The following is a 566,525-nucleotide window of genomic DNA, read 5'->3' as shown; positions in this document are numbered from 1 at the left end:
CAAGCAGCCCTTTAGAAAGGCCCAAGTAGAGAGGAACTGAAGCCTCCCACCCGCAATCAGCACCACCAGCCAGTTACGTGAGAAAACCACCTTGCAAGTAGATCTCCCAGTCCCAGTCAATGCTTCAAATGACTCACCCCAGTCAACATCTGACAGCAATCTCATGAGGGACCCTAAGCCAGAATAGCTTAGCCAAGCCGCAACCAAATTCTTGAACCACAGAAACCAGGAAAGACAGTAAATAAATATTGTTGTTATAAGCCACTAAGTTGGGGTAATTTGTTACACAGCCATAGTAACTAATACAAGGAACCTGGACATCACATAAACAAGTCCTGAGAAAAGAGGGTATCTGTATATATAGCAATTATTCTCTTGTTCAGCATTATACCACTTCAATTCTCAAGAAAATATGATCACGAATCATTCTCTGGAAATTCTCCAGGAGAGCTGGTATTTCTGTTAATTCAACAGATAGAAACTGGTTAAATAAATTATTTCTAATGTGATGTTAATAACCAAGCCTAAAACACAGTGTATTTTTTCAGTTATGAGTAATTCAGAAAGTGTCAAGTAAGTAGCTAGGGGAGACAGCATGAAGTTAGAGAAGTTCTGGGACTTATATCTTCAGCAATGTTGTCATGTCATTAAAAGTCATTTCTGTTCTTTCCTATTGCTTAAAAGCTCTGCATCTTAGCAGGAGGGTATATTGGTAGAGTCTCTAAGGAAAATAAAATTCTTATAACAATGATAATCATAATGTGATGTGATGAAATATCTTTCCCTAGAGTTTTTGAAAATCAAATAGGTTAATCCCTGACTGAGAAAGAGGAAGGTTTTTCTCAGGGCGGGAATGGAGTAGGGGGAATTTTGAAGTCCATGTGGACACAACAATTTTCCATGGGGTTTCCTGGCATATGATTCCTAACCCTCAAATTTATGACATTGGTGAGGCAGTAAAAGACAAAGCATAAACTGTGGAGAACTATAGAGTTAAACAGAGCCATGGAGTTAAATCCTGTTTCTTGCTCTGCCACTTTGTCTTAGCTCTGCCACTGTACTAGATGGCAGGATCTAAGTTACTGAGTTAATCAGCCTGCACCTCTGTTTTGCCACCTTAAACAGACAAGAAACCCCCTTATCAGGAATCATCAGGCAATCAGAAAATTATAAGTATATAACTTAAATATTTTATTTTAAGCTAACATGTATATCCATTCATTGGCCAATAGTTTGATTTAGAACCAAGGTCTTTTATTCAAGAACTTGGGATTCTTTTAAGTGGAATCAAAATTTAAATAAAATTGGGAAGCCGTTGTGAATGAAGAATTTGTCTCAGATTTTATTATTTTCTCTCAATCTTTTACAATTGCATCACTCATACTTAATTTGGCTGAATATCTTTGTACCTTCCCTTTATTGTCTTTTCATCCAGTTTAGGTTTCATGGAAATAACAGTTCTATTTCCACATTTATATTTACCATTGGCTTATGTGACAATTAACATAATTATATAACTACAGTAACATGTTCAATTGGTATAAAGAGGTTTGGAAACTACACATCTCTAAACACAAAACTCAGTGATTAGGAGCAGAAGTGTGCAAGCATAACAGAAAGTAGCCCACTAGCCATGAATACTGATGATGCAGTGAGTAACAATTTGTACCTTTTACAGAAACAATGGAGAACATCAGTTACTTTTCTAGGGTGTTTGAATGTAGCTCTATTGAGAGAGCAACTGCCATATCTAGTGTGGGCTTTAAAGTCAGAAAAAAAAACCTGAGTTTGGATGTGCCCTCTGCCTCCTGCTAGTAGTGTGACTTTGGGCAGACGCAACATCTCTGAATTTCTGTTTATTACTAATATAGTAGAGATAATAATACATAGAATAGTGTAAGAACTTGTGCCTGGGTTTCAATCTATGTCTGCCATTTATCAAGTGTATGATCTTGAAGTAAATAACTTGTTCAATCTCGCTAAACCTCAGTTTTCTCACATATGAAAGGACACTAATGATTGTACCTACTTTCCAGGGTTGTTTTGAGGACTTAATGAGATAACATATATAAACCGATAAACCCAGCAATTGGTAATTTGTAAACTCTCTTGCTGTCGTTTTGGCTAAAGTTGGAAAAATTAAATTAGGCATGGATATAAAGTATCTCATAAAGTAGCTCATAAAGTTTCTCGTGCATAGTTGACATCCAATAACTGGAGGTTATTATTAATATTATTAAATGTTAATTTGGTAATTCTTGAAAAGTAACTATTACTGCCAATCTCTTCACAGGTGATCTATCACAGAATCTTGGTAACTTATTAAGGACACACATTCAGCCCTATAAATAACCTCTCCATTAGGAATTCCAATTTAACTCTATTTTATACCATATCCCAGCTAGAGAATTCACTTTACCACACACAAAAAATAAGTTCTTACGCTTGGCAATTAGGAGAGACACTTTATCTTGAAAGTCAAATATGATAGTACTTAACCCAGAAAGAGTTTTAGGAACATGGATATGTTTCAATGCACTGAACAGGAAAAATTCAAAAATTTTTCCCTCTTTAAATTATTTTAAAAATATATTAGGATACTGTGTATAAATCCAGTGCATTTTACAGACATGTTATGCCATCATCATCTGAAAAAGAGAGGTAATAGTGCCTACCTATGCCAGATTATCTGTAAGGAGTAACTACTATTTCTAATGTTCTTTCTAAAATACACAGCCTGTAAAATGGCTAATGAACATTTTCTTAAATTACTTTTGAAAACAGCAACATTAAAAAGACACATCCTCGTGCTTAAGATATTTACAGTAACTCCTCAAATGCTCATATATCTGGATTTACGCAGCACCATACTAGACAAGGAAAAAAATGGAAGATCTCATCTAAAAGCTTCCTTGGAGGTTACTAGAGCCTTGTTAGGGTTCTAGTGTATTTTAGACAATGGCATCCTTTAGGCCTCAACTTTCAACAATAGCCCCTAGAAAAGATAAGGAATCTAAATTACCTGTGTAATTTTTGGGCCAGAGCTTAGAATACTCATTCACACACAAACTATTCACCTTGCTGCTCTTTGCTGAGTACAAGAGTGATCCATCTGTCCTCTTTGTTTTCTTATCGTTTCTCATAAATTGCTTACGTTCAAATTAGCCAATAGACACTGTACCTAAAACCATTAGGCCCTGAAAGCAAAATATGTAATTAAGGTCTACCTTTCCCACCTCCATTTCCACTGTGAAAGCACTCCAGAGCATTTGGTGAAATTGTTGCTTTTAAGTTTGCTTTGTGAAGAAGGATTTGGTGACTCCTGACCCTCGAGCATTGTTCTTTGACCCATCACTTTTCTCCACCATCTGGCATGTTTACTTGAAGTAAACGCCTTGGGTCAGAGGGCACAGCAGACATGTGGAGGGACAGCTTTGTCATAAAAGCAATAAAGAATGAGTGGGCGCCTCAGAATATAGCACTGTGCATTTTGTTCAGCTGCTGAGCACAATGAGGTAGAGTTAGTCATATGGCTAAAAACAAAATAAATAAAAAGTGAGTTACCGCACAGCCCAGCAGATGGGTAAAATGCAAGATACTCAAGTTCAAAATCTGAGTGCCGTTTCCTTTTCTATTCCTGGGAGTTACTTTTTCTGCTTTACTGGGCACATTACTAAACAATATGTTACACCAGACACAAGGGGAAAAGTGGTTTATAGGCTAAATTAACCAGATTGATTATTCAGGAAGAGTGTTGATAGACCAATAATCCCCAAGCAACAAAATTAGAGATAGAATGGAGTTGGGAACTAAAGATCAGGTAATCAATTTTTTTTCATATCCAGGGCCTATATTGTAATGAGATAATAATGATGATTTTATTTTTTAATAAATGAAGCTTTTTTGAAAGTAACAACTCAAAAGCGAACCTTGGCATCAATGTGTGCACCCATATTAGACTCCCAGACAGGAAGCTATGTGCAATAATCCTCCGCCCCTTATTTTGGCTTTTGTCCTAAAAACTAGGACACATTGAATGAAGCTGTGCAATCTCTAGCACATAAGCCCCTTACCAAAAACCTCGAGTTTCATTTATAAATAACTACTTCTGGTTCCCTTTATAGAACTTCCCTGGAATCTAAAGATCGTTCAAGCCTATTTCTTCTCTCCAGTTTATAAAAACTATAAATGATCTTTGATTGATTCAAACTGCTTTCCTGTTGCCACAAGAAACATTTTTCTCCATAACTCTGGCATGCACAGAGCAAAGAGGGAAGATGGAAACTTCTGATCCTGCTGAAGTCTTAGTGCTATGCTCACTCCAACTTTCTGTTGCTTACCTCTGAACATTTGAGGAGAGAAACAAGGCCCTGAAATAGAAACTCAAACGTGATTTGTGTTTATATTCATTCTTAATGTAAAGAGGGAAAATTGCCATGAGTCGTGAGATGAAAATGACTAAAGGGAAGAGTTAGTCAGCAAGAGAAAATAAAAAAGAGAATTTTTCCCCTCAGAAAAAAAAAGTAATAAAACAAAGGGAAAAGATTAAAGGATACCTCCTTCTTCCAGCCTGATTGTCAGGGGATAGTTCTTCGCATCACGAATACGCTTTGATCCTGGATGCTCTGTATTTTTAGTCTTTGCCAAGTTGGTAAAAGGGATGTCCCTCGTGGAAGATTTTCTCATACGGAGCTTTTCAAAACAAAATTCATATCTATCAAGATTTCTATTCCTTGCAACATTTCTCTTGAAAACTTCATGGCACAGAGCATAGTCATTCTCTTTCCAATTAGACTTTCTGTAAAGAGCAGCTATTTGCCCAAGTTTGTCCTTCCCAATTTCAGAATTGATCATACTATAGATAATTTATAGATGGACATGGAGATCATACTAATGTGTCCACTTACAAGCAGAGAAGGGATTCCTAGGCTTCTTTTGAGGAAAAAGCCTTCTAGTGAACTTCCCCCATTCATATTTAATAAACCAATTCATGCAAGAAAGAGCAAAAAGAGCAGAGGCTTTGGAAAGAGACAAACTAGAGCATGAGCCTTACCAGTGCCTGCACTTACTAGTACCTGACCCTGGGCGAAGTATTCAACCACTTTGAGCCCCAGTTCTCTTTTTGTAAAAGCAAGGATAATAATATTCATCTTTTAGTATTATTGTGAAGATGAATTGAGGTAATGTGGGTCAAAACATCAAGTACAGTGCACTCAACAAATGTTGCTTTCATGTATATTAGTTTTATGTAAGAATCTGTACCTGTTCCAAATGATGACTAAACTCAAGTTGTCCCTTGAGAAAATGGCCTTTTCCACAAGAAAGACAATCACAAGCACAAGACAATTCATTCTGCAAACTGGTCTTTTACTCTGATGCCCTTTTAAGCCAATTCTCTGTACTCTCAGAGCAGATGCATCACCAAACTTTCCCCTAAACCGTGTCTAATCCTTTCTACATATTATGCTTCCTTAGACAATACTGCACTGCTTTCGAGTTCGAGGGTGAAAAAAAAGGACAGGGATACACTGCTTTCAAAGTTGAGGGTGACAGGAGGACAGGGATAGAAGAGACTAATGGGGTCTGAGAATGGTGATAGTGGTGCAGGGAGACATGACCTCAAACATCTAATTAGAGGAAGTGGAAAAATAAAACACAGCCATAGCATTCTGAAGCATGAGAACCTGATCACAAGCTATGTGATTCTATCTTAAAAAACAAAAAAAGTACTTTAAAAATCTCAACCTTAGTTCAAAAAGAAAAAGTGATAGAAAAACACTCTTCTTAAATAAACAAACAAACAAAAAAATCAACAACAACAAAAAGAAAATAGCACCCTCATGTCAGCTTCCAAGACATTATTTCTACAACCTGTGTAAGATTCTGTACTGCTCGGTTCAAGGCATCATTCTGCTGTCCTTTAGTGACCTCCTTGACACTGGCCCACTCTTACAGAAGGATCTGAGTCCATGCTCTCTACCCCAGGTCCTGTCATAATTATCAGAGTCATGTCTTGAGAGAGTATGAACTTCAGATGTGGTTTGAAATGCGGTGCCTGCCTTTCTTCTTGCTAGCTGTGTGATCCTGTGCAAGTTGCTGAAACTCTCTAAGCCTCAGTGTTCACATCACAAAATGGGGAAAATATCTCAGTATTTTTTGTACATATGAACCCACTTAAACCTAACAAAAACCCATGAGGAAGGAAAAAGTATGTCCTGTGTTATAACTGAAGGTACTGAGACATGGATTAGTGAAGTCACTTGCCCAAGGTTTCACACAAAGACAGTGAAGGTTAGAAAAGTATCTGGGACTATCTGCTAAGAGTCATAGAAAATCAATTTAAAAACACTTCTGTCTATGCCCAAGTATGTAACAAACTGAGAAATATATATCAGAGTTAAACATATGATTATTGGTAAAGGGCTAAACAGAAAGAGATAACTTAAGTACAAAGAAATAGGGTGACATGCCTCCCTGAATTGAATTTACCCTCCTCTCCAAAACACTATTGGTCAGACCCACACAGCCCGCACTGCCAAGGAGCAGCTGAGAATGCACCTTCTCTTCACACAGGCAGACCTCAAATAAAGAGAAGAGCAGAAAGGGCTAAGGCAATGGCACCCAGTTTAAACCTCCTTACTCACAAATGGGATGTCAGTCTTCTTGACATGAAGAGAAGAGAATGAAGGCACAGGAAGTGACTGGATAGGAAAGTCCCTCCACATGAAAAGACACATGAAGAGTGGAGAATCAACAACACCCACAACATATCTCATTCCAAAATCTGGGCTGCTGCCACCATACTAAAGAGAAGCAGAATATCCCAGTGTACATTACGGAATCAAATACCCCTAATTTTTAATTTAATCACAGCTGTACCATGTATTAACCATGGGCCCTCGGGCATATTCCTTAATATCAAATGTTCTCATTTTCACGTTTGTAGATAATGGTGCCAAATACATGAAGCTGTTGTGCGTTTCATATTGATTAATATATATGAAGCCTTAATATAGCAACTGGTACATAGTAATTACTCAGAAAAGGTTAGTGATTATTAATAATAATATTGAAGAAGAATATTCAGAGTGATTGTGAGGTCAGAAACTGTGATTACAAACCATGCTTTGGATAAATCTATTACTCAATTTAACTTTTATGAGAGCAGAAAAGCTTTTAATAAATTAATCTTATTACTGGTGCTTTCTCAGTGTGGTGACATAAGATCTATACTGGTCTTATGTCTCTGGGTTTTAAATTATAAATTATTTTTCTATTCTTCCTTATGTTTTATGTATTTCCAAATTTCCTACAATGAATGAATACTATTTTTAAATCAAAAAAGGGAAGAAAACAAAATATGAGATGGCCAGCAGTCAATAAATATCTACATTAGGCAATGGGTTGAATGATATTCAATTCAGTAAGACTCTCTTCCTGGTACCTGTTATAAATGGTTCTGGGAAAGGCATCTTTACAATAACATAAAGAGGCTATAGACATTTTATTCATAATTATGTTAACTGCCCCTTTTATTTTTGAGGCTTTCTTACTCATGAACACAGGCACACTCTCCATTTTTAATTTTTTATGAATGGATGTTTATTTCAAAATGAGAATTTTTATAAATAATAAAATGCATTAACATTGACTAAGCATTACAGTATTTGAGGGGCTTATAATATCTTCAACTGATACTATCCCTAATTTTCACAAGAGACCTGAACAGTAGATTAATAATGTAGGCATTACTATTCCCATTTCAGAGAGGAGGAAACTAAGGCCCAGAGAGGTTATGACTCTCTCAAGATTTTTGTAATGTCAAGCACCCAAGGTGCATTTTAAAGTATATTTCAACTTACACAAACGTTAAGGTACCCATTGATTTCTTAAAGCAAGGTACACCTATAAAACCATACATGCTGTTTTGTAGACCACAAGGTTTTTTAACAGCATCCCATATTTCTGTTTTGAGTCTCTTGCCGCTTGGGTAAACATTGTACTTTTCATCGGATATACTGTAAGTCATTAAAGTCAGTAAATAGCAGAAATGAATAAAACAGCAACTTAGATATTTTTAACACCTCTGAGTTAAAACCACTTTGCAGTGGGGAAGAAGAACAGATGCCCGCTTCTAAATGTGAGAGCCACCAACTGGGAATTTGCTAGTTGTAACTGCTGCCATCTGTTTTCCACTGTTCTTTTTACCTGCCTCTCTTAGATTTAGTATTTGAATTCTGGGCCATGGATTCTTAGTATAGGCAGGGGAAGTGTGGGAGGGACTCCAATTTGAAATTTTCCCAGGTGCTCTCTCCTGCATTAAATCAAAGGTAACTTCTCGGGGGGAAGAAATATTATCAGGGTGATTATTTAACAACTGCATTTTATTCTTCTATGCATTCTTTGTACTCCTATTTTCATGTGCATTTTTTTCCTATTTAATCAACTTCCTGCTTTTCCTAAGGGCTTTACGGAAACACCTCTCTGATGCCAATTAGGGCACTGCTGTGTGAATTAGTTTCTTCCCCGACTGCATAAATAATTTTAGTCAAGCCATATATCCCTTCAGAACTCACTAAATCAGCACTTAACTAGTTTTGGGCACTAGCTGAGTGGCTTTTTCTCCTAGAATAATCATGTTGGGTGAGATACTATTTGTGCCAAAAAGAAGCAGATAAAATAGACAGGTTAGTAGGACAATAAAGGATAATTAGAGATTGTTCCAGTTCATCCTTCTGCCTTCCAGTAGAACTGCTTTTAAACCACACTAGAAAGAGAAAATCTGCCCTTTTCTTTTAGGAACATCTGTAGTGGAGGCTTCTCAACATTTGATTATAATTCTGAGTGACATATGTGCATGTGCAAATAACTTCTGGCTAAAGGCCAACAAAGAACAAGAATAATCACCCAACCTGTAAATGAGCTTTCTCTTTAAATCTACATGTGAAAGGTGGACTTCTCCTTTTTACAGAAGAAAAACAAGTTCAGAGAAGTTACATATTTTGGTCAGAATAACACAGCTAGTTTGTAACATAACAAGATTTAGTGCCAAATCTGCCTAATTATGTCTTTTGTCCAAATTAAGAGAGGAGTGCTTCAGAAGACAGGGCCCTGTCTTCTATTAGTAATTTCTTCTGCTGCTTTCTTTTCAGATTCTGAGTCATTCGGAATGGTATAAGAAATACAAAAGGTTATAGCCAACTGCTCAAAGAGCATGATCAAATGAGACAAACACCAGGCTATGTCTAATCCAGCTGCTTCCGTACCTCACTTCGATTTTCTGTACATCAATTTCCTCTTTTCTGTCCATAAATCTTCCACTAAGAAAAGGAAGAAGAAACAAATAGAGAAGTGGCCAAGCACGGTGGCTTGTTCCTGTAATCCTGGCTACTTGGGAGGCTGAGGCGGGAACACTGTCCTGTCACCCAGGCTGCAGTGCAGCGGTGCAATCATAACTCACTATAGTCTTAAACTCCTGGACTTAAGTTTAAGACTATAGCTAGCTATGATTGCACTACTGTACTGCAGTCTGGGTAACAGGACAAGATCCCATCTCTCAAGAAAAAGAAAGAAGGTGGAAAGATCTCTCAAATTGTATACTCAACTGAAATGCCAAGTCAAAAGTCAAACCTAACCAGGTCTCTCCAAACGAAACCAGGACACTAATCCCTATAGTGTTGTTATATTGCAGACAGAGAAACCTTCTGAGGAAAAGTGACTCTTTTTAAAGAGCAAAATACAATCAGTAACATGACCTTGATGTATTTGAAAGTCATCTTCAAAACGCCTGTAGAAAAATGAGGGATTTCAACAATGATACAAGTTAGAGAAGACCATGACCACCTTGAGATAGTTTGATGGGCCACCTGATTCCCAACCAGGGCAGCAGTATATGTCTGCATTTAGAAGCTCTTCGTTTAAGGTACAAATATCACTAGGAGACTTAGGTGAGTGTTCCAGCGTAATTCTTTTCACCAAATATGCATTGTTCAACATTGGTGCTAATGTGTTGAGCCAATCTCCAGGACTGAATTGTCAAATCAGGTCTACACAAATCAGAGATCCCCTTTGGAATTAAGCTTTATTAATGATTGTGAGGATGCAGGCAATCAAGGAGAGACAGAATAGTGAGAGATGCAGGCCCTCCAGTGTGGTTCCTCCAACCCTTCCTCCCTCCCTGGACATAGGTTTCTGCCCAGAACAATAGTTGAGTTCTCCAAGTGAAGCTTTACAATTATGATTACCCCACACAGCAGGTGGATTTAAGTTCTGAAGCATCTCTATTTTATACCTTAGATCAGGGGTTGGTAAACTATGACCCACAAGCCAACCACCATTTTTATTTCACTGGAACACTGACAGGTTTACTTGTTATGTTTTGTCTATGTCTGTTTTTTCACTCCAATCCGAGTTGAGTAGTTGCAATCGAGGCCATGTGGCTCACATGCCTAAAATTTTTATTCTCCGACATTTTAAGAAAAAAAATTAATCAATCCCTGCCCTTGAATGTTATATAGCCCAGATGACATTCTCCAGGGAGCTAAGTTTCATTTTGCGGGTCCTATTTACTATAGGTCTTTTCCAGGGACATCCTACTAAGGACTATGTGCAAATAAGTTCTCTTTCTCCCCAAAAATATCATCATCCTGGAAATGAGACCAGGTTACCTGCCTCGTCTTTTTTCCAGGGGAATCTCTTACCCCTGCCCTCAGTAAAGGGAGTAAGAAATTGGATCTCAGGTCAGATGCTGTAATTCCTTCCTCCCCAGTGCTGAAATGCCAGTAAAACCCAGTTACTCTCAAGGAAGGGAGGCAGATTATACATGATGATATCATAGAGTAAATGTTGTATCACAGACAGGTACTGAATGCTTCAGAATAAAGAAGGAATCAATAATCCAAAACTGGGAGAGGGAAGATAATAGAGAAGAGAAAGTAGGGGTTAGGAAATTAAAAGTGAGCTTAAAGAATAAGTAGGATTTGACAGCAGGAACTAAGAAAGGAACAGCGAAGGGAAAAGCAAATTGAAAAAATATATACGCATTTAATGGGTAGGGAAGATTGAGCCTGAAAAGCCATTTGCAGAACACAGGGTTCCTCAGCTCTGAAGGATGGGAAGCAGGACCAAGAAGGCAAAAACAAAAAGCACCTCAGGTAGTGAGTTCTGAGTTCAAGTTGAGAAGAAAATTTCTGGTGGCAAATTTAGTTTGAGAAGTTTTTGCCTTCTTAAAAAACTTTTCATGTCTTACATTCGCTTACTCTTGGTCACTGCATGACTCCAGTGAAAAGTGACATAATACTTAAAGGTTAAGTGCCACAAACAAATTTGCCTCATGATGAGAGAAATGTCAGGAAAAGAAATTAATTAAAAGAGAAAACGACGTCCCTCAGTAACCGAAGTCTTCACCTGCAGTTAAAACAAGATCGTACCATTCTAAAATGTCAAATTTATCTCTTTTGACTCACTACATTTTTTAGGCATTATAATCTTGATATAAATTAATAACAAATTTTCTATAACAAGTGATCTTTACCTTTTTAAGTCAAAAAAGGAGTTTCTACCACAAGCTGAATATCACATGGGATAGTTGGATTCATTTATTTGTACATATATAAAGCAAAAACTTAACTCCCAAAGCTTACGTCTATGAACAGAAACCAAACAATATCACTTTTTTTTTTTCTTTTTAGCTCTATAGCATCTTTGAAGAAGAAAAGTTCTGTTTTGTTTTGTTTTTAAGTCCAAATTCAGTTAGTGTTTTTGGCTTAAAAATGACCAGCTTTATGTCACTGAGTTCAAATCGAATTTTTTTATCCAAACTAATTTGACTCTAAAGCAGCAAAAAGTAAAATATTTAAATCAACAAAGAAAATGTATTCCAAGGACACCGATTCTATTGTCAGAAATAACTGTTAAGGAATTTCCTTTCTAACAAACAGTGTCTTTCTCTAACCAAGGCTCTACCGACTCCAGGTCTCTAGTCCCTTCTCTCTCCACGGTGACCGCTCAGGTGCCTCAGGGGTGGAGAACACATCAGGGCATCCCTCCTTATTCTGTTTCCAAGACAACTTCTGTTAAGACAAAGTTTTAATCCCACAGTTTATTAATCAAGTCTCCCCTTGATCCTTATTTCAATGAGAAAAAGTTATGTCAAAGGCCAAAGGCAAACCAGAATTCCCCATTAAGATTCTTCAACAATCATTTCAATGCACGTCAGACAAATACCACATTTAGAGGGAAAATCACTTAGTTGATAAAAGCAAATTATAGGATGTGTTATTGCCATAATAGTGCATGTCGTTTGAAGCTTAGGGAGCTAAATCAAAAATTTTCTGCCCCATCCACTAAAATTCCAGCTGGGATGCAAAGGCACAAGATGACAACATCAGAAGCAGTTGAATTTCTATGACCTTTTATATGGTGGCCAGAAAACCACAGAGAGACTCTTGACAAATTCCTTCTCAACTTAGAGAAAAAACAGATTTCCAAACTCTTCCCCCTGGAAGAACTTTAGGGCAAGAGATAGCATAAAGTTTTTGCTAATGGTTTTTCTTTATTCCAAGGTGAGCCAAAGCAAACTTTTATTTGTAATAGAAGACAGTTTAGCAATAGGAACAAAGCCAGTAAATACAGGGACTCCAGCTATATCATTTGGGACCCAAGAAATGCTATCTTTGGCATAAATATTACAGGTCTGTCATTTCTTACGATGGCAGCAAGATTTTCTGTAGGTGGCAGAAAGTTGTTCTTGTTCACTGATTTGGAAGGTCCCTGTTTTAATCTTCAAGGTAGAAGGTGGTTATATAACCCCAAAAGATCTGAATACATTAATATAGATCTCTTTATAAAACATGGAAAATGAATATTTAAGAGAATAATTTAACTATAAGAAAATATTACATCAACATAACATGACATCTTTTTTTAGGCATTGTCCCATGCTTGCTGTTTTGTAATTGTTTTGGATTTTGTTTATTTGTTTTACTTTGTATGGTCTGTTTTTCCAGAAGCAGTCACGATGAACTTGGCAGTCCCACTTCTGCCACATTCCTGTCACGAGTAAATCTCTAAAAGGGGACTCCCAAGACCGTAAGATGAGTTGGTGGGAAGATACTGAGGGAGCCCTAGTTTCACACTTCAGATGATTCTTTAAAGAACTAAATTGGTTCTCCATTCTAGTGATTGCTTCATTTCCAAGACCTGGTGTGCAACTTACTCCCCAGTAAGACCGAATTATGTCTCTTTTTTTTTCTTGTTGTCATATCTTATTATTCATTCATCAAATATTGGGTTTCTCCTCTATGCCAGGCAATAGGTTAAACAATGGAGGTCACAGTGATAAAAGAGAAAGATTCTGCCGGGTAGAAATTTACTAATGAGTAGTTCCATTCAATGAACTACTTTCCACAATCCTTATTCTTTGGGGACTGGAATGTGACTTCTTAACAGAGCCTTCCTCAAGCAGCTTGAATCTAATCCCTAAACCCAAGCACTTTAGCAAAACCCTTTCTAATTCCTCTTTAAATTCCTTCTAAGATGAGATTTAGATCCAGAATCTAGAAAAGAACTGATCTTCTTGAGCATCAAGTGGTTCTCAGGAAAGACCGAGAAGTAGTGCGCCCACAGAGTTGCATAGATCACTATGTTCAGGAGTAACCCTGGATGCTAACTTAGATCCCACTGAGATCCCTGGTCCCCTAGTCAACCAGGATCCTTTCAATTCTGTTTCCCACATGAACTCAGGTCTCTAGCAGCAAACAAGTGAAAAATAATGTAGGGAACCAGAAGCATTGCCCAGTCAGGGACATCTGTCTTTCCAAGGCAGGCGAGACACATTTGAGCCATCCCTAGCATTCTGGGAAGGCTAATCATCTCCAACGGGCCTTACACCTCTAAAATGCTACAATACTAGATTTCAGGTACAAGGTCTTTTTCACTTACAATGTAAAAATTTACTTCACAAAATTATTTTGATGTAAAAGAGAATGTACTTTTAATTGATGATAGCTGTTCTTAATTTAATTCAAGAACAGAGCTAAATAGTTCATTGTAGACTATTTAACTCTGAAAAAGTACCAAGAGACTGAAAAAAAAACAGATAATTCGCATTAGCTGTATTATTTTAAACCCAAGAATAGGCTCGTGGTGGATAAAATGAATTTGAGTCATACCTATCAATGTATTTCTGATTTTTCTTCAGGAGAGCACATTTCTGAAAAAAAAAAAAAAAAAGAAACAGTAAAAGGGTGTACAATATTATGTTTTCCAAAGTTTGCTTATAAAACCCAGACAGCTAGTGCAATCCTGGCCTCAAATCCTCCTGCTAGGACCTGGGTGACATAGAAGTTGAGCCCTATAGCAGCTGCTTAAGGCACAAAGTTTGATTTGAAAGAAGATCCTAGAAAATGAAATAATTTTAGTACTGTAAGGAACTCACAGGAATTTAGAAGAAGTAATTTTCTGCATTTAATGCATTGATTTATAATGGTAAAAATTAAATCAGAAAGATCAGGTTGTTTTAGGTAAGTCCTCTCAAACGCTAAGTTTTTTAATTGGAAAATATATATATGTGTGTGTATGTGCGTGCAAACAGGTGTAGTACAGATGTATAATATAATATATACATTTTGTAATTTTAAATAAGTATGATCCAATCTGGTCTGCTATTCTGTCTCACTCTCTCTGTCCGTCTATGCTTCTATTGGTGCATTACAGGGATATATATATTCTGAAATAATTATGTAAACAAAATGCTGCTTTGTGATAGTCTCAAAAAATAAAATAAACAAATGATGCAACCAGGTTCTAAAACACATATAACATTAGCTTATTTATTAACACAGAATAATAGCTACAGAATCCCCTGAAAAAATATGTGATTATTTCAAATATACTTACAAAATATCTTAAAAATTGTTTTGAGGTTTGAAATGGAAGCATTTAGCAAGTCAGATCTGAAACAGTCAACAAATGCATCAGAACTAGAAAGTTTTCTGTAAAATACTATTGTTTAAATAACTTGCCCTCCATAGTTTAAAATGTGCTGACTTCCAATCTGTGAACTAAGAGAGCCAAGAAGATTAAAAACTTTCTGATGGTTAATTCTCCACTCCCAACTTACACCCACTTCTAGCTCCATTTCCAGGGATGACTTTCAACTGTTTCTTTTCTTCAGTTCCTGGTAGTTTTCTCCATATACTACCATTTATGATTAACAGTAAGAAACTGACCACATTAGCAATACTGCCCAACCCCCAAAGGCAACCCTTGTTACTATCATCAGGAGACTGTCACTCCAGGAGCCACTCCCACTTATACACAGAGACGAGCAGAGAGTAACACATAAAGAACAGCAGTTCAAATGAGATCATACTTATTTTCAATTTCTAAATTACTTAAATTCATTTGAATTTCAACATAAGAAAATAAAACGAAATGAAGAAACGGTAGTTTGGACACCTATTCATAATAATGGTACCTAAAAGAATTCTTTAAAGTTAAGAAAATAATTTTAAACATTAAAAGATAGGAATTGTCACTTCAGAGGGGAAAAAAAAACCTCATGATTTAAATTTAGAGCATCATTTTGAACCTCTACTATAAAAGATAAGAAAATTAAATAGGAATAATAAACCTTTCTCTTCTCTCCCCACCTTGTAGTATTTAATTGTTCATTATAAGGTTTATAGCATGTATATTCTGTTCTGCAAACAAAATTCCCACAGTAGTTTAATATTTCTATACTTAAGTATATTCAGTGAAGAGTATGGGTCCTCTATCCTGTGTTTTTTAATTTGCTTTGTGTCTTTTTTGGCTGGATGTCATTGTCCAGTTTTGAGGTCATTTTCAACTAAGGTGCATGGGTACAGTACTTCTTCACTTGTTATTTACTTGAGAATATCTATTCATTGCCTTGGTATTTGAAGGAAATGTTGGTTGGGTGTCAAAATTATTGGGACACATTTGATTTTCTCAAAGTTTTGATGCTATTGATCCTCTGTGTTCTCACTGATAATTATTATAGAGAAGACAGAGGCCAACATTATTCTCCACCCACACAAATAAATTGCATTCATTGACTAAACATCCATAAAATTCTTTATCTTGATGTTTAATAACTTCATGAGGGTGTGTCTTCTTGATGCTTCATTTAAATTTTTCCTGGGACATGGTATAAGTATTAGTCCTATAAAATATAAATTCCATGAGAACAGTCAATCTTTTCTTTTTCAATGTTCTGTTCCCAACGCCTAAAATAGCACCTGAAAAATACTAGCCACATAATGAATATTTTTGAATAAAACAATAATACAAGCTTTTATTTCAGAAAAGTTTTCTTCTAGTATATCATTATTAATATTTTATATATCCTTTTTTCTTCAGAACCAGTTATGCATACATATAAACTTTCTAGTACGTCTTTCATACTTATTATAATTTTAATATTTATACTTAAGTTTTACATATGCTTACCTATCACATTCTTGATTGTATATATTTTCAGTTGTATTATTCTTTCTGTGTGGATTTTAATGTGGTTCTTAAAATATTTCTGAGTTCTTTTCCTCCTATTTCTTTTCTGAATGCTGCTACCTGTTTAATTGTCTATTCAATCATTCTACCTAGATACCTAAAAGGAACTCAAAACTCCGCATACTCTAAACCTAACTCATAATCTACTCCAGAATCATAGTCCTCCTTCAGTCATTCCTATCTCAGTAAATAACATCACCATCTACCCAACTCTATGAGGCTGAAAATGTAAAGTTATTTTAGTATAACCTTTTTTCATCACTTCATCCGAATCACCAAGTTAATGCCCATTCTGTAAATCCTTCCTATAAAACATGTCTTAAATACATCTGCTTCCTTCCATCTGTTCTGCCACCAAATAATCTTTACCACCAATATTGCTTGCCTGGAGGTAGGAAGCAGCCAGATGGTATAGAGTATTATAGCATTATGATAAGGAGATTAAATTTTACTAAAATAAAACAATTGGGAATCTCAATGGCTAAGCCTTTTACATACCTTATCCCATTTAACTCTTCAAACCCTCTGAGGTAAGCAGGGGTAAATCAATTTGGTACATGTATAAATGAAGTAGTTTTTCAAAACCACAGAAATGTTGGAGCTAGGATTCAAACTCAATTTAATATGAATCCAGAGGCCATGGTTTTAACCCCTGTACCATATTGCTTCTCACCTAGATGGAGGTGATAATTGAAATCATAAACACTAAATGGAAGATACAATATGCCAATAGAAGAGGTGAAAGTCAAGGATGTATCTTTAGTATACATATACAACTCTACTTGAAAGATAGGAAAAGTATTCAATGAAGGTAACAAAGGAGAGGAAAGAACAACTTTCGGTAATATGGAAACAAAGAGATGAACTTTTCTTAAAATATGTAATATGTTTAGGAGAGATGGTGAACAATGATATCTGAAACCTTTGATCTGTGATAATGCCAGTGGATGCTGTAGTGACAAGGATTTCTGGTGAACTGTGATAGCACCGCCCTTTTGTAGTGATGAAAACAGACCAGATTGCAAAACATTCACAAGTGGTGGTTACATAATTTGAAAATGAGTGGAGCAAATTAGGTTTTTTTCTGGAGAAATTTGCCTCTGAAGGGGAGAACAAAACATTTTATCTCAGAAGGGTGGCAATAGAGAAGAAATTGCTCAAGGAGGAGAAAACATTAATATGTTCATGTCAGTGTAGTTAAAACAGCATTGGTGTATTAGTTCATTCTCACACTGCAATGAAGAAATACCCGATACTGGGTAAATTATACAGAAAAGACGTTTAATTGACTCGCAGTTCCGCAGGGTTGGGGAGGCATCTGGAAACTTAACAATCATGGCAGATGGGGAAGCAAACACTTCTTTCTTCACATGGTGGCAGCCAGGAGAACTGCCAAGCAAAAGGGGGAAAGCACCTTATAAAAACATCAGATCTCATGAGAATTCACTCACTATCAAAGGAGGGAAACTGCCCCCAGGATTAAATTACCCCCAACCAGGTCCCTCTCACAACATGTGGGGATTAAGGAAACTACAATTCAAGATGAGATTTGGGTGGGGACACAGCCTCACCATGTCAATTGATCAGACAGACTCTTACCTCAGTCATCTGAACAAATCACTTAGCCTGATACTCTATTTACTTGTCTAGAAAATGAAATTAATAACACCACCTCAGTTATCTCACAATTATGATAAAAATTATATGAGATAATATTTGTGAAAACTCACCAGTGCTATACAAATATAAAATATTTTATTACAAAATATATATAAATATCAAAGTTGTTTCACATACATAAAAGTAGCAATTTAATATACAGTTTTTCTGCTTTGTAAAAGCTTTCTAACATAAGACTACATCTGTATGTGCCTGGAAAACAAAGGAATTTTCAGATGAATTTTTTAACTAAATTAACAGTCAATCTCTTCTCAGTAGACAAGATCAGTCATGTCATGTAGCTAGTACAATTAGCTTGGAAATACATTTAAAAAAACAATCTGTATTTTGATCTTGCCTTTTATTATGTCACAAATTATAGATGGAATGCCAATTAATGTCTACAATAGTGACAAACAATTAATTGGAATTTCACTAGCACATCAGTGATTGGTTCTAACAAAAAATCAACATTTATTAATGTCAGTAAGTAGGCTTGAATTTCCTCACATGAAATTAATTTTCACATTCCTTCATTTGCATCAGAGATAAAAATACAATAATATCCGACATCTAAATACAGTACTCTGTTTATAACTTAAAAATAATAATAATTTTTAACCCCCCCAAAAAATTATGTCTTCTCACAATATAAATATAGAGCAAAATTTAATTTTCAAAATATACCCACTGGTCTTCACTGACAAAAACATTAAATTGTACTCTATCCCAAAATGCCCTTTCAGGCATTCAATACAGGTCCTCAAGATGCAGGAGGTAGTGTAATTTAGTCATTAAAAGCATCATCTCTGGAATGTAGCAGACATAGTTTCAGATCTTGGCTTTACAATCTAGTAGCTGTAGAATTTGGATAAATTATATAATTTCTCTAAGGTGAGTTTACTCATTTGTAAAATAGAGATTTTAATAATCATTTCCATCTCATATTGGTGTGAGGTTTAGATGACTTAATGAATCTGAAGTTCTCAGCACAATGCTTGGGAAATAGTAATAGCTGTTTAAATATTAGCCATTTTTGCATTTTTTTCGTTGTTACACAGTAAATGTCAGGACTGCAGCAATTTTATTTAGGAGTGCCCTCACGAACAATACCTATGGGGTTGTAAAGGAAGTAGGTAAGCAAAGGAAAAAGTTGAGCTGCAGCGACGTCACGACAAAGGCCCGAGCCAATCCTTTGGTGAGCTGTGGAACTGGGATAACATATCAGAGCTGTCTCAATCAAGGCAAGAAAATAAGGTCTTTATAATTCCACCAAAGTAGGCACTGGGTGCAGACTGTTCTCAAAGATAGGATATGACTTTGGTTGATATGACACTCTTTAGTTGAGGGCTATCCTCAGTGAGGGACTCAGCTGACGCTCTTCAGCCACCATTTCTAACGGTGTGGGAATGAGTGCCTTGGTCCTAAAGGAAAAACTGGGAATCGTCTACAGTAAGTTATCTAAAGTTTTCACTACTGAATAAATACAGTATAATAAAGCACTTTTCAAATCAAAGGAAGGTCCTTTTAAATTGCACAAAATATGCTGAAACAGTCTTTTATATATTTGATTATTTTAATAGATGTTCTCATTTAAATTAGAAACCAGAGTTCATAATCTTAACTTTTTAAATTTTGGGATGTGTGTGTGTATATGTTCTACCGTCTTAATTATGCTTCTTTCTCTGTTAAACCTCTTTTTAAAGATAGCATAGTCAAACTTCTGCTCAGTGTAGACAAAATTAATACAAACTCAGCCTCACTAGAATCCATTTCAAAAAGTTCTATTGTTTTCTCATTATAGACAAAGTGCAAGTACTTTGTCTGCAATGATAAAAGAAAAGAGGACATTTTATCCCCAGTTAGTAGGAAAAAATTTCCTGAAGAAGGTTACACTTTAACAATGGAAAAAGTGGAACTTGTAGAGATGTAGAAGTTTTTAACATAGTTGCAAATTGAGTGCATTTCAAACATTCTGAGAGAGATAATCAGGCACATGGGAGAGTGAGTCAGTTTGCCTCAGTGACTATTCTGAGGAAGCCTGATTAAGAGATTTAAACCAAGAATTTTGTTCTTGTGCCTAAGGTAATTAGAGTTTCCCAAAGAAATGTAAAAAATCTTATTATGGTGAAAGTAGTGTTCAGACAAAATAAATGTGACTATAGCATTCAATAGTGACTATGGGAAAGTATGCTGGGACTTACAAATTGATGAGAATAGGGATAGAAACAGTACTTAAGAAATGATCAATACATAGGCAATGGATACACACTAAAGAAAATAAAAAAAGACAGGATATAAGAAATGATATTCTATATTTAAATTCAATCTAACTCTGAAGGATAATAAATAATGAGAAGTCACATATTTTTAACCTCTCTCTTTAAAAATGTAGTTGAGACTAAAGCATTTGTAATTCAAAAGAGAAGCCTAAGATAAGGGATTAAAGGAAGAAACAGCTCGCTCTTTGTTACTTTTCATCTAAATAAGTGAGTTTATTTTTGCATTGACTGTAGAAGGGGAAAAACGTAGGAGCCATAATTGGAGTTCGAATACTGAAAAATCTAGCAATTTGGAAGTATGTACAAAATCATAAGAAAACTTTAGAACTAGGAGTGACTTTAGATCTACCTAGGGAAAGAGATTTTAAACTACTTTTAACAGCAGAACCTTATTTTCCCCAAATGGAATAATCTTCAGTACTTCTGATACAAAAAAGATAAAAGTGCAGCTGTCTTGCTTGAAGTAGGGACAGGAATTTCAAAGCACCACCCATTGGGTTCATTTTCCCATCCTTGGAATAAAATTTAATAACCCTTGTTCTAGTTCAACATCTGTAGTTCATGTATAAAGCTACAAAGAATGAAGAAGGCAAGCTAACTTATGAAAGTCAAAAAGCAAACACAGGGCAAATCTGAAACTAGGACCTAGGTAATAAGTATAGTATCTTCTGCACAATTTGCCTTCTTAGACAATGCTCCATATGAACAAGATTTTACTGCCATCAAAGGGTAAATGTTGATCATTAGGAAATAATATATCATAATTTGTAAAACAGGTAAGTATTATTAAATACAAAAGTCTAGAAACATTTTTATATTTTCTAGCAACATTTAAATTTGTCTGAAAATATGTATCAAAAACTCTCAAAATGCCTTTAACCCAGCAATTCCACTTTCAGAAGTGTATTCTACAAGTATATGTTGATACAAGTTTATGAAAATTCAGCACAATTATGCTGACTGCATATCACATGAAATAGCTCATAACTGTGAATAGTCTTTATGCCTACAAATAGAGGTATCATTCTCAAAATGTTACACCCTTAAAATCTAATACTATGCAAACATTGGAAAGGTGGAGGTATATCTATGTAAGTGGAATGGAAAGACATTACAAAAATTTATTATCAGACACTTCTGCTTTTTGAGATTTGATGGACTAAATATTCTGGAAGGTTCACATATTACCAAAGAACTAGATCCTGCATCAAACTAATTACATTAATGGGCTCCCAAGAAGTAAGAGAAATCTCCAAAAGGAAGAAATAACCCTGTGAGCTGAAATCTGATTGGTGATTGGTAAAGACACATAATAGGCAGGCATACCTGATAGATACATGCCATTATTAAAACCACAATCAGGAGATAAATACCTTAACCAGTGGGTTATAGGTACAAACTAGAGACTGTTAGATTAATCTGGTGATCCTGGAAAGGAAAGGGCTAAGGTAAAACTACTTTGGTAGTAGCACTTGGCTTCTAAAAGAAATATATGCAAATCATTTATGAAGCATAGCATTTGTCAATTCAACCTCTAGATTATCCACAAGTTAAAAGCAATTAAATATGATTTCACAAAGATCACAAACACATTTTAAAGGTATTATAAATAATGATCAGGCAGATTTGAATAAGAAAATAGTAGAACTTTTTAGTAAGAAAATAGATAAAAGAACTTTTTTGTAAAAGTCCTATTCATTTTCAGACCCTCTACATTTGGGCGAAGGGCAAAAAAAAAAACCTAGGCCCTACTACGCTCAATTAGCTTGGGGTTGTGTCCTCTGTTATAAGCTTATTTGTGTGTCTCTTTCCCCTCCATCCCAATTCATATGTTGAAGCTCTAAACCCCACTACCTCAAAATGTGTATTAAAAGATAGAGCTTTTACAGAAGTAATTAAGTTAAAATGGGGTCATTGGTGTCCTTATAAAGAGAGGAAATTTGGACACACATAGAGACACCAGGAATATGGACATATAAAGAAAAGACCGTGAGAGGGCACAATAATAAGATGACCATCTGCAAGCCAAGAAAATAGGTTTAAGGATAAACCAAAGCTGCTGAAAACTTGATCATGGGTTTCTAGCCTCCAGAATTGTGAGAAAATAAATTCTGTTGTTTACACCATCCAACCTGTGGTATTTTTGTTATAACAGCCCTAGCAAACTAACACATTCTCAAGAAAAGACATGCTGAAGTCCTAATTCCTGGTACCCGTGAATGTGATCTTAATTAGAAATAGGTTCTTGGCAGATGTAATCAAGTTAAGATGAGATCATAGTGGATTAGGGTAGGCATTAAATATCATCACAGATGTCCTTGAAACAAGACCATGTGAAGACACAGAAACACAAAGAAAAGAACACTATATGAAGATGGAGGCAGAGATTGGAGTGATTTATCTACAACCCGAGGAAGACCAAGGATTCTGGGAACCACCAGTAGCCAAGAGAGAGGCATAGAACATATCTTTCTTCAGCGTCTCCAAAAGGAATCAACACTGCTAACAGCTTTATTTCTAATTTATAGTCTTCAGGATTTTGAGAGAATAAATTTCTGTTGTTTAAGCCAGTGAATGGTAATTTGTTTCAGCAGCCCTAGAAAACTGAGACTTCCCTGCTCAGCTAAGCTGCTCAGAAGCAGGCTTACTAAGACTCCACAATCAAGACCCGGGCACACAACACATGCCTAGGACTCAAACTAAAACAGAACCTCAGAAAGCACTCTGTCACCTCCCCCGCCAACCAGGAAAGCAAGTACCAAGTAAATAATAACAGTAATCTACTACTAGAAAAAAGGAGAAAACAGAGAGAGAAATTCTCTAAGGTACAAGTTTAACAGAGAATGTCAAAAGCTAAGTATAGAGTAAGTATATTCAGAAAAACCCTCCATTATCTCAACTCCCATCCTAAGCACAAAGTAATGCTGGAGGAGTTTGAAAACTTTGGAGCATTATATAAATTACAGCAAGAAGAAAACACAGAATTGGTTCACCTCTCAAATGGATTGCTTTACAACCTAGAAAAGAATGAGGCATGCCTATTTACAAGCATTACTACTATGAACCTCAGTCCTACACAATGTGTCCAATTTGCGGCTAAAATTACAAAATACACAAAGAAGAAGGTATAAAGAAAAAGGAAAGGCCAGGCGCGATGGCTCACGCCTGTAATCTCAGCACTTTGGGAGGCCGAGGCAGGTGGATCTCCTGAGGTCAGGAGTTCAAGACCAGCCTGACCAATGTGGAGGAACCCCATCTCTACTAAAAATACAAAATTAACCAGGCATGGTAGCGCATGCCTGTAATCCCAGCTACTAGAGAGGCTGAGGCAGGAGAATTGCTTGAACCCAGGAGGCAGAGGTTGCACTGAGCCAAGATCGCACCATTGCACTCCAGCCTGGGCAACAAGAGCAAAACTCTGTCAAAAAAAGAAAAGAAAAAGGAAAAAACAATGTGAAGAGGAAAAGCAATTAAGAGTACCAGACTCAAATATAATAGATGTTGCAATTATCAGAAAAGGAATTTGATATAACTATTATTTATATTTTAAAAGTCCTGCTAGCAAAAGTTGACAACTTGCATAAACAGATAAAAATTTTTAGCAAAGAGGTAAAAAATAATAGAATAAAAGTTCAAATTGTAATGGTAGAAATGAAAAATAGTAGTAGAGATGAAGAATTCTTTGATAGGCTCATCAATAGACTTGAACACGCTAAAGACAAAGAATTGGTGATCTTGACTAAAAGTCAATAGAACTGGAATCCAAAAAAATAAGAAGAAAGAAAGAAGGTGAGAGGGTGAACAAAACATTGAAGAGCTGTGGACCAACAAAAAATGGCCTAACATGTCTGTAACTGGAATACCAAGAGAAAAGATAAAAAGTAAATGGAAATTCTAACATTAAGGAAGAGCAGCAAATTCCAGATCTAAGAAACTCAAGTATTGCCATGGAGAATAAATGCCAAAAAACCCACACTTATATTATAATATTATATTATATTTATTATATTATATTATATTAAAATTTTAAAACCAAAGGAGATCAAAAATTTTGAAGGAAGCCAGGGGAAAAACAAGTTACATACAAAGGAACAAAGATTTAAAAGTTACAGCAGACTTTTGTCAGAAATTATACATGCCTGAAAGCAATGGAAGAATATCATTAAATTACTGCAGAAAAAAATTTAAATATGGAATTCTATACCCAATGAAAACACCTTTCAAAATGAAGGTAAAATATAGACTTTTTTGGACAAACAAAACTTGAGAGAATTCATTACTAGCACACTTGCACTACAAGATATGTTAAAGGAAATTCCCCAGTTAGAAAGAATATGACATCACACAGAAATTTAGATCTATACAAAGAAATGAATAGTCCTGGAAATAATATTTATGAACAAATATATAATGTTACTCTAAAAGATAGTGGATTATCACATCAAAAAATAGTACCAATTTATTGTGTATTTATAGCACATGTGAATATAAAATTATAAAAAGATCCCAAAAGAAGGGAGGGAGGAATTGGGAGTATAACATTATAAGGCTCTATGAAGCACTATATGTGATGTGAACATAAAATATATGATTAATTAAAATATGAACCCAATAACAACTATAAAAATATATACTAACTAAAAATAATAAGTGAATGGTATAGATAAAACGGAATCATCATAAAATAAATACTCAATACAAAAGAAAACAACAAAAGAATCAGAAAACAGATGAGTGCATACAAAAAATAACTGGCAAGATGGTAGAATAATCCAAAAATGTCAGTACTTACATAAAATGCCAAAATACACATTCATTTAAAACTAAGATTGTTAGATTAATTAGAAAGGCAACATCCAATTGCATTATGTATTCAAGAAACTTACATTAGACATAAATATGCAGACAAATTAAAAATAAAAGGACGAGAGTGTATATATCATGCAAACAACCACAAAAAAAAATGCTGTAGTGGCTATCTAAATAGTAGACAAAGTAGACTTCAGGAAAATTAATATAATAAAGAGAAGCAGCTTAGTAGAATGACAATAATTCCAAACATGCATTCATCTAATTGTACATCAAAATATACAAAGAAGAAAACTAATAAAATTGAAGGGAAAATAGACAAACCACTTATTGTTAGAGACTTAAATATCCTTCTCTCACTAATCAATAAAATAACTGGACATAAATTCAGTAAGAATATAAAAGACTTCAACAACACAATCAATCCTCTTAACCTAATTGACATTTATAAAACAATGACTGACTATACATTCTTTTCAAATGTATGTGGAACATACACTAAAATAGATCACATTCTGGATCATAAAACAAAGAGGAAGTCAAATTTTCCCTGTTTGCAGATGACATTATTGTATATTTAGAAAACCCCATCGTCTTAGCCCAAAACTTCCTTAAGCTGATAAGCAACTTAAGAAAAGTCTCAGGATACAAAATCAATGTGCAAAAATCACAAACAATCCTATACAACAATAACAGACAAAGAGAGAGCCAAATCATGAGTAAACTCCCATTCACAATTGCTACAAAGAGAATAAAATATCTAGGAATCCAACTTGCAAGGGATGTGAAGGACCTCTTCAAAGAGAACTACAAACCACTCCTCAATGAAATAAAAGCGGATACAAACAAATGGAAGAACATTCCATGCTCATGGATAGGAAGAATCAATATTGTGAAAATGGCCATACTGCCCAAGGTAATTTATAGATTCAATGACATCCCTATCAAGCTACCAATGACTCTCTGCATAGAATTGGAAAAAACTACTTTAAAGTTCATATGGAACCAAAAAAGAGCCTGCATCGCCAAGACAATCCTAAGTCAAAAGAACAAAGCTGGAGGCATTGTGCTAACTGACTTCAATGTATACTACAAAGCTACAGTAACCAAAAGGGCATGGTACTGGTACCAAAACAGAGATATAGACCAATGGAACAGAACGTAAGCCTCAAAAATAACACCACACATCTACAACCATCTGATCTTTGACAAACCTGACAAAAACAAGAAATGGGGAAAGGATTCCCTATTTAATAAGTGGTGCTGGGAAAACTGGCTAGCCATATGTAGAAAGCTGAAACTGGATCCCTTCTTTCCATCTTACACAAAAATTAATTCAGGATGGATAAAAGACTTAAATGTTAGACCTAAAACCATAAAAACCCTAGAAGAAAACCTAGGCATTACCCTTTGGGACATAAGCATGGGCAAAGACTTCATGACTAAAACACCAAAAGCAATGGCAAAAAAAGGCAAAATTGACAAATAGGATCTAATTAAACTAAACAGCTTCTCCACGGCAAAAGAAACTACCATCAGAGTGAAAAGGCAACCTATAGAGTGGGAGAAAATTTTTGCAATCTACCCACCTGACAAAGGGCTAATTTCCAGAATCTACAAAGAACTTAAGCAAATTTGCAAGAAAAAAACAACCCCATCAAAAAGTGGGCAAAGGATATGAACAGAAACTTTTCAAAAGAAGACAGTTATGCAGCCAATAGGCCCATGAAAAAATGCTCATAATCACTGTTCATCAGAGAAATGCAAATCAAAACCACAATGAGATACCATCTCACACCAGTTAGAATGGCGATCATTAAAAAGTCAGGAAACAACAGATGCTGGAGAGGATGTGGAGAAATAGGAATGCTTTTACACTGTTGATGGGAGTGGAAATTAGTTCGACCATTGTGGAAGACAGTGTGGCGATTCCTCAAGGATCTAGAACTAGAAATACCATTTTACCCAGTGATCCCATTACTGGTGTATATACCCAAAGGATTATAAACCCTGCTACTATAAAGACACATGCACATGTATGTTTATTGCGGCACTATTCACAATAGCAAAGACTTGGAACCAACCCAAATGTTCATCAGTGATAGAATGGACAAAGAAAATGTGGCACATATACACCATAGAATACTATGCAGCCAGAAAAAAGGATGAGTTCATGTCCTTTGCAGGGACATGGATGAAGCTGGAAACCATCATTCTCAGCAAACTATCAGAAGGACAGAAAACCAAATACCCCATGTTCTCACTCATAGATGAGAATTGAACGCTTGGACACAGGGAGGGGAACATCACACACTGAGCCCTATCGGGGGATTGGGGGATGGGGGAGGGATAGCATTAGGAGAAATGCCTAATGTAAATGATGAGTTAATGGGTGCAGCAAACCAACATGGCACATGTATAGCTATGTAACAAATCTGTATGTTGTGCACATGTACCCTAGTACTTAAAGTATAATAAAAAAAAATAAAAATTTAAAAACATTTAAAATTTGTAGAAATTTAAATCATACAAAGTATGTTCTGTAGCCATAATGGAATTAAACTACAAATTAGTAAGAGAAATATACTTGGAAAATCCCAAAATAATTGGTTAGCAAACAAAACATTTCTAAATAACCCAAAGATGAAAGTGAAAGTCATAGAGGAAATTAGAAAATATTTTAATTGAATGAAAATGAAACCATAACCTGTCAAAATACGTGAGATGCAGCTAGAGCGATACTTGAAAAGCAACTTTCTAAGAATCCACCTTAAAAACTGGAAAAATAAAATTATATTATACCCAAACAGAATGAATAAAACATATAGAAATTAAACTGAGAACAAAAAAATAGAGAAAAGTAATAAAACCACAGCGATTTTTTGAAAAAAAAAAAAACAAAAAACATTGTACTCGTCCAGCCAAATTGACCAACAAAGTAAGAGAGAAGATATGAAGTACAAATATTAAGAATTTTTACAGGGAGACATCACTATAAATACTACAGACATTTAAAGGATAATAATAATATTACAAACAACTGTATGCCCAGAAATGAACAACTTAGGTAAAATGGGCAAATGATTCAAAAGACCCAGACTAGGAAATCTCAATCATGTAACAGATAATCCAAATAATTCTATATCTATTAATTAAAGTGTACTTCTAGATTAAAGTTTCCAACCAAAAACTCTTTAAGCCAGAGGGCCACACTGGCAAACTCTCCCAAATATTTGAAAAAGAAATAATACAAATTTGACACAATCTTTTCCAGAATAGAAAATAGGGGCCAGTTCCCAACTCATTTGGTAAATCCAAAAATACTCTAATACCAAAATCAGAAAAAAACAACACAAGACGGAGGTGCGGGGCGGGTGGAGAGAAAAAATTACACAGCAACGTCCCTCATGAATAAAGAGACAAAAGTCCTCAACAAAATACCGGTAAATTTCGTGAGATTTTTTTTTTTTTTTTTTTTGTCTTTTGTTTTTTGTTTTTGAGAGGGAGTTTCACTCTATTGCCCGAGCTAAAGTGCAGTGGTGTGATCTCGGCTCACTGCAACCTCGGCATCCCAGCTCAAGCAATTCTCCTGCCTCAGCCTCTCTAGTAGCTTGGATTAGAGGCGCACGCCACCATGCCTGGCTAATTTTGTGTATTTTAGTGGAGACAGGGTTTCACCATGTTGCCTAAGGTGGTCTCAAACTCCTGAGCTCAGGCAATCCGCCCGCCTTGGCCTCTCAGAGTGCTGGGATCACAGGCGTGAGCCACCACGCTTGTCCAAAATACCAGTAAATTTGAATACAACAATATGTAAAAAAAACAATAATAATACATCATGACCAAGGGGTTTTTTTTTTTTTTTTTTTTGACGGAGTCTTGCTCTGTCGCCCAGGCTGGAGTGCAGTGGCGTGATCTCAGCTCACTGCAAGCTCCACCTCCACGGTTCATGCCATTCTCCTGCCTCAGCCTCCCGAGTAGCTGGGACTACAGGCGACCGCCACCATGCCCGGCTAATTTTTTTTTTTTTTTTTTTTTTTTTTTTTGTATTTTCAGTAGAGACGGGGTTTCACATTGTTAGCCAGGATGGTCTCGATCTCGTGACCTCGCGATCCACCCGCCTCGGCCTCCCAAAGTGCTGGGACTACAGGCGTCAACCACCGCACTCAGCCACCGTGGGGTTTATTTTTAAAATGCTGAGTTTGTTCAACATTTGAAAAGCAATCAATGTATCCACTATATAAATGTAATAGAGAAGAAAAAAAAATCACCATCTCGAAAGATAAGAGAAAAATTTAAGAGATTTGAACACTGATTTGTAATTTATAGAAAATGTTCGGCAAATTATAAAGAAACTTCCAAAACCTGATAAAGAACACATACCAAAAAAGCCTACAGCTTACATCATATTTATTGATGAAAGATTAAATGCTTTCCCCATACAATGAGAACAAGGTAAAGATGTCTGCTTTCCTGTTTATCATACCAGATGTCCAAGACAGTGCAGTAAGGCAATCACAAGAAATAAAAGAAATACAGATTGAAAAGGAAGAAATAGAACTGTCTCTATTCTTGGGCAATAAGATTGTATAAAATCCTGAAATCTATTTTTAGAAAGCTAAAAGTACTAATAAGTGATTTAAGTTTTCAGATAGAAGTTCTATATTTAAAACTCTCTAATATTTCTATACAATAAGGATGAACAATTGAAAATCAAAATTTTTAAAGTACTATTATAACAGTACCAAAACATTAAATACTTAGTTATAAATCTAACAAAATATGTACAAGATCTGTGTGCTGAAAACTACATAACATTGAGTTTAAACATCAAAAAAGTGACTTTTATGAACTGGAAGAGTTGGTGTGGTTAAGATATCATTTCTCCACATTCTGATCTATAGATTTAATATAATTTCATCAAAATCTCAGCAAGTTTTACATAGAAATGGACAAGCTGATTCAAAAATTTATATGGACAGTTAAAAGAATTAAGTAGTCCAAAATAATCTTTGTTTTAAAGTACCTGATTTTACAATACCTGATTCAAGATTTACATTAAAGCTACAGTCATCAAGACAATATGGCATTGGTAAAATAATAGACACCTAAATCAAGTTTTTTAAGTAGACAATCCAGAAGTAGATCACACATGTTTACTTGATTTAACAGATAAAAAGTCTGTTCAATTGAGAATAATCTTTCTAACAAATGATGCTGAAGCAATTAGCTATCCATATGCAAAAAATGTATAAATGTTGATCCCTACCTCACATAATATACTAAAAGTAACTGAAAGTGAGTAACTACTCTAAATGTAAAACATACAACTATAAACTGCTAGGAGAAATCAGAGATACTCTCTGTGACTTCGGGTTAGGTGAAAAATTCTTAGGTACCAAAAGCATAATGCATAAAACAAATTCATAAATTATGTGTTAACAAAATTAAGAATTTCTGATCCTCAAAAACTGTTAAAGGAATGAAAAGACAAAGCACAGACTGGAAGAAAATATTTGTTAATCACACATCTAATTAAAACAAATTTGTATCTGTGCATAAAAATTCTCGAAACTCAATAAGAAAATAGACAACATATGTTTTAAAATTGGCAAAAAAAGTGAACACTTCACTAAACAAGCCATATAGATCATAAACAAGCATACAAAGTTGCTCAAAATAATTAGTCATTGAGAAAGTTTAAATTATAACTCAGTGAGATACCATTAATTTAAAATGGCTAGATTTGGAAAAAAATAGGCAACTGACAATATTAAATGCTAATAAGGGTGCAGAGCAACTGAAACTTTGACAAATTGCTTGTGAGAATGCAAAATGATACAGCCCCTTTGGAAATGCGTGCTACATCTTATAGTTTTTTATGAAGTTTAACATACATTTATCATATGACCCAGAAATTTCACTTCTAAGTAGGTACCCAGATGAAATGAAAATTTATATTTATACAAAAATGTGTATACAAATATTGATAGCCGATACATTTACAATTGCAAAAAACTGGAAACCAATTGCTCTTCAGCTAGCCAATCAATAAACAAGCTGCAATACATTCCTATAATAGAATACTACTACTCATAAAAGGAAATGAACTACTGATATGTACAAAAACATGAATGAATCTCAAATGCGTTATGCAGAAGGAAAGAAGGCTCAAAAGGGTATATAATATATGATTCTATCTAAATGACACTCTGGAAAAGGCTAAACTCTTGGGGCAGAAAACAGATTAGAGGTTGCCAAGAGTGGGGAAAAAGGGGAGGGACTGATTTACAAAGTGGCATGGGATGATTTTGAGAGGTAATAGAACTGCTCTATATCTTAATTTTGATGGGTAGGTGTTTGTAAAAAGCCAAAGAATTGTAAATCACAATGAATAAAATTTACTGTATGTAAATGATACCTTAATTTTGAAAAATGAGATTATGAAAAGAATATGTACTTATATGATAAAACCATTTTGGGAAAACAAATGATAAAATTCAGTTTACTGAGTATCTATAGGAAGTAGAAAATAGGATGAAATAGAAGTGTAACACAATTACATAAATAATGTTCCAGATCCTAATTGCATGGTAGATTCACTAGTGTTCAGTAATTATCATGCTTCATTGCTTACGTGTCAATTACATGTATTCTTTTGTATTTTTCAAATACACAATTTTTACACAGAAGAAAAGGAAGTGCCCTTCAATTGCAAAACCAAACAACAAAGAAGAGACATTATTTAAGTGAAAAGGGCAGGTGAAGAATACCTATTCCTGGATGTGGAAATCTGAGATATAAGAGTATGCACATTTTAAGTGGATATATACTAACAGATATACTTGTGTATGCGTCTGTGTGTGTATATATAAACTAGTTTCCTTTCTATAAAAAGTAATGTATTTACACATTTTACTATCTTTAGTGACACAATACTTTATTCTAACCCACTAATTTAGAAAGCTTTAATCCCTGAAAACAAAACATTCTCTTTCCAGTTCTTTTTTTTTCTTTTCTGATTTCATTACCTCCATTTTGAATTATAACAAACCCATCCCAATTTCAGTGTCATGTACTACTATTGCAATTCTAAAACTTGACAGTCTTCCTCTGAGGTATATATGTGACTTGCATATGTAATGTTCAATATCTTTACACAGGCACACCAATGCAAGAATTATCATAATTCACTGATCAAGTGTATATTTTAAAAGAACCCTGCTCAGTCATGCAAAAATTCACATGGGATCTCTAAACCCTCCAACTCTTTGACTAAATATTTCACATACTCTTTAATAAGGGTAATACAAATGTGAAACACTTTCTCTTTAATTGTCAATATATGACTGCTAAATATGCACATGCAATTGACATGCTGCTCTGCCACTTGCTGCCCAGAGGGTTGGAAAAGCAGCTGTCACCCCGATACTAGTGATCAGATCAGGGGAGCAATCAGGCCGGGCACGCACAGATTCCATTATCTTATCAGCCTTAACCCTGATCCTGCCATCCCACTGAGAAGGGCTGTTAGAGGCGAATCCAGCAAGGGCCCCAGGTGCAAGTTTTTCGTTAGTTTTCTGTTAGTTGCCATCAGCGACAATCCACTATGGAGTCTCATGGGAAGTACTGATCCACAGCTTCCATCTACAGACATTAAATCAAGCAGTTTTTTTTTAAGTGTTTGCAAATTTTTTCTTTCTCCCTTTTCCACTCGTATATCCTTAATGTAATTTATTTATATTTATTATATCTTTGCAGATACTCTTTCCAGATTTTAACATGGACTAAAGTTCATCTGAGTTAAAATAGTTCAAGACTATGCGCAACGGGGAAAAGGAAATGTGAAAATTAATGTATTTATTCCAGATTGCATTTAGCTAACATCTTTCTTGAGTTTAACAGCTCAAAGGATTGCAAAATTATTGCATCAGCTTGACTGTGATGCTTTGTTCATTTTTTAAAAAATAAATCTTTAGGCTCCAGTACTACCCTACCTTAAAACGCTATTATAGTTTCCTAGTGGCTACAGAGTCAAAGGAACTGTGTAGTCTCCTTTAATCTCTTTGACTCTTCAGAGATCTGCATACCTGACCCGTCTCCATTACCTCAGGAATTATGATCGGATTTAACCTTCTGCTCATTGAATTAGTGTCAGCTATCATTCTTAGTGTACATTTGTTAAATTCAATCTCTCCTATAGGGGAATGCCAGGCAGAGAAACGATAAGTGTATTAAATAGTCAGAGAGGGAAGACGGCAGAAACTGAGACTTAGAATCACTGTGCAGATAAAGGGAACTAAGTTCATGTTGCTGCTTCATTTCTTTCAAGAAGGATACAATCACAGCAGGAAGTGTAAGCCTTTATAGTCAGCCTTCCTGAGTGTAAGGAATACTAAGTGACTCAGGACTTTTCTTTTCCTTAAAGTGAAGAGGTGGATTTTTTTTTAAGTCAATGTTAGTCCTACTAGGAAAGCAACCATATGGAAAACTCTAAAAATTCAGGTCTTCTGTTAATTCTCAAAAAAAAAAAAAAATTACAACACAGGCAGTAGCTGTGAACACTTCCCTCCAGCAAAGCACAGCATCTTTGACTGCTGGGTCAGAAACGAGGCAATCATATCCTGCTTAGCCACATGGCTCACAATATGGAAGCACCCCTAATCTGCAAAGGTCCACAAATGGGTTAGAGTGTGTTTTCATCATGCTTTCCTAGGAAATCTAATGTCTCTTTCAAGGCTGTACTAAAAATAAATAAATAAATAAACAAACAAACAAAATTACTCAGAAAATATGGCAAAACAATCCGAGTACAAATGAATAATCAAAACTTTAAAAATTGGTCAACAGAAGCAAGACATCACATTATTAAACTCACAAAGAAGAAAGCCAATAGGTTTAATGGAAAAAATATATAAACCAACATGCCTGCTAAAACATATCCCACTCCACCTACCAACTCTCCCAAAAAGAGAGCCGACTGATTTCAGAAGCCTCCAGAACAGAAATATCCATAAGGCCCAAAGATAGGATAAAATATGAAGGAGTGACCAAGCACACGGAAACAGTATCTTGCATGCCTAGGGCCTAAAAGGAATCGAGTAGCCCAGAACATAAATTAAACAATAGGACTAAATGAAATTTAATGTAGGCCGCCTTTCATTTCATTTCCGTTTTAGCTCAGTTTTCTAAAGAATTGGTTCCTTAGAGTGAAACTGTATGTGTTTTAGCTTTAGGGAGAGAAAAAGATTTTGGCATCCTAAAATAATGTTTCTCTAACATGTTTCTCCGCAGCATTCCTTAATAAGGCAAAACATCCTGAACCTTTAAAAATAAAAAATCGGAGAGGGGCTCTGGGATCAGACTGCTAGAGAGATGCAAAACCATATTCACAACATGTAAATGTGGAAAACAACTGGCCCGGACTACAGAAAGAGGACTAAACAATAGGACTAACTGGAATTTAATGCAGGGAAAAGGCATCAGCGTTCTATGAGGAAACAAGCTAAGGAGAGGGGCAGGGATAAGCCAGTTCTGCTCATTCCACTATGGTAATAATAAGAAAATGAAATTTTTAAAAAATTTTATAAAGAAAAGCATCTGGGGGGATTTACATAAAACCGAGAGCAATGTTTCCCTCCCATGAGAGGATAAAGATTGGGAATGACAAGCAGATATTGTCCAGCCCAGGGTCTCTCCATCAACACTGCACAACTAACTGTGTAAGGTGGTCTGTAGATTTTTTTTTCTTTTATTTATTTATTTATTTTTTTGGAGACAGGATTTCACTCTGTCACCTAAGCGGGAGTGCAATGGTATGATCGGGGCTCACTGCACCCTTGACCTCTCAGGTTCGGGTGATCCTCCCACCTCAGCCTCCTAAGTAGCTGGGACTACAGACGTGTGCCACCAAGCCTGGCTACTTTTTGTAGAGATGGGGTTTTGCCATGTTGCCCAGGCTGGTCACAAATAGTCTGTGAATTTGTGCAACATTGTGGTCTTGGTCAAGGGATGCTTTAGCTTTATTTGCAATGTTTAGTTTATGCAATATAAGCATATTATTTTGCAAGAAAAATAAACTTTGAAAAAAAGAGATATCAGCTTTTTTCTGATTTTCTCCCAATTTTTAAAAGGCAGGGTGGCTAGGGAAGTGGAGACATTAGAAATGATACAACCTCTGTAGAAATGTTTCAGTGTTTTCTTCTGCCATACTTTTGCCAGGAGATCATGCCTGTAAGAGTGAGTGGTCTACAAAAGGACGTGAAGGAGATACCATACTTCACGATGGAGGAATTAGAATTAGAAAACAAACACATATAAAAATGCCCATCACCATTAATCACAGTAATCTACATTTAACGAAGTACAAGCATTGTGGTAAATCCCTAGCAGGAGTAAAAACTGGTATGTCTCCTTTGAAAGCAATTTGTCAACAAGAATCAAGAGACTTAAAATGTCTGAGATGCTTTTACCCAGTAATGTTCTTCGGGGAATGTATCCTAAGGACATAACCTTGAAAAATGAGAAAAGTTTTATTCAAAAAGATGTTCATCACAGTATTTATTATAAATGAAATTGTGTCCAAAAATGGAGTAAGCATTAAATAAATCCATGTGGTAATACACTCTGCAGCCATAAAAATGTCCAGGCAGAATGTAACATGAAAAAAAATGTTTGCAATATAATATTACATAAAAAGCAAGATGTAAAATTTTATATATGGTTGGAATCTGCCAGTATTTTTTAAAGTTGTACATTTAGAAAAGACCAGAAAAGAAGTGGAAAACTATTTACATTGACTATCTTCAATGTGTATAATTCTTTCTTCATTTTATTGTTTCTATATTTTCAATTTCCTCTAGTAAACAAAAATACTATATTTTTAAAATTGAGCTAAGTAAGAGCAATGTAAAGGTAAAAATTTAACTAAGAAGTTGTAAATGTGAGCCACACCAATGTATATTTTTCTGCCTGATATTTAAATTTGTACAACTGATGCATAAAATTTGATGGCAGAAAAAGGTAAATGGCTGCCCACCTAAGATGGAAACTTTTAGGATGGCTGTTTTTTATGTCAGCATTTTACTGTGAAAAAAGCAGGCATCAAACTTTCTACACAAAATCAACGAAGTCACCTTTGCTCCAGTTCCCAACGAGTTTCTTATTTCCATCTGAGACCACCTCAGCCTGGACTTTATTGTCCATGTCGTTATTAGCATTTTGGGCAAAGCCATTCAACAAGTCTCTAGGGAGTTCCAAAGTTTCCAACATTTTCTTGTCCTCTTCTGAGCCCTCCAAACTTTTCCAACCTCTGTCTGTTACCCAGTTCCAAAGTCGCTTCCACATTTTCGAGTATCTTTTTAGCAGCACCCCGACTCAACTGGTACCAGTTTACTATGAGCTACCAAATATGAATTGCGTAATTTTGGTGATTTCATATATGAGTAAAATGTTCCCCTGTGTGCATTTAAAACTGACAATACACAATATAAAGGTGATTATTAATTTATGCTAATAATTTAAATTGTCAATTTTTTTCTTAGAATGATATTAAATAGTAAATAAAAACACCATAACAAGTTAATAGAGAAACAATGAAGAAATGAAAAAAGCTTTATATCTTAGTAGCTTTAGTGGTTGTTTCTACTTTAGGAACAAAGAGTGCTTTTCTTTTTTTCACAGTGGGCTCTTCAAGTTACGTATCTGACCCTGCCTTACACCATTGCCTTGAAATTCTGGGAAAGAGTTACATATAGGGAAATGAGGAAATCATTTGGGGCTGCAGCTATAAAAAATGGATCGTTCTATTTAAAGTAAAGCTGTTCCAGTCCTAGTGCCCTGTGCTTTAGCAAATAGAACACAGAGATTCACAGTAGCAAGAGTTCACTTATTTGTTTTCTTAGCCATGCCTGCAGGGATGAACAAAAATAGCCTTTAAAATTTTGAATGCAAAGGACAAGTGTTTTATCATGGTAAAGGCCATTTAAAATTCATACACTGCCCTACAATGTGCAAGCTACCCTTGCAGTATAATGTCTTTCCTAATGTTAATTAATGGACCTGCTGTATCTTTTCCATTATCTTGATCATTGATGAAGATGTTAAATAGATTCATTCTTGTACTGACCCCTTGAAGATGAGCATCTGCGATGTCAACCCAAGCTAATGCAGCTTAGGAGTCCTTTTTCAGCACAACACACTAATAATCTGAGCAATTACTTAACTGGAGTGTCTCTCCATTTGTTGAGCAGTATGTCATGCAAAAAGGAAAAGTCTTACTAAGTCAAGATAAATTACAACTGATGTCTTCCCACAGTTACCATTTCTCCTCTTTGCCCACCCCCATACTGTCTATTAAGCCCACCTGCCTTGTCTCAGAATGAAATTAGATCTGTTTGCTTTCACTCGGAAAGAAAACAAATGAGTCTCAATGGTCTGACTTGTTTTGGTCTTGATTACAATTTGAAAAATAAAGCTGAGGCAAGAAGACATTCACCTTTGCAGAAGGGAGAGCAGTGAGGAAGGAAGAAAAAGCAACATCACCTACTTCCATCCATTCTCTACTCTCGGGTTCTTTAAGGTTTCCCTCTAGGGCCCTTCTGCTCTTATTCTTTCCTCACTTATCCTCACCCGTGAAAAGTGTGAACATTTCCACAGGCACCTGGGATCAAGGGATTCCATTCCCAAGATGGTATGGAATATCATTATCTTTTATTCATGTAAGAAAATACTCTAGGTACGAAAATAAAATATAATAAATAACACCTATTATTTGATAGCACAACACGGTGACTATAGTTAATAATAATTGTACATTTAAAAATAACTACAGGACTGTTATTGGATTGTTTGTAACACAAAGGATAAACGCTTGAGGGAATTAATATCCCATTCTCCATGATGTGTTTATTTCACATTGCATGCCTGTATCACAACATTTCATGTATCCCATAAATATATACACCTACTATGTACCTACAAAAATTAAAAATTAAAAGTTTTTTTAAAACTCATTCTCTCATATGGTCAATATCTAAAATAGCAGACACTTAGGATGAGAAAATAATCTGTTAATCTTCTCTCAGGTTACCGTACCATATTTTTCAGGGAAACTTGAATTTATTGTAAATAAATTCTTGTGTTATCTCCTGTGATGTGGGTGTCAGGGGGTGAAATTCTCTAGAGAAAGTAGAAGTAGAAATTGTTTATAAACATCCAGAATTAGTATTTTCACTAAAGTTACAACAGGACACCAAAGCTGCTGCATTTCAATCACTTTTTTAAGCCATTATTAGACTAATTTAAGACTCCGAAGGATCCATTTTATAAAAAGTTCCAATGCTCAGTATACTTGAGCAATCTAACTGTATATTTGAACAGGAAATTTTATTAATTTATCTTTGACCAATATGTTGAAGAATTTCCCTGGTTGTATTCCTATAAATATGATTGTTAACATTACAGCAACATTATTCTTTAACTCTTCGTGTAATCTTACCTGCTTCTCTGATACCCCTTTTCCTACAAACCTGCTACTTTAAATAGATCTGACTTGCATTGGAAGAACTGTCCAGGTAAATACAAGGAATTGTTGTTTCATTACAAAATTGATAGGCAAGAACAGGGACCCACTGCTTCTCGAATTCTTTTAAAATGTTTCATTTTTCCATATCACTCATAGATGATCTTGGTGTACACGGTAACAATAACTAGTCATTTCTAGACCTGACAGATGAACCCTGGACAAGAATTTAATAAAAGATTTGCTTTCTGACTTCCAAAGCTTTTCACTATAAGCATAGAGATAACATCTTTCCTTTGACTGTTATGAATAAGCTGAAAAATTGGCAGATTCTAAGATAGTATACACATATCCCCTGTGATAATGGCTTAAAATGAAATTAAACTTGTCAACAGTTGCTCCTTTCCCATCCACCAACATTCTCAAACTTTTTCTTTAGTTAGTTCATCATTTATAAAATAATGTAGAGGGTAATATTTTAGACAGAAATGTTCCCAAATAGGAATATCCCCTCTCAGTGCTAATATCTGACATGCAGGTGAACTTCACCTCTGGGATATTAGAGAAGTATTTGTGTGTCCTCATCTTCTAGATCGGTTTATGGTTTTGGGCTTGTGCAGGCAAACATATCATTCATTGAAAAAGAAAAAATAAGTCCAAGGGATTCCAGTACCCTCTAATTGATATATTTCTTCCTATTAAGTAAATTCAAGGTATAAAAATAACACCAAATTATTATTATTATTTATTTTTATTATTATTTTGAGACACAGTCTCATTCTGTCACCTATGCTGGGGTACAGTGTCACAGTTACCACTGACTGCAACCTCCACCTCCTGGGCTCAAGCAATCCTCCCACCACTTCAGCCTTCTGAGTAGCTGGGACTACAGGTGCACAACAACACGCCCAGCCAATTTTTTACTTTTTTTTAGAGAGAGGGGCTCACCATGTTGCCCAGGGTGGTCTTGAACACCTGGCCTCAAGCGATCCTCCCACCTCAGCCTTTTAAAGGGCTGGGATTACAGGAGTGAGCCACCAGGGCCAGCCTATAACAAATTATTAATATCATCTTCTTTGCAAAGAAAAAAGAAGGCATCAAGTTCTCGTATCTCTTGAAAATCAAAATCTTCAAGTATCTTAAATTGAAAAAATGAAAAATGCATTCATTCAATATAATAATTAGTGGGATATTATTATAGACCATGCATTATATAAGCTTCCAACTCCAATGCATTTTTTCATTGTTTTTCCTTAGGTTTCACTATTACTTTCCAATTATTTCTTTTGATTTTTATTATTACATAAAATATTATATTTTAATATAAAAACATTAAGCATAGGGATGAAAAGGTGGTCTGGGCCCTACTGTTCAATAGAACTTACTGAGATGATAAAAATGTTCAGATAACTTAGATACTATCCACATGTGGCTACAGAACAATTGAAATGTGGCTAGTGCAACTCAGGAACTTAATTTCCAATTTTATTAAGTGTTCACTAATTTAATTTAAATAGCCTCATTTTTCTAGTGGCTACCATACTGGATAGCATAGATCCTGACTGATCAAACCTCAGATGGTTGGAAACACTCTGCCACATCCTTCCTATGCTTCTGTCTTCAAAAGATCATTAGTAACATTTTAGATTTTATTAAATAATTTCAAAACCAAACAAAGCTCAGATTTCATTAAATGAAAACATCAATGGTACAGGTGTGTGTGTGTGTGTGTGTGTGTGTGCACGCACATGCGTCTATGTGCATATTCTAAGTTTTTCATTTGCTCAGACTTGTATTTCCTGTAATGAGTGCTGTAAGAAGAATAAACCTGTGCCTATTTCTTGCCAAACAACTTAAGGCAAACACATGCAAAAACAACCCTGAATAAAACAGAGCAATACATAATTATGTGTCTGTGTCTGTAGAAACTAAAAGACTTGGAAGAAAGAAGATTGAGAAGCCTTCTTTCACTAACTCTAGCCACTATGGCTTCCTAAAGAAGATAATAACGACATGTGTAGTGACAACTCTCTGCTAAGGAAACACCATTTCCAGGCATGTATCATCTTTTTGATGCCCTAATCTAAAGGCCTCAGGTAAAATTATTAAAATTTTACTAAAGAGAAACATAATAGGTGCATGTCTTTTCTGAATTAAATACCTTTGCTATATAAACTGTAAGTAAAGGTTTTTGATGACATGTCTTAACTGCATTTTGATTTACTCTATTCTGGATGACTCTCTCTTTTCTCTTCATTATTCTCCCCCCCCTTTTCTTCCCTAGCCTTACTTTTCATAGGCATATCTGCAATGTACTGTGTCTTTTTCCATTAAAAACTCCTTACTTGAATACGGTAGTCATAGCATGGAAGGAACACAAATCTTGGTTAAATTTTTCATTCTCTAGGTTGTTGCCAATTACTTTCAAAAGCAGTGGTGACTTTTTGTAAGGTGGATGCTTGTTCATTAGAAAGTGGCCTGAAACACTGAATTTCCTTCATATAAACCACTGAACTATCATGAGATGGTAACGACTTTCTGTCACTCCCAACCTAGGTCTAAGCCAAACTCCTGACCTAGAGGTGTAAAGGCTTTGTAGCTCATTAGTGATTCCCCTGCAGCCATCAAGTGCCAAGTCTCTAGTCACAGGGCACCTAAAATGAAAAAGTATTGTGCACCTTTTAGCATTACTGGAAAACATGATAGGATTTACTAAACTAAAGTGTTTAACATTTTCTAAAAATTAAACATTCTCTGTATTTTCAATGTGAGTCTAAGGTAATCATATTAATATGATTTAAAATACCTTATTGTAATTGCATTTTTATTGAAACTGTTTCATGAACTCCTAGTGAGGACACTAGTCCAATGCAGTAGGGCAGAAATAATTTTTTTCATTTATTCTGGTATATAAAATGACCTTTCCTGAACTAGGAACCAGATTGAGGGAAAAAGGGTGGTTCTAAACGCTAATCTCAAAGTAGTTTTGCTTACGTGATCAGGACAATTGAGTTTCCTTATCCTTTTTCTGAATTACTCTTTTAAAAAATATTTTAAAATCATATATATATATATATATATATATATATATATATATATATATATGATTTAAAGGAGAATGAAGAATAAAATCTTTGAACCCAGTTTTTCTGGTACAAAATTAGCAAAAGTTTATAGTCTAAAAGGACTCTTTCAGCTAAGTAAGCCTGGTCAAATTTTCAAGCCAATGTAAGCTTTGGATTTCAGGTTACAATGCAATGCTTTGTAGCCCCATTGAAAATAATTTGATTAGTTTTTTTTTCTTTCTGTTCACTGGTAAGCTTGAAACAAAACTATGTAAAACAATAGGTTAGTTATCCCAAATGACTGTAATTTCAGTTTCAGTTTTGGGGTCTATCAAACCAAGGCATTATCTATTTCATGCTTTCAAACATATTATTTATGGAACTATGTACTTCTGAAATACATATTCCTTTATAAAATGATTTGCTTTAATTTAAGAGAGGAAAGATCAATTGAACTATTCACTGAATACAATAACATATTGACATATTTAACTCGAACGCTACATAATATACATAATGGAAGCATTAATCATTTTATCTGGAAGTAAGGATCTATTAATCATTCTATTACGGCACCCAATTTTAAGTCTTTATTTGTTGCAAATATTTCATCTGAAAAATAAATTTGATGGCAAAATGTGATTGAATATGAATAATTTCTTATCTTCTTTTTTTTCCTTGAAAATTGGTGATTTTAGGCTCTAGGGACTTATATGTTTATAATTATTCAATTTTAATTGAATTTAATGACAGAAAGAGTATATTCAAACACATTAATATATTATACATTTATGGTTAACAGCCAATAAATAGCTCATGTTGACATGCAATTGCTGTAGCAATTTAAAATTCCTATTAGCTTCTAAAGACAAATCTTTTTGAAAGTGGCAGACATCTTAACAATGATCTCCAGTTATCGCATCTCCATCGTAGCTAGCACTTTGTAAGTTGATATTCTCTTTGCCAAACTGACCAAAGTCAATATATACTCCAATTATAGCTGGATGAACCTGACAGCGAGTATCTTCCTTCTGAAGGTTGTCTGCCTTGTTGAGTAGCCTGCACAGACAAGCTGCCAGAACTTCGTTAACACCTAGGTTGCTTTTTTATTGTTTAGGGGAAGCGGCGTTTGTCTGTTAGATCATTCAAACTGTTGTATACTTTCTTGTGCAGGGTAACTTTTTTATTTTGAGTTCCATTTCTTTTCCTCTAGAATTCTGAAAATTTAGCCGGTAGCCAAACATTTTTGCTTTGTAGTTTGTTGTATTATTTTCTTCCTAGGTTGTAATCCCTAAAACAGTATACTGTGCTTACATTACACATTTAACATCAGAAATATTTACAGATATGTTTACCCTCATAATAAACTTGAAGTTAAATTAAAAAGATGATATTATTATAATCATTTAACCAATAAAACATTTGAAATGCTATACTTGGAAGTTAATAATTTGCTGAATATCCACCTGATGATTGCTGAATATTTTTTATAATATTCTGTATTTAAAATAACCAATCTATTTTTTAATATAAAAGCTGGGCCCTCTTCAGAGGAGAAATGGCTAATTTTGCACAGAGTGCAACGTAAGTGTCTTGTCGTCTTCTTTAGGAAGCCACTCTAACAGTGGCTAGAGTTAGTGAAAGAAGTATTCTCAATCTTTATCCTTCTGTCTCTTAGCTTTTAAAGACAGATACATAATTATGTATTGCTCTGTATTTCTCAGGTTTGTTTTTGTATGTGTTTATCTTAAGTTGTTTGGCAATGAATAGGTACATGCTTATCTTCTTATAGAACCAATTACAGGAAATACAAATGTGAGCAAATTGAAAACTTTGAATACACACATACACACACACACACCTGTGCAACTGACACTTCGGTCTAATTAAACTAGAGCTTCATTTGGTTTTGGAATAACTTACTGAAATCCAAAACAGAATTCAGAAGAGTTATTAGTGATCATTTGAAGACGAAGCTTAGGAGGGATGGTACAGATTGATCCCAACCATCTGAAGTTTGATCGGTCTAGATCTGTACTATCCAGTATGGTAGCCACTAGACATATGAAGCTATTTAACTTTTAATTAATAAAAATTAAATAAGGCCAGACAATTAGGGAAGAGAAATAAATAAAGGGCACCTAAATTGGAAACAAAGAAGTCAAATTAGCCTTGTTTACAGATAACATAATCTTATACTTAGAAAAATGTAAAGACAACACCAAAAAAAACTGTTAGAATTGGTAAACAAATTTAGTAAAGTTGCAGGATAGAAAATCAATAGACAAAAATCAGCATTTATAAATACCAAGGGCAAACAATCTGAAAAAGAAATCAAGAAAGCCATACCATTTACAATACCCACAAAAAATATAAAATACCTAGCAATCAATTTAACTGAAGAACTATAAGGCCTATACAAGGAAAACTATAAAACACTGATGAATGAAATTGAAGAGGACACAAAAAAATTGAAAAATATTACATGCTAATAGATTGGAAGAAATAATATTGTTAAAATGACAATTCTACCTAAAGCAAATTACAGATTCAATGCAATCTCTATTAAAACACCAATATGGGCTGGGCACAGTGGCTCACATCTGTAATCCCAGCACTTTGGGAGGCTGAGGTGGGCAGATCACCTGAGGCTGGGAGTTTGAGACCAGCCTGACCAACATGGAGAAACCCTGTCTCTACTAAAAACACAAAATTAGCCGGGTGTGGTGGCGCATGCCTGTAATCCAAGCTACTTGGGAGGCTGAGCCAGGAGAATCACTTGAACCCGGGAGGCAGAGGTTGTGGTGAGCCAAAATCATGCCATTGCACTCCAGCCTCGGAAACAAGAGCGAAACTCCATTTCAAAAACAAAACAATAACAACAAAAATAAGTAACCACAAAAGTAGAAAAAATAATGCCAAGATGTACATGAAACCATAAAGACTCCAAATAGCCAAAACAATCATAAGCAAAAGGAACAGAGCTGGAGATATCACACTGCTTGACTTCACAATATACTACAAAGCTATAGTAAACACATCAGCAGGGTATTGGCATAAAAACAGACACAGAGACGAATGGAAGAGAACAGAGAACACGGAAATAAATTTACACGTATACAGCCAACTCATTTTCTTTTTTTCTTTTTCTTATTTTTAATTTTTATGGGTATATAGTAGGTATATATATTTATGGGGTATATGAGATGTTTTAATACAGGCATGCAAAGTAAAATAAGCACATCACGGAGAATTGGGTATCCATCTTCTCAAGCATTTATCCTCTGAGTTACAAACAACCCAATTACACCCTTTAAGTTATTTTAAAATGTACAATTAAGCTATTATTAACTATAGTCACTCTATTATGCTATTACATAGTAGGTCTTACTCATTCTTTCTAACTACCTTTTGCACCAATTAACTATCCCCACCTCCTCCACCACCACTACTACCCTTCCCAGGCTCTGGTAGCTGTCCTTCTATTCTCTATGTCCATGAGTTCAATTGTTTTGATTTTTTGATCCTATAAATAAGTGAGAACATAAGATGTTTGTCCTGTGTCTCCCTTATTTCACTAAATACATTGATCTCCAGTTCCATCCATGTTGTTGCAAATGACTGGATCTCATTCTTTTTTATGGCTGAATAGTACTCCATTGTGTATATGTACCACATTTTCTTTATCCATTCATCTGTTGATGGACACTTAGGCTGCTTCCATATCTTAGCTATTGTAAACAGTGCTGCAACAAACACAGGAGTGCAGCTATCTCATTGATACACTAACTTTCTTTGGTATATACCCAGCAGTGGGATTGCTGAATTATAATAGCTCAATTTTTAGTTTTTTGAGGAACCTCCAAACTGTTCTCTATAATAGTTGTACTAATTTACATTTTCACCAACAATGAGTTGTGGAAAAAGGGTTCCCTTTTCTCCACATCCTCACCAGCATTCATTAGTGCCTGTGTTTTGGATATAAGCCATTTTAACTGGGGTGAGATGATATCTCACTGTAATTTTGATCTGCATTTCTCTGATGATCAATGATATTGAGCACCTTTAACATGCCTGTTTGCCATTTGTATGTCTTCTTTTGAGAAATATCCATTCAAATCTTTTTCCCATTTTTGACTGGATTATTAGATTTTTTCCTATAAAGTTGTTTAAGCTCCTTATATATGGGCTATTAAGCCCTTGTCAGATGGATAGTTTGCAAATATTGTCTCCCATTCTGTGGGTTGTCTCTTCAAATTGTTGATTGTTTCCTTTGCTGTGCAGAAGCTTTTCAATTTGATGTGATCCTATTTTCCATTTTTGCTTTGGTTGCATGTGCTTGTGGGGTATTCCTTGAGAAATATTTGCCCAGACCAATGTCCTTGAGATTTTCCCTTATGTTTTCATGTAGTAGTTTCATAGTTAGAGATCTTAGATTTAAGTCTTTAAACTATTTTCATTTGATTTTGTTGTACCTGATGAGAGATAGGGATCTAGTTTCATTCTTCTGCAAATGGATATCCAGTTTTCCCAGCACCAGTTTCATTCTTCTGCAAATGGATATCCAGTTTTCTGTTATTGAAGAGACTGTCTTGTCCCCAGTGTATGTTCTTGGCACATTTGTCAAAAATGAGTGCACTATAGGTGTGTGGATTCTATTCCACTGGTTGGTCTATGTGTCTGTTTTTATGCCGGTACCATGTTGTTTGGGTACTGTGCATAATTTGAAGTCAAGTAGTGTGATAACTCCAGTTTTGTTCTTTTTGCTTAGGATAGCTTATGCTATTCTAGATATTCTGTGATTCTCTATAAATTTTAGGATTTTTTTTTCTATTTCTGTGAGGAATTTCATTGGTGTTTTGACAGAATTGAAATATATAGATATAGATTTGATGCAATCTGCTTTGGGTAGTATGGATATTTTAACATATTTATTCTTACAATTCATAAACATGAAATACTTTTCATTTTGGGGTGTCCTCTTCAATTTCTTTCATTAGTGTTTTATAGTATGCATATAGAAATCTTTCACTTCTCTAGTTGAGTTAATTCCTAGGTATTTAATTTCATGTGTGGCTATTATAAATGGGATTACTTTTTTATTTCTTTTTTAGATTTTTCATTATTGGCATACAGAAATACTACTTTTTTTATACTTTAAGTTCTAGGGTACATATGCACAACATGCAGGTTTGTTACATAGGTATACATGTGCCATGTTTGTTTGCTGCACCCATCAACTCATCATTTACATTAGGTATTTCTTCTAATTCTCCTAATGCTATCCCTACCCCAGCCCCCCAACCCCCAACTGACCCTGGTGTGTGATGTTCCCTGCCTTGTTCTCATTGTTCAATTCCCACCTATGAGTGAGAATGTGCGGTATTTGGTTTTCTGTCCTTCTGATAGTTTGCTGAGAATGATGGTTTCCAGCTTCAACCATGTCCATGCAAAGGACATGAACTCATCCTTTTTTATAGCTGCATAGTATTCCATAGTATATATGTGCCATACTTTCTTAATCCAGTCTATCATTGATGGAGATTTGGGTTGGCTCCAAGTCTTTGCTATTGTGAATAGTGCCCAACATACATGTGCATGTGTCTTTATAGTAGCAGGATTTATAATCCTTTCGGTATATACTCAGTAAAGGGATCACAAGGTCAACTGGTATTTCTAGTTCTAGATCCTTGAGGAATCACCACACTGTCTTCCACAATGGTTGAACTAATTTACACCCCCACCAACAGTGTAAAAGCATTCCTATTTCTCCACATCCTCTCCAGCATCTGTTGTTTCCTGACTTTTTAATGATTGCCATTCTAACTGGCATGAGATGGTATCTCATTGTGGTTTTGATTTGCATTTCTCTTATGAACAGTGATGATGAGCATTTTTTCATGTGTCTGTTGGCTGCATAAATGTCTTCTTTTGAGAAGTGTCTGTTCATATCTTTTGCCCACTTTTTGATGGGTTTTTTTTTCTTGTAAATTTGTTTAAGTTCTTTGTGGATTCTAGATATTAGCCCTTTGTCAGATGGGTAGATTACAAAAATTTTCTCCCATTCTGTAGGTTGCCAGTTCACTCTGCTGGTAGTTTCTTTTGCTGTGCAGAAGTTCTTTAGTTTAATTAGATCCCATTTGTCAATTTTGGCTTTTGTTGCCATTGCTTTTGGTGTTTTAGTCATGAAGTCCTTGCCCATGCCTATGTCCTGAATGGTATTGCCTAGGTTTTCTTCTAGGGTTTCTATCATTTTAGGTCTATCATTTAAGTCTTTAATCCATCTTGAATTAATTTTTGTATAGGGTGTAAGAAAGGGATCCAGTTTCAGTTTTCTACATATGGCTAGCCTGTTTTCCAAGCATCATAAATAGGGAATCCTTTCCCCATATCTTATTTTTGTCATGTTTGTCAAAGATCAGATGGTTGTAGATGTGTGGTGTTATTTCTGAGGCCACTGTTCTGTTCCATTGGTCTATATATATATATATCTGTTTTGGTACCACTACCATGCTGTTTTGGTTACTGCAGCCTTGTAGTATACTTTGAAGTCAGATAGCATGATGCCTCCAGCTTTGTTCTTTTGGCTTAGGCTTGTCTTGGCAATGCAGGCTCTTTTTCGGATCCATGTGAACTTTAAAGTAGTTTTTTCCAATTCTGAGAAGAAACTCATTGGTAGCAATGATGGGGATGACATTGAATCTATAAATTACCTTGGGAAGTATGGCCATTTTCATGATATTGATTCTTCCTGTCCATGAGCATGGAATGTTCTTCCATTTGTGTCCTCTTTTATTTCATTGAGCAGAGGTTTGTAGTTCTCTTTGAAGAGGAACTTCACATCCCTTGTAAGTTGGATTCCTAGGTATTTTATTCCCTTTGTAGAAATTGTGAATGGGAGTTCACTCATGATTTTGCTCTTTGTCTGCTATTAGTGTATAGGAATGCTTGTGATTTTTGCACATTGATTTTGTATCCTGAGTCTTTGCTGAAGTTGCTTATCAGGTTAAGGAGATTTTGGGCTGAGATGATGGGGCTTTCTAAACATACAATCATGTCTTCTGCAAACAGGGACAATTTGACTTTCTCTTTTCCTAATTGAATACTCTTTATTTCTTTCTCTTGCCTGATTGTCCTTGCCAGAACTTTCAACACTATGTTAAATACGAGTGGTGAGAGAGGGCATCCTTGTCTTGTGCTGGCTTTCAAAGGGAATGCTTCCAGTTTTTGCCCATTCAGTGTGATATTGGCTGTGAGTTTGTCATAAATAGCTCTTATTATTTTGAGATACGTTCCATCAATCCTTAGTTTATTGAGAGTTTTTAGCATAAAGGGCTGTTGAATTTTGTTGAAGGTCTTTTCTGCATCTATTGAGATAGTCATGGGGTTTTTGTCATTGGTTCAGTTTATGTGATGGATTATATTTATTGATTTGGGTATGTTGAACCAGCCTTGCTTCCTAGGGATGAAGCCAACTTGATCGTGGTGGATAGGCTTTTTGATGTGTTGCTGTGTTTGGTTTACCAGTATTTTATTGAGGATTTTCACATCAATGTTCATCAGGGATATTGGTCTAAAATTCTCTTTTCTGTTGTGTCTCTGCCAGGCTTTGGTATCAGGATGATGCTGGCCTCATAAAATGAGTTAGGGAGGATTCCCTCTTTTTCTATTGATTGGAATAGTTTCAGAAGGAATTGTACCAGCTCCTCCTTGTACCTCTAGTAGAATTCGGCTGTGAATCCATCTCGTCCCGGACTTTTTTTGGTTGGTAGGCTATTAATTATTGCCTCAATTTCAGAGCCTGTTATTGGTCTATTCAGAGATTCAACTTCTTCCTGGTTTAGTCTTGGGACGGTGTACATTTCCAGAAATTTATCCATTTCTTCTAGATTTTCTAGCTTATTTGCATAGAGGTGTTTATAGTATTCTCTGATGGTAGTTTGTATTTTTGTGGGATTGGTGGTGATATCCCCTTTATCATTTTTTATTGCATCTATTTGATTCTTCTCTCTTTTCTTCTTTATTAGTCTTGCTAGCAGTCTATCAATTTTGTCGATCTTTTCAAAAAACCAGCTCCTGGATTCATTGATTTTTTGAAGGGTTTTTTGTCTCTATCTCCTTCAGTTCTTTTCTGATCTTAGTTATTTCTTGCCTTCTGCTAGCTTTTGAATGTGTTTACTCTTGCTTCTCTAGTTCTTTTAATTGTGATGTTAGGACATCAATTTTAGATCTTTCCTGCTTTCTCTGGTGGGCATTTAGTGCTATAAATTTCCCTCTACACACTGCTTTAAATGTGTCCCAGAGATTCTGGTGTGTTGTGTCTTTGTTCTCGTTGGTTTCAAAGAACATCTTTACTTCTGCCTTCATTTCGTTATTTACCCAGTAGTTATTCAGGAGCAGGTTGCTCAGTTTCCATGTAGTTGTGTGGTTTTGAATGAGTTTCTTAATCCTGAGTTATAATTTGATTGCACTGTGGTCTGAGAGACAGTTTGTTGTGATTTCTGTTCTTTTACATTTGCTGAGGAGTGCTTTACTTCCAATTATGTGGTCAATTTTAGAATAAGTGTGATGTGGTGCTGAGAAGAATGTATATTTTGTTGATTTGGGGTGGAGAGTTCCGTAGATGTCTATTAGGTCCGCTTGGTGCAGAGCTGAGTTCAAGTACTGGATATCCTTGTTAAACTTCTGTCTTGTTGATCTGTCTAACATTGACAGTGGGGTGTTAAAGTCTCCCATTATTATTGTGTGGGAGTCTAAGTCTCTTTGTAGGTCTCTAAGGACTTGCTTTCTGAATCTGGGTGCTCCTGTATTGGGTGCATATATATTTAGGATAGTTAGCTCTTCTTGTTGAATTGATCCCTTTATCATTATGTAATGGCCTTCTTTGTCTCTTTTGATCTTTGTTGGTTGAAAGTCTGTTTTATCAGAGACTAGGATTGCGAGCCCTGCTTTTTTTTGCTTTCCATTTGCTTGATAGATCTTCCTCCATCCCTTTATTTTGAGCCTATGTGTGTCTCTGCACGTGAGATGGGTTTCCTGAATACAGCACACCAATGGGTCTTGACTCTTTATCCAATTTTCCAGTCTGTGTCTTTTAACTGGGGCATTTAGCCCATTTACATTTAAGGTTAATATTATTATGTATGAATTTGATCCTGTCATTATGATGTTAGCTGGTTATTTTGTCTGTTAATTGATGCAGTTTCTTCCTAGCATCAAAGGTCTTTACAATTTGGCATGTTTTTGCAGTGGCTGGTACCGATTGTTCCTTTCCATGTTTAGTGCTTCCTTCAGGAGCTCTTGTAAGGCAGGCCTGGTGGTGACAAAATGTCTCAGCATTTGCTTGTCTGTAAAGGATTTTATTTCTCCTTCACTTATGAAGCTTAGTTTGGCTGGATATGAAATTCTGGGTTGAAAATTCTTTTCTTTAAGAATGTTGAATATTGGCCCTCACTCTCCTCTGGCTTGCAGGGTTTCTGCTGAGAGATCTGCTGTTAGTCTGATGGGTTTCCCTTTGTGGGTAACCCAACCTTTCTCTCTGGCTGCACTTAACATTTTTTCCTTCATTTCAACCTTGGTGAATCTGACAGTTATGTTCTTGGGGTTGCTCTTCTCGAGGCGTATCTTTGTGGTGTTCTCTGTATTTCCTGAATTTGAATGTTGGCCTGCCTTGTTACATTGGGGAAGTTCTCCTGGATAATATCCTGAAGAGTGTTTTCCAACTGGGTTCCATTCTCCCTATCACTTTCAGATACACCAATCAAATGTAGATTTGGTCTTTTCATATAGTCCCATATTTCTTGAAGGCTTTGTTTGTTTCTTTTTACTCTTTTTTCTCTAAACTTGTCTTCTCACTTTATTTCATTAATTTGAACTTCAATCACTGATACCCTTTCTTCCACTTCATCAAATCGGCTATTGAAACTTCTGCATGTGTCCCAAAGTTCTCGTGCCATGGTTTTCAGCTCCACCAGGTCATTTAAGGTCTTCTTTACTCTGTTTATTCTATTTAGCTGTTTGTCTAACCTTTTTGCAAGGTTTTAAGCCTCCTTGCGATGGGTTAGAACATGCTCCTTTAGCTCGGAGAAGTTTGTTATTGCTGACCTTCTGAAGCATACTTCTGTCAACTCATCAAAGTCATTCTCTGTCCAGCTTTGTTCTGTTGCTGGAGAGGAGCTGCAATCCTTTGGAGGAGAAGAGGCGCTCTGTTTTTTAGAATTTTCGGCTTTTCTGCTCTGGTTTCTCCATCTTTGTGGTACCATCTACCTTTTGTCTTTGATGTTGGTGACCTACAGATGGGGTTTTGTGTAGATGTCCTTTTTGTTGACGTTGATGCTGTTCCTTTCTATTTGTTAGTTTTTCTTCTAACAGTCAGGTCCCTCAGCTGCAGGTCTTTTGGAGTGTGCTGGAGGTCCATTCCAGACCCTGTTTGCCTGGGTATCACCAGCAGAGGCTGCAGAACAGCAAATATTGCAGAACAGCAAATATTGCTGCCTGATCCTTCCTCTGGAAGCTTTGTCCCAGAGGGGCACCCACCTGTATGAGGTGTCTGTAGGCCTCTGCTGGGAAGTGTCTCCCAGTTAGGCTAGACGGGGTTCAGGGACCCACTTGAGGAGGCTGTCTCTCTGTTCTCAGAACTCAAACACTGTGCTGGGAGAACCACTGCCCTCTTTAGAGCTGTCAGACAGGGATATTTAAGTCTACAGAAGTTTCTGCGATGCCTTTTGTTCAGCTATGCCCTGCCCACACAGGTGGAGTCTATAGAAGCAGTAAGCCTTGCTGAGCTGTGGTGGGCTCTGCCCAGTTTGAGCTTCCTGGCCATTTTGTTCACCTATTTAAGCATCAACAATGGCGGATGCCCCTCCCCCAGCCAGGCTGCAGCCTCGCAAGTTGATCTCAGACTACTGTGCTAGCAGTGAGCAAGGCTCTGTGGGCATGGGACCCGACGAGCCAGGCATGGGAGAAAATCTCCTGGTCTGCTGGTTGCTAAGACCATGGGAAAAGCACAGTATTTGGGCAGAAGTGTCCCATTTTTCCAGGTACAGTCTGTCACGGCTTCCTTGGCTAGGAAAGGGAAATATCCCGGCCCCTTGCATTTCCCAGGTGAGGTGATGCCCTGCCCTGCTTTGGCCCACCCTTGTGGGCTGCTCCCAGTGTCCAACCAGTCCCAATGAGATGAACTAGGTACCTCAGTTGGAAATGCCAAAATCACCCATCTTCTGCACCGATCACGCTGAGAGCTGCAGACCAGAGCTCTTTGTATTCAGCCATCTTGGACGGAAACTGCTACTGATTTTTGTATGTTGAGTTTGCATCCTGCAACTTTACTGAATTTATAATTTGTAATAGTTTTATTGTGGAGTCTTTAGGTTTTTCCAAATATAAGATCATATCATCAGCAAACAAGGATAATTTGACTCCTTCCTTTCTAATTTGGATGCCCTTTACGTATTTCTGTTGTCTGACTGCTCTACCTATGACTTCCAATACAGTGTTAAGCAACAGTGGTGATGGTGGGCATCCATCAAGGCCTTCAGTTTTTCCTCATTCAGTACAGTACTAGCTGTGGGTCTGTCATGTATGGCTTTTATTATGTTGAGGTATGTTTCTTCATTGCCCAATTTTTTAGGGTTTTTATCATGAAGAGATATTGAAATTTATCAAATGCTTTTCCAGTATCAATAGAAATGATCATATGTTTTTTATCCTTCATTCTGTTGATAGGATGTATTACATTGATTGATTTGCATATGTTGAACCATTCTTGCATCCCAGGGATAAATCCCACTTGGTCATGATGAATGATCTTCCTTATGTATTGCTGAATTTGATGTGTTAGTATTTTGTTGAAGATGTTTGCATCAATATTCATCAGAGATTCTGGCATATAGTTTTCTTTTTCCTTTCTTTTTTTTCTGTCTGTCTTGTTTTGGTATCAGGGTAATAATGCCTTGTAGAATGAGTTTGGAAGTGTCCCCTCCTCCTGTATTTTTCAGAAGAGTTTGAGTAGGATTGGTAGTAGTTCTTCTTTAAATGTTTGGTACAATTCATCAGTGAAGCTATTGGGTCCCAGGCGTGTCTTTACTGGAGACTTTATTATGGCTTCAATCTCATTAATAGTTATTGGCCTGTTTAGGTTTTGGATTTCTTCCTGGTTCAATCTTGGTAGGTTTTATGTGTCTAAAAATTTGTCCATTTCTTCTAGATTTTCCAATTTATTGGCATATGGTTGCTCATAGTAGCCACTAATGATCCTTTGAATTTCTGCAGTATCAGTTTGTAATGTCTCCTTTTTGATTTCTGATTTTATATATTTGGGTCTTCTCTCTTTTGTCCATGTTAGTCTGGCAAAAGGTTTGTCAATTTTGTTTAGCATTTCAAAAAACTGACGTTTTGTTTAATTGATCTTTTGTATTGTTTCTTTCATTTCAATTTCATCGATTTCTGCTCTGATCTTTTTTATTTATTTTCTTCTACTAAATTTCAGTTTGGTTTGGGTTGCTCTTGCTTTTCTAGTTCTTTAAGTTTCACTGCTAGACTGTTTGTTTAAAATGTTTCCTCTTTTTTGATATAGGCACTTACAGCCATAAACTTCCCTTTTAGTACTGCTTTTGCTGTATCCCATAGGATTGGGTATGTTGTGTTTCCATTATCATTTGTTTAAAAATTTTTTCACTTTGCTTCTTAATTCCTTCATTGTCCCACTGGTCATCCAGGAGCATATTGTTGAATTTCCATGTATTTGTATAGTTTCCAAAATTCCTCTTGTTATTAATTTCTAGTTACTTTCCACTGTGGCCAGAGAAGACGCTTGATATTACTTCAATTTTGTTGAATGTTTTAAGATTTGTTTTGTTACCTAACATATGGTCTATCCTTGAGAATGATCCATGTGCTGTGGAAAAGAATTTGTATTTTGCAGCCATCGGATACAATATTCTGTAAATATCGATTAGATCCATTTGATCTATAGTGCAGAATAAGTTGGATATTTCTTGATGATTTTCCACCTGGAAGATCTGTCCAATGCTGAAAGTAGGGAATCAAAGTCTCCAGATATTATTGTATTGGGGCCTATTTCTCTCTTTAGATTTAATAATATTTGCTTCCTATATCTGGGTGCTTGTGTTGGGTGCATATGTATTTTAAATTGTTATATCCCCTTGCTGAATTGACCCCTTTATCATTGTATAGTGACTTCTCCTTTTTATAGTCCTCTTTTTATAGTTTTGGTCTTGAAATCTATTTTGTCTAATATAAGTATAGTGACTCCTGCTCTTTTTTGGTTTTCATTGAAATGGAATATCTTTTTCCATCCCTTTATTTTCAGTCAGTGTGTGTTTTTATAGGTGAAGTGTGTTTCTCATAGGGAACAGATCAATGGGTCTTGTTTTTTCAATCATTCAGCTATTCTATGTCTTTTGATTCAAACCTTTAGTCCATTTACATTCAATGTTACTATTAATAAGTAAGGACTTACTCCTGCCATTTTATGATTTTTTTTCTGGTTGTTTTGTGGTCTTCTCTTCTTTCTTTCTTTCCTTCCTGTTTTCCTTTAGTAAAGGTGATTTTCTGTGGTGATGTAATTTAGTTTCTTGCCTTTTATTTTTTGTGTCTTCATTGTGTTTTTTGGTTTGAGGTGATTATAAGGCTTGTGAATACTATCTTATAACCTATTATTTTAACCTGATAACAGCACTATTTACATAAACAAACAAGCAAAAAGAAAACTAGTAAAACTTCTATGCCTTAATTTCATTCCTCTTCTTTTAATCTTTTTGGTTTTTTAATTGATACCCTTTGTACTTTGTCTTGAAAAGTTGTTCTAGTTATTATTTTTATTGGTTCATCATTTAGTCTTTCTACACAGTTACAGTGTTATAATATTCTGTTTTTCTCTGTACTTACTATTCCCAGTGAGTTTTGTACCTTCAGGTGATTACTTATTGCTCATTAATGTTCTTCTTTTTGTCTGATTAAAGTACTCCCTTAGGCATTTCTTGTAGGACAGGTCTGGTGTTGATGTAATCCCTCAGCATTTGTTTGTCTGGAAATGTCTTTATTTCTCTTTCATGTATGAAGGATATTTTTTACCAAATATACTATTCTAGGGTGAAAGTCTTGTTTCCTTCAGCACTTTAAATATGTCATAACTTTCTCTCCCGGCATGTAAAGGTTCCACTGAAAAGTCTGCTGCCAGACATACTGGAGCTCCATTTTATGTTATTTGTTTCTTTTCTCTTGCTGCTTTAAGTATCCTTTCTTTATCCTTGACCTTTGAGAGTTTGATTATTAAATGCCTTGAGGTAGTCTTTTTTGAGGTTGAACTTTGATATTGATATCTTTCTCTAGGTTTGGGAAGTTCTCTGCTATATTATCCCTCTGAATAAACTTTCTACCCCTATCTGTTTCTCTACCTCCTCTTTAAGGCCAATAATTCAGATTTGCCCTTTTGAGGCTATTTTCTAGATCCTGTAGGAGTGCATCATTGATTTTTATTATTTTACCTTTTGTCTCCTCTGACTGTATTTTCCAATAGCTTATCTTCAAGCTCACTAATTCTCTCTTCTGCTTGATCCATTCTACTCTTAAAGGATTCTGAAGCATTATTCAGCATGCCAGTTGCATTGTTTAGCTCCAGAATTTCTGCTTAATTCTGCTTAACTATTTCAATCTCTTTGTTACATTTATCTAATAGAATTCTGAATTCCTTCTCTGTGTTATCTTGAATTTATCTTTGAGATTCATCCATAACACTACTTGAATTTTTTGTCTGAAAATTCACATATCTGTTTCTCCAAGATTGGTCCCTAGTCTCTTATTTAGTTCATCTCATAAGGTCATGTTTTCCTGGATGGTGTTGATGCTTGTAAATGTTCTTTGGTGTCTGGGCATTGAAGAGTTAGGTATTTATTGTAGTCTTCACTGTCTGGGTTTATTTGTATCCATCCTTCTTGGAATGGCTTTCCAGATATTTGAAATGACTTAGGTGTTGTGATCCAAACTATAATTGCTCTAGGGGATACCCCAAGCCCAGTAGCACTGTGGTTCTTGCAGACTAGTAGAGGCGCCACCTTGATAGTCTTGGACAAGATCCAGAAGAACTATCTTGATAATCAGGCAGAAACTCTTGTTTTCTTCCCTTACTTTCTCCCAAACATAGAGTCAGTCTCTCTCTCTCTCTCTCTCTCTCTCTCTCTCTCTCTCTCTGTTTTGAGCCACCTAAATCTGAGGGTGGAGTAACAAGTATCCCTGTGGCCAACACCACTATGATTCCACTGGGTAAGACCTGAAGCAAGCACAGCGCTGGGTCTTGCCCAAAGCTTGCTGTAACCACTCCCTGGCTACTTTCCATGTTTGCTCAAGGCCCTGGGGCCCCACAATTAGCTGTTGGCAAAGCCAGGCAGGCCTGTGTCTTTCCCTTCAGGATGGTGAGGTCTCCCAGGCCCCAGGGAGGTCCAGAGGTACCATCCAGGAGTCGGGGACTAGAGTCAAAAACCTTAGAACTCTACCTGGTGTTCTGTTATACTGCCACTGAGCTGACACTCAAGCTAAAAGATGTAGTCCTTCCCATTCTTCCCTCCCCTTTCCAAAGGCAGAGGAGCCTCATTCCATAGTGAACACCACCTTAGGCCACAGAAGAACTGCCAGACTACCTCCCTCTGATGTTCCTTAAGGCCCAAAGACTCTTAAGTCAGCTTGTGGTAAATGCTGCCTGGCCTGGGACTCACCCTTCAGGGCAGTGGGCTTCCCTCCGGCCCAGGGCAAGTCCAGAACTGTCATCCAAGAGTCAAGTCCTGGGATTGGGGACCCCAAGAGCTACTCCCTGTGCCCATGATGGTATCTAAGATGCAAGACAAAGTCCCTTTCACTTTTCCCTCTGCTTTTCCAAAGCAGGAGTTTTGCCCCATAGCCACCATAGCTGGTAATGTGCTGAGTCTCACCTGAAGCCAGCAAGTCTCAGAGGCTCACCCAAGGCCCTTGATGTAGTACCTGGGTATTGATGCTTGTTATTCAGGGCACAAGGATTCTTTAGCAAGCAGGTGATGAATGTTGCCATGACTGGGTCCTTTCCTTCAAGACAGCATGTTCCCTTCTGGCCTAGGGTGTGTCTACAAATGTCACCCAAGAGCAAGGCCTTGGAACACAGGCCTCGCAACTCTAACTGGTGCCCTATCCAGCTGTAGCTGAGCTGGTATCCAAGACTCGAGACAAAGTCCTCCCCAGTATTCTCGCTCCTCTCCTCAAGCAAAAAGAAGAGGTCGCTTTTGGAGCCCTGAACTGTGCAGCCTGAGGTTAGGGGAGGTGACAACAGCACCCCCTTAGCCGCCTCAGCTACTGTCTCAGTATGTCACTGTCCACTGGCTCTGGGCCTAGTTCAGGACTAGGACTCACCTAAGTTTTGCAGATTTAATGTCCTAGACTGCCTTTCAAATTCATTTACAGACAGAGAGGACTGTATCCCTCAGTGGCAAGGTTTGCAGGAACTCAAGTTCCAACTGCTGGGATTCCCCTCTGGCTAGGAATTGTTACAATGCTCTCTCCATGGGCAGACGTCAGCTGAGTTTGGTCCAGGTTTTTCTTTCTGCTCTAACAGGATAGCACTGAGTTCATGGCCTCACAATTTCTGTGCTCTCTGCACCATACTGCTGCTGCAGGGGTCGGGGAGGGGTGGCAGTTCAGGTCTGTTTTTCTTATCTCTTCAGTGCCTCTCTCAGTGATACAAAGATAAAACTAGCTACTGTGAGGGCTCATCTAACTTCTGGTTCTTCTAAAGGTGTTTTTTTGTTTGTCTGTCTGTTTTGTTTGTTTTGTTTTTCGTGTAGATAAATTGTTGTCCTTGTGTAGGGAACGATCAGTGGAGCATTCTTTTCCTCCATCTTGCTCTGCCTCTCTCCACTACAGCCAACTCATTTTCAACAAAAGTGCCAAGAACATACAATGGGGAAAGGACAGTCTCTTCACTAAATGTAATGAGAAACTGCATAACAATATGTAGAAGAATGAAACTAAATCCCTATCTCTCACCATACACAAAAATCAAATCAAAATGGATTAAACACTTAAATCCAATACCTTAAACTATAAAACTACTAGGAGAAACATTAAGAAGTGCTCCAGGACATTGATATAGGCAAAGACTGTTTGGGCAAGATCTCAAAGCACAGGCAACCAAAGCAAACATAGATAAATGGGATCATATCAAGCTTAAAGGCTTCTGCACAGCAATGGACACAATCAGCAAAGTAAAGAAACCACCACAGAATGCAAGAAAACATTTTCAAACTATTCATATGACAAGGGATTAATAACCAGAATGTATAAGGAACCCAAACAACTCAATAGCAAAAGATAATAAAAATTATATATATATAAATATATATATATTTTTTGTTTGTTTGTTTGTTTGTTTGAGACTCTGTCGCCAGGCTGGAGGGCAGTGGCATGATCTCAGCTCACTGCAACCTCCGCCTCCTGGGTTCAAGCAATTCTCCTGCCTCAACCTCCTGAGTAGCTGGGACTACAGGCACATGCCACCACGCCCAGCTAATTTTTTGTATTTTTAGTAGAGACAGAGTTTCACCATGTTGGCCAGGATGGTCTCGATCTCTTGACCTCATGATCTTCCCACCTCAGCCTCCCAAAGTGTTGGGATTACAGGCGTGAGCCCCTATGTCTGTCCAATCTATTTTAAAAATAAGCAAAAGGGATGAATAGATAGTTCTCAAAGAGAAGACATGAAAAATACTCAACATCACTAACCGTCAGTGAAATGAAAACCAAAACCATTATGAGATATCAACTCAACCAGTTAAAATAGTATGTATCAAAAAGGCAGGGAATAACAGATGCTGGTGAGAATGTGGAAAAAAGGGAACCCTTGTACACTGTTGGTGGGAATGTAAATTACTACAACTATGAAGAATAGTACAGAGGTTTCTCAAAAACCTAAAAATTGATCTACATATGATCTAGCAATTCCACTACCACTTATATATCTAAAAGAAAGGAAATCAGTGTATCTAAGAGATATCTGCACTCCCACAGTTAATGCAGAATTATTCACAACAGTCAAAATATAGAATCAACCTAAGTGTCCATTGATGGACTAATGGATAAAGAATATGTGGTATATGTACACAACGGAATATTATTTAGCCATAAAAAGTATGGAATTCTGTCACTGACAGTAACATGGAAGGAAATGGTGGTTGTAAAGCGAAATAAGCCAGACACAGAAAGACAAATATTGCACATTCCCAATGATACAGGAAAGCTAAAATATCAAATCTCATGAAGATAGGAGTAAATTGGTGGTTATCAGAGGTTAGAAAGGGTAGAGGAGAGGAGGGGTGAGGAGAGGTTGATTAATAGGTACAAACATATAGTTTGATAGAAGAAATAAGACAGTATTTGATAGATCAGTAGGATAAGCATAGTTTACAGTAATCTATTGTATATTTCAAAACAGCTAGAAGAGAGTAATTGAAATGTTTCTAGCATAAAGACAAATATTTAAGGTGATACTATCCAATTACACTGATTTGATCTTTACAAACTACATGAATGTATTAAATATTCACATGTATCCAAAAATATGTACATCTATTATGTATCAACAAAAAATAAAATTAATAAAATGGGAAGAACTAAATAAAATTAGAAATTTAGTTCCTGAATTGTACTAGCCACTTTTTAATTGTTCTATAGCTACATTTGAATAGTGTCTACACTTATACGGAACATTTATATCATCTCAGAAAGTAGTATTGGACAGTACTGATCTAGATCACATTTTTATCTCTAGGGAAAAACCTCAGTTTTAAAATTGTATATCATGTTAAGAAGCTTTTAGATGCATATATTACAAACCCTGACTCAAACTGACTGAAATAACAAGGCTTAGGCTCTCTTAAGTGCAAGCCATGAGGCACGTTAGGCCTCAGGTTAGGCTGAACCCAGTATTTCAGTTTTATTTCTCTGGACTCCCCTTCACTATTCCCTCCTCTGAGTTGGTTCAAAATAGCTTCCTTGGTGACAGAAAAAAATGGCTATGACATTTTTCAGCTTTATTTCACACAACTTGAAATCTAAAAGAAGACCCAGATCTCTTCTGGGTCAGAAAACTAATTCCTTAAAGTTCCAAACAACCCTGCTCCATTGCATTCACCAACCCCATATATATCCCATATCCCTGCCTGACGGAGGAACTGATTCAGGCTGCCTGGCTAGGCCTATATTCCTGAACAATTCTTTTTAAAAGGGTGAGCTTGACGAGCCTTAGACCAAACACAACCTTCTCCGAGGAGTCTGGTTGTAGTACCCTGTCTCAAGCACTCGGACAACGTGATATGATATGGTTTGGCTGTGTCCCCACCCAAATGTCATCTTGAATGGTAGCTCCCATATTTCCCATGTGTCATGGGAGGGACCCAGTGGGAGGTAATTAAATCATGCGGGTCGGTCTTTTCCATGCTGTGCTTGTGATAGTGAATAAGTCTCACGAGATCTGATGGTTTTATACAGCAGAGTTCCCCCGCACATGCTCTCTCTTGCCTGCTGCCATGTAAGATGCCCTTTTGCTCTTTATTTGTCTTCTGCCATGATGTGAGGCCTCGCCAGCCATGTGGAACCGTGAGTCCATTAAACCTCTTTCCTTTATAAATTACCCAGTCCCAGGAATGTCTTTATTAGCAGCATGAGAACAGACTAATATGTGATGGAAGGGCAGCTACCTGAAAATTTGAGGGTATCCTTATGGAAAAGGAAAGGGGACAATGAATGCCGGATAGGCAATCATAGTGTCCACTACAGGAAAATAAAAACTTTATTTTACAACTTGTATACATTCACTAAGACTTTCTTTGAAATGTGACAATTTAGGATGCAGTGTTCCCACCCACTTGCCCCTAAAACACACAAGCATAAAAATAAACAGCCCCAACATCTCTATTTTTAAATTGTGTGAGGTGCTGACACTTGAGTGGGTAGAAAAAAGTGAGGCAAGTGACAAGGGTTATGCTACCATGGAAGAAAATTAAAATATAATATAAAAAGAAAGATCTACTCTGGGGAGGAGGTTACAGAGAGGAATCCAAATTAACATATGTAAGAAAATACTCTGTCCCAAGGCAGATCTTTAACAATTCTCTCAACCATAATCTAATTTGTGTCCTCTGGAGTTAAAAAAAAAAATCTGAGATATTAAGCAAGTCCCCAGAGACGGTCAATGTCAGTGCCAGAACTCAAACCAGATTGAACTCTCAAGTTCATTCCAAGTCCCTCATGACGGCCAGTATATCCAAGCCAAAGTCTATGGACCATATATTTTCTGTTGAATCCCAGTATCAACATGCAGTAAGGAGCAAAGCATCATGAGCAACATACTGTGTTAAGTGCTGGCTGGGGAGAAAAGATACACACTTAAACATATACATCTGTGCATGGAAACAAATACAGAGTGCTCAAGCAGAATTCAGACAAGGAGCTCCACCGGGGTGCCGAGGTGGGGAGAAAAGAAGAGGAGAAGTCAGTAACTACAGTTCCAAAATAAATGAAAGGAAAGGGGACAAGATTATGGATCTTGGTAAATGCCAAGCAGTTTGGTGCTTCAGGCATATGAATCTGAGAAGAATCGAGATGGAAAGTTTTCAGAAGAAGGAGAGTCTTAACTCCTCACTTATAAAGCACTTGGTAAATTATAAAATACTTTCATATTCATAAATTCCAATAGTAGCTACCATATCATGTGTCAGATATTCTGCATGCACTGTCAATCCTCACTGTAGATGGTATCACAATCTGCCCTTTGCAGATGAGGAAACTGAGGCTCAGGTGGGTCATATGATTTGACCACAGTCATACAGTGAACAAGAGAGGTAACTCAGACCCAGATCTGTCTGACCCTAAAGCCTGTGCTCTTTTCACTACATTGTGATTCTTTCATTATTTTCCTTTACCCTCAAATTGATATTTAGAGGTAGTTAGAGTGTGAAACTCTGTAATATTTCAACTGAATTGAGTTGAGCATTACACAGTAAGGAGATCAATGCTTTGAAAAAGCATAACCAATAAAACGTTATTTGTAGGAAATGTGGGACAAAACTTTGTTTTTATTTTTGTAAATCACTAGCAAACACAGGCTATACATTCCTGGGTGAACAAGATGCCAAAGAAGTAGCATTGATCCTCTGTGGAAAATCCAGAATCCCTCTGGAAAAAATGAAGGACATTTGATTTTATGTGTATGATTGCCTGGGATTGCCCTTCCTCTATCCAGAGTGACGTTCATCCACATGAATGGATAGACTACTGCAAAAGAACAAATTGAGAAACAAATACAGGAGGAATTATACTAGGATTCCAGAGGCATAGGATTGAGCCTTAAAAGTGAAAAGAAAGAGGAAAATAATATTCAGAGAAATAAAGTGCATCTGTATGTCTTAGGTTACCTAAACTAGCCTATCAGTTCTTATCAATGGACAGACAGCAAGGGTTTGAGTTTCTGAAGAAAGAAACTTACTATGAACACAGAACTTCCTCCACTGAATTGTGGTAGTAGCATACATCTGCCCTAGTATTATATTATGGTTTGCATTTACCCTATATACATGTGCTAAGTGACCACATCCCTGTAAACATAAATAAAACCAAGGGGAGACATTAATGGCAAACTTCTTTCAAATGGAGTTCGGTTGTTTTAAAAGCTGAAGTTCTTCCCCTCAAATCCCAAGCTTAATACTAACCTAAGTACATATTTGCAAAGGAGTTGAAAGTAGGAGATACGAAGAAGATAGGTCGAATCTAACATCAGTGCTCCAAAGATAGGAGCACCTGAAATCAAAATCCTCAAAAGTAAACATCCTAACACCAGAGCATAGCAAAATACTATTCTAGGTGCTATTTTAAATACTTTTCTTGTTTCAGTGATTAAAATTGTTTTGCTCATTAAAAAACAGAAAATATATGCTAATAACCACTGTTAATAATTTATTATATACTCCTCCCAAATATTTGCAATACATTTTAAACAAAAATGGCATACTAGTATATAATACCTACAAACTGCTTTCCTGTGCCACATTATGTTTTGATTACACTTCCATGTTAATAATTAAAGTTTTATATTAAAACTTATCACAATTTAAATACAAGTTTGGGAACAACTGCAGTAAATGGTCATAACTAAAATTAAAGTCGAGGGGCAGTTCCATCTGTCGTAAACATTTTAAAATACTATTTGAATATTAAGAAAATTGAAGAGAGTTTTTCTGAAAAAGAAACTGACATCAGGAAGGACAGAAATCAAAGATCTACTAGAAAAAAGAATTGGTGAAAATGCGTTTATGTTTGTATTTACAAACTAAACTTTTAAATTTTTATTGGCAATCTGATTAAAATCTTTTTAATATGGTAGCATATGTCAATCTTTAACCCTTTCAAAATAATATTTTAATTTTCAAGATATTTGTATTCAGAGTATTAATAAAATCTATTTTCTTTTAAAATGGAAAGTATAATTGTACATTAGCATTGGGATTTCAAATACAAATGCAGAGGTTATGTGTTTTTTCCCTCCTCAGGACTCCAATGTCCTTATTTTCTGTCTGGTCAGTTTTCAATTAATCACTGACTAATGATTATCTCCAATAGCTAAATTGACATTTTAAGAAAAGTTAAGTAACCACTTATAAATTTTGTTCATCTTCCTTAAGTGTCAATTTTACTCAAGGACTTTTAGTAGGAATAATAGGAATTCCTTACCTTTAATACTATTACAGCAAGAATTTAAGATTATGTTTACATAGTTTAAAGTTCAATGAAAAATCACACGTAAGATAAAGCAAAAAACTTCAAATAATGTTATGTCTGTGGGTTGTTTGGGAGTTCTATCCCCAAAACCTTGAGGGTAAGAGGTTTTATTCTCTGCATTTGGGATTTTTAGGTAAAAAAGTTTTGAGAAGTAAAGTCTTAAAATTGACACAATGGGTCTTGCATATAAGGGAAACTCAGTAAATAATTATGTTGAATTGATTAGAGTTGCCATTATATGTAACTTGAAAATCTTGGAAAGTTTGCTTTTGACACAGTAGATAGCACATCAGTGGGAAAAAAAAAAAGGAGGGGAGAAAAAAACAAGGGAAAAAAGTATAAATTTTGTTAAATGACTTCTTAACACCTCTCGCAAGACTATTGAAATTCCTTGTGGTACACTGAGTTCTCCAGTGGCTGCATTAGTGCCAATTGGTTTCTCAACTGCCTGTGGAATAAAAGCCAAATTCCTTAGCCTGTCACACACTCCATCCAGAATTTCAACACTTCCCAAGTGTCCCACCTTATTTTCCCATTTTATTATCCTGTTTCAAGCCAAATCACACTACTCCCCATTCTCCATACATACCCAAAAGCTATCTATGTTGTCAGTCAGTCTGTTCCCTCCTACTTGAATACCCTTCCCTGTTCCACCATTATCATCTGTTAGGCATAGTCCAAATGCGACTTCTTCCAGAAAGCCTTCCGTAGTCTCTACCCTGAGAAGTTATGCTTCTTTCTGACTTAACAAATTTATGGATGCCTCTTTCACTGAACTATTCTTCTGCCTTTTATTTTCATTTATGTCTTACTCTCACCATTAAATTACAAACTCTTTGAAGGAAGATAAAATATGTGTGTGAATGCTTAATAATGAATGAATGAATGAATGAATATATTCAAACTCTTCCAAATAGCCAGAAGTGTCATTAATTTATTTTTGAGACTATCCTTCAAACATATTTAACCCTACGTGTAATCAGAAGCCCATAAATCAAAGGACTACTTAGGTAGTCCGTGGATCAATCTCCATCTCTCCTGTAACAATTATATCATTGACTGGAGAAAGAAAGAAGGGAGGGAAGTGCCCTTTAATAAAATCTGCCAAGATTATATCTTCCTGCCAAGTTCCTTTTGGATTCTGTCAGCAGGCTTTCAACCACTTTAAATGATCATCCAAAAAATCTATGGCATTTAATACACCCACTTCTCAGTGATATGAAATTCAGTTTTTCTTTATGTAATTTAGTAGATAGTGCCAGATAACATCAAAAATATTCTGATTAATAGATGTTTCTGGTTTTGCAGAAATAACCAAAATAGATTGGGTGCTGTGGTTCATGCCTATAATTCCAGCACTTTGGGAGGCAGAGGTGGGGAGATCACTTGAGCCCAGAAGTTGGGACCAACCTGGGCAACATGGCAAAACCCCACCTTTACAAAAAAATACAAAAATTGGCCAGGGGTGGTGGCACATACCTGTAGTCTCAGCTACTTGGGAAGCTGAGGTAGGAGGATCACCTCAGTCTGGGAGGTGGAGGCTGCAGTGAGCAGAGATCATGCCACTGCACTTCAACCTGGGCAACAGAGTGAGACCCTCTCTCAAAAAACAAACAAAAAAAAAAAAAAAAGAAAGAACCAAAACAAAAGTTGGATACATTACTTTTCATAGAAATATTTGGTGTAAATGTAGAACTAGACTCAGTAAGTAATAGTTATAGGACCTGATCAGACTACCTATAACCATCACAGACTAGAAAAGGCACTTCAAACTGATATAAGTGAGAATATGACTACAGCAAAATACATATTTGTAATTTCCCTGATCATATACAAGCATAACAACATGTTTGCTATTGTTTCAAAAAGGCTGGAAGCATATAAGAAAACAACATAAAAATCAAAAATAAAAATCACAACATCTTTTTGGACACAGAGAGATTACCAACAGGAAAATCTTGTTTTAATTCAGCTGCAACTTTGAAACTAATTATCCACTAAAAAGTCTCCAGAACTTCTTACTTTACGAAACGTTGTTTCTTCTATCCATTGAAGCGGGTATGATATAAGGTAAAAACAAATGGGTACGAAGGTATGTGATTTTAATTTCTTTTAAAAGTTTTTATGGAATCCTGGAAGAGTAACAACCCAGGAAACTTAAATTTCATATAGTCTTCTTTTACTTTGAAAATTTCCCTTTTTCTTTTCTATTTTCTGTAGGATATAGTTGAAAATGCCTTGTGTTTAAAGTCTGATAGGGGTGGGTTCAACGTTACCTCTGTTCCTAAGTTATGTAAATTTGGGCTAGTCACTTTACATGTCAACCTTAGATTTCTCTACCTATCTCATATAATTTTGAGGAAGATCAAGAAACACAGGGGAAGTGCCAATATGTGAGCAACAGTAGGCATTCAAAACACAGGAGTTCTCGTTCATAAAATGTAATCTTCATTTGCATGTGAAACACTAATGCTTAGAACTTCTAAAATAATGCTAGCATTTGAAAAGCAAGAGTACTATCACATTTGACTGTGGGGATATGTTTTAGATCACAACCAACTACTCTTGACTGAGAAAACTGGCTCCTTAAAAACTCCTTGAATGCCCAGGGAGACACTACCCCTTTTTGGAGCGCACAGAGTTCACACAAAATTTAAGAACATTTGTTTTAATGCCACCACAGAGAGAACCCACAGATAGAGTATATGGAGTACAAAAATAAGATAATTTAATATTTCTAAGAAATGAGATCAGACACCAAAATACTCATTATGCATTTGAAACAAATGTATAACTCGCTAGCCGCAAAACAAACAGCCTGGAAGACGATAAAATACAAGCAACAAATTTATGCAAGAAATACCAAGTCAGATAACGAGGGGGGAAATGACAGTCTTTAAGTAAAACACTAAAGTAAAATATAAAAATGAACTATTCAGGATTGATTTTAGGTAGTAATAAGGTCACAATGGCATTGTGAGATACAAGTCAGGAATGCAGAAAGGTTATCTTTTTTTTTTTTTTTTACTTTTCTTTTTTTTTTTTTTTATTATACTTTAAGTTTTAGGGTACACGTGCACGTTGTGCAGGTTATCTTTTTAAAATTGTGATGTTTCCTTTCTTCAAAATTTCCACTGTTTAAAAAATATCCTTAGAAGGATTTCTTTGATATTTTGATATTAATTCCTCCAACACCATTAAGAAAAAAAAGGTAGTTTTAGTTACCTCTGATTGTATGGAGTATGGAGGACAAATACAAATTTAATCTGGTCATCGTGAGGGTGCCTTCCGAGCCCTTCCAGGTAACTCCAAAAGGAACTCTTAAGTCTGATTGGCCTAAATTTATGCAAAATGGTCTTTGTTGGATATAGTTGTTTGAATTGCTTATTTTCCTTAATTGGAAATTACCATTTTCATGGACCCTTGACTCAGTCTTTGGTCCTCTCTTAGAATTTCTCTACTTCATCTTAATCCATCATTCATAATATACACAGGTATTTTCATTGCATAAGAGCAAATAAGTAAGGTTTTTAGCAAAAGAAATAAACTCTATTCACATACTGTACTTTTCCAATAACATACCATTTAGAGTGTAAATAATCTTATCTCCTTCAGTGCTTCAAATTTCAAATAAGCTGAATTGCACTGAAATATGCCCAATATCAAAATATACCATCAACAACTTCAGAGAGGAACTGAACACTTACCTACTATCATAGAGTAAACTGACTAACTTTCTACCTTTTTTTGGTCACGTTTATTGAAGTATAATTACATACAATAAGGCCCACTATTTTAAATGTACAGTTTGATGAGTTTTGATAAATATATACAGTCATGTAACCACCATCATCAAGAATCAGAACATTTTTATCATCTAGAAAAGTTCCTTTATTTTCCTTTGTGGTCAACACCTGCTCCCCCAACTCCCTAGCCTCTGGTAATCACTAATTTGTTTGCTTTCCCTATAAGTTTGTCTTTATAGAATGTAATATAAATGGAATCATACAGTATGTGATGTCTTATACCTGACTTTATTCACTTAGCATCATACTTTTGAAATTTATGATGTTGTCTCCGGTATTTGCAGTACACTCCTTTTTACCGCTGGGTAGCATTCCATTATATGAATATTAAAGTATTTATCCATTCGTTATTTGATGAACATTACGTTTGTTTCCAGGTTTGGGTTGTTATGAATAAAGCTTCTCTGAACATTTGAGTTCAGGTCTTTGTTTAAACCTGTTTGTATTTATTTTGGTAAATACTTAGAAGTGGAATTGTTAAATCATATGATAAATATGTTTATCTTTATAAGAAAAAAGACTGCCAATGCTGTTTTTCAAAGTGGCTGTATCATTTTAGCATTCTTGGACACCAACATAAGAGGCTTTCAGTTGTATCACAACCTCACGATCACTTGTTATTCTCAATCTTTTTAATTTTACCCATTCTAGCAGGTCTATGGCGGTATCTCAATATGGCTTTAATTTGCATTTTTCTAATAACCAATGATGTTGAGCATCTTTTCATGTCCCTGTTTGCATTGGTACACCTTTGGCAAACTATTTAACTTGTTGTCTATGTTTTAAATTGGATTGTATATCTTATTATTTTAAATTTCTTTATAAACTCGGAGTTCAAGTGCTTTTTTAGATTTGAGCTGTGACTTTGTCATATATTGTAATGCATATCCCATTTAAAATTCATCCAGTGACTTTACAGGTCAAATTAGACAAGAACTGTACCACTCAGGGTCAAATTCCCGAAGAACGCACCACCCAAAGGTTAAATTCTATAAAGGCTGTATCGCCCAGAATTAAACTTCCAAAGCAGAGTACCACTCAAAGGTCAAGTTCCATGAAAGCTATACCACCCAAATAGCAAATTCCGTGAGTATCATATCACTCAGTATCTCAGGGAGAGAAATAACTCCCATGTATTATACTCTAAGAGCAATTACTGAACGCTTATATCAAAGCTGATCCAATTCTGTCATTCTTTTCAGGGAATGTCTTATATCTTGAGAACCAAATTGCTTAGAATGTACACTGAGGGCAATATTTCGTTGTTGTTGTTGTTGTTGTTGTTGTTGTTGTTTTCGAGACAGAGTCGCACTCTGTCGCCCAGACTGGAGTGTAGTGGTGCAATCTCAGCTCACCCCAAGCTCTGCCTCCCGGGTTCACACCATTCTCCTGCCTCAGCCTCCCGAGTAGCTGGGACTACAGGTGCCCGCCACCACGCCCGGCTGATTTTTTTGCATTTTTAGTAGAGATGGGGTTTCACCGTGTTAGCCAGGATGGTCTCCATCTCCTGACCTCGTGATCCGCCCGCCTCGGCCTCCCAAAGTGCTGGGATTACAGGCGTGAGCCACCACGCCTGGCCAATATTTTTTAATATTTAGCTTTACTCTACCAATATTTAGTTTTACTCTACCAAATGTGTACTTTTGAAGATTCAATAAATCTCACTAACTCCAGTTTTTCTTTTTTCCATCTCCACAGTCAATTGTTGGAACTGTTGGCCATGTTAATTTGTATGGTATGTTTCATTGCGTATGCCTGGTATCTGTTCTTTGCTTTTTAGTAATGTCTCTCCCCTAAGAATTACCCCTCTGTTCTGTCTAGAGTACAGAGGCTAATACATTTTTCAGTATGTAGCTGTGTACCAGTCAGGCTTCTGGTAGGAAACAGATTGTGCACTCAAATTGGATAATAAAAGGACGATTTACAAAAGTATGGACAGTTGTAAGGGAAACCTACAAGTTATAATTGCTATTATGCAATTATGCATAAAAAGGTGGAGGGAGAAGTTTCTGGAATCTTAATAGAGTAACTATAGCTCTAGGAGCAGTGGTCTGTTATAGGCAAGATTCAAACAACCCTGTGGAGCCATGACAAAAAACAAATCAAATAAAAAAATACCCCAATCTTACTCTTCTCTAGGCCTCCATTCTCCTGATAGTGACTGCCACTGGGAAATTCCCACAAGAAGCCACAGAGCAGGAGATCCTACTGATGCACTTTATAAAAAGGTTAGCCTCCCAGGACACAGAACAAGAGAGAGAAGAGTGTAGAGCGGATCTGGATGAGACAAATAAATTATCAAGCATAAGCAGATACTCGATAAATGTACTATACTTGTTCAATAGTTACTCCAAGAGAACTCTGGATCTGTAGGGGAAATGAACTGTAAAATCATGAGAATTATAAATGTCCTCATGAAGAAAAAAATTTCTTCTTATTAAGTTAGATGTTCAATAGGCTCTTTACATTTGGAAACACAGGCATTCTACATAGCAGAAATAGAACATATATTTAGGGATTTTTGTTTTATAGCCAACTAAATATTACATCAAATTCTTTACATTTGAAGACTGGAGGAAGTAGAATTAGGGAAAAGCAGCACTGTTTGAATTTTATTTCCTTACCTATGAACATTTGGTAAAAATATCACTGTCGCTATCTGAACCACATACTTGTATGCTAAAAAATGCATAAGTATTCTTAACATTTTTCATTTTATAAAAGTGTTAATTTACCTCCTTAATCTGACATTAATTACACTACTCTCAAGAAAATATATCAAAAATGGGCTGGGTGCAGTGGCTCACACCTGTAATCCCAGCACTTTGGGAGGCTGAGGCAAGTGGATCATCTGAGATCTGGAGTTCAAGACCAGCCTGGCCAACATGGTGAAACCCCATCTCCACTAAAAATACAAAAATTAGCCAGGTATAGTAGCCTGCCTGTAGTCCCAGCTACTCAGGAGGCCGAGGCAGGAGAATCGCTTGAATTCAGGAGGCAGACGTTGCAGTGAGCCGAGATTGTGCCACTGCACTCCAGCCTGGGCGACAGACCAAGACTCCATACCACAAAAAAAAAAAGAAAGAAAGAAAGAAAGAGAAAATATATCAAAAATGACACGGAATTAGGTATTTGGTAGACCTAGGTTGGCTCTATCCTTACTAGTGATATGACTTATGAGAAAATATTTAACCTCTCTAAGAAAAAAAATGTTCTCGTCTGAAAAAAAAAGAAAAATAGTAATGGCTGAGTCTCAGGAGTGGAGTAAAATTTAAGTAACATGTGAAGAACTTTTCCTCAATATATCTGAACTACTGTAGTCCCTATACAAATATTACCCTCACTCCCATTTACATTTGGGGGCAAAATCTCTTTGGTTCCTAGTGAAAGCACTGTAGATGCCACTTGCCAAATAATTATAGACCCAGATATGTGAGCATTCTGGCCTACGATATTTGAGTCTGGTGCTCTACTCCAATTAGCTTCTTTTCTACACATATTCTGGGCTCACATTCTAATTTCTTCAGCCTTGGGGGAAGAAACAGTAACATTTTGGATCTTATAAAATTCTTCAAATCGGCCATAAAAAATATGATAGAAAATAACTCTTTCTTTAAATCACTAACTAAATGGAGATGGGGAGTAAAGTAAGAACACAGGGAAATTGATAACTTCTAAAAATGGCCACTGGACCAAGGAATCAAATCACACATATATATATAACATGAATGATCATCACCAGAACCCACAGGGCTAGACTAAGGAGATGCCCTCATCATTGGGAAGAAAAATAACATTTAGACTAACAAAATCCACACACTTTCTTACTTTCTTTAAAAATAGATATTCTCTGTGTATCCTACTCCACCCAAATTTTGCACGTGGCAATTTAAAGATGAGTAGCAAAGATTGTGATTTTATCATAAATATTTGCTCAAGTACACAGAAAGGATTTCAAAAATAGCTAAGTAAAATATCTGAGCATTTATTTATTGTGAATCCCAAAGCAAGATCACGTGAAATGTTTTAAATTCTATTTGCGAAAGTGATTTAAATGTTTGCATGTACATTTTGCTTAATTTAATTTTTGTTATTCATTATTTCTGTAAGCACCCCTTGAAATATAACATCAATATCTTTTTCATTTTATCTACCAGATAAATTTAACACCAATTACTAAGTAACTGCACAGTCTGATGTTGGGGAATAAAAAAGCAATTAATATTTTGACATTTGATGTTACTGCTATCTATTAGTGGTTACAGAAACTTAGGGAAAGATACATAACATTCTGTGAAACACCTATGTTTATCCCTGACATGCAAGGTAAATTTGTAAAATTGATATGTTACACGAAGTAGTAAGCCCACTACTGCTCAAGTTGGATTAAGAAGTAACCTACCCAAGGCTTCCTGGCCCTAGGAAAGAAGTAGACTGTGCAATTGATTGAAGATGCTGTCAACAGGATATTTTCCTGTGCTTTGGAACTGAAATATATAAATAAATGATGCCCCCTCAAAAGAATCACAGCTGAAGAGGAAGTATGGAAAATTTCAAAGTAACCAACTGAAAGAGGTGGGAGGATGTTAAATTTCTGACATGAATAAACCGTCTCACCTGCTAATTTCCTCCAACTGAAATTATATCCAAACTACTGCTTCAATTTTAAATAATTATAGGCACTATGTATTGAAGAAAGAGCATTACATACATTGTGTCATTTAATCTTCAACATAACCCTATGAGGTGTATGTTATGGTTGCTATTTTATAAATTAGAAGATTGAAAGTCAGGGACATTAAAAACATGTAGCTGGGATTACAGGCGCCCACCACCACGCCAGGCTAGTTTTTGTATTTTTAGTAAAGACTGGGTTTCACCATCTTGGCCAGGCTGATCTTGAACTCCTGACCTCGTGATCTACCTGCCTCAGCCTCCCAAAGCATTCAGATTATAGGCATGAGCCACTACGCCTGATCCAAGTGCTTCTTAAGATAGGTAACTTTTTAGGACAGAAACAACCAAATAATTGAATCATGACAACCTTGTATTATTAGTAGATTTCAACAGAGTACAACAATGATAAGAAGATTAACATTGGTTAATTATAAAAGCTAGGTATATTGATGTCTCTCATATTTATTTATGTCAATCTCTATTATCTTCATTGTTAATTGTTTTCAAAATTAAGAGTATAACAAAAACAACAAATTTAAAAATACATCAACATTTAGTATATCAGATACTCTGTCATCAGAATGATAGAGTAAGGAACTCTGAAAATCCATCTCTTCATAAAAGCAATGAGAAAGAACACTTGCAAAAATTATCAAAATCAACTTTTTCAAAATGCTGTAAATTAAAAACCGCAGCAATTCAATGAATGTTCATTCAAGGAAAGCAGCTAAAATTCAGTAAGAAGAGCAAATTTTGTGGCACTTTAACTTGCCCTAATCCTATCTCCTTTTTCTAGCATTGCAGTAGCTTTAAAAACCAACAGCCTCACAATGATGGTAACTGTGAAAACCTTCAGCCTAGTAGCCATTAGAGAAGGGAGAATAGGTTTGGAGCTCCCTAAAGATCTAACCCTAAAGAATATATTTGACCTGACCAGCAGCATTTGAAAAGCACCATTTTCAGGGTTTATCATTATTTCACTTAACTCAGAGGTCAGTCTTTGCAAACTGACCTATCCCACGGTATTTGTCAAAAAAAAAAAAAAATCACTGGCAATTATTCAACTTCATGGCTAACTAAGGCAGGGTTACCAGTTGGGCTAACAAGAGGATGACCAAAAAATTGAAAAGGAATAAAAAATGGGAAACAAAGTATTCATAGGGAGCTTTAAAAGTTCTGACATATTACTGGGATCTAGAAAACCACATATATTTGCAGGGTTCTGTACATGCCCAAGAAAGACCTAAGAACATGTAATTTCTCACCTCTGGCTCACTTTGAGTCCCTGCACAAGAAGAAAGATAAAGCTAAGCCAGAATTGTAGACTGCAAATTGGAGCATTCAAGACATTTTGCAACACACACACACAAACACACACACACACAGCCCATCAGCAAAGGCTGGGAGACTTCTGATACAGGACATTTTAGGAAATCTCTATTCAATCATGAGCTGACCATCAGTCTTACCAGGCAGAGACACCAGTGGTCAGTTAAAAGAAAAAACACAGGCTACAGAATTAGTGCAGGAATGTCACTAAACTAACAGCAACAAATACCAATAAGAACAAGCCCTGGAAATGGGGGGCTATCATTTCCAGACTTACCACATTATTTATTTTAGATGTTCAGTTTCACCAAAAAAATTTAAGGCACCCAAAGAAGCAGGAAAGTATGAGCAATACACAGGGGGGAAAATAATTAACAGAAACTATTTCTACAAAAGCCCAGATTGTAGACATATTAGAAACAGATTTTAAATCAGCTATTATGTTAAAATAATTTTTTAAAATTTATCTAAAGAGTTAAAGTATGATAAAAATTGTTCCTACTTCACACCAGATATAAAAATTAACTCAGTATACATCATAGAACTTTATATTTCTTATAAATATAGGAAATAAAGCTATAAAACTCTTAGAAGAAAGCACAGGAGTAAATCTTTGTGATCTTGGCTTAGGCAATAGTGTATTTGATATGACACCAAAAGAACAAACAACCTAATAAAAATAGGTAAGTGGACTCCATCAATATTAAAATTTTTTATACTACAAAGAATGTGATCAAGAAAGTAAAAAAAAAAGCCATAGAATGGGAGAAGACATTTGCAAATCATATATATATATATATATATATGTCTATATGTGTGCATTTATGTGTTATATACAACTATATATTATAGCTGTTATATATCTATACAGTTATATATATTATGTATATCTATATGTAGATATGTTATGTATATCTATATATACATATAGATGTTATATATATATCTATATATACATATAGATGTTATATATATATCTATATATACTCAAAAGATACTCAAAATTAGTCATCAAGTAAACACAAATTAAAACCACAATGATGTACCACTTCCCACTCACTAGAATGACTATGATCTAAAAGAAGATAACAATAAATGTTGACAACCATGTGGAGAAATTAAAAGCCTCATACGTAGCTGGTAGGAGTGCAAAATGGTGCAGCTGCTTAGGAAACAGTTTGGCGGTTTCTCAAAGTTAAACATAGTTAAGCCATATGGACCAGCAATTTCTTACCTGTGTATATTCTCAAGAGAACTGGACACATGTGTCTGCACAAAAACTTCTATGTGACGGTCTACAGCAGTTATTATTAATATTTTATACAGACCATTTTAATTAAATATGACCTAAATAGAGATATCATATTCCATAATAGGATAGCATGACTCAATGTCATCAAGATGTCAATTCTCTACAGAGTTATCTATTGATTCAATGCAATTTCAGTCAAGTTCCAGGAAGATTTTTTAAATTTTTAAAGGAATTTGAAAAGCTCTTGAAATAGAGTTTAAAATTTACATGAAAATATTAAAACCTAAGAATAACCAAAAAAAAATGAAAAGGAGGACAAGAAAGAGGACAAGGACAAAGACTGAAGGAAAAAGAAGGAAGCAGAGAGTGTTGCCCTAGTATATATTAGAACTTATATTGAAACTAGAATAATTAATACAGAGTGGCATAGGAACTCTGATGGGCAAATAGACAGTCTAATAGAATACATTGTCCAGAAGCAGACCCTCAAAAAATGAAAACTTGATATTTGACAGAAGTGTCTTTGCAGTCACCTGGAAAAAACTAACTGTTCAAAAAGTGGTACTGAAAAAATGATTGTCCATATCAAAAAATAAATGAAATAGGATTAAACCATTTGCAAAAATTAATTATCAATGTTTGATGGGGGGAAATAAAGCAGAATACTTTTATGATCTGGAGGTAGGGAATGATTATTGAAATAAGACTTTAAAAAGTAAATTATAAAAGATGAATAAATTAAACAAAAAACAAAGTCCAAATCACAAACTGGGAAAGAGATTTGCCACACTTAAGAGAAACAAAATATTAAATATGGAGACCAGCTGTGAACAGTGGCTCACTCCTATATTCCAGCACTTTGGGAGGCCATGGTGGGAGTATTGCTTGAGCCCAGCAGTTTGAGGCTAGCCTAGGCAACATAGCAAGACCCCATCTCTACAAAAATAAAATTAAAAAATTAGCCACGTGTCGTGGCACGTTCCTGTAGTCCCAGCTACTTAGGAGATTGAGGCAAGAGGATGGCTTCAACCCAGGAGATCAAGGCTGCAGGGAGCCATCATCACACCACTGTACTCCAGCCTGGGCAACAGAGCAAAAAATACATACAGAGAGAAAAAAAAAATACATAAATAATACCTTAAATTCTGTAAGAAAATAACATACATAATGCAGTACTATTCGGTCAAAAAAAAGAATGAAATTATGACTTCAGCAGCAACGTGGATGAAACTGGAGGCCATTATCTTAAGTGAGACAACTCAGAAATGAAAAGTCAAATACCGTGTGTCACTTAGAAGTGGGAGCTAAATAATGAGTACACATGGCCATAGAGTGTTGAATAATAGACACTGGAGACTCAGAGGATGGGAGGTTGGGGTGGTGGGTAATGAGAGATTACTTAATGAGTACAATATACATTATTCCACTAATAGAAACGCTCAAAGCCCAGAATTAAACACTATGCAATATATCCATGTAACAAAACTGCAATTGTACCCTTTAAATTTATATAAATAAAAAAAGAAAGAAAGACAATGACCAAAATCCCAACAGGAAATTGGAAAAAATGCATAAAACACATTTCGCAGAAAGGAAATATCAATGGCCAATAAACAAGAAAAGATTCTCAGCTCATTAACAATCAAGAAAATAAAGAGCTGGGCATGGCGGCTCACGCCTGTAATCCCAGCACTTTGGGAGGCTGAGGCGGGTGGATCAGGAGGTCAGGAGTTCAAGACCAGCCTGGCCAACATGGTGAAACCCTATCTCTACTAAAAATACCAAAAAATTAGCTGGGCGTGGTGGTACGTGCCTGTAGTCCCAGCTACTTGGGCGGCTGAGGCAGGAGAATCGCTTGAACCCAGGAAGCGGAGGTTGCAGTGAGCTGAGATCATGCCATAGCACTCCAGCCTGGGCAACAGGGCAAGACTGTGTCTTAAGAATGAAAAAAAGAAAGAAAAGGAAACGCAAGAAAATAATAAGATAGGGGGTGGCTGGCAAGATGGCCAAATAGGAAGAGCTCCAGTCTGTAACCCCCAGCAAGATCAACGAAGAAGGTGGGTGATTTCTGCATTTCCAACTGAGGTACCCGGCTCATCTCATTGGGACTGGTTAGACAGTGGGTGCAGCCCACAGAGGGCAAGCCAAAGCAGACTAAGGCATCACCTGACCTGGGAAGCGCAAGGCGTCAGGAAAATCCCTCCCCTGGCCAAGGGAATCCCTGAGGGACTGTGCCATGAGGAACAGTGCATTCCGGCCAAGATACTATGCTTTCCTCATGGTCTTCGCAACCCGCAGACCAGGAGATTCCCTCAGATGCCTATGCCACCAGGGCACTGGGTTTCAAGCACAAAACTGGTCAACCAACTGAGCAGATACCGAGCTAGCTGCAGTTTTTATTTTCATACCCCAGTGGCACTTGGAGTGCCAGTGAGACAGAACCGTTCACTTTCCTATGAAGGGGGCTGAAGCCAGGGAGCCAAGTGGTCTAGCTCAGTGGATCCCACCCCCACAGAGCTCAACAAGCTAACATCTACGGGCTTGAAATTCTCGCTGCCAGCTCAGCAATCTGAAGTCACCCTGGGATGCTCAACCTTGGTGGGGGGAGGGGCATCTGCCATTACTGAGGCTTGAGTAGGCGGTTTTCCCCTCACAGTGTAAACAAAGCCACATAGAAGTTCAAACTGGGCAGCAAACCACAGCTCAGCAAAGCTGCTGTAGCCAGACTAATTCTCGAGATTCCTCCTCTTGGGCAGGGCATCTCTGAGAGAAAGGCAGCAGCCCCAGTCAGGGGCTTATAGATAAAACTCCCATCTCCCTGGGACAGAACACCTGGGGGAAGGGTAGGCTGTGGGTGAAGTTTGAGCAGACTTAAATGTTCCTGCCTGCCTGCTCTGAAGAGATATCCCAGCAAAGCGCTTGAGCTTTGCTAAAGGAAAGACTGACTCCTCAAGTGGGTCACCGACCCCCATGCCACCTGACTGGGAGACATTTCCCAGCAGAAGTCAACAGGCACCTCATACAAGAGAGCTCCAGCTGGCATCTGGCGGGTGCCCCTCTGGGACAAAGCTCCCAGAGGAAGGAACAGGTAGCAATCTTGCTGTTCTGCAGCCTCCACGGGTAATACCAGACAGACAGGGTCTGCAGTGGACCACCAGCAAACTGCAGCAGATCTACAGCAGAGGGGCCTGACTGTTAGAAGGAAAACTAACAAACAGAAAGGAATAGCATCAACATCAACAAAAAGGATGTCCACACAAAAACCCATCTGAAGGTCACCAACATCAAAGAACAAAGGTAGATAAATCCACAAAGATGAGGAAAAGCCAGCACAAAAAGGCTGAAAATTCTAACAACCAGAAAACCTCTTCTCCTCCAAATTATCACAACTCCTCCCAGCAAGGGAACAAAACTGGATGGAGAATGAGTTTGACAAACTGACAGAAGGTGGGTAATAACAAACTCCTCTGAGCTAAAGGAGCATGTTCTAACCCAATGTAAAGAAGCTAAGAACCTTGAAAAAAGGTTAGAGGAATTGCTAACTAGAATAACCAGTTTAGAGAAGAACATAAATGACCTGATGGAGCTGAAAAACACAGCACGAGAACTTCGTGAAGCATAACAGAATCAATAGCCCCAGAAGAAAGGATATCAGAGATTGAAGATCAACTTAACAAAATAAAGCATAAAGAAAACATGAGAGGAGAAAGAATGAAAAGGAACAAACAAAGTCTCCAAGAAATAGGGAACTATGTTAAAAGGCCAAACCTATATTTGATTGGTGTTCTTGAAAATGAGGGGGAGAATGGAAACAAATTAGAAAACACTCTTCAGGATGATATCCAGGAGAACTTCCCCAACCTAGCAAGGCAGGCCAGTGTTCAAATTCAGGAGATACAGAGAACACCACAAAGATACTCCTTGAGAACAGCAACCCCAAGACACATAATCGTCAGATTCACCAAGGTTGATATAAAGGAAAAAATGTTAAGGGCAGCCAGAGAGAAAGGTCGGGTTACCCACAAAGGGAAGCCCATCAGACTAACAGTGGATCTCTTGGCAGAAACCCTACAAGACAGAAGAGAGTGGGGGCCAATATTCACCATTCTTAAAGAATTTTCAACCCAGAATTTCATATCCAGCAAAACTAAGCTTCATAAGTGAAGGACAAATAAAATCCTTTACAGACAAGCAAATGCTGAGAGATTTTGTCACCACCAGGCCTGCCTTACAAGAGCTCCTGAAGGAAGCACTAAACATGGAAAGGAACAACCAGTATCTGTCACTGCAAAAATGTACCAAATTATAAAGACCATTGACACTATGAAGAAACTACATCAACTAACAGGCAAAATAACCAGCTAGCATCATAATGACAGAATCAAATTCACACATAACAATATTAACCTTAAATATAAATGGGCTAAATGTCCCAATTAAAAGACACAGACTGGAAAATTGGATAGAGTCAAGACCCATTGATGTGGTATTCAGGAGACCCATCTCACATACAAGGACATATATAGGCTCAAAATAAAAGAATGGAGGAGTATTTACCAAGCAAATGGAAAGCCAAATAAAGCAGGGGTTGCAATCCTTGTCTCTGATAAAACAGACTTTAAACCAGCAAAGATCAAAAGAGACAAAGCAGGCCATTATATAATGGTAAAGGGATCGATTCAACAAGAAGAGCTAACTATCCTAAATATTTATGCGCCCAATACAGGAGCACCCAGATTCATAAAGCAAGGTCATGGAGACCTACAAAGAGACATAGACTCCCGCACAATAACACTGAGAGACTTTAACAAACCACTGTCAATATTAGACAGATCGATGAGAGAAAATTAACAAGAATATTCAGGACTTGAACTCAGCTCTGGACCTAGTGGACATAGTAGGTATCTGCAGACCTCTCCACCCCAATCAACGAAATGTACATTCTTCTCAGCACCACACTGCACTTATTCTAAAATTGACCAAATAACTGGAAGTAAAACACTCCTCAGCAAATGCAAAAGAACAGAAATCATAACAAACAGTCTCTCAGGCCCCAGTGCAATCAAATTACAATTCAGGATTAGGAAACTCACTCAAAACCCCACAACTACACGGAAACTGAACAACGTGCTCCTGAATGACTACTGGGTAAATAAAGAAATTACGGCAGAAATAAATATGTTCTTTGAAACCAATGAGAACAAAGATACAACATATGAAAATCTCTTGGATACAGCTAAAGCAGTGTTTAGAGGGAAATTTATAGCACTGAATGCCCACAGGAGAAAGCAGAAAAGACCTAAAATTGACACCCTAACATCACAATTAAAAGAACTAGAGAAGCAAGAGCAAACAAACTCAAAAGCTAGCAGAAGACAAGAAATAACTAAGATCAGAGCCGAACTGAAGGAGCTAGAGACATGAAAACCCTTCTAAAAATCAATAAATCCAGAAGCTGGTTTTTTGAAAAGATCAACAAAATAGATTGCTAGCCAGACTAATAAAGAAGAAAAGAGAAAAGAATCAAATAAACACAATAAAAAATGATAAAGGGGATATCACCACTGATCCCACAGAAATACAAACTACCATCAGAGAATACTATAAACACCTCTATGCAAGTAAACTACAAAATCTAGAAGAAATGGATAAATTCCTGGACAAATCCACCCTCCCAAGACTAAACCAGGAAGAAGTTGAATCCCTGAATAGAACAATAACAAGTTCCTAAATTGAGGCAGTAATTATTAGACTACCAACAAAAAAGAAGCCCAGGACCAGATGGATCACAGCTGAATTCTACCAGAGGTACAAAGAGAAGCTGGTACCATTCCTTCTGAAACTATTCCAAACAGTGGGAAAAGAGGGACTCCTCACTAACTCATTTTATGAGGCCAGCATCATCCTGATACAAAAACCTGACAAAGACACAACAAAAAAAGAAAATTTCAGGCCAATATCCCTGATGAAAATTGATGTGAAAATCTTCAATAAAATACTGGCAAACCAAATCTAGCGGCACATCAAAAAGGTTATCCACCACGATCAAGTCAGCTTCATCCCTGGGATGCAAGGCTGGTTCAACATACAACAATCAATAAACATAATCCATCACATAAACAGAACCAATGACAAAAACCACATGATCATCTCAATGGATGCAGAAAGGACCTTTGATAAAATCCAATGCCCCTTCATGCTAAAAAGTCTCAATAAACTAGGTATTGATGGAAAGTATCTCAAAATAATAACAGCTATTTATAAGAAACCCACAGCCAATATCACACTAAATGGGCAAAAGCTGGAAGCATTCCCTTTGAAAACTGGCACAAGACAAGGAGGCCCTTTCTCGGCACTATCGGGGGAACCAGCCACCAATATTTCAATGTAGGTTCTTTTCTATTTTCCCTAAGTGTCGGCCAGTCTGAGAAATAAAGAGTACAAGAGAGAGAAATTTTACAGCTGGGCCCCCAGGGGTGACATCACCTATTGGTAGGTTCTGTGATGCCCCTTGAGCTGCAAAACTAGCAAGTTTTTATTAGGGATTTCAAAAGGGGAGGGGGGTATGAACAGGGAGTAAGTCACAAAGATCACATGCTTGAAAGGGCAATAAAAGACCACAAGGGCAGAGAGGCAGAGCAAGATCTCAAGGCCAGGGCAAAATTAGAATTACTGATGAGGTCCATGTCCCACTGGGCATGCATTGTCATTGATAAACATCTTAACAGGAAACAGTGTTTGAGAGCAGACAACTGGTCTGACTAGAATTCACCAGGCTGGAATTTCCCAATCCTAGTAAGCCTGAGGGCACTGCAGGAGACCAGGGTGCATTTCATCCCTAATCCTCAACCACATAAGACAGACACTCCCAGAGCAGACATCCATAGACCCACCGCTGGGAATGCATTCCTTTCCTAGGGTTATTCCTTGGAAAAGAATTCAGCGATATTTCTCCTATTTGTTTTCTGCAATAAGAGAAATATGACTCTGTTCTGCCTGGCCCCGCAGGCAGTCAGACCTTATGGTTATCTCCCTCGTTCCCTGAAAATCACTGTTATCCTGTTCTTTTTTTAGGATGCCCAGATTTCATATTGTTCAAACACACACGTTTTACAAACAATTTGTACAGATAACACAATCATCACATGGTCCTGAGGTGACATACATCCTCAGTTTACGAAGATGACGGGATTAAGAGATTAAAGTAAAGACAGGCGTAGGGAATTATAAGATTATTGATTGGGGAAGTAATAAATGTCCATGAAATCTTCATAATTTATGTTCAGAGACTGCAGTAAAGACAGGCATAAGAAATTATAAAAGTATTAATTTGGGGAACTAATAAACGTCCGTCAAATCTTCACGATTTATGTACTTCTGCCGCGGCTTCAGCCAGTCCCTCTGTTTGGGGTCCCTGACTTCCTGCAACACACCACTCCTATTCAACATAGTGTTGGAAGTTCTGGCCAGGGCAATCCAGCAAGAGAAAGAAATAAAGTGATTCACATAGGAAAAGAAGAAGTCAAATTGTCTCTGTTTGCCAATGACTGATTGTATATTTATAAAACCCCATTGTCTCAGCCCAAAATCTCCTTAAGCTGATAAACAACTTCAGAAAAGTCTCAGGATACAAAATCAATGTGCAAAAACCACAAGCATTCCTATACACCAATAATAGACAAAAAGAGAGCCAAATCATGAGTGAACTCCCTTTCACAATTGCTGCAAAGAGAATAAAATACCTAGGAAGCAACTTAAAAGGGATGTGATGGACCTCTTCAAGAAGAATTACAAACCACTGCTCAAAAAATAAGAGAGGACACAAACAAATGAGAAAACATTCCATGCTCATGGGTAGGAAAAATCAATATTGTGAAAATGGCCATATTGCCCAAAGTAATTTATAGATTCAATGCTATCCCCATCAAGCTACCATTGACTTTCTTCACAGAATTGGAAAAAACTACTTTAAAGTTCATATGGAACCAAAAAAGAGCCCGCATAGCCAAGACAATCCTAAGCAAAAAGAACAAAGCTGGAGGCATCATGCTACCTGACTTCAAACTATACTACAAGGTTACAGTAGCCAAAACAGCATGGTACTGGTACCAAAAAAAGATATATAGGTCAATGGAACAGAACAGAGGCCTCAGAAATAACACCACACATCTACAACCATCTGACCTTTGACAAACCTGACAAAAACAGCCAATGGGGAAAGGATTCTCTATTTAATAAATGGTGTTTGGAAAACTGGCTAGCCATATGTAGAAAACTGAAACTGGACCCCTTCCTTACACCTTATACAAAAATTAGCTCAAGATGGATTAAAGACTTAAATGTAAGGCCTAAAACCATAAGAACCCTAGAAGAAAGCCTCAGCAATACCATTCAGGACACTGAATGTTAAGAAAGTGAACTGACAGAAATATATTGTTAGACAACTGCTGTTAAAGAGGTAAATTACAACCACTTCAGAAACAACTGAACAACAGGTTTTAACTGTGCAGGTCCCCTCCTCATCCTTAGCTTTCCTCCTTAGCTTTCTCCTCCTCCTCCTTAGCTTTCTCAATGTGAAGATGATAAGAATGAAGAACAATACAACAATCCAGTTCCACTTAATGAATAGTCAATACATATTCTCTTCTTATAATTTTCTTAATAAAACTTTCTTTTCTCTAGCTTACTTTATAATAAGATATACTATATAATACATATAACATACATAACATATGTTCATTGACTGTCTATGTTTTCAGTAAGGCTCTGATAAATGTTAGGCTATTAGTAGTCAATTTTTTTTTTTTATTTTGGAGGGGAAGTCTCACTCTGTCGCCCATGCTGGAGTTCAGGGGCACAATCTCAGCTCACTGCAACCTCCACCTCCCAGGTTCAAGAGATTCCCCTGCCTCAGCCTTCCAAGTAGCTGGAACTACAGGCATGTGCCACCATGCCCAGCTAATTTTTTGTATTTTTAGTAGAGAGGGGGTTTCACCATGTTAGCCAGGATGGTCTCGATCTCCTGACCTTGTGATCTGCCCACCTCAGCCTCCCAAAGTGCTGGGATTACAGGCATGAGCCACTGCACCTAGCCCAAATTTTTCAAAGTCAAAAGTTATGTGTGGATTTTCAACTGCATGGGGAGTTATATGTGGCTTCTTCAAGGGTCAACTGTATATCCTATTGGTTCTGTTTTTCTGGAGAAACGACTATACAACAGTTTTTAAAGCTCAAAGGCAAACAAAACTTGAGTAATATATTGTCTAGGAATAGAAATGCATATATGATAGAATTTTTTTTAAGCAAGGAAATGATGAAAACTAAATTCAGAATAGTTGATTAACTCTTAAGGAAAGAAGACGAATAAGATACAGGAAGTCACAGAGGTGTTGCAAAGTATTGGTATATTAGTCCGTTTTCATGCTGCTGATAAAGACATACCTGAGACTGGGCAATTTACAAAAGAATGAGGTTTATAGATTTACAGCTACACGTGGCTGAAGAGGGCTCACAATCATGTTGCAAAGTGAAAGGCATGACTCACATGGCAACAGACAAGAGAAGAGAGCTTGTGCAGGGAAACTCCCTTTTTTAAAACCATCAGATCTTGTGAGACTTGTTCACTATCATGAGAACAGCAAGGGAAACACCTGCCCCCATGATTCAATTACCTCCCACTTGGTCCCTCCCAAAACACATGGGAATTCAAGATGAGATTTGGGTGGGGACACAACCAAAGCCTATCAGTTGGTAATGTTCTAGTTCATAAGATCAACCAACAGTCATAGCTATTCATTTATATGCTTTGAAATTTTCATTAGCATCAAATATTTCATCATTTCAATTAGAAAAAACACAATGATAAATTTTCAAATTTGCAATCATTATAGAAGAATTTAGAAAATCTTTCAGAATTTAAGAGATCAGGTGATTGAAAAAAATTAAGTAAAAATATAAAGGATTTAAATAACTAAGTTTTATTTAATAGTTCCACATAGCAACGTTGCATTTTATACCCGATAAATGGTGAATGTGTATTATTTTCAAATAAAAATTGAGATATTTACATACACTAGAATGTTAATCAGGGTCCTGTCAGGAGATAAAAACTACATTAGCATATTAGGGCCCATAGGAAATATTGATAAAATTTAAAAACAAAAACAAACAGATCACATTTTCTAATCACAATTCAATAACACTGTAAATAAAAAATTAAATGCTCCAATTTACTTCTTATCTTGGAAAGAAAATTAAAGCATCAATGTATTCATTTTCCATTGCTAGCATAACAAATCATCACATTTTAGTAGCTTACAATAACACAAATATATTACCTTACAGTTCTGTAGATCAGAAGTCTGAAATGGGTCTCAATATACTCTCAAGATGATGGCAGGCTGCCTTCCTTTCTGGAGGCTCTAGGGAAGCATGTTTCCTGTTTATTCTAGGGAAGCATGTTTTGTCTTTATTCAGGCTGTTGGCAGATTTCAGTTTCTCGTAGTTATAGGACTGGGGTCTTGATTTTCTCACTCACTGTAAGCCAGGGGTCATTCCCAGCTTCTAGAAGCCAGCACATCCCTTGGCTCATAGCCTCTTTCTTCCATCTTTAAAACCTGCAATTGTGGGTCAAGTCTTCTTATGCTGTATTTCTCTCACCCCTTCTTCTGACTCTCTCTTCTGCTTCTAAGAGCTTGTGTGATTATTTTGGGCCCTACTGGATAGGATAATGAGGACAATCTCCCATCTAAAGGTCCATATCTTAATCATATCAACAAAGTCCCATTTGCCATGTTCCCAGAACTAGGGCATGGACATCTTTGGGGACCATTGTTCTCCATACCATAATTTGATTGGCACAAAGAAAATTAGAAGTTTGACCACACCTACTTATGATGAGGATGAAAGGAAACAGTATTGTTGTTGGTACATATGTAAAAGTCTTTGAAACCCAATTGAGTGGTATCTGTCTAATGTAAAATATACATAAGTTTTTGACCCTATGATTTCAATTCTAGGGTGCTTTCCTGAAGAAATACCTGCACATAAGCGTTGATAAAAATATTTTGTAGCACTCTTTGTACAAGCTAAAATTCTAAAGGCTCTAAATCTCTACCTATATGATACTGGTTTAATAAATTACGATACATCTATAAAACTTAATGCAATGCAACTTTTAAGAAAACGAGGCAGAACTTAATGTACTGACTTGGGAGAAAAATAGAATCATATTATAAATCAAATAACAAGTTACTCAATACATCAAATGAAAATCTGTCTCTTTAAAGATTAAAAATACCCTCCTAAATTACTTACATTAAAGAGGAAATCAAAAAGGAAATTAGAATTATTAAGGAATTACTGACAAAGTCTATGTGATGAGCAAAGAAGCACTTAGCAAAAAAATCAACTTAAATACAGGTATTAACTGAAAAGAAAGAGTTGAAAATAAATAAACCAAGCATTTAATACAAGAAGCCTGCGATGCTGTTTGATAGCATTTCACTCATATAACTTTTTTCAAATTTGTAGTCAATTCTCTTAAACACTGCCAATGAATTATCAAATAAGTTAGGTAACCTTCTAAGCTCTTTGTCATCGTTTCAACAATGTTCATAGTATCTTCACCAGCTTCAGATTCCATCACAAGAAACTACTTTATTTGGTCATCCATAAGAAGCAACTCCTCATTCATGCAAACTTTATAATGAAATTGTAGCAATTCAGTCACAGTCACATCTCCAGGCTTCAACATTGAACTCTAGTTCTCTTGTTATTTCCAGAACATCTGCATTTACTTCCTCCACTGAAGCATTGAGCCCCTCAAAGGTATCCATGAGAGCTGGAATCAACCTGTTCCAAACTCCTATTAATGTGCATATTTTTACCTCTTCCCATGAATCACTAGTGTTCTTTTTTTTTTTGAAAATTGATCACAACTCTTTATTAGCAAAGAAAATTGAAGAAACATCCTTTACGGCCAAAAAATAGTCTTTCCCATTAAAATGGTGGGATATATATATCATATATATGATATATAGAATTATATATATAAATCAAATCTATAAATATATAATTATATATTATATATAATGTATATTATATATATATAATGGGTAAGTACTAGCTAAAACTTGACACATAAAACCACTAAGAAAATTCAAACAATTAACAAGAACTCATTTTTCCATGGCCCATTAATTACAGAACAATTAAACAACTACGTGAAAATTAAAGACGCCTACATATTAGAAATGCATTTCAACTCACCTAGGGGTCTAACACACTTTTAAGTGGATACACAAACATTTTATTAACTGATGAGAATAAAACCACTGCCTATTAAATTCATGTACTATGGCTTATAGAGTATCTACAGAATTCTCACCTCCATGATTCCTTGCAAAACAAGTGAAAATCAAAAGTATAGAGTCCCTCTTCAACAATGAACCACTGACAAATACGATACATTTGTGATGAGTATAGAATTTATGTGCATTTTTAGCATTATGCAGTAATTACTTTGCATCACAAGTTCCAATTAACCTATATTTATGAGATTCCATTCCCGTGGGAGTTTTCACATAACTTTTAAAGTAATTGTTACAATTGAAAACTTCCCTGTATTTTCCAAACTACTGGGGTTTTATCTCAGCATGCTTTTATTTGTAAGGTCAATCTCCAGTATATGTTATCATGCACCTTTGAATAAATATCAGAGAAATAAAAGCATTCCCACACTGTATACATTTATAGGGTTAGTCTCAGAAATGAGTTCTTTCATATCTTCAAATGGAACAGGAACAACTAAAGGACTTACCAAATGTTTACATTCATACGGCTTTTCTCCACTAAGTCCTTCCATGATTTCAAGAAAAATAAAAAAACTAAAGGCTTTACCACATTTCTGAAAATTACAAGGTATATCTCTATTGTGAATTCTTGTATGTACCTGAAAGCAACAGGGAAAATGGAATGCTTTACCACTTTTGTGCATTTATGAGGTTTTCTTCCTAGTATAGGTTCTTCTGTTTTTAAAGGGAACTGGGGAAATTGCATACATTCTCATATTCCTTATATTTGTTGGGTTTTTCTCCAGTGTGAGTTTTTTCATGTGTTCTAGTGAAATTAGAACATCTGAAAGCTTTAACACATTTCTTACATTCATAGGGTTTTTTAAAACCACATATAAGAAATTTCATGCTTTCAAAGGGAACTGGAACAACCGAAGGCTTCACCACATTTCTTACATTCCTCAGGTTCTTCAGTATGAGTCCTTTCATGGCCTTGAAGGACACTGGAAGAAGTAAATGACTTGCCACATTCCTAACACAAATGTTCTTAATGGAATCTAGAATTATGAATCCTTTCCAGCAGGTTTTCAATTTACTTTGCCCAGATCCATCAGAGGAATCACTATCTATGGCAGCTATAGCCTTATGAAATGTATTTCTTAAATCAAAAGACTTAAAAGTTGAAATTACTCCTTAATTCACGGGCTGCAAAATGGATGTTGTGTTATCAGGTAGGAAAACATCAGTCTCCTTACACATTTTCATCAGAGTACTTGGGTGACCAAGCACATTCAAATGAGCAGTAATACTTTAAAAGGAATCCTATTTTCTGAGCATCAGGTCTCAACAGTGGACTTTATTAAATAAACAAGTCATGGTAAACAGATGTGCTGTCATCCAGGCTTTGTTGTTCCATTTATAGGGCACAGTAGAGTAGATTTAGCATAATTCTTAAGGGCTTTAGGATTTTCAGAATGGTCAGTTAGCAATGGCTTCAACTTGATGTCACCAGCTACATTATCCCCTAACAAGAGAGTCAGCCTATCCTTTGAAGCTTTGAAGCCACACATTGACTTCTCCTCTCTAGCTATCAAAGTGCTGGATAGCATCTTCTTCCAATAGAAGGCTGTTTCGTCTACTTTGAAATTCTGTTGTTTAGTGTATGCAGCCACCTTCATCAATGATCTTAGCTAAATCTTCTGGATAACTTATGGCAGCTTCTACAAAAAAGCACTTGCTGTTTCTCCTTGCACTTTTATGTTATGGACATGGCTTCTTTCCTTAAACCTCATGAGCCAACCTCTGCTAACTTCAAACTTTTCCTCTACAGCTTCCTTACCCTCTCAGTCTTCACAGAATTGAAGAGACTTAGGTTCCTGCTCTGGATTAGACTTTGGCTTAAGTGAATGCTGTGCTGATTTGATCTTCTATCCAGACCACTAAAACTTTCTCCATATTAGCAACAAGGTTGTTTCACTTTCTTATCATTCATCTGTTCATTAGACTAGCACTTTTAATTTTCATCTAAGAATTTTCCTTTGCATTTACAACTTAGCTAACTCTTTGGCATGAGTGACCTAGCTTTCAGCCTATCTCAGCCATTTAACATGCCTTCCTCACCAAGGTTCATTATTTCCAGCTTTCAATATCAAGGGAGAGATGTATAACTCTTCCTTTCTCTTGAACACCGAGAGGCCATTGCAGGGTTATTAATTGGTCTAATTTCAATATTATTGTGTCTCAAGGAATAGAAAGGCCCAAGGGGAGGAAGAGAAACAGAGAAACAGCCAGTTAGTGGAGCAGTCAGAACACACACATTTATTAATTAAGTTCACCATACTACATGGGAATGGTTCATGGCACCCCAAAATAATTGCAATAACATCAAAGATCACTGATCACAGATCACCATAGCATACCAAATGTGACACAGAGACACAAGTGAGTACACGCTGTTGCAGAAATGATGCCAATAGACCTGCTAGATGCAGAAGTGCCTCAATCCTTCACTGTATAAAAAACGCAACATCTACGAAATTCAACAAAATAAAGCATGCCTATAAAAACAAATTCCTAAACTAGTTCTTTAGAAACAGAAACTTTGGAAAGTCTTTTTATACAAAAGCTATTAATAATAAATTCAGAACAAGAAAGGGAATATTGGGTCATATTTTTTAAAGTTAAAGACAATAACATAAAAATTTATTCTAGTGGCTCACGCCTGTAATCCCAGCACTTTGGGAGGCCGAGGTGGGCAGATCACCAGGTCAGGAGATCAAGACCATCCTGGCTAACATGGTGAAACCCCATCTCTACTAAAAATACAAAAAACTAGCCGGGCGTGGTGGCCGGCACCTATAGTCCCAGCTACTTGGGAGGCTGAGGCAGGAGAATGGCATGAACCCAGGAGGCGGAGCTTGCAGAGAGCCGAGATTGTGCCACTGCACTCCAACCTGGGCAACTGAGCGAGACTCCTTCTCAAAAAAAAAAAAATATATATATTGTAATGGGTTGGGGGAAGGGGAAATTAGATGAAGTGGATAATTATAGAAAATTTCCCAGGAAAGCTTAAACTACTAATTTTGAGTTTAAAAATAGGAAGCCTAAATTAGACAGTAGTGAAAAAACATATTGAAAGCATATCAATATCTACCCTCTCTACAAAATGCACATACCCAGTTTTACTAGTCAGTTTTGCTAAATTCAAAAAGAACAGATAACTCCTTGTTATTTAAATTTATTCGGAGCACAGAAATAAAGATGAAAAGCCTCCCCAAAATTGTGTCAAAATTATTTACAAAAAAAACTATAAAGTCCTCCTACTCATTAATAGAGATTTTTATAATGATAAATAAATACTGGTGAATCAGACTAGCATTAAATCATGTTAGCGTTTATCACAAGAAAGAAAAGTTAAGCAGTAATATATCTATTAATATAATGCAATTCATTAACAAATTGGCTTTAAAATGTGATAATCATGACAGATGCTATTCATGTAATTTCCCCAGCTGGTGGCTCTAACCTGAGTGAGTACCATCTCTACGCACAAAGTATCAGATGAATTCTACAATGTTACACCTATTGAAGAATACACTTTTTGGGAAAGGGAGAATTTATAAATGCCAGGAACCAGAAATGAAGAGACGGCGTAAGTGGTAACCCCTAATCCTTTCAACATGACACAGGAAGACAAACCAAGCCAGAGCATTGCTAACCCAGTAGACCCAGAGGTCTACTGCCAGCCTCTACTATCACCTCCACACCCTCATCTCTCCTCCTGATAATTCAATCATGAGAGTCAATCTTGTGGGTGGGGAGAGCACTCAGGCTGCCTAGCATCCGGTTTTCTGGATTTGGAGCAAAAGCAGTTTAGAGGAATTGCCTGAGTAGGTCAGCTACCTGTCTTAGTAAAGATATTAGTGAGGTGAGATGTTTTAGTTTCTCCTTCAAAGGTGGGGCAGAGAGAGGGTGAAAGCTGAATTTCAGTGAATTTTCTCCTACTGTTGTAGGAGAAATGTTGTTGTCCCAGCTAGCCTGATGTTCAAGCAAGCCAGCCTGAGCCTATAAGGTCACCTTCAGGCAATTCTGATTGTTGCCTTACAAAAATTCAGCTCCTATGCATGTTTTTTTATCTTTATAAATTTGGAATACAAAAACATTTTTCTGTACTTTATTGGGGAGAATCTACCAAGAACCTACAGGAAATCTCATGTTTAATAATAAAAGATCAAAAGCATTCCCCATTTAAAGCAGGAACAAGAGAAAGAGGTCCTTGTATATTTCTGGAGACCTTCCTAACATAGTAGGAGCAAAATTAAAATATATTTCTAAAAGACAGAATTATCAATATTTGAAGATACAATGGACTACCTACAGAATACAGTTTTCTGAGATAGTAATAATTTCATTCCTTGACATAGCTGATAGTTACATGGTGTGTTTGCTTTGTAAATTAATCAAGTTTTTGTTCACAATTTGTGTACTTTTGTATTTATTCCGTTCTTTAATTTTAATTTTTTTACTTAAAAAAATATAATCAAGGAATAACTGCATATGTTTTTAGATGTTAACATTTCAAATAAGTAGTTTTTAAAAAATGGCAACTCAGTAAATAATATTGCGGCAGATAACTATTAAGGGAAAATTTAATTTAGATCAATTACATTAGGCAAAATTGGATAGATGAAAGAGCTGAACATTAAAAATTTATAAAATTACTAGAAGAAAATATGGAGAAATATTTTTATAATTTTTGAGTGAAGAAGTTCTTCAAGGCTTAAAATCTAACAGCCACAAAGAAAAAGCTGATAGATTTGGCTACAAGACACCAGAAGCAAAACTCAAAGATAATTAATAGACAAATGGGAAATATTTAAAACATACATGAGATTAAAAAGAAATAATGTCAAAATTTTTTAAAGAACTCATAAAAATCAATTTTAACAAAGGACAATTCAACATTTTTGAGGAGTAATGATATGAATGGTAATTTACAGAAAAAGGAATACAAATGACCACCACACCTAAGCAAATATGTCCAGTCATATATATTCAATGAAAAAATTAAAATAGTAATGCAGTATCACATTTTACATACCAGATTGGCCTGAAATGAAAAATCTTTACAATATCCAGTGTTAGTTAAGATATGGGGAAGAGGTGCTGTTAAGGAGCATAAAAATTCACACAGCTCTTTAGAAAGCAATTTTTCAACATCTATAAACTTTAAAATAGGCATATTTCTTGAGATAATATTTACATATAATACTATTCTGCAGAAATACTTGCACAAATGAACAAAATAACAAAATACTCATTGTATCACTGTTTGTAATAATAAATTATTACAAATTTCCATCCAAATGATAATAGTTAAACTAATTTTATCTATATATTGGAGTTATTAAAATAATAGGAAGTTCCAGCCTGCGTAACATGGTGAAACCCTGTCTCTACAAAAAATACAAAAATTAGTGGGGAACAGTGGCACATACCTGTAATCCTAGCTACTGGAGAGGCTAACGTGGGAGGATCACTTGAGCCAGGAGGTAGAGGCTATAGTGAATTGTGATTGTGCCTCTGCACTCCAGCCTGAGTGACAGAGTGAGATTCTGTGTCAAAAAAAAAAAAAAAAAAATAGGGAGTTATATGTACAAACAAGGTAAAATAAAGAGAGAAAATAAAGTCAAATAAGATCTAGAGTATAGTCCCATTCTTCAAAAGAAACAATCTATACATGTTTCTAGAGATTTTGAGCAGAATCTATCAACAACACCTCTTTACCATTCAGAGTTCATAGGAAACTGAGAAATAAGACCAAAGACATATAGGCAAAACATAAATATATCCTAAAACTCTAACTGACAAGATGTCAGATGGATTTTTTACACAAGCAGAGCATTTCATCAAGTGGGAAGGAAACTGATAAACAAGCACAAAATAAATAGGATAATTTCAGACACTAGTGAGTGCATTGATGAAAATAAAACATAGCAATGGAAAGAAATTAAGAGGTGAGATTGGGATGGAAGGAACTACTTTAGATTAGGTGGTATAGGCAGACCTCTTTGCAGACTTGAAAGGGCAAGACATATGCAAAGAAAAGGGAACTCTTATACACTGTTGATGTGATGTAAACTAGTACAACCACTATGAAGAAACATATGGAGGTTTCTTAAGAAACTACAAGTTGAACTACCATATGATCTAACAATCCCACTACTGGGCATTTATCCGAAAGAAAGGAGATCAGTATATCCAAGAGATATACACACTCCCATGTTTATTCCAGCACTATTCACAATAATCAAGATATGGAATCAGCCTTGAGGTAGGTGTCCAACCACAGATGAATGGACAAAGAAAAGGTGGTATATAAACACAATGGAATTCTATTTAGCCATAAAAAAGAATGAAATCCTGTCATTTGTGGCAACTTGTATGGTACTGGGAGGCATTTTGTTAAGTAAAATAAGCCAGGAACAGAAATTTAAACACTATATGTTCTCATTCACATGTGGGAGCTAAAAAAAAATGTTGATCTCAAAGGGGTAAAAAGTAGAACAAAGGATACTAGAGGCTGGGAAGGGTGGTGGGAGTTGGGGATAGGAAGAGATTTGTTGAAGAATACAAATTTACAGACAAGTAGGAGGAATAATTTATAGTGTTCTATAGCACTATAGGACAATTATAGTTAACAATAATATATAGTTTTAAATAGCTAGAAGGAGGATATTGAATTATCCCAACACAAAGAAACAATAAATGTTTGAGATGATGGATACGCCAGTTACCCTGATCTGATCACTGTGCGTGGTACATATCACAACATAACTAGGTACCCCCAAAATATGTAAAATTATTATATGCTTATTAAAAATAAAATAATATAAAAATAAATGAAATAAAAAGAAACAACACATAGCTTGGGCAGCAAAGTTGAGCACTTCTATCCAGAGTAGGGATCAGTAAAATTTTTCTGTAAAGGGTCAGTTAGCAAATTTTCAGCTTTGCCAGCTATATGGTCTCTGTTATAACTCCTCAATTTTGCTGTTGTAGCATAAAACAGCTTTAGACAAACATAAATGAATGAGAATGACTGTGTTCCAATAAAACTTTATTTATGGACAATGATATTTGAAGTCCACATAATGTTCTTTTGGTTTTTCCAACCATTTAAAATGTAAAAACCATTCTTAGCTCGCATGTTTTACAAAAACAGACAGCAGACCGGCTATGGCCTGAGGGCAATAGTTTGCTGACCCCTGATCTAGAGTCAAGGCTTGTCAGACGCCTATGCCAAACACTAAATTGATTTATACAGATCATCTTACAATTGTCACAACTCTATGGGGTCACTATTACTATTATCCCCATCTTAATAATTAGGTGACTGAGGCTTAGAGAAAGTAAGCAATTTTGTCAAGACCTGTTGCTGAACTAGTAATATTTGACTTGGATTAAATATAACACCCCTCTCTACTAGGCAGGTAACTTCAACTCCCTTGCCCTCTCTTAACTGTAGTTTCCACAAGATTAAGAATGATAATAATATATATCTAGCTTCCTACAGTTGTTGTAGAACTCAAATAAAATAATACACTTTGTAATGCATTTTATAAATTGTAATTTACATTTTCCCCAACATAGCCACCTCATTGCATTTTGGTGTTTGCTTAATTTTCACCAAATTAAAGAGATTTTTCCTGATCATCCTGTCTAAAATAGCAACCCCAGTACTATCTACCAACTCTGTCTTTTTTCTCCAAAACTCTCTTCACACTCTGACACATATTCACTCTTTTGTATTATTATTGTCTGTCTTCCCACACCGGAACACCATGAGAAAAGTTAATATCCATTTAGGTTACTTCTGTATCTTCAATGCCTAGAACAGTGCCTGGAAGAAATAGTTATTTAATAAATCATTGTTGAAGAAATGAATATATACATATAATCCTTAACTTGTATAATATTTTTCTATTTTTCACCTTTGGCATTTCTAGCACAAAATCTAACTCACTGCACACATTCTTTCAAAAGAGAGTAGACATAGCAGGAATGCAGTTGTGGAAATAAGCACTAGATCTCTCCTGCTTCCTTAAAGAATACATCTATAATCTATTTTATTTTTAAGAAGAAGCCTGTCGACTGTATTTTGAAGAGTGTTTAAAAAACACCTCTTAGGCTAGGGGTGGTGGCTCACACCTCTAATCTCAGTATTTTGGGAGGCCGAGGTGGGAGGATCACTTCAGCTCAGGAGTTTGGGACCAGCCTGGCCAACATAGCAAAACCCAGTCTCTAATAAAAATACAAAAATTAGGCTGGCATGGTGGTGCATGCCTGTAATCCCAGCTACTCAGGAGGCTGAGGCACAGGAAGTGCTTGAATCCAGGAGGTGGAGATTGCAGAGAGCTGAGATCATGCCACTGCACTCCAGCCTGGGTGACAGAGCGAGACTCTGTCTCAAAAACAAAAACAACACAAAAACCTCTTGAGTTCTACAGAACTGTGTCAGATTTATTCATAATAACACACGACATTCAGTGAACAAGGACCTTTATAGTATTTAAAAAAAATAGCTATTGGTTGAATTGGAAGATATCTCTAGAGGTTAATTACTCCATACCTTGACATCTTGTCAGTTATTAGTTGCAGCTACCTTCTAATTTTGACTTTCTGAGTTTAAGTCCTTCAAGTCATCCTGCTTTGGTATAATTCTTATACATGTCTCATTTTTCAAGGTTTTAAAATTTTGATTCAACTAGCAGTACCCCTGAATGTCTCCTATGCAACCTCATATATTTGTGTATGTGTGTGATTTTCTAAATGTTCCTTGAAATTCTTTTTACCTAATACTATCTATTACTTCCCATTTGTTGACATTTTATTGAAATTTTTATTTTCATTATTTGTTATTCTTTCCATCCCTTAGAATTCCAAATTCCAACATTTATTTTATTTATAAATCTTTTTGAAATTTTACATTTTATTCATGACTACAGTCTCATTCACTTGCTCTTGAGATAAAGATCATTTTTTAAAATCATAAAGATGCTTTCTCTTACTTTTGTTTTTCAACTGAACCTCAGAGATTCATTACATAATTATTTCTCTCTGCTTCAATATTCCTGGAAAAACTACTTGAAAATATAAATACACAAACAGTATAAATATATAAACATATAGTTAGATATTTGAGAATAGATCTTGATCTGTAAACTAGTGCTGTCTAAAAGAGGCCAGGTGCAGTGGCTAATGCCTGTAATCCCAGCACTTTGGGAAGCCAAGGTGGGCAGATCATGAGGTCAAGAAATAGAGACCATCCTGGCTAACATGGTGAAACCCCGTCTCTACTAAAAATACAAAAATTAGCTGGGTGTGGTGGCAGGTGCCTGTAATCCCAGCTGCTTGGGAGACTGAGGCAGGAGAATCATTTGACCCAGGGAGTCAGAGATTTCAGTGAGTCAAGATCGTGCCACTGCACTCCAGCCTAGCAACAGAGCAAGACTTCGTCTCAAAAAAAAAAAAAAAAAAAAAAAAGACAGAGAAAATAAATAGCAGTAAATTTATCTCCTGTTTAAAATTCTTGAGTGGTACCCACTCAATGATAGCAATATAACAAAAATGTTATATTTTGAAACATTAGCTGATAAGCTGCATTATGTAAAATTTACTGAAAACAGCATTCTGTGAAAATATTAACCAAGATAGAACATTCATTAAAAGTATTAGGCTCAAAATTGAAATGCATGAAAGGCCATAATGGCTGAAATAAAATTAAGAAAACTTCCCCCAGTCAAGGAAATAAAGAGCAACAGAAGTGTGAACATGGCCCAGATTAATAATTTTTATTTTTATAATATCCATTCCTTGAATATATGCATCATCTCAAGTCATCGTGTGTGCTTGCGAGAGAGACGGGAGACAGCCAAATGCCAACCAGGGCACTGTGCACAGGAGGCTTGCTTAAACATACCCAAGGTGAAAAATTTCATTTCCTAACACATATGCAGTAAGGGAAATAAATCAATGTGGAATGGCTCAGACTAAGGACCCACCTGTATGTACACTGGGAGAACAGGGTGGAGACACCAGGAATTCACTCTTTATGCAGGGAGAAGCCTGTCCTCTTCAGCTCCTGTGTGGTGGTCTGATATTCAATATGTGAGGTGAGAGCCTGTTGGCAGGACCCCCTTTCTTTGCTGAGAGCTTTCTTTTAATAAATTCTACTCTCCTCAACTTTCAATTTGTCTGTGTGCCTAATTTTTCCTGGTCATGAGACAGGAACTCAGATTTTAGCTGAGCTGAGAAGCAAAAAAAAAAAAATCCTGCATCATTTTGGTAGCCTGTTTGGGGAACGAGGAAAGGTGAGTAAAATGCAGACCAAAAAATCTTTATCCCTCGTTTCTGAGCCTTCCTGTCCTCAGACTTCTTCTGAGGGTAGAGGAAACTGCACCCCACCCCACCAACCCCCTACTGTCACTCTTCGGATTCAGGAATGTCGGCCTCAATCCAACCCAGTCTTTTCTGTGGCATTTTCTATCTTTCCTGTTGGGACTGTATGGCATCTATTTTTTCCTTTACAATATTGGGGGTGTTCTAACCCCACCCCAGTGGCTGCAGTCACGCACACTGGATAGACAGGCGAGTGGTGACTCCCACCCCCCTACCCTCCTACCTGGGGCTATGGCGCATGGCCCAAGTCCCCGCTTGGCTGGCTGGCCAGCATTCCCTGCCACGCATGCATGGTGCCTTCCCCTCCTCCAGCCGAGGAGTCCATCTCCATCCAATGGCAATTAAAAGTTTCTCTCCCTGTTGGAAAAACCCATTTGCATAAGAATAAGAGGTTCTTCCCCAAGGTATCTTTCTAGCCCTGCATTTAAGCTGTTTTTCTTTTCCTTTTCTCCATTAGGTCAGGAGCTAACTTTTATGCAAGAGGCTATTCTTTCCTTTTCAAGGACGTTTTACTAGGCCAGGAACCCAACTATCACTGTTTACATTCTTTGTAAAGTTTTACTTACAAAAATGGATTTGTGAGATTGGTCTTAAGCTGTAGCCAATCTGGCGATGCTTTGGATGGCTTTAGTATGGTTCTGTCAGAAAGAGGGGTATCTAAGGATGGGATGTGGGCCTAGGACTCCATAGACCCACTGTTCAAGCCAGCCTGGCTAACTGGTCAGTAGCAAACTTTGCTGCAAGCTTCTATCTTGTTTTACGTCCTTGGGAGAACCATGTGGCAATGCTTTGTTTTAGCCTCCACTATTTTACAATGGTGGCCTGGGTTCAATCCTGGCTTAGGGAATGAGTCCTTTGTGGTTTGATATCTGTGTGACCTTTGCCATTTGTTTATTCTCTTCTACTCCATGAACTGCCTTGAATTTTCCTTTCTCTGAGTACCTGGGTGGTTACCTTCAGTAAAGTTTGAAAGCCAGAAATACTGGCTGCTTGGTGCAGCTAAAGTCATGTAACAAGGGATTTAAAAGAATTTTCTTAAAGAGTGTTCAGCTTAATTAAAAGTGGATATCCAAGTTATAGGTATATTTAAAAGGCCTTTATGTTTTCCCTTCTTGGATCTTGTTTTGCTGGAAGAAGGATTTTTTTCTCAGTCAACTGAATTATTTTTCTCCATTTCATCTTGTCACTCTAAATGCAAGCATAAGGGGCCCTAAGATAATTTCTGATGGCTTGGGACTCCTTGAAAAAAAACAGAAAAGCCACCACAGATTCCATTTTGAGAGAGACCTCTGTTTTCCTCAGGGAGTCCCACGAATTGGAGGCAGATGGATCCCTCTCAAAATCTGTTTTTGTGTTTCAGCTATACCTGTTTAGCAGGCCCTAGAGAGTGCATGCTTTCCTAGATTTGCTCTTACAGGTCTCCACCCAGAGGCCAATAGTCCAGTTAGGAGATTAGCAAATAAAAAAACTCTTATAGCTCTTCGATCTTCTTCTGTGAGTTTGTGTAGTTATATATGTGTTGTGTGTGATGTCTACAAAAAAGAGCTCTAATTAACTGGCTTGAAAGAAAAATAAATGCTTAAATCAAATATTTTTTAAAGAGAACATAAAAGCTGTGATATCTTTTGGTTTACAAGATTTTAATCTCTGAGAAATAAAAAGCCTTAAAGATTATTAGTAAAATGCAGATGTAGTCAAAATATAAATTTTTGCCTAGGGTTAAAGGATTGGTTTGAATTAGATAAGATAAAGCCAAACGCTCAAAGAAGTTGTGGAAGGTTTCTAAATAATTAACCTTGCCAAAGAAATTCTGTGTGTGAACATTGACTAAATTCAAAAGTGTTATAAAAGCTTTTTGCTTTTTTAAATTTTTGAGTTATCATTTTGGCAAAATAACTTATGGTAATCTGGGATTCTATTTCATAACATCAAGTGTTTTAAACCTCTAACATTTAACAGGCTTCCCAAAATTACATTTTAGCTTCGAGGTTGTCTTTCCTGAACCCTAGCTTTTGGATGCTTCAGAGGGCCTCTGGAGCATCCAGAAGAGAGGTAAACAGGACTGTCTGACGTGTTTAGGTACATGGGATTGCCAAAATGATGTTTAATCTTCATCAGGTTATATTTTAGGGAATAATAATGTATGTTCCAAAATTGTATGGGATTTCTAAAATTCTTATGGCTGAATATATGCTATCAATCACAATTAGGGTTGTTATGTTATTTTAAACCATACAGATAACCAACTTTCTTTGTCAATCATGTCTCTGACTGTAACTACCCCAGACATTTTGTTATTCACAATTGTATTGTTTTGATCCTCTTCAAAAGATGGTTTATAACCAGCTATAGAACTTTGACAAGTGCTCTCAAATGCAGGTTTCTGATAACTTTGGAGACTGTGACATTGGAATAGAGAAAAAAATGTACAGGACTCATGAAGAGCTGATATGTTCATAAATATTAAGCAAAACAACAGTTAACTAAACAGACTGAACTAATAGAAAGCTGAAGTAATTTTTTGATTTTTGCTTGGAACATTGCTGATCCTTGTTCTGTTTTTCAGAGTCAAGGAAATTTATTTTGAGCTATTTACAGCCTTTAATAATTGAGTAAGATATACTTCTGTGAACAAAATTTGGAACATTTTTTTTTCTCTCTCTCTCCCTGGCTTCTGCAGAATTTAGAAACTAGTTGAGTATTCTTAACTTATGGCAATATAGTTGCTTGCATCAGTGCAATAACAACCCATTTTCTTTTGCAAAAGGATGCAGTTGGAGAAACTGGTTGTTTTACCAAGGCTTTGATGAAAAGGTATGCTTCCCTTTAAGGAGTCAAGCTCAACTTGCAGAGCCAATAAAAGTCCCTTGGGAAAACTGGCCTCATACCTTGTCTACACAGTCTTCATACTGGGTTCCTAACCTGTGGTAAGTAAAGAATGTCACTTTCTAACAGGCCCAAGAACCCCATGCTCTTGGGACCTCAAGAAAAGAGTTTACCCACTCACAGATGTTTGAGGGTACAAACCCATGGGTGGGCTCGGCTTTAGAAAGTCCTATCTGAGACTCCTTGTGGAACAGAGTTCCATCAAAGCCAATCTAAAAGGCATATGTAAAACTAATTATTCTTGCTGCACTTTATGTAAATAATCAGGCTAAGTATAAGACTAAAGTCTATTTTGCAAGCAACTCAGTCCTATCATGATTTTTTTAACAAAAATGACTAGAGAAATTATGTTTCAAAACTTATTATCATTAAATTCTAGACTGCTTAGTTGTTTTTAAGTTTTTGCCTACATTATAGACTAACCCTGCTTATTCCTATGAACCAATCTGCGATCTCTGTCTACAGCTCAGAAGGAACAAAAGGGAGGGCTGGGCACAGTGGTTCATGCCTGTAATCCCAACACTTTGGGAGGCCAAGGCAGGTGGATCACCTGAGAGGTCAAGAGTTCAAGACCAGCCTGGCCAACTTGGTGAAATCCCTTCTCTACTAAAAATACAAAAATTAGATGGGTGTGGAGGTGCATGCCTGTAACCTCAGCTACTTGGGAGGCTGAGGCATGAGAATTGCTTGAACTCGGGAGGCAGAGGTTGCAGTGAGCTGAGATGGTGCCACTGCACTCCAGCCTGGGTGACAGAGTGAGAATTCATCTCAAAAAAAAAAAAAAAAAAAAAAGAGTAAGAGGGGATGGAAAATGAAAAACTCTGGATCAATATTCTAGTTCTGGGCAATTATCCTGCAAATCCTCCTGGGTGATGGAAATAAATAGGATGCCCAAATGTTTCCTTTTTGGGTCCCTTGTTGGAGGAGGACTTAATTCCACAGCTTCACTTTAGCATTCAGCTTATGATAAGGAGTCCAAGAAACCTCCCCAAGACAGATTTTTGGTCCCAAACTCAATTCCAAGCTTTTAGTTGAAGCCCTAGGAAAGAAAACTGGATCTGAGGGATGCAGAGGCAGACAATAATGAAGTTAAAAGGCACAGTGCAGGTGAGCATCACTAATTCCTGCCGATTAAGCCAAGCCTCTCATTTCATGGATAAAGGTCATGCTAGTATCCATGGTAAAAATGAGTTCTAGGGAACTCAAAGGCTACTGACAGCAGGAGAGATAGGGCATAAATGAGTAAGAGTGGATATTCCCACCCCCTATGCCCCCTTGTTGACATGGGTGAAAGCTGCTTTGACACCCATGGGTGGTACCCTGTTGTGGTTGCTGGGACTCAGGGATATAAGGATGGAAGAAAGAAAGAGGGATGCCTCACTTTCTCTCCCTCATGTACCTTGGGTATTTGCTAGGAAGAGAAGGGAACCTGGGATGCCCCGCCACCCCCTTTCTAGATGAGTAGCCATTCATCTTCAGTCTGTACCCCTTTTGAATGCATCCTGAACCACTGTGATGCCTTTGAAAATAATGCCTTCTTTTTTCCTTTTTCCTCCTCTTTCCTCTCTTCACAGATAGGTAGTTGTGTCTCTGTACTACAGGACACTCCCATCAGATGCATCCTTCAAACTGGGAAAAGTTAATTTCCCAAACCTTAAACTGGTTGTCTTAGGATTGGGCTCGGGGCCAGAAGCCCAACATGCTGTCAAAAGGGCAAAGTTTTTGTTGTTGTTGTTGTTGTTGTTGTTGTTGTTTGTTTGTTTGTTTTTACCAGTCAGGCTTTTGGCCTCCCTCTCTCCATGCAAACTAGTAAAAGGCTTTAGGATTTTTGATACATGTTTTCTAATAACCCAATTTATCTCTTCTTGCCTTCAGACCATCAAACTCCAAACAGTCATGCAACGGAGTCTCAGACAGTGGCTCCTTTTGCTGGGAACCCTTAAATAGGCTTCTGAAGGAGATCTGACTACTGTTTTCACAAAACAGCATCCCTGTCAGCAGGAATCAGTTACGATTGGTATTTGCCCTTATAACCTTATCCTTGTTCTAATGGCAGTTAGATGTACTTATTTAGAGAGGGGAATGATAGAGGCAGGAGACAGCCAAATGCCACACGGGGTCATTCTGCACAGGGGGCTTGCCTAAACATGCCCAAGGTGAAAAATTCCATCCCTTAACACATGTGCAGTAAGAGAAGTAAACCAGTGTGGAGTGACTCAGAATAAGGGCCTGCCTGTGCACTGGGAGAATGGGGTGGAGCCACAGGGAACTTGTGCCTTATGCAGCAGGAGGATCCCAGCCGCTTCAGCTCATGTGTGGTGGTCTGGTATTCTATCTGTGAGGTGGGAGCTTGCTGGCAGGATGCCGTTTTTTTCACAGACAGCTTTATTTTAATAAATTCTGCTCTCCTCACCCTTCAGTGCGTCCATGTGCCTAACTTTTCCTGGTCATGAGACAAGAACCCAGATTTTAGCTGAACTAAGGAGCAAAAAATCCTTTGTATGTGTTCCTATGTGTTTGTTTTGTTATAAAACAACAGTTACAAAATGAACATACTCTAATAACTTCACAATGAAAGAAACTTAGCAAATGTATTAACCTTCGTTCCACTTATAGCTACGTTGGAAAAAGTAATAATATACTGATTTCAGCGAAATCTTACAGCTTTATTTCTATTATCAAGATGGACAATAATGGCAAACAATGGGTGCTTGCCAGAAATCCAAGTTTTATCATTTTGAGGATTTTATCATTTGCTGAGAGGGTACCAGCATGACAAAAGACATGAATTTCAACAGCATGCTACAGGACATCAACATTTGTTTCTTGTCCACTTTTGATTCTTCTCAGCAATGTGAAAACTCTTCATTATACTTGTCTCTAGGCTCACTTCACTCAGTTACCTGGGGCCATCATTGGTTAATATAGCTCTTTTAAAAAATGAAAATGAGATAATACTGGTTGTTTCAGCAATAGCTCATCTATGTCAGTACCTTTTCTAAATCTTATGAGCTCAAGTATTTTATTTTAATTCTTGCTTATGTAATTTTGTGACTGTTCTTTCTGGTCCAATTAAAATTATTCATTAATTCACACGTGTAGTCAAAAAAATACTTATTGGGAGGGGACTATAAGCTAAGTTCCAAAAATATACAAATGAATTTTACCATTGCTGACCACAAGCATTTTAAAGTGAGAGTTACAAATATTTTTATGTGTGTGTACATTATAATAGCAATATAGTATGGCAAATGCCATAACAACAGTAGAGAACAAAAGATGTTTTTAGCTACCTTGACAGAACTGGGAAAGCCTCTTCACGGAGAAGGAAGCATTTCATATTGCCAGGCAAATAATATTTTGGAAATTGCAGGGGAGGAAAGAAGTCCAGACAGGAGAAACAGTAGGCCAAAGGCATAGAAATGTGTTGGCAATAGAGAAATCCAATGGGTTTCATGGCTGGAGGTGGCAAAAAAAAAAAAAACATAGCTGACAGCAAAAATATTAAATGACTATTTATCAAGGATGTTGGATAAAGAATTCAAAAATTGGAAGAAAGGTTGAATTCAAAGATCCCTTTGCATTCAATAATAATATTAGTCTATATTTTTCACTGGCAATCATGTATGTGGCAATAATATATTATTTCTCCCCAATTAGATATTTGTAAAGTGACTCATCAACTTCTAATTTACTATTAGTAATTCACAAGTTCACATAAAGAATTTGCTTATACTTTATGTGCCTTTATACTCCCAATAATAATTGAAAACCCAAAACTATCTATTGATGAATCATTCTTGCAAACTTTTGTAAGCCGTTTCATTTTATGTTTTCAGAACGGTCAGTACATATCTTGTTTCTCATTTGCCTTAACAAAGTGTCTCATGGATAATTGTGTTGAAAATCTCTATAATGGCTATATTAACGGCAGATTCTCCTAGAAAAAAAGTGTAATCATGATTGTAAGAAGCCAAATATTTTACTTATGCATTTTCAATTTTAAATTATTTTATACACAAAAATTGTTTCCATGCAAACACCCAAATATTTACAAACCTATGAATTAATGGTATCATAGAATTCTACATCTCTAAGTATTAGTGTTTGTAATATTCAATAACCATATTGTGAAAGTAACTTCCTTATATACTACTTAGTTCATACAAAAATTATATTTATGACATTATATATTATTTTGGTAAATTTAATTGCTTAGTATCTGATCCTTGTATCTTGGAAGAAGAAACTATGAGTAACAGTGGTCCTGCCAGAGCTTTGCCAGTCTGGCCAGATCTCCAAGACCTGCCAAGTTCTAAGTGTAGTTGAATAAACACAGACACACTTTCATGGAGAGAGTGTGCCAGTTTTTAATCATCCCTTTAATCACCGCCAACATCTGCCAGCTTTTCTCTTTCTGAAAGTGCTGCTACTTTTAGCATGCCACCCAAGAGACAGGTGCAATATACAAAAAGCATGGTGCACTGCTTTCCAATTGTGTCCCTCTTGGCTTTCAGTTGAATGATGTCCCATCCTGATTTGGCTGAGATCAGATGGGTAACACCCCCCACCCCCGCCCTGACAATTCGATATGACAACACCACAGGGGTACTGGAGTCCTGAAGGAATTCTAGCAGTTTCTGAAATAAAATAATATAAAGAAGAAACATCTCAAGAGAAGGGTCAGAAGTCAAAAGGAAAAAAAGTAATGGGACATAGGTAGACACTGACACATATATGAACAAAAATAAATAAATTACAGGAACTATATAACATTCACCAATACATTAGATGCCCTAGTTTAAAACAGCAATTCTGATTGCAAATTAACTATATAGGAAAAAGTATTGGAGACAGTTTACAAATCAGATAGATTCAAAGAGTGTTCCTACTGGGGCTTGGCTTAGAATAAATCCTGCCTGAGTACCCTGAAATTCCGAGTTTAAATAATCAATTGCTATTGATTTTTCACTTTTGTTCTGCCAACACTTGGTTATTCCCTGAGTCACATAGCCTTGCCACTTGAGCCAAAGTCAATAAAGAATTTATTCATTCATTAGAATCTGTAGAGGTAGAATATAATGCTGAAAAATCACATTTAAGATTTTCCATAGTAAGTATCAAACATTTTGTGTGGGATTTTAATGTCCATGACAAATCTGTATTAAGAACACCAGCAAGATAAACTTAGATCTTGTGAGGGACTGTTTTGGATGACCTGAATTACATTAGGGAAACACTTTTTTTTTTTTTTTTTTTTAAGTTTTAGGGTACACGTGCACATTGTGCAGGTTAGTTACATATGTATACATGTGCCATGCTGGTGCGCTGCACCCACTAACTCGTCATCTAGCATTAGGTATCTCTCCCGATGCTATCCCTCCCCCCTGCCCCCACCCCACAACAGTCCCCAGAGTGTGATATTCCCCTTCCTGTGTCCATGTGATCTCATTGTTCAATTCCCACCTATAAGTGAGAATATGCGGTGTTTGGTTTTTTGTTCTTGCGATAGTTTACTGAGAATGATGATTTCCAATTTCATCCATGTCCCTACAAAGGACATGAACTCATCATTTTTTATGGCTGCATAGTATTCCATGGTGTATATGTGCCACATTTTCTTAATCCAGTCTATCATTGTTGGACATTTGGGTTGGTTCCAAGTCTTTGCTATTGTGAATAGGGAAACACTTTTTAAAAACTCAATATTTGGATTTGCAGGATTGTGAATATTAATTTGCCCACATAATTAACAATCATAAAGTATTGTTTTTATTTTCTTAATAATTTTTGGAAGCACCAAATGTAAGTCTATATTGTGATCTGAGCTCTATTGGACAAGCTCATTAAAATGATAAACTGTTGGTAAGCACATAGAAGGGCAGATTTCTGTAGCAATATCAAGGTATATAGTTCTCAAGACATCTAATCATTGCAATTAGTGTTTGTGCAAACATCTCAATTAATTAGAAAAAGTTAATTCATATCTTACTTATTACATTTGCTCTAAGTATTCTCTTTAGTTTTTATGCAAAAACACCAAAATGCCTTGCAGTGCTTTTCAGTGACCAGAAAGTTTTATTGATCACTTCTGCTAAAGAACAGAAATTATAACAAACTATCTCTCAGACCACAGTGCAATCAAACTAGAACTCAGGATTAAGAATCTCACTCAAAGCCGCTCAACTACATGGAAACTGAACAACCTGCTCCTGAATGACTACTGGGTACATAACGAAATGAAGGCAGAAATAAAGATGTTCTTTGAAACCAACGAGAACAAAGACACCACATACCAGAATCTCTGGGACGCATTCAAAGCAGTGTGTAGAGGGCAATTTATAGCACTAAATGCCTACAAGAGAAAGCAGGAAAGATCCAAAATTGACACCCTAACATCACAATTAAAAGAACTAGAAAAGCAAGAGCAAACACATTCAAAAGCTAGCAGAAGGCAAGAAATAACTAAAATCAGAGCAGAACTGAAGGAAATAGAGACACAAAAAACCCTTCAAAAAATCAATGAATCCAGGAGCTGGTTTTTTGAAAGGATCAACAAAATTGATAGACCGCTAGCAAGACTAATAAAGAAAAAAAGAGAGAAGAATCAAGTAGACACAATAAAAAATGATAAAGGGGATATCACCACCGATCCCACAGAAATACAAACTACCATCAGAGAATACTACAAACACCTCTACGCAAATAAACTAGAAAATCTAGAGGAAATGGATACATTCCTCGACACATACACTCTCCCAAGACTAAACCAGGAAGAAGTTGAATCTCTGAATAGACCAATAACAGGCTCTGAAATTGTGGCAATAATCAATAGTTTACCAACCAAAAAGAGTCCAGGACCAGATGGATTCACAGCCGAATTCTACCAGAGGTACAAGGAGGAACTGGTACCATTCCTTCTGAAACGATTCCAATCAATAGAAAAAGAGGGAATCCTCCCTAACTCATTTTATGAGGCCAGCATCATTCTGATACCAAAGCCGGGCAGAGACACAACCAAAAAAGAGAATTTTAGACCAATATCCTTGATGAACATTGATGCAAAAATCCTCAATAAAATACTGGCAAACCGAATCCAGCAGCACATCAAAAAGCTTATCCACCATGATCAAGTGGGCTTCATCCCTGGGATGCAAGGCTGGTTCAATGTACGCAAATCAATAAATGTAATCCAGCATATAAACAGAGCCAAAGACAAAAACCACATGATTATCTCAATAGATGCAGAAAAAGCCTTTGACAAAATTCAACAACCCTTCATGCTAAAAACTCTCAATAAATTAGGTATTGATGGGACGTATTTCAAAATAATAAGAGCTATCTATGACAAACCCACAGCCAATATCATACTGAATGGGCAAAAACTGGAAGCATTCCCTTTGAAAACTGGCACAAGACAGGGATGCCCTCTCTCACCACTCCTATTCAACATAGTGTTGGAAGTTCTGGCCAGGGCGATCACTTCTGCTAGTAATATCAAATTAACTTTTTAAAAGTGTTTAAAAATGGTAAATGCTGCTCAGAATAATTAAGTTCTATTTCATCATATAATTTAACAATTATTTTCTAAGACATTAGAAAATTTTAGAGTCATTTTTTTATTTCTGTCTCTTTGAGAGTAACCATTGGTGTACAATCTTATTCTCCTTCTTATTTATTTCCATGATTCAGTAGGTGAATCTCCCAAATTTGTGAATATAGGACCTTCCAGGATCTTCTATATCTATCCTAATATTATAGGACCTTAGTGTAGCGCTTTTATATATGCAGGAATTTTCTTATTAGTTTTCTATTCTATCCTCACATCAGACATTTCCCCTGTTTTACTCTTGAGGAAATAGATACAAAAAGATTAAATGAAACCAAGATGTAAAATTTACTTGTAGGATCAAGATTAGAACTCAATTCTTTCTTCATTAGATCAGTCTCCATTTGTCCTGCTTGAGTTAGCATTTAAGGATAATTACCTCTATAAACTCATTAGTTTCAAACAATGAACTGTAAGTTAAATGAAGTTTTAGCTAATGAATTTCAACTTGGGAAAATTAAAATAGGTGCCATTATATCCAATTTTTTAAAATAAATATATGAATAATAATTTATAAAATTAACAAAATGCTAGCTCATATAAACATGATTTCCTTCTCACAAACTGATACATTAATGTAAAATTGCATTTTCTAAACATAACCATATAGCTTATATTTCTATAGTAATATATTTTATGGAATTTTAAGTTGTGAGGGGGAAGGACAAGCCTTTAAGAAAATAAATAAAATAATTACATTCATTTTAAGTTTCTCTTCATTAGCAACCATTAGAAACTAACACATGGATTTTCCATTTTCACATCCCACATCATCCAAAGCACTTATTTTGAAACAAGTCTTTAGATTCTTATGGATTTTTGTTCTTTTTATACCAAGTAATTCATTTCTATATTAAGACTGACATTTTGAATCATTAGATATTTTTACCAAATAAAAAATTAAATGATTGACTATCTCAACATTTTAATCTTACAAATACAAAATGCAGATTTCAAAGATAGATTCAACAGTGTTTTTTGTGACCTAAATGGTATTTTCTTTCTGCTTTTTCAAAACAGGCAAAAAAAAATTAAGTGAGGGTTTGTGTGGCATGCAAGTGAACACAATTAAGGAAACCCTCATTGTTGTCTTCTGAATAGACTTGTCACATTACTATTCACAGCTTTGTCTAGTGACAGTGGAATATCAAAAAGATACTGAATAATATAGCAAAAATCTATTGTGCCACTGAGATCTAATCTTTGTCTGAATGTAATTGCCTTATTAAAAGATTTGCAAGCTTACTCTTTCTGTGATTCTAAAATAAGCCAAGAAAAACCATGCTGTAAAACTGCAACTGTAGTCTCCATGATATGACAACAGCATGTAAGTCAAACTGAAAATTAAAACCCCATTCTCTGTTTCCCCAGCAATGGCATGGATGCTTCTTTCTAGTGCTGCAATTATCCCTGGTGGTATGAATGGCATTTGGAAAACTTTCTTCCCATGAACTTAGCTTAGAGCGCCTAAGGAACTGCTTATGTAAATATGGATATCTCATTTAGATTGTAATTTATGTTATGTGGCAGTGTCTGCTTCTTAGTACCTGTTCATTAGAGCTAATAGATTCAGGATAAGCTCTTTTGTCTTTTTTTCACCACTTCCACTCCCCCACCCTGAAACACCTTCCTCTAAACCTTCCTGTGGGGGGAATAGTTTCAGTTTGGTGGAAGTAAAGAAGTAATTGCACATACTAATGCCAATACCCATTACAAATTGTCAGCTTAGTAAGTCATATAAATGAATGAATCTTTGTGATTTTTTTTTTGGTTTGCCCCTCAGCCTATTCTTTTTTTTACATATAGTCACATTTTACTTTTATGCTTTTGTGAAAGGCATTGCTTCCCACTTTCCTCACTCAGACTTAGCAATAAGAAGTAATGCAAGCTCCACAATAATAACAGCATTAATTCACTTCAGTTGTGGCCTCAAGTTACTTTTCTCAATAGAGAAATGAACAACAACCAATTTCATTTCTTTACAATATACCTTTCTCTTTAGGAAACAGAAGCCAGTTTAATATAATCCCTTCAATGCCCCTTTTATTGAAGGGGTAGAGGAAGAATATGGAAGCTGCTGATAAATTTATGTATATTTTAACAAAGTGTAAGTCAGAAGAATTTTTTGATATTCATCCAGCCTTGATGGGTTTTTTATATATATTAGATATGTATAAAATATTACATATATAAATTAGGCAAAGATTTTCTTCAAGTATTACTCCCTTTGCACTTAGCATGAGAACAATCTATTCACATAACTGTAAATCTATAACCATTTGTTTGCCAAAATGAAAGTAAAAGTTAAGTCTACTCAGAAACTATGACTCATTACTATGACCACCATGAAACACCAATTTTAACACCAAAAATCGCATTGAGTTTATCATCAAAACACAAACATTTCACATATCAACTACATAAGATGCAACTTGTTTAGTGCAAACTTTAGCAAAATCCCAAGTATGGAATTTTGTTTATAACGCTAAGTTTCTCCTTACAGAATCCAAATTTTGGTTTGCTGTTACAGAACATTAGGACTACACAATCGTCTTTAAAAGAACATTTTAATTCAAATTATGGGACCTTAAATTGAGAAGACAAAATGTGTTTGCATATAATTTGCATGTGCCAATTTATTTGTACCTCCCCTTCTAAACAGTAACTTAAACACAGTAATTTAAATTATTGCTTCCCAGTAGAAAGTCATTTCTTGATTTTTTTTCTTCTTTTTTCCTCAATGCCTGACCAGATCTTCTAAGTTCATAGCTTATAATGGAAAGAAGATAGAAGCAAAGACTAAAATATATTAACATTCTCAGAATAAGTACGTGTCCAATTATTAGTGTTCTTGAGCAGGAAAGCCAAACACTGGCTTACAACAAGATTAACCCAATCCTAGGAAACATGGTGAGACCTTGTTGCTACAAAAAAAAAATTTTTTTCTTTTAATTAGCCAGGCACAGTGGTGCTCGCCTGAAGTCCCAGCTACTTAAGAGGCTGAGGTAAGAGGATTGCTTGAGCCATGATAGTGCCACTGCACTGCACTCCAACCTGAGCAATGGAATGAGACTTAACCCAAGTCTGTCAATTATGCAGTATAATACACAATTGTTCAATTGAAATAAAAATTAATGTGATAAAACATTGGGCTTCTAACTTTATGCAATCCTGGGAAAGCCGTTCAATCATTCTCTTTCCAAATATCTCTTGGAGCTCACTGCAGAGGCACACACCTGTAATCCTCAGCTGTGGAGGCTGAAGCAAGAGGATTGCTTGAGACCAGGAGTTGGAGGCTGCAGTGAGCTCCTGCAGTGAGGACCTGCCACAGCTCTCCAGCCTGGGTGACCCAATGAGACCCTGTCTGTAAAAAATTTCTTGGACTAGCTGGAAGAATGTAAGCAAAAGAAAACAGCCACTCCACCTTTTCCCATTTCTGCTTCACTTTACCCCATCAGCATAGTTTAACCAAATTAAAAACTCAATACACCCAATAACTTAGGGTGTCCAAACCAAGAGTGATAGATTTGAGTATGAAAGAGAGAGCTGTTAATAACTACACCAAGATAATAGGTATAAAAAGAAGTGTCACATAAAAACTAGGAAGTATGGATACCATATCCTTTTCTCCTAACCATCCACTATTTTCTCTTAGGAAAGAGAATCTGGGTAATAGATACAATGTTAACGATGTACCTTTGATAAAGATTTTGACTGTTCATGGAGACACCCCTTTGTAGTAAAAGGGGTGCACTGTAAAACATTAATCTTTTAGGATCTCAAATTTTCATGCAGACAATGAAGATGCTGGGATAGATAATTTCAACAGTACAACTTTATGAACATCCATGCTAGGTTTTCTATTTATTGACATCAGTTGGTTACATTCTTTACCTTTTGTTTTTAACTTTATGGTATGTAATAAAAATTAGCCTAAATCTACTTAGAATTTGTGCAGAAGATATAAAATACCTAGTAGCTCTATAAAATATTTAAAACTATTTTCTGAATCTATCCATGATTCTTGGCTACAAAGAATTAGAAAATGTATTATACTTGTGGACTTAATTTTAATGTAAATATTTTTTGGAAAAGATATTTTCATTTCTGTGTTATGTTCATTATGATACTTAGTCTTGATTTCAAATCGGAAGATATTTCACTCAACATTTGCATTATTGTAATAGCCAATATCATTATCCCATTGAGAAATTCCAGTTCTCATGTAATGTATTTAATGTATCTATAACAACTGTAGGTTTTTTAAGTTAAAATTTCTTTTAAAATGTAATTTACTAACTTTTACATCTAAAAATGTATATTCTTTAAAATTCTGGGAACACCATCTTTTTTATACCGCATTTTTCTACTACATTTATACTATACCATAATTTACATTTACTTTGTTTTTGTTTTATCAGAAACAAGTCTTTCAAATTATATGTTTATTTTGATTATAGTACAGTGCAGATAAAAACAGAGAAAATCTACTATTTAAGCTTATCTAGGCATCAAATATTCTCAGACCAATTATTATAATGTACGTTGCTGTTGTTATAAAAATATATTAATTTTTTGTCTTCAGAAATCAATTAGGATTAAATATAAACACCAACTACACATTTCTTAATTAATCTGCTGATACTTACAAAAATGTTTTTAACTTTATGGTATTTCAAATAAAAACTATGTCTAGACTTCTACTAAAATCATTTCTACTATAGCTTTTCCTTATTAAATGTTTACTTTGGGAGGTCAAGGTGGGTGGATCACTTGAGGTCAGTTTGAGACCAGCCTGGCCAACATGGAGAAACCCCATCTCTACCAAAAATATTATTAAAAAAAAAATTAGCCGGGCGCGGTGGCATGCGCCTGTAATCCCAGCTACTTGGGAGGCTGAGGCAGGAGAATCGCTTGAACCCAGGGGGCAGAGGTTGCAGTGAGCCGAGACCATGCCACTGCACTCCAACCTGGTTGACAGAGTGAGACTCCATCTCAAAAAAAAAAAAAGTTTTTATTTTATTATATTTTAGTATCAAATTAGCACATAACTATTGCCTAAAATGTTACATTTAACACCCTGCAATGTTTTTCATAATAAAATAAACTGTTAATGAATGTCAATTTGAAGACTGTTACAAGAACTACATGAGATAGGCTTGAAAAGGACATAGTATAGCTCATGATACACAGTAACTATATGTCAGCATATGGTAGCTACCATCTTCATCATTATATTTAGTATTATATAATACCCAATCATAAGGCTCTACCATAATAGATATAATCATCTGATTACTGAAAGACAATGAGGTTCCTTACATATTTCAGCTTTATAAATAATACTAGATTTGACATGTTTTGTACAGGAAGCTATTTTATGTTATTTCCTTAGGAGATTTCCAGATAAATGAAATGAATATGAAATAAATGAAATGAATCAAATAAAATGAAATGAACATTGTCAAAGAATTTAAATATACATCATCAAATATTTTGCAAAGGGTTGTCCCAACTTCTACTTCTACTAGCAGTATGTAACATTGACTCTTTCATGGCATCCTCACTGATAGTCAAAATTTTGTATTTTTTTCTTAGTACTTACTCATTGACTTTAATCATTTTCTTAACTATATATATCTCTAATGCCATATTATCTTTTTCTTATTTTTGGAGAATGTATTTATTGACGTAATGTAAGAGTAACATGAAAGAAACAAGAATAACACAAAGAATTCCCCCAATACCCTTCACCCGATTCCCTGAATGTTAGCATTTTATTACATTTGCCTTCACTTTATCTCTTTTTCTCTCTCTGTGAATATAGATATAATTTTTTTCTGAAATGTTTAAGAGTACATTGCATAAATTACACTATATGTATTGTATTTCATGGCATTAACATTTTAAAACCTCCTTTATTCAGAATCTCAGATAATTTGGTACAGGAAAAAATAGTATTTTGTTTTAATTTGCATTTCTCTGTTGATGAAAGTTAAAGATGTTTTCATAAATTAACTAACTATATTTGTTCTTTGGTTACTCATCTGTTGATGATGTTTGCCCATTATGTATTATTTTTACTTATGTATTTACTTGCCTCCCATGTGAAAGCAAGATACTAATCACTTCTCAAGAGTAGAGAAGTTCTCTCTGCTCACAGTAAATTTACAACCTACTTTGACAGCAAGGGTGTAAGAAGGTAGCTTCTTAAAAAAATGATGTTTTGCCATGGAAACTATCTTCAAACACAATTTTACACGCAAGTACAATGAGAGAAAATAGATAAAAGCGCAGCATCTCTGGTTGAAGTAAAGATAGAAGACTTGGATCCTCCTGGATTCTCTCCTCTTTTCCTCTCAGCCTCTCTAAGTAACAAAGACCTCCAACTCATGCCCACTAGGAGCTCTTAAAAACTATAGACAGATAGGGTTTCTTTCCAACATAGGCAAGAATTTTTATATCCTTTGTATCTCAATCACTATACTGTACTTATTTTTATCAAAAAGTAATTACATAAGATATCTTTCCAAATGTATGTCTGTCTTCTCCTCCTTCTTTTTTCTTTTTAGTCTCTTTTGCTCACAATCCTTCTATGGATGAAGCTTACGGTAAATGTTGACATATTTGAGAGGTTCATTATATAACATTCTGCCCACCAAAAGATCAGAAGCATTTCCTTTTTTTTATGTTCTTCCATCATAAATATCTATGGCATCACCTGAAGTGAATTCATTAGTATGCAAATCTCCACACTTTACTATTCTCTCAGCTCATCTTCCAAAGTTAATGAAGCATAAGTAAATGTGTTTGATTAAATCATCCAGACTTCTTCCCAAGGCTGCTAAGATTGGGCATTCACCCCAAGGTTGGGAAAGTGGGGAAGGGGGACATTCAAGTATCCCTCAAGCAAAGGCAGACAAGTTAAAAAATATTGTACTGACATGTAAAGTAGTCATGGTCCCCTTTTGGGCCCAGACACACTATAATTTGTACCTTCTCCCTATCCTTTTTCTCATCCTTATTCCTTCCTGAAATAATTTTGCCTTCCTAATAAGATTGTTTATTCAAGAGAACCTTACTAGTATGTTTTCAGATTGTGCACAGGATATATATCTAAGAGAATATAGCATTAAGAAATTTCCTTTCAATTAGTATATTTGTCTCTCCTAATACCACATACACACTTTTTCTGGGGCCACATAAGTTTCTCTTAAAAGTTTTCTTGTAACAAACTGTCCTCCAGTTCCATACATGTTGTTGCAAATGACAGGATCTCATTCTTTGTTATGACTGAATCATACTCCATTGTGCATGTGTACCACATTTTCTTAAGTGAAATAAGGCACTTTGTCCTTTCTTCTTATATTCTCACCCATTTGTAGGAAAAACAAACTTCACATGTTCTCACTCATGAATGCAGGCTAAAAATCCAAACAACTGAACTCATGGTGATAGATGGTAGAATGATGACTATCAGAGGCTGGGAAGGGTAGTCAGGGAAGGGGAGAGTGGGCAGGGTTAAAGAGTACAAAAATATAGTTAGAATGAATAGAATGAGTAAGATCTAGTATTTGATAGCACAATATGGTGACTACAGTCAATTATAATTTTGTTGGGTATATTTTAAAATAACTAAAGGAGTATAACTGGAATGTTTATAACACAAAGAAAGGATAAATGCTTGAGGTGACAGATACCCCATTTACCCAATTGTGATTATTGAGCATTGTATGCCTTTATCAAAGTATCTCATGTACCCCATAAATATATACACATACTGTGTACCTATAAAAATAAAAAAATTAAATAAATAAAAGATAAAATAAAGTTCTCTTGTAACAGTCCTAGAAATCACCCATAGTATTTTCCTGCCTGATCTGCCTGACATTTTTTATGCAGTTTCTTCTTTGTCAGGTCTGTATCCAAGTAGCACATAAAAGTAGCCTCTTTTATATTTATTTTAATTTTATTAAATTAAACTTTGAAATTAAATTTAATTTTTGCCTTTCTATGAGTTTGAAATATATTAACATCTCATTGTGCCAGACACAGTGGCTCACACCTGTTAATCCCAACACTTTGGGAGGCTGAGGTGGGTGGATTGCTTGAGGTCAGGAGTTCAAGACCAGCCTGACCAACATGGCAAAACCCCATCTCTACTAAAAATAGAAAAAATAGCCAGGCATGGTAGTGCATGTCTGTAGTCTCAGCTTCTCAGAAGCCTGAGGCACAAGAATTGCTTGAACCTGAGAGGCAGAGGTTGCAGTGAGCTGAGATTACACCACTGCACTTTAGCCTAGGCAATAGAGTGAGACCCCATCTCTAAAAGAAAGAAAAAAAAACTCATTGCAATTTTAATTTGCATTTCCCTAATGACTAACAATATTTGATGTTATTGTCCATTCATTTATATATCTTATTTTATGAAATGCCTGTTCAAGTCTTCTGCCCATTTTTATGTTGGGTTATGTGTTTTTTGGTTGGTATACATTTTTGTAAATTCTTACTGTAATACCTTTATCAGATATATTTCCTGAACTTTTTCTTTCCATCTGTAACTTGTCTTTTCATTTTTTAAGAGTGTCTTTTGATGAACAAAACTTAATTTTTATTATTTCAACTTATTTTATTTTGTGATTAGTAAATTTTTATCCTTTTTAAGAAGCTTTCCCTTCCACAAGTTCACAAAGATATTTTCCCACATTACATTCTAGAAGCTTTATATGCTTATCTTTTACATTTCCATCTATGAGCTATCTGAAATTCATTTTAGGGAACAGTGTAGACTTAGGCAGTAAAGTTTATTTATTCCACTTGTTTATCTAGTTGTTCCAGGATCATTTGTTGAGAAGGCTTTTCTCTTTCCCATTTAATTGCCTGGTACATGTCATGCAGGAAATTACCTCGATGTAATGATAGCCTCCAGATACCCTACCAGCAAAGCCACCTTCCAGGTCAGAAAAACAGAAATGTCCACAGACTAAATTAAGGTTGTACTAAAAACACATGGCTTAAGGAATAAGTGTAAAATAAAGACACAAAAAGAAAGAGGTGAGTATATTAATACACTTAGAATACCTGAATCTCAGCTTATACTGTATTTATATGTCCTATAGCTCAATCTCTCTGCCTTATCAGAGTTTTCAGCTGATGGTTTGTTTGAGATTTGAAAAACAGGACTCAGCAGATGGAAGGTGTCTAGAGCCAGCTACATACACAGTTATGCTAGAGAGACTTTGGGGAAAGTACAACTGACCACAGTCAGGGTTCACCAGTTAAGGTGATGAGCAGCTACAAATTTAACTTGTGTTACTGGGTAAGAACATTGAGGCTAGAGGAGGCATCATCAATAAGTGACCTATTTAAATCCTCATGAATATTGGGAGACTCATGTGGCTCATGTTTATTTAGTGTGCTACTAAGAGGTGAAGCTGGCTGGGCTTCTGGGTTGGGTAGGGGACTTGGAGAACTTTTCTGGCTAGCTAAAGGATTGTAAATGCACCAGTCAGTGCTCTCTGTCTAGCTAAAGGTTTGCAAATGCACCAATCAGTGCTCTGTGTCTAGCTAATTGGGTAGTGGACTTGGAGAAGTTTTCTGTCTAGCTAAAGGATTGTAAATTCACCAGTCAGTGCTCTGTGTCTAGCTAAAGGTTTGTAAATGCACCAATCAGTGCTCTGTGTCTAGCTAATTGGGTAGGGGACTTGGAGAACTATTCTATCTAGCTAAAGGATTGTAAATGCACCAATCAGCACTCTGTGTCTAGCTAAAGGTTTGTAAACGCACAAATCAGCACTCTGTAAAAACAGACCAATCAGCACTCCATAAAACGGACCAGTGAGCACTCTGTAAAATGGACCAATCAGCTTTCTATAAAATGGACCAATCAGCAGGATGTGAGTGGGGCCAAACAAGGGAATAAAAGCAGGTCACCCGAGCCAGCAGTGGCAACCCTCTGGGGTCCCCTTCCATGCTGTGGAAGCTTTGTTCTTTTGCAATAAATCTTGCTGCTGCTCACTCTTTGGGTCCACACTACCTTTATGAGCTGTAACACTCACTGCGAAGGTCTGCAGCTTCACTCCTGAAGTTAGCGAGACCACGAACCCACGAGGAGGAACAAACAACCCTGGATGTGCCACCTTTAAGAGCTATAACACTCACTGCAAAGGCTTGCAGCTTCACTCCTGAAGTCAGCAAGACCAAGAACCCACCAGGAAGAATGAACAACTCTGGACATGCCACCTTTAAGAGCTGTAACACTCACTGTGAAGGTCTGCAGCTTCACTCCTGAAGTCAGCGAGACTACAAACATCTGAAGGAACAAATTCTGAACACCCATCTTTAAGAACTGTAACACTCACCATGAGGGTCCGCGGCTTCATTCTTGAAGTCAGCAAGACCAAGAACCCACCGGAAGGAACCAATTCCAGACACATTTCGGTGCCCCAGATGGGATACTTGATTATCACCAAGTGTTGAGTACCATTGGACCCCTTTCGCTTGCTATTCTGTCCTATTTTTCCTTAGAATTCAGGGGCCAAATACCGGGCACCTGTTGGCCAGTTAAAAGCAACTAGCACAGCCACTGGACTAAAGACTCGGGTGTCAGGCTTTCTGGGAAAGGGCTAACAACCCCCAACTCTTTGGACTTGGGAGCGTTGGTTTGCCTGGAACCAGCTTCTGCTTTTCCTGTAAATCCAGGCCGAGCTTAGGATCGACAGAGAGGAAAGCCATTCAGATACGGGGTCCCGACAACAAGTTGGTTGACCCTGTGGCCATGAGCAGAACTCTCAACGTCATGTTACCCAAGCAAGACTCGCCCATCTATCCTATCCATCCTGACCTTTGCCTCCTGGGTTCGAATGCCTGTCATACAAACTTCCTCTCACCTCTCTTCTCCAAGGCTAGTCCCGCTTCTAAAAACCACTCCTTGTCTCTGGTGCTTTTCTAGTTTCTCCTGTAAGAATGATTTCTAGTATAAACTCTAGGACTCTGTTACCTTCTGTAGGCACCCGGTCTCACCAATCAGAAAGACATAATTTTTGCCCAAAGCCCCGTTGTAGGGGGGTACTATCTGGAATTTTAGGATCCCTCCTCAGACAAGCAGGCCTAACAAAAGCTATTCCTGAAGCTAGGATATGGGGAGCCTCAGAAATTGTAGCCTTCCTATTCACATAAGTGAGGACAAAAGACATCATTCTTCCAACTCTGGAGATCCCTTCCCTCCCTCAGGGTATGGCCCTCTACTTCATTTTTGGGGAATAACATCTTTATAGGATGGGGGTAACGTCCCAGTATTAACAGAAGAACACTTAGGACTCTAACAGGTTTTCAAGAATGCATCGGTAAGGGCCAAATAAATCCGATTTTTCTCGGTCCTCTTTGTGGTCTAGGAGGACAGGCAAGGGTGCAGGTTTTCTAGAATGTGTCGGTAAGGGCCACTAAATCTGACCTTCCTTGGTCCTCCTTGTGGTCTAGGAGGAAAATTAGCATTTCTGCTGCTACGTTGGTGAGCACAACTATTCCAATCAGCAGGGTCCAGGGACACTGTGGGTTCTTGGGCAGGGGGTGTTTCTGCTACCGCGTCAATGAGCACAACTATTCTGATCAGCAGGGTCCAGGGACTCTTGCAGGTTCTTGGGCAGGGGTAGAAACAAACAAACAAAAACCGTGGGTGGTTTTGTCTTTCAGATGGGAAACACTCAGGCATCAACAGGCTCACCCTTGAGAAATGCATCCTAAGGCATTGAGACCAATTTGACCCAAAAAACCTGAAAAAGAGGCAGCTCATTTTTTTCTGCACTATGGCTTGGCCCCAATATTCTCTCCCTGATGGGGAAAAATGGCCACCTGAGGGAAGTATAAATTATAATACTATCCTGCAGCTTGACCTTTTCTGTAAGAGGGAAGGCAAATGGAGAGAAATACCTTATGTCCAAGCTTTCTTTTCATTGAAGGAGAATACACAATGAGGCAAAGCTTGCAATTTACATCCCCCAGGAGGACCTCTCAGCTTACCCCTGTATCCTATCCTCCCTATAGCTCCCCTTCCTAGTAATGATAAGCCTCCTCTAATCTCCCCTGCCCAGAAGGAAATAATCAAAGACATCTTCAAAGGACCACAAAAACCCCAAGGCTATTAGTTATGTCCCCTTCAAGCTTTAGGGGGAGGGGAATTTGGCCCAACCCAGGTACATGTCCCTTTTCCCTTCTCTGATTTAAAGAAGATCAAGGCAGACCTGGGGAAGTTTTCAGATGATCCAGATAGGCACACAGATGTCCAACAGAGTCTAGGGGAAACCTTCTATCTCACTTGGAGAGATGTCATGCTATTGGTAGACCAAACCCTGGCCTTTAATGAAAAGAATGTGGCTTTAGCTGCAGCCTGAGAGTTTGGAGATACCTGGTATCTTAGTCAAGTAAATGATAGAATGACAGCTGAAGAAAGGGACAAATTCCCTTCCAGTCAGCAAGCCGTCCCCAGTATGAATCCCCCCTGAGACCTCAAATCAGATCATGGGGACTGGAGTCGTAAATATCTGTTGACCTCTGTTCTAGAAGTACTAAGGAGAATTAGGAAAAAGCCCATGAATTATTCAATGATGTCCACCATAACTCAGGGAAAGGAAGAAAATCCTTCTGCCTTCCTTGAGTAGCTACAGGAGGCCTTAAGAAAATACACTCTCCTTTCACCCAAATCACTCAAGGGTCAATTGATTTCAAAGATACGTTTATAACCCAATCAGCTGCAGATATCAGGAGAAAGTTCCAAAAGCAAGCCCTGGGCCCTGAACACAATCTGGAGGCATTATTAAACCTAGCAATCTTGGTGTTCTATAACAGGGACCAAGAGGAGCAGGCCCAAAAGGAAAAGCGAGATCAGAGAAAGGCTGCACCCTTAATCATGGCCCTCAGACAAACTTTGGTGGTTCAGAGAGGACAGAAAATGGAGCAGGCCAATCACCTGGTAGGGTTTTTTATCAGTGTGGTTTACAAGGACATTTTAAAAAAGATTGTCCAACAAGAAACAAGCTGCCCCCTCGTCCATGTCTGCTATGCTGAGGCAATCACTGGAAGGTGCACTGCCCCAGAGGACAAAGGTTCTCTGGGTCAGAAGTCCCCAACCAGACAATTCAACAACAGGACTGAGGGTGCCCGGGGCAAGCACCAGCTCATGTCATCACCCTCACTGAGCCCTGGGTACATTTAACCATTGAGGGCCAGGAAATTGACTTCCTCCTGGACACTGGTGCGGCCTTCTCAGTGTTAATCTCCTGTCCTGGATGACTGTCCTCAAGGTCCATTACCATGTAAGGAATCCTGGGACAGCCTGTAACCAGGTATTTCTCCCACCTCCTCAGTTGTAATTGGGAGACTTTGCTCTTTTCACATGCTTTTCTTGTCATGCCTGAAAGTCTCACACCCTTCTTAGGGAGGGATATATTAGCCAAAGCTGGAGCTATTATCTACATGAATATGGGGAACAAGTTACCCATTTGTTGTCCCCTACTTGAAGAGGGAACCAACCCTGAAGTCTGGGCATTGGAAGGACAATTTGGAAGGGCAAAAAGTGCCTGCCCAGTCCAAATCAGGCTAAAAGATCCCACCACTTTTCCTTATCAAAGGCAATATCCCTTAAGGCCTGAAGCTCATAAAGGATTACAGGATATTGTTAAACATTTAAAAGCTCAAGGCTTAGTAAGGAAATGCAGCAGTCCCTGCAACACCCCAATTCTAGGAGTACAAAAACTGAACGGTCAGTGGAGACTAGTGCAAGATCTTAGACTCACAGCGATGAGGCAGTAATTCCTCTATATCCAGTTGTACCCAACCCCTATACCCTGCTCTCTCAAATACCAGAGAAAGCATAGTGGTTCACTGTTCTGGACCTCAAGGATGCCTTCTTCTTTATTCCCCTGCACTCTGACTCCCAGTTTCTCTTTGACTTTGAGGATCCCACAGACCACATGTCCCAACTTATGTGGACCGTCTTGCCCCAGGGGTGTAGGGATAGCCCTCATCTCTTTGGTCAGGCACTAGCCCAAGATCTAGGCCACTTCTCAAGTCCAGGCACTCTGGTACTTCAGTATGTGGATGATTTACTTTTGGCTACCAGTTCAGAAGCCTCATGCCAGCAGGCTACTCTAGATCTCTTGAACTTTCTAGCTAATCAAGGGTAAAAACCGTCTACGTCGAAGGCCCAGCTTTGCCTACAGCAGGTCAAATATCTAGGCTTAATCATAGCCAGAGGGACCAGGACCCTCAGCAAGGAAAAAATACAGCCTATACTGGCTTATCCTCACCCTAAGACATTAAAACAGCTGTGAGGGTTCCTTGGAATCACCGGCTTTTGCCAACTACAGATCCCCGGATACAGTGAGATAGCCAGGCCCCTCTATACTCTAATCAAGGAGATTCAGAGGGCAAATACTCATCAAGTAGAATGGGAACCAGAGGCAGAAACAGCCTTCAAACCCTTAAAGCAGGCCCTAGTACAAGCTCCAGCTTTAAGTCTTCCCACAGGACAAAACTTCTCTTTATACATCACAGAGAGAGCAGGGATAGCTCTTGGAGTCCTTACTCAGACTCATGGGACAACCCCACAACTAGTGGCATACCTAAGTAAGGAAATTGATGTAGTAGCAAAAGGCTGGCCTCACTGTTTAAGAGTAGTTGTGGTGGCAGCTAACTTAGTGTCAGAGGCTATCAAAATAATACAAGGAAACGATCTCACTGTCTGGACTACTCATGATGTAAATGGCATACTAGGTGCCAAAGGAAGTTTATGGCTATCAGACAACTGCCTACTTAGATACCAGGAGCTACTCCTTGAGGGACTGGTTCTTCAAATACATATGTGTGTGGCCCTCAACCCTGCCATTTTCTCCAAGAGGATGGGGAACCAATCGAGCATGACTGCCAACAAATTATAGTCCTGACTTATGCTGCCCGAGATGATCTCTTAGAAGTCCCTTTAGCTAATCCTGACCTTAATCTATATACCAGTGGAAGTTCATTTGTGGAGAATGGGATACAAAGGGCATGTTATGCCATAGTTAGTGATATAACCATACTTGAAAGTAAGCCTCTTCCCCCAGGGACCAGCATCCAGTTAGCAGAACTAGTGGCACTTACCCAAGCCTTAGAACTGGGAAAGGGAAAAAGAATAAATGTGTATACAGATAGCAAGTATACTTATCTAATCCTACATGCCCATGCTGCAATATGGAAAGAAAGGGAGTTCCTAACCTCTGGGGGAACCCCCATTAAATACCACAAGGAAATTACGGAGTTATTGCATGCAATGCAAAAACCCAAGGAGGTGGCAGTCTTACACTGCCAAAGCCATCAGAAAGGTGAAGGAGAAAAGGCAGAAGGAAACCGCTGGGCAGATGCTGAGGCCAAAACTGCTGCCAGGCAGAAGCTCCCATTAGAAATACCTATGGAAGGACCCTTGGTATGGAACAACCCCCTCCAAGAGATTAAGCCCCAGTATTCCCCAACTGAAACAGAATGGGGACTTTCATGGGGGCAGAGTTTTCTCTCCTCAGGGTGGTTAATGACAGAAGAAGGAAAGGTACTTATACCCGAAGCCAGCCAGTGGAAAATACTTAAAACCCTCCACCAAACTTTCCATATGGGTATTGAAAACACTCATCAAATGGCCAAATCCCTATTTACAGGGCCAAATCTTCTCCAGACCATCCAACAGGTAGTCAAAGCCTGTGAGGTGTGCCAAAGGAATATTCCCTCGGTCCATCATAAGGCCCCTTTGGGGTAACAAAGAATAGGTCACTATCCTGGTGAGGACTGGCAGTTAGACTTCACTCATATGCCTAAGTCAAAGGGATTTCAATACTTGTTGGTCTGTGTTGATACCTTTACAAATTGGTTAGAAGCTTCCCCCTGCAAGACAGAGAAGGCTCAGGAAGTGATTGAAGCCCTAATTCATGAAATAATTCCTAGATTTGGGCTTCCTCAAAGCTTACAGAGTGACAATGGTCCGGCTTTTAAAGCCACGATAACTCAGGGAATTTCCAGGGCTCTAGGGATACAATATCACCTTCATGTGCCTGGCGGCCACAATCCACATGGAAGGTTGAGCAGGCAAATGAAACACTCAAGAGGCACTTTAGGAAACTAACACAAGAAACTCATCTCCCATGGCCTACTCTTTTGCCCATGGCCTTGTTGAGAATCTGAAATTCTCCTCACAAAACAGAGCTCGGTCCATATGAAATGATGTATGGATGACCTTTTCTCAGAAATGACCTCCTACTTGATCAGGAAATAGCCAACTTGGTCAAAGATATAACTTCTTTGGCAAAATATCAACTAAACCTTAAAAACCTACCTGAAGGATGTCACAGAGAAAAGGGAACAGAGTTGTTTCAACCAGGAGATCTAGTGTTGGTCAAATCTCTCCCCTTTTCCTCCCCACCTATGGACTCTGTGGAAAGGGCCATACTCAATATTCCTCTCTATCCCCACTGCAGTTAAGGTGGCAGGAGTAGAATCTTGGATTCACCACACCTGAGTTAAATTTTGGACATCCCCTAAGGAACCTGCGGGACCATCAGTTCAGGAGTCCCAAGATCAGTCAGACCAGCCTCGATACTCCTGCAAACCATTGGAGGACTTGCATCTCCTATTTCAGAAGGAAACATCCCAGACTAAAAAGGCTCGTAACACTGATCCTGAAGAAAAACCCCTTACTCCTTAAAAAAGATAAGTGAAAACCTACATAATCTTTATCTTTAACACCTCTGCTTGCCCCTTTAATGGAATCCTTTTACTATTTCATCGTATTATTAAGCAGCATACTAACTATACTCTTTGTGATAGGACTATATACTGTAGCTCCTGCTGCGATGAAAATCCTAATCACATCAACCTTCTTTCTATCTTCCTTCCTTCTGACAGCAATTTACTCCTACCTTTAACTCAGCCTGTATAAAATGATCTCGTCTTCCAGAGTACCCTCTTTACCTTCCTATTTACTCTTTGCCTATCTACCCCTCCTGCTTCCTTGGATACTTCATACAATCACCTCTCGCCTTCCCCTAGCTCCTTATTACCTCTACAAGACTCTCAACTTAACCCACTCTCTGTTAAACCAGTCCAATCCTTCCCTGGCAAATGACTGTTGGCTTTTTATCTCTCTATCAACCTCTGCTTACGTTGCCACTCCCATTCCCACAAAAAACTGGATCTTTACCAATTTAACCTACTATCCTCGTTAGAAGGAAAAGACCCTTTCCAACTTCTAAATATGCAATCATTAGCCAACTTCCCCATCTCTGATAGGACCAAAATTACCCTAACGGGATGTGCAATCCAACTTTTACGTTCTTACATTTCCAACCTCACCTATTACAAAAGCAATGAAAAGCCCATACACGGTCCTGTAACTACGAATACCATCTTAACTTTCCAAGCCCCTTTATGCATCCAATGCAACCTGTTATCAGGCCTGCCCCTGGGGCACCTACTACCCCATCAGTGTAACTACACCCTACAACTTCAAACCCCAGCTGATCATAGTAACTTCTGAGTCACCCAAACAGCTCCATTCAGATGGCTTGTCTGCTTCTCAGGGTCCCCAAAAATCATCATCTCCTCCCTGCTTAACAAACAGTCCAGGTTTTAAAATGGCAAACATACTCCCTGCATGACCATTCACCCCTGGATCCCCTGCAGCAGCACCTCCATCATTAGTGAATGCCTTCTCATCCCCTCTTTCAATCACTCTCTCGAATGGTTCCTACTAGATACAAAACAGTTTTTTCTCCAATGGGAAAACAGAACACAGGGAGCCACTCAGTTCACTCCCAACACCCCTTTCCAGCCATTCACTGGAGCTACCTTAGCAAGTACTCTAAGGTATGGGAAAATGAAAACAACAAATTCACACACCTTTTCATCTTTTTAACATACACAACCCGTTCAAGGTATATACCAGTCAAGGTATATTCTTCTTATGTGGAACATCGACCTATATATGCCTCCCCACTAACTGGACAGGCACTTGCACCTTAGTCTTTCTAAGTGCCAACATTAACATTGCCCCAGGAAATCAGACCTTATTAGTACCCCTCAAAGCTCAAGTCCGTCAGCACAGAGCCATACAACTAATGCCCCTACTTACAGGGTTAGGAATGGCTACTGCTACAGGAACCAGAATAGCCAGTTTATCCACTTCATTATCCTATTACCACACACTCTCAAAGGATTTCTCAGACAGTTTGCAAGAAATAACGAAACCTATCCTTACTTTACAGTCCCAAACAGACTCTTTGTCAGCAGTGATGCTCCAAAACCGCTGAGGCCTAGACCTCCTCACTGCTGAGACAGGAGGACTCTGCACCTTCTTAGGGGAAGAGTGTTGTTTCTACACTAACTAGTCAGGGATAGTAAGAGATGCCACCTGGCATTTACAGGAAAAGGCTTCTGAAATCAGACAACGCCTTTCAAACTATTATACCAACCTCTGGAGTTGGGCAACATGGCTTCTCCCCTTTCTAGGTCCCGTGGCAGCCATCTTGTTATTACTCGCCTTTGGGCCCTTTATTTTTAACCTTGTTGTCAAATTTGTTTCCTCTAGAATGGAGGCCATCAAGCTACAGACGATCTTACAAATGGAACCCCAAATGAGTTCAACTAACAACTTCTACTGAGGACCCCTGGACCGACCCACTGGCCCTTCCACTGGCCTAAAGAGTTCCCCTCTGGAGGACACTACAACTGCAGGGCCGCTACTTCGCCCCTATCCAGCAGGAAGTAGCTAGAGCGGTCACTGGGCAAATTCCCAACAGCAGTTGGGGTGTCCTGTTTAGAGGGGGGATTGAGAGGTGAAGCCTGCTGGGCTTCTGCATCGGGTAGGGGACTTGGAGAACTTTTCTGGCTAGCTATGTAGGATTGTAAATGCACCAATCAGCGCTCTGTGTCTAGCTAATAAGGTAGGAGACATGGAGAACTTTTCTGTCTAGCTAAAGGATTGTAAATGCACCACAGTGTTCTGTGTCCAGCTAAAGGTTTGTAAATGTACCAATCAGTACTCTGTAAAAATGGACCAATCAGCACTCTGTAAAACGGACCAATCAGCACTCTGTAAAACGGACTAAGCAGGATGTGAGTGGGGCCAAATAAGGGAATAAAAGCAGGCCCCCGAGCCAGCAGCAGCAACCCACTTGGGTCCCCTTCCACCCTGTGGAAGCTTTGTTGTTTTGCTCTTTGCAATAAATCTTGCTGCTGCTCACTCTTTAGGTCCGCACTAACTTTATGTGCTGTAACACTCACCACGAAGGTCTGCAGCTTCACTCCTGAAGTCAGCAAAACTATGAACTCACCAGGAGGAATGAACGACTCCGGACGTGCCACCTTTAAGAGCTGTAACACTCACTGTGAAGGTCTGCAGCTTAACTCCTGAAGTCAGCAAGACTACAAACATCTGAAGGAACAAACTCTGGACACACCATCTTTAAGAACTGTAACACTCACTGCGAGGGTCCGTGGCTTCATTCTTGAAATCAGCCAGACCAAGAACCCACTGGAAGGAACCAATTCCAGACACATTACGAATATTCAGTACCCATGTGGTCCTTCTGAGCTCTTCTATCCTTTTATGTATAAACAAAACACAGATGTTCCAGTCCACTTACTTTATTTGTGTTAACATGTCTCACAAGCCACTTGCTTTGTCATCCCTCAGTACCTGTGGAAGATTGGATCTAAGAAACTCCTGCAGACACCAAAACCCAAAGATGCTCAAGTCCTAGATATAAAATGGCATAGTACTTGCATATAAGCTATGCACTTCCTCCCCTGTACTTTAAATCATCTCTAGATTAGTTATTAAATAGTTGTTATGCTATATTGTTTAGGGAATAATAACAAGGAAAAATGTCTGAACATGTTCAGTACTGATGCAGTATTTTTCCTAATATTTTCAATCCAAAGTTGATTGAACCCATGGACACATAGGGTTATTACCATATTTAGCTTCATTTATCCACTGTATTTGTTTTTCCCATGTTCTATAGCAGAGATAAGCAAACTATGACCTGCAGGCTCACTATCGGTTTTTATAAATAATGTTTTGTTTAACACACCTGTAACCTTTCATGGACATATTATCTATAGCTGCATTCCTGCTACAAAGGCTGAACTGAGTATAATAGTTGCAGCAGAGACAGTATAGCCAGCAAGTCTTGAATATTTACTCTGTGGCCCTTTAACAAAAAGATTCCCATTCCCCGTTCTACAGAAGATTTAATATTCTTGAATGAGTAAGCACACATTACTGAATCTTTGTTGAAAATCAACTAACTGTACATATGTGGATCTATTTTTAGACTATTTTGATTTATAATGTCTATTATTACGCTAATACTATATTGGTTTGACTACTATAGTTTTAAAGTAGATTATTAAACCAAGTAATGTAAATTCCCTACCTGTTTTATTTTTTTAAAAAATTGTTTTGGCCATTCTAGATCTTTTGAATTTGTATGTCAATTTTAGAATCAATTTGTCAGTGTCTCAAAATAGACAAGATTTTTATTGGTAAGGCGTTAAATCTATAGATAATTTGTGTAGAATTGTAATTTTAGCAATAGCGAGTCTTTAAACTATTTATTTAGGTCTTTATTTTTTCCCAGCACTGTTTCCTAAGTTGTCAGCATAGAGGTCCTACATATATTTTATTAAATTTGTTCCTAAGTATATTATGTTTTCTGGTGCTTTTGCAAACTGAATTTTTTTTAAAAAAATGGTTTATATTAATACAGAAATACAATTCATTTTTGTATATTGAACTTAACTCTTGTGACTGTTCTATTCATTTATTAGTTCTACCAGTTGCTGTGTAGATGGTGTTGAGAGGTGACAGCGTGCTGGCAGCCCTCGCAGCCTTCGCTCGCTCTCAGTGCCTCCTCTGCCTGGGCTCCCACTATGGCAGCACTTAAGGAGCCCTTCAGCCCACCACTGCACTGTGGGAGCCCCTTCTTGGGCTGGCCGAGGCCGGAGCCGGCTCCCTCAGCTTGTGGGGAGGTGTAGACAGAGAGGCGCAGGTGGGAACCGGGGCTGCACACGGTGCTTGCAGGCCAGCACAAGTTCCAGGTGGACATGGGCTTGGTGGGCCCACCCTCGGAGCAGCCAGCCAGCCCTGCTGGCCTCGGGCAGTGAGGGACTTAGCACCTGGGCCAGCAGCTGCTGTGCTCTACTTCTCACTGGGCCTTAGCTGTCTCCCCACGGGGCAGGGTTCGGGACCTGCAGCCCACCATGCCTGACCCTCTCCCCAACCATGGGCTCCTGTGCAGCCCGAGCCTCCCTGATGAGCACCTCCCCCTGCTCCACAGCACCCAGTCCCATCGACCACCCAAGGGCTGAGGAGTGCAGGTGCATGGTGCGGGACTGGCAGGCAGCTCCACCTGCGGCCCCAGTGCGGGATCCACTGGGTGAAGCCAGCTGGGCTCCTGAGTCTGTTGGGGACTTGGAGAACCTTTATGTCTAGCTAAGGGATTGTAAATACACCAATCGGCACTCTCTATCAATCTCAAGGTTTGTAAACACACAAATCAGCACCCTGTGTCTAGCTCAGGGTTTGTGAATGCACCAATCGACACTCTGTTTCTAGCTACTCTGGTGGGGACTTGGAGAACCTTTGTGTCGACACTCTGTATTTAGCTAATCTAGTGGGGACATGGAGAACTTTTGTGTCTAGCTCAGGGATTGTAAACGCACCAATCAGCACCCTGTCAAAACGGACCAATCAGCTCTCTGTAAAATGGACCAATCAGCAGGATGTGGGTGGGGCCAGATAAGAGAATAAAAGCAGGCTGCCCAAGCCAGCAGTGGCAACCTGCTCCGGTCCCCTTCCACACTGTGGAAGCTTTGTTCTTCAGCTCTTTGCAATAAATCTTGCTACTGCTCACTCTTTGGGTCCACACTGCATTTATGAACTGTAAAACTCACCACGAAGGTCTGCAGCTTCACTCCTGAAGCCAGCGAGACCACGAACCCACCGGGAGGAACGAACAACTCCAGACGTGCCGCCTTAAGAGCTGTAACACTCACCGCGAAGGTCTGCAGCTTCACTCCTGAGCCAGCGAGACCACGAACCCACCGGGAGGAACGAACAACTCCAGACGTGCCGCCTTAAGAGCTGTAACACTCACCGCGAGGGTCTGCAGCTTCACTCCTGAGCCAGCAAGACCACAAACCCACCAGAAGGAAGAAACTCCGAACACAACCGAACATCAGAAGGAACAAACTCTGGACAAGCCGCCTTTAAGAATGGTAACACTCACCGCGAGGGTCCGCGGCTTTATTCTAGAAGTCAGTGAGACCAAGAACCCACCAATTCCGGACACAGTGTCATTTGGATCTTCTGGATTCTTACTGATTTTGTATTTGTTCTATCAATTTCTGAGAGTTCTGTATTAAAATCCCTATCTATGTTTGTGATATTGCCTATTTCTATCTTGGCTTTGATTTTGTTTCATTTATCTTGAGTCTCTGTTTTAGGTATATATATTTATGATTATATCTTAGGTTGAATTGACCTTTTATCTAGAAATTTCTGTTTACCTCTAATAATTACTTTTTTGATGTTTTCTTTGTCTGACATTAACCTAGCTATGCCAATATTTCTTATATTTATTGTTTGCATTGTATACCTTTTTCCAGTTTTTTACTTTTTTTCTTTTTTAAAATTCTATTTATTTATTTATTTTTGAGATAGGATCCTGCTCTTTCACCCAGGCAGGAATGCAGTGGCTGGATCTCGAATCACTGTAGCCTCAGCCTCCCAGGTTCAAGTGATCCTTCTACCTCAGTCTCCTGAGTAACTAGGACTACAGGCTCACACCACAACACCTGGCTTATTTTTGTTTATTTTTTGTAGAGATGGGAGTCTCATTATGTTGCACAGGCTGGTCTCAAACTCCTGGGCTCAAGTGATCCACTCACCTTGGCCTCCTAAAGTGCTTGGATTACAGGCATGAGCCACTGCACCTAGCCACAGTTTCTTACTTTCAATTTATGCCTTTATATTTAAAGTGCATCTATTGTTGACTGAATGTAGTTGTGCTTTTTATCCAGTCTGAGAATCTCTGTCTTTTAATTAAAGCATGAAAAGCTTTGTACTATCTCAGGTTCGGTTTTCATTTGTTACTTTTTTTTTTCCCCTGAACTAGAAGGTCACATTTTCCCGTTTTTGTTTTTTTGTTTGTTTGTTTTGCATGATTAGAAAAGGTAGTATTGTATATTGGACATTGTGAATGACAAATTTTAGACACGGAATTTTGTTCCTTTCCTCTGAAGAGCTTTGAGTTTGTTGTTCTAGCATAAAGTAACTTGGTAGGACCCAAACTCCAAACTGTCTCTCCCTCCCTTGTGATGGGCAGCAGCTGAAATCTCTGCTCATCTTTTTTCAGGTTTCCAACTTGATATCCACTTAACTGTTTACAGTCTTTCTCATGCATGCCCAGTTCAAAGGCTAGTCAAGGATTTGAGGAGAGATTATATATAAAGTTGGGGGCTCTCCACACTGTGGCACTCCAGTTTATGAGATTTATGCCTATTATTTTCAAGCTGTTCTGGTAGCCCTGAACTCCGTCCTCTGACATCTCAAGCCAATAATTCTGTGGCTCTTCATTCAAGTCTAGCTGCCCTGCACTGCACCAACTTAGGAAATGTATCCGGGGAAAAGTCTGTATCAAGGTGAATCTCACTCAGGGCAGTCTCTCCTTTCAAGAATCAAGTTTTTTTCAGGTGCTGTTGTTGTTCTTACTATTATTTTCCCTGCTTTTGATTAAACTCCATGACTTCAAGTGTGTGCAGTTTTAACCAAATCCACAGTTTACAATTGTTATATGCAGGATGATTATTCTAATACAAGATCCTTGGCAATTACTAGAACCAGAATTTAATGATTTTGTAGTCCACATCAAAACCTAACAAATTTAAAGCATCATTTACCAACATGTGTTCTGGAGAACACAAGTAGTAGCATCTTCAAATGAGCAATCAACAGGGATTGTTATATAATCAAATATTTATAAAAGACACTTATCACTTCAGAGATTCCAAGGATTTTAGGAGCCCTCATTCCTCTTAAGACATGAACCAGTACTGGCCAGGGGCCCCCCTGCCATACACTATGTGTCAATGCACTCACTGTCCAAACCAGATTTGAAATGTTAACACAAGACCATGAAATCTGTGGAGGAAAATGGGAGAGTCTTATTTTCTATTTTTTAAAAAATCTATAGATGGGAAGACATAGCCTCCAATGTAAAATGAAAGTATGGTCAAAGAAGGAGAGAGGAAAAGAGGCATTTACATCTTTCAGTCTGTCTAAGGTGCATATTTAGCAGGCTTGGGGAAAGTTTGTGAATATTTACAAGGAAAGTCAAGCATATATGCAATGAGTAAACATATTTGTAATATATATTTTAGGCTCATTTTAGGGTGAAATTTTAATGTTAAAATGAGGTAAAATTTGGCTCTTTACACCAAAAGGTGAACTGAAGGGCATAAAAATGTTCTGTGGGGCACAAAAACATTCCGTGAACAGGTTCTGTAAACCTGGTGAAACTGGCTTAAGGTCTGTGGGTGTTTATCAGGAAACACAGTTCACACAGTAGGTCTATTGTCAACTCAGAGCTGCTGGTGGGAGGTGGGGAGGGGGCAGAGGGGCTGTGTAGTGAGTCCAGTTGCCAGTGACTGGTGTTAGGCAATCCAGTAGGATCGGGCAGCTGGGAAACTCCCAGCAGCTGTTTTAACAATGTTTTTTTGAGGGTTAGTTTCTGTTCAATTACAGGACAGAAGATGTTATGGCAGCTAGTAATATAGGGGTATATGCCCAACCCTTCTCCCTGATATGGCCACTTGATTCTATTTCTGGTGTGCCTCATTTTGGCCCCAAGAGTTCATTTCATCTGTCAGCTCGGGGCATATTTTAACAAAGATGGGGGGAGCTAGACCCCTCACTTCATGGGAGAAATATCAAGAAATGTATGGTCATCTTTTTTTTTTAAGAGATGGGGTCTCAGTCAGCTCCCCAGGCTAGAATGCAGTGGCTATTCACAAGCATGATGGTAGGACAATACAGCCTTGAACTCACGGGCTCAAGCAAGCCTCCTGTCTCAGCCTTCCAAGTAGCTGGGACTACAGGCACATGCCACTGCACCTGGCAATATGTTCATCTTTAATCCACCATGCCATTCTCAGGGTAAAAGGCAGTAGACATTTTACAGAGTGGTATGAAAGAAAGAAAGGAAATTCTGTTCCCTTTTTTTTTTTAAGATGACTATATATATATATATGCCTTAAGTTCTAGGGTACATGTGCACAACGTGCAGGTTTGTTACATATGTATACATGTGCCATGTTGGTGTGCTGCACCCATTAACTCATCATTACATTAGGTATATCTCCTAATGCTATCCCTCCCCCCTCCTCCCACCCCATGACAGGCCCCAGTGTGTGATGTTTCCCATACTGTGTTCAAGTGTTCTCATTGTTCAATTCCCACCTATGAGTGAGAACATGCAGTGTTTGGTTTTCTGTCCTTGTGACAGTTTGCTGAGAATGATGGTTTCCAGCTTCATCCATGTCCTTACAAAGGACATGAACTCATCATTTTTTATGGCTGCATAGAATTCCATGGTGTATATGTACCACATTTCCTTAATCCAGTCTATCATTGATGGACATTAGGGTTGGTTCCAAGTCTTTGCTATTGTGAATAGTGCCACAATAAACATACGTGTGCATGTGTCTTTATAGCAGCATGATTTATAATCCTTTGGGTATATACCCAGTAATGGGATGCCTGGGTCAAATGGTATTTCTAGTTCTAGATCCTTGAGGAATCACCACACTGTCTTCCACAATGGTTGAACTAGTTTACAGTCCCACCAACAGTGTAAAAGTGTTTCTATTTCTCCACATCCTCTCTAGCACCTGTTGTTTTCTGACTTTTTAATGATCACCATTCTAACTGGTGTGAGATGGTATCTCATTGTGGTTTTGATTTGTATTTCTCTGATGGCCAGTGATGATGAGCATTTTTTCATGTGTCTTTTGGCTGCATAAATGTCTTCTTTTGAGAAGTGTCTGTTCATATCCTTCACCCACTTTTTGATGGGGTTGTTTTTTTCTTGTAAATTTGTTTGAGTTCTTTGTAGATTCTGGATACTAGCCCTTTGTCAGATGAGTAGATTGCAAAAATTTTCTCCCATTCTGTAGGTTGCCTGTTCACTCTGATGGGAGTTTCTTTTGCCATGCAGAAGTTCTTGAGTTTAATTAGATCCCATTTGTCAATTTTGGCTTTTGTTGCCATTGCTTTTGGTGTTTTAGACATGAAGTCCTTGCCCATGCCTATGTCCTGAATGGTATTGCCTAGGTTTTCTTCTAGGGTTTTTATGGTTTTAGGTCTAACATTTAAGTCTTTAAGCCATCTTGAATTAATTTTTGTATAAGGTGTAAACAAGGGATCCAATTTTAGCTTTCTACATATGGCTAGCCAGTTTTCCCAGCACCATTTATTAAATAGGGAATCCTTTCCCCATTTCTTGTTTTTGTCAGGTTTGTCAAAGATGAGATGGTTGTAGATGTGTGGTATTAATTCTGAGGGCTCTGTTCTGTTCCATTGGTCTATATCTCTGTTTTGGTACCAGTACCATGCTGTTTTGGTTACTGTAGCCTTGTAGTATAGTTTGAAGTCAGGTAGTGTGATGCCTCCAGCAAAAACTGGAAGCATTCCCTTTGAAAACTGGCACAAGACAGGGCTGCCCTCTCTCACCACTCCTATTCAATATAGTGTTAGAAGTTATGGCCAGGGTAATCAGTCAGGAGAAAGAAATAAAGGGTATTCAGTTAGGAAAAGAGGAAGTCAAATTGTCCCTGTTTGCAGATGACATGATTGTATCTTTAGAAAACTCCATCATCTCAGCCCAAAATCTCCTTAAGCTGATAAGCAATTCAGCGAAGTCTCATGATACAAAATCAATGTGCAAACATCACAAACATTCTTACACACCAGTAACAGACAAACAGAGAGCCAAATCATGAGTGAATTCCCATTCACAATTGCTTCAAAGAGAATAAAATACCTAGGAATCCAACTTACAAGGGATGTGAAGGACCTCTTCAAGGAGAACTACAAACCACTGCTCAATGAAATAAAAGAGGACACAAACAAATAGAAGAACATTCCATGCTCATGGATAGGAAGAATCAATATCGTGAAAATGGCCGTACTGCCCAAGGTAATTTATAGATTCAATGCCATTCCCATCAAGCTACCAATGACTTTCTTCACAGAATTGGAAAAAACTAAAGTTCGTATGGAAGCAAAAAAGAGCCCGCATTGCAAAGTCAATCCTAAGCCAAAAGAACAAAGCTGGAGGCATCATGCTACCTGAATTCTGTTCCCTTTCTATTCCAGAATTAAATAGATAGGAACAATAAACTAGTAGAAATTGCTACTATTAAGACACAGTTAAGGGAATTATTAAAGATAATGCAGATTCCAAAAACTTATGAGTATATTATAAACAACTTCATGCCAAAACATTTGAAAATTTAGATGAGTATGAAAATTTTCTAGAAAGTACAAATTATAAGACTGATTTAGGCAAAAATAAAATGACCTGCGTAGTCTTATGCTATGAAAGAAATTGAATCCGAAATGAAACATCTTGCCACATGGAAAACTCCAGACCCAAATAACATCACGAATGAAGACTTCCAGTCATTCAAGGAATAAATCATTCCAATCATATCCAAGTCTTCCAGAGAATAGAAATAGAGGTTATAATCCCTATATTATTTAATGAGGCTAGCATAATCTCATATATGATATATGTGTATTAGAGAAATTGTCCTGTAATTGCTTTTTCTTATGCTGTCCTTCTTAGCATATTAATGGCCCAATTTTGTTAGTATCCTTTAAGATTTTAGTATCTTAAAATATGGCTTACATTATATATTTAATATTAACATACTATCAAACAATGATTAACATTAATCCATGTTAATGCGTGAAGCTCAGACCCTCTCAAGAAACTTAAAATACATAGGTGATTAGATTCCAGGTGATTCTTTTTCTTTTACATTTTTTGATATCACCAGGAAAAAAAGGGTTTTTTATGTGAGAGTGTATTCTGTTTTTCTCTCCTTTTCTCTTTTCCTACGAAAGATAGTTTTGTCATTGCCCATTTGGATTCTCCATTCCTACTTTCTCATGAGGATTCCTTCCTTGCTGGACCTGTTCTTTTGTGATGCAAAAGTGTAAGAATGAGAGAATGGAGAGCTTCCTTAGCTATAGAGGCTATGCTACTTACTTGCCATTGAAAGTAATGACAAAAACCACAATTACTTTTGCACCAACCTAACACATAACAAAGACCTGGGAGGGGGAGATAAGTGATCCAAAGATCTGGGTTTCTGGGAAGGTTTTGGGAGTTTCCTAAGAGTCTTCAGAGAAATAACAAGGTCAATAAGAGGTGCAGCAAACCACCATGGCACATGTGTACCTATTTGGCACGTTCTGCACATGTATCCCAGAACTTAAAGTAAAATTTAAAAAAAAGGTATTTTAGAAAGTATAGTTTGGGAATATAAATTTGATCCTCATTTTTGGTCTATAGATGCAAGTAAATATTAAAATTACTTTTTAGTGACTGTTGCAGTAGTAGCTAACCTTACAGTGCTAGTCTTTGCTAATTTATGACACCCTTCGAAGACTAATATGGAGCACTACAAGGAGCATGTCCTATTTTTACGATAACAATTTTAAAAATATGAATTTAACCAAGATATTATCTGGGGGTCCCCCGTCCTGAACTGAGCAAACTTGGCTTGATCTTGTTACCCAAAAAGAACCAAGGTTCTTTCTCCTGTTAACAAGTGACTCATCACAAGAACATGGGTTTTGATGAATAGTTTTATTAGTTGTCAAAAGTAAGGAGAGCACTGGAACTATTCTCCAAAGCAGTGTCTCTCTGAGGGGAAGTGACAGGAGGGTTTTATGGGACAATGGAGCGGGAAAGAGGGTGCATCGTTGCATAGAGAGGAGGGGTCCCACTTGCACAGGTGCATTGAGTCATCATGCCAGCACATAGGTCACATGTTATGGTAATGAAGCCACAGCTGGTCCTGGGATGGAAACTTTAGCATGGCAATGAGGAAAGTTCACTCAGGTTCATGTATAAATGGGTCTGTCAGGAACTGGTTTCAACTGACTAGGTGGACACATACCACACAGGGCTTGAAAACCGACAGCCTGTAGGATAGGATGCTATAAAGCAGGTAGATTGCTCAAGGTGGATGAATTCCTACAGTCAGCTGAAGAACCTCCGTATCTGCTTACAATCTGATTTCTAACCCATAAAAACACTTCCAAAAATTACAACAAATTCTTGAAGGGTTGATGTTCTCAGAACCACTTTTGCCATCCTGGTTGCACTGCCATGTATACAATATTACACAAAGCTTGAATCTAGATATGAAACTCATCACTCTCTTCAATGTACACATACACACGCACAGATGGCATAAAGCATTCATGAGTTTAGTAGACTTTGAAGGAGGAGATAGGAAATAGCTTCTATCTCAGCTATTCAATTTCCCAAAGAATATTAAGCCTGAACTATTTTTGAGTGCTCTTTTGCCACTTTACTATTGTAATATAATTACAGGTTTTCCCCAACTCTCCAGAATCCCTGCCTTCCTCTCCCCTTCTCTTCTCTGTCTTGTGCAGAGCAACTTTCCCTCTTCTGATAATGAAAAAAATAATAGCTAACATTTATTGAGTACTTCATGTGCTTCCGACACTGTGTTGTTTTACAAGTATTATCATATTTATTTTTCACAACAACCCTAGGAAGTAACTGTTAATATTATTGTGTTTATTACTGATGAGGAAACTAGAAGATCTAGTGATTCTTCCACATTCACACAGCTAATTAGTGGCAGAGCTGAGATTTGAACCCATACGGTCTGATTCTAGAGCCTGTCCTTTGAGCCACTATGTAATACTGCCTACCACTATAACATATGGTTTTGGCAACTGCCAAATCCTTGCCACAAAGTACAATTTGTCACAAATGAGCTTTTTACCCTGAAACTCTTCTCACTGTGAGAAGAATTCTGAGGCCAATAATTGTTAAGATAAAATGTTTTCTCATCTCACTATCTCATCTCATTACATTTAATTTTTTTTAAAACTTGAGACATAAATTTGACATGGAACAAGGTAATAATAAACATACAAATAAATAATAACAATATAACTATTTGATCACACTAAGGATATTTATATTGATAAATCAGTGCTCAGAGTCAAGGCATAATGATCTGCTTGGGAAAATCAGAGAAGACAAGGGAAAAGGGTGGGGAGCAGAGAGAATCTGAAATACCTGTATTCTAAAATAACTAAGGTCCTGGGGATACTACCTTCATTATAAAGGTAGAGTCAAGTGAATAATGCCATTTCCTACATGTACAGCTTTGGTGATCTCAATCTATTAAACGGAGATCAGAATGAAGTAGTACAGGTAGCAAACAATAATTAGCAATTAGATGAACTGGAAGGAATTCATTGTTCTCCATAAGGCTTTGTGTTAGAGACCAGCTGAGGGGAGGCAACCAATAATTTAAGATTCAAGACAGAAGACAGATCTATTGGTTATATAAACACATACTGAGGGACCTGCAAAGGAGTTCTTGAGGATATGGGCTCCTAAATATGAGCGTCACATGGACAACTGAAAGTATTTGTACCAACCAAGGTTTTCTAGTGAAAGAAAGAAAGAGAGATGGAGCTTAAGGAATTGCCTTACAGATGGGTGCAATGGCTTGCCTGTAATCCCAGCACTTTGGGAGGCCAAAGAGGGAGGATCACTTGTAGCCCAGAGTTCAAGACCAGCCTGGGCAACATAGAAAGGGAATTCGAGAACAGCCTGAGCAACATAGAAAGACCCAATCTCTATTTTAAAAAAATAAAAAGGAATTGCTTTACCTTATGTGACTGACTGGCAAGTCTGAAATTTGAAATCCATAGGGCAGGCTAGAAACCCAGCCAAGATTTCTATGTCCATCGTGAGGCAGAATTTCTTCTTCTCTGGGAAACCTCAGGTTTTGCTTTCAAGGCAACTAATTGGATGAGGCACACCCACATTATCTAGGTCAATCTACTGAAAGTCACCTGATTATAGATCTTCAGCACATCTACAAAATACTTCCATTGACTAATATCTAGACTAATGTTTGAGCAAACAATTGGGTGCCATAGCCTAGCCAAGTTGATCAATAATTGTAACCATCAAAGTATTCTTTTGAGACATTAGATTCTAGACCTGGCAACTAGGAGGAAAGATTTATGGTGCAACAAGGGGACTTGCCTCAGTGAGGAAAACCTGTGACTGAGGGAAAGGAGCCAGGCTATGTAAAAGTAGTGGACCTTTCTTTGAGAAACTAGTGAAATTGGGAGAATATATGTAATAAGTTAGAAGAACAAGGTTTTAAATGTTAGGTTAAATAAGAATTACCTGGGCAATTAGTTAAAAATCAAGATATCTGCATTTTTTATTCCATATGTCTGTTTTGAAATCTGTATTATAACAATGATCCCAGGTGATGCTGATGCAGGTCACACAAAGATGAAAATTGAGGAAAAACTGATGTTAATGACAGACATTCATCCCATAGCTAAAGAGAAAATGAGTTCCTAAACATAATAAAATCTCCATGAGGAAAAGCTTCACCAACTGAAATGATAGAGTGACCAACTAGACCTGAATTATATCATCCCACAGAACGAAGATAAGCTCCATAAAACAAAAGAAAATGATAGCCTAGATATGCCAAGCAAATTTAATTTCAGAATAGCCATTCTTGAATGTACGAATGGATTCAGAACAAGTCACAATTGAAAGCCAATTCAGGATATGGCCTGTACTCCACTTTCTATCCCTATGCCTATCATTTGTTTATGGTAATAAAATTAGAGCATATCACAGAGAAATAGAACAAAGTAACTGCAATGCTAAGTGAACAGTTTGTTCTCTGTACCCAGTTTTCCAAACTGCTGTTTATGAAAAACACAACTGCATTCTTTTTGCCAAATGAGATGCTCACCAGTTTGAATGACTTATATAGGATATATTAGAATGCAAGCATACCAAAGACAAAACTCTGATAGAAGATGAGCTTGAAATAAAATTTTAATTGAATTACTCTTGATAATAGAGAATGGAGAGTAGAATCAAACTTTCATCTTGTAAGACAAAGAACTGTTATTATCATGTGTTTGAAACTGCTCTTGTAGCCATGCAAGAAGAAAAATAAAAACCTTCCCTCTTTGAACTTAATCTAATTCATAATTGCCAGCCAAAGACCTCTAAGTAGTTTCCTATCATTTAGAATCATGAATTCCTAGACTCTTACATGTGTAAGTGGCCTTGATATTAAATCCAAATATCCAAATCCCCTACACAATATATTGAGCAAAGTTCTTTAGGCTTTCAAGTTTCTGATGATGGGAAAGTTTTACCTCAGAAGAAGTACCTCTGTACACTTAGCAACACTAATTTGAAAGTTCCTGTCTTTGATGTATTCTGTTTTTCTCTCACTTCTTTCCCACAAAAACACTCTGTATTAGTCAGGGTTCTCCAGAGAGACAGAACCAATATGATATATGTTTAAATAAATAGATAGATGATAGATAGGTAGAGGATTTATTAGGGGAATTGCCTCACACAACTATGGAGATTGAGAAGTCCCACAAGAGGCCGTCTGCAAGGTAGAGAGCCTGGGGTGCTGGGTACATGGCTCACCCCAAGTTCTAAAGCACCACAATCAGGGAAGACAAGAGTATGTTTCTCAGCCTGAGACCAAAGATCTGAGAACCCAGTGGGTGCTGGTGTAAGGCCTGAAGTCCCAATGCTGGAGTCTGGAGCTTCAATGTCCAGAGGTAGGAGGGGGAGAGTGTTTAAACTCCAGGAGAGAGAGAGAGGCAGAAAGGGAGAGGAAATTCTTTCTCATCCCATTTGTTCTGTCCAGGCCCCCAGCCAATTGGATGGTATCTGCTCACATTGAGGGCAGATTTTCCAGACTTGGTCCACTGATTCATGTGCCAATGTCCTCTGGAAACACCCTCACAGACACACCCAGAAGTAATGCTTCATCAGTTCTCTAGATATTTCTTAATGCAGTCAAGTTAAAATTAACAGCCACTTCAAATTATCACATCCTCATCCCCACTCCATCCTACCCCTTACCTCCCACAAACAAAAATAGTCACACACACATCCCTCACACCACACACACAACACACACAGTCCAACCTCTTGGGGACCTTTGAAAGCACTGACCATGGCAAGGAAGCAGACAAGCAGGGCTAGAAAACATTAATTGTTCCTCCAAGAAATAATATGGTTTCCACATGGTAATCTTTATTAAGTTTAGAATACTAATATTTTATTGAACACATGAGAAGTAAGTAATTTTCAGTTTATTGTTTTTTTCTTTGTTGAGGGACTTTTGCTATGTTGCCCAGGCTGGTCTTGAACTTCCCATCTCAGCCTCCTGAGTAGCTGGGATTAGATACTGGTGCCACTGTGTTTAGCTATAAACTCAATATTTAATCAGAAAAGAGACTAGAGCTATAATTATAATGTATAAGGCAAAGTGGCAACTGTTTTCAAGCATTTTGAGTTGTTCCATCATTCTTTATATTGAATGCATCTAAGAAAGTGGGAAGGATGAAATATAATTTGATATTAGACTGATGAGAATATAGATAAATAACAATGTGATTTCTGAATAGGCAGATCACATGACTCCTCATTACGTAAGCAGACATTTTGCAACAGAGCCTTTAATGATACTTTTCTTTAAAATGAATGCTAAGATCCTGTACATTGATAACTCCATATAAAATGTGGCATAGCAGTTAGTCAAGGTTCTTGACGCCTTCTGTGCATCTAATTAATGCCCCAATGTATCACAAAAGATGAATCAAGTTAGTTAATATTAAACCAATTATTTTGTAGCTATATTTTAAAGCTATTACCTTGTAAAAATAATTTCCTGAAAATATACACATTTTATATTTAATATAAAATTTTTCTAAATTGTTTAGGCTCTCTTTACAAACATTAATAGGAAGAATATTAATTTTTTACAATCTGAAACTACTCACGGAGTGAAATGGCACTGTTGGTAAAATGCTGTTGGTAAAACAGCATTATTTACTGGCATTTCTTTAAAAATTTACTGAAAGTTAACATAACTACATCATAGAGCTTATAATTCTATTTGCAAAGATAATAGTGAAAAGTGAATTTACTTTGTATAAAAGAAATCTTGACCTAGTCAAATAAAAGTAAAAGGAATTGGAAACTGCTTCTGCTATTTACCAGCTATGTGACAATGAAAAAATTATTTATATTCTCTAAGCCTTGGTGTCTTCATTTGTAATCAAGGTATAAGTTACTATTATTAATTATTGCCATACCATTTACAGCATTGTTGTGAAAATTATAAATATTTTACACAAAATAATGAATATAGTACTTGGTATATAGTGAGCTTCAGTAAATCATAGCTGTTGTTGTCATTGCTTCTGTTGTTTTGAGTGACCAAAAGTCCAAGAAAAAAGATTCAAACCGAAAGCAGAAAGTTTGACTAGTCCTTCTGTAGTTTTGCTATTCTTTTGATTTTTGAAATTGTAGCTATTAAAGTATCATGCTAAGAATTCTTATGCTGACAAGCCTGGGCAACAAAGTGAGATCCGGCATCTTAAAAAAAAAAAAATTGTTTAAACTAGCCAGGCTTAGTGCCTGTAGTCACAGCTACTCTGGAGGCTGAAGTGGGAGGATTCTTTGGCTATGATTTTGCCATTGCACTCCAGCCTGGGTGACATAGTGAGACCATCTAAAAAAAAAAAAAAGAAAGAAAAAAGAATTCTTATACACATTGTGAGCCTCTAGAAGAAACTTCTTAATATATAGTAAAACATTTATAAATAAATATGCAAAAAACAGAGGAAGGAATTATCACCATATGATTTAGATAAGGAAATTGGGCCTCAGAGAAGTTGCTGCTTGATCTTGATCACAGAGCTAGTACGCTGGAAAATCAGAACTTAAGGCCAGGTCTGTGAGACAATTTTCAGTGTTTAGAATAAAAAATTATGTAGAAAATTGGAGGCAAAAAAACTGTTTTCTATTAACAAAAGAGTTGTCCCATCTGAGAACGTAAACCAAGAGAATACAAGCAAAGATATTTCAAATTATTTGATTCGTCATAGATCCCAAGCGAAAAAATCACCTCTTACAATTGATATTATGTTCATAAAATAAAATCAAACGCAGGATCTGCATAAGAAAACCCCTTAAATGTTTTCATTATTAATTATTTAATTATAATAACATATTAACTTTAATTTATACTTAAATTAATATTGTTATATTTATACATCTTATGTAATATAATATCTAATTATTCTAAATATTTGCCAGGAATCATATAGCTATAACATTCACTACAGGAAAAATGTCACTTAAGTCACTCTTCATTAAAGTCACTCTTTATTAAAATATGCTCCACAGTCCATTTTCTTTATGAGTTGAATTATTATTTTGTAGTACCTAATATAAACAATTATATGACTAACAATTTATCAAAAGGAATGGTTTTCTCCGCTTAAATTCCATTTGGTCTGTCAGTGTATTGAGGAGTGTGAATAGAGCTAAGAACATGACTTAGTTGATCCACCAAAAAGGAGCTCAATAAATACTTGTTGATTATTTGACTGACCTGTCTATCAAAGCTAAAGAAAACTACTGTCAGCTTCGGAGTATTTCAACTTCAATATTTTCAGCTTGCTATATTCAAAAGCTATGCTGAAGAAAAGAGATTTCCCCATTTAATAGTGCATTTTAAATAATAAAGGACAAGGCATCAGATGGTAACAAGCAATTATGGTTATGTGAGAAGATGTCATACTTCTTGGATGCATACTAAAATATGCTCATGTGTAAGAATAAAATAACAATGTCTGGAACTTGCTGTAAGCTACTTTAGCAAATGAATACAGACCAGAAATGCATACATATTTTCACCAAAGACACACACAAGAATGTTAACGGCAGCACAATTTCTAATACCAAAGACAGGAAATAATCCAAATGTTCAACAGATTTAAAATGGATCAACGGTGGTCTATATATTCAATTGAATACTATACTACAACAGAATGAACAAACTACAGCTGAGTGAGTCTCATAAACATAATGTTGAGCGAATCAAGACAGATGCAAAATTATATACTATATAATTTAATTTATATACAATTTCCAAAACAGGTAAAACTAATCTGCTTTGATAGAGGTCATAATACTGGTTACTCCTGAAGTTGGGAATAGTGATGGAGGTATCTGGATGGAGTTAAATGGTGAGGGGGGTGTAAGGATGGAGAGAAAGCTTCTTCTCCACCCACTGAAGATCTGTTACAATTACTGACAATAGACAGATTTTAAAAAGAAAAAGGCATACAAATTTATTAACATACATATGGACATGGATTCCTGCAAAGATGAGACTCCAAGAAGGGCCAGATGGTTGAGGCTTACATACACTCTTCGTAGAGGAGACAGAAATGGAGAGTTTAGGCAATTGGGAGAGGTAGTAAATGATTTTCAGGGAAAATGAACGAGCCCAATGCTCAAACAATTTTAAGTAAGTGATTCTCTTTGGAAATTGAATGGGACCAGAGAACAGGTAATAGTTTTGGACAAAGTTTGTGTGGGCCCTGGGTGTGCTGTTTAATGCTTAGTCTCTTCCTCTGAAATATGAGTTTTATTCTTCTCCATCTAATGAAATTTCAGGGAGGGGATCGAAGGCAAATGCGTTGCTATTTGGTGGGTCCAGTTTTTAGGTAGATAAGGGAATTTCAGAGAAGGGTTTCGTCCTGTGGTTTGGGAAGGAGAAAATTGAGAGACAGAAGATCGGGGCAAGGTCATAGAGACATTGAGGCTGCCGCTTTAGTTCAGCATGTAAAAGTGCCATGTTTTTATGTATTGTTTTCTGAGCCTGTTAAATTAAGTTTAACATAAAGCTGTCTCTTTCATTTAAAGGTTTCTATAACCTAACTGCACGTGTAAACAGACTGTAACCTACTCTTGTGCCAATCACCGAGTTTCAGCCAATCAAAGGTAGCCAACTCTTCAAGCTAGGTTCAAATAAGGCAAACTCTGATCTGTAACCAATCTGACTGTTTCTGTACCTTACTTCTATTTTCTGTATGTCTCTTTCCTTTTTCTAGCCATAAATCTTCTTTGACCACACACGATAGCACCGGAATCTCTCTGAAGTGAAAACAGGTTCGGGGGGCTGCCCAATCCACGAGTCATTCTTTGTTCAATGAAGGTCTGTTAAATTTAGTTTCTCTAAGGTGTTTTTTTGTTTTTGGTTTTTTTTTTTTTCGAGACGGAATCTCGCCCTGTTGCCCAGGCTGGAGTGCAGTGGTGCGATCTCTGCTCACTGCAAGCTCCACCTCCCTGTTCTCCTGCCTCAGCCTCCCGAGTAGCTGGGACCACAGGCACCCGCCACCACGCCGGGCTAATTTTTTTTTTTTTTTTTTTAAGTAGAGATGGGGTTTCACTGTGTTAGCCAGGATGGTCTCGATCTCCTGCCTCGTGATCCATCCACCTTGGCCTCCCAAAGTGCTGGGATTACAGGCGTGAGCCTCTGTGCCCGGAGTCTGTCTAACGTTTTTAACAGTCCCAAAAGGGGCATTAGAAATCCTGGCGTTTTGCTGATGTTCTGCTTCTTGATGTAGATGCTTATACTGGTATGTTCTTATGGTATATGGGACTTTTCCTATATTTGTTATTCTTCAGAAAAAAAAAAAAAGAAAAGAAAAGTTTATGTAAAATACTTCTACCAAGTAAAATGTTGAAGCAATCTCGGGAAAGTCTCAGTAACTGTTAAAATTGAGTGATAAATATGTGAGGATTTATTTTACTCTTCTACTTTTTTGTGTTTGAAATTTTTCATATTAAAAACTTAAATATAATCTGAAAAATACTATATCATTAGGTGAGGATCTGAGAATGTAAAATTTATGAATCCTTCAGATATACAAATTTAAGAATTTAAGTTATAGGTTTATAAATATATATTACATTGACTTTTGTGAAAAATCATCAAGAGTCTGTCCCAAATGCCCTTCCCCTATACACACAACAACTTATTTTTAAATTAAATTAAGCCACACACCTCAGAGTGATTACCAGGCTAACACAAGTATAATCACATTTGATTCCAACATTTCCTTATTGAAGAGGCTGAAGAAGTTAAACCAAATTGTCAACACTGTAACAAAGGTGGACACCTTTCCTGACACCTGAATAAAATAGCTATGCCTAAGTGAGTTTTATTAATGTTTATGGTGTGTATTCTAAAAACTAATAATAAAAGATTTGGATGAGGTTGTGATGAGAAGGAAAAGGAAAAGTTTAGTGGCTTCAGAACAGTACATCTACAATTTTCAGCAAAGTAATTTCAAATTTAGACGCAGGTACAGTTGAACAAAATATTATTAGGCTACGGATTGTAAAAGGTAAAGAAAAATTTAGCCTACAAGGAACAGTACAATATTTCATTATGTTACCATGAAACCTCAAGAGTTTGCTGAACAGTACAATATTTTATTATGTTAACATGAAACCTCAAGAGTTTGCTGAATACCTACTGGGTATGCATGCCAGATACATTGTCTCTCAAATTAGGCCATTTTTATACCCATTATGAAGAATGCTCTTTCTGAGTGTGTCATTAGTTAAGCTTGCAAGATTAAAAAGGTATATGAAGAAATAATTGATTTCCCCCTCCTCTTTGTTTTATTTCTATGAATATGCTTTTTGCATTACATATAATCAGAAAACTTGATGTCTGAGGTGAGGCTGAACATTAACAGCTCTAAGTATTGGTACTTTTTTCTCCTTTTGAAACCATTTGCTAGATTATTCCTACTTTTTTTGCCTAACTGGAAAAAAAAATGTTTTACAGCAGCGAGTTACAACAGAAGTCAGTTTCTTTTCAAGCAAACTAGCACTGCTTGTTGCTTTTTTTATGTCAAAGCTCAAAAGGAAATCACATCTAGTCTCAGGATATATGAATTGTAGTTAATAAACCATTACTCTCTGTGAACATTATGATTCTGGGCTCCTACTATTACATATTCCTTAAATTAAAATTTTTTTAAATCTCTCTCCATTCAGTACAAGTAGAATAGGCTTAACAGTAAGTAATTGCTGATCATTTTTGCCAGATATTTTTATCAGAATTACATAGTAACTGTTAAAATTGGTTTGCATTTTCTTCAGGAACATTAATTTTTGGATTAAATAAAATACATGGTCTTATTTTAAATCGGGTTCATTTTATACAATACACCAATTTTTAAATGAGCTACCCTACACTTAATGTCATTAGTAAACAATGCACTTAGTCACACAGGAATACCAGGCTCATGCATTTAAAACACTTCAGCATCTTGTTATGCCAGCCAAACCCCTGCACAGTGATGTAAACTAACAATAGCTACTTACATAACTGAATGGATATAGAAAAACAGGTTTTCTAGAACAGACACTGCCTCTTACCTAGCCTCTCTAGGACAATGTCAAAATAGGAAACATTATCTTTACATGTTTAATCTATTTGGCATTTTCCTGGGAAAAGTGAGAAACTGATTGTTACCCACGTTTTTACAGAATTCCATGGAAAGTCTATTGAATGAGATTTTCCGGATGGTTCTTAGCTCTAGACCTTTATTAAGGTATGTTATATGACTTATCATAGGTCACATCTGTTATGCATGGGGCTGACTGTCTACAATGTTAACATCATCCTATTATTAATGGCCAATGATAATTAAGCATTTACAAGGCAATGTGGTAAATCCTTCACATGCTTAATCTCATTAAATATTCATAAAAGCCCTTCAGTAGATTCTACTTCTACTTCATTTCTTCGTTTTACAGAAAAAGAACCTGAGACTGAAAAAAGGATAAACAATGTGCTAACGGTAATACAACTGGAAAATAGCAAACTTGGGATTCAAACTAGGTTTAACCAACTCTAAACAGAAAATCACCCTAGTTAATTTTCTAGCTTTTAAAATACTGACTTTTTCTTTTTTATTTTGTGCCTTCTGTTTAAAAGTAGAGCACATCTCTTCAAGGAGAACTACAAACCACTGCTCAACGAAATAAAAGAGGACACAAACAAATGGAAGAACATTTCATGCTCATGGACAGAAAGAATCAATATCGTGAAAATGGCCATACTACCCTAGGTAATTTATAGATTCAATGCCATCCCCATCAAGCTACCAATGACTTTCTTCACAGAATAGGAAAAAACTACTTTAAAGTTCATATGGAATCAAAAAAGAGCCCGCATTGCCAAGATAATCCTAAGCCAAAAGAACAAAGCTGGAGGCATCATGCTACCTGACCTCGAACTATACTACAAGGCTACAGTAACCAAAACAGCATGGTACTGGTACCAAAACAGAGATATAGACCAATGGAACTCAACAGAGCCCTCAGAAGTAATACCACACATCTACAACCATCTCATCTTTGACAAACCTGACAAAAACAAGAAATGGGGAAAGGATTCCCTATTTAATAAATGGTGCTGGGAAAACTGGCTAGCCATACGTAGAAATCTAAAATTGGATGCCTTGCTTACACCTTATACAAAAATTAATTCAAGATGGCTTAAAGACTTAAATGTTAGACCTAAAACCATAAAAACCCTAGAAGAAAACCTAGGCAATACCATTCAGGACATAGGCATGAGCAAGGACCTCATGTCTAAAACACCAAAAGCAATGGCAACAAAAGCCAAAATAGACAAATGGGATCTAATTAAACTAAAGAGCTTCCACACAGCAAAAGAAACTCCCATCAGAGTGAACACGCAACTACAGAATGGGAGAAAATTTTTGCAATCTACTCATCTGACAAAGGGCTAATATCCAGAATCTACAATGAACTCAAACAAATTTACAAGAAAAAAAAAAAAACCCCATCAAAAAGTGGGTGAAGGATATGAACAGACACTTCTCAAAAGAAGACATTTATGCAGCCAAAAGACACATGAAAAAATGTTCATCATCACTGGCCATCAGAGAAATGCAAATCAAAACCACAATGAGATACCATCTCACACCAGTTAGAATGGTGATCATTAAAAAGTCAGGAAACAACAGGTGCTAGAGAGGATGTGGAGAAATAGAAACACTTTTACACTGTTGGTGGGACTGTAAACTAGTTCAACCATTGTGGAACACAGTGTGGCAATTCCTCAGGGATCTAGAACTAGAAATACCATTTGACCCAGCCGTCCCATTACTGGGTATATACCCAAAGGATTATAAATCATGCTGCTATAAAGACACATGCACATGTATGTTTATTGTGGCACTATTCACAATAGCAAAGACTTGGAACCAACCCAAATGTCCATCAATGATAGACTGGATTAAGAAAATGTGGCACATATACACCATGGAATACTATGCAGCCATAAAAAATGATGAGTTCGTGTCCTTTGTAGGGACATGGATGAAGCTGGAAACCATCATTCTCAGCAAACTGTCACAAGGACAGAAAACCAAACACCACATGTTCTCACTCACAGGTAGGAATTGAACAATGAGAACACATGGACACAGGAAGGGGAGCATCACACACTAGGGCCTGTTGTGAGGTGGGGGGAGGGGGAAGGGATAGCATTAGAGATATACCTAATGTAAATGACAAGTTAATGGGTGCGGCACACCAACATGGCACGTGTATACATATGTAACAAACCTGCACGTTGTGCACATGTACCCTAGAACTTAAAGTATAATAAAAAAAAATTGCAAAAAGTAAAATAAAAAAATAAAAGTACAGCACAAGCATTTGCTAGTAAACTGAAAGCTGCAGCACTAAATCCAACACAATTCAAGTACCTATGTAAGTTAATTGAAAGTGTCTTGTTTTCATTTGAAACAATCATCAAATTGTACTGCTTCTATAAGAGACAAAATAATAAATAAAAAATAGTAGTTACTCAAAATTTTTCTTAAATTTCCTAGTTGCTATTAATTATCATAAAGATGATAGTTCAGATTTTTAAAATAATAACACCACAGAATATACTAGGTTTGTAAATAAGAAAGGGGTTGTAAAGTTTTTGAATCACAGATACTCAATGGGATAAAAAGGTACAACATCATCTGGTCCCTCAAAACCCCCAGCTCCAATCCATGCTCCATAACATACACACACAAACACAAATACTAATCGAATGCCCTGTAAACAGCATTTGCATAAGTGAAGATTCCATCTCTGATTAATTGCTGAGGAATAACGGGAAAAGGAAACTATGTGTTAGGTGGAAGCTTATTCCATTTTGCAGGTAGTTCCAACCGCTTAAATTCATCCAAAAATAATGCTTGTCTCCCAGTCTCACTAAGTATGGCAACTCTAAATTTAAAACAAAAATGCCCAAAATAACAATTGCAACATTAATAAATAAGTTGTCTCCCTCTCATTCTATTTTTCCTTGTGAATTTTTATCTCTAAATTCTTGTCTATGATTTTAATGTAATCTTAGGAGAGTACACAGACAAATATGCTTTCAATGGGTTTATTTAAATGAAAGCTTCTCAAAATTTCTCACCTCAATAGCTGTATTAAGAAAGGCCTCTTGTGGCAGAGCTTGCAGTGAGCCAAGATTGCGCCACTGCACTCCAGACTGGGCGATAGAGCAAGATTCCACCTCAAAAAAAAAAAAAGAAAGAAAGAAAAAAAGAAAGGCGTCTTGTGATTTATCCACTCCAAAGAGATTTAACTAGAATATGTATAGTGTTTAATTTTTGCACGTGAAACATTTCACAGCTAGTTTTCCTACGAAATACTTACATTTACATATATGTATTTGTATAAAAGCATAGATTTATACACACAATTAAAACACTTTAGTGCACACTGAAAAATTATTTTGTTTTATGATGAGCAAAAGGAAAAATAACTGTTTATAATTTTTAAGTTAATAATTTAAATTATATATATCTTTTTAAAGAATTAATTTAGTTTATAGATTTATGTTATGACTCAATAAGAAAGAAATTTTCAAGTTATTTTATCTGTGTTGTAACATCAAAATAAATCAACCAATAGTAGTGACATCTAAAAGACTAATTTAGGCTGGGTACTGTGGCTCACGCCTATAATCCCAGCAGTTTGGGAGGCCATGGAGGGGTGGATCACCTGAGGTCAGGAGTTCAAGATCAGCCTGGCCAACATGGTGAAACCCTGTCTCTGCTAAATATATAAAAATTAGCCAGGCGTGGTGGTGGGTGCCTATAATCCCAGCTAGGGAAGCTGAGGCAGGAAAGTCGAATGAACCTGAGAGGCGGAGGTTGCAGTGAGCTGAGATCGCACCACTGCACTCCAGCCTGAGCAACAGAACAAAACTCCAATTCAAAAAATTAAAAGAAAATAAAAATAAATAAAAGACTGATTTGGTTCATAGGTATAAGAGTACATTTACACAGATAGATTAGGTTCTAGTATTCAATAGAACAGTAGGGAATTTATATTTAACAATAATTTATTGTATATTTCAAAATAGCTAGAAGAGAAGAATTGTAATATGTTCAACACAAAGAATAAACGTTTGAGGTGATGGATACCCCAATTACCCTAATCTAGTCATTTTACATTGTATACATGTGTTGAAATATCACATGTACCCAAAAAATACGCACAACTATTATATATAAGAAAAAATACCAACAAAACAAAGCAAAATGAAGAAATAAAATATTATAGAATTTAAAAAAAAATCAAAGATCAACTCTCCTTCCCGAAAAGCAGTTTGTTTTCTCATTTCAAAATATAGTATTATAAAAAATATTGCTTTGTCATTTACTTTTGAATATTCTTCAGGTGTGCAGATGGTGAATAACTTTGTTTCTATTTGTTTTTGAAACACACTTTATAACTAAGTTGTAGATTAATGTAAATGCTATTGCTCTGAGAGTCCATTTGCTATTTAAGAGAGGACTGATTTTCTTATCTTTGTTTATTTGAGATACTAGAGAATCTTCCCTGCATATTATTGACAGGTTAAACTTAAGAACAACCCCAATTAAATTACTTCAAAACCTGGCACCAACCAAATAGGGCTAGCAGTTTTCTATCCATTTGCTACAGAAAATTACTCCAGCAAATTTTTGTCAGAGAGAACTCTCATTTTTAAAGCAAAATTGAGTGATGCTATTAGTAGAATAAGTAGGTTAATTAAAATGTTTGTTGTAGATAAGTATTGTTAATATCTAAATTTAGATTAACACTTCAAGTTATTCCTGCTGCTAAAAGAGAGCAATATTAAAATTGATCAGAAAATTTGAGATAATATTTGAAGTTAGTGCCACTCTCATAGTAACAAATGTATTTTGAGTTATTTATTTTCAGTTTAAGCATCAATGAAAAAATAAGATATGCCCCTAGAGGAATAACTTATGTGACTCAAAGCTTTAAATATCTAATTATACATATCTAAGTAAGATAGTTTTACTTTCTAAATTGCTTTTAATTCTCCTAAATCATCAGAAATATTTTTATTAAAAACTATGGTGGGGGCAGGGCACAGTGGCTCAGATCTGTAATCCCAGAACTTTGGGAGGCTGAGGCAGGATAAAACTTGAGGCCAGGAGTTCAAGACCAGCCTGGCCAACATAGAGAAACCCCATCTTTACTAAAAAATATAAAAATTAGGCAGACATAGTGGCACACACCTGTAATCCCAGCTACTCAGGAGGCAGAGGCAGGAGACTTGCTTGAACCCGGAAGGCGGAGGCTGCAATGAGATGAGATTGCACCACTGCACTCCATTATGGCCAAAAGAGTGAGACTCCTTCTCAAAAAAAACCAAACACACAACTTTGGTGAGCAAACTTAGAAGAATGAAGCTAAAAAGAGCTAACCCGTGTCACTCAAAAATAAAGTCATAGAAAAACAAACACCATTTTAAATCTAAGATATTCCTGTGAAAAAATTCTCAGTAAATTAAAAAAATGAAAATTAACAGTTTATTTATATACTACTTTAGACTGTGATTGCTGTGATTTCTCCTTCTTCATAATATTATGTGTTCAATTTTTCTGAGTGAGGTGGCGGGATTTGTGGAGAAGAAAATGGAACAAGGACAGGGTGATTAAGAGCAGAAAGGCTAAGGATATTTTAAACGGGCCTTGAAAAGTTAATAATAAAAGAAAAGTAAGAAGCAATAATTAGAGTGAACAGGGGGAAAAAGCCAGAAAACTCTCTAAGGGGAAAGGAAAAAGGAACTAACAGCAAGTAAGAATTATCCCTGTTGAAGGTGTAGGGAGAGGGGTTTGGTAATTCTGGAAGTAGCCTATTCCCACGATGCAATATCGTAATACAACCATAAAAATGAAGAAACTAGAGCAATAAGTAAAAACATGAATAAATTTTATAAAGAATTGCATCATCTTGAGTAAAAGAACACAGTGCAAAAATACATATTGTATGGTTTTATTTCTATAAAGTTCTAAAACAAATATAACTAAATTACAGCATTGGAAATCAAGACAGTGTGCAGAGGCAGTAATGATTGGGAAGGGATATAATCCATACTGGTAGCATTTTGGCAGTGCTCTATTTTTTTGACCTGGACAGTGGTTTTATGAGTTTTGTTTTGTGTTCAGTCATTGAGCTATACATTTATACCTTGTGCACTTCTCTTTACATGTGTTACATTCAAAATGGAGCAAAACAAAAAAGTATTGATAAAAAAGGTTAAGCTCACAAAGCAATGATATACTAGTAAGACTCAAAGCCAAACCGCAAACTTCAATTATCAAATTTTTAAGGCTCACATACTAATATCAGTCTGTGAACGTGGGTAAGTGGGACTAAATGCCAGGAAAAAAAAAAGTTTAATTTAAAAAATAAACCAGTGAATTTAAAATGAAGGTCAATTTTGAGAATTTTTTACTGAGATTAAAGAAAATATGTTTTATATAAACATTAAATATGAACTACTAGCGTTGGACTCAATAGAGAAACAACAGACACATTCCCATTAATCCAGGAATAAGTAAAAGATATTCTTTACCACCATTATTGTTTAACACTCAGGCATTCATTCACCAAATATTTATTTAGAACCAACTGGTGCTAACCATCATGTTAGTCAGAGAAGACAAATCTTTGTATAAAAACAATTACCCCACATTCATAGAGACTACAGTATTAAGAAAAAACCAATAAATACATAAACAAATACTAGATGGGAAAAACAGCTATGGACGAAAAATAAAGCAGGGTAATAGAGATGGAATGAGATAAATTGGAGTAAAGGGTGTAACATCGTTATTTTATATACAGTGATCGGGAGTATCGTCTCTGTTAAGATAACATTTGGGTAGAGACTTAAAGCAAGTAAGAGAGCAAATCATGGCAACATATGGAGGGGAATCATTATTGTGAAGACATTAGCCAATGCAAACACATTATCAGAAAGAGTAAGCACTATAAAAATTGGAATGGAAAAAATAGATTATCATTATTAGTAGATACTAAAATTGTTTATCTAGAAAATGCAAGAGAATCAGCTAAAAAGCTATTTCAGACACCAGCAAGACAACCAGTATAATACTAATATACAAATAAATAGGCTTTATATATTCAAACAACAGTTTAGCAGATGTAATGAAAAAATATCCAATTTAAAATAACAATTTAAAATAATAACAAATATCAGGAATAAATATAATACAAAATATATTAGCTTGATATGAGTAAAACCTTAAAATGCCACTGATGGATACAAAACAGGAGGCAATTATGTAGAAAGACATATCATGTCCCTGGAAAGAAAAATTAAAGTTTGTAAATAGTTTAATATTCTTTAATTTTTAAATTTTAACTTTATCCCAATAAAAATAGTTAGACAATATTTTTTGAATTTCAGAAGCTGCTTCTAAATTTCATATAAAAATAATCAAAAAAGAGTAGCCAGGAAATTCTGAAAAATAAAGGTACTGAAGTAGGAGTAGAGAATGTTTCCAATTCCAGGTATTACGACATTGAAAAACTACAATAGTTAAATTAGAATGAGAGAGAGAGAGAGAGAGACATCATCAAGGTGGCAGAATACGTGGCTTCATACTTTCCCTCAACCTACAGACATATTGAATAAACAGTACACATAGATCAATTTCCTCTGTGAAATATACAGAAACTAATTGAGAGACTCCTGCACATGGGGTGACTGAGAGGACAGTGATATCAAAACAGATGGGAAAAGCTGAGTCACACTCTTGCCATAAACCCCATCCATAGCACAGTGCCATACAATTAGGAGGGAACTACTAAATTCCAACTGAAGAGGAATGAGTTTGCAAGTCACATCTCGTGCCCCAACTTTTCCAGCTGAGGCCTGAGCAACTGGTTCCTAACTCACCTGTCTCTGTGACCTAGCAGCCTAGCATTCATTAGTCCCCTCAACCAACAAAGAAAAAAGAGGTAGTTTAGAATGGATGCACGAACACTTCTTGTAGCACTTCCTCCTGGCTCAATGCAGAGCAAATAGACAATAAATTCCAGCTCCCAGCTTCTTCCTCAAAGAAATTAGACTACACATCTAATGTATTAACTTTTCTGGCTGCTGCCCAAAGTTGGTTTCTAACTAGCCTGTCTTTATCTTTAGTAGCTATAGGGAAGGCAATCGCTAATCCTCTTAAGAGTGTGAATGAGTATGTAAGCACTCTGTGGCTCATCCCCCTGGATTGCTCCAACAATAAAACAGAAGTCTTCAGCTTCTACTTAGAAAGATTTGAAATACTACCCATCTGGCCTCTCCCCACCTTAACTTTTCCAACTGCTGCCTGACAGTGTGGCTTGCAACTCATCTGTTTTAGGCCACTGACAGGACATAGCATGCTCTAGTTTCCTGGGGGTTGATAAGAACAAATATCGTGGGTTTGGGAGAGCAAAAAGCTTCAGTAAGTACTGAGCATCTCTGGTCAGGCTGAAGAGGGTCATCTCCCCTATTAGGCCAGTATGTGAAGATGCAGTGATGTGGTTTGGATATCTGTCCCCCAAAAGATCTCCTGTCAAATTGTAGTCCCCAATATTGGAGGTGGGAACTGGTGGGAGGTGGTTGCATCGTTGGGGTGGATTTCTCCTGAATGGTAAAGCACCATACCCTTGATGCTGTTCTCATGATAGTGAGTTCTCATGAAAGCAGGCTGTTTAAAAGTATGAAGCACCTCCCCCTTCAATTACTCTTGCTCCTGCTCCTGACATATGAGACACCTTGCTCTCCCTTTGCTTTCCCTCATGATTGGAAACTTCTTGAGATCTCTCCAGAAACAGAAACTGCTAATTTTTCTCTACAGTCGGTAGAACCATGAGCCAATTAAACCTCTTTTCTTTATAAATTACCCAGTCTCAGGAACTTCTTTACGGCAGTGAAAGAATGGACTAATACACTGAGAAAGGTGGCTGATTTATCTAATACCCAGAAGCCAACATGAGAGTCAAAGAAAATGAAAAAAACAAGGAAACATCCTTCAAATAAAAGTTAAAATAAATCTACAGAAACCAACTCTAATGAAATAGAGGTGTATGATTAATCTGATGGAGAATTTTTTTAAATTCTCATAAAGAGGCTTGCCAAGGCTAGGAGAGCAAGGGTTTAACACAGTGAGAATTTCAACAAAGAGACAGAAAATAATTTAAAGTACCAAACAAAAATCATACAGCTGAAGGATACAATAACCAAACTGAAAAATTCAATACAGAGGTTTCAAAAGAACATTAGATGATGCAGAAGGAAGGATCAGCAAACTAAAACACAGGTTATTGGAAATCACTGACTGACAGAAGCAAAAAGAGAAAAGAATAAAAAGGAGTGAAGATAGCTTAAGGACCTTAAAGGATACAAGAAAGCAGGCTACTGTACATAGTATGGGAGTTCCTGAAGGAGAAGACAAAGAGAAAGGGGAAAACAATTATTCAAAGAAATATTGGCTGAAAACATCCCAAACCCAGAGAAAGAAATAGACATCCAAATCCAGGAAACATAAAGAACATCAAGTCAGATGAACCTAAAATGACCCAAGCAGAGACAAATCATAATCAAATTGTCAAAAATTAAAGACAAAGAAAATTTTGAAAGCATCAAGAAAAAAATGACATGTATAGGAGAATCTTTGTAAAACTACTAGCAGAATTTTCAGCAGAAACCTTGCAGAACAGAAGGGAATAAGATGATATACTTAAGTGCTGAAAGAAAAAAAAAATCTGCCAACTAAAAATGCCATACTTAGCAAAACTCTCTTTAGAAACGAAGGAGACATAAAGATTTTTCCAGGCAAACAAAAGCTGGGGGAGTTCATCACAAGACCTGCCTTACAAGAAATGCTAAAAGATGTTCTTCAAATTAAAGTGAAAGGACACTAAGTGGCAGCATGAGATCATAGGATAGTATAAAACTCATTGGTAAAGATAAATCTATAGGCAAAATCAGAATATTATATCATCGTAATGGTGATGGAAAAACACTTTTAATAATAGCATAAAAATTAAAAAAATATTAAAAATAACTATAACTAAATTATATGAATGGATACACAATATAAATAGACGTAAATTGTGACATTAATAGTACACAATGAGCCATCAAGGTGAAGAGGCAAAAATGTACAGTTTTTATATGCAAATGATGCTGAGTTGTTAATGTCTTAAAATACACAGTAAAACCATTATATATACAAATATATATATGTATATATATTTTTGCGGGGGTGGGGGAGATGGAGCTTTGCTGTGTTGCCTAGTCTAGAGTGCAGTGGCATGATCTTGGCTCACTGCGACCTCTGCCTCCCAGGTTCAAGCAATTCTCCAACTTTAGCCTCCTGAGTAGCTGGGATCACAGGCGAGTACCACCATGCCTGGCTAATTTTTGTATTATTAGTAGAGATCGGGTTTTACCATGTTGGCCAGGCTGTACTCAAACTCCTGACCACAAGTGATCCACCCACCTTGGCCTCCCAAAGCGCTGGGATTATAGGCATGAGCCACAGCACCCGGCCTATGTAAATATTTTAATAGAGATGGGTTCTTGCTCTGTCACCCAGGCTGTAATATGGTAGCATCAATGGCATCATCATAGGTCACTGCAGCCTCAAATTCCTGGAGTCAAGCAATTATTCTTCAGCCTCCCAAGCAGCTAATAAAACAGCCACACATGATCATGATCAGCTATTTTTAAAATATATATATATATATATATCTAATATATATATATATATTTGTGTAGACAAGGTCTCACTACGTTACACTGGCTTACTTTTCTTTTCTGTAGAGATGGATGTATCAAACTCTTAGCCTCATGCACTCCTCCCACTTTGGCTTCCCAAAATGCTGAGATTACAGGTGTAAAGCACCACAGCCAGCCAAAACTATAATATATTTTGTGTAAGCATACCAAAGAAAATATCTATAAAAGTTACAGAAAAGAAAAGAGAGACACGAATCAAAGCCTATCAAGTAAGAGAAAAATAAAACAACAGCTGGGCACAGTGGCTCACACCTGTAATTCCACCACTTTGGGACACAAAGGTGGGAGGAACACTTGAAACCAGGAGTTTGAGACCAGCCTGCAAAACATGGTAATACTCTGTCTCTATAAAAATTAAAATTAAAAATTAACCAGGTGTGGTGGCACATGCCTGTTGTCCTAGCTGCCTTGGAGGCTGAGGCAAGAGAATTACTTGAGCCCAGATCTTGAAGGCTGCAGTGAGCATGATCATGCCAATGCTGCGCTCCAGCCAGGATGACAGAGTGAGACCCTGTCTCAAAAAAAAAAAAAAGGCAGAACATACACTATGACAGCAAGAGAGAAAAAGAGGGATAAAAGAATTAGAAGAAAAACAAAACAGTCAACAAATTAGTAAATCTGTCCTTATAAATAATAATTAGTTAAATGTAAATGGAATAAACTCCTGCATTAATCAAAATTCTCTAGAGAAACAGAACCTATAGGATATATAGAGAGAAAGGGAAAGAGATTTTTTATGAGGGATTGGTTCATGCAATTATGGAAGCTAAAAAATTCCATAATCTGCTGTCTGTAGACTGGAGGCTAAGGAAAGCTGGTGGTGTAATCCAGTTAAATCACAGAGACCTGAGACACAGAGAAGCCAATAGTGTAAGACCCAGTACAAGGACAAAGGCTTCAAAATCAGAAATGCTGATGGTTTAGGGCAAGAGAAGATGGATGTCTTAGCTATAGAAGAGATAAGAAATTTGCCCTTCCTCCACCTTTTGACCTATATGGGCTTTCAATAAAATGGATGATGCCCACCCATGTTTGCGAAGTCGATCTTACTCACTTCAATTTAAATGCTAATTTCTTCTGAAAACACCCACACATACACACAGAAATAATGTTTTCAAGCTACCTGGACATCCCTTGGGACAGTCAAGATGACACATCAAATGTGAGACTACATTAAGCAAACTAACATCTGCATAATAGTAAATTTCAAAGGACAGGAGAGAGAAAAATATTTAAGAAAATAATGGCTGAAAATTTCCCAAATCTGGAAAACAACACCCCCATTCAGGTATAGGAAGCTTGGATATCATCAATCAAATTCAATCCAAAGAAGAAATCTTCAAGAAAAACAATCATAATCAAATTAGCAAAAATCAAACACAAAGAGGGATTACTCAAGCAGTAGAAAAAGAAATATATCACATTCAATGACACCCAAATATGGCTTTCAGCAGGTTTCTCAGCAGAAACCCTGCAGGCCAGGAGACAGTGGGATGCTATATTCAAAGCCAAGGGGAAAAAAGAAAGAACTACTCACCAAGAATACTACACCTAGCAAAGCTAACCTTTAAACATGAAGAAGAAATAAAGAGTCTCCAAGACAAACAAAAGCTGAGGAAATTCCCCAATACCAGGCTTGTCTTACAAAAAATTACAAGGGCATTCTTTAAACTTAAAGAAATGGACACTAAAATGTAACAAGGAAACATCCGAAGATATTAAACTCATTGGTTTAAAAAAAAGGAAAAAGAAAACCTCTTTTTCTTTATAAATTACCCAGCCTCGGGTATATCTTTATCAGCGGTGTGAGAACGAACTAATACAGTAAATTGGTACTGGGTAGTGGAGTGCTGCTGTAAAGATACCCAAAAATGTGGAAGCGATTTTGGAACTGGGTAACAGGCAGAGATTGGAACAGTTTGGAGGGCTCAGAAGATTAAAATGTGGGAAAGTTTGGAACTTCCCAGAGACTTGGAGGGCTCAGAAGACAGGAAGATGTAGGAAAGTTTGGAACTTCCTAGGGTCCTGCTGAATGGCTTTGATTAATATGCATATAGTGATATGGACAATAAGATCCAGGCTGAGGTGGTCTCAGATAAAGATAAGAAACTTGTTGGGAACTGGAGTAAAGGTCACTCTTGCTATGCAAAGAGACTGGTGGCATTTTGCCCCTGCACTAGAGATCTGTGAAACTTTGAACTTGAGAATGATGATTTAGGGTATTTGGCAGAAGAAATTCCTAAGCATCAAAGCATTCAAGAGGAAGTAGAGCATAAAAGTTGTGAAAATTTGCAGCCTGACAATGCAATAGAAAATAAAAACCCATTTTCTGGGAAGAAATTCAAGCCTGCTGCAGAAATTTTCATAAGTAACAAGGAGTTGAATGTTAATCACCAAGACAATGGGGAAAATTTCTCCAGGACATGTCAGAGACCTTCATGGCAGCCCCTCCCATCATAGGCCCAGAGGCCTAGAAGGGAAAAAATGGTTTCCCGGACCAGGTCCAGGGCCCCCCTGCTATGTGCAGCCTAGGGACTTGGTGCCCTGCATCCCAGCTGCTCCAGCCATGGCTAAAAGGTGGCAAGGTACAGCTCAGGCCATGGCTTCAGAGGATGCAAGCCCCAAACCTTGGCAGCTTCAATGTGATATTGAGCCTGCAGGTGCACAGAAGTCATGAATTGAGGTTTGGGAACTTCTGGCTAGATTTCAGAGGATGGATAGAAATGCCTAGATGTCCAGGCAGAAGTTTGCTGCAGGGGTGGGGCCCTCATAGAGAACCTCTGCTAGGACAGTGCAGAAGTGAAATGTGGGGTTGGAGCTGCCACAGAGTCCCCACTGGGGCACTTCCTAGTGGAGCTGTGAGAAGAGGGCCATCATCCTCCAGACCCCAGAATGTTAGATCCATCAACATCTCGCACTGCGCACCTGGAAAAGCTGCAAACACTCAACATCAACCCATGAAAGCAGCTGGGATGGGGGATATACCATGCAAAGCCAACGGGACAGAGCTGCCCAAGGCCATAGGGGCCCACTTCTTGCATCATCGTGACCTGGACGTGAGACATGGAGTCAAAGGAGATCATTTTGGAAGTTTAAGGTTTAATAACTGCCCTACTGGATTTCAGACTTGCATGGATCCTGTAGCCCCTTTTTTGGCCAGTCTCTCCCATTTGGAATGGCTGTATTTACCTGATGCCTGCACCCCCATTGTATCTAGGAAGTAACTAACTTGCTTTTGATTTTACAGGCTCATGGGTGGAAGGGGCTTGCCTTGTCTCAGATGAGACTTTGGACTGTGGACTTTTGACTTAATGCTGAAATGAGTTAAGACTTTAGGGAACTGCAGGAAGGCATGATTGGTTTTGAAATGTGAGGACAAAAATGATTTGGGAGGAGCCAGGAGTGGAATGATATGGATTGGCCGTGTCCCCAACCAAATCTCAACTTGAACTGCAGCTCCCATAATCCCCAAGTGTCATCAGGGGGACCCAATGGGAGGTAATTAAATCATGGGGTGGGCTTTTCCTATGCTATTCTCATGGTAGTGAATAAATGTCATCAGACTTGATGGTTTTATAAAGAGCAGTTCCCTGCACATGCTCTCTTGCCTGCTGCCATGTAAGACATGCCCTGCTCCTCCTTTGCCTTCTGCAATGATTGTGAGGCCTCCCCAGCCATATGGAAATGTGAGTTCATTAAACCTCTTTTTCTTTGTAAATTACCCCATCTGTGGTATGTCTTTATTAGAAGTGTGAGAATGGACTAATACACATGCATACACAAAAACAAACAAACAAAGCAAACAAGAAACAGACCTCAAAACAATAAAGGCCATATACAACAAAACCACAACTAACAGAATACTAAATGGAAAAATAATTGAAAGTCTTTTGTCTAAGATCTGGAACAAGACAAGGATGCCCACGTTCACCACTTTTATTCAACAAAATCCTGGAAGTCCCAGCCAGAGCAGTCAGACAAGAGAAGGAAATAAAGGGCATGCAAATTGGAAAGGTATGAGTCAAATTAGCCTTGCTCACAGATGATATGATCTTATATTTAGAAAAACTTGAAGACTCTACCAAAAAACTCTTAGAATTGATCAGTGAATTTGGTAAATTTACAGGATACAAAATCAACAAAAAATCAGTAGCATTTCTATATGCTAATAGTAAAAAATTGGAAAAATAAATCAAGAAATCAATCCCTTTTATTACAAGAGCAATAGACCTAGGAATCAATTCCTAGCAAAAACCTAGGAATCAATTTAGCCAATAAAGTAAAAGATCTCTATGAGGAAAACTATAAAACACTGATGAAAGAAATTGAAGAGAACACACAAAAATTGGAAAGATATTTCATTCTCATGGATTGGAAGAATTAATATTTTTAAAATGTCCATAAAATCCAAAGAGATATACAGGTTCAACGTAATCCCTATCAAAATACCAACAACATTCTTTACAGAAATAGAAAAAAAAATCCCAAGATTTGTATGGAATCACAGAAGACTCCAAAGAACCAAAGCAATCCTGAGCAAAAAGAAGAAAGCTGCAGATATCACACTACCAAACTTCAAAATATACTCTAAAACTATAGTAGTCAAAATAGTATTGTAATAGCATAAAAACAGACACAGAGACCAATGGAACAGAAAAGGGAACCCAGAAATGAATCTACACATATACAGCCAACCCATTTTGAACAAAGGTGCCAAGACATATATTGGGTGAAGAATAGTCTCTTTAATAAATGGTGGTGGGAAAATGGGATATCTACATGCAAAAGAATGCACCTAGACCACTATCTTTTGCCGTATACAAAGCCAAATCAAAATGGATTAAAGACTTAAATGTAAGACCTGAAATTATGAAACTACCAGAAAAATTCTTTGAGGAAATGCCTCAGGACATTGTTCTGGGCATATTTTTTGTGTAAGATTTCAAAAGGACAGGCCACAGCAGCAAAAATAGACAAATGGGATTACATTAAGCTGAAAAGCTTCTGCACAGCAAAGGAAACAATCAACAGAGGGAAGACACAATTTACAGAATGGGAGAAAATATTTCCAAATTATCTGTCTGACAAGGGATTAAAAACTAGAAGATATAAGGAACTCAAACACCTCAAAAGCAAAAAACAAAAAAAATCTGACTTTAAACGGGCAAATTAGCTTAATAGACATTTCATAAAAGAAGACATAAAAAAATGGCCAACAAATATATGAAAAAGTGCTCAACATCACTAATCGTCGGAGAAATGCAACAAATATATGAAAAAATACTCAATATCACTAATAATCAGAAAAATGCAAATCAAAACCACAATGAGATATCATCTCACCCCAATTAAGGGGTTATTATCAAAAAGACAAAAAATAACAAATGCTGGTGAGAATGCAGAGAAAGGAGAATGTTAGTACGCTGTCGGTTGGAATGTAAATTAGTACAGCCATTATGGGAAACAGCATGGAGATGCCTCAAAAAAACTACAAATAGAACTATCATATGATCCAGCAATCCACTGCTGGGCATTTATCCAAAGGAAAGGAAATCAATATATCGAAGACACATCTCCACCCTCATGTTTATTGCAGCACTATTCACAATAGCCAAGATATGGAATCACCCTTGGTGTCCCACAGCAGATGAATGGATAAAGAAAATATGGTATATATACACAATGAAATACTATTCAGTCATAAAAAAGAACAAAATCCTGTCATTTATAGCAACATGAATGGAACTGGGAGACATTATGTTGAGTAAAATAAACCAGGAACAGAAAATTAAACACTGTATATTTTCATTCATATGTGAAAGCTTAAAAAAGTTTATCTTAAAGAAGTAAAAAGTAGAACAAAGGATATTAGAGGGTGGGAAGGTCAGGGAAAGGAGGGAATAGGGATAGATTTGTTAAAGGATACAAAATTCTATCCAGATACAGGAATAAGTTCTTGTTTTCTATAGCACTGTAGGATAATTATAGTTAACAATAATATAGTGTATAGTTTCAAATAACTAAAAGAAGGATATTGAATGTTCCCAATACAAATAAATCATAAATGTTCAAGATGATAGATGTAGTAATTATCTTGATCTGATCACTATACATTATATGTATTGAAACATCACTATGTACCACATAAATATGTACAAATAATATATGTCAACTTTTTTAAAGTATACTATACTAAATATAAAGAAGAAAAGATATACCTTCAATATATACAATTCTTATTTATCAATTATACTTCAATAAGATAAAAAGAATTTTTAGAGAGTATAGAATTTTGGTGTATGAACATATGTATGCATATGGGTGTGTACATATGAATATAATTCAAAAATGTATATACCAATGAAATATTAATAGACCAAAATATATATGGTAACACAACAAATGATAAAGAAAGCATTAAACATTGGGGTAGGGGGGTGGTGAAGATTGGCTTCTTTCATAAGTAGTGTGCAAATACATACCTGGACAACACAGCTTTGGATCTGTGTTGCATACTTCATACTGAAGTAAATACTAGTTGGATAAAAAAATGTATTGTGAAAACAGAAGGTCATAAAAGATCTTAAAGTGAGGAAAGCCTTTCTATGTATGATTTTTACAAAGAGGTTCGTTAAGAATATGTAAATTAACTAACAAACTCAAAATTTTCTAAATAATTATCAATAGCCTAGAACAAGTCAAAGATAAACACATTTAGAAAACATTATTACCACTCATGCTATAATCAGTTGATTTCTTTAATACAGAAAAAAAAATATTTTTTAATTTTTTAGAAAGCTAATCTCCAAAAATAGACAAAAGACATATAAGCACTTTATAGAAAAAAAATGGCCCTCAAATTCTGAAATGATTTCACTTTCCCTTGGAATGTGAGAAATGCAATTGAAAAGGAAAATGAGATACAATTCCAACAATATGATACAATTTTTTATTTACCTGGTTGGCAAATCAGGATGTTTGCTTACACACTGTATTATATTTTTCTGTTTGTCAGAAAATAAGCATTTTCATAATTTGTCAGTAGGAATGTAAATTGACATATGTTGTCAACATTTTAAAATATAAATCATTTTATTAAGCAATTCTACCTCTAGGTATTTTTCCTACAGATGTTGTCATACAAATGAAAAATGGCACATGTAAAGAGAAGTACTGAAATGTTGGTGATAGCAAAATATTAGAAAATCTTAAATGCCTGTCAGTAAGGAACCAACTATACATATATTACAGGGCATTAAGTTAGAAGTTTCTCCTGAGACATACATGAAGTTCCAAAGATAGACTGTTATACATAGAATTTACAGAGCACATTTTAAAAATAATCACTATATCAAACTTTAAAACTTCTGTTCAACAACAAAAAAAATCAACAAAGTAAAAAAAATCCCATGTAATGGGAGAAAGTATTTGCAAATCATATATCAGTTATTACATAAGTTCTTAATATCCAGAATTCATATAGAACTACAATGCAGCAATAAGAAATCAAATAACCTAATTGTAAAATGGGCAAATCGCAGCAATCAGACAAGAGAAAGAAAGAAAGGGCATCCAAACTGGAAAACAGGAAGTATAAAATAAAATTGTTGCTGTTTGCCAATGATATGATCATATACCTAGAAAACTCTAAAGACTCATCCAAAAAGCTCCTAGAGCTGATAAACAAATTCAATAAAGTCTCAGGATACAAAATCAATGTACATAAATCAGGAGTACTGCTATACACCAGCAACAACCAAGATGAGAATCAAATCAAGAACTCAATCCTTTTTACTACAGCTGCAAAAAAAAAAAAAAAAGTGAAAACACATCTGATGCTCATGGATGGGAAGAATCAACATTGTGAAGATAACCATACTGTCAAAAGCAATCTATAAATCCAATGCAATTCCCTTCAAAATACCATTATCATTCTTCACAGAACTGGAAAAAAGAATCCTAAAATTAATATGGAACCCCAAAAGAACATGCATAGACAAAGCAATAGTAAGCAAAATGAAAAATATCTGGAGGCATCACGTTACCTGACTTAAAATTATACTACAAGGTTATAGTTACCAAAACAGCAAGGTACTACTATAAAAATAGGCACATAGACCAATAAAACATAACAATGAACCCAGAAATAAACCCAAATACTTACAGCCAACTGATCTTCAACAAAGCATAACATAAATAACAAAGCAAAACATAAATTGGGGAAAGGACACCCTATTCAATAAACAGTGCTGGGAAAACTGGCAAGCCACGTGTAGGAGAATGTATCTGGATCCTCATCTCTCACCTTATACAAAAATCAACTCAAGATAGATCAAAGACTTAAATCTAAGACCTGAATCCATAAAATTTCTAGAATACTGGAAAAACTCTTCCAGACATGGGCTAAGGCAAAGAATTAATGACCAAAAACCCAAAAGTAAATGCAACAAAACCAGAAATAAATGGAGCTAATTAAACTAAAAAGCTTCTGCACAGCAAAATAATCAGGACAATAAACAGATAACAAGAAAATATTGGCAAACTATGCGTCCCGCAAAGACTAAGATTCAGAATCTGCAAGGAACTCAAATCAGCAAGAAACAATCACATCAAAAAATGGTCTAAGGGCATAAATAGACAATTAACCATAAGAAGCTATACAAGCAGCCAACAAACTTAGGAAAAAATGCTCAACATCACTAATTATCAGGGACATGCAAATCAAAACCACAATGCGGTACCACCTTACTCCTGCAAGAATGGCCATAATTTAAAAGTCAAAAAACAATAGATGCTGGCATAGATGTGATGAAAAGGGAACACTTTTACTCTGCTGGTGGGAATGTAAACCAGTACAACCACTATGGAAAACAGTATGGAGATTTCTTAAAGAACTAAAAGTACAACTACCATTCAATCCAGCAATCCCACTACTGAGTATCTACCCAAACAAAAAGAAGTCATTATATGAAACAGACACATGCAAATGCATGATTATAGCAACACAATTCACAATTGCAAAGATATGAAAACAACCTAAGTGCCCATCACCCAATGAGTGGATAAAGAAATTGTGATATATATATCACAGGGTGTGTATATATATCTATAGATATATATCTACAAAGTAATGTTTTTTGCAGCGACTTGGATGGAGCTGGAGGCCATTATTCTAAGTGAAGTAACTCAGGAATGGAAAACCAAATATTGTATGCTCTCACTTATAAGTGGGAGCTAAACTGTGAGGACACAGAGGTATAAGAATGATATAATTGTCTTTGGGGAATGTAGTGGGGGAAGCTTGGGAGGTAGTGAGACATAAAAGACTACATATTCGGTACAGTGTACACTGTATAGGTGATGGGTGCACTAAAATCTCAGAAATCACCACTAAAGAACTTACCCATGTAACCAAAAACCTCTTGTACCCCAGAAAGTATTGAAATAAAATTTAAAAATAAAAAATAAAAATGGGCAAAAGACTTAAGGAGACATTTCTCCAAAGATGATGTACAAATGGCCAATAAGAAAAGATGCTCAACATCACTAATCATAAGAGAAATGCAAATCAAACCACAATGAGGTATTTCCTCATACCCATTAGGGTGACTACAATTTAAAAACAGAAAATAACCGGTATTAGCAGAGATGTAGGGAAGGCGGAACCCTTGTACACTGTTGGTGAGATTGTAACATGGTGCAACATCTACGGAAAAAAGTATGATTCTTAAAAAACTTACAAATAGAACAACCATATGATGATCTAGCAATCCCACTTCTGGGTATGTATTCCAAAAATTTGAAAGCAAGGACTTTAAGAGGTATTTGCACAACCATGTTTATAGCAGCACTATTTACAATAGCCAAGAGGTGAAAATAACCCGTATGTCCATTGACAGTTTAATGGATAAACAGAATGTGGTATAAAGATAAAATGGAATTCTATGCAGACTTTAAAAGGCAGGAAATTCTGTTACATGGTACAATATGGATAAATCTTAAGAACATTATGCTAAGTTAAATAAGGCATCCAAAAAGGACAAATATGATTCCATTTATATGAATTATCCAAAGTAGTCAAATTCCTAGATGTCAAAAGTAAAATGGTGATTATCAGGTACTGAGGAAAGGGGACTATGGGGTTATAGTTGTTTTAAGAAGTTTCAGTTCTGAGGGACAAAAAAGTTCTAGAGATTTATATTGCAACAGTATAAACGTAAACACTACTGAACTGTACATGTAAAAATGGTTAAGATGGTAACTGTTATGATATGTGCTTTTTACACAACACAAAAATTAAAAATATAAAATCACTAACACATTTTACTTTTTGAATATTTGGTATCACTACAAGCACTTTACATGAATTGATTCATTTAAATGTTACAAATCTATGAGAACATTATGCTATTATCAGTTTTACAGAAGAGAAAACGGAATTTCAGAAAGCTTAAGTAATTTCTCTTGTAACTGGCAAAGGTGGAGTATTAGTGTATTCTCACATCGTTATAAAGAACTGCCTGAGACTGGGTGATTTATAAAGAAAAGAGGTTTAATTGACTCACAGTTCTGCATAGCTGGGAAGACCTCAGGAAACTTACAATCATGGTAAAAGGGGAAGCAAGCACATTTTCACAAGGCAGCAGGAGAGAGAGAAGGGAACAAGAGCAGGGAAAACTGCATTATAAAACCACCAGATTTTGTAAGAACTCACTCACTAACATGAGAACAACATGCAGGAAACTGCCCCCATGATCCAATCACCTCCTACCTTTGACACATGGGGATTACAATTCAAGATGAGATTTGGGTGGGGACAACAAAGTCTAACCATATCAGGCAGAATGTGAATGGGCTCGTTTATTTCTTGAATCCATGTCTCAAAATGCTAACCTATACTACCTTCTCTTTGCCTATTTGGAACCAGTTTCAAGACTAGTGAATGTCTCAGCTGGATCAAGGATATAAAAATAGCTCAGAGTATGCAAAGAGGGAGGATTTTGTGAAGCAATTTCCTTGGAGAGAAATGCTGCACTGACATAAAGGAAAAGAATGAGGAATGTTCCTTCTTGAAGCTCAAGGAAGAAACAGGTACAATGGCAAAACTTAAGGGGACTATCTTTGATTATTATGTATAGTGCTGCTATAAACATTCATGTAGAAATTTTTCTTGGCTATATCAATAGTGACAGAAAATAGAGTACAGGTTGCCTAGGCTGGGGGTGAGATAAGAAAAAAGGGGAGTGGTTGCTGATATGCTTTTTAATGGGGTGATTAAAATGTTCTAAAATTCTGATGGCTGAAAACTCTTAGAAAATACTAAAACTATTCAACCGTATTCTTTTAATAAATGAATTACCTTTTTTTGGCTTTTACCACAAATTGCTTTATAGAAGAATAAAACATTGTCGATACTATCAGCAGTACATATATGGTATGCCAATTCCTCTCTGCAATCTTGCTAGTTTGGGATGGGCACTCTTTCTTTTTTTTTTTTTATTTCCATAGCTTTTGCGGGAACAAGTGCTGTTTGGTTACATGAATAAGTTATTCAGTGCTGATCTCTGATACCTTGGTACACCCATCACTCAAGCAATGTACACTGAACACAATATATAGTTTTTTAATCCCTCACCATCTCACAAACTTCCCCCTGAGTCCCCAGAGACCATTATATACTTATTATGCCTTTGTGTATCTTAGCTCCCACTTATAAGTGAGAACATATGATGTTTGGTTATCCATTCCTGAGTTAACTTCACTTAAAATAATCGTCTCCAACTCCATCCAGGTTGATGCAAAAAACATTATTTTGTTCCTTTTTATGGCTTAGTATTCTAGGGTGTGTGTGTGTGTATCACATTTTCTTTATCCACTCATTCGGTGATGGGCACTTAGGCTGGTTCCATATATTTACAATTGCAAATTATGCTGCTATAAACGTGTGTGCATGTGTCTTTTTCATATAATGACTTCTTTTTCTCTAAGTAGATAACCAGGAGTGGGATTGCTGCATTCAATGGTAGTTGTACTTTCAGTTCTTTTAAGGAATCTCTATACTATTTTCCATAGCAGTTATACTAGTTTATGTTCCCACCAGCAGTGTAAAAGTGTTCCCTTTTCACCACATCCATGCCAATATCTATTATTATTTGATTTTTAAATTATGGCCATTCTTGCAGGAGTAAGGTGGTATTGCATTCTGGTTTTGATTTGAATTTCCCTGATAATTAGTGATGTTGAACATTTTTTCATAGGTCTGTTGGCCATTTGTATATCTTCTTATGGGAATTGTCTGTTCATGTCTTTAGACCACTTTTGATGGGATTATTCTAATTTTTCTTGCTGATTTGTTTTAGTTCCCTGTAGATTCCGGATATTAGTCTTTTGTTGAATGCATAGTTTGCAAAGATTTGCTCCCACTTTGTGGGCTGTCTGTTTACTCCACTGATTATGTATTTTGCAGTGCATATGTTTTTTAGTTTAAGTCCCATCTATTTATCTTTGTTTTTGTTGCATTTGCTTTTGGTTGCTTGGCCATGAAATCTTTGCCTAAGCCAATGCCTAGAAGAGTTTTTCCAATGTTATCTTCTATAATTTTTATGGACTCAGGTCTTAGATTTAAGTCTTTGATCCATCTTGAGTTGATTTTTGTTTAAGGTGAGAGATGAGGATCCAGTTTCATTCTTCCACATGTGACTTCCCAGCACTATTTATTGAATAGGGTGTCCTTTCCCCAATTTATGTTTTTGTATGTTTTGTTGAAGATCAGTTGGCTGTAAGTATTTGGGTTTATTTCTGGTTCTCTATTGTGTTCCGTTGTTCTATGTGCCTGTTTTTATACCGGTATCATGTTGTTTACTATAGTCTTGTAGTATATTTGAAGTCAGGTAATGTGATACCTCTAGTGGTTTTTTTTGTTTTTGTTTTTGTTTTTTTCTTACTATTGCTTTGTCTATGCATGCTCTTTTTGGGATCCATATGAATTTTAGGATTGTTATTTCTAGTTCTATGAAGAATGATGGTCATATTTTGATGGGAATTGTACTGAATTTGTAGATTGCTTTTGGCATTTTCACAATGTTAATTCTTCATTAATGCAATTTTACAATATTAATTCTATTTATGAGCATGAGATGTGTTTCCATTTATTTGTGTCATCTGTAATTTCTTTCAACAGTTATCTAGTTTTCTTTGTAGAGATCTTTCACCTTCTTGATTAGGTATATTTCTAAGTTTTTGTTTTTTGTAGCTCTCATAAAAATTGAGTTCTTTATTTGATTCTCAGTTTGGTCGCTGTTGGTGTATAGCAGTGCTCCTCATTTGTGTACATTGATTTTGTATCCTGAAACTTTAATGAATTCATTTATCCAACCTAGAAGCTTTTTCAATGAGTCTTTAGGGTTTTCTAGGTAAATTATCATATCATTGGTGAACAGTGATAGATAGATTACCAATTTGGATGCCCTTTATTTCTTTCTCTTGTCTGATTGCTCTGGCTCGGACTTCCAGTACTATGTTGACTAGAAGTGGTAAAAGTGAACATCCCTGTCTTCTTTCAATTCTCAGGGGATTGCTTTCAAATTTTCCCTGTTCAGCATAATGTTGGCTGTGGGTTTGTCATAGATGGCTTTTATTACCTTAAAGTATGTCCCTTTTATGCCAATTTTGCTGAGGGTTTTAATCAAAAAGGGATGCTGGATTTTGTTAAATGCTTTTTCAGTGTCTCGAGACGATTATATGATTTTCATTTTTAATTCTGTTTATGTGGTGTATCACATTTATGGACTTGCCCATGTTAAACCAACCCTGCATCCCTGGTATGAAACCCACTTGAACATGTGTATTATCTTTTTGATATGCTGTTTGATCCAGTTAACTAGTATTTTATTGAGTATTTTTGTATCTCTGTTAATCAGGAATATTGTTCTTTAGTTTTCATTTTGTTATATTCTTTCCAGATTTTGGTATTAGGATAATAATGGCTTCATAGAATGATTTAGGGAGAATTCCTTCTTTATCTTTTGAAATCATTTCAGTAGGGTTGATACCAATTCTTCTTTGAATGTCTAATAAAATTAAGTTGTGAATCTATCTGGTCCTGGAGTTTTTTTGTTGTTGGCAATATTTTATTACTGTTTCAACCACACTTCTTGTTATCAGTCCATTCAGAATTTCTACTTCTTCCTGGTTTAATCTAGGAGGTTTGTATATTTCCAGGAATGTATCCATCTCCTCTAGGTTTTCTAGTTTGTGTACATAAAGGTGCTCATAGTGGCCTTAAATGATCTTTTACATTTCTGTGGTATTGGCTGTAATATCTTCCATTTCTTTTCTAATTGAGCTTTGGATGTTCTATCTTCTTTTCTTAGTTAATCTTGCTAATGCTTTATCAATTTTGTTTTTCTTTTCAAAGAACAAGATTTGATTCATTTGTTTTTTGTATTTTTTTGTTTCAATTTCATTTACTTCTGCTCTTTGTTATTTCTTTTCTTCTGCTGCGTTTCATTTTGGTTTGTTCTCGTTTCTCTAGTTCCCTGAGGTGTGAGCTTCAATTGTCTATTTGTGTTCTTTCAGACTTTTTCATGCAGGCATTTAATGTTATGAACTTTCCTTTTAGCACTGTTTTTGCTGTAGCACAGAGATTTTGATAGGTTGTGTCACTATTATCATTCAGTTTAAATAATTTTTAAATTTCCAACTTGATTTCATTGTTGACCCAACATCATTCAGGAGCGATTATTTAATTTCCATGTATTTGTATAGTTTTGATGATTCTTTGATTTCCAATTTTATTCCACTGTGTTCTGAGAGAGTACTTGATATAATTTCGATTTTCTTAAAATTTGTTGAGACTTGTTTTGTAGTTTATCATATAGTCTATCTTGAAGAATGTTCCATAATTTAAAAATCAAAAAATAATAGAATGTATTTTCTGCAGTTGTTGGGTAGAATGTTCTGTAAATATCTGTTAAGTCAATTTGTTTTATAGTATAGTATAAGTCCATTGTTTTGATCTTGATGACTTGTCTAGTTCTGTCAGTGGAGTACTGAAGTCCCCCACTATTATCGTGTTGCCATCTATCTCATTTCATAGGTCCAGTGGTAAATGTTTTATAAATTTGGGAACTCCACTGTTAGGTGCATATATACTTAGGACTATGACATTTTCCTGTTGGACTACTCCTTGTATCATTATATAATGTCCCTCTTTGTCTTTTTAAACTGTTCTTACTTTAAAGTCTGTTTTGTCTGATATAAGAATAGCTACTCCTGATCACTTTTGGTTTCCATTTGAATGGAATATCTTTTTCCACCCCATTACCATAAGTTTATGTAAGCCCATGTGTGCTAGGTGACTCTCTTGAAGACTGCAGATACTTGGTTGGTAGATATTTATCCACTCTGCCACTCTATCTTTTAAGTGGAACACTTAGGCCATTTACATTCAACATCAGTATTGAGGTGTGAGGTAATGTTGTATTCATCTGGCTAGTTGTTGCCTGAATACCTTGTTTTATTTTTTCATTGTGTTATTGTTTTATACATCTTGTGAGATTTCTATTTTAAGGAGGTTCTATTTTGGTGTATTTTGAGGTTTTGTTTCAAGATTTAGAACTCCCTTTAGCATTTCTTGTCATGCTGGTTTGGTAGTGGCAAATTCTGTCAGCATTTGTTTGTCTGAAAAAGACTTTAACTCTCCTTCATTTACGAAGCTTAATGAATTTAAAAACAGAAGAATGGAGAAAAGAGGGATTGCAAACTTAAGGAAATATGAGATGGAAACAATATCATTAAAGAACTAATAATAAATTTCAAAAGCAAGGAAGAATTGAGATAGTAATAGCAAATACAGATTTTTTTTTTTAAAAAAAGGATGAAATTAAACAACCAGCAAAAAGCTCACAGAACTGGAAAACTGACAAATTCTGTGCCACACAGCAATGTATCTTAGGTTAAAAAAAAACAAAACCACACAGAGGAACAAATCAATGTATCCAAAGAGATAATTTAAAAAACAAAACTAATGAAGAAACTTTCTCTGAAACGAAGCAAAAATCTAATCTTCAGATTGAAAAGGAACATATATTCCAAGGAAACTTGACACAAACTCTCAACCCTGAGATAAGTCATTAATTGGTTTCATATCATCCCACAGTAACATTCATAACAGTAGCCACTGGAAAATATCTAAGAAATTTTGAAGGAAAAGAAATATAATGCAACATCACAAACCTTCAAGGTATACAAAATATCCATGTATATAAGATATAAAACTGCAATAGATAGAGCTTATAGATGTCTGCAAACATGCACCCTTCTCCACTAAAACCAACCAAACTAAAAATCAGATAAGTACACATTACTTGATAATGAAATCCAGCTACTTAAGAAATTCCTGAAAGGTAAGAAAATGAGGAAATGCATAAAAGGTCTTGAGTGAACATCAAATCCATTGAGAATATATTTAAATAATTATAGAACAGAATATAAATGTGTAAACCTTGGCAATATATAAATAAATATTATAAATAACAAGATCAAGAGGTGGAAGAGGGGAAAAGGAAAAGGCCAATGTCTTTTTTCTTTCAGAACAGGAAAACAATTGATGCCATAGCAATTAACATATGTAAATTTTAGAGCTATAATTTCAATATTTTAATGTTTTCAATAATCTCTTCTTAACTTTTAGAGGGATCGCTTAGAAAATACTACATTCTGTACTAAATAAAACATTTATTTGAAGTACAGAATTCCATTCCAATTCATTTCAGCTTCATTTGGCTTCTTTCTACTTCAATACTTATTTATAAAAATAGCATGTATTATATGTTAATAATGGTAAAAAAATCAGATTTGGAGTGATTTTTTTAAACCCCTTTTTACTTTTCTGCATGACTTGAACTCATTATAATGAGCAAGTGTTATATTTACAAAATCAATAGTAATTTTTGTTTTAAAAATGAACAAGAAAGATAAAATCAGAGAGACATTTTTCAACAAACTGATTGTGAGCTTAATAAAAACAGTGTTGTAATTTAATTATTTCTCAGACTTAAGATTTTTCTCTGCACTTGGATAGATCTCATCTCCAAATTCCAGATAAGCCCTTCCATTTGAAAATCCTTTGATTCTGTAAACATAATTTAGCATGCAGAATAAGTCCTAGTACTTAAATTACTGACTTGGCTGCTAAATCAGCAGCATAGATGTTATCCAGGGTTGGAGCCAGAGGAAATGATGAAGGTTTGAGACTAAAAATTATTACATGATAATAAGAATGCAAAAACCTGCTTTTACTTTTCATAAAGGCATCTTTTGATCAGTTCCTTGTGTTTATACCTGTACCCATTTCATTTGAGTTGATCACCATTTCTTCATTTGGGGTATGGAGGTCGGGTTTTTATTAATGCTTTCCTCATACACATTAAGCGTGAAAACCAATAGATACAGAACATGAACTACAGAACCACATACACTTTTTAAAAGGTATATTCATACAGGCTACTGCATAGTAATTCCCTCCTCAATCTACTTAGAATTTTCACTACATTATATGAATTCCCTAAGGTCAAAGAGCCTGACACATTTTTATTTGTATTTTGTCTTTGTGAATCCTAGAGAATAGATATTTTTACAAATACATGTTTACCATGAGAATTTGTTTCCTCACTACATAGATGTGGAAGGAAGAATAACGCTCCCACACAAGATGTCCACATTCTAACCCTCAGAATTTGTAAATTTTTATATGGCATAGGAGAATTAAGGTTGTAGATGGAATTATTGTAGTTAATCAGATCAGCTATAGATAGGGAGATTATCCTGAATTATCTGTGCAGACTCAAGGTAACCATGAGGGTCCTTATAAGTGCAAGAGGAAGGCAGGAGAGTCAGTGTCAGAGTGATGCAATATAAGAAAGATTCAACCTGCCACTTCTGGTGTTGAAGATGAAAAGGGGCCAGAAGCCAAGGAATGCGACTGCCCTCTAGAAGCTGGAAAAGGCAAGGAAACAGATTCTTCTCTATTGTTAACAGAAGACTCTTAGCCTAGTAAGACCAAATTTGAATTTCTGGCCTTCAAAACTTTGTGTTGCTGAATTGTATTGTTTTAAGCCAGAAAGTTTATGGTAGTTTGTTAGATCAGCAATAGACAATACAGTAAAGGTTAAAACGAGGCACAGTGTTCCTCCTTGGACCATGTTTCTGGATGTGCATAAATACAGGGTATCGCTTAGGAAAAACTTAAAGTTGCTGTCTTGGGCCACTTGTTCCCTGTCAACACCTTACTGCTCCTTCTGGGTAGCTTTGCTTCATAGAAACCACAGAATTCTATGGCAAGATGGCTGAATAGGAATAGTTCCAGTCTGCAGCTCCCAGCCATATCAATGCAGAAGGCAGGTGATTTCTGCAGTTCCAACTGAGGAACCCGGCTCATCTCATTGGGACTGGTTAGACAGTGAGTGTAGCCCACAGAGGGTAAGCCAAAGCAGGGTGGGGCATTGCCTCACCTGTGAAGCACAGGGGGTCAGGGAACTGGCTAGCCATGGGAAGCCATGAGGGACTGTGCCGTGAGGAATGGTGCATTCTGGCCCACATACTATACTTTCCCCATAGCCTTCACAACCCACAGACCAGGAGATTCCCTCAGGTGCCTACACCAACAGGGTACTGGGTTTCAAGGAAAAAATTGGGCGGCTGTTTGGGCAGACACTGAGCTAGCTGCAGGAGTTTTTTTTTCATACCCCAGTGGTGCCTGGAATGCCAATGACACAACCCTTCACTGCCATGCAGAGGGGGCTGAATACAGGGAACCAAGTGGTCTAGCTCAGCGGATCCCACCCCCATGGAGCCCAGCAAGCTAAGATCCACTGGCTTAAAATTCGTTTACCCAGCACAGCAGTCTAAAATTGACTGGAGATGCTGGAGCTTGATGGGGGTAAGGGTGTCCACCATTACTAAGGCTTGAGTAGGCAGTTTTCCCCTCACAGCGTAAACAAAGTCACTGGGAAGTTGAAACTGGGCTGAGCCCACCGCCGCTCTGCAAATCTGCTGTAGTCAGACTGCCTCTCTAGATTCCTCCTCTCTGGGCAGGGTATCTCTGACAGAAACGCAGCAGCCTCAGTCAGGGGCTTACAGATAAAACTCCCATCTCCCTGGGACAGAGCACCTGGGGGAACGGGCGGCTGTGGACGCAACTTTAGCAGACTTACATGTTCCTGCCTGCAGCTCTGAAGAGAGCAGCGGATCTTTCAGCAAAGCACTTGAGCTCTGCTAAGGGAGAGACTGCCCCCTCAAGTGGGTCCCTGACCCCCATGCCCCCTGACTGGGAGACACCTCCCAGCAGGGGTTGACAGACAACTCATATAGGAGAACTCTGGCTGGCATCTGGCAGGTGCCCCTCTGGGACAAAACTTCCCGAGGAAGGAACAGGCAGCAATCTTTGCTGTTCTGCAGCCTCCACTGGTGATACCCAGGCAAACGGGGTCTGAAGTGGACCTCCAGCAAACTCCAGCAGACCTACAGCAGAGGGGCGTGACTGTTAAAAGGAAAACCCACAGAAAGTGATATCATCAACATCAACGAAAAGGACGTCCACACAAAAACCCCATCCAAAGGTCACCAACATCAAAGACCAAAGGTAGATAAATTCACGAAGATGAGGAAAAACCAGTGCAAAAAGGCTGAAAATTCCAAAAACCAGACTGCCTCTTCTCCAAAGGATCACAATTTCTTGCCAGGAAGGGAACAAAACTGGATGGAGAATGAGTTTGATGAACTGACAGAAATAGGCTTCAGAAGGTGGGTAATAACAAACTCCTTTGAGCTAAAGCAGCTTGTTATAACCCAATGTAAGGAAGCTAAGCACCTTGATAAAAGGTTAGACTAATTGCTAACTAGAATAACCAGTTTAGAGAAGAACATAAATGACCTGATGGAGCTGAAAAAGAAAGCATGAGAACTTCGTGAAGCATACCCAAGTATCAATAGGCAAATCGATCAAGTGGAAGAAAGGATATCAGAGACTGTAGATTAAGTTAATGAAATAAAGCGTGAAGACAAGATTAGAGAAAAAAGAATAAAAACAATGAACAAAACCTCCAAGAAATATGGGACTATGTGAAAAGACCAAACCTGCGTTTGATTGGTGTACCTGAAAGTGATGGGGAGAATGGAACCAAGGTGGAAAACACTCTTCAGGATATTATCCAGGAGAATTTCCCCAACCCAGCAAAACAGGCCAACATTCAAATTCAGGAAATACAGAGAACACCACAAAGATACTCCTTGAGAACAGCAACCCCAAGACACATAATTGTCAGATTCACCAAGGTTGAAATGAAGGAAAAAATGTTAAGGGCAGCCAGAAAGAAAGGTCTGGTTACCCACAAAATGAAGCCCATCAGACTAACGGCGGATCTCTCTGCAGAAACCCTACAAGCCAGAAGTGAGTGGGGGCCAACATTCAACAATCTTAAAAAAATGAATTTTCAACCCAAAATTTCATATCCAGCCAAACTAATCTTCATAAGCAAAGGAGAAATAAAATCCTTTACAGACAAGCAAATGCTGAGAGATTTTGTCACCACCAGGCCTGCCTTACAAGAGCTCCTGAAGGAAGCACTAAATATGGAAAGGAAAAACCTGTTCCAGCCACTGCAAAAACGTGACAAATTGTAAAGACCATCAACACTATTAAAAAACTGCATCAACTAACAGGCAAAGTAACCAGCAAGCATCATAATGACAGGATCAAATTCACACATAACAATATTAACCTTAAATATAAATGTGCTAAATGCCCCAATTAAAACACACAGACTGGAAAATTGGATAAAGAGTCAGGACCCAATATGCTGTATTCAGGAGACCTATCTCACATGCAAAGACACACATAGGCTTAAAATAAAAGGATGGAGCAGTATTTATCAAGCAAATGGAAAGGAAATAAAAAGCAGGGGTTGCAATCCTAGTCTCTGATAAAACAGACTTTAAATTAACAAAGATCAAAAAAGACAAAGGAGGGCATTACATAATGGTAAAGAAATAAATGCAACAAGAAGAGCTAACTATCCTAAATATATATGAACCAAATACAGGAGCAACCAGATTCATAAAGCAAGTTCTTAGAGACCTACAAAGAGACTTAGACTCCCACACAATAATAGTGGGAGACTTTAACACCCTACTGTCAATATTAGACAGATCAACGAGACAGAAAATTAACAAGGATATTCAGGAGTTGAACTCAGCTCTGGACAAAGTAGACCTAATAGACATCTACAGAACTCTCCACCCCAAATAAACAGAATATACATTCTTCTCAGTACCACATAGCACTTATTCTAAAATTGACTGCATAATTGGAAGTAAAACACTCCTCAGCAAATGCCAAACAATGGAAATCATATCAAACAGTCTCTCAGACCACAGTGCAATCGAATTAGCACTCAGAATTATGAAACTCACTCAAAACTGCACAACCATGTGGAAACAGAACAACCTGCTCCTAAATGACTACTGGATAAATAAAGAAATTAAGGCAGAAATAATAAGTTCTTTGAAACCAATGACAACAAAGACAAAATGTACCGGAATCTCTGGGACACAGCTAATGCAGTGTTTAGAGGGAAATTTATAGCATTAAATTCCCAGAGGAGAAAGTGTGAAAGATCTAAAATTGACACCCTAACATCACAATTGAAAGAACTAGAAAAGCAAGAGCAAACAAATTCAAAAGCTAGCAGAAGACAAGACGTAACTAAGATCAGAGCAGAAATGGAGGAGGTAGAGACACGAAAAACCCTTCAAAAAACAAATCAATGAATCCAGGAGCTGATTTTTTGGAAAGGTTAACAAAATAGATAGACTGCTAGCCAGACTAATGAAGAAAGGAGAGATGAAACAAATAGACACAATAAAAAAAGTGATAAAGGGGATATCACCACTGATTCCACAGAAGTTCAAACTACCATCAGAGAATACTGTAAACACCTCTATGCAAATAAACTACAAAAATCTAGAAGAAATGAATAAATTCTTGGACATACACACCTTCCCAAGACTAAGCCAGGAAGAAGTCAAATCCCTGAACAGAACAATAACAAGTTCTGAAATTGAGGCAGTAATTAATAGCCTACCAACCAAAAACAGCCCAGGACCAGACGGACTCACAGCTGAATTCTATCAGAGGTACAAAGAGGAGCTGGTACCATTCCTTCTGAAACTATTCCAATCAACAGAAAAAGAGGGACTCCTCCCTAACTCATTTTATGAGGCCAGCGTCATTCTGATACCAAAGCCTGGCAGAGACACAGCAAAAAAAGAAAATTTCAGGCCAATATCCTTGATGAATATTGATGCAAAAATCCTCAAAAAATACTGGCAAACCAAATCCAGCAGCATATCAAAAAGGTTATCCACCACGATCAAGTGGGCTTCATCCCTGGGATGCAAGGCTGGTTCAACATATGAAAATCAATAAACATAATCCATCACATAAACAGAACCAACGACAAAACCACATGATTATCTCAATAGATGCAGAAAAGGTCTTCGATAAAATTCAACAACCCTTCATGCTAAAAACTCTCAATAAACTAGGTACTGATACAACGTATCTCAAAATAATAAGAGCTATTTATGACAAACCCACAGCCAATATCTTACTGAATGGGCAAAAACTGGAAGAATTCCCTTTGAAAACCGGCACAAGACAAGGATGCCCTCTCTCACCACTCCTATTCAACAAAGTATAGGAAGTTCTAGCCAGGGCAATCAGGCAAGAGAAAGAAATAAAGCGTATTCATATAGGAAGAGAGGAAGTCAAATTGTCTCTATATGCAGATGACGTGATTGTATATTTAGAAAGCCCCATCATCTCAGCCAAAAATCTCCTTAAGCTGATAAACAACTTCAGCAAATTCTCAGGACACAAAATCAATGTGCAAAAATCACAAGCATTCCTATACACCAATAACACACAAACAGAGAGCCAAATCATGAGTGAACTCCCATTCACAATTGCTACAAAGAGAATACAATACCTAGGAATAAAACTTACAAGGGATGTGATGGACCTCTTCAAGGAGAACTACAAACCACTGCTCAAGCAAATAAGAAAGGACACAAAGAAATGAAAAAACATTCCATGCTCATGGATAGGAAGAATCAATATGGTGAAAATGGCCATACTGCCCAAAATAATTTATAGATTCAATGCTATCCCCATCAAGCTACCAATGACTTTCTCCCCAGAATTAGAAAAAACTACTTTAAATTTCAAATGGAATCAAAAAAGAGCCATATAGCCATGACAATTCTAAGCAAAAAGAACAAAGCTGGAGGCATCATGCTACCTGACTTCAAGCTATACTACAAGGCTACAGTAACCAAAACAGCATGATACTGGTACCAAAACAGCTATATACACCAGTGGAACAGAACAGAGTCCTCAGAAATAACACCACACATCGACAACCAGTTGATCTTTGACAAACCTGACAAAAACCATCAATGGGGAAAGGATTCCATATTTAATAAATGGTGTCGGGAAAACTGGCTAGCCATATGCAGAAAACAAAAACTGAACTCCTTCCTTACACCTTACAGACAAATTAACTCAAGATGGATTAAAAACTTAAATGTAAGACCTAAAACCATAAAAACCCTAGAAGAAAACCTAGGCAATGCCATTCACAACATAGGCATGGGCAAAGGCTTCATGACTAAAACACCAAAAGCAATGGGAACAAAAGCCAAAATTGACAAATGAGATCTAATTAAACTAAAGAGCTTCCACACAGCAAAAGCAACTATCATCAGAGTGAACAGGCAACCTACAGAATGGGAGAAAATTTTTGCAATCTCTCCATCTGACAAAGGGCTAATATCCAGAATCTACAAGGCACTTCAACAAATTCACAAGAAAAAAACAACCCCATCAAAAAGTGGGCAAAGGATATGAACAGACACTTCTCAAAAGACATTTATGCGGCCAATAAACACATGATAAAAAGCTCATTATCGCTGGTCATTAGAGAAATGCAAATCAAAACCACAGTGAGATACCATCTCATGCCAGTTAGATGACAATCATTAAAAAGTCAGGAAACAACAGATGCTGGAGAGGATGTGGAGAAACAGGAATTCTTTTACAGTGTTGGTGAGAGTGTAAATTAGTTCAACCATTGTGGACAACAGTGTGTCAATTCCTCAAGGATCTAGAACCAGAAATACCATTTGACCCAGCAATCCCATTACTGGGTATATACCCAAAGGATTATAAATCATTCTACTAGAAAGACACATGCACACAAATGTTTATTGCAGCACTATTCACAAAAGCATAGACTTGGAACCCACCCAAATGCCTATCAATGATAGACTGGATAAAGAAAATGTGGCACATATACACCATGGAATACTATGCAGCCATAAAAAAAGGATGAGTTCATGTCCTTTGTAGGGACATGGATGAAGCTGGAAATCATCATTCTCAGCAAACTAACACAGGAACAGAAAACCAAGCAACGCATGTTCTCACTCATAAGTGGGAGTTGAACAATGAGAACACATGGACACAGGGAGGGGAACAACACACACCAGGGCCTGTCAGGGGTTGGGAGGTCAGGGGAGGGATAGCATTAGGAGAAATACCTAAATCAGATGATGGGTTGATGGGTGCAGCAAACCACCATGGCACGTGTATACCTATGTAACAAACCTGTACGTTCTGCACATGTATCCCAGAACTTAAAGTGCAATTTTAAAAAAGAAAAAAAAAGCCATAGAATTCCAAAACTGAAAAAGCCGCTGCCCTCAGGATACCTGCATTGCCCTGTCTTCCAAGGACCATGCACATGGCCATGTTTCCATCATTTCCCATCTGTTGCCATTCATTTCTGAGGCCTCAGTGGTGTGGGTGACAGCCACAATGAGACAGCCTATAGTATACAATAAAGACAGGATGTCTGAACATAGAAACCATGCAAGAGGGCAAGAGGTTCATTATCCAAAGGATAGAACATTCCAGGGAAGGTTTCAATCTTTTTTCCTGGTGAGTGGGAAGGATGTCGGGGGGAAAGGAAGAGGAGCAGACTAGATACAAACACAGCTGGCAAGTAAATCCTGTAGCAAAAAATTAGCAGATATCCAGACATATAGATGGTGGTTTAATATCAGATAAACTGAAAGGCAGTATTGAGCTGTAGGACAGGTGATGAATAATATCTGTGCATGGGGATACCAGTAGGTTAATGTACACGAATCAAATACTCATTAGCAAACCAAAAGGAGAAAAAGGCAGGAGACTGCACACCAGAAAATTATGGTCAAAGCAGAAAAACCTTTAGGCTGAGTCAATGCTAGGCTGAAAACTTCCAACATAAAGATTCATATATTGTTATTACCCAGAGATAGGTGTCATCTAAATGTAGGGTTGCAGTTAAATGCCCCATTAGGGAATGGTATAAAGCTATATAAGCAGGATCCAAGCTAGTCATTATATAATTACTGTTGTCAAAACATAATACTTCTGAGTCCCATTCTCACTGAAGCCTTTATTTATTAGATAATACTGGGTGAGAGTAAATTTATCCAGATAAACAAATTGAGGAAGCACCACTCAGTACAGAAGTAACTTCTCAACCTTCCTTGGGCTGCTCTTGGTTTTTTGTCTGTTTGTTTGAGACGGAATCTCACTGTGTCGCCCAGGCTGGAGTGCAGTGGCGCGATCTCCGCTTACTGCAAGCTCCGCCTCCTGGGTTCACGCCATTCTCTTGCCTCAGCCTCCCGAGTAGCTGGGACTACAGGGGCCCGCCACCACGCCCGGCTAATTTTTTGTATTTTTAGTAGAGATGGGGTTTCACCGTGTTAGCCAGGATGGTCTCGATCTCCTGACCTCATGATCTGCCTGCCTCCGCTTCCCAAAGTACTGGGATTACAGGCGTGAGCCACCACACCTGGCCGGACTGCTCTTGTTTTTAACCCCTGAATACCTGAAGGCTGGAGAAGATAACATAAACCCATCAGTAATAGTAGTTTACCATAGCAAGGGTTCCCATTTGAGGGGACTTTGAAAGGGGTTCTCGGACAATGAAGGGGTGGTTTGAAAAAGCTCCTTAGGGTGATTCTGTTACATGCCACCTCCTGCCAATCCTGCATCACCAGAGGGAATCCATCTACCTACCCTGATGAAATCATTGGTGTAGTTTAAAGCTAGCCTCACTGGGAATCAGAAGACCAGATTTTGAGCCCTGGCTCCACAACTAATTTGACTTAGACATTCCGGGATAATTTATGACCCATCTGGAGCAGAATCACCTATTACACTCATTTAAAAATGAAAATTATCTACCCAGGTCAAAACAACTCTGACATTGTTGCTCAGGGTCTCCATTTTCATAATCAGAGGTGAGAATTTGGCATTACAAAGATTGAAAACTTCACATTGTAAATGAGTTTAGACAAGTTATTACTACACTTCTTTGGTTTCATTACCTGAGAAATAAGAGGTTTACATTGAAAGGTATTTATAGTCCTCCCAGTTCCTCAGTGTGGGAGAGTAGTAACAGGGACTTTGGAACCAAAAGGATATAGGTTCCAATATCAACTGCACCAGTGGCTTAAATCAATAAACATTTACTATTGCTCATGGGCCTATGGGTCAGCTCTCCTGATTTGGCTGGGCTGTCTCACATGTTTAGGAATTGGCTAGCTCTAGGCTGGTTTGGTTGGCTGCAGCTAGGACAACTGGACTCTTCTCCGTATGATCTCTCATGTTTTACCAGGCTACTTTAGGACCATTTACATGGTGGTACCAGGGTACCAAGGGAGAGGAAAAGTGAAGGACTCTTGAGGCCAAGGTTCCAGACTGGCATGTCATTACCACTACAACATTCTGTTGGTCAAAGCACTTTACAAAACGAGGCCAGATTCCAGGAATGCAGATAGAGACTCCTTCTCTGGATGGGAGAAACTGCAATCTCAATTACAAAAGACGTACTCCTTTGCTGAAGCCTACAGCAGTGGTTTTCAAATCTTAGCTTGCATCAGTATAACCTGAAGGTCTTGCTATTGATAAAACATAGGTTGATGGGTCCACCTGAGTTTCTTATTCAGTAAGTCTTGGATGAAGCCCAGTAATGTGCATTTCTAACAATTTCCCAGGTGACAATGGTGCCAGCTGTGGATCACACTTTGAGAACCATTGCTCTACAATAGACTCTTCTACTGTATGTAAAAAGATTAAATTAAACTTTAACATATAAGGCTGTGTTCCATGGCTCACACCTGTAATCCCAGAACTTTGGGAGGATGAGGCAGGAGGATGAGCACTTTTGTATTTCTCTACAAAAAAATTAAAAACAATTATCCAGGTATGGTGGCATGCTACTTGGGAGGCTGAGGTGGGAGGATTAGCTGAGCCCAGGAAGTCAAAGCTATAGTGGGCTGTGATTTCACCAGTGCACTCCAGCCTGGGCAACAGAGACCCTGTCTCTTACAAAAAGAAAAAAACTAACATACATAATTTTATTTCTAGGTTAACTTTATTTCTGGCATAGCTTAACATATATTATTCATGATATATTTCTCTCCTAGTAAAATATGAAATTTTAAAAATCTAAATACTTTTTAGAGGACTTTGACTTTCCCTTTTTCCTGAAAAAAATATTCTTTTTAATATTCTACCTTAAACACATAATCAACTCTAATCAATCAGAAACCACTGAATGATTTTATTTCATCTCTCCCCATGCCTACATTCTATCCCCCTCCATGATTAATACAATTAGGCCAGTAAGGGGAAGGTATTGTTGAATCAAATGAGAAAATTGTCTTTTATATTTTGTTAAAATTAACTAGAAACAAATTAACTAGAAATAATTGAACAACTGAAAGCTACATTCATAGTCTACTTACTCATTGCATAGATGAAGTAACAGGCTCAGAGGAGTTGAGTAACTTGCACCAAAATACTAATTTTTTGTTTAATCATCTGGTTGATACATCATAAACATATATGACCTAAATCAATAGTAATCTACCTTCTACTCTGATCTTAGTTCTCCAAGTAATGAAATATCTCTGGAGATCTTTTGTAAACTCAAAGTTAATTGTGATTTCCTGGTTCTTAGAAAATACATCCGGGTTTCTATTCTTTACTAGCAAGAGAGAGAGAGAGAAGTAATTACCAGGTTCTTACCTATTTTTTAAGAACATTTCCCTGGGAAAACGGTCCTTAGTTACATTATACTGTGGAAAATGAGACTTAGATAGGCAGAGATTTACCTATTATCACACACTGGAATTAGGCCTATTTATTTTAAAGGACCAAATTTTTTCTACTGCATCAAACAAAATGATAGATAAATATCCGGATCAGCCTATGTTAACTATCCATGATTAACTCATAATTAGCTGAATTATTTTTAGACTTGCAGTTACTGGTAGCAACGCCTATAAATGGTCTAATATTCTTTACATTTTAAGTATTTCAAAGACCTTGCTATTTGCCTAACATGGTTTTATCATAAGTAATGCTTATTAATCACTTACTACATACACAGCATTATACACAAACCCCATATTTATTATCCTATTTAATATTCATGACAACTCTCTAAGATACACACTATTTTTATCTTCATTTTACAGATAAAAAACAGACTGAAATGATTAAATAACCGCTCAAATCACACAGCTAGTAAGAAGTAAGTTTGGAGCTCAAATAAAATTCAGTTTGATTCAAAGTCTTAATATCGTATCCGTGGCACTGTTCTGTCTTGCTACTTGTACATTTTTTTTTTAATCAACTAAAGTGATGGTACTACAAAAATAGCTTTGAATCAATTGAACACTGAGTCTGTTTCAGAATAAGAAATTTATGACAGAATGGAAGGGGAAAGGTGAAAAGGAAACATCTGGCTTATTCAAAGAAATTACAACTGAAAATAGCTATGAGACTGACGTGTTTAGCTAACACATGTGACCAAGTGTGTGGGCCTCCAAAGCTGTCCCTTAGGAAGATAGATGCTTATGTGAAGGATGCCTTCCTTGCTATAACACATTTTAGACATGTTTTAGATCTTATTATTTTGTGTATATACCTAGTTTTTTTGTAACAGCAATGAAAAATCCTGTATTATCCAGTTTTTAAGTGATTCCTCACTTAATTTACTTGATTTGATTCTGAACAACATTTTAGGTATTTTCCTAGATTAAATCCAACCTTCAGAGAACATACTATTGTCACATTGCTGACATTCTCCTGAATTGTGACTCACATTGTAAACATGACTCCTAAAGAGGACATTTTAAATTATGTAGAAACCACTCATGGTGGGTCGGGTCATGCCTATAATCCCAGCAGTTTGGGAGGCTGAGAATAGACGATAGATTGAGGCTGGGAGTCTGGAGTTACAGTGAGCTATGATCGCACCGTTGCACTCTAGTTTGAACAACAGAGCAAGACCTTGTATTAAAAAAAAAAATGTGTGGAGCTATGGCAGCAAACTAGGATCATCAATTAAATAAGTATTTATCGTTTTCCAAAGTGAATATTCTGAATATTTCAATATAAACATATTCAAAAATAAACACATCCCAGTATGTTTATTTGAAAACAAAAGCAACAATACATTATGAAAGGAAAGAGAAAAGGTATTTAGACAATATAAATGTTAGATTCTGTCTCTTTTAGTACAATGATGGGGCTTCCCCAAAAAGAATTGTCAGTTGTGGGACTTTAAAAAAAAAAAAAGGTCCTTACAAACCCACTCCAGGTTCAATACTTTGAGCAGATCATCCAAACCCAAAACGGTGACCTAGTCATAGGTGCATGGGTGGAGTCTCAGAAAAGTTTTTTACCTGAAATTCTTCAACATGGCTGACATTCAGAGTCATATAATCAAGGCAGATTTTATTTAAAAGCAGAAAACCACAACAATCGTGGCAGATATTTCAGTATCATAATATTCAGAACATTCAGCTAAATATGGCTTAACTAAAGAGCAGTTTATTTTTTCATATACAACAAGATGTCTAAAAGTCAACAGTCCAGGACTAATTGAGCAAGTCAAGTTTCCTATCAGAAACCCGGGTTCTTCCTATCTTCCTTCACCATCTTTCAGAGATTGGTCTTCAAGTGGTTCATAACTGCAAGATGGCTGCTCTAGCTCCAGAAATCACATATACCACATAGGAAGAAGCAGGTAGGACAAATGGGGCAAAAAGTTGTGGCAGTGGTCACTATTAGTCTTTCATCAGGAAAACAAAAGCATTTTCAGAAGGTTTCTCAGCCAATATGTATTTACATTTTTTCTTTCTTTGAGACAGAGTCTCATGCTGTCGTCCAGGCTGGGGTGCAGAGGCGTGATCTCGGGTCACTACAACCTCTGCCTCCTGGGTTCAGGTGATTCTCCTGTCTCAGCCTCCTGAGTAGTTGGGATTACAGGTATGTGCCACTGTGCCTGGTTAATTTTTGTATTTTTTAGTAGAGATGGGTTTTTGCCATGTTGGCCAGGCTGGTCTTGAACTTCCGACCTCAGGTGATCTGCTTGCCTCAGCCTCCCAAAATGCTGGGATTACAGGCGTGAGCCACGGCGCCCAGCCGTATTTACATTTAGTTTGCCATAACTATGTCAAACAGCCACTACTAGATGCAAAGAAAACTGGGAAATGAAATATTGAAATTTCCAGTCTCTAAGTTAGAGTAAGACAAGGAGGGTGGAGGTTAAGAATTCATGTTGAGTGAGGCAAATTACAATGTCTGTTTCAATAGGACTGACATTTTACTAGGCAGCATGTTTTTACACTTTGTATCATTAAATCATCACAACTGTAGGAGTTGGTCCTTGTTCTTTTAATTTTACTAAAGAAGGAAGTATGATCCAGAGTAATTAAGAGAATTGTACAAGTCACCCAGTTTATAAGCATCGGAACCAATTTCTATATGACTTTAGAAACTCCACTGTCTAACTTGGGTAAAGAAATCTTAACAGCATGCAAATAAATGCTTTCTGAAAAACTGAGTACTGAACTTGCTTTTCAAAGGTAGCATGCAAGACAATCTTTAAAATCCTTACTGGATTCTTAGACATGATCTTGTTCTTACATGCAGCAGAACTTGTTGAGAAGTTTCTAAAAGGATAGCCAAGGTTGCTTGGGATGAGCAACTGTATTCCATTAGTCACTGAAGCCCTTATATGACTCTCAACATTCACCCACTGGTAGGAGATTTATAGACAGTGAATTACTTATTTAATACCTTGCTTATATATTTTCCAGACTTGGTTTGCTTGTATTGATTACAATGTAGTTCTTGATGTATGCCAAAGAAACTCTTTTGCCCTCAATTTTTTCCTGCCATAGATAACACAGAGCCTGAAATACATCACATCTACAATCCCATTAACAAAAATAGGAAATAGAACATATTACCTTGTTCAGATATTAAACATCTTTTCCAAGTCGTACTAACTGTCATATAGGTTATTGTGAAATAGGCTAGAAACTTTTGGTAGGACAAACATTTTTGCAGGACAGTTTTCAAAAAATATATCTAAGGTGTTTTGGGGGGCTTAATAGCTTTACCTCGCAGAAAAAAATGTATTTACATTTAAGTGTATAATTCTTGCCAATTTGGTACAAGTGTGTTCCGCACTTGGCTCAAGTTCTGCTTATTAAAGCTGAATGAGTTGGTAAGTCTTAATAATCTCCAACGGTGTTAACTTTTCCTAGGTGCAATCTTATATATCACAAGGTTAATACATTTGGTGCATATACTTATGGGAGCTGTTTTTATACATCTTAAAATTTTCATTTGTTAAAAGCCCGGTTTCTAAATTTATGGTTCAATTACTTAAGTCTGTTTTTCAAAGGTCAAAGAAAATATCTTTCTTCCATTAGTTAGCATTCCCATTCCTTCCATTTTCCCTGACTAAATAAAGTTCAAGGTTAGAGGAGCAGCCAAGAACAGAGAAAAATGAACTTAGTACAGTGGCTATCTTCCAGGATGCCTACCACCATCATTGAAAAGTCCATTGTAAACAAACAAACTTACCCAGCCAGCTAATGAGCTATTTTTTCAAAAATATCCTAGTAGTTTTCAATCAAGATGATGTATTCCAAGAAAAGTATTTGGTATCTTGCCCATCTAGGTCTTAAAGAAATGGAGAACTTTAATAATAAACTTTTGTTATGATCACAATTAATAACGTACTACAAAATCAATTAACTTTCTCAACTCCCAACTATTTTATACTTATCTTTTTCATTATGCAAGTTTATTACTAAAACAATGTAAGAGGAAATGTCTGAACAGTTTTCAGATGCCCTTACAAAGAACTATTTACATAAAAACAATTATTTTGCTAATTTTATACAATTATACATCATATATAATTATCTATAATTTTTATTTTTACTCATTAAGTTATATCACTAATGACTTCTTTTAGGCAAGCTTACGTTGGTGTTACAGTTAGTAAATTAATTAATTAGTCAATTAATTTAGATTTCTCACTAATTCCCACTGGCCTTCTCTTGCCCCCTACCCTTGCCTTTATATTTAATTCTAGGAAATATGTGAACAGAAGTCTGGTACTACCTTCAAAACATACAATTGTAAAAAGGTGGGAAAAGCGGCCCAGTGCGGTGGCTCACGCCTGCAATAACAGCACTTTGGGAGGCCGAGGCCGGTGGATCACAAAGGTCAGGAGATTGAGACCATCCTGGCTAACACAGTGAAACCCCATCTCCACTAAAAATACATAAAAAATTAGCCAGGCATGGTGGCAGGCACCTATAATCTCAGCTACTCGGGAGGCTGAGTCAGGAGAATGGTGTGAACCCGGGAGGCGGAGCTTGCAGTGAGCCGAGATCGGGCCACTGCACTCCAGCCTGGGCAACAGTGAGAATCCGTCTCAAAAAAAAAAAAAAGGTGGTGGGGGGAAAGCAATTGCTTCAACAAAAAATAAAAATAAAAAATGAAGGGGAGACTTCTGAGGCCTTGCAGGTTTATGACCTGAAAGAACCACTGAGGTCAACACCATAGTGTTCCTTTACTTTGCTGAAAGCTTTCTGACAAGGTCTCTCCTTCCCATCAATTAAAAGTGGTTTTTTGTTAGAAGCAATTAAGAGCTGAAGGTTATTTTGCCTTCCCCGTGGATCAGAAGCTCTTTGAGGAGTGGCATAAAATCTTTAGTGCTATCCCACGGCGTAGAGCAGGCTGCACAACCTACACAAATTTTAACTAATTAATAAATAAATGGCTGACATAAAAATGGAGAGATGCTTCATTGCCATAAATACCCTGTTTTCTCTATGCTTCTTGCTTTCTCTTAGCTGCTATAAGACATCAATGATAAAAACATAGAAGTCTATTACACAGAGTCAGAGAAATGGTGCTCCATAAACTCTAATAAATATAAATAAATAGCATCCGCACGGTTCTAGAGAAATCGCTCAGGATGTCTGGAAGGTGCTTTGTAGCCACATGAAGAGTGTACAGCATCACAGTTAAGTTGGAAACGGGAGGCTGAGTGTAAAATAAGTGTACTTGTCCACACAGGGCAATAAAAATCATTCTGTAAGGCTTTCCTATAGAAGAAAAACCGGTGCCTGGGAACTGGGTTCTTGGGACCATTAACAAAACTGAAAGGGGGTAAAAATATCAATGGGATGGTGTCAGTGGTGTGGTAGTGAAACAAAGATCCAAGGCTCCCCTTAAAGGGGGAGAAAGGAGAGATATTTTCTTTTCTTTTTTTGCCTCCCTGGGGCAGCCTGGCCAGCACAGGCAAGACTCAGAGTGGAGTGAGAAGTGAAGAGGATGAAGGGTCGGGAGAGAAAGGGAAGAGAGAGAGGCGGGGGCTAGTCCCCAACGTGGTGACTTCGCTGCGCACCTGTGGGGCCGACGCTCTGAAGCGGGACGGGGGTGTTGGTCGGAGGGGGGTACCCAATGGCCAGGGGCAGGAGCCCTCGCCCGACTTGGGAGTCTCGGACCCTGACACTCGCTCCAGCATCCTGGCAGCCCTCCCGAGAGGGTCGGACTTTCTTTCGGTCAGGTTGCAGAGTTCTTCCCCGACTGGCTGCGCGCTGCCTCGGTGCAGAAGTTACTCCTGCAGTCTCAACCCCAGCCAGGGCCTCTCGGGCTGGTTTTATTTTGCCCTTCTCGCCGTGCAGCCCGCCCCCGACACCGTCCCGGGCACTGGGAGGAGCGCGGCTCACGTGGAGGCGGCGTCCCGCGCCTCCGGAGCAGCGCTGAGTAGGCTGCGCGTGTTGACCGGCAGTTGCAAACTATTGGCCAGTTAACGTCCCACTCGCTCCGCCACCCAACTCCACCCCGTTCTTCTCGCCCCTTCCGCCTTCGTTTTTCGATTTTAGGATCCTCTCCTTGCTTAAGTGTTTGGATAAATTCGCCGTCCGTAATCGGTTCAGTTGGAAATTACCCGATGGTTTTCGTACTTTTTTTGAACGCTGACTGCAGAAAATGGCATAGGGAGGTGGGGGAAGAGGGAGGAAAGTGTGTGTGCGTGTGTGTGTGTGTGCGCGCGAGTGACAGGGGACAGAGACGAGAGATAGGAGAGAGAGGGAGAGGAAGAGAGGGAGAGAGAGAGAGAGAGAGAGAGAGAGAGAGCGAGAGAGAGAGAGAGAGAGAGAAAGCGAGCCCAAGACCTGAGGGGAGGGCAGGGGGCTTCCCTCCCCTCTCCTGGAGGACGGACAGAATGATACATACTGTCATTAACAGTGTTGACCCACCCAGACCCCACCCTTCGGTTGCATCCATCATACAGTCATTACAAAGAGGTAGCGCTGTCACACGGCTTGCCCTGCTCCTGGGGCTCTCGGCTGGCTTAATGAGGTGCACCCAGCCGGGGCTATTGTGCAGCTCGAAAGAGGCAGGAACGAGACGGCAAGGATCCTAGCAGCTGCTCGCGGGAGCCTCGGCTGCAGCAGCCTCGCAGCAGCAGCCAACCCCAGACCTCAAGTGGATGAATGCCTCTGGAAGTGTTTTCCTGAAGGAACCCATCAGGCAGTGGAAGACTGTGGCAGGGCTAGTGAACTTAGATGGGGCTTTCCTCTCCTGCAGTTGAGCTGGCTGGAGGCAAGTGCAGTCACTCGGGTAATCGCGGGGGTGCTGGGGGCGGGGGGGGTGGTGGTGGTGGTGGTTTTAAGCCAGTCCACGGTCAAAAGGCGGCTTGGATCAATTTCCCCTCCAACCACTCAACTCTCCCCTTTACCTTTTGTTTTGTTAGTTTGGCTTTTTCCACCCCCACCCCCTCCCCGGTATGTTCTGAACCGTGCGTCTTGCTCTGGGGTTTGATTGTATATTTAAATGTAATTCTGATTGGTGAATGTTCTCTCCTTTTTGTTGTGATTACTAGAGATACTTTAGCCCTGCCTTCCCAGTTCTGCGCCCAGCACAAGCAGTTTTGAAAATTTAAGTGCAAAAAGCATGACAAAGCAATATGAGGTTGCCGTGGTAAGTGAACTTTTAAACCGAAAATTACCATTTCTTCTCGTCTGCTCGGTCTGTGGGTGGTTTGAAGGGGAATCCTCACACACAAAGGGTTGGGGGCTGGGAGGAGGGGGTCGTTAAACAACAACAAAAAGAAACCCGTACAAACCAGTAGTGCTAATTTTGTTTTTCTCTCTACTATGGTCAGTGGACAAGTTCTGTATTTATATGTTTGATACTCTTGGGATGGTAATAGGCTTGATGCATTTAAAGTGGGTGGGAGTTGGCAGTAAGCAGGGGAGAGGTGCAGGGAAGGGAGGCGAAGGGAACTACGTTATTGTCTGGTTTCAAAAGAACCTTGCAGCTCTGACTTCCTGAACTCGGCACATTAGCCGGGTCACTCCTGATCAAAATCCTGAAGAAGAAAAGAAACAATGGGGTCATCCTCAGCTACTACAACTATCTCTGTGTCCTCTCCTGCAGTTAGACCATTCTTCCTCACACTTCCTCAGGTAGCAACATTTGAAGCCATCATTCTTAGACAAATTTTAAATACTAAATGATGATGAAATAATACATTTGCAAAGTTGTGGTCTTAAAAGGTTTGAGGCTGGAGAAAGGAATTGCTTATTAACCCTCCTTCCCACTGCCCTCTCCTCTCCTCCCTCTTCCCATTCATCCCACTTTTTAAAGTGTTACAGATTCATTCATTTAAGAGTCCTTCTTCAGCATCCTTTCCTAATCCCTTTTGTTTTTAAATAGGAGGTATATTCCATGGATGGACTTCCGGGTTTTGCCCCTTTTTCTCATTCATTTTCCAAGAATAGGTATCAACACAGTATTTGTGACAATGTAAACAGTTCTAAGTTTGGTAAAAGACAGCCTTTGCTCTGGAGAATTCTACATTGTTTGGCCTGTTTTGCACTTTTAAAAAAAGGATTAATAGTGCTCAGTAGTCTTAAAAACTTTCAGTTGCCTTTTAGCTTATCCAGGGCTGTTGCCATGGAGAGAACTGGGATGCCCTAAATTGGAATGGACCTGCCCATTTTCTGATGAGGCAAGGCCATCTAAGTTTTCTCATTTGAAGGTTGGGATGGAAACAGAAATACCCACTGAAAGGAATTGTTTTGTTGAGTCCATTCTTAATTTTCATTTATATGTGTGTAGATATAATTGCATGTGCCTACATTTCTCAAGACCTATTCTGAAATAAAGATTTTTAAATTATAAACTTCCTGTGATCATAGGAAACACAGAAAATAACTTAAAAAATGATTGTATTGCAATAAAGCTTAATGTATTTTAGCGGGCATATATTTTAATAACTTATTTTTAACAACTGACTTATTTTTTGCCTATTCTACATGAAGTTACTGTAGTTCAACAGTAACTACCACAGGAAAGTGATACCTTATGCAGTCAGCTTCCAAAGTCATCAATATTGATTTTAGTCTAGCTGTTTGCAATAACCATCCTTAAAACAGTTTTCATTTGAGAGCTAAAACACCAAAATGGTTAAACTACTAATTTGTTGGTACAAGAGGAATCAATTTAGTAACATTTGTGAAAAAAGAAGAGTTTAGATTAGAATATAGTATTTTATGTCTTTGTATTAGCAAGAATTTCAGTTGAGAAATCTCCTTCTTCTACCCACTAATATCCATAGACCACAGGTAGTAAGCTAGCAATGTTCTTAACTATATAATTAATTTTAGATCATATTACTCAACTATCATAGGATTTAAATTTATAATTAATCCTGAACTATACTAACACTACCTGGGGTTTTAAAATAAACACTTTGAACTATATGTATACAGTGCTAAACAAAGAAATAATTCATTATCTACTACTGAGGTATAGATATTTATAAATAAATATATGTCCTGTATATATGTAAAATTAAATTACTTTGACATGTGGAGAAAAACAACTTTATTCAGAGTTATTTTAATCATAGTCATAATCTCAAAGAAGCCATCAGATTTACTTAGTTTTTACCTAAACACTGAAAATACTGTTTTAGTTGAAGTAATTCATTAAAAATTATTATTTAAAATAAGCTGGGTAATTGAAAATTATCTTCTAAATGATAATTAATAGTGCATGTAGTTTAACTGCCTTTAAAATATTTAAACTCTTTAATGCTATATATTTAATGCTATATATTCCTCATACTTTCCCTCACCATAATTCTGTGCCAATTTTAGGTTTGCTAAATATTCTTAATGTGCAAATTTAAAATGTAAAAGTACACTTACCAATTTTTTTCTACAAAATACAAACATTTTTATTTTCAGTATAATTGCCTTTATACCAAAATTATAAGTGTTCTATTTATGTTATTGGCACATTGGAAATACAGTGGTCATGTTCCGATATTTTTCTTGAACCTCAGTTTATTAGAATAAGTTTTACAAATAGCAGAAAGCTTATAATGTTCATAAGCACAAAATTCTTAAGTTTTGTGAACTAAGCAATACTCTCATAGAAAGTCATTGATTCCAATGACAGTGACTCACTTTAAGTGAAAAAGTATTCATGCATAAAAGAGAAAAGTGAGATGTAGGAAGTGGCGGTGGATGGCAGCCAGGTTATCTAATGGGTACATTGCAGGTTTTGTCCTTTGTACCATATCCAGGGCATGCAATGTACCTGCAAGCATAAAGGCAAAAAAGAATGGCTGAAGTGACATTAGAGTTTTAAAAATGCAAAAATAATCTTCATTTATTGTTTCTAATTGGTATTAAATGTAGTATGTATCCTATGTCAAATATACAATCTAAAATCTCAAAGAAGTTAACTTTTAATAGTTAACATGTATTGTCTACCTGCTATGACTCAGTCATGGATTTAATCATATATGTAAGTGCCTTATATGCAGTATCTCAGTTAATCTTCAAAACACTTTAGGTGGTAGCTTTTATTTCACCTAGAAACTGAGTACCTAAGGCAAGACAGCTTATGAACCATAAAGTGAGGATGTGAATCAAAAATCTATCTGACTCCAAAATTGGATCCAAAATCAAACAAAATGACAATCAAATAATAGAAAGATACTAGATTTTAAAAGGCCTTCATATAAAGCTCATGTAATTGCCACATATTCTGAGGGTAGGGATTGCCTGTCAATCTTGGCACTTTTGCAATACAACATTTTTGAAGAAAAAAGTTTCACTGAAATATTTTTAACTGTACCCACATTGGGTTTGGATACATTAGCCTGGTTTGTCTGGTTATTTCTCTTTTGGGATATTAATTATGGAGAATTTATTATATTCTCAATTCTGTTCCAAAAACAAAAGGAGAGAAAAATTAACTCAGTTATAGTGACAAAAGTATTTTAAAATAAATAGCAAAAATACCTACTAAATAAGAGGAAGACCTAACTGTACCCAATTTTCCTTAAAAGGGAACTTAAATAAGCAGAGTGATTTTAAAAATCTTAATGACTAAAATGGGATTTAATTTTTCATTTTCAAGACTTTTAAAATTTTGATTACACTTACATTTGGTAATGTCATAAAATGTTATATGATTTTTATAGGTAGCAAATCATTTGATTTTTTTACGATAATATGTATTTTCTAAGCTAGAGTTTACTTTGATATACTTAATCAATTAACTTCTAATCACAGTGATTAAGGGGGATTTTTTAAACTGCCCTCATTTTGTGAACTAAAGAAACCTGTAAGTGATATAGAAAATTAAAAGTTTTAAATAGGGCCCTACTATATGATTCCTTTTGAAGTATTAAAGATGATAGACTCTCTAATAAATGCAGAGAAAACATCCTTTCCCATCAAAATGCTCTAATTTTGATCTTTTTTGTTTATAAAATCTTTGGACTTGAGAGATTGGGACATAAATATTGCCTATTCTTGGGTTTATTAGCTTAGATGTGGAGTAGAGATGTTAAGATTTTATCAAGGTAATTCATTCAAGCCTCTTTAAGTAACAATGAAAAAATGTTTAAGGACATCATTGACATTCAACAGAAAACTGCTCAATATTTCACTTTTCACCTGAGAAGAAATGATAGCACTCAGAATAACTCTATCTGCACTTTATGCAATAAATGGTCTCCTGAGTTGTTTTGTGTAAATCTTTTTTTTAAAAAATTGCCTTACTTTTTTTTTAAATGCAGAGAGCTCACACATTAAAATAGTATTTGAATTAATGATCTTGTTAAGTGAATAACTTAAAAAAATTGATACATCCATTTTGTAAGTTTCAATTTTTTATAAAGTGAAACCATCGAAATTAATCATGTTTAAACCTCATTACTATGAGAGTACTAGTAGATTTTTTTTTTAAGTCAGATAATTTTGGAATTTTAAGAACCAGGTTATTAAGGGGAGAATTATGAGGCTTGAGCATTTCAACCCACAGTATTCTAGCATTCAACCACTCAACTCTGTTTCACTTTGATTTTGGAAAAACCCCTGAATTTTTACCCCTCTCAAAACTAATTTTAGTTACTGGTCTAATTTTAAATAAAATTCAGGCCAAGTTTTTTTAGTAGCTAATAAAATGTTTATATAATTTTCTGTTTCATCCCTTGATGTGGAAATTTATATTACATGATTATGTACTAAAATCATACAACCGTCTATACAATTTTTCTTTCCATTCAAATTCATTGAAGTGCACAAATCTGTCTATATAAATAATGAATATATGTAATTATACATATAAAAGTTATGGTTATAGCAATATGAAGCTAAAAGGGAAAGTTATTAGTTGTTTCAGTTTTAAATTTATGGTATAATTAACTCCTCAAAACATAATTTTATCTAATGATAATAATATTAACTATTACTAACTAAAAATCCAGGAGTATTTTAGGATAAATTCTGGAGTCTATTTTCTTTTACCTCTCCATTATTGTTTTGTCATAACTGTACAAAATGATCATTTCACTTGGAAAACTGGTAGGAAAAATGTGAACTATGTTTAAAGTAAGAAAAAAACAAAGGATCTTAAGAAAGTTCCTGCATAGGTCCTGGAATCCTTCAAGCTATGCACCACAATTATCCCTGTAAATCCTTTTGAATATGAAGTCATCACATTTTGTGTTCAAAGTAAAGTTATCTGTTGTAGATTTTCAAAGCCTCTCAGAGCATTATAGAAAGGGCAGAGTAATATAAGCTACATACCGCCTCGCTTGACAGACATTGACAAAGGCTGAGAAGGCAATGTTAATGCTTTTAATTTTTTAAAAATAGAGATTATAAAGTTAATGAAACCTGAGGTCATTACCATTAAGAACTAAGAACTCAGCTTTTTAGGTGTTTTCAGTAAAAATAATTAACTATGGGATAGGTAGTTTAAAGAGCTGATTAACATTATAAATATTTAACAAAATCTAAAATACTACCACGATCCTTTGTTAAAGATAATTAGAGCTAAGATTGCTACAGAAATCTAGACTTTTGAATTTCTAATTTCTTAGTGCTTAATTTATCATTAAATCTGATATTGTTGCAGAGATGATATTAATATATGTTTGATTCCTACCATGAATACCACAACATTTTGATGTCTTAGAATGCAGTGAATGATACACTTCACTCAACAGACATCATTACATGCTTACTGGGTTAGGCACCGTGCTAGAACCTGATAATACTTGGCTGGAAAAAATGGCTGTGCTGTCAAGTAATGCATACTCTGTGTAAGAGATAGAGATGTCAACAGATGGTTATAACGTAGTGAGATAATTGGTATCAGAGATATGTAAAAAGTACTTTTAGGAGCACAGAGGAAGCTATCGCTAATATGCCTGTGGTTGACTTTAGTGTGGTATTCAGGAAGGCTTCTCAGTGGAGGTGGAATTTTGCTTACTGACTTTTTTTCCATTTTAAAGAAATGTAACAGTGGCTTTTCAAATAATATATAGAAAGATGAAGTATATATTTTTCTTGTCTTTACATATTGATATGTACTTATGATGAGAGAGAACAAGTTTTCTGTGTAGGATGCTGAGTTGTTCAAGATTCATTAGTGTAATTTCTCAGATACACTGCCTTTGACAAATGTGCACAGCCGGGAAAGCCTTTAATATATTGATTATGTTAGTGTTTTGTTGCTAGTAGCATAATGGATAAAGCAAAGGCCCCATTTTCATTCTTCTGTGCTCTACCAAAAAAGAAAAAAAAGTATCTTGTAAACTGTGAAAGGCACACAAAAGCAGAAGTAATTAAATAATGTAAATGATGAGGGAGATTGCCTGTGATCTGGGCTACAATTAGAAAGGGGGGTGTAAGAAAGAGATTGTTTGAGAGGAAATGATATGAAAATATTTTAAAATAGGAAACAGAGTTCTGTTTTATAATAATAGATTATCAATTTAAGCAATTTCACTTTCCTTTGTATTACTTTCACATTTGCAATGGAGGAGAAGGGAAGTACTATTAATCTGAAATTTTCCTTATTAGTAAGTAGTACCAGTGATCAGAACAAAATTTGTTTCTTAAACTCCTAAATGTGTGTAGTTTTACTGTAAAAAGTCTTCACTTCAGAGTGATTAGTACTTTGTGTGAATATCATTATGCATTTTGCTCTGTGATATCTTGACAATACAGTTTAGCTTATTCCCTCTGGGATTCTCTCCTGGCAACAATTTTTTATTTCCCTGTGTTCATTTTTAGGAAAATCCTCTCAACATTGTTATAAGTATTATTTTATAGGAAGGAAGTATGTAAAATACTCTTGAACTCATTTTACTTGTGAGTTTGAATAGCATTCAGATTAGAATGATTTCCCCAGAATTTTGTAGGCTTGCCCAATCCAGCTGTATATTTTATATGCTAATGTAAATTCTATTTTTGTTCCCCTTGGGGGTTTAAGTGATTATAATTGTTGCTCTTCAAAAGCCAAACAGATGATGATTGCTGCTTCAGGAGTATACCAAAAGAAACTGGCTTTCATTAAACCTGCTCATCCACTTCCTAATTATCTCCATTTTATCTAGCTAAGAAGCAGGAAAAAATGGCAAGTACAGTTCATTGAAGCCAGTTCAGTTATTTAAACATCGCTTTATTGAACTAGCAGGAGGTGTTAAAGTAGGGGGAATGTTTTCATTCTAACACTGATATGTAGCCAGTGGCCCAACTCAAGAGTCAGTTGAGCATCAAATGCCAGAGGCCATAGAGAATGAGAAGGGAGAGATTTTGAGTTATTCTGAGAGGAGTCCTCTAGTGGATACAATAAATAGTGCTGCAGTGACAGCTATTCTGAAATATTCTTTTTGTTTGTTTTTCTTCCTATAAAATCAAAATGGAGTTAGCTATTTAGTATCCACTAAGAAGCACTCAGAAATGCACTTTGAGTGAAAAGGAAATTTCCTATATATATGAAAAAAAGAGATATATATTGATAAATTCTAAAAGGACACCAAATTCCTAAGACTGGCCAGTATCAAGGGTGCTTCAGGTCACTTAAGCCTTGAGATCTGGCCATGAGTCAGAAAGTAGATTCTCAGGGAGGCTGGTTTTCTGCAACAGGGAGACTATCTCTACCATTTGGGCAACAGTGGCTCTGAGTTATCTGTTCTCCAGTCCTCTAGGGTGGCCTTGGAGTTGAGTTGCACTGGAACATGTTTCTGACCCCTTTACTGGCTGTCCTCCTGATGGCAGAGAGGGTCCTTGAACTCTCACTCAGGGGAACAGAAAAATGTCAGAGTCAACAGCTGTTCAGCTTCCAGCTGTGAGAATGCAATTCTCTGCTGGTTAAACGAAAAACTCTGAAGGGGCTCTCTCCTCTCTGAAATTTCAAAGAGCCACGTTTTGGAAACCAATTGTCTAAGGTGAGACTTAGATAAAACATTATATTCATAAACAAAAAACGAAATGGAAGGTTCTGCATTTTCTGTAGATTTTCATTTTCATGTTCCATGATATTTCAGCAAGTGTCAGGCAATTTCACTTTTTGAAGTTTTAACATAGAGTTGTTATCTGATGAGTTGATTTTGAAACTTTCGAGAATCATATTGAAAAAGAAAAAGTTTACTTAATTTTAAAAAAGGAAATATGTTCCTGACAGGCATTTGTATAATTTACTAGAAAGTTAAATACATTAAAAATTATTTTCCTCTAGTTTCTCATGCCAATAGAAAATTTTCCAGTGTTCATAGATTTACTTTTCTTTTAGCTTTACAATAACCCTACAAAGTAAAACAAGCAAACACTATCATTCACTTTATACATAGATACATAGTGATTCTCAAAAAGTTTAAAAACTAGAATCTGGGCATTCCAACTCTCTCATTGACATCTTGATCAACATCTCCTTGATCTACCAACAGCTTGCCAATACATGATGTTGAATTATATTTACATTGCAGAGTCATTTCTAAACCCCGAGGGTAGGGAGTCCTCAGAGAGTAAGTATTGTCTCAATGAGCCCTTAGGTAATCTATGCGGTTTGCATTCTTAAACCTAGAGAGAGGGTATAACAATTCTTAAACCTAGAGAGAGAGTTTCTCTAGAAACTCTAAAGTAAAAACTCTGTCTGGTGGTGTAGCAGCATTGGAATTTCTCTGAATTCCTGTATAGAGATATGCCAGGGTATAAATCACTCTGGTTTCCTACCAAGAAGGCCTATAAAAGCTGTAAGTCTGAGAATGTACCAGCTGCACCCAGACTTGCCCTAGGCACAAATGGTGGAAACTATCTTGATTGGTTTCCTCACCTCCTCATCATCTTCTCTTGATACTTTTAGGACCTGGCTGTCCTTTGTTCCCCTAGGCTTACGCTGCCACCTCTACTGACATTGCTAATACCCCAGATCTACTAGGACATATCTCTTTCCCTTTCAAGGTAACAGGTTGTTCATCTAATAAATTAATCTCCACTAATGGGAAGATATTAAGGAGAGTCCTGATTTCTGTTAATATTTAAAATTGACTCTCAGGGAAAATGCACGTGTTTCTGTTAGACAATCATGGTGAGTAACTTGTGGGGTGGTCATGTCAGTCCAACGTGTATATTTTTCTGATAGTTTTTTTTCTTAACAGCATGGCACCACCTGATCTCTGTCATTGAGGAGAGTGCATACTTGAAGTAGGACAGTTAGAAATGAACTAACTCAAAAGGAAAATATAACTCTGAAAAAACTGATTAAGTAATTTTGGCTTATTTGCCTATGTTTATTAAATAGAAGTAACAAACATAACAAACACTAAAATATATCTATGCCAGTGGAATGACTGCAATTTCCCGGGGTTATCTCACATGTTGTTTCATTTTACTAACGGGAAGTTGTAGAAAATCACACTTATTCTGTGACCTCATAGCAATATGAATGTAAGTAAAATCTTTTAAAGATATCCTAGTTAAATCTTTTTCAGTATAACACAAAGTATAAAATTGGCAATTAGTCCAATTAATCTGCTCAGCAGAGATAACGGAACCAAAATAGCTCAAGCCACTGTTTAACTCCATGTTAACTGCACCACTGAAAAACCTGTACTGATTTTTGCTCTAAATCAGTTGTTCATCAGAATCACCTGTGGAGCTTTTCATACACATATGTGCTTAGATTACACCTCAGAATTACAGTGAAATCTCTTGAGGTAAAGGGGAGGCATCTGTACTTGAAAAGAAAAAAACCTCACAGGTAGATTGTGTTGCACAGCCATGTGTGAGAATCACTGGGCTTTCCTTTATCCAGTTCTGTCGTCTAATGAAGATTGACTCTGTGCCAGGCACTTGACAAATACTTTAGTCACTTAATGCTCACAACAGCCCTAAAAGGTAGGTTATTTTTAATGCCCATTTTAAGAATGAGAAAGTTGAGGCTTAGAGAGGTTGGGCAACTTGCCCAAAGTCATATACCAAGGACACAGGAGAGGCAGAACCAGAATTCAGGTCTGCGTGAATACTTTTAACCAAGACAACCCTGAACTTGAAAGGCCTTTTTAATATACAGATTGAAAATGTATAGCTGTATTTTATAGCTGTAATTTCCAACCTAGAAGCTTCAATTTTGCTGCTTTGATTACCCTAAGAATATCTGGAGCATACAGGGATTGTTTCATTTTATGGCCTTAAAAGAGAGCCACTATATTCATGTGAAAGAAGACATGGTCTAATAGGTAAAAGATACTTTAAAATTATAGGTAAAATGTTTTGCTTTCTTTATATAAAGGTCACAGATGACTTTCTACCTCAGTTTTTAATTCAGAAACTCAAGGAGCTGCTATAAACTACCTATTAATTTCATTGCAAAAATGATTCAGATATGAGACAGAAGAGCATGATTTTCCTTTCAGGTCAGTTTCTTATAAAAAATTAATAATTGTGTAAAATCATTGCTGATAAATGCAGTTTCCAGTGTGGACTGTGCAATTTTAGGATTTGTTCTTGTTGATTTGGGACTGACACCAATATTTAGAATAGTGATGACTCATGTCTAGGACTGAAATTTGTTTTTCATGGGTTTATACAGTTTTCCTCTTGAATTGCACCAAAAATGGTTTTTTAATTGGCTTTAACTCATGCCCAATAAATTGGACGAAAATTGATTGCCGCAGTCATGTTTGGTTTAAAATTATTCAGGACTGCGCCATGAGTCAAATGAGTGCATGAGTGAGGGCAGCGGCACTTTATGTCCTCTATATATGACAAATAAGTTTTTTTTTTTCAAAACAGTCGTCATTCATATCTGAAAATTAATATATGTCTGTGGTTTATAAAACTTAAAAGATAACAGAACACATTAAAATACATCATATTAAAAAATAAGTTTCTGTTATTTTGGTATTTTTTCTTAGTACCTTCTTTTCCAGTTCTACCAATGTCATAAATCTAATAAGATAAATAATACTTGTTAGATAGCTCTTGTTAGATTCTTGGTCATGGTATTAGACTATTTCTAAATAGCAAAACAAAATAAGTAAGAATGTTCAGAGACTGCCATCAGTCACAGTTGAGACATTGAGCCAGTTTTCCATTCTCTGAATAGTGATTTTAAAGACAAAAATTAAAGAATATGAAAATTGAATTAACTCAGGTGACTGTTTAGGACACTGAAATAGCAATTCACTAATGGTACCTGTCCGGAAGCCAGTTTTTGTTCAATCTCATTATAATTATTTACTGTATTATGGTTTTCACTTACTTATATGCCATAGAAATATAAGCAAATCACTTTAAGGGTTTTGCTGGCTGGGAATGAAGATTCATTTTATGAGATTCTTGAGCAATTTGAGAAAGGATTTAATAGGGAAAAAGAAATGATTAATTCATCGAAAAGAAGAACATTCCTTGGCCATAATACAGATAGTCAGTAAGGGAAGGAAACACTTTATGTTATTGTATATAATTAATATTAGGCAATTTTAATTGGACAGGATAGTTATACCTGATATTGTTGTCTAAAAAAATGGTAGAGCAATTTCTGAGATTTTTGTCATATCTATTTTTCATGTGTATTAAATCTCAATTTTTTAGAAGTGAATATTATTTTGTTTATAAACTGAAAAGCTCAAGGGGTATTATTCTGACCTCTCTCTTTATCTAAGTTGTCTTTTAAGAGGTCACTGGTCCTTACCATCCAGCATCTAGCACCTGTTCCCACCTGGTGGCTATAGGCCCTCAAGCTTGAGCTGTAGAGTTTTTTCTTTCTGAAACAATAAACTACCTGTTTTTCTGACTTATGAAAAAGAATGCGTGCTCAAAATTTTTACAAACCCAATAATGCAGAAAATGTAAAAAAAAAAGTAACTATAAATCCAACTCCCATTACCTCAAAATAGCCATTGTTTAATGTTCTAGTAAACATCCTTTATGTGATGTTTAATATGCTTAATAATATTTCATAAATATCTTCACATTTCATTAAATAATAAACACTATTTTTAATGGCTTTATAACTGTTTACTATATGTTTATGGAGGAGACTGCTTAAAATATGTAAAAGCTAAATAATTAAACTGCAAAACAATGTTACCCGCTGGTTGGAACAGCCAAGGACATCTTATATAAAATATTTCTCAAAATCCTATTATATTTGACCTGAATCTTTTTAAAGGAATAAATCATCCAACTATAAATTTTCTCTCTCTTCTATTTGTCAGCAGTAGAGAGCACGGCAAGGTATAAGAGTATGATTATTTCTGAAATGAAAAGTAGAGCTTTATCTGTTTATGTTCATCGTAATATCTGTTTTCTAGAGGCTTTTGTTCTCTTGCAAGTGTTATGTCATCTGTAATTTCTGTTGTATTTCTTTAAAATTACAAAATTGTACATCTGGAAGTACCTTAAAGGTACTCCAATAAATAGTGGCTAAGGACTTGGGCTCTAGAAACAGCCTATTTAGGGCGAAATCCCAGCTCTTTTAATTTCTAGCTGTGTTATCTTGGGCAAATTACTTAACTTCCTCAGTTTCCTTATCTGTAAAATGATGAGATTCTTGTGAGAGTTAACTGATTTAATGCATGTAGAGGATTAGAATGCCACCTAGCATACACTATTATTACTAATCTAGTCTTCTCCTGGGAATCATGAAGTTTAGTCAGAGTGACTTTCTGAAGAGAATCAGCTAGTTAGCGGGATAAATAATACTAGGACTCATGCCTCCTTGCTCCACATCTAGAGATCTTTGCTTAGTGCCACAGTGCGTACTTTCCCAGCAGTGTTTTTAAAGCCCTCCCTTAGGCACAAAGGTATCTTAGAGGCGTCCTGGGCTACGCAGAGCAGCAGCCTGACAGGCTCTTGTCTCTGGTTTCTCTCCCTCACAGCTTCCGTGGGCTCATTGGCTCAGAAACATTATATGCTGAGAGCCCTATCTCTTTCCCAGTGCTGATGGAAATATTTTGGCCATCAAAACACTTTCATTATTGTCAGTGTCATGAACTCTTCTTCTATACCTGTCAGTCTTGTCCTCATATATATTATAGTCTGACCCTGCCTCCTCATTGCAAGGAGTCTTGAATTTTCGACGAAAGCTTCTTAACCCTGCTTATGTGTTGGTTCTAATTCCTCTACCTTTGGGTATCTTTCTGTCTGGCATTTTCTAAAATTCACAGTTGTCAATAGGTGTATCCTGTTTCTAATAGTTGTATATCTGTACTTCCCTCTACTGGCTTTCAAAGCCAGCATAATGTGGTACCACAATACCCAACCAACCTGATTTCCTATGCTTTGTAGCCCACTTCCTCTATTATAGACAGGCTGGTATACTCCAACAAATTCCTGTAATTTTCACCTCTCAACCTCCTTTTATTTGCTCTAAACCACACCCACACAAACACACACACACACATGCATGCACACACACCCAATTGAGATTTATATAAAGATCTTTTAAAAGCGAGGACTGAACACTGTAATATATATGAATATTTTCCTCTTTTATACAAACCTTACAAAGAGGCTCAAACTTTCATGTATCCTTTTGATATGACTAATATGGAGACACATGTATCTTCACATTCATTTTATATCTAGAAATATTAGTATTCTAGAATACATCAGTACTCTATAAGTTAAATAATAAGCACTGACATAAAAGAAAGTTTTTTATTGTTTGCACAAGGAACCTAGAAATATCATCTACAGGAAAAAATTCACAGTAAATTGTGTGAAAATAATTCAAGGAAATGTCTATTTGTTACTCATACAGCTTAAACAGTCTGTAATGCCATTCATTTATGTGACATCTTCCAACTCATGTTTACAAAAACTGACATTTCAAGCAACCATATTCTCTAATTTCTCATACTAGAATGACAATGACCAAAGGTATAAAATATTATTTCTATTACGACAGTATCTTCAGCCTTAAAATACACATACATAATGCTCCATCAGAGAAATGGATTTTGTATTTAATCACATCAACATGAAGAGTTAAGAGGGGTTAGTGTGAAATGGCAATAAACAGCAGCACTGGCTGTTCTGTGTTTATGCATATGTGTTTCTTCTTGGTGCTAATTACACTTGCTCATAGAAGTCTGGCAGTCAGATGACTGGGCTTGACCTTGAGTGGGTCAATTTTATCAAATTATATGATACATTTAAGATGCAGACAGACGCCTATTGAAGCTTGAAATAAAAACATTAAGTCTGTTTTCTATTGTTACCTACAATGAATTTAGATCTCTAAAAGTTTAAGGTTCATTCTTTTATCAGACTGCAAAATGTTGTTTCCTTCCATTTCACTTACTCACTGAAAGACCACAGCTATAGCTCCATCTATATGAATTCATAGCAATGTAAGCCCAGGAGGGAACTGCAAAACTATAAACCATAAGCAAGTTTTAGTGTTCTTCTGATATTCTATGTTTTATAATGTCAAGTAGACATTAGTTATACATTTTGTTTTATTCAAAACAATACATTATAAAAAGCCCTTTATATAGTCTACCTCTATATTCCTTTAGATATTTATTTTGATAGATTTTTCAAGCACAATCTAAATAGAAAACTAGAGCAGAAAATACTGTTAGCCTATGTAAATGGAATAAAGATAATAGCCTATAAAAATATAAGTGGAGATGGAAGAATGAGCCTAGGGAGAGGTGAGTGATAAGTAGATTGGAACTGGTTCCTTTCAAGGCCATAAATGAGTAATAACCTTTAAAATCTTCCCTTAGAAATTAACACAGAATGATAAATAAGAATAATGTATGCATATATAAAATTGAATAATAAAAGTGTCTCAACATAAAATCAAAATATTTTCATTTGATTAGACTGTGATGGTATATATTTGACTCATTGATTTCATCAAGTGATTAACTGAATTATAAGCTATACTTAATGCCAAACACTAATGTTTGAGCCTAACTAAAGTAACAATAGCCATAATTAATGCCAGAGAGAGTAACAGATTGCAGAAAGACTGACATCCGGGAAAACTATCTCTATGAACCTTAGAAATGTTACCTAAATTCCTAATGCCTCTGTTATGCCCCCTGAAAATGAGAAATACTTTATGTCCTTCTATACCTCCTGGGGTTACAATGATAAATATGTAAAAGTACATTGAGCTTTTTGTGATAAAAGGTACTATAAAAATCTAAGGTGTTTTTATTATTATATCAGTCAAATGGGATCTCAGACTCAGTTCCATTTTGAAGACCCACAACTTTTTATGGGTGAATCATGAAATTGTATTGGGAAATATATTGAAGTCACATAACAGGGCAGATAGATGATTTTATGCCTTTTGGCGCCTTTTAAACTTGGTTGCAATTAGAAATGTGAGAGAATATTTATCATGAAATATGTCAGTTGGGACATTAATGAGAGCTAATGAAAATATTTAAGAGACAGTATGCAAAGGCAGGAATTCTAATTCTGGCTCCATCAAATAAATGTGATAGGTTACCATTTTTGTTCTCATAATTGTAGTTACCATCTATTGACTGCTTCCTCCATGTCAGGAAGTTTTGAGTATTTTATACTTATGATTACATCTAACCTCACAGTGATTCTAAATTAGGCATTATTATCACAATTTTATAGATTAGAAAATCAAGGTTTAGAAGCAATAAAGTAACTTGTCCAAGGACCCGTGAAATCAGGTTCAAATCCATGTGTCTGAAGTCAAAACCCAAGCCATTAACAATTTGCAAAACTGTAGCTCCTAGAAGGATAATATCCCTTCTATGATGTTCCTATATAAAGGAGTAATTTTTTGACAAGTTATATTATTTTAAAAAGTGATATTGTACAAAAATTTATAAGGATAAACAATAACAACAACATAAACCAGACACATTGTGAATATGTATTATGCAACATATTAACTGAGTTATTTAAACCCCTCAAGTTTTCCATTTACTATCATTTCGTAAAATATAATCTGATTTCCTTCAAGCATTTATTGTCTCTAATCTAATTTTGTTATTCTGGCACATGCTAGGCACTCAAAGGATGCTGAACCAAATTGAAATGGGCCTTTTGTCAAAGATTAGGAAAAATATTTAGAAATAGGAAGTGATTATGTATTGCTCATTTCACTCTTACCTGATGATAAATGTTATATCTGGAAGGACATAATTAGTTATGTGTGATATTTTTGGTAATAGAATTATAATCAGTCATTAAACAAAAACATGAAGACTTTTGGATATTTCAAAAGCTTCCAACATTTTTGCCTTAATACATCATAGGAAGATTGTTTGCTTTAAAAATATAATATGCCATTTCTCACAGAGGGGGATTAATAATTGAAAATCATTTAAAAAACTAACTTCACATTTTTGGTTATTTTTTATTTTTCATCATTTATAATGAATTGCTATGCCTTTAGAAACCATATGTAGCATTCATTTTGTGACAAAAATTTATAAAAAAACAAGATTATTTTTATACTAATTTCATGCTAAAAGATTTTATGTTCATAATGAAAATGTCACTTCTTAAAATTATCTTAGTTTTGAAATGCTATAATTTAAATTTATAAAATATCTTTTTTCACATTTCAAACTTGGTGACAGTGTATCTTTTCATCTGTATGCAAATTAACATCTTAAAAAAGTCTTATCTGTATTAAAGAACAGTTTAAGCTGTCCATTGTGTGCATATTTTCAATTTGATTAAGAAAAAAATAAAAATCATAGCTTAAGGGGCTTATTAAAGCTGGTAATTCAAACTTGTTTTCTAACAAGCAGAAAAATATCTTGTTATGGGATTATTGGAGATAATATAATACTGCCTAAAATGCTGGAATTCATTAAAATAATATTTCTTAATATACATATATAGTAGCCATTATTTAAACCAATATAACTTTATGGAAAATAATGGTATGGAAAGGAAAAGTTAGCTTACATAACCATAAATTTCTCTCTCATTAAAGGATACACAAAGCACTAATTCATCCATACACTTAAATTTAAAAGAATAAAAAAAACGCAAACACCTCTTTTTTTGTTAGATATGAAGGATTTTTGCATGTAACAATTCAACAGAAATGTCTTTGAGATTTCATGACCTATATTTATTTGCTTACTAACCTATGAATAATCAAATAACAATTTCCAAGTTTATAATTGTTTTTAATTCAAGTAGTTTAATAGTTGCTAAAATTTATGATAGCATGTTAAAATTTTTCTCACTTTTTCCAACAAGTTCATTTTTTATTTTTGCTTATCCTAAAGTGATATAAGCCTTTATATTGTCAGTTAAATGCATTCTGAGATCGATCACATTTTTGAAGTTAAACAAAATAAAAATTGATTCATTTTCTAAAGCTGTATTAACTATGTGTTGTCGGCTGAAGGTAACTTTTTATAAATGTTTCTAAGACTTAAAATGTAAATGCCCTTGTGGAAAATGCCATGTATCTTCTCATACTTGCTATCCACCTCATAAATGGACACCAACGAACTTGCAATTCACTTAAGACACAAAGAACAAGGTACAACACTAAGACATTAGTGAATCAAGATGACAGTGTCACTGGCTATATGCTGGTCATTACATATATTAAATATTTGTGAAAAAAATCTATTTAAATAATGCATAAAATTTCAAACCTCATATCCAAAAGAGCAGACAGAAAAATGTAGATATAAAGTGTGCGGTAAGAATCAGGTATGTGTTAGAGTACATACCTGGGATTTTTTTTTGTTTCCTGTATTATCCTATAGTAATTACCTGGGTAAAGGGAGGAGGGAGTTGAAAAATAACTGTTATTCCTGTAAGTAGCTATGTAGATTCTTTCCTGTGGATGACAACTTCTTAGGCTATTCTAAAAATCATTCTGGAATCTCTCCCGTGGCCCTATCACTTCAGCCAAAAGGCCAGGTTAACTTCAATTTATGGTAACTCCTCTGTATCCGGTTGATCTGCTTTTCTTACAATGAAAGGAAAACTTTACAGTCCATTTGATATCCACTTCCTCTCACCCCTGCTCAGATAAAGACGGAATTCCCTTTTATACCAGATTGGTTTAAATTGTTCCTTGATCTCTTATCACACCAAACTTTACACAACTCCATACTGTACTTTTCAAATTGTTTATTCATAGTAGCTATGATTAGGAATCATGGCCAGATGCTGTGTCCCTTTTCCACTTCTCCTCACAGCTTCCCTTCCCCAAATAATTTTTAAGCCCCGTGGGCTTTTTCTTCTCTCTCACTGCCCCCTCCCACTACATTTTTTTTTTTTAAACAATATTCCATTCCAGGCGCCCCCTCTGCCTGCCGAAAGCATTTTAATGCAGTTTACTTCAGCGGTCTATCAGCAGACTGCTGCCTCTGCCACCTGAATTTCAATTTCTTAATTTACAGCCCAGATAGAATGGAGCAGGATCTGGGCTTCTCTCTACATTGGGTTGGCCTTATCAAGCGTGAAGTTTGGCGCATTGCAAACCTATTCAAGTGATTATCTGTTGAGGACCTCTCAAGCCATCTCCATCTCTGCAGCGGGCTGATAAGACAGCTGTTTCTCTAGCCGCTGTGTCTCCCCGGGCCTCAGTCTTCTTCTGATACAAACTCCGCCTTTGTCACCGTGGCCCGGTGCCGGCACTTGCTCTGTGGGACAAGGGTTTGATCTGAACACACGTGGGGGTAAAAGTGTGAGCGCGTGTGAGAGCCGAGGAGGGAGGAAGGAAGACGGGGAGGGCCAGGAGAGTGAGAGGGGGAGGAGGAGGGAAAGAGTTAGAGACCGGAGGGAGGTGGGGGGCAGGGCGGCGTGCGGAGCGCCCTGGATGGCTCTGATTGACTGGTTGCTCAGCCCGGTTTTATTATTTCAAATTAGACGTGCATCGCACACAAGTGGAAACATAAATCTTCAATATAAGAAAGAGCCTCCGAGCATCGGAAGCATAAAAACCGTTTCTTCCCAGGTCCCGGTAAAGGGGCCAGAGAAAAGACTGATTACTATCAGCTGAGACAGATGGTTTCCTTTAACTTTGGAAACTGTTATTTTTAATTGCTTGTATTAATTTTGCATGAGATGTATCGGCTCCAGGGGGAAGCTTAAAGAAGGCTGTTAGTATCCCTGAAAGAAACGGACATAAGTCTCTGATTTGCCCTTTTTCACCTCCGGGTTTTTTGGGGTTTTTTTTCCTTCACCCTCGCCTAGTCGCCTAGATTTTCCCTTTTTATGCTCAGGAAAAACGTGAGTTTATCCTCCTAAAAGTTGCTATTGAGTAAAAGAGGGGAAGGAAATCTGGGGACATTTGTGGGAGCGTCTACATAAAATAATCGTCGATCTGAGGCTGCAAATATATTTTCCTAGACACTCTGGGACATGTGCAACAGATCTTAGTCTGAATATCTGCAGGCAAATCATCTAAAGGAGAATGAACCTCATACATTGGTCCAGGAAAAAAAAAAAAAAGGTGTGTGTGTGTGTGTGTGTGTGTAAGTGGGGGGCTGGGAAGGGAGAACCAACCTAGGCTGGTCTCAAAGATTTACCGCGACACTAGTTACATTTTTTAAAAGAACATTTAAATGAACAATTCATGTGTCTTTAAGTGTAAACAGCAACCTCAGGATTCGGGGGGAATATTCCTTGAGTGTGCTCTCTTACTTTACAGTCTTTCCCCCTTGAACAGGAGTTTACAGACACAATGTAAAGAGAAAGTAAAGGATGTTTGAGATCCCGCTCACTGCCGCCCCTGGCACTGTCCCTAACGAAAGTGTTTGCAATGTAAAGAATCTTTCGCAAAATAGTCTTGGGAGTCACTCACCTTCCAGTAAAAGGCTTTACCCCTTTGCTAGGGGGTGGAGGGAGCAGGGAGAAGAACGGGGGGAGGGAGCAAGGGTGAGCAGGCAGGCATTTTTGCTGCAATTCCAGCTGGGATATTCGAGGATTAAAAACTCTGGAGCAGGTTTACCAGACTTTTCGAAGACTACCTGGATTTGCATTTATTTTTCATGAACACTCTGAAGAAAGGCGAGCTCACGCCGGCAAGGGAGTGTATGTAAAACAGGACAGTGGAAGGTGCACAGCGAGTTCGGGGCTCTAAGTCTCCTGACAGTTTGTCATGATGGCTGAGTCCTAAGAAATGCCAGCCTAATTCAAAATAAATGAGTTTCTGTGGAGTAGGACAGTCTTTTCCGCAAAGTCCCGTGGAATAAAACATTCCCAAGACACGCAGTTTCCGTGTCTCACAGAAAGGGACAGAAAACACCGTCTCAAGCTTTGCAAATCTTAATTTGAGGGCTGCTCGTCTCTGTCCATGGTGCTAATTCCTGCCTCTTTCTCTTGCGTGGTTGCCACGGTATAAATTCACACTGGTGTCAATTTTCACAACTTTTCCCCCCTTTCGGTGAAAGGCAAGTCCACATACTACTTTAGGAAGAATAAATAAAAGAGTAATCAGCAAGATATATGATATCTGTATTTCTCATGCAGACATTAAACTATCATATTTCCAATAGTATGAACCATAACCCCCTACTCCACCATACTAACACATAACATTTTTATTCATCTAAGAAGGTTTACTGTTGGAAATTACTGCCTTAAGCCAAACATTGTAAACTAATTTTAATAGTTTAACTTCTTTATTTACTTACAAAACGTTACAAGTAGTTTACAGTAACTTTTATTACAAAATGTAAAATCACTCCTTCCCTTGCTCCCAGGACCTCTAGTGTAAGGGAGTTATTTATCCTAAAAGACATTTTCCACAACAGCTTTGCATATTCTTATGAATAAATGTTCTCTTATATAGAAACTTCAGTAAAATAATTAAATTCATGACTTTTTCGGTTTTGAGAACTATTCTTTTGCAACTTTATCCACCTCACACTTTTGCTCCAAGTTCGCAGTCATTCCCTTCATCTCTCCCTTTTCTGCTGCAATTCAAAATAATGCCAGGAACTTGGAAGATATGTCAGAGTTCATATAACTTAATCATATTCAAATGTCTTTTAAATACTTTCTAATGCAAATTCAGATGTTGTGGATAATTCTTTTACCAAACTATGAGTGAAAAGGGGTTGATTGCATTTTTTGCTTATTCTTAAGTGAGATGTTTGCACATAGGCTTCATTAATTAATCATAGGATAGTATGTATTTGTTAATGTTTCAAGCTATGAGACATGAATTTCAAAGTGAAATCTACATCCAGATATCACTTGTTTTAAAGAGGCTGTAATCAATATTTTTTATTTTTAAAAGTTGAAAAAGTACATGTTGCTTATAATACATCTATCCATTTAAAAGTTTTAAAATGTAAAAACATCTGTTTTAATGAGGAAGTAAAATAATATTTTAAGATACTTTCACTTTTTAAATAATTTAAGTCCATCTCACCTACATAAAAAGACAACATGTTAGGGATGACAATACTTTGAATAATATTTTGTCACTATGCCCAAGCTGAAAAAAAACCATAAATACTGAATCTACAGAATTTAGCATTTTTCATTTGAATGAACAAGTTTACTATTTTCCATGTAATTTCTTTACATAATACACATGCTAGATTTTTATTACTCCATATCACTCCCAGCTTTTCACACCTGTCCCTATCATTTTGGGTTATCTACAGATATCACAGTTATCTACAAGTCTTTTTTTGTGGATATAAACATGCACCAAAAAAAGTATTAGTTTCCACCTAGTTAGAAGGCACTTATATAATTATAATGGTAAAGATTTACTTCAATGTACTGAAATTATATGGGCATATGCAACTAATTCAATATTAACCTACGAGCATGGTAAAAAGGAGGAAAGACAATTCACTGCCTAGGTAAGTCTGATGAAATCAAACAGTATTATACTTTCCCCAAATTGTATTCATTTAAAGGTTATTTCTCTGTATGGAGCTGGGGACAAGGGGAGGGGTTGAAGGAAGATGACTACAAACCCAATCTTCTGTTATTCATACATCTAGTCTAGATGGGGTGGAGTCTTCCTTTTCCCCCTTGACTCCATTTCTTCAAAGTGCTTTTCTTTCTTCTTGCTGTGAGTTTCACCCAGGTCTAGAGAATAGTTTTAAGTTGAAATTAAGACTCCAGAGGTTGTTATACAAAAACTGGGGGTGGAGGTTAAGGCATGATTTTATAAACACTAATTATAAGATAACATAGATTCAGGCCTTCTTTCTCAAGCCCCAGGTATTGTCATGCAAAGTAACAGAACTCGTATATTGTTATACAGGCTACACGGGAGATAAACAGGTCTGTTTTTCACCATTAATCATTTATCAACACTCAAGGACACTCTCAAAGAACACTGATTTACTGTATTCCTCACTTCAAAGTCATTTTGCTTTGGGATCTTCTGTCCCATTCCCCTCCATGACACCCTACCCTTTTGCAATCTCTAACTCTTACCTGTGTCTTCTTTTTCCGGCATTCTCAAAGATAGCGACTAGTTGTAAATATGTAAAGGAATCCCTTTCAAAAAGGCATGTGCCTCTGGTTAAGACACATTACATGTGTAATGTAATGTGTACATTACATTTACACATTCTGGTAAGAATGGTAAAAACTGTCTAGGAAGTTGGTGCTATCTTTCAAGATTGAAAAGAGAAATGCTGGCTGGAAAAGAACGTAGGTCAAATGAATATTGTGTCTACTTATACATCCAGACGATCCTGAGGACCTCACTTTCACTTAGAGGAAGAAACAATTATCATGCATAAAACTGTATTTTGGTCTCCTGAATGCTGTTAAAATATGGGGTTGTAATAAAGTAGTCTTCCTCTATGAAGCAGAAGCATTGATAGCACTTGGTCTTCTGGTTAAACTTCTTAAATCCTCACAGAAAGAGCCCTGATAAAGGTTCAACTATCTTTGCTGTCAGCAATACATGTGTGGTCCAAGGACTGTACCTGTCTGCAAATGCAGAGGAGTGGCTTGTTCCAGTTTTATATACAGCTGCTCTTTTTGAGAATCATTAGACACCTCGAAGTGAAGGACCTTAGCTCTACTCAATACCTCTTTTTCTGGATAGGATATTTATCCTACACTTTTCTATTCTAACATGAAGTGAAAGCCAATTCAAACCGTGCAGCTTTATTTGAGAGCATTTCTGACTTCATCTTTATCTTAAAAGGATGCTTTAAAAAGGGGTTCATGGGGACACATAAATCTGAAATATGCGTATATTAAAATAAAGACATACAATTACCTAACATCTAATACAAAATACAGTACTGAACACAAATCGAAAAAAGGCATGCGGGCAAATAATGGATGTACATTCATCCCTTTCACTCAGATCAAAGAGAGGGAGCTCTCAATGACTCATACATACCGGACAGAGTTAAATGTTATAAAGAAATATGCCACAGATGCAGCAGTGATGGCAAAGGAAATGAATCTTTCTGAAGCAGAAAGATTTAAGAGGAAAGGAGATCGTGCCATATCGCAAACTCTGATAGTACAGTTCCAACCCTCCCACGTTGCTCTCTCCACATTTCTTTTTGCTTCTTGCATTTCCCTTCGCCGCCAGTGTTAAGAGTGTACCTCCCCGCACAACTTACCTTGAAACGGGACTCCATTGAGCTCTCGAGAGTGACACAAGCCCATAGCCAATCGTCTCACGCGGCCCCGCCTGGGCGGCCTCAATGGAAGCGTGTGGACCAATCAGGATCCTGGGGCGATGAGCAAGTTACGTTGTGGCGCGATTCGGCGTATACTTCCGCGCGTGCTGCCCGGGATAGGAGCCTGGCAGAGCAGCTGCACACACGGCAGTGCGGAGGCAGAGAAGGGGTTGGTGATACGGTGCTATAAATCTGTGGTCCAGTCCACCTCCCTTTTAAGACGTCCTCCCCCCTATTTCTGTTCTTAGTTAGAGATGCAGCAGCTTACTCCTGTAGCGACCTACTAAAAAGCAACAAGGAGAAAGACATCGTCTTTTTGAAAAAACGTTCTTTCGTCTCTTTTCTTTGTTCCTTGGTTTGTTTTTCTTGCCCCTTTTTGTTTAGTTGAACGGCAATAGGAGGGTAGTCTCTCCGTCTTTTTAAACTCTTTTTTAAGTTTCCCCTCCCCTTTCATATTTTTTTTCGCCATTTCTTTTAGCATTGGACTTTGGGGTCGAAAGCGTTTCTTTTTATTTGCTTCTTTTAAGCCGAGCACAGTTTAGGTTTCGTGCTGTCTTAAGAGAACTATCCAGCAGCTTCTTGCTCATCCTTATTGGGAGAACTGCACCGTTACTTTAAAAACACACATACACAAAAACCTTAAGGGAGAAAGGTAAGTTTCGGTTTGGTTTCTTTAATCATTAGTTGCAGCGATGCGCTGGCAAACCCAGAAAACCTGTAAGTGAGCGGAATACAGAATATGAAGTTAATTGCACATGTTTGTCTCATTTCAAAGCTACTGTTCTGCTTTTTTAATTTTAAAGAGCTAGACTAAAAGACGGTGGACGCATGCTTAGCGTACTGAATATTCGTAAATGTCCATGGCAGAAACTTAAGTGGTAAATGTGGCCAGGGGGGAGTAGGGGTACAATGGGAGGTTAGATGTGGAGTGAGCTTCAAGATTGAGATCGGAAGTTCATTTCGTGGGGAGAGAGTGATAACTTGGGTGTTGGGGATGCATGCCTCTACTTTGGCTCAGCAACGGAAGGACGGGAGAGGCTTTACAATCATTAAGGGGAATCAGAAGCCTGGACTGGCAGATTAGACCAGCGAAAACCACAGGCTTAATTGCATTAACCAGATAGCATGTGCTGGGGAGATGGGATTGCCAGATGGAATTTAGATGCTGCACCAGGCAGCGAGTTGTAGTTGACTGAAAAAAGTACATGCCGCCTGAGGGCTGGGGCTGGGGCTGGGCTGAGGCTAGGGTTGTTAGAAGCTGTCAGAACTCATCATTGTATGCGGGCTCTGATTCACGGACTCCAATTATCATAATTCAGTTTTAAAAGAAGATAGCCAATTTGGGGCTGAATTCTTAAGCCTGTACCGGATATGAGATTCCCTTTGTTCAGAAAAGCGTAAATAAGATCCTTGGAGCTGTGTCTATGAAGTGCCGGCTGCTTGGGAGCCTCGCTGTGCTGGGCGCTGGGAAGTGGATTCCAAGCCCTGTCCTTGGTCCTACGCGGCTGACTTCGCCTTCGGGGAGAGGGGGAACCCCTCTGCAGCCGCGAGGCTTCGCAGCCACCCCAGGAGCCAACTCGGCCACGTAGCCCTCACCCCCTCCTTACCGCCCCCACTTCCTCGAATAGCTATTGTTAAATTGACGCCAGGAGAAAGATGGTTGGGGATGACAAGCTGGGCAGATAGGCACACGCTTCATTTTAACTTTTGTGATTTCTCAGGGTTTAGGAGAAATCATTTGGCTTTCTACTGCCAAAGAGAGGATCCAGGGTAGATGTGGGAAAGGGGGAGGATGTTCGTGGGCCGGGGAGGGCGGAAGGGGTGGTGGTGGTGGAACAAGCTGCTGGCTTTCCTAAGAGAAGTTTAAATTATTGGCACGAGGGGGTGTGGGTGAGTGTGTGCGTGAGAGCGCTCATGTGGTGCTCGAGAGGCAGAGGATGGGAAAAAGCTACAAAGCCGGCTGGGGTTAACGTCTCGTTGCTCCTCACCCCACCCACTCTACCGGCTGGGAAAGCCAGCGCACCGTCAGCCTCCCGGACTGGACTCTGCGAAGGGCGGTGGGGGCTAGGGATGGCAAGGTGGCAGTGCCCACCACTGGAGCTCCGCGGCGGACGAGACCTCGCGTGGCCATTGTTGCTTAATTTATGCCCAGCACGTTGCTACGTACCCACCTATTTCACGTCTGTACAGAATTAATACGAAAGCTATACAACTGTGACAAATTGGAGGTTGGATAAGTTCCCCGTTTCCCATTTTCAAGTACCGGTTAGCAAAACTGATGGCGAGACTGGGTATTTTCTCGTAATTACCGGCTGCAGGTCTGGTTTTATTATGGCGAGGGTGAGAGAAATAGCCAACCATTTAGTATTTACTGTTAACACTGCTGGACAGGGATGGAGGTCTCTGTACTTTCTCCCCGAAATGCACGGATTCTGTCCCTTCCCCCTCTCATGTACAAACACTCCAGTTGGTTAAGATTCTAAACCTTCAGCCGTTCTCCGCACCCCTATTTATTATACCCATCCTCTGGGGGTGGGAGGGAGATTAATGTTTTATTTCCCAGGCCTACACTATTAACTGCAACCTATAAAACGTAGACTTACAATGAAAATTTTTAGAAAGTACACAGCAGACAATAGTAACTAAAGAAATTATTTTCCAAATTGAAAATCAGTTTCTAAAGGTCAGAAAAAGGGTGTTCGTGTTTTGGGGAACAGAAGGGTAGGAAATGTGTTTGGGCCTTAAGACTTCCTTGTAAAATGGCTTCTTAAATGGGACATCTGAAAGATTTGTCAGACTATGAACAGATAAGCCCGCAAAAAAATATGTTGAGAGTTTCGAAGTTGTTATGGGGTTAACATTTTATTTTTTAACTCTCGCCCTTACTTATTGCTGTCATTGCCTGAATGTGTCTTACAGCAGGCACTTCTTCCCCGTTCCCTCTTTTAACCAAGTGCTTGGGCACCCCGCTTCATAAAGCTAACCTGTTCTGGAGCTCTTCACAAAAAACGCTACGGTTGTAGGAAGAAGTGGTTTGGAAGACTTGGGGAACTCTTCTGAGAGCTCTCCCATAATTTAGTCAGCGTCAGGAAGTAGGGCGTAGGGCATTCTAAGAGTTTTAGGTTTGGATTGACAAATTAAGTAGGCCCATTTTCGCCTAACGTTTTGGAAATAGGCATTTTTAGCAATCCCGCGTGCCTGGGATGAGAATATTATAATTAACTATTTACTGAGAGGTCAAAGAGGCGCAGGCGCTTTGAGCAGTTTTCCCAGGAACCCACACAAAGTCAATTAAGGTCATTTAATTGCAAATCGGATTTGGGGTGACACGGAAATGCTGATATAGAATCAGTTAGCTGTATCCGGTGTCCCCAGACTGGGTCGCACAAATTAAGGGATGGCCTATCTCGCTTTTGACCTTGGTTGAGCCCCCTACTTCACTATGCTGATTAGACTTCGCCCAAGAGGGCAAATTTGCCTCTCCCACACCCGCCCTGGGTTAGACGAGTCCCCTCCCTTCCCCCCAACCCCGCTCCGCCCGTCGCATGGGGGCGGGGAGCGCTGGACGCCCTTAGCGGACCTTGCTGCATCAAACCTGCATCATGCCCTTGAAGCTGTAACCTCGGTCACGTTCTTGCGGCGACTGGGTCGCCCACTGCTCGGTTCCTTTCTCTTACCTCCTACAATTTCAGGTAGGTATGACAGGTGATTTTTTAAATGTAGTATTTTAGGAGAAGGGCTAAAATCGATGCCTTTGCAATGAAAAAAATCCCAACTACAGGTGCTCTCGTAATTAAGCGGCCGAGCAGGTGTAAAAACGTGCTCCAGCCGCGTGGCTCCGGGGTGGGTTTTGACTTCCAGCCGTGGGGCCGGGTCTGAGGACAGGCACAGGTTTTTCTGGGGAAAAGGGATTGAGCTTGGCGAAGGGGCGGGCCAAGGCAAGGCAGCGATGGGACGCCCCCTCGGTGAAGAGTTGGCCATTTCGGGTCTTGAGTTGGGGGGCGATAGAAGGATGCGGCTAGCGGCAAGCGTTTGCATAGTCGAGTGCAGGATTTCCTACTTTGCGTTTGAAGCAGAGTACAGCACCCCGCACAGGTACTCTGGGCTTATTTAAACGTCAGGTTCTCTCTAGAGAGGCAGGGAGGGGCAGCAGGGGGCTAAGCCTTTATTTTCTGTCCAGGGACAGGACCCCTTGGCTGCGAAGTAGGGGGAAAAAGAGAATTTTTAAAAGAGACACACATATGTGTGTATACTTATATATATTTATAAATACATTTATGAACACATAAAGTAACCCCCACGTTAGCTGCTCTGACTCCCCGTTAGCGCCCCGGGCCTCGGGATTTGCAAACTTGCACCTGGAATCAGCCTCCTCTGGGCGCTCAACGCTCTCCACCGAGTCCAGAGAAACCTTGTCGGGGAAGCCTGGTGAGACTCGGAAGTCCGGAGGGACGGAGCTGAGCTGCTGAAGCCCGGCATCTCCCTGCCGGCACGGACCCGAAGGGCGGTCGGGCAGGGCACGCGCCGGCGGCGGCCGCGGCGCCGCGAACTCGCCGCCGGCCCCGCCTCCTGGCGCTCTTCCAAGCAAGCCCCTCCTTCCCGCCCCGCTACAAACGGCGGGACCGCGGCGCCTGGGCGTCACTGAGGCAGTAGCCGGCCGGGTGAGGAGGGCGGTTGCCGGCGCGGCGCGGCGCGGCGCGGGTGGGGCGGGGGTTCCGCCGGCTTCCAGTCCCCTTTCCCGCCGCCGCCGCCGCCACCGCCTCTCCGCGGAGCTCGCCCCGAGCGACTCCTCCGCGGCAGTGCTGACGGCCAGCGGCACGAGCCGTAGTAGCTGCAGCTTCGAGTCACAGCAGGCAAGTGCTGGGGGCGTGGGGGCGGGGACGGCGTCCGCGCCTTGCCCCTGGTCCATTTTGGACGCCGAGGCTAAGGTCTGTGCGCGCCCCCGCTGCGTCTAGCAGGGTAGGGGTGGTGCGCCCTAGTCCGAACTCTGGGCGGGAACACTGGTGGGGGCGGCGGAGGTTGTGCCCGCGAAGTTCCTAGAGCTCAGCCCGTTGCGGCGGGAGTAGAGAGAATTGGGCGCCTCGGGAGGTGGCACCGCCCCTCCCGTGGGCACAAGCAGGTTGGGGGCGGCGGGAGCCGAGCGGGGACAGTCGCGCCTGGCAGCGTGCACGGGCGTGGACGTGCCCGGGTGCGGCCGCGTGTAGCGCAAGAAGGAAACTGTTGAGACGCAGGTGAGTGTATTGGAGGGAAAGTGGGGGAGGGGGCTTTTCTAGAAAAAGGGCAGGATTCCTGTGTTGCACTGGCAACCCCGCCTTGCGGGAGGATGTGTGCACTGGCTTCTCCCGCGGAACACGCCGGGGTGGTGTCTGGTGTGTGCCCACTTGCTACGGCGCCTTCGCGCGCGCGGTCCTTGGAGCTCTCGGGGCGTTTGGAGACTTAACACCGGCCGCGTTGTGTGCGGAGGTGGTGTAGGGCCGCGGGCGCCCAGGGCAGGAGCAATGATGATCCCCTCGTGCGCGTTAGGTGAGGCCCGTCGCAGCCGCGCGAGGTCGCAGCTCGCGGTCACATCTCGGGTTTGCGCGCGAGGCGTGCGCTGCGCGGGAAGCGCGGGCGCTCTGCCGGGCGAGGCCGGCTCTGGGATTTCAGTTCGCTTGCCGTGGTTGCGGCAGCTGCTCCTCCAGCTTGGCTGGTAGGGCCTGCCAGCGGCGGCCGGGGTGCACGGACTAGTGTGCGTGCACTGGTGAGACTGGGGGAGCCAGCGTCGGTTCACTGGCAGGTGCTCCTCCAGTGGCCGTGACAATGCTTAGCCAGCAGTCTTTCTCACGGCATTTCCTTAAAAGCCTCCTTGTTATCCTTCAGGGCCAGAGCGTAAAACCATGCCTCTAGATGCGAGCTATGAGCATGCAGTTGTAGCTGCCCAGATGGTCATTTAGAATTGTGTGCATTTTTAAAGACCATCTTTATGACAAAGATTTTCAAGTCCTATCGTCTCTACATTTTCTGAAAACATGGGAAAAGGATTTGCTACGAGTTGTCCACTCTCCTTTATTCCCTCCCTCAAAGAACGGTTCTTAGAAGTGCCAAAATGTAATACCTTCGGCAAGGACAAAAGCGCTTTTAAAACTTAATTTTCTAGTGGCCCTATTCCTAATAATTCTTCATAAAAATTTAGCTCAGCCTCAAAACTTACGGCGAATCAGTCCATTTAAAACCATTCGAATATCAATTGCTGTGTAATGTCCCCATTCCCTCAAGTAAAATCTGTTTGTTTGAAATATTGTTTTGTTGCCCTTGAAGAGTTTTCTCAAGAATCGTTTCGCCAGAGTCGCTTGAATTTCCCATTTCTTGTGGAAGCTGACCTGGAGTTTCCATTTTGGTGAGCGGGTGGAAAAGCTGTCCTGCATCTACCTTGTCTTAGTAACCTTTGGGTATATATAAATGGTGACTGTATTGCTGAGTGGACCCGAATGTTACTGCATTTGTGGTAGGGGCCTTCTTTATAGGAGGTTTGTAGGGATGCTAAGGTAACAACACTTAAGGTTGTGGGGAGGATATACTTACGGGAAGTTCGCTTGCAAACTATGGGGAGAGAAAGAAGAGGAAGAAAACATCTGGAAGATAAAGGCCAGAATGGGGTAGGAAAAATTAGAATATGAAGAAACATGTTACATTAAATTTTCTGTGATTCCTCCTTTGTAATTTTCCTTTTTGAGAGAGTATTTTTATTTTTGTGTGGTTAAAACCAGCCCCTTGTTGCCTGTTATTTGGGTAACTTTGTGCTGCCACCTTTCAGGGAGTTAGTTGTTTTTTTCTTCCTTTGAAAGACAACTTTAGGTGTTAAGCCCCTCCCTCTTCCTTATCTGTAGGTGTTTCCTTCATTGTGTAGTGTCTTCTTTCAGGAACAATCAAGTCAGCTATATTCAGTGCTCACACACTTTCCCTGTGGTTCAAGATAATTTTAGTTATAGGATATGCTTCTTGTTTAGAGCAAGTACCCACTGCTGGTCAGTGTCTACCACTCTTTTGACACTCAGTGTCAAAAGGTTACTATGGAACCTTTTTTCTTTTCTAGGCCTAAGATGTGTTTTTATAGATCCTCTCTGATTTAGTTTTTTTGGTTGATTTGTTCTGGTTACCGCCTCTTCACAAGAGAAAAACAAAGCCTTTCTGTCCCAGTTTCAGTGGTTTTAGTTAAGACTCAGCTCCTGGTAGGTTAAGGGAGAATGATGCTGTGAGTGTCATATACCATCATTCCTTGAATCAACCTTTTGATTATTTATACACAGACAGATGCTGCTAGCTGAATCCTTGTAACCAACCGCTCTTGGCTCTTCCAGCCTTCCCTGCTTATCTTTTAAAAATAATGTGCCTCCCCTCCTGCCACCCCACTTCTATTCTAGAAGCAAGTCTTAGGTTCTCTTTAAGGACACAGCAAAGCCTTCCAGAATATCCTGACTTTTAAGCTGGGATCAACCTTTTCCTCTTTCTTTGCTGAAAGACATTTTTTTAAAAAACCTGTGACGCTTTTCAGGCATTATTGGCATTGCACAAGAGCACCACAGTGGCAAATTAGCCTTCATGTTCTTTTTCCCCAAAGGACTAGATACTCTGAAATAGCTTCTTAAGCTTCTTATCAAGACTGACTTTACCATTCCCCTTTTTGATGACTTGTCTGCATGGTAGCATCAGTATTTTCGCTCCCATTTGATGTCTTATTAAATCTATCACATCGTCACATTCTTATTGCCACTTTTATCACTCATAATGTTTATTTGGAATTGAGAGAGGCTAGAATCTGTGGTACTTAGCTTGGTTTGGTTACTTTTTTGTTGACATTTTAAGGGGGCTAGATGGTGTGCCACCCTGTGGAAAACCTGCCCATCTCAGTCTACCCCCAGCTCTTTGTTTCTTGGCTACTCAGCTGGACAGGTCAAAAATGATAGTAAGCTACCACATTTGAGTGTGTGTGGGGGGAGGTTAATTTTATTTTTGGCGTGAGTACTTAGTTATGGGCAGGACTGCTTTTCCAGCTTGTAACCGGTATGGTTGCACATCCTACCCAATCTTGAAATTCTTAAGAATTTTTGGACAAGGTTACCCTGCATTTTCATCTTGCACTGGGACCCACAGATTACGTAGCTTTTCCTGGTTAGTTGCCTTCCCACTTGTTAGTATTTAGCTGTCAGTATTGCTGCTTTGTTGATATATTATAGAACTGTTTGAAGGCTTTATGTCTAGTGATGCCACACCTGACTATCAAATTCACTATGGAGGACATAAAATGCATAAAATTTTTTCTTGCTTTGGCCATTTTCATTTTACAGGTGTAGAAGTCTTCACCGGTTCTGGTTACGCACAGAGCCCACATATTGTAGTTCAGTGCCAAATCCACACTTTTGTATGTTCTAATTTGGGAAGAACATTTATTGTATATTTATTTGGTTCGAGATACTAGACGGTTTATAGTGCTAGTTAATTATTTAAGGATTTCACATAACGTAAATTTGCCAAGTGGAAACAGAAGACACTTAAGCTTGAAAGGCAGTGCTTATTTTAAGGCTTTTACATATTAAAAGATAAGTGTTTTATTATGATTTAAATGATAACTTTTGGAGTCTGAATTAAAAGTCAAAGTTTGCGTAATAAAATCTTAGATTTTTGTGGGGTACTTAGGACATTTTTCACTAGTAAATTTAACAGATTTGGCTTTCAGCTTGTGTGATGTGTATCATATGTTTCATTTTAGTAAGGCTAGAAGAATTTTTTATTTCAAGGGAAGAATTTTTTTTATCTCTAAGCTTGTATTCCATTGTGCAAAACAAAACAAAAGGTAACTCTTGTGTGAGCAACGCTGTGCTAAATGCATTCTCATAGACATCTTCATCTTTAATATCAATGTTAAGTTTCTAGAGATTGGTCTTAATAAAAATAACTATTTTTGCAACGAGCATTCTTTTCTCAGAGCTTTGAGTTAGGCTCTCAATGCGTGAACTGAATTGATATGCTTAATGACATGGTACCTTTTTGAATATTGCTGAATAGTTCTGTGTGACAACAGATACAGGTTTTCGTTGTAAGAAATCTTTATGAAGAGAAGGATGGGGGCTTTGAGGAGTAAAATAGGTAAAATAACCCAGAAAGTCATAAGAATAGGTGGAATGGGGATAAAACTAAACCAGTTTATAGAATGCCTTACAGTGTCTTTTTTTTAAATAAACTTGCAGTTTCTTAGTATATATTTATATTACTGATATCTATTACATCAGTTTCTGACTGAAAATGAATAGGAGATAAGGTCTGACATGCAAAATCCCCTTTCCCACTTTTAAAAATGTATTTTAAAAAACTTGACAAATTTAAAATTATACTTACTGTAAGACAGTAACAGTAAAATGATAGGTTTTTTTTTTTAAGACACAGTGAAGGTTTTGCTTTAGCACTGGTATATTTTGAACCAGGTATGTTATCTACAGTTTGATGTACCTGTATATTTTTCCGTTGGCCAATCTAATACAGATGCTCCTGATAAACCCATTGCAAGTTGAAAATGGCATTAAGTTAAAAATGTATTTAATACGCCTAACCTACTGAATATCAGAGCTTAGTCTAGCCTACCTTAAACATGCTCAGAACATTTATGTTATAGTTGGGCAAAATCATCTGGCAACACAGAGTATCCATTTTTCACTCTCATGATCCATTGCCTGAGTGGGAGCTGTGGCTTGCTACCATTGCCCTATATCGAGAGAGTCTCTTACCATAGACTGCTAGCCCGGGAAAGGATCAAAATTCAAAATATAGTTTCTCCTAAACGTGTGTTACTTTTATATCACCATACAGTTGAAAAATCGTAAGTTTGAACCATCATAAATTGGGGACCATCTGTAGTGATAGATTTAATCCTTGGGTTTTTCCTTTGACTTAAAAAGTTTATCATGAAAGGGAAATTTATATTCTAAATGTTCTTTTCTTCCAGCATTTTGTTTTTGTGGGTTGTTCATTATTGGAGATTATTTCAGCAACTTTAAAGACTATGTTAATAGGATATCACAAAAATCTTTTATAAATATCAAAGCAATAAACTATTCCTTCAAGATGGATTTTTATCCCCTTTTTTTTTTTTTTTTTTTTTTTTTTTTTACTGAAAGCTTTTAGTACACACTTTCTTGACTAATTTCATCTCTTTATGGGACTAGGGAATGATAGTTGTTTTGAGATTCTTAGCTTTCCTGCATTTCTTTAGAGTCATTGTAAAATTGGAAGTTCTTGTTAATATTGAGGGGCTAGAATCTCTTTAAGCATTTGAAGAAAGCTGTAGCTGTCTCTTCCTAGAGAAATATATACAAATAAGAAATTTCCATACAGTTTTTAGTATTTTGCACTTTGGAAGAAAGCGTGTTAAAATGAGGTTCCATTTGGGAAATAGGACTTTGGCAATTAGAGTTGTCTTCTTATACTAGTGAGAACTGGGTGAAGTCATTCAGAGGTTCTTGTCTGCTGTTGAGTTAGTGATGTGGGCCTTTAGCATTCTTTGAAGGATGACTGACTCTAAGCTTTCCTGTCTCATAGTTTGTTTTAAAATCCATTCTGTTTTTGTAAACAAATAATCACACACATAAGGTCTTGTGATCACCGTGCCCGTGCGGCCAATTTGCTGAGTTGTCTCAGTAGGTTTTGTCACTTAGGTTGAAATTCTTAATTTAGCACAGCCAGGTGGAAAATAGTAGGCTAGAAGTCTGAAGTTTTCAGCATCTGGTTTGGTTTAATTACTTATATCCTTGGTTTCTTAACCTTTGATTGTGTATAAAATCTTACCCTCCCCATCTCAAGGACCACGTAAAGATGAGCATATTGAAGTACAAGATTTTTTGACAATGAAATGACATTGACTGAATTGGAAAGGTGGTAGTAGGTGGTTACTGCTTGATTAGTTTTATATTTTTGGCTTTCAATGTGTTATGAACCATTTTTAGTGATTTTGTTTTTTTATAATACACCATCATATGTTTATTTCTGCCATGAAGTAAAAGAAAAATCCCAGACTGCAGGGAGGATTTGGGAGAATTGTGACTTTGGACATTTCAGTATGGAAATAGACATATTTATACCTATGATGATGGGACTTGGAAAGTTTAAAATGCATTTTCCTTGAAAATATAAATAATGCTAAAAGATTACATATGAGACTGAGAATTTAGCCAGCTAACATTCCAGGAATATAAATTTCTTAATTTAAATTTCTCATATTTTTTTCAGTGAAAAATCAAAATTTTAAATTTAACCATTTATATTAAAATAGTCCGCGTTTTCTCTGATTTGAATTTTATTTAACCTCTTATCAAGGATCCATTCCTATACATCACAAAATGGAGTTTACATAGAAATACATTTTTTTCCCCTCATTGCTGATGGTGTGAACATCATTGATGGATGCCCTGTCAAGTAAGTTATTGGAAATTGCTCACTTGTTCAGCTTTTAAAGGATGTTTAGCACTTTTTTTATTCTTTAGGCATCATTTGTGTATATCAGAATAAAGCAAATCACAGTGTATCTGAAAATAAATTCAGTGAATTGGGTAAGGATGGGAAAATATTTCTGGAGCACTTGATCTTGTTTTCTCTGAGCTGCTTTTCAAAAGTAAGAATTTCTTGTTATACTGATATTGCTTTATTGGAGGTGATATGGCAGGTGAGGGGGTCATCCACCTTTATTGCAGAGGTATCCAGAATGTGTTAAATATACAACATTTATTATAGAGGGAGCAAGATTTTATAACCTGTTCCCAGGTAAGGCCTATTTCTATTTGAGTTTATTCAACACCACTTTTGATCTCCCCAGGTGCTATTTACTGATTGCTGGCTTATTTTGTTTAAAAACCCTTGGGGTCTTTTCTGTCCTGTGCCTCTGAATGACCCATGGACTTTTCCCAAATACGAGGTCATCAGTGCTTTTGACTTTCATCTCTTCCCTTCTCCATAGTCTCCGCAAGGAATTTGAACTACCCACAGCCTTCCTCCCCTCTTTGGGATGCGTCTGTACTTGCCCTCTGTCCCTTGTTTATCCTTTTAGCCTTGTGCTTAGTTCCAGGTCCTGGTAATTTGGGGTCAGGTGCAACCTGCTCACTTGTCCCTTTATTTTCTTATCCTGCTTGGGCTTTTGCATTGGCTCTTATGCACTTTGTTACATTTTACTTACTGAAGAATATCTTCTGTGACCAAGTGAATCACTGATACCAGAAGGAGCAGTTGGTATCAGTGGACAAATTATTTGTGCCACAGGTCCTGAAGGGTGATCCGTGAGCTTCATATGGCCTATAGGTGTTTTGATTGCCCTGAACTGTGTTTTAAATAGTTGTGAGTTGTTGATTTACGGTTTGGTAATATATAAAGATCTGGAGCCAAATGTATTGCTTCTTGAAAACTTGGAAGGATGGAGCAACAACAATGGAGTCCACATTTATCGACTGCGCCTTAAGGATGAAGCATGGCTTGTTTCACTTTGACCTTGGTTTGTTTGCCTGGCCTTGGTGTCTCTAATGCTATACTTCCTAAAGCCACGTGAATTAAAAAGTTAAGTGTAAAGACAAAGGCAGTAGTTCTAAAGGTTTTATATTCGTTTGATCTCTTGTATTTACAGATAATGTTTGAATCATGTTAAACTGCTCCTTACATATTTAGATCTTATAGTCTCCTTTACTTCAGAGAAGATTTGTCTTGGGTCTCTCCTTCCTTAACCCGTGGTTGAAAAACAGTTTCTCCTTTTATAAAATGAGCTTCTCTCAGCTTAACTTACCTTTTCTCTCCTCCCCCCCTGGGATTTTAGAACTGTCCCCATTGGGAGTAGGGATTTCTCCCTGCCAGTTGCCTGCTTCTATTTATTCAGATGCTTTGGGGTCAACATTGCTACTTGATGCTGTAAAAACTGATAGGATGTTATGAGCTGTTTAAAAGAGGCCTGTGGCCCACCTGCTAACCTCATTGCTGATGTTGTGAGCTTATAAATGACAACAGATTTATAAGATTGTTGTAAAAAAAAAAAAAAAAAGCCGATATGAGACTTCCAGGTGTGTGGTTTATGTGTGTGTGTTATTTCTCTCCCTTTCCCCTTTATTTTTTTCAGTCTTCAGCCTTTTCTCCCCCACTCCAGAAGCAGCAGGGCAGCCTTAGCAAGGCCCTCTCCTATGTGTGCCGTAGAGCAGACTGATGCACCAGCAGAAGTAGAAAGAGGCTCCACATGTCATGTTTGGACCAATGCTGTAATTTTATTTTACAATAAGGAAGGTGGATAATATTAATCTACTCCTGAGCATAATAGCACAATTTGAATAGCAGAGAGCAACTTTGGTGTGTGTTAATGTCTAGTGAGATGAATATAGTTGAATGCTAAGTAGGTAGAAAATGTCAGTGTGGAGCCTTCCTTTTGGTGACTTTAAGCACTTACATTTCTAGTTAACTTTTGTTCAGCCTGGTAAATAGATATGAAGATCTGTTGTATCAACCCAGCATTAATGTAGCTTCTTAGGATGGAACAATGCCCATAAAACCCTGCTCTCCTGGCAGCCACTTCAGCTAGGCCAGTTATAACGATGAATCAGAATGTGCCCCTGTATTGAACATCTTAGCAAAACCCTTCAGAATAATAGCTTAATGTTGGCAGTTTTAAGCATTGGCTTACTCTACAACCCAGCCAATTTTTTTTTTTTTTTTGATATTTGGAGTGTTAGTATAAGTGTATGCTCACTTAAAAACTTAATTTTGAATTAACTGTGTATGATTTTAAAAAATCATTGTAGGTACATTTGGAACTTATTTTTCAGAGGCACTTAAAAATTCTTGGTACCAAGCATCTTCTATTCTATGATTATATGATTCTTTTAGGTGAACGTGTTGCTTGTTTTTGATGCTCCCTGCAGCATCTCATTGCGGCACCTCAGGGTGGCTTAGTTACTGGGTTGGGGTGGGGAATTGAATATCAGTAAAAACAAGCATGTTTTATCCCCCTAAAGATTGGGAGTCATTCCCGTGGAGCTTCTACTGTGCAATAAGAATGACTTTGATATATGTGGGCTGCTAGTTAACTTGAAGCTTAGGGCTTTTCCAAATTAATCTAATTTTGTTTTTGAGTTTGTTGAAGGATCAATAAAAATATTCTTCTAGGTTTTGTGTTGAGATTATGTTCAGAAGCCAGGAAGATTGTGTAATACTTATTGTTTCATCACAAATTACTGAGTGCTGGATACTGAGAACGTTGAGACTTGTATAAAGTGCCCTTTACCTCATATTCCTTGGTCTCTACCTAAGGAGATGAGGCAGAAAATGATAACTTAAAAAAAAATCACACACTCCCCACTCTTGCATTTAATAGTAGAAACTGAGTGCTTGAGGAATTAAGCAAAGAGATATATCCCTGTTGTCTGGGAATCAAGGGATCAGGCCAGGTTGTTGCTTATTGCTTTAGGGACAGGACTGTGTCTTTTCTTGGTCCATTTTGTCTATTTTTTGCTTTTTATGTCTTATTTCCCTCCCCCGTTCCTCCCATATTGTTTTTGTTACCTTTGATTTTCTTTTATGGTATGAGTAACTATTTCCTAGTTTGCCAGGAGCTCAGTCACAGGTGAAAAGTATTTCTGCAAAACCTACTCAAGTTTGAGGGTGTGGCTAGAGAGAGACAAGCTGTGACTGTCTTAATTCCACTGTTGTCCCAGAAGAGTAGATCTGAGGCACGTTGTGTTTCAAACTACATGAAGCTGGGTGTTTCCCCCAGAGTTTTATTCTGTTGACAACATTATGTGCCAGCAGCCTCCTCTGGGTATAACATTTATTTTTCAAAACACCTAGGAAAAAGTCAAAATAATTACAACTTTTTTGACTTCCTCCCTTTTGGGAATATAGTTGCAGGAGCAAGAAGCAAGTAACAGGACAGAAGCTGGGGTGCTTTTCAGAGCATTGATCTATGCCTTCTCCTTGCGTCATCTTCATGGCTAAGGCCATGTCTTCCAGGAGCATGTGTTGTCTGGGCTGCTGACTATGGCTTTCTCATGCCAGTGCTTGGTGTTCTGAGGCCTGGCCACTGCTTTTCTCCCTTAATGGCATTTGCATTACTGTTTCGTGGGTTTTTTTTTTTTTCCTTGAAAGGTGATCGAACAGCTTGTACGCTGCGTTACCTTTTTGATTTAGTGGAGAGGCTCATTCCTTCAGTTGGAACTGGCTGTTCGGGGAATAATTTGTGTTCTTGTTTCTTGGACTTTTTGAAAAAATTTTTTCCCAAACAGTTTGGCTGACTTATAAACATTGTTTTGTGGATGGTAGGGTGAAATCTTTGGTTTTAGAGTGAATAATAGTTTGTGACCTAGACAGGAAGAGTGAAGACATCTGTTTTGGTTTTCCTTTTGTACAACTTCTATGGTAACTTCCAAATGACTCTCCCTTGAGAATGCAACAGTAAGAAATTTTGTGTTGGACAGTCAAGTTAGCAGTGGATTGGGATGGGGCAGCAGGGATCTGCCACTTTTTAGTTGTTGACTTACCATTAGGAAGATAGAAAAATACGTGGAGTTGGCAATTGAAGATGGTGAACTACCACAAGGTGATGGAACCAGGAGACACGGAGCATTTCCTCTAGTAATGGTGATTAACACCAAGTTTTTCTGTCCTTATAGAAACTTGCCACAGCTCCCTGGGAATGATGTTTTATAGGTGAGGAAAATGAAGCTCAGAGGTCAGGTGGTTTGCCCAAGGATACAACCAAGTGGGGAAGTAGGATCAGGTCAGACTCCTAGTTCTGTACCTCTTTCCATGGATCCCAGAATGATGTTCTTTCTACTTTTGGTAGTTCTGCTGGCTGTAGTTTAAGGTGGCTGAAATCAGATCCAAGAAGCAACTCAGTTTTCATGTTTGAGAATGTATTGCTTCTCTTAGGGGTGTTTTGAAATAAAATGGTGTGACTCCAGCAGCAATTGTATCTCACCTCCATATTAAATTGCTTTAGAGGCTGTTTGGTTCCCCAGTGGTGGGGTTGTTGTACCAGGATTATTTTTTATTTTTATAATTTTTTTTAAAGCTTCACTGTGGTCCCTGTAGCACTCCTAGCAGTATGCCCACAACTTGTTCCTCAGGGCCAGGATTCTGACCTTGGATTATTTTAGGTCCATGACTGGGTGACTTCTGGAGGCATTTCCATCACAGGCTGGTGACTTTCTGATGCCAGCTGGCATCCTTGACTTGCAGGATTACTTTTTGGAACCATACAAAGTATGGATTGGTTATTTTCTGTAAGCAAGGAAATGAAGACACTGTCTTCAGGCTTTTTTTAGGATGCTGTTAAAATCAAGAAAAAGGTGAAAGTGACATTGAGATAACCCTGGCTCATTGTAGTAGATAATCTGTAAGGGCTGTTTTTTGAACTTGTTAAGTTTATGAAAAAAAATGTGTTCCCAATCAGGCAGGATTTTAGAAATACTACTTTTTGTTCTGAGAAAAAAATGGCAGGTCAAGTGTTCAATAGGATGTTTGATATCCAAATTGGAATAAACAAAATATTCACCCAGTAAAGATTGTTCTTGATTCACCTTTCTCCAGTAAGTTTTCAGTATTTCTCCAACTTTACTGTTTCTCCAACTTTACTGTCAGAAAAATTGGTTGGGAGTGGATGACAAAGAATTACAGATTCAAAATGACCTTTTTGCTCTTCCCTAGAAAGAGGCCATGTGCTCTTTTTCATTACTTGATCTCTCACATAGTGTGTTTTTAGGAGAAATTCAGGAAAATTTGTGGAGGTCACTGGAACAGCAGAACTCAAAAGTCTGGAATAGAGATAATAATTTAAAGAAAGAATATAGTACATGAGACTGATAATCAATTGAAAATTATTTGCATATGTAAGTAAATCATGAATGATAGGTAATCTTACTAGAATTTCAATCTCTACAGGGAAATTTTTGCAAAAACTGCCTTAACTAATCCCATGTTTTCTCATGTCTTAGATATGCAATTTTTATATTACTTTTGAGTCTCTTAAGTTTACTTAATGTCCTGATTCTATGTCCCCCAAAGCTGTGAGGTTAGTGGGTGCATCTTTCAGTCCAAATGTCTTAGAATTGAGAAGCTGAAATAGCTTCATGCCAACATGTTCTCTGATTTCTTATCTCTGCAAATATTTTACTCTTCCTAGAGTATAAATATTGTCCTTGTGCTATGGAAAGCTGGTGTAAACGTGAGAAAATAAGGTCATCAGATTGTCTCTACATATTTCAAGCAGGTGCCTCTGGTATAAAATTGGCCAACAGGCTATGCACAAAGCAGTCAGGTGGGATCCTGACAAGGCTGCTCCGTACTGGTTAGCTGTAATTTAGAATATCACAGGATGAAGCAGAAGTTAATTGTTGAGGGTGAAAGCTCAATAGCATTTTACTCATCATCACATTTTATAGGACATAGTAACCTTAAACTTTGACCTTAATACGTATCATTTCTCTTTAATTTTTGTTGTGTTTCCTTAAATTTGGCGAAGACTACCAGAGATTTTGTTGGGTAAAATGCTTTGTAGCTCCCCAGTTCCCTATGGAATTCAGAAGCATTAAGAGATCCAGGGACTTTGTTAAGTTTTGGGTGTTATAGTTCAGACTCCTTAAGGAATTTTCTGGAACTTTACCCATAAGGAATTTTTCATTATGGCTAACATTTCTTTCTCTCTCTCATTCCCTGTGATTATTCTCTGTTATCGTCTCAAAGAAATGTGGCAATTTGATGACAGTTTATTAAATAGCCTATGAATATTTGAAATGTTTACATCTAAAGTTTTTATTAGTAGCCACTTTAAAACTTTAAACTTATCTCTCTTTTCCTAGCATTTAACATTTTATTATTTTATTGTGTCTGGCCTCCTGACATGAATGGCATTTTGCTCTTTTTGATTGTCCTTCTATTCAGTTTTTGATTTGCTGATCCAGCCTTTTCTGCCCCCCAGTACTTTAAAAGCAATTATTTTGCCAGTTTACATGTGAACATTTCTTGGTTTCCTGTGCAGATTTTCATTTGTTTAGTAAATATTTGTGATCTTGCTATATGCCACATATACTACCTTAGGTATTAAGACTATAGTAGTGAATACAGTATACTCCCTGCTGATATGAAACTTAGAGTTTATTGGAGGAGATATTATGTTAAAGTTCTACAAATTATTACATATAATTGTGATTTGTGCTGTGAAGGAAAATAACCTTTAAGGCTTATAACACAGTGTGGGAGGTGATTAGTGAAGATCATTTGTTGATTTCCTTCCTAGCTACCTTATTTTTACTGTACATAAAAACAGACTAGTTTTTAATTTTATAGGCATAAGGATAGACAGAGGTCCTAAAATTAAACTCTATTCTCCTTGATAAATTGATGGTGAACTTTGAGTCCTAGAGCTGATTCCTGCCACCCAGCTTCTATCCCACCATGGATCTGGCTTTTTATATTTTTTACGAGAAACCGATTTTAATGTTCTTTGCAGGACAACGTAATTTGGCAACTTTTACTCTGAAAGCTATGTGGTGAATGCAAAGCCCAGCAGTGAGATCTGCATTGTCTAAATCCTTTATTCTCTTTACCCATGGCTTTGAAAATGTGTTGGATTTTGAAATATTATCAGTATTTGTTTAAATAACACTTTCTAATGTATTAATTGATGCAGTAAGAACTTAGGAATATTTGTTAGGCTTTTTGCTTGGCGGAAATTAGAATTTCACTAATTCATCCACAGTTGTGTTTTGTCATTGATTGGATTATTTGGTTTGTTTATGAATGACCTTTTAGATAATCCCTTTGACAGATCACCCCATTGCTTTACCATATTGTGTTCCTTCCAGTATTCATTTAAATTATAACTAAAAGGAAATACCATATTAATTGGAATTGTTTTTAAAATATTTGTTGGAGTGGAAGAGACTTAGGCAGTTTTTTTTTTGTAGAAACTTTGGAAGACATTTGTTGTTTAAGAGTGTCGAAAAATACTTTTTAAAAAAATGTCAGTGGCTTCTGTGGAGTTCCTTAATCCTAAAGGGCTAGGTATGTTCGTAAGAGATGGGTAGAATATGGGAAATTACTCTAAGCAATTGGAAAAGACACGGAAAAAAGGTTAAGGAAAATGAGGAAGTGAATTTTCCATCTGGCTAGTTTCCTCATTCACACAGATCACCAGACCTAAACAGTACAGTGAATGCATGGCAAGGATATGATATTTTAAAATAGTGTCTTTCTGACCACCTTATTAGATTATTAAGCTTACTTGACTAGGCTCTTAGTTTCCTCAGAGAGGTGGACTCTGGCAAACAGTTTTATTTTTAATATAAGCTGGTCTTTAGGAAGATAATAAAAACTTTGCATGCCTTTTAGCTTATACCATTTATAATTGTTTGATTTAACATGGATATAGCATTTTTTTGTAGGTGGATATTATTTCATCACAGCTTTTAGATTTCAGCCCCTTTTCCTTAGGTGCAGAAGGAAGCTACTGAAAATATAGACAGTAACCTCTACTCTTGATGGAATTTGGAGAGAAGTAAACCAAGTTTTAGTTCAGGAGAGGAGAATTTTAATTTTACTTCTGGCATTACAGGGACAGCAGGTATGAGAGTTAAGGAGCTGTTACGGAATGGGCACTTGGGGTAACAACTTCCCATTGCCTTTGGTGTCTGGTCTCTCCTTAATAGCTTTTTATATTGGTTTAAATTTTCAGGGCACAACTTAAATGTTACTTTCAACTACATTGGAAGCTCTTTGATGTCAGTGATTCTTATAACTTTGTTTTCTGAATATAGTGGGTCTTATTGTCTTATTACTGATTTTTTTTTTTAAGAGATTTAGTCTCACTGCAGTGGCATGATCATAGTTAACTGTAACTTTGAATTCCTGGGCTTTTAGGGATCCTCCAGCATCAGCCTCCTGAGTAGTTGGGTCTATAGGCATGCTTTACTGCAACTGGCTAATTTTTAAATTTTTTTGTAGAGATGGGGTCTCACCATCTTACCCAGGCTTGTCTTGAAATCCTGGGCTCAAGGGATCCTTCTGCTTTGGACTTCCAAAGTGCTGGGATTACAGACCTGAGCCACCTCACCTGGCTAGTCTGATTTCTTGAATCTAATAGGTCCTATGTCTTTAAAATGAAGATTAAAATTATATATGCTGAAGGTAAATGTTACATGCAAGTTTTTTTCTTTTAATTGTGTATTCGGCCTTGGTATTTTGGTTGCTATGAAGTTGTATAACTTACATATTTAACCAATTGGAGTTAATAAAAATTGTTAATATTTAAACTATAGCAAACATTTCTATGTTTTTTAGATATCACTACTATATGATGGTAATTAAGTGCTGGATACTGAATAATATTTTAAGATGACTTTATTAAAGTGCTATTTCTTTTCATCCATACCTGTGAATAATTAAGAATTTATGGTATCTGTTTGCAGTCTAGTTGGTGAGTTTAATTTACTTGGACCACCCAGAAAAAAATATACAATGATGCTTCTGTAACCACTTTGACTAAGCTGAAACTATGCTTTTTACATGTATTTATGACCTGTTAATACCGCTTCAAAGTGTGCTGTATTGAAAAGATATTGGCTGCTTCAAGGTTGGACTGAAATGACTGTGTTTGCCAGGAATAAGGAGGGGTCTCCATGGATGACCACTGGGCCAGTCATTTAATAGCCATGTGGAACCCTCTTCGGCTATCAGAAGAATGTTTTCTGCTCTACACTGAGTATCTTTGGAAGCAGATAGAGAAGTTGAGGTCTAAGGTAGATGCTCTAATCATGGATGGCTAACTTTAAGAAGCGTTATTGGGCCAGGTTCTCCTGTGGTATATGCCAAGCTCATGCTCGTGCATGGGTACACACACAAGCCCAAGGTACAGTAGCAGCTCCATCTGTTTTGTATGTTGTAGGCCTGCCTTGACATAGAACTGTTCGTTCTAAAGCAACTCATTTTAAAGCTGCAGTATGTTAAATGGGCAACCCTTCATTGAAGACCTTGGGTATGTTGGCAGTTTATCAGCAGCAGGGTTGTGATCCTGTCACTTCTTGTTAATGAAGGCTTTTATTTAGCTTAGCAAATCATATCTCTTGTTAGTATCCACTCTCTCAAATGGTAGACTTGAAAGGGATGTTTGTACCGTTTTATTTATTAGTAGCCATGAGGGTGCTTTGGCCCTTACTTGTTATAGCCATTTAGCCATATTTCTTTTACGGAGATGTGGTTTGTTTTAAACTAGGAAAATCCCCAAATGATTAACGTCTTTCTTTTGTTTATCATTTTTGAAATGGCTTTTTATATTTCCTATTAGGTGGTCTTTTTCTTCAGTCTCAATTTCACTTCCATTTTGAAATTCCTAGCAGGGGTTTGTCAGAGCATTTATGTTCCCAGTGTTGCAGCTGACTTTCCCAGCATTTATTTGTTGTCCTTGGGTAGTCCAAGAGGATAAGCATTCTGTCTTCATATTTAATGTACATTTCTTATATATAACAAGTTCAAGGACATCAGAGAATGTTAGAGCTGGAAAGGCCCTACCCATAGTGTTGAACAGCAGTCTCATTTCATATACATTCAGAACTGATGCTAAGATGTATTGTCTAAAGTCTTAGGTATAATGATTGTGGTTGGTGACTGTGACCTTGTGGCTGGTTCCCGACTTGCCTTTACTTCCCCCAGTGCCCTCTCTACACTGCTGCATTATTTCCTTTTTAAAAATGTAGGTTATGCTTTGGTGGGACTGCAAACTGATAAGTTTTCAGAAGTTTTTTTTGGCAGTGACTAGCGTAATTAAAAATGCAAATAGACTACAAACCAGCAATTTCTATCTTTAAATTTACATTTTTGCTTTACTGTATAAGGTATCTATTGTAAGCACTGTTTGAAATAGCAAAACCTTGGAATGTTCATCAGTAGGGGATTGGTTAAATTAATCAGGGTATATATCTCTATTATATAGTATCTGTAAATAAAGAGTATGTGCTGATCTTGAAATGTAAAAAGCAAGGTTCAGAGAGCATTCAAAAAGATCTATGTATTAAGTATTTACTTTTCCTCACCTGTGCCATTACATGTTTGTATTTTCTTTGAAAGTGTTCAAAGTGTTCATGAAATTGTTAACCTCTCAGGTGTAGATTTGAAGAAATTAAATATTTCTGTCTTTTATTGCTTGAACCCAGGAGGTGGAGGTTGCTGTGAGCCGAGATCATGCCATTGCACTCCTGCCTGGGCGACAGAGCGAGACGCCGTCTCAAAAAAAAAATAAATAAATAAATAAATAATAAATCCATCTTTTAAACAGTTCTGTGGTTATCTTTTTGCATCAAATATATATTTTTTAATTTGCACAAATTATTATAATAGAATTACTAATTACTTCAAAAGCTGATCCCCCTTGGGCTTTTCAGAGCATTTTAATAGATTTGCACTTTTCCTACATATGAGCTGTTTGTTAGCATTCAGTGCCTGCCTTGAGCTGAGCGTTGTGCATGGTCGTTGGGTGCTCAGAAACACTAGGATGTGGATGCCACTCTCAAGTTCTCCAAGTCTGGTTGACAGTCCAGAGGAAGAAAACGTGAGTTTATGGGAGTTTGGTGAGGTCTGCTGCAAACATTGGGAAAAGGTTCCTGAAACCAGGTAGATGTAGTAGCACTTGTGAAGCTCTTTTATACAGATAGGGGGACTTGTCCCCCCACCCCACCCGCAACCCCCCAGGAGAAGAGGATTAAGTGTGGTGTACTCCTAGCATGTAAGGAAAAAGTTTTGATTATTGGAACATGGGTGGGTTTCTAGAGGACACTGAAATCCATACAGGAACATTTCTCTTATTTTGTTTGAGAGAGCCAGCCTTGGGACAATTTTACAGGATGGCTTAGTGTGAGGAAAACTGAAGCAAAAGACATGGGCTGATGTGGCTAAAGGGGCCTTGAGGAGGAACGCACCAGGGCTTTGAGAGGAAGATGGAGCATGCATGGCTTCCTGACTAGGGTGTAAACCCCCAAATGAAAGTGAAAAACTGCTTCTGGCATGCTTTGTATTGTGTAGGAGAGACTCATAAGATACTCAAGCATTTTTCTAAACCAGTGTAAGTATGCAACATGAAACATGTAATAGCTTGTTATGCTTTATAAAGCATCTTTTCTGAGAACCAGAATATACAGTTATATTCATGTTTCCCCGACAATGTTTATGTAAAAATTTTACATTAAAGGCAGTTGAGATGATTCACGTTTTTTTCTTATAAATCAGGGTAGTACTGGGCATGAGAAGTAGTTTACATAGTCCCAGAGCTGGAGGAACATCCCTTTGAAGGTAAGGAGAGTAGTTGGAAGCTGTTCTAAGGTTTATCTATATGGGCTAAAGGGATTCACCATAAAGGCATGCTTATGTAGCAGTGAATTAGACCAGTAATTCTCAAAGTTCTTGATCAGAGGATCCCTTTGTACACTTAAATTATTGAGGACCCCAGGACCTTTTGTTTGTTATGTGTATAAATATTTACTGTATAAGAAATTAAGATGAGAAAGTTTAAAAACCTGTTTAAATAGCAAACCCATTACATATTAAAAAATATTTTTAAAGTGAGGAATATGTATATTTTTAAAAAGTAAGGCTGGCATAGTTTTACATTTTACATTTCTTTAACGTCTGGCTTAATAGATCTAGTCAACTGTATTCTCATTGCAACAGACTGAATGCAGAAGCAAGTGTCACATATAACCTTTAGAAAGCTCTACTGTACATTTATGAGAGGAAAAGGCATTCTCTTGACTTCCCGGATGTATGAGGAAGTCTCAGAGGACTCTTAGGTTCCCAGGCTATGCTTTGAGAACCACTGGATTAGCCTAATGGATTCTTGGAAGGCAGGGCTAGGCCCATCTGAGTCTTAAAACTTGGAATCTGTATTGTAGGGAGGAGTGGGCAGTCATCTTTCTAGGGGAGGGGTAAATTTAAGAATAAAGCTGTGGAATTGGAGTACTTTGGAGGTAAGATTGTCTTCAGGAGTTGAAAACTTGAATGCTATGACCAGATTCTATCACTAGCAAATTCTATCACTAGAAAGTTTGGCCAAGTCTTGGGGCTTGCTTTCTCTGTCTAAAAATTGAGGCTGTGGGCTAGCGTTTGGAAGTCCCTTGTAGCACTAACATTATTAATGTATTTTTTATAGCGCTCTTGACCCTTTCTATAAATACATGCCCACACATCTACATACAACATACTTGGAGCACGTTGGAAGGTCACATGAGCTAAAAATGCACCTCGGAGTAGTTCACCTGCTCCATGCATTTTCTTCTTCCTGTATTGGTTTCATTGTCCTAGTTTGTTGCTCAAGTAGACATTGACTAAATGGTACCCAGGATGTGTATAGAATCTTAACCTCTTTCTTCAATTGTGGAACACATCTGCACTTAAAAAAACAAAACGAAACAGATAAACAATCTTCCACTGTATTTATTTCAGCTTCCCGCATTAGTCGTGAGATTAGGTGGGTAAGGAGGAGGGAGGTGAGGTGTCATCTAAAACCACCATTGTCAATCAGGGCTCCACCTGTCAATTCCTATTTGCAGCGCTTGTTAGAAGAAAACTCTGTGGGAGTCCCTTCCCCCTTTAAAATGCAAAATGGGGTGTTGGTAGTGAAGGGTGCCCATTTATTTTTCTGTGTATGATTCCACATTTAATATTGTAATAGAATTAATTTCTTTCTAGTTTCAAATGTGCTGATTTAGACATTTTCTGCATTTTAGTTTGGATAACTAATGCGTGAACATTCTGTTGTCAGATGTTGACCTTTATACACCCTAACTGGATCAAGAAATGTCAGTAACAGTGACATCTAGCATTCTTAATGATGTTGATTTCTGTTTAAAACTAAAGTCCCTTAGCTAGGACACTTCTGTTGGTGAGATCATTGATACTCTGGGATTTCTGCTTGCAAGAAATTTACTTGTCTGAAAACTGAGTAGCCCTTGAAGGCAAAGACACACTTTATATTCCAATAGCTCCTGTACGTAGAGCTTAATATTTATTGAATGAATGACAGTATAACTTTTCCTTTCAAGCACAACATTCAAGAGAAGAAATATTAGTTTTTCATTTTGAAATCCCTTGTAGCTTTAAAAAATCTTCTACCTGAGAAAATTTCTTTGAGTTTAAAAGAAATAAAGCAGCAGTTAAGTTTTAAATGTTATTTTAAAACATATTGAGCCTATTTCCAGTAATGTTTTTGTATTTTGTTCTAGGCTCTTAATATTTATTTCATACTTCAGTATTCCTGGGTGCGTGTACCTACTTCCAAACAGAAAGTTTTGAGAAATAGTCTGGAGGGCTTCTGTGTCTGTTAGGTAGCTCCAAATTGAAATAAAATATAAAAATGGAAGACGAAGGACAGTTGCTGTACAGTTCACAATTAGCCTTAATTTGTAGATCTCTGCTGGGCCCAGCTGTAAAGTTTATTGGTATAAAATGTGTTCTTGATCTGGAAAGCCCTCAAATAAGGTGCCTTGCTTTCCAACAAGCAGGAAGGAAATGTTAATGCCAGTTTTCCTGTGGCTTCTGTTTAATGTGAATAGGATCCTCTGAGGAGATTTAAAAAGCGGCTCATTGCCCTTGAAGGCACCCGTATCAGATGAAGATAGATCTAAATTCGTATTTGAATAAAAAATTTCATACGTCATCTGTTTTCCCAAACTAAATTTAAAGTTTAGTTTTAAACTTTTACTGTAAGTTATTTTAAGTAAGTCAAATTTTCTAATTTTGTAGATTCATTTGCTTGAGAAGCATTCTATACTGATTCTCTACTCCCCAAAACCAAGTAATCTGAAGTAGTTTTCCAAAGTTGGGGATAATGACCTATGTTCTTTGAAAGAATTCTTAAAATTTCCATCTGATATCTTAAGCATATAGGGCTGTAGTGCATTTCACTTCATCCTTGAATAAGAGGGAAGGGGGCTAGGCTGGACATGTTCTGCAGCTTGTGAGGTCCTTCTCCTCATGTAAGCATGGTGCCATTTGCTCATTCTGGCTTAGTAGAGCTGCTCTTGGGCACTACCATCCCGGGTTGTGAAGGGTGCACTTAGGCCCCTGCATGAGCAGATACCCTGGGTTACACATTTGGTGTTAAAATAAGCTGAGAAGAGGAATAGGAACTCTACTGTTTTAGGACTTGATTGTTACACCTCCAGTTCAGAATTTGGGGTCCCTATTCAAAGTCACTCCACCTATCCAAGCCTTCGATGTCTGACCTACAGAATGGGAATAATGAAAGGTTGATTGTGATGCTTTATGGTGAAGCCCTCATTATTAGCTACTTTCTTTTCTCATTTTTGAATTGGGATTCTTTGGAAGACCAAAGAAAACTTGCCTTAATGAGGTTATTTTAGGAGAAATATTGGACTTTAAGGCTTTTGTTTCTTTAATGCTTTGTTTCTCTAATACTCTTCAAATCTTGCATAGGGAAAGATTAGGTCTGTCCCCTGCACCCACCCACAGAGTCCTTGGACAGCTGTGTTTAAAAGTGAGGGCTTGGTTTAGGTTTGCTGGGAGACCTCTTAAAGCTTTTGGGAAAGGAAAGAGAATGGGAAACTACAAAGGGCTTAAGATTTTTCTTTTCAGTGGTAAATAGAGCCCTTTCAGGGTTTTCTAATTCTTAATAGATTTCTTGCCCAACTGTGGTCTCTTATTTGGTGTGTTAGGTCTGTAAAGAAGCTTAGTCTAGCAGGAAGCACCTTGGGTGTGGTAAGGCAATTAGGGGCTCTCAATAGAAGATGCACTGGTGACCTGCATGTCTTTCAAACTAGGGTGTTGGCTGCTGGGAGTAGCAAGAGTTACTATTGAGCATCAGTGACAAAGAATTAATCTTATTAAGTTGGAAATGGGGCTGGATATTGTAATTAGATGTGAGAGACCCAGTGATCAGACTTGAGGATTGTAGGCCCTCAAAACTCTGCTTTTCCCCACTCACGTGGTGGGGTGGAGTAAGAGTACAAAATCTTGTTTTTTATGGAGGGACATCTAGGTTCTAGTCCAGGTTTCACCCTGAGTGCCTTAGGAAAATACTCACTTTTCAGGTCCTGGGTTTCTTATCTCTTAAAATGCGGGATGGGAAACAAGGTAACAGATAGGATTGCTTTTCTCCTCTAAAGATCTGACTAGGTGATGTTAGAACCAGGGGAAGGTTTGGTGCTACTCCTGACTTCGCTTGTTAAGAAGTCATAGGCGAGAGGTACTCCTTTGTATTTTGGGTTTTTTGGTAGGTAGTTTGGAGATAGAGATGGAAAAAAATTTTAAAAAGCTTCTGTGAGATTGCATTAGATTTTCTTAGGCTTTCTAGTCATATTATGTCTGTCTTAATTGTGTAATAATTAGCACTTTAGGAAGGCCATTATGATAAGGGTTTTAATAGTTCTTCCATCCTTCACTTTACATGACCACCACCTGGGAGAAAATTTTGTACACATATCAAGGAAGAAAATGATCAAGTTTTGGATTTAAGAACCTAATTGTTAAGTCTTGATTAAATGATGCCTATTAGGTTGTAATTATATCTATCTATAAAAAACAGATGGTGGCAGATTTGATTGCTGCATTTCCTGAAGCAGTTTTTTAAGATAATGAATTTAATTACACGTGTGCCTGGGAACCATTTTAAACCATCGAGAAGGGAAAAATGGACAAGGCCTATTGGAAATGGAAAGTGTTCACCTAGGTGTATAGCTTTTAGCTTGTGGTTTTGAAGGATAGGAACAGAAAAATCTGACTCCTCCCTCGTCTCCCTTCCCACACACACCCCCTACAAAGGCAGAATCCATATTCTGATACTTTATATGAAATGTTACAGTAACATTTATCAGATGTCAAAGGGTATGGCATAGAAGTGGTTGTGTCAGCATAATTTGAAGGCTGCTTCTCTGTGCCAGGCACTGTTCTCAGCAGTCTACATGGATTCACTCACTTGAGTTCTTACAAAACTCTGAGATGTAGGTGGTATAATTATCTCCCCACCCCCGCCATTTTATAGGTAAGGAAATGGCACGTAGAGTGATTTAAGTTACAGGCCCAAAGATGCAGTAAATGACAGAGCTGGAATTAGAACTCACGCAGTCTGGCTTCAGAGTGCACAGTAACATCTATACTGGAATTCTCTCTGCCCAGGTGTTAGAACTAAATTATTTAATCAAATAAAGGGTCCTGTTTTGCTGTTGCGACCTTTTTGCACTAATATTATGAACTGTCTCCTCAGATAAATAACCTTGCAGAATTTAGGCACATTTGAGTTAGAATCTTGTAAGAGACAGTTAAAGGACAGCTTTGGCTCTGTCATCCTGCCTGAAGGTTTCAGTGGCTCCCTATTGCTTACAGAACAGATTTCAAACACTTTCAGGCATTCAGAGTTCTCCCTTCTTTGCCGGATGCAATGTTTACTTCATGAACTAGCCAAATAACTTTTTCTCTTGATCATGACCCATGAATTCTTATCCCATACTTTTTTTTTCTTTTCTTTTCTTTTTTTTTCTTTTGAGACAGAGTTTCACTCTTGTTGCGCAAGCTGGAGTGCAATGGCGTGATTTCAGCTTACCGCAACCTCCGCTTCCCAGGTTCAAGAGATTCTCCTGCCTCAGCCACCCGAGTAGCTCGGATTACAGGCATGCGCCACCACGCCCACCTAATTTTGTATTTTTAGCAGAGGCGGGGTTTTCTCCATGTTGGTCAGATTGGTCTCAAACTCCAGACCTCAGATGATCCACCTGCCTCAGCCTCCCAAAGTACTGGGATTACAGGCGTAAGCCACCACGCCCGCATCCCATACTTTTTATTCACTCAAGTATATCATTATGGCAAACCTAAATCGTACACCTGGTGTCCTTTAAAAAATCTCCTCTCAGTCCCTACCTTTAATTATTTCTGTCATTATCTACCACCCATGCCCCTCCTGCTACCAAGCACCCTTTCTGTTTTAAATTCCCAATAGCTGGCCTTTGGGATTTTATTGAAGTGTATCATACATGAGATTTACCAGATAACATGAAGATGACTTACACATTTCTTCATTTAGTTTGTGTTTATATTTACACTGTTCCTGTGATGTGCTAGGGACTTAGCATGCATTACAATTTAAGATCAGTTTAATGATATTTAGAAAGCCGTGCTGTTTTTGTAGTGCCTTTACTGGTTGTATTTTTTTGAAAACGCCTGTGTTTTTCTTTTAAACAGAGGATAGAGGTTCACTTTTGGGCTTAAGTAGAATTAGTAGGATTCATTCTGGATTTTGGTTCATTTTTGTCTCGAATCTTAAACTCTTCAAATCCTGTTGTTAGCTGCTCAGGACTCAGCTGGGCAGATGGTAGCTATTGTACAAATTAGGACATTGAAGCATAAAGGTCAGGTTAATTCAACCTGTGTCCATTTAGCTAAATTGGCTACCATGTCATGCTTGTGAGTTGGACTCTGCATCAACCAGCTTTGCAGTCCATTGTCCCTGTCCTCATTCTTTATAGTTAGCTATCTCTCAAATGCATCCTTACTATTTGGAATGAGGAAAATGGGGTTAAAATGAAGAGATAAGCAAGTCAGAATCTATTTTCTCTAGTATATTCCATGACTGATATTGAATCAGTAGAATAACCTATACAAAGGACGAAGGGCAAGGGCAATTGTTCTCAGGATATCTTTTACATATTTGGGATATTACTCTGTTTTGAAAAAAAATTATAGAGCTATAATTAAATATCTTCTTGTGCAGGGAACTAACTCTACGTATAGATTTGGCAATAATAGTGTCAAGGCTCTCCGTAAGGATGGTGTAAACTCTAGATATCTTACTTATAGACAGCCATTGCCCTAGTGAGGCAAGTCATGCATCTTTGGATCATAATGACTAAGCAGCAGAATTTTAATCTGGCAATTTTGTGGGTTTACCGTTAGAGTGTGAAGCTGTTTTTGCCTTTTGGCAGTATTTTGCTTTCCTCGAGATGATCTCAGCTTTCATTAAGATTTCATCTGACTGAAAAGATTGATTTTTGAGTAGGTGAGAGTCCTTTTATGTGATGTCTCAAAGGACAGAGTATGGGTCAAATCGCTCTTCAAATGGACAGTAATTGTGAGGAAGAGGCTTTTTAAATGGAGATTGCAAGTTACCCAAAGGTTATTAGAAGTAAGAGCTTTTATATGTAATAAGCTTCCACATTTGTAAATAACAAGAACTGTAATAACCCAGTGAAAGCCCCATAACCAGGGCTTGAACCAGAGTTGTATGTTAACAATGATCACCCTTCTAACTCTAGTGTTTTATAGTAGGACCTAGAAAGTTCATCATTTGTCTTTTGGTTTAATTCTTCTTTGGATTGCAGAAGTATATTACTGTTCAAATTTTTGTTTCTCATAAAAATTAAGAAACAATTGAAGGTCCAAGGACCAAAATGGGTACACTTCGTTTTCATAATATTCCAAAATCTGGTGGGAAACAATATTGATCAAGAAAGTAATTTAAACATCCACTTATGCATTTTTCCCCCGGTTTGTAAGAAGGTGGTGGTGCTGCAGAGCGGGCTGTGAAGAGGAGTCAATATTAAAAATGATTGTTTAGCTCTTAGAAATTATTTCCTGGAAATGCTAAATAGCAATAAAATCAACTTTCAGGGAGGAGACACATTGCCATTAAATGTCTTGTTTTTGTCTCAGCTTTGTGATGAACAAAGGAATATTCGTTCTTAAATATGTGGAATCTTGAGATTTTAAATTCCATTTTAATAGTGGCAACTTAAAATTTCTTCTCTGTAAGAGGTTCTGTATTTTATGACAGTCCTATTTTTTGAGACATTTTATATATCAATGACTATGGACGTAGTATTTTCCAGTACTTACAATGTTGTTTTCCCCATTTATTTTTTATTTTTATTTTTTTGAGATGGAGTCTTGCTCTGTCTCGCTCAGGCTGGACAGCAGTGGCGTGATCTCGGCTCACTGCAGCCTCCGCCTCCCAGGTTCAAGCGATTCTCCTGTCACAGCCTCGCGAGTAGCTGGGACTACAGCCATGTACCACCACACGAAGCTAATTTTGTATTTTTAGTAGAGATGGGATTTTACCATGTTGGCCACGCTGTTCTCGAACTCCTGACCTCAGGTGACCCACCCACCTCAGCCTCCCAAAGTGCTGGGATTACAGGCATGAGCCACCACGCCCAACATTTTCTCCATTTCTTAAATAGACACTGGCAGGATCTTAGGTTCTTAGGGAATCTTATATAAAATATAAACAAACTACCCACTTAATTATAATGAGCCTGTGGTCTATAAAGATAAGGACTTAATTTTTCAAAGTTGTTGACTTTGAAAATATTGCTTAGAAATGTGTTTTTTAATGTCTGAAGAGCAGTAATATTATTTTACTCCTTTAGTTTGTTTTGATAGCAGTTGATCAAAAGCTATTATAAGGCATGTATACAGATGTTTTGTAGGTGTGCATAAGATAAAATAAGGTGGGAAATTTGGTTAAAGAAGTGTTCATCTTCTTTAGCTTTAGTTAAATTTTATTTTTCTAGGAGCTGTATATACCTAATTTGTATGGTCCTGGCTCTCTACTTATTATTAAAACAAGAGAAGATGGAAGGATTAATGCATACTCTGCCATATTTTATCTGTATTCCATTGGTCAGGAAATCTTCCCAGATTGTAGGGAGCATTGCCAAGTGGTTGGTGTACTGGATCTGAAAAGATTAGACTGGTTTCCCCACACAAATTTTTTCATGATTTTCCTAAACATTAAGGATTGATTTGTACAAGCTTTGTGTAATTTTAATAATTAGTCTGGTTTGACTAATGTAGTTATTTGATGTAAAAATGGTTGATACTTTGGAATTCTCAAATTCTAGGAATGTTTAAAACTGAATGTATCTTATTCAGCCTTGAATTTGAAAAATGGGGGCTGTCTATCCAGTATGGATTAGGGTATATATTTTCACTCCCTAAGAAAAATTGTTGTCCTCAGAAGCTTTTAGGAACTCTGGCAGGACAGCTTGCCTTTTCTCCTGCAAGAGGCCTGCTGTACGTGTGTTTAACAGTCAATCTGTTGTAGAAAGTGGGTGGTTCTTTTCCCCTCTTTAGGGGAAGCTGATGGCCCAGCCCTTTTGGGCACTCAGTGTTCTAGGAAAGTGTCACTGAAGTCCCTGAATGTTACACTATCAGTTTGCTTTTGATTCCAGGCCCTGATTGTAGATGTCATTGGTGTCATTTCTTTGCCCTACCAACCCTGAAGTTAGAAGGGGAAAGATAAGCTCATGAAGCAGCTTGAATGCTGTTGGTATGCTAGTCAGTGACATTGGAGTATCTCTGGGTGCTGCTGACTGCAGTGCCCTTTGATTTAGATCACAATGATGAAAGAACTAAAGCTCTTCTAGAATTTTATGTCTCCATTCTGGTTGGGTTTCTATATAAAGATGACCACATACAGGTGGAGTCATTGATGGGGCCTTACAAATGGCTGTATGATATAGTGCATGCTAAGTTACCAGGAAAGAGCTCTTGGAGGACTGTTTTTAAAGGGGTAAGCAAAATTTATTAGAGAAGATCAGCAAAGCTTATAATGAAGAGCATGCGTGTAAATTGGAACCAGTAGGGAGAAGATCATGAGTGGAGAAAATAGTTATAAAAGTTTGGAGGTGGAAAGTCCACTGAGTGGGACAGAGGCTATTTTGGGGGCATGTAAAAATCAAGAGCCAGGTATTCAGGTTGTTGGAAATCTTAGTATATTACTGTGTTTTGTCACTCACATGATGAAAATCAATAAGGATCCAGTATAGGTTACGAAGCTCAGGCTCTCATAAAGAGAGTGTTGAAGAGGCTTGTTATGATGTTCTTTGGAGGAATGATAGGGGAGGGGATCGTTGAAAATTGGGAAAATCTGAGAGACTCTATTAGTTTTGTTGCTGGGATTTAGGTGATAGCTTTAGAAAAAAAGTTGAGGGTTTGAGAGAAGAACTGATTGAGCTCAGATCAAATCTATATGTGTGTCTCATGGTCTCTAGACCTTACTTAGGATGATAATACTTAGGGGGAGATGAGAGCCTCTGAAAACTCTGAATTTCATTTGTGTCAGATCTTCCCATTTTCTATTTATGTGGAGCTGAAATTGGTACCATCTTTCAGATATTGTGTAAGTACCTGGCATGATTTGGTGGAGGTAAAAGCCTATTTGAATAAAATCAGTATGTGGCAGAGCAGCAGTTGAGGGTAGAAGGTTTTGCCATAACAAGCCCCTTGTGATTGTGTAATGTTCTTCAGAACTTCTTTCTTCCAGCTGCCATTTAGAAAGGAAATAAGCAGAGAGGACATTCCAAATTGTCACAACAATAGGAATAAAAGCAAGGAAACAGGCCAGGCAGTGGTGCCTCACTCCTGTAATCCCAGCACTTTGGGAGGCCTTGCGGGGAGGGATTGCTTGAGGCCAGGAGTTCAAGACCAGTCTCAACAACATAGTGAGGACCCTGTGTCTACAAAAAGTAAAAAATAAAAAATAACTGGGTGTGGTGATGCATGCCTGTAGTCCCAGATACTTGGAAGGCCGACGGGGGAGGATAGCATGATTCTAGGAGTTGGAGGCCACCGTGAGCTGTGACCACACCGCTGTACTCCATCCTGGGCGACAGAGTAAGAACTTGTGTCTAAAAAATAAAAGAAAAATATGAAAAAAGGAAGTAAATAAAATAATGCAACAGATTCAGAGGATGGTTATGGGTCATTTTGACCTTATGCAGGGTTTTGGCTTGAGAAGTTGGGAGAAAACATTAGGGATGGATTAGAAAGTTAAAAAGGCCCTTAAATGAAGGTCTGTATGTATACAATTGATGGTATTTGAGCAAGTGATAGCATGAGATGTTTTTGGGAAGTTGAAGCTAGCCATTATATAAAGATGAGCATGTTGGAGGAGGAGACAGATTTGAAGCAGTGTATATGATGATAAAGGCTTGCCCTGGTCTCATGGGAATTGGAGGATGAGGGGTAGATATTGGTAGACACTCATTTTAGTGAAGGTAAATTAGCAGTTATGGATAGATGACAGTGTTGATTCAAAAGCGAGGGGGCATGGTTCAGTGGCTACAAGAAGGTGCTCTGACTTATGATGGGGCTTATGTCCTGATAAACCCATCTTTAAGTTAAGTTGAAGATGTCATAAGTAGAAAATACATTTAACATACTTAACCTGCTTAACATCATAGCTTTCGCCTAGCCTGCCTTAAATCTGCTTAGAACACTTGCATTAGCCTATAATTGGGCAAAACCATCTAACACAAAGCCTGTTTTATAATAAAAGTGTTGAATGTTTCATGTAATTTACTGAATACTGACAGTGAAAAATAGAATGATGGTGTAGTTACTTGAAGTGCTGTTTCTACTGAATGTGTATCGATCTTGCACCATTACAAAGTTTAGAAACTGTTAAGTCAAACCATGTAAGTTGGGGACTATTTGCATACCTAAGGTTCAGATTCCAGGAAAAGATTGGGTGGCAGCAATGAGAGGAAAAGACAACTGAGAGATTAAGAATTGGTGTGGGGGTTGTATTAGTTTGCTTAGGCTGCCATAACAGAATACCATAGCCTGGGTAGCAAAAACAATAGAAATTTATTTTCTCATGGTTCTGGAGGCTGGAAGACCAAGATCAAGGTTTTGGTAGTGTTGGTTTCTGGCAAGACCACTGTTTCAGGCTTGCAGAAGGCCACCTTCTCACTGTGTCCTCACTTAGCTTTTACTCTGGGTATGTAAAGAAGGAGAAATCATTGGTGTCTCTTCCTTTTCTTATATGGACACCAATCCTATTGGATTAGGGCCCCATACTTGTGACCTCATTTATTCTTAATTATTTACACTTATGACCTCATTTAGCCTTATTTCCTGAAATAATTAAGGAAATAGAGTGAAAAACAGAGTGGTTGTGTAGTTACTTGAAGTACCGTTTCTACTGAAACTACTGAACTACACAACCCTGTTTTCAAATATAGTCACGTTGGAGATTATGGTTTCAACATGTTAATTTTGGGAGATACACTTCAGTTCTCTAACAGGGGTAAGGGTATTTAATTTCTCGAGGCATGAACAGAAATGATTCTTTTCCCCTGAATTTCTGATCTACAGTTTTAGTTTTTCATTCCAGAAGGGAAATGCTTTCTCATCTTTACGATTGGTCAAGACTCCTTGCTCCCACCCCTGCGATTAGCATTTGCCGTTTTCAACCTGGAGATTTCTTTTCCATTTACCCTGTCTGTACAGTAGTTTGTGACCACCTCTGCCTTTTAAAGTTGAGTTTTGACAATTGATATACAATTGATTTCTTCTCTAACCTCTTCAGTTTTATAGTTTGACCTCTTGTTACAAACTGCTTTTAAAGGCACCATGCTTATGCTTTAAAAGCCACTTAAACAGAACATATATTTAGAAGACAGGATGTTTTTGCCACAGATGTCAAGAGGGTCTTGGCAGTGTTTTCACAGAATGTCTGCTGGTGTCTGTGCAGCTCTGAGACTCTAGGCACTCTGTACTTAGAGAACATGTAGAGGTTAAGTGTTCATCAGGAGACCTGCGATGTTTGTGTTGGAAATACTAAGAGATGTGAGGTTTAGGATGTTTTGTGTTGTGTTGCTCTGTGTGCTCGTCCAGAGCAGACATCCTCAAGTCAGAACTTAATGAGGTATGCGGAAAATCACCAGGGGAACCGTAATATATAAAACATAAAATTAAAGCTCTGGGATGAATGGCTAATGCCTAGTTACATTAGATAGTCAGTTTATAGTTATTTGCTCCAGCCTAATTTGGCTGTCTATTCAAGGTAATCAGCAGAGAGTCAAACCTTTAACTTTTTCTTGAGGGACTGCAGTGAGCCTTTTAGCTTTCTTTACGTTGAGCTTTATGGTGACAGATGAGATGAAGGATACTATTTCACTTCCTTCAAGTTTTTAGTGTGGCCTCATTATATTTGAAAGTGAATTCCCAGAGCAGCCGATATGCCTGTAACTAATCCTAAGTAGAAAATCTATTCCAAAGCAGAAAATATATTTTGGCTTTACCTGTGCAGTCACAGACTGGGAAAGCGGGTATTGGGGTGTCTAATAATGTGGATTTAAATGGTTTGGTTAGAATATCTACTCTCCTTTCATCCAACCAGGCATTTCCATATATTTTTGTATTCCCTCTCTTTTTTTCTACCACAGAAGTTTAATTTCAAGATTTTCTGTCTCATCTCTCTCTGGTATTCATTACACCTGTTACATCTGTTTTGTTTCCAGTACAAAACAGCACTCGGACCTGCCTCTTTTACATTGGTCCTCTAACCAAAGAATGATTTAGGAGAAAATTTGTCATTTGTTGAAAGGTTGTTTTTTTTTTTTCCCCTTTTTTACCATCAACCTGTCATTTTGTGTATCTTAATGGATTATTCAAGCATTTATAGCCCTTTGAAAACTTTGGTTTCAGGCATTAGAAATTAATGTAATTTAGGAACATGGTTACCCCTTACCTTACCTCTGAGTGTCCTACCTGTATACATTCAGGAAAGGGTTTAAAAAGCATAGAACACTTAAAAACTTCAAATATGTTTTCTCATTTATAAGTGACATTTAGTAAAGTCTTGAAAGATATAAGAAGCTAACTGTTTTGCAACCATACTGTTTTCCTCTGGGCTGTCTTTAAGAATGTTTATTTACTTTTCTGGGGAAGGGAGATATGTGATAGCTTGTATAATACGATACATTATTTAGGAAGCAATTTCTTGCCATTCAGATTGTGGGTTTCGGATCATTTAGCTAAAAGATTACCCTGCTGAGTGCGTGGAAATCATCTTAAGACAAAATAAGGTTTGTGAAAATGAAAGTTGAATAGGAAGTTGTGCAGATGACCAAGCTTTATCATTCAGCAGGTGTCAGATTTTAAGTTGTGTGGATTCTTTTGAGAAATAATTAAAAGTTTTACCGAATTGTATTACTATTTTGAACTGTTTCCTCAATACTATGCCTCAAGAATTCAGTTGAGGACACATATGCATTTTAATACGTAATTTTGTATGTAGCATAAATTTAATAAATCACTTAATATATAAATTCACTATTTGTGAAATGACGGTCACTTCAGTAGGGTTAGGGGACATACATTCCACCTTACCATTTAGGAAAACTTGCATTTCTTGTGGCTGCGTCTAGTGTCTGGGCACTGGCCTAGACTGATATAGAGGGTCACTGACCCTCTGTATAGGGACTGAATAAGCAGTCCCTCTATATAGGGACTAATAGGAACTGAATAAGCAGGCCAAACTTCTATTCCCCATTTACTGAGTCTTTAACAAGGCCATCTAAAGTTGTAATGGTAAGAAGGAAAAAATTGGGGGACTATATTCTTACACTGCCCTCTATAAGAATACAGAAGCCGTTGGTCTCTTTTCTTTTGCTTGGATGGCAGTAGTTCCTCCTTACCCACAGTTTCGCTTTCCATGATTTCCGTTACCTGCAGTCAACTGTGGTTCACAAATATTAAATGGAAAATTCCAGGCATAAACAATTCACAAGTTTTACACTGCGTGTACTTCTGAATAGTGTGATGTACCCTCATGCTGACCAGTCAGGATGTGAATCCTCCCTTTGTCTAGTGTATCCATGCTGTTAGTCCCTTAGTATAGCCATCTCAGTTATAAGATTGACTTTCGAGGTATTGCACTGCTCGTGTTCAAGTAGCCCTTCTTTTACTTTCAGCGGCCCCAAAGCACAAGAGTAGTGATGCTGGCAGTTCTGACATGCCAAAGAGAGGATGTTAAAGTGCTCCATGTTCCCTTTAAGTAAAAAGGTGAAAGTTCTCGACTTAAAGAAAACTAAATACGCTGAGAGATCACATATACATAACTTTTATTACAGTGTACTGTTACAGCAGTTCTTAGTTATTGTTAATGTCTTACTGGGCCCAGTTTAGAAATTAAATTTTATCATAGGTATGTGTAGGAAAAAACATGGTAGGGGTCAGTTCTATCTGAAGTTTCAGGCATCTATTGGGGCTTTTGAGTGCCTGGTAAAAAGGGGACTGCCATATCTCATATATTTATTCCAATAACTGAATGAGATGATAGGATTATTTTCTCCATTTCCTAAATGAGGAAATCAAGACTTAGGATGGCAAATGCTAGAAGGGATCACCGTAGAGTTAACAGTTGTAACTACTAGGCTATATCCGATTGCTCAGCAAGCTCTGTTTATTGTCACTCACTTGTTATATTTTATATCCTGGTCCATTGGCTTTAGGTTAGTCAACTGTTATTTTTTCCTTATTTTCCTAAAATTCATACCCATTGGTTACATTAGCTGTAAAAGTCATTTTGTGCTCCCTTCTTACCTACAGTCTTAAAAGTAAAAATTTTCTAACCTGTAGTTCATTCTCTCAGCAAAATGATTCCAACCTGGTTTTTTGCGCCTTTTTAATCACTGCTTGGACTAAAGCCTGTGTTCAGACTTTCCCTGAAGTTAGTCTGGATCAGCTCTGCCTCAGCACCTCCACTGTTTTTGAACTTCTGTTTGCCCTCTAAAAGCTGGATGAATTCCCCAGTCTCTGATTATTTGACTCTTGTTTGTTTGGCACTACCTAGCTGATAGTCCACTTGTCTTACAAAAGTCTTTTACAGTGGTTCTCATCCTTGCTTGCAGATTAGAATCAAATCGGGTGCTGATAAAAATGCCAGTATCTGGGCCCTTAGGAGAGATTCTTATTTAATTGGTCTGGGGTGAAGCAAGATATTGGTTATTTTAGCTGCTTCATTGATGTGTGGTGCAAAGAGCATGGGCTCTGGAGTTTGTTAGACCCACATTGGCAGGTTTTGTGAGTTCTGGAAAAGTTAATCTTTTTTTTTTGTTTTTTTAAGCCTATTTCCTCATTTGAAAAATAGGGATGAGGCCAGGCGTGGTGGCTCATGCCTGTAATCCCAGCACTTTAGGAGGCTGAGGCGGTTGGATCACCTGAGGTTAGGAGTTCGAGACCAGCCTGGCCAACATGGTGGAAACCCATCTCTATTAAAAATAGAAAAATTAGCTGGGCATGGTGGCGGGTGCCTGTAATCCTAGCTACTCTGGAGGCTGAGGCAGTTTGCAGTGAGCTAAGATCATGCCATTGCACTCCAGCCTGGGAGACAAGAGCGAAACTCCGTCTCAAAAAAAAAAAAAATGGGGATGAAATGACCCATTTTATTAAGTTATTAGGATCACAGGGGGGTAATGCCCTTTAAAACGGCTTAGAGCATGGCCTAGCATATCCTAAATTAAATTAATAGCTGTCATCCTACCCTGTCCAACAATGTTGTCTTCCTTTTCCAAATGCTCATATTCTTTCTCACATTTGCCGTATATATATCTGTTGCCCTTTCCTCATGTTTGAATTCTTGTCTTTCCCATTAAAATTTATTTACAGGTCCAAGTTCCTCAGTGATGTTTTATTCCATTGTGTGCTTAAATAAAAGTGTACCTTTTATCTTTTGCAATATATTGGACATGAAAAACTTCCAAAGAGAAATAGAGAAACAGCATCAGAACTTCTTTGAATAGAAAAGTAAACTGGGTCATGTGGGTGTCACTTTAAAATTCCAGTGGCTTAGATTTTTAAAAGGCTTTCCTTTCTCTCTCTCTCTTTTTTTTTTTTTTTTTTTTTTGCCACTAAAATCTGTTACTGAGACTACTGCAGGTTTCCTGCTTATATACTTTTTGAACATTAATGTCTTCGTTTTCTGTCTTAACAGGCTCCTGGTCCTATCTGTACCTTGAAGTTTAATATTTTCCTCCAAGCTTCTTATAGCTTCAGGGTAACTTTCTGAGTGATACAGTCTATCTCCAGTAATAAAGGGCAGATCAACACCAGTTGAAAGGGATAACTGTCTTTCTATTTTTAATAGGTACATTTTTATTGAGCTGCATTTTTTTTTTAAAGTGTGAAAGAGACTCTCGCCCTCAAGTTTCATTGTTATTCTTCTGATATGTCAGTAATCACCTTTGGGTTGTTGTCATTTCAGTAGCTCAGGGTCAATATATATTGCTAAGTCATTCATGTCCTGTAAATTTCAGTATGAAATAAGCATTTACTGGTTCCTTGCCTGAATAGTCTGAGCCTATATAGTTTATCTCAATATAAATTAGATCTTTGTTGCTTACATCATTTTGATGAAATTAGGTATTATGGTTATAATTTTTTTAAAGTTCTCCTTGACTTTCCTGGTATGTTAAACAGCTTTTCTATGTTACTTTTTAAAAAATAGTGCACACGATGTGGGCTTTCACAGCAATTCTTCTGGAAGGTGACTTTTCTTCATTGTTAACAGAGATAAATACTCTGCATTTATCACAAATGTTTCAAATGTCCTTGGATAGACTTAGAAGTCTCTCAAGTTCAGCTAGCTTGAGACAGAGTACAAAATAGAATGTAGCATCAGTGAAGACCAGTCAGGCTGTTCTTGCAGTAGATCACTATGCCAGGTGACCTCATAGTGACCTTCAAGTACCGAAAAGTCTGGGATTCTTACTTATTTTACAATCTATTCTTTGGGAATGTAAATTCAGTGAAAAAGTTGAGATACTTTATTTTTGAGTGGGACCCAGTGTCTCTTCCTCTATCAAACCGATCAACTACTTTTCCCATTGTGTGTCCTCTCCAGTTTTGATCTGTTATTCTGCTCAGACTGGAGCTGGTCATATGCTTTGGAAATACCTGTTTACAGATTGATGCAGACCTGGAGCAGCTGCTCATTGACAGAATAGGTCTAGATTTCTATGTCGTGACTGATTCGTACTCATACTGGGAGTTTTGGGTTAACAGACGTGAGACAGTGAGGATTGAGCTATAGTGGCTTCAATTTGAAGGGGATTGTTTCCTCCCTTGTTATTTTTGTTTTCACACTATCCTTAAAGTAATGCAAAATTTGGGAGATATCTGATTAAAAATGTTTCATTTTGCCTATATTTGACTTGTAGGTGCAGCTGTGATAACTAAAAGATCCTAAGTCCTTTTTTGTCCTCCAGGACACTAAGTTAAATTCATCAAAATTCTCATTTTATAATATGCTTTGGTCTATGTGTGGGCTCTTACTTGGCTGCTGAAGAACATTGAATTGTGTGAACTTGTATGACTTTATCTTCATATCTTTCTTGTTCATCTTCCTTGATAAACACTTTGTTTTCATTTCTTGTGCTTTGATGAACAGTGCTGCTGTGAACTCTGGGAGTGGCTCCCTCTACTGCCTCAACCCTCATTGTGACAGTTGTTCCTTGATATATGTACTTCTCAGGGAAGTACAATAAGAAGTAAAACTGTACATTGTGGGAGGGGAATAATAGGTTTGTCAACTCTGTTTTGCCAAGGAAAGGCATTTAAGACCATCTGACACATTATCTATTATCACTGTCATTTCCTGGTTTGCTTAGATGCCCCAAAGTAGGATGCACGTAACTTCACAAGAGAAATTGAATATATTTCACTTTACAAAAAACTCATTACATTTCTTATTTTGCCTGGAACCAAATAAGATTTTTCCCACAATGTCTAGTGAAGTACTTGGCATTTAGGCCCAAGTCTACTTATTTTTCCCTACGGATATTAAGTGTTTCTTGTACATGATCAATTTACTGAATTCTGACATTCCACATAAATTCTGATTAAAAAGTTAATTGGCAGTGTGATGTAATGGGAGTTACAGGTTGTGCCCCACCTCTGCACCTACCTAGTTCAGAAACACTGAGCCAGCCTCTGGGTTTCATTTCCTTCATTTGATAAAAAGGAATGGTTGAGGATAGATGGGTTTCAAGATCTCTGTAGCTTAAGTTTTATCCATAATTGTAAAACTCTGCCTGCTGGGTTCCACATATTGGATGTAATTGCATCCCTAGGATGACATTCCTCAGGGTACAAATTATGTCTTATTCACCAGTCCCACTGCCCCCAACACTACCTAGTATGTGTGTGGCACCATCCTTTACCTTCCAAAGACCAAGTATTACATATATGTAGTCATGTTTATCTTTAGATCTCAGCTTAAATGTCACTTAATCTGCAGAAGGCTTTTCTTCTGATCACTGTCCCAGTTTTATTCCCACAGCATCCTTTTTTCCTTCATGGCATGAACTGCAATTCTAAACATTAGCTTTATTCTTTGGCTTGTTTAATATGTCTCTCCCACTAAGTTCCCTTAGTACCTGTCTTGTTTATGCTATAGTCTCTGTGCCCAGCATTTTTGTTTTTGTTTTTTGAGACGGAGTCTTGCTCTGTGGCCCCAGGCTGGAGTGTCGTGGCGCAATCTCGGCTCACAGCAAGCTCTGCCTCCCAGGTTCACGCCATTCTCCTGTCTCAGCCTCCTCAGTAGCTGGGATTACAGGCGCCCGCCACCATGCCCGGCTAATTTTTTTGTATTTTTTTTAGTAGAGACGGGGTTTCACCGTGTTAGCCAGGATGGTCTCGATCTCCTGACCTCGTGATCCACGCGCCTCAGCCTCCCAAAGTGCTGGGATTACAGGTGTGAGCCACCGCGCCCGGCCTGTGCCCAGCATTTTAAAAATGATTGCAACTATGTGTACTTTGCCCTTTATTTGAACCTATGACAACAGAGAGCCTAGTGCACATGGCTTTTCTCTGTTCTGAGCCTGATTTTTTTTTTTCATCTGTCATCCAGATACAATCTCTCCTTCTCACACTTACCAGATTGCGTCCTGTGTTGTGGTTCTGCATGTGTTCCCTTCTTTGCTTAGACAGTAAGTGGGAACTCCTTATCTGAGTCATCTTGGTTATCCAGCACAGTGCCCTGCACATAGGATTTGCATGTTAGAATGAATGCAGATGTCTGTCCTTCAAATGTGTTGATATTTGAGGCATATCTGTTTTCTTCTGTGTCCTTTTAGTGGTGACTAAAGCCTTATTTGAAAGCTCCATCTCCAAGAATTCCTGATGCCTTTATTCAATAATGAACCTCGTTGTTTTCAGGTTAGTGCATGGCCACTTTGTAGTTGTGCAGAATTGTACCAGTTTTTCATGCTCTCTGAAGTTACATGTTTTTCTTCAGTTTAACTTTCGGTTTTCCTTGGAGTTACTCCATTTAAGTGGCTTCAGACTGTGAGCTGAGTGAGATCTTGCTGTCTTCCAGTCTTGGCACCTTGAATATTTACTTTTGTTTACAAGCTAGTTTCTCTTTGGCTGTTTTTAATTTGGAGGACTAAAGTGTAACAAATGAGGTAAGGATAATTCTGCTTATTAATGTCTTATCTGGAAGTATGATGACTTCACGCCTCCGGAGAGTAGAGTTTGGCTACCTTTCACAGGTATTGGAGTAAATTCCAGGTATGCTTATTGCCCTTTTGAGATAAGAGTTTGTTGGATGCATAGAAAATGAAGTGGGCTCTCACTCTAGCCAAATAGTTACCAGTTAGTATCTTGGGATATCTGCAGACTCAGCTGAGCTCTCAAATGGGAGAGGGGATGAAGGCACAATGAGCAACTGAGATGGGAAGCTGGGATTGGAAAGAGAAGAGGCTATCAAAGAAATTTGTCTTCCTTCCTGGTTTCACTTCAGCTCACTTCTTGTGCCCCGGGGTCTCCATCCTTAGCTATGCTTCCACATCGGGCCCAAGTCTGTTTACCAAACCTTGGTGGTCAAGCAGGCTGGTAAATAGTTTATTAATAAATTCAGGTAGAATCGCCTCATTGGCAGAATATACCAAGAAGTATTTGAGCATATAAAGTGGTTTTCTTGGTATGGGATGGAACGTACGCTAATTGTCTTCAGGCTAAATCTTAGTTCATGGTTGCAGCTCTTTAAAATGGCTTAAGCTCTTGCATGGTTTTTTGTTTTGGTTTGGTTTCTTTTCGTTTGTTTGTTTGTTTTTTGGAGACAGTCTTGCTCTGTCACCCAGTCTGGAGTGTGGTGGCAGGATCTTGGCTCATTGCAACCTCTGCCTCCCAGATTCAAGTGATTCTCCTGCCTCAGCCTCCTGAGTAGCTGGGATTACAGGTGTGCACTACCACACGCCTGTAATTTTTTTTTTTGTATTTTTAATTTTTTGTATTTTTAATTTTTGTATTTTTAGTAGAGCTGGGGTTTCACCATGTTGGCCAGGCTGGTCTTGCATGTTTTTGAGAATGCTAAGACTCTGCGTTAAGCACTATGCTAGCCTCTGAGCAAATGCTTACGATGTACTTTGATTTTGAATTTTTCAGGAATAGCTATAGCGTGTGATTCTTAAATTGCCAACTAAAACATCACCGTCTGCTGTTCAGTAATAAAAGTGTTTTGACTTGGTTATCTGCTTGGACATTTTTATGTTAAAGAAACTTCTTGGTCGGGCATGGTGGCTCACGCCTGTAATTCTAGCACTTTGAGAGGCTGAGGTGGGAGGATCCTTTGAACCTAGGAGTTTGAGACCAGCCTGAGCAACATGGCAAAACCTCGTCTCCACAAAAGATTTTAAAAAATTAGCCAGGCGCGGTGGCTCACGCCTGTAATCCCAGCACTTTGGGAGGCCGAGGCGGGCGGCTCACGAGGTCAGGAGATCGAGACCATCCTGACTAACACGCTGAAACCCCGTCTCTACTAAAAATACAAAAAATTAGCCGGGCGTGGTGGCGGTTGCCGGCTACTCAGGAGGCTGAGGCAGGAGAATGGTGTGAACCCGGGAGGCAGAGTTTGCGGTGAGCAGAGAATCCCGCCACTGCACTCCAGCCTGGGTTGCAGAGCAAGACTCCATCTCAAAAAACAAACAAAAAAAGATTTAAAAAATTAGCGGGGTGTGGTGGTGTGTACCTGTGGTCCCAGCTACTCAAGAGGCTGAGGTAGGAGGATCCCTTGAGCCCAGGAGGCTGCAGTGAGCTGTGATCACACCACTGTACTCCAGCCTGGTTGGTGACAGAATTAGAACCTATCTTCAAAAAAAAAAAAAAAAGGAAAGAAAAAAAAGAAACTTTTCTTAAATATGCTATTCTGCTGTATGTTTTGGTGGCTTAAATATTTGGTACTTGGAACGTAGTATATTGTAGAATTCCTGATCTGTTTGGTGAAAACATGACCTTTTGAGGGAAAGAAGAAAGCAAAGCCTGGAGTGTGTGTGTTTATGTGTATCTTTGACCATTAATTTGAATTTCTCAGGTTGCAGTGATAATGGCAGTTTGACCTTACCATAAATTAAAGATGTGTTTTTAGGAGAGCATGAAAGCAGAAAACAATTCTCAAGAAGGTTAGTGCCTTGAGAACAATACCCTACTTTGTATAGTGCCTGAAATTTTTTATAAGCCATTCTTTTATCTGTAATTTGTTATAACTTATTTCTTTTAATAACCCTGTTCGCTAGCAGAGTGAGAAAAATCTGTTCTTAATAGATGAGGGAAGTTATGAACATAACAAACTTGTTGAGGGTCACAGAATCATTAAGAAATAGATTTAGGACCAGCAGTGATTGTCTTTGGACTTTATGTAGGCTTTTACCTTCGTTCTAGTCTTTTTTTCCATATCCCTGTTAGTTTGTTAGCCTGGGACTTGGGAATGAGATAATTGCTTCTCTGAGGCCACTCCTAACCCTGACTGTTTTATGTGAAAGCTTAAATTTGCTCCAAATTTCCTGAATGCTACATAGTGTTGTGACTTGCCCTTTTTTGGCCTTAATTTACCTGGCCATGTCTTAACTCTCCTGAAGAGCTGAACTAAAATCTTCATTTTGGTATAAATGGATGCCTTAGGTTCTGATGTTTTAGTTATGGAAAATAGTGCTTATGTTTTGGGTGCTGCTGTGTGTTACACATGATCATTTGATTTGAGTTTAGACCAAATACTCTTATTTCTTTAACCTTGACCATTAATGAAGAATATAAGAAGAATGTTGGTATAAGCCAACATAGTTATGGATGTGAGCTAAGAGGTGTGTTTAAGTTTTACGAAGGTCACAGGAAATTGACCACAAATTTTCTAAGAAAATAATTATAAAAAGACTCATAGGATTCAATATTATAAACTTTCAACAAATTGAAAATATGCTTAAAAAGCCATTTTCCAAGTTTATTAAGTTGGAAATTTATCTTAAGAGTTAATAACAATTGAATGTCCAGGGGGAACCCTAAACACTTTTTAGTGTTTATATTTGAATAAATGTGAGAGCTTCACATTCTGTTTAGAAAATTCTCTGTTGTTAGACTGCTTTCTTATTTTTGAATCTCATGCATGAGATTAGGAAACAAGTGTAAAATGATTATTATAATTTACTATTAATACCAACTGTTGATCTGTTCTCAGTTCAAAATGTTTTATAATACAGTCCTGGAAAAGAGAATCAACCTAAGTTATGTGTGAGGTTTTGTAGAATAGATGATATTCTCTGCAGATTTAGGAACCCATACTTTACTTTGCAATAGAGATTGGACTTGGAAGTTCATGAAGTTTTTTTTTTTTTTTTTTTTTTTTTTTTTTTTTTTTTTTTTTTTTTTTTTTTTTTAAGGAACACTATCACCGATTCTGGGGAAAAAAAAGAAAAAGCCAATAGCATTAACATAATACTCTGCAACCTTAAAGGTTTGCAGTTGATAAGGAATAATTTAATGTGCCCTATAAAACCCACAGTTTTGGAATTGCTCCAGCTTTTTATTTTTAGCTGTGGCTTTTAGTTAATGAGAAGAGGTGAAAAGTATAGTTTCTCCTGGTCTCTGCTTGAAATCACAGAAACTTTCCGCGCTGTGAAAGTTCAGGGGATTTTGGGAGACCATCCTTATGAATTGGATGGTGGTGTCTCCTCCTCTTTGTTCAGGCCTCTTTTTCTAGAGAATAGCAAAGAATGGTGAGTTGATTACCTTCAGATTTTAACCAAACTGTAATTGCTCTGATATTGTCAAATGCACCTAGGGACAGTGTTGCAGTATTTTGAAACCTTACACAGGAAACAAAATAGCAGCTTTGGAGGCAGGGAAGAATGCATTAGTTTCTGAGTCTAAGGAAGCCAGAAGGAAGCCCGCCCACCCACTCTCTAGCTTTCATATTCCCTCAGCCACCTCCCAGATCTTCCATTGCTGTGCTATAAATAGCCAGTGTTTAGGCAGGGCGTTGCTTTCTTCCCTTGCCTTTGAAGACTTTCTGCAGGCCCTGGAATTGCCTTTGTTCCTCTGTCTGCCCACTTTGCCAGTGTGAAGCAGGTTTTCATGGGATTCTACTGGGGTAAACCAAAAGCAGCAGAAAAAGTGTGAAGTAAGACCTCTTATTTACCCTTCAGTTCCTTCCCCACTTACCTCCTGTTTTACCTCCAAAATACAATTTGTGGTTTGTCATGAGACAGTTTTTAGAGCGTTAACCTGGAAATTTAATGTTAATTCAAGGGCTTCTGGTGTAGTGCCAGGTGATTTTTATCTTTTTTGTGTGCTGCCCTACTCACTGCCTCATCCTGGGGATAAAGCACTTCATTGGCCCCTCCTCTTCTTTCTCATAGCAAAATATTTGATTAGGTTTGAATTAACTGTCTCAAACTCAGCCCCCAGAAGGGACAGGATATACCTAATTCTTTGTGGACAGGATGACTTTCTAATCCAAATCCATAGTAGTATAAACAGGCCAAAATGAGTTATTTAGAGTGCTTTGAATGTCTGTGGCAGTCATATTAGGATGTTTAGTGACACAGACTTGATGCTTTTTTGCCTCATTTTTTGTTATGCATATTCATTAGAATATTTTCACAGATGATTAGGTCTACAATTAAAGATCCTCAGTTTAGATGACCTTGGAAAACCCCCTCCCTCCCCCAGTACTCTGACATTCTGAACCTCTCCATCATGGTAGAAAAGCATATACTCTTTAGCACATTTGACATTTAGGCTATGATACTCTTTTACTTAAAATCCAGCCCTTGCAGGGGCCGGAACATTAAGGCTGTATTGGGAGAGCTGGAAAGAAGGCACCCCATTTATAGGGCAACCTGCTGGCTAGTAGCTCTGGGAATATGGACTCTTGCCAAACTTTATTTATTAAGCGAAATCAGAAATATAGTTTTATGAATGTGAAATTGTTACATTGGTGAAATTTTAAATGTTGAACACTACTGTTTTTGTTTGTGTTTTGTTTTGTTTTTAAGGACGTTGGAGAAACCACGTAACATGTTTTCAGGCTAAATCTACCCGCTAGCTGCCAGTCCGAACTTTGGCCTGGAGGTTGAGGAGAGTTACAGAATCTGCTTGTTTTTGTCTATCCCTTGCCACTTTTCCTTTGTCCTTCTTTTCAACCTCGCACGTGATTTATTTAAGCAGAGTCCATTGTTGGCTTTTTATTTTTTGTTTTTGCAAGCTGGCCCTCGGATTCTGCCATTTATTTGAATGCTTAATACTTTAAGTAGACTTTTGACTCCCATCCCCTCAATGTTTTCTTCCTGCTGGTCATAGCCACTCTGGGGGGTTTTGTTCACCATGCCCTTAGGTATATGATGTACTTTGTATCAGGAAGAATGTTCAGAGTAGGCCACCTGGCTGCTGCTGTTTATGTTGGCCATGTTTATTAGAATAGGTCTTAGTTAATGTGTAGTCAACCTTGGTGGATAAAAAAGATTCACTTGTTTCCATTTTGGTTATTTGTAATGTAGGAGGCCAGCTGTCTTTATTCTTGGCAAGTAAAAGTATGGGTCATTTTCCAGTTAGAGCAAGAAGTTACTTAAGAGAACTAACTGCTGTCTTGGTAGCCAGCGATGCAGAGCAGTTGTTCTTCCTTAATTGATGGCAGGCAAATTTGGTCTAATTACTGTTCCAGTGCAGTGGAAGTTTTCTTCAGTTTTAATTTACCGTTCTTGCTTCTACCTCATGATACCCCCCGTTTCCCACTTTTGCTCTTTAGAAATGGAGAATAAAGAATAGTGTCCTGATGACTCAACTCAATTCCAAGGCCTGCAGTCTCCAGATCTTTGTTGTGAATCCTGGGTTTTAGCCTGACAAAGGATGGATGTAAAAAGCATGCTTGGGTGGGGCAGAAGGGTATAGAAAGGGCACGTTTCTAAACCATCTATTTCCCTTATAGTGATTCTCAACTAGAGACTGGCACTCAGAATCGTCAAGGAACTCTTTAAAATAGTCTAAGATAGAGCGATAGAGTGGCATTTGAGTAGATCTACACTCTTCACAGAAGAATTGAAAAATTTGGGTTCAGGGTCATGGTTCCCTTTAGAAGAGTGGTTTAAGGATCTTTTTGTTCATACCCATCTCAGATTAAAGTAGTGGATGATAGCGAGAATTTCTTTTTAGCTCGATCTGAAAGAGATTGCAGTCCTAACTGCTGTAGACTATATTGCCTGGTACTTAGTAGGTACTTCCTGAAAGTTTTATCAACAGTTAAAGACTATTTACTGCTAAGCAATTTACATGTTAAATCTACTCTACTGAGAGTTCTTTTAAAGAAACTTGTACTTTACATAGGATGAAGTTGTAACAGGAAATGGGTACCTGGAAAACTCTCTGAGCAATTCTAAATCAGGAAAACTTCAGCCTGCTCTTCTTTATAATTTAAAATTTTCTTAGTGAGGCAGAAGTCCACTTTAATGTTCAGTATCAATGCTGTGCACAGTCTCCTGTTGTTTAGCACTTTAAACACTGGGAAGCAAAATGCCTCATTTCTTCTCAAATACGTGTCCACACTCAAATATTGAAGTTAGAAGTGGTAGTTTCCATAGCAGCAGTGATTTTGCCATCTTTTTTTTTTTTTTTTTTTTTTTGATAGCAAACTATTTAGCATAGGTCAGGTAGAGAAGGGATTATTTCTGGCTGCGGGTTCTTAAAGGTTTCCTTGTGTGCGTTTGACTTCTTTGGACACCTTCTTAGGACACAGGTGTGTTTTGGAGAAGTTCCGTGAGGGGTGGAATGAGTGGGGTTTTGTACATCTTTGTTTTCCCAGCATCTGAGCACAGCGCTTGGTACATGCAGTAGATCAGGAATGTTGCTTTTCTAGCCTTGGGGAGTTTCTTTACTCCTCTTTTTGGTATTCTACACACCAGACCTTGGCTGTGTTGGGGAGAGAGTATAAACTTCAGGTTTCCTCTTGATTTTACACATTGGTGATGAGATTGGCTTATTTTGAACTGTGAGATGGTGACAATGGAACACACCTGTCCCTGGTTCCTCCCTGAGGTTTATATTGTTTTAACAAAGGCTTGTAGCTAGGAATTAAAAAATGCTGATTCCACTTGAAGTTTGAGCTTACAATATGGAATTAGTAGCTATATGCGGAAAGAGATGTGTGTGTTAGTGGTAGGACTTGACAGCCTACTTTCCCCTTTTTCCCCTTGACAGTCTACCTTCCTCTTTATAAACAACCTGAGATGACTTTGGCTGCTCCTCCAGCTATACAGGGTTGCAATGGAAATTTTTCCCACTTGGCAGGGAACATAAAACCACATGGATAAGTAAGGGGGTTGTTTTTTACTTGCCACCTTGAATCACAATTCATGGCATTCATTCTCTTTATGGATCTGTCTTGATATTTTTTACTGGGGAGATAAAGGTGAGTCAGGCATATAGGAGCACACAGAGTTATCTGGTCCAACTGAGTGGTTCACAGAAGGCTTCCTCGAGGTTTGTCTGCTCTCTTCCGGTGCTGAGGATGTTTCCATGAGGCAGGAGAAGAAAGGTAGGCTGTTGCAGGTGGAGAAAACAGGTTGGGTGACACTGGAAAACACTGGGAGTGGGAAGAACTACTGGGAGCTTGTTAGAGCTTGTGTATATGATGCGGGGGTGCTGGGCATGTGGATGAAGAGGTAGGAGCTCGGTCAAGTCAGCTGCCTCACTAGGGAGCTGAGATGTTACTTCATAGGCAACGTGGAGTGAGCAGAGCTTTAAAAGAGATAGTAGTGGAGTGCTGCCCATTATTTTAGTTAGATCCCCACAGCCGTGGAATGGAGGAAGGATTGGAGAAAGGGGCAAGCCTGGAAATAGAGAGATCAGCTAGGAAGCTCTAGATGGGGTCTCAGCACTGATTTCAAATCCCAGTTTCTCACTTAATACTTGTGTGAACTCTTGAAGTTTTGAAATTCTCATTTGTAAATTGAAGAGAATGTAATATAGCTTATAGTGCATAAGATTTGTTTTGGAGACATGGTCTTGCTCTGCCACCCAAGCTGGAGTGCAGTGGTGTCCTCCAGCCTTCCAAAGTGTTGGAATTACAAGCGTGAGTCACCTTGCCCGCTCCACAAGAGGATTAAATAAGATTTTGTTTGTAAATATCTAGCTTGAGACTGGCATGGAAAGAGGAATCAATAATTGCTAGTTTCTTTCCCTTGCCATTTATTTTTACTTTTAGTTGTAGGATTCGTTGGATTCTCCAGAAGGCAGGGAGATCATCTGAACTTCTTTACTGTAGCAAAAGATACTCAAATCCCACGGAAAGTTCCTTTTCTATTTTTCTTGTAATTAAATGTGATTTTAAAGCCACAGTTTAAATTCAGGTCATTTTTGAAGATCATGATAGGAGAAAGATGATAGGAGAGTGTATGATTTTGTATGAATGTAGATACATGGATCATTTGCCTGATCCATTAATTGTGGAAACTTGATCCCATGTGATCTCATAATGTACACATTATTAATCTAGATTCTAGGGTATAATCGTGGATTAGATTTCTACACTCTTGTTTTCTCTGTATTGTAAATCTGAATATAAGTACAAGATGCCTGGATCATCTTTGGAGTTCTTAGCCAGAATAAGGAGGTAGCAATTTCTAATCTTATTAAAATTCCAAGAGCCTGAGCATAAGCAGGCTCAAAGAGGATGGGAGATGTGTATTTTTATGGGGAGTTGGGGAGGGGGGTGGGGGTCACACACTTTTAAAAATAAGGTAAATTAAAATAGGCAAGGCTGTAATTCTAATGTGAAGTACTTGGGCTGTTAGTACTCTGTATATTTAAACATAGTCTTTGGAGGTCTGGGGTTAAAAATTGCAGCATTGCAAGTAAAAATTTTTAACTTCCTTAGTCACCGTTTGTGACTGTGCTAAATGTAGTTTAACATAGCATCTGCTTCAGCAGTCCAGGACAGGAATTAACAGTCATGATTAGGAAAAGTCTGCATACTGTACTTTCTGTCCACAGTCTTTCCTTTCCATGTTAAAAGGCTCCCAACACGACTCTGCAGCCTTGCTGTCCATTTAGATGTGGGGGGAAGAAAAACTGACAGGCTTAATCCAAAAGACAGATAAGCAAATTTTCTTTCTTTCTTTCTTTCTTTTTTTTTTTTTTTTTTTTTTTTTGAGATGGAGTCTCTCGCACTTTTGCCCAGGCTTGGGGTGCAGTGGTGCGATCTAGACTCACTGCAAGCTCTGCCTCCTGGGTTCATGCCATTGTCCTGCCTCAGCCTCCCGTGTAGCTGGGACTACAGGCGCCCGCCACCAAGTCCGGCTAATTTTTTGTATTTTTAATAGAGATGGGGTTTCACCGTGTTAGCCAGGGTGGTCTCGATATCCTGACCTCGTGATCTGCCCGCCTCGGCCTCCCAAAGTGCAGGGATTAGAAGTGTGAGCCACTGCGCCAGGCCCAGATAAGCAAATTTTCTATGCTAACATTTTAAGAGACATCTTGTTTTGTCCAGCAATAATGATAATACCCTCTGTTCACTTGGCACCTTAGAGTTTGTAAAGTGCTTTGACATTATCAGACAAAATATGTATATGTAATTAAAGCTTTTAAAGAGAACAGACCCCTTTACCTGCTCTTTTCCTTCCTAGAGTGGAAATAATTCAAAGGCTAATGCTTTTGTGATTTGAGTCTTAAGAATAATTTCCTGTTAAAATGTAGCCTGTAATTGCGTATGTGCTCCCTTCTCCTCTTCAGCCTGTGGGGGATAGATGTTTCTCATCAACACTTGGGAATATGTGTGTATAATGTATATACAGGTTATACATATACATATATGCTCATACACTTGCTTCATTTTTCATCTGTAACATGGGGGTACTTGCCCCACCTACTTTTTGAGATCCTTAAGCGTTCGTTTCAAATGTGCTTTACTTGAATGATACTAAGACAACTTGCAAAGCGGGAAGTCTGACAAAAGTAGGAGTAAGAGGAAGCTCTATGCTGGGTGAGATGGTGAGGTCATCAATCTAAGCATATTGACCCCTTTCTCTGTTAGGGGGTTGTTCGAAATTGGGTGTATGTGCCTGATGTGGATATAAGTGGATAAGGTCTGAGGCTAAGAAGGGCCTTACCTGTTCTATAGTGTCTAGCATTAACTTTTTTGAAAAACATTATTAACTCTTATATACATTCTTATGTAGCAGATTAACAAGACATTTCCTTGAGATACTTCTCGCCCTTAGCAACCCTTTCCTCACTTTGGAATCACTGAATAAAAATAACACTTGCATTGAATGTAAATTCTCCCCCTCCCCCACTTTTTTTTCTTGAAATGTAGTAAATAACCAGGAACTTAATTACCATAAAAAGTCACAGATGTACCTAGGTGTGTTTTGTTCTAGCTGGGATGTCGGTTTTTAAAGAAAGCTGTCTTTGGGGGAGCAAGAGGCAGAGGTGGACCAAAGGAAATAAAGTTACTATCTTAGGGTGTGAATCTTGTTTTTTTAAGATGCCTCAAATTTCCATAGTAAATAAAACATAGTTGTGTCTCTAAATCACAAGTATACATGTCTTGGGAATCTCAGGACGTTACACATCAACAGAAAAGAAAAACACATTTCATAGGTGAATACCAGTAATTGAGATGATCCACAGTTCAGAGCAGAAGGAAGCTGTCTGTATTGATCAAGGTTTTTAGACTCCTTGTTTTGCTCTCCACAATACATCAATGAATTCTAAGATATTTATGTGCCCTGGGATGGCATCCCTTTATTTGTAGCCTCCTAATGTTACTAAGGAAATAAATCTTGTTGGTTGACATTTTAGATGCCTTTTTTTTTTTTTTTTTTTTTTTGGTGTAAGCTGCTTGAGGTTAAACAGTGTAGCATTTGGTTTTCTATCTCTAAGTCCTGCTAAATAACAGTGAAAAATAAAATGTTAACCTCACTGGCCAGGAGGAGTGTTGTGGCCTTTATAACATTTGTGAGTTAAAAAACATTATTTTTGTCCATAAACCTTCCTTGTCTTTTATTTTCCCTTTAAGATTAGTCATTCTTTCTGCTTTGGAGTTTGTACATGACAGAGTATTTTAGTGTCTGTATCCAACAGAGGAGCTATGTTTTTAACCTACCTAATGAAAACACTCAACTACTGGGATTAATTTGAGGATTTCCAATCAGCCTTTCACAATTTGTACTACCCTGAGGGGGTTCCTGATAGCTGTGACTTTTGTAGAAGAATGTGAAGTTAATCCAATTTCTGTGTTGATTACTATGTTAACTGTCTTAATTTAGCAATTCAGATTAATCTGCCTATACCAAACAAAACCTCTGCCACAAAACTGAGGGAGTAGTTGATTTTATTCTTGTTGTACTCATATCCCTTTTTAGATTCTATTGCCAAATAATGGCATGGAAATTAATTGGGTCCACTTAGGTTGGAATGAAAGAATGGGGTTGGAATGATTCATCACCAGAAGGTAATGATTTAGTGTATTCCAGCCTATAACCAAGACAGAGTTATCTCATGGCTTAACCTTTACTATTGTAGAGGTATATAAATGACCCTGTTGAAAAATACAGATTTTAAAGTTTACTCCCATTTTACAAAATGTGACTTAATCTAATCTTCATCCACTTTGTTTTTAAACTTTTGGGGAGAGCTTTGAGCTATTTTACTTTGAATTCTGAAAGTTTTAAGGGGGCTCACATAGATTACAAATCAATTTTCTGATATACTATGTTTAGTAGTAGTTGCATGTTTTAAGCTACTGATTTGTGATTTTATATTTGCTCCTAAATGAATCAGTTGATTCTTTAAGAAGCTGGCAGTGGATTCATTTAGTAGCAAATATAAAGTGAATAGTGAATATCCAACCATAAAGTGAATAACTCTGGATTTAATATTTATAAAGTCAAAATTTTTGTATGTTGGGTTTCCTATATATATCTATATATAGATTTATATATATATCCTTATTTTCTTTTAAGGCACAACTGTCCATAAAATCTCTTCCTTTGCTTATTCATCTTGTGTTCTTAGTGTCCAGAGCATAGTAAATGTTTTGGTGGTTTGTAGGAATGTGAGCAGTTAGTATCTAAACCAGTTTTTTGACAATGGATTTCAACAGTGTACTGATGTAATTAAAATGTAGCACCTTAATAATGTGTTTTCTTCTGGGTATATCCAGAATCTGATGACTTCTCCCCAACTTCACCCTGGTGGGAGTCACTGTCATCCTGCACCTGAATTGCTGCAGTTGCTTCTTGACTGGTCTGTTTCCAAACTCACTGAGTCTTCCTGCACACCCACACACAATTTATTTTCACAGTAGCCACATGCTACTCTTTTGCTGAAAACCTTTTATAGTTTCCTTTTTTGTTATGGTGGCCTTCAAGGCCCTATGTGTTCCGGCCTCATTACCTCTTAGACTCATCTCCTCCTACTCTCCCTGTTATCTCCTTGTCATTCTGCACAGCAGACAAGCTTTGCACTGGCAGGTCTCTGCCTAGAATCTTTTCTTCTAGATATCTCCATGGGGGCTGTCTTTACTTCCTGTTAGACCTCTAACAAATTACTTTAAATTTACTGGCTTAAAACAATACAAGATTTATTGTCTTAAAATTCCGAAGAACATCAGAAGTCCAAAGTGGTTCTCAGTGGGCTAAGATTAAAGTGTTGGCAGGGCTGCATTCCTCCCAGAGTCTTTATGAGAGATTGTTTCCTTGCCTTTTGCAGCTCCTAGAGGCTGCTTATATTCCTTGGCTGGTGGCCCCATTTAAAGCCAGCAATGTCCTTTCGATTTCTTCTCATGCTTCATCACCCTGACAGTCTCACCTTCCTCTTTCACTTATAAGGAACCTTGTAATTACCTTAGGCCCACCTCAGTAACCAAGGATAATCTCCCTTTCTCAAGGTGAGCTGATTAGCAGCTTTAATTCTACAATCTTAATTCCCCCTTGTCATGTAACATAACATATTCACACTTCTGGGAGTAGGATGTAGACATTGAGGGGAAGGGGATTTTTCTTCCTATCACAGCAGCCAGCCCATATCTCCTTCAAACCTTGGTTCAAAGCTCACCTTTTCATTGAGGCCTGCTTGTTTAATGCTGGAAACTACCCGTCTTCATCTCCACATTTTCAACCCCCCTTATTCTTCTCTATATGTATTCCACAGCACTCTTACTTATTGCTGATGTACTGTTTTCTTCTATGTGTTCATACTTGTATATGTTCTGCACACACCATCCACAGCAAATCAGCACTCCAAGATGCTTCTTCATTGCTGTACCTCAGGACTCTCCTGAATTCGTGGGAGCTGCATGGAGATGTTCGTTGAATGGATGAATGAACAAAACATGAAACTTAAGCAGATCTTTTTCGCCAGATCTTTACTTTCCCATTGCTCAAACTGGATACCTGTAATGGACTTAGACTGAAGAGAAGGACTTGGGACCCTAAACTCATTATCTTACCTCTCTAACCTCAAAGCTTTTGAACCTGCCAGCTCTGAAACTACAAAACCTCAGAAAGACTGGCATGAAGGAGACTGTGTACTTTGTCCGTAGAAGTCATAAAGGGCCAAGAGACAGAAAAACGTTAGTGTTTGCTGCCAAAGAACATTCTCCTTATGACGCGTGCAGCTGTTCAGTGCATTGTCTCTGCAAGTTCTTGGGCCGTTGTTAGCCCCAAGGCTGAAAATGTGGGTTTGAGGAATTCGTAGAGCTAGTGAGACAGCTAACATGGTATGTGGGTGGGCTGGAGAATTGACAAGGATTCTAGATTGAATAAATCCTTTGACATTTAAAGCTACAAACCTTTATTTTAGGAATCACAAAGCAAAGAGAGTTAAAGAAAACAAACTAATGGCTTGTTCCTGTAACTGACATTGTTAGCCTTGTGATTTTAGCACTTGGTTGACTATTCTCTTGCTTAATTAAGTGAAACCACAAACATATCCTGAAAATACCACTTAGTGATTTGAATGGGAAAGATAAAGCATTTGCTATAGGAATGGTGTGTGTCGGGCAGATGATCCCTTTGACTGCCTACCCAGCTGTCATCTATAAGCTCATATGACTTATTTCACCAATTTTGGAGTGCTTTTGTCCCTGCTGCAAGTTCCCCAAAGGATGGTGTGGTAAAGGTTGTGATGCCTGGTTTTGTTTTTTGTTTGTTTGTTTGTGTTTTGTATGTTTGGCTCTAAAACTTTAGAGACAAATGTCTTCTGTTCATCTGTAACTTGGCATTTAGGGAGAGGTTTGATGTGGTCAGAAGGAAGGCCTTTGTACTGGGCTGATTCTGTCCTGGTGTGCTGTGTTTGAATACTCAGGGTATTCAAAGCTTCTAGTTGCAAATAAGTGTAGAGACCAAGTTCACTCTGTTTAGGCTGGACCTTTCCAGCCTGAGAGATAAGCTTGTCTTTGCCTCTAGCCATGATTCTTTTAAGAGATGTTATCGTTTCTGTTTGCCTAAACTTTTCTAGTTAGTATGAAGATCACTGGTGATCCACGACTTAATCATGATGTGCTTCTAAATGCCTTCTTCAAGATCTGTTTAATTTTCCTGCATTTACCTTTGATTTTGCCATTTTCCTGAAGTTGGACCCAAATTCCACATGCCCATATCCATAACCCTGCTGGCCAGAGGCTTGGATTTGTCTTGTCTTCCAGGGTTTTGTAGTTAGTGTGATAGATTGTTGAAATAAAAATACACAACTTTTCACAAAGGTAGATGGTTTCCTTTTACCATATAATAGGAATTTAGATTTCAGTGGGTGAGGGTGGCTGATGGAGTGCGTCAAAACTTGAAAATATGCTTTCATAATTACTTCTGGTTTGAAATACTTGGTGGGATAGAAAAACAAGTTAGAGCCACTCATGATTATTTGTGTTTCCAATTTATAGTTTAAATGTATTTGTAAAAAGTAAAAAAAAAAAAAAAAGTTACCTAGTTTGTACACATTTAGGGAGGGATTTGCTCTTTCAGTCTCCAATTTTTAAGAAACTGTTCTTGCCCTTTGCTTTTTCAATGCTTAGTTTGTACAAACCCCTGAAATGGAGATGGGGTGGGTTTGGATGGAGCCTTGAATAAGGGAGATGGGACTGCATAAACAAAGCTAGAAGAGTGAAGGTACTGGACTGTTTGAGGGACAAGGAGTAGTTCAGATCTTAAGGTGCTTGAATAAGTGGGCTGATAAAAGTAGTTGTACAGGATTTCTGTTGATACCTAGTAGTTTACACTTCATTTGATAGGCAGCAGGGAGCTGTGGGAGGGTTTAGAAAGTCTACCTGGGAACATTGTTAAGGTAGATTAGGATGAGGAGAGAGGGACCTTTTGGAGGCTTTAATTTGCTGGTCCTGAAGAAGATGAGAGCCCAGGTCAGGATGTTGACCATGGCAATGGAGTGGCTGGAGCAACAGGCGCAGCCTCACCAGGGGTCATTGTATTGGCCCTTTCAGCAGCCCTGCTATGACTTTAACCCGCAGAAGTCTGGTCCCTAAATCAGGTGGTTTCTAGGCTATGGAACCTTTTTCCCTCCTCGCAACATTATACTGAGTGAACTTAATAACAACTCTCAGAATATAGTTAGGATATATTTATTTACTTATTTTGGAGACAGAGTCTCTCACTGTCACCCAGGATGGAGTGAAGTGGTGTGATCTCTGCTGACTGCAACCTCCCCCTCCTGGGTTCAAGCCATTCTCCTGCCTCAGCGTCCTGAGTAGCTGGGACTACAGACCACGCCCAGCTAATATTTTGTATTTTTAGTAGAGGTGGGGTTTCACCATGTTGCCCAGGCTGGTCTTGAACTTCTGACCTCAAGTGGTCCACCTACCTCAGCCTCCCAAAGTGCTGGGATTACAGACGTGAGCCGCCGAGTCTGGCCTATTTAAGATGCTTTTGATTAACTACCTGGTTTAGTGGCTGTCTGCAAGAGGTTTGAAAATAGTGAAGAAGCTGATTACCTTAGTTTGCAGAATTTTTTAATTGTAAGATTAGAAAATATAGACTGCTTTTCTCTCATGTGACCAGGAAACTATTGGATCAGTTTGACTTCTCAAATTCTTAACTCTTCCCAGATATGAGATATAAAGCATTTATTTTCTAAATTCCACTATTGTGAAAACAGTAGATGTTAAAATTCATAAAGGATTATTTAAATAAAAAGTTTAGAAGTCTTTATGGCTTTTTGGAAGTACCTGTGTGTATAAAAGTAGAGACAATCTTCTATTTCCCAATAAAACCTACGCTTTCACCATAGTAACAGCCATTTTACCTTGGAGCCCAGTGAAAGTTTAGAATATTCTAGATTCATCTATGCTAAAGTGCCTTTTCGTAAATTATTACTTGGATAATAACAGGAGGAAAAGCAGTCTGAATTGGCACAAGTGATGTCTAAATTAAGAGGAGAATATATATTGAAACATTATTTTTTTAAGCCTTAAAATTAATGGCTCTGTTTCACTGGAATATGGCCTTTTTTTTCTTTCCGAAGAGTTTCAGAGCCAGTGGAATCTATAAATAGTACACAGCCCAGTTGTCTGTGGTAGATTGAGTAGAGCAGAATTGCCTGTCCTTAAGTGAAGGGGAAGTAGCTTTACATTTTTAGTAACTGAATTGTTGGCCAGCATAAAGGTAAGGGCCATGTGAGCAACTTATTTATAACTTCCCATAAAGGTATGTGTCTGCCTCAAGCGGAGAAGACTGTCTGGGGTGCTTGAAATGTAAAAGTGCAGTAGAATCATTTTCCATACACAGCCTTCCTATCTAGTTGGTGCAATAAAGTGATTGTTCACCTCCCTGGGGCTTTCAGAAAGAGGGGTGTCAATAGATTAGCTCATTAGTGTCCACCTCCTATGAAATAGAAGGGACTGAGGCAGTTAAATTAAAATCTGTTTTATGTAGTGAGCAATGTTTAGATTGAACTCCTGAAGGTATTCAGGACATACATTTATGCCTGCTTTACCCTGCTGGGTGTGGTCCTGCTCATGTAGTCTTAACTACAGTTGGGTTCTTATGAAAAATCTTTCATGGGTGTAAAGCACTTTTTCACAGGTTCAGTTAAACTATAAGTAGTTTTTTGAAAAATAACATAGGGTCAGACCAAAATCTCTTGTTACAGTGGGAGAACGGAAGAAGAGTAAAATATTTTCATGGCTTCCTGTAAAAAAGTATGTTAATCCTTTTTGATAGATGCCAGAAAGTGGAATCCATCGTTACTGGCGGCATTGCTAATATCAAGAGTAAATCACAGCCAGGATTGCCTCTCAGGATAAAATTTTTATAATTATCAATAAGTAAAAGACATTTTTGGACCTCTTCTGTTATTCACTGTCTATTTTTAGAAACTAAGTTTTCTGATTATATTGACCATTTGAAGCATCTGCATATATGGCAAAAAAAGTAAACTTTGGCTTTTGTGCCAATATCATGGCTCTGTTTGGTATTTGGGCAAGTTTCAATAAGTGGTAAATGGCCCATTAACTATATTGGAGGCCTCATAGCAGCACTAATTTCAAATCGTGCTGGGTTTACAATTTACATATTAAAAAATGTTCACTTGATTTCGTTCAGGGACAAAGCTGACATCCTATGCGAGCATTACTCCAAACAATCCTATTTATCGGTCCAATTATTTCAATTGAAAGATGCTGGTTTACTGCCTCTTAGTATATGTGAGCAATTCTCATTGAAACTGTTAGAAACCGTTTGACTGTAGTGGCAAAATAACCTCACAGGGTTTCGATTCACTTTTAATTTTAAGTCCCAGGATTAAGGATCATTTATAGTATAATGTAACAGTGTGGGCAAATATAGCTTCTCTTAATGTCTTTCTGATATTTTGGGGAAAGAGTGCTTTTATGCAAACCAATCACTTAGGAATTGCATGATGACTTTTTCCCACTATAAAATTTCATTCACATTTCCTCCCTTCTCCCACATCCTTAAGAGATAAGACAGCCTGCAGTATTTTGCTTTATTTTACTTTATTTTTTAAATTTTTGAGGTGTGGTTTACATTAGTTCTTCAGAATAGATGCCAAGATAACTAGTTAATACTGTTTTAAAATCAGGCTCTTAATTAAAAATGCTTATATTTGTGCAAGAAAACTACATGTTGAAATGAATTTGGAAAGATTAGATTGGAATTGCCTCAATTTCAATTAAGCCACACTGCATGGACGTGCTGGGAATATCAATACAATCACTGTAAATTTTGTACAAACTGATTTGTTGCATTATCTTGCTCATCTAACATACGGTACTTTTTGTGTCCATATTGCAGACGGCAACTCCAAACTAACATGGCAGTCAGACTGTGTGATGTGGCTTCTCTGCTTAGAAGTGGTTCGTGGGCAGCAGAGCCTTGGACCGGGGTCTGTGGGATTTTTCTTAAATTCTGTAGGCTACTTTTTTTTAGCATGTTGGAGGAGTGCTGAGGCCATACCAAACACTTGAATCTTTCATTTGGCATACTAATTATTCTTACATTTAACCTATTGTGGTATGGCCATCATTAGGACTTAAAGCACATTGCAATTTTAACTGTAGTGGTGTATGTAGCATCAGAACCATGCTCTCGTATGTAATTTTTTTACAATCTAAATTAGGATTTAGCGCAGACTCAAAAGAGTGACAAGCTTTTTTAAAAAAACAAAAAAAGTTTTGGTATGGTCTGAATACTAAGTTACCGTAATTCTATACATTCTGTTTACTATGTATTTTTTTGGTTACTAAATTTTGAAGTTATTTACAATTCTTTATGCTCCAAAAAAAAAGTTGAAATTGTAAATCTGGCTGAAAATTATTTGCCCAGTAACTGTTGAAAGAGTTTGCATTCTGTGAACAGTTGTGTTGAGCCTATCAATGGAATATGCATTATTTGTAAAATATAGCACATTAGTATCATTTTATTCTGAGCAGATGGTCCTATAGCAGAGAGATGCTGTAATTTTCAGCGCACACAGCCTACTGCAGCTGTTCACTTGAATGTTGGCTTAGGAGCTCATTCTTGCCACCTGAACATGGAAATAAATGTGCAATTAAGTGAGGAGTGTTTGTTGTCCTTTCTAAATCTTGCTGATTTCAGTCAATGAACACTTTGTATTTCAAATGCTATCCCAATGAGCTTTAGTCCGAATCTCCCATTCGGGTCTCTTGTAGTTTCTACACCCATCCAAACTTTTCAGTAGTGATTTAAGTGTCTTTGGCCACTTTAATCTTGTAGCTCATTGTTTCCATAACTGCTGGGCAAGGGTTAACCCCAGAAGAATTTTTGCTGTGAAAAGAGTGACCCACAGCTAATATTCTACAAACCAGAACAGTTATGTTTAATTAGGAAATCTGAAACTTCCCTTTTCAAATTCAAATAGATTTGCTAATTATAATAAAACCCATATCTTGAATTATTTAAGATTTTTAAATACAGATTTCCAAAGGTTTATTTTCCTTCATCCCTTTAAGTATTCCCTGAGAAAACTTAGCTTACGTAGAGAAACAGCTTGCAGCTTGTAGAATAAATTCCCACTTCTTTGACAAGGAAATGAAGTCACAGAGGGGTTACAGGTTGTTGGATATTTCAAAAGCTATTCTGGATTTTGCCTCATGTTTTTTTATCATGACAGCACTGATTCTTGTTCAGTCTGACCAGTCTCAATATGTCCAACACTGCCTTCTTTTGTAAACATCTCCTGGCAGTAGAGATTTCTTCCTATATGTTTATCTGCTAATGTGCCCTTTTATTTTTCTTAGGCAATATGTGTTTTAAAAGACAGTTTTTTCTCTTTCCTTGTAACCCTCTTTCCCTTTACTTTGCTTTTTTTCTTTGCCTCAAGTTCTTTGCCTTTTCTATGTTAAAGCTTCCCTAAAACTAGCATCCCGTCAATTCAGAATTGTCAGTTTTGAGAAGCAGTTCTTTGTGGAGGTGAGAGATGTATGCAATATGAAGGATAATCCTTTCAGTGATGCGTTGATTTTTAGATTCCACCACAGTCTTGGCTGTCCAAAGATAGGTAGTTAGTGGAAAATGATTTTGGAAAATTTGGGGCTGTGGTTTGTGACTCTTTTGCATAGGATTGGTTTTAGGAAACTAGATTTAATACTGCTTAATAAGTGATTTGTAGAGTAGCCTGAACAGTTTGAGGCCATTTTCCCCAATTCTGTTCTTTATCTGGTGTTTGGAGTTTATAGATACCCTATTACTTGCATTTTCAACAGGCTTATGTGCTCAGACGAGAATTCCTTGGGCTGGTCTGTTTGCAAAAGTTGATATATTTACATTGTTGTTTTCATTGACTGGATAGGTTTTCTTTTTTCTCATTAAAAAGCAGAGTCAAGGAGAAACACCATATCGAAGTGTTTGGGGATTTTATTTTGATGTTGTAGATCAGTCACCTTGTTGGTAATTTTTAGCTGCCAAGGTTGACAGGAGTGTCCTATTAGATTCTACCAGTTAGACAAAGTATTCATAGCTCATTCCCAAGTTACCTTACAGTTAGTTCCTTTCCACTCCCTAAAATATAGCATCTGTTTTTTTCTTACCAATGGTAGAGATAAGATATTGTCCATCAAAAACGTTTTCAATATGTAACCAAAACAGTACATGTTGACAAATTTATATTTTTAAAAGTACTCTTGCTCTTTGATTTTTAAGTTAATGGCTATCTGTCAGTTTTAGAATATTGAACCTCTTAGGATAACTGAAAATCTCTTCAGAGTTAGGTAGGTCATTTTTTTGTTCATTTTTGTAGCATGTTAAGCACTTTTATTTTCTAGTATGATTTTTAGTTAGGGTTCAATTCTGTGCCCTTTGGTACTTGATTTTCTCATCTGTGGACACTGCAGGTGAGTAAGGATATGTGAATAGACCCAGAATGTGATTCTAGAAAATGTTTAAGATTTAAATTGTGCTTATATGCATGTATGGAATATGTATGTGAAAATATAGTTGTAACCTTAAGATGAATAGGTTAATATGAAGTGAAAATTAGTGTAGGTATTACACTTTTTGTTGAAGCATTGTTGTAATTTCATTAGAACGACTTGTGTTTAGTGACAAGTGTTTAAATTCTTGGATGGAGTCTCTAATAGGTTGTGAAATATGAATTCTGACATTTCTTGTTTTCTCTGTTTTTAGCAGGTAATTGCTGCCATGGAAACACAACTGTCTAATGGGCCAACTTGCAATAACACAGCCAATGGTCCAACCACCATAAACAACAACTGTTCGTCACCAGTTGACTCTGGGAACACAGAAGACAGCAAGACCAACTTAATAGTCAACTACCTTCCTCAGAACATGACACAGGAGGAACTAAAGAGTCTCTTTGGGAGCATTGGTGAAATAGAGTCCTGTAAGCTTGTAAGAGACAAAATAACAGGTAAGCAGTTTTATGTAGATGATTTATATTTAACGGATCGTGTCTCAAGATAGGAGAAAATAATAAGATTACTGCTTGTAAATAATTCACTGCTGCAATTTTACATATCTAGATTTTCTCTCTGTTATTACATCAGCAATATGAAACTTAGTTTAAAATTTTCTTTTTAAATCATAAACTATTTTGGGGGCAGTATATATTTTAACTGGACTTTAATGTACTCTGATCTGGACAGGATCTTTGGAAAATCTTCTAAAAGTATATGTATCTGGGATAGCCAGTGTCATGTTAACTTTTATCTTTTAGTACCCTGAGTGTATTTAAGTTAGCATTTCAACAGTGAGATACAATATGTGTTTGGGAGAGGGGAAAAAATCTTAAAATGTGTTTTCCTTATGTTAATATAATCATTTTGCTTATATATGATAAAATAAATGGTAATGTTCACATTGTCAGTGTATAAACATTTTCACTGATATAATACCAAGCGTGATGAGATCTTATGTTCCGTTCCTTAACAAGGAAAGGACATGGTATATGATTGTCCTTCTTGTTATAAAGATAAAGCCTTAATTATAGTACATTTTGAATATTAGGTGAAAATCTCCTTAGTATTTTTTAAGATTTGACTAAATTTTTAGAGTAAACCAAAACCTAATTTAAAGAGCACGTTCTTGGGATAGAAGGGTTAATGCTTCCTGCAGGAGTTGTTTTCAAACACTAAAAATACATGAAGTTAGACATACATATGAAGTTAAACACTAAAAATATACGAAGGTAGACAGACTCTGTGGACTTTTCATGTTAATTAAATTTGATTGATAGTGTATACCAAATTGCTTTACAAAGCTTATAACCAAAAATATAAAATGGAATATTTGAAATGAGTAAAAGATACTTAAAGGCAGTGTGAAGAATGAGACCAGGAGTCTGAACTCTCACCTAGTCATGTGACATTGGATAAGTCAGCCCTAGACTTCTGGTTTCCATTGGCAAAATAAGGTAAAAGGCAGAGAAAAAGGGGGTAACACTGGGCCATTTCTAAGTTCACTTTTGACTTTTTCATACATGGGACTTTGAGCTATTCCGTTAATCGTTAGGGCTCATTCTCTCCAAGATCTGCAAGTGAGTTCTAGAGCCAGCCCCTGGACTTGGCTCATAATCATATTTCCTCAAGCTACAGATTGAGATTCACAGAGACAACTTACTGAAATCAAGTTAAAAAGCTAAGTACAAACTGATTGTCATTGATCCATAGCAAACGGCCATTATATTTTAATTATGTTGCTTAAATGTTCACTATGATATTAGGAAGGTGGTTCTTATGTTTCTGAACACTGATAATCAGATGGATGAGATTTTTCAATTTCTTTTCCAAAATGAGTGTGATAAGCATATGTGAAATTTATAGTGTTTTTAATAAGTTGAAAAAGGTGAAGAACAAAAGGCTGCTCTTACGTCTCTGTCGTGATGTTTTTAAACATCTTTTTAACATGTTTTAAACATGTTATCTTTTGTTTTTAAAGTAAAACAACACCCCTGACATGTGGATTTTGCAACCTTTTTAATATAAAAGATAAAAATATGATAAATGACTTGAGGGCTATGACACAAATGATGCAATTTCTGATTGCTTAGTAGAGCTCCCCTTACTATTAAAAAGAAAGATGCATGAACAGAGCACAAAAGTCATGTTTTGTTATGAAACTGTTACGAAATGATACATTTTATCATTTTATAAGATGAAAATATTAGACAAATCATACATCTTTCATATTAGGCATCTGCCACAGGAGACATCTTACAGATCCTCACGTCTCACCTCTAGTCAATCTTGAATTAATCTTACTCTTTTGTGAATCTTTAGAGCTGTTATGTGGCAAAATGGGATAAATTTGAGTTCTTTATCTTCACCTCCTTTGCCTCTCTAACTTTAGTGTGGTAGACGGTGGTAATAGAAGCACAACACATGGGTATTCTTTAATACATACCTAGATACTAAAAAACTGTGTAAATATTTCTCATCCATTTCCTTCACCTCTGACCCCTGCCTGTTGTCTTTTCAGTGGCTTGAGGGGAAGGATGTAATGGAGATTTCCACTGTGGTAAAATTTCTATTAAAAATATTTGGTAAGCAAGTAGAGTCCCCAAGAAATTCCACAATGGTCATGAGTATTGAAAGATGTTTCTAAAGATGTAAGACGTTTCTATACATTATATATATATATATATATATATATATATATATATAATACTATATATGATGTATACACATATATATTACGTGTACACTACTATATATAGTATATATTTGTATATAGTTAACACATAATTGAACAAATTTGTGGAGTACAGTGAGATGTTTTGATGCTATATACATTGTGTAATGATCAAGCAGGGTATTATAGCATTTCCAAATCTCAAACATTCATAATTTCTTTGAGAGTGTTCAAAATCCTCTCTTCTAGCTATTTGGAAGTATACTATACAATATTGCTAACCATAGTCACCCTTCTGTGGAATAGCACACCAGAACTTATTTCTTTTAACAGTGACCCTGTACTCATTAACCATCTGGCCCCCTCCTTCCTTCCTCCTCTCTTCTCCACCCTCTGGTACCCACTATTCTGCTCTCGCCTCCAATGAGATCAGCATTTTTCGATTCTACCTATGAGATCGTGTGGTATTTGGCTGTCTCACCTCACTTAACATAGTGTCCTCTAAGTTGACCCATGTTTCTGGAAATGACAGAATTTCATTCTTTTTTGTGGCTGAATGGTATTTCATTTTGTATATATAGCATATTTTCTTTATCCATTTATTGGTTGATGGACATTTGGGTTGAGTCCATATTTTGGCTGTTGTAAACATTGCTGCAATAAATATGGATATGCGTGCATCCCTTTTGACAAATTGATTTCATTTCTTTTGGGTTAACATGCAGTAGTGGGGATGCTGGATCATACGGTAGTTCTGTTTTTAATTTTTTGAGGAACTTTCATACCATTTTTCATAGTGTATTTGGTGTATTAATTTGCCTTCCCACGATAGTGTGTATAAGATTGAAAGATGTTTTTCAACCTTCATTTGGTGAGATACTAGTAATTATTTCTTAACATAAGTATTATATTGACAGACAAGTTTAGGAAGTGCTGCACTCTGTAGTTCTTTATTTAAGATCCATACTCGATAATCACTGTATTAAGAACTATGAAAAATCCAGCAGTAAAGAAAACCTGTTTGAATTATAGTTCCCCGGCCTTATTTGATCATAGAGCCTATTTGGGGACTGTGGGAAGAGTGAGTATCTCTCCCTGACAGTAGATTACACTGAACATGGTGCTATAAAAGCTTTTGAAATCATTTGTTGTTAACTGGTTATCAGACCAGTTTAACCTGTTCACATCAATAACATATGAGCATGATTCCTAAAAGAAACATATATGATAATAAATTCAAAAGTGGAGTAGGTAAATCTGAACACTAGGCATCTCAACTTCTGGTAATCTTGGTTTGATTTGGACCACTGACATATTTGTAATATGGGTTAAAATGGCTTTTAGAAGGATCTCACTCATTTAACTTAAGCATAAACTGCTTTAGGATATTTTTTTTTCTGAGTTTCTTACTGAATACTTCTATTGAGTAAAATAGTCTAGAAAATGGTAGTATCTAAATCTGGGTTCTGAGTGGTTGTACTTTGAAAAGTAGGCATACTTCGTAAGAGGTAGTACTAATGTATCTCTAGCAAGGTTTTGAAAGAATTTGTGGAGCTTTGGACCCTGTCCTGTGGTGTGTAGCATTACCCGTCTTGTGCAGTTTCTCAGTACGTATTTTAGGGACAGACCAGAGTTCTTTGGTCCTTCTCTAATTATCCAGCTTATTCTACCTCCTGGGAAGCAGTTGGGACCCATTTCTGTATTCCGATTTTGTAGGAGCATGTGCGTTAATTGGGTTACAGGAAAACTCTGGAGTCACTCTACAGGAAGATTTGAAATCTTTCCTTTTCCCTTTTCTTAAATCTTTCTTAATGCTGAATCAGGAAACTATATCTAAGGAACAAAAATATCTAGTTAGGAAAGTGTGTGCTTCTTAAGTCCTTGAAGAGAGTGTATAACTTTTAGACTGTGTCAGTGTTAGCAAATTAATGTCACTATTTTGATCGAGTGAGGATTAGGGAAGTACATTAAGAAATGTCTTCAGTAGCAAATACAATAATCTTCTCTCTAGACTAAGTTCTATTTATTATGTTATTTGTCAGGTCCGTCTCTTTGGGCTTCTGCCCAGCTGTATGCTTCAGCCTGTTTCCTATCTATAGGCATTCATCATGAGAAGCTTCTGCTGCTTGTACAGCTTAGCTGACTTTAGTCCATCCCTTTGCGTTTTTAAATGCACTTGGGAGTCCTTGACACCTGCTGATGCTGCATTCTAGATGAACGAAATGGATTTTATGATGCAAGGAATGAGTAATAAAGTGTTACAGTCAGAAAAGCCCTAGAGGTGACCTTAACCAACCCTCTCCCTTCTTTGCCCCAAACATCATAGGTGATGAGAGGCCCAGGTTTGTGAAATGACTAGTTCAAGGCCACAGAGCTATTAAGCGGTAGAGTAGGGACCAGAATTCTGATTATCTTATGCTTTACCTGGATGTTTCCTCTTTGCCACTTGTTGGAGGCAAGAGCTCACTCTTTAAAGATGAAGCAAATGGCCAACTGATGAATTTATAGAGAGATGTGTGATTTTTACAGAGTTATCCAGAGGGCATCTTCTGGCGAGTGTGTCTTCTCTGGAAGGAGAATGGAAGGTTTTTGACAGTAAGGACTGACGAATACACCAAATGAACAAGAACATCTGTGCTTCTCTAGAAACATTATAATCTATGGTTGTGAACTTGATATTCTAGCCCGGTGGTACCCAAATTTGGCTCTACATCCTCACCTACTCACCTAAGGGAGTTTTGGAATCTGTTGTCAGAGAGCTTCCCAGGTGATCTTGAAGCCCAAAAAAGTTTTGGGAATCAGACTGTGTCTCATGAAGTATGGTCACAGGATTCCCGCATTGGAATCACTTGTAATGAGTGCTAGAAATGCACGGTCCTGGGCTCTGTCCAGGCCTACTGAATCAGAATCTGTAGTGGGGACCTGGAAGGTACTCGTTAGCTAGGAGTTATCAATGTCTTAAACATTTTGTAGGGAGATTGAACCAGGGATTTCCAGGTTTACCTGAATTCTAGATTTAGGGCGTTATGGAAGAGGTGTTAACAATTGCAGTACTTAATTCTTTGGAAAGTTTAAGTTTAAAGTGCTGTCCCCTCTTCAGCATTGGTCTCTGAGTTAATTCCTAGCTTTCAGAACTAGACATGTTGAGTTTACGTCACTAGGCTGTGTCCTTACTGATCTGATATGTTGCTGAAAGCACGTGTGCGAGCATGTGTGTGTGTGTGTGTTTAAGTGTAATTAGGTTTTTGAAACTCCAGGGTAGATTGTTCTTTCACTGTTATTTTTCCTTTCTTCTAAAAGAATGGCTAGAGGAGTAGTTGGTGGAAGACCTCAGGTAATGAGTATTTCACCATTACTCTCAGTTGTTTGAGGTAGGTCTTGTACTGACCTCATCAGCTGCTAACTAGAAACTTTGACAAAAGGGGAAAAAACAAAAACCCAAATATAAATTCCAGAGGGCCCAAAGAGATGTTGATTACCTCTGAGTAGGTAGTGCCTTGCATGATAAGGCTCCTGCCATGCCCCAGCACGCCTTAGGGCTAGTATCTTAAAATATTTTTTATTAATATGAGTGTTCTTAGCTAGGTTTATCTTGTGTCTCTGCTTGCTGAGAATTTTACAGCTAGTTTTGATCCTTCTTTATTCTATCAAAATAATGTGATTTCCAAACTATTTTAATGGCATAGGATTCTCTTCTTTTTAAACAAATACAATCTTAGCTCCTCAGGATTGAAACAGATAAGTGGTATTTTATTAGACTAATGGGAACCTTCAAATTTAATAGCACTTATTTCCTATGAGTCAATCACAGTGAACACAAAGCTGTTTTGATGAACATTAATTTGAAAATGTGATTTTGTATGTCAGTTACAGTTGTACAGTGAGCATGTGAAATGTCCATAGTATCAAGAGATCAAGAATTCTGATTCTTGCAGACCAGTAGTTGGAAACAGCAGGGTGGTTGGGTGGGTGGTAACTTAATAAACACCTCACTTTGCAAACTCTGTATGCTATTTAATTAGAAAGATGGCAGAAAGGTTGTGTGTGTTCTTAGGTCTGTAGGAAAGGAGATGCCTGCACAGGGGTAAATGCTTTGGTCCGCAGTGCGTTAACTGTGGAATACAGTACATTTGAATCTATTTTTAGATTTTAGTGCCCAAGTTTGTATAAAATGAAATTTGTGTCAAGTTTGTGGAACCTCTATTTTTGGAACATCTCTCATAGGCAAAAGGTAATGGAGAAACTTTATTTATATCTTCATTGATGTATCTTTAAACTTAATTATTTTTTCATTATATCTTGTTTCTTTGCCAAAGGTCTTGCAGTCATTTAAAAAATTTGGTGTTATCACTGTAGAAGCTTCATATAAAATTTTGGAGAAAGTCTTTAACATTTATTCTTCTAGGTTCACTTTTTACTTGAACCTGGGTATTTTTATAGAACAATTTTCAGTGTCAGCCTTGATTAGTTTAGTGGAAAGATTACAGGATGATGAAACTAGAAATTTGTAACATTTTAAGAAATCAAATACAGTACAGTTCTTTATCATTGTTAGGAAAAACAACTTCTGTCCTCTTTTGTTTAGTACCTGGGGACTTGGAAATTAATTGGAGAAATGGCACACAATTTTTGCTCGTATTTTGTGTTTGGGAGTTGACAGAAAAGTATTATAAAACTAAAGTGGTCAGGGTTGGGGGGCTTATATACCATTTTAACAAAGGAAAGGTTTGGACTTTGCGGAATAGGAAATCATGGGGAAGCGTTCAGAAAATATGTAGGGGTAAGTAATGACAAGATAAGGGCACTTTTAACAAGGTTGGTTTATACAGAACTGTATGCATAAACAATCTGATGTTGACTGTCTCAAGTAATGAGTCGCTTACTTCTGAACTGGTACAGGACAGAGAGACATCTTCCCATGGGAAATTTATACTCTGCTTTTAGGGAGAAAAGGGGAGGGCAGAGAACTCATCTTGCATCTGTTGACTTCTTATTTTCCTCAGCCTAAAATAATACTTGATGCCAGCCAGGCGCAGTGATTCATGCCTGTATTCTCAGCACTTTGGAAGGCCAATGCAGGCGAATCACCGGAGGTCAGGAATTCAAGACCAACCATGGCCAACATGGTGAAACCCTGATTGTACTGAAAATAGAAAAATTAGCCAGGTGTGGTGGTGCTGCACGCCTGTAGTCCCAGGTACTCACAAGGCTGAGGTGGGAGAATTGCTTGAACCCAGGAGGCAGAGGTTGCAGTGAACTGAGATCGTGCCACCGCACTTGCATTTCAGCCTGTGTGACAGAGCAAGACTCCATTTCACAAAAAAATAATAAAAAAAAAAAACTTAATGCCAAAGTGGAATATTTTGGGGTGGCAAATCTGGACCTTTTCACCATTCAGTAAGTTAATTCCCAGTTAACATCTCTTCATAAATCAAAGAGCTGCTTCTTTAGATAACCTGTGGTAATGAAGCCTTTAATGGCTAGTTGCTAGGATGAAGAAACATCTATTTGAGGATACAGAAAAGTATGAAACAATATTCTTCTCTAGTAATTCATTAATCATCCAGATTTGTTTCTCTGATTTCCTGATATTGATATTTGTGTTACTTGGTATTTTGTTCCGTTAGAATAAAATGTAAAAAAAAATATGTGTCACTCCCACGAGACAGTTATACAGTTTTCCAACAGCTGTCTTAGAGTGTTTACTGGGAAAATAAAGTTGAACCTATGGTGTAAATGAGGTTTAGGAGTTTTGATTTTGTGCTTTCCTAGCCCTTATCAGAGGAACTTTTAGAATAGCCGTATTTGCCTTACCAGTAGATTAGGAATAGTCTTCAGTAACCTTTCTCTTTGTTGCTTTGCTGGTTTGATAGAAAACACAAACTTTGTAAACATATTCAAATTCATAGAAAATAAAATTACAGTTGAAATTCTCTTGTAACATTTGCCCCTTTATAATTCAGCATAAGAGTGCACGTGTGCTGTTTGCTATTCCAGACCTTTTCTGGGGGGTAGTCTTTGTTTACTTTGCATCAGGAGATTGGTGGTATAGAAGAGACACCATTCTCAATTTAAGCGCTTGTCGTAGGAATGATGGAAAATGTCGATGAGGAAGATGGTGAACTAAAATGGAAATAGTTCAGTTAGAAGATAAAAAACAGTTAAATTGTGATATGAACTTGTTGCTTCTTTTTTTTGTAGTTTATAGAATTTTAAAATTCTGTTTCTTTGGTATGAAAATGATTTATACCCCCCATTTTTATGATGTAGTACAAAATCAACCTGTTTTTGACAGTTTTCATTCTATTTCACTACCTTAACTATGACACAGCTTTGGCCACCAGCCTTTTATTTTTTTTTTAACTTTGTTTAAATTCAGAATAGACCGAAGCACTTTTATTCTGTACCTGTTGGAACATTTCCTTTCAAATATTCCTGAACAGAATAGTTGATTATTGGAGCTAAAACTGTGCTTCAAAATTTGCCAACTTCTTTTGAGCTTGTTCTAAGTTAATTGACTTTCAGCTGAGTACACTGCTGCTACTGAACGTTGAGAGCTGTGGAAACCCTCAGAGTGTGCTTTTCCAGCTCAAAAGGTCAACTTTAACAGATATTTTCTGGCATTTTATTTGAGTGTCATTCGATTTGTCAGGTCTATACAGTGGCTTAATTAGCATGTTTTAGTCCTTAAGGTATTTGTTTTGGCTCTTTAAAGTTTTAGATTGTCAATATTTCAAAACCCTTGGATGCCCCTTTTATTGGTGTTGGGAAATGTAATCAAATATTTTTTGAGGGGCTGTAAATCACAGAGTAGCATTTGCTGCTCTAAGTGTTGTGAAGAAACAGATTCGCAGTTAAAACCATCTTTTCAGACTCCACTCAGTAATTTCTGACACCATATATCATCTTTATGTAATCGAGGGGTGATCATTCTGTATTGTTCTAAATTAGAACAAAGATTTACCTTATGCCTCCTTTAAGGGGGAAAAAAGCAAGACAGAAGTATTTAAGCTGTGTTTATAAGAGTTCCTTGGCTGGGTATGGTGGCTCATGCCTGTAATTCCAGCACTTTGGGAGGCCAAGGTGGGCAGATCATCTGACATCAGGAGATCAAGGCCAGCCTGGCCAACATGGTGAAACCCCGTCTCTACTAAAAATACAAAAATTAGCTAGACTTGGTGCTGGGTGCCTGTAATCCCAGCTCTTCAGGAGGCTGAGACAGGAGAATCGCTTCAACCCGGGAGGCGGAGGTTGCAGTGAGCCACTGCACTCCAGCCTGGATGACAGAGGGAGACTCTATCTCAAAAAAAAAAAACAAAAAAAAGTTTCTTAAGTGGTAGTAGGATTTACTAAACCCCTGTGTACACTAGGTTTGTTACTTAGTTTGGGATCAAGTTCTTGGGATTAAGTTTGAATCAAAATACCTTTGCTTCCTCCTGCTAGGGAGGTGGCCTACTGGACACTAATCTTAGAGCTTTTAGCTTAGAACATTGTTACACTTGGGTTCCAATTCCAGCCTAGCCACTCAATTTGTGTTGTGTCCTGTGTGTGCTTTTTGACTCTGAACGTCAGTTTCTTTCATAAAGTACCTAGCACACAGGGGTACTGTCTCTCTTTCCTGTCCTCTTCTTACCAGTTAATACCCATTCAGTTACGTGACAGTTGCAGACTTTTGTTTTTCCCCCCATAGGTAAAAAGTAGTTTTTGAAAAACATCTTGAAGTAGATCTGTTGTCCTAGATTTCTTGGAGTTTGTCATGATGTGGGAAGAATGCAAAGCTCATCCTCCATCCTTTGCTTTCTAGGTGATTTGACCAACATAATTGATTTTCCAGGGGTGGAACAAAGTAAGAATAGAAAGTGCGAGGCAGGACTTGGGAGCCCAGAATGATGATTAATGATATTACACCAGCCTTTATGAACTAGAGCACCGGAGTGTGGAATTATTGCTCTATGTGGTATTGTGTGAATGTTTCAGAATGAATTAGCTTGACTTAAAATATGAAGGTGCTCTCAAGTGAGCTTTCCAGTGAGCTATTACTGGGCTTTCGAAGGTCAGCAAGTTGTTAAATTGAGCCATGAAGTGTTGGTTAGATAAAAACCAACTGCGGCTTATTTTTACTTTTATTGACATCATCTTCCTTAAGATGAGTATCCGTTTAATATAAAACGTAAATACTATACTAAATAGTCTCATTTTATCAAAGATGATGTTCAAGTCTAGATATACAGAGACCTGTGTTTTGGGATGTTCAAAAACCTAATATTCCTGCAGTGTTAGCAGATCAGAAGGCTGAGGAAAAAAATTACTATCCCTTTGTTTTCTTTTCCATTGAAATATTCATTGAAAACATCTAAAGCATTTCTTCATTCAGTCATCACAGACTTTACAGATTTCAGTTTGTGTGTATGGGGGAGGGGGCAGTTTCCATGAGGGTATGGTTAACTTAGCAGATGCAATTTTACATCTTGTTTTCCTTTTTTGTTAAATCCTTATGCATATTGTGAATTAGAGTTTATTTTTAGCTCTTAATGAGTTCTTTTCTCATCATTGTACTTTTTGTTGGAACTCTGTTTTGTACATACTGCTTTGATTTTGTAGGGAAAATGTGTATGGCGTACAAGTCCTGTATCCACCACCCCCAACTCCCATCCTCTAGCTCAACAAAAATTTGCATTTCTTGGTGAGGGATGATAGACTTGAATGTTTATTACCTTGTAGAGTAGATCTGATGGGGCCCTTGACTCTTTACAACCTGTTTGACCTTTGGACTTAATACTGAGAAAGTCAAATCCTCCTTTTAAAGTAAAGTTTAAGGGAGGCATAGCTGTGTGTAAACTGGTAAATCAGAATCACTGCACTGTTTTTAAGGTCACTGGAGCCTGAGAGAACAGTTTTATTTCCTCACATTTTAATGCTTTAAATCCAGTCTTAAGGAGTTGCCTCCAAGGGTACTGTCGTACGAATCCTTTTTCCTAACCCTGGTACTAAGTAAGCCATGGGAGCTTTTTTCATTCCATTTAAATGAATTGTAGTTTGCTCTTATTCTACTTTAAATGTATCTAAACATTTTGAATATAAATGAGAGACTGATGGTGTATCAAATCAATTGACATCTTCTCATGTAGACAAGGGCTCTCCTAAATGACTTCCCAAATCCTGCCTCTAAAATTGTCTTTTTTTTCTTTTGTGAACCTGAGTATTAGGTTAGCTCTTTTTAAACATGGTGCCAAGTGATTTTGCCATTATATGGTGCAGACAGTGTACTACCTTCTCAAGTAGAATGATTTGGGATCTAATATCTTAAAATCTAACAATGTTATACCAGGTTTGTTTTTAGACCTTTATATTCTTTATTATTTGTTGTCCTTTTTTTATGGGGGTAAGCCCTTTTATACATATTGGAATAGGATTAAAATACAGAATTGTTAATACCGATTTGTTACTGTGTTTTATATCAATATGTGTATTTTTTTAAGTGCTGGAAATTGGGAGCCTTTGCAAAAAGGCGTGATAACATTCCATTATATCCCCAGCTCTAGAACATACAAAGCTAGTCCTGATGTGCTACTTAAAAGTAGAATATGGAATCTTCTGGGGTTAGTTTCTTACTCTATTTGATATTTTAGTTCTCTGAATGCTTATAGAAAACAATATATTTGGATATAGCCATCAAAGTAAGGAGGATGTCTAATATTCTTTCCTAGCCTTTATAGTTGGACAACCGACTTTTAAAGAGTCTTTTTTTTTTTTTTCCTTTTTTAAGACAGTACCCTTGGAGGCCACTGTGTTCATGACCAGTGACTCCTTGAGACTGGGTTTATTAAATGGACCTGTTAGTATAGTGAATAACAGCTCTTAGGTAATTTTGCGTAGTTGTTAGTAGGCACCAAAGGAGGAAGGGTGAGCGTTAGTTGCTCTATAGATTATAATGAAAGAAGGTCTCAGGCCAGATCCCACCACACATAGAAACCTCTATCTAGCAAGCAGGACCAAATTGATGGAGAAGCCTTTTCTGAAAGCTTGGTAAAGTCCCACTTCTCTCTTCTTTTTTAAGTGCTTTGAACACACTTTAAATGAAATGTTCACCGGAGGCTAACAATATCCCAAAAGTCACGTTCTGCACCCTCACTTTGCATCATGCAAAAAGAAATCCCTTTAAACAAAGACTGAAACCCAGGACCATTTAACATTTAGGGGTTCTCTCCATAAAGATATAACCACCTTGGATTATGCCACCTTGGATTTTGTGCCCTGTTTATACGAAGGTGGGAAGTGTCTCTAAACTAATTTAGCCCATCTGCGTATCTTGAACTCCTTTAATTTTACCGGTAAGACTCCATTTCTAACACTCGTTATGCTAATTAACAAATAACTGGCTTACAGAACAAAACCCTATTTTGACATCCATTAGGTGAATCAGCAGAGAATTGGTTGTTGATTTAGGTATGGATAGTATGTAGGCTTACACTAGTCACTTGAATTTTAGCCTACTTGTATTATACTAGTTAACTAATCCTGGATTGTGCATTAATGATAGTATGTTAGATGACCACCCAGAATTAAAGCTTAAATGGCTGGTGCACACGTGTCATCAGATTAATTCTAAACTTTAAAAAGAAATGTTTTTATTGTGGCAAAATATAACATAAAATTTATCATTTGAACCTTTTCAAGTTTACAGTTCAGTGACATTAAGCACATTCACAGTATTATGCAGCCGTCACCCTTATCCATTTCCAGTACCTTGTCATCATCCCAGATAGAAACTCTGTAACCATCAAACAGTAACTCCTCACCCACCTCCTTTGCTCCCAGCCTTTGGTAACCATTATATTTTCTGTGTCTCTATGAATTTGCCTATTCTCGGTACCCCATATAAATGAAATCATACAACATTTGATATACCAAAGTATTTTGAAAGTAAATTATGATAATTGTTTTCAGGAGATACTAGTTTTTTTCCCCTTGGGCTGTAGACTCTTCTGTATGTTTTATTTCTCTTCCTCTCCAAGTGGCTTTAGGGACCAACCCCTCCCCCTGAAATAAGTAGCCTGGCTTCAAATTTAGTTCATGCCACATTCCCCGTAAAAGAAACGTCCAATTAAAATACTGAATTTGTGCAATATTTTGCCAGATTGCTGACTACTTGCAGGGACTTCATCTTACCCCCTTTGCAGTTGTTCTGCCTGGTTTCAAGCTTGTTTTATTCTTTTGAAAATTGCCTTCAATCTCTTATCACTCCCCATCTTGGCAAGTTACCTGGAGGAAGAGGCAGTTGGTGTATGTACAGTGGGTCAGAAAGAAGAACCCAAGTAGTTTTGCTCCCTGGAAGTCTTCTCTGCCTTCATACTTTTCTACTCTTTTCTCCCAGAGAGTCAGAGCATCCAGGGACAAACATCCGTGTGGGGTCTTGGGACACAGGACACAGTGTGTAACATCCCCAGACTACTTCTCGTTACCTCACTTCATTCTCTGCTGAGCACTTGAAGGAAATCTTGGCAGAAAGCCATTCCTCAATCAGAGTCAAAGAGCGACGAGTTAGAAATTCTCTTCTGTAGTTTTAGTTCTTCCATTTTTTTCTCCCCCTTCCCTAGTACTCTTTCCCCCTACCCCTCAAGGAAGCCCCCCATCAATATAACAGTCAACCACCCAACCAGAAACCCACAGGACAGAGCCATTTCTTTTTTTTAGACCACTGGAACAATTATTGTAGTTAGAGAAAACTTAAATATCTTTCTGAAGCAACCTTGGGAGACAGATGCTGATGTATGTTGAAGCTAGAGAGGCAGGTGGTTTGTGGCCTATTTCTGCCTTTGCATTATTTCAGATTCTGTTACTGAGTAGAACAGTCCTTTTTTTAAAAAAAAAAATTTAGGTCTTATATCTTGGCCTCCTGCCTTCTCTGTTGGCATCAGCCAAATGCATGTTGGCTGCAAGTACATCATTCCACACTTAGTGACTGGATTTATTTTCAGACGTTGGCTATTGACAACTGAAAAGCAATTTCCTGTGTTGGGGCTTAACAGAAAGCCTCCCCTGGGTTGTAAGAGTTTAAAATAATGAAAAAGGTGAATACTTCATGGGTAAGTCTTAATGCAAGCTTTGTGTAGACTTATCCCCACTGCCTACTTTGCACTCATGTTTGTAGGGAGTTTCCAAAAGCCTCTGATTGAGATGAGGAAGGTCTTCTACCTCTGGAGCTGTAAGGTCTTGTCTTGATTAAAGATGACTCAAGCTTAACCAGTTGTTCAGTAGTCTTTGTCTGAGCTTTGGGTGTGCTGGAGAATATCAGCCAGTGTTAAGTTCTTGATTTCAAGTGGTGACTATCTGTTGAAGAGAGCCTGTGCCATGAAATACCGTAGTCCTCCCATTATCAACAGTTTCGCTTTCTGCAGTTTAGTTAACTGGTGGTCAACCATAGTGTTAAAATATTAAATGGAAAATCCCAGAAATAAACAATCCATAAGTTTTGAGTTGCTCACCATTCAGAGTATCGTGATTAAATTTTGCACCTTCCTGCCCAGGATGTGAATCATCCCTTTGTCCACATTATCCATGGCTGGTACATGTTCCCTGTCCTTTAATCACTTAGAATCCATCTTAACAGATCGGAAAAAAAAAAGTAGTGTATATTATGTTGGATTCAGTACTATCTGTGGTTTCAGTTATCCACTGAGGGTCTTGTAACCCCCAAGGATAAGGTAGGGGGTGGAGGACTACTGTACTCGGCTAGTGGAACTTCTTGTGGTATACCTCATGGTTCAAGGGAGGTAGAGAAGGAGGGAATTGTCATACTGTGAAGGTGGAATGCAGGATGTTCTAAATTGGTGCTTGTTTTGTTGAGCGAAGATGTAAAGTATAGTCTGGTCCACTAATGATTTGTTGATTATTTCATTTGATGATTAATATTGGATGCAGTCATTTATTTGAACAGAAATGAGAGAGGCTTTTTTTTTTTTTTTTCTTTTTCAGTTTACATGGAAAGACTTCTAAGGATGTTCGTGGATCCAAGACAAACTTGTCTCAGTCTTACATTTCATTAGGGTCCTTCTGTATTGGGGAATTCTCTTTCTTAGTATATTGCTGATGGGAAAAAGCTAATTCCAGAAGCCAGTTGGGTGGGTCCTCTCTCTTTCTGCCTGCCTATAGGCAAGCAGCCAGTAAGGAACCGAAGTAAAGTCAATTAGGCATTTTATCTCAGGACCTAGGGTCTCAAGGAAGTGATAGAAGGATAAGATGGTGATGATGACTCACCTCTCTGTTCTGAGGTGGGGGTAGTTTTACTTCCTACTACTTAACTCCTTGAAGTCTGGTTCCCAGCCCTTACTCATTCTGAAAACGCTCTGTGACTCTTCCAGTGTGTTTCTTTGTGCCAGTTAGGTAGAGTCAGTGTACAATCTAGAACTCCATTGAAACAATATTTATGTAATTCATATTTTTTATCTTTTTCTATCAGTGTTTTTTAACTCAAAAGTAAGCTTATTAATTTTGTATTGGTCTCAATTTGACCTATAAGAGAATAACTTTTGTAATTGGTTAGAAGCCCCTGTTGTGAACTTGCCATAGCTATTGGTAAAGGAGTTTGTTTTGAGAGGTGTGTATGTATGTATGCATATTTTGTAAATAAAGTCACTTGTCAGTGCCTTTCAAACAATTTACTCATATTTGTGTCACTTTGTTAGTGTTGGAGGAAAGCAAAGTTTGAATTTAATTTTGAAAATAGTAGGTGCAGTGAAGATACCGATCCTCCCTTCCAAGTCATCTCTTGTGACTTCCTCCCCCTTTTGATTATGTTTCTTGGGCACTACTTTGCTCACTGAGTGTGAGCAAGAACAACCTGAAGAATGACTGAGATGACTACTAGCAGTAGCATTCACACAGCAGGTCTTTTTGAATGTTTCATCTCTAGCTTTTAGTCTTCAGAGGTCAGTAATGTTTGGTGACTCCCATTGCTTTTAGTAGCTAAGGAGAGCCATATATCTTGTGGTAAAACAGATTTGCCTCTGAATGACCTACATTTATCTCCTCTGCTTATTTAGTGGTCATTTCTTTAAAACCCTTCAGTTAACGCTTTTGGTTTCCAGCCATGTAGGGACATGTGTATGCTTACAGGCATTATATTTCTGTGTCCTATGGGATAAGTAGTATATGTCATCATTAGGTTTTTGGACAGTCTTTGGTTCTCCTTGAAAAGATGCAAGTCTAGTTTTACCTTTATTACAGTATGTTTTTTTTCCCAGCAAGTAAGTCATTGATGGTGAATTGTAAATGTAATTGTTCAAAAAAGAATCTAGTCAATTTTGTGTTCTTCTTTGCAACCTATTAAGATGTTTGTGTACACCTAAAGGATTTGAATGGGATATCTGTTCAGGTAGCTTAAAGTGAAAAGATGGTGGTGGGTAGGGCAGGGGAATGACCTGGCCAAGATAATACCAGGTTATAGAGGATTACACAGAAAATCTTTGTATAATATCTTAATTTGGCTGTAGATTATACATTCAGAAAACATTCTTCTTTGGGGATTGTAAAAATCTACCATAGTTCCTGGTTATTTGATTTGTATTTTATTTGTTTCTTGAGACAGAGTCTTGCTCTGTCACTGCCCAGGATGGAGTGTGGTGGTGTGATCACAGCTCACTGAAGCCTCAAGCTCCCAAGCTCAAGTGATCTTCCCACCTTGGCCTCCCGAGTAGCTGGGACCGCAGACATGTGCCATTATGCCCAGCTAATTTATATATTTTGTAGAGACAGGTTCTCCCTATTGTTGCCTAGGCTAGTCTTGAGCTCCTGAGCTTAAGTGATCCTCTAGCCTCAGACTCCCGAAGTGCTGGTATTTGGGAGCCACTGTGCCCAGCCTGTTTTTTTGGTTTGTTTATTTTTAAAAGAATTTTTTTGCTTCATTTTCTTTAAGTCATAGATTACAATGACAGAGAGTGCAAATGAAGGAACAAATTAGCTTTGTAGGGAATAATGAGGTAAAAGTTCTAATTCCTTTACTATTAGATTTAATTATTATTTTTATTTTTATTTTTTTTCGTGGGGGGTGCGCGAGAAGGATAAAGAAGCCCAAAATAGTATAGTAGGCTTTTGTGTTAAGATCCATTTCAGTATATATATGTTTTCTTGCTAGAAAGTACTCTTGCTTGAGAAAAATAAAGTTTATAATCTAAGTAGAATCCTTAATAATGTTGTTGTCAATTAGGATAACTAGAATAAGCACTTAATAGGTTATATTCTGTTTGGGTACAGGGGCTAGTAAGTGATCTGGCAGCATACATATTTAAAGTTTTTCCCTGAATAAAGGAGATTAGTTTATAATATATAACTATTTTATTCCTTCATTAGAAATAGCAAGGAAGAAGTTTTCAGCAACAAAATAGGAAAACTCTTGACAGCATAGGCTATTGAATATTGGAATGAGCTGAAAAACTAGTTATTTAGTAAAACATTCATTTCTTCGAGTGGTGTACTTGTAATTGAATACCTAACATTTTGTATGGCATTCTACATTGTAGGAACCTCTTTTAACAAGAGTGATTCTAACACGCACATCAGAATCTATTTGTGAAACTTAAGGTGGAGACGGTAGAATAATAGGTGGGGGCGAGCATCAGAGAGTACCTTTAGTGCAGTTTCTTTTCCCACAGATGAGATCCCAATCTCAAATTCATAAGGCTAGTTAGCTGGAGGCCTTAAACTCCTAACCTCCTTTTCCTTAGGGACCCCTTTGTGGTAATAAGATGGATTCTTCTGATCCACTTGTCTTAGCCTTAATCTTAAAATGTGTTTGCCAAGTGGGCATGTAATGTGGCCCAAATAGCTGAGAAGCTCTGTGTATAGAAGTTACTTCCCACATCAGATGGTCCTTCATATTGTTTAATCTGGTGCCATAAAAACATAGCGCCTTCCCCAAGAGTGGGTCTCAGATATGTGAATAAGCAAATCGAGTAACTTCAGTAACAGCAGATTAAAGAAAGCATCACATTAAAAGTTTTTAAGATGAATTAAAATTGAAGTGTTGTTGAATAAGATTTTTTTAACCCTCTACCCTGTTATACATTTAAGAGTACTTGAGATGATAAAATGGTAATATGTTAAAATTATTTTTGTGTTTAGGTTTTTCCTGTTTCATAGGAAAGATGTATCCAGAATTAGCAGCAATGGTCAGATGTACTAAGTTGCTGGGTATATGATTTAGATAGTTCGTTTTTAATATACTTTAAAGTCAGTGGTAAAAGACAAGACAAGCCTCTGTGCTCTGCTCATTCGGCAGGATAATGCGTTTACTATACCATGCTGATGTGGATGGTGCCACATTACTTTTGTGTCCTAATGAATCATTGTCTAGGTAAAATCTTTTTAGCAAAATCTTCCTCAAAGTATCCGTGAATTTTAAATTTGGAGGATTACAATAGCTAATCACTTCAACTTTTGGATGAGGTGATTTGGGAAGAAATGCTTATGTGTGATATGAATGTGGCAATCGTAGGAGCTGCACCATTTTGTACTTCTCTTTAGGAGCCATCTGTTAATTGGTGGGCAAGTTGCCCTGTGGTCTCAGAGTGGTTTGCTGTAGCATAAGCTGTCCCTGAGCAAAAACAAAATTGATACTTATTTCTGTCAGGGTACCTCTTTGACTTAATTCGTAGCCATGGTTCCCATCTGACCCATAGCCTTTACAACTTTAACCATGTACAGCTCAATTTCCTCTGGGGACTGTGTTCCATTAGGATTCCTTTTCTTTATTGCTTCAGAGAGAGTGTTCTTGAGGTTTGTGAAGCTGTGTCTGTAGTATTTAAATAGGTTTCCTTTATACTCAGCATTTATACCCCCACCAGCCCAAACACCATCAGTCTGTTTTGGAATTTTTCCTAAGCATGTAAAAATCAGTGCTGTGTGTGACTATTTTAAGTTTAGAGGAAAGAAAGAAAAATGTTCCTCCTACCCTCTTGATTAACTACCTCTTCATTAACTATAAACTAAGCAACATGTCCTGTACAAAGAGAAGAAAAATCACGTTATTTATACTTAATCCTTGTGTCGACTGGGGACGATGGATGTCCTTTGGAAATTTACTTCCTTTGTCTTTGCTAAAAATACCTCTAATTTAATTCTGCTCTTTCTTTTTGATATAAAAGGAATTACAGTGGACATTTTCCCCCCGGTGGAAGGGTTGTACATATCGGTCTATAGCAGATACTTTATGATCAGTACACATAAGGTGAAATATGTTTTTATTGAAACACCTGATCATGTGATGCTACCCAATATTCCCTTCTTAATGACTCAGCTTCCCTCCCTCTTTCACTCCTTTTCTAACTTGATGTCACCATATTGTATGCGAAGGACGTAGGTATGTACGTGCATTCACAAGGCATGTGTAATTTTGCAGTTGCTACTCAGTTAAAAATAAGGTTTGTTAACACTTGCAGTAGTTTTTCCCCATTTACTGTGGTAGTTATTAACACTTTGTCCACTCATAATAGCAGCTTAGCTTGGTCGGGGGGCAGAAAGAGGATTGAGGTACTTGTTTTTACAGCTGTGTAAAGGAGGTCTCAGAAAATCGTAAGCCCTGCCTGATGTAGTCATCTTGGGTTTAGCTTTTTGGTGGTTGGGGTTATCCATATCTGTTAGTTTTATAGTGCAAGAATACTTTCAAGGCTGCTGAGTTGGTGTGTTGTATTAATCTCTGGGTATTATGGTTCAAAAGGTTTCTTGCCCTTCTAGTTACTTTTACAAAGGCCAGATGTTATCATGCCAAGGAAGTATGGATCCTCCTGGGACACAAGGAGTTGCTAGGTTTCAATCCTGGCCATTACTCTAGAAGGCCTGTAACCGAACCCAGGTTCAGCTGCTTGCCACTTGAAAGCCAGAACACAAGAGGCAAGGATTGGTGGAAGGAAAAGCATTTTTAATGGGAGCCAGCAAACTGAGAAGATGGCAAACTAGTATTCTAAAGTACCATCTTCAATTTAAAAATTTACCGTAGGGCTTTCAAAGGGAGAAAGGTATGGGAGACGTGCAGAAGTGGTGCAGGATCTGTGTGTCTTGTTCAGTGGCTCTCTCAGGTGTCTGAAGGTCTAATTGGCATTATCTTGACTTTGGCTCAGTGGTGGTGGACTAATTATGACTCCTCCTAATCATGAGGATTTTGCAGTGGGGACTCTGTTCCTGGTTTGTTTCAAGATTAGCCTGTGGGATTTCTTAAGAGCCTAAGTAGATAAGCATGGATTGCCTAAGGGGGAGTGTCTAGAGAGGGAAGGAATAAAGAGTTGAGAGGGGAGGGAAGAAGGAAAAAGAATGTGGGTGATTTCTAACACTGAGGTCCCTAGTTACAGTCTTACATCTGCATCTGCTCAGTGATTATACCAGGCCACTAAGGTGACTGTCCCTGGGTCCCTCGTGTGCCTCCTTCCTCATTGTGCCTCAGTGCTTGGTGCATCCTGCAGTTTGTCTGCTGTAAACCTTCACATGGGCCAGTCTTGCTTCCAGGATGGGGGGTCGGTTTGCTTACCTCTACATAGATGCCTTACGTTCAGCGTAGTATGCTTTTGGCTTGTCTCTTTTATACTTCTTTACAAATTTGTTCTTCTCCATGTTCCTATTACCTTAATTTGTTTGTCAGGAAACACCTGAATTTCATCTTCTCTGTTTTGACACACTAAAGAGTTCTCTTTTTCAAGCTGGTCCTGGTTAAGCCTGAAACCCCTGCGATGCACTTTATGTATTTCATGTTCATTAGGTGCCTGCCTCTCTCCCTTGTTTACTGTGTTGGGCTTAAAATTTTTGAGCATCTTAGAGGGCAGAGACCATGTGGTATTGATCCCATCTTTTTTCCACCGCTATGAAATCATGCTATGCGTATGAAAGCATTTTAATGCAATCTGCTGAGGAGAGAAATGTCTTGTGTGGGAGACCGTTTTGGCAGTAGCAAACATGTTTGGCTTTAGCCATAAGAACTGCTTTCTGAGTTTGGAAAAGGAGTATGTAAATCAAGGCCCATTTTAAATGGATCTTTTTATAATGCAGATACCTCTCATCTATCTGTTTTGTAATGATGGATTTGTTTTGGGGGCTTAAGTGGTTTGTGCACCTGCAGGATGTCCTTCCTTTTCTTTCAGGTCATTTTTTTTTTCTTTCACAGATAGTCTCTTGGATGGATTAAGAAAGAATTGAAGTTCCAGTCAATTTATTTCATGACAAAGAACAAGAAAAAAATACAGATGTATTTGGAGATTATAAATATTCTGATTGGAAAGTTGTAAACTTTGGATGTACAGGATTCTGCCACAAAGTAATTTCCACACATGGCCAAAGGCAACAAAGTGTACACTTTTGAAAGACTGAGTTTGGAAAGGTTGATTGTAGTGTGGAAACCCAGCTGCTCCTTTGAGCTAGCTGTGTGTGCCCTTGAGCAAGTTAACTTAGCATCTTTGAACCTCCAACTTTATGTCCGTAAAATGGATACAGATGTATTTACATGTAGCCTTGTGGTGAGAATTAAATGTGATATATGTAATGTAAGGATCCTAGTTGCTTGATAGTTTAGTTTGGCAGTGGTACTGTTGACTGCCAGACAGGTAGACATAGCATTTATGGGGCAGTGGGAATGGGCATTTTTCCCCGACAAACTTACTGACTTTTTCATACTGGAAGGTTTGGGCTGGTGAACCTTTAACTTTTGGGTGAGAGAGTGATTTTTTTAAGAAAAATGTGTTCAAGAAGAAAATTTATCTCTAACGAGAATTTTTGTTTCACATGGACTTGGTGAGTTTGTTAGAGTCTAATTTTATAGTTTCCCGTTCTTGACAAAATGGGGAGCTCTCCATGGTGGTTTGCAGGGACTCTGACATAGTTTCAAAACAGGGCCTTTAAATTTTTTGTTTCTTGTGGTATCTGAGTTAAAAAATGATCTTGTACAGAGAGAAAAACACATTAAGAAGCTGTACTGCCTCTTGATGGACTGCTTAGTGGGGGGGGTGTGTGCGTGTGTGTGTGCAGGCACAGGCAAGAGTGCATGTTTGTGAAGATTGACACCAGCTGGTCGCACAAGCAACAGCAGATGCCCTTTTTACTACCACAGTTAACTTGTTTTCCTCTACCACAATACTATTTTGAGGAATACAGTTCCTTTGCCTTCATCCCAAATGGTATATACTTGAACAACTCCATTGTCTTTTAAGTAAACACAAGATAAAGCAGATAATATAAGACTGTTAGTGTGTGTGGGGGTGGGGGTAGGGGCGGTGGCGGATCTGTGTAGAATTAATTATAATTAACAAAGAAATGAGAAAGTTGCAGCATACCCAAACTTTTAATTGAAAGTAGATTGGACTAGCCTAGAGTTGTTAATGTCCTAACCTTTTTTGAACTGTCAGGTATGACTTTCAGGCTATCTGAAGGTATTTTGGCATTTGCTCTATCCTGGTGGCAGCTCCAGTGTTTGAAGGTAGAACTGCTGACCTATCTTTTAGAGAAACTACCTATATCAATAAGTGATGAGAACCGCCTTTTGTTTTCATTGTGGTGCTGAGCGTGCTACACTATCTCAGTCACTTTCTTTCAGGCTGGAGAACCTGCTTTCAGGTAGAGTCTCATCCTGTGGGTTGTAGAGGAATTGGTTTATTTTCCTACTGCACATAATTTTTCCTCATCTTCCTGGTCTTGGATGCAAGATATCTTTGTGTACCCGGTGTAATACTTGGCAAGAATTTAGAGGATTTAATATGCTGTTTCTGTTCTCAATAGTCTAAGACTGAATTGTGTGGGAGTTCTTAATGTTGTCTGAAAATGTGATATATTAAGAACCCACAGTATCGCCAACTTAAGCAGGGTCATGCCGCATTGCCAGCAGATTCATAATTACTGGGACTGGAACTACAGGAAAATAGAGCTCTACCAGTTGCATAATCAGGGGACAGATATGGCTATTAAAATTAACTTGAAGGGAAAATGCCCTGGTGCTGAGGACATTAACCGCTCTCTCTAGAATTAGGCTGCTTAGGTAATATTTACCAAATGATCACTATTTGCAGCTTTGATTTCAGCAGAAAAGTTATGATTTAAACTCTTCTATATTAGCTCCATGTATCTGTAAAGTCCTGAAAATCATTTAGAAACTTTGGGGCCTTTCAGTCTCAGGCCAGCTTTATTAGCATTTGGGTGGAAGATGAGTCTTCGAGTGAGCCATCTGTTTTCTGTATTATGTGAGTGTCTAGGTTGAATTCTCCATCCTTGTGATAATCCCTGGTAATGTCCTTTGGGAAGCTGGTAGAAATGCTCCCAGCTTTCAGGAAGGCTGGCTTGGACTGTAGTAATAGGATCTCACCAGTCCTCCATCTCACAATTTGATCTTACTCATTAGAGGGCAGCAAGGAAGACCTGTTTAACTTGACCCACCTTAACTTGAGTGTTTAAATGGAAGGACCTGCTGCATCTGGCATGCTACATTTGAGGAGACTCAGGCTAAGTCAGGAATTAAAATGTGGAGAAAAACGTGACTAGAGAGAACTGCATCCCTCTGTTCTGAGATTCTCTCAAACCTTTTCCCTGCTGTGTGGTACCCACATGGTTTTGCTGTGTATCAGATCTGAGATATTAAGAAAGCTCCTTTGTGAAGTCTGGTGCGAGTTGCTTTGGTGCCAGAGTTGCAGTGCACAGCCTGTCTGAACAGACACACATAATGAGTGCCCAAGAACAGTAAGTCCATCTGAAGAAATACAATATATTTGCAACTTTATTGTGTGTTTGAGGGAGGAGAGAGAAGGATATCAGGAGGCAACAGGGTCTTTATTAAAAACAAAAATTTTCCCCCTTTGTAACGAAAACTTGTTTTTGCAAATCAAATTATTTGCTTTTTTTTGTCGTTAAGGCATGCAGTTTTATGCAAGAGCTGTGTTTGGAGGAAGCGAATCTTTCCATTTTGCTTTTTAAAAGTATTGCATTATTAAACCTCAGGTTGCAAGTCTTCCTTGACAGAGAGGACCATAGTGACCTGTTTCTGCTAACTGTGGGATTTGAAAAAGATTCACACGGCTTTTATTCTTTTATTTCATAAAACATTACTACTGCTGTAAATGGAATAATAGATACACATCAATCAGTGTAGTCACCTTTTATTGTTGATTCAACTACCAGGTTTTTACAGAATTCACTCTGCATTTTATTTGACTTGTACATGAATAGTCTCAGCAGACTTAATTATATTAGTGAAAAAGTACTTTCAACAAAATTATATGCTGACATCCCATAATTCATACTTACCGATTTGTGGAACAGATTTATGTAAATCTATCAAATTACTCTAGATGACACTTTTTAAAATTGAGACTTCATCTTAATGGTATTTGTAGAAATTTTTCGTATGAACAATTTTACATGAACTATTTAAAACTCGTATGACTTCCTTATGAAGGCAGAATTACTATAACATTTGAGCATCTTGTCTCCACAAGTTCTGTAATCCATCTGGTACAATGTAGGGACATGAGGAACATGTTTATAAGGGCAACTATCTCCTAAACCACAGGCTCCTGGAAGGCAGATGCTGCTGCTCCTTCATTTGTTTTTCATTCAGTCATTCACAGAACATTTAATGATCTGTCTTAGGGTCCTCCTTGTCAGGAACTATGTTCTGCTTGCCCTTGCTCAGCAGTCTAGTGAGGGAGCATCCAAATGGACCCCAGACACACATAACAAAGATAACGGAATAATATAAGAAGCTGTGGGAGGACTAGTCGAGAGGAGCACTGTACAGTGTGCACTGGGGATGGGGCAAGTTGTGGCAGGAAATGACTTCAGAGAGTCTCAAAGGATACATGGGAGTTGGCTAGTTGGAGAGCTGTGTTCCAGACATAGAGAACTGAATGTGCATTTTAGGGTGTATGTGTAGGAGTGGTGGAAGATGAGCGAAAGTAGAAGTGAGCAAAAAACTGACAGTGACTGGAAACCAGAGTATGGTTAGATTTGTGTTTTAAGAAGTTCTCCTGGACAATGTTTTGGTGGAGGATGGCTGTTTTTGGAATTAATGGGAGTCTAAGCAAGGGTTGTCCTATTAGGATAGTGTAGCAGTGATCAGGGCCAGAATAATAGAGAACCAATGCTAACGCAGACAAGGGGCCGATTTAGCTGGTAGGACTGGCAGAACGTGATGCGGGTGTGGCAGAACTTGGGCTGGAACGTCTTGCACATCTTCACTGTTAGACTTGAGCTAGTTCCTTCAAGCCTTGGATCAAATGTTACCTGCAGGATAGGGCCTGCTCTGACCATTGTATTTAAACAGCAGCCCTGCTCCTCCCCTCCCCACTCTCACCCCCTGCTGCTTTTTTCTCCTTAGCTCTATTTTCTTCTAATACCCTGTAGAATGTGTTCCTGTCAGAATATAGGCTTTATGAGAAAGATCTTTTTCTCCTTTGCATTCTCAGGGCCTAGCAAAAAGTATGGTTCCCATAGTTATTGAATGCTTATTGTAGATGAGAAATTTGTAGGGTGACTCTTGTTTTTTTTAAATACAAAATTTTATTTTCCACAATTTTGTGTTGAGGGTCTTGTTTAATATTGGTTGGATAAAGTTAATATACTTTTAATCAAGAATTACGGTAGTCTATTGCCTTTACCTTTAAACCTGAGGGGGTAATTTGATTTTTCTGAACATTGGTAGTAATTTAAAATAGAAAAGACTAAATAAAGTGACCTTTGAATGAAACAGGTCCAGAAGATTGTGTATTTTTAATTAAAATATGCAATTAAAATTTTAATTAAAGTAGGGTATTAAAACAATGTAGGTGGCAGGGGAATAGCTGATGCTTTGAATTACACACAGTTTGGGATATATTGCCATTTACTGTGTTTCCCACAGTAGCACTTTGCCACTAAACGGGTTTTCTTCCTGTTTTCCTCTCCTTGCTCTGAACCCTGCTCTCAGTAGTCTTTGGTCCTCTTCAGAGGCCTCTGGAGTGCTTCAGCTCTGTGGTATAGATCCCTTGACCATGATTTCTACCAGCCTGTTTATAACTGTTCTCCTTGTGCCAGGAGCATCTTATAAACTATTTTTCTATCTCTTGTGAAGAAGGGTTTCTTTTCTGTGGCATGTATGTTAGATTAAAAAGAAGCGTGTGAAACAAAAGGCATTCATACACAACAGTGCAGCACAGAATATAGCAAAAGTTCTAGAATCCCTACCAAGGCCATTAAAATCAAGACTTTGGGCCAGGTACGGTGGCTCACGCCTGTAATCCCAGCACATTGGGAGGCCGAGGTTGGCAGATCAGTTGAAGCCAGGAGTTCGAGACGAGCCTGGCCAACGTGGCGAAACCCTGTCTCTACTAAAAATACAAAAAAATAGCTGGGTGTGGTGATGCATGCCTGTAATCCCAGCTACTTGGGAGGCCGAGGCAGAAGAATCGCTTGAACCCAGGAGGTGGAAGTTGCAGTGATCCGAGATCATGCCCACTGCCATCCAGTCTGGATGACAGAGAGAGAGACCTTGCCTCAAAAGAAGAAAGATTTGAATTAATGGTTTGAAAATTCTTAGAACACTTGACCACAGGTAGCTTCTGAGAATAGCTGAGGACACGTGGCATTGAGCCTCTTCTTTATGTTCAGTTACCAGGCAAATTTTTTGGCATTTAAAGACAGGATTTGTTTTTCTTAAGGGCTTTTTTTTTTTTTTTTTTTTTTGAAGAGCCTTAGCTTTGTCATTTTGGTCAGAATAGTCTTTTAATCATGTTGGTTTCCATAATGGTTGTACTTGGAATTTAAATGTAGCATCTTATAAAACTTTTTAAAGAAATGAATCTTAGTTTGGGGATTATCAGTATGCACATTCTAAATTCAGAGAGACTTGAAAAATAGGTTTGGATGATATGGATAAGTGATGCTTGGTTTCCAAGCCTTCCCTGGTGGCCCATGACTTACTGATGAATATAAGAGTGGGAAAAGGGTAGGTAAGGTATTTTTTTTTGTAATGTTTGCCTTGCTACTGCTTTTATTTTTAAAAACTGTGCGCTCATTTATAACCAGAAATATGCACTATATAAATAAGATGCAATTTATGTTGTCATAGGAATGAATAATGGCACTGAAATTCATATATAGTAAAACTGATATTTGTATAAAAGGTACAGAAGTTTGAGATAGTAATCAAACAAGAAACAACTTTTGCGGTAAAAGTGTCAGAAGTGCCTGGTTACGTTATTATTCAGGCATATTGGGTACAAACTAGTCCTGGGCTTATACGCAATATGCCTGAAGTCTCAGTTCAGGTATAAACTAGTTAATTGAGTGGAGTAGAGCACAGCATTTGAAAGTCCTGACTTCAAGTCCTGACTTTACTACTTCCTCCCTGCCTTTTTGATTTGTAGAAGCTGATTGACCTTGCCAAGCTTCAGATATCATTTCTACCTTGTAGGAGAAGAATCTGAATACCGAACATGGTTAATGTGAAGCTACAATTAAACAGTAAAATACCATGTAGCTAAAAGGTGAGAATGGGGAGGCTTGCCTATCTTGGTATCATCTGCGATACCCTTAATATATTTTAAACATCCAATAAATATTTGCTGCCTTGATTACAGATTTTCACTGTAAAGTAATTTAAAGTTCTAACTCCCTTTTGTTATAGTGCCAACATTTTAATACACCAACGATGGTAGGTTTAGGAATGCAGTCTTTTAATAGCAGATACCCCCTTTCATATTATTTTGCTTAGGATAATAATACAGTTTTGCTTACCTCAAACATATTCTGAGTGGCACTCATCCTAATAATGCCACTAGGCAAATAAGAAACTTTTTATAAGGAGGCAAAGTCATTTGGGGATAAATATTTCTGAGTATAAACAACTTAACAGATACTAGATATTTGACTGACTCATATAGCTAGTCATGATTGCTTGAGGGTATCAGGTGGAAGACCCATTTGATGGTTGGGTCTTCTGATGGTGGTGGTGGTGATGATGATAATACCTTTGGTTAAATAAATAACATCAGTAAGTTTCTCATTCTTTCATTTAGCAAATGTTTCCATGCCTACAGCAGGCCAGGAGTAAGGGTTCAGAGGCTAGAGTGGGAAACAGCTAAGTAGGAAGTAAGCAAGACAGGCTTTTCACTTTACCCAGTGATCTAATCTCAGTAGGCACTCTTGTGCCCCAGACAGACCTCAGGAGGCCAATAAACTGTTTCTTTGAAGTAATAGGTAACTTGAAGATTTTAGAAGAAACACATCCACGTGTACCTAAACAACGCAACTGTGAAACAGCAGTCATCCCTGCAAGACCTTTCTTAGACCTCCCAGCAGCCCCGTTGTAGCCCCAGCTAGGTTCTCACCATTAAGGCAGTGATTTCTCAACATGGTGGTTGTACGTTAGTCACCAGGATTTTAAAAAGCTAGTACCAATGCTTCATGACAGACTGATAAAATCAGAGCCCAAGGTGGGAGGATCGCTTGAGTCCAGGAGTTCAAGCATGGCCCAGCCAATGTAGTGAGATCTCATCTCATATACACATATATATACAGACACAAACACACATATATGTATATATATCTATCTATTTTTGGGAGTGGGATTCGGGGATCAGGTTTTTTTGTTTTAGTTTTTTTTTTTTTTTTTTTTAAGCTTTCTAGATGATTCCATTGCAGTCAAGTTTGAGAATGCACTGGGGTTAGAAGCTGCTAAGATGCAGGAGGAGGAGTATCTATCAGTAGAAAGGGCAATTAGACTATGCTGATACAATTGATTTATTTTGTCATAGAATAGCAGTATGACAAAACTATATTTGTATTGCCCTTTTCTTTTTCTGTTATATTTGTGGCATCTTTTTTATTTAACTTTAAATGAATATACTTAAAATCTTTAACAGTAAGCATGTTATTTTTTCTCATGTTATCTTTTGACTAGGGTGACGATCCACTTTCATCATTAATGAATATTTTCATCATTGCATCAGCAACCTAGTTGGGTAGGAATTACCCTCGTTTTAGAGAGAAGGAAGCTGTGGTTCAGAGAGGTGTTAAGTAGCTTCTTCAAAGTTGCACAGCTAACTGCGAGCCAGTAAACACCAGAGCCGGTATTGGAAGTCTGTCTTTCCACTATAAGCTGGTTCCTTGAGCAGATTTTGTTACATTCAGCCAATTTAATTCTACTCAATGACAATAGGACTGCAACACATTTTCATAAGAGGGGCACAATGCATGCAGTAAACACATGATAAATTTTGAATTAATGAAAAGCTGAATGCTTAAAAATACAGTGGCTTCACATGTGACTCTTTACTAGAACTGTAAAATAAAACCTCAATTTTAGTGTGAGATGAAATTAACCTAATTAGTTTTTAGCTCTCTATTCCTTTCTCTTTTTTAAAAAGGAAAAAATACATTTTGATAGAGGACATATATTAGCAGTGATTATCCAAAATTCTGATTGTGGTCCCAAAATATAATCACTAGTTTTCATATTGGGCACTGTATTTAGCCTTCTCTTTTCGTTTATGTGGTAACAAGTATCCACATTAGGATAACCAGAGTAGCTGTCCTAAAAACCCACATTGATAACCACTTGCACCTACGGTGCCCCATCAAGAAAAAATACCTCACTTCCCTATGAAATTGATGCAACAGTAGTACTTAGTAAAAGCATTTGGACCGTCCTTGGGCATCTGGGAAATCGTCATTTAGTTTGTTTTGACTTTTGTAGACTAAACTTTTCTTATGCCATTTTTGTCACCTGTATAATGTTTCTTGCCATTTCAAACTGAGAAACTTGCTTCATTGAAAAGTTGAGACCATTGCGATTGACTTTAGTTATCTTTGCATTCCATTGATGCAACTGCTTTTGATAGCTCCCATTGTCTGAGATCTAGGGCATCAGTGAACCAGGAGTGAGAGGGCTCAGATGATGGGGGGAGGGTGGCAACAACAACAAACACTTAGAAGCAACTTTTACTCTAGACTTTTTTTCTCCTGTTATTTTTGTTTATGTTCTATTTCTTCTTTTCCTATATGTTCTCATTGTCTTCGATGTCATCCCTGTAAGTCTTTTGTGTTCATATTTTCCTGTTCTTATCTAGATCATAAAACCCTCTTTGGAGAAATTTGATTGAGTGTATTTGAAGATAAGCCCTCGTCTAAAATAAACTTACATGTATACACGCCCACACATGGTTCTTCACCATTTTAGACTCCGACATTATTGTACTTGGTAAAGGCTGTAAATATGTCAGGGTACAATTTACTGAACACTGACAGATTCTTGGTTGATGTTTTCTGTCTTCCCATTTTTATGGCTAAGGAAACTGAAGCTGAAAAGGTATTGCCTGTTAAGCCCTCTCCATAGCACAGAGATTTATCCCCACAGTTTATGAAGCTGACCTTGTCTTGCTGATGGTATACTCTGGCTCAGGCAGGGCATGGATGGTGGAATCCTTTGGGGATGTGTGTTTTTTTTTTCCTAAACAGCACTGCTTGCTGAGTTCTAAAACTTGAAAATGTAGTAGACAGGAGACATAAAGACTTCATGTATATTTCTAGAATTAATAGAGAGTTCTTTTTACTGTTGAGGAAATATGCTGGTGTTAATGACAAGACCATATGCCAAAATGAAAGTTGATCTCTGTCAACAGTATAGAACTAATATATGCCTTTTTCCCCTTCCTTTTCATTAGGGCAGAGCTTGGGATATGGCTTTGTGAACTACATTGACCCCAAGGATGCAGAGAAAGCTATCAACACCCTGAATGGATTGAGACTTCAAACCAAAACAATAAAAGTATGTTTAAAGTTTTTTTATATCTACTTGCGGAACAGAAGTTTAAAAAAATTAAGATTTATTTGTAGTTCTTTCCTTTCTTCCTTTTGGGCCCATATAAACAGTTACCTGGGAGACATAGTGGAATTTTGGTGTTTGTTGCAAGATGGAAGAAACTGTTTGTTCAAGAGTGCTATGTATAATCATTCATGTATTCGCAAAGGGGGACAGAGCAACAACTCTCTTAGATAAATGTTATAGGAAGCCTACGGAATCAAGTCTCCTTCCCTTATAGAGAATTACTTGCCCTATAACTTGAGGAAACCTTAGACTTGTTCTTCTATAAAGGTCTGGGTAGTGAATAAGCAAGGTTTTGCGAGCCATGCATTCTGTCACAACTTCTCAACTCTGCCTTTATAGTATGAAAGCAGTAATAGCCACTACATAAACAAATGGATGCAGCCGTTATCCAATAAAACTTTATTTATGGGCAATGAAACTTGAGATTGATAAGATGTTTATGTATTACAAATATTCTTTTTATTTTTTCCAAGTTAAAAAATGTAAAAACCATTCTTAGCTCATGGGTTATACAAAAAGGTGGCAGGCTAGATGTGGTGCTTGAGTTGTAGTTTGCTCTAGCTAATTCAGCTTGCTTTGAGGAGACTGACTGGAGGAACTTACATGACACAGGTTATTTTTTCTGTTGTTTTTCTTTTTAAGACGTACAGTAAATAACTTTGTACATACTTTGCTGCTTTTGTGAATCTTTGAAATTCTTATGTAGATTCTCTCTTGAGAGGGAGCTAATCTAATTCACAGCATAGATTTCTTTTCCTTTAGAAAATAAGAGGGATGTCGCCTCTAGCAAATTCTTAGTTAGCTGTACCATCAATTTGCCCTCTCCTGCCCAGTGCAGACATTGCCAGTCAATCATGGCACTCTTTCTCACAGAGTCTAGATGTGGCTCCCAAATATTTTTTTCAAAATAGTGTTCCAGACAACTTCTATCAATTGACTCAAGTTTGAACCTATTTTCCACCCTTGATTTAAGAAACCAGCTCAGACTATAGCCTGAAGTGGTGAGGGGAAGTTAGTCAAGGCTGACTGTAGTATCCATCTTGCTTAGAGACTTGTGTAAAAGATTTTTGCTCATTTTTTTCAGGTATCTGGAAATGAAGTGTCATTTTTGTGCTTTAAAGTTGCTTTTCTTAGAATTACCAGTTAAGGTAATTTATTAGCCCTGAGTGGTTTTGACACATCAGTCTTTATATTTATTGGCCCCTAAGAAAAATGCCTACCAGCCCTGTCTTATCTAAATGAAAGTATATAGTGGTTCCCAAATATACTAGGGTATGAGAGGTCCAAGAATTCTAGATACTTCTTGAGCAAGAAACTGTTCTATGAAAAGATTCACCAATCAGAAAATGAACTGGTTACTGTATATTATCAAAATGTGAAGGGAAAAATGAGATTTCCAATAAAGTGTAAGACAAGTTTGTTTTGAAGTTTTTTCAGTCTGAACTGCTTTTTCTCGTTATCTATATTTCTCTGCATACTTTCTGTGTCAGAGATCTTTTACTAGTACTATTAAGTAACAATAAGTGTTCTTTAAAAAGACATCCAGTGTTCAGTTACCGTCAGACCGTGTGCTCTTTATCCTACAGCAGATTTTTGCAGGTTTCTTTTCCTCAATTTATATTGATTTCCAGCGTTGCTGCTAATTTGTCCTAGTTCTGAGGTCCTGAGTTGTAGTTGGGAAGAAAATGGAATAGGTGGTCAAGATGGCTTGTCCCAGGAACTATCCTTTTCTCCATTCTAGAAATAATTACCCTTATTTCATTCTAGTGTGTCAGTTCTTTTACTAAATATCCTCCTGCACGAAGATCCAGAAGAAGGTAGAAATGCAGGGGAAATAGGTCTCCACAGGAGAAATGCCCGTGGCCTTCAAGGAGACAGTTGATGACAGCTGCTTCCTTACTGTTCATCATCCAGCCTTTTCTCTTTAGGGCCCAGCTGCTTGGGCTGAATATGTGGAAGAAAGCACAGTAAAGCTTTGTGGCTTTTATAGTGTGACATCAGTTTCTGATTTTCTGAGATGTGGGTCAGGGTAATGGGCAAATAGCAGGCTACTTCTTTCCCCGCCCCTATTTGGTTCCTGTAAAAATATCAGATAACAGCTGGCATCCTCAATTTGGCCCACATTTGTCTAAGAGGCAAAGCAGACCATTTCCCACAAGTATATAGCACCCCCTTTGCCTGTTTGTTCTTTCTATGTTTATTTATTTCCATTAGACAGATTTTGTGCTCTTGTACAATGTCTTGAGCCAAGTTTTTCTAGTATTCACAGCTTTAAGAATGTTTTGGAAGTTGAGTTAAGCCTTTTCATTTCCTGGGATACTATTCCATAAATAAGTCTTTTTCCCTCGTCTAATCTATACTGGTGATGGCTGTCAGCACCACTTTCTTACACAGCACCACTTTACTCGTGTTACTGCTCACTCAAAACTCTATGGTGTTTCTCTACTGTTTTACCCTATCATCTGGCTGAGTTTTGTAGGAGTGATGCCAGTGCTATTGCCGTTCTCCACTGTTCTCAGACTGGCTCTTTACTTGTAAGCTGATCTTACTCCCAGCGTCCATGCATATGCTTTTGCAGCTCCGACTTTTTGGTATACCCTTTCACACTCATTTTTAGTTTAACTGTGGTCATCTCATCTTTTGGAGCCCATCTAAAGGAATTCTGTCCTTCAGCTTCTGTCTTTCCAGGTTGTTCCAGCTCCTGCTGAGTTCCCCCTTCTTTGAAGTCTATATTCTTTACCCTTGAGGAACCACAGAAGTTTTGGAATTACAGGGGGACCCATATGTAATTTAGGCTTAAGCACTGTTCTCTGTCCACAGTCAGAGTGGAGATCTTGGTGGTCATACAATTTAGCCAAGACCAGGCAGTTGAAGAAAGAGCTGCGACTCAAACAAATCCTTGTCTTCTGATCGTTATATCAAAACTCTTGCCAGGACACTGTGCTTTACTTTAGAAAGGTACAGAAGATTGGTTAGTATATACAAGTGTTTGTGTACTCCAAGCCACTTAGAATTTAGTATGCGTTTGGTAAAATTCCTGGTTATTGGGATATTGAAACAGTGAATCAAGTGCTGTGAAAGGTGGTTTATTTAGCAGTTTCTCCTGGGGCTCCCTAATAGCATTAGCTCAGTAGGGTTTTGTGCAGTAGTTGGTGTGTTGAATAAATGACAGATGTTCAGTATTTCCATGGTGAGTGAAGTGAAGTCCCTCAGGCTCTGTGAGGACCTAAAGCATTTGTTCCCAAACTTTGGTTGCATCTTAATCCCAAGGGAAGTGAGTTAGAAATACAGTTTCTGGGATCCACTGTAGATCTACTCGATCCCTGTCCACAGGTGAGATTCCGGGTTCTGTTTTTTATTATGCTTCCCAGGTAATTTATGACAGCAAGTCTAAGGCCTAGCACTTGGGAATCACCAAAGATGTTTGGCGGTTCTCTATACATTTGGTATTTGTGTGTGCAAAGTTCAGTTTGTCTTCTAGCATTTTACCTTAATAATCCTCCTGTGGTTCATTCTGTTAACCAAAATATTAATGTTTTTTCTTGAGCATGCTGGGCGATCGTTTAGCATTCAGAGTTCAACGTGGTTCACCAGCCTTTGCTTATAAAAAAACATGGCATAGAAATTGAAAACAACGTATCCGTCTCATAGTAGGATGCTGTTTGTTTAAGTAGTAGCAGATACAGGTTAAAGTCTCGAGATACTTGTTCTCTTGTCCTAAAGGTCACTTTTTTTCCTGGTTAAGGAGATGTCCCAGAGGCATACCTTGCTGGTGAAATGACATCATCCCTGTACTGCATGGGAGGCAGCTATTTTGGGTTAAGCCTGCCCACAGTATCCCCAGTGTTGACATGGTAAATAAAGTGTGAATATTACAAAAATGTTTTAAGATTCTCATTAGGGAAGGTAGTGAAAAGGTGATATGTGTACAGTTCAGGCATGGGGGTGGGGGAGTAATCTCATGGAAGTGTCAAGTTGTATGCTGGTGAGAAGAAGAGAGGTTTTTCTCCAAGATCCTTCAGGTCCCTAAAGGAATCCTTCCTTTGGTGAGTTATTCATGAAGTGAGTGGTTGTACCTACTGTGTTCAGTCTTCATGCTCTTTCTCTACTCATTTTATTTTTAGGGGTCTTAAGTATTGAAAAAAATCTAAATAGTATGTGGAATTTTTATGGCTTAAAGCCAATACTTTTGACTTGTTAGGTTAACGGTGTCAGACTTAAATTCATGATTAGCAAACTAAAATCATTCATTTCCAAGAATATGTGTAGACTTCCTCCCTCCTCTGCATAAAGAACTCTGGATAGGTGATTATCACATAACACAGTGAAATGGATACGTGGCTCCCAGCATCTCTCTCAGCTTTTCCCTCCTCTACAATGGGCCTAGGATGCTTTATTTTTCCTGAAACTGGGGTTGATTTATCTGGAAAGAAGGAGCTGTTATCTCAGGGAATAGAATGTTTTATTGTTATTGGTAAGTTCTGACCCCTCAAAAGAAAAAAAAATTCTGTCTAGAATTAACTACCATAGAAAAACTGCCCGATTTTGGTCTTGATTAAAGAAATATTTTCCTTAATCATTCAGCTATAGACCAGGCTAAAATTTACCTTTGCTTAAAAGTTATTAATTGGTATACAATCATGAAATTTCTTATACTGAAATAAACCACAATTTAACCACATTTGGAAAATTCTATTATAAAAATGAGAATATTATAAATAGTATTATCTATTTTTTGTGTTCAGTTTGAGAGTGATTAAGCAAACCTAAGAAACCTGTATTCTAAGCTACTGTATTGCCATTAACTTTTTGTTAAATTTATACCTTTTTCTAACTAGCTTATCCTTTCCTCATTAGTAAATGTCATATTTATACTTTTTTTTTTCTGTTCAGCATGAGCTTGACCCTTAACATAGGAATATAGAACTACATTTCTGAAATCTTACTCTGTCTAAATTACCTTACTAAAATGATTTAACTGGCTGCTTAATCTTGGACAGAGCTTTTAACCATTTAAGTTTCCATTTATATCGTTAAAATAATTTATTCATCACTGAGAATTTTCATTACCTGCTTTTTAGGAGAGGAAAAAAAGCTTTTCATGGTCTGCTAAGTTGCATATTAAGAAGAAATGTTAACTTTTTAAACAAATTCATGTTTATTGCATAAAATGATTTGATGAAAAGCAGCAACCTCTCCTGAAGAGAGAATAATTTTAATTGCCTTCTTCTTTCACTCTTGAAAGTTTAATAGCCACTGTAAACTTTATATGGGGATTTGAGTTTCTAGTTCAACCTCCTTTTGCGACAGGATTATTGGGATTGGGTTGGTTTTTCTTTATCATTATAATTTGTTCTTTTATAAAAGTTAATACTGGCCAGAAGGAAATATTCTTAGATGCTGTGTAAACCAGCCCCCACTGTAAAGAAGGAGGAGAGGGTATGCAGGCAGGAATGTAAGTAAAGCTACGCTAAGGGCTTGCCACCCAGTAGGTCCTCTGTTAAAATACCTGCAGCACAGTTCTGTGTTTGAGACGAGTGGCTCTAATAGCCATAATGCTGGGAGTTCATGACTTTAGTAGGGCATGGAAGTTTTAAAGCAGTTGATAGGGGAACCATATAGAATTTGCCCAAAAAGAAAGCAGGATGGGAGGCGAGTGTGGGAAATGAGCCTGAGTTATGCGTTATAGAAGTGTGTTCTGGGTGCGCATGTATGTGAAGGCGCTGATGTTTTGTTCTCTAGGTGAGGAAGGGGCACCGGAGGGTTTTGAGCAGAGTAGTGTTGGGATTGACCTTGAGTATTTATTCGGAGAGGAAGGTTTGTTTTGTATTTAAACGCCACATCTTTCTCAGCATTTCAACCCACCCTAGTGTTTTTCTGGCTTGTGTAGTTTGTTATTTCCTGTGATGGTACAAAGGGTAGAAATTTATAAATCATCGTCTACAAAGTACCCCTCATTTAAAAACCTTTACCTTGAGCAGATTTGGAAAATTTAGAAGTAATAGTTGGAAGAACAGGCCTCAAATTAACTGACCTACTTATGAGATGTTAGCCTAATAACTGTTATTTATCCAGACAAAAAAAAAATTGAAAAAGTATATGCCAGGAGTGGGGTAAAAATTGAAACGTTGAGTAAATTGTTCCTCTGCCTTTTAAAAAATACAGACTGACCGAGTACATGTTTTCCTAACTTCATTGTTAACTTGTATTCTGGAAATTTCCACAGCCACATGTCAAGTTTTAACAGTATATTACATCTGATTATCAGCACCTCTTCAATACATTTAAATAAAATGCTTCTATCTATATTGAGTCCCATTTACATAGTCCTTATTTGAAGTGAGAAGTCACAGATGACTTTTTTATTGTTATTTGTATAATGCCCTTCATGTGTTTTGTAGAATGCTCTCTTGTCAGCTTTAATTTTTTTCATACAAAAAGCCCAGAAATTTCTTACTCATCTAATGTGGTCTAGGGAATGTGGGTAGGTAGCCCAAGTAAGGTCCAGAGCTTGAATGTCCTGTCCTCAGGCCTCTTGTGTTACTTCTGTTCCTTTTAGCCAACTCCAAAGTGAGAGTTAATTGGAATTCTCAAAGGGCAATAACTAGGCATTCTTCCAATGGATTTCCTTTAGATTTTCCCACAGTTGTTGGAGCAGAGGCAGAGCCTACAAAGAGGGAAGGATGAGGAACAGGGTTCTTGGTGGCAGTGTCCCCTGCTTACTTCCTGCCTGTCAGCCACACAGTGGATAGTGATGGTAGAAGAGTCTCAACAGTTGACTGAACCCATCTTTATTGGAATTGATGGATCATTTTGTTACCTAAGCATGCTCCACAGGGGTATCATAGCCCCTCATGGCAGATGCTTAAACTTATGCAAAGTATGGTCTATACCAGAAAAGCCTGGCTATTTCATTTCTGTAACCAGCATGGAGAATGTCAGGTTTTATGAAGACCTCCATTGGAATTAAAAGAGTAACTGCCTCCTTGTGAGTATTGCTTCTGTGTAAGGTAGGGGGAAAGCCACAGAAGTAATAACTTGTATAGGTTTAGGAAATTGTTGCTGTCTGTGTGTGTGTGCACGTGTGGAATTGAAAGGGGCATGTGGTGGGGATGTCACTGAAACTTACTGTTTATCAGAAATTTGAGTCATTGAGGCAGAACCCTTATAACAGCTCACAGGTCTAGAATGTTAAGTGCAAAATTGGTTTCCGAATAATAAGGAGGCTGAGGAAGAGATTCAAGCAAACCATGTGCATCATGATAGAAGACACTGAAAATAGTTGAACCACATGTTCAAATGTGTTTGAGTTTGATTTCTAAGATAACAGTGAGATAAGATAAATTGAAACTGATCTGGATGGCCAAAAATCTTTTCTTTTTTTTTTTTAAATTATTATTATGCTTTAAGTTTTAGGGTACATGTGCACAATGTGCAGGTCAGTTACATATGTATACATGTGCCATGCTGGTGTGCTGCACCCATTAACTGGTCATTCAGCATTAGGTATATCTCCTAATGCTATCCCTCCCCCGTCCCCACAACAGTCCCCAGGGTGTGTTGTTCCCCTTCCTGTGTCCGTGTGTTCTCATTGTTCAGTTCCCACCTATGAGTGAGAACATGCGGTGTTTGGTTTTTTGTCCTTGTGATAGTTTACTGAGAATGATGATTTCCAATTTCATCCATGTCCCTACAAAGGACATGAACTCATCATTTTTTATGGCTGCATAGTATTCCATGGTGTATATGTGCCACATTTTCTTAATCCAGTCTATCATTGTTGGACATTTGGGTTGGTTCCAAGTCTTTGCTATTGTGAATAGTGCCGCAATAAACATACCAGAATCTACAATGAACTCAAACAAATTTACAAGAAGAAAACAAAAATCTTTTCTACCTGAACATCACACTGCTAGCCCTTGTTGCTTTACTTTCCCACTGCTTTTTAAGGGGAATGTGGGGTAGGGCTTTTCTTTCATTTATCACCTGGGAAAAGTGGTGCTAGGTCAGTTTGGCTTCAGTCTGTTCTACCACATACCTGGCTTGTGAAGTTAAGATGATTGTGTTAACTTCCCAAGAAGGAGCCCTTAATTCTTTGCTGTATCTACTTTTGAAACAAATTTCATAGGACTATTATCTTTTTACTGTTTTGAATTCGTGCAGAAACAGCAGTAGTCTCTGGTAGGCAAATACTTAATCCCTTTGATGAAATAAAGCTCAGGTTAAAAGGGATTTGTTCAAAATGAAATAGCTAATAAGCATCAGAAATGTAGTATCATGTTGGCTGATGCCGTAGCTTTTGTTGTTTTCTTTCCATTTCACATTATTGATGTTAAACTGTTTTGCTCAGATACCACTCTAAATAAACCAACTGAGAGAGGCCTTAATTTGGGCCTTTGAGTGTCTTTGTCTTGAGACTTTCTGGACCAGATCTCTTAGGTGCCAGAGAGTGGAGCTGTCTTTGCCTAGGAGTGAAGAACTCTGCCCTCTTGCAGAGTGAGCACTTGAGACAGCCAGACGTACAGTTTGAGAAGAAAACTGGATCTGGAGGTCATACTTAGCAGATAAGTGAGTTAACATTGATTCAGTTATTTCAGTTGTAATGAACAGTAAAATTATTATTATAGTAGTAACTTCCTGAAATTATTTTTTAGGCAGCTACGCATTCTTCGACAATGTTTTTCTGGTAGGTTCATGTAAGTCGTAGATGCTAGTTTAAAGGTTACAGAAATGTGTGTTAACATTGGTCTCTCTTTAAATTTGCGTAGACTCTTTAAAAAAGCATGGATGGTGCATTTTCTTTTATTTTCACTTCTGCCAGCCATTCCTATCATTACTTTTAGTGTGTGTTCTCACCCGCATGTACTACATTAGAATTACTTGTGGATGTTTTATTTCCAGAAGTGTCTTGACATGCTGCTTTTGGGCAATGAGACAGAGCTGTACAGTTGACACTTGAACAATTCGGGGGCTATGGGTAGCAGCCCCCATATAGCAAAAAGTCTAACTTTTGACTCCTCAAAAACCTAACTACTAGTAGCCTACTGTTGACTAGAAGCCTTACTGATAACATAAACAGTTATCACATATTTTGTATGTTTCATGTATTACATATTATGTGTTATTACAATATAAAGTAAGCTAGAGAAAAGAAAAGGTTAAGAGAATCATAAGGTAGACAAAATATATTTACTGTTCATTAAGTGGAAGTGGATCATCATAAGGATCCTTCCCCCTTGTCATGTTTATGTTGAGTAGGCAGAGGAAGAGGGAGGGGTTGGTCTAAAATCCCATATTAAGTGCACCCACACAGTTCAAACCCATATTGTTCCAGGGTCATCTGTATTTTGAAAACAGTACAGGAAATCTGATACTTGCCTGCCTCCTCTCCCTTCCTTCTGTGAAGAACTCTTTTGAATGCTGCAATAGGACTTGGAGGTGTAAGTCTTGGATTTGTGTTCTGTTCTTGGTTTCTTGATCAGGTGAGCTGCAGGAAGGGCAAGGAAAAATAGAACAAGCATGTAGTCCTGGAAACTAATAATTCAGAAAAAGTTTCAGTTTCTAGTTTTGGTTGTTAAATGTCTATCTAGAAATTTGTGCTTGCCTTAACCAAATAACCATATTCATATTCCTAGAAAGAGTCATTGAGAGAAGCTCCTAACTTCATAGAATCAAGCACAGTGGCCTTTTTGAAGAGGCTAACCCAGTTGAGCCACATCCAGCCAGTCTGGGTTCTTGGAAATATCTTTGGATGAGTTTCATGGGCTTTATTTTACGTCTGCATTTTTGCATTTGCAGGTGATTTATATTCCTAAATGCTTTGCTTTCAAGCTACCTGGCATTTGTCTTATTTAGAAACTAACGATCAGTGGATGGCAAGGAAAAGGGCTTGGCATCCGTGGTTGTTATGAGCTATCTAGGAAACCCTAATATGCCCAGAGTTTTGAGGATTATTTCAAATGCCTTTACACAAGAGACTGCCAACACTTTAATGTTTATCAGGATCAGTGGGGTGGGGTGGTTGATTAAAAATGCAGATTTCTACACCCCAACCAGGACTTACTGAATCTGATTATCTGCAGAGAGAGACTGAGGAAATTGTATTTCAACAGCCACCACAGGTGATTCTTAAGCAGATGGTGGCCTGACCTGAGAAACACTGTTCAGTGGATCTTAATGATTTGCACTTGGGTAGGTCTGTGGTGCTTATTTTAAAACAAGTCTACTTGTAAAAAATAGGATTTTCATTTGTCGGTTACATCAAGATATGTTGAATGGCTGGGATTCACTAATGTGTTTTTAATGAATATAGTGCTGGATTTACCTAAGAAATAATGCACGTTCTCACACACAATTTGCTCATTTTCAGGGCATTTGTGTGTCATTAAATACTTCAACATTACAATTATGCTAGCATAATTTATTTGCTTCTGAGGGTATTTGGAGAATTTTCAGTATGGTTCTTTAGGGCCTATCCATTTAAAATGGGTGTCTTGGCCAGGCACAGTGGTTCATACCTGTAATCCCAGCACTTTGGGAGGCTGAGGTGGGCAGTCAGAAGTTCAGGATCAGCTTGGCCGCCAACATGACGAAACCCCATCTCTACTAAAAAGTACAAAAATTAGCCGAACATGGTGGCGGGTGCCTGTGATCCCAGCTACTCCGGAGGCTGAGGCAGGGAGAATTACTTGAACTTGGGAGGCGGAGGTTGCTGTGAGCCGAGATTACACCACTGCACCCTAGCCTGGGTGGATAGAGGGAGATTCTGTCTCAAAAAAAAAAGGTGAAAGGGTGTCTTATAGAGATTGGGAGTTAAGTTTTGAAAGTGGCTTTTGAGCCAGGCGCGGTGGCTCACGCCTGTAATCCCAGCACTTTGGGAGGCTGAGGCGGGTGGATCACCTGAGGTCCGGAGTTTGAGATCAGCGTGGACAATGTAGTGAAACCACGTCTCTACTTAAAATACAAAAAATTAGCTGGGTTTGGTAGCAGGTGCCTGTAAACCCAGCTACTGGGGAGGCTGAGGCAGGAGAATCCCTTGAACCCGGGAGGCGGAAGTTGCAGTAAGCTGAGATCACACCATTATACTCCAACCTGAGCAACAAGAGCAAAACTCCCATCTCAAAAAAAAAAAAAAAAAAGTGGCTTTTAAAATTTAATAAAAATTTGTCTTATTTTTATAGCCTGCCAACCAAACCCCTCTTCCTTCCCTACCCAGTGTCTTGATATTTGAGCTTTCTAGCCAGGGCCTCAATAAATGGGAATTTGCTCTATTATAAGAGCTTCCACACATTTTATGCTATAATTTTTTAAAGGAAAAAATTTTTTGCTATATGCAAACTTAATTTAGAAACCCTTTTGACCTGTAAACCAAATGTTGCCCCAAAGCTATGTGAAAGCAGTGCATACTCTTGCCAAAAGGCTTACAGTGTTTTCCCCCTGCTCAGAGTTGCAAAAATGAATTAATAAGAAACCAAGGATTTTTCTTCATGTTCTTCATTAAGCAATGTCTGAGGGGAATTGTAAAATATGCATTGTCTACAGTATATGTATATCCTGGTGCACAAAGTCAGATGAACTGTGAAGGTGAGGGGTAAAAACACCCCTCTCACCTTTGTACTTTGTTCTTTGGAGTATTAAAGAACATTTATCTGCCAAGTGGCAAAGGGGATACTATTTGGCGGTTTAATTACAGCCAGTGAGTGTTATTGATGCTATCAGTCAGCAAGACCCAGGGAAAGGGCCTGGTACCAAATCATTCAGTGTAATTAAATATCTCAGGACGGGATTCTCAAGGTGCTTCTGGAGATCTGAAGCAGGAGAACACTTTGTCTTAGAACAAAGATAAAGGTGGTAGTTCCCCTCCTCGCTGCCCCTCTTTAAATTTCTGCAGGTGTTGCATAGATGGCAATGATATGGTCTCTTTATTGCGTACAGTGAAGGTTGTCCATGTTTTCCTTAAAAACTCTTTCTTTTAAAATCTTCACAACTGTCACACAAAGGGTTTTGGGAATACAGTAATTATTTTTTGTTAAAGCTGTTAGGGGGAATATACAGCTCAGGTGTCTAATAGATACTTGGAGAATGAAGGATTGTCTTTGAATGAGACTATTAGTCTTGCAAATCAGTTCATTTAAAAAAAGCTTTCCCTATGGTTATTCTCTAATGTCTAATCATGTTGTGAGAGAAATATCTTGGTAGACTTAAAGTCATAAAACAACACTCACTAATGTTTCAGGGGTTATCCCCTTATGTATTGAATAAATTTTTCATAGTTGCATAACTTATGTCAGCCCCACAAAATATGTGTAGGTAAAACTTCCTTTGGCTCTGTGGGGAGGGCTTTTAATAACATTTCTGTTATTCTTTTTCCTTGCTTTCTCCTTTATCATACGTGCCTTACACAAATTTCCATCTCTGCCTGTTAAATGCCATAAGCAATCTGCAGTGTTTGCTGTTACTGCTTTTTAAATTTTTAAAAAACTGGTACAGTTTCTACTGATTGAGGATTACCAAAGACAGGCTGCCCTTGAAAGAAAGTGAGCTGGCTTCCTAACTTCTTTGTGTATGTATACCTGTATACATACATTAGATCCCTGATAATTGTGTCAAATCAGGGCCCAAAACACTAAATCTTGGATAGCGTATGGTTTACTTGTAATGTAGATAGGGCTTGCAGATTGTGTTTTAAATTTAAAACAGGTGTTTAAATGGGGATTGTTGACATAAAACATCCTTTAAGAGGAAGATTATTTGTTAGGAATTTTTCTCTGGGTGTTTGAGGAATCCTATTTTTAAAATACGTTAAAGATTTAGTAGAAGTAGTTACTTTATGTTCAAGACTTCCCACCCCTTAGGGCTTTATTATATTATATGGAACCATAACAAGACTAATAGGCCTGTCTCCAAGTTTGTAGGAAAGGTCAGTAGCTTTAAAAGATGTGCATGGTGCTCACCTTGCCCACAAAACAAAGGGCCAGGATAAGCAAATGTAAAAGTTTTTGAGAAGTATTTAATTGCAAGTTGTTTTTTTGTTTTACTGAGACCATGTAATCTTGGCTATACAGTGTTGGACAGGGAGTATCTGTAATTAAATATTTTATAAACATTTTGAGTGCTTAATGTGGGCTAGTTAGCTTTGCTAAATGTTTGAACAGCATTAAAATAAGACAAGAGGTAGCCTTGTCCTTGATGTCATTGTGTAGTAAGGGAGACAGCACTTAGTTTATATGACCATTATTTGGATATATGATGAGTAAGTGCAGAATACAATGAAAATGGATATGCCACTTGCTGTCTAGAGGCCTCTGTGTTGATTTCAGAGTTGATGGTGTTTTACAAGCTAGGTTTTATTGGGCGGAAAAAGAAGAAATGTATTACACATAAGGGAATGTCTCATTCAAAAGCACAGAGGCCTTCACGTGATGTGTACCTTTTAGGAGAAGCTTACATCTGAACACCATAAAGTATACTTATTCTATCAAGTAATAACCTTCTACAAAAATGATTGGCAGGAAAATTTGATTAAACCTAGCCCTGTACTTTACATTTATCCCCCTTTAGTGAGGACCTAATTTATAAGAGAAACAATAGGAATGAATTTTGGGTGGATCAAGTAATTTGCTCGTAGAAACATATTTGCCTTGCTCTGCAAAGATCCGTGGAGACCCATGGGACTCATTTAAGTATTTACAAATGGTATCAAGATGAAGTTTCTCTAAGCAGTATTTAGTGTACACACAGAGGAAAGGATCATTATATTTTCATTACTATATGAAGTAGGTCAAAGAAGACTTGGGTTTCTGAACATTGTTGCAAAGCAGTTTTTCTTCTAGTTATAGTACAAAGGGAAACTTAACTGTAGATGGCATTTACATTTAACTTTACTACCACACTGATTTTGACTGTTCTCCTCACCTGCGTTATGATGGGAAACTGTCTCTGTATTCTCCTTCCATACATTTCTGTCTGATAATACTTACCAACATTTAGATTGTCATTCCTCTGCTCATAAAAGTTTTGCCCTGACATTCAAGGTCTCTAGACTCTGCCCTCAACTCACTGTTCTAGTGTTGTCAGTGTCCTACAGAAATCTTTATTCTGGCTCAGCTGGGCTCTTCATCATTCAGTATGGAAGCCTAATTCTCCATTGCCTTGGATTATTCTCTGCCTACATGGCCCTCTAACCCTGTCATTGATAAAGTTTTATTTGGCCATAAAATAAATTAATAAAGTGGATAAAAATTTCTTAACTATACATTTCCTTTCTCATCTATTTGGTGGTCTGCTCTCTGAGGGCAACGGGATTTTTGTCTTTGGAGAGCAGCTTGCAGAATGTTTTTATTTATAACCTCTGCATGAGGAAGCTTCTGTCTATTGCTTATAAGAGACAGTGAAGACCTGCTCTGTGTGCTCAAAGACGAAAAAAGTCACAGTTTAAGTGAAATTAAAAGTTGAGATTCTTGGAGGTTTTTCGTTTTGTTTTGTTTTTGTTTTAATGCCATTTTTAACTTTGGGTGTGTTTTTCAAAACTTGTTGGTAGGTGTCACTATACATTGAAGATGTGGTCGGATGAAGGATATGTAAAGGACTTAACAGCTTTTTTGTTTCATACAAAAACAAAGTTTTTTTATATATACATATTTTTAAAATTATACTTTAAGTTCTAGGGTACATGTGCACAACGTGCAGGTTTGTTATATATGTATACATGTGCCATGTTGGTGTGCTGCACCCATTAACTCATCATTTACATTAGGTATATCTCCTAATGCTATCCCTCCCCCCTCCCCCAACCCGACAACAGGCCCCGGTGTGTGATGTTCCCCACCCTGTGTCCAAGTGTTCTCATTGTTCACTTCCCACCTATGAGTGAGAACATGTGGTGAAAAACAAAGATTTAAGTAAAGGTATCCCGTTATGTGAGATTTTCTACATAATGTCCACCTACCCGTCTCTTGTCTTATCCACTTCTCCTTTTCATGTACTTCTCTCTGTCAGATCATGGATGAAGAAGTGTATGAAAGTCCTAGGATGTTTAATTCACCAAAATTGGCTTGATGAGAACCTTTTTTCTTTTTTCACATTACCAACCGGTACTGGTTGTTTTTTATTCTAAGACACCTGCAGTTTATTTATGCCAGCCAGTGTGTAGTCCTTCTTTAGTTTAACATTCTAACTCAGCATTTTAATCTGTTGACAGTGTCTTAGGCATACTAGACATTCAGATACTACACAAATTATATCTTAAGTACATTTTTGGAGATAAAGTTGCCATGGTTATCTTGATAGTATTGGCATCTGTTCGAGATGTCATTGGGTCAAGTTTCAGAATCTTGAAAGAATACTGAAGCCATTGCTGGAGAATGGGCTTCTAACAATTGAATGAATATATCTGATTTTCTGCAAGCCAATTTAGCCTGCGTTGTTTTCAGTGAAGCAGCAAAAGCCAAGTTATTTGGGCAAATGCCACAACTTCTAATCATCTTGCTTGAGAGGTACTTCAGAACAACCTCCTAGCTGGGCGTGGTGGCTCACGCCTGTAATCCCAGCGCTTTGGGAGGCCGAGACGGGCGGCTCACGAGGTCAGGAGATCAAGACCATTCTGGCTAACACTGTGAAACCCCGTCTCTACAAAAATACAACAAAATTAGCCGGGCGTGGTGGCGGGCGCCTGTGTTCCCAGCTACTCGGGAGGCTGAGGCAGGAGAATGGTGTGAACCCGGGAGGTGGAGCTTGCAGTGAGCTGAGATCGTGCCACTGCACTCCAGAGTGAGACTCTGCCTCAAAAAAGAAAAACCTCCTGCACAAGGCCATGGAATGTATACGTTCAACAGGTAGTAGAGTCCCTACTTGGTGGGTGGGACTATGTGAGATAGGCATCATATAAGACTTAGTTTCAACCCTCCCTCTAGAAGTATAAAACATAGTAATATAAAAGCTTTGAATGGTAATACTGTTAACTTGGGAGGAAGCTTTGAGGCAGTCTAGTTCTCTGGCCGTATTTAAGAAGGCTCAAAATACTGAGTACTGACTAGTGAGTACTGAGATTTTTCTTTTAGTCTCTCGAATGTATTCATAGTATATTTAATGAAAATGTCTAAAGTGAAAGTTTTATAGTGGTACTTGAGAGTGTAGCCTCTTCAGTATTTTTTTTTTAACTGGGAAATCATATTGAATCATCAGGTGGCCGATTGCATGGTAGCTTGTAACACATTTCACATGCAGAAACATACCCATAACCTTCATCTCAAGATAGAAGTTATTCCATGAAGTTCATTTATATTTCTACTACTGTCTATCCAAAAGAATCGCTCATTTTACGTTTTACTGGCTTAGGTTCAACAGGTCTCTACAAAAGAGAATTGAGGTAGTGAGAGGTTTAATATGTAACAGCTTGATGGGAGAAATAAAATTTTGGGGCCTTAACTGTTGGCCCATTTATAGATGTTGAATGTTTGCTCTCTGTATGTCAGTAAGACAGCTCCTTCCTTATGTTCCCTCCATCCAGGCTGCAGGCTTCCCAGCACACTCATCTGCTGTCATCTTACAAAATATTTGGAATATTCAGGAATTAACTTTAATAATTATCACCATGGATTTGGAAGAAGCCTCATTTATATATGTGATTTTTGAACTGTTTCTGTGTTAGAGTGCATACATTGTTCTTGTGCCACGTCTCCTCCTCTGTGTCATCTTTCCTGACCTCAAAGATAATAGTATTCCTTGAGTTTTTGTTCCATAAATTGGGGATGATGATGCTGCATAAACTTATTGGGAGGAGCAATTGAATTAACATATGTTACATATCCAGAACAGTGTCTGGCACATGGTAAACAATAAGTGTTAGGAGCTATCATTATCTGAATTGTTTCCTATGTATGTATATAAAATGATGTTATGATTAAAACATTTATGGTTCCTCTGCTCTTTGCTAATAGTTTTATTGTTGCATTTAATACTTGTAAGGTTTCCATGAGGTAAGTACTGTGATTAACATCAAATTACAAATAAAGAGATAGAAGACCTAAGGAAATGATTAACTGGTAAGTAACAGAGCCAAGACCTGGACCTAGCTCTGTGTGACTCCATACCATATGTTTTTACTCCTTAACATGGGAGGGTTCTGGTCCAAACATTCCATCCTAACCTCTAGTTTCATAGTATGCTGTGTAGTGGCCAGAACTTTACCAGTTACAGTGTATTCTCTTCTGCTTTGTATAATATATTTTTGAACCTGGTGCTAAGCTAACACGTGCTTGCCTCAGTTGCAGCCTATTCACATTACTTAGTATTTATAAATATTATGTGGCTAAATAAATGCAGGCTCATTTCTGAAGTTAAAAGTAAGGGAGTTAGCATTCTTAACCACTACTGACAATTTTCTAATGCAGAGAGCTACCGGTAGGAATAGACTCTTTGGTGGTTACGCTAAAACTCCCATCTATTTTTTATACTACTTTAGTGTAATCACCTTCTAAAGTCTGAAAAGGCTAAGTGAAATATACAGGATTGGAAATGGAACATGGAACATTTTGATTGACAAGTTCCTGCTTAGACTTGGAATGGCTAGCCTACTGCCACTACCATAGTGAATTTGATTTCACTGCCTCCACCTCAGATGCCATATCCACTACCATTGCTCAATTGTTTTATTTTCTGTTAAGTATCTCTGCAGGTAAAAAATTTAAGAAATGGTAAGGTATTTATGGCCTAAGTTGCATTTCAAGAATATCTTTACCATGTATCCCATTTGCCTTTACCAGTATGAGATGTCCTTGTTGAACCAACTTCATACTAGAACCAAGGAGAAACAACAATAAAAGGGCAGAAGTTATGTACCAGTTGTACTTTACTAAAAACGAGATGCCTGTCAGGGCAGCCTATTTAGACCCTCTTTGATACACATGGATGCAACTGTTTGGGTAGCATTTAATAAACCACACTCAGTGCAGTGTAGTTTGTCAGAGGCTGTTTAAGATGTGTGAAAAAGGTGGTCTAATTTGTGAAGTCTGTAGTTGATGATCAGTTGCTTGATATACAGTTCTTACAGCCAAAACACTTTTTATTTTTCTGTGGCTATTCAGTAGATTTATTATTGTCTTTAACAATGTCATAGGATCACTTATTTTTATGACATTACTTATTTATTCCTAGGTCGCCTTTAAGTTGAAGCTAAGATCAACTGCCTTGACTAATATTTAATGATGTTGCACTAAAACTTGAAAATTCTATGAAAATGAGAATCTCCCCTAGTGTAAACAGCCAGTTGCCATTCTGTTTTCCTGTTAATTGGTTTGTAATCTTATAAAAGGGAGAGACACTATCAAAAAGATTCTAGCTATTGTAGGTTGGTACGTTTTAATTGGTGGAAAGTACTAGTCTCAGGATTCTTAGTTTGATTTTTCTCTTCAACTCCCAAATAATTAGATTTTTTTCTCCAACATCTCCTAAATAATTCTCAGGCATTACTAGTAGAAGAATTATAATAACTGTCCTAAGACAGTTTTTTTGATGTGTTTTATTATTTCCTTATGTGTATACAAGAAAATATTCTATGTAGCAAAGCTAAGGTTCTTATTTTCTAGGAATAGCTCTTCTGATGTCTCCTTGGAAATGTCTGATTATTGTCCCAGTCACTGTCATTTCACAGGAAGATTTTATGATTTTGAAGACTGTGTTGCAGCTAATGATGTAATGGAAAATCCCGTGATGAAGAGCTAAGACCGCGAGTCCTACACCCAACTCTTTTTCTTTGTGTCTTTGGAAAAGTTGCTTCACCTTTCTGTGCCTCAGTCTTCCTATTTCCCAGATACAAAGAAATTGGACTAAATGATCACTGTATTTTCTTTTTGCTCCAAAATTAAGACTCCCCCCGCCCCACAGCCTCCTATCAGCACCATATTACTTTGTTGAAGATTGTGTCGCCTCTGGGGACTTGAATCCCCAATTTGAGAAATGAAATTTCATTTTTGAAATGATTAATAGAATTTTCATTGTAGTCTGTACACAAAGTACCAATGCGTATAATGTTGGGTATATGACAAAGATTGTGGCTTCTGTTAGCTTTTAAACAGTATTTCAGAAATAAACTCTCAATTTAATATGTGATTATAAATCATCTTCATTACAGTGAGTGTGTGGTAGTTACCAGGATGTACAAAGTAGGATGATGACAAGGTTTCTTATTTCAAGGGGTTAAGTCAGTCACAAGAAAGGGTTAAGAGATAAGTACATTTTGGTTAAGTCAGTATTTAAGAAAACAAGGCATATAATGCAGTGTGGGTGCAGGTAAGAGGCACCCAACTCAGACTGTAGTGGAGAGGACTGATTAGTGTTGACTTTAGGGACTAGGTGATACCCATGAGGTGTCTGAAATGACTGAAATTTAGCTGATTGGAAGGAGGGCAGCTTATTTTTAACACAGAGAAGTGAGAGCAGGAAGCTTGGAATACTACCGAAGGTTTTGTATACTTGTATGGAAGAGGTAGCCAGTGCTCTGACCATAAAGGAATAAGAATTCTAAAATTTATCTGAAAGTCTTAGGGAGCCCTTTAGGTAATTTAAGTTGAGGATGACATTATCAAATATATTCCGTGGTATCTCTGAACTTCTCACTTGAATTAAAGCAATTGTTTAGTCTTAAAACATTCAACAAATCCAGTCACGATAAAATTTAAGGTTCTGTGTGTATTTTCCACTGATAGTTTTCTAAATCCTATATTTTGGAATATCCGTTAAAGATAACTGCCCTAACCTTTAATACCTTTTATAAAATTTCCTGTTTGGATGTGATTATTTCTTTTAGCTCTAACTTTGCTGGAGCTAATACTTAATTTCTTATTGTTATCTTAGGCTTATTCATTTTCAACCCATTGTGAAATATGCCCTTCCTTATTGAAAACTTAATATTGGACTGTGATACATGTATGCCTTGATGTGTGTTTGAGACTTGTTCCTGGTAGGAGTTTGAATTTAGAAGCAGATCAAAGTACACATCTTCCTTTTGGGTGAATTTTGAGGTCTCTGGCCTGAGTTGTGGTTAGAGATCCCCCTTCTTCTGTGTACTATACTTCTGAGCTCATTTTGGAAGGTCCGATGTAGCCACCTGTCCAAATATCCATGATGCTGTCACAAGACCTTTGCTACTGCTTACTTAGAGCCTAGAGCTAACTTTTATTGAGTTATAGTGTCATTTTTCAGATAGTCCCACGAAGACTCCATCTTTAAAAAATATGAACAGCAATTAACTGTCCGTTTAAATAGGCATAACTGTGACCTTTCAGCTGGAGAGATTGAAAGGAGCTTTTTGAAAAAAGTCTAAAGTGGCAAGTGTCTAATTTTCAGGTTTAATGTTTGTAGTCCTGGGTCAGTAATTGACAAGTGATAAAAGTTGTTCAGTGGTGATCTTAGCAGTGGGTGACTTCTCAAATGTTTTTAGTTTAAAAAAGAGGGAACTTCTTTGTTCATTTATAGACCTTATCACTTTAATCTATTGGTATTAATGTCCACTGTCACTGATCTTTCCATTGATGAATCAGAGAAACGAGAGCAGTTGTGTGTTTGGACGAAAGCATTTAGAGGGACTTCTGATAGTGATGCACTGGGATTTTAAACATTGCTATGTACATTTAATAAAGTACTAATTCATAAGATGGTTTTGTTTCTTTGTATAATTTTGATCAACTTGTGTTTGATAGCCCACTCTTAGTGTATGTGTTACTCATCTTTGTATGTTTAATGTATCATTAGTTTTAGCTGCTGATGAAGAAATGAGCTTTTAATTACAAGTAATACACTATATTTCAAACGGTTCCATTTTCAAGACATAATTCAATAAATATATTCTATCTTTATTTTGTCTAGTCTAGTCTTGTTTGTGAAGAACAGTTTGAGAAGCCATGGGCCATTTACTTACCTGTAGTAGCAAGTACTTACTGCCTCCCCGTCCCTCCCCTTCCCTCATATAATCTCAGTATTGCTTGTCTTTGTTTATTATATCACTCGTAGCTTTTGTGAGAAATTCCAGAATAAACCTGAGTTTTAAATTGCTATCTTTGGAGTAGATTGGTGTTCAGTGTTGTACTCCCTGTATCATCTTTAAATATTTAAATTGCAGACTCTCTGGCTGCCTCTTAAATTAGATCCTTCACTTAGTAGTTTTGACATTTCATAACCTTGCTTCTCATGCATTAAATATTCACCTGTTTAAGTGGCAGTGAAAATTTAAAATCCAAACTCATATATTAATCCAGCAAATGGAAAATGGAGAACAGATTGCAGTGGAGAAAGAGGCTATTTTGACCTCAGTAGGACATATGCTGGAAGTCCATTGTTTTGAAGCATTTCTAAATAGAATTTGTCATTTAAAGCGAACTCTTTTGGGCCTTCAAGGGAGTTTAGTCTTGTAGAACCAAAAAGATACTTAACACTTTCTGAAAATAGCCCCTGTATGATTCTGTAGGTGCATATGAAGGCACCTGTAAGATCTAAATCCACAGGAAAAAAAAAAAATCGGAATGGAGAAGGTTGCTGGTAATGGTCAGATACAAAATTTAGTTTGGTAACTGATTTGATCTCCAGAGTGTGAGTCCTTAGGTAACTGATCTCCAGAGTGTGAGTCCTTATCCCACTATCAGCCTTCTTCCCACTTAGGTCTAAATACATTTTCTATTTATAATCTTTTTAGATGAAAGAAGAAATGTTTTCCAGGAAGGGAGGATTTTGATGACAGCGATATCCTTGATAGTGGAAGGGAAAGGAAGCTGTTTTAATTCCAAGAACAGTAAATAAAGGGATAGGGGTAGGACCTTGAGCCTTGGTCTGGGAGGAAGGAGAAGGCAATTACCCTTTCTTACACCTTTATTTCCTGAAAGTGAACGAAAATGGCATTGCTTACTCCTGAGAATTAGAAAGTAACAAAAATTAATTTAAAAATTCTAATGATGATGTGTAGTTTCTTTGGTTAATTGTAATTAGTGGCCACTTCTCTTTTCTTAGAAAAAATTACTCTTAAAAATATTAATGGAGCCGGGCGTGGTGGCTCATGCCTGTAATCCCAGCACTTTGGGAGGCCGAGGTGGGCTGATCACCTGAGGTCAGGCATTCGAGACCAGGCTGACCAACATGGTGAAACCCTGTCTCTAAAAAATACAAAAAAAGCCAGTGTGGTGGTACATGCCTGTAATCCCAGCTACTTGGAAGGCTGAGGCAGGAGAATAGCTTGAACCCGGGAGGCAGAGGTTACAGTGAGCCGAGATCACCCACTGCACTCCAGCCTGAGCAACAGAGTGAGACTCCGTCTCAAAATAATAAAAAGTGGAATAACTTTTAACTAATTTCTAGCAACATCCTGTTTTCTGTCTGTGGCCAGTTTCTCTGTGTATGCCTTTAAGAAACAGCCAGGATTCATTTAATTTTTCCCAACTCAGAACAAGTGAACTGAAACACTCACTTACCATAGTATTATTGAAGGAAAACTGGATGAGGAGACCAGGACACAGAAAGAGAAAGATCAGAGTTTGAACCCAGAATTCAACACTAGTTGTGTATAACCTTAGGCATGTTATTTACCTTGTCTGTGCCTGTTTCCCCAGCTATAAAATACTAATATGTATGCTGCCTACCTCATGGGGTTGTTGTGAGGCACAGACAAAATATTGTAGTTTGTGAAAATGCCTTGTAAATGGTGAAGTCTCATAATGCCCTAAATGTAAGTTTAACATTAAACATTGTTACCGACGTAAGTTTATATATAATCTAATCACTCCTGTCCTGCCTGTGGTAGTGGAAAATGGTTCTTTGACAATGTCACTGAAAGATACTGTTTTTGAGAAGGTTTGTCTTGGAGCCTTTTTAATGTGGCTGGGAACTAAAGATACAATATAAACTGAAGAGTGGACATTGGGGAAAAAAAAAATCACATAACTGACCTAGGTATGTTTTCAAAGCCTTTATATAAGCATTAAATATAAACCCATTTTCCTAAATATATTTTAGGATGACTTTTAAGACACACCACCTACACTCATCTGAATTGCACAAAGCAGTGAATGTCACTGCATGAGTAAATTGTTCTAGAACACTGTAATGGACCCAGGTTTCTCTCTACTTTAAGGGGCTGGGCATTTACCTAAATTTTCAGATGCATGTAGAGGTAAATAATATTTATAATGTCACATAGATTAGGCTCTGAAGCTTTTCATGTGGATTAGAAATTATTTAATTATTCCTAATAGCCATATAAAGAAGGTAGAATTGTGGTAATAGGCTTGAAGAACTTAGTTCTAAGTTCACAGAACTGGTTATGAATTAAACCTAGTTTTGAGCCCAGGCACACCGATTAGCTGTTACCTTTAACCACATTTCCACTGCCTCCTGTGACACTTGATCTCATGCAGAGCCTGTCACCTGCTGCTGGTTGCTTGATCAGTCATTGGAAGTTAGCCTCCTTGGAGAATGTGTAGATGCCTGCCCTGGAGCCCATGGGACATGGCTGTTCATAATGGGAGTACTTCAGTCACATGATCTGGAACAGAGTAACAGCTGACTTGTTGGGTGCTCCCTCCTGTGGAAAAAAAAGCCATAGAATCCTAGATAGGGATGCACGTCCCAGCTGGTGAGGTTTCACCTTTTCTGGATAATTGAGAATCTTACACGAGAAAAGAAATTAAGTTTTCATTGATTCATATTACTGAATGCATATATAATTCATTGGCCTTGTTTCATCAGTTTATAGCAATCCCAAGATTTGATTCCATCTAAGTTACATTAATCACTTGAAATTGGCCACTTGTTCTTCACTTACATTTAAGTTCCCCAGTCTTCATTGTTCTTAAGTATTTAGGCATAGAGAAAACAAATAGCGTATGAATAGTTATGTATGTTTTCTCCACCACTATTCCAAATTCCTTGTTTCTTCTGTAGAACAGGACAGTGCTAATATAACTTCCAAACATAGCCTTTGGAACAACAGGTATATTTTCACTTGTTAATGAGCAAACGGTTTGAATAAAGAAGAGTATTAAATGTTAACACCATTGGGGCAGGGGTGTGAAAGATAACGAGGTCTTTATAAAGTAGTATAAAATGTGGCTTATATTTTTTTCTGGAAAGCCAAGAAAAAGTGGCAACAGAGAGCTGTGGGCACAATTCAAATTATGGGGAAAATGTTTGGTGCTTCATACTAAAAGTTATTTAAGTATTAGTGTAAATTGGGAAAGTTTGTTGTTAACTGGATTAAAGGTGGGTACCAATAATAAAATGAGCAGGCAGTAGTTATCACTTTACCTCAGCAAATCAATCCCAGACACATTGACCATTTTTAGTAATAATCTGAGGATGGCGTATATTGTGAAATTTCTGTCCCTTGAAGTAGGCTAGTCCAGAATATTACAGCTAAACCAAAGGGAATGCGATCAGGAATAGCTCATGAGACTAAATGTTGGCAAAGATAGGTTATAGGCAGAGAGTCATCAATTACAATTGGGGCAGGAGATCTGGATGACTTGAACTGACCCTTAAATGCTCTGGTTCAGTAAGCCGTTGTGGATCTGCATGATCAATGGGGTATTATTGGATGGGCTTTACTCACCAAATGTGTTAGCATCTATCACATGTCAGGCACTCACTAGGCATTGAGGATACAGTGATGACCAAGAATGATGTGGTTTCTTCCCTCACAGAGTTTACATGAGGAATGATGATTATAAACAAATACATGCAGACCTATTTTGTCTTTCGTCCTTGTGGGATTTGGTATACCGTATCTCAAAGACATGAAACTTTTTGAAAGTACATACAGTGGCAGGCAAAGTTAATTATAGGGACTTAAGACCTTTTGAAAATCAAGGTTAAAAAGACCTGTGGATGAGAAGACAACAGACAAAGGATAATGAGGGCTTGTTCACACATTCAAATTTCTGGGAATTTATGGACAATCATACAGCATATATCAAAAGAGCATACTTACTGATAAGGGTGAATTTTTTTTTAGAAATGTAGCACTACCACCCACACAGATGTGAGAGGCTAGAAAACAAAAATGTTCCATGAATTTGGAATCTTTAAGCTTAGAATGATTGGGCCTAAATCCCTATTCTAGAGCAGGTGTTCCCAACCCCTGGCCATGGACCCATACCAGTCCGTGGCCTGTTAGGAACCAGTGCACACAGCCAGAGGTGAGCAGCAGGTGAGCCAGCATTATTGCCCAAGCTCCACCTCCTGTCCGATTAGCTGCAGCATTAGATTCTCATCAGGGCACAAACCCTATTTTGAACTGCACATGCAAGGAATCTAGATTGTGCAGTTTTTATGAGAATCTAATGCATCCCCCACCATGGTCCATGGAAAAATTGTCTTCCACAAAACCAGTCCCTGGTACCAAAAAGGTTGGGGACCACTGCTCTAGGGGATTGGCCCCACAGAAGACAGCCTATTATTGTGAACAGTACTGTGCTGTATGCACCACTGGTCTGTTTTAAGAACTTTAAATTTTAGTGAATTAAAACTGGACTAAAGGTGGGTACAAATGATAAAATGAGCAGGCAGTTGTTGAATCACTATACCTCCGCAAATTGATCCCAGACCCATTGACCATTTTTAGTAATAATCTGGAGGATGGGATATATTGTGAAATTTCTGTCCCTTGCAGTAGGCTAGTCCAGCATATTACAGATACTCTTCCCTGTCCACCTAGGGGAGAGGGAATGGGAATACTACTACCCATTTGTCTAGAATTTTCCTGGAAATGAATAAAGCAGTTAGCACCTGACTTGCTTGAACTTCAGTGTTCTATGCTGTTCATGGGAAAGTTACCGAGGCAGTTTTTGAGTTTCTAAAGGGAGGTGGGTGAGTGAGCATGCATATACATTTAATTTTATTTTCCTTTTCCAGGTTTCCTATGCTCGCCCAAGTTCAGCTTCTATCAGAGATGCAAATTTATATGTCAGCGGACTTCCAAAAACAATGACCCAGAAGGAGTTGGAACAGCTTTTTTCACAATATGGACGCATTATTACTTCTCGTATTCTTGTCGACCAGGTCACTGGTAAGTAGACAGCCACTCCGGACAGTCTTTCCCTGTCTCTGACTAGCAGATTGTGAAATATTCTGTCTTTCCATGTAGCAGTCTTGCTTCTAGAACATATCAAAGGTATATGTGGGCCAGAAAATGCAATTTTCTGCTGGAATTGTTCATAAATATGCATGGATAAAAATAGATTGTGGAGTATAGTGAGCGTGCTTGAGTCATTTCCACCCTGAAGGTGCAGGATTGAAGCCTGTTTCATGGCTTGTAATAAATTTATAGATGCTATAATCTTCATTTCCAAGCCACTGTGTGATAAAAGCCCCCATCCTGCTTATAGAGTACTAATAAACAACCTTTCTTTTGTCAAAAAGCGAAGTTTAATGCAGCGGTATGCAGCTAGTTCTCCAAGGGAGGATTACACTACATCCACACTGGTAATTGCTGTTCAGGCTGTTTTCCAGGTTCATGCTGTGCTGTATGGGCATATGTAAGAGTTTGAAATTTTGAATGTTAAAAATTTATTTTATTCCTAATATCACTGTTAGCCCAACTGAAATGGGAAGACTAAAATGTTCATTAAAACTCTTGAATGTAAGGGAGTTGTTCTGCCAAATCTTAGTTAACAAAGCTATAGCAATATAGATTTGATTATGAATTTTAAAAATAAAATACAGATACAATTTTCTATTATAAAAGCAATACTTGGCCAGGCACAGTGGCTCATGCCTATAATCCAAGCACTTTGGGAGGCCAAGGAGGGCGGATCACCTGAGGCTGGGAGTTCAAGACCAGCGTGACCAACATAGAGAAGCCCCATCTCTACTAAAAATACAAAATTAGCTGGGTGTGATGGCGCATGCCTGTAATCCCAGGTACTCAGGAGGCTGAGGCAGGAGAATCACTTGAACCCCAGAGGCGGAGGTCACGGTGAGCTGAGATCATGCCATTGCACTCCAGCCTGGGCAATGGGCAACAAGAGCAAAACTCCATTTCAAAAAATAAGTAAAAAATAAAATGAAAGCAATACTTGTTCTTTAGGAAACAGTTAAAAAATAGAGAAACATTGTGAGGAGGAAATATTAGCTGTAGTACCATAGACTGAAGCAGCCACATGAAGATTTGTGAGGTTGTTTTTGTTTGTTTTTTTAAGGTAGCTTTTCTCCTCACTGTTTGTTTCTCTCCCCGCCACCCGTATAATAATAATACCTTGGAGGCATGTTGTATATTACAATGTCTAATTCTTTTAAAGCAGTGACTTCAGAAGAAAATTGAGCCAGATTTTTCATTCATCAAGTGAAGATCCATTTAGTTGATCTGAATCTAATCAGAGGAGCCCATATTACCTGCCTCTGTGTTGTTAATTGGCTTCATAGGAAGCACCACCTTTAGAGTTCTGAGTAGAGAGAGCTAGCACTACATGCATGCCTGGGAGAATAGCCTACAGATTTTGCTGTCATGAGACTATTTAGTCAAGTGAGAGTATATAAAATACAGCCTCCTTAATTGTGTTAGTTAATTCATAATACTTATACATTGCCACCCTGTGTTGTTATCACATAGACTAATAATGGTGTTAAATAGAAATCCAGGCCTAGAAATAAAGATGAATTTGTTCAAAGCAACAAAAATATTTTTTATTTCATTTGTGCTTTCTAATTCATTCATTCTGAGATCTTGTGAATTGAGAGTAGGTTTCACCTATGACACAAAGTGCGTCTCATCTTTTACCTGCTAGTCCATCACAGGTGGACCTAGCTTGTTTTAGTCAGCGGTTCTCAAGTATGTCCCGCACCTGCAGTATCAGCAGTCTTCTGGAACCCTGCTAAAAATGCAAATTATTGGGCTTCATTCAGAACCTACTGAATAAATCTCTGAGGGTGAGCCACAGGTTGTTCTTAGGTATGCTTAAGTAGGAGGACCACCGATTTAGGTGACTCTAGCTGTGTAGAGGCTGTTTTTTTTTTTTTTTTTTTTTTTTTTTTTTGCTAATCTGATGCTTTTCTAATGGAACAGCTAAATTCTAGAGGTTATTAATTCTTAATAGGCGCTAGTAGATAAGTGAAAGGATTTGCTATCATTTCACTATTTATTCTTCATACTTAAGGCTTTCAAAGTGAACTTACTCAATTTACCTGAAATGAAAAATGAAACCCTGCAATTTTCTTATTCAGCCATCAGGTGGTAATAATGTGCAATGCATGCTCTTTAAATAGAAAAGGTAAAGTGATAGGGGCTGTCTTAGATACGCATATGTGGAAAAAATGCTTTGTCTACATTAGAAAATTCTTAGTCATTGACCTTACACAGTATTAATTTTAAAGCAAGTAGACCTTCTTTCTTTTTTTTTTTTTAAGCTCCTCCAAGTATGATGGTCCAGTGCTCATTTACTTGCCAAAAAAAATTTCCCTGCCACTGCTTATCTCATGATGACCAGCTGTGGTCACCCCACTAGCCTGTTCACGCTAATTAAATGGAATAAGCTGGGTTTCCCTCTACAATTTTTCATAACCTGGAAAGGTTCTTGGCTATCCTTTCCCATTTGTGTCTTTCACACTGGGGAGAATGTGGGGCAGGGAGTGATCTTCTGTAGTCAGGAGTGATGCTGCTGAGGTCAGAAAGCTTTGATGCTTTACTTCTAGAAATTTATTTATTTTTAAAATCTACGTCTTTTCTTTTTCTCCATATAATATTTTTCTGTAATAAAATATAGCTAGTCAGAAGCACAAGAGAGCTTCAGAGAACTGGAAGAGCATTTTCAGGCATTTTTTTCCTAAAGGACCTATATCCTATGCAATATTATTAAGCTGAATATATTATTTAAAATTTCAACCGAAATGTCTTTCTACCACAGTGTATGTATTTTTAGCATAGCTTTGTAGCATTTTTAGCAAATTCTTCTTTCTGTTCTCCTTGTTTCAAGGACAGGAACTACTGTGTCCCTCATTTCTGAGCTGCTTATCCAATAGCACAAATTGAAAAATGGAACTCCGGTACACTATTGACATTAAAAGAGTGTACGGGAGGGAGGTGGGAGAGAGAGAAAACATGGACATGCTTGTGTTTTCTTGTCTTAGCTGATTGGAATGCATGTGATAATGGGTACTCAGATTATGTAAGTGACACGAATTTTTCTAAAAATGCAAAATTGTGATTCTAAACTGAATGGCTAGTAAGTAAAGGGGAAAGTTTCCTCCTGGTGTGATTTTGTGGGAAATGTTATATGTAGGTGAAAACATGTTCTTGAGAAGGAAAAATTAATGTGTCCTTTCTTCTCTCCTTCCCTTCTCCTTCTGTTCCCTCTTTTCCAAATCTTTACTCAAATCTACCATAGGCATATCAAGGGGTGTAGGGTTTATTCGATTTGACAAGCGAATTGAGGCAGAAGAAGCTATCAAAGGCCTAAATGGCCAGAAACCTCCCGGTGCCACGGAGCCAATCACTGTAAAGTTTGCTAATAACCCAAGCCAAAAAACCAATCAGGCCATCCTTTCCCAGCTGTACCAGTCTCCAAACAGAAGGTATCCAGGACCGCTAGCTCAGCAGGCACAGCGTTTTAGGTAAGTCTGGTTTGGTTCTTGTGCCCAGCTACTAAACTGAAAGAGAATACTCAGGTTTACTGTCCAGTACTTTTATTGACAGGATCTCTGGTTTGCTTTTGTCAGTGTTGTTGGTTTTATTACTATTAATTTTTCATCTCCATGGGCACAGAGAGAATCTACTTGAGGAATAGTGTCTTTTGCTAATATTGAAGGTGGGGACCAAAGGACAGTAACCTACAGCAGTGATTCTTAACCAAGGGTGATTTTTGCCTCCCAGGGAACATTTGGCAATGTCTAGAGGTATTCATGTTGGCACAACCTGTGGGGGTGCTACTAGCATGTAATGCTAGAGGTCGGGGATGCTGCTAAGCTCCTACAGTGTACAGCATAGCCCCAGCAACCAGAAGTTACCTGGTCCAAAGCACCAATAATGCTGTGGTTGAGAAATTCTAATCTGTAGCTTTCTGGGGTTATCTGAATTGTTTCCAGGGCTTCAGATTTCCTTTTTTTTTTTTCTTAAAGGATTTTATTCTCATGTGTCAATTTTTAGGTCAAGCTGTTTCTGTTACTTCACTTTATAGTATGTGCACCATTAAGGGTATATAACCTATGTGACTACGTGAAGTTTCTACAAATGAGTTCCTCTCTTCCTTTTCAAAATTGTTTACAAACAGGTTGGCAGACTTTCTCTGTACAGTACCAGATAGTAAATATTTAACTTTATGGGTTATGGTCACTGTTGCATCTGTCTTGTTTTTGTTTTTAAACAACCTGTTAAAAATGTAAAAGCCATTCTTAGCTTATAGCCCATACAGCAACAGGTGGGAGGCAGTCTCCATTTGGCCTGTCGGTTGTAATTTACTGACCTCTCTGTAGTTCATAGAATGACCGTGGCTTTAGCCCAAAGAAGACACTCTATCTCACTGACAGGTGTACATATGCTAACTGTTTAAGTTTTATTCTGATCCTGGGATAACAAACCAGGAGTCATTCAAAAAATCTCTAATCTGCATGTGAGAAGAACAGTGACTTTAAGAAGTTAAGCAGAGCAGAGAGTTTTTGGTTTCATAAGCAAGTCATGCAGTTTTTATTTTCCAGGACATTTTTAAATATCCTTTTTGGCCATATGGTACACTATACCCAGAATGCTATCTAACCCCACACTGATTTTTAAAAATTATTTCCAAGTGCATATCAATTTTATTTATTTCATTCATGGGACAGAATAGTTAATTACCAAAAATATAATCACAAATATAACCTAATAAGATCAGGAGTTATGTTTTCTAGCTTAAATCTATGCATTTATTTTTTTCATTGGAATATTTGCAGTGCTGAAGAGAGTGGAGATAAAATCAGTTAAAAATAGCTCCTTTTAAAAAAATACTAAATTATGTTGCTTGAGATATGAGAAGGAAATTTGTTATGAATGCCACATTAAATTTCAACTTAAGTTGGCCTTTGCCGTGGGAGAAGAGGTGGTACTGTCAAAAGCATTGAGCCTTGTACTTCATGCTCTGCTGTGAGGAAAAGGCATTGGTATTAAAAAAAAAAAAAAAAAAAAAAAAAAAAAAAAAAAAAAAACCTTTGCCACCTTTGACTTCCCATGGTAGTGGTGATCAGACTAGTGTGGGAGATGCGTGGGGCTGCCTGATGCTTGCCTTTGTGGAGAAAGAAGTCTCACAAAGAAAGCCCTTTTTCAGCTCTGCACATAGGTTTCCTCTGTGACATCTTAAGTGAATAATATATGTATAAATATACTTTTTTAAATTGCAAACGTAGGATGAACAAGCCTGAAGGAATTTTACAGGTATTTCCTAGGCAGCTTGTCCAGTTAATTTCAGAGCTCTTTGGGGCCTTGAAAATGATCTCGAGTTTAGATAGAACAAAGTTCTTCATAATGTATTGGTTGATTTTTAACATTGTGAAGTTATAAAATGTTTGCTGTTAGTGGAAAGCTATATTAGCTACTTTTTTTTTCCAGATTGAAGCAATGATTTTGTTTGATAGTTATTAAGTAAAACAAAGTTCTTGGAATCAAGATTGAATTCTTAGGAAGATTGAGAAGACAGGATTTGGGAGAGTGCCTGATTATTGAAATGGCAAGGCTTGTAGGTGACTCAGGTGCTAGGTTGTTGATGGGTGTCAGCCCTTAGGTTTACCTAGCCTCCATCCCTGCAGGCTCTGTGCTTTTTATTTTTGGTTGAGTAAAGCTTTACAGGATGTTCTTATGGTCAAATTTAATTATCTTTTTCTGGCCCATTCTGTGTTTTTATCTTTTAGTACCATATGTTATCATTAACTTGAAAATTCTTTTTCCTTCACTCCTATAGAAAGACATTTTGGAAGAAGAGAATAAGAGATTGTCAGTTGTAAGGGAAACTTGGTTTCAGAAAATGGGAGAAATTGTTATTCTCTCTTCAGATTTTTAACTGTTGTCCCATTCACCCCATTTCTCATTCCTCCCATGATCCCTGTCCAGATAATAAAATATGAACGAGTTAGTGTGCTCAGAGATAGTGTTTGATCTAGATTGGGTGTGTTGGAAGAAATCAGATTTCAGGTTTAACCTGATGTTTGATGCTTTTCTTTAATACAGTATATTGAACCTGGTTGTCATTATCTTGATTTCCGCCCCACTCCCCCTTCTTCTTTCACCTGATAAAGAAACTTGAATTAAGGGCTTGCTTGTTTTGTTGGTATTTTGCTGTTTTCTGTAGTTCGAGTCTAAATCATCACACAGATATATTTTGTCCCTGATATTTGTGTTTTAATGCTCTTGCCTTGAGTTTTTGTCACCTTTCAGCAGACATGTAGAAAATTTCTCACTGTATTTTTATGTTCTCATAGTACCTTGGGAGTTGAGAGAGATTGAGCAATATAAGTTATATGTATTATGGTCAAGAATACTTTTAATAATCATAAAGTATGAGCCATATCTTTTATGGTCAAAAAGCTTAAAAATCCATGTAATAAGGGTTAAGTTTAAAGGTGGGTTTGTGAGGTTTATGGCTTAGTCAATCTATGAATAATCAGAGAATTGTTGTAATATGAGCACTGCTGGTCTAATACGCTTATTTAATTGACTGCAGTTTTCAAAATAGGACAAGCCTTATTTATTTGGATGGATGGTGTAATTCAAGCCCCTTAAGTATATTCTTGGGACATGATATCAGAATTAAACTTTAAGCCAAATTTTTTCATGTTCTTTTCTGTGAAACAGCTATAATTTTATTGAATATGATCTAGTGTAATGACCTGTGTGCCTGCTTCTATGAGCCTTTATGCATTTTTTAAAAAGCCTTTTAAATGAGCACTTGAGTTGCCTTTAAGGCATGACGTACTGGTTGCATTATCACAATTTCCTTTTGGAAGAAACCGGTATCAATCCCCTTGAATACTTTTCCTCTTTCTTAGAGGACAGATGATACCATCTAATTGAATAAGGCAGTAAGGCAGTAAGAAGATGATCTTGTTGTAGATAATTTCCAAGCAGTTCTCGGTTGGCGCTTTGGAGAGATTTTGATAATCATTATTTGTGGGATTCCGAGTATATTTTCTTACCCATCAATAACTTATCTTCCTATTTTTATTTCTGACTTTAATCGGGTTCACATTTCCCCTTACTTACATGTAGGCCTTCCCATAGTCCATCAGCTAATTTTTTTAGAAATTAGGCAGGTACTTTATTTTTATTTTCTACTTATGAACACCTAGCTTTAAAATAGGAATGATCTGATACATGGTTCTGTTCAAAATTTTGACAGGTTATAATTGGAGCTTTGGTCCTGTTGATAGAAAAATGTTTATACACATCTCTCTCCTATGTGCCTTTTTCATAAATTACATATGTACATGGGCGTGTGCTATTCATTAAATTATAAACTCTAATCAAACATAAAAAAGGATAAAGATGAGACAATCTGTATTAAATGTCTTGCTAATTACTATACTGGTTGGCTTCATTTTCCATGTACCTAATATCTTAATAAATGTCTTTTAAAGCAAGACCATAAAATAATTTCAGATATCTCATCTGACTTCATGTGATGCATGTTGGATTATCTTGTGTCTAACCTTATAATGTAGCTTGTACTAAGAGTAGGAGAAATAATCGGCTCTCCCTTTCCTTATTTACTTGTATTTCCCTTACTGGTACCATTCTTTACTCTGATTTACATTTGTAGTAATCTTTTTTTAAGTTACTTTTTCTTTAAATGGAGGTCATTTTAATTAAAGCAGGTTATCCAGTCTAATCCTCCATATCTGCTTGCTGTGTTATTTGTAAAATGGATTTTGTTCAGGCTAAAGAGCAGGAGAGAGTGCCACTCGCCGCCTCTCCCCTTCGATGATTGCTCAGTCTTCCCCCAGGGAGGCAGGTGATACACAGGACTGAGAAGGTACTGGGTTCAGTGCATCTATTAAATATAAGTAAAAAATACTTTATTTTAAATACATATTTATTTTATATTTTATTTTAAATATATATTTAATGGATACTTTAATATTTACCTTCCATATGTACTACGTTATCATCCACACCCCTCCCTGAGATATTCTGGAGGCAGCTAGCTTGCTCTCCATTTAAAAATTGACTTCCATTTATAAATGACCATAAATAAAAGATGGCTGGGCGTGGTGGCTCACTCCTGTAATCCCAGCACTTTGGGAGGCCAAGGCGGGTGGATCACGAGGTCAGGAGATCGAGACCATCATGGCTAAATGGTGAAACCCCGTCTCTACTAAAAATACAAAAAAAATTAGCCGGACGTGGTGGTTGGGTGCCTGTAGTCCCAGCTACTCGAGAGGCTGGGGCCAGAGAATGGTGTGAACCCGGGAGGCAGAGTTTGCAGTGAGCCGAGATCACGCCACTGCACTCCAGCCTGGGTGACAGAGCGAGACTTCGTCTCAAAAATAAATAAATAAAATAAAAAGATGTCCTTGAGCAGTGGACAGACCCAGCAGACATATTTCTAGGGGCTTGTTGTAGTAGTCCTTGTGTTTGAGCTGCTGCACTATTTTCTCTTACAACTGCCTGTGTTACAGTTTGCCAACTGCTACTGGATTTGGAGTGAATGGTGCCCATGTAGAGCACCCGTTGCCTTTTCTGAGCTCCCATGGGAAACATGAATCTATGGCACCGAGAAAGCTAGGAAATACTTCTGGGCTCAGATGCATACAGTCAGGGGGCTTCAGCAGTGCCTGGGCACTGTTTTCTAGGTTCCATGCTTCTCCCTACACTCGTTGGTGATGGAGGAGAAGAAAGATTAGAGTGGATAACTTGGCTTAGTTCCAAAGGACCAATTTTTTTCTAAAATGAGAGAGAAGTGAAGGAATCAGTGAAGATCATGGTATCATGTAAAACTTCACAGATAGGGTAAAAAAGATGCCCTATCATAATTTGGAGGGTCCTCGGAGATCCTGTTATAAAAAATTCGAAACCTCCTGTCTGGGGATGCCAGAGATGGAAGTGAGGGAGATGGAGGATGGAAAACGAAATGTTTCTCCCTCACTGCATGTACAGTCATGCATCACATAACGTTTCAGTTAATCACATGTACGACCGTGGTACCATAATATAGTAGACTGCAAAAAATTCCTATTGTCTAGTGATATCATAGTCATCCTAATATTGTGCAATGCATTACCTTTTCTATGTTTAGATATGGTTAAATACACAATACTTAGCATTGTGTTAGAATTACCTACAGTATTCAGTACAGTGACATGTTATACAGGTTTGTAGACTGGGAGCCATAGCCCATACCATATAACTAGGTGTGTGGTAGGCTATTACCATCTAGGTTTGTATAAGTGCATTCTATGATCGTACAACAACGAGATCACCTAGTGACACATTTTCAGAACATATCCCCATTGTTAAAAAAGGCCTGACGGTAATTCACTTCAGGGGCAGATTTGGTTTCTACCCTGTTTGAAAATTCTGAAAACTCATCTGTCTCTGGGCCGTATGCTTGGTGTCCTGAGTGGGTGGTAGCAAAGCATGACCTGTCCCTACATGGATGCAATTAATGGGCATAGATGATGTAACTTTTGAGTGAATTGATAAGGTGCCTCTGCATTCTGGGTCTTCTAGCACTTTGGTTGGAGACCTCAGTATGCGGTTCTCTTCTACAGGTAGCATATGCCAAATGCATTCTGTGTTGATCATTCCAGCAATTTGATAAAATTGTATTGTTACTTTATGATTGGTGGTGCTAATATGTGTTTGTCTTTATTGCTGGTAGTTGTGATCCTTATTCTTGACTATAAAGGCATGGCATCTTTGACTGTACTCACCTCTGCAAAAAATAAAACCCCACATCTTTTTACTTATGTGCAGACAAGGTCATCCAACCAATCCTCTTACTAGTTTTCATTCTGGACTAAGTTGACCATAATTTTGGTAACCTCATTGTCTTTATTTGGTCATCACATATTTATTATAAACTATCAGTGACCCTGGCTTGTGCTCAGTGGTGCAATGAGAGGGTGGTGGGTCAAGGCACGCACACACACACACGCACCACGCACACAGAGACACACTCACACACGAAGATCTTTTGTCATTGTGATCTGTTCTGTTTCCTTACACTTTGCATAAGCTCAGTTCTTCTCATCTTTACAAAACAGAATTTTCAGTGGAGACTGAGGGCAGGGATGTGGGAGGCTATATATTTCCCCATTCTGAAAGACCAGATGAGATGTGTTTTGGCTTTTACAAAACTAAAAGGTGTTGGCTTTTGCATGTATACTTTAGCGTGACTTGATGCCACAGGTTAGGTGATAAGGCTGAGACTTTTCAAACTTACCTTTCACGGGTGTTAAAGAAAAAATTCTCACCCCCACCCCCAGTCCCAGAGGGACAACCCTGGGATGTCTTTGGAGAGTGTTGAGCATTGTAGCAGTTGAGGGTGGTTGTGGACTATGTATTAAGTTATGCCTCCTCCTCAGAACACATAATTAGTTGGTAAGCACTGTGGAAATTTGGGACATTAGAGTGGTGTTTTGAAACTGATAAAGAAGAGTCAAATGCTGTAAAACTAATATTTGATATAGGAAAAATGTAGAAGGTTTTAAAGAGTACTTACACCTCCACCCCCACCCCTATTTACTTTCTATAAACATTTTAAGTGAGGCTCAGATTGGCTTGTTTTGTTTCCTACCTGGCCTTTGAAAACTGAGTAGGACGACACTTCCTGTAGCGTAATTTGAATACAGCATCCAGATCAGGATCTGAACTCTTGGCTTTGTTGCACACTGGAGTGATGGATTTTTCTTTTTTCCTTCTCTAGACCTCAGCTGAGCACATTTGAGAAATGGGAGGGTTAGCTTGGGTTGTCCATAAGGTTTTTTCTACCTGTAATTATACCTCCTTGATTCTAAAAGATGAAAGCCCTTCAAAGTTGGGAAATGAAAGGAAAATGTATAGAATTCTGTAACCTGCAGAGTTTGAGTATCAATGCCATAATTTACTAGCCCTGTGGTCTTGAGCAAGCCACTTAAACCCTGTGTGCCTTAGGTATCTGCAGGCACCAACAGAGTTGTGAAAATCAAAAGTAGTATAAAGAACATGTAGCTATACATTGATCACTTTGAAGCTACCTGATGAGAACCCTAAAGTTAACTATCCCAGAGCTTTCGCACTTCCTCTCTGAAAGGTATCCTCAGATGACCGTCACTGTGTCCCATGTACTGACCCTTGTAGAGAGAAACCATTCATTGGAAGAACTGTCCTGTGGCAGTCGGTGCCCATTAGCTTAAAAACGTAAAAAGACCCAGCATTCTGAGTCTTCACATATAATCAGTGTACAGATATCCCCTCGGAAGATGGCAGTAATGAGCCCAACTTTCTTGAACATCAAGGGGAAAAATTAAAAACTGAAGTTTGCTAAATGTGTGTTTTGCAGGTTGGACAATCTGCTCAATATGGCTTATGGAGTAAAGAGGTAATGATAGAGGTTCATGATACTCATAATCCCTTTCCACAGTTGATTGGTTTCTTTGATTTTGGGAGTGCTATTCACACCCCTCATAAGTTTTTGTTGGGTTTTATTTTGCATGTGCAACCTAATGAAAAGCTGCTCTTTGAAGCACAATTGACTCAAGAAATTTTTATACCACCGGATGCCACCTGGTCTTTTAAAAACCCATCATTTGTTTCGTATTGCGTTACGACGTTACAGCATGTTTACGTATGTGTTGATCCCTTCCCCTGCCAATCCTGCTTAATTCATGAAGCCAGTTCTAAATATATTTCTTTGCTATTGTGGATGATATTCAGTACAGTGAATAATGGTCATTTCATAACTTATTAATATCTCAGTAGTCTAGCATGTCACTGCAAAGCCACACACAGACCTTGGTCAAAACATGAAATAGTTTATATATTTGTTGGGGGAGGAGAGTTACTAAAATTCTTGGGGATGGAAAAGGTATACGTTCATTGCTATAACCAACCTCTGTTTTTATTTTTTGTGTGTATGTGTGTATTTCCTATTCTGTTTAGCAGGTTTTCTCCAATGACCATTGACGGAATGACCAGTTTGGCTGGAATTAATATCCCTGGGCACCCTGGAACAGGGTGGTGTATATTTGTGTACAACCTGGCTCCTGACGCAGATGAGAGTATCCTGTGGCAAATGTTTGGGCCTTTTGGAGCTGTCACCAATGTGAAGGTCATCCGTGACTTTAACACCAATAAATGCAAAGGTTTTGGATTTGTGACTATGACAAACTATGATGAGGCTGCCATGGCGATAGCTAGCCTCAATGGATACCGTCTGGGAGACAGAGTACTGCAGGTCTCCTTTAAGACAAACAAAACGCACAAAGCCTAATGAGCTCTTGTCCTCAGTCCATTTATATATGAAAACTATACAACAAAGGCAAGTTAAGAGAAACTTTATACATTAGTAAATGTCTTTGTAAGTCAGTGTTGAGATGGGGATAAAATGACTACTTAGCATCCTAAGAAATATGTGAGATTTTTTATTGCTAGTATTTGAATTAAAACTTCTTAAATATCTTTTATGTTTGAATATGGACAAGAGGTACAGGGTTTTTACCTGTCACATTGCATTCTATTGCCTTCTTTGAAGAAGGTGGACCTTTTAAAGTGTTTCAGCTAAGGGAAGACATTTCTTTTCTTTTTACATAACTGCCTTGAACCTGTGAGTAAATATTGAGGCTTTGTGTTGTAATTCTTCAGTTGGTTGTGTCTTTTTTTTCCCCCCTTTTTTTCCTTTTTCTGATTAGCTTTGTGTTTGGTTTACATTTAAAGCATTGCTGTTATGTCTGTTTAAGAAAAGTATTTTGAAGTTTACATTTTTATTTATGAAGTTTAAAACAGTATTTATTTTGTAATTATGATTTGGGTTGGGGAAGGGGGGGCTACATTATAAACGCTTATTGTAAGAATACTGGAGAACTTTTCGTAAAGCAGTACCTTGCCAAAGAGATAAGAGCCTCTTTGATGTGGGTTTAAAAAAAGCATCTATTTTTATAAAAAAGAAAATTTGGAGAAACTTTTTACTGGTCCTGGAACAAATATTTTGACTTGAATACTTTGAGAAATCTCTTCATATGACACCTAGTGAGCTTTTAAAATTTACCAGGAAATTTGCAGCGGTTGGAAAATTTAGAAAGATTTATGGTGTAGAAAATACTTTTGAGATCTTTGTATGAAAGGAGTAGAATCAATGGGGGGAAACACTGCTGGTTTCATTTTTGTAATCACCAGTGGAGCGTCTGATCATCCTGGTTATTATGTGATAGGTGGCTCACATTGATTTGTGATTTTGAAACAAATAAAAAAAATTTACAAAAGAATATATAAGAGCAGGCAAGAAATTTAAATTACCGAGAGATGGGGGAAAAAATCTGTTCTTCCTAAAGAAATCCCTTCAGATAGAGCTCATGGTGTTTAGTGATGTACTTGCAGTATTGTTTGAAGAATTGTTTTGTCTTAAGGAAAAAAGACGTTGCACATGATTTGTACTGCAGCAAATCAGCAAAAGTGATCTGAGTTGGATATATTTGAAGGTATTTTGAAAGTTACGTTCAAGGCTAACACCTGAGCTTTGTGTAATGTAAATAAGACCTTGTGTTTATGAACCTTTCAGCTAATTTAATTTTTTTTCCCTTACATGCCAAGTGATGTTCAGGTTTTGAATGTTTTTGTATCAGTTTTTTCCTTTGTAAATGGCATTAACATTGTTACTTGAGGTCTTGCTTAATCACTTTTGTTGTCCTGAGGACTTGAATTTACAGTGCATCAGATTTGTTGCAAATTTTGTCTGTAGATAGTCTAGCTTCAGCTGTTTATGGTGATGCTACATTTTGGTTTATAAATATGTTTGTGGTATAAAAAAATGAGTATAACCATAGGTTTTGAACAAATTTCCTTACATTTTTCATACAAAAATCATAAATATCTGTATGCTATTGAAATTTAACTTTGTATGATGCTTAAAAACCACTATTTGGGGAAATAATAAAATAAGTCTTTACCATGTATGAAAGAAATTTTAAAAAATACAAAATATTTTCTGATTAGCATCTAGCTTATAATAAATTTTCAAAAAAGCTGAAGGCAAAAATGCCTTCATCAGGATGCACTGAGAACTATATAGTTACGTCCTGCTTTTTGTATAAACTGAGATGCTCACATGCTTCCCCTTAGAACAGGCAATGTGCTATGCATAACATAGTTGTACATTATCTTTGCGGTTGCTTTGAGTTTTATTTTTTATTATTTAAAATTGTAGTTATAAAATTTTTCAGTATAGTACAGTACATATACTGTGAGGCGCGTGCTAAAGTGAATAAGCGAGTTTTCATGCTGACCCACTCAATGCTATTCAGAAATCAATTGGCTTAGCACTTTCTCATATCCTTAGGTGCATTTAGATTGCCAGAGTTAACCTTCTGCGTTTAAAAAAAGAAAAACACTAAAAAATAAAATACATGTATATACTTAAAAAAAAATAATAAGGTTTCCCTCAAGGGAAAACAGCAGCTACATGCTTCTTTCCTATACTACTGTAGCAAACCAAGGCATTGATGAGAGGGCATGCAAATTGTGCTTCACTTTACAGTGTTTTATCAGAGCACTTAATAAAATGTAAGGCTGGTATTTATTTGAAGTTGTACAGTATGACTTAATTCACATCTGTTGGAATAGAAAATATATTCTGTTGAGTATTTAAGAGGCTGTACATGTTTTCTTTTGTGTTTGGATTCTTTGTACTTTTTCATGTTCAGTACATCAATAAACAAAGTTGAAGGGAAAGAACAGTGTGGTGAGTAGGTCTTTATACACAATTCGGGGGCACCTGTGCTCAGTCTAATAAGCAGACTTGCTTTCTTGAATTAAAAGAAGTTCCCTGAGAGTTTTAGTGGAAAGCAGTGTTACCTCTTAGAATTCCAAAAGGCAAGTTAATTGAAGTAGAACGTGCAGAAAATTTTTGGACTGAATGACACCTTCTGATTAGTTTTCAAATACTGCTAAATGAGTAATTCTCACAGGAGAACATACTCTCATCTGCTAGTTGTAAAGTTTGGGAAATCGGATATCGACACCATTTTATGGCTGGGATTCAACCTTCAGCTTTTTGCACAGATAATCACCCTTACACGTCAGTTAAAAACCAAACAGGAGGAAAGTAGCTTACTCGGCTTCCACTGGCAATCTTTAATTCCCTCATGGGATTAAGTGTTGCTGTGTGAAAGTTACTTTTTTGCACAAATGCTAGATTGTCAAGAGATTGTTCCCTAAAATCAGAAATTCAGTTTCTGTTAAGTTAGTGTTGTTGTGTGTCACACACGTTACAAACCATGAACTCTGCCAACCCCGTATTTCGCATAGAAGTTCAGTTCTTGTATACACCCTTAACAGATCTGTGAAGGTTAAAAGGATTTCCTGCTGATCTTTTGTGAAAGGATTCTACTTCTATAGAACTTCAGACAAATGAGTATAATAATGAAACACTTTTTTTTTAAACAAAGTATACTAAATGACTTATTTTAATTTTATTGTATCTGTCGGCTTTTTTGGTAAAAGCCATTCTAAAAGTAATTGTCTTGAATTCACAACCTACTAGTCAAGAGCGTAGTTGAGTGACAAGACACTTCCTTTTTTCAACATGCAATTAGTCTTAAATCTCCATACTCCCTCTTCTTATTATATGAATTTAATACTCTAATTTTGTGATGTTGGAACATCCTCCCCTCACCTCTCTCCTCTTGCATGTTTTATCGGTATTTTGATTGGTTTGCATGTCAGCAGTTCTTTTATAATTGAGCAGATAGTGGAAAAATTCTCAGCAAAGGAAGTTGGTATAGTAACTACTGGTATATTTGAGGAGAAATTTCGTCTTTCTCCCTTTTTTTTTTTTTTTTTTTTAACCTGTGCTTGGAAATTATCTGAACAATATTGAAATTCAGTTTTAGAGCGGCCTACGTGAAATTCTTAATGTTAACATCATTTTACATTATTATAATCTGAGAAAAAAATGTTAGCAATTTAACCATTCTGTTTTTTTAAGATAAACAGATTGCAAGATTTCTACTTTTTATAAGAGGTTTACAAATGAATTGTAGTGGAAACTGACAACTGCTTGCTTACAGCGTTACCTAGAACAAAGAAAATGTGTTTTTTAATAAGTTTGTTGAAATTGTAGTACCTAGGCCTATTAACCTACTTATGGAGCAATAGGCCATATACCTTTTATTGGGTAGAAGAAAAAAAGAGGGGCATTTAGCTTTTTTATGCCTCTATTATAGTGGAACCTCAAACAGTGGGACCAAACAAATACTGATAAAATCGTGACAGTTTATTATTATTGGATGAAGAGCATTTATAGTCTGTCATTGCAGTTAATAGCCCATATTTTTCTACTTCTAGTAGTAGTCACACTCCTCCTCTGAAAATTTCCAAAAGTAGGCCCATCTCCCTTCAAGTTGCAAAGATTGAATATTTACACCACTATTACAGGCATCCTGTGGATATAGGATGGACCTTATTGAAATTAACCTTTCTAGAATTCTGGCTCATAAAAATAAAGATTTTTTGGTTGGTCAGCACATAGTTAACTATCTACCATACTGTGCCCTGGGTCTATAAAAGTGAGCAAAATACTGCTCTTACCTTCTTGGATACCACCTGGAAGGGAGGACTAACAAGCCAGCAGGTTACGACTGCAACGTCCTAAGTGCTATGAGAGCCCAGGAGCAGCTGTCAAGCTACTTTGCTGTAGTTTTTATAAATGCAGTTACAACTCACAAAAGTAAAACCTGTTCTACTCCTCTTACAGATGCTTCTTTTCCTTTCTTGGACTAATTGTTGGCTGATTGTTTAATTTTCAGTCTGACAGTGGTATCACTTAGTTTTGCAAATCTTTGAACGCTGCCATGCTCAAGTTGTCCAGATCCTCTCTTTAAAAAACGCAAAGCTACTAATAAACGATAAGACACTGTCGATCTGAATAACTGGATGGCGTGAGGTATCTGGCTGGATAGTCTTGCTCTCTCTAAACATAAACTATGGAGTGACGATTTTGAATGTACTAATATAGTAAAGTACCCTGGATATTATAAGTATGCTTGATGGGTTTTACCCTACCTTAAGACTCACCACTATCTTAGGATCTTAAACTTAGTATTAACATTACTTTTGGTTTAAGTAACTAAAGATATGGGTGAAGACTACGTTAATACTCAGCCTCAAAATCACTCATAGGTGTTTTTTCAAATAAATACCTTATAGCAACCTTATAAATACAAGAAAACAGTCTATTTCTGCAGACATAAATGTGTGGAAGACATACGCCTTTCTGCTCTCCTGGAGCCTGTCATGCTCTAGAAGATTACATCTGTAAGTAACTACAGTAAAGTGTTGTACACAAAGTGCATTAAAAGAGGAGGAAGTGGGGAGACTCCTAATGTTGCATGTAGTCGTGGAGAAGGTTGTTCCTGGGATGGGAATGCTGAGCCACACAGAAGTGGCAGCAGTTGAGCTGCATCAGTAAGGGTAGGTGGGATTTTAAAAGATACCCGGGGAGGCAATTCAAGAAGACATCCCTGGGATCAAAGACATAGGCAAGCCTCTACCTCTATTATTTCTGGAGAATTAATAAGTCATATTCAGTCTAGACTTAGGAGTTTGTGCCCATGACTAGTTAAGTCTAAAAAATACCTAAACAGCAAAACTTTTTTTCTTGCCCATTTCTACTGCAACACTAAAAATTACTTGCCATGATAGGTTATGTGTGGTTTGGGGAGTTCCGTAGAACTTGGTAGGGACATTCCTCTCTTTTAAAAGAGACATTTATTTGGGGTGTGTCAGGCAGTCAGTGTATGTGAAAAGATCAAACAAAAATAGAATCTCTCCAGCAACAGAATACTGATCTTTTTCTCCCACTATTATACCTAAAAAACTCTATTGTTCAGATGATAAAAGTTATCATTTTTTAGGATTTATACTATTTCTAGTGTTACAGTACCTGATTCATTCCTTTCTTGGATATGAATTTTACACTCTTCTTACCTGTATCACTCAAGCATCACCTTCATCGAAGGTGAGGGAAAAATTATAAAATTCAAATACTTCTCAGATATATGCAAGATGAGGTTTTAGTTTGATAGGATGCCCTTTTTTTTTTTTTTTTTTTTTTTTGGTGTTTGGAAACTCAATAACCATTTCAATGATGAACCTTGCTGGGTTTTTTTAATCCTGTAAGGCCCTTTGACCTACAGGTTGTTGATAGCCACATGCTACCTCTAATGCTGATTTTCATGGTGTACTCCTTTTGAGAATGCTCCTCGTCCTGTTGAATGCATGCTTCAGAAACAACCCGCCCATCTGCGGATTTTCTTGCAGACATGATGAGACCAGCAGCCATTCTCAGGGTGACTCACTCTTTGGAATGAAACACAGTTGGCAAGGTAGTTTTGTTATCTGGATTGCGGGTTTTTAATTGCAGTGTGGCAAAGGTGCAGCAGCTGGCCATGAGAATGGGGGAGGGAGGTCATGACCCATAAATCTATGTAGGCATCCAAAAGATGCAGTGCTTCATTCCTTGGACCTTGAAGAAAAAAAGCAGCCCATCAGGAAGTACCATTGAGCACCTTGTTGAAAGAAAATCCCCGTACTTTTACATCCATGTTGTAGATCATCTATTTCTTTAAAAATGTTTTGTTATGCCTTAGGTGTAGTAGTAATTATAAGAAATAATGCAGATTTTCACACCAAGAAAAAAAAAACCTGGGTGACTATCAGAAAGGTTAAGCAGATATTACTAGAAATGCTGAAGCAGAAATTGCAGTTGTTACTTTATGAAATGTTCTTTAGTAGAAATTTCATCTCTTGAGAATGGTTGCTGCAGTGTGTTTTCTGTATGTAGAGAACTATATGTTGAATGTATTCTGTTTTTCAGGGGTTACTCTTAAAGAAGTACCTGTGTTCTATTCATACATTGCATAAAGAAGTCCTCTTTGCTTAAGTAAACTGCTACTTATGTTTTCTGTCTTAAGATGGCCTGAGGACCAGATGATAAGCCAAGCATTCGGTCTTTCCTACATAAAGGGTGGTAAGAACTTTTCATAAATTTAGTCTGAAACTTATCCTCATCCTAATAATGAAAATTTATTTTATTTTTTGCTGAAATAGTAGTACATTTTAAAAGTTGTGCTTCCCAAGCTCGTTTATGTCATGAGTGCCTGTCCTGAGGGGGAACCTTTATCTCCACACACGTACAACCACTTCTAGGCCAAGCAGCACACCAGGGCTTATGTGTGGGAAGCTCTGATTTAAATAGTTTACTTTTTTAAAATTTCCTTTCTTTCACTAAGTGTACATCAAGCATCTACGCTGTACCAGTCACTATGCTGTAAGATTTAGGCTGAAGACTTAATCTATGTTCTATTTCTCAGTCTGGTTTTGAGTTGGAAGACACTTCAGTGGTCTTGTTCAGCACACCTTATTTTGCAGATGTATGAGCCAGACCCAGAGAGATTAAGGTTCTCCAAGATTTTTTGCTAACCTGAGACCTGGCACTGAAACCCAGCCCTCCCCCACTCTTGGAGCTCTGTCCTTCCTACCATCAAAGTACTAAAACACAAGCTGAATTAACTTTAATAAGCTGTGTCCTTTTAGGAGGTCAGATTTTTGAAATCCTTCAGGATATGTATGGCATCTAGAAGTTGAACATAGGTAAGTGCATATAGTATTTTTTGATGTGCTCAATATCGTTTACCTCCCTTAAGAATAATTTCAGTCAATAATAGTATAGTCACTGTCGAAAATGCATAAAGTACAAAAAAATTCAGGTCAAAATTTACTCAGTCCTTTCATGGAAAGAAAACATTTTTTAGTACATTTTGTCGCTGCCTCTTTATTTTTAATCCTTTCTACAACATTTTTAAACGTTCAGATTTGCTTTTTTCTTTAATAAAGTTTTTTTGCTTTTTTAATTGTGTTCTATGCGTATATGAATAATATTTTTTGAGATAAAATAACGTATTTCTGATTTTTAAGACATGTCAAAGCTGTTGTCTGTTTTTTGTTACATTGATTGTTGCTGACATTATGTCAGGGAGGTGTAAAAATCAGGAGTTCTATGTGGTTTCCTATTACAACTGTATTTCTCCAGGCTTTTTTTTTTTTTTTTTGAGACGGAGTCCCGCCCTATCGCCCAGGCTGGAAGGCTGGAGTGCAGTGGCACCATCTCTGCTCACTGCAACCTCCGCCTCCTGGGTTCAAGAGATTGTTCTGCCTTAGCCTCTTGAATAGCTGGGATTACAGGCATTTGCCACCACGCCCAGTTTTGTTTGTTTGTTTGTTTGTTTTTATGTTTTTAATAGAGACAGGGTTTCACCATGTTGGCCAGGCTGGTCTCAAACTCCTGACCTCACGATCCGCCCGCCTCAGCCTCCCAAAGTGCTGGGATTACAGGCATGAGTCTCCAGCCTTTTAAAAAGGCTAAAGACAGATGAAGTCCAGACGCTAAGATGATCTCTCCAAACCTCAGTTTAGGGTAGTGATGCCTAAATGACTACTTGCTACTGTGTTCGGTGGGTAATTTGGTCGCAAGCATCAGCTATGCAGTAGGGTCATGGATAGGGAGAGAAGTATGAAGCTACTTTTTCTCTCTACGGACAGAGGGTGAGTAGATGTCATAGGGTACTGATAACTACTTCTGTCCTTCTTTTCTTAGCAAAAGAAAATGCTTCCATCCCTAATGGGGACAGGAGGAGAGGACGACGATGAACCCAATTGTGTGTGAGTAATTTTTCCTCCTCCTTCCTGGGTCTGTGATTGCGGTGATGTTCTGTCTTGCAAGGGTCTGGGTAAATACTGGCTCCTTATTGCTTGTGCTCAGAGAACTAGCTGATGGTAGAAGAGCACTTTTAAAGGAATTGATGAGACTGAAAGCTGCTCGTTAGAGTGCACCTGGATCCTGCCATGACATCACAGGCGGACCATAAACGGCTCTCCAGAAAGCACGACAGCCTTTTTTCACCCCTTTCTTAACAATGAGACGTAGATTGGGCTTGTTCTCTATTCAAGCATCCTTATGAGTAAATGTCTATTTTTATGGTAGAGCTGCACTTTAAAAATAGCTCCAATCAGTGCGACTCTTTTCCCCCATATGTTAAAAAGTTATACATGAGTTAAAATATCTCAGATTGCTTAAATTCTTCCAAACCCAAGCCACATTCCTTTTTCCTTTTTTTTTTTTTTAACTGTGGGGGAGGGGGTTAGGTGGGTGGGAGGGGCGAATTAACTACAAAATAAGGACTTTCAGGGCCTCCTTAACTCTGTTTCAGACTTTTTAGCAGTAGCAAGATTTTTAAACCAAGATTTGAGATTTCTGATTTTAAAAATTCATTAATATTTGGTGGATACAGTCTCCTTCCTGAAGCGATTGTTTATTTTTGTTGCTGAGAGCAATTAGCTAGAACAGTCACAGTTGCAGCTGTTAGATACTATAAGCTCCAGTGGAGATCACAAAAGGCCTTATGCACATTTAGAGGCTGTATTTGGATTGTTGTTAATGGGTGATTCTTCTGGAGTCTACTGTGTTAGCAAATTCGATTGGGCGATCCTGAGCCAAATCAAATGTACAATGGGATCATCAGCATGCTGTGTTGATCAGAGTCACTTAAACACCTTGCTGTTTTGTGCAAGCCAGGATGGCTGTGGCTGCATGTGCAGAAAGAGCATGTACTGTTCCTTTTCCTGAATCCTCCCCATGCAAACCTGGATGTGACTCATCTCAAAACATTATGCTGTTTTCTCAGGAATTTTTCCTTTTGTGTTTACTTCTTGTTTGCTGCTTTGGACTTGTTGGAGCTTTTGTGAGATAATCTGCATGTGCACGCATGAGAGAGATTCACAGATACAATCTGGTGCCCATTGATTTATGTCTTTTGGAAAGAGTATCTTCTTAGAGAATCTTGGCTCCAGTTTAATGGCTGACACTTCAGAAACAGCAGCTCAAATGAAGGAGTTGTTTCAGTATTTTTCTAGTGTCTGTACTTCTGCCTGTGAATATCATTTTGGTGAAGGAGTGTATATTTCTGTGCATATCCATAATCATACTGCCTTAGGATTCACAATATGCTTCGTGTGTGAGAATTTTTTATTGGGGTGTAGGACACGGAATGGGAAATGTCGCCTTGGGGTAGGATGTGCCCCGCCTGACGGGGGACGTCCGTTTGCACTCTCATCTTCCTGGGGTACTTTATGTAACTTTTTCTTCTTCTTGGAGCTGCTCTTGCTGCCAGCAGCCTCTTCAGGTCCACTGCTGACCAGCTCCTTCCTCTTTGAAGGGGAATTTCCTGTTTTTTTCTTAGTGACACTCCTGTTGCCTGCCTCTTTGGGATCATTAACTGCTTCCTCCTTGGGTGAAGACGTCTTCCTGTTGGGAAGACTGATGCTGCCAGCGGTCTCTTCTCGATGGCTGCTAACCAATTTCTCCTTGGAAAAAGATTTCCTTTTATTAGGTTTGGAGAAAGAGTTAGATGGGTCTTTGATTCCATTCTCCTGAGGAGCCTCCTGGGGCTTTTGCTTTTTCTTCTTTTTGGGTTTTACACTTGTCTTTGCACACTCCTCTGGAGTTCTGTTTTCCAAAGATGGGACGGCAAGTGCAGCTAGCATTTCTTTTCCTTGTTTAAGTGTTTCTACTCCTGTTTCTCCAGCTTCCTAATAATCTCAGCAGCCGTTTTCTCTGCCTGAACCATTTCTGTTTTCATGACATCCATTTTCTTTGATAGGATCTCTCCAGTCTCATAGAAAGACAGTCTCTCTTCAACTTGTTCTTGAAGCTTCTCCCCAAATATGCTCATGAGCACCTCAGCGAAGCAGTCGATTTGCGAGGCAATACTGCATTTGTTTGCCAGGTATTGGGAGATGCGACCTTTATTCCTGGCAGCTGCTTGGCCAGTGAAGGTGGAGTGGAAAACGAGTCCATATTTTGGTGTATTACCCTTTGTCATCAGGGTTCTGGAGACTTGGTCCTTTTGCTAGGCCCTGGGAAACAGTATGCTTTTACATACATTTTCTCTCTGATTCTCACAACCTGTGAGGCAGAGAATTCTGTATTGTTCCCATTTTACAGAAGTGTACATAATCTTAGAGTTGGTAAATAGCAGCACCCGCTTACTTTTGTGTACTGTTGCCATTTTGTGGAAATAAGAAAATGCGTATTTTGTGTATTCTGTAGCTAAAGCAAATTGATGGACTCCCCTACATTTAAAAGGCTGGTAGAGATTGCCCTAATTGTAGGACTAGTTTATAGTGGCTTCATAGTAAGTGGAATCAGGAGATGTTAACCGTGTCTCTTTTTGGGGAAATAATTTGGGAATCTTGGAGGGTTTTGGTAATTGTATTATAAGTGGGAATCTCAAGTGTACATTGAAATTTTGTTTCCTGCTAGCTAGCATAAATTAATTAGAAGTCATTACATTTTGATGAGATTTACGCACTTATATGAAGATATTTTTAGAGCAGCTTTTCAAATGGCAATTGAGTGACCAGATGGCAATCTGTTTGAGTAGCCAGCTTAGATCTATTACTAAGTCAAGTAGTGTAGTTCTTTAATCACACCTCCCTGTAATAGAAATTTTCATACAATTGGAGAGGTATAAATGCTGGTATATTTTATCTGGTAATTTATCTAGTAATTTTAATGAAACTTTTTCTGTAAATATTTTTTATCTTTCTCTGGATAACGATTTTTAAATAATTCTGTAGTCTCCTACAGTATTTGTGTTTTGAATTGACCACATGCAAATTTCAGCAAATGCAAGACTTTCTTCCCTTTTTCCTTCTAATGAAGATTAAATAATTATCGTAGTGTGAATTGTTGATGGATTTTTTTGTTTCTTTAAGACAATTTATATTTTATCTGTTTGGAAACCAAGCCAATATATACTAGGGCACCAAAATCATTAGAATTGGAGTGTGTCTATTAGACAATGTTTTTTAATACTCAGACTTGATTTTAATACTCAGTGTTTGAAAGCAATGTGGTAACATCATCTTGAATAAATTAGTTAAGGACCCATTAGAGATATGGAAAAGTGAGATGAGAAGGATGTGGAGCTGTGAGTGAGGATAGATGGGTTGACCAGACCTCAGAGCAAGATGGATCAGTGAGGGCACCTCTGTGTCATGCTCTTCTTTCCCACACAATGGGCAGGAGCCCTGGGCAAGGAGTGGAGGTAAATCAGGAAGAATTCCATTAGGAAGATTTCTGAGTGACATTTTGGACAGTGATCCTGAGATTTTGAAGACTGTAGACAGCTGTATTGGGCTCAGAGTAAAACATCAGATCTTAGTTGAATCATGTCGCAACAAATATTGAAACACTTGTAAAGCATTTTATCTTGCACTGTGGCTCTCAAACTTAGGTATGCATGGTAACTCACCTTTGGAACTTATTAATACAGATGCTTCAGACACAACTGGATTCTGATTCAGTGGCTCTAGGGTAAATCCCAGACAGCCTTTATAACAGACAGGGCTTTTTCAGCCAAGGCAGAGACACATTAGTGGTTGGAGTTAGCTGGAAAGGGTATAGGAAATCTGAGGTGTTCTTGCTCTGCTCGTTCCTCCTCCTCCTCTGTTGTGTTCTCTTCAGGGTCCAGGAACCCTGTGGTTGTCTATTTCTATACTAGTTGACACCCAGAAAACTTATATTTGACGAAATGATTTGAGTCAAGCACCATGCTAAGTATTTTCTGTGCATTATCTCGCTTAACATTATGAGAGAGATACTCTAATCCAATTTGACAGAGGAATAAGATGAGACTGAAAGAGGTTTAAAAACTCGTCCAAGGACTGTAATTAGCAAATTGTTAAGCTAGATCTGCAACTCGTGTGACTTCAAAACCTGCAGTCTTAACACAGTATACTGTAATGGTTAATAGTAGGTGGCCTTGATAGAAACATTTTACCCTTAAGTGAGGTGGTTTGGTTTTACTGCTGAAATACATCACCTGGAAAAAAGCCTAGCTGGGCTTTTTGTGTGAGGGGAAGTCTATAATACATACATAACTTAGCTCATGTTTTAGCTTCCTAGACTGGAAAATCCCTTAGAGTAGTACCTTTCCTGCAGGTCAGCTTGGTGTTTCTTTTCCTCTGTATCCACCACAGTTCCTTGAGCATTGTGAGCACTCAGAATGCATGCAGGATACATAAAAGGGGAGAGTGAAGTCTGAGGAGTTATTACCTACTCACAGTTAGGGTGTGAGGCCTGGCTCATTCTAAAATGTTATTTTCTCTATCAAAATATTAGTGCTGATAATATTCGTTGTGGGTTTTTTGTTTTTTGGTTTTGGTTTTTTTTGGTTTGTTTTCTTTTTACATTTTGGATTTGCTTGTTTCGAGGGTGTGTCAGGGTTGAAAATAATGCCTAAATTATAAAACAGTGACTCCAGGAAAAGTAGGGAAAAGGAATTACTATGTTTCAAAAGAAAGTGCAAGTGTACACACTCAGTAAACTTTGTTGTGTGTTGTTTCTGTTCTCCTTGGATAAGAACATCTTGTAAGTGTGAATGTTTCTTATATAAAGTTAGTGATATAAACAGTTAATTATAACGTCTTCCATCTTGGACAATATATAAACTGGTCCTGTGTCTGAAGTGTGTGTGTGTGTGTGTGTGTCTCTCTCTCTCTGTGTGTGTGTGTGTGTGTGTGTATCAGAAAAATCAGACGAATGTAAAGAAACGTTGAAATGTCTGATGTTCTATTTCTTAAGAGACCAGGTGAGTGGTATTTAGCGTACACTTATAAATACAAGACTTCATAACTTTCCTCTTTTTGATGGTAATATTATGGTGTTAATAGCCAAAAGGTAACCTGACCTGCTTGAATTTACTATTAGTAGTAGAATATCCTCTACTTAGAGTTGATAGCTTGACTAATGCCACTTATTCACCAAAAGCCAAATCCTAAGAGACATACAACAATATCAGGAGGTTACATGCATGTGGAGTTCTTGGGTGTACTTGGGCAGATATTTCTCTGACTTAGTATCAGACTCTTATATAAAACTGTCTTGTCATTATTGCTTTCCTTTGCTGAATGTAGACCATGACCTGATTACTAATTTTCGTAATTCTGAAAGATACATATTCCCTAATGGAATAAGGGGTTAGGGGTTAGGGTTTAGCTTCTTTCATCGTCACAGAATAAGATGGAAAGATGAGTTATCTGTTTCTAGGTAAGTGAGTGAAAAAGACGAAAGCATGTATCCTGACTAAAGCATGGTCAGAGTCAGACTTTTTGGAGTAGAACCCAGATTATTTCCCTTTTGTCTTGCGGTATGTGAGCCTCTAACAGGTAAGAAAGCTTGCAAGCTTTAATGGAACCCAGTTCAGATTAAAATCTTTGATTAAAATCTTTATTTTTCTGTCTTCAGAGACAAAACATTTGTTCTTTTGGTGGCAAGATAGGCAATTATCTTAACTGCTTTGTATGTGTAGAAAATTACCTCGGTAGCAGTTATGGGTATTTCTGTTTTTGCTGTTTCCTGTTGTTCATGCATGCTGTTGGACCCATAAGGAGTAATAAGCCTTGTGGATTAGTTGATGCAAATGCCTTCATTTGGCAGGTAAGGAACTCTGGTAAAGGAAAAGTGATTGACTTGACCAATGTTGAGCACTCTGTGTGATTAGAACCACAGACCTCTATGTACCAAGCTATTATTTAGAAACTGAGTAGTATCATATGAGTGAAATAATACCTAAAAGTATTCAAATACATTTTACAGTAGCACTTGCTATCTAAATTGACGTGCATAAACATGAAGGATATGGACTTGCCTGAAATAAAATGTGCAGTATTTCACACAGTGTTCCAACTACTTACCACCATATCACCTTCAACATGACATAATCTTGGTTGCCAAAGTAGATTGCTAATAAATTATTATAGTACATAGAATAAGACCTGGACTCTGTTCTCAAGGTCTTGTTGTTCTAATTATGGCCCATGGATCAGCAGCATTGATGTCTTTTGGAAATTTGTAAGAAATGCAAACTTACTTTATAATAGCTTCTACCCCTAAACGACTGAGCCATAATCTGCATCTTAACAGAAGTCCCAGGTTGATCCATTCGCATATTTAAGTTTGAGAAGAAGTGATGTAAGGCAGTGTTTCTTGAACTTGAGCATTCTTAAGATTGACCCAGAGGGCTTGTTGAAACATGTATACATAGATTCCTGGGCCCAAAAAGTGATTTCATAGGCCTGGGGTATGTGCATTGGGAGTTGTCTTTTCCCTGGACATCTTGCAGCTTTGGTTGGATGTCTTCCAGGGCTGGGATATTCCAAGTGTCGTTTAGGTGGTTGAACTCAATTAGTTTAAGATTGTGTCTTAGTCCATTTTGTGCTGCTATAACTGAGTACCACAGACTGGGCAACTTCTTTTTAAATTTTATTTTAAGCTCTGGGATACATATCCAGGATATACAGGTTTGTTACACAGGTAAACGTGTCCCACGATGATTTGCTGTACCTATCTAAGCCCAGCATGCATTAGCTATTTTTCCTGATACTCTCCCTCCCCCTACACAGGCCCCAGTGTGTGTTGTTCCCCTCCCTGTGTATATTTGTTCACATTGCTCAGCTCCCACTTACAAGTGAGAATGTGCAATGTTTAGTTTTCTGTTCCTGCATTAATTTGTTGTGGATAATGCCTTCCAGTTCCATCCTTGTCCCTACAAAGGATATGATCTCATTCCTTTTTATGGCTGCATAGTATTTCATGGTGTGTGTGTCTTCATTTTTCTTTATCCAGTCTATCATTGATCGACAATTGGGTTGATTCCATGCCTTTGCTATTGTGAATAATGCTGCAATGAATATACGTGTGCATGCATCTTTATAATAGAATGATTTATATTCCTTTAGGTATATACAGACTGGGTAACTTATAATGAACAGAAATTTATTGGTATCTTGGTTGCGGAAGCTGGGAAGTCCAAGAGCATGACACCAGCATTTGGGTAGGGCCTTCTTGTTGCATCGTCCCATGGTGGAAAGCTAGAGGGCAAGAGAATGTGAGAACAAGGGCAGAGAAGGCCAAACTTGCTTTTCATCTGGAACTCACTCCTGTGATAACGGCATTAATTCATTCATGAGGGCAGAGCTGTCAATGCCTAATCACTCCCTAATGGGTCTACCTATTATATTGTCACAATGGCAATTGAGTTTCAACATGAGATTTGGAGGGGACATTCAAACTGTAGCAGATCCTTTGCAACCAATTCTGGTTACTTTTACTAAGGGCTGGAGGTGGAGTCTACAGTAGTTCCACATTTATTTGTTAAAAGTTACTCTGCAAAGGACTATGGTTGATGGAAAAAACTGTTCTGTGGTTACTAGAGGTGAAAATCTGTGTAGAGAGAAATAGGCCAGAGGAATAATATGCGAACTGTTTCCAGTTAACCATTTAATGGGTTGGCTAGGGGCTTTACTGTCTTTGTCCATGGAAAAGAAAAAACAAATTGCACATCTCTGCTTTTCTAAATGCTACTTCTTTCTAAGAATTTTGATAACTTCCATCATTTCTCTAGCCAAGTACAGCCAACACATATCAGAACCCGGCGGTTGACATGGCCATTTCGTTTTTCCTTTTAAAATTGATTTAGGGCAGTTCTTGAGCAGCCAAGGCTTGGCCACCTCCTACTTTGCCTTAAGGTGTTTTTATGTGTTTATACGCTGAGAGCACGGGTACCTTTGAGGGGTTGCAAACAGTTCGGTTGATCAGTGTGGTCAGGAAGTACTGGCCCTCACCGTTGTAAGACTGCTAAATCTGTAAGACTGAGGAAACAGGAGGATTTGGATATTGGATGAGTTTCAATAGGTATGTTTGTGTTCTTGTCAAAATGAAAATTCTTTTGAGTTGATACGTATTCTTGTTTGTGTTGTAAAGTCTTAATATAGCAGTGGCACAGGAAAAATACCCCAAAAGTAAGTTTTTCTAAAGGATCTTTTTCCTGTAATGTTTAAACCATTATTTATCTTCTCTGGATGGCATCAAGTACTTGGTATGTCTTAATAGAAGGGAAAAAAGTTGCTTCATTACTTGTGGTGGGTGCAATCCTTAGCAAACTCTACTTTTTAGAATTTTGGGTAAAGCCTGGGTATGTGAAGTTTTGTTCATTTGCCCTTAATTTTCACTTATCTCCTGTAATAAAAAGTAAGTCATTTATAGATAATATAAAGTAACTGCTAAGAGAGCACGTTCCTATATGACACGTGTCAGGATTTTTAAAGCTTTACTGCCTGTAAATTTCTTTTGTTTCAGTTTATAAAGGTGTGCTTTTTGGAACAATATAAGAATTGAAAAGGTTGGATATCTTCAGTTTTGTGTTCATTTTGAACATTGTATATTATATATTAAGATATAATACCACAAAGCCATTGGATAATTACAGAAGATTTAGTTGGAAGGCACCACAGGATTAGAAGAAGAAAACCAGTATTTCATTTAGTATCCATTGTTAGCCCCGCCTCGTGTGCAGCACCTCATAGTTCTACAAAATGAGTTGTGTCTTCCGCTTTTACAGCTGAGGAAACAAGAGTGTAAGTAGATTGCCAAGATTTATTTAGAGAGCTAAGATTTAAATTTGGGGTTTTAACCTGGCCTCTGGAACCCATTCTCACCATGTACCCTGTTTTATTGAAAGCTGGGTAAAAGAGATTTGAGTCCATGCCACCATTAAAAATGAAAATGCCTGATGACTACTTCAGGGTTGTAAAGCTGTGAATATACGTTTTAATTTGATCTGCAGAATCTCGTGATAGATAGGGCAGGTGCTAAGATGCTCATTGGGATTGGGGTGAGAAGGTAAGAATCTGAATCTCAAGAGAACTGAAGGACTTGCTGGATGTAACAAAGGCTAGTAAATGGCAGAACTTGGGAGCGAGTGTAAACTCGCTCCTGGTGACTCCGAGCCTCATATACTTTCTCACACCTGTCCTACCAGTTTGTTAGAAGTGCATTTAAAAGAGCCTGGAGAAGTTAAGTGGAATATTTCAGGATTGTAACATTTCATAAAAAGGGCCGAAAACTGCGCCTTTACTTTCACTCCCCCGTCATCCTTTCTAAGCTGACTCCAGCAGGAAGCTGTGTGGAGCTGAGCACCACCTGGATGAAGTGTGTTAATAGTTAGGTTCTGATCTAATGATATTCAGTAACCCATATCTTCAGAGTTTAATTTTCTTAGGGAAAAAAAAATGAATGCCCTGCTTATTTGAACATTAATTATTCTTTTCAGTGGATTGATCCTACTTACTGTAAAGCTTTGTTGATCTTTTGGCTTATGTCACCATGTAATGTTTATGTGATTAATTTTTGTTTGCATGAAAAGGAGGTTTTACTTACCACAAGAACATTTTTAACCTCTTTGCTCTAGAGACATTTGGAGTTCGATGGAAGTATCCTGTGTGAATACCTGTGGTTTTGATAGTGATTGTCGCAGGGTGGGTTTTCTTCTTTCTGGAGGCCAACTTTGCTTTTATGATGACCTATTATCCCTGCGTGTCTGGCTCTGTCTAGTCATATGTATGGATCTGTTCTTCCTGTCTGGTCCACCCAGGCTTGGGAAGTAACTTGTCAACCCTGCCCTCAGAGCCTGCTTGAGAGGGTTGGCAAACTCTACTGGTCCTGCTGTGAATCTCTCAGGCTTGCGAGGGACGACAGATGGTTGAGCTAAACTGGGAGCCACCCCTCTACGTAATGATGAAAAATGACCAGCCTCCTGGTAAGTGGAAATCAGGACCATGCACCTTTTAATTCTAATAAACAGGACTTTGAAACAAACAGAGTGAAGAAGGAAGAGGAAACCCTTCCATAAGTAACCTGTCTTTGTTAGTACTCTTTGTACTTATTAGTAGGAAAGATCTTCACGTATGTATATACTATTGTATCCATGTAGTCACTACACATAGACTGCTGGGACTGAAAAGTAATCCCGTGTGCCCTTTTGGATATAAACAATCTCTGTAAAAGCCAAAAAATGTGAGGCAGATTACAAACATGGATGCAGAATTGCTTTCTGTACTACATGAGCAGCATGGGGCCCACTGTTCTTATGGCTCCTTCCATAGGTATCTGCCTTTCCCATAACTTCAGCTGAAGTTGGGGCCCTCAGCAGCCCTTGAGGCCCCTGCTCTTGTACCTGGCCTCAGTTAATTGAACCATTGCTACCTAACTCAGCCGACAACCAATCTGTAGCCTAGACAATGAGTGACTTGGACCAGTTACAGAGAACAGAAACAAGTTAATAGAAGGGAAAGCAGGTAGGCAGAGTAGCTGTGTCAGTAATAGTGATACACAGGAGTGAAGACCCATGAACTTGTGCTGCCTGGCATCCTTCTAGTTACTTTGGCTCCACTTATTGTCTCCCTGAAGCATGTTTTTGGGCTCTTATCCTTGTCTTCCACTTTACCACTCATATCCTTATGATGACACTCCCTTGTGTGAGCGGCCTTACATGAATCTCAGTCCATGGTCAATATAGTTTCATAGTTACAAGTGAAATTAGTCCCTGGAGTCAGCAGCTAAGCTTCAATAACAGCTTTATCCGTTCCAAACTGATGAGCTCTTGTAAGTTCTTTAATTTCTGAAAGCATCTTTATTCTTCCTCTATAATATGAGACAACAGTACCTACCTGAGAATGCTGGAAGACTTAATAAATAACAGATGTAACCATTAACATAATGCTTGGTACATGCTCGAAAGATGTTAGCTGCTGCTGTTATTATTATTAATATGTGATTCTGTTGGGGCCTTTCAACACATTAAATGATGCAAGGCTTTCTTTTGTTTTCCCTAAGCCCGTTGGAACTCTAACCATTGACTTGATCACTGTCTACACACCTGAGGCTCTTTTCAGCTGCTCTGTTTCTGAGAGAAACATCTAACCTACAAAGGGAATCCCCAAATCTCACAAGTCTCAGATTACTAAGGGATTGTCATACCTGGATAAAATCATATTTATATGCTGTCTTCCTTAAGTGTATGCCCACTTTAAATGTCTCTCTGCCAACTAATTATAAAAGGGAAAAGGAGTTTAAGACGTTCCATTCTGTTTTCCCAAATGACTGTTGTTGCTCACTGAAATGCACAAACATGCTACAGTCTTTTGACCGTATCTCTTCTCTTTTGATGACCAGCATGCTCTAGGTTCTCTCCTGCTGGCACGTGGACCAGGAGAAGTTAGCAGATACGGTCTTCTTTCTCTGGACGGTTCACCTTTGGCTCAGTGCCCTACAGCTTGTATACAGGAAAGAGAAGTAAGAAGTAGTTATTTAAGAGAACTTCCCCACTGTCTGTGCTGTGACCTCCTTCTCTGACAGCCAACTTTTTAAACAAGCATCTTAATATTTCAGCAGATGGTGCTAAGGTTTGCTGAAACAGCCTACAGTATTCCCAGTTTGTTCCCACATTTCTGGATTCTTTGTAATTAGCTCGCAACATGCGTGAAAGTGAGCTCAGATGTAACCTAAACCCATGGAACTTGGAAAAAGAAGCATCTGCCGAGAGGAGCGGGGTTGATCTTGATTTGCTTTCAGGGAGTTGCCACGGAGGTGAGCTTTATGAGATTATCAGTGGCTGGAAGTCATCGCAGCTGTGTTGTGTTGTCTGTCCTGGGTGCCCATTTGCTTCTAGTTACAAATCAAGTATTGGTTTTCATTTATAGAGACCTATGTCAATTTTGTTCCCACCCTGGTTATCATGAAGTCAACTCTGGTTTTCCTGGTTTATTATTTGCCATGGTCTCTGTTCCTACAACTTGTGCCTGTGTCTGGGGACCTCACGTAGAAGGTGTTACAATTTTAGAAAAATACTGAGTTAAATTTTGTAAACCAATAGTATATTCTTAAGAAAACCTTGTAAGGCTGAATTTAAGCCAAGTACTTCACCGTGTTAGGATCAGTGATATTATTTTCCTAATGTTTCAGCTACTTATACTTTCTTTGTCTAAGAAACATTTATTTTACAACCCACGGAGCAATGCTGGGGATGTAACTATTTCTTGATTGATTCCTGTGGCACAGCATCGTCTGCAGAGACCTGCATTATGTGAAGCAGCATCTTCTTTCCCCTTGATGTTGAAACTGGATGAAGGATCTTGTCAGGCTCACAGGTAACGCTACACAGGGTTTTGGGACCAAAAGCACTAAGAATTTTCCTTTTTCTCCAAGTATATGACTCAGAAGAAAATCAAGAAAGATATTTTTCCCTTGTGACTTCTTCTGTGCTCCACCTTTGTTTCTGCTTCTAACAGCAACTATTCTTTTAGCAGGAACTTTGCTCAGTAATGATTGTTAGGTACCTATTAAGGACTTACTATGTTGTGACTCAGGCACTATTAAATGACTTATATGCATTTTTCATTCAATCCTCACAATAACAGCACCAGTAACTACGTTATTATTTTGTTTTATAGATGAGGACTCTGAGATTATCCAGGTAGTAAGTGGTAGTTCCGTATGTTCTCTATACAACTACTCAACTCTTTCACTTACACCCAAGTCCATCATACTTCAAAAGCCTGTTGGCTAAGATTGAATGATCAGAATCTGTTAGCAGTTGCTTTTCTTAATGCCTCTACTTCTAGTTGCCTAACTTTCCCCTTATGTCTGATCTTAATATTGTCTCTTTCCTACCTGGAGCTGAACAGAACCAACCCTCTACGGCGAGCTTGTCCAACCTGTGGGGCCGCTTGCAGCCCAGGATGGCTTTGAATGCAGCCCAACACAAATCCATAAACATTCTTAAAACGTGAGATTTTTTTTTTTTTTTTGCGCGATTTTTTTTTTTTAAGCTCATTAGCTATCATTAGTGTTAGTATATTTTATTGTAACGCAAGACAATTCTTCTTCTTCCAGTGTGGCCCAGGGAAGCCAAAATACTGGACACTCCTGCTATACTAGCAATCTTGTCCAACCCGCCTTATTTTGTTTTTGTTGTTGTTTCTGTTTTGTTTTGTTTTGCTTTGTTTTGTTTTAGGCTTTTAGCAGCCTGAAGCCATGTCATACCTAGATAAAAATCATATTTATATGGTGTCTTCCTGAAGTATATGCACACTTTAAATGTCTCTCTGCCAACTAATTATAAAAGGGAAAAGGAGTTTAAGACATTCCTTCTATTTTTATATAGTTTTTCTATTATGTCTCTAGTGATAAGCGGAAAAGAGGGATGAGGAAGAGGCTTTATTGGCTCAACCAGAAACAGAAACCAAGAACCCACGGCTGTATTCCTCTCCCTTGGACACCCCCGGCAGAGCGTTAGGAATGAAATGGGGGGAAATGCGTTAAGATCAGAGTCCTAATTAACTTTGCAAATTTATGGTTTGTTCCGCGGGGAAATATTCTTTAGAATAACAAGGTCTGAATATCAAAGATGAGTTAAGGTGGTTAATGAGAAGGAGAAACATTGTTATATCTAGAGGAGAGCTACTCTTGTTAGCAGTTCAGAAAGTATTGTTCTTCCTGCTTTCTGTACATAGCAGAATATCAGGGTATTATCTTTTTCATCTAAGGGAAAATTTACTGCCAAGGGAAATTGAAGAAATTCTCTGAAAAGGAGTCCCTGAATGAGTAGTCAGCTATCCTTGTCTTCATCCTTATAATCATCTTCTGTCATAATTATTTGAGACTTCTTGTCTAAAGGGCTTTACTTAACATTTTGATAGAGAGCAAATACCTGAGGTTCTAGCCTTGGAGCTTAGGATTCCCCTCCTGAATGTTCAGCAAACCCGAATAGCAAAGGTACTCCTAAGGAATCCTCTTTGGCCAGATGGATCAGGGATACATTTCCAAAATTAGTGCTGCACAGAGAATTCTCTCTCATGGACTAATTCTTCTCCCCCTCTCTGAGGACCATCTGTCTCATGGGCAGAAGAAAAATAGGCATCTGTTCAGATTTGCAGGGTTGCCACCTGGACCTGTTCCTATAGTGTTTCCAAGCAGAGGGTTGGGATGTCTGTGGGCCAACCCAAGGCCTTAAGTACTAGGATCTTCAGTGAGGAATTACAGCATCAAGACAAAATAATTTTGACCTAGAACCAGGTTTTGCAGAGCAAGAATTAGTGAATGCTCCACCATTCTAGACCAGGGATTGGCAAAATTTTTCTGTAAAGAGCCAGGTAATATTTTAAGCTTTGCGGACCATATGATCTCTATACAACTACCCAGCTCTTCCACTGTAGCACAAAAGCAGCAGTAGATAATATTTAAATGAGTTATTGTGGCTGTGTTCCAGTAAAACTTTATTTACAAAAAAAGTGGCTGGCAGGAATTGGCCTGCAGGCCGTAGTTTGCTGACCCTTTCTCTGGATTACAAGAACTCAATCTGTATAGGAGATTTTCCCATCCAAGGATTTGGATTCATGCGATGCAGTTGACAAGGCTGCTGTTGTGAAGTCTGCACCCTTTGGTTTTGTAAGTTTGGTTTAAGATAGTTTAGCCCTGCACCTACACAGTGTTCAGTCTCTATTCGCAGTTGTAGTGATTTAGCAGTAACGTTATCAACGCAAGATGACACCAAAAGATCTCATGCTGATGCTGGACTCCCAGTGGAACACCAGGTACCTTGGAACATCCATCGGAACACATCCCCTTAGATAATGCTGCTTTTAAATCGAGTGTGACTAGATCAGTTCTTAGACATTGTTGGGTGTACTGAATAAAGTTAATCATGCTGAATAGACTGTTCCTTTACTTCTAGATTCTGCCCCTATGTGGGTTGGAGTTCTTCAGCATGAAACTAATAGCTTCCTTCTCATGATGCTGTGGGTGGTTCAGCATATCACAATCACAGTGATGGATTTAGGCCCAGTAACTTTGTTCCCTTCCTCGTTTGGCTCTGAAAAAAATACATTGAGGGGGAAAAAGCTGCAGATGTGAGCCACCAAAATAAACACACTTGTGACAGAACTTATGCTTCCTGTTTCTTGGTTGAGTTTGAATTCTTTACATCCAGACTGATGGTTAACTGTCTAGGCAAGTGAATTAGAAATTGTTTGCAAGCTAGAATGTGAATACCAGTTAAGTGTTTCTGCATTATTTTGCATCATTTCCCCTCTCTCTATTCTCCCTTGGGAGGGTGCTAATTGTGCCCACCTGAAAGTTCTGCTTTTATCTGCCCAGTTTAAAGAGGCGCATGCCTTGTTTGATATGTCTAGTATTTGCCTTTGGATTTGTGTTCAGGAATATGTGGCAGGGAGAGGCACTAACCTCTTTACCAGGTGATTGGAGGGCAATATTAACATTATAAATGTTTTATCAGTTAATTTTCTTTGATTGGATGAGTCAACAACTGGGTGACTAGTTGCGTCCCCACTTAAACCTCTCATTGTTGGAGATATGTGGAAGCATCAAACACACTCGAGAGCTTGTCTTCACTGGGAGAATTTAGTCTCAAACAACAGAGAAGACTGAATGAATAACAGAGAATGTGAGGAAATGCAGTGACATAGAGGGATGAATACTGACTTATTTTCTCCCATATTAGTCCAGTGGACTGTGTGCTTCTCGGTACCAACTGAGGTTAATGAAATTTATGTAATAGTCTCATGAAAATGGTCCATGGAGCAGTCGCTCGTCGTACTTATTTGTATATTAAGTTGACTCACTTATTGCACTCTCATACTGATGGATGTTTATTAAGCCCTCGAAGGGGCCAATATCTAAGGTGTAGGTATCTCTAAGAAGAGGAAATAAATGGAAGAGAGGGGAAAAAATTATGTGAAGATACAGTTTTCATCTTTAGTATTTTTCTTCAGAATTTGAAGAAGAGTTGTGAAAAATGAGTAATATATGAGTGAATTCAGTAGTATTGGCCTGTTATGGAAAATAGTTCATTTTTTCATGTGTGAGATTGCAGGATTTAATGACGCTCAGTAGCTCAGTAGCTGCTTAAGATAATAAGTGAGAAAGACAAGTAGAAAAGCATTTGCAATACTGAATGGTGAGTATGAGTAGATCAGGGTGTGTAGAAAGCAAAGGAGCTCACCTTAGATGTGAGGAGAGACAAGACATATCTTCCTGACAGACGTAACGTATCAACTGATACTCAGAGATAAGGGGGAATTAGCTGGGCACATGTGAAGAGCAAGGAGAGGCATGCCATGTGCAGAGGTGGTCCTGTGTAAAGGCTCAGAGGTAAGAAAGAATATATGAGAGTTAAGAACTTTCCAGTAGTTCTTTTAACTAGAGTTAGGGACAAGGCAGGGAATAGTGAGAGGCAAGGCTCACAGATATGAATAGGAGCCAGAACTTGGTAGAGAAGGCGTGGGACCAAGTTAGAGGTGCATGAATGTTCAATGTCAGGGCAGGTTTGCAGATGAGGAGTAGTGACTTAGTTTGAGCTGTATTTGAAGGAAAACTCGAGAGATGGAAGAGGACTAGGATATTAAGTGACTTTGGAGTAAGCCAAGTAAGAGGAAAGGAAAATGCCTATGGAACTGGAATGAAGAGACTTGCAAGAAAATGCAAGTATAGATGTTGATGGAGTTTGTCAGTGATGTCGAAAAGGTTTAATACAATTCCAAAGAATTCTTGCTTGCAAAACTAGCTCAATCTCGTCTTTCTAGTTTTACCTTACACGGTTCCTTTCACATGCTTAACCTCAGCCAACCTAGGCAGTTTGCGTGTCATAAATGTGAGCTTCATTTTCCACCCCGTTACATTTTTTTCTTCATCATAAATGTCCTTTTTGCACTTAGGAATCCCTGATGAATCTGGAAGGGAGAGTAGGATTTTAATGAGAAAAGGGAACCTTTTTCTCTCCGCCAAGCTTTACTTCAAATACCACCTTCTGAATCCTTCCCTGTTGGTCTAAAATCTGTTGTAGTGCCTGTATCATGGTTAGTGGGTCACACTTCTGACACGTTGACCACATATGTCTTGATTATTTGTGCCTGTTTTTCTCATTATACCTAGTAGTTTCTCAATAAAAGCATGCACAGATGTTTATTAGAATTAAACCACCCAGGATTAAATCTGTCCTGTTTACTTCTTGGCACTGTTACCTGGAACAACTTAATTTACATCTTTGAGCCTCAACTTGCTCATTTGTAAAATGAACATGATAAAACCTACCTTAGAAATTTGTTGTGAAGGGGTAGATAATGATGCATATCCAGTACTTAGTGTCATGTTTGGCACATGACAGATGCCATTATTGAGAGTTATTATAATAGCAATGTGTGGATATTGGGTTACAAGGAGCCCTTCCCATAAGAATTTCTCATAAATCACAAAGGACACCTATACTAATGGATGTCCCAGAGTGTATGGATGAGGGGACATGGAAATGATACATTCTAATGATTTTTCTCTACTTCTGGAGGTGCTGGCAGATACCTAAATCATATCAACAAGAAGTTTATGGAAAAGAGAACTACAATCATCATAAACCCAATCATGTTTTACTTGGTGTTGAAGGACATTAAAAAATACCTCCCACCTTAATTTACTAAATTATCAAACAAATCCTGTTCCCCGATCTCAGAAGACCACCTGGCTCAGTATCACAAAGCACCCTGATTTCTCCCTCATCTTGAGATGTCAGGATCCCTCAGAAAACTTCGTAGAGGTGCCCTAGTAAGTAATATGCCTCCAAAAGGAGCAAGTCTGATAGTGAATGAATTCATGTGTATTTGCTTCACTTAAAGACTGTTTAGCTCTACTTATTTCTCACATTTATGCTGAATCTTTAAAAAAAAAAAAAAAAAAAAAAAGACGAGGTCTTGCTCTGTCATCCAAGCTGGGGTGCTGGGTTGCAGTGGCATGATCATAGCTCATTGCAGCCTTGAACTCCTGGGTGCTCAAGCAATCCTCCTACCTCGGCTTCCCAAAGCACTGGGATTACAGGCACGAGCCACCATGCCCCTCCCTGTTTCTTAAAGGTTTATGATTTTATTTTACTTCTTGTTATTTAGTGGAGATTAATTGTATGCATTCTATAAACTCTTATTCAGATTTCACCTTTGTATTTCACTCAAAAAAGTGGACTTTGCCCTACTTGGATAAACAATAAACTAGCCAACTTACAGCTTACAAAGCTCCTTTTATCTTCTGCCCCACAAGTAGGTAGGGAAAATTCATGTATGAACTGGGTCTCTAGTCCTGATTTTTCTCATCTTCCCCATGGATACTTTTATGTGGCTCATAGTCTGTAGATACTTTTCACATCATGGAAATTTAGCATCTCACACAATCATCTTGAAGTGAAATCTGTTTGTGTTTTTAATCCACACAGGCAGTTTCCCATTATAATGAAGCTTTCACAGTTGAGTACCACTGATCTCTTGTGTTCTTGAAAGTGATTGGTGATCAAAATCACCCTTTTTGCAAGCAGCTACCTACTATTACTCTCCACAGAGAATAATGAATCACTACACACAGAAATATTAAGATACCACTTAGAGTATTAGAATTTTAACCACTTCATGTGGCTGAGGCACAGGGGCCTTTTCAGCCCCAACGCTAGTTTTCTCAAAATTGGTCCTGCGGCCCAGCTTTGCTCTTATGCTCTCCTGGGCCCAGGCTGCCTCCTGCAGTGTGGTGTGAAACTTAACTGTAATTTGTTGTGACTGATCCCTAATGCAAGTGTTAACAGTGGCTACTTGCCATGAGTAGGAGAGTGAGAGTAAGTGTTGTTTATCCAGACAAGAAGTGATACCAAAATGAGACTGGAGGTGTGATTCTAATTTGCACCTCCGTTTCATTTGCCCAGAGGAACTACATTTTTTTGTCATTATTTCTGAATATATATAGTGACAGGGGAAGGCTTACCAAATGCACTGCTAACAGATGTGGCAATCACACTTCTGTGTATCCCCTCTTTTTGTTCACTCATGCTTTGGTTAAATCACCTTGTGTTTTGAAGAAAAAGGCCCTTACCAGAATTGCCTGAAATATCATCCAGGTAGGAAACATAGTAATTATGCCAAAAAGCATTGTGAAACATGCTCATTGTGCTTTACTATGTTGTAATATACATAGAAGCATATAAAATACATGGCATTATATAAAATATCCATATGATAGGTGGAATAGTGTGTGTATGAGTGTCAGAGAGAGGTAGGAAAGACAGTAAAATATTTCAGACACTTTTAAGTGGCCTATTCCGAAGATTCAAAAAGCTCTGTGGAAGACTAGCCCTACAAACTGTTGCACTTTATAAGAAAAATTCAATAAGAAATTATTTTAAATTCATAATACATGTCAGAGTATTAAAAGCTCAGAAATGTGGAAAAGTAACCCATTTAACTTTTATTTAACTCTACACCGTGTACTTATTTGGTCATAGAATTTTTTTTTTTTTTTTTTTTTTTTTTTTTTTACTATCCACATGATGAATTCACTTTGGAAAATGACCACCTTTTCTGATTGTTAAGATAGACATTTCTTGCTACATCAGTCAGCTGTTGTGATCCTCTATTTTTGAACAGACTGACAGTATATTCAGTGCCTAAACAAGGTGCAGCAGCTTTTCAGTAAGAATATTCATGACGTTGTCATTATTTTTTATTGCTACAATTGACTCTAAACAGCTCTATCCTAAAGAAAACCAAAGTGTCAGTTCAGGAAATAAAGTATAGTTGGAATCAAGCTGAGACCATTGTATTTTTCACTCATGCAATTGAGGAGAGAGTGGGAAGTCCTGCTAGAAACCTAATCTTAGCAGCTGTGGGAGTCTTCACTAGTCAAATGCTGAGGAATGCATTTACCCTGTAGTCTTACTTATTAGAAAGCCATGTTGGAGGTTTTCAGGCAAATTGAGACATTTCTTCATTTCTAGCACTTACCACATATTGTGGAAATAAAGCTTTAGGAGATGCACAATTAATGCCCTCCTTCCCTTTGTGACTTTTTAGCAATATCTTACAAATATGTACTTTGAATCAAATAAAGAAGTATTATATAAAAACTGCAATACCAGCTGAACTACATTGCCTGGTAAAAATGCAGGGCTGGAAAATGTATTTCTAATGAATCAAAAGCAGCTGTGGCTTCACTGGCCAGCATTTGATCACTTTAGAGCGTGACTCATGTAATTGGTTTTCTTGCTGTCATATGACAGACATATCAACCCAACATTATATTAGAAAGCTGAAAAATAAACAGCCTAGATAGGGATGTCTGGAGCTAGGAAAGAAGAATGCCTGCAGTTTAGCACTGGTTGCTCTTTTAAAGTTTGTTCCGCAAGGTGTGGCCTTGTGAAGAGAATTATAGTCAACGGGAAAGTGCGCAGATGTCAGTCATTGTTAAATCAAGGATCTTTTACGAGAGATGTTGGCGAGATTTCACCACTGATAGTCCTGTTCACCTGTGTGAACAGAAAGTTGGGCAGGTATAAAACAACTGCTTTGTTTTTCCAAAACTTGGCCCATTACAGCATGAAATTCACATTGGCGAAGTGAAAAGGATTAAGCCTTTTTCAGTAGAGCAGGTATGAGGGGACTTTTTACTTGGTAAGAAAAACTGTTGTACAGGAAATGAACATAGTTCACACTCCAGTCACATTTTATGCAGTCAGGAACTGGGTGAGCAGAGTATCATCCCAGGCATATACAGTCTGAAGATCTTTTAAGGTTCTACATAGTTTCCTGTGATACAGCAGATATAGTCAAGAAAGATTTCCCAGGACCCAGTTCCCTGGCTTGCTGGCAGGTTTCAGATAACTGTGATTGGCCTCATTTGGGGACTTTGAGGTATATAGAGACAAATTCACGTAACTAGTGCTGACAGGTTATTTTATCTTCAATTAGGTGGTGGCATGCACCAAGATCAGATTGTTCTACCTGAGTTAAAGATGTTCCTCCTGTTGCCTTTTGTGAAGCAGGAGAGAATCAGAGCACCAGTGGAACAACAGCAGTGAGAAGCTCATCAGCTTCACGAACTGACCACAGACCAATCAGTGAATTCCTGTCCTGCTTTCACTTTGCTTTCCGTGCTATGTGGAAATAAGAGCTCTCCTCATGGGTCCAGTGTGAGGAACAGATAGCAAGCACTGATTGGGTGGAACCAGCCAAAGGTAGCTATGAATAATAGTACAAAAATAATTTTTATTAGGGAAAGGTGAAGCCGATTAGCCCTCAAATCCTCCATTTCTAAGCATAGACTCTTGTTAAAGGTTGTACCCATTAATGTTTATCCCCACCACTGATCCACCATTGTTACCCAGGGTTATTCTGATTTAGGTGCCGCAGAGGAACTGGAATGGATAAGTCAGTTCATTGAGCAAACCCATGAGACTTATCATAGTACCCAGAGCTTCAAGCTGCATGTAGCCTGGTGTTGGTGGTGGGGAAAAGTCCCTGCTGTGCGTCACATGAGGTGGTGACTTAACTGTTAACCTGAATCACCAGTGTGAATACCCAGTTAAGTAGTAAGGCACAGCCCCTGTGAGAGTAAGTCCTCATTTCAGTGATGAGTCCAGAGAGTAAGAATAGCATAAAGATGGCAGAGGACTTCACAGTGGTATAGGGGAGCAAGCATCACTTTACTGGGGGAGGGTACAGGGGGGTCTTTATCATCACCAGCATCATCTTGTTCATGCAAAGGTCATTATCTGATAAAGTGGATGGAAGTTCCAAAGAAGAGGACAGGGACTGTAAACTCTGGGCTATTCTTTATTCTGCAACATTGATTAAAAGTTGCTGTGACAGGCTCTGCCCTAGGGCTCCAGGATACAGTGAATAACACAGATGTGGTGCCTACCCTCATGAAGGTTACCTTCCATTCAGGGAAGACAGGCATGAGTAAGTAATAAAAATAATTATAGATTTGATAAGGGTTTTGAAGGGAACAAAAATAAGAGGCTGAGGTAGAGAATCATTGGTGAAGGGTGAGAGGAAGCCATTTTTCAAAGAATATTAGGGCAGGAGATATTGAAATTGAGACTTGAATGAGAAGGTAACAACATAGTAATAAACATTTGTGAAAAAGGAAACATACAAAGGCCCTAATGTGTTTGAAGAAGTTTGAGAAAAATGATGTGACAGTTCATGGTTGTGTTAGGGTTACACAGAGAAATAGAACCAATAGGAGATACATATCTATCTAGATATATACCATATATATAAAACATTTTTGTGTTTTTATGTATAAAGGACTTTATTATAAGGAATTGGTTCACACGATTATGGAGGTGGGCAAATCTCAAGATCTGCAAGGTGAGTCTGCAAGCTCCAGACCCCGGACAGCCAATGGTGTATTAATAATATGAGTCCAAAGGCTTGAGAAGCATGAGAGCTTGAGACCCAGAAGGAGCCAATGTTCATGTCTGAAGGGAGGAAAAAGTCAATGTCGTAGTTCAAAGGCAGTCAGGCAGGCGGAGTCAGGCAGAAGGAGTTTTCTCCTGTTGACTAGAGGGCCAACCTTTGTGTTCTATTCAGGGCTTCAACTGATGGGCTCATCCACATTAGGGAGTGTGTATTGGTTAGTTTTATGTGTCAGTTGGGCTAATGTAAGAGATGCCCAGATACCTAGTTAAACATTATTTCTGGGTGTATCTGTGAGGCTGTTTCTGGAAGAGATTGTCATTGTAATTGGACTGAGAGCAAATTACCCTCCCCATTGTAGGGTGGGTATCATCCAACCCACTGATGGCCTGACTGGAACAAAATGGCACAAGAACATTAATCTGACTGCTTGAGTGGAGACATTAGTCTTCTTTCCTTGTACTGGGACTTACAGCATTAGCACCCCTGGGTTTCAGGCCTTCAGATTGTCATTTGCACCACTTGTGGGACTTGTTAGCCTCTGTAATCATGTGAGCCCATTCCTTATCTCATTACAGACATACACATATTTTATATGTATAATCTCCATCTTACTGGTTCTCTTTCTCTGGAAAGCCCTGACTAACACAGAGGGCAATCTGCTTTACTCAGTCTGCTGATTCAAATGTTAGTCTCATCCAGAAACACCCTCATAGACACATTCAGAATAATGTTTTACCAAATATCTGGGCATCTCTTAAGGCAGTCAAGTTGACACATACAGTGAACCATCACATAGAGTCAAAGACAAGGAGAGGATTACAAAGTTAGAGAGGCAGGGCCTTGCAAGGCTTGGCACAGATTATAGAGTTGATTCTGATTATATTTGGGGGGTGGGCTGTTGACTATTGAAGGAGTTTAAGGAGTGATGATTTCTCTTCAAAGCCCTTCACTCTGGTGGGTGGTGACTGCTTTGAAGGTAAGATTATTGTCCAGATGAGGTGGAGGCCATGGGAGAGATGATGGGAGCAGAGACAAAGGAAATGGAGACAGTGGACCCCATTGGAGGAATATTTTGGAGGATTGGATTTGGGAAGGGAAAGGGATAAATTGAGTATAACCGAGCTTGTGAAGAAAGACTCTGCACTTTGCATTTTCTGTGGTAAGATGCAGAATATGAGTTGTCTCATCCTCTCAGTCAGGAGTCATCAAACTACAGACTCCTGTTTTTATATGGCCTTCGAGCTAAGAATTATCTTTATGTTTTTAAATGGTTGAGAAAAATCAAGAGTATTTTTTGACCTGCAAAAATTACATGAAATTCAAATTTCAGTGTCCATAAATACTTTTATGGGAACACAGCCATGCTCATTCATTTATGTATTTTCTATAACTGCTTTTGCCCTAGAACAGCAGAGTGGAGTAGTTGTGACAGAGACCATATGGCCCACAAAACCTAAAATATTTATCATCTGGTCCTTTACAGAGAAAGTTTGCTGACCTCTGTGCTAGTTTATTTAGCACTCTATGGAAAAACATGCTAGTGTTTACATGTCCAGCACATCTAACCCTTAGATACCTCTTGGCAAGGATGCTGTCCCACGTGTGAATTTATCTGTCTTTTCTCTGTAGAGCGAAGAAAGCCAACTTATTAAACGAGCACTTTGTTTGCCAGCCTTAGAGCCTTGACCTTGCCAGCAGCCAATTAAGGCGTTTTCTAAAATTGCAGATAGTGTAGAGGTGATCGGCAATGATCATGAACAAAGCCTCCTATTATGCTAGGGTTTCCACAGGTTTCCTCTGTCTTGGAAGGTACCACCTGGGCCCTGTTGGAGGGAAAACAAGTTTGAGGGCTTGTGTACCCTGAGAGTAGAGGGGCAGAGTATGAGAAGGAAGTAAGGAAAGCAGTGCTGGCAGTAGCTCATACCTCACCTTTTTTTTTTTATTTAAATTCTCCAGGGATTGTCTCCTGGCTTGATTCAGCTCTTCAGGCCCTGGAGATGAAGTTCTGTGTCAGGCACCAAGCATCTGTATGCGGTAGGCAGCTGGAGGTCACTCTCTTGATCACCTCTTGTGTGGACAAGTTTTCTTACAAGCAGAAGCCCATCCCCAGGCATCCTCTAGTGCTGACTGACGAGATAGGAGCAAAACTCATGCAACCTGCCTTTCAGATGCAAATAGAACATTCCTAAGTCCTTTGAGGCACTCTGCCAATGTGGTAAATATTCTCTAATAGGTATAAATTTGATACTCAATTTTTTGTTCATTTGGGGAAAAATTCTGAACATTTATTGTTGGATACAATTTCCCAAAACATACTGTAGGGGTTTCACTTTGTTAGGATGTATTTACACAAACGTGAAAATGACCTCATGATTTAAGATCACAGAAGCATAGAATGGCTTTTAGACAGGGCTTCTCAGCCTAACTCCCTTATTTTTAGTAAGGATTTCAGGAGTCGAGAGATTCTGCAAAAAGGCACCCTGGTTAGTGAGAAAGTCAGGGCAAGATACTGCTGTCTGTGGCCATCATCGTGCTCCACGCTGCCCCGGCGCTCTCCACACCCTCTTCTGAGAGGTGCCTTTCTGGGCTCCATGCATCTGCAAGCTCTGCTGATTCACTTTTAGTGACATGAGAGTGTGAGAGTCCTGCTGTCAGAGAAATGCCATTATAGCTTTTGATAGCTGAGATAGTGTAAGTAGGACCCAGGCTTTCACTTTTGAAGCCAGAAATGGGAGGTTTCCCAGTGCAGCTCTTGACGTTGGCGCATGCAAAGATTCTCTCTTGGGCTCAGTGAAATTTCTAGAGCAGTGTCACATCTTCAGTAAAGAGTATTTAATGTTCCTTTTTTGTCTCTGTTTACTTTCTGTTTCCATCTTCTTGACCTGAGATTCCATTTTGCCTTTGCTTATACCTCATGGAGGAATCTGAAAATAATACCGAGCAGGAAGCGTTCTTAAAAAATGGAAAAAAAAAAATCTGCTGTTCCAGCATTATTTTTTCATACTATGCTAATCATTTTTGAATACATTGTACAGATGGTAGGTTGTATTTTAGCGGAGGGTTTTTTTTTCAAGCCAAGTTCATAGACATGATCTTGAATTTGTAATGCTGTATTCCTAAGTGTCTTTTTTGGCTGTCAAAATAGTGCTGTCTTTAAAAAGTACAATGTAGCTACTCTGGGTAAGGCTGATTATTTCTGCTTTCTTTCTTTATAAAAATAAGTATTTTCTCTTATTACCAAAGTAACATTTACTAGAGAATATTGGGGGAATAAAAGCAAAAAGAGGGACAGTAAATTGGTTTAAGTACCACCCTCAATATCAGCTACACCCTTTTCTTATCCCCAATCCTCTCTTTGCTTTGGTCATACAATGAGCACTGTGATACAAATTCATTCAGTTTCATCTTGACTGTCTTTCACTGAGCCCAAGAGAGAATCTTTGCATGCGCCAACGTTAAGAGCTGCACTGGGAAACCTCCCATTTCTGGCTTCAAAAGTGGCTTCAGAAGTGAAAGCCTGGGTCCTACTTACACTATCTCAGCTATCAAAAGCTATAATGGCATCAGATACACAGGGGATAACAATACCTAGCTTGGAGGACGAATTAATAGAGGGCTTAACTGTGTGATTTTCATGAGAGACTGAAAGATCATGGGTTTTTGGGACATAGTGACCTGGGTTTTAATTCTAGAATTAAAATTCTATGTTCCATGTTACTTGCTTGCATTTTAACTATAAATTAGGATAATGGTTATTTGGGGAAGTATAATGTAAAAAGCCTCAGGTAATGCCTGGCCAGGGAGTCATATCCGTTGACATGGTAGCTGGCAGTGTTGGCCCTCACGTCCTGAGCACCTACCGTGTACAGGCTTGGCTATGGCAGACTTTATTGTAAAGGGCCACATAGTCAATATTTTAGGCTTTGTGGAGTTAAGGGGCAGAATCAAGGGTATGAAGTAGGTACTTATACGCCCATTTAAAACGTAACCATTTAAGAATGTAAACAGAAAACTTCCTTAGGTCACAGGCCATACAAGACATGCAGTGGGCCAGATTGGGCTGACTCCTGTTGTAGGGTGTCTTGACATTTACTTATAATTTTCACAACCCTAAGAAATAGTCACACTTTTTTTTTTTTTTTTTGAAGCAGGTTCTCACTCTGTTGCCCGCCCAGGCTGGGGTGCAGTGGCACAATCTTGGCTCACTGCAACCCCCGCCTCCTGGGGATTCAAGGGATTCTCCTGCCTCAGCCTCCCAAGTAGCTGGGACTACAGGCATGCGCCACCACACCCAGCTAATTTTTGTATTTTTAATAGAGACAGGGTTTCACCGTGTTGGCCAGGCTGGTCTCGAACTCCTTGCCTCAAGTGATCCACCTGCCTTGGCCTCACAAAGTGCTGGGATTACAGATGTGAGCCACTGTGCCTGGCCTTGTCACGCTTCTTATAAATGGCAAATCCCAGATTCAAACTGAGGCAGCCAGAGCCAGGAGCCGCCTCAGTTGGAACCACTGCACTCTCCTGCTGAAGGTCTGTTTTACAACTAACCGCTAGGACCCTGTTTCCCTCGTCCTGCACCTTCAGCTTTCCCCTTCTTTGCTGCCCCCACCCCCTCAACCCTGCCCTTAGGCTGGAGCTTGTGGAGCTCTCACTCCTCAGGGCCTTTTCCTGTGCCGATCTGTCTTTGTAGAATACCGTTCTCCTGGTTGCTTGGCTAACTCCTTCTTCAGGTCTCAGTCCAAATCTTAACGTCATTTGGAGAGTCCTTCCTAACATATTTGTCCTTGGGCCCTAGGTGTTCTGTCACATCATCCTTTATTCTCCAGATGCTTTGCCTGCTTCCCTCCCTGGCAGCATTTATCAGGTTCTGCAACTGTATTGTGCTTTCTCTTTGTTTATGTGTTTGTCTGCTTCTGCCCAGTGGAATATAAACTCCTCAAGGGTAGGATCAGGGCTTTGTCCTTTTCATTGATACATTCCTAGGTCCAGAACAGCGTCTGGAACATAGTAAGTGCTTAGTAAATATTTGACAAACGCCTTAATTTGCTTGCCAACTGTCGTTGTTTTTCAGAAATCAGCTTAAATTTTTCAGCGTTGGCTTTCCTGATCCCAAATCCAGGTAGATTTATTATAGTACCCCCATTATTTTCCTTGGTACCTATAAAAGCCACCTAAAATTTGGTAAACTCAGCACCTGAGAAGCAAGTCAGCACCGCTTGCATGGAGGGGGAGATACGAGGCGTGAATCTTAGTAACCTATAGCAGCCAACATTCCTGCGTGAGGCAAAATCTCATCTACAGCAAGAGATGAGAAGTCACGCAGGGAGAAACATGCCTGGCAAAGTCATTACCTGACTCCAGATGTGGTAGGAGCTGAGGGTCCTGCTTCTCAAACCTTCATGTGCTCAAGGGATACCTGGGATCTTATGCACATTCTGATTTAAATTATCTGGGGTAGGGCCACAATTCTGAATTTTTGATCTACTTTAAGATGCTGCTAAAAGCTGCTGTTTCGACAGACCACACTTATAGTAACACTCAGATCAAGGTTTCTCAACCTCGGCAATGTTGACATTTTGAGCCAAACTATTCTTTGTTGTCAGGGGTTGTCATGGGCATTGTAGGGTATCTAACACTATACCTGGCCTTTACCACTAGACGCCACTAGCTCTCCCCCAGTAGTGACAACCAGAATTGTCTTCAGACATTACCAAGTATCCCCTGCGGGGCAAAAATCATCTTAACTTGAGAACCACTGGCCTAGATGCTTCTCTGTTCCCAGTTTGCTATAACACTTGCTTGGAATCTCTGAGCCAATGAGTTTCCCTTTTGCCTGAGCTAGTTTAGTTAGATTGTTACGAGCTTGTAGTTGAATCCTGCAGCTTACATACTTGACAGTATATAGTTATTTGTGTGCTTTTATATATATTGACCGTCTACTCTGCCGAGCTCTGTAACTGTACGCTTTATGTATCTTCATTTCAGTACTTAGTGTGGAGTCCAGTCTGTGAGAGGTAGTTGATACATGCTGCCTATTGAAATTCTATAAGGGATGAGGTAATACATGCTTTTTAAAAAAATGTTATTGAAGCACAGTATACATATATACCCCAAAAACCCAGAAAAGTGCACATAAGTGTATATAGCTTGATGAGTTTTCACACTGGAAATTCCCATGTCCCGGGCCTCCAGATCAGGAACAGAGTAAGACCAGCATCCCAGAAGCTTTCCTCCATTAACTCACTCTGTAATTTTTTAAATTTCTTACAGATACAAGAATATTGACATTGGTGGACAGATAGGGCCTTTAAAATAAAGGTAGTAGAAGCGTGTTCTAAAACTTTAAGTTTCTCAAAGACAACAAAAGGTTTTATTGAATGACTAAATCCATACTCTCTAGGTCAGGAGGCAGCAACCCTTTTCTGTCTAAAGAGCCAGATTGTAAATTCCTTGGGCTTTGCAAGCCATTGGCCTCTGTTGTAACTACTCAGCTCTCTTATAGTGCTGAAACAGACAGATAATACATAAACAAGTGGGTGTGGCAGTGCTCCAGAAAAACTTCATTTACAATTAGCAGCCAGATTTGGACTGACACCCTGGTTTGCCAATGCCTACTCTATTATTGTTGAAAATGTGGCCTGTGTATTGAAATGTGAATATTCACAATAATTGCACAGTTCAGAGTATGGGATGTGGTATTAACTTTTAGCTGTTTTTCACAAAGGATCTGGTGGGGTACACCATTCCCTTCAGGCCAGTCTACTTGCCCCTTTGATGTTCTGCTGATTGTCCCGTGTGTCCTGAACTATTTTGTTCCTCCCCTCAAGTCTGTCCTGGAATCTGTTACCTTCTTTGCATGGGTTTCTCAGTCTCTTCTAATGAAAGTGGCCAAAATTTTCTTCAAGTACAGAGTCTGTTTAGTTGCTCACTAGTGATTTGCATCCAGTTTTCTTCACAAATGCATGCACCTCATCACTGATTGTCAGCAAATTGCTGTCTTGGTGTTGTATCGCAGCTCTGCCTGCCCTCTGCTCTGATTTCCTGTCCATGCTTCAGCCTCCCTACAGTAGTGTGAGAAGTTATATTCTACTCTCTCAGGTAGTAAGAGTCCCTGCCTAAATGAAGTTCAAACTAAAAGCTGTTGCCTGGATGCAGATGCCCTTTAACTTCTAAATAATTACTATCTAAAAGCCCTATCTTTATCTTCCAAAGCCCAAGGTTTTACTTCTTATTTCTTAAAACTACCATGTCTAATGTTACATGGCTACACTTATAGGAGCATTGCTGATGCTTATTTGTTCTGTTCTTGATGAAGGATTTGGAGATCAAAAGTGACATTCCTTCATTAAAGTAATTGAAATTATTTCCAGATCAGGATGTCATGGCTGAGATAGGCTAAGTTATAGTAACAAACAAACAAAAACCCAAACCTCATTGGCTTAAAATGGCATTCATCCGATTCATTAGAGATGAAAGTGAGCTATTTAGATTGTTACTCTGTTTTCTAGTAAGTTATATATAATTCGTTCCATATTTATGATATTAAGTCATCAGTACTTTGTCATTTTGCAAAGCCAGGTTTTCTGAAAGTCTACCAGAAAAAAATACCATGCCTCCTATGCCCAAAGTACCCTGCCTTGCTGTGTCTTCACTCTGGGATGCATCCAGGCTGACAGAGCAGCCTCGACTTCTAGGTGCTTCTTTTCTCTCCAGATAGATATATTTAATGAGTTACCATGTACCTTTCTATGGTGAGTGTTTTTTCCCCTTTCTTATTAACAGTCAGTCACTACCTGACTTTAAGACTTATTGTAAAACTGCAGTAATTAAGACAGCATGGTATTGGTGAAAGAACAGACAAATAGAGTAGTGGAGCAGAATAGAGACACTAGAGACCCACACAAATATTGTCAACTGATCTTTGACAAAAGAGCAAAGGCAATTTATTGGAGAAGGGACAGTCTTGCTAACAGATGGTTCTGGAACAACTGAATATTTTTGCAAAATAGTGACTCTAGATACAGACCTTATACCTTTCACAAAAATTAGCTCAAAGTAGATTATAGCCCTAAATGTAAAACCTAAACTTATAAAGCCCCTAGAAGATAACCTAGGATAAAATATAGGCAATCCTGGGTTTGGTGATGACTTTTTAGATACAACAACAAAAAGCATGATCCATGGGAAAAAGAAGTTGATAAACTGGATATTATTAAAATTTAAAACTTTTGTTCTGCAAAAGACGCCGTTAGAGAATGAGAAGAAAAGCCACAGACTTGGAGAAAATCTTTACAAAACCCCATTATCTGATAAAGGGCTATTAAGCAAAATGTATTTAAAAACCTGTTAAAATTCAACAATAAGAAAACCCAATTAAAATGGGCAAAAGATCTGAATACCAAATGATATATGCAAATGAAAATAATTATATGAAAAGATGCTTGAGATATGTTAGGGAACTGTAAATTAAAACAACAGTGAAATACCACTAGACATCTATTAGAATGACTAAAATTCACACGCTCATCATACCAAATGCGGGTGAGAATGTAAAGCAATGGAAACTCTCATTCATTGCTGGTAGGAACGTAAAATGCTACAGCCACTTTGGAAGACAGTTCGGCGGTTTCTTTAGAAAGCTAAACATGCAACCCAGCAATCAAGCTTTTAGTTATTTACCAAAATGAAAACTTACATCCACGCAAAAACCTGCATGTGAATGTTATAGCAGCTTTATTCATCATCGGCCAAAATTGGAAGCAATCACGATGTCCTTTAATAGTTGAATGGGGACACTATGGTACATCCATGCAATAGAGTACTCTTCGTGGTAAGAAACGAGCCATCCAGTCATGAGAAGACATGGAACTGGCATACTACTAAGTGAAAGAAACCATTGTGAAAAGGCTATATGCTATATGATTCCATCTATATGACATTCTGGAAACGGCAAAACTATATAGAGACAATAAAAACATCAGTGATTTCCAGAGTGGCAGGGGGTGAGAGGAACAGAGAGATGAATTGGTAGTCAAGGGATTTTTAGGGTGGTGGAACTGTTCTGTATGACATTAAAGGTAGCTACATGACATTATGCATTTGTCAAAACCCGTAGCATGTGCAACACAGTTAATCCTAATGTAAACAATGGACTTAAGTTAATCATATATCCATAGTCGTACACGAATTTTCAAAATATACCACATTAATGCAAGAGGTTAATAGTAGGGAAAACTGCATATATCAGGGTGGGAAGGAGGAGTATATATACTTTCTACACATTTTCGCTGTAAACCTAAAACTGCTCTAAAAAAGTCTTAATTTTTTAAAAACCTGGATACTTACCTTTTCTATACAGCTTTATCAAAATAAGGTTTTGAGGGATTTTCACATGATTTTGACTATCAAAATAAGGTTTTGAGAGCTTTTCCTATGGGAAAATTGCCACATCTTTAGTCACTAGCCAGTGTGACAACTGTCTTCACCTGTCAGAGACCTTTTCACTTTTTGGATGGTTCTCCTGCGTATCGTTGCTTGACAGCTAAGCTCTGGATAGATGCGATATTAACTCTGTATTTGTTGTCCTTTCTGTTCGTTTTTTCTTCTCTCCTTCAATATGAATTTAAAAAGAGACATGAGATAGAAATACTCTGTGATTAATGTCTAATAGGGATGTATAAAAAGTGATGAAGTGTCTAGATTTGTAAAGGAGTAATTTGCCTAACTGAATATGTCGTTTTTGGAAACGATTACCCTGGGTATATTTTAGAAGGTGGGTTAAAAGTCATCTGTACAAAACCTTGGATTTGAGATGTAATAATCCAGTAACTTGTAAACTTAATCTACCTATTACTGGTTCTTTGCCTTCCTTAACTACCACATCCCTTAAGGGGAAAAGTGTATTCTCTACCTGGTACGTGGATGTTTTTCTCAAATCACAGTTTTAACTCTGTCTGTGCCTACCAGACTGTGATTTTCCATTCAGGAAATGCCTTCGGAATAAAGTCCAGTCTCCCCAGCAAAGGTACTAACATTGTTGGGCAGTGGTATTAACATTATTGGGCAGTGGTACTAGTGTGTGAAGGGTGTTGCTGAGAGTACCAAGCCTGCAGTTACGGCTCCCCTGCCTGTACATGGAGCCCCGTCCCTTACTTCTTGCCACCACTGCATCCCCACAGGGCCCACAATCATCGGACACCTTGCGGCTTTTGCGTGAGCTTATTCCTGTGTTTGGAAACGCCCCTGCCTTGTCTGTACTTCAAGAATCAACTTAAGCTAGCTTCATTCTCCCATTTCCACAAAAACTTCCAGAACTCTGTACACATTTCATTCGTAGGACTCAGGACTGTGCATCATTGGATTTTTGTCTAGTTACATTGTTTCCTTTACTTGCTGAATTTTCAGGGTGAGTCACTTGTTTGTTTTCTGTCATGTTTTGAGTACCCAATGTGTTTTTGTTTTAACTGAATCAATACATAAGTTAACAAATAAAGCAAAACCAATGTATAGTAAAGCTAATGCTAGCTACTGCAAGAAATCAGTGCCAATCAAATATATTTATTCCTCCAGGCTCCTTCCATTTTGTGGCTCTGCCGGTCTTCTTGAACACATGGCTCCTGAGGCTGGGGTAGAGAAAGGTAAGGAATGTGGAGAATTGTTTCTTTGGGGGCATATGGGCCAGACCAGGAAACAATGCACATTATTATACTTGCATTTGATTGGCCACAGTCTTAGTTCAACGCTAACTGTAAGTGAGGCTGGGAAATCTAGTCTAGCTGTGCACCCATGAATAAGACAAAACGGGTTTTGAACAGCTAGCAAGTCTCTGCCACAACCTTTATTTGAAATTAATCGACATTGAGATTTGAATTCCCATTACTTTACACTGAGATAGTAATATACTTTTTAATTTAATTTTTTTTTTTGTTAGATGTGTGCTCTTGCTCTGTCACCCAGGCTGGAGTGCAGTGGCACGATCATACTGCAGCCTTGACCTCCTGGGCTTAAGCAGTCCCCCTGCCTCAGCCTCCCAAGTAGTTGGGACCACAAGTACATGCCACCATGCCTGGCTAATTTTTAAATTTTTTATAGAAACGGGGTCTCCCCGGTGGCTCACGCCTGTAATCCCAGCACTTTGGGAGGCCGAGGTGGGCGGATCACGAGGTCAGGAGATCGAGACCATCCTGGCTAACACAGTGAAACCCCGTCTCTACTAAAAATACAAAAAAAATTAGCCAGGTGTGGTGGCAGACGCCTGTAGTCCCAGCTGCTGGGGAGGCTGAGGCAGGAGAATGGCGTGAACCCGGGAGGTGGAGCTTGCAGTGAGCCGAGATTGCCCCACTGCACTCCAATGCAACTCCAGCCTGGGCAACAGAGCGAGACTCCCTCTCAAAAAAAGCAGCAGGGTCTCCCTGTGTTGTCCAGGCTGGTCTCAAACTCCTGGGTTCAAGTGATGTAAGCCACTTTTATGTAGAGCGTGGTATAGAGTGAGGTATTAGGAAAGGGAATTAAGTCCCTCTTGAAGAAACGTGAGTTATTTAGATTGTTACTCTGTTTTCTAGTAAGTTATATATAATTCGTTCCATATTTATGATATTAAGCCATCAATACTTTGTCATTTTGCTACGCCAGGTTTTCTGGAAGACTACCAGAAAAAAATACCATGCCTCCTATGCCCAAGGTATTCTTTGGCATAGAACTACTAATTTTATCACTATATGACAATAACACTGCCTCGTTGAATTAAATGATGCATGTGTTACATTATTTTTGGAGGATTAAGGAGTTCTATAAGTGTGTTTCTCAGTGGCACTAGTGTTTGAAGGAAATGGTTTTTTAGATTTCAACATTGTAAGAGAATTAGAATTCAATCAGTATGATAAATCATTGAACTTGCTGTTGAAGGACCTAAATTTAAATTAAACCTTTAAATGCAATAACTTCTTTTCAATTCTGGTACTACTTGGAGATCATGGAGCTCTTAAGTGGAATGAATTTGATTCACAAGTACAGCAATTGTTCCTTCAATTGCCGATGTTTCCCACAGTATATGTTTTATTCTTTCAAAGTTTAATCAATAAGCTTAGTGAGTTGCCTCTTTCTCACCTGTTTCTTATATACAACGTTCTCTAGTTTCTAGATTTGTGGGGCTTTTTGTTTGACATCAGGATTGTAGGTGTGGACATAATTGTGTCAGATGCATATTTTATTAATTTCCTAGCAAGAGAGATGATTTTAAACATCAAGCTAAGAATCTCAGGAAATGATGTGTTTAATAATAAACGGACATTATCCCAGGTATTCACGTGACCAGATTCACGTCTGTCAGATTTAGTTAACACACTTCAACAGTGCGACTAAAAGGAACTGCACCCAGAGCTTGCAAGCCAGTGCCCTGCTCATCCCTGCACCAGGGTGGAGGAATAGTCACCAAAGGTGGGGATTGTCTTCAAGATCCAATCAGCCAGAAGGTCTGTCTCCCCAGCCTTGCAGAAGTCAAGACCACTTGCCTACTTGCGACTGGGGTATTGCATTGGTTTTCTATGGCTTCTGTAACAAATTACCACAAACTTGGTGGCTTAAAACAACTGAAATTAATTCCCTCACAGTTCTGGAGGCCAGAATTGTGAAGTGGTTCCACTGGGCTAAAATCAGTGCTTTCACAGAACCACACCTCCCCCTGGAAGCCATTCTTCTCACAGTCTCTAAGGGAGAATCTGTTCCTTCCCTCTTCCAGCTTCTGGTGGCTGCCCAAGTTCTTGGCTTGTGGCTGCATCACTCCAGTCTCTGTGACCACAGGCCTTCTCTTGTGTCACCACGTTGCCTTCTGCTTCCCTATTATAAGAACACACCTGACTATATCTAGAGTTCACCCAGATAATCCAAGATAATCTCCCCATCTCATGATCCTTAATCGTATCTTCAGAATCCTTTTTAACATATAAGGTAAGATTCACTGACTCCAGAAATTAAGACATGGATATCGTGTGTGTGTGTGTGTGTGTGTGTGTGTGTGTGTGTGTGTGTGTGTTTTGGGGCCAGGGATGGGGAGGGGGGGTTGTTGTAATTGTTATCCAGCCTACCACAGATATTAGAAACTGTTCCATAAATGACTGTTCTGAAAGTAAATTATTGGCTATAATGCTAATGGTTTTCTTTTTTTTCCTCATCCAAGTTCTAGTTAGGTGAAAACATAGCTCTCTAGTAGTTTGCTGCACATTTCCTGTGAAAGTGAAGATTCTCCTTTCTTAATGAAGAGCAGCTCATATATGATGACAAAACAGAGGCAAGGTTAGCACTTTTGGGACATGTTTCATATTTTAGTTTTAATTTCTGATCTAGGTTTTCTGTATTCTCTGGTTGGTTATGACGATAAAAATCATGGCATTGTAACTATTTATGTTATGAAATATCCCCTAAGAAAATATATTAGACTACCTTTTAAAATGATACTTATATTTATTTTCTGATTAGAAAAGTTATAGCTCATTTCAGGGAATTTACAAAATGCAGAACAGCGTGAAGAAGAAAGAACTCATAATCTTAACCTAGAAAGGACTAGTGTTGATATTTTGGGTTCTTTTATCATACGACATTTGTTGTCTCCCTAGAGTGTTAAGCTATTGTTATACCATTTGTCCAGACGGATTTGAAACACCATCATCATTATTATAGGGAAACAAGTTTTTTCAAATGCAGTAAAACTGAAGAAGCAGAGTCGTTGTTAAGGCTTAGACTCTACTTTCTTCCTCGGTTGAAGACATAGCCTTACTGACCTGAATTTACAAACAGAGCGTAATATTTACAGATGCTTCTTTTAATGGAAGTCCATCAACTGTTAGTGTAAATTCTTCCTGAATACATCTTTAAGCTATTTTCTTGCATGTTTGAATAGAACTTAAATATTGAGAGATGTACTGAACAGGGAACAAAAGTTGATGAACAAATAAGTTTGGGAAATAGTGAATACACACAGTCACACACACATTTTAATAAAAGTCGCAGCACGTATCAGCGTATTAAAATATCAGAGACTTTCCAAAATAATGGAGCTTCTTAAATCTAGAGTTCCCCCCAGCTGATTGATTTTTTTTTCCTAATCCCTATAACAAGAAACTGTGGAACAAAATTTGTGAAGTAAAATAATAATTTAGATAAGGGTTATCCAAATGTTTTTGGTAAGAAAAGAGTTTGGTTGGTCAAAAAAGGATGTGTGTGTGTGGATGGATGAGTAAATAGAGGTGTGTGTGGATGTATGTCTCTATATAAATATTTTTATTGCCACCCTTGCCAAAATAAGTTTTTAAACAGTGGCTTATTTGAATCTGGTATCATGAAAACCTTATTAAAGATATCTTACATTCTAACACATTAGATGGCTTTTCTCTGCCCTTGGGAGAATTTGGAATTAAAATCTAGGAATAGTATCAAGCAGAGTGAAAGTTCAAGGGAAGAGTGAAAGAGATTTGTATTTTTTTTTTTTAAATGTGTGAAAGCCTCCCGACCTCTCCCACCAAGTGTCATTATGGCCTGAAGCTGAATTACTTCTCATCTGATTAAATCAGAACCAGATTCTGATACTTCCTAACTGCTGTGAAGTGCAGATTTTTAAAATGTGTTAAAAAAAAAAAAAAAAAGCAAGAATGTAATCCTAGTAGGAAACAACTCTCTTAGATAAATTAGCATTTTTAATATCATTTTACAACTTTGCAACATACAAAATTATTCACCCCCTTTATGTAACATGTAATTATTAACCGCCTGGTCAGAATATGAGCATTAATTTTGAAATTGAGGTTTCTACGTTTCTATCCATGAAGGTTTGAGAAATCGTAGGCATAGGTGGAAAACCATACTAACCTTGTTTTAGTGTCGGTGGTCTGTCGAATCTGAGATTTGGTGACTTCAGTAATGTCATTAAACTTTTGGTTTTTATACTTACGGAATAGAAAAGGGGCTCAGTTGATAGAAACAAGGGGGTAATCCAGAAATTGGGTAATCGAATTTAGGAAGCAGCCACAGGTATGCATTTTAACATTCTCTTTTCAAGAATATTCTCTCAAATATTTGGGGAGTGAAAAGTGTGGTTTCTCTGATGGGTTAAAAATGTAAAAGCCTGAGGCCGGGCGTGGTGGCTCACACCTGTAATCCCAGTCACCCCTGTAATCCCAGCACTTTGGGAGGCCAAGGCGGGTGGATTACCTGAGGTCAGGAGTTCCGGACCAGCTTGGCCAACACGGTGAAACCCCATCTCTACTAAAAAATACAAAAATTAGCCCGCGTTCTAGTGAGCCGAGATCACGTCATTGCACTCCAGCCTGGGCGACAAGAGTGAAACTGTCTCCAAAAAAAAAAAGTAATAGCCTGAAAAGAGGAGTAGAAGAGGCCATTATAATTTAAAAGCCCATTGCTACTAGATGATTTTACTTGGCTTGGCTTATGTATCTTCATCGCTGTCCTGTAGGGCAGTGGCTTTCAGGAATACCAGGACTTCAGCAGCACCTGATGTGGTGTTCAATTTTGGGTGTCAATTGGACTGGGCCATTATGCCCACTTGTTTACTCAAACACCAGTCTAGATGTTGCTATGGAGTTATTTTTTAGATGTCATTGATATTTAAATCAGTAGACTTCGAGTAAAGCAGATTACTCTCCATAATTCTGGTGGGCCTGATCCAATCAGCTGAAAGCCTTAGGAGAAAAGATTGAGAAACCCAGAAGAGAGGAATTCCGTTCCAGTTTACCTTCAGACTGAAGACTGGAACAGTGACTCCTACTGGAATTCCACCCTACTGGCCTGCCCTGCAAAATGTTAAACTTGCGAGGCCCACAGTTGTGGGAGCCAACTCCTTGAAATCAGTCAATCTCTCCCTTCTCTCCCTTTTTCTCTTTACACACACACACACACACACAAACACGCACACACACACACACCCCTATCCACCCACCCACCCAGTTGGTTCTCTTTCTCTGGAGAAACCTGTTAAACTTGAGTGCTTATTAGAAATGCAAATTCTTAGACCCCACTCCAGACCTGGTGAATGGAAGTGGGGTGGGCCCCAGCGGTCTTCTTTAACAAGCACTCCTGCTAGTGCTGGTGGCCCCCAAGCCTGAGGGCCACCGTAGGCAAATGAAAGAAGCCCCCTTATACCATTGAGGAAATTTAGGTTCTGAAAGATTTAAATAACATGCCCAAAGTCATCCAATTGGTTAATAGCGTCAGCCAGATCTATTCTTGGTGCTTTCAGAAAGATAAAATAATATCCATTGATACCTTAGTAATTTTTGAATCTGCTTTTATATAATCGTTCATTGTTATGATGCCCATTTTCCTTAAGGAAAAAAATAACATGAAGGGACCCAACTATATCGATATGGTATGTGAGAGCAGTGATTCCAAATCTTTGTACCACCAGGTATCACTTCTATTATTTCATGTAATGAGAGATTTTTGTTGACTAAACAAGCTGCATTTTACAGGGATATTTATTTGGCCATACTGCAGCTCCAGGCTCCTGACTGGCACGAGTTGGCCAGTGCTGCTAGCTCAAGTGATGCATCGCAGCCAAAAGCAGAGAGGCTTGATGTTTTAATTAGCCTGGAAACCTAAATGTAGAATTTTCTTTAGGCATTTTGAATATTGAACATAGCTACGGACTTTTCATTACTATATTATAGTTTTCCAAAACACCTGGAGACCCTTGTGGGGTATCTTTGCTCTAAAGAATATTTTCAGGTATAGATGCTTAGTGCTGCCATATGTACAGCTAGGATGTATTATAAGGGCATAAAAGATAAATTCCCAAATCTTAGTAGTACACCACTTTTTCATTCACCAGTTCTGGTTTAGGTGGCAGCTCTCCTGCAAGCAGTAGATCAGAGACTCATGGTCGGTCTTTCTGTCTTGAGGCTCCATGGCCATCAGCATGTAATTTCCAAGGTTGCTGGGCAAGCAGGAGAGTGTGGCAGTGTTTCCTGGTCAGGCTGGCACGTGGTGTTCATCATTTCCATCCATATTCTGTTGGCTGGAACTCAGTCACATGGACTCATCCAACTGCTAGAGAGGCTGGGGAATGTCGTCTGATCGTGTGCCCAGGAACAGGAAGAAATCAGTTTGATGATCAACTGGCAGTTTCTGCCACCTGCGGCTTCAGTGCTCTGATTGTTGGTAGTTTTGTGTTTCTGCCCATGATGGATTTATGTCCCTTCCTGATAACCACAGTGTGGCGGATATGAGTGGTGGTAATAGACTTAGGCGTTATTAATGCCACCTGACTCTTTCTGAGTCCTTCCTAGCTTGTGCAAACAGAGCCACAGAAACTATAACTCAGATTGTACTGGCTCTTGCCCACACCTTCAGCTGGGATCTTCTACCATTCCTAGGTTTTCATCTCTTTATATCTTATGGACTAGTTTATTGGCAATACTTACCATATGGCCTCTATCATCATTTTGCTCTCCCACTTCATGTGCACTCCTACTTCTCTTGCCACCATTTAAATTCACTGCCTGTTTAGTCATCTCAGGGTACCCCAGTACTACCACTGTGCCAAGAGAGTACTGTCTTTTGGGATCCATAGCCACTGTCCCCCTAGAGGCTTGAGTGGTACTGTATTAAGAGCAGAAGTAAGGAGAATACCCTTTGTCTTAGTTATCTGTTGCTATGAAACAAATTATTACAGAGAACTATAATTTATTTTTCCTCCCAAGTCTGGGTTGATCAGGGTGACTGAGCACTTATTCTGTTCCATGTACTTTTGGCTTAGTCACTCAGGTGGCATTCAGCTGGAAACTTGGCTGGAGCAGATAAGTCCCAGATGGCCACATCCTTCAGGGCTTCTCTCCATGTGACCACTCATCCTTCAGTAGTCTGCCCTGGCTTTCCTTTGAGCTTGGCTGCAGGGCTCTAAGAAAGAGGCAGCCGCCAGGTTTCTTAACCTCTTGAAAGTCTTTCATCACTTCCACTGCATTTTTGTTGGTCAAAACAAGTCACAAAGCCAGCCCAGAGTCTAAGAGAAAGGAAAAAGGTCTTGTGTGTTCAGGGATGGGAGGAATTGTTGGCGACTATCACCATGTCTTGTCAGCCTGTCTACTTTGCAGCTTGTACCTCAGGGCTGTGCTACCTGTATTGCAGTATGTCAGTCACTCATTGAATGATTCCTTCTACCACCAGTTTAACCATTCTCCGGAGGGTTCAGGCTACTGCCATCATCTTGATAGCCTCAATTCTGGGAATGTGAGGTATGCGGAGGAAATAATGAATGAAACAGTTTGGCTGGTGCTGAGAGTTTGTGTTATGAGGGTAGTGAGCTTGAAGAATTAAGCAGTTCCTGAATTCTAGGCTAACGGGCTGGGGAGCTTGAAACCAGTGGTGGTAAATTGGAGAATAGTCTTTAAGGAACATGAATCCCACAACGATGTATAAAGAAGATTGATTTGTGACTTAAATAATCGTAAATTTCAAAATTGCTGAAAAAGAGTAGGTCTTAAATATTTTAGCACAAAAAATAAGTGTGTGAGGTGATGGATTTATTAATTAGTTTGATTTAATCATTCTATAATGTAAACATGTATCAAGACATCACAGTGTACCCATATAATACATACATATAGTTTATGTATACATAAATACAATTATTTGTTAATTAAAAATTAAATTTTAAAAAGCATATATTAAAAATAACATTTTAAAGATAAGTAAATATTAAAAAGAGGGTTGAAGGGTAATATCATTGGCCATAGCCACCATATGCAGACATGGAATGAGCAGTCGTCCATGGACTACAGGGAGAATAGGAAGGCCTAAAAGAAACAGTCATGAAAGGCAAAGGAATAATCACTGTGACTCTGAGATGATGTGGGCAGGCAGAAAGAAAGCAGGGGAGGCTGGGAGCAATGAACTCTCCCATAAATACCAGTTAAAAAATATTGGTAGCAGAGAGGTCTGAAGTTAATATGGAACACCAGCACTAATTGGAAATAACTGAGGGACTGTTATAATTATTTAAATCCTAGTTTGGTCTTGTGGGGGGTGGTGGTAGATTTGCTTTATTAGTCAGCTTAGAATGTGTTATCCCATGGTAACAAACAGCCCCATATCTCAGTGGCTTATGGCAACGCAAGATAACTTTCTTACCTGTATTTTGGCTACGGCAGGTTAGCTCGAATCTGCTTCACATCTTTTTGCTGTCCAGGCTCAAGAAGCATCTCCTATCCAGAGCATGCCTGTCTCAGGGTGGAGGAAAAAAAAAATTGATGGAAGCACATGATAAGTCTCAAGGTTTTTGTTGGGAGTTGTACGTGTCCCTTTCGCTCATATTTTATTTTTATTTCATGAGTCAAAGTACGTCACATCATTAAGCCTGATGTCTATGGGGACAAAAATTATACTCCTCCCATAAAAAGAGGCACCAGGAAAGGGTCACTAAGAAGGGGCAGTGGATATTTTTGAATAAATAGTGTAATCAGCCACAGTTGCATTTTTTCTATTTATATTACACAGATATGAAAAATCATCATAGAAAATACAGAAAAGCACATGGCAAGTATTTCCAATCACCCCCAAAATTTCTCTCACTAGAAATAACTCCTGCTATTAGTATGTTGATGTAAATATCTTCAGACATTTTTCCCTGGGTAATGTTTATAACAGAATCAAATGATATGTACTATCCTGTAACTCACATACTGACTTAATGGCACATGATGAACATGCATCCACATCAATAAGTCTTCATCTACATCCTAACTCATACCTGTCCTCTGGAATTCCACTGTATGAATACACCATAATTTAATTGTTGGACATGTATCTTTAATAAAATGTTATAAGCATCCGATATGTACATATTTTGCACATTTAACAGACTATTGCTCTTGGATAAATTTCTAGCAGTGAAATAATTGAAAGGAGTATCTTTTAAAAGTCCTTTTTGATACATCATTGACAGATTTTATAGCTTATTTGTTAAGGCCCACTCTTTCTTTTCCGTCTCCTACAATGGAGTAGTGTTACCATAGCAATAGAAAAAAAAATTCAGCACTCTCATAGAAGTGCGTAATTTGTCTTTGTCTTCATTTTAACCCAACAAATTACATTCTGTGCCAAGGTTGGCACATAAAATACCTGAGCAGAGCTTCTTGGGTTAAGAGGTCAGTGCTCTCTGTGAGGTGACCTCCACCATCTCTGGTTACCGTTTCACAAATTGGCTCCCCTGTTGTCTGCTGGGAAATGCTTTGTCAGGAACAGTTGGTCAGACAAGTTGTAGTCCGTGACTAATAGGTGTCCCATCAGCATGTAATTTGGAAAATGATCAGTCATAAACAAGGCAGTTTATGGAAAGATGAATTAATTTTCAAAAAACATTATGGTAGATTTATTTTGGGATCTGAAACATTTCTCACGATAGTTAGAAAGCACAATACAAGCTAACTGTCATCTGGATTTTGTTGAAGAGAGGGAGAAAATCGATGATGATGAAATGGTTAATTTAATGATATTTAGTCCACACTCCAGAGAGGGACTGCTATTATAAAAGCTAACTCCGAAATCTGGATTTGGAAATGGGTGGTTGAATGAAGAGATGGTCATAGATGGTCAGATGTAACGTGTGAGGCATCCACGTGAGGTCCTCATGGGGTGAAGGGAAGAATGCTGCACTTGGGGAATGGGGAAGGCAGAGGTGAGCATCAGAAAAGCATCTTGGTTATCCAGCTGCCTCCATTGGGCTGGGAAACCCTGAAGCTAGACTTATACAACTCTTCAGTGTTGTTACCTAAAATACCAAGTTGCCTCTTCTGTATGGCAGAAAATAAATTTACATTTATATTGTAAAATGCAGTTTCATGTGGTAACTGGAGCAAGAGCCATCACACCACATTCTTATCTTGCTTACCTTTTTTCCTTAGAGAAGGCAGGGTAACAAGGGGTGGGGCGTGAGCTCTGGAGAAAGACAGAGGAGCTTGAGCTTTGGCTGTGTAACTTTCTAACTGTGTAACCTAGGCTTTCACCTTTTACCTCTAAGCTTTCCCCTTTACAAAATGAGACATAGTAGCAATGTGTACCATATATACATATATATATATAGTGGCATCAGTCATTAATCATATATATATATAGGGGCATCAATCATTAATCATATATATATATATATATATGATTTTTAAAAATCCATACAACACACAGTAAGATCCCTGCCTGGCACATAGGGAAAGGTGAGTAAATTGTGGCTATTTTTAATCAATATAATGGTTACAATTTTTTTCAAAAAGCGGTAGAATACTCTTAAGGGGTTAGATTCCTGTGGTCAAGGGCAATTCCATAGCCCTCAGTATCATGCTCATGGAGATGGTTTTAACTGAAACCTTAAATATTTCTAGTTGTCCTGATTTTTTGGTGCTGTAAAAAAGCACACTTCAATATTTTAGTGAATTAGTACGTGAAATTTATGTCTTCACATATCAGTGAAACGTGGGTGCTGCTGGACAGAGGATACTTTACTTCACATGGTGATCCAGAATCCAAGCGGCTTCCTTTCGTGGCTCCACCATCACTTAAGACCCCAAATTTCATCACGGCCAGCAGAGAAGGGAGAAGCATATAGGGGCTCTATGAGGAAGTTTTTCATGGGCCTGGCCTGAAAGTGGCACACATCATCTCTGCTCACATTCTGTGGCCTAACATTCACTAGCACACCTTATTGCAAGTAGGGTAAATAGAACTTCAGAGTAGGCAGTCACTTCCTGGCAACAACTCTACATTATAGAAAGGGGGCATGAATTTTGGAGAATAGCTGACTACCTAATGTATGCTGTGGTTCTAAAACATAGTCAAGCGAAGGCTGAGATCTTTTTGGTGTGTCACCAAGTTTTTAAAGAAAGAAATGATGAGATTTGGTGATAGAGGAGAGAAATAGGAATGAAGAATGATTTGAGGATTTTAACTGGTAAATGTAACCAGGCTGCTGATCATACCATTGTAGGAAAATGTACCATTGGCCAGGACAGCACGTTTGTGGGAAAAAGAAGGGTGTTTGGGGCATAAGGAGTTTGAAGTGACTGTGAGATGTACTGTGGGATTTGAAGTGACTGTGAGATGTACTGTGGGAGTCTTCCTTAGGCAATTGGTAAAACAGGCTTAGAGCTTCCGTGTGTCCATTTTTCCTAAGGAGGACAAGTATGACCTGCCTTTACATTTGCATGTATCATTTTAGTTATTGAGCTGTCAGAAAATGATTCTCAGAATTCACTATTTTGTGATAAGAAATGCCCTACCCAAATGGCAGGGAAAGTAGGCTTTTGTTGGAAAGATTTTTTAGAATGTGTGTTTTCGAGAGGATCATGCCTAATATACCTTGGGACTGTATACACTGTTACATGATTAATGATTCATGCCACTGCTGCCCAGAAAGAGTGAGTCACTTTGGAATAGAAGAGACCACTTGAAGAATGTAGATCCAGAAACTCTAGGTAAGCAATCCATGTTAGTTATAGTGTCATATCTGGTATCTGCACGCTTTTTATGGTATTTTGATTAAGTTGGCCTTAATGTGGGACAGCATGACTAGCTGCTTTATTTTATTTTATTTATTTATTTATTTATTTATTTATTTATTTATTTATTTTGAGGCAGAGTCTCACTCCATCATCACCCACGCTGGAGTGCAGTGGCGTGATCTTGGCTCATTGCAACATCCACCTCCCACACCTCCCAGGTACAAGCAATTCTCCTGCCTCAGCCTCCCTAGTAGCTAGGATTACAGGCATGTGCCACCATACCCAGTTAGTTTTTATATTTTTAGTAGAGACGGGATTTCGCCATGTTAGCCAGGCTGGTTTCCAACTCTCGTTCTCAGGTGATCCATCCACCTCAGACTCCCGAAGTGCAGGGATTACAGGCATGAGCCGCTGCACTCAGCCTAGTTGCTTTTATTTAAACAGCATTTGTCGAACTCACACTACAGGGCAAGAGTTTTCTTAATCCTCAGATTCTGTAAAAAAGTGTTTATTACCAGCAGCAGTCTTTCTCCATAGCTTCTTATCCAGATACCTCACTTAATCATTCATCCAGAAGGAGTATTTTCTGTAGTATAATTTCCACTTCTTTGGTACTACCTGTATTTAATTCAATATGCTTTTAAGGCAAAGTACCAGTGAGTTTCTTGTGCTTGAGAATCTTCCACCTTGGTGTTCCCAAGCCATCTTCATCTTGGCAAAATCACTTGATACATTTGGTAATCACCTTGCCTTTACCAATTCAGTAGGTTTTTTGTCTATATTGAAACGTATTTAGTGGCGCTGAGGGTCTTTTCTAGATTTCAGATGGAGAAAAAAAAAGGTACAGCTTGATCTATATTACTGCACTCTTTTCCTGTTATGATAATGTAGCCATTGCTTCATTCTGTAAACATTGATGACACATTTAGTTACCAGGCAATGAGCTAGGTGCCAGGGATGCAAAGATTACTGGGGCATGGCCAGTACCCTCAGATAGCTTGTGGCTTTTTGTTTTTTGTCTTTTAAAGGTGGGGTAAGGGGAGTTGACCTTCGATCAAATATGTACAGCAAAGTGCTGTGATAGGAGTTAGCAAGCATAGGGTACAGTGGGGCCCCACAAAATGGTTCATTCTGCCTGGAAAGATAAGGAGACTGGAAAGAACTTTCTATCAGAGGAGGCTGTGAGCGAAATGGTGGCTTGGTGTTGAGCAGGCAGGCATAGAGGACATGGGCATTTCAGGTTAAGGGTCAGTGTGAGTAAATTTATGTGACTCTGAAATTATGTGTGGGAAAGCAAATAGTTCAGCTGACTGGACCATAGCTTAGGTAGGGGCTTAGCTGGAGTTGAAGCTTGATGTGTAAATAGGTGCTACATCTGGGAGGAGTCTGTCCTTCATGCTAAGGAGCTTGGATTTTATCTTTTGGGCCATAGGGAGCCACTGAAGGAAATTAAGCATAGGAATGACATTACTGACTTAGAAAGATCACCGTGGCAAAGGATGGAAGAACAAACTTAGCAATTCATATTACGTTTTATTTCTGGACCACAGAGGTTGGGACATGTATTTCCATGTGTTTGAAGTATTATCAAACATCTTTTGAGGATCACTATGACTCAGATCTAGAAATGCACTTATGACAAAGTACGAGACAGGCACGAATTCCTTTGTTCAGCAGCTCTGCATTAAACACGGACCTAAAGAAGCTTGAGATCACCAGCCATTTCGTCCCAGGGCACTACGCTCCCACCTGGAAAAGGTCATTGGTAAAACTGCACTGAAAACTGCCCTCAGGTTCTGCTGCCTGAACATCATACTGTCAAGTGATATATCTTAAATGAGAAAATAGCATGCTGGTCCGAGAAAAGGAGTGTGCCCTTTTTCTTTTCTTGTTTTGTTGGTTGGTTGGTTGGTTGGTTGGTTGGTTGAAGGCAGGATCTTGCTCTTTTACCCAGGCTCAAGTGCAGCCCGACTGACGACCCACTCCCACAAGCAAACTTTGAGCCTGTTTCAAGATAAAGTTTCATGAAGTTCCATACATACTTACTGTGGCATATATGTAGTTCTTAATCATCTAATATGTGTAAAACTGTGCTATTTTTATTAGGTTCCTCTATGTCACTAACAAAACTTTATGAGTGACCCCTAGCCCCAATTTTCCTGTGAGCCCTGTGGTTTTTACCATGTGATTTTGCATAGCAAGGTATTTGTTCCTAATGCCTGTGCTGCATGATGGCATAACTGACTGTTTTTTAAGGATTAAATATTAGGATGCACATGATAAAATTCTCAGTACAATATTCACACATTATGGGCATCAGTCCAGACTGATTTTCTTCCCCTCATGAAGTGATTCAATGGGGACCAGATCAAATGGGAAGAGTCTTTTTGGTGGGAATCATTAGGGGTCACACTTCACCATCAATCGAGGGGACAGGATGTTTGGTGATGAGTTCCTTCAGCCTGTCCTGTCTATTCTGTTTACCAGCACACCTGGCCTAATGGGAGTTGTGCTAATTAGTACTTAAGCTTTGTCTCCAACTTCAAACTCACCCTTCTGTACTTAGCTTTGTTTTTGGACTGGGAGTTCCTGAAGCTGGTTCTTCAAGTCCTTAGATTCTGCCTATAGGAGCACCAGAAGAAGACTGGGAGACTAGAGGAGAGGAGAAGCATTTGCTCCTTCCTATATATTTGCAGTTCCTGTTTTCACCCTAGCAACAGTGGTTGGTTTCAGTCTCCAGTTCATTTTGGTACACCCAGTACCAGCTGGGCAGCTCCTCAGAAGTCTGGTGCCCAGCTCTGCAGAGTTCCTCCTCCAAACTTCCAGATTCTAATTACCCTGTCTCCTCCTTACGTTCCCTAGGGGTGGTTGTTGCTTCTTCTGGTTTTGATGCCTGGATTGCCTCAGTGTTCTTCGTTTACTTTTTCAGTTCCACAACACCAATTTAACTAATTTCTTATCTCAAATTCTCTCTGGTAAGATATCTGGTGTGGTTTCTGTTTTCCTCCTAAGATGGAAGATTTAGTGATTACAGTGTAACTAGCAGAAGTGGTATTACACCACTACCACTATTACACTTTTGCTATTACAGCAAAAGATAGGAGGGCTCATTGAGGACTCAGATTTGCTAGGCCTGACTGAGACGTAGAAACCCAGACATGGTATGGTTAGGATGCCAAAGGAATGCCAGTGAGGTGAAGAACTTGACTCCTGGAGCCTGAGTTCTTTTATTTACTAGTTATTTCTTCAGTAGCCTAGTTGACACCTTTAAATCTGAATTTCTTTATCTGGAAAAATGGGATAATAATATCAGTGGGTTGTGGTCAGGAGTAAATGAGATGATGCTTACAAAGTGCATAGGGCAGTGAGTGGCACATGAATGCATTCTCGCCTAAGGGTTGCCCATTTCTATGGTGATGATGGTGACCCTGGGGAGTGCCTTTTGATATCTGTGGCTGCAGTTACTAAAATACTTTTGTTTTGAAAAGGCATCAAGACAGACATAGCCCATATTTTCAGCACTGAAACATAAGTGATCATTCCCTCTCTTTCTACCCATAGGAAACTTGCTGACTGTGAAAAAGAGTGACTCACCTTTTTGAAGTTCATTTTAAGCAGAAAACTTTCTTTGATGACTTCAATTTAGAATGGTTGGTTAGTTGCTTTGCAGGGGAGTTGCAGCTCATCTGTTGAGGAGGCTGGTGACTGTGTTCCAGTGCTTTGTCACAAAGATTGGACGTTAGAATGTGCTGTGGCCTGAAGGCATGATAGAATAGCACTGAAGTTGCCGTGATATCACTCCAATGAAATGAGGACACTTTACTTCCCCACACTTAAAGAGAAAAACCCTCCATAGAATTAGTGTGAGTCTTCCATTTGAGTGATGGGTATGAATTTGTTCTATAACATTTGGGTTTATGGATGTTATATTTTCTTATTATTCAAAACTTAAATGTGAGTCTAAACCCATACATGCCAAAGTGGACAGATGACCGATACTAATGAGGTGGGGATCTTCATAGAGTTTTACATGCCTTCCAGAGACCTTACACAGTTCTGACATTCTGGGATGTGCCGTTTGTTCTGATCTACATTGGTCACCACCAGGCAACTTACTGAAATCAACATGGTCCATTTTAAAGGCAAGTTATATACAGCAATCATTTGTCAAGGCTCTAGGCGGAAGGATTTGGTTCATCCCTTCCAGGCATCATGTAGTCTTATTTGGAAAATCAACTTGGGCACATATTTGCCTTCTCAGGTGAAGGAAGGTTAACTCTTCCCTCTCCCAAATCAAAGAAACCATTTATGTTAATTTAACCCAAACCTGGATAGAAGTAAGAGGGCAGGAACCCCACCCTCTTCCCTTGCTACCTTCTGCTCCCTTTTAGCCCCCAGGTAAGACCCCAGAACTCAGATGACAAGGGCATGGCTACATTATTATAACAGAAGAAATGCCGCTCATGATTTTGCTTCTTAAAGCAGTTAGTAAAATGCAGATTATTTTCTGAATAGATATTATGCCACAGTGCTACATTCTAGAACCACAGCCTAGACTTTGCGTTCAGCAACTCTAACCTTGACGATTCTGCATGGCACTGGCTCTGTTCAACATATAAGGAAACTGAGGATTCAGGAACGTATATGATATGCCTTAGGATATGACATGAGCCCGGATTAGAAGATCACTTTTAATATGTGAGACTTTGGTACATGTTTCCTTATAAGAAGACTGGAAAAAATAGATGATTTGATGATCAACTCAAAATGAAAGAGAAAGGGCTATCCATGTGAAGGAGAACTTTGTACCTTGGAATTATATTTATACTTGAAAGTGTTCAGCATAGGTGTTTTGCATTTTGCCTTTAAAGAGAAAAATAAAGTGAACATAAATATAGATAAAATTGTGACTATGACCTAATGAATGCTCTGAGGTTAGAGGTTGTTACCTGCAGGAAGCCTGCTCGTTGCATTAATGTTGCAATGGCATGCTTTGATTTCTGGGCCAGGTTGTGTGACTGCAAGTATTTTGGTACATTGGTATTTTAAGTTGTTGGCCTAGAGCTATTAAACAGGAGATCACTGGTTATGAGGATGTAAAATCCATTGGCATGACCCCTTTTCTCCTGTACCCGCATACCCACATGGTGGTTTAATGACCTTTTATTTTATTTTATTTTATTTTACCTGCATTACCACAAGTGTAACTTGCTTTAAGAGCACCTGGCAGCGAAAGCAGTAGGCTCATAATTAGAAAATAAATGTACAATTTTAAATGGGAGAAAAACTCATCTGACCAATAAAACCCACCCATTGTGTTGCTTTAAATAATAACCTGGCGTAATGCATTTAGTTTCATCCAGGCAACACATTTATTGAAAGCTTACTTTGTGCTAGGCGCTGTTCTAAGTGTTCTGGACATATCACTGAACACAATACAGATTCCTGCCCTTGTGGATCTTAAAGTCTTTTGAAGGAAGCAGGCCATAAACATTAGGCATAGTATATACATATATACACGTACATATAGAAAAAGTAAGATATGCACTGTGGATAAAAAAGGAGAACAAGAGACCTCCAGAATTGGGGTGAGGAGTGTTACATTGTTAAATTCAGTGGTCCAAAGGATTGTATTTGCATGAACTTATATTGGATATTGCTAAAAGTTGGAATACTAATCAACAAAGGGTTTTCAAAATGTACCTAGGACTTATCTAGTTATTCTAAGGCAAATCTGACCTGTAATTTTTGTATCGGATGGTGAAAACGGATATTGCAATGTAGTTTCGTTGTTTCGAGTCAAAGATGCTCCGCTCTTGTTTTCCTTCTGCCTATGACATCGCATGGAGTTTACCAGACATAGTTTCTCCACAGATATGTTAAGTCTAGAAACACTAATTTTTGTAATGTGATTTATTCACCTTCTGGTTTAATACATTTAATTTGAAAAAATTAGAATAAGTGTGCAGATATGCTGGATATATGCTGGATAGCACATTTACAAATTAATTGTTCCTCATAAAGTAATGATTGTCTACTTTTATCACTTCTCAAATAGACTTTCTAGAAGTAGTTTTTCCAGAGATAAACAAACACCCTCTTTGTAATGGTGAGTGAGAAAAATCAATTTGATTCATTTTTGGCCAAATGTAGGTAAGCAGCTGCGGGATTAAGTTTGTGAATTTATTTATTTATTTTTAAACAAGAAGTTTATTTAAACAAGACACTTGACTTGAAGGGAACACTACTGAGGATTCATTTTTTTAGAGTAGTTTATCCCTACTTAAAGACATTGCCCTATATATAACAGCTGTATACAAAAAAGTTATAAAATTGGCTTTGGTTTACCAGTGATGAATGAAAAACGTTCAAATTCTCCAAGTGAGCCAATCAAAGATATGCAAGGGTTTTTGTTGTTGTTATTGTTAAAATTGAGAACAAAATAATTTACTGGAATATAAAAATGAGAGCTGAATGAGCATGCAACTAATGAAGAAAGGGGGCATTTTCACAGATCCAGTACTTTTTCCCCATCTCATCTCCATTTCATGACCATCAAAAAATACCATTGGCCATTTAGTTTAAAAAAAAAAAGCATTATGCTTGTGCACATACGCAAGCTACTTTATATACAATAAAAGAATAGGGAAGAGGGAAATGAAAGAACAGAGAATGCTGTAGTAGTCAGGATGTGGTAAAACCGAATTAGAGTTTTCTAGTTGAGATTGTATTCTTAGTCTGTAGGAAAAGAGTTCTGGAGTTAAGTAGTAGGTTCATTTGTTAGTAGACGCCTCCTGTCTGCTGCTGGAATACATCAGTTGTATCTTCATCCTTGTATTTAACTGTGCACGTGTGCCTGTTTTATTGATTGGAATTTGATCTGCCTCAATGACAATAGGCTTTCATTAGTTTACTAAGTGGTGTATACTACCTAAGCTTAAACTACACCCCAGATGTATTATGCCCATCCACCTTCAAAGTAATGCAGTGGTGGTTCTGAGTCTTCATTCCTTCGTTGGGCTTTTCATTGGCCTCAGTGGGTGCCAGAATCTCCTCAGCTGCCACCTCACAAAGGAGGTATCGAGTCTTCACCTAAGGAGCACTGAAGTGGCACCAGCAGTGGCAAAAGCAGTTTAAAAATTTAATTTGAAATCAATTTCTCACTTTTCCCTTACCTGCATTGCTAAAGGGACCCATTTTTAACAACCTTTGAAAAATCTGGCAGGCAGTATTTAACTGGTGTCACAATTCATCAAATATATGTTTGGAGTATTTTGTTCATTTTACTAGAGTTATTATTTTTGCATTGGAAAATTTTATCATTTGACTTTTTGGCAGTTATCAACCCATATAAATCAATCTGAAATCCCATTATAGCCATACTTTTTGAGAGAAGGAATAAAACACAACTATTTAACAAAACTGTTCATTTTTTTCAGTGTTTTTTATGGAAACAAGTTTCTTTTGACCATGAAACATTGTCTGAAAGAAATAATATGGTCCATCAAATGCTTTCAAAAGTTGCTGATTCTTCATTAATGTATACGTTTTAACTGTATGTGTGGAAAGGAGCCAGGCACGGTGGCACATGCCTACAATTCCAACTACTGAGGAGGCTGAGGCAGGATTGCTTAAGGCTGCGAGTTTGAGACCAGCATGGGCAACATAGCGAGACCCCCATCTCTACAAAAATAAATGAATGAAATAGGTATGGAAAGGAAAAAGAAAAAAGAGCTAATAATACGGAACTCTGCTTCTTACTTTGGTTCCAAAAGAACTGTTTAGCTCTTTTCAGCCCCAGCATCTCTGCTGTGGAACACAGATGTGCAAGTTCTTACCCACCTTGTGCCCTCACTCTAAGGGAGATGAGGAGGGAAAAGGAACTGAGTAACTACTTGGAGGCAGACACTGCGAGGTACCAGTGAAAGTCACGATGTGGCTCACGCCATGCTGATTCTGTTCTGAGCTCACTGTACAGAGCATTGGTTCATTGCCATGTGTAATCTACACTTAATCCTTTGAGACGAGTAGCTGATATTATTGCCATTTACAGGTGAAGAAACTGAGACATAAGGAATTAAAGGTGGCCTAATAATACAAGTTTTAGTCAATTTTACTGGATTTCAAATTGGTGTTCTTTTTTTCTGCATAGGGAACCAAGATATGAATGCCAAAGTATACTGATGTTTCTCGCTCCTCTTATCCAGGAAATGCTCTCTGAGGAGGCCTTAGGGAAACATTTCAGAAGCAGCCTTGTTATTCTGTCATATTGGCCCATTTATCCTTCCTAGTTCTCTCCTTTCTCCCATGGCACTGGGTGCTGTCCAACATTGTAATATGTGTCTGTTTAGAATTTTGTTTAATGGTGGTAGAAACTTTAATTAGCGGTGATTCACAGCACCTAGAACAATACCTGGCTTACAGCAGGCATTAAATAAATATTTATTGAATGAGTGCATGAATCCATCCTCCTCCACTCCTTCAGTCTTCTTACCCCCATGCTCTGCATTTGCTGGAGATTCTAAGAAGGGAAGGCTGCTGCCCCTGCCTACCCAGAACAGAGCACTTTCCATCCTTGCCCGTTGACTGCCCACTTTGAGGAAGCAGGCCCTGTGGTTGTGAAGCCTTTTGTCAGACTTATGATGTAATTTCTAGCCCTGAACTCCTTTTGACCATCAGGAAATTCACCTGGGATGTCCTTGTGTAATGAAATTGCTCTTAACAATCCCTGAAATGCTGAGGAAAGCCAGGTTAAAGAACCCTTATTTTGTCTACAGTACTTTAACAGGAGACTCAGATCATTCAGTCCTAATATCTGTGAAAGTAAGTCATCTGAGAGTCAGGGCAAACGTATTTCAATAAATAAGAACCGGCAAGTTTATTTTAATAAATAAGACTGACTGTAGAGATCAAATGCAAACTACTTACTAGTCCCATATGCCCTCTAAAACCTTTAAAAGAAAGGCAAAATATCAACATCAGTTCCCTTTTTATTTCTTTTCCTTGGAAATTTTGAACCTAATGTTAAGTTTGCTTTGAGAAGAGAGAAGAAAACATAACGTGTTTATATCCAAGGCCAGCTGGTATGCCCCTTGGGGCCCTTCTGGCTTAAAAAGTAGCATAGTTCAGGTGCCTACGCTCTAGTAGGATCTCTATTACTTTCTGCTATGGAGATGAATTACAAACTTTTACTTTAGAATTTGGATCAGATGATATAAACCAGTGGTTGCTCAGCTGCATCTAGCACCAGGTGTATTTTTTGACCTGGATGACTTTTACTTTCATTGCCAACATTTCAGAATTGGGAGATTTCACAATAAAATTTGTATTTTCACTTCTCTTAAAATATCACATTTGCCATACTAGACCTGCATGCTGTCATGGCAAAACATTGGGTTAGAGTTGAATAGTGGCTGCCCTTTGGATAGGGCCTGGACTTGCCACTTTGTCCTGATTCTCTGTTCTCTAAGTACTTCCCACGCTTGCTTCCCTCAAATACTTGTCTGGCTCCAACAGAATTTAGGCAGCAACTGATTCAAGGCTGGCTTAAAAAACTCAACTCTTGGCCATACCTCATACCTCTGCTCTCTCCCCCTCAAAGTACTGCATCTTTCTTTGGGTCTGAATTTTTTTATAGCAATGCCCAGGTTTCACCAGGGTGGCCAAATTGATCGGAACCTTTTAAGAAAGGCTCAGAAAGCTGATTTGGAGATTGACATGTGTCTCTGCTATTTTACCGAGATGGGAATATTTGATTCAGTGTCTGCAAAATCAAAGATAGACTGTAGCCTTCTCCTCCTTCCTGAGCTTTATCCCATCAGGAGGAGGCTCAATAGAAACTCTCAGTAGACCTTCAACATGCTGTGCTAATAACTAGAGCCAGCACCAGCTATCATGTCTGTCCAGCGGGGTAAGCACATTGACAGTCCTCTTCCTGACCACCCACTCCTTTTGATATTCAACACTCTGCTTCTTTTGCAGCCTGTTCTAGTTGGCTTTTATGTGACCCAGTGGATAGAAACCTTAATGTCAGTGCCATTAAATCAGTACCTACAAAAACATCTGAAAATGCTAAGCCCTGGCGGGAAGAATGTCCCAATTAGTACTGATAAAAGTTCAGTGAGCTGAAAACAAAAGTAACTTCAGCAAGGAGGAAGGATGAAGATACAGCTCCTCTGGCTCACTTGGAATATGCAAGGAGTCTCAAGAATTAATCTTCTTTGTTAAGTGTATTTATAACTATTTTTATAAGATAGTTTCTTTTAAATTTAGTTCACTGGTTGAAAGGGCCATTGAATGTTCCTTTGCAGATAGGTCTTTAAGACTCTGGGACTTTTCGTAAGAGTGTGTGTGTGTGTGTGTGTGTGTGTGTGTACGCGCGCCAGGGAAAGGGGATTTTAACTGCCGTGTGTGTGTGTGTGTGTGTGTGTGTGTGTGTGTGTGTATGCGCGCAAGGGAAAGAGAGGGGATTTTAACTGCTGTCTTCTCCAAGCTCCATGTATTTGAGATGTCATGGAGTTTGCACTGTATGTCCCCAGTGCCATCAGAGGAATCAGTAGGGCTTGTGTTAGGAAAAATCATGCCAACTTTCCCTGGGCTTCAGAGAGAATTTTGTGTGCTATCCTTAGATCTGATCTGAGTTTTCCATGGATATAAAAGACACGGAAAACTTTTACATACTGGGAATGTGTTTTGTTGTTACATGTGAAAAACAACTATTAGCTTTAAAGTACTATTCTTCTTTTTACCCAACTATCTCCTGCTTATCATTTAAAACTCTTTATTCAAGAAACCTTTAAAGCTCCCATCTCCTCCCTTATCTGAGCAAGGTATCCCTTCTCTTTGCTCAGAACAGCATCTGTAGTCCTCTCATACACTGTCTTATGATCAACACCATGTCTCTTGTCAGATTCCAGGCAGTATCCCCTTGAAAGATGTGTCTGTTTCTTTCATCTTTTTATCCTCAGTGCCTAGCACATAATAGGAGTGCAGTATATGATGACTGAATTTTAAAAATGAATGGATAATTGGATGAATGAATAGAGGAATACATGCCTTTTTTAGTGATTGCCAACTTAGCATAATTTCTGGATTTTATATATGATTGGACTAAAATACATCTCCTGTGGTGACTTGTCATTTTGCTTTATTTTAGGGATTTGCATATTCTGACTTTAAGTTCTAGTGTATGGCATGTTTTAGTTCAGCATAAATATGAAGCATTTTTTTCCCCAATTGGTAATTGGAGTGTTCTATGAAAAATATGCGGTGTTGAAAACAGTGACTTGGCCCTAAGGAAAGTGAGGGCAAAATAGAAACATTTACTAACATATTGACAGGTTTGGTTATAGCAGCACTGAGGAACTTCATAGAAGTTATTTTTACTTCTAGGCCACTTCTTCTACAAGGCGAAGATCCATGGAGATTTGCCAACTTCTTTATAGATGAGGAGTGTTGGAGGGGACAAAAACACCTCACTCTGAATGCTCGGATTTAATCCACCTTATGTACATCTTTTTTGCTGATTTTTTTTTAAATTCAGATTTGAATGGCATTAGAGGAAGCATGCAGTCTCCAAAGTCACATTTTTATGGTAGCTGCCCATCTCCTGAAGACATTTAGTCTCTGCATTCTCACTGTCTATCCTTTTATATATATATATATATATATATATATATATATATATATATATATATATACACTTTAAGTTCTGGGATACATGAGCAGAATGTGCAGGTTTGTTACACAGGTATACACGTGCCATGGTGGTTTGCTGCACCCATCAACTCATCATCTACATTAGGTATTTCTCCTAATGCTATCCCTCCCCCAGCCCCCAACCCTCGACAGGCCCCAGTGTGTGATGTTCCCCTCCCTATGTTCATGTAGTCTCATTATTCAAGTCCCACTTATGAGTGAGAACATGCGGTATTTAGTTTTCTGTTCCTGTGTAGTTTGCTGAGAATAACGGCTTCCAGCTTTATCTATGTCCCTGCAAAGGATAGGAACTCATCCTTTTTTATGGCTGCATAGTATTCCCTGGTATATATGTGCCACATTTTCTTTATCCAGTCTATCATTGATGGGCATTTGGGTTGGTTCCAAGTCTTTGCTATTGTGAATAGTGCTGCAATAAACATACATGTGCATGTGTCTTTATAGTAGAATGATTTATAATCTTTTGGGTATATATCCAGTAATGAGATTGCTGGGTCAAATGGTATTTCTCGTTCTAGATCCTTGAGGAATCACCACACTCTTGTCCACAATGGTTGAGCTAATTTACAGTCCCACCAACAGTGTAAAAGCATTCCTATTTCTCCACATCCTCTCCAGCATCTGTTGTTTGCTGACTTTTCAATGATCGCCATTCTGACTGGTGTGAGATGGTATCTCATTGTGGTTTTGATTTGCATTTCTCTGATGAACAGTGATAATGAGCTTTTTTTCACATGTTTGTTGGCCACATAAATGTCTTCTTTTGAGAAGTGTCTGTTCATATCCTTTGCCCACTTTTTGATGGGGTTGTTTTTTTCTTGTGAATTTTTTGAAGTTTCTTGTAGATTCTGAATATTAGCTTTTGTCAGATGGATAGATTGCAAAAATTTTCTCCCATTCTGTAGGTTGCTTGTTCACTCTGATGATAGTTTCTTTTGCTGTGCAGAAGCTCTTGAGTTTAATTAGATCCCATTTGTCAATTTTGGCTTTTGTTGCCATTGCTTTTGGTGCTTTAGTCATGAAGTCTTTGCCCATGCCTATATCCCGAATGGTATTGCCTAGGTTTCCCTCTAGGGTTTTTACGGTTTTAGGTCTATTCATTTTTATATACCTTACTCTCATTACCTCTTACCATACCGGTGTAAGGGCTTACCCAAGGTCATAGATTTCAAGCCTTTTGCCTTTCAGTTCACTACAACCTCATTGTTGCTGTAGGCACCTTGGAGAGTCCCATCTCTAGCAACAACAAAAAAGGCATTTTTTTTTAAACGTGATTTAAAATGAGAGCATTTGAGGAAAAAGTCTCAAAAAGCAAAAAGATCTTTCCCGTAAGGCAAACATTTATTGAACTGAAACTTTAAAGAAAATGTGTTGCTTTTGTTGACGGACTCATGCATGAGAGCTTTGTTTTCTTTGTTACTCTATGAGCCAGGCAGCTTAAACCCAAGCATTGAATGTGTTCAGTGCAGGAGCCCTGGCTTTGTTGGGGGGCTCTGCAGATAAAATAATTTCAAAACCCACTAAACCTCCAAAAATACTCCACAAGGTAAAACCATATTAGAAGTTTGCCTTTAGCTTTTAGCACATAGAGGGCCCAAAGAGACTCTTAAGTAGCTGTAACTCTTTCTTTAAACTTATGCTATCAATGGGGAATTTAAACTCAACAGAATTGATATTAACAGATAAAATGTAGACTCTAAAAAATACAATGATATGAAATAGGATTATTTCTGTTTAGTAAATAGCGTAGAGTGTGTAGATGAAACAACTGCTTAAACAAATAGAAAAACGACATAATTTGCAATGAAGTATGTCGACTTACCAGTTTGAAAGGAATATTAAGAGGTCATTCATTCATATTCATTCATTCACAAAACATGTGGTTCCTCTTGCTGTTTAGTAGTTCTTAATAATCCCAGACAAATGAGGAACACTGGAGGTTGTGATTTCCAGATAAGTTGTTTCCATTTTTATCTTAAGTAACTCATCCAAAAACCAACCAAACAAAACCCCAAAATGTTCTATTATCTTGAAATTATATTTTATCTTTAGTAATGATGGAGAATAAGCTTATTATCTTGCATTGTATAAAAGCCCTTTACATACTTGGAATACCCATCATAAAGATTTTCTTCACTGTTATTTCTCCAAGCTGAATAAAATTATCTTTTCTAACCTTCTAGGTTACTTTTTCACTCTACCCTACTTCTGCCATACATGTCAATGAAAATTAGGACAGACTACAGAAAATTTTGGAAAAGAAAGAAAATTTAGTCTGTTTAATTTCCATTGAACTTTATTCTGCTTTGATTATGATGAGCTCTCTATATTAGTCGTTGTGAAAACCAATCCTCCAAAACAAATTTCTGATACCTCCTCTGTAATGCGTCACTTTGATGGATTGTGTTTTCAGGACCATGTTGGGAAAAGGACCTTAGAGATCCATCTAGTCCAAGGTTTTGTGTTGTTTCTTGTAACGTGGTATCTGTTGGTGAATGTCAGGGGAAACACAAAATCCTGGAAATTATAAACTACAGGGTTTGTGTGTTTTTGTGCAGAAGGTTCATAACATTTATCAGATTCTGTAAAGTGTCGGTGACCTCCAAAAAGTTAAGAATCATTAAACAATACATCCCTGCATCCCCTTTCATTTTTAACTTGAGTGCTTATACAGTTTGCCTGAAATCCATACATTAACAGCCTTTGGATTTCCAAACTCATAGTATGGTGTATCTCACAGGTGATCATAGCAGATACCTACCAGGAACTGATAAGTAGAGGGGACTTGGTGTGGTCTTTCCATATAGCACTGTCAGTAGAACTGTCTTGGACATCGTGACCAAATAGACAAAATCTGTTTGAAATGTCAGGAATCCATTTGGAAAATATCATTTTAATGTCCATAACAGACATTATAGGGTGGGGCAGAGTTGGGAAATACAGAAAAAGAATGAGTATTCTGCCATTATATCACAGGTCTTTAGATTTAAAAGGGGAGATATTTATATATTTTAGGAGCGGAAGAACTATAGAATCCAGCCAAGTGGTATAGCTACCTGAGTGACAGTTAGAAACTCTAATCTCATTTGCAGTTTGGTTACAATGTGACTCAAATCTTAGGAACTAAGTTACATGACCACCAACTTTAGTTTGAAGTCCGTCACATAGTCTATAAATAGGGCTCATGATCTCCCATCAATTTTGCGAAGACTCTAATGACTTGGTCAAAATCAACAGTGGTGTTCATTAGTTGGAAAAGAAGTCATCATCTCTTTCAACTAGGGAGTTAAAAGAGTAAAGCTTTAAATATAGCAGTATTTGAGAGAATCAAAACTAACACAACATGCTTTTGTGTAAAAAAGGAATCCGTGTTTATTTGGTATTTAAGTTTTTGTAATGCTTAAGAGAATTTGTTCTGTTAAACAGACCAGCCTTATAATTCCAATATAAAATGCATAATTGCGTAATTGACTTAGGCTTATGGTTTTAGGTTGAAATATTACTAAATTGATCTACAGTGCTGGAATATTTAAATGAATTTGATTCACCATATTTATAAATTTAATTCATTAGATTTCAGAGATTTATTTAATTACCCAGGAAGGTTTAAAGTCAGACAATTGAAGTACTTAAAGGAAATCAAATATATTAAATTTATAAATGAATTTAAAAATGTTTGAAGAGGTTTAGTTAACTATTTATAAATGGTGCTAAATATTCCTCTAAGTACCCTTAAAAGCAGTTGCTAAACTTTCCTAGATTATAAACAGAATTATATTTGTAAGCTGAAGGAAAAAGTAGGCTTTTAAATTTATTTATTTTAGACTTTTAAATTTATAACCTGAAAAATCAAATATTAATATTTAAAACCAAAGTGCCATCAGAGTAATCTTTTCTGAGCATAAAGGTCAGTCTCAAGGACTCCAGAAACTTCAAACACAACACACACTTTTTGTATTAGACTTAGGATTGTTCTTCATTTCCACAGAGAAGTATACATTCTCTTTTGTTCTAGAATCATGCAGTGCTCTGGCTAGCAGTAGTTTTCCTTTTTCCATGTTTGCTAGACACGTTTTTGCTAGGATTTCCTGGGAAAAATCAGTGCAAGTGTAATGTATGGGAAACAAAAAGAGTGGTGGGGATTGTGGCAATCTTAATACATACTCTTTAACTGATAAGAGCTATGTGGTTATCCCAATATATTAAAACTGCTGGGAGTTTTTACCCCAGAAGTCAGAGTTTCATGTTGGTCTCAATTTTTAAAACATCTAATGGGGGATCTCGGTGGGGGAAACACCAAAATGTACATCTGAGACTGAATCAGCGAACGAGTGACTTGTTGTGGAGCTCTGGTATGTTAGAAAGTGCTCTGAACAGGGATATAGCTAGGAAGTGCACTGTCCCCTTGTCAATGCCCACCTCAGATGTAGGGCATGGCAACCTTCGGAGTGACTCTAGAATCACCTCCTACCAAAGTGTTAGTGGATAATGTAGTTTGCACTGAAGGTTTTTAAGAATAGAGGGGAGAGGAAGTTTATTGTATGTGCATATGTGTGTCTCACATTAAGAAACAAGAAACTATGAAAAATCGTCTGTTACAGATTTCTTTTCTCCAGTCTTTTCTACATAGCTATTCTTCCTAGAGCAGAATGGAGAGTAGGGGTGGTGATTTTTTTTTTTTCTTCCTCAACTTTCACACAGTACCCAGGCTCCTAGGCATCTGTCCTCTTTCCTTGATTCTCTTAGGGCACTTTAAGTTCCACACCCCTTATTAAGCAGAGCAATCCAGCTTTGTCTTCCACCTAAGCATTCTGGGCACTGGGTGGTGGTAGTGGTTGTGTGGCTGCAGCTGCTGGGGGTATATGAGTAACTTTTTTTGGTTGGATTGAAGCCTGTAACGAATGTTAGTATCTACAAGCGACACTGAAAGCCCATGTTTTCTAGTTCGCTATAGTCCACTGGCGCTTGCTTCCTTTTTGACTTTTCTTCCTGCAGCAGCAGTTGCTCTTGCTGCCCTAGACCCCTGCCATTTCAGTGCACACTGGGCTTGACCTCTGGTGCAAGCACCAGCTTCTTTCTCCTTACGTGCTTTCCGTGGCTGCTGAAACCCACTCGGCTTTCTCCCTCAACCACCACCCACTCTTCCACCCTCAGGCAGGCAGCAGGTTGGAAAGTGCTGGACAATTAAGGCCTTTTTCCCACCCCCAGCATCCCATAATGGGGAGCTGGTATATGACTATACTTCCTCTCTCAGGCGGGTTAAGTTTTGAGGCACATTTTCCATGCTGCTTCCTAGAATTCCCCAGTGAGATTAAGCGCCACTTGCCCATTGTGGTAATTTATTGACAATGAACCTTTTATTAGCTCACTTCCTTTTTCCTGTCTCATGTTTTTGCAGGAGTTGCCCCAAATCACCTCCCACTTGCATTCTAATATCCACCTCTTGATCTACTTCTGAGAGAAGTGAAACTAAAATATTTTTCAAACCAAGTGTCATTTTAATGAAATTAATTAGGCCTAGAATTTAGTTAGCCCTTAGCAATCTTATAGGAAAGCATGTATTTCCTATATAACTCAGGCACAGCACTTGCCTTACTCACTTGAAACAAAAATGTGCTTGGACAGCAGGATGGCCTTAGTTATGGTTGCCCAAGTATTAGACAAGGGAATTCTCACCAGAAATTTTGATTGAATGATTAGAATTTTAATAAATCATACTGACCCCTTTTTTCTTACGAAATCACATACCAGTCATGCCATCCCAGCTTAAGGTAGAAAATGATGTTGGTGTGGCTGAAGAGAGAGTTTACGCTTTAGGTTCTTCCCCAGTTGTCTTCATACAGTTCAAAATGTGGCTGCACTAATGGTTTTCTGCTGAACCCTGTTGGGAGGCCTCCTATACTCTTGGGGCCTAATGGATGCATGCAGAGTAGTTCATTATTCCTCCATTAAAGGTTTTCTGTCTGCCTCTAAATCACCTTAGTTGGTGACTCAACTGCTCCCAGGAAGTTTGCTTCAGGAAAGACATTTAAAATTTCTAACCACTGACCAGGGAGTGGCTTACTCACCCAAAGGATGCAATCTATTCATGCTGACATAGGCTGTCTAATGCAAACATTATAAAGTATTCATAAGCCTCCCCTTTGCCTCAAAATAGAACCCATTTCTCCGCTTGGGGAAGATATTAGAGCCTTAAATGCCTCCGAAATGAATCTGCTCCCTTCTGGTTCTAATTGTCTCTCTCTTCCTTTGAGGGTGACTCTAGGATGCTCTGCTTTTCTTAGCCATCTGTCCTTTTGCATTGCTCTCGCCTCATCTCCCTGTCTCACTTTTCCCTTCAGCCTTGTTTACAGTTCTTTTTCTGGAGGGGTGGTTGTGGAGTTGACTTCCCAGGGAAAAAAAGATTAAATATGCATGAGAAAGATAGTGTGGGCTTATGGGATCTGGAAGAAGGCACACTGAATATATAGTAAATGAAAAAATTTAAACATGTTAATTTTAATACTTTAACAAGCATTGGCATGTCTGTAGCCCCTTTCAAGATGTAAGTCTTCTTAAAGCTGGATAGCCTGTGTTACAGCTATTTTAGTCATGCATGATTTTTCCTCTCTGTCATTAAATTAGAATATGATTACCTCCCACAGACAAAATCACACCTTTGGGTACTAAGTAATATAATTTATTTCATAAATAGGATCAAAACACCTTTATTAGATGCTAGCGACTAGGGGAAAAACATCATTTTATTAACATTTTAGTATTGACTCTCTTTTATTACATTTAATCAGAAAGGGATTTTGACAGCAACCCAGAGATGTACTCTAAACTTTTATCTGTGCTTCAGCTACCTTGCTTGAAAAATGCTTGTTTTTGTTTTTCTTTTAACCTAGAAACCAAACTGTTTGCAATGGATTCTCTTGAAAACCACAAAAGCTACATGTTTAGTTTGTCTGAGATCTGGGCTCCTAGTGGTTTTTCTCTTGATACGTTCAAATGAAAAGGCCCGCATAGAAGCTAATGTGCCGAGTCCAAGGTGGAGAATCCTTGAAGATACCGACTTTGTTCCTCCTTCTCTTCTTTCCTTTCTTTTCTATTTTCAACAAATATTTATTTAACACTTGGGAACATAGCAGTCAACGATAACAGAAAAAATCCTTTTCCTTGTGGATCTGAAGGTTATGGGGATATAGACAATAAAAATAAAGAAATATGTGCTACACCAAGGGCTGTGTCCCTCATTCAGCACAGCTTTTCAGAATGACTGTTCTATGCAAGTACTGAAGTACAGTGTTATGTGCCACCTACACTCTGAGCCCCCATGGTGCTGGACAGTCACACTTGGACATTTTGGAAAGCTTTTTCCCTGGAGATGATAAAAATAGGATAGCAACTCATTGCTAGTGGAGGCATAAAAAAATTACTGTGAAATTTAGAGGACACATTAAAGGTCATTTAAAAAGCTGGCTCTGCCATTTCCTGGCAAGGTGAACTCGGTCAGGTTATTTGACTTCTGTGTCTTAGTCTGTGCTGTAAAATGATGACAGAAGCACCTGCCTTCTCAGGTTGTTGTAAGGATTAAATGAGTTCATATTTGTCGTGCACCTCGAAGATTGCTCCCGGCATGCAGTTAGTGACATACAAATGTTAGTTATTTTGTCTGCTCTGTAACCTAAGGCTTGAGCTTTTCAACCCTATTGGATTGGTTAGCCAGCTTCTGCTTAAACAGTTCTGCTGATGGGAACCTGGAACCTTCTGAAATGCCCTTGTGAACTTTCGACTGTCACTTTGCCTGTTACTGTTCTTCCTCATGTGGAGCTGAAATCTTACTTTCTCACTTGTCTTCTACCTTGTGGTCTTTCACCTGGTGTGTCATCCAGAGCAGTTCCAGTCCTCCTTCCACATGATACCTCCAGACATATGAAAAGAGGATGCACCATCTGAGAGTACTTTTTACTGGGGCTGAATATCCCAGGCCCTGCAGTTTTCTCCCAAAGCACATGGTTTCCAAGTTTTTTCTATTCTCATTCAGGTTTTTAGGTGGACCAGACAGTAGCTTCTTCTTCATAGACTGTGGTGTGGAGTCTCCTAACCATCCCATGTGTGTTCTCCTCTGGTCCATTTTCTCCTTATCTGTCATAGGATGAAATGGCCAGGTGTGAATAAATGGTCTAGTGGTACCCATAGTTCTGGACTATACAAGTAACAAGGCCTTGGCAGTCTTGCTTTCATGGAACTTGCACTCTAGTTGTGAAGACAAGCAATAATCAAGTGAAAGAATGTGAACATTTCAGTTGATGCTATTTTAGATTGGGTGGACAAGAGAAGGCCTCTTTGAGGAGGTGCTACTGAAATGAGATCTCAAGGCTGGGAAGGAGTGTTCTACGGAGAGGGAAGAGCACATGCAAATACTTTGTTGGGAGAATAAGCTTAGCTCTGAGCTCAAGCAGCAGAAAGCAAGCCCATGTTGCTGGAGCAGAGTGAGCAGGGAGAAGGAGGAGAGTGGTGTAAGATGAGGGCCTTGGTCTCTGCTCATCCTATGGTAACCCAGACATAACTCTTCCCCTCTCCTCTAAAAAGTCAGATTCCCAGGGTTGCAAAGAACATGTCCTCAACTCCCCAGTCTCCTTTTTCAGCAGTGCCCATACTCAAGTTTCACTCAAACAGTGCTTAGGTTCTCATAATATGCTCTGTGTGGGAGTGTTTACAAAATATACCAGTTACCCAAATGTAAGTATGACAAAAGTAATTCTTTTCTACATGGATTGCTTTCTCAGACCTCTAGCACCATGTTTTCTCACACTTCTGTTCCTTAACCCCCTACTGTTTTCTCTCTCTGGAATTTCTTACTCCATCTTGGCAAATTCCTGTACGTATTCTACAAAACCCAACTTCAAGGCCTCTGAGAGGCCTCCCTATCCTTTGAACTGCCCCACACCCCAATAGTTAGAGGAGCCCTCTGTCCTATCCGTGCCTGTTCAGATTTCTAGATTAGCCATTTTTCACTCTCTTGAAACTGGTTACTTTTTCTCTCCCATTAGTCTCGAGCCTCTTGTAAGAAGAAACTATCTTGTGCAGCCTTTTAACCCTAAAGTTTTAGCAATGTGCTTGAAACTTGCCAGTCACTCAATAAACACTTACTTCATGATTGAATGTTGATCTTTAAAACATTCCCTCCAGGATTTGTCTAGCTCAGTATTTCTCAATATTTCTCAAGAGAGATGCTGTTGGCATTTTGTGTGGTGGTAATTTCTTGTGTGGGGACATCCTTCACTGCATTGTTTAACATCTTTGCTTCTCACTATGTGCCTCAGTGCATTTCCAAACACCTTTTAGGAAGAATTAGTAGTCCCGGTTGAGAAACACTGCCAGCCTATTCACTCATTCATTCATGTAAAAATGTTAAATTGCTACTATATGCCACACCTTGTACTTGAGTACTACTGGAGCAGGAATTTGCCTACTTCCTGAGGTTGACTATTGGACCTTGGGCCATCTTTGTAGGACAGTTCTTCCTCATTATATAAAGATGTATCTCTCTGTAACATCTAAACATTGATTCTGGTGTTGTTATTGTCTAGTGCAATACAGAACATACCTAGTCTTTTTTTTTTTTGTAATAGCCTTTCAGCTATTTGAAGATACTTTTTTATTGCCCTCTGTGCCACCTACATTTTTCTTTTCTCTAGGTGAAACATTGCTGATTTTTTGGACCAGTTCCCTGTGACATGAATTCGACTGATCTTAGCTTTTTGTTAGGGGGTAAGGATGTGTCAGTATGCATTCACTTCGACTATCCCATTGTAATATTTTCACTCTGTTTTCATGTTTGGCATTTTCCCCATTGTTTACAACTCAAACAGTGATAGACCTGCAAGGTTTTTGTGTGTGCGTGGAGGTATTTTTAACTGCATAAGGTCAGATAGATTAAAAGCACATAGCAAAGCTGTCTTTGTGAAATGGTTGCTTCTTTATAGGCTCCTATCAAGTGGCAAAATGTTGAGCACCCACTGTATATGTTGAACAACACAGAGGGCAAAGACAAATGTGTAGCATTCCTATGATCAAAGAGCTAATGAACCTAGTGGAACAATTTAAAATGTGCAAAAGCTAAAATCAGTGGTGTACCTGTAAATGTTTAACAACTGGCACCAGAAAGTAGGGGTGTGGAGGCTGGGCATAGTGGCTCACACCTGTAATCCCAGTACATTGGGAGTCCGAGGTGGGCAGATCACTTGAAGTTAGGAGTTCGAGACCAGCCTAGTTAATGTGGTGAAACTCCGTCTCTACTAAAAAATACAAAAATGAGCTGGGCTTGGTGGCATGCACCTGTAATCCATCTACTCGGGACGTTGAGACAGGAGAAGAGCTTGAACCCAGGAGGTGGAGCTTGCAGTGAGCGGAGATCACACTACTGCACTCCAGCCTGGGGACAGAGTGAGACCGCGTCTCAAAGAAAAGCAGGGATGTGGAATCCTGATTTGCAGCATTTGCTGATTTCTAAGGTGTGAATTCTCCTGCCATGACCAATTGCAAGTTTCAGGTTGCCAACATGATGACACTGAATTCAGAAAGAGAGGTAAAGTAACACTCCATTTTATAGTGTCCTCTATACATATATAACAGACATAATTTCAAGAGCATAGATAATAGCAAAATATCATAAATGTTATACAAATAGTGGAAAGCATTATGTTTTGGGTATTGCCTTCGTTTTTAATATAACTTATTTAATCATAATTTTCTGTAATTTAATTTTTAAATAATGGGATATTTAGCAACTATCTCTCAAAATTTCTGAAAATTTGATAATTAACTCCAAAGATCTAATGTGAACTGGCTCCAGCCTAGGACTGGAAATTCAGTTTATGACAAAATAAGATAAGGGTATCAGACACACATTTGTAGCAAATGGTTTGGAAATCCAGAAAAAAAGAAATCACTACATTGTGTATTGAAGTAATCAAGGGAGATTTTCCTGGAGGAGGTGGTGGGACTTGAAGAATGCATAAGATTTTTGTTAAGAGAAGGGAGAACCACTGGGGCTTTTTAGTATAGGTAAAGATTACTAGTGTCTTAGAAAGAGTAATACAACAAATATTTATTGAGGACTTACCTTAGGGCGGGGACTTCATGTACATGGTTTAATGTAACTGTCCTAAAAACCCAAGAAGTAGATACTGCCATTAGCCTTCTCTTAAAATGAGGAAACTGAGACTCTGGTTAAACAACTTGCCTAAAGTCACACAGCTAGTAAGAGTTATTTTGCTTCTTGTGTTCATCTTGTCTAGGATTATCTTGAGATACATTGAGTAGAGGGGACCATACCATGAGCATCCTCTGGCTTGTCAAATTGTCTATTCATTTACCACCATCCGTAATTTTAGAAGAGCTAACTAGTGGGTTTTTAAAATCACTTAAGCATTCCCATCAATTTTTCACTGGTGGGAAAACTACCAAATATGTAATACTTTCCCGTGGACATCACACGTCATTCTTTGGCCAGGAGGAGAAGAGATAATGGCAAGTGACAAAAAACCCAGCTGAGATTGGCTTAATGAGAAGTGAAATGTATTGGCCACAAAACTGAAAGTACAGAGATAGGTCTGCCTTCAGGCACATGTGAACTCAGCAGCTCACACAGTATCGTGCCATCTCTCCTCTGTGTTGGCTCCATTTTAGGCAGGCTTTCCCTTGGTGGAGCCAGATGTCCGCCTGCAGCTCCATGCTTACATTTTCACACTTTACGTCAGGCTCTTTCTCTGCGATCTGAAGAGAAGTCCTAATTCAGGACTTCCTAGTCTGATCTCATTGGCCCAGGTTAGGGTACACCTTGTCTCTTAACTATCACACTGGCTAAAAGGATATCCTCCTCTCACCAAGACTGAATCACATGGCTTTCCTGCTTGCCACAATGCAGGAATTGAAGGAGTGAGAATCAGGAAAGCATATTCCTCAAGGGGAAATGAAGACGCTGTTAGTGGGTGTCATATATATTTATATATATATACGCACACACGTATACATACATATATATATATGGAGCAAAATAAGAGACAGGAAGAGAAATTCACAAAGGAGATGTTTTTTGTTTTTATGCTTGATAGCTAAATGAGGTACAATAAACTACGCACATTTAAAATGTACAATTCAGATTTGACCTGTGAATCCGTCTATGAAACCATCACTACATCTAGAAAACAAACATCTATAGCACCACCATCTTTATCTATATCACCAATTTGTTTATCCATTCGTTTGATGTTGATTTGGGTTGTTCCTAGTTTTTTGCCATTACAAATAAAGCTGCTATGAACATCACCACCATCCCTCAAAATTTCCTTGTGCCTATTTGGAATCCATTCCTTCCTCCAAAACCTTTCCAGACAGCATCTCTGATCCGCTTCCTGCCACTGTAAATTAATGTTTCAATTTTCTACAATTTTATATAAATGGAAAAATACTATATATACTCTTTTTTCATATAACTTCTTTCACATGGTGTAATGATTTTGAGATTTATCCATTTTGCATGTATCAATAATTTGTTCCTTTTTGTAGCAGAGTACCACTTCATTGTATGGATGTGCCACAATTTGTTTACCCGTTTATTTCATGTTGATTTGGGTTGTTCCTAGTTTTTTGCCATTACAGATAAAGCTGCTGTGTACATTCATGTGACGTCTGCATGTGAACATATATATTTGTTTCTCTTCCCTAAATTCCTAGGAGTGGAATACTTGGGTTATATGGCAGTTGTATGTTTAATATTGTAAGAAACTGCCATATAGTTTTTGTTTTGTTTTGTTTTGTTTTGAGATGGAGTCTTGCTCTGTCACCCAGGCTGGAGTACAGTGGCACAATTTCAGCTCACTGCAACCTCCATCTCCTGGATTCAAGAGATCCTCCTGCCTCAGCCTCCCGAGTAGCTGGGACTAAAGGCACACACCACCACACCAAGCTAATTTTTTTGTGTGTGTATTTTTAGTAGAAATAGGATTTTGCCATATTGGCCAGGCTGTTCTCAAACTCCTGACCTCAGGTGATCCCCCCACCTTGGCCTTTCAAAGTGCTGAGATTACAGGCATGAGTCACCACACCCGGCAGCAAATAGTTTTCCAAAGTGGTTGTACCCTTTCGTATTTCTATCACAAGCACGTGAGAGTTCCATTTCCTGCATGTCCTTTCCAGTGCTTTGTATAGTCAGAGTTTTTGTTTTGTTTTGTTTTGTTTTGTTTCAACTTTATCATTCTAATGTGTGTGTTGGAGTATCGCAGTGAGCTTTAATTTGGCCTTCCTGAAGACTAATGACACATTCTCATTTTGACATAATTTCTTACCAGGAGAGGATAGGAATTTTCTTTTACTATGGATAAAATTTCACCATATGTATTTAATAGAAATATATATATACAAAAAATCCTATCAAAATAGAAAGATCTTTCATATATATTAGAGATAATTGTTGACAAATATCTTGTGCAGAAAGGTACTCTTTCCATATGGGATAATGACGATTCAGTCATGTGGTATCTCCCTTGACTGATAATGTCTGTGAAACTTTCTCTAAAGAAACTATCCTTTCAAAGTCATCTACCTCTTGAAACCATTGGTTGAAACCAGTGTAGTTTAAAATAATAACAAGACTATAGCTGACCTGCTGGTTTTTTTTTTTATGTGACTGAAAATTTGCATCTAGAAATACATTTGCATCTAGAAATCTATCTTTAAAAGTAGTCAAGGCAACATCTTTCTTGAGTGTCTTCTCTCTGGAAAATTCCGGACTCACAGCCAGAGGTAAAGCAACATAGTAAAGGAGATAGCATTTACATTATTGTCAAATGGTGCGATTATTCTACTTTCTGGAATTGCTCATATCCACATATCAGTGATACTGAGCATTGTCATGAGGTTGGATTTTGTAGAAATAACTGCTTGTTTACTGTGCTTCCCTCAGTTCTGAGGCTGTATTTTACTCTTTCTAATCTTAGTTGAATGCTTCTGATTAAGTCAGTATTTTCTGGTGCACATGCATGCACACAAAGCTTTAATTTGAAGGAGGAAATAGGATTATTTATCTTTGTTCTCTGGTTTCCACCTTTCTGGCATGCAAGTCAAATACCTGCCCTTCGTAAATGGCTTCCTTGGTTTCTGGAGAAATTATCCTCCAGTATTTCAGCCAGAAATCTATCTGCTAACCTTGAAAATCAGTGGTAGTTGTTATGGATAGTTAAGTTATGGGATGCAAGAGGAAGAGAAAGGATAAGTAGAGGAAGTGTTTTTAAAAGTTGTCAGGGCAATGCCGGCAGCACATTTTAAAGAACTCCATCCAAGTTATTATAACCACTTCTAATACATCTTAAGCATTTGGGCTGTGGCAAATACAGGGCTAAGTTATTTACTGGCATCCTCTGATGTAATAAGTGTAAGCAGAGTCACTATCTTCACATTTGTAGATATGGAAACTGAGGTTCAAAGATTTTAAATAACTTGCTGAAGTTCATTGTGAATGTCTTGGCAGAGCCAGGGTTTGAATCTGGGCCTGTATATTCTAGAACATGTGATTTTAATCACCACGTTGTACTGACTTGACTGGGTCCAGAAGATCAGGTTATCCGGAAAGTTGGAAGAACAATTTTTATAGCCTTGGAAAATTTTTGCTATTTATGTCTCTAAAAAATTGGTTTTATGCTGGATAAATAACATGGATTTAACTACAAAACTGTGCAAAGCACTTATGCCATAGCTGGATGCTCCACTGAAGATGAACACAGACTGGCTACACTGAAATATTCCTAGAAAGAAACATCAGCAAGATAAGGCAAACATCATAAGCCTCAACAAATTCCCCAGTGCATTTTCTTTTTTTCCAAGTTCTGGATGCCTGTATCCCCTCCTGATTAAACACCGTAGATCTATGTTTGGAAAGGTCTTCATCATCATCCCATTGAGACCCTGTTGATGGTTAATTTTGCAAGTCAACTTGACTAGGCCACAGAGTACCCAGAAAGTTGGCCAAACATTACTCTGGGTGTGTCTGTGAGGATATTTCTGGAGGAGATTAGTATTTGAATTGATAGACTGAATAAAGCAGATTGTCCTCTAATGTAGACGGGCCTCATCCAAGCAGTTGAGAGCTTCTAGAACAAAAAAGTCTGACCCTCCCCCAAGTAAGAGAGACTTCCTCCTGCTTGACTGCGTTAGAACTAACATGTTGGCTTTTTTCTGCCTTTGGACTTGAACTGAAACATCGGCTCTTCCTGAGTCTTGAACCTGCTGACCTTCCAACTGGGACTACACCATCAGCTCTTCTGATTCACAGGCCTTGGAACTGAGACTGTAACTATATCCCATTTCCTCTGGGTCTCTGAGCTTGCCAACTCACCCTGCAGCTGTTAGGACTTTTCAGCATTCATAATCACATGAGCAAGTTCTTTATGATAAGTCCCTTTACACACACAAACACACACACACACACACACACACACACGCCCTATTGGTTCTGTTTCTCTGGAGAACCCCAACTATCACAGACTCCTAATTTGATTTCCTTTACATAACCCCATGCCAAGTGATCATTCAGTCTGTGTGTAATTTTCTACTTTCCTGGCTCAGGGGGATGTGGGGTTGGTCTCTTCAACTCTGCCAAAGCGTAGTAGTTAGGCCTTTTATCACCAAATTCATCTTGCTAGGTGCTTAGCATTCCACTCTCCGCCCTTTAATCTCTGAAGTCTAAACATCTGGACTGTTGTGAGGCTGTAGTGGGAGTGAGTTCCCCTCAGGAGATGAGTCTTCCAGGGGCTGTGCGAAGTCTTGCCCCTCACATGCTTCTTGCCTCCCGGGCAGGCATCCGTGTACTTAAAATACTGAAGCAGGCAGAATGCAGCACCCTGAGGCACAGGCAGTGTGTATGGACCTTGTTCCAGGGAAATTTGGACCATCTGCAAATGTTGACTTGGTTCTTGCCTACAGGGTCTCTCCAGGTAAATGCTGTCATCCTGAGCTTCACAGACTCTGAGTTCAAAAACCTCTAAGTCTGTCTCCACCTTCTGCCTCAGAGCATGGTTTTGGTTTCTAGTATAGTGGGAGATTTTTTTTTCCCGTTCTCATTCCCTGGAGTCTAGACTTTGGAATACAAATATAAAAAAGGGCTCCATTTTCCTCTGCTTTGTGTTCATCCCTTCCCAGAGGCAATGAGGACAGGCATCTTGGCTGCTTGTAAAGAATCAAGGGCTACGAGGGAAAAGAAAAGTCTTAGAGGTGGACAGAAGGAGTCAATGAACATTTCAAACATAGTATTGTTACATTTGTTCAAATGTGTCCCGGGATAGAGACTTAGCTAGTTTACCTCCTGCCAATCCAGGGAAAACACATTGAATTTTTGGATGGTGCTATTAGCAGGAATCAGTTTTTCCAGGTTTAACATCCCCTAGTTCCTTCCTTCCTTTCATTCTTCAACTATTCATTCTCATGTGTCATTTATTTAAGTCTCTCTTTGTCCTGGTTGCTTTCTTCAAATGTGCTACATGTCTCTTTTGAGGCTTGTGGCTGAGACTGGCCACCACCTGTGGTCTGACCCAGGACACCTACATAATTTCAAGTGGTCTATGTTTTAATGATGAAAACCATCCAAACCCTGGAGTGCAAGTGTGCATGTATACACACACACACACACACACACACATGCTGTGTGAGGCTTAGTCAAGGATACAGAAACTTAGCAGAAGCGATATGACAACACACAGCAAAAGCAGCTGCAGAATATCTTCCTGCCGCTTCACCTGGGCCCCAGAGTCTGTAATGGGTGAGGTGGGGGCATGTAGCTGCTGGTAACATTATCCATGTAAGGTAAGGTCTTGCAGGATCCAAGAAGCTTAAGTTTGTGCTGGGTCAGAGTCACTTTATATTGTGCCTTTGCTCACCATTCATAACGAATCTACACACTCAATAAAATCTCTGTACTTAATTCTTCAAGGAGATATTTGCAAACTTTAGGCTCTGCTGGTTGTTGAGCCAAACTCAGGTCAGAGCATTCCATCCTCACCTGGGGGAAATGGCAATCAGTGTGTAGGCATTTCTGAGCACTGTTTCTCTGCCCTCAGCTCTCCAGCATCCTGGAAAGCCCATTCATTCACAGCACTGTAGAACACACTATTGCTCTTTAATAGTGGCTTCACCTGGCTATGGAGAGATTTGCTCTATGCAGTGTAGCTTAGTGGTAGACCTGGCTTTGCCAGACAGCACAGAATTTAAAGCTATTGTCTTGTATTTTCCCTGCCTCTCATCCCTTAACACAAGGGCCTAAGAACATAAAAATTCTGATTAAAGTTCTTCCATAGGAGTGGAGAACTGGGAAGATCACCTTTGTCTGTGAAAGAAGAGTAGACCCACCATCCAATTTGGAAAAAATAATGGCTCATGAGAGACTGAGCAAGCAAAGGGGCAAAGGCCAGACCATGTGTGACAAGTGACTCAGGAACTGCACAGCCACCAACCCGGGGCACCACACCACAACTTCTGTAGCATCAGCCCATTATTATCAGGACTTGGTTAGTGACCCTCTGCTCCCCTAATTTTTGCCAGTTACCACTCAGGATCAAGCAGAGAAAGTCCAATATGCTTCGCAAGCCAATCACTTAAGATGTCTGGTCCTGGTTAGCCCATCTAGCTTCCCCATGCCAGCAGCCTCCAATCAAAGCATACCTGAAGCCTTCCCTTTTTTCATTATAAAGTTTTCTCATTCCCTGCCTGACCTTGACTCTGGCAAATGCAAGTGACAGTGGCTGACTCCTTGTTACATCAAGTTCTAATTAAACAGCTTTTGTTCTCATTTTGGGGGTATCTTTATTGAGACGCCCCATCATTTAATTTTCACAACAACCCTGTGAATAAAATATGAGGGTTATCTCCATTGTTGAGGTGAAGCAGAGAAGGGATATGCTATCTGCACAAGGTCACACCACTGCTAGGTGATGGGTTAGAATTTGAATCTAGGTTTGTTGGCCTCCTAAGCCCCTGTCTTTAAACCGGGACTGTATCACTGTGAGGACTTAGGAGCCAGGCATTGATAATCTCCTGGAGGATTGGTAAGAGTTGAGATTGGTAGATCATGTGTGTGTGTGTGTTTTTAAAAAATATGTCTACATTAGGTCCTCAGAACAGAGATGGCTAGCTGATCACCGGCAACGTGGCATTCCCTTTCCAGGAGGTTGAATGCCATTTTGCCGGGTTTACATTTCCCAAGGCTCTTGAATCTAGGTGAGGCCTTTGGCTATTTCTGGCTTATTTAATGTGAACCTAAATTATTATGTGTTACTTTGGAAGAGGTGGTTAAATTTTTGGTAGGCCATGCCTACACTCATATTATTGCATGAAAATAGTGGTATGTTATGTTGCAGTTGCAAACAGTAAAAGTTGGAAGGAACCTGGATCCCCTAGTTTGTGTTTAGGAGAACAGCCAGACCAGGAATATCCACATTACATTTGGCATAGATGAGAAATAATTGTTGATTATATTAAGTCATTGAGGTTTTGGGGTTCTTTCCTCACTTAGCCTACCCTGATTAATATACTTCTCTCTAAGGACACTTCTACAGGGAAGAATAGGCCCCCCAGATCGTTTTCTAGTAGCAATTATATTTCACCTGGATAACTAATATGTAGATGTTGATATTTTCTTGAAAGTGTTCATAGAATTTTTAGTGTGTACAGCTAGAAATGCAGGCACAGTAGACTGTGGTACTAGGAGTTGACATGGAATGCAATTGATTGTAGCCACACCGGGAACAGGACAGACAAGGTAAATAAATTATGAATTCCAGGGGAAAGGAGTTTGCAATAGCTGCTATTTCATTTCCCTCTTAACCCCCTGTGACTGTAAACACGCTTATAGATATATTTTATTAATCATTGTTTTGATGTATCTGGAGTTTGCAAGTGGCTATTGTAGCTAGGGGATTTCTGGACACCCCTCTAGCTGATCAGATGAGGGACACAAATGCTGCAGTGACAAGCTAGTCTGTGTATGAAAAGAGAAATGGAAAAGCTCTCCCTCACCAGCACTTGTAACTAGCTATTTGTTTAAAATAACAGCTTTAGGCCTCTTTCCAACTGTGCTGTCCTCACTTCTGTCTACAGATGATGGACTTTAGACTGAAAATTACATGAGAGATACTTAACAAGTGGATATCTTTCAAGGGACATCATCAGAATAAAACACTTCAAAATTCACTTTATGCTGCTTGAAGAAAGATAGCATTGATATGATATTTTGAAAGAGCGATAACTACCAGAACTTAAAAAGACCTGTTCATTTTATAAAGGAGGCAAAGAAGTGTGTCATTAATGGTACAGTACGCTAAATCTTGAGAGGAGAGGATAGGCTTTGCATAACTCCAGACTTATCCACAATAAACTGTGTGTGTACTGGTGGTTTATTTCTATCTACACTTCATTGGGTGGTGGTAACTACTAGTCTCAAACCTTGATTCTTTCCCAGGACAGCTCACAGTGAGGTCTGACCCAATCTAGCATCACCCTAGGTCTCAGAAAACCTGGTGAGATCTCTTCTCATTCTGAAGTCCGTCTTGGTAATCTTGCCATATTACCTTTTACTATAGAAATATAATTTTAATTTTTGTCTGATTGTTCCTCTGCCTTGTTTACCACTCATCTGTTTTGTTCACTGCTGCATCTCCAGTGCCCAGCACACTTCCTGGCACATAGAGTACATTAATTCACTGTGGAATATACACAGTTGTAAGCAAGGTGACTAGAGATGGCAGGAATTGGAGAAGTCTTAACATCTAAATATAAGATGGGGCTTGGGACAAAATGTGAAGGTTAGATAAGTTTGAATATGCAGAGATAAAAGTGTTCCACATGGAGAATGGAACACTAAGGAGCTAAATCTAGGAGTCAGGAATGGGTTCAGTATGTTTAAGGGACAGCAAGTAGACAGCTGGGGAGACTGTGGAGGAACGGAAAGTGTGTTTCATGGCTTTAGAATGTCAAGCATTAATAGAAGTATGCAAAATTCTTCATTGAAAATTATAGGATAGCCTTGCGTTAACTCAAAAATTGTAAAATACCCTGTATGGAATAACTTTACAAGTTAAAACCACACACTTCAACTTCTGTTATCCTGTGAGGTTCATCTGCATGAAGCTCTCTTTAATACTCTACATGTAAAACCAGAATATAAGAGCATTTTTGGTTTCATGGCTTGCTGTGGACTGAATGTTTGTACCTTTCAAAATTAGTATGTTGAAGCCTAAGTTCTCAATGTGTTCAGCGGTGTGGCCTTTGGGAGGTAATTAGGCCATGAGGTCAGAGGCCTCATGAATGGGATTAATACCTTTACAAAAAGATAAAGAGGCCAGAGCTCATGTACTTTCTGTCTCTCTCTCTCTCTCTCTCTCTCTCTCTCTCTCTGTCTCGGTGTGTGTGTGTGTGTGTGTGTGTATGTGTGTCTGTGTCTGTGTATCTCCACACCTACGTCATGTGAGAGTACAGCAATAAAGAGGGGCCATCTTTAAACCAGGAAAACAACCCTCACCAAGAACCTCATACCCTGATCTAGGACTTCCAGACTCCAGAATTATAAATGCATGTTATAGCAGCCAAACTAAGACGTGGCCGCAAACCAAAAGAGAAATTCATCACTTAGCCATTGCATTTTCCCTTCCTGGCCACCAAGATAGAGGACTTTTATGGGTCATGAAATATTTCCTGGAGCAGATGTGGTTATAACAGACATAATGTTAGTGTCTCTTTGTGGACCAGAGTTCATTTGGTTGGCTTTGTGCACCCAGTCCTGGAGAGATCTGGAGGAGCAGGGCTAGATCTAAGATGTCATTCTGATGAGCTGGATATAAAGCCAGCTGCAGTAGCCCCAATGTGTTTAGGGGCTCATATTTTTAATGGTCTCATCTGCCTGCTTCGCTCCAACTCCTGATAGTTAGAGAATAACACATTTATCACTGGTCACTACCCCATAAAACTCTTACATATGAAGCAGGAGTCTTATTTCTCTGATTCATTTCCTTCTTAGACAAAAGCAGAAGAGCAGGTAGTCTTAACAACCTTCAGCTCAGTAATCTTAGCTCACTTAGGAAGGCCAATAAATCAGAAAGAATATTCTTCCACCTCAAACCTGTTTTCCAGCAACAGTAATGACCATTACTAACATGTATTTCATCATTGCATTAGGGTTCTCTAGAGAAACACAGTAGGCTCTGTCTGTCTGTCTGCCTGCCTATCCATCTATCTGTCTATGAGGAAATTGATTATAGGAATTGGCTCACACAATTCTGGAGGCTGAAAAGTCCTACAGTTTGCCATTGGCAGGCTAGAGGACAAGGGAAGCCAGTAGTGTGATTCAGTCTGAGTCCAAAGGCCCCAGAACCAGGAATGCCAGTATGCAAGGGCAGAAGATTGATGTCACAAGCCAACTAAAGATAGCAAATTCATCCTTCCTCTGCTTTTTTGTTCTACTTGGGCCCTCAAAGGATTGGAAGATGCACACCCACATTGGTGAGAGTGATCTTACTCAGTCTGCCCATTCAAATGCTAATACCTCCCAAAAACACCCTCACAGACACACCCCAAAATAATGTTTTACCAGCTATCCGGACATCCCTTAGCCCAGTCAAGTAGACACCTAAAATTAACCATCATACCTATGTTATTTATTTTCAAGAACCAAATATTTTTATGGCCCCCATTATGCATATCAGGAAACTGTGCACTGAGAGTTTAAGGAACTTCCCTAGAGAAATATAGTCGGTGAGTGACAGCCTTATTTGTAGATTCATGATATGTTTTTATCTAACATATAGTCACTGTATAATGCTATCCTTTGTCTCCATTTTAAAAGGGAATGATTTTAACATTTCACCTAACATCTTCACGCTTTTCCTTGGGATCTTTAAGTTTAGACAGCCACAAATATCACTTTAAGAGAGATCCTTTACAGTGATTATTCAGGTAGAACTAAGAACACTACAAGAATGCAGTGAATTTAATACCCACTTATTGGATGGCCTGGGCTCGAATCCCAGTGTTCCATTTACTAGCTGTGTAACTTAAGCCTGTTTTCTCATCTGTAAAAATTGAGATAATACTTCTCAAGGGATTTGAGGCTTAATTAAGATACTATATGTAAACCACTTAGCACTGTACCTGGCACGTGAAGACCTCTGTAATTGCTGTTAGTATTGTCTTCTAAAATATACAAAGTTGAATTAATAATGGTAGAGATATTTTCCTAGTTCAGTAATGTGCACTGCCTTACCTTTTCTTTCTTTTTTTTTTTTTCTTGTAGAGAGCATATGTTGGAGAACCTGGCGTTCTATGTCATGAGAGAATGAACCAGAATGGGGCATATGCTTCTAACCTGAAGACAAGACTGCAGAATTGACTATATACACAGTCCTGTGTCACTTAAAGACAGGGATACATTCTGAGAAATGCATCATGAGGCAGTTTCATCATTGTGCGAATATCATGGAGTGTCCTTACACAAAGCTAGACGGTATACACCTACTACATACCTAGCCTCTATGGTATAGCCTGTTGATCCTAGGTTACAAACCTGTACAGCATGTTACTGTATTCAATACTGTAAGCATTTATGACACAATGGTAAGTATTTGTGTATCTAAAGATATCTCAAGATAGAAAAGGCACAGTAAAAATACGGTATTATAATCTTATGGGACCACCATTTTACATTCAGTCCATTATTGACCAAAGCATCATTATGCAGTACATGACTGTATTTGTGTAAGGAAATTTAAAAATAAAAAGGTATGTTTGGAAACAGATTAAAAGAGGGATCATAAAGTGCTGAAAGGACTCCTGTTTGAACCCTGAAATTTCTCTAGCACTGTTCCTAAACTTTTGGGGTCACTGGCCAGTTAATAACTGTAGAAAAACCAGAGAGCATGTACCTTCTAAATGTACCTACACATGAAATTATGCATACAATTTTGGGGATTCACAGAAAAGTCCTTAAAGGTCTATCCATGTGATTGCTCTCAATATGTATGAGAACACCTGGCCTGAGTGAAAATTCTCCATCAGGAGGCTTCTCCCCATGGCGAACATGGAGTTAGAGGTTGAAGGCTGAGGAGGAGTTTTGTAGGTAGAAAAGAGAGAAAGAGGCCAGGCGCAGTGGCTCATGCCTGTAATCCCAGTACTTTGGGAGGCCAAAGTGGGCAGATCACTTAAGGTCAGGAGTTCGAGACCAGCCCAGCCAATATGGTGAAACCCCGTCTCTACTAAAAATACAAAAATTATCTGGGCATGGTGGCACATGCCTGTAGTCCCAGCTATTCAGGAGGATGAGGCACAAAAATTGCTTGAACCCGGGAGGCGGAGGTTGCAGTGAGCCGAGATTGCACCACTGCACTCCAGCCTGAGTGACAAGAGTGAGACTTGGTCTCAAAAAAAAAAAAAAAAAGAAAAGAAAGAAAAAGGAAAGAGAGAAAGACATTGCAGTAGAGGGGATTTCATGTATGAAGTTACAGAAGGGTGAAAGGGAATAGTGGAGTGGTCTCTGGGGAAGAGCGAAGGGGCGGGGACTAGATGAAGAACAGTTTTTTATGCCATGCTAAGGAGTTTCACTTTGTCTTTAGACAGATAGTATCAAAGTGCTCAGATATTTACAGCGGAATGAGGCTAATGGAGGTCTTGAAGCACCTACTAGAGTTATAATGACAGCAGCTACATTTTATGATGTATATATAAGATTTGGTTTGAATTATATAGCTCTAAAATGTTGGGAAAATGTTATAAGCAATAGACACCAGAGAAGAATTTTAAACAGGAGATTGACTTGAGCCCATTTGTATCTGAAAAGATGCCTAAAGCACAAGAACGCCAGTGAGTAAGTCCATATGAGTCACATCTCTAGCTCAGCACTGTCCATACTTTGCGCAGTGATGGGAGTGTTTTGCATCTGTGCTGTCCCATGCAGAAGCCACTGGCCACACGTGGCGACCGAGCTCGAAATGTGGCCAGAGTGATGGAAGAGCTGAAGTTGTAATATTATTCAATTGTAATTAGTTGAAATCGCTATGTATGGCTACAGCTACTATTTTAGGCAGTGCAACTCAGTGGTCTCCTGTCTCCACAAAGGAACGTAGCCCTACTCATACCTTGATCGTAGCACACGGAGACCTGTGTTAGGCTTCAGACCTGTGGAACTGTAAGATGATGCGTTTGTATCATTTTAAGCCACTGTGTTTGTGGTAAGTAGTTACGGCAGCAGTAGAAAAGTGATGCAGTTATGAATCTAGAGTGGCATCATTAAAGGGGCTTTTGGCAAACATTATTTCAGGTTAAAAGTTACCAACTGAGCTAATTTTTTGAAAAAGTTTATTTTTTTTATTATCTGAGTAGTATATGGGCGTTAGACAAAATTTGGAGAAAGCACAGGACACTATAAAGAGGAAGAAAGCCCTTTTCAGAGGTAGATAATAATGTTTGGATATATTCTCCCTAGTTTTTTAATTGTATTTTTGTAGTGGAGATGATAAAGAGCTAACAGTTATTGAGTGATTATTATGTGTTAGTCCCTGTTCTAAATACTTCACCGATATTAACTCATTTCATCCTCATTACAATCTATGATGTAGGCACGGTCTTCCCATTTCCCAGATGAAGAAACTGAAGCAAAAAGATACATCACTGGCTTATCTGATTAGACACAGCAGAGTAAGGCATCTGCCCCAGGCAGTAAGTTTCGGAGCAAGGATGAATTCTATGGTATACTGCCCGTATTCTGAATATATGACTTTTAATCTTGATTCCTTTCACTTAACCCTTTAAATTCAAAAATTTCTCATGTTATTAACAACTCTTAACTGTGGTTTGCAGATCATGTAGGTGGTACAAGTGTCACCATTTTCTTTTTGCCACATTTATGCCAAAAATTATAATGACCTCTTTATCATTGAGAAGAGGTATGTTAGAAATAGAAACTCTTTAGCTTAAAAATGAAGTTAGCATAAGGCTAGTTTATTAATAGAGATGGAGGGTGTGGGAGCAAGTGTCAGATACATTTGTAAAGTTATTTACTTGGAACTTGAAGCTAATTTTTCTGGAAAGTAATATGATACATAACTGGACCTTCAGTAGCCCCCATCTTCCCACATACCTATTTTCCCTGCAAAGTAATGGAAATAGTAAATGCTGTTAGTATGTTGAGGTTCAACCCAAGAGCTTATGTGTAAGGGAAAAAAAATACCCCCTAGGGAGTGCAACTATAAAATTAGTATAAAATTGATCAGAACAGAGATATGCAAAGTTACCTTTAAGAAGCAAAATAGCTTTGGGGCCTATAAGAATGTTACTCAAAGAAGGGAAACTCAGTTCTTAGCCCTGGAAGAACTGAGAAATTAGCCCCTTGAACAACCACTGGCAGCATCCCCAGGTGGTACTACATATTGTAGAGGGAGCTTTAGCCAATGACTGCTGAAAGATCTGTCTCTCTGGAAAATAGATGCATCAGCCTGTTTTAGGGAGTATAGCTAAAATCAGCTAACTCTCTTGTTTTATTTGCATACTCGCCTAATAACTTCTGGTTAAAATTGGGCTTCTTATATAGATCTACAGGGAGACATTTCTCTGGTTTTGTTGCCACAAGTATTACAGCTCTGTCATAATTATGTTTATTATTGTAAATTAAAAGATAGGTGTTGCAGTTCTATAAATGTTTCCTGAGTTTGATTAATTCAAATGTACCCCTTGAGAGATGGGTCCATTCTTAGCAAGCTGACAAAATCAGACCTCGAGCAGAGCCTGTGATCTGAACGTCAGGCCCTGAACTGGGTACCCACCAGGTAGCCTGGGTCTTCCCCTGGCTTCACCTCCTCTAACATTATCATTGGCCAAAGCTAGGCTCCTATGATTATTTAAGTAATTTTAGTGTGTGTTTGTAATAAAAGAATAGGAAAAATATAGTTGCAGTCAGTAATTACTACAAAAGGAGGGTAAGAGCAAAAAAATAACAGTTTAATTGGAGAAAGATGTAGCTGCTGTTGCTGCTGATAATGATGAGTAACATTAATTGTGGACTTAAAAATTTGTGAGGCATTGTGTTATACACTTTAAATAAGTTATTTCATTTAATCCTGTGCACAATTTACCAATGAGGAAATTGAGGGATTTAAAGGTCAAGTAATTCACCCATGGTCAGATATCCAGAAAGTGCACAGCCAAGATTACGGTCCAGGCAGCACAAGCCTTTGCCCAAACTCTTGACTGCAAAGCTCGATTAAGAAGCTGGGAAGGAGGCTTGAGGGGAGAAACTATGGGAGCCTTTTATTTCAGTTTCAGGAGTTGATTTATCTGGTTTATGGTTAAACTTTCTTCTTTTTGACCAGGTATATCATTGACTTCTCATACTGACTAGTCCGGATATGATTCCAGTCTTGGCTCACTACTCAATCAAATGGTGGGGTGGGGGTGGAGAGCTAAGAAAAGTGGATAAGACTTGGAAGAGGCTGAGGCAGAGTGAGATGGAAGAGGTCAAAGATGATATATGTGTATGGAAAAGGTAGCCAGATAAAAAAAATTAAGCAGTGCACATCAACAGAAGGAAAGAGGGACAGCAGCTTTGATGCCCAATCATAATCCCTTTGAGGGAGAAAACGAGTAGATCAGACACCAGTAACTAGAGAATCTTTGTTTCTGACTGGAGAGGCAGTGCGGGGGGTAATGGAAGCACGCTCAGTTGGATATCAGTCTGCATGTTCCCTGATTTGTAACTGGAAGTCCTTACTATTGCCTTTGAGCTCTGGAACTGTTTTATTGCTTTTATAAACTACTAGTTATCTTCTTTTAGGGGGACATAACAGATGGTCATGCTGGAACTGAGCTTTTTATCTGAATCTTCAAAACCTTTTTGTGCACAATTTATGAGGTTCACTTCTTTGCAAATTCAGTGCTTTCTTGTAGCTTTTCCTTTTGAGATGAGCCACAAGAGCCTCATTTTTGTTGGGCATTGCCTATTAGTGGCAAAATTCCTTTCTTATTTAATCAGCTTCTCCAAAGGAATAAGGCTGAATCCAGATAGGTTCTGTTTATGAAGACAAAAAGGTTTTGGTGGTCTAACTAAAAATAACACAGGGAATCTGCCACCTGGGTCTCCCTTTGATATTCATCTTATATTTTTATGCATTTTGCTCATGAAGTTCCTGCTCGTAAGTCAGCCCCTTTGATCATGGAAGAAATTTGACTGGGTTAAGTGTTTGTGGCTATAGAAAGGACAACCCCAACCGGTCATGTGGTTGGAAGGCAAGGCTGACATAACCCAAGATCCTTGCCTTGTTGGGTTCAGAATATACAGAGGATCGTTGCATACACTCTCAGTTGAATGAAAAAAAAATGAGTAAAACAGTATTATCTACGGAAAAAAAAACTCGGAAAATGGTATGTTTTTCATAATTACCAGAAACCTGCAAGATAGGTGGATACACACGGGGCTCAGAAAACAACCAAACCAAAATCGACTTTGCAAACTTCAGCATCTTCATAGTTCATTTTGTTCTATAGGCTTGTTTCCCAAATCATTTGGAATTAATACTGTTCTGGTTTATTATTCAAATTCGTGAATCCACCAGAGGTACTTTCGCCAGCTTTTGTGCAGTCTCTGAATATTACCTAGACTCCAGAGTGGCAGTATAGTGTCTAAGAAAACACAAACTTTGGAGTCAAAGCCTTTGGGTCTGCTACATATAAACTGCATAACTTCAGGCTAATTGTTAGAGTCTTTAAATCCTTCAGTTTTTCTCAACTGCAAAATGGAAATAATAACAAGTATCTTCCAGGGTTATTATAAAGATGAAATCACACGTACACACACGTATACATATATATGTGTATATATATATATATGTGTGTGTGTGTGTATGTGTGTATATATATATATATACACACACACACACATATATTGCATAGTTTGTACTTTGCATGTATATATGTATGTGTAAAGTGCTGGCCTGTAATACACACAATAAACAATAGTTGCATTATTGTTGTTTGGTTGCACTTTGCTTCTCTGTTGTCCTTGTGAAGGAAGAAATGCTTCTCTCAGTGGTGGGTATTGTTTGCTTACGAAGTCTCTGAAAAGTTCTTCAATAAAGAAGCCGGTTAAAATTCTTATATGCTGAATGTTCTCAAGCTTATTTGATCACCAAACCAGTTTTTCCAGTAATACTTATTAATATCCTGTGGATTCACTGCTCTGCAAACACAGCAAACATACTTCAGGAAATGCTGATCAGGTAGATATAGCCATGATCTTTAATATAGAAATGTGTATTTTGAAGCCTTGTTGTACACTTCCTGGGCTCTGTGACTCTGACAAGGCACTGAATTTAGCTGCTACTATCAGTTAAGGCTCAGCTCATATGTAATCAGTTCCAGGACCACCGGTCCCCAGGAAGAGGGTAAGAAACCTTTCCTGTATGTACTTATAATCAGTGCCATGCAGAGCCATACTAGAACCTGAGGCACAAGACAAAAATCAGCCATCCTGGTGTTGTCTGCTTTTAAAATGAAGTTGTTTGCTTGCCTTGTCCTAGTCCTGGCCCTGCTCATAATGCCCTGAACGTGTATGGATCATACTATAATAATGTATTTATATATGTCTTCACAAATAGACCAAAAGCTCCTGGTAGGTCAAGACCGTGCCTCATTAATCATTATATCTACGGTACCAAGCTCAGTACTGGCACGAAGTCGGTTTTGATAAATGTGTCTCTGGTGAGAGTGCTCTTTTCCCATATATCTACTCCTTCACTTCATGTTTCTGCTTAACTGTCATCATCAGAGAGGCTTTCCATGTAAAAGGGCTTCCCTGTCACCACCACCTCAATATTTATCCCTTGTGTTGTTTAGTTTTTCTTCATGGCACTTACCATGTCCTGACATCTTTTTGAATTGCACGTGTGTGTGTGTTTCCCTTGAATTAAACCTTGGTCGAGCAGGGTCTGTTTTTTCATTCCTGCATCCCCAGTACCTAGAATGGTGCCTGGTATGTAGTAGATATTCAAATATTGGTTGAATAAATTAATAATTAAATGGATTCATGACTATCTTCTTTTTCTTACATTGCCTCATCTAGCAAGTGGAAATAATGCAATCTCCCTTATCTGCTATTAGGGTTACATCAAAATATGTATGTGGAGGCACTTAGTATAGTGCTTTGCCCATTGTTAGTAGTCAATAATGTATGTTAAAGAAATCTGTATCTGGCTGAATGTGAATAGAAGATGGTAACTCCTATGGATTTTTTTTTAAATATTGATAACTTCTGTGCCAGAGTTTTCTAATACTGTGGAGAGAATGTGAAACACCATGGTGTCATTTGTTGAGTGTATTTTTATAAGCAGAATACGAATGAAGCAACAAACTACTTTTGTATAGTATTCAATCAGAGACTGAGATAATGGCTTTTCATCTTATGGTCTTACATATTATCACACAGCATCAAGGGTATTAGAGGCAAGTGTCTGGGCTTGAATTCTGTCTCTGCCCTTTACTAATTGTGAGTGATTGCAGATAAGTCACTCTCCTTTTGAGGTTTAGCTTCTTCCTTTGTAGAAGAACATTGTAAATAGCTATATCTCAGATTTGATATAAGAGTTTTATGTGCTCATTTTATAAGACATAATTAATGTTAGTTGCTACTGTTCTTTTTACAACTATTACTACTACTGGCACTACCACTGCTGCTGCCAATACTACCACTACTACCAATTGACATCTGGGAGTTTAGAAGACGAAATATAAAGAAAAACAAATGCTACCCACTTTTTTTTTCTCTCATAAACTTTTAGCAGATCTCAAAGTCCAAAGGGAAGCTGAAGCCAGGACAAATTGAATTAACAGATTATACCCACTGACAGAATCCAGAAGCTGCTACTGCCACCAGTGGGCTGTCTTTTGGGTCCTGTAACTCCAATCTCCACATCCCCTTAGGGTTCACCTGCTATCTCAGGGAGGTTCCAACACAATCTGACAAATCTTTAGGACAGCATCCCTTCACTAACAAGCAGGTTGTTGTCTTGAACATGAAGAATTGCAGATGACCCACGTTGCTAGTCTGTTGATGCATGATTTCTCTATTTCCTGTCTATGTGTTTTTCACAAGGTAATTAAGCAGTTTTGCATAAATTAATCATTCCTATAAAGTGCAGAGTATTTCCAGAAAAAGTCTAGAGGTATGACCTCAGTATCCTTGGAAGGGTGACGTCAGCAAGGCCATGGGAACTTTGAAGGAAGTTCAAGGAGCTGTTCTTAAAAGTGAATCATGACTCTTATAAGGTTATTTAAAGATTACACTGCTAAAAAGGTATATTTGTTTATGCTGTTTTCCTGAGGACTTGAAAAGAGCTAGCAGCTTCCCTTGGGTGCTTTTTCTTGCCTAACTCCACTCACTTTCTTTTACTACTTCTTAATTTATTTTTGGAGAGATCACAGCAAACTGTGTGTGTGTGTGCATGTGTGTGTGTGTGTTCTCGGTAAGCATTAGAAAGAAAAGATAGCCCCCTTAAAATAGAATTACTGAGAACATATCTCCTTAAAAGAAGCTGAGATAACAGATTTCATTAAAACTGTGCTTTAATGGAATTGAAGGAAACTCTATCATTAAGATGTGTTTGCAGAAGGTAAGTAGAAAGTGATTTTAATTATTGAGTGTTTCTAAATATATCCACCCACTCCTCCCCAACCAAGTAATGCAGATCTGTAGTTCCAGGAAAAACCATGTAATACCACTGAAGGATGATAAGAGGTATCCAACTGACCGTCATTTGGCAAGGTCACTTTTTAATTAACCCAAAGCAGAAATAAACCTAGAATTTTCTACTCATATAATGGAACCATGTTTTGAAATACTACAACTATGCTTCTTTCCCCCATATTTTCTGCTAAATTTACCATGTTCCCCTTTCAGGCAGTAGTAAAGTTTTCATTTTTTTCTCTCCTACGGTTTGCTATAGCCTATCTGTAGAAAGATAGAATAGGCAATGCTCAGATTTTGGGTTTCAGAATTAACTTTTCAAACTTGAAGCACAGATAAACCTCAAAACAGCTGTGGGAATTCTGCTTTCCAAGTATCCTCCTTTCCAGAAAGTCAGGCCGGGAAGGTACAGAGTCATAGAGAAGCAACTGTGGCCAGCATGGTTTAGGCTGGTAGGTGAGAATGGCTACAAGAGGTGCCCCGGCAGGGGCGGGCAGCTTCAGAGGGTCCCCATCCCTTCATGGTATGGAGTGTGGAGTGGCAGAATGTTTGCCCATGTGGCTTGCAGTAGGGCAAATGTGGCCCAAGAAGTTAGAGCTGGAGAATCTTTATAGTTGCAAGAAGAAGATTATGGCAGGCACCAGATAGGAACATGCATGTCTTATCAGATGGATAGCAAAGTCATAACCTTGGTTTAAACCTTCCCTTACAAAGGATATTCTTGTCACATGAATTTGTGACAATTGTAAGCATACTTGGGAAATAATGGAAGTTCGATTAGTTAAGTTAATATGGTAGCACTTTCCATGCTTGGCATTAATTCTTGATTTGGTGTGTTTGGCAACTAAGAGTAATTGTATTAAATAGTTTCCCTGGAAGGAGAGTGACAAGGCAAAACATGCTTTAATTGGAAGAATGCAAAGGATATTAGAAGGAACAAAGACATTTAGATTTTAAGAATAAGGACTGGGTTTTATTCATCTTTACGCCTCTAGTGGCTACTAGCACAAAGTCTGGCACACAATGTATTGAATGCACATAAGTGCTTAATAAATGTCTGTTGAATGAGAAAAAGAGAACGTTTCTATCCTATTGAATCCTCACTAAAATCTAAAAGGATTTCAGCAATTTAGTGCAGATATGAAGAAGGTTTTCCTGGTGGGAAATTGTTACGCTGTGAAATAGAAACTGAGGGAAAATGTGCAACATCTTGGGAGGGCGCTAGGCTTTAGGCTTGTTCTAGCCTAAATGTCAGAGGTAATTTTGCTGACTTTTCAACACTAAGGTATCTATGACTTAGTCAACTCTTGTTATGCAGAGTTGTTAAAAAAAACTTTAATGAAATGACATAAACCTTAAATGAATATTCCTAAGTGAAAGAAGCCAGTCCGAAACGGCTACATACTGTATGATTTCAAACGTATGACACTCTGGAAAAGGCAAACTATAGAAATGGCCGAAGAGACTCAGGGGTTGAGGGGAGAAAGTGATAAATAGGTGGAGCACAGGGAAGTTTTAGGGCAGTAAAATTATTCTGTATGATACTGTAATAGTGGATACACGACAGTATGTATTTGTCAAAACCCATAGAACTGTACAATTCAGAGTGAACTCTAATGTAAATTATAGACTTTAGTTAGTAATGTGACTGTCAGTTCAACTGGAACAAATGTGCTACACTACTGCAATATGTTAACACAGGAAAACTATGGCAGGGAAGAGAAAGGGAATATATGGAATGTACATTAACTCTATACTTAGTCTGCTCAATTTTTCCATAAATCTAAAACTGCTCTAAAAATTGTATATTAGTTAAAAAAAAAACTCTGGAAATCATCAAGACGTTGAGAAATGGGGGTTCTCTTAATTTGGGGGACTACTTTTTCTAACATGTTAGTGAGAAATGGTACACCAGCCTTTCTCTACTAGTTAGGAAGGATTAAGAGACATTGAGAAAAGAAGCATCATTATTCTCTGTCAGACAAAGAAAGTGAATTGTAGCAGTCAGTTCCTTTATGCCTACTCTAACTGAAAGACACAGGAGAAAAAAGGCTCTTCTTTGACTTTTCTCCCTGGCAATTGATGGCTTATGCTCTTGGCAGTTAAAGCAACTGACACGTGAGTAGGTATATGGAAATCAAAGTGCAGAATAGAGTAGAGTGCAGTCCTCATTCAACATTTTACAAAAGTAGGGTCCAGTATTCAAAAGGAAATAGCAAATCCCATTCCCACAGCCTAGATTATTCCCCCTTGCTCCAGCATTTCCTTGTGTTTTGTCTCAAGCTACTGTCATATTTTGGGGACATGTTGATTCCTTTGGTGCCACTCCAGCCTGCTATGTAATGCCAAATGGTATTTCCAGTTTGTATTTCCTTCTTATCCAACTATTAGAGTGGACTTAGCCTTCTGTTGATTTTTTTTTTAATTTTTATTGGAAATTGAGCAGACGGATTTGAATTCCTAATTTTCTTTAAAAATGTGACAAGTATTTGTTCCTTTGTTCCTTATTTTCCTCTTGACCAATTCCTTGTGTCTTTGCATCTTTTTCTTTAAAGGCATCTCACTGATTAGTCTCATCTCTCTGTGTTCTAGGCATCTCTTTGGAAGCTAAGTTCTCTAGAATTGATTCTCTTTTTGTCTTGATACATTATTGTCCTAGTTTCACACTTGTAGTGTACGTAGGTATATGCACAAATAATATTAGTGAAATAATTGAAAATTAAAATACTAAAATACAATTCATACTTATGATGGCTTTAAAAAAAGAGATTGGAGAGACATATTTGTCTAGTCTTTTATTGAGTACTATAAACCAGCTACCTTGCAAAATGTTTAAGATAAATTATCTTATTTAACCTTACTGAATGCCCCCAAGAAGTAGACTAATAGTCCCATTTTACATAATAGAAGGATAGTGAGACTACCAGAAATTGGCTTGCCTGTGGTTAGATAGCTAGTAAATGGTAGAGCTAGGAGGCAAATTCAGATTTATCTTACTGTATAATCTACTTTGCTTTTAATTGAAAGAGCATTGGTTTTATCATCTGAAAGGTTTAGCTTTGAGTTCTTCCTTTGGTGGAGTGGGGACATGCAGAACTCTTAATTGACTTACTTAACCCTTCATTTGTCTTTAAAATGGGAATGATATTCATTTACTTTCAGTATTGATCTGAGAAGAGGTCATGAAGTAAGGTCTTTGCACAGAGCCTAGCATACAACAATATGAGAAGTGTCAGTTATATTTACATTAAAGCTATTGTTTTTTTGATGATATAATTCATCCTGGGACAGAAAAGTAAACTATACTAATTTCAGAGATAGAAATTATCACATGTCACTAGATCTGTGTTCCTTACTGTTCTAGTCCATTGTGTGATGCTATAACAAATACCTGAGACTGGAAACTTGATAAAGAACAAAAATTTATTTTTTCACAGTTCTGGAGACTGGGAAGTGCAAAATCAAGGTGCCACAGTTGTTTGGTGAGGGCGGCTCTCTGCTTCCAAGATGGCGCCTTGATGCAGCATCCTCTGGAGCAGGAAACACTGCGTCCTCACAGGTCAGAAGACAGAAGGGCAAAAAGAGACAAACTCCTGTCAAGCCCTTGTATAAGGGAACCTAATCCTGTTTACAAAGGAGGAGGTCTTGTGGCCTAATCATCTCTTAAAGGCCTTATCTCCTATTAGTATCAAATTGGCAATACCTGAATTTTGGAAGGGACACATTCACCTGGGATGTGTGACTGAAACCAAATCTTAAATTGTTGAGAATGTAGTCCCATATTGACATCTGCAATCTCATTTCCCAACCCTGTGGCCAAAAAAATATTAGGAGACCTGATGGTTTTGCTCTTTTCTTAGAAGCTGTGTTTTTCTGGTCAGCAGATACCTATACAATTTAATGCCAGACTTTCTTCTTCTGTCAGCACATCTGTCTCAAACCTTCCTACTAGACTGAAATGATCTATTTTCAATCCTTAGTGAGACTCTTGTTGGATTAAAGGTCAGACATCCACATCTGCAGATCTTGCCTTGCTTCTGCAGCTGCCTGTGCAAACAGCAGTGTTACATTGACTTGTTTTGCTGTCTTCCTCCTGCGTCTCTTTCTACCAGTCAGATATTAAAGCCTTACCTTGGCTAGGTGCTTACTTGCTTTTGCCACTGGTTTTAGGATTTGAAATGCAGGATCTCCAGAATCAAAATTATTAAAAATAAAACCAAGCAAAATAATAAAACATAAGCAACCGGTGACCTTTCAGACTATAGCAAATGGCATACTGGATGTTTTAAATTAAACACATTTTGAAATTCCTCTTTCATGCTGTAATGTAGACTTGTTTTTCATTCTATTTTCTTTAAAACATGCTTTTTCAACCTTAGGAAAGTCTGCCTTATTTTCAAGAAGAAATTGGATCCAAAATCCAAGTCAGTCTGTAATAACTTTATGGCATGGTGGCAGGCAGGGGTAGGGGGACACATTGGTAGTTTTCTATATCTTAGTACTCTATTTTTGTCAAGTTAACCTACATGGAACAAATATCTGAATGGCTGTGGTGTGTCAAATAAAACTTGCGTGGCACAGGGTATGAAATAGCCAAACAGAAAAGGTCTAGGAAGCTACAGGTGGGAGGGTAGTTTAGAAAATTAAAAAGGAAACATAAGGATGCTAGATTTCAGCCCAACAGGAGGCCAGTTTCTAGTTATGATACAACCAGGAAGCTCCACTTCCCACAAAAGAGCTTGCAAATGAAGACTTTTCAACAACCTCAGTGGCCTAAAGAGCACAAGGCAGCCGGGCAGAGAATGCCCAGAGATGGAAATGAGACAGAAAGGCTTTTTGCGAATGGTATTGATGGAAAGTAAAGTTTGCTTAGTGGTGTAATTGACTGTGTTGCTGACTTAAAACCTGAATTTTAAACACTTACAGATATAGACAGAGAAAAAGTTTTGCAATTGAAAATCTGAACTCTAATACAACAAAGCAACATGCTAGTGTGCCCTTTGGTGGAATAAGAACAGAGTTGGAATGGAAAAGATCATCTGGCATTTAAACATTACCAAGCAAATATCATTCTTAGGTACACTGGGCTAGGGTTTATCAATGTCTTACTAAGTAGGAGTTAGAAGTTGGTAACAGAATCTTACTTTATGGAAATTGAAATTTGCCATATATTAGCCATGCTTAAGCTAAACACAATGAACTGCAAATGAAAATTCCCACGTCAAAGGACTCCTCTGGATTTTGTGAAAAATGAATATTTGAACCAGGTGGTCCAACCTGACCACTGAAGTAACGGGCATACCAAAATTATTTTATTTATGTTTTGTTGTCAAAGTAATAGATATGCATGTTAAAAACAAAGCAAATATTAAAAGAACAGCCTATGTATTTTTTAAAGTGCCCTGACCCTGCCCCTCCCTGCTTCCACTCACTATCTAGACTCAACTACTTTTAACTACTTCTATTTTTAGATCTTCTGTTAGTTGTGATTCCAGCACTAAAATATATGTGTAAACTACTTTATTGGTAAACATGCATTATCTGTTGCCCCACATGACTTTAAGATTTAGCTCACCTCCTTCCTTATGCCTATCAAATTTTATAATTGTATAATTGTGTTTATTTCTTCTGATTATTTTTATAACTAATTACATCTGTATTTTTCCATTCCACCAACTTCTGAGGGAATCTTTTTTCTTTCAGCATTCTCTCCTTCAGGCTGTCTACAGTTCTTGCCCAACTCCATTATCAGAGCCTGAACTTCTACAATGTAAAAGGCAAATAAGTTTTACTTTCGGTTTCATAGGGAGGCTTAAGTCTCCCTTGCTTTGTATGCAGATTATTTAAATAGCAGTATAACATTCTTCACAAGGAAATGAAGCATGCATAGTCCAGGTTATTCTGCTAGTTACTTTATGAGATCTGAGAAATCAGTATAGGTGAAATAAATGGAAAATGATTCATGAGGCATTAGGACATGATCTGAGTCTTACACAATGCAGACTGTGTAAGCCTCAATGTGCAACTTCTAATGGGCAGAGAGGTTGAAGGTATAGAGTGGATGCGAAAACAGAATATTCAGAATGAGTCTGGTGTAGCCAGGTGATAGACACATGACAAGGCAATATGGAGAAAATTATTTCTTGGAGCAAAATGGTGGATAAAGTTGGAAAAGTAGTTTAGAACCAGATGGTTGGCTACGTGCCTCAGGCTGTCTGCTTCCCAAAAGTTGTAGCCTACACTTTCCCTGCCTCCACTTCCTGCTCTCTCTCTCTCTCTCTCTAACCTCTTTCAATCTGTTGAAAGCCCACATAGCTCTGTTAAAATTGCTCTCAAAGACCACCAGGACCTTCACTAATAGTCTAGTCCTAACCCATATCTTCCTTTGAATCTCTGAGATTTGATACTATTGGCCATAATCTACTTCTTAATGTTTCTCACTCCCTTTATCATGTGGCGTTGTAGTCATGTTCTTCTCCTGTCCATCTTAATATTACTCCTTTGTCTCTTTCAGTGTGCTTTCTTGAGGGTCTGTTGGGTTCCTGCACTTGACTCTCGTCTCTCTCCATTGGTCATTCTGTTCACTTCTGTCTTCCTTATGCTGTTGACTCCTGAGTCTCCACCTTTGACGTAATTCCTGTGTTTTAGATCTACTATACATTATCAAGAATTTGCTGAAAATCTCGTTCTGAATAATCAATCAAAACTTTTTTTACGCTCAGCATGTGCAAAATTCACCATATCCCCTTCCCTGCCAATTCCTCTTCCTGTCTCCTCTGTCTTGCTTAGTTCTGTCATTGTCCTTCAAATCAGCTAGGTTCAAACCCTAATTATAGCTCTTGATTTCAACCCCTGGCTAGCCTTCATATCCAGTCACTCACTGAGTTCTATCCATTTTCTACCTATGTCATTTCACCCCACCTTTACATTCCTAGTATTGGAACCCTGATAGGGCCCCCTTTTGGTCTCATGTGAATTGAGGCAAAGATATTCATATCTTCTAATGTCTCCCCATTTTAATCTGTACTTTACAATAGTACCAGAGTAGGATAGGTTGGATCATTCTGTCTCTTGCTCAGAACCTTTCAGGGTTCCAAATTATTGGCAGAATAAAGGCCTAATGCTTTACCTGGCCTGCCCATTCAGGATCATCCACATTGATTTTTTCCAGAGCTGTTTTTCACTGTTTCCTCTCATGGAACCTATAGTTGGGCAATACTAGGATTTCTCAGTTTTTCCTCCACTTGATTTCCTTCATTCCTTTGCCAGATTCCTGTCTTAAGTTCATGACATCTTATCTTTCACAGAAGACCCACATAAATTGATAAATTGCTGCCTGTGTCATAAAGTCTTTCCTGTGTAACACTACTTTTCTTCCACTTGAGTAAAATAATATGTCTGTTTCCTTTGTTATATATATATATATATATATATATATATATATATATATAACATTTTGCCTTATACCACTGAAATATTATTCAGGGATGTCTTAGTCCCTTTGTATTGCTATAACATAATACCAGAGACTGGGTAATCTATAAATAGAAATGTATTGCTCACAGTTCTGGAGACTGGGAAGTTCAAAATCAAAGTGCTGGCAGATTTGGTGTCTGGTGAGGGATGCTCTCTGCTTCAAAGATGGCACCTTGTTGCTGCATCCTACAAAAGAGACAAACACTGTGTTTCCTCAGGCAGAAGGGACAGAAGAGGTGAAGTTGCCCCCTCAATCCCTTTTATATTTTATATTTTATCCATTCATAAAGTCAGAGTCCTCATGGCCTAATCACCTTCTAAAGCCCCACCTCCTAATATTGTTGCTTTAGGGATTAAATTTCAACATGAATTTTGGAAGGGCCACAAACATTCAAACCATAGCAAGGAATAAGATAATGGCTTAATTTTATATCACTCCCCTTCTCTTACCCTGGGAACAATTTGTTATTTAACATGATTATAGAAAGGGTGTATTTAATGAGAAAGACATGCCTTTTGAGGTCAAATTGCTTAGTAAAAGCAAGGGTCCTGTTAACCATTTTATCTTAAGCAAGTCACTGAGCCACTTGAGCTTTTGTAAAATGGGAATGACGATACTTGTACCTCCAATTCTCTGAGAATCAATGAGTTTATATCTGTGCAAGAACTTCGCAGATTGCAGGGTTGTATATTTTTCTTCCTTTTCCAAGAGTTAAAGAGTTATAGTCTTCCAAAACACTGTCTACCAGGCTGTATCACTCTAAGATGGGTGTTACTCACTAATTCTGTTTTAGAGAGGAGGACTGTGAGAAAGGGAAGAATTGAAACTTACATTTATCTAAATAGATATCCTGTCTCTGGAAAGGATTCATAGCCCAAAGAAGGAGGTCTACTTTCCTTGAAACTTTTTGTTAAATACGCTGAAGTGCCTAGAACTTCTGAAGCAAACCCAGAAATCTCCAGCTGCTTCAGTATCCCTTTCATACCCAGGCAGGCTCCCGGCCAATTTAACTAGGAAGGTACTACAGGTCTCAGTGTCCTTGGGAAAAAGGTCTGGAGAAGGCATTCACTCAGTCTGGATATCCCCCTGCCCACCAGAGGGTGCTCCATGCAGAGGCAGTAAACCATGGTAATAGACTTAAAAGTAGCCTGTGGAGCCCTAAGTTCAACTCTTTAGTTACTCTTTTAATTTAGCCAAGTTGCCTGTCATTTTAGAATAGGAACAATGGGATAATACCTGCTTTGCCTAATTGTTAAGATTAAATGAGTTCATGTAAGTGAGAGCACCTAGCTCTAGTCCTGGCATGCTATTGGTACTCTGTGAATTCCCTCCTTCTTTTACTTCTTCCTATTCTCCCATTTCTTCTCCCTGTTGTAGAGTTTACTCCCTTGGCTTGGGTCACGAGAGGCTTCCTCAGAGCAGGATCACGTCACTTGACCTGTCTCAGGGTCCCTTAAATCTCTAGGGGTTGTCACTCTAAATATAGCTTTTGGATGAACAAGGAAATGCAACCAGTCAGCAGCTCCTAGTGGCTTCACAAAAGCAGTTACTGGCAGGGAGCCCGCAGTTAGAGAGTGTGGAGACAAGAATAGTACTCAAGGCTAGTTCAGGGTTCTTTCTGCCAGTTTCTGCTGCCACTGCACATGTGGGCACAATTGGGGATTAACTCTTCCCTTCTGTAGTATAGCCACAGCCACAACTTTTAAGTATGAGCTCAAATTCAGTTCCTTATAGAAAAATTATTTTCTCATGCTTAATAAAAGGGCACAGTAAGTCCACCTTATGACCAATACCTTTGTTTACCATCCCAAAATTATAGATTACAGGCCTTTCAGGTTGTTTACTAGGCTGCCTTGTCTATCCACTTAAGCGAGTTTTGGGGAGGCCCAAATGGAGACATGCACCTCTTGAAAAGGTACAGACCGTATTTTAGCAGACACTTACTTAGTTATTCCTCTAGTTACTTTAGGGATGATTACTGCTTTGCCATGCTTTCCCAGACCACTTAGCTTTATTGTAGCTGATTGCACAGAACTAAGATACCAGATCACATTTGGTCTGCTTCAGTGCCTAATTCATTGGTCTGCCCTTGACAGAAAAGGGGAAGTATCTGTTCTCTCACTCTGATGATTAGTGGCAGTTGATATAGGTCACTGGCTTTCTGTGTCTGTGTCTAGTCTGGTCTGGGCATCTCAGAGTAATTCTTGCTTTCTGGAAGCCAAAAGGAATAGAGCCAGAGTATTAGGAAAAAGAAATTACTCCTATGGAAAAATAAAAACCAGCACCACATACCCAGAAGATCATTGAGTGGTTTTTTGTTGTTGTTTGTTTGTTTTTTTCACTGAATAAAGTAGAAGTTTGGTTCCAGATATCAGCTGCTTTCTCTTAAACAAGCTTGAGGAACATAGTATACCACTGAGATTGAGAGAGCTTAAAGTGCAGGATGTTGAGCTGAATAGGAAATTGTCATGTCCCAGGAGGGAAGGCAAGAAGAGAGATTCACGAATGGCATTCATAATTTAAAACTTCAGCTATTTAATGAGCACTTTCTTTGTGCTAGACACTGTTGTAAATGCTTTATGTGCATTATTCTACACTGACCCTCAAAACAAACCTATGAGATAGGTGTTATTCTTATTTTACAGATGAGGAAATTGAAGTTTAGAGAGGCTAGGTCACCTGACCAAGGTGACTCCAGTAAATAAATTCAAAGTTCTATTAAAGTCATAGTATATATCATTATTTTTATCAGTTAAAAATATAAGAAAGAATATGGTTTACTCAATTGTCACTTCTTAGGAGTAGAAGCATTTGATCACATTGATTCAAGTACTCACTACCTAAAAAGGTGCCATCGTTCCTGACATGGCTGAAGTGTGGATTTACCACAAGAAAGGTAAATTTAGAAAGGTACAATTCAGGCTGGTCTGCTGGCTCTCCCTTCTACCCCTCCCGCCCATATGGCTGCACATCACCTTGCACTTCTTTAGCCCTCTTCACACTGCACTGTAATTGCCTAGTGGTCTGACAGCCCTTTAGACTGAGTGACCTAAGAGTGGGGTGGGAACCAGGTCCTTTTCTATCTCTCCAAACACTGGATACAAGGCCTATAATAAAGTAGTTCCTCAGTAAATGTTTGTTGGATGAAAATCAGTGTATTCAGTGAGCCAGTGAGCTAAGTCTTTTATAATGAATAAACTCCAGATTATTTAAGTATACATGGAGCCAACAGGGATTTAGCACAGAGTATTAGGAAACAGAAATCTCTCCTTTTATGGAACTACGTGGACCTACAGATGCTCGTTCAGAAAAAAATCATTGAAATTTTAAAATGGACTTATATGGAAATATGTAAACACAAAGTTTACATTGTGTCACTTTTTGGACACCTTCTCTAAGGGAGTATTGGAATATAGCACCCAGTCATCCAGTCAGTGAGAACTGTATACTGTGCCTGTGTGGGACATCAAGAAATACAGGGGATTGCTAATCCTCCTCAAGATGTGTGTCAGGATGTGCTTTTCAAAACACTGTCTCAAAATCACTGAAATCACTCCATCAGTCACAGACACCTGAACAAAAACATGTCCTTTTATGTCTTTATACAACTGTTCTGATATTGGGGTTTTAAATATCAACATAAACCTTGCCAAATTCTTGAGGCTTATGTGAAGGCTTCAGTTCAGCCATTTGTTGTTCGAGTATCTTCGTCCTGTCTGGCACCTTGGTTTTAGAAATAGACACGGCAGCCTCAGAAAATGGAATATCCATAAATCACTTATGATGATGGAGTGTGACTTTATTTTCGTGATCATTTTTGCCCAGGTGCCTGTTACTGTGTTACTAAAACAGAAGTAGACACTATTCCACTGTTTGGCATAGAATCTTGACAAAGAACTATTTGCAGAGGAACAGGCTTAGAATCTTAGTTTGTTTCATTATCACCAAGAGTTTCAAGGTTTGAAGTGTGCATCCTGGTAGGGTAAAGTGTTTGGGACCAAGATCAACTACCTTGCTGAGAGTCCAGAGGAGGAACTGCTTATTTCTCATAATGGTCTTGAAGTAGAGTCTACCATGGGCTGTCTGTTGACACGCAGCATGCACAATAAAGAACCTTCAGTTTTAATTCTTGGTGGCAAAGTCACGTCCTATTCTTTGGTTCTTTTCAAATCCAGATTGAGAAGTCTGGCTTATGGAAGAGCCTGCCCAACTCGTGCACTTCCACTTTCTGGCTTCATAGCTGGTGCTAGAGATATCTGTCCTTAAGGTGTTACCATGAAAGTCTCCTGCTATTTCATGAATTTATATTCTTGACCTAGCTCAATTGTGAGTGCCATAAGGGTGGCAACTTATCTTTTATTGCGTGTGTATTTTCCCCACAGCACCTATTACAACATTCTGAGTGCAGAGAAGTTCTCATTGAATATATTGACTGAATGACCAAGATATTTGGAAACACATTGGAGTGGTGACACGATGTCAATATAATCTCTGGCTTGTGGTGAGAAACATACAGAATTTTAGCTATTGTTTCTCCAGATGCTCTGGTGTAGAGTAGTTGTGTTGTTTTGCTTTGTGTCATCTGGCCTTACCCTCCATTCCCTTCCCTTCCTTTTCTTCCCTTTTCCCTTTTTAAAAAATTTTCCCTTGCTTTCCCTTCTTTCCCTATCATCTTTTTAAGAAAATATATCTGCATGGTTCTTGAAGACTTCTCAGGGATATGAGGATGGAGAGTTTAGTATAGCAAGATGTCATAAGAACAATGTATGTTCCACATGGTTTGCCTCTCAACCTTTGAGTCTCAGTTTAGTTTTGTGTAAAATGGGGATATGACATCTGTGTTGTGGAGCTGGTTGCAAGGATTAGATATTTTAAAGGTGCCTAATGTTATTAGCAATTGGCATCAAAGGAGCTCAATAAATGGTATAGATTCTTTTGTTGCTGAAAATTTTGAAATTAATTTTTTTTTTTTTTTTTTTTTTTTGGAGATGGAGTTTCGCTCTTGTTGCCCAGGCTAGAGTGCAGTGGTGCAATCCCGGCCGACTGCAACCTCTGCCTCCTGGGTTCAAGCGATTCTCCTGCATCAGCCTCCCAAGTAGCTGGGATTACAGGTGCCCGCCACCATGCCCAGCTAATTTTTTTTTTTTTTTGTATCTTTAGTGGAGATGGGGTTTCACCATGTTGGCCAGGCTGGTCCTGAACTCCTGACCTCAGGTGATCCACCTGCCTCAGACTTCCAAAGTGCTCGGATTACAAGTGTAAGCCACCACGCCCAGCCTGAAATGGAAATTTATAACTAATTTTTGTTACTCAAATGAATTATATGTTCAGTCATTTCTATTAAGCTGTTAAAAAATGGAGTAGGATGACACAAAAAGGCTCTACTTTCTGTTCCAAGAATATTTTCCACACAGTTTTGCAGGTGACAGGAACAGACCCACACAGAGCATGCTGTACTGTTTGGTACACAAGTCACTCAAGCTATAATCCTCTGTTTTCCTACAACATTATTCATTGTTTTAAAATTCTTTCTGTGTGTGATAAACCTATTTCTTTTTGCTTTCTAGATGAGTATAGTTACATAAACCCCTGAGCGTGAGAGTATGTGAGTGAATCAGTGGGCAAAGGATAAGTGTGAAAGTTACTGTAAAATATTAGTTGGATCCTTAACCTACAGTTAGTAATACGTAAGTGATGGAGAACGAAGGTCTTACCTATTTGACTTGCTTTAGCGTATGAAGGGTAAATATAACAATTAAAGAGCTGATCATGATTATTCAGAATAAGGAAAACACATTTCTCAAGACTAATTTTCTTGATTACCAGTTTTCAGATTGATGTGACTTTGACACAGGATATTTCTACTTGGAGCGCATCTCAAAATATCTTGTACTAATATAGCTTTCGTTCTATAAAATTTGATTCATCAGTAGGAAATCTGTCATAAGAGGAGAATATGAAATTCAACCATAAGCCGACCTGAGTTAGAAATACAGCTCTACCATTACTAACCATGGGATCTTGTGGTGTAATAAAAAATATAAACTTGGTCTTTGCCCCTGGTTCCTGGCACAGATTTCTAAAACCCTTGGACTTCACTGTCTTTTGTGTACTAATGAGATGACTAAACCATGGGCAGAGGCTTTAGAGAGTCATGTGACTAGAATGTTAGAACTGTCAGCCCCACCCCTTGATTTCCAGAGAGGAAAGAGGGGCTGGAGATTGAATTTAGTCACCAGTGACCAATGATTTAGTCAACCGTGCCTATATAGCGAAGCCTTCATAAAAACTCCTAAGCGACAGTGTTTGGTGAGCTTCTTAATTGGTGAACATGTTGATATTCTAGGAAGGTGGTGCACCTGGAGAGGGCATGGAAGCTCTGGACTACCCCTCTACCCCTTCCATATCTTGTTCTAGTGTCTCTTCCATTTGGCTATCCTTTAAGTGTAGTGTTTTCCTGAGATCTATGAGTTTTTCTAAGGAATTATAAACTTGAGGAGAGGGTCGTGGGAACCCCTGAATTTGTAGTCAGCTGGGCAGAAGTGTGGGTAGCCTGAGCACCCCACTTGCAGTTGGCATCTGAAGTGGGAGAAGTCTTGTGGGATTGAGCCCTTGAGCTGTACGATCTGTGTCAACTCTGGGTATTGACATCTGAAGAATGATGAGTTTCATAAATTTGGACAGGAAAACTATTTCTCATAAAAGAGAAATAAACTGGCCATTCCACAGGCTAGGAACCATGGCCTTTGGCCACCGAGAGCAAGCACTTTGAGGGAAGGAAGCATAATACAGGAATTTATGCTGAACAGGTTGGCTAAGTATACATATTTAATAGCTATATAAGGAATATTTGAAAGGAGAAACATATGCATGCACAACTGAGCTTCATGGCTCTTCATGAGTCACATGTTCGAAAATAAAGGGTGTTGTTAGCATGGTCCAAGGGTGGAGTTTTGAGCTCGCTGATGTCAAAAGGTGAAGCAGAGGGACACGAGAACCCTCACTGTGCATCCTCCATGAGTTGGCCAAAACCAGCCTGGAGAGGGTGGTTAGTTTTCAGGAAGGATGCATTGTGAAACTGGTGAGTTGTCATGTAGAAACAGCAAAGAGGGAGGGGAAGTGCAGACATGGCCTCAGATGGTTGGTTAAAGGTGATTAATGAAATGAGTTGTCTGTTTCTTCTTTTCCAAAGCTGGTTTCTGTTTACTCCTTAGGAAAGAATTCTGGTTAAAGGTTAATAAGAAAGGAGCATACTGAGGCATGTCTCACCACTTGTCCTGTCATGGCCAGGAACTCAGTTTTTAAGATTTCTCTGGTGTCTCCTTGGGTCTTAGGATTTTGTTTTTATTTCTCAATAGTTGTTGGAATTGAATTAAATTGTCGGACACCCAGTTGATGTCAAAGATTTAGAGAATTTGTTTGGAAAACAACGTGTATTTGGTGTCCAGAAAAATAACATAGTTCTAAAGCAAGTTTCTGAACTACAGTAAACTTTTTAGTAATCTCTCTTTAAAAAGCTGGGGGGTATTGTAAGACCTTAAAAAGTGGTTAGGAGGACCGAAGGAAATAATGTATATAAATCTCCTAGTGCAGTGTTTATTTAGTAACTGTACATAAATTACATAAATGTTAACACCCACCCTCATTTTTCCACCTGAGTTTTAAAGGAGTGCCAGACATCTGTGGTGTACTGTTTAAAATGTGGTGGAGAGCATGGCAAATAAATCATTTATGGAGGCTCTAAATTACCTGGTGGAGAGACAGAAAGGAAAATCCTGAGAACTCTGCATGAAATGGAAAAATATGGAGAGTTATCTTTTGTGGTACTTTAACAGACAATTGAACAACAGTTTCACCCCAATATTTATAAATGGCTTGATAACCAGAAAGGAAAGCTCTTTTAGCATATTGTCTCTGCCTTGTTGAATTTTTTTATTCTAACGATTTGGATGACATCATGGAGGGCTTGTTTGGCAAATACGTTCAGGGGGAGAACTTGCATATTTGATGAGTAAGGATGTCAAATAATCTTCTTAGGCCCAGAGACGTGGACCAAAATCGAAATGGTGAGTGTCGACACCAAGGGTAGTTGTAGACATCTACAATCACCCTTGGCGGTTGGTTATAGGCATATTGTGTTATTGTGTTATTGCAAGAGCTATAAAATAAGTAACATTCACTACTTCAGAGTAACCAGAGAAGGGCAACTATCTGGAATGAGGGGTGGACAAAGGGACTACGGAAGTTGCGCCAACTAAGGAAGAGTTCAAGGCCCAAATTGTTTCTCTACAAGAACAGGGATCTCAACTTTGTTGATTTATTTAAAGGGCTGTCATATGCAAGGAGACACAAACTTATTCTGCTCACTCTAAAAATCAGTGTTAGAAACAGTAGATGCATAACACTGAGAAGTAAAATCCAGTTCAAATTATGAAAGACTTTTCTGATCATTAGAGAAATTTAAATGTTGAATTGGCTACTTTACAGAGTAGAGACCTTGTTGCTGGAAATTTTAAGCAGAGGCTGCATGATATGATGAAGAGTATAGTCTAAATAGAGTCTCTTCCAATTCCACCTCTACAAATTCCATAAAATATTTTTTAAAATATTGGACTGCATTAAAACCAAAGGAAGACATTCATAATTCATCTAGCTTTGACAAATCAAATTTGTTTGTTTCTATCCTGTATTAGGTCCCCTTTTAAGGACAAGAGACCCAGACATAGTATGTAGTTGAGTGCATCACTCAAGATACACGCATTCTCAAGTTACTTGATTAGCCTTGCTGTTGAACCAGCCACAACTTCCAACTCACCAAGTCACTATTATCCGTAGCAGCTGTCAGTGAGTGGTCATACCTATGGAAGTTTGCATGGAATGTATGTTCTTTTCTTGATTGTTTTATTAGCTGTTTTCAATTTCTACTTTTTATTTTCACTTTAAAAAGATGGAGAACAACATTTCTTGAGGCAGACACTGTTAATTGACTATCCAGTACCCATTTCTCCCTTTTTTGTTGCTAACAGAATCCAGATTCTATGCCCAACTCCAGACACAAGCTCCAGGAAATACAAGCACTTTCCCAGACTCTTTTGCAGCAAGAGGAAGTCATATAACACTGCTAATGAGATTTAACTGGAAGTCTACTGGGGGCTCATCAAGGCGTACTCTTGCCTTGAAAATGGATTTGTGACCGAAGCTAATGCGGCCATCTTGAGGCAAAAGGGGAAGGCTGAGAGAATTTTAGAGATATCACCCCTGACATTGCTGAGCCATAGAACAAACATCAACACCTGCTTTCTTCTGGACATCTAGCTAGATAAGAAAAAGACACCTATATGTTTGCTTATATCACTGCCTTTGAGTTTTCTGCCACTTGCAGTTGAAATTACTCCTAGTTGACCATTTGCCCTTGGCCTTATTCAGTAGTCAACAAATACTAATAAAACTTGTGCCTTGTGCTTTGTGGGATCCTAGTCACTGTACACAAAGATGAATGAGACAAGAGTACTTCCTTCAGAGAAATCTCAGTTTCAGCTAAGGTCTAAAAGCAGTCAGACAACAGCATAAATATTCAGTTCCTTCTTTTCACTTCTTTTCCTAGGAAGTAGGACTATGGGATGATACATTAGAATGACTGGAGGACAGCTGTTTCAGGAAGTGAGGCCTGTGTTAATTGGCACCTGAATGCTGTTTTCATCATGTGCTTCCTAGGGTTGTTGTGTTAAGATTTTGGTGGCATCTGTACCTGGTGATTTAACTGTTGAGAGGGAAGAGGTAGGGGCAGTGTTTGAGGAGAATGTTAAATTGCATTAATTTTCTGGGTACTTTATTTAGCTCTATTTATCTAAAAGGTGCATTACCACTGTAAACTGTGAATAAGATATTTAGAAATTTCTATTTAAAACCATGTGAATGCTCTTTGTAAGATGCATTTTTGAAGTGGCAATTTATCCCCAAATATCTTGATGATCATGTATTAATATTTTCAGGGAAATGATACATATATTCTTTTCAAGAACTATATATAAACTATGTCTTTAAAAATAAACTCAGCAAAATATAATCTTTAAATAGAAAAAAAAATACCCAAAAGGAAATACACCAAATGTTCATCTAATGCCACTGAATGTTAGGAATTTGTGTGATCAAGAAAATCTTCTTTCTACTTTTTTGACTTTATTCTAATTTTATTGTAATTAGGAAGCATTATTTTTATACTCTAAAAAGAATGAGTCTAAGGAATTATGTACCAAGTCATGACAAATGAATTGACATAGAAACAGCAGAACCATTTTTAATGTGTTTATATAAATAGATCTGTATAATTATAATTAGCTTCTTAAGCACATACTGCTAAAAAGAACAGTTCTATTTACTCAAATTGAAGCTGGCTTTTATTACAATATACAACTCAGTAAGTTAGATGATATTCTAAAGAGAATGAGATAATGGCAGCATTAAAGCCATTGTATTCAGTATGTCTATGTATTATGTATCTGTGCATTAATACCTATCTATGTATGAAGCAGTCAGTGTTACATATCCAAAGCTTTGGTATCAACCTAAAAAGGCTGATGTATTGCTTCTGGGACCTTGAGAGAAGACTATATTGTCACATCCTTTTTATGTGATAAACTCAAGAATCTTCTATTGAGGGACTCTTTTCCCTAAGTGGATGATACTTGATTCTTAAATTCATAAAACCACTGTAAGAAGAGCACACAATCATATATTTTAGATTTTGAAGTCCAAACCTTTAATTTGAAAAGATGAAGATATCAAAGCTTAGTGACAAAAGCATTTTATTCAATTATCTATTTGATAATCATTATACTCTTACTTGACATACAAAGATGATTAAGTGATGGGCCCTGCATTACCACCATTAGGGCCAGGAAGCGGTTCAGTGGATGAAAAGCAGGAAAGCTCAGTTCATGGGAAACAGGGAAGAAAAGGAACCTACATTAAAATTGAAAGCACCCATGGGATGGCAACTGTGGCAGGACAGAGTCACTGATGAGCTTCACTTAAGTAGATTCATCAGAAAGGTGGAGGCAGAAACTAGCTTTTGGAGGAGAGGGGAGGTGGGGAAGGGAAAACATTGGCGGTAGGTTTTCTCTTCTTTCAAAGGTAAATAGGGGTTTGGGGACCAGAATTCAAGTCTGCTGACTCCCAGATTATTACCCATTCTACCAAAGCATTTAAAAGTTTCATGAATGCAGAATTCCATCAATATCAAAATTTAGTAACACTCATCTTATATTCCTCAGGAAGAGCCCCATGTTCAATCTTTATAACCCCTCAATAGAGCTCATTGGCCTATTTCATAATCATGTGCAAGCTCCACTGCAGCAGGCTACTAATTTTTATTTGTTTGTTTTGGCATGGGAGGGCTCAATAAAAGCAAGGACTCTAGTTTTATGTACACGTGTGTTTATGTGCATGGTCATCTCCCCTCAACCCCAATCAGGATTTTATTTTCTCTAAAAATGAGGCCACATATTACAGAACTTGCTGCCCCTGCCAGTACAGACCATTTTGTAATCACCTGCCAACTGTGTGATAGTTCCTACTCTTTCTCTCTCTTGACCCTTGGAAAGTTTAGGTACATAGCTGTTAGCTTCCAACAAACTGCACCCTTCCATTCCCAGCAAATTGTCCATCCTCTCTCAAACCCAAATTATCTGATTGCTCTGCCATTCCCTACTTCTAGGTCCACCAAATATTAACCCTCCTCTGGATCCTTTCCACTGAGTGCTCAGAAACGTTCCTTTCTCTGTTAAACTGTACCCTACATCCTCAACCTTTTAGATGGAGTCTTGCTCTGTTGCCCAGGCTGGAGTGCAGTGGCATGATCTTGGCTCACTGCAACCTCCTGCAACCTCTGCCTCCCGAGTTCAAGCGATTCTCCTGCCTCAGCCTCCCGGGTAGCTGGGACTACAGTTGCGTGCCACCATCCCCAGCTAATTTTTTGTATTTTTAGTAGAGACGGGATTTTACCATGTTAGCCAGGATGGTCTCGAGCTCTGGACCTCGTGATTCATCTGCCTGAGCCTCCCAAAGTGTTGGGATTACAGGCGTGAGCCACCACGCCTGGCCCCTCGACCTTTTATCAAAATGACATTCAGCCAAATTAAAAAACCTTTGTCTTCCTCAGAATACCCTTTTTTAAAAAAAAAAAAAAAAATTGCTCTGCAGTGAAGGCCAATCTTCCCTTAAACTCCATATTTCATGGGGCCAGGAAGGGGGCTTGTCATTCTCCCAACTTTCCAAAATATTTCCAAGTCATTAATCATTCTCCGTCATTGAAAACACATTCTACTCCGAGGATCAGGCCTCCCAGTTGTAGCCTCAACCCTTCTCCTTCCCTGTTGTCCTCAGGCTTGCCTCTCTCTTCCAGTGAAACCTTGACACCTGGGCGCAGAGTTTTCTTCTTTATGCTAACTACCCGAGTATCAGGATGTCCCTAGCTACAGAATAAGCCTATGGTATGCAAGTGAATGCTTCACTTGGCCACATAGGCATTTGCGTTCCCATTTTGAGCAGGACTACCAGGAGGAGCAAAGCGGATTCCAAGCAGGGACTATGTGCTTTCAAGAGCAAGTGGTGTGCTGAGTGGCAGATCCCAGGACACTTTCTCTCTAGAACATCTAGGGGCTGCAGGGAGACAGGAGACTTTTCAGAAAACTTCAGATCTATTCAGGTAGGATCTTAAAAATCCTGGACCACAAGCAGAAAAAGACGTTGTTTCAAATTGCCCCTAGGGCTCGGGTGAAACACTATAGTATGACTGCAGATTTTAAAAAGAGCAAGAATATTCCAGCTAATCAGGGAATTGCTTGAAAAAAAATCTTTCAATAATAATAATAATATTAATAAGGAAAAGTCAGAGAGCTCCAGGAGGCTCTGATAAAAAAAAAAAAACAACACAAATATGTTACAATCTTTGGTGAAAGGAACTCAAAATAGTTTCCTCTCTAGTTTCAACTGCTTGCACGTCTGCCTTTGCTCTCCCAGCTTAGCTTTATCTGTGTAGTGTCAGTTAGATTTGACCTGTGAGGGAAGATCTTTGCTTTTCATTTCTGCCAGCTGCAGGAGTTTCTTGCTGGGCAATGCTTTTGCTTCATCCTTTTAATGGTTGACCAAAGTGATAAATGCTGGGGGTGAAGGGGAGAATCATCTTATTCAGAAACCAGAATAATTCTGAATCCATTGAATGGAGAGGCCAGGCTAAGAGTCTGCCTTGGACCTTCCCTATCTTGGCTTTTATTAAACAACAATCAGACAGGGGGAGTGGGGGTGTGGAGGAAGAAGCAGAATGTTTTCTCTCCTGAATACTGGATTTATTTCTGACACATATAGCAGTTCCAAAGAGAAAATGGCTTTTTAACATGTCTTAAGCAGACAGCTAAAAATCTTGAATTCTGAATCACAATTCAGCTCTGACTTAATTCATAAATATTATAGCCAGGAAGAAACACAGTCTCACATAGCTGAACCCCTCCATTTTACAGATGTACAAATTGAGGCCCCAAGAGAATACCGTATGTGACTTAAGACAATATGCTAATGCTCTTTTCTCATCAGCATCATCTTTGCAGCGTTTTCTCTCCCAAATCAAATTCTCTAATATTCATCTTACTTATATGGTAAAATTCTTTTCTCCCTACCCAAACTCATTTCTATTGACTCATTCTTCCAAGAAGTCAGGATACCTGATAGCCTTTATCTCTTATTTTACATAGTTCTTATTAAGTAAGGGATATAGTTTCCTGGGGACGGTTAATACTCAGAAAGTGTCTTATGACTTGTTCAAGATAAGAAAGAATTGAGAACCAAGAGCTGAAAGTGACAGGAATCCAAATATATATTTAACAGAAGAAGTGACTCTCTAGAGTATGCTAGAAAGGAGGAGGCTTTAGATCTGGGGAATTACTATGATCAATCACACTGTGCATAGTCGACTCATGGAACCTTGAGCCAGTTTACTTCCTTCTCTTACTCTTCTGCTTCCAGGTCAAATCGAGGCTAAAGCATGGCACACATTTTTTTTTCTTTTTAATGATTTCACCTTTCTGACTGAATACTTGTTTGCCATCTTACATTACCTAAATAAATAGATACATATGAGAAAGGCTGATCTCTAATTTTTTCATCTTTGTGTGTGTGTGTGTGCGCGCATGTGGTGATATAAGTCCTTTATTCTGTTTGTTCTGCTTTCAACTGATCAGAAAACAGGTCATAGTCTCCGTGAACCATTTGGTCTTCCCCGAACTTGATCCGATGGGCAGAATATAGTTTTTGTTCTTGGAGACAGGGTAATTACTTTGTACTTTTCTTAATGGATTCTTGATCAATTGTATTGCCTAAAATTTTCTCTTTTACTTCATATCTCAGCATTTGACTCTAAAAACCAATATGTTGCTGTCTTTGTTTTATGATTCTTCTTAGCAACTTCCTCTTGGTCTGAATGAGAAATATCATGGGATTAAAAAACAATGGGGATGAGGACAACAAACATCAGAGGTCGGACCTTGAAGAATTTGTAATCTTATGTAGAAAGTAATAGGAAAACCTTGCAGAAAAGAAAAAAAAAATAACAATCCCAGAAAGTTGTGCCACGTTGAGGTTTGTGAAACTATAGCAATGTTAGTGGACATTACTCTTGAAGAGAAGATGATTAGCCAGAAGATATGAATAGTGAATAAGCCTTCATTTTCAACTTAAATTCTAATTTCCTCTAGCATACAAGTCAGAGTAGTAACATACTGGTGGTACTTTCTTTTGAGAGAGCAATTTTGGTTTCTCCCTGCCTCATTCTTAAATGAAAAGGTTACTTCCTACCACTAGAGGTGAGAATGTTAAAATGGCATTCTTTTATTTATTTTTAGTTGTATATCTATCATCTTTTCCAAATGATTTGTGAAAAGTAAAACCTTAACATTATGGGGTTGGAAATTTTCTTTCTTTCCTTTTTAAAAGAATTTTTGAGTAGCAGTGGCTCCCAATTCTATAGTGTGACTTTGGGTGGATAATTACTATAGAATACTGCAGACCTTTTTTTTTTTCTCCTGTAGAGTGATTGATTTTAACCTTTCTCCTCTGCCAAACCTTTGTTCTGTGCATGACATTTCAACCCCCACCACTTCCTATGTTCTATTTTGCTAAAGAAAATAGCATTTTCTATTTCTGGACAAAGCATGGTTGTTTGTGTCAGTCCATTTAACACAATACACCAGTTCTTATTTGTGCAGAGGAAGCACTAATAAGATTCCAGCAGGAGATGGGTCCTGAGCCCATGACCATGTCTCCCACTGGGCCCAGAAGATGGAAGCTACAATAAGCCCTTACTGACAAGGCTACTTAATGGTAATATAGGACCTTTTTGTCTCAGAAACTTCCAAGTAGTATGGAGTCCCAATTCCTGCCCTATACACTCATTCCTGCAAATTGTACAAGGACATGGAAATAAAATGGTTACGTGGGGTAGTGGAAAGGGCAGGCATTTTGGAGATTGTGTCATAACTTCGATCTCTGCTCTGTTGTTTACCAGCTCTGAACCATTAGCATTACATATCTTTTCTGAGCCTCTGGTTCCTCATCTGAAATGCCAAAAAAAAAAAAAAAAAATATATATATATATATATATATATATATATATATATATATATATATATATATATAGGTTTCAATTTTGCAGGGTTGGTGAGAAGATGAAATAAGCTAATGAACACAAAGCTCTTAGCATAGTTTATGTTATGTTACATGGCAGTCACTCAATAAATGGTAGCTATTGAAATGAACCTATTGCATTTTGATGAAATAAGCAATTCTGTTTTTGTTGTTGTTGTTAGGGTGCTATGGTTTGGATTTGTGTCCCCATCCAAATCTCATGTGTGAATTATAATCCCCAGTGATGGAGGAGGGGCCTGATGGGAGGTGATTGGATCATGGGGGCAGACTTCCCCCTTGCCATTCTCCTTACTGTGAGTGAGTTCTCACAGAGCTGGCTGTTTAAAAATTTGTAGCACCTCCCCCTTCATTCTCTTTCTCCTGCTCCGGCCGTGTAAGACGTGCCTGCTTCCTCTTTGCTTCCCGCCATGATTGTAAGTTTTCTGAGGCCTTCCCAGCCATGCTTCTTGTACACCCTGTGGAACAGTGAGTCAGTTAAACTTCTTTTCTTTACAAATTACCCAGTCCCAGATGGTTCTTTATAGCAATGTGGTACAGGGTCTCGCTCTGTTGCCCAGACTGGAGTGCAATGGCATGATCATGGCTTGCTGCAGCCTTGACCTCCTGGGCTCAAGGGATCCTTCCACCTCAGCCTCCACAGTAACTGGGACCACAGGTTTGTACCACCACACCGGGCTAATTTGTTTATATTTTGTAGAGATAGGTTCTTGCCATGTTGCCCAGGATGGCCTCAAACTCCTGGGCTCAAGCAATCCTCCAATCTCAGCCTCCCAAAGTGCTGGGATTACAGACCTGGATAAAGTAAGCAATTCTTATTGTGAGGTGTTGTTTTTCATTTAAAACAAGGTTACAAACCTCCAGCCTTTTTGTTCCATAGAGTAAATTAGCTATGGGAACAGTTTAAAATATTTTATATCACTGCTATTTATGCCTTAATCCATTAGGCAATCACTTAATGAATGACTACTAGATGCCAGGCACCGTGCTGGATGCCTGCGTCTAGAAGGAAAAACAAAGTGCAGAGAGGCAGTATCATGGAGAGGAAAGAGCCTCTAGTATAAGCAGATGTGGCTCCCCATTCTGGCTCTGCTGTTTACTAACTGTGATTTGGTTGGGTTATTTAACTTTTCTGAGCCTCATTTTCTGAGCCTACATTCTACAGATAATGTAGAATGTTGATAATAATACATCCTTCACAAAGCTGTGATGATAGTTAATAAAGCAGTTAGATTCAAAACACAATTGGGATGATGATAAAAATATTTACTAACCAGTATGATTAGTAAATCAGGAAGAAGCAAGTGTAGAAAAGCAGTAAACTTGTACATATCAGCATGTCAGCAGAATATCAGCCCTGCTTTCAACAGGGCCTAGAACATAGGAGGGAGGAACTCAGATTTTAGTTTGAGGCTGGGAGTTGTATCATTTACATTGTTCCTTTTCTATGTATTATAATGTTTTTACATCTTAAAAATCTTTCTTACTGGGGAGAGACTGTTAATTCTTAGAGACAGCCCAGGACTCAGCCAGGAGCATTGCCTTTGATATGCAAACTAACCAATCAAGAGCCGTACCTCTTCTGTCTAGCCCATACACCACAGGAAGCAATATTCCTTCACTGTAAGCATCCCTGGCCAGGTACCAGGCAACTACAGACCATCCCTAGAGCCCAAAGGCCACCAGAATTACTCAATTTAGTCAGTCCTAATCTGTTTACTATACCCCGCCTTGCCTTTCCTGAGGAAACCCCCAACAAAGGCTCTGGTCTAGACTTTCCCCTGGCTATTATATTTTGTCTCCTGACCAAAACCTGGTGCTTCCCCTGTGACCCTACATAGGTATGTGTATTAGTCTGTTCTCACACTGCTAATAAAGACATACTTGAGACTGGCTAATTTATAAAGGAAAGAGGTTTAATTGACTCATAGTTCCACATGGCTGGGGAGGCCTCCAATCAGGGCAGAAGAGTAAGGGACATCATACATGGTGACAGGCAAGAGAGAATGAAAGCCAAGCAAAGGGGGAAACCCCTTTTAAAACCATCAGGTCTTGTGAGATGTATTCACTACTAGGAGAACAATATGGGGAAACCACCCCCATGATTCAGTTATCTCCCACCTGGTTCCTCCCAAAACATGTGGGAATTACGGGAGCTACAATTCAAGATGAGATTTGGATGGGGACACCGCCAAACAATATCAGCATGCCTTTTGTTTCTAGGACCAGTGAGTATAATAAACTTTGTTTCCCTGAGCCTCTTCCGTGTTTCCTCTTGTAAGCACACCTGACTGACCATCATAAACACAGGAGTAGACATAGAGATATTTAAATGATGGCCATACAGTATGAAATGTGCTATAATAAAAGCATATAAAAGGGCAAAGCCAGCACAGTGTAGAGAGCCCCTAAACCTAACTTGAGGAAATTAAGGAATGAGAAGAAGACAAAGCATTTGAGCTGAATGTTGAAGGATGGGTAGGCAGGTTTGTGAGGGCTGAGAAAACTCCATGCAGAGAGGGAAAAGCGTGCACCACAGTGTGAAGGTACACACACATAGAACGTGTTTCAGGATGGACGAGGGTTGCTGGGCTGTGAAGAAATGGGACTGGATAGATAATGGACAACTCTGGAAATGTAGGTAGGAGCTTGATCTTGAAGGGCCTTTGAAGTCATGCTGTTGCAGTATGAAGAGCAATGGGAAAGGGGGAGATATGGGATAGAAGAAAGTGAGTGATGTGGCTGCTTTGGTCAGCAGAGATTTGAGAGCCTGAACTGTAGAGGGATGTCCAGTGGGCAAGGAGAGCACCAATTTAGGAAATGTTAGACTTAGAACAGATGGAGCTACATTTGAGATTAAATATAGGGGTAAGAGAATGGACCAATTGGAGATGACTTTTGGGTCTTTAGCTTCAGTGACAGGTGCCAGTAGGAATCCCAAAAGAGAAAACGATTTTAGGCCAAAGTGCTTCTCTACAGGCCTGTGTAGCTACATCATTCCCCTGACTACCAGGTCAAGTGAGGCTTTTTTTCCCCCTTGTCTCACAGCTGTAAATATTTCATGCCAGTGGCCATGTTTCTGTTTTATTTTGGGAATGGCACTTTAACTGGTTTTTCAGTTTAAACGACTCAGGAACTGAAGGGCCATTTTTGTCCTCAGGGATATGTTTGGTGCTGAAGATGGCAGACAGTTGGGTGTGGGTGAGGACAAATAGCGCCTGAGGTCTTGCAACTTAGAAGTAACATCTTGTCGTTTGAGGATAACACTGCCAAAGGTGTGTGGGTGTATCTTTGAAGCAACAAAACAGAAAAAGCATGACCAGCAATCCGATCTAGGCTAGGTGTCTATAAAAAAATCATTATTCTCTTTATTGCTGTAACTCTTGTGGAGCTCCCTTATTGGCCTCAGAGATGGCCCTGTGTTCAAAGGAAACCACCCCGTTGCTCTCAGAGGGTGGTTGGCCGGCCTTTCGTTGATGTTTTCTTTTTTTTTTCCTGGCACTGCCCCGTTATGCCGATTCACTTAAAATTTTGCTTTTGTGTTTCCTCTCCCCATCATCCTTGGCAGTAGCTAGTAATCACCCACTCCTGGGCCTGTAGAGTGCAATAAGCCCCTGGCCTATGTGTTCCAGCAGGCATCGCTTCAGAACTAGGGAGGCTGCATACAGGCCAGACTTCACTACCCCCTTACTGTTCTGCTAGCACTGAAGCCACTTCAATGGAGGACCGATTTATAAGAGGATTCCTTTCTCATCATAGTCAGTCCCTGTCCAACTTTTTGATTCCAAAGAAATTTGCAATGGTCTGGAATTTTCTTGACAGCACACGTTTCCATTTTCTAAAAAATCTACTAAAAGCCAGGTTTTTTATACCCATCATTTCATTTGCTACTACTCTACAACCGCCACTGGCTACATTTGTTGAGCGCTTACATGCCAGTCCCTGTGCTAAGCACTTTACGTAGATAATAGGAGTTCATCTTCACAACAACCCATGCAATAGGGCCATGACTACCTCTCTTCTTCAGAGGAAGAAACAGGCTTCCAGAGGTAAAGTCGTTTGATCAGGTTCACTGAACACTAAGTGGACAGGCCATGAATCCAACCTAGACATTCTTAACTGCACAGTTTGCACTCCTAACCATCACTTTGTACAACCCTGCAAGTAACTAAATATTACTTTTAAAGAAGATGAGATTGAGAATTAGACAGGGTTAAATCCAGAACCCAGGCCTCTCTGGTTTTAGAGCCATGTTCTCGTTTGTTATAATTTGTGGCCAAAGCATTTCTTCATATAAATTGTTTTATCCCAGGTAACTGACCTTGAATCCTGTGATCTTCAGAATAACTTGATGAAATTGGTATTGGTTTATGGTGTAATGATATTTCTGGTCTTATGTCTGATCATGCCATGCTTTCTCAACCTTGATGGTAGAAAGTACATACAAGGAGACTATCTGCGTCATAAATGATTAACTATGAAATCCCAGAAAGTCAGTTTGGTCTTGCTGACTTTCACTGAATACCAAGTCCTCTGCCATTAAGGCTGATACATGGGAAAATTTTTCCCTCTTTCTTTGGAGTTTACAATCTTCAGAGAAATGCAGGACAGCTATTTATTTTTGTATTTATGCAAATTATATAGACATAAAGAGTAGTTAAAATATAAAAACAACATATGGTTTAGAAGCATTTCTGTAAGTGTTCCTGGCGTCTCCAGATACAGAAATAGCATGGCTGCTAATAACATGGCTTCCTCAGCAAACAATGATCACAGTGCTTAGCCTCTCTCAGAATATGAGAGGTGAGGGACTCTTCGAGAAGTGGGTGCAGTTTTTTTACTTACACACTAGTTTTCCATCCTCCTTCATAATAAATAACTGCCATTTTAAGGAAGTTGAAGCTGGGGGAAAAGGGGGGAGGGCTGAGGTGACAGAATCGAACAGAGCAAAACTCACTTATGGGATCTAGCCTGTCTTCTTGGGCTGAAACCAGCCAAAAACACTGATCTATATTCTACAGCAAACTTGACACACTTAGCAGAATTTGATTGAAGTTCAAGCCTGTAAATTAGAAATATTTAAGGACAGCATAGAACCAGCTCCTTAATCAATGAGCCTAATAATATCTCTTACTAATCAGAAGAAAAGAACCAAAAAAAAAATTTTTTTTAAAGGGAAGATAAAGAAAGATGGACCTGCCAGTTATCAGAGTCTGTCTACATGCCAGGGTTGTTGTGTCATATTATCTTCATAACAACCAAGGGGAGCAGATGCTATTCTTAGTTCTCCATGTTGTAGATGGGAAAACTGAGGTTTCAGAGTTTAAGGGATTTGCCCAAGATCATGCAGCTAAGGAAGTGGTAGGCTCAGAATCCTTACCCAACTCTTTCTAATGTAAGAAAAACCTGTACTTTCCTACCTTAGTGGAAAGCTTTCCTGAAAGACTCCTAATCACTGCCAAGTGGCGTTTGCAGTCTCTGGGCACATCCTGCCTTGATATTTGGCAGAAACCGTGGAAACCGAAGGTGAGCAGTGTGGCCAAAAAGCAGCTGGGGACTCTTCAGTTCTCTCTCCTTCCAAGCTGGTGGACGAGAAGCACAGCCCTCGCTTTATACACCAGGCTTCATTTGTTCTTTGCACCACAATGCAGCCCCAGTGCCTACAGTGCAGAAAGAAATTAATTTTCCCAATATTATGTAATTTTTGGCATGTACTGAATGCAGCCAGAGAAACTAAGCCAGGATTGTATCAAGGACTTATGCCTGTGTCTGTGCAGAGGGATGTGCAGTTGCCATAGCAGCAATCAATCTACTAAATAACTAGTAGCATAAACTGATTCAAAGGCAAAGACTGATTTGGGTCAGAGAATTGCACTCTATAAAGCACAACTTCTTGGTGACTTCTGAGGGTTTTTTTTAGCTTTTATGGGTGGCCCTAGAGATGTATAGTGAGTGACTGCTCAGATGCAAGAGGGTGTGTGTACCTCAAGAGGAGATCAGCATGCTGTTCTCAGGCAGTCAGAATAGAGAATTCCATGGAACGTGCCATGAAACTGCTTCCACTGCATATCAATTTCCAGGGGCTTAGGAGGACCAGGAACAAAAATAATAGCATCCAATTATTGAGTTCTTACCATGTCCTAGGATGCTTCTCGGTGCTTTACAAGCATCTTGTCAACAATCCTGCAAAATGGGATTTATCACCACTTTTCTACAGATGTGGACACTAACATTAATATGCCCCGAGTTATAGAATTACCAGGTGTAGATTGAGGATTCACACTCAGGTGGGTTTCATACAGATGCTGTTCCCTCTCCACCCTGCCATACAGCTTCTCTACCTTGGACTTTCTCTGAAAGGGAAGGATATTTCTTCTTGGCCACCCACATGGTGAGGATTGCAGTGTTCTGATTCTGCTTTGCACAGTGTGGAATGCTACTAATTATTTTTAATCCAACATGAAAACTCTTAGGGCAGGAGGACTTGCAGCCCCTAGAGGTAGCACTGACTAATTCCAAAGGTTTGTGTTGTCATACTCAAAGAAAATTTATTTTTTCTTTTCCTTGAGATTTTAGAATAGTATCAAGTATTCTGTTGTCTCCTTTTGATCTTGCCAAGCTTTTGGGTAAACCTGGACTAGGGAGAAAGAATTTCTGAATTATAATAAAAGGTGGCATGTTGTAAGCAGAAACCAGTGACTGGATAGTCTATGTTGCCTTATGGGCTGTGCTACTTTGTAGATGTGTGATCTTGGGCAATTACTCCAATTCTTTTAGCCTCAGTTCTCAACTCTATGCAATGGGAATGATTATGATAACAGTGTGATGATGATGCCAACTAACTCTCAGTTGCCTAAAATACTTTTGGGAATGCGAGGTAAAAATTGCCTCACAGGCTTAAGAATTGAAGACTCCTGCAGACTCTCTTGCAACAGGGAATATATTCCCTCATCCATATATCCTAATTTTTTTTTAATTTGCTTTTTGGCTTAGCAACTCTCCATTAAATGTTTGTGAAATGAAGGAAGTCTAGGAAAGCAATTCATAGAGTGGTGTCACATGGTTATGGTTTAATGAATACTCGTTTTCTGTTTAAACAAAGGCTAAATTTTAGAGAATCTTTCATCTACAGTTTTTAGTTGCTAGTTTGATTCAGTATCTCAGAAGAACTTGAGCCCCAGGAACCTGGAGGAAGGAGATTTATTTGGACATTTGGAAGTACTTTTATGTTTTGCCTTCCTTCTTTCTGACTCTGTGGCTGAAAGTCAGGATGTAAGGTAAGAGATGTTAACTGAGTGTCCCCCTGGAAGCCTCAACTTCCCAGGGCCCACAGCCACAGAGCCTGGGTCGAGAACGCCGGAAATGGGCTTTAGTCAATGGGCAATTGACATGGCTGTGCCAGGTGGAATACACCTCGAGGAGCTGCATAGGTGAGTTCATTTGCGGGGTTCCTATTGTTTCTCAGTCTCTTCCCTGAAAGGACGACATTTCTGGTGAAAAGATAGTCTCTGAGCCGGCCCTTTTTACATGGACTGTCAGTGGGTTATAAACATCATACAGGCAGGGCTGGGCAGCATTTTGAACTTGTGACCTGGAGGTGAAAACTCTGCCCGTCCCTTCTAATCATTCTTCCCCATGCGGTAGTATTTTTGTATTGACCTATAGCCCCTCTACTGGTTTTCTGTACATGGCACTGCTGTAATCTGTGGCTTTAAAATAAGTGTTCAGTTTTCTTCCTGTGCATGGACATTGATTTTTTTAAAAATCCTAGAATGCAAACGGAACCTGTGCCTGCTATCTGAATATCTCTAATTAGACTACTTGTGCAAATCTACCAATTGACTTTAATAGATTGAACCCAAGTCTGCAATTGTGTTGGACGGGAAATGAGATTGCCTTGCCTCTCAAGTTATCTTCAGTACTTTGAAAGCAGACAGATTTCCCAAATTCAAGATACAACAGTAGGCAAAAGTTCCTGAGACACTGGAGGCACTATGTAATCATCACACAGGTAAATTATCTCTGCCATGAGAAAATTGGAGCAGTAAATGAAACATTAGCCCACTTCAATAGGAGGTCATATATGTTTCAGTGCCATGTCAACCTGCTTCTCAGATTATATAGAATTGAGACAGCCATTCATGCCTTCATTTTTTTAGTCCTTTTTCTCTTTATATTCTGCTGAGCTTTGTTTTACTTGAGCTTCTTTGCCTTCTACCAATTAAGCCCAAAATTGGCAGTTAAGACAAAATACAAATGAAAGGGAGGGTGCGGTGAGAAAGTAGAAAGACAATGGAGAATAAAGTTGAAAATTGATCTTTTCTTCCTTCCTCTCTGGCAGCTGTGTTGAGCAAAGGAGATACTGAGCATTGCATGACAGGGAACCAATAATTTGCCAGGTTTGAATCCCTGAGCAGTCTTGAGTAAAACCGTAGGGGACAAAGGTTTGCTATTTGAGCCTATCCTCTCCCCATCTGACCTCGCTGCTTCAGTTTCTGAACCCCCGCTGGGCTCTTCCACATGCAACAACTTTGGGTAACATTTATCAAGGTTTGCTGTATGCCATCCACTGTTCTAAGTGTTTCATGTGGACTACCTCATGATTATCTTATAAAAACCCTAAAAAGAACCATCATCTCCATTTCCAGATGAGAAAGCTGAAGCAGTAGAGAAGTGTAGTACTTGCATGAAGGTCACAGTTATAAAGAAGTGGGAATAGGATTCAAAAGAGAGCATCCTTGCATTTTCTAATTATAAAAATATTCTGCCTTTATCATAGAAAACCTGAAAAATATGCAAAAGCATATGGAAGAAAATAAAGCCATCCACGCTACTGCTCTTATAAAACCACAATTACAGCAGTTTGTTGCAGTTCTTTCCTTTTTAAAAATATAAATAGCGGCCGGATGTGGTGGCTCACACCTGTAATCCCAGCACTTTGGGAGGCCAAGGCGGGCAGATCACGAGGTCAGGAGTTTGAGACCAGCCTGGCCAACATAGTGAAACCCTGTCTCTAATAAAAATACAAAAATTATCTGGGCATGGTGGTGCGCACCTGTAGCCCCAGCTACTCGGGAGGCTGAGGCAGGAGAATCGCTTGAACCCGTGAGGCAAAGGTTGCAGTGAGCCAAGATTGCCCCACTGCACTCCAGCCTAGGTGGCAGAGTGAGACTCTGTCTCAAAATATATATATGAATATATTTTAAAATGAATATATTGTTGAGTTCATACTTTCAATAGAGTTTTTATGGTCCTTTTAGTCAAAATTGGAAGTGAACATTTTTCTATGCCATTACAATTTCTTCCTTTGGATAGTCCATGATGTAATTAACCATGCCCCTATTGTACATGTAGGATATTTCTGGTACTTGCATTTTAACAGTGGAATAAAAACACACTTTAACGGGAAAATGAATATTTTTAATGTGTGAAGTCAGGAAGGGGTGGCCTTTGGAATCAAGAAGTCATTTGATCTAGATTTATTTTTATTTCTCAGGTTGTCATGTTCACTTTTTATTTGTATACATTCTAAGCCATCTTTAGAGAATGTATACGTTCCTAAGCTTGCTTTCCTTTGACATCTGTACTTACAGAAAAGTGTAATTTCACCTCAAGACTGACTGACTGACTGACAATCTGTAAAGCAAAACTTATTCAAGAGCTGCAGTGGACTTCTTTTGCTGGCATATTTCCTAGGTTTCCTGGAAAATCTTCACAGCATTCCACTGTCTCTAGTCACATCTGGACTGTACACCCCAGGAAGTGCCTCGTTTTCAACTCAATCACACACTTATTGTTTGTTACTGTGGTGGGGTGGGGGGAGCAAGGGGCAAGATACTCAACAGGCCAACGGGAGGAAAGAGCCATCACACGTCATTCTTGTCATCAAGGACATACCCATCTAGCCAAGGATGAGAATGAAGAGCAACAATGATGACTTTCATAAGTGCTGTGATACATGTGGTTATAAAGGGTTATGGGAGGCCGATCCAGTGGCTCATGCCTGTAATCCCAGCACTTTGGGAGGCCAAGGCAGGTGGATCACTTGAGGTCAGGAGTTCGAGACCAGCCTGCTGAACGTGGTGAAACCGCGTCTCTACGAAAAATACAAAATTAGCCAGGCATGGTGGTGAATGCCTGTAATCCCAGCTACTCGGGAGGCTGAGGCAGGAGAATCGCTTGAATCCGGGAGGCAGAGATTGCAGTGAGCTGAGATCACACCACTGCACTTCAACCTGAGTGACAAGAGCGAAACTCTGTCTAAAAAAAAAAAAAAAGAAAAAAAGGTTATGGGAACCCAGCTTAAGGAGCATGTTTCCTAGGAAGAATAGGTATCAGCAGATGTGGTTTAAGCTCAGCTTGGAAAGATGATTATGAATTATGAAAGTAAATGAGGTGGGGGAAGGGTACACCTTACAAAGGGAATGTTACACATAAAGGCATAAGGTGGGAGTTGTTAAGGAAACACATGCAATACAGGGTGGGTCAAGCAGAGGATAGATAGTAGTTGAAGATTAAATTTATGCCTAGTGTTCCATCATTGGAATGCTAAGCTTGTGGGAGTTATTTATATCCTCCCTACTGCTCAAGGTCATTGCCAAGGTCTGATTTTTCACACACAAAAATTTGCAACCTCCAGCATAAATGGGTTAAAGAGCTGGGCAGGGATGAGATTATGGAAAGTGTTTAGTGCCAACTTTAGAGGTTTTGGACTTTAGTCGCTGGTGCATACATGAGGCATTTAGACAAAGAGGAACCTGATTACCTCTTTCAGGGGCTCACAAATTTGGAAGCGGCATCTTAGGTACCAGTTGCATTACCCCCTTACTCATCTTTCCTTCTGTCCACTCCTCCTTTATAACTTGGTTCCTCTTATATGCTCTGGCCTTTGGAAATTTATTCAAAAACCTTGTTATATCTTAATATAAAGTTTTTCAACCATCGATATCCAGTAGAACCATTTAGAACATCTGCAGTTAACTCGTTCATCTGTAGGTTAACTCATGGCCTACAACATTGTGGTCTACTATGGTGGGCCCTGTGTCATTTCTGCCTTTGGTTGGTCATGCCTTTGGTTGACTTATGGTTGGTCAGCTACTGGACAAAAAAAACAACACTGGAAGCTCAGTCACTTAAGGCATTTGCTCCCTTCCATTGCGGTCTAATGTGGGTCAGGGCAGATGTGTGTGGAGGGGTGGGATGGCTGTGCTCTGCTTATTCATTCATGGTTCCAGGCTCCCCTAGGTCTTCCATTCACGTTTCATTGGATGGAACTCAGTCTCGAGGCCACACCTCATCTAGGGGAGGCTGGGAATATGGGCACAGAAGATGAACCCAGGGAGAAAAGGAAATGGGATTTGGTGAACACACAACTATAGTATATATGCATATGACTGAAATTATAGTTTCTCTTTTATGGGAGGCATCAGCAAAACCACAAGTCAGGCTTTCTGATTTGGGGACATCCCATTCCCACAAATATTTTATCGCTTACGAAACTTATCTAATCCAGTTTGGATGTACAGTCTGACTTATTTGCCCAGATTTTCTATTTCTGCCTCTTATCCAGAATTTATTTTCCATTTTTGTCCCCATTTGGTAAAGCTCTTATAAAGATGTTTATAATTTCTACTTTCACTCTGATGTTGAAGTGATGATTGTGAATCAACCTTCAAGTTGTAAATGCAAAATTGAATATTCTATCAAAATAGTTCTCTCTGTTAATTTGGAGACATCTTAAATAGAAGGTAAATCAGAAGCTTGTGAAAGGCTGAAAACAGTAAGACAGTGTGTTCAGACTACATTTATAATAGAGGAAACTGCTAAAAATTATTTTCAATTTGGTGTGATTTATCTGTATAAAAGTGTGACTCTATTGTGCCTTTTGCCCTAATCTTTATATAGAATAACATTTGCTGTTTTTACCTTGTCCTCCACCAGACCAATCAGTCTGTCATATAAGTCATATATTTTGTTTTGTTCTGTCACCTCCACACCTGCCTTATTTAATTCCATGCCATCAGGAATGTGCTAGGGAGAATATAATTAGCACTGCCAACAGACTAGCAATGAAATTGCATCTCTGTATGGAAGAAGAAAGAGATGCTGCTGGGTAAGGAAATAGATTTTAGTTTAAAATTACACAGGAACAATTGGAAACCCAAAGGATAGGAATCGTTGAAATACAAAATATGCTTTGGTGATATCATTTGACAATTAATAGGTCTTTTCGGGTTTTTCCCTTCATCCCTTCTTCCCCCAGCCTCCCTCTTCCCTGCCCAGCAGTCTATGAGAGTCAGAGAGAGAAAGGCATTATGCTGTCTCTTTACTACCAGGATTATGTTCCTGATAGAAAGCAGGTTGCTCACTCCTATTCGACCTTCAGATAACTTCAATGACACTGCCTTGAGAAGGGCTTCCCTGAGCAATGAAGCTAGGCTTGAAAGAGTTCCCTCAGTTTGCTTCCTTAGCATTCAGACTCCCTGTCTAATACTAATGATACTTTATCTATCAGTAAATTATTGTAATCCTGGTATCTAGCATAATTCCCAGCACATGGTTGACACTCAGCCAATATCTGAATGAATGAAAGAATGCATACTATTTGTAAATAGGAGAAGCTTTAGAAACAGGCACACGTGGGTTTCTACTTTGGCTCTGCTGGTTCCTAGCTCCATGTTTGTGGGCAATTTATTCATTCCTTTCATGATCCAATCACTATAGCTGCAAAATAAAGATGGTGGTCCTAATTCTAGGGTTGGTCTGAGGATTAAGTGAGACAATGTATATGCAGCCCTGGAAGAATTCTTATCACACAAATGTAAATTAAATGTTAGTTCTGTGATCTGTGGGAAAACATGGAGGGTTCAGAGCAGGGGAGTGTTGGAGCAAAAGTCGTGATTTATGAGAGATGAATCTGATGAAAAGGTGCAGAAGAGATGAGGAAGGTAGTGAAGAAACTGCTGTGTTATCCTTAGTATAAGGTAATGAGGGCAGGGAGCAACTAATATCCTGGATGGAGTATGTAGACCTAGATACCATCTCTGGGTGGAGCAGTTCATTTTGTTAAACTGGCATTCATATGACATTTAAGTGGCATATGAATGTGCTAACCCCTCACTGAGCCCCCTTACTAAACTGTTGGCTATCTTGTCAACAGGTACTGATTCAGCTTAGTCAGGCCCATAACCAAATGAGGAGCAGTTACTCATTTAGACCCCTTCATAAATGGGGTTTATTTTAAAGACATCCTGCAATTTACTACATTTGAAACAGGAAGGCTATGAGGATCCAAGGCAGTTGCTTCATCTCTCTTGACTGTCACTACTTCACAGTCAGAGTGTGTCTACTTCTTTCTGTGTATTTACTCTTTTATGTTTTGCTGATTAATTTCCAAACTGCTCTAATTCAAATCCCACAGGATAGTTATCTGTCTTAGTTACCATCAGTCCATTTAGAGTTTGCTTTATGCTAGACCAGCTCATGAGTCCTCAGCCTGGCTGGGAATGAACTTGGGGGCTCTTCTTGTCACTTACGAAGAAGGCCGCTAGGGTGAACTAGAAAGAGACATTGGGAATGATAAGACACCATGACCGCTATGCTCAGGACAGAGCAGTTGTGAGGGCAACATAAGTTTGTTACTGCTATTAGAAAAACTTGTCCCATATGTTGGCTTAAGTAAACACGGGCCTACTCTGATGGCAGCGGCTCAGTGACATAAGCAGGATAAAGAATATGGTTTCCAGAGCATCTGAAAGAAGAGGTAAATATGACGTCATCAGAGAGTGTGCCCCACAAAAATGCATTTAATAATTCAAGAAATAGTTATTGGTGTCTTATGTGTTCACAGTTCCAAGCACTGTACTAGGTACTGAAAATACAGTGATGAATAAGAGAGGGTCTCTGCCCTTGTGTAGCTTACACTCTCATGAAGAGAGGCAATTAAAAGGTAAGCAAATAAATATGTGATTTCATATCAGGTAGAGATAGGCCTTATTATGGAGACAAATATAATAGCATGAGGGGCTGGTAGGTATAGTAGATTACCAATCCCATTTACTCTTTCACATGGACACAAAGATAGAGTGTATTTGTCAACTTCCCTTGCAGTTCAGTGTGGTCATTTGACTGAGTTCTGGCCAATAAAATGTGAAAAGAAGTGACATGCCACTTGCAGGCATGGACCATAACAATTTTTAATGTATGGTCCTTCATGCTTTTTTCTATTTTGGTTGACTTGGAGGGAGACCACTCCTGGGACAACTGTGGGCACTGTGTTAAAAGAAGTGGAGCCACAGGATCCTTGAATCACTGGATGGAGGAATACTTATCAGCTCAAAGTGCCCATATAGAATGGTCATGTGAGTGAGAAATAAACTGTGTTAAACCAGTGGTTCTCAAAATTGGGTCCCTAGACTAGCAGCATCAGCATCACCTGGGGTTTTAGTCTGTTTGTGATGCTATGACAAAATACCTAAGACTGGGTAATTTATAAATAATAGAAATGTATTTCTCATAGTTCTGGGGACTGGGAAGTCCAAGATCAGAGCAAAGCAGATTTGGTATCTAGTGAAGGCTGTTTTCTGCTTCTAAGATGGCACTTTGAACACTGTGTCCCCACATGGTAAAAGGGACAAAAGGGGAAAAGGAGTCTAGCTAGTTCCGGCTGGTCCTTCTATAAGGTCACTAATCTCATTAATGAGAGTGGAGCCCTCATGGCCTATTCACCTCCTAAAGTAAAGACTCCACCTACTAATACTTGATATGGTTTGGCTGTGTCTCCACCCAAATCTCATCTTGAATCGTAACTCCCACAATTCCCATGTGTTGTGGGAAGAACCCGGTGGAAGGTGGTTGAATTATGGGAGTGGGTCTTTCCTGCATTGTCCTCGTGATAGTGAATAAGTCTCATGAGATCTGATGGTTTTAAAAACAGGAGTTTCCCTGCACAGTCTCTCTTGGCTTGTCTGCCACCATGTGAGACGTGCTTTTCACCTTCCACCATGATTGTGAGGTCTCTCCAGCCACATGGAACTGTAAGTTCAATAAACCTCTTTCTTTTGTAAATTGCCCAGCCTCCAGTATGTCTTTATCAGCAGCATGAAAATGGACTAATACAACACTGTTGCAGTGGGGATTGTTTTAACTGGAGGTGACAAAAACATTCAAGCCATAGCACCTGGGAACTTGCCACAAATGGATATTCATGGGCCCCACCCTAGATATACTGAATCTTGGAGGGGTGGGGTCTGGCAAACTGTGTTTTAAAAAGTCCTCAAAATGATCCGGATGCACCCGAAAGTTTAGGACTGTTTTAAGTCACTGAGATTCTAGAGTTTGTTCATGACATCAGCAAGCATTAGCTTAACCAATACACAGAGTAATTTGGATGGCAGGAGTGAAGTTAGCAGTTTGAAATGGAGTGGTCATGTCCTTCTGAGGAAGGATACATAATTAAGAGGGAGGGAGGAAGCCATATGAAGATGTAGAAGAAGATCATTTTAAGCACTGGAAAGCTATTGCAATGAACTTGAGAGAACAAGTCTGGTATTTTTGCAGAAAAAACAAGAGTGCAATGTGGTCAGAGTAGAATGTTTATGGGAAAAGGGTAGGAGATGAGATCAGAGAGGACAGCAGGAGCCACATCACATGGTGTAAGGGGCTGTGAGTAAGGCTTTAGTTGCTCTTCTAAGTACAATGTGATTTATTTATTCAGCAATTTTTTTCTTTTTAAAATTGTGGTAAAATGCACATAACATAAAAGTTACTATTTTAGCTATTTTTAAGTGTATAATTTAGTGGCATTAAGTACATTGACAATGTTGTGCAACCATCACCATTACCCATTTTGAGAACTTTTTCATCATCTCAAACAGAAACTCTGTACCTACTAAACAGCTCCCATTACCCCTTCCCCTTCACGCCCCTGTCTCCTGGTAACCCCTAATCTAATTTCTGTCTCTATAAATTTGCCTATTTTAGGCATCTCACATACATGTACAATATTTATCCTTGTGTGTCAAGCTTATTTAACTTAGTATAACATTTCCAAGGTCCATCCATGTTGCACATGTGTCAGAATTTCCTTCTTTTTAAAGGCTGAATAATATCCCATTGTATGTATTATATGCCACATTTTGCTTATCCGTTCATCTGTGATGCACACTTGGGTTGTTTCCCACTTCTGGCAATTGTGAATAATGCCACTGTGAACATTGGTGTACAAGGATGAGTGTGTGTGTGAGTCCCTACTCTCGATTCTTTTGGATCAACAAACTTTTTGAGTGCCCTGGTGCTGTGTACTGAGAATGAGCAGAAGCATAGGATCTGTTCTGGTCAAGGCACTCATTCCAGGGAGGGAGAAGATAAGTGAAAATCAGCTGCAATGTATGGGAGTGCTAGAGGTATGCTCATATAGAGCACCTAGGAGGATCACTAGAGGGTGTCAGGGAAGGCTTCCTGGAGGCAGCAGTGCTGAGCTCCATCTGAAAGAACAAGTAGGAGTTAGGTGAAGAGAGGGAGTGGCATTTTAGGGAGATCGATGGTAGAGCATCAAAGCAAAGAGGCGTGAGTGTGTAACTCCTCTGGAGAAGCTCAAGCTGGCAGAGGAGGGATGAAGAATGGCTAAGGAGGGAGTAGGAGAGAGTGGTGAGTGATAGGGCCACAGAAATAAGCAAGGGCCTGGCTGCAGAGGATTCGGCAAGAGATGTTGAGGAGCCTGACACTAATCCCTTAGGGCAGTGGTTCTTAATCTTGACAGCACTTGAGAATTGCTCAGCAGCTTTCAAAAAACACCAGTGCCAAGCCTGAGTTCCACCCCCATAGATTCTGGTTTAATTGGTCTGGGTTGGGGCCAGAACATTGGCATTTTTTAAATTTCCCCAGGTAATTCCAGTGTGCAGCCAGGGTTGAGAAGTACTGCCTCAGGCAATGGGGAAGCTTTTGGAGGGTTTTAAGCAAAGGAGTAACAAGATCAGATTCTTTCTTAACCACTTGCACATATTTCAATGTAAAGTGAATTTTATAGCTGAGGAGGCCTCCTTGGGGAAAGAGGCCCTTCTCTGTTCTCTGAGAATCATTTTCTTTTCCACTATAAAATGAAGATACTACCTACATACTTCAAGGGCTGCCATAGGATTACACAACATTGCATTTTGTCCCGACCCAGGGTAGATGGAGAGCACATTTTTTTCCTGGGCAAAGCTGACAGTACAGAGAAAACGTAGGCAGGGTCCTTTATTCTCAAGATTCTGAGACCCACGCTAGGGGTAGCCCTGGAAGGCAGCATTGCTCCCCCCTCCACCATCCCAGAAAGACAAAAGCAGCCTTCCATTTGTGTGGCTAAGTCTCCCTCAGGCAGAGAGCCACTGGGGGTCTGAGCTTCTCTGGTCTTGGCACTCTGCTGGGATCGCGTCAGAGTCTCATTTCCTTAACAGGAGACTTCCTGATGAGCAGGATGAATTTACAGTGTATTTGACCGGAATGAAAAGTAAAAGCTGATGCAGCTGTGTGTGATAACGATGAGGGGGATGAGGGAGAGTGAGGCGGCACCTGCCTGCTGACTTCATCACAGGCTCCATGCTGTGGCAGCAGTTGTGTAGTGTTTGCTTGTTTCCATCTCTATCCGGAGCAAAAATCCTATAGCAGAGCCACTCACGCAACTCCCTTCTCTCCCCTTCCCAGGAGGGAGGTGTGTCACTGGGCTCAAAACACAAATATTAAGAACCCTGATTCTGATTTGCATCTTTTCTTTCTTAGGGCACAGCAGCCCTTAATTTTGGGGGCAGTGGGGATCTTGTTTCCTCTGCCTTTACTATTCCTTGAGGGCTTGAACCATGCCCTTAGTCATTTTGTACTTTGAGTACACTAGGTGGACAAAAAAAAAAAAAAAATGAGCGTTCAATTGACAAAGGATGTTGGAATTGATTGTGCTAGAAAGTAGGGGAATGAAGATGACTTGGGTGGCCTTGGGACTTGGAGAGAAGTGAGGTTATGGGGAGGTCTCCACATCTCTCTCCTAGTGCAAGTTAATTTTACTGCTGTATGTTTGTGATTTTCATAGGTTCAGGTTGCCCCCAGAGTAGTGAAATTCCAAGCCTCTCCTACTCCACTGACAGCAGTGCCAAGTTTAACATGAGAGTACCTGGGATGAGACATCCAGAAACAACAGCATGTTTGGAAGGGTACACCAAGATCTTGCATATCCTTGATGCTTTTTGCATCAAGATATAGACAAATCAATGCAATGTTTTAGATTTTATGTGCTCTTTGAGGTCACAAATAAAATCTAAAACAGCATTGATTTATCTACACCTCTGCTCTCTCTCATTTAAGTGGATAAATAAGTAGCTGATGGTAATTTTGGGGGATCCTATATCCAATGGCCTAAATGTTAAAGGGTGTAATGTTTCTCTTCTCTCTAGATGGTAAACCTCACCTTGTTAGCTAGATTTATTTTTAGGCTTTATGCTCTTTTTACAAAATAAGTTGGTTCTTTCATTATATAAAAATAGGATCATGGGGTTAATAGTGCATTCAGGGTAAGCATGTCAGCCTGTGGCTGTCTATGGGGCTGTCCTAGAGCCATGGCCCAATAGGGGGCCCTATGATTCCTAACCTCAGTAACAGGGCCTGGCCATGCATGCATGCTCAGATGATGGGCCATCTGTGCCCTGCCTTGAGCCAACACATAAAGTACCTCACTTGCGAATTAAAGGTAAGGAAGCCTTAGGCTTCCTAGGTCATTAGGAATGTGGAAACCAGCCTCTTTTAAGAGGAACTAAAAGAAAGGACCCTACTGAAAATATGCCAAACATATTTTATAAATTACTTCTTTGAACTCTTACTAACCTTGTGAGACAGGATTTTTTATCCCTGTTTTACAGATGGAGAAATTGAAGCTCCAAATGGCTAAGCAATCTACCCAAGATCACACAGCCAGATTGGTGGCATCTAAAATTCGAACCCAGTCCTGATGTGCTGAACTTCGCATCTGGATTTCTCAAAATGTTAAGGATTGATATGCTGGGCTGGTAATTCCTTATTGTGGAGGGCTTCTTTGTGTATTATAGGATGTCTAGCCGTATCCCTGGCTTCTATTCTACATCGTAGTAGCACCCCTACTCCTATATGACAACCAAAAATATCTCCAGATAGTCAGTTGTCTCCTGATGGGCAACATCACCCCACTCCCAGTTGATCACTACTGCCCTGTGTTAACATATGTTTTCTCATATAATTCTCACAACAACCCTATACACTAGGTGCCATTATCATCCCCATTTTGAAGATGAAGAAATGAAACCCAGAGAAATTGGGAGTTGATGAGGGTCACAAAGCTTGTAAATGGCTCTCATTTTTTCCTGGGTATAAAGTGGTAGAACTAGTGAAGGTGATGAGAGGCTGAATATTTCAGTGGTTGATACCAGGCAAGTGCAACTCCGAAGTCTTGATTTTATTGCTGCTTTATTAGGCATTTGAAAAATTTAGTGCTTATGACACTAATAACCAGGAGTAGGCTGTTAAAATTCAAATTCTTGATAGAATCAAATTCAGTAGATCTGCAGTGGGCACAGAAATGTGTATTATAAAACATAGCTACACTGACTGGCGGTGCTGTTGTCCAGGGAACCTAAGCGTGAAACATGGAACATTGTGCCCCTAAAAGAAAATTTCGGGAGAAAGAATGGAGATGATAAGCGGAAAGGAGAGGGTTTGGGATGAGACCTGACGTGCAACTACTTGCACAATTCAGTTTAACTGCCACACAAAGAGGGCACCGAATATGCATTATACCAAGTGACCTGCAATGCTTGGATGAGGGGTCTACTGTAGACCTTGGGATGATGCATCCAGTGCCTTCAAATCACTACTCACTCTTGGCTAGTGTTGAATCCCAAGGCTGAGTGGGCTGCCTCCTTTGGAAGCTTAGTGCATCCTGAGGTTCTAAAAATGGTTACAGTGAAACAAAAACAGCTGTGTCAATTTCCAATTTCCGCTCTATTCAGATTCACACTCTGCCTCCTCTCCTCTCTTAGAGGCAGTGGGACACAGGCACACACATGCACTCATTCCACCTCCTTTCCTCCCTCAGGCGTGGAAGGACATGAGCGTGCACACAAGCAGGCACACACAGACACACATGTGCGCACTCTGCCGCCTCTCTCTCACTTACTTGAGTTCATTTCCCCATGGAGAGGGAATGTTTCTAGTTTTCCAAAAAGGAATGGCAAACAAGAGAAGCCACAAGAGCCTAGACTACAATAAAATGCTACAATATGCTTTCAAGCTGGAGCGACTAAAAAGCTGGGAAGAGAAAGCGGCAGTATAATGTCTATTTTTATCTTCAACTATAATCTACCCACTTGTAGTTTCATAGCTGTCAGGAGGCAGAAAAGGACATGGAATCAGCCTACTGTTCTCTGCTCGCATCCTACACCTGTGTGGCATGAATGTGGGTGTGTGTGCACATACACAGATACTTTAACACACTGTCAGAGGATTTGATTGAACTCACACCTGAAGCCAGATTTTTTTTAGAAGTTGTCCCTTTGTTCATTATTTCTTGGCCAGGCACAGAAAATTAAAAGCAGGTTATTGAAACCCATTTTCTGGGTCCTGAAGGATAACTGTTAGCCTTGGATGATCAGAAGGAGCAGCTATGCACCTATTAGGCTTTGTCAGCCTTGGCCACACTGGGTTATGGGGATTCCTAACCTCCTGAACACTACTCACTAGTTTGGTGATTATCTATCTCCTTGAGAGAAGGCAAGTATGGCCCAATGGAAATAGCACAGCCTTGGAGTCGGGACACCTGAGCATCTTGCCTCATTCTGCCATGTACAAACTCTGTGGCCTCCAGCAAGTTCCTTTACCACTCTGAACCACAGTGTCCTCATCTGCAGAGGGACGACAACCCCTATTTGATGATTGTTGGGAGAATTCAAGATAATGTATGCAAACAGTAAGTGTTATATGGTAGAGGCTAAAGAAATGCTGACTACTGTTATTTTTGTTATTGCTGTTTTATCTGCATTATTATTTTATTAATAGTAGTCGTAGAAGTAGTAGAGGTAGTTTGGGGTTTGATTTCTACATCTGTTCTATATTCTTGGTTCTGTTTCAGTTGTTACTCTCCTATATTGGTGGTGTGAGGTATCACATAAGGTTCCTACATCATCATCATAAGCAAGGCAGAGGAAGGACCTGCTTTGGGTGTAAGGCTTAGCTTTTGAAAAATGTCTGGGATGCCCTAGTCTCCTTTAACATGCTGGCAGATAAAGGACTTAAAATCTTAATGGAGAAGTTCAGTCCCTTGAAAGCTCCTTCTATCAGAAGCTTCCTTTTTAGCTGTTTCAGTGACATCTTAGTACATATGGGGGAACTGAGAGTAAGTCTGGTGATAATTCTTCAGAAAGTCAAGCACCTGGAGTCATACAGGTCTCCATTCAAGGGCTGTCCCTGCCTTTTATTAACCACATGAACTTGTGTATTTTGTTGAACCTTTGAAGGACTCAAATTTTCTCATCCGTAAAACAATACGTTTACAGTGATATGGTGAGGTTCAAAGTGTGAAAACACTATAAACCCTAGAGGATCAGATAACTGTTAACATGCTACTGTTATCGTAAAATATTGCAGGAGGATGATCCGGCCTTTACAAGTTTTGAAGTCTAAAGAAACACAGTAATTCCTGTGGGCTCCAAACCAGTTTTTTGCAAATGAAGTATTATTTTTGAGCATAGGTCTCCCTCTGTGCATTACTCCCAGCCTGCGTGCGGACCCTGAGCTACACACCACACAGTCATGCCTTTGTCTGGAAGCTCATTAATGCAGCAACAACTTCAACAGAAGAGCAGCTGTGTGGTGGTGTCTGGCTCACTGAGAGGGACACACAGGTCCTGCTGCTGCTATTAAGCATTTGCAAGGTGACAGATTGCCTCAATGACGTGTCCATGTGCTTCCTCATTATAATGCCTCAGGTCTAGAAAAAAAGCCTGGACCCACCAAAAAGCTTTCACAGATTGGAAAGTGCACAGTTTGGGGGTGTTTAGCACTTCAGCACATGCTCTGTGACTGTGCATTCAAGGCAACATGTCACAAGAAATTAGTCTGCAGCAGGCCACATATGTCAGCCAGCCGGTGGAAGCATTTGCCCAACACCCAGGCAAGAGACTCAGAAGAAAAGGCTGCTCACCTTAAATCGCCCTCACGGTTAGCACATTGGTGAGATCATCCAGAATCCTCTGCTCAGGTACAATATTGCTGTGGAGAAGCAGGAGCTTGGATAAAGGGAGAAGTAACCAGGAGGTGCTAAGGGGGGGAAAAAAGGCATCTCATGCCATTTACTTTGCATCAGGCAGAGAGAGATTTGCGTTGCACACATTATCACATAATATAACAGTCCTGCCAAGTGAGCACTATTAATATCTGAATTTCCAGATGGGAAGATGGAAGCTAGGAGAGGCCATGTGTCTTGAAAGCCATCTAACTAGGGAGTCCCCCAAAGATCTCTTAAAATCTAAAGTCTACCGACACTCCTTCCCTTCCATTGAGCATGTGCCTGAAATGTGATGAGGTTGATTTTCTTTGTGACAGACTTACCTACACTTGTACATTCAACTATCATCTTCTTCAAAGAAGAAACTGTGGCAGGTGCTATTCCACAACCCATGTTTATGTTCAAGCTTTGTTGGATTCCTGTTTGGGAATTTCCTTCCGAGGCGGGCGGTGTCACATTCATTTGAAGTCAGTCAATAATGGTGAGTTATTGCCTCTTGCAGGTAGGTTTACAAGGGGTAAAGAGAATGATTAGGACTGCATTGTTAAAGTCTGTGCAGGAGATGACTGAAGGTCAGGGGCAGTAGTGGTGGAGGCAAGGGCAGATGTGAGAGAATTGAAAAGATACAGTGACTAACTTGCTACGCGAGAAACATTTGCAGCTTGGGAGACTGTATCTATAGTAGTGCAGTTTTCTAACTAAATATAGGAGGAAGAGGAATGATTTTCTGGAAAAATTGGTGGTGGTAGGGGGGCAGATAGGGAAGGAAATGGGCAGAATGTGCTCCCTGTAAGACTTAGGCATTGGTTTGGAAGTTAGGAGAGAGTTCCAAACTGTTGCTAAAGAGTTGGGAGTTTCTGATAAATGAATGACCAAGGAAACAATGGGAGGAGATACGATGGAGAAGGTGGAACAATGAAGAGGGAAGAACACTGAAGCTTAATGATGGTTAAAGGGTATATGAGGAAAGGGAGTGATGTTAGTAATCTTCAAGTAGCAACGCCTCTGTTTCAAGCATATCTTTGAAGATAGCCAGTTTTAAGTCGACTGAGCATTTGTGAGAGCAGGGAGACAAACATAGTCATGTGGCTTAGGCCAGTCACCTTGTCCAGGCTTGGTCTTATGAAAATGGTCAAAGCAGGTAGAGTGATGCTAAGTGAAAAAATCAGATGTTTGCCAGCCACTGTGTACACACAGACACTCCCACGGGGCACCCTTCAGCCACAGAGTAAGATTATTTGGGCCTGACTGGCGGAACTCTGCTTTGAAGGGTACATTTGGGAGAGAAAAATTCAAGCAAATATTCAACCCTTCTTTTCCTACTAATGGGATCTCCATTCTCTGGGATTCGGTGTAATCTGCAAGTTCCTGAAGAGCCACGAAGTGTGGAAGGAAGTAACAGTGTGGTATAGGGCAAGAAGAAAACACTAGCTTATTACAGTCAGTCCCCTCTTAAGACTTCATGCCTAAAACAGCAATTCAGTTTTTTCTCCTGCTTAATTGACGCTCTTTTCCTTAGACGGGCATGCCATGGGCCTAAACTATATGGATTATATGTGTTAAACAGAAGGCAGTGTCAGGGAAAACAAAGGAGAAGACATGGGAGAAGACAAAGGCAGGCTAGACTCTGAAACAGTTGTTCATACTGTGGCAAACACTTCAGTTCTCTGGGCTTTAGCTTCCTCAATGTCAAATGAAGGCTTTGATGTGGACTCTTAAGTTTGTCCCTACTCAGATATCAGAGAATATCTGTGATGTACAAGTGAACATGCAAACCCATTTATACATGTATTTCACAAATAACAGTTCCCAGTAATCGGAGAGTACTTAAATAAGGCCAAAATAGGCCCATGGTTTCTTTGATAGCTGGGTCACAGAGGCTCTGACCTCCATCTGTTTTCTTCCCTAAATTTCACTGCAGTCCTCAGGATTGCAATGCTAGTACAGAGGTGTCCTCCTCTTTGCTCATTTGCTGCCTCCTCCAGGAGAATTAAAAGCCTGATGCAGCCCTCAAAGGGGCATCTGATTAAGTAATGGTGTCTGATAAGATTCATGCTGGAACCTTGAAAGTCTCAAAGAGATTGAGATTGGCCAGACCTCAAGCTCCTGCTTTCGCAGTGCCTTGCTTGATTCTCTGAAGACCTCAGTGTAAGCCTCCATTCTTATAACATTACATTAAAAACCTAAGCTCCTTACTATGGTCTGTAAGTCCTAAATGACTGGGCCTCTGCCCATCAGCCCAGGTTCCTAGTGCTGTCCTTCCTGGTTGCTAAGCTCCAGCCACAGTACCTTTCTTATGGTTGCTCAAATACACTTAACCCCACCTCTCCCTCAGGCTTCTCTCTGCATCTGACCCTATTGCACCTCCAACATCTCCCTTTCTTTCTTTTTTTTTTTTTTTTAATTATACTTGAAGTTTTAGGGTACATGTGCACAACGTGCAGGTTTGTTGCATATGTATACATGTGCCATGCTGGTATGCTGCACCCATTGACTCGTCAGTTAACATTAGGTATATCTCCTAATGCTATCCCTCCCTCCTCCCCCTACCCCACAACAGGCCCTGGTGTGTGATGTTCCCCTTCCTGTGTCCATCTGTTCTCATTGTTCAATTCCCACCTATGAGTGAGAACATGCGGTGTTTGGTTTTTTGTCCTTGCGATAGTTTGCTGAGAATGATGGTTTCCAGCTTCATTCATGTCCCTACAAAGGACATGAGCTCATCATTTTTTATAGCTGTGTAGTATTCCATGGTGTATATGTGCCACATTTTCTTAATCCAGTCTATCATTGTTGGACATTTGGGTTGGTTCCAAGTCTTTGCTATTGTGAATAGTGCAGCAATAAACATACGTGTGCATGTGTCTTTATAGCAGCATGATTTATAATCCTTTGGGTATATACCCAGTAATGGGATGGCTGGGTCAAATGGTATTTCTAGTCCTGGATCCCTGAGGAATCAGCACACTGACTTCCACAATGGTTGAACTAGTTTACCGTCCCACCAACAGTGTAAAACTGTTCCTATTTCTCCACATCCTCTCCAGCACCTGTTGTTTCCTGACTTTTTAATGATCGCTATTCTAATTGGTATGAGATGGTATCTCATTGTGGTTTTGATTTGCATTTCTCTGATGGCCAGTGATGGTGAGCGTTTTTTCATGTGTCTTTTGGCTGCATAAATGTCTTCTTTACTGGTACCAAAACAGAGATATAGACCAATGGAACAGAACAGAGCCCTCAGAAATAATGCCACATATCTACAACTATCTGATCTTTGACAAACCTGACAAAAAGAAGAAATGGGGAAAGGATTCCCTACTTAATAAATGGTGCTGGGAAAACTGGCTAGCCGTATGTAGAAAGCTGAAACTGGATCCCTTCCTTACACCTTATACAAAAATTAATTCAAGGTGGATTAAAGACTTACAAGTTAGACCTAAAACCATAAAAACCCTAGAAGAAAACCTAGGCAATACCATTCAAGACACAGGCATGGGCAAGGACTTCATGTCTAAAACACCAAAAGCAATGGCAACAAAAGCCAAAATTGACAAACGGGATCTAATTAAACTAAAGAGCTTCTGCACAGCAAAAGAAACTACCATCAGAGTGAACAGGCAACCTATAGAATGGGAGAAAAGTTTTGCAATCTACTCATCTGACAAAGGGCTAATATCCAGAATCTACAATGAACTCCAACAAACTTACAAGAAAAAAACAAACAATCCCGTCAACAAGTGGGTTAAGGATATGAACAGACACTTCTCTTTCTTCCTTTCTTTCTCTTTCTTTTCTTTCCTTCCTTCCTTCCTTTCTTCCTTCCTCCCTTTCCTTTCCTTTGTTTCTCCCTTGTCCCTTTCTTTCCTTCTTCTTTTCCCTTTCTTTCTTTCTTTCTTTCTTTCGTTCTTTCTTTCTTTTCTTTCTGTCTTTTCTGTCTTTCTGTCTTTTCTGTCTTTCTGTCTTTCTTTCTTTCTCTTTCTTTGTCTTTCTTTATTTTCTTTCTTTCCCAGGCTGGATTGCAGTAGTGTGACACAGCTCACTGCAGCCTCTAACTCTCAGGCTCAAACAGTCCTCTCACGTCAGCTCCTCAAGTAGTTGGGACTACAGGTGTGGGCTACCACACCTGGCTAATTTTTGTAATTTTTTTTTTTTTTTTTTTTTTTTGTAGAGATGGGGTTTTGCCATGTCACCCAGGCTGGTATCAAACTCATGAGCTCAACCGATCCACCCGCCTTGGCCTCTCAAAATCCTGGGATTACAGACATGAGACATTGCACTTGAACCAGCATCATTTTCTATCCCTGTCCCCTTCATGCTCTCTACTTCAGCCACCCTGGCCTCCTTGCTGTTCTCTGAGCCTGCCAACCGTACACCCACCTCAGGGCCTTTGCACTTCCTATTTCCTCTGTGTGGGGTAACATTTACTCTTATCTGATCTCACATGGTAGCTTCTTCACTTCTTTTAGCTCTCTACTTAAGTGTCACTTCCTCAGAGAAGCCTTTACAGAATACCCCATATATAATAAAACATGAAATACCAATTATGTATCATTTTTTTGCATCCAGCTTTCTTTTTCTTCATAAGCATACTTGATATTGTTATATTTGTTTATTGACTATCTCTGCATACTAGAATGTAAGCTCCAGGAGGACAGGGACTTTGTTCATTGCTTTATCCTGAGCACCTAGAATGGTGCCTGGCATAGGGTAGGTGCTTAATAAGTGCTTTTTGAATGACAAAAAAAATAAATTAACACACAGTAGAGAATGTGCTCTAAGAGTTATCTCTCTTGGTGGTACAACTCTTTCAACTCATTCCTGTTGTGGTTAAGAAAGATAAGATCCTCATTTTCGTGGCCTTTATGTTCTAGCAGGAGAGGTAGTTGAAAAAGTATGCCTATATTTTCATTTCAGATGATAGCATGTCCTATGAAGAACATAAAGGAGGGAAATGGGAAAGACCATGGCTGGGTTGGGATGATGGAAGTTCTTTTAGGTAGGGTGGTTAGGAAAGACCTCTGTTTCAAAAGATGTGTGCAAGTGAAGAATTGAGGAAATAGCAGGTGTAAAGCCCCTGAGGTTGGAATAAGTTAAGTATATTTGAGCCAACATAAGAATGCCAGTGTGGTTGGAACTTGGTGAACAGGAAGGAGAGTACTAGGTGGGCAGAGGCCCAGTCCTTTAGGACTTACAAACCATAGTAAGGAGCTTAGATTTTATTCTAAGGGTAATGAGAAGTCATCCACTGAACCAGGCTGGCCCGGTCAAGTTTTAGTGTATAGCCTGTTTATAATTCCACTGACCTTGACCCTGCTGTGGGATCCAGGTTACACAATCCAGAGTCCCGCCTTCTGGACAGTTTCCTTTATGAGGCTGCATGATGTCCTTTCTCATCATCCGGTTTTAGTTACAGCAAGACAGTCCATCACACACATTTTAAAATAAATATATTTGATATTCATCTGGGAAGAGTCAAGGTCCCATTCTTTGTTTTCCAGGTTTAGGAGAAGGGGTCTACCTCATTTCTCTCTTAATGCCCATACATGATACTTCAGCGTCAAAACTCTGGACTATGCCCTTGAACTGCTAAAAATGTTAGTTAGTACCCACTTGCGCATGCATGTACATGTGCACACCACAAATGTACTCAAAGTCTTGCAGCGTTTTTTTTTGTTTTTTTTTTTGTTTTTTTTTTTGTTTTTTTTCAGACAGAATCTTGCTCTATCAACCAGGCTGGAGTGCAGTGGCGTGATCTGAACTCACTGCAACCTCTGCCTCCCGGGTTCAAGAGATTCTCCTGCCTCAGCTTCCCAAGTAGCTGGGATTACAGGCACACACCACCATGCCCGGATAATTTTTGGTATTTTTAGTCTCTACTGAAAATACTCTACTCCTGACCTCAGGTGATCTGCCCGCCTCGGCCTCCCAAAGTGCTGGGATTACAGGCGTGAGCCACCACACCCAGCCACTCTTTCAGCTTTAATGTCTATACTTTTTTTTTTGTTTTTCCAGTAGAAGACCCTTTTTACTTCCTGCATTGGATTTCTAACATAGTGTTGAAAAGTTCTGCAAAATTTCCATGATTTTGAGCCACTCAGAAGAAAATTCTGGCAAAGAACTTTTAGAGATGTGCAGTTCAAAGAATCTCAGGTTTGGAAAAATTTTTAGAGATTCCCATCTTTAAGGTTTGTTTCCAGTAGGAATAGGTTATTGGGTATCAAGTTATTACCATTTACTTTATCTTTTTTTTTTTTTTTTTTTTTTGAGGCGGAGTCTCGCTCTGTCACCCAGGCTGGAGTGCAGTGGCACAACCTCGGCTCACTGCAAGCTCCGCCTCCCAGGTTCACTCCATTCTCCTGCCTCAGCCTCCTGAGTAGTTGGGACTACAGGCGCCCGCCACCACGCCCGGCTAATTTTTTGTATTTTTAGTAGAGACGGGGTTTCACCGTGTTAGCCAGGATGGTCTCTATCTCCTGACCTTGTGATCCACCTGCCTCAGCCTCCCAAAGTGCTGGGATTACACATGTGAGTCACCATGCCTGGCCTACTTTATCTTTTAAAATGTTGTTAGGCCAATATTTTAATACTCTTTTTTTCTTTTTTCTTTCTTTCTTTCTTTCTTTTTTTTTTTTTTTTTTGAGACAGAATTTTGTCTGTTGTCAGGCTGGAGTGCAGTGGCATGATCTCAGCTCAGTGCAACCTCTGCCTCCTGGGTTTAAGTGATTCTCCAGCCTCAGCCTCCCCAGCAGCTGGGACTACAGGTGTGCACCACCACGCCCAGCTAATTTTTGTATTTTTAGTAGAGACGGGTTTCACCATGTGGGCCAGGATGGTCTTGATCTCTTGACCTCATGATCCGACCACCTCGGCCTCCCAAAGTGCTGCGATTACAGGCGTGAGCCACTGCACCTGGCCATATTTTAATACTCTTCCAGGTTTGATCCAAATTCGTTACCTTATAAAACTGCCCAGTGGAATATTGGGCTGAGATGGCTAGTATTAGTCAAGGGTAGTGGCAATCCTTTCAAAATTTGCAGGGAGAAAAACATTGTCATATTAGAGGAGATAATTTTCTCAATGTTTTATCCCAAAATTTATTCTTTGACTTTGATGCCTGCTACCACTTGTCTGGTAGCAAGCACTAGCAGACGACCAAAGAAATGAACAAGCAGCAAATGAATATTAATGGAAAAATTCTGAAACAGTTGATCATGCTTGGTTTGACAGCTTGTTTCTTTGTGGACATGTGGGCTCCCAGTTCTACATACAGAGTTTTTCTCCTAGTAAAATTGTTCCTGCTTCACATGATGAAATTCACTATGCTGATATTTTAAGGTATTTGGCAGAACATAGTATTTTGCAAAGAGCGTTATTTCTTCCAGGTTCTTCTTTTCTTTCATAAGTCTGAGAAACATTAAGTTTTAGGGATCAGCTGAGGTCTAACCCTTACAATGTCCCCAAATAAGGTTCTGTCTCTCGGCCACCAGAATGTTTCTGACTAGTTTTTAAAAGGCTGTGTGAAAATGTGGCTACCTCAAGTGTTCAGGGATTCAGGTTCACTTACTCATTCATTCGCAAGCCTGGGCCTCTTCGTGTTGTGCTGAGTCATCTGTTATCAGCTTCAAATGACCTTCATCTGCATCTAAGCTTTTATAGAGGAGAAGCTAGAGACATGTCTTCCAGGATCCCCCTCCCCACATGGTTCCAAGTTAGGGTCTGCCCATGACAGCCAATCATGTCAGATTTAGAAGGTGAACAGAAAAAGAGGCCATTATACTCCAGAGGCAGTGTATGCAGATTTGTGAACCGGTGACAGAGGAGGTTTGCAGAAGCTTATAGCAAGCTCCTGTGAATTACCTGCTTTGTGATCCAGGCAGTGGAGGTAGACAATGCGGCTTTTAAAAAATCTTTAGTTGCATGTTCTGGCTGAGATAGGGAGAGGGAGCTTCCTGGAGGTTCTTGACATTTGCAGCAGCTTCTTGGGAATCACAAGTCTCACTGTTGTGGCAGAGATCTTCAGCAAATGCTTGTCTGTTCCTTGCTGCCCCAGCCCTTCCAATGATTGCTCAAGCCTCTGATTCCCTCTATTCAAACCCTTCATCCTTAGAACATGTGGAGGTTGGAGGTTTTAAGAAATGGGACGTTTGGTTGGTCCTATCAGGCATTTTGTGCCACCAACCTTCACAGTCCCATAGTATATCATCAAATGGGTTGTAATTTTTCAACTTGCCTAATAATCCCTTTTCATAGCATCAGCCTGGTGGGAAGAAAATCTCTAACACACAAGTCTCAAAGGACTTGAGAGGACACTAATCTGTTCAGATTTTACATCACTGGATTTACCAAACCCTCCTTGAATCTGTTTACATTTTCAGTGTTACCAGCACTTGGAAAATAATTTCACTCTCCTTCTTTTATTTTTCCCCATAACTATCATGTTTAATGCAAAACCTGGCTGGTATCACTGAAACAGTTCCTTCAGGACTTTCCAAGTTAAACATACTAGGCATAGTGAAATCAAACTTTTTCCTAGGAATGTTCTCTTGCCCAATATCTGTGTTAATTATCATACTTGAAGCTGATCAGGGAAGGGTGCTGAAAGCAGCAATGTAATAGACATCTACTACTTCCTCCAAGTTTGCTCAACATGCTCAACATGATTGTGTAAAAATATTTTCATCTTAGCTGTTTCACAGAGAAAAAGCAGCACAGAAGTTCAAATAAAATAAATTTTAAAATAGATATGGAAGCAGAGTGAAGGGATTACTTAGGTAGCTTAACTCTTTAATGGATATAGGCTTAGAGAGCCAGCTGGGCCCATCTCCACCATTGATGAATCCTGATGAATGGACCAAAGTCTCTCCTGGATTAGCATTAAGATGAGTGCAGCTGTTGGCATTGGCCTCCATGTTCTATGCCAGGTGGCTTAACAGGGTGGCTAACCCCATTTTTTGTCAACATAATTTTCTTGACATGTTAAAACATTCCATTGTGTTACCGTGAGTCATGTTTTAGGAAGCATCTCCAGGGCTGATGTTCCACTGTTGCACCACCTCTATGACCCTACCAATTATTAAACTATTGGAAAACTTTCTTGCTACTGGGTCGCTCCTTTGGGTCTTCTCATTGTACTCTACCATCTTTCCACATTTCTCTGTATTTCAGCAATTAAGAGGTTCCTAATGTCTGGCACAGCTGGGCAGCCCCCAGGGCCTGTACACTCTCTCTGGTTGATACCTGATTCATACCAGCTGTTAAATATTAACATTATGTCAGTGTACATTTGTTGAAGAGCTGAAATCTCAGAATAATTTTATTTCCATTTCACTGTCTCATACTACCATCAATGAGTGGCCAATCAGGAATATTCATAATTTTAATGTAATCATATGTAATTTTGGTGTAAAACAAACATAGACACCCACAAATGAGGCTATTAACAGCCTGGTTAGATATTCACTGGACAAGAGAAGGGGAGTGAAACTTCAGAGAAGGGTGCCTTCAATTCTTTTCTACTGTTGGAAAGTTAAGCCATAGAGACTGTCCTTCTCTTGTTGTTCCATTCTCAGACCCAGATGTGGCACATGAAACAGAGTTGGCCAGGAAAAAGAAGTCCCTGTAAAGCTCATGTCAGAGAGAGAGAGAGAAGGAAGAAGCATGGATGGGCCTTAAAGATATTCTAGGTGTGTAGGTTATTCACCCCTGAGATGGGTTTACAGTGTGTGGTGAAAGAACCCTGGCTTTGTTGCCACAAACCCGTTCTAATCTGAATACTGATTTGGCCACTTCGGGCTCTATGACTTTAACCTCATTGGGTCTTAGTTATTTTATTTTATTAATTTTTATTTATTTATTTATTTATTTATTTATTTATTTATTTCGAGATGGAGTCTCACTCTGTCGCCCAGGCTGGAGTGCAGTGGCACAAACTCGGATCACTGCAAGCTCTGCCTCTGAGGTTCCCGCCATTTTCCTGCCTCAGCCTCCCGAGTAGCTGGGACTACAGGTGCCCACCACCACACCCGGCTAATTTTTTATATTTTTAGTAGAGACGGGGTTTCACCGTGTTAGCCAGGATGGTCTCCATCTCATGACCTCGTAATCCACCCGCCTCGGCCTCCCAAAGTGCTGGGATTACAGGCTTGAGCTACTGTACCCCGCCTGGGTCTTAGTTATTTTTAAATGGGGATAATTCACAGGGCAGTTGTGGGGATCAAGTGAGGTGGTTAATATATACAAAGCACATAGCACTCAAATGATAGCTGAAACCTGAACCACAAAACAAAACCTACCTGCTCTTCAAATTTCTTATTCTTGACAGTGTGCAGCAAAGGCTCCTGGCCAATGGCACTCTGTGTTGTGACTGTTTTTTGTTAGTTTCTGTCATGGACTTTCTTATGTATTAACATACCACCTAAGGGGCCTGTATGCTAATATGAAGGTCCTGTCCAAGAAAAAGGAAATGAGATCCAAGGCTTTCCCTTATCACTTCTAGGAAGATGTGGCCAAGGAGAAACAACTTCCTATTCCTATCCTGTAGCCTGCCAAGCCTGAGAAGCTACCTCCCTGAAAATCTTCCTAGGACTCCTCAGCTTCCTCAATGCTACCAAATACCCACTATCTCCATAGACACACACAAATGTAAGTATGTCAAGTTACCATTTTTCTAAGCTTGTCCTCCCATCATGATCCTCTACCCCATCCCACAGGCTACATTCCATGTCTTCTTGTGGAAACCAGGAGCACTTCCTGACAATGGTGGACATGCCCTTTTGATAGTAAAAGTTGTGTCATAGTCTTCTCACTGCCTCTTGAGCAATGAAGCTCACTTCCTGTGCTTTAATATTTGCAATATGTGATTATTATCTTTAAAGAAGGTGACAAATAGGAGCAATATCAAATACCAGCACAGATTGATTGGTAAAAGCTGCTGGTATACTGTGCTTTAGCAGAATTTGAAGGCTAGAATTAAAGCCTTTAGTGACCAGCAATGTCTGTAACGGGTATGAGAAGGGATGGTGGCAGTCTATCTGTAGAGCATTTGCTCATCTTATTTTAAAGTGGTCTCTTTGGTTCATGTTATAACAAAAAGACTTTTGTAAAGGTAAAAAACAGTAGATTGAATGGATTAGAGAAGTCTTTCTTAGAAAATTATAGAACACAAACTATAGAGATACCCACTCCTAAAGAGTGTTCTATGATTTCAAATTGGAGGGTGTATTGTTATATGTGCAAGATGGGTTTTCTGGTACTTATGTCTACATGAAAAGAAAAGCTAACATGCCGTAAAAAGAAAAGTATGTATGTAAGTGTGCATAAACAATATGTCCTGGCTTTCACCTTTATCTGCTAAAGTAGGGTATATAGGCAGGCCTCCTTAAGTTTTCAATTTTTGACTTTCTTTAGGGGTGTTTGCACAGTGTTCTGTACTACAATGGGTTGTGTCCATTTCCTCCTTTTCTTTTTTCTTCAGCCCCTCCACCCACAATGATGTCCTGGTAAGCTACTTGGTATCTTACTGCAACAAGTATTCAATGAAGAAGCTTGATGTCTGTGCTAAAGATGCCATCCCCTGAGGTTCTGAAAGCTGTAAATGCTCAAGCTCCTGCAGCAGTGCTACTCAGGGGAAGACAGCCCCCACTCTCCGTGTCACACTTTGTATCTTGGGCACTAAAGCAGCCCTGCACTTAATCCATTCCTTCTGCTTTTGCATGTAACCCCTGTCTACTCAGGGCTCATGCAAATAACTGGGTGAGGTTTACAGGCCTTGGTAAGCTCCTGTCCCATCCCTCACAGATGTGTCAATTGCACTTCTTGCAAAACTGCTTGTCCAAGTTGCTAGCTTGTGGGCTGGTCTTCACCTGACATTAGTACTTGGGCAGTTAGAGTTTTTGATCTTTTAGACTATAAGTTTTTAGTGAGTCAGGTTTTCTGTTTAATTCTTCACAGCCATTTTACTTCACAGTAAAATGGTATGGTTTTTGCTGTAGCATACAGGAATATCTAGAATAGTGGGGGTATGGAAAAAATGTTTCACATTTAGTTTAGAGCTAGTCTTCTTTTACATTTTCTTATATTCCATTTTGTTAATTTCTAGTATTTGTTAATTTCTGTCATTTGTTTATTTAACATTTATTGAGCTACTCTGAAGAGATAACACTGTATCCTGAACCAATAAATACGACTACTACAATCTCTGCTTTCAAGTTTCTATAATTTTGGGGAGAAAGGGAGATAAACACGAAAACAAAATTCTGTTGATGAGTGTAAATGGAAACACTCAAACGTTTATTTCCAGAGGATAACTTATGAAAGGAAAACATTAATCCCAGCCAGATGAGGGGATCAAATGATATTTCTCACTTTCACTTTGCCACCCAATCTCAGACACTATCCTCTCTGGGCTGACATTGACTTCCTCCAGCTGACAGAGGCATCATTAGTGAGTCCTGAGCTGCCAGTATGGTCTAAAAACTAAAATTTAACAGCCTCCTGAGCTGGGGAAAATCTTAACTGAGAACTGCAAGGAATAGCTGCCTTGGCACAAGCTGTGTGGAATCTTAAAAGGGAGCAGGTTTTGAGGCCAAGATTTATGTTCAACAGCTAATGCTTTAGAGACAGAGTTATATGTAGAAAAGCTGACTCCGTGTTTGTCCCTTACTGATGCAAATAAGAGTCGCATCTGTAACCCATGTTTTATCTGTTTATTTTTTTTAGACCCTGACATAATATAAAAGGTGAGTATTAAGGCCCACTAAACCTCTGAAGGTCTATCTGCTTATCCCATTGCAGGACAGAAGTAAAAGGAGCCACGAAGATGATGGAAGTCGGTTACCACATCGTCCCTAACTGTAGGGGTTGGTTAGCTGTACATGTCAATAGTTCTAATGAGGGCTGTGGAGTAATTTGTTAAATAACCGAGTGAGCATGCCAGTCAGAAGCTGCTGGATGAGAGCGCAGCATCAATTAGAGACAAAGGAAATCGCTTGCTTTTCTCTGCAGCGAGCGGGCCCTTGGAGGCGCGGCACTAGCTGGTCCAGAAAAAGCAGAGAAAGCAGAGGGAAGGAGTGGGGGACGGAGAAGGCAACTCAGCCCCCTGGAAGTCTGAGGGGTGATAAAGAAAAAGACCCCTCGCTCACGCTGAGCAAACACATATGACCAGAGCGGAGAGTGGAAAGAAAACCCTGCAGTCCCCAGGGAACTTGACAGAGAGCATCTGACAGCCAGACTGAGTGACCAGCCAGACCATCTGCTCCCACACGTCTCTCCCCAACAATGGGGGCTTCTGCAGACCTTCTGCCCCCTCCCCCTCCCTTACCCTTAGCATGAATTTAAATGAAGCCTCACAACTGGGGGGCAGCGGCTCCCGTTGTGATCTCTCACACAGAGAGAGCTAGCCTAGTGCCCCGAACAGGAGGCCCGAGGGGAGAGGTTAAAATCTCAGCTGCCCGGAGAGATGATTACGGAGCCGCTCCCAAATTAAGCTGCTTCACTGCTGGTCCTTGGGCATGTGTTCGGATAATTGTGCTTGAATACTTAATGCTTGATTGACTTGGCTGTTTTGCGTTTGACCATATTTTGAAATGCGATCTCACTCTTGGGGTAGGCAATTAGCATAGAGCCCACGGGGTTGCAAAGAGTGAAACTGAGTTGCTTCTATGGTGATTTCTGCTTCTTTCCTGGATTCAGCACAGAAAGCTGAGTGTTCTACTGGGGCTCATTTGCCTATATTTGGATCATCTGGAATTTTGATCTTAAAGAGGAAGTCTCTGAATCCTGAACTTTAGCGTAGCTGCCAACTTTGATCTTTGCGCCTTTGGTAACAGCTGAGTTTTGCTTCGCTTTCAAGTGACCTTTGTTCCGGTTCAACAGTGGAGGAATAGAATAGGAGAGGTGGGGTCAGTGCTCAGAAAAGGAAAATTAATGCCAAGCATCAGAAAGGCTAGAACAGAATGAGGGTGATAAATTAGGACACAGAATCCATAATTTCAAGATGACAGTCAGCTGAGTGGCTTTGGTGCCCTGTCTTGTTCAGTTCTTTGTGGGTGTATCTTAAACATCTTTGTATCTCCAGCACCTAGCACAATGCCTGTCTTTTAATAAGCATTTAGTATTTATATATGTGGCAATGTATGTTAAGGCTAGCACAGTTTCTTGGAGAAAGGAGAAGGGCAATTAGCAACATTAAAAAAATCTGTTTGATAACATTTTTAAATGCTGACTTTGAGCACCACTTTATTCTTGGAATAAAGCATTCCAGTTAAGTATTACAAAAGGCAGGCAGTGGATCTCACAGATTCAAGATGACTTTGGGGATATTTGAAACGATCAACTCCTTATAATAAAAGGAGGCTAGGTCTCTATTCATTTAATCTCATTAAAAGCAGTACAAGCTGGAAACGATTTATTTAAAATGAAGAGGAAGGTTGACCATGGAATAGTCAGATGACTTAGTGTGTAGCACCAATTTCATAAAGTGAAAGTGTTCATTCTATAAATGAAGATGCCACAACCCATTTGTTGAGTTTTGTAACAAAATAAGAACGAATAACTAATTAAATATGTTATGAAACCTAGGCGATGGATCTCCTGAAACAATTCCAGAAATACAGAAAAGTTATTGGAGAGATCTAAGACCAAATGTTGATAATATGTGTGAAGTAGCAATTTGGGTGTTATTTTGGATCTCTGAGGACTAAATCTGAGCAAAATGAGAGTGTTCTCTGACTCAGTAGTGTAAAATCCAACATATCTAAGATATGCAAACCCAATTTATTTGTAAACTGATCACTAATATCCTTCAATCTCGAGGAACAACTCCTATGTTGTTTTTATTGTTTTTCTTTATAAATAAGATTGATTTTTTCATTTGCATCTGTGTTCTTTGCTTGTTAAAGACTTTTTCTTGTCCTGGGTGTTTAATCAACTCTTTCAAAAATAGTTGTTTATAATTTTTGTGCCTTTGTTCTCTCATCTGTAAAATGGGAATTTTAATAGCATCTACACATAGAATTTTTTATTGTGGTAAGAATTAAATAATAGGTATAAGATGCTTATAACTGGGCCTGGCACATAGCATTTACACATATATTGGCAAATCAAACTACAGCTAGATTGAAGGAATAAGTTCTGGTTTCTCTAGCACTTAGAGCAACTATAGTAAACAATAATTTATTGTATATTTGCAAATAGCTGTAAGAGAGGATTCTGAAATTTCCCGACACAAAAAAATGATAAATGTTTGAGGTGGTAGATATGCCAGTTACACTGATTTTATCATTACACATTGTATACATGCATAGAAATGTGTCTCTGTACCACATAAATATGTACAATTATATGTCAATTAAAAATTTAAAAGATTAATTATTAATTTGAGCACCTTTTAAAAAAGTATAGTCTCATTTCTATTTCTTTTCTGTTTAAGTGTGTGACTCTGCTTTAGAATTCTGTAGACTTCCCCAAAAGATAGTGCAGACAAATTTATTATAGTAAATACTTTTGTAAGGTCATATATTGAGGTATAATAATTCTCAGTCACTGCCCTAAATTTGAAATTCTAATTATACAATTTAGCATAAAATCCTAGCAGCCAGGGAGCCTGGGTTAAGTATTAACAAGGCTAAGTATTTTCATGTAGCACATAATGCAGAATAAAGTAGTGAATAAGAAAGTGGAGCATGAATCTTGGCACTTTCAGTTATTAACCTCTTTGAGCCCTGAGATTCTTATTTATCTCTCAATGGGGTGATAATACCTATGCACAAAATTGATGAGAAGATTAAATAAGATAATATATGTAAAATACTTAGTAAAGTGCTTGGCCTCTATAGAAAGAACCCAATAAGTGGTAAGCATTATTTTATTATTATTATTGCTATGATCATCATCTTAGGTCCCAGAAATTGGAGGATGGGCCTTTTCTTACTTCTCGTGAGGAAATATCCTCAGGGGAAGCTCATGGGGGACACTTTGGAATCTTAGAGGGTATGCTTTGGTCTATTGCAAAGAAAACAGGAGACATGGGTTGAAATTCTTAAGATGAGTTGTAGCTTACAGTCCCCCTTAGAAGGCTCTACAGAACCGAACTGAAAGCCCTTTTCTGACAAAGGATGACTTTGCTGCTACAGAAGCAAAGTATTGTTCTCCTCCTTCTGTGTTCTCCTTCTGCCCCCAGAAATCACAACCATCATCATTATAAAAGCACCATTTATTGAGTTCCTTATATGTGTAAGGACTTTATTTGCATTATATTTGCCATAGAAAATCTAATTTGCAAGCTAGATATTATACCAACTTACCAGTTGTGTAAAAATCACATAGCTAGTGGGTAGCAGAGACAAAGATTCAACCCAGGTCTTTCTGACTGCTAAACTTGAGACTTTATCATTGTTCTCTGCACATTTTACCACCTTGGTGCTATCTCAAACTCTAACCTTAACAAAAGTCTCTAAAAACAGTGATAACGAAACATTTTTGAGGATAATTTTTCTTCTCAACTTGAGTTGTATTTCTTTTCCTCCCCTACAGAGTACAAAATTATCAGAATCCACACATATACACACTTGTGAAACTGTAGTGCGAGTCACTACTCTGAGTGATGTTACATATAGTTTGGCTGTAAGAAAATTAAACTCTATTTCAGGAAATGGTTGCCAAGACCAGTAATTTTTTTTCATATAGAAGCAGATGCCAACAAAAGAGTAAAGCAAATTAGAAAAAAGTCAGCCAACCACAGACAGTAAATACGTATAATATTTAGATCAATATTCTAAAGAGGTTGAGACATGTTCAAGGTCAGTCACTCAGTAAGTTAGTAATGGAATAAAATTAGACTCTAGCCTTTGGACATTCATTCCAGTACTTTTTCCTGTAACTTCTGCAGTCTTCCAGGGGTTGGGGTGGAAGAAAAGGGAATAGCTTTTTAACAAAAATGAACTGGGGAAAAGTGTTTAACACACTCCAGGAATAGTATTAACTGAGGAAGGTCTATAATTTTTGAGCTTTTTTTTACATGAGTTACCACTTTTTTATTTGTATTTTTTTTATTTTACTTTAAGTTCTGGGGTACATGTGCAGAATGTGCAGGTTGGTTACATAGGTATACATGTGAGCACTTTTTTTTTTTTAAAGCAAGACAACAAATTCATTTGCAACTTCACAGCAACACAGATCACCCAGAGATGGGATGCTGTTTTCTAATTTGACATCCCTGGGAGGAGTAACAACACAAATGCTTGATTGTTCAGTGACTGTAGGCACAGCAGTTTCTGAAAGAAAACTATGATTCTCTACAGAGACTCGAAGTTGACTGGGGAGAGGACAACTGGCTAGAAACAGTGCTGGGCACTTGGCTTCCCTGAGATTTGACCTTAACACCTGTATGTCCCTGGAGTTGAAACAACTGAATGCACATTACAGCGTTGAGATTTTATCTGCCTTTAACTGCTCTTCAATAGCAACAAGATTTTCGCATTATTTTCCGGAATACATAACTTTTAGTTAAGGAAGCAGGTTGATGATGGCAGGCACTGAAGCCCGTAGTATTTATCCATTAGCTTGGTCTTCTTGACTATCTTAATGCCTCCTACCCGCCAATCTTGGTGAAAGACTAACTCCAGACTATTTCTATTTTTCCTTGCAAGGAAATACTGTGTACATAATTGATGGCACTTTCAGGTTGCCCACCCCCTTGGATCCAGGTGTCATGCCAGAAACAGCATATTTAGCTTCCAGCCTTGTCTTGGTCCTGAGCATATCCTCCACTGTACCTGTTTGAAGGACCACCCATTCCAATTAAGTATCTCAGGGACATCTGAGGTGCAGGCAAAACCTGTTTATGGCAACCTCCCATCTTCCCTCTCATAGTCTCTCTAATTCCTTTTAAATATACCTACTAGCTCCCCAGATGCCCCTAAAATCCTATTTGTATGTTTGAATTACTGAAGAGTTTATTTTGACGTAACAACAAGTTTCTATACAATTCTACTAATTTCTACCAAAAAGTAATACGAATCACTTGTATTTGTATAGCTCCTTACATTACAAAAATCATCCACATAGGCAGCATTTTATTTTTCTTGCTAACTCTGCCAAGTGGACCAGATAGGTGGGTTATCTACACTGTACAAATAGTAAGACGAGGTTAGAGAGGTTTAAAGACTTGCCCCAAGTCACACTGGGCAGTGAGCAGTGAAGTCAGATGGAGCCAGGTGTTTTGAATCCTAACAGGGCACTCATCCCTGAGATGGAATTCCTCACAGTGTTTTCACTTCGAGAGAAAATGCCTCAAGACAGAAAGGTGTTTAATGCACAAAGACTGTATGTATAGATTTTAGAATTATGGCAGGTATTAAGCAAAGGTTCACTTTGGGGCACCTCTTGATTGATATCATACAAACCTAAAACAATGAAGAAAGACCATTGGAAGCATTTCTCTCTTTAAGGTCTTATCCCACAGCAAACATTTGACAATTTTTTTTTTTCAGAAGAAAAGAGGTATATTTTTATCATTGTCAAGGATAAATAAAAGTCAGTGTCAAGCCCAAAATACTCACTGTTTCTTCCATTTACCATGTGCTAGAGGATTTTTGTGAGAGGTTTGAAGCTTCAAAATAGATGCTAGGCAAATGAATAAACAGGGTTAAATTGATGGGAAATGGCTAAACAACTAATGTCAGACAATCAAGTTAACTTCTGGTCATCATGTTGGCTGTGGGGTCTTTAGAAGATTAAATTGCGTAATAATTTCTTAGGTTCTTGGAAAATGAGAGTCAGCACTGTAATTATTTTCAGGTGGACAAATTATCCTTATCGTTATAGAATAAGCAACTTCTGATTTTGAGAAAGAACAGATGTCCCAGCCATAGTTGCTAGTTATATAAACCTAACAAGTTGAGATTGTGTTGTTGATAATTGTTTTTTTTCATTTGTTTCAAGAGAATTCATCATTGCTCATGGAAGCATTTTTATGATGGTTACTTTAACATCTTTGTCAGATAATTCGATATCTGATTAATCTTGGTGTTGATGGCTGTGGATATCTTTTCTATTTAAATTGTGATTTTCTATTGTATCATGGACATTTTGGATGTTATATTGTGGCACTCTGGATTCTATTTAATCTTTTTTTTTTTTTTTTTTTTTTTTTTTTAGTGTTATACATAGTCCCCCTATTGAGGTGTAGCCTGAGGGCTGGGTATGAGTATGTGTCCAGCTTCCCAATGGGCTCTGCTAGTAGCAGAAGTGAAGTGCTGGTTCACACTGCCTTACTGCAGGTTGGTGGGTTAAAAATTTAGCTCTTTCCTTAGCCCCACTGACATGTTTCTAGAGAAAGTGGGGTATTAATTCGTATTCCTTCTTTGCCTCCGAGTGGGCGTGTAAGACCAGCTAATGACTGTGACTGTGCCCTGACATCATCAGCGAGGGAGGAAAGCAGAGGACTGATTCACATTGCTTTGTTGCTGCAGGATGGGACGGAAGCCCAGCTCCTGGCTGGGTGTCCTTAACACAAAAAGAGGGGATGGGCCGGGCGTGGTGGCTCACGCCTGTAATCCCAGCACTTTGGGAGGCTGAGGCGGGTGGATCACGAGGTCAGGAGATCGAAATCATTCTGGCTAACACGGTGAAATCCCATCTCTACTAAAATTACACACAAAAAATTAGCCAGGCATGGTGGCGGGCGCCTGTAGTCCCAGCTACTCGGGAGGCTGAGGCAGGAGAATGGCGTGAACCCGGGAGATGGAGCTTGCAGTGAGCCGAGATTGCCCCACTGCACTCCAGCCTGGGCGACAGAGCGAGACTCCGTCTCAAAAAAAAAAAAAATAAATAAAATAAAAAGAGGGGATGGCAGGACAAGGAGTTCCAACTAACCCAGCCCCATACCTCCTATTACTGCTGGGTGGGCATGGATGTTTCAGCTTTCCACTGGGCTTCACTGCCACAGGGCCAGGGGAAAGTGGACTCACAGTTCCTTTAAATTTTTTTGTTACCTGGTAGGGACAAGAGGCTCCTCTTGCCTCCAGACCTCTATTAGGGGTCAAGAAACTACCCATGTGGGGAATATGAGCCTCACTGATGGTTTCTATAAGGAGAGAAACCTTATAGGTGGGTGGAAGATGAGCGCTGTACTCAGCCTCACTAAAACCACAGGATGGGGGAATGCAGTTTTTTCTTTAGGATTTGGCTGCAGTGAGGTGGTATTGCCATAAATATTTCTGTTGGTTGGACACCCTGTCCTAGTCCTTTGGCTGAGGAGAGTAGGCTTTTTCTGTGCATGTTGACGGTCTCTTGTTGGAAGCTTCTGCAGTGCCACGTCTGGGATATATGAGGGGCTAGGGGAAGTAAGGGGAGGGAAACTTACTACAGTGTCTTTTCTTAAGTCCTGAGATTGCTAGGCAGACTGTCTTTTCCTCCTCTTTCAGAAATTGAGTCAGCTTGTTGGTGCTGTTATGGCCACGATTTTCTAGTTGTAAGAGGAAGAGTTTCTGCTTCTGTAAGAGGGGGAAATGGAATAACTCCCATCTTGTCTGGAAATGGTAGTCCCTGTTTTTTAAAAAAGAGTTATTTATTTATTTATTTATTTTGAGACAGGATTTTATTCTGTCTCCCAAGCTGGAGTGCAGTGGTGTGATCATAGTTCACTGCAGCCTCGACCTCCTGGGCTCATACAATCATCCCACTTCAGCCTCCTGAGTAGCTGGTTCTACAGGTGCATACCACCATGCACAGCTAATACTTTTGGTCTTTTGTTTTGTTTTGTTTTGTTTTGTGGAGATGAGGTCCCGTATTTTGTCCATGCTAGTCTTGAACCCCTGGCTTCAAGTGAGCCTTCTGCCTTGGCCTCCCAAAGTGCTGGTTATTATAGGCATGAGCCACCACAACCAGTCTAGAATTCATTTAAAAAAACCTCTTTGTTTGACCTTCACTTTGATCAAACTGTTTTTATGGACCGTGCCATAGGAGTAGTGTGTGTGTGTGTGTGTGTGTGTGTGTGTGTGTGTGTGTGTGTGTGTGTGCGCGCGCGCGCTTGTCCACACACACAAAATTTTCCTTCTCCTAATAACCATTTATCACATTTTGCCTTTCCTCCTCCATTTTATATGTGTATGTGTATATTTATGCGTGTGTGTATATATAGTGTTTTTGTGGTTGTTGTTGTTGTACCATGCAAGTTTACTTTGTTTCTCTAAGTGCAACTTTTCTTCATACCCCTACTCTCAACTCATTCTAAGTTTTTCCCCTATAATTCCTTGCCTTAGGGTAGATATAAGAAAATCAACAGTATTTACTTAGGTCGCCAAGTGATCTCAAGAATCTACCTGTTAGTCTACACCAATTTGTTCATTTCCTCTGGTATTGTAATTTTTTCTTAGTGGCCTTGCATGGAGAATTCCTTGAGCTCAGGGTTCTGACTATTTACCTTTATATCCAGCACATTTGGGCTCAGTGCCTGCTTCCTCAGTGGTTCTCAATGAATGCTTGTTGAATAAAATGTCCATATATGAACATCTTTATTCACCCTTGCCTCTGATTGGAATTGTTCCATTGTACATCCTCATGTGCAGTTTGTTAATATATTTGAGAGTGAAATCTATGGCCTACCTAATGTTGAGTCATCTCTCTCTATAACTTTGGGTAGTTCAAAGTTTTAGTTATCTACTGATGTGCAATAAATCACTTCAAATCTTGGTGCCTTAAAACAATGATTTTTGTCATTTGGGTAGAGCTTGGTGGAGACAGACAGCTTATCTATGTTCCATGCACCATCAGCTAGAGTGTTTTAACTGGGGCTGGGGGATAGTTCACTCACATAACTGGCAAGTTGGTGCTGGCTGTTGGCTGATAGCTCAGTGGAAATTATCAGCCAGGGGCCTTGATTATTCTCCACATGAGCCTCTCCACATGGCTTCTTGGGCTTCCTTACAACATGGTGGCTAGATTTCAAGTTGTAGAAGCTGCCAGGCCTTCTTAATTCCTGTCTTGGAAGATTTATAATATTTTTTTTCTCTGCATTCTATTGGTCAAATCAGTCTCAGATCCAGCACAGGTTCAAGGCGGAGGAATGTGAGTTCCACCTTATTGTGGCTGGAGCAGCTTGTATATATAGGAAGAGATGGAATTATTTGGGGCTGTCCTTGGAGAACAGATACCACCTGTAACTTTAGCTATCTGCCTTCAACTTTTTTATCTGTAAAGTGTGAATTGGAGGGAGGACACAAACAGTTATATGTAATAGAGTTGCTATGAAAATTACCAAGGATAATTCACATAATAAGCTTAAATGATTCCTGGCATGTAGTAAGCAGTCAATACATTTTAGTTAATTTTTTAAAATATGGGAATGGAAAATTGTTACAAAACACTGAGTTAGATAAGAGCATACTTTTTCCTAATAAATCTCATTTAGACAATTTTACTGGTTAATATTTCCTTTGACAGCTTCAATGAATGCATTCTCTTTGATTTGCTTCCTCTTAAACAACTGAAGTTTTTTTTTTTTTTTTTTTAAAGACCTCAAATCAGTAGCCATCAAATGAAAAAAAAATAACTCACAGTTATGTTGTATAATGACTTTTGGTATCTCTGTTGGAATCCTTTTTCTTTTTATACTCCCTTGCAGGTATTATTAGATGCTTTTTTTGCTTGATGTCACTTTTCAGTCCCTCCACATTGTACTTTGAAAAAGCAGTCCTCTAAAGAGATATAATGAATGATATTGGAAGGATATGCCCTTGGAAGCTGCTCTTGGTTTTCTCTTCAGAAGCACTCATGTGCAGTTAGTCCTTTAAAAAAAAATTACAGGTCAGTGGAGGTCTTCAGCCAGATGAATCCAAGGAATAACCAAGGGTGCAAGATAAATTCCCAGTCAAGTAATCTTTACATTTTAGCAACTCCAAGAGAGTTTCTTGTTTCCATACTAGAGATGGGAATGTTTGCCAAACAATGTACTATTAAAATTATGTAAATTCATTATTTTTGGCAGTTGAAATGTTAGCCAGGTCAAACTTTCATTAACCAGTGTGTAGTGTCTCTGTAACTACCTTGATTTTGTATTAAAATAGCTATCAGGTTCATGCCATGTTTTTCTTATAGCACAGTGAATTTCCATTCTTTTCTTTTTATTCTGTGTCCATACCTGTAATTTCTCCAAGTGATTAAGACCATAAGTTGTTCCTTCTACAGCTGACATTTCTTTCTACAGTTATTCATCTCCTTAGTTCTTTTAACAGCCATGTTTTATTAATGGTCATTTACCATGCAGTAATAAACTCCATGTCATTTAGTCCTTCCGGAGTTTTCTGGTCTTTGATTACAGTGTAACATATTGCCTGATTAATTGGTCATCATTGCTGTTTTCAGCTTCTGCATGCACTAGTTAAGGTTATTTTTTCCCTTTTTGGCTTTAATATCCTCTGAAGATTTTCAACAACGTTGTCAGTTGTCCCTAACTTCTCACTTCCTTTTTGCATTCCCTGATAGCAAAGAATGTATAATGAATCCTTGTAAATGGCTACTGTCTACTCTTATTTCAGCCTAGACAGTGTTTCTCAAATTTTAGTGTGCCTCGGGAGCACGTAGAGGGCTTAAAACATAGATTTCTGGAGCTCCCTCTTGGAGCTTTTGATTCAGTGGGTCTGGGGTGTGGCCAGATAATTTATATTTCTTACAAGTCCCCAGTGATGTTGATGCTGACTACCCAGGACAAAGCCCTGAGAACCAGTAGCATAGCAGATGAACATGGTGGTTAAGAGCCTGGATTCTGGGTTCCGCTGATAGGGGTTCAGACCACTGCTCTCCCACTTAACTTTCCCAACCATGTGAACTTGGAAAAGTTACTTAATCTCTGCCAGCTGCAGTTTCCACACTTGGAAAAGGGGAAGACCAACCTTCCAGACTTTTAAGGAATGAATTCGATACTCCATGTAAAGCACTTAGTTCAGTGGCAAGAAGCAAATGCTCAATAACTGTTAACTACAGGTATTTTTTTTTATAAGATGTGAGTAATTAATGTTCAAGCTCAATTACCAAAAGTAATAAAATGTGCCTCCTTCAGCAAATTGGTCACTTTCTCTGAAACTTGATTAACTATATTGCTGAGGTAAAAATGCATTAAAAAAAAAAGATTGGCCATGTGGATGCAGTGGAAAAATTATGAAATTTGAAACCAGGAAAATGCCTGGGTTTTAGTCTAGACCCTGCTATTGCTAGCTTTGTGACTCATAGCAATTTTCTTCATCTCTCTGATCCAAGTTTCCTGTAAATATCCTCTGGAGTGGTGATATAAATGGTAAGAACTGTTATATGGATCAAATGAGCCAAACCATTTGAAGGAATTTTGTTTTATTTCCTACTTTAATGTTCTGTACAAGTGTAGTTATTGTTATTTTTATTGAGAATAAGGATCTAGAGTAATTTTTTGTACTTATTTACTAAAAATTATAAAAAGTTATGCTTCTTATGGAATGGCAATTATGAAAAAGACTTTTCCACTATAATTATTTTGAGATGGTAGTGACTGTAATTGGGAATTGTTAGACACTTGCTTAGATATTGGGATGTGCTATTATCTATTAGTAATCTAGCCAGATCTCTTTCTTTTTGACTACAGTACTGGTTCATCTTTAAACCAAAAGCACACTTAAGAAAGCTTTGTTCTTATGCTGTGAGTTTAATTTTGACAATAAATTTTAGACAAAAATAACAGCCTTATTTTCAGTTGATACTATAGGATTCTTTCAGAAGACAAAAAGAAGCACCATTTGATCACATTTTAAAAATGTAGCATGAAGCACTGTGCTGGGCACTCCGGGAGATGTCAAAATGAAGCACACGTGCTTTGTGCTTTAGATGCATTTTTCTTCAGCAGAAATCAGAACAACGTACAAATTCACCACGTATGTCACAAAGAAGGACGAGTCAGAGGGCGAAGTGAGTTTAAAAAAGGAAGAGATTATTTCTGGCTCAGGGTTCAGCACCCTCCATTTTCAGGCCACGCACTGAGCCACATTGAGCCAGTGTATCCGAGTATCATCAGGGACCTGGAAAGGACTTGGCAAGCCAATTTATTGACCTTCACAAAGGATTATATTTAAGCCATCTCAGACAGATAGAATCTATTCTCCATTGGGGGAAGAAATCCTTCTCTTGAAGGAGAGTCTATAACCTTCCTTATTAGCTCATTTCAATATTTAACAGCCTTCGCTTGCTGCAGAGAAGCCTGTTTTAACTCACACATGAACATCAGGATTTGTCCTACCCAGACTCCGTGAACACCAACTTGCCTCTTTATGCTAGGCAACCATTATCTTTGGAGACCCCCATATTATTGCTTTAGTTGGTTAACCAATTTAACTAATAATTCTGGGAGTCAGAATATAATACTGGTTAGGAGTGCTGAGAGTCAGGCAGTCCTGGATGAGGGTCTGGGCTTCTTCACTTTTCTGTTATATCACCTTGGGAAAAGTTACTTAAAACCTCTGAACCTCAATTTTGTTTCTCATAGAATGGGTATAATAACACATCTGCCTCTTCAAATTGTGGTGAAGATGAAAACAGTGCATGTTTTAGGCTGAACTACCTGAAATTACCAGGTATGACCTGGTCATAATATATGACCCTTTTGGCCAATAAACACAGCAATTCTATGCAATTCAATCAATAAATGCCTTAGCAAAGTGCCTAGAGTCTACCAAATAGTCGCCATTATCAACAAAAGAAACAACTATTATTATTATTGCACTGCTGTCATTATCATTGTCATGGTCTGCAATATCCAGACTCAGTGCTGGAGGATATTCCTGCAAGGAAGCCAGTATAAAAATGGTTAGAACATTGTTTTGTGGAGCTGTGTGTATAATGCTATAAATGTGGGAAAGTAGAACATCTGGGTTGGCAGCCTACAGAAGTCAGGGAAGGCTCCAGAGAGGCGGCAACATTTGGACTGGGACTTGTAGGGTGAGTTGGAGATTTCTGAATAGAGAAATCGAGAGAACAAAAGCAGTAATCGGTGTGACCAAATCCTTAGTTCTTATTTTTGTTTCTGCCTCTGACACAATTTATTTCCTTCCCCAATTCTTAAAACAACCTTTTCTTTATTTACTATGTTCTGTGATGCTAGACTTTCTTTGTTCCTTCTTATTTCTTCATAGCTGTCTTTGTTTTCTCAACTCGTATTCCTCTTACTGGGAAGAGGAAAGGGCATGTGCCCAGAGCACAGAGCGAAGAGGGAATGTGGGAGATTTGGGCACCTGCAGTGAATTTTTGTGGCCAGAGGATAAAATAGGGCCAGTGGTGTGGAAGGAATTCAAAGTAGAGAGAGGAGAAGGGAGGTGGCTCAAAAGAAACAAAAATTTTTATTGGGGAAGTGCCATGATTGGTTTTGTAAGTTTGAAACTTTTCTCCAAGGGTTTTATAGAGAATGATTGGCCTGGAGCAAGCATAGAAGCAGAGAGGTGCATAAGGAGGCTATTGCAACAGCTCAGCTGAGAAATAGTGTAGGCAGAGCCCAGGGCAGCAGCAGTGTGCCTGAAGAGGAGTGGATGAAAATGAACTATTTCCAAGGTATGTATTAGAGGTTCTAGGGATGGGGAGTTAAGGCAGGAATGAAATGTCAGTTGACTTGTAGGGGTCTGACTAGCTAGAATTTCAACTGGGCCCCTGGATGGGGACTATGCTATTTCCTAAGATATAGACAATAAGAGAAGTAGGAGGAGAAAGACCAGGGCATGGGAAACGGGATGGGAGAGGGATAAGAAGGTAATGAGGTAAGTCTGGGTATGTGGCATTCAAGGGTGCGTGGGAGATTTCCATTTCCTGAGTTTTCTTAGAGCCTGATGTTTCTGATCTGACTGCACCGTAAGGTGTTTTGTTCTCATGAGCATCACAAGGATTCATGAGATCCTGTTTGGGCGTTCTGACAGCACAAATTACATTTTGTTTTTAAAATTTCACTAAGGTTTTGCCTGCCCAAGCACACTGGCCATGCACCTGTGCTGAAGTAATAGTTAATGAGTTTAAAAAAAGGTAGCTAACATTAATAGAATTCTTACTATGTTTTAGGCACTGTTCCAAGTGCTTTCTGCCAAAACTTCATTTAATTTTAGTAAACCTCCATGTGATAGGTAGCAGTATTAACCTCATTTTATAAACAAGGTAATTTAAGCTCTTAGAGGTTAACTAACATGTCCAAGGTTATATAACTTGAGAGTGGCAAGACCAGGATGCAAACCAAGGTGGAGGGCTGCAGGTGCTGTACTGCTAAGCATTATGTTGGGATAGGAAATTCGGCCTAGGCTAGAGAATACTGTCTATTGGAGTACTTTATACTGGGACTTTACTGTTTTAAAAAATATTTTTTATTTTTCACAAATTCTTCTACATAATGTTCTGAGCTTTGTCGATTCATAAAGACAATTCATGGATTAAAATTTATTTTGTCTATTCCACAGTCTCCACTGGGAACATTTCTGGAGTTTGGCTCTAGATAATCTCATTGTATTTAGTCTGTTTTGTTTGGCTTTCTACTTTGGTGCTCCTCCTAAGGAGGAGTCATATTACACTTACAAGTGATATTTACTTGCTAGTGTAAATTGATTAAATATATTGCTTATTTTTAATTTTAGCTGAAATAGAGGTTTTGTTTTGTTTTGCTTTGTTTTGTGTGTGGGGGACGGGGGAGCCTAAGTCATCTACGTGATGTGCTAATGTCTGTCATTCTCTTATAATCCTTTCATTTAGTCCTCCTGGGACTCCAGTAAGACAAGTCTTGCCTTTCATGTGGACTCATACAATGGTATGCATCAGTTGTCTCCAGCCTTTTTGGTACCACGGACTGGTTTTGTGGAAGACCATTATTCCAAGGACTGGGGTTGGGGGATTGTTTCAGGATGAAACTGTTCCACCTCAGATAATCAGGCATTAGATTCTCATAAGGAGCATGCAACCTAGATTCCTCACATGCATAGTTCACAGTAGGGTTTGGGCTCCTGTGAGAATCTGATGCCGCTGCCAGTCTGAGAGGAGGCAGAGCTCAGGCAGTAATGCTTGCTCGCCACTCACCTCCTGTTGTGCGGCCTGGTTCCTAATAGGCCACAGACCTGATAACAGCCCATAGCCTGAGGGTTGGGGACCTCTGGTATGCTGGGTCCTTGATGTAAAGGAATCCTCTAACTTGGTGGAGCCAAGTCACTGGTTAATGGAAAAACTATAAGTTAAACATTTTTTCCTGTAGTTATGCTTTTATGAATTATTTAACTGGGCTTTGTCCCTCCCTTTACTTAATTGCACTTATAGAGAAGAACTCTGAAGTCTTGGCATTAAGAATCCTTTAAACCACAAAGCAGTTGATTATTCTTTTTATTAAAGTAGGTGCTCACATTGGCGGAGTAAGAAGCACTGCACAGAAATAGCTCATTGGCAGAATTGCGCTCTCAAGGATGGATATCTTCAAGCCATCCTTGACCCTCTAGAGCAGAAAGACAAACAAGTGTAATGCTGAGGAATGGGAAAAATGTTTAATTGCAAGCAGAAGAATCTCACGTGAAATTGTGAGTGGACTTCAGTGATGACTATCAAAGGAAATTCTCATAATGATTCGTTTTTCTTCCCAATGATGGCACTACCGTTCTCAGGAAAGCCCAGTTCCCTTCCTGGCTTGGATATTAACTGATAGTTTGAATGAACATAGTATTTTTATAAAATTGTCTTTGCATGTGTTGATGCCACCGTCAGGAAGGTCCTTTCCACCTCCCTTCTCCCAGTTCTTCTGGGAATTCCTACGTGGCCTTCCATACCTAAATAATAACAATGATACTAGCAAGCACTTATATGGTACATTCTGTGTACCTGGCAGTACAGGGGGTGGAGGGTGGGGAGGTGGGAATATTTCCTTCAGATGAAGGCAATAAGGGGTTACATTGTCTATAGAGTTTTAAAAAACAATAATAAAACCAAAAAAGGAGTCTACTTTTTCTCACTACCATATGTTGGCAGTTATAAACAATGTCCATGATAAAATACCCCTCCCCACTAAGGCCAGCCTTCTCCCACTGAGCCCTCTATCACCCTTAGTACTCTTGTATGTGTATAGCACCTTCCTAACCATTTACATGTATTAACTTCCATAATTTGTCCCCAGTTTACAAATGAGGAAACGGAAGCACAAAAAGGCTGTGCTAAGGTCAAGCAGATCATACTGCCTAACAGGTAAGTGATGTGGCCAAAGTTTTAATCTGGGCAGTATTGCACCAGTTCACCCACCTAACTACTGAACATATGTTTCTCATTTGTATGTGTATATTTCATACGCATATAAATACCTCCTTGAAGACAACCCTTATCCACCAGGTATAAAATGGCTTCCTGCATGTGTTATACAGCACTCTATTCATATTTCCATTCCAGCACTCCCTGGGCTGCAGGCCGGTAGAATGAGAACTCCCTGACTGGCTGTCCTATAATAAATGCAGAGTGAATAAATGAATGCAATCTTTGGTAACAGAACTAGTAGAATTGTGTATATTATGGTAGATTGGTGGAATGTTCTAGATTTTGGTTTGGAAGTCAAAGACAGCCTTTATTTCAGAATCTGTTACTGATTATCTCTGAACAGGCATTTCATATGTCTGTGTCTTTTTTTTTCCCAGTCTGACTCTCTACAGCAGAAAGTCAACCAAGTATAAGGCTGAGGAGTAGGAAAAATGTTGAACTGTGGGCAGAAGAATAGGGGACAGAATTACATCAATGATTCTTAATAGTGGCAATCTTTATTCAAGCTAAATTGAGCGGATTTCTTTCCCACCCCCCAACATTGCTAACAAGCATTTTTGTAGAAAAAGTTTTTATTTAAGTATAACATACTGTATAAGCACACAAATTATAAGCATATGGTTTAATGAACTACTACAAGGTAAACATATCCATGTGACACCACCTGGATCTAGGAATAGAACAATACTAGCCTCCTGGTGCCCTCCATCCTAGCTGTGTATGGAGCTCTTCTGACCTCTAACATCACAGACTAACTTTCTAATAAATAGAAAACTGTAGTACATGTTATTTTGCTATTAAGTCTTCTTTTACGTAACATTATGTTTGTGAGATTCATCCATGCTGCGTGTAACTGTAGTTCATTCATTTTCATTGCTGAATAGTATTCCACTGCATACATAAATATAATTTATTTATCCATTCAACAACTTATGAATATTCTGGATAAATACAAAGAAAGCCGTATCTAGTGAGCCTTAATAAAATTGCCAAAAAGATCACAGACATATCTATTAACATTTACTTATTCATCCTAATAATACAAATTCTTTTCCCTCTTTCTGGGAACTATTCCTCTTTCCTCACTTTAGCTGACAATTTCTTTTTTTTTAATTATTATTATACTTTAAGTTCTAGGGTACATGTGCACAACATGCAGGTTTGTTACATAGGTATAAATGTGCTATGTTGGTTTGCTGCACCCATCAACTAGTCATTTATATTAGGTATTTCTCCTAATGCTATCCCTCCCCCAGCCCCCTACTCCCTGACAGGCCCGGATGTGTGATGTTCCCCTTCCTGTGTCCAAGTATTCTCATTGTTCACTTCTCACCCATGAGTGAGAACATGCGGTGTTTGGTTTTCTGTCCTTGTGATAGTTTGCTGAGAATGATGGTTTCCAGCTTCATCCATGTCCCTGCAAAGGACATGAACTCGTCCTTTTTTATGGCTGCATAGTATTCCATGGTGTATATGTGCCACATTTTCTTTATCTGGTCCATCATGGATGGACATTTGGGTTGGCTCCAAGTCTGCTATTGTGAATACTGACACAATAAATATACGTGTGCATATGTCTTTATAGTAGCAAGATAAGATCTATAATCCTTTGGGTATATACCCAGTAATGGGATCGCTGGGTCAAATGGTATTTCTGGTTCTAGATCCTTGAGGAATTGCCACACTGTCTTTCACAATGGTTGAACTAATTTACACTCCCACCAACAGTGTAAAAGCGTTCCTATTTCTCCACATCCTCTCCAGCATCTGTTGTTTCCCAACTTTTTAATGATCGCCATTCTAACTGGTGTGAGATGGTATCTCATTGTGGTTTTGATTTGCATTTCTCTGATGACCAGTGATGATGAGCATTTTTTCATGTGTCTGTTGGCGCATAAATGTCTTCTTTTGAGAAGTGTCTGTTCATATACTTTGCCCACTTTTTGATGGGGTCGTTTGTTTTTTTCTTGTAAATTTGTTTAAGTTCTTTGTAGATTCTGGATATTAGCCCTTTGTCAGATGGATAGATTGCAAAAATATTCTCCCATTCTGTAGGTTGCCCGTTCACTCTGATGATAGTTTCTTTTGCTGTGCAGAAACTCTTTAGTTTAATTAGATCCCATTTGTCAATTTTGGCTTTTGTTGCCATTGCTTTTGGTGATTTAGTCATGAAGACTTTGCCCATGCGTCTGTCCTGAATGGTATCGTCTAGATTTTCTTCCAGGGTTTTTGTAATTTTAGGTCTAATATTTAAGTCTTTAATCCTTCTTGAATTAATTTTTGTGTAAGGTGTAACGAAGGGATCCAGTTTCAGCTTTCTACATATGGCTAGCCAGTTTTCCCAGCACCATTTATTAAATAGGGAATCCTTTCCCCATTTCTTGTTTTTGTTAGGTTTGCCAAAGATCAGATGGTTGTAGATGTGTGGTGTTATTTCTGAGGCCTCTGTTCTGTTCCATTGGTCTATATGTCTGTTTTGGTACCAGTACCATGCTGTTTTGGCTACTGTAACCTTGTAGTATAGTTTGAAGTCAGGTAGCATGATGCCTCCAGCTTTGTTCTTTTTGCTTAGGATTGTCTTGGCTATGCAGGCTCTTTTTTGGTTCCATATGAACCTTAAAGTACTTTTTTACAATTCTGTGAAGAAAGTCATTGGTAGCTTGATGGGGATGGCATTGATTCTATAAATTACCTTGGGCAGTATGGCCATTTTCATGATATTGATTCTTCCTATCCATGGGCATGGAATATTCTTCCATTTGTTTGTGTCTTCTTTTATTTCATTGAGCAGTGGTTTGTAGTTCTCTTTGAAGCGGTCCTTCACATCCCTTGTAAGTTAAGTTGGATTCTTTGGTATTTTATTCTCTTTGTAGCAATAGCTGACAATTTCTAAAATATCCACAGTTTCTTATTGATTAGCCAGGGCTGGACACTGAACAATCCAGGCTGGCCATAGTCCTTGTGCTCATGCCTATAATTTCAAGAGTAATCACAATCAAGCTGTTCCTCCAAGATTTTTGACCTTGGATCAGAGAGAGAGAGTGATTATAAGAGACTTTGGAACTGACTGAGGCCATGTTCTTTATTATGAGGAAGAAGTCCTTCTGAAATAGAAGGAAGTAAAACTTATACATGGCTAGATACAGTGTGGAAAGATGGAGAGAATCTCAGTGGTATTCCTGGCTTCCTTTATCCCAAGAGCCCTGCTATACCTTCCTCTTCCTGCTATTAGTCGTTTGATCCATTTACTTCCTCTTTAACTTAAGTTAGTTTAGGTTGGTATGTAGTCCGTTTTCACGCTGCTGATAAAGACATACCCGAGACTGGGCAATTTACAAAAGAAACAGGTTTAATGGACTTACAGTTCCACTTGGCTGGGGAAGCCTCACAATCATGGCAGAAGGCAAGGAGGAGCAAGTCATCTCTTACATGGATGGCAGCAGGCAAAAAGAGAGCTTGTGCTGGGAAACTCCTGTTTTTAAAACCATCAGATCTCGTAAGACTCATTTACTATCAGGAGAACAGCACAGGAAAGACCTGCTCCCACAATTTAATCACCTCCCACCAGGTTCCTCCCACAACACATGGGAATTGTGGGAGTCACAATTCAAGATGAAATTTGAGTGGGGACATATCCAAAACATATCATTTGGTATTCTCTTCTAACCAAAAGAAATCTTGCCGGCATAGACATATTAAAAAGACCAAAATATATAAAATCAATAAATGTGGAGCTGTTCGGTCTCATTGCTGAATCTCACAGAAGCCCTCTTTAAGAAACATTGGGTTCAATGATATCTAAGATCTAGATGTAAATGAGGGATGCCAAAAGTGGTAAGTTTTGTCAAAACAAAACTAGAAAAATTATTAGAATCTTGAATAGCATTTTGTGAGTGGCTCTGGACTCTGGACTCCTGGCCAGCACTTCCTTCAGTGCTGTCCCCACTTCCATACTAAGTAGTCCTCTCCTTGACTCTCTGCACCCCTGAGCCCTGGTCACAGAGTGTTGCTAGTAAAAGATGTATTCGGCTTCAAATGCATGTGCCTAGCACATAGAAGGAACTCAGCAAATATTTATTTTGCGATTGCTCCCCAGTTCAGCACTGAAATACTTAGCTGCAAGTTTTTTCCTCATGCTTTAACACATGTCTACTAATAGCCATTTCAGAGTCTCTTAATTCTTCTGAAGTCCATATCCTCACTCAGTGATAAATGATTCTCTATTCCGTTTTTAATGTTTACCCCTGTTGCCCTTCCCTTCAGCTCAAAGGAATCTGTATCTTTATTTTTCTCTAAAGCTAAATCCTATCTGAGAATGATGTTGCTTTATTTATTCCTTCTCTCCGGTAGCTTCAAACTCTTTCCCTGTGTAGACTTCCAATCTGTATGTTTTTCCTTCACCTTGAAAGAAAATCTTAGCATGATCTTGGTACCCTCCTGAGCTACCATCTTATTTCTTTTCCTTTACGGACACATTTATTGAATAAGAAGCTCAAGAATATACTGATTATCTGTCTTGAAACCCCTCTACCTATTTCCAAGCTTATTCATTTTACTTCCTTGCTTGATCTTTGCCTCAAATCCTGGCATTTCTTCTTTCTGTCCCCTAACTCTGAACCCTGAGCATTTCTGAAAGTTCAGCCTGGTTTCTGGCCTCTTTCTCTTGCTACAAATGTCTGTCTGCTTCTTGGATAACATCTATAAAAATAATGCCCAAATCTATACCATCAGCCATGTTCTCTCACCTAATTTCCAGCTGTGCTGTCTTTAATTCCTGCTGAAGATCCCCACTTGGCTGTTCTATTTTCTCCCCTCATATGATCACTTGCCAAGCTGAGCTCATCCTTTTCCTTCCATCTACACTGGGCTCAGCATGCTGTACCTTTCCTTCATCAATAACACCAGCATTTCCCCAATTAGGCAGGCTTGAAACTCCATCAGCATTGACAGTCCCTGTCTTTCATTACACATGGTATTCAGTCACTGTGACTTGTGGAGATTTTTCTTTGAAAACACTCTAACCTGCATGTGTTTTCCTTTTTCTTACTTCCCTACCAATCCACAATTTATATTAGCTGTCCCCATTACAGAGCTCATAGAGAAACCTGGCATCTTCCTTTTCCCATGTTTTCCCTCCTCAGTGGACATGTAACTTCTCTCTCTGAAAGGTATTTCTAGCACTTTGCTATTTTCAGACCAAGGTAACTGATCAACATGAAATCTCGGAATGAGCAAGTCTTCCTCAGGCTCTCTCTACCAGATCAGACCATGTCCCACGGGCTCTTTATAACTTCTCGCTTAGAAGATTCTCCCCAAGGGGGGTGTATTCTAAAATCAGAATTTTACAAAATCAAAATACCTTAAACACATTAAATAACAGCCATCATTCTCAGGTAGAAATGCAGAGATGATTTCCATGCATCCATGTTTCAGTACTCAGAAAAGGTGACTACTTATTTCTCTATATTATAAGGAGTTTAGGGGCTCTGTTTGCTATTTTCCTTAAACCCTGTAATATCTAATTCAGGATTTTGCGTATAGTAAGAATTTTAAACATTTTAATGAATGAGTGGCTGAGAGGGCTATATAATCAGCTCAATAACACATTATTTGTAAAAAAAAAAAAAAATCACTTCCCAATATTTAACTTTATAGGACTCCAAAAGTCAACCTTTGAGGTAAGTAGGACGTGTTATTTTTGCTATTTTCTGCTGCGGAATTTGAGGTAAAGACATGTCGTGGATTGACCCCAGTCACAAAGCTGTTTGGTGGCATGACCAGGCCCAGAACTGATCTGCTTTCTGCAACCCAGTGTCTAACCAGGTCAGAAGAAGTGGTTTTGAAAATAATAATATGTAGAATCAAAATCTCTAAATTTGAATTTTCTCCCTTAGAATATTTGGTGGGTTCATAAATATTTACAAAATATTTTTTTGTGTGTGTTTTAAAGTAAAGCTAGTCAATTATTTCTACATGAAATTCAATTGTTTCTTTATTTGTGAGAGAAAAACAACTTACCTAAATTTAGATATTTTATTTGCTGTTATTTTATAATATTACCATACAATTTCCAAGTGTTAGGTAATATTATAAAATAACAGCAAATAAAATATCTAAATTTAGGTAATTACATATTTAGATCTGGAAGGGAATGTTAGAGTTTGTCTGGAATGATCTCATGACAGTGCTCCCTTTTTTTTGAGAGGGAGAGATGGAAAGGGCCTTAATGTATAAAATATGCCATTTCTTCAAGGGGACTTAAAAGGTGAGGCACTTGAAAGATGTGAATTGAGCTATACTAGGAAACTCTGTGCTTCCTTGGCTGATAATCTTTCCACACGGGCCCTTTGTTTGTCCTGTGACCTTTGTCTAGCATCCCACTACAGACAGTACCACTTGGGAATTACCTTAGTTCAGATTTGTCTTAGGAAAATTTGCATTTGCCTCCCTGGCAATCCAACTCCCTTTGTTTTTTCTATCCTAGACATTCTTCAAAATTCCTGGTCCATGGATATCACTTTGCTTTTAAGGATGGGTTACTGTTCTTCATGTGGGCCAAGCTCACATCTGCTCTAGGCCTTTGCACTCGCTATGTGCTCTACTGGGAATATTCTACCCCAGAGATTTTTGCAGATCTGGATCTTTGGATCATTCAGGTCTTTGCTCACACATTATCTCCTCTAAAAGGATTTCCCTGGCTGCTACATATGAAATAGTCCCCCAACCCTCTTCTACCAGTCACTCACAATCATAGTATTCTGGTTTAATTATTTTGTTGAATATATCACTATCCACAATTATCTCACTGACCTATTTGTTTGCTTGCTTATTGTATTTTTTTCTCTTCTCCCCCGGCTTGACTTTAATGTAAGTTCCATGAGATCAGTGACCTCATGTTCACCACGTATTTTATTCACCACTTTAGCAGTGACCTCATGTTCACCACATATTTTGTTCACCACCGTAGCACCTACAGCATAGTAGGAGAGCCTTAGATATTTGTCAGATGAATGAAGGAATCATGTTTACAAAGCATTTTTTTTTTCTGTAACTTCAAGGGATTTGGGATATTGGGAGGTAAATCTGTGTACTCAGTCTATCATATTGGTTCATTTTCTTTCCTCCTTAATACATAGGATTTTGGCACCATTGGTAGTCACTTTGACATGTCAATAATGATAATTGCAAAGAAGACTGTTGTTCCAAGTAATGGATAACACAGCATCTGAACCTACCTGGATACTTTTTCAATATCTAAAGAATTATGTTGTATAAAAAGATGCTCGAAGCCCAGAAAAAATAAAAGATGAGCACTTCTGGAAAGTAAGCAAAGTCCCATTTACATACTTTCTTCTCATCCCTTCCAAAAAATGCTCCTGCTTTTTAGTCATTGGATGTGGAATATGATGGTAGTAAGGGCTACTGTGAAGAGGATGTTATGAAAGTGTGCATGTTTGAGAAGGAGTTTTTATCTTGTAAATGACTGTGTCATAATACCTACTCTGAGCTGGGCTTAGGCTACAGTCTTGCCAGCTTCTGTGATACTGGCAGGCATTGTCGTGCCGTTACCTTTTCCTAAGGCTTTATGAGCCCGACAGGTCTTTGTCGTTTTCTTGGTTACCCTGGTTCCCAGAGAGGCCAAGGCAGCTTTTTGGAGGGCAAAGGGAACAGGGGAGGCTCTTTTATAATCTTCAGAACCACTCTGATCAGATAGGTATTATTAAAACCAATTTTCACATTAAGGGAACAGACTCAGAGGTTTTGCAACTTGGCCAAGGTTTTGTTGCTAATAAGTGACACAACTGGGATTTGAACCTCAATCTATCAGATACCAAAGCTTATATTTGCCGTATGTTGCACCATTCAGCAGCATCCCTATCTAGGGAGATGAGGAGTTCACTCTTTCTAATTTATTATCGATTAGCTTAAATTGTTGGAAGGCAATTTCAGATACTGAACCAAAATCTGCTTTTTATTTTTATATAAAATTGCCCTGTGGGAGTTGTAGCTAGAATGTCCACCCTTTCTTTTTCCTGACAATCACTTGCAGATACTTGAGTAAAACTCTTGAATATGATAGTTAAGTATGAATTCATAAAAAGGCAAACCTGCAGAAGAATCATAGCATTTGGATTGGCCAAAATGAGAGAAACACATTATAGGCAATCAAAAGTGATAATAGAAAGATTTGTTGAATGCTTATTATGTGTCCAGTATTGTGCTACTCACTTTCTACACATTATCTCAAGTAATTCTCATGATGATTGTGCAGTAGATGGATGATGTTCTCATTTTGTAGATGTAAAAACAGACTCAAGAGATGTGAGTTAATCCAGTTCACCCAGGTACTAAGTGATGGAGATTTGAAACCAGACTTATGTGATCCTAAAGAATGTGTTTTCTGCACTAGTCTAAGCTTGTGTTTTGGCTACATAAATTAAGTTACAAAAACAGTGCTATCTGTTTATCAGTTTGAATTTACTACAGGACAAGTCTGAAAAATACCTTATTGTTTTTCAGTTACTATCTTAAACTTGTTCTGCAGAATTACTCCATTTTTGTCCTCTGTTAACATTTTAAGAAGATTCCAGTTCTTTTTGGACCTTTTTAGTTGTAATGGAGCCCAGCCCATGTAAGTCTAAAATTCTAATCTCCTTTTGTTTTCCTCTCCCTCTCAGACCTATCAAATATAGCCAGTGACTTGTAGCAAAGAGTATGGTCTTCTAATTTACTCTATTTCCCCCATCTGTTTTTCACAGGCCTTTGAGGCAGGGAGCAGGGAAATGGTGAAAGTCAAGTGACTCTTAGCTTGCGCTGTTGTCATCCTCTCTGGACTATTGCTACATTTCTAGGTAACTCTGATTAGCTACTGATGCTATCTGTAAGGCTGGCATCTATCCTTGGGCTAAATTTTGGGAAATGAATGAGAAAAGGAGGCATAGTTAAGGTTTGGGTGCCAGGGAATATGATATTGATGTACATGGACATGCTGGAAGAAAGTGAGCTGGTTCAGGGTAAGCATAATCCAACTGAGCATCATAGAAGCTTCTACATGGTGACTAAAATGGAAATACTGTCAGCTTTTGCTTTATGGAACTGATGCGCTCCAGCTGTTCATCCTAAAATGAATCCAATTTTCCTTGTTAAATGCTGTTATAAAATCAAGGATGTATCCCCACAAGGAAAAAAGAAAATCCTCAATGGACTCAATTAAAAACTTTTGGTGAGATATAGTTGAAATGGTGGCCAGCTTCATAGGCCCTATGGGATTTGTTGTCCCACTTAGTGGTTCACTTTCCTTTGCTGTGATTTTTCAACTCTTTGGTCTCCCCTAGGCTGTCAGGCCCACTCCTGCTCCCTTTGGGATAGAATGTTAGTGCAATGTCTATTATTGGAGAAATGAGTGCATGGTTGCTAATACACTGGAAATTTTCTGACTGGCTATAGAAGATGTCACATTTGCATTTAAGTTTTACACATTTACTCCATTGCCATATCTCACCTTTGGAACATTTCTAAAAATAAGACAACCTACAGAGCATCCATGAGGGACAACAGTGACCTGTATCTCTGTATCTTTACACGAATAAATATCCTCCAAAAAAAATCTATAGATATGGCATGTTATGTTTCATCAGACTCTTAGTTGTTCTAGAGATTTGGCATTATTTGTGTCTATATAATACCTATTGGCCTGTTTATTATCAAAGAGCTCTCTTTTGAGGTAGTTATTTAAAGATCTAGTTGGGCAAATGGTGAGTTACATCCCTAACTCTGCCCCTTGAGCAGTTGGATTTTGGACACCATGGGAAGTTGCTGAGGTTTGGGAGGGGATCATGCATGGAAGACACCAGGAGATCGAATAACCTAGGAACATTTTGGGAAAGAGAAGAGGCGTAAGGAGGTAGGGAAGGGCTCCTGGCAAAGACAAAATTGCTTTAGAAATATTTCTGCACTGGTTTCTATGTGGGAAACCTATAATACCAATCTTGTTGAAAAGACTGGGTAGAATCACCTCCTGAACTCTCAATTTATAGTACCAACACTTTCTCTAACTTTGTTACAGCTGAAGGAAGGAGTCATGTTGATACAAAACACTATTACAGCTCTTGTTGAAAAGAAGAAAAGGATTTTCACAAATGCTTCCCTTCTCTTTTATTGTCACTACCATTTTTTTCCCTAGACTACTCTCATTCTCAGCCCACGTAGGAAATCAGAAGATAATTTAAAATTAAATAATGATGGCTCAGAGCTTAAAGCACTTAAAAAAGAGAAGAAAGAAAAGCATCACATCTTGACAGTGCTGGGAGTGATGGTGGAAAGCTTGCCAAGGAGGCCCGGAAGAGTGGTTGGAAAGTGAGCTTTTGGCATTTTGTGAGACCATAGAGCTCCTGAATATATTATCCTTTCTTATGCCATCGAGTAATGTTTGAGTTCATGGGAACCTATGTTAATGAGTTGAAAAGAATGGAAAGAAGATACAGATAGAATTAGTGAGTTAGGAAAATCATCTGAATCCTTGATTTACCAGTTACTATCTTGTAATACAATCCTGTTAAGCATTTATTTCTGTACCTATAACAATATCTTCATAGAATATCTATGAGAAATAAATTAAATTATATACATGCACATTTATATACATATATACATCTATGTTATATATAGCATATATATGTTATATATGTATGCTCATGTACATAAAACACACCATACACATACAATTATTAGCTCAAAGGTTGACATATAAAAAATTCCTTATAAGTAATAATAGTTTTAACTATTTTTATTATAGGTTATAAAGCGAGTTCTTCAGTAGCTTTAGCTTTAGATCAACTTGTTCATGTGTGATGATGTGCAGATCACTAAAATGGGCCATTCCACTTATCATCTTCCATTTCTTTTCAAAGTTATCTGACTGTTAGAAATAAAAAGTGCATAGGCATCAGAGTCTGACAAATCAGAATTTAAATTTGTGCTTTGCCATCTATAAGCCATAGAACCTGTTGTAAATACCTCTCTGAATCCCAAAGTCCACATCTGGATAACGGTATTATTTTTTATTTCTTAGAGTAGCTGGGAAACTTAATGAGGTGAAAAGTATGTAACGGTGCCAAGCACATTGCTTGGCATTATAATGTATAATAGCCAGGGGTTGGCAAACTTTTTCTGTCAAGGACTGGATATTAAATATTTTAAGCTTTGCAGACCTAACTGCCCAGGTTGGCTATGACAGCATGAAAGCAGACAGAGATGATACAACAGCATGGCTATCTTCTAATAAAACTTTATTTTTTAAAAAGTGAGCCAGTTTTGGCTGGGTGCGGTGGCTCATGCCTGTAATCCCAGCACTTTGGGAGGCCAAGGCAGGTGGATAACAAGGTCAGGAGATCTAGACCATCCTGGCTAACACGGTGAAACCCCATCTCTACTAAAAAATACAAAAGAACTAGCTGGGTGTGGTGGCAGGCGCCTTTAGTCCCAGCTACTCGGGAGGCTGAGGCAAGAAAATGGTGTGAACCCGGGAGGCGGAGCTTGCAGTGAGCCGAGATCGCGCCACCGCACTGCACTCCAGCCTGGGGGACAGAGCGAGACTCCGTCTCAAAAACAAACAAACAAACAAACAAACAAACAAAGAAAAACAAAAAGTGGGCCAATTTTGGCCTATGTTCCATAGTTTTCAAATCCCAGCACTTAATCAATATTAGTTTCTTCCCCACTTCCACAATTTGTCTTGTCTGAGATTTAGGATTTTTTTATATGTATAATGGAGAAAATAGGAGAAAATAGTATCTGTCAAAGTTTATTTACTGAGCATCTATTGTGTGCCAAGAACGGAGTCAAATGCAATGAACAACAAAGTTAATAAGATTTATTTCTACGCTTGATGGGCTTAAAGGATAACAGAAGGTGGTTACTTAAGGTTGGTCATTTTAGCCATAGAATGGCTTAATAATACTTATTTCATGAAGTTATGAGAATGAAATGAATAAAATAAAGTATATTTTAAGTGTAGAAGTGGTTCCAGCCATAGCAGAGATATGATTATTGGACCTTACATTTTGGTGTGAAGAACTGTATAACTGGATAACATGTATGAAAAAACTATTCTCAGATATTAGACAATAGATAGCACAGGGCTGTGATGCTTGAGATAAGGAAACACCACATTTAATTCTTACTTTTTTGCCTAGGACCATTATTCATAACAAAAACCAACTCAAAATGGATTAACGACTTAAACATAAGGCTGGAAATGGTAAAACTCCTTGAAGAAAACATAGGAAAACGTGTCTTGACATTGGTCTGGGCAACAAATTTTTTTGGATATGACGACAAAAGCACAGGTAACAAAATAGATAAATGAGATTGCATCAAACTAAATGGTTTCTGCACAGCAATGGAAACAATCAACAGAGTGAAAAGGCAACCTAAAGAATGAGAGAAAATATTAATATTTGCAAACCATATATCAGATTAAAAAAAAAAAATCCCAAACCCAAATAACCTGATTTAAAAGTAGGCAAAGGACCTGAAAAGCCATTTCTCCAAAGAAGACATATTATGACCACCAACTATAAGAAAAGGTGCTCAGCATCACTAATTGTGTTAGTCTGTTTTCACACTGCTGATAAAGACATACCAGAGACTGGGAAGAAAAAGAGGTTTAATGGGCCTTATAGTTCCACATGGCTGGGGAGGCCTCAGAATCATGGTGGGAGGTGAAAAACACTTCTTACAGGGTGGCAGCAAGAGAAAATGAGGGAGAAGCAAAAGCGGAAACCCCTGATAAACCCATCAGATCTTGTGAGACTTATTCACTGTCATGAGAATAGCATGGGAAAGACTGACCCCCATGATTCAATTATCTCCCACTGGGTCCTTCCCACAACGTGGGGGAATTCTGGGAGATACAGTTTAAGTTGAGATTTGGGTGGGGACACAGCCAACCCATATCATTCTGCCCCTGGACCCTCCAAATCTCATGTCCTCACATTTCAAAACCAATCGTCTCTTTCCAATGGTCCCTCAAAGTCTTAACTCATTTCAGCATTAATCCAAAAGTCCACAGTCCAAGTCTCATCTGAGACAAGTCAAGTCCCTTCTGCCTATGAGCCTGTAAAATCAAAAGCAAGCTAGTTACTTCCTAGATACAACGGGGGTACAGGTATTGGGTAAATACAGCCTTTCCAAATGGGAGAAATTGGCCAAAACAAAGGGGTTACAGGGCCCATCTAAGTCCAAAATCCAGCGGGGTCATCAAATTTTAAAGCTCCAAAATGATCTCCTTTGACTCTAGGTCTCACATCTAGGTCACATTGATGCAAGAGGTGGGTTTCTGAGGTCTTGGGCAGCTCTGCCCCTGTGTCTTTTCAGGGTACAACCTCCCTCCTGGCTGCTTTCATGGCTGGTGTTGAATGTCTGCAGCTTTTCCAGGCATAAGGGGCAAGCTGTCATTGGATCTACCATCCTGGAGTCTGGAGGATGGTGGCCTTCTTCTCACAGTTCCACTAGGTAGTGCCCCAGTAGAGACTCTGTGTGGGGGCTCTGACCCCACATTTCCCTTCTGCACTGCCCTAGCAGAGGTTCTACATGAAGGCCCTGCCCCTGCAACAAACTTCTCCCTGGGCATCTAGGTGTTTCCATACATCTTCGGAAATCTAGGCAGAGGTTCCTAAACCTCACTTCTTGACTTCTGTGCACCTGCAGGCTCAACACCACGTGGAAGCTGCCAAGGCTTGGGGCTTCCACTCTCTGAAGCCACAGCCCAGGCTGTGTGTTGCTCCCTTTTGGCCACAGCTGGAGCAGCTGGGACACAGGGCACCAAGTTGCTAAGCTGCACACAGCATGGGGACCCTGGACCTGGCCCACAGAACCACTTTTTCCTCCTGGGTCTCCAGGTCTGTGATGGAAGGGGCTGCCTTGAAGACCTCTAACATGTCTATGGTCTTGGGGATTAACATTAAGCTCCTTGCTACTTATGCAAATTTCTTCAGCTGGCTTTAATTTCTTCCCAGATAATGGATTTTCTTTTCTATCACATAGTCAGGCTGCACATTTTCCAAACTTTTATGCTCTGCTTCCCTTATAAAATTGAATGCCTTTAACAGCACTCAAGTCACCTCTTGTATGCTTTGCTGCTTAGAAATTTCTTCTGCTAGATACCCTAAATCATCTCTCTCAAGTTCAAAGTTCCACACATCTCTAGGGTAGGGGAGAAATGCCACCAGTCACTTTACTAAAACATAACGAGTCACTTTGCTCCAGTTCCCAACAAGTTCCTCATCTCCATCTGAGACCACTTCAGCCTGGACTTTATTGTCCATTTCGCGATCGGCATTTTGGGCAAAGCCATTCAACAAGTCATCTCTAGGATGTTTCAAACTTTCCCACATTTTTCTGTCTTCTCCTGAGCCCTCCAGACTATTCCAACCTCTGCCTGTTACCCAGTTCCAAAGTCGCTTCCACATTTTCAGGTATCTTTTCAGCAACGCCCCACTCTCAGTACCAATTTACTGTATTAGCCTGTTTTCACACTGCTGATAAAGACATTCCAGAGACTGGGAAGAAAAAGAGGCTTAATTGGACTTACAGTTCCACATGGCTGGGGAGGCCTCAGAATCATGGCGGGAGGTGAAATGAGGAAGAAGCAAAAGTGGAAACCCCTGATAAACCCATCAGATCTCGTGAGACTTATTCACTGTCACGAGGATATCATGGGAAAGACCTGCTCCTATGATTCAGTTACCTCCCCCTTGGTCCCTCCCACAACATGTCGGAATTCTGGGAAATACAATTTAAGTTGAGATTTGGGTGGGGACACAGCCAAACCACATCACTAATCAACAGGGAAATGTAAATCAAAACTACAATGAGGTATCACCTCACACCTGTTAGGGTGTTATTATCAAAAGATAAAAAGTAAGTCTTGGTGAGGATATAGAGAAAAGGAAATTCTTGCATACTGTTGGTGGAAATAGAAATTTGTACAACCACTATGGGAAACAGTATGGAGGTTCCTAAAAGTAATAAAAATAAAAACTACCACAGGATCCAGGAATTTCGCTTCTGGGCATATATCCAAAGGAAATAAAATAACTATCTCAAAGAGATATCTGCACTCCTGTGTTCATTGTAGCATGAAGCATTATTCATTATACCCAAGATATGGAAAAACCTGTGTCCATTATGAATGCATGGATAAAAAAATAAGATGTATATACATATATGTGAGATATACATATTAGGAAAAAAAAGAAACCCTGCTACTTGCAACAACATAAATCAACACGGAAGACATTATGCTAACTAAGATAAATCAGACACAGAAAGAAAAAAGCTACATGTTAGCATTTATACGTGGAATCAAAATAGTCAAACTTGTAGAAGCAGAGAGTAGAATGGTGGTTTCCAGAAGCTGCAGGGAGAGGGAAATGGGGAGATATGGGCTAAAAGGTATAAAGCTTCGGTTATGCAAGATGAATGAGTTTTGGATATCTAATATAAAGCATTCTGTCCATAGTTAACATTATTTATTGTATTGCATATTTGAAATTTGCTAAGAAGGTAGATCTTAAGTGTTCTCACCACACACATGTGCACAAAGAAAAAAATGATAATTATGTGTAGTGATAGATATATTAATTATCTTGTTTGTAGTAATCATTTCACAATGTTCACGTATATGAACACATCAAATTGTACACCTTAAATATAAACAATTTTATTTGTATTATACCTTAATAAATCTGAAAAAAAGACTATGTATATATGATGGGCCATTAAAAAGTGTTGTAAATTTAAAATTATCAAAATATCTCAGTATGTATTCTCTGTCCATAAAATAACTAGATTAGAAACTAATGTCAAAATATCTGCACAATTCTCTTGAACTCCTGGTCTCAAGCCATCCTCCTGCCTCAGCCTCCAGAGTAGCTGGGGCTCCAGGCACGTGCCAATGTGCCTGGCTCAATTCTCAAATATTTTGGAATTAAGCAACACAATTTTAAGTAATCTATATAACAAATAAAAAAATGATAGGGATTATCACAAAATACATTACTAAATGATAATAAAAACATAAAGTATCAAAGTTTGTGAGATACAGATGCAACATTGTTCAGATGGAAATTTAAAATATTAAATTATTATATTACAAAAAGAAGAATCATATTAAATTAACCATCTAGGTTTGCACTTTAGGAAGAGAGAAAAAGAAGAGTAAACCAGGTATGGTTTTGTGCACCTGTAATCCCAGTTTCTCGGGAGGCAGACCACTTGAGCCCAGGAGTTTGAGTTCAGCCTGGGGAATATAGTGAGGCTGCATCTTAGTAAAAAACATAGTGGAAAAGAAGAAGAAAAAAATAGTAAATTATACCCAAAGTAAATTGAAGAGAAGAAATAATAAATAATGAAAATCAATGAAACAGAAAATGAGCAAACATTAAAAAAAATCAGTGAACCAAAAAATCAATTATCTGAGAAGATCAATAAAATTGAGAAGTGACTTTTCACAACTGGGATTTTGAAAGATAATTGAGACTTAACAAATATGATTGGATTGTGTATTTGCTTTATATTCCAAGAAAGTTACATATCTAATACTACTAGTTTAGATCAATAGGATTTTTTTTTTTCATTTTACATGGTAGATACCCTTAGGGCATTCAGGCTTAATTCTTTCATGGAACCCCGGTTGAGAAGAGTTGCCCTAGCTATACAGATAACAATTTGAAAAGAAAATAAAAATACAAATTACCAATAAAAGAAATGTTGGAATCACTCTGTAGTGCTGTAGGCATCAAAAATTAGTAAGAAAATACTGTGAGTAACTTTATGCTCCCAAATTTAAAAACTTAATTTATAACTGTTAAAGAAATTTAATTTGTAATTTAAAATATACCCATAATTGGCTGGGCACGGTGTCTTACACCTGTAATCCCAGCGCTTTGGGAGGCTAAGGCAGGTGGATCACAAGGTCAAGAGATTGAGACCATCCTGGCCGTGGCCAACATGGTGAAACCCTGTGTCCACTAAAAATACAAAAATTAGTGTGGTGGTGGGTGCCTGTAGTCCCAGTTACTCAGGAGGCTGAGGCAGGAGAATTACTTGAACCCAGGAGGTGGAGGTTTCAGTGAGCCGACATTGTGCCACTGCACTCCAGCCCGGCAACAGAGGCTGGAGTGCAGAGACTCCATCTCAAAAAAAAAAAAAAAAAAAAAAAAAAAATATATATATATATATATATATATATATGTGTGTGTATATATATATATATATAATACACGTATTATACGTGTATTATACGTATGTATTACTATACGTGTATATATGCATATATATGTATATATAATATATACGCGTATATATTATATATGTATATATTATATACGCGTATGTATATTATATATATATATATAATATATACACTTATATATAATATATGTATAATATATACATGTATATATAAAATATATACATATATAATATATGTATATATTATATATGTGTGTATATAATATATACATATATTATATAATATATATACATATATGTATATAATATACATATATGTATGTAATTATACATATATACACATTGTATATAATATACATATAAGTATATAATATATACATGTATATATTATATATATACATAATATATATATATATATATATATATATATACCCGTAATTCCAGAGCTAGGTTGCTTATCTGGAAAATTTTGTCTTACATTAAAAAACAAATATTTCTAGCTTTACATAAACTTGTTCAGAAAAAGGAGTTGGAAATGCTACTAAACTTTATAAAGCGAACATAACCTTGATGTCATACTCTAATATCTTTCATAAACATAGGTGCAGAAATCTTGACAAAATATTAGGAATTGAATTTAAAAATGTATAATTGGATAGTACATCACGACAAAGTGGGATTTATTTTACAAATGAATGCAATATTATTTCATTATTCGAAAATCAAAGTAGTATGCCACAGAAAAAGTTAAAATAAAAATGCAGAAAAAGATAAAATTCAATAGTTATTTTTAAAAACCTCTCAGCAAAGTAGAAATAGTAGGGAGCTTCCTTAGTCTGATGAAATGTACAGCTAAAATATTTAATGTTGAAGTACTGCTGGTTTTCCCCATGATATTGGGAACACGGCAAGGAAGCCTGTTCCTACTGCTTCTATTCAATGTTGTGCTGAAGGTCATGGCTAGCATAAGGCAAATCAACCACACAATCAGAAAAATGGCAATATGAATGTGTACATAGAAATTCTATGGGATCTACACAAAATAACCCTACAACCAACACATTAATTTAGCAAGACCACCAAATACAGGGTCCACATACAAACATCAAGTGCCTTTCTATGTAACAGAAGCACATAATTTGCTAATCATATTGAAAAAAAATTAAAGACATTAAAAATTAGAAATAAAATAAGATGTGCAAAAACTCACAGAAAATTTAAAAATCTTGCTGGATAAAATTAAAGATCTTCATAAGTGAAGAAATATACCATATTCAAGATTAATTATGTTAAAATGTCAGTTTTCCCCAAATGTGTCTCCAGATTTTCAGTGTAATCTCAAAATTCCAAGAGGCTGTTTCTCCTTGACAAGCAGATTCTGAAATTATTTGTTAATGCAGAGGACCAGGAATAGTCAAAATAATCTTGAAGAGAAAAGACAAAGAATATACACTACCTGATTTCAAAATATATTGTGAAGTTACAGTATTCAAGATAGTTTGATATTGACCTAATGCTAGATCTATTATGATCAAAGGAACAGAATAGAGTGCCCAGAAGTAGATCAATACTTACATATAGTGATATGGTTTGGCTCTGTGTCTCCACCCAAATCTCATGTTTAATTCTAATCCCCAATGTTTGGGGAGGGACCTGGTGGGAGGTGATTGGATCAGGTGACTGGATTTCCCCTTTGCTCTTCTTGTGATAGTGAGTACTGATGAGCTCTGGTTGTTTGAAAATGTGTAGCCCTTCCCCTTTGCTCTCTCTATCTCCTGCTGGCCAGTGATGACGTGCTTGCTTCCCCTTTGCCTTCTGCCATGATTGTAAGTTTCCTAAGGCCTCCCCAGCCATGCCTCCTGTACAGCCTGTTGAAATTGAATCAATTAAACCTCTTTTCTTTATAAACGACCCAGTCTCAGGTAGTTCCTTATAGCAATGTGAGAATGGACTAATACATATAGTCAAGCGATTTTTGACAAAAAAGCCAATGCCATTCAATGGGAGAAAATAAATTATTTTCAAGAAATGAAGCTGGAACACTGGTATTCACAGTGAGAAAAACAAAACAAAACAAATCAAAACAACTCAGTCTATGTATCACTCATCATTTAAAAATAATTTCAAGATGGGTCATGAATCTGATACAAAAGCTAAAAGTGTGTAGTTTCTAGAATAATCTGGTAAGAGAATATCTTCATAATCCTGAGGCTGGTACAGTGTTCTTGGAGAACAATGACCTTAAAAGAAAAAACACAATAATCTGTTATTCAAAATTAAAACCTTCAGCTCACTGAAAGTGTCTGTTAAGAAAATGGATAGGCAAACATAAAAGAAAATATTCATCATACATACATATATAACAAAGGACTTGTATGCAAAGTATATAAGGAATACCTTCAATTCAATAATAAAAAGACATCTCAATAATAAATAGGCAAATCAGACACTTCAAAAGGAAGATATAGAAATAACCGATAAGCACTTGAAATGTTGCACAATCTTATTAGTCATCAGAGAAATACAAATTAATATAAAAATAAGATATCCACTTCTAGAATGGCTTAAATTTAAAAAGTCTGACAGCACTAAATGTTGGCCAGGATGTAAAGCAACTAGAATTTTTATATATAGCTGGTAAGAGTACAAAATGGTATAAACAATTTGAAAACTGCTAGTTTCTTATAAATTAAAGCATAAGAATAACTTAAAACCAAATAATTTCATTCCTACATATTTACCCAAGATAAAGGAAAACATATCCCCAAAAAGAGATTTTTTTATACAAATATTCGCAGCAGCTCTATTAATAATAGCCCCAAATGGAAACAATCCAAATGACCATCATTAAGAGAATGGATACATTGCATTTTTTTTTCCTGGGCAGAGTTTTGAGTATCTTCAAAGGGGGCTTTGTCATTGTGAGAGTGAGTACTGAGAATGGTTTTGAGAGGAGATTACTTATCATGTTTCAGTACTCCTTGCTCTTCTTTCTTATGAAGTATTTTTAGTTCAGGGATTTGTGGGTCACTGATGGGATGGGTGCCTGAACATTTACACTTCTGTTTGGTTGTACTCCAGCTGGGGGAATTTGGACTGAGGTCCGCTATTTTGAGTGCTCAGGGATGATAATGAGAAAGGAGAAGAAAACCATCACATAGTACCATATGTCAGGACCTTTAGGAAATGGTCATCACATTTATTTATTTTCTATAATATAGTTATTTTAAAAAATTTTCTAGTTGGTGAATTATTTTAGGGTAGATTGTCTCACTCATCTTTTATTCTTTTCTCCCTGAAGTTTACCATGGAATAAAGTTGGTGTTCAGTGAATAGATGCTGAAAAAAGTAAAATTTGCCTCTAGAGATGTCATCACTACTTCCTGTGAGATACAAAGTTTTGTTACTAAAGAGAACAATAACAAAAATAAACAACAGTAACAAAGTGGATTTGAAAAGAAACTTTCCTCTCAAGAAAAAAAGGAAAAAAGACAGGCTTAGTGTAAAAATGGAAAGACCCTTGACTAAAACTGACATTTAAAGACCAGATTGGAGGGATAAGAAAGCAAAAGAGGAAAATCAGATACTCAAGCTTTCTGAACTCAGAAAGGAAAAAAGCAGAGGAGACAGATCAAAGAATCAAAACTCCATTAAGGGCAACAACTGGAAAGTAAAGGGATGAGGGTGTCCCTGCAAGATACAGAAGCATTTTGATTTAGCTGTAGAAACAGAGGAAGGTCACACAAAAACAGAGGGGAGGCTACATGAAAACTACCCTCTGTTACTCAGGAGAGAAGCTAGGATTGACATTCAGTTTTTTTCTCACTCTCCATTCAGAGAACTGCTCTCTAGATTATTCACCTCTTGATATTTACCCATAAACTTGATAACCAGATTAGAATAATGCCTGCTCATGAAGGATTCGTGCTATGACAACTCAGCCACCTTGCGTTTTCTAGCTACTGTCATGTACCTTTATACCCCTTAAACCTGACCTTGAAACCACTTCTGTTCTGTGTGTTTCATTCAAAAGACGTCGTAAATTCTGGTATCCTCTACTTCTAACTAAAGGGATTAGTTGGAGCTGTGTTTTTTGAGTGTACAAGAATGAATATGGGTAAAGAAAGTAAAAATAATGATTACTTTAAGGAACAGAGGGTATGGTTATCTTCTTCAAATATTATTTGGCAGTAGTATTGAAGTCCTCAAAGTCAATACTGTGGCCTGAGAAGCAATTTTCTTATATTCTAGGGTTGCCTTCTACAAAATCAAAGTAGATTAGTATTTATTTTTAAATACAAGTATTCAAAAAATTAATATTTGAGAATGAAGGACGGTCCATTGACAGAAAATGCTTTCAGTATGAAGTTGTCATGGGTTGTATATGAAACATTCAAATACCTCAGCAAAAGCAAAAGTCAGTTGTCTCTGGAAAAGTCATTGAGAGCTTGTCTTCTTAGTAAACAAAATTTTGTGTAAAGGAAATATGGGAAAAAAATAGAAGTAGTGGTTTTATGCTTTGGGAGTTTAGATGGTTATTAGTTACCTATTTGCTGCTGCAACAAATTACCATAAATATAATAGCTTAAGACACCACAAATTTACAGTTGTAAAGGTCAGAAGTCTAACATGGGTCTCATGGGGCTAAAACTGAGGTGTCAGTTGGGCTGTATTCCTTTCTCTTGAAAGGAATACAGCCCAACTTCTCAGGCCACAGCATTAGGGGAGAACCCATTCTTTTGCCTTTTCTGTCATGTACAGGCTGCCCACACTCCTTGGCTCATGGTATACTTCCTCCGTCGTCAAAGCTAGCAATAGTTTATCTAGTCCTTCTTACATCTCATCACTCTGACTTCCTCTCTGTCTCCTTCTACTTTTGAGGACCCTTGTGATTATAATGGGGCTACCTAGATAATCTCCCTATTTTAAGACCAGTTGATTAGCCAGCTTAATTCCATTTGAAACCTTAATTCTCCTTACTATGTAACATAATGTAGTCACAAATCAAGGGATTAGTTTGAGGACCTCTTTCAGGGACTATTATTCTGCCTACCACAGCTAGCCTTTGGTTTCTGCCTCCAATGCAGCATGATGAATTATATGATGGTAGTGCCTACTAAACTTGGGCAGTCCCAGTTACATTTGCTTAAAAAATACAGACTCCAACCCATATGCAGAATTGTTCCTGGCACATAGTGGAAAACATTGGAGGCTAACAAAAATATAGAAAATGTTTGGGAGTTGCCTCTCTTTAGTGTTTTACATATCAAAACTAAATTATGAAAACTTGATTATCCCCCCCAAAAGACTTCTAATAAATTATTTTATAATTATCTGCATCGTTAGTTCAAGTCAGGGCCAATGTTTTAGTTCATTTTGTGTTGCTGTAACAGAATACCTGAGGCTGGGTTATTTATAAAGAAATGAGGTTTATTTAGCTCATGGTTCTATAGGCCAGGAAGTTCAAGAAGCCTGGTGCTTGTATCTGCTTAGTTTCCAGTGAGGGCCTCATGCTGTTTCCACTCATGGCTGAAAGCCGAAGGAAAGCAGGTATGTGCAAAACGATCACATGGAAATGGAGGAAGCAAGAGAGAGAGAAACCCAGGAATTCAGACTCTTTTTAACAACCCACTCTGGTAAGAACTAATTTATTCACTCACAGGAGGGCATTAACCTATTCATGAGTGTTCCGCTCCCGGAACCCAAACACCCCACTAGGTCCCACCTCCCAAAACCTCCACATAAGGAATCAAATTTCAACATGCGTTTTGGTAGGGATAAACCATATCCAAACGATAGCAGCCAGGTTAGCTTTTGTTACATACTCCATGTCACACTTCAATGACATTTTGGTTGCTACTGAATGTCATGTAATGCTTTGCTGCATTTTAACCACATTCTTTATTTCTGTAGGTAGATGAATGTAACAGAGTTTTAAAAAATGCTGTCTTGGCCAGGCGCGGTGACTCACGCCTGTAATCCCAGCACTCTGGGAGGCCGAGGCGGGTGGATCACGAGGTCAGGAGATTGAGACCATCCTGGGTAACAAGGTGAAACCCCGTCTCTACTAAAAATACAAAAAATCAGCCGGGCATGGTGGCGGGTGCCTGTAGTCCCAGCTACTCGGGAGGCTGAGGCAGGAGAATGGGTGTGAACCCGGGAGGTGGAGCTTGCAGTGAACTGAAATCGTGCCACTGTACTCCAGCCTGGGCGACAGAGCAATACTCCGTCTAAAAAAAAAAAAAAATGCTGTATTGATCCAGTTCTGAGGCCCTGGCTAGATGTGGATCAATTTCCCGTTTTCAGTTGCTGATTAAGTCTATACTCCGATCACTTCTCTTATCAGGCTCTTTCACTCTGGGACCACTATTACCCAGGGGTGGACAACTAGCCCTCATGCCTTGGAGCCCACAGAATTATTCAAATTAGCTAATCTGCAGCGAGTCCAGGACACCTAGCTAGCTCAATCCCATTTGCCATACACAGGCTGCTCCCTCCAGCTCCAGCTTGCTGCTACCCTCTTCCTGGATGCCACCCCCTGTGTGACCCTGGCTGGCAGCCCTTTTTTACTTGGAGCTGGAGTTCTGCCTTTTATCTGTCTGAGTATCAGTGTGTTCTTTTCCACCACCAAAAGATCTTTACATCTGAAAAAAAAGTGAGCCCTTTCAAATACCCACCTATTCTTCCATGCCACAAATATTTATTGTGTATTTTCTGTGCCAGGCCACAGAGATGATTATTGTGGTCCATGTACCTGAAAGCTATTCAAGACGCAGATTTCTTTCCTACCTGGGCTCTAGCTGTTTCCTCTCTCACTCCAGTTTTTTATCATATGCTGCTGAAATGAATAGCTCTGCATTACTTTTGCACAAGCCAACCCATGTAGCTGGAAATCTGTGAATATCGACCATGGGAAGGAGACATTCCATTTGAGTTTATATGGATTTAATATGCCATAATACTGATTGGATACATTGTACTTTTAAAAACAGTATTGACCCTTAATGATACCAACTAGTTACCAACGATTTTCTTGGAGATGGCTTTGATACATAAGCTACTAAGGCAAAGAACAAAACAGCAAACCTATTGTAGTTAACATTGTAGACCAGCTGTGTAATAAAAGAAATTCAAGACACGTTTTAACAAATGCTGCCGTCTGTAAAAAAGGGTATTTTTCTATCAGAGGCAGCAGGTATAGCATTCGTTTGAATGACCAGGTTCTTCTCTTGCTTTTATAGGCAGCCACAACCCATTTTAGGATGGAGAGAGACACGTTGCAAGCTCATTTGAAACACATCTCTGGCAGACAGGGAACTGTATGATTTGCACTAGAAGTTCTCTGTTGTTAGAAGGGGATAAAACCGCTTTGACTTCAGGAGTATTGGAGGTGTTAGGAGCTGCCTGGCATTTTGACTGTGTTTTTGGAGACGAATATGTATGTGTGACTGCCTAGGGATAAACCACACACAGCAGAACCTGAAATGTATAACATTGGGTGATATATTGCCCCTTACCATCAGTCAGATCATATGCAATGTAAACAAAGTGAAGTAATTTGCTACTTTCCTGGGTTCCATTATGTATATGTGTTTATTTAATCAGAACTAAATGATATTACATGAAGTTCCCCTTGCCCTCCTGAGGAATCCAGATTCAACACTTTCAGCAGTGTTCAGTGCTGGAGAGCGAAGAAAGTGTAACCATAGTGATGGAATGGAAATGATTTTCTTTGTTCAGAGGCTTCAATATCCAACAGACATTACAGTTTTCAAGGTCAAAAATATATTAGGATGAGATAAAAATTAAAGAAAAATGTGCTGGCTTAGCTACAAAAGCTAATTTAGTTTATGCATTATAAATTATGTTAAAATGACTAAAATGAGATTTCTCAGCAAGAACTAAATGTGTGGTTTCACAAAACTAATTTCCAAAGATGAACATGATTACAGAATTTAGCTTTAAAAGCCTTTCAGGCCATCAGAGAAAACAGCAAAGCTATCAATTATCAGACTTTAGTGGTGCCTCTGTCAGAAATATAATGGTATTTTTAGCATTCTGCTCAGCCTTTACTAAATTAAGAATGTCTACAAACAAATCAATTAATTGGGACATTATTTAATTAAGTAAAACATGTGATCTGCCAAAGAACCTTAAGCAGACGATTATAACAAACATCCCAGTAGCCTTCCTTTTCTATTGAGGGAAATAGCACACCATGCAATAAAACGAAGATGGAAGCTATGGAAAATGAAATGTTGATCAAACAAACACAGCCTCCTGCTTTTCTGATTCATGCTGCATATTTTTGTAATTTTAAAAAGTGCTTGTTTTGAAAATCTGTGATTTCCTGGAAGAAGGTCAATGTTACCTGTCAATCATTTCATCCTGTTAGGTGGGTATGTGGCATTTGTTTTCTTATAACAATGCACATATAAACATAAACAATCTGTATTCTATGTGTGGTACATTTAAGCCTCTGGACACTAGGAAGTTACTGGGTTCCTGATATATATTTTTTTCGTATTACTGGAAAGCTAAACAGTTCAGGTTTAGTGAAGATTTATTTTGGACCTACTATAAGCCAGGCACTTTCAAACAAACCATTTCATTCAACATTTAACAGTCCTGTGAGATAAGTATCATGTCCCCAGTTTTGTAAATAGGGGACTAAGGTTCAAGGAAGCTTTGCACGTTCCCTGTATTCACACATCTGGTAAATTGCAGAGCTAGGATTTAAACCCACGACGTATGACATATCCAGAACCCTTTCCATTATTACATAAAAGTATCGTTTTCTCCAGGAAAGCCACTATGGACTAGCCTGCATGTAAGTGGGGCTGCACAGATGAAACAGCTATACTGTTGGCCAACGGAATTTTTGGAAATACATTGTCTGAAAAGAGGGTTAGCAATAATTTGGTTACGGGGGAGCAGAGACTCTCATCATACTTGGACAAGTCAATGCATCCAATTGCCTATTCTTTTTAGGCATCATGGGAAAGTGAAGACTGCCTTTTCACCTACAAACAACCCACAATAGAGTTCCATCCTTATCTGAAATAACTGCAAGTAATGGATCAAGAGTACGTTAAGTGAAATGTAATGGAGAACAAGTGCAGTGGTGCTGGAAGTCGGTATATTCAATAGCAATGTTGTGACCTGTTAGAAACTTTAAAATTTAATTTTTCCATTTTGTTAATGAAGATTATCTTTCCACATATATCAGAATGGTGAACTTGTATACTGGGGAACAACTCATTAGCTATGTAAAACATCCTTAAAATCATTTTCAGAAATCATTTGATGTGAACAATTATTATTGGTTCTACCCAGGTGACTCTCATCATTCAGGCCAAGTAAATCTTCTAGTCCTCTTTTTAATTTGTTTCCTTTTCTCCTTTCAGATGCAGGTGCATCCCTGATATGAGTATGCATTTGGGCTTTCTTATCCCACTGGGCTTATTTTTCTGAAAATTACTCAAATAAGACATGGTATAAGTCTGCAAGACATTGACAGCTGATTATCTGAGAATGGTATAAACATCACAAAAACACCAAATCCCTTCACATTCTTGTCTCACAAAAAAAATTAATTTTTTGAGTCAAAGTTTTGTTACTTGTTATTCTTCACATTTTTATTACTAAGTGATAGGTTAAACTTTTAATGAATGCCATGTGGGAAAACTGTAATGTTTCTAGTCAATTCTAAAAATAAAAGAACTCACTCTGTTCATCATCAAACTGGAGAGAAACGTCTTCTTGCTCAACCTGTACCTGATGACTGATGTGTGATGCGGGATATACTGGCTGGAACTATAGGGAAGGACACAGATGGACTCTACGTTTTGCCTGGGGTTGACAGCATGTGAGCAAAATGCTTTACTATATTTAGAGTAATTTTGTATGCAATGGGGAAAAACAATCCCTTAAATATCAGTGTGGAATTCAACAGCAAAATATGTCTAGACATGTGAAACCTTCCACGCTGAAAGAAGTTATTGAAAAATGATTCATTTTTACATCCTCCACCTGCTGCCTGATTCTTTGTGATATTGATTTGTGAGAGAAAGGACTTTTTCCAAATGATAGTACTGAGATGTGTTGCTAATAAGATACATAGTTTTTAACACTCAGCCTTTATTGAGCATCAGCCATGTGCTAGATGCCGTTTAGAAAAATTGCAGTAACTGTATTTATCTTAATAATTCAAATTTTGTAAAGATTTTCTTTTGTCATTCATATTCATGAGTTTAGAATCAACTAAATATGGATGACATTTGATCTTTTTTTAGAGCAGAAAATTATGACTTTGGAAATACGCTTTTTAAAGTAAGGATATATATTCATTATAATACAATTTAATTTTTAAAATCTCACTAATATGTGTACTTTAGAGATGGTGTTTTAGACATTTTTCTGTATTAGTTGCTGTTTTACCTGTAATTAACAGAATACCTTAAAATTCCTTAGACAAATAGAAGTTTGTTTTTCTCATGCAGCAAGGAGTCTGGATATAGGTAGTTATTCAATGAGGTAAGAAGCAGCATCTCTGCAGCTTTTTTTCTTTTTTTTTACTTTTTCCTAATGGTCACAAGATGATTGTTGCTGCTCTAAGCATCATTTTCATAGTCAGGCAGGATGTAGAGGGGAGGTGGAATGTTAGAGATGTATGTTCCTTCTTTCAAAAAGCAGAGTTTTCCATATCCATCAACAAACTTCCACTTACAAATCATTGACCAGAACTCAAGACGGCTGGCCTTCCCTAGCTTCAAGAGAATCTGAAACAGTGAGTATTTAGGTGTTTGAAAATGAGTCTTAGGCTAGCTATTCAACAGTGCCTGACACTTCTTGCAACGAAATGTGTATTTTAATGACTAAGATTGATACTGTGACTATGTGAAATCACCTATAGGTTGAAGCTTTGTTAGAAAAGGAAATGAATTTAAATTAAAATTATCTGTGTTTAAATCTCAAATCTTAGTTTCTATGTTGTGATCCTAAGCAGGTCACTTGCATAAGCTTCAGTTCTCTAATTTCTAAATGAGTATAACAATTTATACATTGTTGCAATAAGGATTAAATAATATCAGGAGGTGTCTTGCAGTATCAAGTATAGATCTGAATACTAAATAGAATTTCACTAAATTGTTCAGTTATTCACTCCTTCATTCATACATTTAGTTGATCAATAGAAACTTTACTCGGGAGAGGAATTAAAAAGAGGTCACCACTGGGAGGTTTGCATCCATGACGTCAAATGTGCAATACTTGCTAATGTCAGGATGAGAGTGTGTGTGTGTGCGTGTGTGTGTGTGTGTGTTGACTCTAGCCTCCAGACGGCAATGTGGAAGGGAACAGGGGGAGGAAATCAATGTTTGTTGACCACCTCCTGAATGCTTCTCTTAATCTTGCGTCCTTTTTACCTGATGAAGCAGTCATATCTTTCTTCTATGTTAAGCCAGGCTATGAAGCTAAAACCAGAATTGCTTTGACCTCTCATATTTCTAAATTTCACATATGTATAGTTTTTCCATCTCATTCCCTTTTTAATTCCTTGAGAACCCATCATATGTCCCTGGGAGCTGGGCAGAAAGATCATTAAATACTGTTCAGGGTGGCACACAAAATCTCTTCTTCCTTTCAACCTTCAACTAATATTCCACAAATGGGTGCAACCTGTCTTTCCCCTCAGACTGTGTTTCTTTCCCTATGTGGAACTCCTCCATCCAGTTCCATCCTGAGACAAAGGATAGCTATTACTGTTTACTCATTTGGAGTCTGAACCTCAGGGACAGTTGTCCACCTCTTCAAATATTGTGTCTTCTCTGAGGTTCATTGTGTCATCTTTGCTGCCCTTCTGGTGCATCCAGGTGTGGCCAAAATTTGCTATAGATATATTCTTCAGGCCCTTGATCTGGGAACTTTGCCACATACGGATTATGTAATACTGAGTCACATGCATTGTTTTCCAAATAAGAACATAAATATATCTTCTGAACAAGGAAACTTTTGAAAAAATTTTTCCGTTGTTCTTCCTTCTATCCATCTAATCCTCACTCTTTTCCTCCGTCCTTGTCTGTGTCTGCTTCTTACTCTTTCTCTTTCTCATATCTGGGTAATCTGCAGCCTTTACATGATAACTGCATCATTTAGAAGGAGGACACTCAGAGAGATGGATAGTAATATGTGTGTAACATACTTATGTGTTAGAGATTGAGAATTTGGCACTCCCGAAAGATTGCACATGGAATCAAATCAGTCATTAGGTGGTTGCCACAGTTGGCTGGGTTCAGGCTCTGTAAATCGATGGAAATAGGCTAAAGGAAGATGAGTGAGGCTAAGTACTAATTCCAGGCTTTCCTCTAGAGGGAGCTGATGATCAGGCTAGAGGAAACCAACATTGAGACTGGTCAGACTAGTGAGGAAGCTTTACATGTAGGCAGTATCACAAGACTGGATGGGGGTGAGCTATTAATCCTGAGCCTGTGAACTTAAAAGCCATCAGAAACTCTTACTATAATATCAGAGAAACAACTACTACCTACCTCATCTTAATAGTATATATTCCATGGTATAGAAAATGCTCTAGTGCTAACATTCTGATTTCAGCCCTGGAGACTAATTCAAATATTTTATGAAATTTCAACCATCTATTTATCTATCTGATTCCTATTAAAATTTAATATTTGCTGAGTTCATATTATGTGTCTAATGCTGTGTCAGATATTAGGGTGCAGAATTTAAATGTCATTGTTTCTAACTTCAAGGAACTTACATTCTAATGGTGAAAATAAATACAGAAGCAGCTGGTTCCAATCTGGTGCAAAAGTGGTGCTAATCTGAAGATTTATATAACAGATAAAGTATATAGGGGATTAGCATGAGGTATTGAAATACATATATTTTCAAACTACCTATAGCTATCTCAGGAAATTAGGGGACAAGCAGACAAGGCAAGAAAGAGGGGCATCATGAAAACCCTATAATCAGGGGTCCCCCCTCACCTGCAATCTAAACTCTGCCTGACATGCAAACCTCATCAAGCCACCATTGATTCTTAACTCCGACTGTTGGTTCCCAGAACATGCCATGTTATTTTACACATTCATTCCACTGTGTATGCTGTTTCCCCCACTTGACATGCTGTCTTCTTTCATTCTGCCCTCTTTTGTCCACCCGGGAAGGTTTAACTTCTTCAAGCATGAGTTTGAGTAATTCCTTTGTGAAAATGTTCCTATTTCTCTCTCTCATCCTTCCTTTATTCCTTATCACTATCCTTCATCCCACCATTTGCCTACCTCAATAATAAATAGCACCTGCACACTATTCAGTAGTTTTCTTCAAAAAGTATGACCCTTCACTGGCACTCTAGTTCCAGCCCTCCAGTGGCTTACTCTTTGGATATGATCTGAACACTTTGCCATAACCCATAAGAAATACACTGCATGGCCTCTGACCAGTCTCTGTCATTACCTTTTTATACTTTCTTGGTCACTCCTTTGGTCTAACAACACTCTCCTTTCTGTTTCCTCAAACACACCCAAATTTCTTTGCTCTTTAGAATGTGTTTCCCTAGGATTTTAGATTGCTTGTCTCCTCCTTTATTTGTCATTGGGTGTCAGCTCAGTTATCACCTATTTAGAGATGTCTTCTCATCCTGTCTGAAGTGGTAACTCCATCCACATTTGCCAACACATCACACTTTCTTATACTCCTCATGATACTTGTATATATCCAAAATTATCTTGTTCATTTATGTGTTTACTGTCTGTGTCTAACTCTTGATTAACAAGTAAACTCCATGATATAGGGGCTTTGACAGTCTTATTCACTGCTGTATTTTCAGGGTCTATAATCATGTCTGGTAAATAACAGGTGTTTAATAAATATTTCTTGAATTAATAAAACAAATTAATAGGCCTTTTTTTGGTTGGTGGGTTGGTTGGCTGGCTTTTTTTGGTTTGTTTTTGTTTTTTTGTTTGTTTTTGTTTGTTTGTTTGTTTGTTTTTTGAGACAGAGGTCTCACTCTGTCACCCAGGCTGGAGTGCAATGGCCCAATCTCGGCTCACTGCAACTTCCGCCTCCTGGCTTCTAGCAATTCTCCTTCCTCAGCCTCCTGAGTAGCTGGGATCACAGGCACACGCCACCACGCCAGGCTTATTTCTGTATTTTTAGTAGAGACGGGGTTTCACCATGTTGGCCAGGCTGGTCTCCAACTCCTGACCTCGTGATCCGCCGACCTTGCCCTCCCAAAGTGCTTGGATTTCAGGCTTGAGCCACTACGCCCATCCAAGAATGCATGCTTCTTAAGAGATGGGATCATCAGTTTTAATCTATGTATTCTACCATACTTGGTACAGTCCCTGATGACACATAGTAGATGCCCAATGAATATTTATGGAAAGAATGACGGGGGAGCCACAGCGTTTTTGCTGATAACTCCAGGGCTGGAGCTCAGGTGCTAATACTGCAGTTCTTTTTGGAATGTGAGCTAGTTGCTGAGCTAGGATAGTTTCAGAGTGATTGCTGCTCCAATTGGAGCACGATCACTGACCTGAGACTGCAACCATGTTGCCTCAGTTGACAAATTAGGCTTGCTTGCCCCAAGCACAAGAGCAGGCTTTGCAAACTCAAAGGATGGCCACCACACAGCCCTTTAATTTCCCACACTCATAGTTTCTATGGTGATTATGGTATTGACAGAAAACTGTAGAAGTCTCTAAAAGCCAAGCTGTAAATATTTTATATACATTATCTTGAGAAATAGTACTTGGAATTTTGAAGTGGACGACCTAAATCGATCATGGCAAAATTTAAATGGGTAGTGGCAAAATGCTTAAATATCTGCCTAAGGTCGTTCACTTAGTCTGGTGTCCTATAAAAGCAATTAGTTAATATTACCATTACCAGTTGGTATGTGCAGTTCTTCCTTTTAAAAAGTAAATTGATTCTACTATGTAATACATTTTAACCTTCTAAGGAGTTTGGCTGTGACTACATGGAAATTTTAAGATGCAATTGTTTGAGCAAAAAGTTATAATATTTGGTACATGTAGAAGTTTGAAAGAGGAAATATATTATTTATCATATTCAGGCCAGTCAATGTCCAAACCGAGTGTTCATGCTTCTTAGTAATATTAGGAAAAATTCCTGCCTTCATGTACGTATAAGTTACTCTGGCCAAAGTTCAGAGGAAAACAAAAATTATCCCGGGGCTCAGATTCCTTAAAAAACTTCAGCTACAAAGGTAAATTTTTTTGATAAAATTATTAACAATAAAAATACCTTCTCAAAATAGATTTTCTCCAAAAGATTCTCTATGTTTGGATTTGTTTTTTAACAGGAATCATATAATCTATGTGCCAAGTGGTGCTGAAGAGCCTTAATTTAATTGTATTGGCATGAGATGATTGAGTTCATTGGTGATGGAAGAAAGAGTGATTTAGCATCAGATTTCCTGACAGAGGAAGCTTCCCTGTTTAGTTTTCGTTTCTACAAAGAATGAGGGGAAAGTGTCTGGTAAGGAGGTCACATTCTTTCTAAAAGACAGCCAGGATCCAAAACCCTCACTTGAAAAGGAAGTAGTGAAAGTTATTTCAAATTAATCACACATTGGGATATATAAGGACCCTGGAGATATTTTGAAATACTTTATGAATCTGAATGAACCAATTTATATGGATTCTAATTTATCCAAAATATTGTTTTGAGTCATTTGAAGGTAAGAATACCAAATCTTCGCCCTCAAGAAATTTATAATCTGTTGATGCAGACAGGATATTTCCACATAAAGTGTAGTAACCTGCTCAATGAATGGGTTAGTCCTGAAAAGAGAAATCCAGAAAGAATGGCTGACATTCCTAGGTCTCATGCTGAGCAAAAATTCAAGAATCAGTCAATACAACTTGCCTTTCCTTGAACTTTTCATACATATTGCCAGTTGGAATAGAAATATTGGAAGTAAGGAACATGTATTTCAACTTTTTGAATAATTTGAAATATCTAATATTTCAATGTAAATATTTTTTAAGTTAATGTAACTGATTGTTTCCTACAAGAAAATGGAATACTATACAGCCACCCCAAAAAATGAGGGATTATGTCTTCTGCAGGAACGTGGATGGAGCTGGAGGCCACTATCCTTAGCAGGAACAGAAAACCAAATACTTCATGTTCTCACTTATAAGTCAGAGCAAAAAGATGAGAACACATGGATACACAAAGGAGAACTACAGACACTGGGGCCTACTGGAGGGTGAGAGGATGGAGAGGATCAGGAAAAAATGACTAAGGGGTACTAGCCTTAATACGTGGGTGATAAAATAATCTGTACAACAAACCCCCATAACACGAGTATACCTATATAAGAAACCAGCACATATTTCTTAAAATAAAAGTTAAAACTGAACTTAAAAGTTGAAAAAAGAAAATTTTATATTATGAAAATAATGATGTTTAAAAAAATATTCTAAAAAGCACCCCTGCCCCCAACTACCTATGTATTCCAATGGCTTCCAGTGCTTCTATGATAACACATCAGGAGAGTGTATCTCCCTCATTTGAACATAAGCTTCACAGAGAGTTGTCTTGTTCAAATAGAGTATTTGATGTATAGGTGATGAATTAGTGTTCATTAAGTTGAGAAACAAACCAATTTATCCTCAACTGCGAAGAACTTGGCTTATACTTTTTGGTAGCTCTAAACAGGTTGGCTTCTTGCTGATTTTTTGAACATGCCAATTTCTTTCCTGCCTCAGGCTTTTACAAACAGCTTCTCTTTTCTAGAAAAACTCTCCTTGTTCTCCTTCACTAGGCTTGTCTTCCAGCACCACTATAACCTCAGAGTGGACTTCTCTGATCACTCTATCTGAAGTAGGTCCTCCCTGCTGCTAGCTTAGCTCCTTGTTTTTTTTTTTTTTTCCCCCATCACAGCAACTAATGTTTTACTATTATTTATGTCCCCTGCCCCACTGTATTGTAATCCTCATAATGACAGGCATATTTCTTATTGTCCATGATTGCAACTCTAGTGACTAGCACAGTGTGAGGTAGAGACAAGTCAATAACAAACAAAATAAATAATGCTCATGTGTAGGACAGACTTATCAGTAACATTTACTCTCATGCTGGAGTATCTATATAAATATGGTAGCTGGAAATTTATACATAATATTCTGTGCACAGACTATAGCTCTATGTCCTATATTTTATACTGATTTAGCAACATGAGACACCTTGGTAGAAAACCACTTGGATGTAGTGTATGGTTTATGAGGGAACAGAGAAGAGATCATAGTTCTTTAGGACAGCAGATACCATTTGGGAAGCTGAAGCACATGGGAAGCTCTGGAAAAACGCCAATGCCGATGACTTCTCATAGCTTAATATTTTGTTTTTTTGGTCATTTGAATTCTTTGCAAATTACCTTTCTCTTAACTATTTATTGATATGAGAATGTTAATATCTCTTAAATTAGATTAATTCCTCTGAAAATTCTACTTGCCAGATATTAGTTTTTCTATGTATGCAAGATTGTTGTATAAAAAAAAATTGTGTTCCATTAGACTCTCTGGGTTTATCTATATGAAGGAAACACCAAAGGAGCATCACTGCCCAAGAGAGTTGAGTGGCTTTGTTTCCAGTGGTCATATCAGGGATATCATCCTGTTATACTGAGGATGCTGATACTAATGATGATTGTATAATAAAATGTAGATAATGACATAACCGGCATTTCTCCAAATGGCACCAGCTTGGGTACACCAGGCTTATGATAACAGCAACAAACCTTCTGATTCAATGCCCTTTTGCAGTATCTCTGCAGCCTCAGCCTAAGCCTCTTCATGGTGGTCCTCAGGGTATCACTGGGAATTCTCATTTGCTCTTGATTGTCCATGACAACCCCCTGCTTCAACCACTGAGTGGAAGCCATCCTTTCCCCTGCCAACCCAAGCAGTGGTTACTTGTGGTCATCTGTCTTGACATCACCCACCTCAGAATTTGCAATGTGAGCCCTTTCTTCTCCAGAATCCCCTGTGCCTGTGTGCCATCGTGGGAACTGCCCTACCAACTCTGACATGTTAGAGAAATGCAGCCCTGAATTGTGCTCCCAGGTTCTTAAGATGAATGTAGTCATTTTAGGTTTCCAATTTCATCCTTAGAGCCCTGACACAGATTTCCTTTGAGGCTGGTCTGAAATAGATCTTTGTCATTTGAAATATAGGTCATGGGTCATTAGTGTACATATTGTCTGATTATTAGATACTATATTATTTCTATACTACTTATTAGAAATGCAAACTCTCAGGCTCTGCCCCAGACCTACTGAATCAGAATTTGTATTTTCATGAGATTCTCAGGTGATGTGTAGCACACTGAAGTCTGAGGAGCACTGAGAAAGGATTAGATCAACTTTCCCTAGTTTACCTCTAATGATTGCCACCTAATTGCTTGCTCATCACCACTCTCTTGCCTCAATGGTTGGGGGTAATTGAGTTTCTTAGTGTCTTATAGGTCTTAGTTCTCTGGACTGCTGTAAGGCCTCCTGTGGTGTCTGCTTCATAGGCTTTCCAGCTGCACAAAAACCTGCTTGAATATGCAGTAGATCTTTCACAAACCCTTGCATTGGAGCCCTGTTGACATAAACTATATTAGAAAAGAGAAATCATAGTAACACCACTAATAGTACATGTCTTAAATCTCCATTATGCTTTTCTCTGTTCAAAGGACTTTAGTTTGCAGTAGTCATTTTTCCCTAAACAACCCAGTGAAGGGGGTGTAATTGGTATTGTTATACCTCTTTTGCAGATGAAGGAGTGAGGCTTATGGAGATGAATCTAGTTCCCAGACAACATCATTGGCACACCTTTGAATCCAGTTCTCATTTCACTCTACAAACCAAATGAAGTAAAAATGAACATAGACAAGTGAGAATGCAATTATGACAAACCATGGCCACTGTTTTGAAGATATTTTAAGTCATCAGGAGAGGTTTAATGCATTCTTTATAGACCCAAGAACATGTCTTCATGTTTAGCCTTTTATTAAATAGAAAAAATTAACTCAGGAAAATATTTCAAATGAGATATGCTGCCAGAAAACAGCCGAAAGCAATATTGCCAACATTTTGACAGGCTTACTTGGGTGAAAGCAGTCACTATATACTTTTATTATCTTTGAAAATGTTAAAGGAATGCCAACTTTGTGTTTGCATCTCTTCAATTTATAAACCCTAATGAATTTTTGTTCAAATGATATAGGTTTGGAATGAAATGTTTTATACCAGCTTTGGAATAAATCCTCAGGTACATTTCTAAGATTGCTGTACTCTTTGGTGATGAGGCAAACTGTTGATCAGAAAGCAAGGCGTTATTTTACATTTTTACCTGGAAAAAAACACGAGATAAATTGTTTTTATTTTAAAAATTTTACACTGGTTTGCACTTTCTCAAGGAGAAATTGATTTGGCACCTTTAGAAATGATTAAGCATTTTCTTTTTCATTTTCTGCAGAACACTTTGGTTGCTTTTGGTCTGAAATGTAATAAACCTTTTTCCATCTGTAGGAAGGGGTGCCTGGTTGCCCAGGGGCACCCAGAGATTCTCTCAGCTATGAAAAAATAGGAGCCAAAGTTAAGCTGAGCACTGGCACAGCCATCAGATGTTTCCTACTGAGCTCTCTCTCGGCTCTGGATACTCCAGTGTAACTATCTACAGTGATTTTATTCTCAGGCCAGGTCTAACTGCCTGCATCACCAATAAATCTGCATTCTTTTTTACATTTCCGGTTGCTTCAGCTTTTATTTGGGTCCTTTCCCCTGGCTCCCTCAGTAGCATTCCTATTTTGGTCCTCAGACTTTCCAAAGTCAGCGAAACTTATCTTTTTATTTATTTATTTTGTTAACCACTCATTTACTTTCCCATCTCTTCTTACGTCTCCCTTTTCTGCTCCTCTTTCTCCTCTGCCTCCTCCCCCTATTTTCTTCTTTATAGTAATCCTTTAACTCTCCTTTCAATTTTTTCTGTGATCAACTTTTCTATTTAAATGAAAACCAGTATGTTCTTATGAAGTCATAGAGGTTGTCATGATATTAAGAATCTGAGACAACTGGGCATGGTGGCTCATGCCTAAAATTCCACAACTTTGGGAGACCTAGGTAGGAGAATCGCTTGAGCCCAAGAGTTCCAGACTAGCTTGGGCAACATATAAATCCTTGGCTGATAGATGCAATGAAAGGTAGAGTGAGACCTTGGCTCTACAGGAAAAAAAAAAAAATGCTGGGTGTGGTGGCGCACCTGTGGTCCCAGTTACTTGTGAGGCTGAGTTGGGAGGATCACTTAAGCTCAAGAGGTTGAAGCTGCAGTGAGCACTGTGATCACACCACAGCACTGCAGCCTGGGTGGCAGAGTGAGACCCTGTCTCAAAAAAAAAAAAAAAAAAAGGAACCTAAAACAATCACTGTAGAAATTTATCAGTTATATCAGAAACATGGCCTAGTTATTTCGATGACATCCCAAGCCTGAATACTATCTGTCTGAAACCTGTGTATTTAACCTGCAGCAGCCTGTGTGTTTAACTTCTGGATCAGCATAGCATCCAATGATAGAGCGGTACAGTTGTCTCAGGTGTGTTTGTAGTAAAATTCTGTACCTTTTCATCTTGTTGCTACACTTGCTTGACATTTTTTTTTTAGCTGAAGTTGTGCATTTACCTAAATTTTATAACTTTTTTGTATCTTTTGACTTTGTTCTTATCATGTTGGCTTGGTTAATAAATATTGTTTCTGTGACTTTTGGTACTTTGACACTTACCCTTTGGTTCTCTATGTACATAACGCAAATAAGTCTTACCCCTTGTGACCCAACCCTAGGGTTGCTTGATGGGGTGGGTTTCCATGTGTCCTTTCAATCCCAACCTTCAAAAACTGCTTAGTTGACAGATCCAAGGCTTCAACTTCTGTTTAACAATTAAATAGAGCCAATAATCCATGTTATAAATCCTTGACTGATGGATGCAATGAAAGGTGGAGTTGCCCCAGGTATAATAAATCTGACTTTCTTACAAATTCACCTCTTTCTCATCTTTAAATATTTATTTAAATTTATTGAAATTTATATACATGAAGAAGGTAACAAGCAGCTATAGCTTACTTTCTGCAATAAGTGTATTCCTGAAAGTGTTTTGTATAATTAGAAGGCATGTACATGAATTCCTATTAAAACCTCTTACAGGATCTTACACTTAAACCTCAGAATAAAAGTTTTACAAAGTAATAAATGAAAGGTCATTGTGTTCTGTATCAGTTAGGGTAAGTTGATTTATGCTACAGTAATGAATAACTCCCTAGTTGTAACAAAAGTGTACTTATACCTCATACTATATGCCCAGAGTGGGTTGGTAGGGAAGCTCCAGAAAGTTGATGGAAGCTCCATCTTTACACATGCTTCTCGGATCACCTCAACAGGGAGAAGGGAGAACTCAGGAATATTCTGCACCATTAAGAATTAGAATTAAGCGTTAATTAGAAATTAAGTACTTAATTAAGAATTAGAATTCAGTAATTAAGGAGCATCTTACACCATTAAGAATTAAGTGTTCTGGAAATGATGGTCCAATGGTCAGAACTACTATTCCCCGACACAACAAAGAAAGGGCTAAGAAGTTCAGTTTTTTTACATGGGTAGAAGGAAAAAAGAACAGATATTAGTGAGTAGCACCAATGCTGATTACAATGTGCCCTTGTGGCTACCAACTATTTGTTCCTCTCTGCTTTCTCTAGGTAAGACACACTCCCTCTCCTGTTTCCTCGAAGGAGACAATCTCAAACACCTTCCAATCATAGCATCAAGCACACAGTCCAGGATCCTTGGTAAGCTAATATCTAGGGATGATGTGAAATATTTGCATCAGATCCAGCTATGGCCCCTGATGACCCAGAGACCTGTAACTAAAAAAGGCAAGTTACTAACCTCCCTACCCACCCATCTACCTAGCCAATATGCAGTGGCGAAATCAGGCCAAGATCATCTCAGTAAATACTCTTGTTTAGAAAGTGTACAAATTGAAGGTGTACTACAATCACTGCAATGGGTCATTGCAACTCTCAGGTCTTACTGGGCAAATGCTTCAAGGACTCTTCTCCTGAGATGGCCCTGGAGTAGAAGGGTCTCCTTAGCTCCTAGAATCTATGGTCCTTGTCTCTGTCCTCTGGGAGAGTCTTCCTTTCCATGATCCTCTTTGACTACATTTGAAGTGGGTGTCAGGGAATATACCTCCCTTAGGGAACAGGCAGCCTCCTTAGCCTACATCCTATCCAATGATGGTTGAAGCCTCAGTGTTATTTTAAGTCCTGAACTGTCACATTCTCTTTTAGTTCAAGCTGATTCTTTTGGCAATATAATTCTCTCAAAAACTTCCCTGAATTTTTCTCTTTGATTTCAGTCAGCTTCATGTACCAAAACTCGTGACAGTTTCTTTTTAGATATAACAGTCATATTTGCTAAGCGTCTTTCCTTCCTCACTCCCATGCTTCTGTCCCTTTCCCTTACTCTCTTGATTGCATTGTGGGTATCTTGTGCCTATCAGGTGTCCAGAACCACACTTCTAATGTCTTTTCCCAAAACAATTTTGCCCAGTTTAAAAGATATTCTAGGTATCACTCTGTGGCAGGCAGAATAACAGTCCCCGCAAAATGTCTACCATCTAATCCCCAGACCTGCGAATATGTTATATTATGTGGTCAAGAAGAATTAAGGTTGCAGATGGAATTGCTGACCTTAAAATAGGGAGGGTATCCTGAATTATCCAGGTGGGCTCAACGTAACCACAAGGGTTCTTAAAAGCAGAAGCAGGAGATAGAAAGAGAATCAGCGTCAGGGGGATACAATAGGAGAATGATTCAACCAGTTACGTCTGGCTTTGAAGGTGGAAAGGGGCCACTAGCCAGTGAATATTGGGCAGCCTGTAGGACTCGAAAAGGCAAGAAAATGGATTCTCCCTTACAGCCTCCAGAAAAGAACACATCTCTGTCAACATCTTGATTTTAGCCCAGAGAGGCCCATTTAAGACTTATGCCCATCAGAGCTATGAGTAAATTTGCATTGTCTTACGCCAACAGGTTTTTAGTAATTTCTTACAATAGCTATAGGAAACTGATAATCCTTAATTTAATATTAGCTGCAAGGCTGAATTTTAATCAGACTTTACTACTCAAAAATATTTCTCTGTATTTTACTGTTTAAGTATAAGAAGTAGTCATTTCTTCTAAAAATTTACCAGTCCCTGAATTTGTGAACTTTCTATTTTCTGTTTAATCTAGTTTGCAAGCCAGCTAGTTCTTTCTTCATCTTATCTCTACTACAGTACCTTGTCAGATAGAGCCAGTAGCCAATACATGTTAGTAACATTTTTTTCCAACTTACTCCACCAGTTCTCCCAATTTGTTAGGTATTTGATATTCACTCCAAGTTATTGCATATGACAATCTTTCCAAACAGTCTGCCACTGTACAACATGCATCAACATTCTTCCAGCTCCATGGACAATTTTCTCACCACGGCTTTTAATGAATGCCACATTTTTGTTATGGTAGAAGCCCACTTCTGTGTACTAATTTCTATTAGTTAGGAGCCCTTATTCAGTCTACTCAAGATGGATGAATACAAATAATCCTCAAATCTTGCTGGCTTAAAGAAGAAAGGTTTGTTCCTTACTCACATTGTGTCTGTCATGGGGAGGCTTCTCTGCCTTCTCCTACCTGCAGAACCTAAGCTAGTAGAGTAGCTGCAGTCTGGAACATTGTCGGTCTTTATGGCTGAGAGAAAGAGATGTATGGCTAGTCATATACTGCTCTTAATCCTCACTCATAAGTTACACACATATGTCCACTTATGCAAACAAGTTGTATGACCCATCAAATTCCAAGGGAATGGAGAAGTGCGATCGTAAGATATGCCTGTAAAGAGAATAGAAGATATTTGGTGTACAGCAATCAATACTACCACACCTTTTGCAATTTGTGTAAATTGAGGTTTATTACAGTAGGCCACAAATATATTCAGAAATTGCTGCTGTAATATGAGAAGAGACTTTACAGAAATATTTTTTAATATTTGCAATGTCACATGTAGTCATAGTCGGCTGCTTACTCTGAGTTCATATTTTAAAAGCCCATTTTCAAGCCTATTTTAGAATGTAAGGAATACTTTCAGATAAACATAATACTCAATTCTACACCTAAGTAAGTATATATCCGGAAAGAAATCTAAAATGCCAGCAAAGATTTATGTTTAAAAATGGGTAACACAATGTTATTCATAATGAAAAACTGGTAATATCCCATATACACCTAAAATAGAGTAAAATATATTCATTCACCATAACGTTATGTGGCCATTATGTAAACACTAAATGCCAGAAATGGCTCTCAACTTGACAGTGATTTAAGAGGTGCAATAGAATACTGCATACACTTTGAACTTTCACTTTTATAAAAATGTGCAAAAAAGAATGACTAAAAGAAAAGATATAAATACTAATAATAGTGGCTATGTACAAGTGATGAAATTATAATTGGTTATAATGTTTTATACATTTTTTATTTTCCAAATTTTCTACATTGAGAATATTTTACTTTTATGTCCCAAACAGTAAACATAGTAAAGAAGAAGAATACAAGTCCTATACGGACTTACAGTGCCTTATATGAAGTCATGTCAATAAAACTATTAAAAGGGAAATAGAAAAATTTTTTAAATCATATTTGGCAGGTAAACTTCTAATGATGTCCCTCTAAGTGTCCCATCACTTGGCTATTTGATTAAATATTAATTTAGGTATTGTTGTGACAGGACTTTGAAGATGGAATTAAGGTTTCTGATCAGCTGACCTGAAATAGGGAATATATTCAGGATTTTTCAGGTGGGCTGAATGTAATCATGTGATCCCTGGAAACAGAAGAGGAAAGTAGAAGAGTCCAACAGAGAGATATGGCAGAATGAGAAAAAAAGCAGAAGAGGTCAGAGATACTCAAAGCTTGAGAAGGACCTAAACCACTGTTGATGGCTTTGAAGATGGAGGAAGGGGAACATAAGTCAAGGAATGCAGGTAGATTTTGGAAGTGAGAAGGACCGCTTACTGACAGCTAGCAAAGAAACTGGGACCTCACTTTTTTTTTTTTTTTTTTTTTTTTTTTTTTTTTGAGACGGAGTCTCGCTCTGTCGCCCAGGCTGGAGTGCCGTGGCGCGATCTCGGCTCACTGCAAGCTCCGCCTTCCGGGTTCACGCCATTCTCCTGCCTCAGTCTCCCGAGTAGCTGGGACTAGAGACGCTCGCAACCACGCCCGGCTAATTTTTTTTTAATATTTTTAGTAGAGACGGGGTTTCACCGTGTTAGCCAGGATGGTCTCGATATCCTGACCTTGTGATCCGCCGACCTCGGCCTCCCAAAGTGCTGGGATTACAGGCGTGAGCCACAGCGCCCGGCCACTGGGACCTCACTTCTACAAAAGCATGGAATTGAATGCTGCAAACAACCTGAATGAACTTGGAAGCAGGTTATTCCCTAAAGCCTCCAGTAAGGAACACAGTTCTGCAGACACCTCAATTTTAGCCCATTGAGACTTGTGTTTGACTTTTGACACATGGAAACTGCAAGGGAATAAATTTATGTCGTATTTAGCTGCTAAATAGGTGGTAACTTGTTATAGCTGCAATGGAAAATGAACACTCTATGAAATGGAGGTGAATAAAAATATACTGATTCAAAGGGCTAATACAATTTCTGTGGTTGAGGATTAAATATGACTTTGACTTTCTTGACATTCAAGGCAAAAAGGGAAACAGTGGATGATGCTTTTATTTACCAAATGAGAGCTCAAAAACCTGCCCATGAAAATTGCTTTAATGAGGGCCTGCAACAACCTTCTTGTGGACCTCTTTGCTTCCAGTTATAGACCTGAGATTCGCCTCCTTCCATTGCCTTAACAGCCACAATGCTCCAGCTACATACTTGCAGTGTCCTCACATCAACACCCTTTTTACACTCTTAGCATTTACAGATGCTCTTTCTTGCCCCCTAAAATGGGGTTTTCTTCTTGTTCACCTAAACAAAAGTTTATACTGAGGTCGGGAGTTCGAGACCAGCCTGACCAACAGGGAGAAACCCCGTCACTATTAAAAATACAAAATTAGCCAGGCATGGTGGCGCATGCCTGTAATCCCAGCTACTCGGGAGGCTGAGGCAGTAGAATCGCTTGAACCTGGGAGGCAGAGGTTGTGTTGAGCTGAGATCGTGCCATTGCACTCCAGCCTGGGCAACAAGAGTGAAACTCCATCTCAAAACACACAAACAAACAAAAAAACAAAACAAAAAA

At 38.3% G+C, this 566,525-nt stretch overlaps 1 protein-coding gene, 4 long non-coding RNA genes and 3 pseudogenes across 66 annotated transcripts, besides 7 other annotated features; 3 read left to right on the top strand and 5 right to left on the bottom strand.

Moving 5' to 3' along the window:
• On the bottom strand, window positions 88,403–89,087 carry LOC100419692 (zinc finger protein 791 pseudogene; annotated as a pseudogene).
• LOC105375993 (uncharacterized) lies at window positions 95,204–193,720 on the bottom strand. Of its 2 annotated transcripts, none has more exons than XR_929520.3 (5): window positions 193,361–193,720; window positions 191,521–191,619; window positions 98,721–98,854; window positions 98,101–98,346; window positions 95,204–95,939 (listed from the first exon to the last, which is right to left on the bottom strand). It is a non-coding gene; the product is annotated as an uncharacterized LOC105375993 (long non-coding RNA). The 2 variants fall into 2 exon arrangements; XR_929521.3 differs by having other exon boundaries at window positions 98,101–98,192.
• Window positions 193,710–193,759: a silencer, noted in NCBI's record as "silent region_19816". NCBI's record gives its function as "represses an Ori minimal core promoter by ATAC-STARR-seq in GM12878 lymphoblastoid cells {active_cell/tissue: GM12878}" and the evidence as "EXISTENCE:reporter gene assay evidence [ECO:0000049][PMID:35858748]".
• ELAVL2 (ELAV like RNA binding protein 2) lies at window positions 194,246–354,743 on the top strand. Of its 59 annotated transcripts, none has more exons than NM_001351462.2 (9): window positions 194,246–194,562; window positions 194,843–194,940; window positions 279,748–279,838; window positions 282,601–282,841; window positions 313,722–313,825; window positions 339,776–339,929; window positions 343,243–343,468; window positions 351,361–351,399; window positions 351,963–354,743. In NM_001351462.2, the coding sequence occupies exons 3-9, from the start codon at window positions 279,767–279,769 to the stop codon at window positions 352,288–352,290; spliced, it is 1,164 nt and encodes a 387-aa protein (NP_001338391.1). In that variant the 5' UTR covers window positions 194,246–194,562; window positions 194,843–194,940; window positions 279,748–279,766; the 3' UTR covers window positions 352,291–354,743. The 59 variants fall into 59 exon arrangements, with proteins under 59 accessions (NP_001338391.1, NP_001338389.1, NP_001338385.1 ...); NM_001351460.2 differs by having other exon boundaries at window positions 351,960–354,743; NM_001351456.2 differs by having other exon boundaries at window positions 282,598–282,841.
• Window positions 213,017–213,519: an enhancer, noted in NCBI's record as "NANOG hESC enhancer chr9:23831326-23831828 (GRCh37/hg19 assembly coordinates)". NCBI's record gives its function as "activates a minimal SCP1, AML or CMV promoter by ChIP-STARR-seq in naive and primed H9 embryonic stem cells {active_cell/tissue: H9 hESC(naive and primed)}" and the evidence as "EXISTENCE:reporter gene assay evidence [ECO:0000049][PMID:30033119]".
• On the bottom strand, window positions 214,725–218,419 carry LOC105375992 (uncharacterized). Of its 3 annotated transcripts, none has more exons than XR_929519.3 (3): window positions 218,330–218,419; window positions 216,707–216,821; window positions 214,725–215,174 (listed from the first exon to the last, which is right to left on the bottom strand). It is a non-coding gene; the product is annotated as an uncharacterized LOC105375992 (long non-coding RNA). The 3 variants fall into 3 exon arrangements; XR_929518.3 differs by having other exon boundaries at window positions 215,057–215,177; XR_007061895.1 differs by having other exon boundaries at window positions 214,725–216,821.
• Window positions 222,887–223,772: an enhancer, noted in NCBI's record as "H3K4me1 hESC enhancer chr9:23821073-23821958 (GRCh37/hg19 assembly coordinates)". NCBI's record gives its function as "activates a minimal SCP1, AML or CMV promoter by ChIP-STARR-seq in naive H9 embryonic stem cells {active_cell/tissue: H9 hESC(naive)}" and the evidence as "EXISTENCE:reporter gene assay evidence [ECO:0000049][PMID:30033119]".
• Window positions 223,773–224,659: an enhancer, noted in NCBI's record as "H3K4me1 hESC enhancer chr9:23820186-23821072 (GRCh37/hg19 assembly coordinates)". NCBI's record gives its function as "activates a minimal SCP1, AML or CMV promoter by ChIP-STARR-seq in primed H9 embryonic stem cells {active_cell/tissue: H9 hESC(primed)}" and the evidence as "EXISTENCE:reporter gene assay evidence [ECO:0000049][PMID:30033119]".
• Window positions 297,173–297,672: an enhancer, noted in NCBI's record as "H3K4me1 hESC enhancer chr9:23747173-23747672 (GRCh37/hg19 assembly coordinates)". NCBI's record gives its function as "activates a minimal SCP1, AML or CMV promoter by ChIP-STARR-seq in primed H9 embryonic stem cells {active_cell/tissue: H9 hESC(primed)}" and the evidence as "EXISTENCE:reporter gene assay evidence [ECO:0000049][PMID:30033119]".
• On the bottom strand, window positions 362,085–362,976 carry NOP56P2 (NOP56 ribonucleoprotein pseudogene 2; annotated as a pseudogene).
• LOC101929563 (uncharacterized) lies at window positions 372,448–544,156 on the top strand. Its single transcript, NR_121602.1, has 28 exons — window positions 372,448–372,558; window positions 373,030–373,118; window positions 378,339–378,582; window positions 381,830–382,021; window positions 385,170–385,428; window positions 393,783–393,850; window positions 395,511–395,648; window positions 395,950–396,158; window positions 396,388–396,503; window positions 439,746–440,065; window positions 442,063–442,162; window positions 490,230–490,352; window positions 491,917–492,307; window positions 493,942–494,105; window positions 503,197–503,310; window positions 504,123–504,268; window positions 506,420–506,484; window positions 519,132–519,219; window positions 520,034–520,189; window positions 521,366–521,420; window positions 521,996–522,174; window positions 522,765–522,832; window positions 530,032–530,218; window positions 531,416–531,527; window positions 531,655–531,747; window positions 533,079–533,251; window positions 535,090–535,242; window positions 543,453–544,156. It is a non-coding gene; the product is annotated as an uncharacterized LOC101929563 (long non-coding RNA).
• On the bottom strand, window positions 412,292–412,838 carry SUMO2P2 (SUMO2 pseudogene 2; annotated as a pseudogene).
• Window positions 472,629–473,210: an enhancer, noted in NCBI's record as "OCT4-NANOG hESC enhancer chr9:23571635-23572216 (GRCh37/hg19 assembly coordinates)". NCBI's record gives its function as "activates a minimal SCP1, AML or CMV promoter by ChIP-STARR-seq in primed H9 embryonic stem cells {active_cell/tissue: H9 hESC(primed)}" and the evidence as "EXISTENCE:reporter gene assay evidence [ECO:0000049][PMID:30033119]".
• Window positions 547,451–548,560: an enhancer, noted in NCBI's record as "VISTA enhancer hs309". NCBI's record gives its function as "enhancer in: cranial nerve[5/9]" and the evidence as "EXISTENCE:transgenic organism evidence [ECO:0001131][PMID:17130149]".
• LOC105369298 (uncharacterized) lies at window positions 560,313–562,107 on the top strand. The gene is made up of 3 exons (XR_929517.2): window positions 560,313–560,389; window positions 560,714–560,778; window positions 561,933–562,107. It is a non-coding gene; the product is annotated as an uncharacterized LOC105369298 (long non-coding RNA).
• Window positions 562,108–566,525: the final 4,418 nt, after the last annotated feature.

This window comes from Homo sapiens, chromosome 9, assembly GCF_000001405.40.
Source record: "Homo sapiens chromosome 9, GRCh38.p14 Primary Assembly".
Classification (NCBI taxonomy): Eukaryota; Metazoa; Chordata; class Mammalia; order Primates; family Hominidae; genus Homo; species Homo sapiens.
This window is presented reverse-complemented; position numbering and strand designations above follow the sequence as displayed.

Excerpts from the sequence above, each read along its gene's own strand:
- ELAVL2 (XM_047422908.1), top strand. The coding sequence starts at position 250,894 with ATGCTAAGTTACCAGGAAAGAGCTCTTGGAGGACTGTTTTTAAAGGG. Across the intron at positions 313,826-339,775 it reads TTCAAACCAAAACAATAAAA|GTTTCCTATGCTCGCCCAAG; the intron begins GTATGTTTAAAG and ends TTCCTTTTCCAG. Across the intron at positions 339,930-343,242 it reads TCTTGTCGACCAGGTCACTG|GCATATCAAGGGGTGTAGGG; the intron begins GTAAGTAGACAG and ends AATCTACCATAG.